Source organism: Gorilla gorilla, chromosome 12 (genome assembly GCF_029281585.2).
Source record: "Gorilla gorilla gorilla isolate KB3781 chromosome 12, NHGRI_mGorGor1-v2.1_pri, whole genome shotgun sequence".
In the NCBI taxonomy this organism is placed as follows: domain Eukaryota; kingdom Metazoa; phylum Chordata; class Mammalia; order Primates; family Hominidae; genus Gorilla; species Gorilla gorilla.
Window position 1 is genome coordinate 101,555,938 of NC_073236.2, and position 552,500 is coordinate 102,108,437.

Here is a 552,500-nt window from a genome sequence, read left to right on the forward strand (position 1 = left end):
TACATGTTGTTTCTGTTCAATCACCTACTTTCATCTCATGATTTATTATTTCTGTGACAGTTCAAATACTGGAAGAGTCTGGCTGGCAGTTTGTCAGCCAATAGATGAACAGATTTGAGTTAGGTGTCAACCTCAAATCCAGTCATTTTTGACTGGAGGGCAGGGGCAGGTAATTGGCATTGGCTGTGAGCCAGGGCAGGTCAGCTACCCAGGAACTAGTTAGGTCTCATCCCTGGTCCTTTACATTTAGATCAAGCCTGATAGTTGAAAAGACACATTCACACACACTATGTTATTTACTTGCTTGCTGAATTCATTTGTTCATTTAACATTTCTTGAGCACGTCCTATATCAAGTCCTGGAATAGGTATCACTGCACTAGGCCCCATGTCTAAATATGTGTATGTTGTCTCCAAGGCAATTTTATTAATGGCAGGGGTGCAGGTTTAACAAGTAAGCGGGGATGTGATGTAAGTGCAGTGAAGGAGAAAGTTGAGCTGCTGTGGACAGATAGAGAGGGATATAACTTGGGCTTGGGAGTAAGGGGAATGAGTCAGGCTTGATCATCTTTACATATCCCAGAAGTCAGGAGGTTGGCAAGGCAGGTGAAAGTGTCACCTGATTTGAGAGATGAGATAACGCAGGCTCAGAGGGGTTAAGTGATTTGCCTAGCACCACACTGCACTGGAACAAGGACTGGGGTCCAGATCCTCAGACTCCTGGTCCAGTGCTCACTCCTTTCACTTGAGGTACTACCCCACCCACTCACCCCCCGTCCTGCCCCAGGTCTGCTTTTGTGGTGTACTGGGTAGGCCTTATCATATGAGTGGGTGCTGGGAGACTTGGCTTGGTCACTGCCTTGGCACCCACTGTGGGCACATTCTAGGCAGATCCTAAAGCTTTCAAGGCTAGGGTCTTGGGGCAGGGTGGGAAAGGGGAGGAGGATGAGAAAGAAGAGAAGTTGGGGATTTTGTCACCATTTTTTCCTGGGAAGGGGTGACTGGGGCTCAGAAGTCTAGCTCCTGTGACAGGGCACATCTCATTCACAGGCACCATGGGCGGGAGAGTAGGGGAGACCTCAGGCAGACCCTCACCATGCCTCTAACAGGCTTCTGAGGTGGAACTGGCAGCACTGGAAATCCCTGCCCAGAGGAGGCCCAGCCATGCAGACCCTGCCAGATGGCTGTGTCCCAGCAGGCCACAGGGCTATCCCTGGGAGGTGATATGGATTTGGCCTAGAGAAAGGTCTTGGGAGGAAGTCAGGGCAGGTGGAAATTTCATCATCCTTTTCCTTCATCCATCCACTTCCTTTACAGTTGGTTTCCCTCCTGACCCACATCTCTCTTTTCTGTTGCCAAATAGGTGAGGACCATGTCACATGGACAGTGGTCACAGGGAGTCACATGGAGGTTTTAGAGAGTTCATCCATACCACTTCCTGTTAAATGCACTTTCCTTAGACTCAGCTCCCCACATTTCTTGCTCTTGCCTTATTCCTCTTGAAGGGTGAGATTATCTGGGTCTGATATGGTTTGGCTGTGTCACCCAAATCTCACCTTGAACTTTAATAATCCCCACATGTCAAGGGCAGGGCCAGGTGGAGATAATTGAATCATGGATGTGGCTTCCCCCATACTGTTCTTGTGGTAGTGAATAAGTCTCATGAGATCTGATAGTTATATAAGTGGGATTTCCCCTGCACAAGCTCTCTTGCCTGCCTCCTTGTAAGATGTGACTTTGCTCCTTCACTGTCTGCCACATTGTGAAGCCTCCCCAGTCATGGGAACTGTGAGTCAATTAAACCTCTTTTCTTTATAAATTACCCAGTCTTGGGTATGTCTTTATTGGCAGCATGAAAACGGACTAATACAGGGTCTGTTTCTGTTATGATAGAAATATAGATAATTCTTTTTTACTGTAAGAAAACCAGCATTATGGACATGATCAATGGTAGCTGATGCTAGACCTCCACGCTGAGTAGGCCACAGGACTGGTGCAACCCAAAGAAGACATAGCCCTGGAGGGGCCAACCATTTCTCAGTGCCCACCTCTGACTACCTCGGAGGCCTGGAGTCACTAGCTCTTTCTATTTTTTAAGAGACACTGGAAATGTGAATTAGAAAAATTCAGTACAAAATTAATACAACATTTCTAAGAAACATAGGATGGAACAAATAAAACAGGATTTGGCTTGAAGATAAGTCAGTTTGTAACTTCTGATCTACCTGTTCTTCTTTTAAAAAATCTCTTCCAGGCACTTCACCTTTGGCTTTTCTTCCTCAAACCCTATAACCCTAGTCTAACCAGGAGACAACATGAGACAAACCCAAATTGAGGGACATTCTACAAAATATCTGACTAGTATCCTTCAACATTGTGAAGGTCATGATAAATGAGGAAAAACTAAAAAACTATCACAGCTCAGAGGAAATGAAAGAGACATGTTGACTAAATTCAATGTGGGATCCTGGATGAGATCCTGGAACATTAGTGGAAAAATTGATGAAATCTGAATCACATCTGCAGTTTAGTTGATGGTACTGTACCAATGTTCATTTCTTAGTTTTGACAAATGTAGCATAGTAATGAAAGATGTTAACACTAGTGGGAACTGGGTCAAAGACATATGGGAACTCTCTGTACTATATTTGCAACTTTTCTGTACTTCTCAAATTATTCCAAAACAGAAAGTTTATTGAGAAGAAAAAGTCCCTTCCTAGCCTGAGATAACCTTTGGTTGTTATGGTTCTGAAAATGAAGCTAGGTTTCCAGCGTCAAAACAAGTGCGATCTCATTGGTATCTTTCCTTCAACCTGTGAATATCCATAGCAGTGATCTACCAACTCTTTTGGTTCAAATGGCACCAAAGACTCTTATAATGGGCCTGTGGGCCCTCAGGTTCAGGCAGCTTTGGTCTCTCCCTTTCTATCAGTAAAGGATGGTCAATTTCTTGGCCTCACACACTACTACCCTCCCACTCTGACTGCCCTACGGGTTGCTGGAGTGAGTTTGAAATTCACAGAGTTTAGGTGATGACATTGTGCCTAAGGATACGGTGGTTTGACCTGTTAGGCTGTGCAGCTGGATCATTTTCTAAGTGGCCTCAGGCTTCGTGTGGCAGGATCTGAGAAGAACCTCCTCTTTTCTAGGAAAACATTCCCAGTGTCAGGAAAATTTATGAGGCAGAAAGGGCTGAAGTGAGCTGTCAGAGGAAAGGAAGGGCCCATATGGTGGAGACGAACCTTCGCATATATTGTCATCTCTCCAGAGGAGTTAAGTTTCTCCAAATTTGTGGTCCCTCTAACTGCACAGGAATTAAATTACTCTGCAGGATTCTCAAGCAATTATCCCTCCTCACAAAGCAGAGCCTCTCCTTTCAGGACCCAATCAAGCGACCACAAATCAAAGATAGCTTGGACTTGTTCCACTAATAGCATGGAAAGCCATTAGCTGAAGTTGCTTGAAAAGAGAAGTGGTTCAGATATCTCTGGTCTCACAAGAAAAGCTTCTGTAATGTCAGATTATGGTTTCCAAATGGCTAAGTGGAGAGGGGCATCGCATTTCTCATAATGAGAAGTTATTTATTGCACCACAGAACCAACTCTCTTCCCCTTGCTCACTTGCACAAGATAAGATGAAGAGTCCTTTCAAGTTGAATCAAGTCTCAAAAGAAAAGCAACACATGCACTCCCAGCTAATGTTTGGTTTTTAATTCTGGTGTGTAGGGAAGGAGTGTGGGGGCTCCCTCTGCGAGTGGCCTGAGGAGCTCTGCAAGGCTCAGTTGCCCCAGCCTCTAATGCTTGGAGTTGGACTCATTGTTCCTGTGTTAGAGTTTAGTGGAGGAGGCAAACATTAATTAGATCAGATACTATGTTAGAATATAGGCGCTGCTCAAATGCTCCAGAACAGGCCTCAGAACAGTGACAAAGGCCTTGAGGGGTTGCATTTGAGCTGGTTCTTGCAAGAGCAATAGAGAGAACTGGACAGGAGGACTAAATTCTTAGTTATGGAGTTCAGTTACAGTTACTTTGATTGTGAAGTCAAAGGTACAATCTTTTTGGTTAAGGCATCTTTTCGGTTATAGGAGTTTCCAAGAGAGTCTCTATCAAAATATTAAGAACCTGTGCTGTTCGCCATCAATCTAACAGAAGCCCTTCTTTCTTCAGGGAACTACTTCCTCCCGGTGTCCTTGCTGATGGCCGGGAAGGAGCTGCCAATCCCAGAACTCTGCATCCTGGCCATGGGGAGAACATGTGTCCATCCCTCTGGCTACAGTGATTGGTTCAGGGATGGGCACATGGCGGAATCTGGACCAGTCAGAGGCTTTCCTAGGATTGTTTTAAAAGAAGTTGGTGGTGAGGGCTTTTTGGCTCAGGGAGTCTGGAGGGATGGGAATCTAGAGCTCCCAGAGGCTATGTTTGTGGTCACACAGAGAAAACTCATCTCTACTGGAGAGAATGAGAGAGGAGAGACAGAGAAAGAAGGATCATCATGGCACTGAGCCTGGATTCTAGTTACTGGGAGCCCAGGTATGTGTGTGGATGTTCCACTATCCTTCCAATAAAGCCCCATTTTAATTAAACTTATTTGTATTGGGCTTTGATATAGTTTGGATCCGTGTCTTCACTACATCTCAAGTTGAGCTGTAATTCCCGTGCTGGAGGTGGGGCCTGGTAGGAGGTAATTGGATCATGGGGGCAGGTGTCTCATGAATGGTTTGTCACCATCCCCTTGGTGCTGTGCTCATGATGGTGAGTGAGTTCTCGTGAGATCTGGCTGTTTAAAAGTAGGTGGCTCCTCCCCCATGTCCTTCTCTTGCTTCTACTCCTGTCATGTGAGATGCCTACTCCCCTTTCACCTTCTGCCATGATTGGAAGCTTCCTGACGCCTCCCTGGAAGCAGATGCTACCATGCTTTCTGTACAGCCTGCAGAACCATAAGCCCATTCAACCTCTTTTCTTTATAAATTGCCCAGTCTCAGGTATTTCTTTATAGCAATGTGAGAACAAACTAATACAGGTTTCAGCCACTCTCAAGAAAGAATATTCTAACTGATGCACTCATCAATGTGCCTGTTTTCTCTGGTTTTCGGTAAACACCATTCCCAGATGGGCAAGAGAAGTTCTGCTGCTGGTCTGGCACTGCTGGCTTTAGAGGCACTGCTGTACCCATGTTTGGGCTCACAGATGTCAGAGGCCTCTGCTTGTCAGGAATGAAAGGGAGCTAAGGCAGAAGAGTAAAATGATGAAAACATCATGGCCAGATAGAAGCAAAACCAGAGAGCAGAAGTGTGGATTGTTCTTTCTGGGTTTTTATGGGTTTTGCCTGTTTCACTTTCCCATAAGGTTCTTTTGAAGAAAGGGTTGGGCGGCTAAAACAGTTTTTTATTCACTGGCTTAGAAGATCATTAGTTGCCTCCCCCAGTCTAAAATCCTTTATTATTCCACTTTCTTGGTCACCTGGCCTTTGCTGTGTTCACGGGAGGGACTGGCTCAGGCCAAGAATGTGGAGGGGGAGGGGGCAGGGAGGTGATCATGTGGATTGGAAATGGGGCTAAGCTTACACCGAAAACTCACAGTGGCCTCAATTCCCTGTCCCCACTTCTGCAGGCCCCTGCTGAGATAAGCCTGGGAATAAGTCAGCCCTGGCGGAGTTTCCGCCTCAGCTGGCCACCCGGTCCTCGCTCTCAGTCTTTGATGCTCCATTGCAGTCAGAAGGGTATGTGTGGGCGTGCAGGTGGTCTGCGGGTCTCAGTCCAGCAGGAAGGCGGCTGTTTGCCAAGCACAGGTGCTCTGAGGCCTGGGGGATCTGAAGAGCCTGCTGTGAGTGTGGTCGGATGTCAGGTCAGAGGGGGAGGTGGGAAAAACAGAGGAGAAGCACGTGGGGAAGGAGAATAATAAGTTCCTTCATGACTCTAAAGGCTCTTGGAGTCTGATTTTCAGTTATAAATAATCCAAGGATCTGTTCAGAGCTCAAAAACAGCCCCTAGTGCCCTGCAGCTGGGCAGAGCAGTCCACGTGGCTTTTTGGATCTTACGTGTGTGACAACCTCCCGGTTCACAGCCTTTTGAAGTTGATGGAGAAGGCGTTCTGGAAACACAACTGAAAGACATTTGTCAAACTGAAATCAAAGTTACAACCACATTTATTTTCTGGGTTTTTGTGCAGGTATGTTAACGAGGAATGTTGTGCTTGCAGTGGGGAACATCTGTTTTAGACAACAGTTATTTACCGAGCATCTAATGTGTGCCGGCATACCAGTCCAGCACCAGGCATTAGGGTGGAAGAGGAGGCCTGGAGAAAGAGTCATTGTTCCTGATTTTCAGTTTAGTGGGGGAGGCAAGCACTATGATACTATGCTAGAATACAGGCCCTGCCCAAGTGCTCCAGAACCAGCCTCAGAGCAAAGAGGAAGGATTTGAGGGCTTGCATGTGAGTTGGCTCTCACAAGAGCAGAACTGGACGGGAGGACTGAATTCTAAGTCCTGGCGACAAAATTCAGGAAGCAAATGAGAATCCAGAAGTCCAGCACATAAGAGCCAGTGGAAGGGAAGAATCCAGCCGAGGCAGAGGTCTGTGGGGAGGGCTGTGCGTGAGCGGGTGGATCCAGCAAGGCGCACAGATCAGCATGGAAGCCAGAGAGTGGGACGTTTTTGGTAAAACCCGCTGCTGGTGATGGCCTGCAAAGATGTTTTCTGAGAAAGCTTGGGCAGCTTGAATGCTGGGAGAGGGTGTGGTGGTCCCTGGGGCAGGATACCCTTCTTTCTGACTCTGTAACCACAGCCCCGGTCTGCTTCATCACTCCGTGGGCAGTGATGGTCTGTGCCCAAAACGCTGTGATTCGAAAAGAGATAATTTGCAGGCAACATGAAGAAGTCCCAAAAAAGATATCATTAGAAGAAAATGTCCTTCAAGAGTTTTAATGTAGGTGGAGAGAAGGCAGGATGGAATTCAAAATCATGTTTTGAAAGGACATGGTGTCCTTTCAAAGCTGCAAGCGTTGCTTTGCTGTGCTCTGGGCATGCCTTGGGCTGGATGGGAAGAAAAGTGAAAATAAAGTGTGTGTGCATACATGCATGTGCACGTGTGTGTGTGTGTGTGTGTGTGTGGTGTTTTCTAAAATATCAGAGGACAGGATGTCTGACAAAAGACTCTTGTTAAATGTGTTATTGAATCAAGTTGCCTTGGAAAGAATTTCTAAAAAAGCTTTCAGAATCAACACTTCTCAGTTTCTCAGCAAGGATTTTGCCAGAGCAATAGAAAAAGACATTACGTTGTTCCCAATTCAGTTCTAGCACTCTCTTTTTTTCCTTGCATACTGTCTTCATAGGAAGGAAAAAGTTGTCTAAGGGAGGAAGACTCAGGGCGTTGCATCGGGACTCCCCGTTCTCCTCTAAATCCTACCTCTTACAATTCTTTTCAACTCTTTTTCCAAACTTTTAAAGGCTTTGTGGACTTCTTAGAAACCAAAAGTTCCCAGTAATAGAACACGTGTCCACTGGAAGTCCCCGTAGGTGCCCAGGGCCGGCGGGACTCTGTTGGTGGTGTAGGATCTTGCTTGGATGTTGAATGTGTGGGAAGGACACTCACAGGGGGAAACCCAGGATGGTGGACATGGGGCCAAAATATGCAGCAGCTGCAAAGGATGCTGGGTACTTGGCTCTACTGCCCTCTAATGTGAGAGAAGCCCAGATCAACATAGGAGGGAGTGGGCGTTAGAGAACCTGGAAAGAGACAGATCTGAGAGGTGGGGCTCCCCGTGGACTTAGTGTCTTTCAGTGAAACCCCAGTTCACTCCTGAAGATCTGAAGATGGAGGAATTTTTTCCCATCCTACTCTCCCCTTTTAATTACCTAAGCAAAATATCATTTCATCTTTCTCAGATGTTCTGAGAACATCTTTCATGTCTGATGAATGGATTGAGCTAGATAATCTCTAAGGTCTTTCCAGCACTAACCTCCTATGCAAGGTTGGCTGCATAATTTTCAGGGCCTGAAAATGCAAGGCCCTCCTTCAAAAATCAAGGAAAAATGATGTGAAAATTACTAAAACATAAAATTCCTTCCTTTCCTCTGTGCTTTCCCTCTCGACTTGTCATGAAGTTTTTAAAATTTATTGTTGTTCTAAGAAAAGAAAAATTAAAATTTAATAATATTAACATAAAATGGCAATTTTAAATGTAAATAGAAGAACATTTAAATTTTATGCAGAATCACTAAAATTATACAATTTATATTTCTTAGTTTGTATATTCATATATATTTTGTGTTTACCAGAACAATGGAAATGCTATACAAAATGAGCTCAGATTGTTTTCATTTCATTTTTTTGTATAAGGACTTTCTACCAACAGTCTGTACCTTTGACTTACTGATGAGTAAAGAAAAACTGAGCTGCGTGCACAGGCTCACACCTGTAATCCCAGTGCTTTGGGAGGCTGAGAGGGGAGGATCACTTGAGGCCAGGAATTTGAGACAACCCTGGGCAACATAGTGAGACCCTATCTCCACAAAAAAATTAAAAATTAGCTTGGCGTGGTGGTGCAGGCCTGTAGTCTTAGCTACCCTGGAGGCTGAGCTGGGAGGGTCGCTTGAGCTCAGGAGTTCAAGACTGTAGAGAGCCATGATTGCAACACTGCACTCCATCCTGGGCAACAGAGCAAGACCCTGTCTCTTTTTTGAAAGAAAAGAAAAGGAAAAAGAACAACTGAAGGGAAAAGGAACTATGAGTTGCCCCATTTCCCCCTGTCCTTCTGTGTCACCATTTTCAGCATAATTGGTTGGCTAATTCAGGAAAATCACATGAGTAAGAAAGCAAAAAGCTGATACAGGAAAAAAAATCACCTGTTTCTATAAAAAGTAATAAAAAAAGGAACCATCACAGGATCTTTAATATACAAAGATGTTACAAGAAGAAAGAAGGAAAGTAGTAGGAAAAACAAATATCAAATGAAGTGCAGACTCTAGAAGAATGTTGCAGCCCATGTCATAAAACTATGACATTAAAAAAGAATGAGGCCGCGCATGGTGGCACATGCCTGTAATCCCAGCACTTCGGGAGGCTGAGGTGGATGGATTGCTTGAGGACAGGAGCTCAAGACCAATCTGACCAACATGGTGAAACTCCATCTCTACTAAAAATACAAAAAATTAGCCAGGCATGGTAGCAGGCACCTATAATCCCAGCTATGTGGGAGACTGAGGCAGGAGAATCGCTTGAACCTGGGAGGTGGAGCTTGCAGTAAACCAAGATTGTGCCACTGCACTCCAGCTTGGGCAACAGAGTGATACTCCATCTCAAAAAGCAAAAAAAAAAAAAAAAAGGCCATACCACTACATACCTGTTAAAATGGCCAGAATCCAAATCCAAAACACTACCAACACCAAATACTGGCAAGGATATGGAGCAATAGGAACTCTCATTCATTGCTGGTGGGAATGCAAAATGGTAGAGCCACTTTGCAAGGCAGTTTGGTAGTTTCCTATAAAACTAAACATACTCTTACCATACGATCCAGCAATCATGCTCCTTGGTATTTAGCCAAATGAACAAAAACTTGCACACAAATGTTTATAGCAGCTTTATTTATAACTGTAAAACATGGAAGCAACCAAGATATGCTTCAGTAGGTGAATGGATAAATAAACTGTGGTACATTTAGAGAATGGAATATCAATCAGCACTAAAAAGAAATGACCGATCAAGTCATGGAAAGACACGGAGGAAGCTTAAATGCGTATTACTAAGTGAAAGAAGCTGATCTGAAAAGCTTCATATGATACCAACTATATGACATTCTAGACAAGACAAAACTATGGAGACAGTAGTAAGATCTGTGGTGGTCAGGGGTTTGGGGGAGGGAGGGCTGAAATGGCGGGGCACAGAGGATTTTTAGGGCAGTGAAACTACTCTCTATGATAGTATAATGGTAGATACATGCCATATATCTGTCCAAATCCATAGAATGTACAACTCCGAAAGTGAAGCCTAATGTAAACTATGGCTTTGGGTGATATTGATTTGTCATTGTAGGCTCATCATTTATAACACGTGTATCCCTCTTGTGGGGGATGTTGATAGTGGGGTGGGGGCTATATGCGCATGCAGTCAGGGAGTATATATGAATACTGTATTTTCTGCTCAATTTTGTTGTGGACCTAAAACTGCTCTAAAAAATAAAGTCTATTTAAAAAAAATTATGACTGGGCACAGTGGCTCATAATCCCAGCACTTTGGGAGGCCGAGGTGGGTGGATCATTTAAGCCCAGGAGTTCAAGAGCTACCTGGGCAACATGGTGAAACTCTGTCTGTATTAAAAGTACAAAAAATTTAGCTGGGCATGGAGGTGCATGCCTGTAGTCCCAGCTACTCCAGAGGCTGTGGTGGGAGGATCTCTCTCTCTCTCTCTTTTTTTTTTTTTTTAAGGCAGAGTCTCACTCTGTGGCCCAGGCTGGAGTGCAGTGGCGCAATCTCAGCTCACCACAACCTCCGCCTCCTGGGTTCAAGTGATTCTCCTGCCTCAGCCTCCCGAGTAGCTGGGGCTACAGGCATGCCACCACGCCCAGCTAATTTTTGTATTTTTAGTAGAGACAGGGTTTTGCCATGTTGGCCAGGCTGGTCTCAAACTCCTGACCTCAGGTGATCTACTGGCCTCAGCCTCCCAAAGTGCTGGGATTACAGGCGTGAGCCACCGCACCTGGCGGATCTCTTGAGCCTGGGAGATGAAGGTTGCAGTCAGCCACGATCATGCTACTGCAATCCAGCCTGGGCCACAGAGTGAGACCTTGTCAAAAAAAAAAAAAAAAAAGACAAATATTTTAGAATTAATTTTAAAAGTAATTAAACCAAGGACCCAAAGCAAAGAGACAAAAAAGATCAGGGAGAGATCTGTTGAATTAAAAGTTGCTAATATATAAATAGGGATAATATAATTTACCAAATAAGTTTCAAGGGATGATAACATATCTATATGGACCAATTACATTAGAAGAAAGCGAGAAAGCTGTCAAACATCTATCATCCCCAACAAGCACAGAGCCTAGAATTTAAAACAAAAACAAAAACAGACCCTATAATTGAAATTAGGGCTCTGTTGGAAGGAACATGAAGGAAAACTGACACTGTTGATTGTAGAGGATATACATGAGAAATCTGAGCAAAACAAAAAAGGATTTCAAAGGCTAGGAGACACTATTAGCCTGTGTACTCTTAGAACAGACTCTTACCTTTTACCTTCCATAAAATGAGTTTTATCCTTCTACAAATTGAGGTATGGATTTTTAAAAATAGTCTCATTTATAGTACTATATTATCTTAAGGATTTGAAGTATAAAAAGTAAAGGCATGCTTATTTGAAAAAGGCAAAACTTCTAAAAAGTAAAAAGCAAATACTTGAAAAACAAAAAATAAAGACAAAAAATTTGAGAGTGAAAAAGAAAAAGGTTGAAAGAAAATGATGGAATGGGAAGACAGGGAAAGGAAATATGAATAAGTGAAGGACCAAGAGAAAAATTAAGAAATTAATGCGACAGAACACAAATTTATTGATATAATTCAACACAACTTCCTGCAATAAGTGACTTGAATGTGCTTAATGGAAAAGTAAACAGGGTCTCAGAGAAAATTGACCAAGAATGATCCACATGAAGACAGATCTTAATAAATATACTGCAATTCAACTGTATTTAAAGACTCCCGGGAGCATTGTCTGAGTTCATAATCGTAACCTCTATGTTCTTTCTGTTTGGCATTTTGCCATTCTTTTATAGCCAACCTTCCTAAAATTTTAAACATTTTAGTTATTTTCTTATAAACAAAATGAACAATAGATGGAATTAGATTTTGTTTTGTGAGATTGTCTAGAAGTATTTTTCTTTAATTTATACAAGAAATAAGTCTGTTATTTTATGTTGTGTTTTTGTTTTGATCACTTCCGTAAATATTTCACTGTATAGACTCTTTGCTATGTTTTATCATCCAGGCAATAAGATCAAGTCATGTATAAAGCATAAGCAGACTGATCTTTGGTTTCTCCACGGCAACATTCAATGCTAGAAAACAGGCTGGGCACAGTGGCTCATGCTTGTAATCCCAGCACTTTGGGAGGCCAAGGTGGGAGGATCACCTGAGGTCAGGAGTTCAAGACCAGCCTGGCCAACATGGCGAAACCCTGTCTCTACTAAAAATATAAAAATTAGCCAGGTGTGGTGGCAGGCATCTGTAATCCCAGCTACTTGGGAGGCTGAGGCAGGAGAATCACTTGAACCCGGGAGACAGAGGTTGCAGTGAGTGGAGATTGTGCCATTGCACTCCAGCCTGGGCTACAGAGTGAACTCTGTCTCAAAAAACAAACAAACAAAGAACAGCAGTGACTCCAAAATCCTCCCAGAAAGAAAGTTTGATTTGCAGATTTTATATCCAGCCAATCTTTTATTCAGTTATAGAGGCAACTTACCATATGAACATCCAAGAACTCAGGGAATATAGTTCCCATGAACTATTCTTAAGTAATTTACTAGATAAAAGAGTATATTCAACTGCAAGAAGCCTGGAAAACTGATAAAAACATTGGTGGTGAACATTGAATGAATCCATCGAACTGTAGTATCTAGACCTAGGTAAATATGGAAATTAGGGTGACATAAGAGAATGTAAATATTATTTTCCTTGATGATATGAACCATATGTAACTAACAAAAGTTGGAAAGTAACAAGAGAAAGAAGGTGAAAAGTTATAAAAGTGCTTACTATAATTGCTACATTAAAGCAGGGATGGGCAAGTTACCGCTCACAGGCTTAATCTAGCCCACCACCTGTTTTTGTATAAATAAAGTTTTATTGAACACAGTCATGTTCATTTGTTACAGATTGTTTATGGCTGCTTTCATGCTATAATGGCAGTTAAGTTGTGGTGATAAAGATTGAATCACAAAGCCTAGAATATTTACTATTTAATCTTTTACAAAATAAATGTGTTGACCCCCTGGGATAAAGGATGCTATTTAAAACTGACAAATTAAGTAGTAAAAGTGTATGTAACAATTCTAAGGTAAACATTAAAAGAGTGTCAGGTGTAGTGGTTCACATGTGTAACCCCAAAACTTTGGGAGGCTGAGGCAGGCAGACTGCTTGAGCCTAGGAGTTCCAGACCAGCCTGGGCAACATGGTGAAACCCTGTCTCTACTGAAAATACTAAAATTAGCCAGGTATGGTGGCAGGCGCCTGTAATCCCAGCTACTCGGGAGGCTGAGGCAGGAGAATCGCTTGAACCCGGGAGGCGGAGGTTGCAGTGGGCCGAGACCACACCACTTCACTCCAGCCTGGGCAACAGAGCAAGACTCTGTCTCAAAAAAAAAAAAAAAAAAACCCCAAAACAAAAAAACCCCCACAAAACCTGCAATAAAGTAATAAAGTAGAGTTGACCCTTGAACAACATGGGTTTGAACTGCAAGAGTCCACTTATACTTGGGTTTTTCTAAACCAAATGTGGATAGAAAATATAGTATTCTTGGGTAGTGAAACCCACCTATCCAGAGGGCCAGTTTTTCTTATATGTGAGTTCTGCTGGACCAGGCTGCAAGACTCAGATTTTGGTATACATGGGGTTCATGGAACCATCCTCTGCAAACCAAGGGATGACTATATTTTTTTTGAAAGTTTACAAATGAGATTTACAAAGAGTTGTGGAAACTAAATAAATTTGAAACTTCACATTCCTCTTGGCAAATCATTGCTTACTTGGATTTTGTTTTTTAAAATCATGTTAAGCTTTTTGGGGGGGTTTATATTTTGTGGCACTAACGGAGGCAATTGTGTCATCTCAGCAAGGCATAATGCCTCATCTTATTTGCAGGGTAAAGTGGGATTGAGGCGAACTGTGAGCACGGGGTAGGAGGACAGATCTTACCCTTGGGATAGCTGGAGTGGGAGCAGAATGCCCAGTTGAATGCTGTGTGGCAGCAGGAGAGTAGAGAAGGTGATGAGGATCAGGTAACGAGGCAAGCAAAAAAGATGCCAAGTGATGGTGATGTAGACGATGATGAAAATGGAATTAGCTATCATTTTGAGAATTTATTACAAGCCAAATATTGGATGAGGCATGTGACCACAGAACTCAATATAATACATACAAATCTGAATAGATTTTCACAAACCCTGTGCATGTGTTTCTTATGTAAATTAAAGAATTCAAGCCTATTTCCCAAAAGTGATATTCCTAGGCACTGTTTTTCAGCCTTTCAGAAACTATGGTGTATTTAACTGTGTACAGACAGATAAGGCTTAAAAAGTGAAATATTTTATTAAGATCATGTGTTTTTTTTTTTTTTTTTTCTGAAAACGTTAGGGTTCCTAGATTGGTTTCCCTAGGAATTGCCCTCTGAGACAGACATTTGCACTCAGATACTTTTTGAGGAGCAACAGCTATGAGCCTTGAGGCACCCAAGGCTGGGCAGGAAGAGGAAGTGAACTGTGATGCAGTAGTAACAGAGGTCTCAGCCAATCTGCAGGGAGCTTTGCAGCTGGGATGACCCTTTAAACATGTCCTGAACTGAGTCAAAGGCACCATGCCTTCATACCTTTGCAGCCAACAATCATTATATGTGAACTCCAGTGGGGGAAGGAACATAACCTTTGGCCTAGCACAAATCCTGGGGAGGGGACCCCCTTGGCCAACACAATTCCTATAAGCCATCAGCAGCTGACATTCCTGGAAGATGATGGAATGAGTGTCTTGGTCCTGACAGGGACATCTGAGTGGTCTACCACATCATCCACTAGAGTCTATCTTTTGGTTTTTTGGATCCGTTTGCTCTGCATAGTAAGTCTGCTCCATCTGGGAAAGTTCGTCCAGGAACCTGTTAAATCTCTTTTTTTGGAGAAAATTATGATAAGAAGGTTAAAAGGACAAACAACATGCCCTGAAGCTGCGGCTGGTCTCACACCTGCAGACGTGCTCATTGTCTCCTTTTTCTACCACCCATTGTAGATGCCCCTCAGCCTTGGTCTGCTCCTTTCCTCATCTAGGTGGCTTATCTGGTGAGGTGACCCAGACTCTCACTCTTGAGAGCTCCAAACTCCAGGTCACCATGCCCTCTTCAGGCTGTGGCTGTTGCACTTGCCCATTTATTATTAAAATTGGAAAAGAAGGTACCGAGAGCCACCCAGTGGATCACTTGAATGTCAAACACATTCTTCTCTGTCCTCACTGTGTGAAAGTAGCCTATCTCTTCATAGTAAGAGTCGATTACCCTTGTGAGAATAACACCTCCTTTCCTTCCTGGTCATCTCTTAACATAAGGAGGCTAGCGTGACAGGCTATTTGTAGTTTAAAGTTTGACTCTTGCTGTCACCTTTGGTGCAGATGTTGCCCTCCTGGGAACTGGGACCTCTAGGTATACAGAGCCTAGAGTTGGAGGATGGAAAACACTAATTCTCTAAGTAGGTCACTGGAGATGATTATAATTGGGGCTCCTTCCTCCCTTTCATTTCCATAACCATGTATTCTATCTTTTGCAAACACAGCACAATATAATGGCTATTGATTTAGGGCACATGCTGAGTCCTGGAGAATGCCACTCCAGTTTCCCAGGGAGCATCTCCAAGCTTGTACATCTTTTGCACTTTAAAAAGGTCATTCCATTGTCATACCAGGCTGGCAGCTTCTGCATGGTTCAGAATGTACCAGTGGATCCCATGGTTATATGCTCATTGTTGCACTTCCTTTAACATAAGCTATAAAATCAGTTCCTAGGTCGCATGCAGTATTACATGGAATTCCAAATTAGTGGATCAAATACTCTGGAATCCCTCAGATAGTGGTGGTGGCTAAGGAAGTCCTGTTGATGGGAAAGACAAACCCTTACCTAGAATATGTGTCAGTTCCAGGTAAGATGAATTGTTGTTCCTTCCTGGGTGGAATGGGCTTGATGTCATCAACTTGCCACCAAATGGTTGGTGGATGTATTTGAGGAATTGTGTCATAGCAGGGATCCAGAGTGATTTCTGTTGCTAGAAGCTTGGATATTTGGCAATGCCAGTGGTTAGATAAGCTTTAATGAGATATAACCCATGAAAATGGGTTCATGCATAGCCTTCATCCGTGTCACCATTGCTACTTCATTTATGAGTCCATTGTGCCAGACTTTGGGTGGTTGGTGATAGAGGCTAGCTAACGTCACCTGGTCAAATGATTCTGTCTACTTGTTTTTTATTATCTCATCTGTGGTAGGTGAGTGTGTGTTAACATGTGATACAAAGATTTTCACACTTTGTTTCCACTACCATAGGTCTTCCACATGTCTTTTTGCCTTGTCCCGTATCTTCTAGTCTTTGTCGTTCCAGAGCCCTTACCAACCAGCCAAGCCATTCTGCACTGCCCATGAGTGTTTATATATTCTTACCTTGAGCCATTTCATTTCTCTTTCCAAACAAAGCGATGACCAGGTGTACTGCCCAAAGCTCTGCCCATTGGCAAGTTCTCTCCTCACCACTGTCTTTCAGGACCACACCTGGTTAGGGCTATTGTGAAGGCCTGAAACATTTTCAGATTACACCCATGTGCCAAGCAGACTCATCTGTGAATCAAGCTTGGCCCTTTCCTTCCTCTGACAGCTGCTCATAAAGAATCCTTTTTTACCCCACTCTGCTCTGCCCCATTTCCTGTGCACATAACTGAGAGCTGAGGAGAGGCACTCATGTAAAAGCAGTGGATGACTGGGGAATTGGGGCCACCTGCACATGCAGCATACTTGTGCCCTCTGTCCTTATGGACCACTTCCGTCTTGAGATGGATGGTTGCTGGGCCTGACCTCATGGCTTATTGGGTCCAATGGTACCAAGCTCCTGATGCATAGCTTTGGTTTCAGTGTCACTTTGGGTTCCATAGGCAGGTGCTTCATCTCCTCCAGGGCCCAGTGGCATGCCAGGAACTGTTATTTTTTATTTTATTTTATTTTTAGAGAAAGGGTTTTACTCTGTCACCAAGCCGAAGTGCAGTGGTGCCATCATAGCTCACTGTGACCTCACACTCTTGGGCTCAAGGGATCCTCCTTCTTCAGCCTCCCAAGAAGCTGGGACTACAGGTATGCACCACCACACCTGGCTAATTTTAATTTTTTGTAGAATGAAGCCTCACTATGTTGCCCAACAGAAACAGTTTTTCAAGTACTGTATAGTTCTTTGCTAAAGATAGTCTGGACATTCTCCAGAACTTTAGAGGTTCTACACTGTGATATTCCCACTGGAGTTTGACATAATTTCCACATGGTGTCTTTTTCCATCAGAGGTATCCCTAGTAGCAGAGGTTCTGCTCGACATGGGCCTGGACCTGCTGTGGAGCTCTTTCCTCTTCTGGGTTCTTAATCGAAGCCTGTAGCCCTTTGTGCCACGCAGTAAATGGGTCAGAACTGTATTTCCATGTGTAGAATATGCTGCCTCCAGAACCTGAAGAGGAGGACCAGGTGTTATGCATCCTTCTTAATAGGAGGTAAAACATGCAGTAATTTGTCCTTAACTTTGGAGGGGAGATTCCAGTATGTTTCAGACTACTAGACCCTGAAAACTTCACTGACATGGCAAGTCTCCAAATCTTTGTAGGTTTTTCTATCTCCCACCCTCTAGAGTGCCTGTTTTACCAAGGCCTGCAATGTACTTCTCCCTTCTTGCTAAGCTGATATGACTGATATGATGTCGTAGATATAGTGAACCAATGTGATACCCTTCAGGCTATATTATGACAAAGGGCAGGAGAATTAACATTGCTGTTGAGCAAATGTATATTGTTGCTCCATAAATATATGGCAAACATATATACTTGTTGATTCCGTATGAATAGGACTGCTTCTGATTATTCTTCCTGATAGGGTAGCAGAATAATTCACCCCCTGCCAAATATGTCCACATGTTAATCCCAGAGATCTGTTAATATGTTACCTTACATGGCAAGAGACTTTGCAGATACGATTAAGGACCTTGAGACAGAGGAATTATCTAGGTGGTCCCTATATATTTACACAGGTCCTTAAAAATTGGAGAACGTTTCCCAGCTGGGGTTAGAGGGAGGTGTGACTATGGAGGAATGATCAGAGAAATGCAATGTTACTGGCTTTCTATGAGCCAAAGAATGCGGGTGGTCTCTAGAAGCTGGAAAAAGAAAGAAAGTAGATTTTCCTCTAGGGCCTCCGGAAAGGAATGCAACCCTGCTGACCCTTTGATTTTCACCCAAGGAGACCCACGTCAGACTTTTAACCCACAGAGCTGTCAGATAGTAAATTTGTGCTATTTCAAGCTACTAAATTTGTGGCAATTTTTTACAGCAGCAGTAGAAAATTAATGCAGATGGAAAAGAACACACCCACCAGTCAGGAGCTGTGCACTAGATACCTGAGGCCGTGTTCATGTGCCCTGGCCACTGTGCCACATAGGCCCAGCAGCTGCAAGTGAGCAACTACCTGGTTGAGTTTTTGGTAGTTCAATGTCATCCTCAGGGTCCATCTGTTTTCTCCAGGAGTCAGACTGGTGAATTCAGTGGGGATGTGAAGAAGACTTACCACCCCTGCATCCTTTAGGTCTTTAAGGGTAGCACTCTGCCATTTCTCTCAGGATACAACATAGTTTTTGATTTACTGTCTGGTCTGAGTAGAAGGAATATTTTCAGAGGCCTCTACTTGCCTTTCTTCATTGTGGTAGCTCTTACCCCATTGATGAAGGAATCAATAAGGGGGTCCTGTCAACTACCAAGTGTGCTCATTTCAATTCTACCTTCAGGGACCAGGGATATAACCAGAGGGTACATAGGCCCAGTGGATGGACTGTGAGACAGACCTGGGCCAGGCCTCTATCAATGACCTGGCACTCAGTCTAACAATGTGTGTGTGGGCAGCTGGGGTGGTGGGTGGTATCCTTGGGTCAATTTGGACCCTGTGTCCAACAGTCCTTGAAGTGATGAGGTATAGTCCTTATTTCTGTGTACGGTTACCCAAGTGAATGGGTGTAAGTGCTTTGTGGGGGAAGAAATGAGGTAATCATTACCATATATACTTGCCAAGGCATTGCAGGGTCTTCATTCTTGGACCTTGGCGTCATCTTTAGTAAATCGGTTCCAGGTCTGAAAACTGGCTCAGCTCCAGAAGAGATCATGGCTTTTTAATTGAGTTGGCCACCCTCAGCCTCCTGATGGTCCATCCTCAATATCTTTTGGTGGTAGAGACTGAGCACTACTTCTTTAGGCTGCCCTCCTATCCTGCCTATGGGGATGCCAGGCACTATTACCCACCTCCACAGCCATCTGTGGGTCAGGCCCTCTCAGATATCATCAGATGAGTTAGGGCTGAGATTTCAACCTTCTCTGGAACTCCTGAACTCCTATCAATGAGTCCCAGGTCTGAGCCTCAGCTCTTTCTGCCTTCCAATGTCAGGTGAGCAGAGTCTTCACAATTTGTCAAGGAGGACTTCTGGCTTTCTTACTTCGCCTTAAATTAGTGATTAACCAATATCTCCCAGAAATGGCCATAATTCTTATAATTCTCAAAATGACTACTTCCCATGAACTTCTCAAATGCCTGAAAGAGTCTACCCACCCATGAGTTCCCTTCTATCTGTATTCCATTCCACCTTATGAACAGCGACATTAAAAAACAGCAACGAGGCTGGGCGTGGTGGCTTATGCCTGTAATCCCAGCATTTTGGGAGGCCAAGCCAGGAGGCTCTCTTGAGCCCAGGAGTTTGAAACCAGCCTCGGCAACATAGCGAGACCCTATCTCTACAAAGAATAAAAAATTAGCTGGGTATGGTGGTGCATACCTGTAGTCCCAGCTACTCGGGAGGGAGGATTGTTTAAGCCTAGGAGGTTGAGGCTACAATGAGCTGTGATCGTACCACTCTACTCTAGCCTGGGTGACAGAGTGACACCCTGTCTCAAAACAAACAAATAAAAAAATCAACGACAATTGCATTGCTACCATATGCCAGGGTCTTTCAGCCCACCCCCCACCATCATCGATGGGCTTCTCATTGCCAGCCAGCCAGAGGGTTATCCAGCTCTAAATCCTATTTTAGAGTCAGTCACCTTGAACCACTCCTGATATCTGCTGTTGTGGTTGGGTTCCCCGGGAAATAGACTCTCAGACGGAGATTTGTGTGCACGCAATTTACTAGGGAATGGTCTCAGGAAAGATATCTGTTAGGGTGTGAGCAAAGCAGGACGGCAGAAAGAGAAGGTGAATAGTGGTGCAATTGAAAGAGGCCTCAGCCTATCACGTGGGGAGCTCTGGAGCTGGAAAAGCCCTTCACAGATGTTCCAAATTAAGGCCCAGGGCTCAGGCCTCTGTCCCTTTGCATCAATCACCCATTGCATACCTGCTGCCTCCCTGGAGGCTCTGTAGCTTTGGGTGAGGCAGTTCCCTTTGACTGAGGGCATCGGCAGATAACACCCCCAGAAGCTGGGGCAATGAGCCTTGTTCCTGAAGTGGGGGTCTAGGCAGAGCCCCACAGCATTCACTACATCACAGGTTGGAATTTAAAGCTATTAATTTGCAGAGTTTCCAATTTGTGCCCAGATCTTTGAAAATAAGGAGAAAAAATAATCCCATAGCAAATAATGCTATTTCTATTCCTCTAGCGTTACCAAAAGCACGATAAACAAATCTTGGCTGACTAGTTTCAATAACTGAAAAAATGCTGAGAGAGAACAAGAGATAGAGCTAGAGATAGATAGAGATAGAGATAGAGATAGAGATGATAGAACTTCAGAAAGCAAAGCAAGGAAAGGCCGAATTTGGCTTGGAGCCTGTATCACTGATGTTCTTCTACTTCTTAGTGGTTAAAGAACCTTGCTAGACTGACTCCAGGAAGGAAAACCTTACATTCAGAGGCATCTCACAGCTAGTCACTCCTCCATGTAAGATTCCCAGCCTATCTCCCTTCCTTCCTGAGGACGTACAGACCTGCACATTTAGCTTAGAATCATTCGAATCTTTGGAATGCTATGGTTTCAGCTAAACTAGGCTATTTTTAGAGTTACTGATGCAGGGCAGGTTCTTGGCTTTGCCCAGGAAGGAATTCAGGAGCGAACAGGTGGAGGAAGAAAACAGCTTTACTGAGGCAGTGGCAGTGTGACAGCTTCCGTGGAGCAGGGCTGCCCCATAAACAGCATGCAGAGAGTAGCAGCCTAGGGGCAGTTTTGCAATCATATTTATACCCACTTTTAATGACATGCTACTTAAGGGGCAAGTTATGCAGAAATAGCTAGAAAATGCGCGGTAACTACTGGATGTTGCTATGGTAATGGTAAGTTGTCATGGCTTTGGTGGGCATGTCTCATGGAGAGGTGCTTTCTGCACCTCTTCCTGGTTTGGCCAGTCTTAAATCTGGTTGGGAGTCAAGCCCAACCTGCCTCCTACCTCATTACCAGTTAGCTGGAGACCTCATTCTTTGGGAGGATTTCAGCTTGCAGGGCTCTCCTGCCTTCCTTTGCCTTCCTGTCCACAATACTCTTTAAACCTGGGCCATCTATAGCTGCCCTAAAACAGGAGGGCAGAGAAAACATCCCCTGCCTTCACCTGAAGATGCCAGCCAAACTTTTTCAGATTTGGCAACTCATGTCCCTGTCTTTCTGCCTTCTGCCCTCTCCTCTCTCAGGAGAATTTAACATTCCACCTTTCCAGCCCCACCTGCCTGTTGCAATTCCCTACCACACTCCTTGCTCTCCCTTAGGCAATGAAAGAAAAGAGCTTTTTGGGGTGATGGCCTGTGTCCCTAATGCTCACTATCACTGTGGCTAAAATTCACTTGGTCGTTACCTCTTCTACCCAGTGCTGTGGGGCCCTGAGCAGGTAAGGCTGACTGAGGAGGCCCAAACCATGAGAATGCTTTCCTCCTCTTTTCACCTCTTTTCTTGCATCAGTTCAGTGATGCAAAAAATGCTTTCCTTGAGAGCGTGAGACACTCAGGCTCAGCGCCTCATCTAATGTGAAGCCAGCAGCAAGTCTGACAATTTGTCTGAACACCTCCCCTTGCCAGTTTTCCAGTGCACATGTCCAAGCCGAGGTGCGGCAGGTGCACTGCCATGTGCCTCAGGAAATGAATCAAGACAGCGCTTTGGACGAGGCACTCTGACAGTGGTACTCACTCAGAGGGAGTGCTACTGCCCCCAGGGAAGCATTTTGAGAGTTTTGGCGAGGGGGTGATTTTACTTTCACAATGATTGGAAGTGTTGCTGGCATTTAATAGGTGGGCCCAGGGATGCTGGTCATCCTGCTATGCAGAGCACCGTCCTGTGCCTTTTTTTTTTTTTTTTTTTGAGGCAGGGTCTCACTCTGTCACCCAGGCTGGAGTGCAGTGGCACAGTCTTAGCTCACTGCAGCCTCCACCGTCTGGGTTCAAGTGATTCTTGTGCCTCACCCTCCCGAATAGCTAGGATTACAGGCATGTATCACCACACCCAACTAATTTTTTAATTTTTAGTAGAGATGGGGTTTCACCATGTTGGCCAGGCTGGTCTTGAACTCCTGATCTTAAGTGAGCCGCCTGCCTCAGCCTCCCAAGGTGCTGGGATTACAGGCGTGAGCCACCAGGCCTGACCCCATCCTGTGCTTTTTAATATTCCACCACAAATTCATGTGGGTACAAAACCATTTGTAAGTGCCTGAACCTAGAGGTGAACTCCATTTTACATATAAACACAAATACTTTTATACATGGTGGTAAAATACACTAGTTTTCTAAGAATGCAAGTACTTTGTAAACCAATGGACTGTTTTATCTTCCAGTGAAAGTATCTCGACTTTTTGCTTATTTGATTTAGGTGCAATTTGAGAACTACAAACTTTTGCTTTTCATTTAAATTTTTCCTCCCTCAGCACAGATCCGTGGGGAATAAGTCTGTGTAGTAGAAATATTTAATACACAACACATGTTGAATAATGTCTTGAATATATTTTATAAAGCGATATTTATGAAAGAGCATTGATTAATTAATAGACCACATTTCTCAAAATGTTTTTTGCTTACAATTGGATTTCTCAAGCACAAAAGCTATAGATTTATCCTGCATTCTCTAGAAAATGCTTAAATGTTGTGTTTCTGTTACAATGGCAATCTAAAAGAAATTGTGCTGGTTCTGATTACCCAGAGGATCATCTTCTGATGATTGCTGGCATGCAGTCTAGTGCCTGTGTTTGCAGTTGTTTACAATCATCTTGAAAACAGTAGCAGTAGTTTAATTGTTGTTGGCCAATGATAAAGTAACAGAAGGGAACTTAACCTTCAGCTATCTGGAAAATTAGCTTATCTGAAATACCCATTTCTTTTAAAAGCACATAGATGAGACAGACTTTACTTTAGTTCTTAGTCTAATTTGTTGTTGTGTTCTGACGTGGAAGAAGAAAAATGGTGGATGTTACTTGGGTACCATTGGTTTAAACTTTGCCCACCTTGGATTAATCCTATTCCAGAATAACTGGGAACAGAACTTTAGTGAAGCTCAAGGGCAAATAATTTCTTGTGGAATTTTGCTCAGACACATATTTCATACACTTTCCTTTCCCTTTTTATGGTTTTGAAAGCAAAGTTCTCTCAATAAAACCAGTACTACCCTGTGCTGTGAGATCCTGGCAAACACATTTTCCTGACCCTCAAGCTCTAGCTCTAACATAATCTAAAACTCAGTTGCTCTAAAGGCATTCCATTAATACATTAGTGCTCTTTAAGAGAACTGTGATGCTACCTCTTTGTGTGAGCACGGATGCTTCAAACCAAGACACCCTTTTGCCTGCCAACTATTTTCCAAATATTGCCGTGGAATTTAAGGCCCTATAAGACTGGGCCCTGTATTATTTGGGGTCAGACAGTAAATATTTGTGATTCTGGAGTTTGTTCCAGAATCCCAATTACCATTACTTAAATAAGATAAAAGCTTCTTCCTTTCCCATGTGTCTACAGGTAAGTGTCCAGGTGTGGGTGGGCAGCTTTGTCACCCTCTGCCTGTGGATGCCATATCTGGGTCCCAGGCAGCTGCGCTAGTTGTCACCATTTCCATCCTGGAGAAAGGGGAAAGAGGGAAGTCCTGGGGCAGTGCTTTCATAGCACATCACTTCAGCTCCAGGACCAGCACTCAGACCTAGTCACGCGGCCACACATTGCTGCAAGACAGGCTGGGAATGGTAGCCTTCTGCTGGGCAGTCGCATGTCAAGATAAAATGTGGGATTTTCTCACTAAGAGGAAGAGGGACAAATGAATATTAGAGAACAATTAGCAGTCTCTGCTTTTAGCCATGTCTCCCTTTACTTTTCCTACATTCCAGCTGCACAAAATATGTTACCCGACATGTGCTTTGTTTCCGAGCCTTCGTGCTCACATGCCTTTGCCTGGGGCATATTTTTTCTCTCCTCCATTTGTTGAAATACTCCTCATCCTTCAAGGCACAGGTAACAGACCATTTTCTCCATGATGTCTTTCCAAATTATCAGTCATCCCTTTCTCTCTCTCTCTGCCCCTCTTCTGGTTCCGTTGACATTGGATAAATCGATGGTATATGCCCACAGTACACCTTATAAAATGTTGTTGACTTGTAAATATGATGAATTTTGTTCTTCTTCTGTGACTATGTCTTATTCATGGTTATGTTTTATTCTTCATGACAGCTTGGACGTTTCTTGGAGCATGACTCAAATTTTTGATATTTTGAGTTTGAATCCCAGCTCTGCCACTTAGAAGCTGAGTGACTTTGGCCAAGTCACTTGGCTTGCTAGAATTTGCTAAACTTAGTTTTTTCTCTTTCCTCTGATTAAAAAATAGGTGAATAAAATTACCTGCCTGAGGATTAAATACAATACTTCATGTGAAGGCCTTAGCATAGTGCCTGGCATGTAGTATGTGCTCAGTAAATAGGAACTGGTATTACTGTTTTTTTCTTGCTGTCACTTTCTAGTGTTAAAAGACTCTCTTATATTCTGTCTGTTGGGAGTCATTAAATAAATCATTGTCCTGAAATGAGATATTTATGGTACATTTGTTATATTATTTGCTATCTTATGTATTATATTAGTCTATAATACATAAGATTTGCACAGCTCTTGGCCAAGTCATTTGGTCTCACCCCACGTTATTACGTAGGTGTTACTGCTCTCGTGAAATCATATGGGACAAAGTGTAAGGGGACCCTGGGTTGCCTGAGATGCTGTAGGTTGTCTCAGGAACATCTGCCTGGAGCACAGCTCTTTGGAACCCATGCCCGGTGCTCTTTCCACATTTTACCCTGATGTCTGGTACTTTACACTGCCAAGGTTATGTTATTTTTGTGAAACATAAGGGAATTTTTCTGCAGGATTAGGAATGAAACATTAAAGCAGTTGAAAAGGAGTAGGCTGTTTTACATTCTTTAAAAGATGGATGCCCGAAGGAGACAAGTGGGGACGGCAGCAGGGCAGGCAGAGCCCTCACAAGCAACTGGATGTCTGCCTCCCCCAGTCACAGAGATCTTGCCCTCCCTCTGCCAGCTACTTAGGCTGCCGGGCCTACCGAAGTGCGACGTCTTCTGGCACATACAGGTGTCCCGTGTGTGGATGACAGTTCCTGTGACAGCAGCTCTTAAAGGTGGACCATCAAGATCAGCAACGTGAAAAACCAGGCACAGAAGTTGAAGCCCACAATTTCTGGGAATTAAAAACTCGGTTTAACAAAACAACACAAACATAAGTAAAGTCTATAAATTGGGCTTTACACGTCCAAGTGAAACTGATTTCAAAGCCAGAGGCCTTCTGTATCCTGAAAGCTCCACAGAGGAGGTGTAAGTTCAGAAGCTGCACTTGTTGGATTGAAGGGAGAGGACATCAGTCAGCTGTGAGCTGCACCTGCCACTGGTGCTCCCAAGAGCAGGTACCCATGAGCCTCAGCTGAGAAGAAAGCATTTTCTCTTATCTGCTCACAGCCCCTTCTGCATGTAGTAGGCAGAGGGCCAAGGTGCAGTGACCAGCTGGGGTGGCCACCCCTGCTCTTGGCAGGACTGTCATGTGGGAAACCATGCTGAGGCTCCCACTGCACAGACCCCTGGGAGTGACCTGCACAAACCAGAATCACAAACAAGCATCTGGTCTTAGTACAACCTGCAGGAAGGTAGAGCTTCATCCCAGGAGAAAAGCCATCCGTGGTCCATAAACAACTGGTGCATCTCGGCCTTAAGTCATCATTAGTGCTCCCAGCCAGCGGGCATCTCAGGACAGAAGCAGCCCATTATTTTGTCTCATTAGACTATTGGCCCAAGTCACCCAAAATGAAACACATCTGGGAATATAGTTATTGAGGAATGTGGAGATTTGATGAAGAATACAAGAAACTTTATTGCGGGATATAAAATAAGATTTGAATAAAGGGAGACATGTCGTGAATGGAAAGACTCAAAATTCAACTCAATGCGCTCAAGAAAGGGTTGAGATAAAATCAGAGAACTTGGCTACTGATCATTGCAGGTGGGAAAATCAGGGCACCTTTGGATGCTTGGGACCCAGCATCCCTCGGGGGAGGCCAGTCCCCCAGCTCTGTTTTGTGACCCTTGGCTGCACATTCTCTCAGATAGGAGCTACCAACCAGGGCCCTGCCTCAGACCCCTGGGGATAGGGGAGGTCTAGAAAAACCCACGGAGGAAGAATAATGATACCAGAGGGAACTTTAACTCCTAGAATCAGGGACCGGGGAAACCTGAAGTTCAGGAAAGCTGCTAATGAAGTGAGATGGAAGCCATGTGCCTTGCCAGGAGCTTACTAATGTAATGTGGCAGCCACCAGCCTATTCTGCAGACATAATGGAAGAGAGTGTTTCCACTGCTCATTCCACAGGCAAACCACAGATCCTGGCCACTCCTTGCCTTGGAGGCAGTACAGACACATTCATAGGGTTTGGCTCCTTTCCCTTGAGTTCTGCACCTTAAACTAAAGAAGTCAGTCACACGAGGCTGGCTTGCTGGAACCGGCTAGAAAATGCAGCCCTGCCTGCCGCAGGGATCTCCTCCCGTATGCCCACACATATGAGTTCTGGCAATGCCCATTAGTGATATGGCCGATAGTTTCTTCTGTCTTGCTTTCAGGAACCTTTTCTTGGTTTGAAGCCACCGAACCAGAAGAGAGAATTTTTACCACTTTGAGGACTTCTTGTGACGAATCCAATGGGAATTCCATAATATTCAGAAACAAAACATTTTGAGGGCCAACAAATTATTAAGCCCTTTGCTAGGTCTTAGAGATACCAAGATAAAGAAGACTGGAGTTTTCTTTTTATTATCTACCAGACTGAAGGGCACTGCCTGGGGACTTGATCTAAGAGAAGAAATATCAGGAGACCTGGGTTTGGCTCCTGACTCTGCCAGGTGATCATGGAGCAGTCACATATTATCCCTGAGCTTCCGTTTCCTCGTCTACTTAATTAGTGATGGGTCTACAGGGCCTTGCTGGGGTCCACTTCTGACATTCTGTGTTGGTGAGTATGGAAAAATTGTGAGTAACTGAAAGACTTTCGTTTCTGTATTCTCAGAAAAGCCTGGACACCTGATTTTTTCCTTTTATTCTTTTCGTTTTTCTTTTTTGAGACTATCATAAAACTGCAGCCATTTATTATTTATTTATTTATTTATTTATTTATTTATTTATTTATTTATTTATTTAATTTTTTGAGATGGAGTCTTGCTCTGTCACCCAGGCTGGAGTGCCACGGTGTGGTCTCAGCTCACTGCAACCTACATCTCCCGGGTTCAAGCGATTCTCCTGCTTCAGCATCCTGAGTAGCTGGGGCTGGAGGCACTCACCACCACACCCCACTAATTTTTGTATTTTTAGTAGAGATGGGGTTTCGCCATGTTGGCCAGGCTGGTCTCGAACTCCTGACTTCAGGTGATCCGCCCACCTGGGCCTCCCAAAGTGCTGGGATTACAGGCGTGAGCCACTGTGCCTTGCCTGTTCTTTTATTTTTATTTGCTATTATTATGTAATAGCTGATATACACAAAATAATGTGAGTATCACACAGTTAAGGGATGAGGCATAGTAATAACAGGAAGAACACCTGTGAGTCGTCCTTAAACTAGAACATGATCAATATCATTGCTGTATCTGGTGGGCTCCTTTCCTATGCCATCCCCTGCAAGTCCCTAGAAGTAACCAGCTTTCCGAATTTTATTTCTATAAAGCCCTGGTTAAAATAATAATTTAGCACATATGTAGACAACCTTAAGAAACGTATTATTTGATTGTGTCCACTTTATCAGAATGGTATTATGCTACATGCAGTCTTCTTTTCATTTGCTTTTTTTCACTCAGTATTTTGTTTCTAAGATTCATCCATATTGCATGTAGTTCATTATTTTCACTACTGTCTATAGCATTTTATTGTGTGAGTAGTTATAAATAATTGTTTATTCTTTCTCTGAACACTTTGGACACTTGGGTTGTTTCTGGTTGTTATTTTGATATTGCTGTGAACATTCCTATACGTAAATCACATGCAAGAATTTCTCTAGGGTTATACTTAGAAGTACAACCACATAAATTTGTGCACATGTGCGAGGGTTTCTCTAGGGTAGAATTGCTAGGCTATAAGGTATATGAATATATTTAACTTATTTTTTCTGAGGGGTTATACCAATTTAGACTCCTGCCAAGAGTGAATAAAGATTCCAGTTGAATCATACTCTTTCCAAGTTCTTTTTCTTTTTTTTTTTTTTTGAGACAGGGTGTGGCTCTATAGCCCAGGCTGGAGCACAGTGGCATGATCTCAGCTCACTGCAACCTCTGTGCGGGCATTTGTTCTGCAGACCCTGACCCAACAATGGATGAATAATGTACACTGACACAGATATTCTGCCTGTCAGTCCAGCTAAGGGTCTGGGCCCCTCACAGACACCAAGGAAGGTTCTGTAAAGAGTAGCAGCCATGGCTCCATTCAGTCAGCGAAGCTCACATTTATTCAGTATAGATTAGATGACAAAGGTCTTGAGTAAATACCACTAGAGGGTAATTGACATTGCCGACCTCCTGAGTAGAGAGCAATCATGCATCTGCGGTTGACCAAATGTTGGTTTTAGGACCACATGAATAAACAAGCTATTTAGATAAACTACTCTATATTCCTATGTATCCATGCCCTAAGCTTTTAAGAGAATTCTGCCTTCAGCCAAACACTTTATGCAGACCTCCAGGCCTTCCAAGAGGGTTTGTGTTTATTTCCCATAATTTTACAATTTCTCCCACCATCCTGACTGAACCCCCACACCTCTGCATCCCAGGTTCAAGCCGTCCTCCCACCTCAGTCTCCCAAGTAGCTGGGACTACAGGTGTGCACCATCACACCCAACTAGTTTTTTGTATTTTTTGTAGAAATGTGGTTTTGTCATATTGCCCAGGCTGGTGTTGAATTCATGAGCTCAAAGCGATCTACCTGCCTTGACCTCACAAAGTGCTGTGAGGCCTAAGCCACTGCACCCAGCCCAAGTTTTTGACAATATCAGCCTTATTAATTTTTGCCAATCCAGTGGGTAAAAAGTAAAGTCTCACTGGTATCTTAGTGTCTCTGCAATTACTAATGAGGTTGTGTATTCTTTTATATATTTATGGGCTATTCATATTTTCTGCTCTGTGAACTGTGTATTTATTAACTTATTTGTTGAACTTTGAAAAGATTTTAAAAAATACATCATCTTTATGTAGATTATATTGGTTATATATATTGCAAATATCTTCTACATTGTTGCTTTTCTGATCACTTTCTTCATGGGGTCTACTGTTAAACAGAAGTTCTTAATTAGAATGTAGCCAAATTTATTATTTTTCTTTCATAGTTTTGTGTTTTCTTTAAGAAACCTTCACCTCTCTGATGTTCTAAAGATATTCTCCCATGTTGCCTTCAAAAGTTTTAGAGTTTTGCCTTTTTATTTAAATCTTAAATCTTCTAGCATTTGATTCTTCTGCATGGTGCAAAGCAGGGATTAGTCACAGTTTTCCTCCCCCATGTAGGTAACCAATGGCCTTGCACTGTTTATTGAAGAGTTCATTGTTTCCTTCTCATCTGCAGTGCCTTCTCTTCCATCCTCAAGTACCCACCCTTCTCTCTTTCTCTCTGTCTCTGTTTCTCTAGTCTGTTCCATTGGGCAATTTGTCTATTTCTGTGCCAGTACAGCACTGTCTTTGTTATTTTAGCTTTGGAATAAGTCTTGATATTCCTTTTCAGGAGTGCTTTATTTACTCTTAGGTCTTTGTTCCTCCATATAATTTGAGAACTAGGCTGGGTGCAGTGGCTCACACCTGTAATCCCAGCACTTTGGGAGGCTCTGGTGGGAGAACTGGTTGAGCCCAGGAGCTCTAGACCAGCCTGGGCAATGTAGCAAGATAGACATAGACACGTCGTTATAAGACCATGTGTAAATATAACAAACATGAAACACTGGGGGAAGTTAGGGAAAGTATTAGATAAGGTAACATGTATGAAGATCCTCAATGAACAAAGATTCTGTATTCTGGCTTCAGATGTAAAAACCCTGTCTGTCCCATTTTGTCAAACCCCTCAGGGCTGAAAGTAACTACCAAGGGTACCCTCATGGAAACCCAAGGGGGGTTCAGTGATTCCACAGTTGGATCAGTTTGCCCTGGACCTAAAAATCTAAACCAGTGTGCCCAACTATTTTTCTTTTGTATTCAAACATGGACATCAGCTCACAGCATCTCTTCTAGTATTCTGTTCACCCACATCCAGAATGTTTTGTAGATCTGTGTTGTCTTTCTCTGATAGACCTAATTAGAATCTCTTCAGTTTTTCATGAAGCCAATTCTACCAATTTTGCAAGCTCAATTTTCAATAGCTTTGCCTTCATGGTTTTATTCAATTCTGTACCAAATTTTTTGGGTCATACTTCAATAATGAATGAGTGCCTTTTGCGGTGCTAGCCACTTCATGGTGTCTGTTTTGGTGCTAGACACTTTTAGAGAATACAGAGTCAAGGCATTTTGAGTTAGGTTGGCCTGGGTTCAAGTCATGACTCTGCCGTATAAGCTGGGTGACTTTGGGTCAACCATTTAGTATTTTTTTAATAATTTTTATTTTTATTTCAGTAGTTGGGGTACAGTTTTTGGTTACATGGATAAGTTCTTTAGTGGTGATTTCTGATATTTTGATGCACCTGTCACCCAAGGAGTGTACACTGTACTCAATATGTAGTCTTTTATCCCTCACGCCCCTACCACCCTTCCCCCAGAATCCCCAAAGTCCATTATATTGTTCTTATGCCTTTGCATCCTCATAGCGTAACTCCCACTTACGAGAATATACTATATTTGGTTTTCCATTCCTGAGTTACTTCACTTAGAATAATGACCTCCAGCTCCTTCCAAGTTGCTGCAAAAGGCATTATTTTGTTCCTTTTTATGGCTGAGTATATTCCATGTTGTATATATACCACATTTTCTTTAACCACTTGTTGGTTGATGGGCACTTAGGTTGGTTCCATATCTTTGCAATTGTGAATTGTGCTGCCATAAACACATATGTGCATGTGTCTTTTTCATATAATGACTTCTTTTCCTTTGGGTAGATACCCAGTAGTGGGATTGCTGGATCGAATGGTACTTCTACTTTTAGTTCTTTAAGGAATCTCCATACTGTTTTCCATAGTGGTTGTGGTAGTTTACATTGCCACTAGCAGTGTAAAAGTGTTCCCTTTACACCACATTCATGCCAACATCTGTTGTTTTTCGACTTCTTAATTATGGACATTCTTGCAGGAGTAAGGTGATGTTGAACATTTTTTTCATATGTTTGTTGGCTGTTCATGTATATTTTTTGAGAATTGCCTATTCATGTTCTTTGCCCACTTTTTGATGGGATTATTTGTTTTTTTCTTGCTGATTTGTTTGAGTTCCTTATAGATTCCGGATATTTGTCCTTCACTGGATGCATAGTTTGCGACTATTTTCTCCCAGTCTATGGGTTGTCTGTTTAGTCTTTTGATTATGTGCTTTTTCATGTGTAACATGGGATGATAATTCTGGGTTGTAGATGACATTACATAAGGGGTCTTGCACACATACTCTTTTAATCAAAGGAAAAACAAAAAATGTTAGTTCCAGAAATTAGAACAGAGGAAGACATCTTGCTTCTGAGATGATTATTTTTTTCTTAGAGGAGCGTATGAAGTAGTGGAAGCTCAGACATTCACAGAGAACATGTGCTGGGAAAAAAACACATGCCAACATAGTCCAAAGACTCGCATGTTCACTCTATTCTTATTCAGAAAGGACTTAAGATATCACTTAAAAATAAATCAAGACAACAAAGCGGATGAAAAAGCAAAGCAAAATCAAGGATGGGACATACGGTGAAGGGGGAAAGGGAAAGTGTGCGAATGCCCCCAGGGAGGCTGCTCTCTACACTTGCTTTTTGGGGCCTCACATTCGATGCTGAGCTTTCCAGTGGCCACCACCAACAGTCATAGAGACAACTATGGATACCTGCAGTGAATGCCAAATACAGGAGAATAATCAGTGGAGGGAGGCTGGGGAGGGAAGCCTCCTTGAAAATGATGAGATTCGAGCCAGGTTTTGAAGGGTGTAAGAGCTACGTATTCCAGACAGAGGGAGCTACCCAGGCAAAATACGCAGGAGGAGAGTCAAGAGGTGGTCCCGGCATACAGGGATCCTTTGGGATAGTCTGGAGGAAGAGCAGATGACTGAGGCCTCTAATGCCAGACTTTAGGCTTTCCTCAAAATGAGCTGGTGAGTCACAGGAGAAAATGACCTGATGGGAGTGGTATTTGGAGGAAATTATCCTGGCATCACATAGCTATAATTTTTCCCTTTGCAAATTAAAATTCATCACGGACATTTAGCAAAACGCTGTCACGCATGTCTCTCCTAATGTGGTCCACATCTGGCTCCGCCACTGGCAAATAGAGTATTTAGAAAATCTGTGCAGCATTAGTACCTAATAACCTTTTTTTAAACATAGTGAGGGAAATCGCAAACTTAGGAATGGCACATATCCCTCCAGATTAATTTAGTCCAGGTTACCTATGTGACTTAAGAAATCCCTAGTTGCAGCTGCATCTAGTAGTCTGGACAACGGCGTGAGTGTTGAAATCCAGGGAGGTTGAGATTAATCTTAGAAATAAGAGTAAACTTAGAGATGCTCACTTTCAGTTTGCTTTCCTTGGATGTGTAAAGTTTTGAGAGTTTAAAATGGCTTTAGACTTAAAAGCATTCTGCCTAAAATACTTACAGCACAACCAGCAGGGGTTTCTTTTCTAAAAGAAAGTTGTATTTGTGTAGGACGTGGACATCATGATCAGTTCAAATATTTGTATTTCAAAATTTAGGCTTGAATTTTGGCTGCACTGAGTCTTCCTTTGCTGTATTTTGAGGGGCTAAAGAGCTCCTTCAGTTCCTAGAAAAATGAGGTTTGATCATTCCTCAGGGTCAGAAGCTGGCAGAAGGTAGGGACACCAAATACTGAAGGCGCTAAGCATTTGGGGGCAGGAAAATATTTGAGGGAACATGCACTTTCTCAGCTCAAGACGCATCTCTCTTTTATAAGACTGTACATAATTTCTTCTTGACTTGAGTTAGTTGTAATCCATGTACGGTCTATTCTCTGGAACAGCTGTTACAAGACTATGCTCCTTTTCTCCCTTGGAAAAACCATGTCCTTGCTAAATTTTGATGGGGACGTGGGGAGGGCAAGGCCTTATTGCATTGACTGTCATGTGTTCACTTAAATAATCCAAGCGACTGTTTTTTTGGGGGGACATTCCCAGTGGACTCTTGTGAAGCAAGTTAGATTCATTGAAAGAGGTGTTGCAAGATGAACAACAAACTCACTCCCTGGTTTGTCCCTGACTGTCCTCTGGGAGGATGATTACATTTGCAAGTAGGAGAGCCACTGGAGAGAGTCCTGGTGAGAAGATCTAGATTTTGAATTCTTCTATGCTTTGGTAAACTGTCCAAGTTGGGCTGCTCATTGTGAACCTGGGTGACTTCTTTTCTCTGTAGGAAAGTGCAAGTCAAATCTAGGTGAGATAAGAAAGTACAGAGTTTTGTAGTAATTCATTTTTTTCTTAATGAAATTTAATCATTCACTTATTTGTTTATTTATTTTTATTTATTTATTTTTTCAGTTTGAGAGCAGGTACTGTTTATTAACCAAACAGCTTAGAAAAATAATCGTGGTAGACACCGTAGTCCATTCTTTTAATAAGCCTGTTGATCTGGTCCTCCCTGTTGCCAGGATCTCCACCTTCTACAAAGTGGGTGGCCTTTTCTTCATTCCACCTCATGCAGAAGATAATTTGAAGGGCCACAGGAAGTTATTTGCTTCTTTGAAGCATTTTCCAACAGTATAGATCTCATGAATCAGATCCTCCATGCAGACGATGCCATATTTACCAAGAGATTGAGCAATCGAAGTGTTATCTGTCAAAGAAAGCAATTCGCTTCTTACTGATTTTGCCATAAGCACGCTTGTAGATTAGTTCATTTACTGACTTCAGATTTGGGTACTCCCACGCAATATATGGCTCTACAATCCTCAGCATGTTAATTGAAACCTTGTTGAGTTTCACAAAGGTTCCATTGAAGATTTGACGAAGGCAAAGAAGCTGCAACACCTTTCGGACCTTTGGGCTCACACCACTGATACCTCTGATCCTGATGACAAATGCCAATTTGGGTTCTTCAGGTACATAGAAGTTGCAAGCTTTTCTTGCCATCCTCGCCATTCATATTTCATTTCTGTATATCTGCCTATATTCCCTGTGATAGTGCTTTGCTTCTTCATAGATAAGCTTCCTCCTTGCCTTTCAAAGCTTCTTTTAGGCAAACTTCTTTCAAAGGCATTTGATCTTCAGCTCTGCGAAATTCCTTCCCTTTTTCTTAAGGGTTTCTGGCATAGCAGGGACCTTCTTCTTCTTCTCTTCTACATCCTCCATGGTTCCAGCTGGAAAAAGAGTTCATTCACTTATTTAACAAGTATTTATTGAGAGCCTTCTATGTGCTAGCTGCTGTGCTTGGTGGTAGGAATACTGAGAGCTATATTGACAAACACAATAAATCATAGCCCATAAACCATTGGTGTGACATCTGGCAGAGTAACAGCTCTCCAAGTATGTACCAAATGACACCCATTCCATGAAATTCTCTTGTCCCCACTGGAGAGAGAAAGAGAAAAAGGAAGAAAGAATAAAGGAAGAAGGAAAGAAAGGAAAAGCAGGGAGAATTACTTTTTCTCCAATTAGGGAAACACTGTACTCTCTGTTTTCATTGTATCATAGAATAATAAATGCTTTGGTATGTTCTTCTATAAATAATTGTGCTAGTTTTGTTTAATTTAATAGAATTCTACCTACAAATATTTTGAGAACTAGTTTTCTGTGAAACATTCTTTGAGAAAACTCAGTAGAAATTAGTGTCAAAAACTATCAGGATGGCAAAGCCGCCTTGCCATAGTTGTTGGTGGTCAAATGTTGCTGCCACTGAGTGAAATCCACCATGGAGCCGCTAAGCCTGTCCTCTGTGGCTGCCAAACACACTTCATGCAGTGCATGGGGCTCCCTGCTGTGCACCTTCCCTGTGAGAAATGGCTCGTCCCGGCTACTCACCCACCTGTTCCAATTCATTTACTTTCATAATCCTGACTTCAAATTTACTTCACTGGTAGCATTTTCTGAAGTGCCATCATTAGAATAAAGGAACATTTTATTATTTAATTTTCTTATGACAATAGCAAAGCATGCTTATCATAGAAACACTATAAAATGATAGAAACTAGTAAGAGGAAATAAAAGCCCATCCAGAAATAACTACTGTTCATGTCTTGGTGAGCATCCTCTCAATGTTCTCTCCCTACCTCTATTCTCTCTCTCTTTCTCTTTCTCTCTCTGTCTCACATACACACATCAAAAATGAAATCATTTGAACTTTTTCCCTTAATACTATATTATGACAGGGGCTGTCTTAGTTTTCACTATACTTGCAGTGCCTCGTGCAGACAGTGACACTCTGTAACTGCCCAGTGAAGATTTGGTGAGAGGATGACCAGTTCTGAGGCCTCTGCTAGCTCTGAAACTATTTGATCTTTATCATTCTTTTTGTAAAATCATTCTTTTATTCTGTGAATCTTACATGTGGCAATTTACTGTGTTGATTTTTAAGGGATTATTAGATTTTATTTTTTAGAACAGTTTTAGATTTACCAAAAAATTGAGCTTATAGTACAGAACCTCCTCTCCCCAGATGTTCTACTATTTCCCTGTTATTAACACCATGTATTAGTGTGGAACATTTGCTGCAGTTAATGAAAAAATACTGATACAGTATTAGTAACTAAAGTTCATAGTTTACATTGAAGTTCATCTTTGTGTTGTATAGTTCTATTGGTTTAGACAAATGTATAATGTCATATATCCATCATTACAGTATCATAGAGAAGAGATTTATTGCCCTAAAAATCCCCCGTGCTTCACCGATTCATCTCTCTTCCCCTTCTGTCTCCCAACCTCTGGCAACCACTGACTTTTTTTTTTACTATCTCCATAGTTTTGCCTTTCCAGAATGCCATCTAGATGGAATGATACAGTATGTAACCTTTTAAGACTGGCTTCTTTCACTTAGCAATATGCATTTAAGGTTTCTTCATACATTTTTATAGCTTCATAGCTCATTTCTTTTTATGAAAAGAAAATCATCCCATGTATGGCTATACCACTACTTTTTATTATTACTATTATTATTTTGAGATGGAGTTTCGCTCTTGTTGCCCAGGCTGGGGTGCAATGGCGCCACCTTGGGTCACCGCAACTGCCGCCTCCTGGGTTCAAGCGATTCTCCTGCCTCAGCCTCCTGAGTAGCTGGGATTACAGGTATGCACCACCACACCCGGATTATTTTTGTATTTTTAGTAAAGACGGGGGTTTCTGCATGTTGGCCAGGCTAGTCTTGAACTCCCAACCTCAAGTGATCCTCCTGCCTCGGCCTCCCAAAGTGCTGGGATGCATGAGCCACCACGCCCAACCACTACTACCTTTTAATTCGTTCACCTATTGAAGGCCATCCAGTTTTTGGTGATTGTGATTTTACTTATTGCAAAAACTGCTATAAACATTTGTGTGTAAGTTTTTGTGTGGACATAAATTTTAAAACCAACTGGGCAAAAACCTAGGAGCATGATTGCTGGAACGTATGATAAGGTTGTGTTTAGCTTTGGAAGAAACTGCCAAGTGGTCTTCCAAAGCAGTTGTACAATTTTGCATTCCCACTAGCAAGAAACAAGAATTTCTGTTTTTCTGTGTTTTAACCAGCATTTGGTACTGTCAGTATTTTTTGTATTTTAGCCTTTCTAATAGGTGTGTAGTGTCTCACTGTTGTTTTAATTTGCAACTTCCCTAATGACACATGATACTGAGCATATTTTCATGTGCTTCTGTATGGTTTTTTTTTTTAAGTTGGGTATTGATTCAGGTCTTTGCTCCTTCCTTCCTTCCTTCCTTCCTTCCTTCCTTCCTTCCTTCCTTCCTTCCTTCCTTCCTTCCTTCTCCCTCCCTCCCTCCTCCTTCTCCCTCCTTCTCCTCCCTCCGTCTCCTTCCTTCCTTCCTTCCTTCCTTCTTCCTTCTTTCTTCTTTCTTTTACTTATGGATGTTCAATTTTTCCAACATCATTTGTTGAAAAGACTATTCTTTATTGACTGAATTGTCTTTGTTCCTTTGTCAAGGATTAGTTAACTATATTTGTGTGGGTCTATTTCTGGACTCTATTCTGTTCTGATCTATTTGCCTATACTTTCTGCAATATCAAGACATTTTGATTACTGGAGCTTGAAGTTGGGTAGTGTCAGTCCTCTTACCTTATTCTTCTTCTGTATTCTGTGGCTAATTCATAACATAATAAATGGGTCTTTTGCCTTTCCATATAAACTTCTGCTTTTCCATATGAACTTTAGGAGCAGTTTGTTGATATCAACACAATATGTGGCTGGGATTTTGATTGGGAGTACATTGAAACTATAAATTAAGTTGAAAATAATCAATGTTTTAACAATATTAACTCCTCCTGTTTATGAACATAGAATATCTCTAATATTTAAATACCAAATTTACAGATACATATTTTGTAAATTTGTATATGTGTAAATTTGGATATTTATAGATGATTAAATATCACTTATTTTGATCTTTTAAAATTTATTTCCATCTTTTAAAATTTATTTCATCAGAATATTATAGTTTTCCTCACAGATCCTGTATATATATTGTTAGATTTATACCTAGGTATTTTCTTGTGTGTGTGTGTGCTAATGGAAATGGTATTGTGCTTTTAATTTCTTATTCCAATTGTTCATTGACGGTATATAGGAAAGATTTGTCTTTTATATATTAACCTTGTTTCCTGAAACTTTGTTATAATCACTTATTAGTTCCAGGAGGGTTTGTTGTTGTTGTTGCTCTTGTTGAGTCTTTGGGATTTTCTGTGTAGACAATCATGTCATCTGCAAACAAAAGACAGCTTTATTTCTTCTTTGATAATTTGTATAATGTTTATCTCCTGATTTATTATTTCACAAATTATGACTTCCAGTGTGATTTTGAATATGAGTAGTGAGAGGAGACATCCTTGCTTTATTTATGATCTTAGGGGGAAAGCATCTCGTTTTCCATTATTACATAAAATGTTAGCTGTGGGGTTTTTTTGTAGCTGTTCTTTATCAAGTTGAGAACGTTTCCCTCTATTTCTAGTTTGCTGACAGTTTTATCATGAATGGGTATTGAATTTTTTTCAGATGCTTTTTCTGCATCTGTTGATATGATCATAAGATTTTTCTTCTTTAGATTGTTAATGTTATAATTACATAACTTGGTTTTAAAATGTTAAGCCAAGCTTGCATACTTGGATTAAATTTCATTCAGGCATATTGTATCACTCTTTTTATATATTGTTTCATTTGATTTTCTAGTATTTTGTTGGAAGGTTTGTATCTGTGTTCATGAGAGATATTGATTGGTCTAAGTTTTTCTTTATTACAATGCCTTTATCTGGTTTTGGTGTTAGGGTAATGCTGGCCTCATAGAATAAGTTAGGAAGGTTCCTTCTGCTTTTATTTTTTAAAGAACTTGTAGGGAATTGTTATTTCTTTAAAAATGGTAAAATTTATTGGTGACATTTGGGCATGGTGCATTCTTTTTTTGGAAAGTTATTAATTGTTGATTAAATTTCTTTAATAAATATAGCCTTATTCAGATATTCTATTCTTCATGTGTGAGTTTTGGTATTAATAGTTTGTGTCTTTCAAAGAATTGGTCCATTTCTACCAAGTTATCAAATTTGTGAGCATAGAGTTGTTCATACATATTTAAAAGTATCATTTAAATGTCCATGGGATTAGTAGTATTGATCTCTCTTTCATTTCTGATGTTAGTAATCTGTGCCTTCTCTTTTTTGCTCTTGGTTAGCTAAGCTAGAAGTTTATCAGTTCTACAGACATTTTCAAAGAACCAGATTTTGGTTTTGTTGTTTTCTCTATTAATTTGTTTTCAATTTCATGATTTCTATTCTAATTTTTATTATTTTACTCTTTATGCTTGTTTTAGGTTTATATTGCTCTCCTTTTTTAAGTTTCCTGATGTGGGATCTTAGATGATTGGTTTTAGATCTTTCTTCTTTTCTAATATATGGATATAATGCTATAAATTTGTCTATTTTTTTAGCATATCAATCACACATCTTAAAAACTGTTTTCTAGTAGTTACCCTAGAGTTTGCTATATACATTTACAACTGATCAAGTCTACTTTCCAATAATAGTATACTGCTTCCTAGGTAGTGCAGTTTTGTTATAACAGAGTATTCAAAGTTCTTCCCTTCCTTCCCTTATAACATTGCTGCTGTTTACTTTACTTATCCATACATTATAATCACCCAGTACATTGTTACTATTAGTACTCTGAACAAATTGTCATCTATTAGATCAGTTAAGAAAATTGTCATCTATTAGATCAGTTAAGAATAAGAAAAATGAAGAATGTTACTTTCTTCTTCATTTGTTCCTTCTCTGGTGCTTTTCCTTTTTAAAATGTTGATCTGAGTTTCCGACCTATATAATTTTCCTTCACTTGGAAGGCAAGGCAAGGCAAGTCTTGAACAGGTAAGTCTACTCACAACAAATTCCCTCAGTTGTTTGTTTGTCTGAGAAAGTCTTATTTATCCTTCACTTTTGAAGGATATTTCACTGGATACAGGACTGTGGGTTGGTGGTTTTTTTTTTTTTCAATACTTGAAATATTTCACCCCACTGTCTTCTTTCTTGGATGGTTTCTGAAGATAAGCATGATATGATTTTTATCTTTCTTCTTCTATAGGTAAACTTTTTTTCCTTCAAAATTTTCTCCATATCTTCGGTTTTCTGCAGTGCAATATGCCTAGGTATATATTTTTAGCTATTTAACGTGTTTAGTGTTCTCTGAGCTTCCTGGATCTGTGGTTTGGTGTTTGTCATTAATTTTGGGAATTTCTCAGCTATTACTATGTCAAATATACCTTCTGTTCCCTTTTCTTTTTCTTCTTTCACCAGTTTCATTTCACATATGTTATACCCTTTGTAATTGTCCTATAGTTTTTGGGTATTCTGTTTCATATTTTTTCATCCTTCTTTCTCTTTGTATTTTTGTTTTGGGAAGTTTCTATAGACTTTTCTTCAGTCTCATTGATTTTTTTCCCTAAACTGTGTTCAGTCTAATCATGAGCCCATCAAATGCATTCTGCATTTCTACGACAATATTTTTGATTTCTCAGATTTCCTTTTGATTCTTTTTAGATGTCCCATCCCTTGTTTGCATTATTCATCTGTTCTTGTATATTGGCTAACTTTCCTTTGGATTCTTTAACTTATTAATCATAGCTATTTTAAATTCCCTATCTGATAATCTCAAAATCTATATTATAACCAAGTCTTATTCTTATGCTTGTTTTGTCTCTTTAGCCTGTGTTTTTTTAAAATTTCCTTTTAGTATATCTTTTAGTTCTTTGTTGAAAGCTAGACATGATGTGCTAGGTAAGGAAACTGAGATAATTGACTTTTAGAGTGAAGTTTTCTAGTAACAGGCTAGGAGCTGGGCTGTGTTTAATGCCTTTTGTAGCTGCGGGTGCCAGAGGCTTCACTTTCCTTTATCTTCTTTCCTGTTGTCTTTACATCTCCCCAAGAACTCCTTTTTAAATGGAATCTGAGCTGTGCAGCTCTCTCTGCTGCACTGCACTGCACTGTTGTTATACTAGAGCCCTGCTGACATGAGGAGAGTGGGAATGGGGAAGCATTGTATAATCTTAAGATTAAATCCCCCCTTTTAAGAAAGTGAGGCTGAATCTCCGGACTGTGACCTTCAGAAGCATTCCTAGCCCTTTCCCTTTCCTTATATGAGACAAGAAGCCCAGAGGGGGTTAGAACTGGCTAATTTCTCTTCCCCTGGATTAGACAGGGCTCTGGTAAAGTGCTTTCTCTTAGAGCACAGGCTTTTGTTATGAAGATGCCCTGGGCATGGTTCCCTTCTGTTACTTTTCCCCGGTTGTATTCCCCTATTGTTTACCCTCCACTACTAGAGATTTTTCCTTCATTCTGCACTGTGAGGACCTGCTGGAGATCCTTGAGGTAAAAACCAGGAAAGCCTGCATACCCCTACTGCCACCCCAAGGCTGGGCCCCCAGGGTTTTTAAACCTTAATTAGTCCACACTCTGCCTCCATCAGTTCTTCAAAATTACCATCGAAATGTTCCCAGTTACTGGCTCTAGTGGCTTCTGCTTCAGGTAAGCTGATCTTGGCTGTGATTTTCCGTATTCACCAGTCTCTCCAGATTTTGGGATGGGCGATTTGCCCTGCAATTTCACTTCTCTGATGGTTCCAAAAAAAGTTGTTGATTTTTCATTTGTTCAGCTTTTTTCTCATTGTGAAGACAGGAGTGATGACTTCCAAGCTCTTTACATGTAAGAGCTTAAACTGGAAGTCCTCTGTTGATTTTTACTTGATCCATTTGACCGTCATTTATTGAGCACCCTCTGTTGCTAAGACATTGCCCTAGACACAACGGGGACCACAGGCATAGCAAATTCAAACCTTTATCCTCAGGGGCCATCTGAGGTCATTTTCACAGTATGTACTTTGCCTCACAAACTGTGTCAAAGTTCTCCTCTCCTGGTGTGTATCCATATTCTGGCTTCCTCAGGCAAGCACTTCTCGAACAAGTCCCTAGATCCACCTTCTCAAAAGTTCAAGAGTTCTGTAAGATAATTTTACAATTTTATGTTTGTATTTTAATTATAATACAGTAGTCCCCCATTAACTGTGCTTTTTCTTTTTGTGGCTTTAGTTACCCATGGTCTGAAAATATTAAATGGAAAATGCCAGAAATAATAAGTTTGAAATTGCATGCAGTTCTGAGTAGTGTGATGAAATCTTGAGCCATCCTGCTCTGTCCTGCCCAGGATGTGAACTGTCCCTTTGTCCAGAATATTCAGAATATTCACAATGTATTCACCACTTAACCAGTAGCCACATCTTGACTGTCACGGTATCACAATGCTTGAGTCCAAGTAACCCTTATTTCACTTAATAATGGCCCCAAAGTACAAGAGTACTGACACTGGCAATTCAGACATGCCAAAGAGATGTTGTAAAGTGGTAGAGTGTTTCCTTTAAGTGAAAAGGTAAACGTTCTTGAGTTAATAAGGAAAGAAAAACAATTATATGCTGAGGTTGCTAGGATCTGTAGTGAGAACCAACCTTCTATCTGTGAAATTGTGGAGAGGGAAGAAGAAATCTGTGCTGGTTTTGTTGTCATACCTCAAACTTTAACATAGGTATGTACATACAGAAAAAACAGTATGGATAGTTTATATAGGACTCCGTACTATCCAAGGTTTCAGGCATCCACTGGGGGTCTTGGAACATACTCCTTGTGGATAAGGGTAGACTACTGTATAAAATTTAAGGCAATTTAAGGGTGTTCTAGACAGAGCTCAGCCAGCTATGGCCCTTGGACTAACTTTGGCTCACCACCTGTTTATTTGTAAAACAAGTTTTACTGGAACACAACCATGCCTACGTGTTTACATAATGTCTTATGGTGCAGAGTTGAGTAGTTGTGACAGAAAATGTATAGCCTATGAAGCCTAAAATAATTACCATCTGGCACTTTACAGGAAAATTTCCTACCTTTGCTGTAGAAGATCCTTAGATATGATCTCATGATTTCAGTGTTAGTGCTTGTGTTTACGATCGTGAGGTCAAATAACAATTTCAAATTTAGGTTTCTTGGGTGTTTGAAAATGGAAAAGTGGAGATTAATTGAGTTATCATATGGGCAGTTTGAGAACAAGCTATGGAACATGCAAAAGGATCTTCCCTGAAGCAGGCAGAACCATGTTTATGTTGGGAGCTGACAGGGTTTGGATCTGTGTCCCCACCCAAATCTCATGTTGAATTTTAATCCCCAGTGTTGGAGGTGGGGCCTGGTGGGAGGTGATTGGACCATGGGGGTGCATCCTTTGGGAATGGTTTAGCACCATCTCCTTGGTGCTGTTCTCAGGATAGTGAGTGCGTGTGTTATCAGCAGATCTGGTTGTTTAAAATTGTGTAGCACCTCCCTCCCACTTTCCTGCTCCTTATGCTGCTCCTCCTTTGTATTCCGCCATGATTGTAAGTTGCCTGAGGCCTTCCCAGAAGCAGAAGCCACTATGCTTCCTGTATAGCCTGCAGAACCTCCAGCCCATTAAACCTTACTTTTCTATGAATTATTCAAACTTAGGTTTTTTTTTTTTTTTTTTTTTTTTTTGAGACAGAGTTTCGCTCTTGTTGCCCAGGCTGGAGTGCAATGGCGCAATCTCGTTTCACCACAACCTCTGCCTCCCAGGTTCAAGCATTTCTCCTGCCTCAGCCTCCTGAGTAGCTGGGATTGCAGATATATGCCACCAGGCCCAGCTAATTTTGTATTTTTAGTAGAGACAGGGTTTCTCCATGTTGGTCAGGCTGGTCGCAAACTCCCAACCTCAGGTGATCCACCCACCTCGGCCTCCCAAAGTTCTGGGATTACAGGCGTGAGCCACAGCGCCCGGCCAATCTTAGATATTTTTTTTAAAGCAATGTGAGAATGGACTAATCCAGGGGTCCATACAATGTGGATAGCCTGCCTGTGTAAGTACTGACTTGCTGTCATTCAATAAACAACTGCAGTGATTACGGCAATAAAAAGTTTTTTCTATCTGCAATTTCTCTTCCAGAAATAATGAAGGTAGATATACATTTCATGCTGCTTCCAGTAATATCACAATGCTAATCTTAAATTCAACTGAAGATAATTATCTTTACAGAATTAACAGGTGATATCTCATTAAAACCGGCATTGGAGAATTGCTTGCTGGCACGGTTTTAGTTAAGCATGAGGTCTAAATATCCTGAACCAGCAAACAAAGCTGTGCCTCAGTCATACCATTTTATACAGTATCTTTATTGTGTGCTCTGGGCAGGAATTCTAGGTTGTCCTTCTTAGGAGGCTTTCCACCGTATAGACACCTAAGTCCGTGAGTGTTCTTTACCATCCGGCTTGCTCCTGTCTTGGGACCATGAGGGACACCTGGATGGTCTCTACTATTCCCTCTACCACAGCCAAGGGCCTGCCCCTGAGCCAGTCTTTGTTCTAGACTCCTTTCACACCTGTTGAGATTCTAATTGGTGTCCTTTCTTGACTGAGAACATCTGTTAAAGCTGAGTATATTACGAAGAATCGAATAACATTGGTTTCCTTAAGGGAAAAGCTGCAGGTCATGGTCCATTTCCTCCTTAGAAGCATCTTGAGCCCCATTAACATTTCCCATCTCTTTCCTCCAGAGTTCTGTACCAAGCAGTGGGTGTTGGGAATAGCAGCTTTTGATAAGCCACCAAAAATGCCCTGTTACGTTCTTCATCCAGGACAACAGACATCCTTAGGAGTCCAATGAGTATAATGGGTGGACCCTCAGTAAGACCCTGGGTATTGGCTGAAGTCAGAGGTAGTGCAAACATTTTTCTTACTCTTCTTATGTGTACGGAAACCAGGAAAGGCCAGGCATGCACTTCTGGTCTTTCTGTGGGATATAAGGATGCCTAATGTACAATTCAGCTAGATGAAATTGGAAGCCATTTTTTTTTTTTAGGAACATTAAGTGCTCTAAGGCAATGTTCACTTCCATTTTTTGTAATAGCTTTATTAAGATATAATTCACATGCCATACCATTCACCCACTTAAAGAGTACAATTCAATGGCTTTAATATATCCATGAAGTGGTGCAACCATCACCACAATGAACTTCAGAGTAGTTCATCAACTCAAAAAGAAGCTCTGTACACATTAGCTGTCTCCCTCCAATCTCCCCATCCCCCTCAGCCCTAAGCTAATCTACTTTCATCTGTATGTATTTGTTTATTCTGGACATTTTATATAAATGGAATCACATAATATGCGCTTTTTTGTGACTGGCTTCTTTCACTTGTTTTCAAGGTTCATCTATGTTGTAGTATGTATCAGTATTTCATTCTTTTTTATGACCAAATAAAATACCATTGTGCATATATACCACATTTTGTTTATTCATCAGCTGTTGGACATTTGGGTTGTTTTTAGTTATTATGAATAATGCCATTGTGAACATTCACATACAAGTTTTTGTGTAGACCTGTTTTTATTCCTTTTTTTTTTTTTTTTGAGACGGAGTCTCACTCTGTTGCTCAAGCTGGAGTGCAGTGGTGCAATCTTGGCTCACCACAACCTCCGCCTCCCGGGTTCAAGCAATTCTCTTGCCTTAGTCTCCTGAGTAGCTGAGACTATAGGCACACACCACCATGCCTGGTTAATTTTTGTATTGTAGTAGAGATGGGGTTTTGCCATGTTGGCTAGGCTGGTCTCAAACTCCTGACCTCAAGTGATCTGCCTGCCTTGGCCTCCTGAAATGCTTGGGTTACATGCACGAGCCACCATGCCTTGTCCTGTTTTCATTTCTCTCGGGTATATAACTAGCAGTGGATTTGCTAGACCAAATGGAAAGTCTATGATTAAATTTTTGATGAGCTGTTAGACTGTTTTCCAAAGTGATGGTGCCATTTTATATTTCCACCAGCAGTGTATGAAGGTTTCAATACTTTCACATCCTCACCAACACTCGTTATTATTTGACGTTTTTAAACTACAGCCCTGTTACTGGGTGTGAAGTGGCTATATCATTATGGTTTTGGCATGTGTTTACCTAACGACTAATGATGTTGGACATCTTTTCATGTGCTTATTGGCCATTTGTGTATCTTCTATGGATAAATATTTGCTCATTTTTTTGTCTATTTTCAAATTGGGTTATTTGGCTTTTTATTATTGACTTGTAAGAGTTCTTTATATATTCTAGGTACAAGTCCTTTATCAGATATGATTTGTCAATATTTTCTCCTATTCCTTGGGTTGTCTATTCACTTTCTTGATGGTGTTCTTTGAAGCACAAAAGTGTTCAATTTTGTTGAGGTCTAACATTTATTTATTTTTTCTTTGATTGCTTGTACTATTGATGTCATGTCTAAAAATCCATTGCTAAATCCAAGGTCATGAAGATTTACCCCTGTGTTTTCTTCTAGTAGTTTTATAATTTAGGCTCTTAAATTTAGATCTTTGATCCATTTTGAGTTCATTTTTGTATACAGTATGAGGTAACTTCCCTTCTGTCAAAGCATCTGGCAGTATTTGCGATCCTAGCTTCTTTGATACTTTGGATTTGGGAGAGAGGGTATGAGGAGCAGAGCCTCTAGCCAACTCACAAGTGACATATAGCGTGAGCAAGAAATAAACCCTTATTGTTTCAGCTGCTATGATTTGAGGGTTGTCTGTTACTATAATATAATTAAGTCTAGGCTGATTGATGCAAGCGTCTTATCAGATTCTGTTATATTTGGTTTTATTCTCTCCCACCTTGACCATTGTCCATCTTGTATGCTGTTTGCAAATTTATCTTTCTGAAATATAGTCCCAGTCAGGACACTCTATCATTTACTTAAGGTATTTGGTGGCTTGCAAACTTCTTAGTGTGACATTCAAGGCCCTTAGGATCCTGCTCCAATTGCATTGCCAGAATTATTTCCTTCCTTCATATAATTTTGTTTCAGTCAAAAAGAAATCACTTGCAATTCTCTCATATGTTCTGCTTTCCCTTCTCCACGTTTGTTAATGCTTTTCCCTCCACCTGGAGTACTTTTTGTTGCTTGCTGGCCTGCGGAGATTCTACTCTTCACCTCCTTAATGCAGACTGATTTGCTGTAGCTGGGTCCCTTCCTTTGTTGAGTGCTCAATGTGCATGAGATGCACAGATACAACAGTTACTCACAAATACAGCCTTTCCCCCAACACTTGTCTAGAGGACCCAGACCATAACCTCATCTCATTTTTTTCTCTTCTTTACTTTGCAAAGAGGAGGTGCTCAGTACAGATTTGTTGAACGAACTAAGGAACAAATGAATTCCTGATTTTGCTTCCTGTGTCCTCAAAATAACAGCAGCAGCAGCAGGATCCTTTTCAGTTCATTAACTATCATGTTGCACAAAACAGATGCTGGCGAATAGCAGATGCGCTGCCAAATACATGTGCGCTTCTGGAGTTCTTCATTTTGACAGAAAAATGAGTCCTCGTGTACAGCCACAGCCTTTCCCTGGAAGCAGCCACCTTTATGACAGTCTCCCCATGAGGAGGAGAGGTGCCTCCAAGCCCCAGGGGTTTACAATCCCATGTGATTCCTCGTGAATAGTCCTGCCTGCTGGCAGGGCTGGGGCAGCACAGAGAAGGTCTGGGGACACTGACCCAGAGCAGATGTGTAACAGCTCAAACTGCAAAGCCTCTCAGGAAACTGTCAGCCAGAGGCACAACCACAGACATTGTCTGCTGTCCCCTGCCAAACCTCCACCTTTCCTCTGTCATCTTCATCTTTGATTCCCCAGAGGACCCGTCTCTGACTACCAGACCTCAGCACTCCCTGGGAAAGGCCCCCAGGGAGGATTTGTCCCTGACTCCTCCTAAACATCCCAAACCAGCTAGACAGACGGAGCACATTTTAGTAAAGTATTGGGTGTTTTTATAATAAAGCATACGGGGGAAAAATGTGTTCTTTCAGGCAGCCGATAACAGTAAACAAGAAGTAGCTGAGGTGCCTTCACCCTATGAGGTCACAGGGAGAAGGTAGCAGTCTGCGACCTGGAGGAGCACCCTCAGCAGGACAAGACTTTGCTGGCACCCTGATCTCAGACGTCCAGCTTCCAGACTATGAGAAATAAATTTTTGTAGCTTACAAGTCAAATAAAAAAGAAAGAGACAGAAAGAAAGAAAAGAGAAAGCAAGAGAGCAAGAAAGGAAGAAGGAAAGAAAGAAAAATGAAGGAAGGAAAGAAAGAAAGAGAGAAAGTAGTTGAGTGAGCCTGTGGATCCCTGTAGCTTGACTGGGACTGAATCGTAAGGAAGACAGGGCAAAACTCTGTGGATGTGGTGCAAAAACATGGACTCTGGGTGCCAGCCTCAGCCCTGTGCCTGTGAGACCTTAGGCAAACTGTGGTTAGTTAATTCAGTTAATTAACCCCCTGAGCCACTGATTCCTTATCCTAAAAACAGGGAAATGCCTACCTCACCCAATCTTCTATTAGGCAAATTAATGAACTAACATAGGGAAATTACTGGCACACGGTGAACACTCAGAAAATATTAGATTCTTTTCTTTTGAAGGAGGCATTGAGAATGGCAAAGAGGCTGCTACTCAGATTCAGGGACAGGCAAAACGAGGACAAATATTGATGGAGTTCCCACCAACTGCGGGAGCCCAGTGTCTGCTGGCTGGTGCAGACAAGCACACAGGCAATTGGAGACAGGGTGATATAGACCATCTGGAGCTTGTGAGCTCATATGTGGGGCACCTACTCTTGGGGGTAGAGGGAAGGGAGGGTTCCGGGGGGGGGGTCCCTATAAGCCGGGTTAGAGGATTAGTAGGAATTACCTGGGAAAAGTGTATGAAACAGCATTCTGGACAAAGGTAACAGTTAATATGAAGACTTGGAAGCCAGAAATCCTTGTGAATAGTGGACTGCTGGTAATAAAAATAATAAAAACACCAGCTGTGGACCTACTATGTACTAAGCACTCTGCTAAATGTTTTATATACATTGTTGCCTTAATTTTCACAACAACTCTTTGAGCAATGTATTATTAATCACACTGTTTCACAGACGAGGAAACTAAGATCCAGAAGCATAAAGGAATCTTTGTAAGATCATGGAGCTTGCAGAAGATGGGGAAGGGCTTTGATCAAGACTCCTTGATCAAAGAGTCAGTGCCAGCTCTTGCTCCTAACCACTGTACAGAGCTGTCATTAGTAACTGGTTGTGACTGAGGAAGTACTTTCTGTAGATGTTGGGGTGGCCACTCCTCTAGGCAAGCCTGTTAAATCAATGGTTAGGTAAACAGAACAGATCCATGAAGCCAATCTAACTCTGCCCTTACACCCTACCTGGCCACCATGTAGATGCCCATTGGGCCAGTGCAAAACCACTCCCATGATTGACCAAAGAACTACTCACAGGGATGCAGTCCAATAAAGGTGTGTTGTGGGGGGCCTGCCTCCCATGGATGCTAGGCACACAGACTGCCAGGTGAATCCTGCCCTCCAGGGTTGTGTGGAGTGGCAGTCTTGTGCCATTTGGATGATCTGGTATGTTGGCATTTGTTGAGAAAGTGAGTTACTGGCTAGGTCTTGGAGCTCATTTGTTTTTCAGAATAATGAAGAAAACATCTTTCTTGCATTAGAGTTTGGCCCAATTTGAAACATAGTAATGGCGTTAGGTGATTTGGGAAGGAGGGGTGGATACTGGAGGAGACAGACAGTTGTCATAATTTAAGCAAAAATATTTTCCAGTCTTCAAGTGAGAAGTACATTTGACACATAGAAAATGATTGGTGCTTGTGGAGTTCTATCTATGTTGATACTTTTCTCTGTTAAATTTCCTGCCATTATCTTAAAAAGTAAAGACCCATTATGAACACATGAAAAGATGCTGAACATCACTAGCCATCAGGAAAATGCAAATCAAAATCACAAGGAGATAGTACTTTGCACTCAGTAGGATGGTGAGTACAAAAAGGCAGGTCAAAACGATGGGTAATAGCAAATATTGATCAAGATGTGGATAAATTAGGACCCTCATACATTGCCGGTGGGAATGTGAAATGGTGCAACTGTTTTGGAAAACAGCCTAGTAAATCCTCAAAAGGTTAAACCCAGAGCTACTGTATGACTCAGCAGTTCTACTCCCAGGTATGTACCCAAGATAAATAAGAACACATGTCCACAAAAACAAAAATAAACACAAACAAAAAAACACCCTTCTACATGAAGATTCATAGCAGCATTATTCATCATAGCTAAAATATGGAAACAACCCAAATGTTCATGACTGGTAGATGGATAAACAAAGTGGGGTGTATCCCTGCAATGGAATATTATTTTGCAATAAAAAGAAATAAAATAGTGATAAATCTTGAAAATATTATGCTAAATTTAAAAAATTTATTACAAAGAATTATGTATTACACGATTCCATTTATACAAAATATCTAGAATAAGCAAATCTATGCAGATAAAGGGTAGATTGGTGGTTGCCTGGGGCTGTGTGTGGGCTGGGGAGAAATGGGAAGTGACTGCCAATGAGTATGGGGTTTCTTTCTGGCTTGATGAAAGCATTTTAATATTGAATGCGATGTTCGTACAACTCTGTTAATATACTAAAACCATTGAATTGTACACTTTCAATGAGTGAATTGTATGGTATGTGAATTACATCAATGAAGTTGTTTAAAATAACAGCTATTATGAGCTATAACCCCCACACATGGGCTTATCAACACACTTTCCTCTCTATTCCTCTCTATTCTCCTGGTAAACTCTATTTACCAGGAGAGTTGTGTTTACTAGATAAGGAAACCAGGCACAGTGAGACTGTGGCGCTTCCCCAAGCTCCATCGTTTTGCAGAAGGTTCATCTGGCACCCTCATCTTCTGGCAACTAGTTCCAGCCATATTTGACAGACCTGATTTTCAAGCTATGCTCTATAGAACCTCTTCAAGGAAGGCTCTTGGGTGGGGGCTGTGGGATGGGGTGGGCATGGACAGGTACAGTTGCTGATCAGGCCAAGCTCTGGCCTCCTACTTAACTTGAATCAAAGCACTTCTGGTTTTAAATCAACGCAATGAGCTCGTGCATATGCTTTCTTTGGAAAAAGGGTTACCCAGCCAAAATTCACTGCCCTTAGATCTATGATTCTTAGATTGAAAAGGTAATGAAATAACACTTCCCTCAGCCTCAGCATCCAAAGTGCTGATGTGTCTTCAGAAACAGTGTCCACATTTCAAACAAAAAGATGATAACTTGGGCTGCCAAGGTCTTACTGCTTTCATGTTGATTCTTTGCTGAGGAATGCATTCACAAGGTGTCTATTTACAGCACTAATTGACAATAAATAAGTGAGAAATATTGTTCTTGGCCAAAATATATTCTGTTGCTAGAAAACAACACAGTGTGTTTATGAAATTATCAGAAAACACTGTCACCAAACACTAATACTGTATAAGAAGTCCTTGTCCCCAGAAATGTTCCTTTTCTCACCCGATTGTTTTTAGAAGCAGAAGTTGTTTCTCAACAAAATCTAGTTCTGTTCTCAATTTGTCTTAATAAGGAATGACATAAGTTTACCAGACTAAGGAGTCCATTTTTCATTCCCTGGGTTTAATCTGTGCAGACAGAAAGCTGTAAATATCATAAGTAGTTGTAGCTGGCTGGCTGGCCTTGAAGGGGCCCATTTGTTAAGGACCATGGTTCGTTGATTTCATGTGTGTCTTCCAAGGGCCAAGAGGCTGTTTGCCCATCATCACTATGCGGTCTGGGGAACAAAAGCCGGGGGCCCAGAGGCCTGTGTTGAAGGATGATGTGACCTTTGACCACCACTAGAAAGGCCTGGAGGGAAAGAGGCAAAGTCAGGCTCCAGTAAGGTTTAATGACAGATCTTGTTAGGGTTAAAAAAACAGCTCAGGCATCCAGCTGGGGCTTCATCTGGGGAGGTACTCAAAGGGCCTTCGGTGACAGCCACCCAGGCACCATGCGCAACTGCACCAGGTCTGCTAAGCTGTCATTCTGAGCCTAGTCTGCTGAGGCCTGCCACTCCGCATCAGTCTGAGTCAATAGGAAGATTCATTCATTTTTTTTTTTTTAATTTCCTGTTGCCACCGGCATATGTCATTTGTCCTGATGCTATGGTGAGGTTTGGATTGTGGAAAGGCACTAATGTTGGTTTTTGTTTTATGAGAAATAGTCATCAAGAGGGTGATACAGCATGCCTTTGGCATCTCTAGATTTAGCACTGTGGTTCTCACTGATCAGGAGCCTCGCTGGAAGCTCATGCTTGGTGGTAATTTGGCATTTTACTGAGGCATGGATTGTAGCAGCCCAGGACCTGGCACCTGCTCCCTGCAGCAGCACCAGGCTCTTGATTTTCTCTGTGTCTAGTAGCTTTGGAGGAATGAGGATGGAGTTGTGAAAAATGAACATAAAGGGAGGAGGAAGCACCAGTAAAAGCTGAAATGTGATGAGGCGGTATGAGGATGTGTACAGGGAATGCGTGATGCTACAGGAAGTGTGATGTGAGAGAAAGCCTATGCAAACATGCCCTCTTACCAGTATTTGAGGATTCTTGAAGGTTTGGACATATTATTCTCAAATGTCAAGGGTCTGCTATAAAAAGGAATGTGATACATAAAAAACTTCTTATTTGGAAACTATTATAGATTCATAAACACTTGTAAGAAATAATACAGAGAAATCTTGTGTGTCCTGTACCCAGTTTCTCCCAATGGTAACATTTTAAAAATGATAATATAATCCTACATCCAGAATATTGACATTGATAGAGTTAAGATATGTAACATTTTCATCACCAGAAGGATTCCTCCTTTTTTTTGTTTGTTAGTTTGTTTGTTTGTTTGAGACAGAGTCTTGCTCTGTCACCCAGGCGGAGTGCAATGGTGTGATCTTGGCTCATTGCAACCTCTGCCTCCCAGGTTCAAGCAATTCTCCTGCCTTAGCCTTCTGAGTAGCTGGGATTACTATGCCTGGCTAATTTTTGTATTTTTAGTTGAGACGGGGTTTCACCATGTTAGGCTAGTCTCAAACTCCTGACCTCAGGTGATCCACCTGCCTCAGCCTCCCAAAGTGCTGGGATTACAGGTGTGAGCCACCACGCCCAGCCAGGTTCCTCCTTTTATAGCCATACATACTTTCCTCCCATCTTTACCCCCTCCATAATCACTGACCAACATTAATTTTTTCTCCATTTCAATAATTTTGTCATTTCAAAAACGTTATATAAATGGACTCATACTGCATACAACCTTTTTGACTTCCCTTTTTTCATTCAGCATAATTTTCTGGAGATTCATCTAGGTTGTTTTATGTATCAGAAGATTATTCTCTTTTTCATTTCTCAATAGTATTCCATCATATGGATGTACTACAATTTATTTAACCATTTTTCCATTGATGGACATCTGGGCTGTTTCCAGTTTTTAGCTATTATGAGAGAAACTGCTATAAACATTTGTGTACAAGTTTTTGTGTGAATAAGAGCCTTCATTTCTCTGGGATAAATGATATGCCCCGGAGTACAGAAGAGTAATTGCTGGGTTGTATGATAGTGGCATATTTAGTTATTTAGAAACCATTAAACTGTTTCCAGAATAGCTGTACCATTTTCTATTTCCATCAACAGTGTATGAATGATCCAGTTTCTACACATGTGGCCAGTATTTGGCAGCATTGCTATTTTTTATTTTAATCATGCTGATAGGTGTGTGCGTGACATCTCATATGTGATTTACTTTCAACTTGGCTATATATTATTTTGAGTGAGTTTCTTGTAGACAGAATATAGTTGGGTCATGCTTTTTAATCTACTTTACCAATCTCTGCCTTTTAATTGGTATATACAGACCATTGACAGTTCATGTAATTATCGATAGACTCAGAGTTAAGTCTGCTTGTTCTGTTTTTCATTTCTCTGCTTTCATTTTCCTGCCTTCCTATGAATTAAACATTTAAAAGAATTTTATATTGATTTATCTACAATTTTTAAAGTGTATTTCTTTGTTTAACCTTTCAAATGGCTGCCATAAATGTTACATTAGATATACAACTCATCACAGTTTACTGTTACTGTCATTTTACCAGTTTGAGTGAAATATAGAAACCTTACCTCCATTTATACCTCTTTCCCTTTATCTGTTTATAATTGTCTTAAATATGTTCTCTACACACATTTAGAACATTGTCAGGCAGTGTTATAAATATCAAATATCAAACATAATTTAGAACATTCATAAGGAGAAGGAAAGCCTATTTTATTTACCCACATTACTGTTTATTGAATTCTTTCTTCCTTCCTGATGTTCCAAGTTCCTTATTTTTTATTTTTCTTTTGTTCAGAAAACTTCATTTAGCCCTTCATTTTAGAATGCCTTAGTTTCACCTCCATTCCTGAAATATATTTTCACTAGGTATAGGATTCTTAGTTGACAGTTCTTTTCTTTCAGCCCCTGGAAAATATTATGCCTCTTCCTTCTGGCCTCTATGTTTTCTGATGAGAAATCTGCTGGCATTCTAATTGTTTTCCCCCAGGTAAGGTGTCATTTTTCTCTAATTGCTTTCAAACTTTTTTTTTAATTTTTAGCTTTCAGAAGTAGGTTTATATCTTTTTGCCAAATCTAGGAAATTTGCAGCCCTGTTTTCTTCAAGTGGTCTCTTTCAACCCTCTTGTCTCCTTCTGGAACTCTGATGACATACATGCTAAATCTTTTGTTATTGTCCCCCTAGTCTTTGAGGCCTTATGCATATTTTCTCCCACTCTATTTGCTAAGTAATTTCTATTGTTCTATGTTCCAATTCACTGATTTTTTTCTTTGTCTTCTCCATTCTGCTGTTGAGCCCATCCCCTGAGCTTTTTGTTTCAGTTATTTTATTTCTTAGTTCTAAAATTTTCATTTGCTTCTTCTCTATTTCTTTTACTTCTTTCCTGACTTTTTTTTTTTGCTGGGAATTTATATTTTTGTATTCATTTCAAGTATGTTTATAATGCTTGTCAAAGCATTTTTAATGTGACTACTTTGAAATCTTTGGTGAAAACATTTTAACAGCTTTCTCATCTTGGTGTTGGCATTTATTGTTTATCTTTAAAAATTCAATTAGAGATATTTCCAGTTCTTGGTAGGATGAGTAAATGTTAAAGTTAAAATCTGGACATTTTATATTATCAGACTCTGGATTTTATTCCAATATTTTGGTTTAGCTGGCAAAATATTGGCTGGCTTTCCCTGATGTCAATGTGTCAGGGAAAGGTTGCAGAGTGCTCTTTTGTTAATTTCAAGTAGAGATAGAAGTCTAGGTTCCCCACTCAGTCTTTATGAATTCTTGGTAGGGTGGCTTCTCATTACTGCTGGGCAGAGGGAGTTCCAGCTCTCCATGTTGTCTCCACTGACACTGTGGTAAGGGTAGCCTCATTACTGCTGGGTGATGATTAAAGTCCCAACTCTCTACCTGACTGATACCACCTTATGGGGAGAAATGCCATGTTACTGCCAGGTGGGACTGGAAGAAGTTCATGTTCTCTACAAGCTGTCCACTGGTACCATGAGGGAGGAAGGTGGGTTGTTATTGGCCAGCTGGGATGAAAGTCCTAGTTCCCTTCTTGGCCTTCTCTAAAACCACCCTGGCAGAGGTTTGGAGTGCCTCGATACAGCCTCGCAAGGGTGGAAATCTAGGCTCTCACTTGCCCTTGCCTGTGTGGGTGAGGATGGGCTCACAGGTTTTTGTTGTTGTTGTTGTTTGTTTATTTTTGTGAGGTTTAGCTAGGGTAGAGTGGTTATTGTCTAAATTATCTAAAAGTTTTTTTGTCTTTCTATGCGGCTCTTTTCTTAGTCCTTTGGCTTGAGGAGAGTAAGATTTTGTTGGGGGTGTTTTTTGGTCTGTGTTTGTTGGCATTTCTAGGTTACCTACTTCTTTAGTTCCAAGTCTGGAGTATATGAGGCAAAAAGAAAACCCATGGAACTCACCATATTTTTCTATGGGTATCACTGTCTCTAGCTGTTCTACTGTCTTCTCTTCGCCTTTCAAAGTGTTCTTACGTTTGCTTTATATATACTATCCAGCATTTTCACTTGTACTTAGAGGAATGAGAAAAGCATATCTGTTTCATCTTCCTGGAAACAGGAGTCTTCTTTTTTTCTTCAACTGTTCATTTAAAAAAAAAAACTATTTATTATGTTTTAAGTTCTGGGATACAAATGCAGAACGTGCAGGTTTGTTACATAGGTATACGTTTGCCACGGTGGTTTGCTGCACCCATCAACCCATCATCTACATTAGATATTTCTCCTATTGCTATCCCTCCCCAGCCCCCCACCCCATGACAGGCCCCAGTGTGTGATGTTTCCCTCCCTGTGTCCATGTGTTCTCATCGTTCAACTCCCGCTTATGAGTGAGAACATGTGGTGTTTGGTTTTCTGTTCCTGTGTTAGTTTGGAAGAAGGAGTCTTGACACATTTTTGAGAAAAGAAAAAACTATCCACTCGTTATCTATTCCTGACTTTTTTTTTGTTTTTATATATTCCTTTTGATTTCTTGTCAACATGTATACCATATTGTACAAAATAGTAATCAGTCTATGTACCTTTTTATTTCCTGTTTTTTCATTTATTATATTTTAAGATATAATAAACATTTCCCTATGTGTTTATATAGACTTCATAATTACTATTTTAATAGCCACTAATACTTATGCTGTTTTCAGGCCTATTTTTAAAAACTTTTTTGCTATTGGTTATTACTGCTACTTCTTTTTTCTATTAGAATCAACACTGCAAAATTACATATAGCTTTTTATTTGGCCTCTTTTGAACTTCTTCCTTAGGATAAATTTCTAGGATAAATGTATCCTTTTTTCGGATAAATGTGTCCTTTTTTAGGATACATTATTTTTAAGTCAAAGAATATTTTTAAATGAATTTTGTGGTATATTGTTTGGCACTCTCTACAAGGAACATAGAAATTTATGCTCAGTGTTCAGTGTAGTAATTTCTTCACAATGTCATCTCTTTTGGATTTTACATTAGTTCTCTGTGGTTGTGGTCCAGTCTCATCCTTACTTGAAACCCTGAAGGACTCAACTTGCAATACTGAGTTACATCACGTGCATTTCAGCCAGTGGCCTTCCAATCAGTAGCACCACTGGAAAATAAACTTTAGATGGAGCTGTTAGTTGGCCTTCTATGGATAATTACTTAGGACTCCTCCTCCTCTCTCTTTTCTGAGATGAATTTTATTGGAGAAACTTCTTAACCTGAGAAACAGAAACTCACCCCAGGCATTACTTCTATAAGGTGAGTATATCTGCATTCAAACTTCCCAGAAAACTGAAAAAAACCAATGTTTCTTTCTGGATCAGATAACTTGAGGTCCCTTCCTAATGGGGACCTGAGCCAATCTGTAGCCTCCACAAGTGAGTACTTTGGAACTAGAAAGGTTGGACGTACTCTAGTATCATATTAGAAAGCTGGAGAATCAATTTGTGGCCTTTTGGACGGACACTGGCTGCTCATTAAAATCCTCTTTTTGCATCTACTTTCTCACCATACTTTGTAGCCTGATTCTAACTACTAAATCCAGCAACCTTTTCTTATACTTCTCATGTTTTTGAGCATTCTAGCCACTGTTCAAATGAATTAACTTTATGAAGTAGTATCAACTAATAGCCCCATTTTATAGATGAAAATTGGAAGATTTGAATCCAGAAACTCTGGCTCCAAAGCCCACACTCTTAACCACTGTGCTGCTTTTGTGTTGATGGTTAGCTGCCCCTGTCTCTTCTTTGAAGCATTCTTTAGCCTGGCTTCTATGTGCATGCATTTCTTGGTCCTTTTCCGTCTCTTTGTTTTCTTCTTCCAACACCTACAGGTAAACATTCACCAAGATTCCTTCTTTAGCTTTCTCTTCCCTTTGCCTTTATCATTATCTATGACTGTTGTAAGGAATGACATACTTATCTCCAGTAATATCCTGTCAACTGCAAGTATACGTCACTTTTCTTCCTGTTGGCTGAACATCTGTATTTCCACAAAACCCATCATTTTCAAATTCAACTGCATCATCTAACCACAAAACATGATTTTACAGGGTACATTTTTTATTGACATATAACATAAATGCAGACAAATGTACCAAATAATAAGTGTACATTTGAGGAATTTTCATAAAGCAAACACACTCTTGTAGCCAGCACCAAGATAAAAAAAAACAGAACATCACCAGCACTTCAGACACACCTCTTGTGCTTTTTCCAGTCACTATCCGCTTCACCCCAATAGTAAGCACTATCATAATTTTTAACATTATGAATTAGTTTTTCCTGTATTTGAACTTTATATAAATGTAGTTGAACTTTTGTGCTCTTTGGTGACTATCTTTTTTCATTGAACATTATGTTTGTAATGTTCCATGTTTTTGCATGTAGAGGTAGTTTGTTTACTGTATAACAGCAGTCCCCAACCTTTTTGACACCAGGGGCCACTTTCGTGGAAGACAATTTTTCCATGGACAGTGGGTTGGGGGAGGTGATGGTTTAGGAATGAAATTATTCCACCTCAGATCATCAGGCATTAGATTCTCATAAGGAGCATGCAACCTAGATCCATTGCATGTGCAGTTCACAATAGGGTTTGTGCTCCTACGAGAATCTAAGGCCATTACTGATCTGACAGGAGGCGAAGTTCAGGTGGTAATGTTTGCTCACCCACTGCTCACCTCCTGCTGTGCAGCCTGGTTCCTAATAGGCTACAAATTGGTACTGGTCTGTGGCCTGGGGTTTGGGGACCCCTGCTGTGTAATATTCCATTATGGGAACATACCACTATGTATAAAGTCCATTTTATTGTTGATGGATATTTTGGTTGGTTTGCCATGTTGGGATGATATGAATAATGCTGCTTTGAACATTCCTGTGTAAATGTTTTTAGTGGTTATATGCATTCTCTGGGTTCTTTTCCAGGAATGAATTGTTAACTCTGTGTTGTCTGTTTTTGTCTGTTTTCTTTCATTACTCATAATGATTTTGTGATTTGGCCATTTTGCTTATGTCAATAGTTCATCACTATAATTAATGAATAGTATTCCATTGTATGATATGATACCATTATTTATCTATTCACCCGTTGGTAAATAGTTTCCAGTTTGGGCTATCATAAATAAGGCTGCTAAGAACACTCATGTGCAATCTTTGTGTGCACGTACATTTTAGTTTCTTTTGGTTAAATACTTAGAAGTGAAATGACTGAGTTGCAAGGTAGGTGTATAATTAACATTTTAAGAAGCTGCCAAATTGTTTTGATGGTGGTTGGATGTGTTGGTCTATTCTCATGCTGCTATGAAGAAATACCTGAGACTGGGTAATTTATAAAGGAAAGAGGCTTAATTGACTCATAGTTTCTCATGGCTGGGGAGGTCTCAGGAAACTTACAGTCATGGCAGAAGGAGTCTCTTCACAGGGCAGCAGGAGAGAGAATGAGTACCAGCAGGGGAAATGCCAGGTGCTTATAAAACCATCAGATCTTGTGAGAACTCACTCACTATCATGAGAACAGCATGGGGAAAATCGCCCCATGATTCAATTACCTCCCACACTCCCTCCCAGGACATGTAGGAATTACGGGAACTACAATTCAAGATGAGATTTGGGTGGGGACACAGTCAAACCACATTATTGTACTATTTTATATTCCCCTCATTAGTATATGAGTTCCACTTCCCCATACTCACAAACACTTGGTAAAAAGATTAGTATGTTCAATCTTTTTAATCTTAGGCAATCTAATGGGCGTGTAGTGGTATCTCATTAAGGTTTTAATCTGCAATGTATACATATGTCATAACAAATGATGTTGAACATCTTTTCATGTGTTGATTGGCCATTCATATCTTGACTTTGGTCAAAAGTCTGTTTACATTTTGTCGAGTTTTAAGCATTCTTTATGTATTTTGAATGTGAGTTCTTTACCAGATAAATATGTTGTAAATATTTTTATGAGTCTTTTGTTTTCTTATTGGTGCATTCCAAAGAGTTAAAGTTTTAAATTTTGATAAAGTTCAATTACCAACATTTTTTCTCTTATGGATAGTGATTTCGGTGTCATATCTAAGAAATCTTTGCTTGCCCTAAGATCTCAAATATTTTTCCTGTGTTCTCTTCTAGAAGTTTCATAGTTTCACATTTCACATTAAGATGTGGAATATATTTTTAGTTGATTTTTGTGTATGGTGGGGAGTAGGATTGATTTTTTAAAAAAAATATGGATACTTAGTTTATTGAATGACATTTATTAAAAAGACTTTATTTTCCCCCATTGAGTTGCCTTGGCTTATTTGTCAAAAATCAACTGGTCTATTTCTGGACTGTATTCTGTTCCATTGATCTATATGCCTACCTTTACCACAATATTAAACAGAACGAATTACTATAGCTTTATAGTAAGTACTGAAGTCAAATAGAGTAAGTCCTTCAACTATGTTCTTTGTTCGAATTACTTTGGCTATTCTAGGTTCCTTGAATTTTCATACAAATATTAGAATCAGCTTGTCAATTTTTATAAGAATGCTTATAGAAATTTTGATTGGAATTGAGTTGAATCTTGGGAGGAATTTGGGCAGCATTGCCATTTTAACAATATAGAGTTTTGTAATCCATAAATATGCTATCTCTCTGCATTTATTTAGGTCATAGAAGTTGGGATGGGAGAGAAGATGTTTTGACTTTAGTGCTAAACCACCATAAGTCTCAATTGTTCAACTGTTGGTTTCAAAAGTTGGAAATAATTCTCCTCAGCTACGTCCACTGCTACTTCTTTCTCCTTTCGTCTCTTCCTTATTTATTTTTTTCCTCTTCTACGTCTTTTTCACTGAAAGCAAATTTACCACAGGCTTGATGTTTAATTCATATCCTATTTCTGTCCTTCTATTGTTGAAAATTTTTATATTGTTTTAGTTTCTAAATATCAAGTCCATTTCCCCAAAGAGGTGGATCTTTCCATAAAATGGATTCTCAATCAGCTGATTAAGATTTTCTTCACCTTGTTGCTCTTGAATTCCCTATGCCTGGCACATTGGTGAATGGTTGTAGACTACTCCATGGATATGCACTGAAAAAGAAGACTGCAGTTTTCTAGATGCTTTAGGCCAAAAATCCTGCTCTTGAGATCAAAAGGGAGCAAATTGTTTCAAAAAACCTTGTTTATCTACTAAAATCAATTTCTCTTGAGTAATCTCTTAATTCATGTCTTCACTTTGGTCTTACAGGTGCCACATGTAAACACGTATCAGTTAGTACAAGGAAATATTTTCAGTCAAATGGAATATACGTTCTTTACAAAGTGTACCATAGAGTTCCTTGATTTTGTCTCACTTGCAGACTTTTTGCCGACCACATCGATGATCATAGTTTTTATATTTTTTGGTCAGGTGAAGATACTTTAAGAAATACTTTTAATAAATGTGATAGCCAGCCTGCAAGATGGCTCCCAGAGATTCTTGCCTCCTGGTATTCGTGCCTGTGTGTATTCCCCTCCCACACTGAATAGAGCTGACCTGTGTGACCACTAGGATATTGTGGAGATGGTGGGGCATGACCTTGGACACTAGGTTAAAAAAGAATTTGTGGCTTTTTTTTTCTCTTGGATTATTGCTGTAGGGGAAGCTAGCTCCCATGTCGTGAGGACGTGCAGGCAGCTCTATAGAGAAGCTGATGTGGCAACAGAGGCCTCCTGAATAAAACTAACAGTAATTTGCCAGACATGTGAGCAAACCAAATTGAGAGGAATCATCCAGCTCCAGACAAACCTTCACATGACATCACAGCTTTGGTCAACATCTGCACTGCAACTTTATGAGGCTGCCTACAGAAACTATATGAGATAATAAATGTTTATTGTCATTGATGCCACCATATTTTGTGGCAATTTGTTATAAAGCAATTAATTAACTAGTACAGCTAGTTAGAAAACCTTGAAAAATCTTTCTTAAATCTCATTATAAAAATCTTTATGTAATTTTATTTTCTGTGTTGTCACTAATTTTTGAGTTAATTTGTTATTCAGCAATCAATAACTAAAACAGCTAGTTAGAAAGACTTGAAAGAAATGTTCCTAAATCTCATGACAAAACTCCAGTATAACCTTGTTTAATATAGTGATAAGCTCTTTAAATAGAAAGATCTGAACTGTTTTTGCAAGACATGAGTGATTTTTGTTTTAGCGACATGGCAATCGGATAGGTGTTCCTTCCAGTTTTCCTGGGAGAGGAATTAAGATACGCAGTATGAGGTGCGCTCTCATCCTCACCTCTAGTATGAGGTAGAGGAGAGCATAATGGTGATCTCTTTTCAGAGTCCCAGGCACTAAATGAAGTCAAGAGAACTCCAGGGTTTCTTCTGTGAGTATCTCTGACTCTGAAAACTTGGGACATTTCTCCATTGTTTCATGGATGTATTTTGATGTGGCAAAAATCCTTCCTTTGTGCTACATATCGGCATTAAATGATTGAGGTGTAGACTCTTGTGAAACTTTCATTTAATTACACATGAAGCTCTATAGAATTTCACCCACAGAACAGGGGTTGTTTTGTCAAGTGTTCAAGACCTCAATTTGCCGTTGGCTCACCCCCAGCGCAGTCATGCGATTAGTCACGCAAGTAGTCACGAACACCCTTTACCATAAAGGAATCATCGCTGACGGCCCCACCAGTGCTCCTTCCCCCAAATATGGCTCTGAAAACTAAATTCAAACATGTGTGTCAGTTCAGACTTATTTTTCATGTTTGTTTTGCCCAAAGCATGGACCATGTCAGAGAAGATGGAGACACCTTCACGGCCTGTTAGTCACATCTCACCAAAGCTTCTCAATGGGCTGTCAGACAAGAAAGGAGCCTCCTGTAGCCATCTTAATCAGCATCCCCCATCTGTGAGGTCATCGGGATATTTCAAACAATCTTCAGCTCTCATTAGTTGAGTGCGTTTCACAAGCAAGTCCTTATCTTTTGTAACTTTTGCTGCCACATCCTGAGAAAGCCTCTCTGCAGAATGACACTTTCCCTGTGGGTCAACCCGCCATAATGAGCCACCAACTGAGGTGCCCTTTGCACTCACTAGCCGTATATGTTGATATTAACCTTTCGTGTTGCGAGATGTCGCTTTTACCCTTGGCTTCTGCCATGTAAGTCTCATTATTTCTAATAGGCTGTGGCAATTAGGGTCTTGGGGCTGCTGATCGCAGCCATGTGGAGCGGGGAAGGGGCACTGGGGAGAACAGTTGCTTTTTCTTTCATGAACAATGTGATGCATAGCTCAGCCCAGATCTGCAAACAGCGAGCTGTAGTAGACCTCCGGCCGAGGATGGGAAATTCCACACCCAGCGCTTTCACATGTCCTTTCTTCACGCCAACTACTGGCTATTTGCAAATCCCTTTTGTGTAGAATGACATGCTTGGCAGATATTTCAGCACACTGGATCTGGCCTAATAAGGAATTTATTAAACAAGATTATTTGGGGAAAAAAATGGATACATTCAAAGACACTCTTTTTTTTTCTTTTAAAGATAGTTGTCTGGAAAAGGAAGAGGATGACACTGATGACCAGCCATCTTGGATGGTTCACAGGCTCACTAGGGAGGCAGTGTTCAGCCTGATGGATCCGTGAAGGCCCCTCCAACTTGTAAGTGTAAAATCATGACTCTTGATGGAACTCTAGAGTTGTTGACACCTGGTGGGCCACCTACAGCTGAAGGTAAATAAAAAGCTATTTCTTCAAGGTTAGAACAATAAATTGGTAGAATCCTAATAGGGATAAGGGAATGAAGAGGAAAATTCCACAGTAGGGCAAGTGCATAAGGAAAATCTACAAAAAACTAAAAACATAACATAGGGTCAAGCTCTCACATTCCCTTCAGTTCTTTGACCTGAAGCTCTTACTGTATTAGAAAGATAGCAAAACAAAATTAAGCATGATTTTTGCTTCAGACTAGAAGAGGTTGAAGGCTAAGGGACAACAGCCCAGAGGAAAGACATTAGCTTATTTATAGGTAGCAGAGCTTGAATGTTCTACATGAGGGCAAGATTTTTCCAAAGAAATGCAAGAAAAAGCCCCTATATTAATCTGCTGTTTATGAAAATAACACTTGGGAAAGCCCCTGCAATGAATGTCTCATAAATTAAGGGCATAAATTCAGAAATCGTAGTGTGATACTGCTAAAATAATCCCTCCTGGCAATGGAGCAGTATGGCCTGCTGAGAGCTCCTTACTCCTGAGAGCTGATTTATTACTTGCTCTGCAAAATGACTCATTTAAAATATAAGTTCATTTCAGCTAGGTTGGTCACAGTATAAATATGTGGTAGTGGCAAGGTGGAGAGTTCAAAATATATAGCCAGTAAACATCAAAAATTAATTCTTCCTTGAATAGCTAAAAAGTCTCCAGTAGAAAGCATAAGAACCAATTTTGCTTCCTTCCTTCTCTCCTTCTTTTTTTCCTTCCTTCCCTCCCTTCCTCCACAACCATTTAATCAACTTGTGCTATGAGTAAGCATTGGACCGGGAGCTGATGATACTACGCACCTGGTAATGAAATCTATGGCCTCTTTGCATTCATAAGTGTCTTTTCCAGGCTACTCCCCCAACACCCAGCTCCAATTTTATTCTTCTCCCTTACTCCATGCCTGGGAAAATAGAATATAACCCACATGGAGGGGAGGAAACTATTGGGGCACAGAGGAATTCTCAGTAGAGTTCAAGGGCATTTACATATTTATGGCATTGGCTCTTTGGTTTTTCTTTTTTGGTTGCTTTTCTTCCCATTCGAACACTGCTCCCCAGACCTCTGGAGCAGTACAAAGGGCCTTGGGCTGCCTCACACATAGCAGGGAGGATTCTGTCCTGGGAAGTCCAAGCAGGAGCAGGATAGGACTCAGGGAAGGATGGCTTGGGTCAGCTTCTCTCAGACCCAGGGAGAAGAGCTCTGGTTCCTCTTATTTCTTGGGATCATCCTTCCTTACTTTTTTGAGTTTTTAAGGCTTTCCCACCTATCTATCATCTATCTATCTATCTATCTATCTATCTATCTATCTATCTATCTATCTATCTGTCTATCTATCATCTTTCTGTCTGTCTACCTCTCCATCACAGTACCTAAAGGGGGCTTTAGAAGGTAATAAAAATGATTGCAAATGACTAAACCCATTGAACAACTGCCACATGAGAAAACTGAAGCTCAAAGAAGGCAGGTGACTTTACCAGGGTAATGCAGTGTCTGGTAGAAGCTGCTCACAATCTTAAATCTATAGTCTTTAAATGCAGCATTTATTGCCTACGATGTTATGACTCTTGGAATAGTTACTAAACTTTTTTGTTCTTCTATTCCCAACTGGGATCCCCTTAGTGACCCTTATTGAGAAAAGTCTTCTAAGTTCAAGAATAGAGGACATGTGGGAGAGGGTGAATTATGGAGCTGGAGCTGGAAAGAATTCAGTGGCGTGACTGTGCTGTGTGTACTGCTGTCAGCTATAATTCAACAAGAGCTCTTACAGAGAACTTTCTTAATTTATGTTTAAAGTTTTTTTTCCCTCTGGTGCTGTGTCCATAAATGGCCAGATTATAGGGGACCGTTTTCTTTGGTATTGTTTATAGTTATCTTGTGCCAATACACAAAGTTGAAGCACTTCTTTCAGAAAATAAAATTATATTCTGATAAACTACAGTTTGGAAGTAAATTTGGTGGTGAGTGAGAATTTCCTGGTGCTGAGGGGACTATGTAGGGCAGCAGTGAGGTGATCAGCCCTCTGACCTTAGAACGAAGAACTTGGAGGAAGAATGCACACACCTCACAAGAGGTTATCACTTTCTCCGTAACTATTTCCACATTGGGTTACAAACCACAATTCATGTCTGTTTCTAAGAGACCGTGAAATATTTTTCAGTTCAATTTCAAATTGCTTCTGACAATTGAGAGGGCTTCACAGCTTTACTAACTGATCAGTGGTTTGGGCTTTCAATTATTTGATGCATAGAGAGTTTCATGAAGGAGTGTTTTAAATGAAACTTTCACATTCATTCCTTTTCCAATTGGACAGATGCACAGCAAAATTCAGTGGTGTAGCATCTCACAATGGACAGATTCAGTTTGACAGTGGGTAAAATTTTGTTCCCTGTGTTTTAAGGTTCAAAGTGATAAACCTTGTACGGAAATAACTGATTGTGGAATGCGAAGGACCTGTGATCATGCAAAGGTGACAGAGCAGGTAAAATGTTTTGGACAAGAGGGAGAGAGTTTGCAGGTAAAGAACCTATAAGGGGCAGGAAGAGGAATGTAGGACACTTTGGGATGTGGGTCACATTTTGTCCTGGAATCAGTACTTACCAGCTTAGTCTGAGGCCTTGGGACGGAAGTGCTGCTCATAAAAGTAAATTGTGTTTCTGCAATGAAATCTCTGAAACTTCAGGAGAACAGCACTTGGTCAGCTTGCTTGGGGTTACTAGTTCAGTGGTGACATACAGGTGTGTGTGTGTGTGTGTGTGCACGCGTGCATGCGCATATTTGTGTGTTTAGAAGGTGGGTGCTCGCTGCTTCAGAGAGCAGTTTCAGGGCCATCTGTTTTGAGCTCAGTGTGACTCCAGATAACCAAGAGTAGGAAACAACTCTGGGGTGATGATGGCAGCAACAGTGACCTCAAAGTAAAGTGGTGAGTTTTTTTTGACTATCTTCCCTGATTGTGTGGGACCCTCAAATATTTCCCCAATTATTTCTGGGAATCCTAAAGAGCTACCTCTTAAGTCCTCTAAGCAAATTATCTCAGCAGCCTGAGAAAAGGGACTTGCCATTTTCCCTCTTCTCTGCCTCTGAATCCATTTGGTAATTATGGCCAAGAAGTCACATGTAGACTGCATTGCAGTGGGGTGTGGCTGAGAGGACTTGCTTTAGGGTGGAGCAAAGTAACATGCTATTAATCTGTTCATGTAACCAAGCAATCTGTCTTTTATTCTACATATTGTCACATAGTCCATAGAGCATTCAAGGCCCGGAAAGAAAAGAACACTAACAACAAAACCAAAACAAGCAGACAAACAAAACAACTTCAAAATACAGCTCCTGTTCTGTAGAAGCACGTAGTCCATTGGAGGTCCACTTACACACACACACACACAAGGGTGGTGTAAACAGTGGTGCTGGAGTCTCCTGACATTGTGCCCGGCAGCACTGCATCAGGAAAGACCCCATGGGAGCAGAAATTTTGAGATTGGAGCCCTATTTTGAAGGAAGAGTAATATTTGGACAGGTTCAGGTGAAAGGAGGGAGAACTTCCTAGGTAGAGAAATGGCATGTGGCAGGAACTTGCATGGCGAGAAGCTGAAGCCAGCTGTTTGGTTAGTAGGAAGATCAGTTTCCCAGGAGCAGGCAGTCAGTGTAGACAATCCACACTGGTGAGGTAGCCTGGAGTTAGGCTATGGAGGACTTTAAGGACACTCTCATTGGATCTGGGGCCCACCCTAATGCAGGATTATCTTATTCCAATCCTTACCTTAATCATGTCTGGAAAGATGGCATTTCCAAATCAGGTCACATTCTGAGGCTTTGGTGGAGGTGAATTTTTGGGAGATGTTATTTAATTCACTACAGATGAGTTAAGATTGGGGCTGATTATAAACTGCTATAATTGGGGTAACAAGGAAAGGCTTTTTGGAGGGAATCGTATTTGAGTTGAGACTTGACCAAGGACAAAGAAGAAGCCATGTGAATGTAAATAAGCAGAAGGAACACCAACAGTCAAGACCTTAAGATGACAATAAGTTTGGTGTTTAGAAAGAATGACAGCTTTTTTTGTCCTCTGTGATGTGAATTTTCTCCCTTGAAATGGTGCTAAAGCATTTAAGCCTAAAGAGACAAAATAGGAGACAATCTTGGAATTGAATCCACTCAATCTGCCTGCTGCTCTTGCTAAGGTCAAGGCTGTGCTGTGGATGAACATGACCTTGACTGAAAGTATTTGAATGCTATTGGTGCCCCATGAAATGAACTAAATTATTTCACAATTCTCTTCCTCTGCTAAACTTTGTTCTCAGAAATTAGAAGCCCAGAAAAGTAGCTCACACTCAATATTCAAACTCTCATTGCAATGGAAGCAGCATTGCAGAATTTATTTAGTGCAAAGAGGTGGGAAATTTGGGTTTTAAATCCCAACTTCAACAGTGGCCAACCATGCCTTTTAGGTAAGTCTCTTTACCTCTCTAGGCCTCAGTTTTCCTCATCTGTAAGGCAATGTTGGACCAGGTCATGTGAGGGCTGAGGCAGAGTGGGACCCTTCCAACTCTGGCTTCCTAGCTTCACACAATGCCCCATGAATTGTCTGGCCTTCGCAGGATCTTCCCAGAGTTCATGGACACATTTGGCTCTTGGGTAGCCAAGGCTCTGAGTGTAGAATAGTTGTAAAACCAATATGCATGAGGGTACTTGTGAATACACTCCCACCTAAACTTGACCTCTAATGTGAGGCCCAGTTTCTGAGTGTGGATTTACAAAGGTTTTCCTCTATACACTTCTCCTTGCACCTGGAGAATCTGCTTGTGGACTTTCAGATCTACCAACTACCTTCCACAGAGCTCTCTGAGATAGGGAAGGAAAACCAGGCTTTACAGCTAGACCAGGACTTTGTTAATAAGACGATTGTTCACAGCTATATGTTTACCACAACCTCTTTTAGCTTTGCCTGTAATTACCTTGGCCCTATGCACTGAAGAATCTGTCTGCACTGCAGCGGGACTCTTAAGTTCCCATTGATTCTGAGTAAGTCCCAAATATATTTTTATTCTGTCCTCTGGTATTCTGCTGAGCAGAGAGCAGAGTGTCTCTTTCCTGCTCTGTGCAGGAGGTGATGAGCTCCTTGAGTGGTTCTGCTATTAGCTCACTGGTGACCTGGTGACCATCTCATTCTAGTCGGCCCAGGACAAACAATCCCAGCTTGAAAATGGAAAATTCTGGATCCTGGAAAACCCCTCAGTCTTGAGCAAACTGGGAGATTGGCACTCTACAGCAGTGCATCAGGGCTGCTCGGAGTCCAGTAACAAATTTGGAGACTAAGAAATAAACTGGAGATAGGCCGGGCGCGGTGGCTCACGCCTGTACTCCCAGCACTTTGGGAGGCCAAGGTGGGCAGATCACCTAAGGTCGGGAGTTCAAGACCAGCCTGTCCAACATGGAGAAACCCCATCTCTACTAAAAACACAAAATTAGCTGGGTGTGGTGGCACATGCCTGTAATCCCAGCTACTCGGGAGGTTGCGGTGAGTGGAGATTGCGCCATTGCACTCTAGCCTGGGCAACAAGAGCGAAACTCTGTCTCAAAAAAAAAGAAAAGAAATAAACTGGAGACAAAGCATGAATCCTAACAGAAGGAAATGCAGATCCACAGGCAGTGCCATGGAGCCAGCTGTGAGCCCTGCTACTGCTCCCTTCTCCCAAGGCATCCCCCTGCAAGGCTGCACAACGCTATGCTGAGCACAGGGAGTCTCTGGACGCCTCTGCCTAGCTGCTTGACTGGAAATCTACCCACATTTAGATTTTCTAGTAATACTCACTCTATTTTTCTTAAGAGACCCTGGCTGACTAAAACAATATATAGCAACATAATACATTCTGTAAGGAAAATCAGTAGGAATTCCTCACTCTGAAAAACATCTTTACTGGCTCTGTCACAAAATAGGCCCTAAGTGGCGGTAGTGAAAGGACCAGCATTTCTCTTCACTGCTGATGCACAGGTGAGAAGCTTGGATTGTGATTTCTGATGCTATTCTTTTCTCAAAGCAATCAAATTTTCTTGGAAGTTAGTTAATTGCAGTCTTAGGTAAAAAAAAAGCGAGGATGGCTTGGAACATCTTTTTGTTGTGGACTGAAAAAAAGGAGTTTTCGAGAATATCAGAGGCAGTACTTAAAGGAGTTTTTGCTAGCCCCACTGTGAAAATGTGAACATCAAATAAAAGGCAATCACGGCTTCATTGATGCAAGTTGTTTTCGTGAAAGGCTATGAGTTTGGTATAATACTCTAATGAGATAAGTGTATAAAAACATAGCTATCATACAAAAAGAGGTGAATATAACAGACAAGCAAATTAGTATACATAGATATTCTGGCTTTTAAAAAATATTAAGTACAAATACAAAATATTGATTTGTATTTGTTTCTTTCTGCACAAGCAGGAGAGAATAAACTGAGGGACCTAAGAGTCAGCCATGACGCCCCTGGAGAAGTCTGTTTCAGGAGCAGGAGGGATTCCTCGGCATTGTGCCATTTAATAATTAGGAAGGAATGGGGCTCAAGAGATCAGGAGTAGCAGGAGAGCTCCACAGTGTACCCGCCCTGATGAATTATTCAGTATTCTAAGGAGGGAGGTCATCTTTCATTTCTTAAGAGATGAAATCTCAGCATGGCTCCACTAATGAGAAGCAACTACTACTAAAGAAAGTGTTTTTTTTTTTTTTTTTTTTTTTTTTTTTTTTTGAGACAGAGTCTTACTCTGTCACCCAGGCTGGAGTGCAGTGGTGCCATCTTGACTCATGAAACCTCCACCTCCCGGGTTCAAGTGATACTCCTGCCTCAGCCTCCCGAGTAGCTGGGATTACAGGCGCCTGCCATCATGCCCAGTTAATTTTTGTATTTTTGGTAGAGATGGGGTTTCACCACGTTGGTCAGGCTGGTCTCAATCTCCTGACCTCAGGCAATCTGCCCGCCTTGGCCTCCCAAAGTGTAGGGATTATAGGCGTGAGCCACCATGCCTGGCCACATTCATTTTTAAGAAGGCTAACAGATCAGGCCAATATATCAAAATTAAAGAATAATGCATGAATGCATCAGGACATGCAAATTTAATGAACACTTTATTTCTGGGAAAGAAAAGTCATGCAAAAATGAAATATCTATGAAAGTCAGGGACATCAGAGTGCCACGTGGTGAAAACAGGACTATATTAGGTATCTATTGCAGTGCAACAGATTATCCCCAAAACTTAGTGGAAAAGGGAGAAAGAGAAGGACAAGAAAAAGAAAATCAAATAGCTGCTCTGGTGGCCTAGGAATGTTGCCTAATATGAAAACAAGGAACAAGGGAGGCCAAACCCTCAGGATATTTCAGGGCAAGAGATGATTGTGGCGGCCAGGCATGGTGCTTTTTAAAGCTCCCAGGTGATTGTGTCAGGCATCAGGGTTGAGAAGCTTTATTCCAGAGTGTGAGTTGCCAATCTACATTTACTTTAGTCACATTCAACGTGGTTAGTAGAGGTGTTGGGGGGGTATAATGAACACTCACTGAGCATCAGTGATGAATCAGGTTCTGTGCTAGGGCTCTGTCTATTTCCTCATTGATTCCTCACAGTAGCCCCGGGCGAGCACACAGCACAACTGTATTATCACCATTTTATAGAGGCAGGAACAGAGGCTAGAAAAGTTTAGTAAACTGAGACTTTCTCCTCCTCTTGAAGGAAAATGGCGAGCAGTGGGCTGCAGAAACCAGTGTTTGGACTTAGAAAGCGATGCCCCAAATGAAGCAAAAGTTTTGCCCTGACCTTATCCTGCCCTCCTGTCTCAGTCCCAGTCTCCACCTAGGCTAGCCATAGAAACTAGAATCTTCGAGGTGAGTCATAGAAACCAGGACCCCCTTTCTCCAAAGCCAGCCATAAAACCTAAAAATATTACTCTGACATTCCCCTGCCTTTCTGTGTAAAAACTGGCCACAAAGAAATTATCTGGCCTACTTTGTTTGACTGTAGGTCATAAGACCCCCATTCCAGTGAGGGTCCTGCCCATAACCAGAAGGAAGGAATGCTGAACAGAGGCCAAGAGGAACCTAGGCAGACAGGCCTTGCTGGATCCCCACTCAGTCTATTAGCGTTAGATTATAGCCTTTTTGTCAAATCATATTTCTACATGGCTGTCCATACTTTATTGAACCTAAGCTATCATACTTTGTTGAACATGGACAATTTCTTTGCATCTTTGGGTCTTCATTCTGAAGGCTCTCGTGTACACGTTAACAATAAATTGTATGCCTTTTCTCCTATTAATCTACCTCTTGTCTGTGATTTTCAGTAAACCTTCAGAGGGCAAAGGGGAAATTTTCACTTGGCCCTCACAAGGACGAGGTTCAACCAGGGGGAGCAATGATGGGTGCTGGAAGGGGAAGTGATGGGGGTGGGAGGGTAGAGGAGGGAAGATGTCTAGGATTAAATCCAAGGCTGGGATGTAAATGTGGAGCTCTTTCTCCTTCTTTGCCCTTGGAACATGGTGCTGTGGCTCTGATAAGCTCCTACTGGGTGTTGAGTAACTTTGTGTGACAAGAGTAGAGAAACTGAGAAGAAAAGACCCAGGAGGAAGGGTCAGGAAATGCAGATTTCAGGTCACTGAAGAGGCCTGGCCAGTGAGGACAGGGATGATCCTATGGAACACGTCAATGCTGCTCCAGGAGCAAAAAGATCATCTCAGGATGGGGAGAAACTGGGTGTCTGGAGGCTTCAGGTTGCTGTTGTCAGCAGTTATTGGAAAATGTTTTAAAGCAAATATGCACGTGCCCACTCACCCATGCACACACATCTGCTTCTAGAAACAAACTGAATTTCTTTGCTACAACAAAGTGGTCTCATTACTTTATTTACGTGGAAAATGACATAGAGAATTCCCTTCCCATAAGAGCTGCAAGTTCACCTTGAAATGCAAAGTAATTGATTGTGCTACACCCACTTAGTTTCTCCTTTTCTGAACATTTGACATCATTCAGTCTTTGCTGATAGGGAATCCTGCAGCTGTGTATCTCCTCATGTGGCCTCAAAAGCATACCTGTTGGGGCCATTACTTTACTCTGGTAATTTATAAGGCATCTTTTGCTACCCTGGTAAATGACTTGGGAAAGCCATTGGTGCCCAAAGAATGATTGAAATCAGGAGCCAAGACAAACTTGGAAATATGGGCATGGTGCTGGGTAACAAATGAAAATAAAGGAAACAAACCGACCACAAAATCAACCTCAAATGCCCTGCATTGTGCCTTAGAGGCAATGAAATAGTAGTGCTGGCTTCCTAAAACAGGAACCCTTCACCAAGCAAGAACCGCGCATTTCAGAGGCTGCAAGGTGCTCTTCTAAATCACAAAAGAAGCAAGTGGAAGTGAGGTCATTGTTAGAGGTCTGAGTTTGGGGTTAGAACAAGCCCGTGTCTATGATACTAGGCTTGGGCCTTAAGGATGTTTCAAGACCTGGAGAGCTGTGCTTGGCTAGACCTTGTTGCCGCTCATCACCGAAGCTATTCCCAAGCACCACAGGCCGCTCTGGGAAATTAATGATGGTTGGAGAGGAAGCCAGCTCCACAGTCAAGCTGGGGGCATTTGAAGAGCCCAAGGTGAGGAAATAAGGGAGGGTATGAATTAAAGAGGCAGAGTATTTGCTTGGGTTCTGATGTCTGAGGCAGTATGTGGCTCAGATCAAAACTCTGTGGAGCTATTTCCTATGCTGGATGGAGTTCTCTCTCACAATATGAAAGCTTTAAGTACTGAATGTAAAGTTGTCTATCAGCTATCTGGTGAATCTCTCCTATGCACAGTGTTGTAATATATCCAGGTGAGAGGCGGAGCCCAAGGAGTGTCATACAGGCTGGTTATTCCTTTCCAGAAAAAAAAGGTAAGAATATTTTTGTTTAAGATGAAAATCAATGAAAGGCCTTTCTTAAGGGTTATGGACTGAATATTTGTATCTCCCCCTCCCCAAGCTTATATGTTGAAGCCCTAACCCCCAGTGTGAGGGTATTTGGAGATGAAATTTATTGGGAGGTAATTAGGGTTAGATTAGGGCATGAAAGTAGGGTCCTCATGATGGGATGAATGGCTTTATAAGAAGAGGAAGAGAGAGAGGAAAAGGCCATATGGGACTTAATGAGAAGGCAGCTGTCTGAAGCCAGGAGGAGAGACTTCACCAGAACCTGACCATGCTGGCACCCTCATCTTGTGTCCAGCCTCCAGAACTATGAAAAAATCAGCTTCTGTTGTTTAAGTCCCCAGTCTGTGGTATTTTGTCATGGCAGCGCAAGCTGACTAGACATTAAGTATCCACCTTTGCCCATGCTGGCCTGGGCTGTACTGAGAACATCTATCTTTTCATTGACTTTATCTGTCCCCAAATGGAATATTCCTTCCCTATGATTGTGGCTTCTCCAGGGGGGATCAGATGGCCAGTCTAGTAGCAGGTAGGTGGCATCACAGGAAACTGACATTTTGTAGGTCAAAAGTTATTTAAAAAAGCCATTGAAAATTGCTGCCATTTGGCCTATAAAGTGGCTTTTCCATGCAGTTGTAACATACCTGGTATTGTGTACCTAGGTGTTGTGGGTGCCGAAAATGTAAGAAGCACTTTTGTCTGCAGAAAATTTATATTATACCAGGATTCAGCAAACTATAACCCATGGGCCAAGTCTGACCCATCACTGGTATTCGTAGTCTTCCTGGAACACAGCCACACTCACTTGTTTACTTATTGTCTATGGCTGTCTTCATGCTACACCACCAGAGCTGAGTAGCTGAGCAAAGACTGCACCACCCATAAAACTTAAACTATTTACCATGTGACTGGTTAGAGAAAAAGTTTTCTGAGCCCTGCATTACACAGTGTAAGTGTAATGCAAGTGTAATGCAAGTAAGATTCAATGATCACGCATAAACACTGCCATTTTTCTTATTGCAATTTCACACATCTCCTACCTTACCTTTCTTACCTTTCATCACTATTTTTTTCACTCCTCTACTTGTTTGAATTTCCAGAGTCTCTCCTTTCCCCACTCTTCATGATTCCTGCTTGTTTCTGGCCCCCATTCCTTTCTACTCTCTTCTGTTTGCTTTTCCTTCTTCTCTTGATTGGCTTCTGCTCTCTCATCCTTGCCCATCTCTTCCCACCTCTTCATTCTCTTCTTCTTCCACTTTGTTCCTTCCTCTTTTCCTCTGTGCCTCCTCCACGGAACTGGTTGGATTCTTTGACTTAGGATGGATGGATTGACTCACCTTCTCACCATTCACGGCGGCCTTTCTGGCCCACACACAATCTTGTGTAGATTTTCCTCTTTAGATCTTCTCTTTCTCTGAGGCAGGACTGATATTTAACTGGTAAGGAAGGTAGCCTTGTAAGAATCGGTGTTTATTTAGACTGTCTGCTCTGATTGGTCAGTGTTGAATTTTTTGCAAATCATTCTAGCCATCAGATCGTCTGTCTCAACCAGCCAGACAGCTCAAAATGTAGAAATGTTGCCCAGATATCTTTCTCTTAGAGACTCTATGAATTCCTGTTTGTGGGCTCAGCCTCTGGGGTTTTAATGAGGCTCTTGTTGTTTTTATATCATTGTGAGGCAGTGTCTAGAATTCAGAAATTAAGTCCATTCAAAATTAGGATGGGTGTGTGTGCTGGGTGGTGCCTTTCTTCCCACAAAGCAATGTGTTTTGAATCTAAGATATTCTGTGGTCAAATGCTTCTCAGAAGCATGTACCAGTGGTTGCTAAAGACTTTTTTATGCAATACTGTTGAAAAATACACCAAAAAACTGGGTAGTGTGGAGTCATTTCTAAGCAATTATCAGTGATACACCAAGCCTTGTCACACCACTCATCATTGATGCCAGACTGACAAAAGACCTTATATTTCAGGGTTATTAACCATCAACCCAACCCATGATTGAATTGAGAAGAAATAGCCCCAGCACACAGCAGCCACAGACTTTGCTTGGCTTTGAAGAATGTTGCCTAGAATATATTTTAGTGACAAAGACTTGGCTGCATTTACTAATTTTTTTTTTTTTTTTTTTTTTTTAAGAGACAAGGTCTTCCCATGTTGCCCAGGCTGGACTCAAACTCTTAGGCTCCAGGGATCGTCCCACCTTGGCCTCCCAAGTAGCTGGCTGGGACTACAGGCACATGTCACCATGCCTGACTTTGTCTAAAATTTGAATTTATTCACCCTAATTACTTTTCTTTCTCTTTAAAATGTTCTTGTTAAAGCTGTGCTCCCTTTTTTCCATGGTGAGTATGGCAATTCTGATTTCTGTATATTTTTAAAACTTGTGGACAAACCACTTCATCATTGTATCTAACAATAAAAGTCATAGGCCGGGTGCGGTGTCTCATGCCTGTAATCCCAGCACTTTGGGAGGCCGAGGCGGGCGGATCACGAGGTCAGGAGATCGAGACCATCCTGGCTAACATGGTGAAACCCCATCTCTACTAAAAATACAAAAAATTGGCCAGGTGTGGTGGCGGGCACCAGTAGTCCCAGCTACTCAGGAGGCTGAGGCAGGAGAATGGCGCGAACCCAGGAGGCGGAGCTTGCAGTGAGCCAAGATCGTGCCACTACACTCCAGCCTGGGCGACAGAGCGAGACTCCATCTCAAAAAAAAAAATAATAAAATAAAAATAAAAGTCATAAACTTGCTATAGAAAAAATAGAAGGAGATTTAGCCAAACAATGTGTAATAGACACTTGTTGGTTGATGCTGTAGCTTCTGTTATTTTCTTCCTAGCAGCCCTCATTGGAGTTTGGGAATCCATTTGGCTCTATGGAATCTGATTCCACCTGGGGCTCCAGGGGTGGAACATGTGACCCAGACCAGCACATTTGGCTCCCCAGTCATGTGGTTGGCCCTGGGTGGACATATGACCAAGCAAATCCAATTAGAGTGAATCCCAGGACTTTTGCTTGGAATTCTAGAACAAAAACCTTCTTTCTTTCCTGCTGGATGTAAATGAGAAAGCACACAGCTCAGGGACCTCTTGGTGAACATCTTGGAACCATGAACAATATTGGGCAGAGATTAGACAAAAGGAAACTAGGTGCTCAGTGAAACTGTTGAGCTGTTGGACCATGCCTCAACTGAAACCTCTGGACTTTACAGTTGTAAAAGCCAATAAATTCCTTTACTTATTCAAGTCAAATTGGGTTGGGTTCTCCATCACTTGCAATCAAAAGATTACTAGCTTATGCACAGGACAATTGAATAATGATCATAGGCATAGAAACAAGAGACCAAAGACTGGGTACTAGTGTCTGCTCCATGCCAACTAACTAAGACCTTCAACGGGTCCTTATCCTCTCCTCTGTGGGCCTCAGTCTCTAATATACAGAAAGGAAGTATAAAATTGGGCTTGGTGCCTTCTAAGATGTTTTAGATTTAAGAATCTCTGAGTTCAACCCTCATCTTGATCCATTGCAAACCAGCTCTCGGTTTGCCGTTTCTGTCAATGGCCCATCACACTCCCAGCCTCTGGATAGAAACTTTGAAGTTGTCACTGTATCCAACTCCAACTCCAACTCCTCTCTCCTCATTATCTCCTATATCTGCTCCATTACCAAGGCTTGTCAGTTCTTCTTTCTAAACATCCCTTTTAATCTTTCCCTCCTTCCCATTCTTGTGAACATTATTCACGTCCAGGCCTTCATCCCCTTGCTACATCTCCCTACAGTTCTAATCCCTTGAATCCATCTTCCTTATTCCTGCCAAATTAATATCTTCAAACAGACTTTTAAAAATTACAGGAGCTCCACAATGGAAAAAAAAAGTCTATACTGCTCAGGAGGCCTTCTGTGTGCTCCATTCATTGCAGCCATCCTGGCTTTTTAACATGGGTTACTTATAGCCTTGATTGAAACACAGAAAGAGGACTGTTTTTGTTTGTTTGTTTGTTTTTGAGGGTATTTGGAAAGGACTTTTTCAGGAAGTATTGGAGGCTTATATAGTAAATCTGTTGTTGCTGGGCCCAAGTTGTAGGGGAATACATGTTGGTGACTGAAGCATGGCAGCCTCAGAGCTAACAACCTAGGGCCCCATGAGCACTGCATCTTCTACAAACTCCCTCAGATGAGTGTGCCCTGGAAAGTGTGTGGCACTTTTAGGTGTTAAATACACTTATTAAAGCAAGATATATCTTATATGTGGTTGACTGTGAAACGATGGGCATTTTAAACATTTGTGACTTTAACATAACCAAAACAGATATTGGTTAATGTCTAACTGCTCTTCTTTTTAAAGCGTATATTAATGTATCAAGTATATATTTTACTAGGACACTCTGTAGTAGGTAGCCATGAAAAAAGTGACTGTTGACTTATTATCTTCTTGGAGTTATTGCTGGATTAAGAGGAGACATTCTCTGTTTTTTTTTCTTTTCTTATTTTTAATAACAGAAACTCTGGCCCATGAAGGCCTGTGCGCTCTGAGAGAATGTGCTGAGCCGGCCTTGTTTTTCTCCTGTTTCCCGTGACAGGGCGCTCCTCCCCACAGGACTTGCCAAGTCCTCATGCATGTTGAGTCAACATTTTGGATATGAGCTCATTACATGGGAAAAAGAGTTTAAACACCAGCTCAACGTGCAAGTGTACTATGGGCTCTTTCCTGTCAATGTTTCAGTTCAAATTTCCTGAAGCTTGGAAAATTGCATGTATTCGTACAATATCTCAGCATTCTCCCTCTGGCCTGAAGTGAGGCAGTTGGCTTCCTGCTGTAGACTAAACAAATGAATAAAAGATTCATGCCATGTATATAGTGTATCTACAGCTTTAGGCATTGTCTATTTTACTGACTGCCTTGTGGGTGTACTTATGTGTACAATGGCCCATTGTGCTAATCCAGTGGTCAGAATAAGAATTAACATTCTTGAAAACCACTTCAGCTGGTCAATTTTGATTTCAGCTAGCAATCAAGTCAATTTGAACATCTAAAAGAACTAGATATAGTTATTTTCTTTATATTCATGGGGGAAGGAGGGGATCTAGAAGTGAATTAAGCTTCTTTGAGGAATTAGGGTCAGGAAAAAACAGGTAAGAGATGAGAAGAAGATAAGAATGACCCTAAAACTTAAAGTATAATTAAAAAAAAAAAAGAATGACTTGGGAAGAGAGATTGGGAGATAAATGGTGAATGGGTAAAGATGGAACTTAATCTTCACTGCATTGTCATGTCACAGACCAGACATTAGTACCCACTGAGTACTCCCTTATTCTTCTCTCTGGGGGAATATTTAGCCCAGAATGTCGTGAGTACCCCAGGCAGATGTTCATTATCTAATTGGTGCTTGAATAACTGAATTTGACTTTTTGTGTGTGTTGCCCTAACCTGAATCCCTTAGACACTGATAGTAGAACTGTGGAGAAGTATCCCTGGAGATGACCCACAATCTCAAGAAGGCTGAAGAGGAGAGGAAGAGAATGGATAAATCGAAACAAGTGTTTAGATGATCAAGGCCTTGTAAGCCATAGTAAATTTAATAGTAAATAATACATAGAGGGAAATTTCTTCCTCTGAGTCATATGTGTTTATCAGTTTTCTATAGATGTTGATTGCCTTTGCCATATATAAAATTTTATGCTTTCATGAGACTTTTCTTAAAAATATCTCTTGGTCGGCTGGGCACGGTGGCTCATGCCTGTAATCCCAGCACTTTGGGAGGCCAAAGCAGGCGGATCATGAAGTCAGGAGATCGAGACCATCCTGCCTAACACGGTGAAACCCCATCTCTACTAAAAATAAGAAAAAATTAGCCAGGCGTGGTGGTGGGCGCCTGTAGTCCCAGCTACTCAGGAGACTGAGGCAGGAGAATGGCGTGAACCCAGGAGGTGGAGCTTATAGTGAGCTGAGATCGCGCCACTGCACTCCAGCCTGGCGACAGAGCGAGACTGTCTCAAAAAAACAAAAAACAAACAAAAAAAAACAACAAAACACCTCTTGGTCAAAGTTGAACAAGTAATGAGTTGAATTTGGGGGGTAAAGAGTGGTTACCCTTCAGAAGGCAGATGTGAACTCAGTAAAATGTAGATTCACAGGTGAAGAGTTTCTGAAAATGTGGGACTCCTGGAATATAGTATATGTCTTTCTTTTTCTCTTTACTTCCTCTTTCAACTTTCCAGTTTTCAATTGAGAAAAAAGCTTATCTTTTTGTGTGTGTGTGACTCTGAAGCAATGTTTACCACCAAGGGTAGAGGCAAGAGGTACACTGTCTTCTAAATAACTTGGGATTTCCCCAAATAACCCAAGGTGTGGGGCTCTTTGGGACCCTACCTAGCTGACGCCTTTTTGGATGCCTGCTGATGGGTTGAGTTTCTTCCTAGGTGATGGGGCATGCCTGGCATGGAAGGGACTTTAAATTCCCTGATGGTTATGCCCAGTGTGGTAGGAGAGAATTAGAATCCATGTCCTGATAGAAGAGACTTTCTACACTGAACTTCCCACCCCCTCAGATCTTGTCTTTCTTCCAAATCACATTTGTAATATCCCTACACACCTCAGAGGCATTGATCTTTTTATCCAGCCCTACGTCATCTTGCTTGATAGACATTTGCTCTTTTTTTCCCTCCTCTCCAAAAAGGAAAGGAGAAACAAACAGCCACTATTAGATGAACAGACCTCTTTCTGCCTTGTTTTATGGTTTTGTAAATCATAGAAAAACCTCACTTATTCAGATTTAAAGGTTGAAGGGCAGTTCAGGTTCATGAATAATCTCAAACATTGAAAATTATAAAAATAATGTATTGTTAAAACTGGTATGTATATATAATGGCATGAACTAGTGGCTAAGAAAGTGGCCTCACTACTCCCAGGTCAAGGTTCTTGCAGGCTTGCTCTAATGAATTGAGAAACGCCATTTGTATTTAGTGTCTTTCTTGTTGGTTTGCAAAGATTTACTGCTAAGATGTTTGAAAACAGCTTATCCTCTTGAGTAGTATCCAATTCATGATTTGTATCCAATTCATGATTAACACATTATTCAGGACTGGATGAATCAGACCTTAGCCTGGATTTCCTATGGGAAGTTGCTAAAACTCCACGGAGGAATACTCAGGAGAAGGAGCAAAGCTGAGTCAAGCCACTCAACAAATGTTTGTTGAGTCTTTCCCTTTGTGCCCAAAGAGGACTGGATGTGGTAAACTGGGGTAACATAAGTATAGCAGCTAAAAGCAAAACCAACCAAACAAAAAATACCCACACATTTTACAAATCACACTTTGGCCACAAGCACCTCTTCACCCCACACATCTCTTAGCCAAAAGGCCAAGAAAAAGTAAAGTAAAATGATTTGAGTTTTACTTCCTCTCTCTTATTCTGTCCAAATGCTGGGGATCAGAGGATAGACAAGAGGAGGGAGTGAGAAGAGAAACAAAATTTGAATAACCACAGAAACAATTGGCTTTTGGGTGAATTCTAAAGCAGACCACAGGAAAAGGAAACCATTAAAATATTTTTGTTTTATCCCTCTTTCTCTCTCTCTGTGTGTGAACCTTAATTTGAATCTCACTTTTTTCAAATACCATCTAGTTTCTCTTGGCATGCATCTCCCTGCTCATAATTCCCTCCACATCTTGAATGAACTTCATGTTCACCTCTTTGAACATTATTTTCTTTTTTTTTTTTTTTTTTTTTTTTTTTTTTTTTTTTAATTTTTTTTTTTTATTATACTTTAAGTTTTAGGGTACATGTGCACATTGTGCAGGTTAGTTACATATGTATACATGTGCCATTCTGGTGTGCTGCACCCACTAACTCGTCATCTAGCATTAGGTATATCTCCCAATGCTATCCCTCCCCCCTCCCCCCACCCCACAACAGTCCCCAGAGTGTGATATTCCCCTTCCTGTGTCCATGTGATCTCATTGTTTGAACATTATTTTCATTTGAAGTTCAATGCTTTTCTCTCGACTTAGCTAAAATTGCTACTGCTCATGAATTTATGTCCTATACTCCAGCTTCCAATTTTTTGCCAGGCTGTGAGAAGTCAGTTATAACTTACAGATTCTGAACTACAGTCTTCCCTACCGTCTTACTTCTCTTTCTCATAGTTCAAGTTTTGGTCTATTCCTCTTACCCACTCTCTCTCTGGGCACACTGATACGGTTTGGCTGTGTCCCCACCCAAATCTCATCTTGAATTGTAGCTCCCATAATTTCCACGTGTTGTGGGAGGGACCCGGTGGGAGATAGGTGAATCATGGGGACAGTTTTCCCATACTGTTCTCATGGTAGTGAATAAGTCTCATGAGATCTGATGGTTTTATAAGGCAAAACCCCTTTCACTTGGCTCTTACTCTGTCTTCTCAGCCGCCATGTAAGACGTGCCATTCACCTTCCGCCATGATTGTGAGGCCTCCCCTGCCATGTGGAACTGTGAGTCCATTAAACCTCTTTTTCTTTATAAATTACCCAGTTTCAGGTATGTCTTTATCGGCAGCATGAAAATGGACTAGTTATACACGAAGGCTTTTTGTTGACTGTCCCTCTCTGAAAAGTACTCTGACCCAAAGGTGCCCCTATGCTCATCCAAAACCAGTGAAGTGAGAGAAATGAAGGTAAAGCGTCATTCAATATGGTACCATTTTTAGATGAGGACATGAGATCCTGACTTATCCATAGAAAGTCAGTGTCATGCCAAACCAAACAGAGACTGTGGCTGCTGTAAATAGCTTTCCACGTAAAGGAATTGTGGGTAGAGAAAAATAAAGAAGGTAAACGCTTTATACCACCCCTCTCTCCTATCTCCTTGCTACTGCTCTTCCCTGCTGGTCAGGGTCTCTGGGGGTTTTGATGGGCACAACTGTCATTTCTGCTGTTGAGAATACAACACAAGAAGCAGCCCCCTTTGTTAATTTTGGTATCAGGATCAAGAATATTTTCACGATGAATTCCTGTTTTCCTAGGAATTGCTTGAGAGCTGGGAGGCTGTGGTGGTGTCAACCAGTGATTTAATGAGATGCTAGGGCCCCAATCTCTAACGGCTTCTCTTAAAATCACTCACAGCAGGCTGTGTGTGGTTCTCGGGCCTGTAATCCCAGTGCTTTGGGAGGTCAAGTTGGGAGGACCGTTTGAGGCCAGGAGTTCAAGACCAACCTGGGGAACACAGTGAGACCCCCATCCCTACAAAAAATTTAAAAATCAGCAACATGTGGTTGTGCACACCTGGAGCCCCAGCTACTGGGGAGGCTGAGGTGGGAGGGTCACTTGAGCCCAGGAATTCAAGGCTGCAGTGAGCTATGATCACCACTGGACTCCAGCCTGGGTGACAGATTGAGACCCTGTCTCTAAAAATAAAATAAAACATCACTCACAGCAAGCATGTAGCAAAGCATGTGGTTAACATTACCATATAAACATACACATGTAATAATTGGGAAAGCATGTGATTAAAATTATCATATAAGCCTACATTTTAAAAAGAATTGGCAAAGTATGTGTTTAAACTGCATCGCACCATTTGTAGAAGGAAGATGCTAAGAAAGTGCTGTACTTTGGCACTGGGAAAACGCATTGTTTGAAAGGGGGAGATATTCTAGATTTGATTTTACTGAGTTTGTTTAAGAAACTGTCTACATGGATTTGTATTGGTGGTTTTGGCTGAGGGGCCGCTGGCAAATCATATCCACCACCTAAACACAGCTTCAGTGGAGTGGCTGGTTACCTCCTCATGCTCCTCTCTCATTGCCTTCTCAAGCCCCTCTTAGTTAACAATTCCCAGGCTCCCACTGATTGCCGGTGAGGTGCACAGGTGGATGCATCAGAACTGTGGGACTCAGAACTCAGAGCAGAGAAGGATTCTGGGATCTGTGGAGTCTGAAAACTCAGGAGTCGGCCTTCATCTTTGCTCCTGCTGCTGCTACTAGCTGACATTTGATATTTTCCATCTGCTGGGAACTTTATATACTTTTCATCTGTGGTCCTTCCAACAGCCTTGAAAGGGAGATTTTCTTCTATTTTGTTGAGCTAAACTGGAGGGTCAGACAAGTTAAAACATATTTAATGTGGCATAAGCACAGATCCCACAGAGATGTCTGACCACATACCTGACCCCTTTCTCCGCACCCACGTCTCCTCAATGATGGTGGACTGACCTGGAGAACATAGAAACCACTGCAATCATGAGATGACTATGACCAATTTTAGCCTTATTTGATGTACAATTCCATCTGATTATTCAGAGATAAACTCTCATTTCCCTTTGCAGGCACACAGGGCCATCCCTGCAGCCCAAAACAACACTGCAAACTCCTATCCAATTTCCTGTCTCTATATCTTTTAGAGTAATTATGGCTAGGTTTTCCCATTGATATTTATGCTTTGTTGATTTTTCTACAGATGCGTTGGGGGCACATGTCCAAATTAAATATCATTTTATTATTTCCTGCCTCTTACTTTAATTTCTCTTTGTCCTTTACTCTCCATGGGGTTTGTATTATATTCCAATTAGTATCTTACACGGTTAGGCTGTAGGCTATTAGCTACACTTCCGTATCACTAGACAAGCTCAAGGCATTCAATTCTACCTGTTATTTAATTTTGGACTCTTAGAAATTAGACCTTGATCATAAGTAATGCTTGGAGTCAACCACTGAAGACCACCTCTTACTTTCAACTTGAACACTCAATTCACCACTCTCACCAGCCCTCCAGGCAGACAGGCTGGGTGTAATTGTCTATAGCTCATAAATAAGAAAGTCAAGGCCAGCAAGGTTGTGAGGCTTGCCCAGGCTCATGCAGTGATTATAACCATGAGCAGCACTAAAAGCTTTTGACTTCATAAAAGAAGATCAAAACCATTCATGCCCCAAATACATTTTATATAAAAATGATTGACAATTTTGTTATTAAACTGCACTTTATTAGTTGGCATAAAACAGCTTTCAGGCTTTTAAGTGAGTTATGGTCACCTTGGAATGGCTCTGGGTAAAATGCTGACATCAGTGAAGTATGTTTTCAGCTTCTGGGGCTCCTACTTTCATTACTTACCCTGGGATTGGTCCCCACCTCTGTATTCCCCTGGTAGAGCAGAGTCTCCAGCTGCTCCTACCCTCCCCCTGCCAACCCCACCTTCTGGGTCCCAACTTGGAAACTCTGGCCTCTTGATGCTCCTCAAATCACAGCCTGACTATGGGGGTCCTTTGCCCCTCAAGTCAAAGGTCCAGCTTTTGGTGGATTTCTCAGTCTGGGGCATCTAAGCTCCAAGTTCTTTTAACAGAGAACAAAGCTTTTCATTCCTCAATCAGAGCTAAGATGCAAGCATGTGCTTGGGAGAGGTGACACTTTGATTTAGAGCCACATGAAAAGGTAAGTGACTGATGTCATATCTGCTCTTAAGCTGGTTTTAATGAGCATGGAGAAGGGAGGGCAACGGCATGAGTATCTGAGGGGGGTGGTACAGAATGGATGTCCCTGAGAGAGTGGAGGGAGGGACCTGGGAAGCAGCTTGGGAATGCTCATCTCAGGGCTACTGGCAATGAATGGGCTTAAAAATGCTGCTGACTTCACAACTGCACTGAGTGTGGCCTCCCCACCATGGGCTACCACTTTTCGCTTTGATCCTTCTTCCCAAGAATTCTTGGCATCAGTGTAAACAAATCAAGTCAATTATTTATCACCTGAAAGGGTGTGGGGAAATAGTGAAAATTAGTGCATCCCTTTGAAAAAACCTTGGCCTAGTAATTTAGGCCAAGAGTCATAAAAATGTTCATGCCCTTCGAATCAGTAATCTTTCTTCTGGGAATCTAGCCTAAGGAAAGGATGCCAAATAGAGCAAATGGTATGTAATCTGTTCCACAGTGTAGGGGTACAAATACTAACCTGTTTCCTAGTTAGTCACTTGAACTTCCAATGCCCTATTAGTAGGAAGTCTAATGATGACTTTTGAGGCTCTGTTCCAACCCTACCTCTGTTGGTCAAGAATACTGGGAGTTTATTTAGTCCAAAGAGGGTCAGAGAAAGAAGATAATGAGATTCATCCACAGCAGATCTCCCAGTTTCCATTTCTGTTGCTTCTGCTGCTAGCACCTGCTTCACTATTGAACATGGGCCTGGGCATCCATGGCCACTGGCATACTGGTCACTGCTAGATCCAGCACAGGCTACAAGAGTCCTTTGAAGCCTCAAGCTCAGCTTATTAACAGCCTCCATATGCCAGCTGTGAGGCCTGTGTGGTCATGTTCAGTTGCCTTTCCTAGAGCAAGAAGGCTGTGCCAGAGTGGCTGGATCCAGAGTGGCTTCCAGCCTTGGCTGCATAGTGAGTGCAACCATGCCGCATGTTTCATCTGCATCACAGCTGGATACTCTCTTTCTTCATCAGTCTTTGTCTCCAGGGCCATTATCTTTCTCAGCGATGGGATCTCAGGTGGTCATACCAGTACACCCCTCTCAGGTTTCTCTAACTTCGAACTGTGGGAGGAAGCTTTGAATATTAGTTTCTTCTCTCCTACGGCCTTGCTCCTTAGACAACTTAACCATCTCCTTTTAGTCATCAACTTTGCACTATGATGGCTCTCATCAAAGACAGTTTTGTGACAATTTTGATAGAATTCTACTTTACCTGAACACCAGAATAATAGACACTTATTTCTCTATTGTTGCATAACTAAGGCAATCACTCAGTGATCTTTTATACAGCAACAATAACAGCAGCAAAAATCAGCTTCTCTACTTTAAAAACAAAAATAAAACATCTATATAGGCATGCAGACATTCATTGAAAATTGTTTATAGAAATAAAATGTGAGAAGACTCCAAAGATACAACATTAGGGGGACTGTAAAGTAAATTAGGATATGTCTACTCAATGAGACAGCATGTGCTTCATGATAATTATGAAGATTATGAGAAAACATGGGTGTTTTCTCTCCCACTTTCTAAACTTTTAAAAATTGTCAGTTTAAATTGAATAAAAGATTCTTAAAATTAACTCTTGACATGAAACTGTTGCCAACGGGACTTGCCGATGATTCGTTTGGGAAAGTGAGGGAGAGAGAACTTAAGGATGACTCCTAAATGTTTGCCTTCACCAATGGGTGAAAATTGCTGCTGTTTACTAAGATGAGGGAGAACAGAGAGAGGCAAAGATGGACATTGGGAAACCAAGACCTTTGTCCATACTACATTTGAGAAACTTCTTAGACACCCATGTAGTGATATAGAGAAGTCAGTAGGATATAAGAACTTGACCTTAGGGGATAGGTCAGATAAATCAAGATCAGAAATTTTAATTTTGAGAGCCATCAGTATGTAGATGGTATTTAGAGACATGAGACTGAATGAGCTCACTTACAAAGAGCTTATAGATGGACAGTACAAGAAGATCTGGGACAGAGCCTGGAGTCATTCCAGGAGAGATCAGAGAAAGAGAAACGAGCAAAAAGGCCTGAGACAATGCAGCCAGTGAGGTCAGAGGAAAAGGGGAGAAAGTGGTGTCATGGAAACTGGGAGAGGAGACAGCTTTAAGAATGAGGAAGTGATCAACTATGTCAAATATTTTCGAAAGTTGAATAAGATGAAGACACAGTGGTGGCCACTGCATTTGGCAAAAGAGGTTATTCATGACCTTGAAATGAACAGATTCAGGGGCATGGAGAGAAGGAAGTTAACCAGAGTTGGCTGAGCTAAGAAAAGGAGGTGAGGAAGTGGAGCAGTGACTACAGACAATTCTTTGCAGGAAGGCGTGCTGTGAAAGAGTTGAGAAATAGGATTGTGTCTGGAGGGAGCAATGATGTGAGAGAATGGTTTTTTTTGGAAAGTAGGCACCAGAACACATCTGACTTCTCATGGAAATGATCCAGGAGGGAGAGAGAAATTGATCATGTTGGGGAGAGAGGGGTTTATTGCAGGAGGAAAGTCTTTGGGAAGGACAAGGGGATGGTATCCAGAGCACGAGTGGAGAGATTGGTTTTAATGAAATGGACATGCTTGCTCTGCAGATCCCTGGTGTCCATACTAAGAATCTTGGCATACATACTAAGTGCTCAGTAACTCCTTGTTATTACAAATGTCAGTCTCCTTGAATCACTGAGAGGAATGACTGCTGGCTGGTCCATCTCATTGCTCAAAAGTCAGGCCTTGAATGAGGCATTGGCAATTGATATGGCCCGGACAAAGAAGAAAATGATGAAATGACAGAGAGGTATACCTTTCTCTCCTACAGCCCCGCTCAGACAGGCTATACTCCTACAAAAGGGGTGTTGATATGATATGCTTAAAAAATGAAAAGATCCCAGTAATTGATGAATAACTGATATGACTGTCTTTAAATTGAGCTCTTCACAGCTCCTGAGAGTGGCCGCCAGGGAAATGGGCAATGTGGAGAAAACCACAACCTCAAAACCTCTGCTATTGTGCAATCAGGATGAAAAACCACTCGAACTGCCCAGAAGCAGTCATGTGGTTGAACCCTGAGGAGAAAAGCTCCTAACCAACTTGTTTAGCAACCTAAGAGAACATAAGTTATAGCTGTAGTTCCAGAAAGTGCTGTATTTAAGCTGGGAAGTCACAGTTTTTATCTACATGGAATGTTATTTTTTATCATTAGACTTCACTGTTGAAACAGAGTAAGTAGATCTTCATTGCCAAATAGCTCATGAAAAAAATGTCTACGTCTTCAAAAGCGTAGTTTAAAAAGAAGAATTTCTACAAAAACCCCGAAATTTTCACTTGATTTCTTAATCAATAAAAAACCTAGGTAACCCAATACAAATTTAGAATTAAAACAAATGTGGATCAGGCAGGATTCTTAGTTGCAAACATCGGAAGCCACTTCTAACAGATTCCTGCAGAAAAATAGTTTGTTAAAAGAATAGTGGAATAGTGGAAATAACCCTGATGTCCATTTAAATAAAATACACTGTGATGTAGTGATACCATGAAATATGACAATGAAAAAAGAACAAAACACCAATACAAACAACAACATGAATATATCCCACAGATGTAATATTGAATCAAAGAATCTATGCAGCATGTATTGAGTATGAACTGTATATTTCCATCTGTATAAAGTTCAGAAAAAGGCAAAACAAACCTATGGTGCTGGTCTCAGGATAGTGGTTACATTTCGGTGGTAGGGGTGGTAAAAGGGGATATAAGGAGGGATTTGGGGTGCTGGCTACATAGGTGTGCTCACTCTGGAAAATTCATTGACCTGAGTACTTTTGATATGTGCTTTTTTTCCTCTATGTATGTCTTCATGAAAGTCACACAGGAGAAGTCAACCCGAGAGCTATTAGGTAGGTCAAAATGTCACCCAAGTGCTGGAAATGCAGATTTGGGATGTTAGATTCAAGCAGGCTTCTCAAATCTGGCATAGAACTTGAATGAGCACATCTCTGAGCCGCACTAGATGCTGCTGTTTGTTCTGTGGACCCTCTGCCTGGGATACACATATATCACAACCAGACATCCAATTATAAATGCATTTATTTGTTTTCTGTCTCCCCAGCTAGAATGTGAGCTCACTGCTGGAACACAGTAGGTACTCAACAAATATTTATTGAATGCAGTTGCTTTGTTCATAACTGAGCAGAACTCTCCTTCTCACGAATGTGTTCTTTCTTTAGGTATAGTAATCTCATCAGTCAGGGTCCAGTCAAATCTTGCTATCCTAGGAACACATTTGTTATTTAAAGTGGTTTCCCGTATTTCTTCTCTGATTCATTCTTAAAAGGCAATCTAATTTCTTGAGGTTCCAAGTTCATAGCACAGGGGTCATCCCATGGTAACCCCTGCATACTCACAACAGGAACATGTAATATACTCATGAACATGCAATTTGACACAAGAATGCACATTGGATGGAGCTGAGGGAAGTAGTAAGGAAAATGGTAAACTAAGAGATAGGAATCTGCCCATCAAAGAAGAGTGATGAGGTGATTTCCTTGACCCAGATGAGATTGCACAAACACCATCTGTGTTTATTGCTTCACTTTCCCTCCCATTGACACCATGTCATTCATTTGCAGGGCCTGCTGAAGAATTCAGCAGTGGAATCTTGCCCTCCCACTGCACTTTCTGTTGTTTAGAATGGTTTAATAAAGAACTGACTGACTTCTCAGATGGAGAATCTCAGAGGGCGCCTTTTAAGCCTCACCTCACCCTCCAAAACAAGGCCCTAGGCTCTGTGGCCTGTGTTAGCCTCTCAGAGCCTGCTCTGGCCAGCACTGGCGGTGGTACCCTGGGATACTGACCAGGCCTTGGCATTCTTGTCTTATTCTGGGGCAAGAGAAAGTAAAGAGAGAATGCGTTGCCCTTCATAATTTTAGTTAGACAGCCAGGAGTGGTGAGGCACACCTGCAGTTCCAGATACTTGGCTGAGGTGAGAGGATCTCATGAGCCCAGAGTTTGAATTCAGCCCGGGGAACATAGCAAGACTCCATCTCTAAAAAAATTAATAATTTTACTTAAATTTTGCTTAGAATCTTCACACTTCTACTAAAGCTGCCTCTCTTCCTCCCAGAGATGGGAAGTCAAAGAATTATTCTACATGACCATTTTGTAAAATTTTGACCTACATTTCTCCATTTCATTCCTGAATGGGAGTAGATAAAAACTCAGAAGTCATCTCTATTCCGAGCTGAGTAAGAAGAAAAGAAACACCTGGGATGATTTTCTTCTGCCACCCTCCCTTGCGTATTTGCCCCTCTATTGCTTGCACATGATGCCTCAGTTTCTCTTTCTAGCTCCATCTCCCCTCTTTAGCAACCAAACTACATTTCCAATGGCTGGATAGACATTTTCACTGGATCTACTAATGGCATTTCAAACTCAATATAACTAAAACCATATTAATAATCTTTTAATCGATGCCAAGTCTTTCTTCTGGTTTCTTTATTTAGGTTAGTAACAGTATCATTCTTCTTTTCATGCAGCCACCAAATCACAGACCTCCACAGGCTCTTGTTGGTGAAGTCTTGCCAATCCTACCTCTAAGAATTTGATCCCTCTTTTCCATTACTGTCTCCAACTTCCTAATTCAGACCCTAGTCACCTACCACCCATTCTAGCTTAAGAAACTGTCAAGCATAGTGATTAAGGGCAGGTACCTGTGTCTAGATTAAAACACTGCCTCTTCTGCTTTAGCTGTGTGAATTTGAGCAAGTTGTTTAATCACCCTAAGCCTCAATTTTATCATCTGTAAAGTGGGCTAATAATGTTTCTTGCTATGAGAATTAAATCAGATTATGTATATGAAGTAGCATCTGCAAAGCACTCAGTACTGGTAGTGATTAGTACCACCTGTTCTCTCATTACTCCATTTCATTTGGCTTACCACTGCTAGGTTTACCTTCAACAAGGCAGCTCTGATCACGTTTTAAAAATCCTCAGTGCCCCCACCCAGTATCAACCTAACACATAACAGTCCCATTTTGGCATTCCAAATTTTCCATAAGTCTTATGACCTCCTACTGCCTTAAATTTACCCTCTGTTCCAGTCAAATGGACCTCTTCCCTCTTCCCCACATCCTCTCCACAGTATAGCCTCTGTGCATTTGCTTACATTATATCTTCTGTTTGATTCACCCTCCCTTTCCTTCAAGGTCTTACTTGAACGGCTGCTCTCTGATGACTAAATGTCTTTTTCTCTTCTTTTAAAGTCTCTGCACATAATTGCACCTGTCTAACATGATGACCTGCTTTCTTCCTGGTCCTGCATGTTCATCTTACCTCTCTAGCTGGAGGAACCTTCATTCACCGGGCTTCAAGTCACCACATGTCAGCATTAAGGCTGAAACATTCAAGCAGTCATTTCCCCTTCTGCCAACAAGATACTAAAAAACCAATTTGAGCAAATTCTCCACTAAGCCACTTGGCTAGATCAATGTTTGATACACAAGGTCTTGCTCAAACAACAGCCAAAGCTGGAAAAAAATTGTGGCTATGAGACACGGAAAGGATCTAATTATTCTTCCTTAAGCAATGTTCTCAACCCCAGCCTGTTTCCCAGCTTCTGAGCACTCTGCTTGAGTGATTAGCAATGCAAGATTGCACATTGGCCTTACCTCATACAGGATGAGGTAGTTCAATCCAAATTTCTCAAATAGTTTTTATTTTAACTTTTTTCTTCCCAGTATGTTTGTAAGAGCTGGAAAATCATTGAATAGTTTTTAAAGAAAATTTGTGCCTTTAGCAGCAACTGGATGCAAACATCAGTTCTCATTTTTTTAAAAAAAATTTCAGCTTTATTGGGGCATAACTGACAAATAGAAATTGCATGTATTTAAGGTATATGACTTGATGTTTTGATATATGTATACATTGGAAAATGATCACCACAATCAAACCAGTTGACTTATCCGTCACCTCACATAGCTGCCTCTTTTCTTTTGTGGTGAGAACACTTAAGATCTACCCTTGTAGCAAATTTCAAGTCTACAGTACGGTATTGTTAACTGTCGTTACTATGCTGTATATTAGGTCTCCAGAACTAACTCCTCTTGCATGGCTGAAGCTTTGTACCCTTTGACCAACATCTCCTCATTTCCTGTATACCCCAGCCCTGACAACCACCATTCTACTCTCTGCTTCTAGGAGATTAACTATTTTAGATTCCACATATACACAAGATCAGGCAGTATTTGTCTTGCTGTGACTGGTTTATCTCACTTAGCATAATGTTCTCCAGGTTTGTCCATGTTGTCACAAATGGAAGGATTTCCGTTTTCACATATCAGTTCTCTTCAAACCGTTTGAGTACCCTGAGAAAGTTTTTGGTTTCCAGTGGCGGCTCCTTTCAGAAACTATGCTACTTTCTAAAATCTCATTTAGGAGTAGCAATACTGTACTCCAGACACTGGCCCCAGACCAGACAGTGTGGGAGGAAAGCCGTGAATCCTTACAGAAAGTGATGCTTTAAAAGTCTGAGGTTAAATTCCATTTTGAAAAGTTTTAGCACAACTTCCCTTCTCCCCAGAGCTGAACCTAGTTTGTGCTATTTTTTACTCAGTTCAAGAGTGTTTTTTTTTAAATAACTTGTCTCCTTATGAATTTTAAATAAGTTAATTAATAGGATATTGCTAGTTTAAATCATAATATAAATTCAGAAAATATTTTATAAATGGACCTATGCCATTCGGACTTAAAAAAATTATAAAGGCTTGAAACATTTGTGTGCATAATCCTGTTTTTATAATTTCAATATTTTGCATTGAAATATACCTCACACTACACAGCTGACCTGGCAGTTCTATGAATGGCATTCAAAAAAGTCAGTCTTGTTTCATGAATTTATCTGTCAACAAAATGCCTCTTTTATTACTGTTTTAAAATATATTTATCGGATTTACTTTTGCCTTTTCTTATGACGTTCGAAGATATTTGCATTTGCTTTTCTCCTTCCTCTCTTTTTTTTTTTTTTTTTGAGACAAATTCTCACTCTGTCACCCAGGCTGGAGTGCAGTGGCGCCATCTCAGCTCACTGCAACCTCCGGCTCCTGGGTTCAAGAGATTCTCTGGGACTTCAGGTGTGTGGAAACTTGCCTGGATAATTTTTGCATTTTTAATAGAGATGGGGTTTCACCATGTTGGCCAGGCTGGTCTCGAACTCCTGGCCTCAAGTGATCTGCCTGCCTTGGCCTCCCAAAGTGTTGGGATTACAGGCATGATCCACCACCCCAGTCCTTCTTTTTCTCTTTTGAAAAGAATTTTTAAAATTCTTTAAAAAATTTTTCAAGGAAAATTTTCCCAGGAAATAGGAAAAATTTCAACCATACACAAAAATAGAGAATATAGTGTTGGACTTCAAACATCAATGACTTAAATTCCAGAATTATCAGTATTTTCCTACTTCTGTACATTTTTCCTTCCTTCCTCCTTTATTTTGGCTGATGTATGATAAGCGAATCCCAGAACTGTGTCATTTTACCTTTCTGTATCTAAGTGTTGATTGCTAAAAATAGTGGTGTTTTCTTACATAAACACAATACCATTAAACACACCTATCAAAACTAATAATATGTTATTGGTATCATCTAATACACTATCCAAATTCGGATTTCCCTCATTGTCTTCAAAGTGTTGCATTGACGATGGTTTGAGGCCAGGTGTGGTGGCTCATGCCTGTAATCCCAGCACTTTGGGAGGCTGAGGCAGGCAGATCACTTTTGAACTCAGAAGTTTGAGACCAGCCCAGGCAACATGGTGAAACTCCGTCTCTACAAAAAATACAAAAATTAGCCAGGCACGGTGTTGAGTGCCTGTAGTACAAGCTACTGGGGGAGGTTGAGGTGGGAGAATCACTTGAGCCCAGGAGGTTGAGGCTGCAGTGAGCTGTGATTGCACCACTCCATTCAGCCTGGGCAACAGAGAGAGATGCTATCTGAAAGAAGAAGGAAGGAAGAAGGAGGAAGGAGAAGGAGAAGGAGAAGAAGAAAAGTTGGTTTGCTCAAATCAGAATCTAAGCAAGGTCCATGCAGTGCATTGAATTGTCCAGGGATGGAGAAGAGGCTGAAGAAGAGGCTTAGGTAAGCAAGAGCATCAGTGCAGGGGAAGTTCAGGAAACACTGAGCTGGAGGAAAGGATAGAAGCATTACTTGAATAATGATCTTTGAGAGGTGCAAGTCATGATTGGAACAATTTTAGCTATTATTTAGCCACTAGATATTGCCTCTTTAAACATAATTCCATGCATAGACTGAAACTTGGAGGATCCCAAGATTTGTTCTATTTAGAGACCTGACTTCCAGAACTATTCTACCTCCTCCATCACTTCCAACTCCAGCAAATATCATGGAACACCCTTCTCAGGTTGAAAAGAAATTTAGAGACTTCCAGAGTAGGCATTGTCACAGCTTTTGCTGGCAATCCATTACAAAATTAGCTGTCCCTATTTTCAGAGGAGTGTTATGTGAGATCTCAATTCCTTTACCTAGTATTCTATTCCCAGCAAAGTAGATGTTGTGTTTGATGGTTCTGAATGTATTCTGTGTTGGTATTAAGGCTTCTGGGTTTGCTAATCATATGAGAATATATGTCAGCAACTCTGGTGTTAATAATTTAGCCTATAAAAATCGATTCTAACGCAATCTTGGAATATTGTGCAACCCACCTGTTCATTAATATTTCACCATCTGTAGATCCTAGTGAAAGATGGGTCAAATTCAAATATATTTTCTTTGGCTCTGGAGACAAAAATAATTGGCAATCAACAGTGGTAGGGACAGCTTCTGTCAGTGCACAGTAGGAGTCATGGAAGAACCCTCAGCTCCCTCCTACAGCTCTTCCCAGCAGACTTCAAACACATTTTTTCATCCAACAGGGAGCCCTTTAGGCTTCTATTCACCAACCCAGTGGGATCTCCAATTGCTGGAAATTTCATAAAGCAAAATTCCCCAGGGAGTTTCAACAGAGGTACTTGGGAAGCCAAAACCCCACTAGCTCTTTGGCCCAACTCAAAAACACAGCTGCAGAATAGCTTCCCACACTCTGTGCTCCTAGCCACTTGAGATTTAGCAGCTGTATTGTTCTCCTTGGTGTCAACTCCTGTCCATTGCAGGGGACTCTTGAAAGGAAGGGCGGTCTAAATGGAGGTAGGGCTAGGGAGAAAAATGTCATACTCATTATCATCATCAGGCCACACATTTCTATAGGACTCTATGGTTGTACATGATGTTTATGAACATGGTATTCTTGATCCTCATGTTGACCTTCTAAAGTAGGAAATGCAAGAAATCTTTTACTCTGTTTTGTACACAAGCAGACTGAGGCTTACTGAAGTTAAGTGCCTAGTCCAATGTCCTACACTTGGCAGAGCTAGAACCAAAATGTTGGTCTTTGCCCTCTAGTTCAGTGCTTTGTTCTTTCCCCCAAATGGCTGCAGTATATGTTTTGCCTCATAGACAGTCTTTGATTTGGCTTCTTAACTAGTGGATGCGGCTCACTTGTATACAAAATAGGTATTCCTCAGTCTTTGGGGAGCCTAGGTGGACCTGGGGTGGCCCAGGCCAGCAATCTCTGCCTCAAATGACCTAGTCTATTTACCGTAGTGCCATAAAATTGTCACTTTCTTTGTGTATAATAACATGAAAAATGATGGAAACCACTATTTTAAAGGAAAGTTTAAAAATGTCCCCTCTTTCTACAGTGCTTAATATCTGAAAGCCAATTAATATGCCTGACCTTGAAAAGTCATGTCTATCAACCGTAAGTAGAAAATGAAATTTAATTTGCCATTTTTTAGTGAGCTTTTAAATTGTACATCTCCCCATAGCCTCTCATAACATGCATTGTGGATTAAAGTGCTATTTGAATACCTCTTTTTTCAAAACTTTATGGTCAGTCACTATGAAAGAACTTCTTGTTCCTTTTTCTTCTGTCCTCCAATGGAATGACTAACCTCCATCTCCCTGACCCCCCCATATATTTAGGCCAGATTCCCTGACCTAACCTCTACTTCGTGGTATTTAGTTCTGAAACAAAATAAGTCAGTCTCATTGCGTGAAGCAATTTCTTTGTTTATACTTCAAATTGGATTAGCTCACGTCATTACTCTCACTTGGGCTATTATGAAAATTTTTCTTCTCTTCATGGGTTTTGTTTTTATTAGGTTTTCAATTCTGCTATTCTTGGTTCAGATCCAAAAGCCAATTAATGGAAACATGCCCACAGGCAAAATTAATATGTTCATTTTAACATCCATCAATTCCTTCTCTCTTTCCCTATTCCAGTCTTTTCTCTTAACACACATTTGAGCACGCCTCAGGAACCTGTACCCAAAGCCTCATACATTCTCTGTCTTCACTCAGCTCTCATATCAAGAATAACTCAGTCAATTCACACTGAGTTATAGGAATGTGACTTTATGTTGACACCTAGTTTACTATTTACAAAGCTGTTTCTCATGCGTAGACAAGATTCTGGGTGTTGGGGTGCATATTAGGGAAGAAATGCTTTTGGGTTCATCTGTCCCACACAGTGTCCGGGCAACCTACTTTTGCATGAGGCCATCCAATGATCCATGGGAAGAATGCTGTAGTCTTTAGGAACCTTCACCTCCAAGTGACAGAAAATGAACCCAACTGCTTAAAAAGGAAGACAGTGCATTTTCTCATGTAACTGAAAAGTCCACTGGTACACTTGAGTCACGGCTGAATCCAAAGTCTTCCCATGACAGTTCTCAGGCCTTAGGACTCTAACTGAATGACACCTATCCTGGGTCTCCAGCTTGCAGTGGCATATTGTGGGACTTCTTGGCTTCTGTAATTGCATGAGTTAATTCACATAACAATCTCCACATATATATATACACACACACATATAAAAAATATATATACACATATATATATATAGAAATATATATATATTTCTCTGTTTCTCTGGAGAACCCTAACACAAGACATTTAGTAGACCTATCCCCTTTCAATGTCCTCTTTACCACAAAAATTCTTCTGACTCAACCTCTACAGAACTTGTTCTGTTTGTGGTTAGGGAAACCAGTTCAGAGAAGCACAGAGAGGAGAAAATGGGGTACCTGTGAGAGATCTGGAAGCTTAACTTTTACGTTCATAATACAAGGGCACCATAGAAAGACTAGAACACAAAGACACCATGTTTGAGACCTAATTAATGAGCAGAGAGGCTGGTTGGCAAAGGTCTCTCCCATCTCAGACAGAATAGGACCAGGACTGTAAGAGCGATAAGGTCAAGAAAGTAGTGACAGAAACTATGATGAAAACACAGAAACATGGCAAGGGGTTTCTCCAGACTCACTGCAACGTCAGCCCAGGTCAGAGCAGCAGCAGCAGCTAATGCAATAAAGCACAGCAGGTGCAGTGTGCAGTTCTGAATCCAGACACACCCTGAATCATATCCTCACACGTCCTAATTGTGTAAACTTCAGCGCATTTCTTCCTCTGTTAAGTAGGGATGTTGATATCTTGTCCCCCTCTGTGGGTTGTGTGAAGACTGAGTAAGATTTCATATGTAAGGGGCTTAGCAACACACTGATTAAGCGGTAGGTGGTAGGAATGAGATATTAATGTCTTTGACGTTCCCATTTTAAGTTCTAAGAGGCTGTTTCAGGTGGGAAATGTCTGGAAATCTGGGTAGAACTACTTGAGTGGTTCTTCTGGGGCTTGCAGTTTTCAGGCAAGTATCCACCCACTGGAGGGCATTTTTGATTTGAGGCATGGATGCTATTGTTGTATGTTGTCAGGCTGTGTTCTTCCCCCCACCCTCACCACATATCTATTTGCAGACATAAGCTCGCATAAGGAGAAAGGATCTTGATGGATTTGCAGTTCTGATTTATTTAACTATCTGATGGTCAAATCTGGCCCTAACTAAGGCCATGTGGTAGTGCAGGACTACTGACCATTAGGGAAGGGGAACATGTACTGGTGACCCCCAACTCGATACCAGGGTCCACCAGCCCATTGCAAATGATGTGCCTTACAGAAAACGTGTGTGTGGTGTGTGTTGAAAGAACCTAACACTAGGAGCCATAACACTCCAGACTTAGACAGTTTTATTGTCAGCATCTGGGACCTGGCCTAGAACAGAAGAAAGAACGATCGTTCCTCACATCTCAAGGAAGCAGCAACAAGATGGGGCTGTAGCCAGCAGAAATGGGGGACATTTGACATGACTATAAATGGGGTCAAAATAGTCAAACAGGAACTGGCTTGGTCTCAAATCTAGTGTTATTCTTCTGCCTTTAGCAACTGGGGTCAGATTTAACATTTCTTTTAAAAAGGTCACATTGAGCTTTTTTGTTGTTGTTTTTGAGTTGGAGTCTTGTTCCGTTGCCCAGGCTGGAGTGCAATGGCATGATCTTGGCTCACTGCAACCTCTGCCTCCTGGGTTCAAGCGATTCTCCTGCCTCAGCCTCCCAAGTAGGTGGGATTACAGACATGTGCCCCCGTGCCCAGCTAATTTTTTTGTATTTTTAGTAGAGATGGGGTTTCACCATGTTGGTCAGGCTGGTCTTGAACTCCTGACCTCGTGACCCACCCACCTTGGCCTCCCAAAGTGCTGAGATTACAGGCGTGAGCCCACTGCGCCCAGCCAGTCACATTGAACTTTATCTACCCAAAGGCAAATTTGGGGGTCATTCTTCCATGACATTTAATAGTCCTAGGACAAAAGACTTTTCTGAGTCTCTGACTTCAGTGGTGACATATTAACAGTCATTATCAGTTATGAAAACAGGCTTGAGGACTGTTGACAGTAATTAACTTTCCCAGTGCTGGGCTGGCACTGCTACTGGCAAATAATGTTAGCCACTGAGACATCTGCTAATTAGAAGGCAATGGTTTCCAACTTTCCATTGCTTCTGTGACCCATGCATGCCATATAAATGAAAAGTTGGAAAAGAATAAAAGCTGAAATTCCTATGCTGGAACAATATTTAGAAACCTCAGGGAAGAATCAAGATAAAAAGCAAACTTGATGCTGGTCCAAGGATCTTCCTCTTGGAAATATACAACAATAGGTCTAGAGCTTTCTCCACTGCTCTTTACTCCCAGAGTGCCGAGTCAGTGGTAGCCAGGGATTAAGTGGAGAAAAGAACTGAATTGGATTGAATCTTGTCCTTTCTCCCTTTATTATTCTTGCCCTGACCCCCACAACCTCAAACTTTTGAACTAGGGGATAGGAGGAAAGATAAAAGCCAAGAGCAGAGGTTTATGGGAGAATTCAGGAAAATATTCTGAATCCATGGTTCTCAAACTTGGCTGCACATTAGAGTCAACTGGGAGCTTTAAAAAACACTGAAGCCTGGGTCCTAGTTCAGAAGATTCTGATATCAATGGCATGGGGTGTGGCACTACGATTTTAGAAATCTCACTAAGGGTGCAGCCAAGGTTGAAAACATGAAGTTTCTTGCATTTAACCCGAAAGTGAGGGGATTAATTTGTGGTTTCCTCTTAACTAGCAAGATTTCATAATGGTAGTGTTTCTTAGCTTTAGATGAATATTAGAATTACCTAGGCAGGTTATAAAACATGCAATGCTAGGGCTTCACTGTGGTTGAAACTGAGGATCTCTGACAGTAGGGCTTGAACAATGGCACTTTTAAACATTAATTCTCATATGAGCCAGGGTTGAGTGCTACCGCTAAGGCAGAGGTTCTAAACTTTCAGTGTGCATGAGAATCACCTGGCGAGACTATTAAAAATGTATATTCTTGCATCCTACTCCCTGAGAGTGGGGCCTGAGAATTTTATTTTTTTACAGACAACACAGGTCATTTTGGTGAAGGTGGTCATTAAGACCATTCTCTTCCATCATTCTGATTGCTTTCTTGTGCTGACCAAGATGCAGTTTGCTCAGCACAAATGCAACCCTGCCAACTGGTCTTTGGTGATCCTCAACTGAAGGGACAGGAAAATGAGGCAGTACCACCATCCTAGGTGGCATCTGAAAATATCCTTGCTTGTTTTCTAATAATCGTGCCTGGAGATGCAACAGATATTTAGTCAGCAAAGGCCAGGTATTGCAAACAGTCAGTCCTGCAAACAAGAATTGTCTTGCCCAAAATTTTAATAGTGTTTCCAGTGAGAGACCCCAGAAGGTGGAAAAGTTTGAATTGTGTGTGATCTAAAGTATCAAGGTACAGACTTTGGCACTAGGCAGTCCTCAAATTCAGTAGCCATGAGATGTGAGGAAAGGTCCGACTGTTCAGGAAAGAAACCAACACATGTAACAAAGCCTACCTCCCAGCTATCTCTGTTTCTCTCTTCTCCTCTCCCAAACCCCCAGCCCTGACCTAATCTCTGTTAGGATCCCAGAGATGGACCCAGTAGTCTCATATTCATTTCTGGTGAAGTCATAACACAAGCTCTCTTTTCACTGGCCCCAGGCCCTGTCATTCCTAGCTAGGTGACCTTGGGGAGTCACTTTATCATGCAGGACCTGGAGTGTTCATTTATAAAATCAGTAGCTCGAGTTGGATGATTTTTAACACCTGTTTTATTTCTGACATTCTGATTTTATTTCAGTCTAGAGTAGAGAATAGCCTTCGGTATATTATTCCTAGTTGCTCAGTTGATAACGTGAAATACCTTGTTAACTGGAGCCAAACTTAAATCCACAATAAAAGACTAGGCTTACGCCATTACTTGTTCTAAAGAAGGAGTACATTTACTTGAATTCTTTCTCATGATCCAACACTTGTCACGTGGACCTTACTTAAGGGCAGAGTTTCGTTCAGTAAAATATATTCACTTTATCATTCATTAAGCAGCGTTAAGTTTGTAGTCTTTGTCCTAGATTAAGATTTCTATTGACAGTTTGGGGCCAGATGACTTTTGGTTACGAAGGCTGTTCTGTGCATTGGAGGCTGTTTAACAGCATCCCTGGCCTCTACTTACTTGGTATTAGTAGTACCCCCATCTAGTTATGACAACCAAAAAGTCTCCAGACATGGCCAGATATCCCCTGGGGGGCAAAATCACTGTCCTTAATGTTGGGGATGTGATGACTAATACCCATTCCCTGTTCTCTAGGATCTCACAGACCTTGGCGAGGAGAGAGCCATTGCACAGTTAGTTACAATACCTCATGGAAGCGCACTGATGGTGCTATCCATCACAGCATATTTTGGGAGCAATCAGCCAGGGAAGTCCCCTGGCCAAGCCTTCATGGATGAGTAGGGTTAACCAAATGAAGCGTAGGCAGAGGGCAAAAGGTGACAGCAGTTGCAAAGCCACAAAGGTGAGCAACAGCTTGGGGTGTGTGAGGGACTTCTTGCCCATCTGCAAGGCAGCAGGTTGGCAGAAGTGATATTGAAGAGGCAGACAGCACTTTGTAAGGCTTCTCAGATGTTCTCTTCTGGGGAATGGGGAGTCTCAGGGAGGTCTGAGGCAGGGGAGAAACATGGTCAGATGTAAGTTGTAAACAGACTGGATTTGCAGCAGACAGGCTTGGAGGCTGTTGGAATAGGTAATCCAAGAAAAAGAAGATGAGGGTCTGAGCCCAGGCAGAGGGTGAGGGGCTGGAGAGGAGAGATGAAGAGGGGCCTGAGGGAGCACCATCATGGAACAGCAAGGGAGGCCCTTTTGCACCCATGGCCAGAGTTCTCCAGTTGCCCACATTCTCAGGGAAGGTACACAAACCATTTTATATATATATATATATAATTGTATATATATATATATGTATATATATATTATATAATATATATTATGTATATATATGTATGTGTATATATAACAAATCATTTTTATATGAAGTACACTATATATCATTTATATATATGTGATGAAGGTACATTCAATGAGAAGGTGATTAACCTAATTTTGCAACTAATTGTATTAGTCCATTTTCATATGGCTGTGAAGAAATACCCGAGACTGGGTGATTTATAAAGAAAAAGAAGTTTAATAGATTCACAGTTCGACATGGCTGGGGAGGCCTCATAATCACGGCAGAAGGCAAAGGAGGAGCAAAGCCATGTCTTGCATGGCGATAGGCAAGAGGGCATATGCAGAGGAACTGCCCTTTATAAAACCATCAGATCTGGTGAGACTTATTCACTGTCATGGCAACAGCACAGGAAAAACCTGCCACTATGATTCAGTTACCTCCCACTGGGTCCCTCCCATGACATGTGGGGATTATGGGGGCTACAATTCAAGATGAAATTTGGGTGGGGACACAGCTAAACCATATCACTAACCTAATTAGCCAGTGAAGCTTTTGACCAGTTTTTAATGTGTCGAGAAAGACAGGTCTACTTCAGTTTACAGATCTGCAGCAAATGGGTAATGTTTTGCCAACAAACTGTTCTCCATAAGAGAGCATGCCTTTGAATTTCCACCTGCTCCTCAGCAGATCCAAACTGTAGGGGGCCACCCTGGGAAATTTCTGGAATCAGGAGGTCTTCCACCACCACCAGCTGCTAATGCTGCTGCCACAGTTTCAGTTAGATGGAAATTGAGAGATAGATGAATGCTTAAAGAAGATTGCAGCGAGAAAGCAAAGTGCACACAGTGTATCCTGGAATGATTGGCAACTGGCTCTCAGGTGTCAGGAGTGTCAGGTTTGTGCAAATGTAATTGCAGTTTTTGCCATTACTTTTAATGACAAAAACAGCAATTACATTTGCACCAGCCTAACAGATTGCTTCTCCCAGAACCTCCAAAATCATTCCCTGTCGGTAACAAAGTTAGGGCACAGGTTACTTTCAAGTTCCTGTAAGTCAGAGGTCATGCATTATATACCACTCTGGCCCTTCCACAGAGCTGTGCGAAAGCAGACATTTAATAAGTATTTGTGAAAATGAATCAACATGATGATTGCATTAAGTTCTCCCCAGCCTAAATAACACTCCCAAGAGGAAAAAAAAACTCCCAAGAGGGAAGCAGGGATGATAGCTGAAATCTACAGGAGTGTAAGTGGAGTCAAGCCAAGCCTAGAAAATTGGTGGAAGGGGGTATTTCGACATGCAGAGCTGACCCCAAGCAAACCCAAGAATTAGACAAACTGTCTCTCTTTACCTTTATTCTCATGGCAACCCCTGGCTTCCCATGCTTCTCACCTAGGTTCTTAGGTTGGACCATGCCAGGTGGCACTCTGGGTCCCTCTGCTGCATGCAAACAGCTCCTCTATGATTTATTCTGACAAGCTCTATGATCTTGGAGGGAGTAGCCCCAAAGCTATTATGAGGTGATAGCAGAGACCTTCTTTCTTCTAGGACTGAAAACGTTTCTCTTCTTGGCTAACCCATATTATCTCTGTCCTGCTGTGAAGTTTGATTATATAAAGAGAGGATGGATGGGATTTGAATTAATTATACTGATTTCATCTGAAGGAAGTCTCTTATTCAAAATATCTTCCTTTTTGGTAGATCACTGAAGATTGTTTTGAGTTGAGCTCTGTGTTTAAAAAGAGTTGCTTTACATTAGAACATAATATTCTTAGCAGATTGAGATCAACATCCTAGGAATAGAAATTTTGCCTGGGACAGAGAGGAGAAAGGAGAAATGTTGCATTTTTACAGTAGACTTAGATGGCAAGGCAGTAAAAGGTTGGGGAGAGGTTCAAAAATGGAGATAGGAGAACAACAAGAGAAAGTGTGGCTTATATTGGGATTGTTCTCTAGGGTCCTGGTGGTAACCAGTTCTTCCAGGGCTTTGTGGTTGAGTTCCAAAGGTCACACAAACCCCTTGGCTCAGAATCTCTGATTGAGGAGAGGCTCTCTCTGCAGATCAGCACCAAGTTTCTTTGCTATTCTTTGCTATTCCCTGCTTTAGGGAAAGTTGGAGAAAGTAAAAAGAGACTAACAACAAGCCAGGGAGATATATCCTGAAATTCCTTAATGCTGTATGTAGAATTGAAGAGAGCTAGAGCTGGAAGGGCCCTTGGTGAGCCCCTAGTTTAGTGCTTTTTTTTTTTTTTTTTTTCCATAGCTGAGGCCCATAGAGGGTAACAGCCCACTCCAGGCATGCTGGTTCTAAGACTAAGGTCTGTCCAGTACCTGAATGACTGGTGCTGAGAATGGGGTATAGGATGGTCCTTTTTTTTTTTTTAATGCTCTGTCATCCAGGCTGGTGTATAGTGGCGCGATCTCGGCTAACTGCAACCTCCGCCTCCTGGGTTCAAGCAATTCCCTGCCTCAGCCTCCCGAGTAGCTGAGATTACGGGTGACTGCCACCATACCTGGCTAATTTTTGTAGTTTTAGTAGAGACGGGGTTTCACCATCTTGACCAGGCTGGTCTTGAACTCCTGACCTCGTGATTCACGCACCTCAGGCTCCCAAAGTGCTGGGATTACAGGCGTGAGCCAGCATTCCCGGCCAGGTTGGTCCTTTTTTAGGAAGCAAGAATACTTGTGCAGAAAGGAAGCCACACTGTTGCTGGGTGGCTTTAGTTAGATCTTTAGCAACTATTCATGCCATAGTTGAGATCTGGATTTTTTGCTTCCCGTTGATGTTTGCCATTAGGTTTATTAAAGCATCTTATGCCAAGCTGACAAAGGCATCCGAGTTGAGAGAGGGGGGCTTGAGGGAATGAGAAGAGGAGCCCAAGCCCATGCCTGAAGGAAACAGCCTCAGAACAAGGCAGCTTGGCTCAACACTCATGAGGCCATTGTCAGATGAAGCTCTATTTCATATCTGTATTTAGTTTCAATATAAAAAGATGTACTAGATTTATCCTGCAGCTAGAAAAATCCCAATGTAGGCCACCCTTTCTCTTGTTGGTCCCCTAGCTCCATTTCCGAACCCCTCCCCAACTGTTCACTGCTTTCCTTTCAGAAGACTTCCCCCATCCCTGCCTAGCCCATCTGCCTCTACTGCAAAATGCAACATTCCTCCTTTCTCTTCTCCAGACACAATTTCAGTTCCCAGAATGTCGATCTCAATCCACTGAGGATATTAAGTTCCAATGTAAAGCAACTCATTTTAAACAAAGTTTTTAAAAGTTCAGCTGAAAACTCCAGCTGCAAACCTCCCAGAGTAGATGTATCTCGGTTTAAGATGTGTGGCCTTAGAGCAAGTAAGTGTAATCCTCTCTCCTGAAAATACCCTAAACACAGATTCTCATAGAAACAAATCAGACAGAATTATTTTATGAACTATCCCAGCTTTCCTCCAGAACTGAAGATGGGCTGTAACATTCCTGCCTAGAAGTTTTTTGTTGTTAAATTCTGGTCATTTGTAATTGACATTTACTCCATGCCTAGAAGTTTTTAGGGAATAGACTTCAATGGACTGAGAGATGTAACAGTAAACCATATAGATTGTAACAAAATACCATAGGCATGAAAGACTTGTGACCTACAGGTGTAAGACAGAATGTCTGAAAAGTACACTCTTGCTTTCAGTATCCTAAATGGCATGAGTGAAAACCCTAATGACTTAAATCCTGATTCATAGCAAAAGATTTATGAAGATAGCCCAAAGGTATGTCTCCTAAAGTCACTGAGAAGAGACAACTCAGGCAAGGCAGAGAGAGCAAGAGAAAAATGCTCAGAAAAGAGCATCACACCAGGCTGTTTTACAAACAAGTCTTCTGCCCCTCCTCCCAAATGCAAAAGGTCTTTCTCTACAGCAGGTGCCTAACATGAGCAGCCTCATGGTGTTTTCAGTTTCCACAGCTGGATATATAATTCACTGGCTCCTGGGGAAAGCTGGATATTAGATCATTCACATGAAATCGTGACGTGAAATTTTCGGTGGAAATCCATCCGATTTTCATTTCTCTCATTAAGCACAGATGAAAAGTTGCCCCAGAACGTAAAAGGTCACTTCTATACCTTGGTTTTTCAATTTATCAGCCTTATTAGGAGTGGGAAAATTCAACCCACATGTCTCACTTCCCATATCCTTCCTCTAAGCATCCCTGGAGACCACCTCAGCAGTCCCATGACAAGCCCCCAGAAACACTTTAGATCATCTCATTAAATGTGTATCACAGTAGTTTCTCAATAGTTTGTTTGTTTGGCACATGAGTCTGTGCTAAAATCGGTGCTTTGATTAAAACAATAGGGGAGGAATTCACTGAATGCATTTGACTCCACCATACCCATTTGTGTCCACAAGGGAATAGTCTGGGTTCAAAATCATCAGGTAATAGGGAATCCTAATCACTTTCCATCCCATTCCTAAGGCCAATTCAGTTTTAGTATAAATAGCACAGAGGTGAAAGCCCATTCCAGGCTAGGTTTCCAGAGTAGGGAACTGCCCAGAGATTATCCTCCCTCCAAAAAAACCCTAGTGCATTACATTCTATACCTTCTCCCCTAGTCCATTTTATTTTCTGTATCAAAGAGAATGCTCAGGATTCAGCCCCCTCATCAGTAGCAAGACCACCTGACTTGGCCAAAGTCACAGCTAGAGTCTCTTTTACTCATGGAGTTCTTCAGGGACAAATCACTTCGCAAAGCACAGGATGTTTTTTTCAACAAGAGTCACTTCTAAGAAAGGGCTAGTGTTCCTAGTAAGTATTTGACTTGCTTCACTGCCAATAAAAGGGGTTGGACTGAGCAGCATTTGGCAGCCTCTTGATCCTGTTCACTTTATTAGAAAAGGCCGCCTTCATTTTCAGCCTTCCTGGAACCTTAATTTTTTTTGGCTTTCCCTCCAGAATGGTTTTGCTGGTCTGCCCACTGTCCTCTGAGAAGGGTGGCTGAAAGCAAAGTTGGAGTCACTCCCTACCCCAGTACCCTTTCCCAGCCTCTGATCCTCATATCTAGACCCCTCCAGGTTTTGGTCTGCCCTCCAAACAGCGAACCTCCAATATCATGACAGGCATGATTGTCTTGAGGCCTTCTAACTCCTCTCTGGAGTTAATACAACATAAAGTGCCACCGGATTTATTGCTTGCATTTGGCTTGGTCAGTGCACTCATTTTCTGCCAAGGGAAATATCAGCAGGGAGTAGAGACGAGTATGAGAACCAAACAAACATAGGTTTACTCCTTACTGAACTCCTTACTAAACAGAAAGAAAACCCATCATCTGTGTCCACATAACCATCTCCAGGAGGCTCACAAGTAAGTTCTCCTGACTTGAAGTTGGCAATTCCATATGCTTGGCAGAGGTTCTCGTACCTTCTGTTGTGTGTAAGAAGCGCTCTAAGACCTTGCAGAATTAGGAGAAATCGCCCTCTGAATAGCCTATGTGTTGTCTCCAATTCTCAGGGTTTTAGGAGGAATTTATTATAATTAATTTCCCATTCTCTTTTTTCCTCCTGCAAAACTTGGCTATGTGACCAGCTCAGCTCCTCTCACTAATATCCCATTCATCTCAGGCTCTTCTGCCCAGAGTTTCCTTTATCAGCCGCTAGTGCCTGGGGCCAGCTGCTGTTGCTGAAGCTCTTATATCAACTTTTCTTTCACTCCTGACCTCTGCTTCAGTTGGCTTCATTTTCTTAATATATTTGTATCTGAGATGGAATGAGAGTGCGGAGAGGGTAAAAAATGTTCTCCCAAGGCCGTGCCTACTTCTCAAAAATGAACTGAAAAATTGTCCAGTTAGCTGAGTGTCCAGTTAGCTGAGTCTCTTAGGCCTAAAAGCAATTTTTATCCTCAAATAATGAAAACTGAGCAAAAAGTATGAGTCTACGGAGACCAAATTCAGCAAATAATTGTCTTCATTTGCCATTTTCTTCCTGCCTGTAGTGACAAAGAAAAACTCCTCCAATGTTTTTCCATCTGGGCTCATTCACATGGAACCTTTGCTCAGGATGTGGAGAGGTGGGGAGGTTAGGCTGAGAGGAGGCCAGAAGCACTCCCGTGGAAAAATTCAGTTGGGATAAATGGGCAGATACAGGGAAACTCAGACCTCAGAAGAGCCCTTCCCCTGAATTCCCCAGCATCCTGTCCTCTGCCCCCACTCTGGGTTTTATGGTGGCCTCACTGCCTTTGGTGTATTTTTTTGTTTCCCAAACCCAAAGGAGTGAAGAAAGACACTGTGCTTTTCTTCCTGATAAGAACCTTGTACTATCTGGCCACATAAACCAAAAGACTTCACCAATCCTCTGTTCAAGTTTCTGCCATTTCTCCAGGAGCCGGAAGCTTCCTTTCCCAGGAAATGGCAAAGTATATGCCGGTGAGCCCTGGTCTATATAAAGATGCCACACTTTTCCTCCTCTGACAAATACCCGACCTTTGTGTGGAGCTCTGAGCAGCCAGACAACTCTCAGCCTGTTATTGGTGTCCCTGGATTCCTCTCAGTAGAAATGTAACCAAAATACAGGTTTAGTCACTTGCCACCTGCTTAGTCCAATGAACAAGAGCGGAGTCTGGTATAAGGAATGTGATTTTGTATTCCAAAGCTAGCTTAGGGAAGTACAGGCTGCCTGCCTTACGGGTACCACTTTGCTTTTGGAGCAGAAAGCAGAAACTTTTAAAAGGGGATTTGGCATGAATGGCATGCAAGGTAGGGCATGAGCAGGTGGGGGTCTGCGTGACTCGATTTGTGCCTTATCTACCAGGTGGTCGAGCTGGCACCATCCCGGGCAGAACTAGGTTGTAAAGTGGCCTTGTCTCGAGATACTCTCCAGGTGGGAGAGGGTTTCATAGTGGGCGTACTTTAGGTTGCGTATTGACTGTTGTCTTTTGAGGAAATCTCCTGGTAGGACAGAGTTCTGTCCTGGAACTTTTAAGTAAGCACATAGTCAGATAAGCTTGCCCTGTAGGGATGTCTGGTGGAGGGAAGGTAAAATATTATCATGGCATTTCTAAAGAGCTAAATAGGAAGTGGGGAACAGGGGAATAGGGGGAAAGAGAAAAGAGAAAATAAAAAATAATTCATTCTCTATCTCTTAGAAAAAATGGGGGGTACCTGGTTACAGAACTTCATGGAGTTCTCAACATTAAAAATTCCACTGCACTCTTGATGGGATCACCTCCCAGAAGCTGAGCGATATGGCATCATTTTTCTTTCCTCTACTCTGACTCCCAACATATACGTCCCCCAACCCCCAAAGTTTGCCTCCTTATGTTATGAGCAGATGAACTCATTCATCCTTATAGCTCTAGTACACCCACCTAATGGGGTACATTGTCCTTAGTAGGTCCTTAGTAAGCTCTAATCAGAATTCAGTAAGTGGCTACTTTTGGTTCTTGAACACCAACACACACAAAAATTGGACATAACCATGATTTATTCTCATTCCTTGTCATCTTCATTTCAGTCTGTTCCTCAATTCCTTGCTAACAGTCCTGAATGCCCAGGATTCTCAAATAGATCTATCTCTTTGCATTTTGCTTTGGCTATAAAGTTTTCTCTCCTCTCTCATTCCACAATAAATCCCCAGAGAGCTGCTTCCCTCAGAACTGACCTGTTAATGGGTGATGATAGCTGAATTCTATTGGAATCATTGCATTTTATCTGATGCCTCCATGTAAAAACAGAACTAGGCACCACCAAGAGCTATTGAGGAAGTTACTTTTGACCAATGGTAGGCATTGCCAGTGATATCAGTTTTATTTCTTAGAAGCTTATCTCTTCAGTGTGCTCACAAAGATGCACCTGAATGATTCGATGTTCTCTGATATTTGAGGACAAGTATACCAGGAGCTGTGTCTGTGTAGCTCAAACTTGCCCAAACAATAGAAACCAGCAAAACCAGCAAGCTGAGGAAACTGATTAGATGTTAGCATTCAGAGTCAAACTGAATAGTTTATGACACGCTAGTTGGAATCAAACCAAGACATGGGAGTTCAGGACTTGCCACTGGCAGCAAAAAGAGCATAGCTCCCTCTTCCCAGGAACCCTATTTTGGCTCAGCTTTAGAAGTCACATTTCGTGATCTTTTCTTCTCTTTCTTCCCCCATGTCTCTGTGCAGACTGACCTCACCCTGACTGTCTGTATTAGTTTCCTAGGGCAGCCATAATAAATCACAACAACTTGGTGGCTTAAAGCAACAGAAATTTATTCTCTCACAGTTGAGAAGGTCAAAAGTCTAAAAATCAAGGTGTTGGCAGGTTTGGTTCATTCTGAAGGCTTGAAGGAGAATTCATTCCATGCCCTTCTCCAGACTTCTGGGGGTGCTGGCAGTCTTTGGTGTTTTTGGCTTGGGGGTGCAGAACTCCAACGTCTGCCTTCATCTTCACATGGCCCTCCCTCTGGGTCTCTGGGTCTGTTTTCCCTTCTCTTCTAAAGATGCCAGTCATTGGATTTGGCTCCTCAGTCCAGCCCCTACCTCCAGGATAAAGTCATCTCAAGACACTTAATTACATCTGTAAATACTATTTCCAGATAAGATCCCATTACAGATACAGGGATTTAGGACTTGGACGTACCTTTGGGAAGAGGGGCGGCACAATTCGACTGACTCCTCAGTCTAAGGGAAGCAATGTGAAGTGGTAGTAAGAGTTAAACATAGGACTTTGGAGATCTTTTCCTCGGTTGGGGTCCCACTTCTGCCACTGACTGGCTCTGTGGATTTTGGTTAAGTGCTTTACCACTCTGTGATTCATTTGTAAAAAGGAATGACACTCTGTTTTCATAGAAGTATGACAATCCTTTTTTATAGCAATAGGAAGTATTGCGATGTAATTAAACAGATGTAGTGTCTAAAACAGTTCTAGCACAAAGAAGTGGCAAGCAAATAGGAGATTCGTTTTCCTTTCCTTTGATCTTATCCATCCTGTAGACTGCAGCTTTGTGGGCTTCTTGTGTCTCACTGTCCTCCAGTACCTGGTTTCTGAGACATTCACTGGGCACTCACATTGGTCAGAATTTTATCTAAGAAAATGACAAATTTCCCAACTACATTATAAGTAGACATCTAATTATTCTTTGTATGTTTTATAGAATCCTGTATGGTGTGCTGCATTCAGTAGGTAATCGATGTACGTTTGTTAATTATTATTTTATGAAAAATGAAAATCTCACATTTAAAGACTTCCAGAGAGGGAAGGGAAAAAAAACCTCCTTGGAAAATTCTTCCTGTGTGTAAATGAAAGGCAGAGCCCACAATTTAAGCAGGTTGATGTTCCTCCTAGTCCGATGGTATTTTGCTTTAGGGATGTGGCCATTTCAGGCTGCTGAGAATTAAGTGGCTGGAACCAAATGGTATCAGTAATCAGGCCAGTCAAGATAAAGTCTAGGCAGCAGGAAATGTATGAAGTAGGGTCTGGAGTCTGAGAGAACATAAGAGAATTCTCAGGATGTGGGCGGGAATACTAACAGATTTGGAAACAAGGTTCCCATAAGCCTGGAGACTTATTTCCAAGAAGGTTTCTCATCAGATTTTGTTTTAACAACTCTTTGAGAGAGAGTATTATGCTTTTATTTGTTAAAGTGTCCAGATTACTTTAGTGTACTTGCTCGGTAAGTCCATCTGAGACTTAAATCTGTCTAGTCAGACCCTCTCATTGTTGAATCAGACACCAAAGATGTGCTCAGGAAGATCTGGGAAGCCTGCAGAGAGGTCTGCATTCTGTGTTGGCTGAGGGACCATCCCTCAGGCTGTTCATTACTGAAATGCACTCTGCTAAAAGTTAGCATGAGTCTGGCTGCAAGGACCATGACATCCTTCTCTGAGCCCCTCTTGCCCAGCCCAGCTTGGGCTGCCCTCTGAGAAAGTTGCCAGCCTACCATATTGAAGATAAATGTTGCTTGGCCCTGTCCAGATGACAGGGATTCAGCCATGCCAGGTTCAGACTTGCTTGGGCAGTTAGTTCCCTCTTGGATGCCAAAGTCTGCTGAGGCAATGGATATCATTAGCTGTCAGCGGTGTGCTGAGATCAGCTTGCAATGTCTGCTGAGATCAGTTTGCAATATCTCCTGAGAGCCAATTGTGTGCATCTCTTCTAAACTCTGCATTCAATGACATCACATTAACAGCTTGAAATTAACTCTGGTGGGAGTATTTTCGTCATGGAAATTGGCAAACTCTACAAATCAGGACTTTCTCTCTTCCCAGTCCTCATCCTACCCCACTTCTGGGCATGCTGACATAGCAATCATTCACTCTTTCTAGGAAGACTCTCTTCATCCAGTTTCCAGGAGGCCACATTTCTCAATCTGCTTTTCTCAATTTCTTCTTTTGACACTGGAATGCCTCAGGATTCCATTCTTCAACCTCTTCTCTTCCTACACCGATTCGTTGGTGGTCTCATTCAGTTACATGTCTCTAAATTCCATCTTTATGCTGAGGACTCAAAATGTATATTACCAGTTTGGACTTCTTTGAATTCCAGCCCTGTATATCCAGTTGCCTACCTTATTTTTCTCTTGGATATTAAGTAGACATCTCACCTTAAAATGAGTAGAATTGAAATTCCCTCCAGAACCTGCTTGATCTACAGTCTTTTCCGTCTTAGAATGGCAACTTCCAGCTTCTCAGGTCAAAAACTTTGGAGTCATGTTTGACATCATCATTTCTTTCACAACTACACGTGCAATCCACCGGCAAATCCTGTTGGCTCTGCCTTTGAAGACATCTGGAACCTGACCACTTCTTATAATTGGTGGTAATTACTCTCAAGTCTAGATTTTTGCAACTCTTTTGCTCTCCTGTTTCTCCCTTGGATGCTTACCATCTTTCACTCAGTGTGAAAGCCCCAGTCATTACAATGGGCTGCCAGGCCCTATTGAGTTGACACCTTCTTACTTCTCTGACCTTATCTCCTACTGACTCCATTTTGGGCACATGAGCCTCCTCCTGGTTTCCACAACATGGTGGGTTTCTTTACATCCTCAGCCTGTGTACTGGTTGTTCTTTCTGCTCTCTTCCAGGAAATTGCTTAGTGTTCTTCCTCATCTCTTTCACCAACTGTCTCAACTGTTATCTGATTCTTACTGAGGTCCACCCTGACCATTTTTTTTGGTAAAGAAACAGAAAACAATAGTAACAACAACAAAAAGGGCCACCTTGAATACCCACTCCCACCTCCCATCGCTTGCTTTATTTTTTCCCATAGCATTTATCACCTTCTAACATACATATCTTTTATTTATTTATTTCATTTATGTTTTCCCCTCTCCTCTAGAATATAAACTCTATGACAGCAGGGATTTTGGTCTGCTTGGTCACTGTTGTATCTCCAGGGCTTATAAAAGTCCTGATCTACAGTACAGTTGATTCTCATTATTTGTAATATAAGTTATGCTCTATAAAGTCACTGCAAACAATGAATTAGCAAATATTGAACCACTGCTCCTAAGGGAAATGCAGGTTTAGGTTCCAGTGAGCCTCTAGTTACATTTTTGCCAACTGATCAATAGATAACCTTACTTTATGTGTGTTTCTGATTAAAGATGCCTTACTTAATATATATTGTTGATTCATCAGCATTGAGCTCACAGCCAAGAGCACTTTAAGTCATGCCTGAGCAAGGTGTAGCTAACACATGTATTTTCTCTGTAAGGCACATCACAGCCTTATTGTTTTTAGGAATACTAGACTTGAGGGTCATTTTTAGAGAGTGAAATTGCTAACAAAACCACAAAAGTTTGAAAAATAAGGCACTTGGTTGACCATAGAAGGTCACTTGTTTACAGTATGAGAATGGAAACACGAGGGCAGAGTATTGCCTTGTTCACCTTCGTCTGTTGACGTGCACATAAGGTAACTCAATATTTTGCCACTTGGTGCATGCCTACAAATGCCTGCAAAAACTCTGTGAATACTGATTTGGGGGTTACAAATAAATTTTAGTTAGTAGGCAAATTTACAAATGCAAAAATCTTCTAATAGTGGGGATCAGCTGTATATTCTCAACATCTACTTATTGAGAATATAAACTTGATTCTCTAACACACACGTGGCCTCTGGAAATCTTGAAGTTAAACATCTGTAGGGCCTCTACCTAGTGTAATTTGGATAGTTCCTTAGAGCTGCATGTCTTAATGTCTTCTTCCACTTTTTCCTTATCTTGGTTTGAAAGGCTAGGAAAGGATTCACTCCTTTGGGCTTCAAAACATCCTTGTTATATTGAACATGTGTTATAAATAATCAGGACTGGAAACACAGAAGTCAGGGTGAGCTGAGGAGGGGAGAAGAGCAGATAGCACTTCCTCATTTGTGCATTAACACATGATGAGTGGCAAATTGTATTTTCCAAAGATGGCCAGTGTCTCCTATTGTCTGTACTCTTCTACGGTGTGACCTTAGTTCCCCCTCATCAAGACGTGGAGTCCACTTGAATCTGAGTGGGCTTGTAATTGTTCAAACAGTAGAGTAGGGAAAGTGATACTGCTTGACTTCTGAGGCTAAATCATAAAAAGTGACGCAGCTTCCTCTTAGTTTTCTAGAACACTAGTTCTTGGAGCCTTGAGTCTGAATACCTAGGCCACCATGTTGTGAACACACCAACCCATGTATAGAGGCCATGGGTAGGTAATGAGTCACCTATCCTAGTCTTTGAGTCCTATTAGCATAGGAACCAGACCTGTGAGGAAGGGAGCCTTGAGATGATATTTGCTCCCAGCCATCAAGTAACCGTTGGCCTTTGCTTCTTTCCAGCTAAGGTCCAAGACATTGTGGAACAGAGACAAGCCATTTCTACTGTGTCCTTATTGAATACCACCTGGCCCACAGTATCCCTGACCATAACAAAATGGTAAGGGATTAAGTGGTAAAGTCATTACATGTTTTGAAGGTGGTTAATTCTATGGTAAGTGACCAGACAAATGGTTCTAAATTCACTTGTGTTGCTAGTGTCATAAGACAAAATTACAACAAATTTGGTTTAAAGATCTTAATTGTTGCCTGTGCTTTTGAGGTCTTAGCCATAAAATCTTTGCCTAGATCAATGTCCTGAAGCATTTCTCCTGTGTTTTCCTCTAGTAGTGTTACAGTTTCAGATCTTACATTTATGTCTTTAATCCATGTTGTGTTGATTTTTGTATATGGTGAGAGGGATCCAATTTCATTCTTCCGGATATGGATATCCAGTTTTTCCAACACCATATATTGAAGAGAGTATTTTTTCCCCAGTGTATGTTCTTGGCACCTTTGTTGAAAATAGTTTGCTTTAAATACGTGGATTTATTTCTGGGTTCTCTATTCTGTTTCACTGGTCTATATGTCTTTTTATACTAAATATCATGCCATTTTGGTTACTATACGTAACCAAATGTAGTATATTTTGAAGTCAGATTGTGTAATGCCTACCACTTTGTTCTTTCTACTCAGTATTGCTTAGCTATTTGGGGTGTTTTGTAGTTCCGTATAAACTTTAGGATTATTTTTCTATTTCTGTGAAGAATGTTATTGGTATTTTGATAAGAGATTGAATCTGTAGATTACTTTGGGTAGTATGGTCATTTTAACAGTATTAATTCTTCCAATTCATGGGCATGGAATGTCTATTTGTTTGTGTCTTCTTCAATTTCTTTCATCGGAAAGAATTTATTAAATTTGATTAAATTTATTCCTAGACAGTTAATTTTTTATAGCTATTTTAAATGGGATTACTTTCTTGATTTCTTCTTCAGCAAGTTAATTATTGGTATATAGAAATGCTATTGATTTATGTATGTTGATTTTGTATTCTGCAACCTTGTTAAATTCATTTATCAGTATAGCCATTATAGAAAACACTATGGAAGTTTCTCAAAAAATTAAAAATAGAACTACCATATGATCCAGAAATCCCACTGCTGGGTATTTATCCAAAGGAAAAAAAAAATCAATATATCAAAGGGAGACCTGCACTGCCATGTTTATTGCAGCACTATTCACAATAGCCAAGATACGGTATCAATCTAAGTGTCCATCAACAGATGAATGGATAAAGCAAATGTGATACACACACACACACACACACACAATGGAATACTATTAAGCCATAAAAAAGAATGAAATTCTATCATTTGCAGGAACATGTATGGAATTGAAGGGCATTTTGTTAAGTAAAATCAGCCAGGCACCGAAAGACAAATATTGCATATATTCTTACTCATATGTGGGAGCTAAAAAGATGGATCTCATGGAGGTAGAGAAAAGAATGGTAGCTACTAGAGGCTATGAAGGGTGTGTGGGATGAAGAGAGGTTGGTTAATAGGTACAGACATATAGTTAGACGGAATAAGTGCTAGTATTCAGCCTCAAAGTAGGGTGACTATAGTTAACAAAAACATATTGTGTATCTCAAAATAGCCAGAAGAGAAAATTTGAAATGTTCCTAGCTCAAAGAAATGATACATGTTCAAGGCGATGGATATCCTAAATACCCTGATTTGATCATTACACATTCTATGGCTGTGTCAACATATCACACACACCCCATAAATATGTATAATTATTATGTATCAAAAACTTTACATAAAAAACATTAATTTGCTGTATTTTTGATTCTATAATTGGGCAGCACTTTATTCCATAAAATAGAATGAGTGTTCTGATGAGCCAAGAAGAGGAGGTTGGTTTTACAGACAGGAAAGGGCTGTGGAAAGCAGAAAAAAAAAACAAACAAAAAAATGTGGATTGGTCATTTCAAAGTTTCTTTTCATGTAAAGGTTAAAGCAGAGGGGACTTTCTTGTCATGCTGGCACTGGATCTAGGTCAGTGTTGGAGACGATGTCTGGGACTCAGGGCCTTCGCAGATCACAGAGGCTGGTCTTGCACAACCTCTAAAAGGCCAGGCCAGGCCATGGCTTACCTAAGAGCTGAGCCCAGGGAAGCCCTAGGTCCTTTCCTGGCATCTTAGAGGGAACCATGTCTTACTGGCTCAGGCTAGACTTGCACATTAATCCATGAGTTGACTTTGGATCTTACAGGCTCAAAGGGTGGTCTTTGGGAGCAGGAAGTGATCAGGACCCTGGTCAGATTCATATATCTGCAACTGAGCCCACTCAAAGAAATAAATAGAAAAATTATATATTTTTGGTTATTTGCCTTAATGTCACACATTATCATTAGGCCAAAGGCCTTCTGAGGTATATGCGTGCAAGGTGATTTTTTAGTGTTTTTTTTTTAATTCTCTCTTTTTCTATAAATTTTAATGATGACTTGAGTATAAGACAAGATGATCCACTCTGCAGCACCAAAGGTGGGCAAGAGAAGAGATCAGAATCTGGTATGAGACTGAAAATCACTGTGGCAACCAGCTTCAGTGGGTCAGCTGGGGTTGGCTCTGAAGAAACTGTGTTCCATTTGTATAGCAGACAGGAGCCCATGGGGTTCCCATCAGCTAGCACTGGGAGTGGACTTCAGAGACTGCACGGGCTGCTGTTGGACTGGTCTAGGGGATGGGGGAGGAGGGAAGATGCCTGTGAGGCAAGGCAGAAGGGCCTCTAGACCTCAGACTGAGGGTCAGGGAAGACCTATCTTCCTAAAGGTGCTGGGGAATAGTTAGGCTAGCAGATCAGAACAGGTCAAAAGAATAAGCACTATGGCAGAGGCTATTGTGGGTTTGGGGAAGGGGAGAGAGAATAAAGGGAGGAGAGATCTGCAGCTTGTGTGCCTACACTGTTTCTCAGAAGCCTAGGCCTGGGAGCTGGTTAGCAGCAAGAACACACAATAGAGAAAGCCCCATAATTGTCCTGGCTCCTGGCACTGGGAGAGTGACTTAGTTCTCATGGCGAGGAGCTCTCTGAGAGTATCACCCGGGCAGAAATGTAAGGAGCATGCCTGGTTTTGGCCAGTCATTGCCATGTTTGCAATAACATGGCTGTGGGCCAATATCATTAGGCAACTTTGTGACTTGGTCATTGAGCAATGATCAAGGTCCTATTTGAAAGCTAAGGTCAAGCTTATGAAGCAATGCCAGCTTGTAACATCGTGCAGGTTTATTTAACACAGATGAAACCAAGACATATCTTTACCATCCAGGAGTAAATTATCCCAGGCACAGGGAAAGATGAAGTAGGAATGTTTCTTTTGGTGTCTTCCATGTCTAGTTTCAGAGACCCCATTCAGCTCCCATCTCACTCTGTATCTCACCCCTGGCCTGTGCTCTATTCTCTCAGGGCCATGATCCTTCCTTTAGTCTTCCTCCATCTCTCCATCCCTCTCTCCTTCCTTCTTTCCTCAAATATATTTTTTGAAACAGTACTCATGATTTTATGTTTTAATTTCAACTTTTATCATAGATTAAAAGGTACACATGCAGGTTTATTACATGGGTAAACTGCATCACCCTGAGGCTTGGGATCCCAGTGATCCCATCACCCAGGGAATAAGTATAGGACGCAACAGGTGGCACTTCAGCCCATGCCCCCTGCTCCCTTCCCTCCCCATCTAGTGATCCCCAGTGCCTATTGTTCCCATCTTCGTGATCATGTGTCTTCAACGTTTAGACCCCACTTACAAGTGATAACATGCAATATTTTGTTTTAGGTTCTTACATTAGGTCATTTATGGAGGTCATAATGCCTTCCAGCTCCATCCATGTTGTGAAAGGACATGATTTCATTCTTTTTTATGGCTGCATAGTATTCCATGGTGTATTTGTACCTCATTTTCTCTCTCCAATCCACTGTTGATGGGCTCTTAGGTTGATTCCATGTCCTTGCTATTGTGAATGGTGCTGCAATGAACATATGAGCATATGTGTCTTTAAGATAGGATGAATTACTTTCCTTTGGGTATATACTCAGTAGTGGGATTGCTGGGTCTAATGGTTGTTCTATTTTGAGTTCCTTGAGAAATCTCCAAACTGTCTTCCACAGTGGCTCAACTAGTTTGTGTTTCCATTAAGAGCATATAAGCTTTCCCTTTTCTCTGCAGCCTCACCAGCAACTATTATTTTCTGTCTTTTTATAATAGCCATTCTGACTGGTGTGAGATGTTATCTCATTGTGGTTTTGATTTGTGTTTCTCGAAATTATGGAATGCTGCATAAATTTGTGTGTCATCCTTGTGAAGGTGTCATCCTTGTGAAGGGGCCGTGCTAATGTTCTCTGTATTGTTCCAATTTTAGTACATGTACTGCCGAAGCAAGCACTTGAATATTTTTTGAGCACCCACTATGTGCCAAGGGTAGAGCACAAAGTCTCTTCTCGCATGGATCTTATATTCTAGTCAGGCGAGACTTACTACAAACAAACATAGACCCATTGAACATATCAGGTGGTAAAAGGTGCCACGAAGGAAAATGAAATAGGGGAAGGGTACACTCAGCATGTCCAGGAAAGACTGGTCTGACAGGATGCTCTCTGAGCAGAGCCTTGGAAGCAGTGAAGGGGAAGCCAGATGGGTATGTGGGGGCGAAAACAACGGGGGCCCAAGGCCTCAGGTGGGAGCCATTCCCGAATCAGCAGGGAGGCCTGTGTGGCCACTGATGAGTCAGACAGAGAGGAGGTGGGAAGAGATGAGGTCAGAGGGAACTGAGGGTCAGATGGTATGGTAAGAGCTGGCTGTATCTGAGTCAGCTTCAGGAATTTGTCTTCCCAGGGTCAGTTTTCTTAGTGGCTTCTTAATTACTGAAGATACATCAAAACTAAAATGAATGAATCTGAAGTGTCCTTTCAATTTTGGGGGAGAAATACTTGAACAAGGGGCACCTCCCTTCAAACCCCACAGTTATCTGCTTTTGAAAGCTTTGCTTCCCTTCTCCTCTCTAAAAGTTGTTTCCAGGCTGAGGAGCTGCGGGGGTGGCAGGAGAAGGGGGACTTCCTGAAGCAGGAACAGAAAACACCAGACTGTTCCCTGGCAATAAGCCTCCTCCCACCCAGCAGACATCTCAGTGGGGGAGGTGAGGCAGGAGTTGGGTGACGCGTCGCATGTGGCCTGGCCCCACTGTCCCTGCCCTCCTCACAACGGGCCTCAGCTTCTTGTGGCTTAAAACCTCTCAGGTGTCAACCAGTTCTTTTTCCTGAAGCAAGGGCAAGCTTTGGGATTCTGTAAGCCTTGAAAAAAATGTGCTCACAGACTTGTGGTAATCTCATGGCTCTCACTTGCTTTTCTGGAACTCTTTCACTTTACATCTGTGGGGTTGAATCACCAAAAAATGTTCAGCTAAGTTTGCATGTCAAAATAAATTAATGACCGTTTTGTTTTTCTACTGAGAATGGGGGACCCAAGGGGTCAAGTGGCATTTTAAAAAGTATGCATTTGACCTGTGGAACAAGAGACAGCCTTTAGTTCTAAACAGGAAAGTCAGTGGTAGTATTTAGTCAAAAGAGGGATAGAGCTCATGCTTTCTTTTCTTCCTCTTTCTTTTTTAAAGGACCAAATTCTTGACTGAAAGTTCTATTTTTGTGAGGAATGAAGGCCTTTGTATAAGGAACGCTCAATCTCTCCCAGCACTTTTCTTTCTTACTAAAAAAAAAAAAAAAAAAAAAAAAAAAATCTAAGAACTTCTATTACTAAAAAACTACCTAAGAACTTCTGTTCTTTCTCCTTCCGTGTGTCTGTCTGAGATACCGAAATTCACCCAAGAAACAAAGTATCACATGAGCATCAGCAATAGATAAAAATGACTAAAACCAATAAAGCCAACTTACTGAAGAGATTCTGCCTTGTGTTCCAGATGGGCACGTACTTGGCCTTACTTGCCCGGTGATGTATTTCTACCCCTGACATCTGCCTTTTCTACTACACATAATTTCTGCATCATCCCTTGTTTCTTCCCTTACTTGAGTTTTTAAACCCCAGACTATTTACTGGATTTTCACCTTTATAAGCTATCACCATCTCTGTAGAAATTTCTGACATCAACTCATTTCTGGTCACCAGTCATTGCTTCAGAGTTGGTCTTAATAATCACCCTCACCTTCCCAGGGTTACTCTTTTTGATACAGTGCCCAACAATATCCCGCTCTTACACATGCTGATCCTGTGCCACCAAGATAACTACATCCCAACCTAGCCAGGGGCTAGACAATATAGTATGGAATCCCTTGAAAATGAAAGTGCTTGTGCTAGACGTGAAGCATTAAAAATCAGGCGAAGATCCAGGATTTGTGATGCTCTTGATGACAGAATCATTTTGATTCCTTCTCATGGCTTACAGGAGGGAAGGACAAAGTGAGTCACCAGTCCCAACAGTAGATACTTTTTGATGATGGTTTGTACTTCATCTTCCAGGGCCCAAAAGATCAGTTTTAATATTCCAGTTTAATTTTGAAGGCAGAAGCAAAAAATTCTTCGAGAATCCTAAGTGCAAAGAACCAACTGACTCTGTTTCTGTGTTACTTGATTTTCTTGCTGCCTTAGCAGCCCCTTTAGCATCTTCCTCTGCTTAGGCCATTTGTTAGAAAGGTAGAGTGAGAGCTAAGCATGAGTATAAGAAAGATTCATGGAAGAGTACTTTTTATTCATTATTCACTGATTCAGTAAATATTTATTAAACATCTACACTATGATTGATACTGGAAATATGAGTGTGCCAAAACAGACACAATTCTTGATTTCATGACAGTTATAATTCAGTAGGGGTGTCATACCTGAATGAAAGAATCATGGAAATAGATGTGAAATTACAAATGTTATAGGGACTACAAATGAGAGGTACCTTGTGCCACTGTGAGCATAAGTGTAAGATTGACTGGCCAAGGAATTCAGGAAAGGCTTCCCCCGGCCTGAAAAGGACAATTGATTTCAGGTTTGGAGGAGGTGATGAGGAGAGAAAAGAACATTTAATACAGATGGAATAGCACAGGCAAAGACCAGAGGCAGATACACTCCAGGAAATCCAGAACAGATAGGACCAAGACAACAGAGAGGGACAGGAGAGAGCAAGGAAAGCATGGTAACATGAGTCAGGTAGGGACCAGCCCATGTTAATGATTTTTGTTTTCATCCAAAAAGCAATGGACAACAATTTAGCCTTCTTTAAAACTGTGTGTGTGTGTGTGTGCATGTAGAGAGAGACAGACAAACACAGAGAGAGAATGAATTAGATTTGCATTATTAGATTTGCATTTCTAAAATGTAATGCTGGCAATGATTTGGAGAATGGATTATGGCAGGGAAAGATTAGATGTGCACAATAAATTTGGAGCTATTTCATAATGCAAGTGAGAGGTGGTGGGAGCTAAAAACTGGATAGTGGCAGAGAGAGATGGCAATGGAGAGAAGTGGAAGTATAAAATCAATAAAATTGCAAGATGGAATGTATATGGGGAATGAGGAAGGAAGAGGTATCAAAGTGTCTGTATTTCAAACATGCATAATTGAAGTGATGGTGGTGTAATTCACTGAAATTTATATCACTAGAAGAAGTTTCCTATTTCATATTGTGGGGGTGTGTGTGTGTGTTTGCACATGCAGGCAGGCCAGATAAATCACAATATTGGTTCTGGACATAGTGAGATAGATGTGTTATTGAAACAAGTAGCAATTAGTCTGAAGTTAGTCAAAGAAGAGGTCTCAACTGAATTTATATGGTTTTGAATCATCAGTGTGTAGGTGGTGATTGAAGCATAGGGTGTAGATGAGACTGCCTAAAGAGAAAATATAGTGTGAGAAAAGATCAAATATAAGATTGAGCCATGAGGATCTATGACATTTAAAAATCAAGTAGAAGATAATGAGTGTTAAAGAAGGTGGACAGAATCCCAAAGAAGTAGTAGGAAAACCCAGAGATCATTGTGTCACAGGAGGCAAGAGAAGGGAGTTTCAAGAATTTACAATAACCAGCACACAATGAGAAATTACTAGATATGTGAAGTAGTAGCAAAATGTTACCTATGTCCAGGAAAAAAATTAACAAACAATAGACCCAGAGATGTTGGAATTAATAGACGAAGACTTTACAACAGCCATTATGCATATGTTTACAGGTTTAAATAAAAAGATAAACCTAATGAGTAAACAAATGGATACTCTCAGTAGAGAAATGAAAATGATAAATATCTCAAATAAAAAGTTCACTGGATGGGCTTAGCACCACAGTGGACACTGAAAAAGAAAGGATCAGTGAACTTGAAGACAGAATAGTAGAAACTATCCAAACTGAAGCTAAGAGAAGAAAGGCTAGAGAGGTAGTCTCTGTTATCTGTGAAATGGTATTAAGGGTTCAAATATTAATGTAATTAAAGCCCCAGAAAAAGAGGAGAGAGAGATTTGAGATTAAAAAAAAAGAATAGAGATTGGAGATAAAAAAGTTTTGAAAAAATATGCAGTCAAAATTTTTTCCAAATTTGATGAAAAATATCAACATGAAAATCCAAGAAGTTCAATGAACACCAAACAGGAATGGAAAATGATGGCAGCTGCTTGACTTCAAATCTCCCCATACAACTTAAAAAACCCTTAAAATAAATAGAGTGAAAATAGAAAATAACATTATGGCTTCAGCATTACTAAGAATTGGAGAATACTACAAGCTGTAAATGATCAGCAAGTAGAAAAATGCATCATATTCTAACAGTTACCTTTTGCCTACTGCTTCAAGCCTATGGATATGGAAAGTGAAGTAGGGAAGTATTAAAGAATGGTATCAAAAATAGTAGAGGGCATTAAGGACTTACATAAGGTATGCACACTCTCAAAAGAAAGCCCAACTAAGTTAAGAAATGCTCTACGCAATTTGGAACTTGGCAGTTCACACCACCAGCTGCAGGGAACAGATTTGAAATGAGTGAGGCCCAGAAGTGGCAGCCCTGGAGAAGCACCGCTTCTTAGGGAGAATGAGATACAGAGAAGTGGTGGTATTCCTCGGTGAAATAGCAATGAAAGGAAAGAAAAAAGATAAAATTAATGTTTCCAGGAAAAAAGACACAGTAGTCCCTTTCTTTTTCTTCCTAACTTCACCATCAACATCTTCCATAAAAGAAACTTCACAGAAAAGGGCAAAACTGAAAGGAAATGCTGATGTCACATGATGAACTCTCTCCACAGAATGAAGAGGTACAGAAAAACAGCAGTCATATCCAAATAAAACTGTTGTAAAAAGTGAACCAAGGTAATTCAGCTGAAGAAAATACTCCCTCACCTCAGGGGCAGGGTGTGGTGGGGGGAATGATGAGCTGAGGAAAACTGTAACATAATACTCCCACAAAAATTAATTTTCCTCAAAATAGAATTTAGAGATATGTAAAAAGCATCAGAAATATAAAACTGAATCAGAAATATAAAACTCAGCAACACAAATATATCAAGAAAGAAGAAAAGGAAGAAATGAAATGATAGTCATTGAACATAGGAAGAATATCAAAGAAAATGGCAAAATCATACCAGAAATGTAGACAAAATTATGAGGCCCAAGGGAGAATAAATTTAAATGGAAATTTAACAAAAGGCATTGAAGGAAAGCAGGAAAAAACAAGAGAGCAAAAGGGAGGTAAAGAAAGAAAGAAAAAAGGTCAGAGGAAAGTGATCGAAGTGGAAGACCAGCCAAGGATGTCCAACTGGAGTTCTTGAACGAGGAGAGCAAAACAATGGAATATAACTATTATTTAAAATTATAATCCAAGAAAACTTTCTGGAAATAAATCAGGAATTGAATCTACAAGTGAAAGGGTTCACTTGAAAAAGTTGACCTGGCATTATTATATCAGAGCCATATCCTAGTAGAACGGCTAAGCTTTAAAGAGAAAGAAAAGAATCCATATGGCCTTTTGGAGGAAACATAAAATAGCTTGAAAGGAGAAGAGGATGAGGATTTGGCTGACATTGGATTTCTCAACAACAACATATAAAGCAAGACGTGAGTGACGCAGCACTTTGAGAAGCTTGAGAAAATGCAAGTCAAGAACTTTATATCTAGCCAAGCTGTTCTTCAAATGTTAACAATATAGAAAAGCAGTTTCGAAGACGAAAGAACACAATACTGTGCCCACGTGTCCTTCCTGACGAATCCACTGCAGAATTAAGTGTACTTTATTCAACTAAGAGCTGACTGCAGACACTTCAGCAGGAGGATTGAAGGTGGGCATTTCATATATAGATCTAGGACTAACACAAGGTTGGAGATACGGGTATAAGAATGGTAGTTAAACATTGCGTTTTCTAACAGAATAGAAACAGTACAATTTTTAAAATGGGAGAAGTGGGTAAGAAAGTAGAATAAGATCATTGAATTTACACTATAAGTAATAGCCAAAAGATATGGTAAAAGATTAAAAAATTCTTAAAAAGGTAATAAAGAGTACTACAAAGGTAACCATTAGAACAAAATTAAACATTTTCCTAAATACCAAAAGGAATTTTCTAAAAAGGAAAGAAAGTACACAAAGAGCATTTTAAAAATAGGTTTGATGATTAAATTCAGCCAAAAAAAGAACCGGTTTTTCAGTTTATTTTATACAAAACAAGAAAATTACATGCAAGTGGTAAGCTCCTATGCACCAAGTGTTTAGCTTAGAAAAATAAAATACTCCTAGGAAACAATTTATCTTTTGTTCACAGGACAGTCAAATAGATCTAATAGCGCATCAGTTCTAGATGAGTACTTACTTAAACCGAATGAAAAGCAGCCCAACAGCAGCTACTTTGCACCAACCACTTAACTATGTCTAGCTGCCTGCTGGTCGCTTTATAGTAAGCCTTCACTGCAACACTGAGGCATTATTTTTATGGATGAGCAAACTGAGACTCAGAGAAGTTAACAATTAGCAGTAGGTCACTTCATTATAAATGGCAGAACCAAGCTTTAAGTATAAGTGTGTTGACACCAAGGCAATGTGTCTTTGCTACTTTGTGGTAGGACACTGTTTTCCTTCCGTATCTCTTTCTGTCATCAGGTTCTAGCCCAGAATACTGGCCATTTTTTAGCTATTCAGTGAAAGCATTGAGTGAAATTGTGAATTTGCCTGTCGCTGACTCCAGGAAAGAGATGAGTCAATCAACTCTGAAGAATCAAGATTTCGAGAAGATCTAAAGCCCCCTTGCCTCCCTTTTTCTCAGCTACCCATCAAATAAGAGAACCCATTGCAGAACCAGAAGGGACATTATCCAAGCTGTCTGAAATCCTGGTTGGTACTCCAGGCTTCAACAACTGCAGCACAATGAGAGACAGCAAAGAACATCCTGGCCTTTGACAACCCCCTGTCTTCTAACATACTGAGGTTAATCAGACCCAGGACAATTTGGAAGGGGCTGTCTGCCACAACTTGGGGAGCGGAGGTAGGGAAGGCCATAGGAGCCCCAGCAGGTAGGCCACATAGCCTGAGTTATGGAATCTAACTCCAGTCTGTCTTCCAAATATTTCTGGGGTGTCTGTCAGATCTATGGTAGCCTGAGAGGCATATTCTGAAGCCATTTCCCTCCTAGAGATCTCGGACTTCTTTCAGCTTCTTGATGTTATTACACTAAGAGAATATGAACACCTCCTTACAGCAAATGCTGTAGTTATAAAACAGTTCACCAAAGAACCTATGTTTCCTTGAAAACCAAAAGACAATGCAAAAAGAAAAATCATTTTAAAAAGATCTTCAAAAGAGGCTTGAAAATTGCATAATTTAAAGGACCTCACGGAACTCTCAATGCTACATAGGTCCTGGGAGAAGGCACCTGAACTACGCCTTGGTGAACTGCATTTCTTTTAGCTTCTCTGCTTGGAATCATGAGATCCCTAGTGTATGCTGAATTTTGAAGGCTGATTAGCGTTTCTGGCTCTTCCCTGCTGACATCACCCTATTTCCTTGGGGACCCCAGGCTCTCAGCTGTAGAAGACTCTCAGACAGACACACATTGCCCAAACATGCTACCCTGCACACGTGCTAAACTCTGAGGCTCCTGTGGAGTTGTGCATCGTATTCCTCAGCTCCAGACCACTGTGTCCTGCCCTGGCCTCCACCCAGCCCTGATGGAGGCCCCAACATATGTGCCTCAACCCACACAGGCCCCAGAGTTTGGCAAAGTGTCCCACACACAATAACTTTTGAGTCAGTGGTGCCTGCCCACCCAACTACCCCCACCCCCACCTTCCCCATGATCTGCAATGTCTGTCTTGGAGCGTACTAATGAACTAATTAATGCATCTTACATATTCCTGATATGGTAAATTCATGGGCTCAGGGAAGCCTATTTTGTATTTTTTCTGATTTGTGCTTCCCCTGGACAGTTTGCCAATACCCTGCTGCAGGTGTTTACATTTAATGTCATCAGGAAGCAGTGAATATAAATGTGCAATAAATGCACAGCTGTCCTTGGGTTCTGCACAAGCAGTACTTTAAAAGTAAATAATGAGCTAAAAGAACAAACTTAGAGGGTAATTTCCAACCTCCTTCATGTCTCTAACACCATGAAGTTTCGCTGTATTGGTTGCATCTTTTGGCATTGTTCATATACTACGTGCCTGGATTCTGTTTCTTGAACTTGTTGGGAAATGGAATCATATTGGGGATGGCTCCAAGTTCCTTATAACCATAGCATTAGTTTCCGAGTGTTCCCTATAGTAATAATAAAAAGCTTCAAAACATGCTGAAAATGTTTTAGAACATGGTAGCTTCAAAGACATTTGTTAAAAGGATAGGCTGGTCTGCATGGTGGCTATTTTATTGCTTTTCTAAACTTGGGTGAACCCCTGGAGGAGAAGCCCCAAACAGGGTAGTCCCACCAGCCCAGGATGCAGCAAGGTGGACAAATCACAGGTCTGCTGGAGACAAGTGGTCAAGAGAGCATGGGTCACTGCTGAGCAGAGCCGGGGTCAGGCAGGTTGAAGGAAAGGCACAAGAAAAGGGCACCTCTCTGTCTGCCATAATGCCAAGGTCATGCTTCTGCTGCCTGGAACTTTCTGTCAGGCAGGAGAGACTCATATTTCTTTTCTTTAAGACAGGACAGGGGAGGAGCCAAGATGACTGAATAGGAACAGCTTCGGTCCACAGCTCCCAGCGTGAGCGATGCAGAAGACGGGTGATTTCTGCATTTCCAACTGACGTACTGGGTTCATCTCACTGGGGAGTGCCAGACAGTAAGTGCAGGACAGTGGATGCAGCGCACCGTGCACAAGCCAAAGCAGGGCAAGGCATCGCCTCACCCGGGAGGCTCAAGGGGTCAGGGAATTCCCTTTCCTAGTCAAAGAAAGCAGTGACAGACAGCACCTGGAAAATCGGGTCACTCCCACCCTAATACTGCACTTTTCCAATGGGCTTAACAAACGGCACACCAGGAGATTATATCCCGTGCCTGGCTCAGAGGGTCCTATGCCCACAGAGTCTCGCTCATTGCTAGCACAGCAGTCCAAGATCAAACTGCAAGGTGGCAGCGAGGCTGGGGGAGGGGTGCCCACCGTGGCCGAGTTAGGTGGTTGATTAGGCAAACAAAGCGTCCGGGAAGCTCGATCTGGGTGGAGCCCAACACAGCTCAAGGAGGCCTACCTGCCTCTGTAGGCTCCACCTCTGGGGGCAGGGCACAGACAAATGAAAAGATAGCACTAACCTCCGCAGACTTAAATGTTCCTCTCCGACAGCTTTGAAGAGAGTAGTGGTTCTCCCAGCACACAGCTTGAGATCTGAGAATGTGCAGACTGCCTCCTCAAGTGGGTCCCTGACCCCTGAGTAGCCTAACTGGGAGGCACCCCCCAGTAGGGACGGACTGACACCTCACATGGCTTGGTACTCCTCTAAGACAAAACTTCCAGAGGAAGGATCAGGCAGCAGCATCTGCAGTTCACCAATATCCACTGTTCTGCAGCCACCACTGCTGACACCCAGGCAAACAGGGTCTGGAATGGACCTCTAGCAAACTCCAACAGACCTGAAGCTGAGGGTCCTGCCTGTTAGAAGGAAAACTAACAAACAGAAAGGACATCCACACCAAAAACCCATCTGTACGTCACCATCATCAAAGACCAAAGGTAGATAAAACCACAAAGATGGGAAAAAAACAGAGCAGAAAAACTGGAAACTCTAAAAATCAGAGCGCCTCTCCTCCTCCAAAGGAACGCAGCTCCTCACCAGCAATGGAACAAAGCTGGATGGAGAATGACTTTGATGAGGAATGACTTTGATGAGTTGAGAGAAGAAGGCTTCAGATGATCAAACTACTCCGAGCTACAGGAGGAAATTCGAACCAATGGCAAAGAAGTTAAAAGCTTTGAAAAAAAATTAGACGAAAGGATAACTAGAATAACCAATGCAGAGAAGTCCTTAAAGGACCTGATGGAGCTGAAAACCAAGGCACAAGAACTATGTGATGAATGCACAAGCCTCAGTAGCTGATGTGATCAACTGGAAGAAAGGGTATCAGTGATGGAAGACAAAATGAATGAAATGAAGTGAAAAGAGAAGTTTAGAGAAAAAAAATAAAAAGAAATGGACAAAGCCTCCAAGAAATATGGGACTATGTGAAAAGACCAAATCTGCGTCTGATTGGTGTACCTGAAAGTGACGTGACGGGGAGAATGGAACCAAGTTGGAAAACACTCTGCAGGATATTATCCAGAACTTCCCCAATCTAGCAAGGCAGGCCAACATACAAATTCAGGAAATACAGAGAAGGCCAAAAAGATAATCCTCAAGAAGAGCAACTCCAAGACACATAATTGTCAGATTCACCAAAGTTGAAAGGAAGGAAAAAATGTTAAGGGCAGCCAGAGAGAAAGGACGGGTTACCCACAAGGGAAGCCCATCAGACTAACAGCTGATCTCTCCACAGAAACTCTACAGGCCAGAAGAGAGTGGGGACCAATATTCAACATTGTTAAAGAAAAGAATGTTCAACCCAGAATCTCATATCCAGCCAAACTAAGCTTCATAAGTGAAGGAGAAATAAAATACTTTACAGACAAGCAAATGCTGAGAGATTTTGTCACCACCAGGCCTGCCCTAAAAGAGCTCCTGAAGGAAGCACTAAACATGGAAAGGAACAACCGGTACCAGCCACTGCAAAAACATGGCAAATTGTAAAGACCATCAAGGCTAGGAAGAAACTGTACGAGCAAAATAACCAGCTAACATCATAATGACAGGATCAAATTCACACATAACAATATTAACTTTAAATGTAAATGGGCTAAATGCTCCAATTAAAAGACACAGACTGGCAAATTGGATAAACAGTCAAGACCCATCAGTCTGCTGTATTCAGGAAATCCATCTCATGTGCAGAGACACACATAGACTCAAAATAAAGGGATGGAGGAAGATCTACCAAGCAAATGGAAAACAAAAAAAGGCAGGGGTTGCAATCCTAGTCTCTGATAAAACAGACTTTAAACCAACAAAGATCAAAAGAGACAAAGAAGGCCATTACATAATGGTAAAGGGATCAATTCAACAAGAAGAGCTAACTATCCTAAATATATATGCACCCAATACAGGAGCACCCAGATTCATAAAGCAAGTCCTTAGTGACTTACAAAAAGACTTAGAATCCCAAACAATAATAGTGGGAGACTTTAACACCCCCCTGTCAACATTAGACAGATCAACGAGACAGAAAGTTAACAAGGATACTCAGGAATTGAACTCAGCTCTGCACCAAACAGACCTAATAGACATCTACAGAACTCTCCACCCCAAATCAACAGAATATACATTCTTTTCAGCACCACACCACACCTACTCCAAAATTGACCACATAGTTGGAAGTAAAGCACTCCTCAGCAAATGTAAAAGAACAGAAATTATAACTAACTGTCTCTCAGACCACAGTGCAATCAAACTAGAACTCAGGATTAAGAAACTCACTCAAAACCCCTCAAATACATGGAAACTGAACAACCTGCTCCTGAATGACTACTGGGCAAATAATGAAGTGAAGGCAGAAATAAAGATGTTCTTTGAAACCAACGAGAACAAAGACACAACATACCAGAGTCTCTGGGACACATTCAAAGCAGTGTGTAGAGGGAAATTTATAGCACTAAATGTCCACAAGAGAAAGCAGGAAAGATCTAAAATTGACACCCTAACATCACAATTAAAAGAACTAGACAAGCAAGAGCAAACACATTCAAAAGCTAGCAGAAGGCAAGAAATAACTAAGATCAGAGCAGAACTGAAGGAAATAGAGACACAAAAAAATCCTTCAAAAAATTAATGAATCCAGGAGCTGGTTTTTTGAAAAGATCAACAAAATTGATAGACTGCTAGCAAGACTAATAAAAGAGAGAAGAATCAAATAGATGCAATAAAAAATGATAAAGGAGATATCACCACCGATCCCACAGAAATACAAACTACCATCAGAGAATACTATAAAGACCTCTATGCAAATAAACTAGAAAATCTAGAAGAAATGGATAAATTCCTCAAACACATCCATCCTCCCAAGACTAAACCAGGAAGAAGTTGAATCTCTGAATAGACCAATAACAGGCTCTGAAATTCAGGCAATAATCAATAGCTTACCAACCAAAAAAAGTCCAGGACCAGATGGATTCACAGTCGAATTCTACCAGAGTTACAAAGAGGAGCTGGTACCATTCCTTCTGAAACTATTCCAATCAATAGAAAAAGAAGTAATCCTCCCTAACTCATTTTATGAGGCCAGCATCATCCTCATACCAAAGCCTGGCAGAGGTACAACAAAAAAAGAGAATTTTAGACCAATATCCTTGATGAACATTGAAGCAAAAATCCTCAATAAAATACTGGCAAACCGAATCCAGCAGCACATCAAAAAGCTTATCTACCATGATCAAGTGGGCTTCATCCCTGGGATGCAAGGCTGGTTCAACATATGCAAATCAATAAATGTAATCCAGCATATAAACAGAACCAAAGACAAAAACCACATGATTATCTCAATAGATGCAGAAAAGGCCTTTGACAAAATTCAACAACCCTTCATGCTAAAAACTCTCAATAAATTAGGTATTGATGGGATGTATCTTAAAATAATAAGAGCTATCTATGACAAACCCACAGCCAATATCATACTGAATGGGCAAAAACTGGAAGCATTGCCTTTGAAAACTGGCACAAGACAGGGATGCCCTCTCTCACCACTCCTATTCAACATAGTGTTGGAAGTTCTGGCCAAGGCAATTAGGCAGAAGGAAATAAAGGCTATTCAATTAAGAAAAGAGGAAGTCAAATTGTCCCTGTTTGCAGACGACATGATTGTATATCTAGAAAACCCCATTGTCTCCGCCCAAAATCTCCTCAAGCTGATAAGCAACTTCAGCAAAGTCTCAGGATACAAAATCAATGTGCAAAAATCACAAGCATTCTTATACACCAATAACAGACAAACAGAGAGCCAAATCATGAGTGAACTCCCATTCACAATTGCTTCAAAGAGAATAAAATACCTAGGAATCCAACTTATAAGGGATGTGAAGGATCTCTTCAAGGAGAACTACAAACCACTGCTCAATGAAATAAAAGAGGATACAAACAAATGGAAGAACATTCCATGCTCATGGGTAGGAAGAATCAATATCGTGAAAATGGCCATACTGCCCAAGGTAATTTATAGATTCAATGCCATCCCCATCAAGCTACCAATGACTTTCTTCACAGAACTGGAAAAAACTACTTTAAAGTTCATATGGAACCAAAAAAGAGCCCGCATCGCCAAGTCAATCCTAAGCCAAAAGAACAAAGCTGGAGGCATCACGCTACCTGACTTCAAACTATACTACAAGGCTACAGTCACCAAAACAGCATGGTACTGGCACCAAAACAGATATAGACCAATGGAACAGAACAGAGCCCTCAGAAATAATGCTGCATATCTACAACCATCTGATCTTTGACAAACCTGACAAAAACAAGAAATGGGGAAACGATCCCCTACTTAATAAATGGTGCTGGGAAAACTGGCTAGCCATATGTAGAAAGCTGAAACTGGATCCCTTCCTTACACCTTATACAAAAATTAATCGATCTTGAATTAAAGACTTAAATGTTAGACCTAAAATCATAAAAACCCTAGAAGAAAACCTAGGCAATACCATTCAGGACATAGGCATGGGCAAGGACTTCATGTCTAAAACACCAAAAGCAATGGCAACAAAAGCCAAAATTGACAAATGGGATCTAATGAAACTAAAGAGCTTCTGCACAGCAAAAGAAACTACCATCAGAGTGAACAGGCAACCTACAAAATGGGAGAAAATTTTCACAACCTACTCATCTGACAAAGGGCTAATATCCAGAATCTACAATGAACTCAAACAAATTTACAAGAAAAAACAAACAACCCCATCAAAAAGTGGGCACAGGATATGAACAGACACTTCTCAAAAGACATTTATGCAGCCAAAAAACACATAAAAAAATGCTCATCATCACTGGCCATCAGAGAAATGCAAATCAAAACCACAATGAGATACCATCTCACACCAGTTAGAATGGCGATCATTAAAAAGTCAGGCAACAACAGGTGCTGGAGAGGATGTGGAGAAATAGGAACACTTTTACACTGTTGGTGGGACTGTAAACTAGTTCAACCGTTGGGGAAATCAGTGTGGTGATTCCTCAGGGATCTAGAACTAGAAATACCATTTGACCCAGCCATTTGACCCATTACTGGGTATATACTCAAAGGATTATAAATCATGCTGCTTTAAAGACTCATGCACACGTATGTTTATAGCGGCACTATTCACAATAGCAAAGACTTGGAACTAACCTAAATGTCCAACAATGATAGACTGGATTAAGAAAATGTGGCACATATACACCATGGAATACTATGCAGCCCTAAAAAATAATGAGTTCATGTCCTTTGTAGGGACATGGATGAAACTGGAAACCATCATTCTCAGCAAACTATCACAAGGACAGAAAACCAAACACCCCATGTTCTCACTTATAGGTGGGAATTGAACAATGAGAACACATGGACACAGGAAGGGGAACATCACACACCGGGGACTGTTGTGGGGTGTGGGGAGTGGGGAGGGATAGCATTAGGATATATACCTAATGCTAAGTGACGAGTTAATGGGTACAGCACACCAACATGGCACATGTATATATATGTAACAAACCTGCACGTTGTGCACATGTACCCTAAAACTTAAAGTATAATAATTAAAAAAAAAAAAAGACAGGACGATAATACACATTTGGTGATACAATTAAGAAACATGATATTGGAAAGTTGCTGACCAAGTGCCACCTAGCATTCCTTCTCTTGTACTAGCCACATGCCCACTCCTCATGGCTACTGCTAGCCTCATCTAAGAACTGGGGCCCCAGCCTGGCAGGATAAGCGTGGCTCCATGCTTTAAGCCAGAGAATTTAGGAGACTATGATCTGTTGCTGTGTCAATCTGAAAGCTGAGGGATCTGAAGGGTACGTGGTACCCATTCTCTGACTCTCACTCCCAAAAGTCCTTTTCTCCCTGGGTCAACATACTGTTGGTGCCCAAGGCCCTTCCTAGGAATTGGAAGCCAACAGTGACACAAAGCACTTAGGAGGCACACAACCACAGATGTGTGAGGTTTGCCTTCCCATATTTTCTGGACCCATGTTCAAGCCTGGAACTCTCTAGTTCATAAAGGGTTTTACTCTTTTAGGAGTCAGCAAACTATGGCCTGTGGATGGAGGGCCAGATGGGGCCATGCTCATTCATTTACATACTGCCTAATGGTTGCTCAAAAATCACAGAGTTGAGTAACTAAGACAGACTGGAAGGCCCACACAGGCAAAAAATGTACTATCCAGACATCCACATAAACAGTTTGCAGGCCACTGATTTAGAGTAAGACCAGTTCTCCTGGGGGCAATAGATTGTCTTTGCTTTCAGCTTGACCAATGCCCCTGGGTAGGGATGGAGAGGGAGCCCATCTCTCTAGTTGATTCTGATGAGAAGAACCAGGGTGACCCACCTGGAATGTAAGCCTCTGATCTTCCAGGCATCTGGCATGCCCATTTCTTCCACAGAGCAGGATAGAAGCTCCTCCCAGCAGGGGGTCTTGACTATTTGAGACCACTGTAAAAGAAAAGTAAGAACAAGTGATTCATGTTTGTGTTTCCTGTAAAATGAACATGGTTATCGGTGCTATTAACCTGGTTACCACTGACTTTGACGCAGATACAGCCGGTTCATGTTTCAGAACTTCATGAAACAGCCCTGTGCCTTCAATCAGAGGCAGCCCAAAAGACAAAATTGCCAACACTTTCTATTTGCAGTGGCCCAGGAATTATCAAATAACCTTAATTCCTATTAAACTCCTGCCTATTTGCCATTGCCTAAACCTTGAGGCAAAATCTAAATCCAAACCATCACAGGTAATCTCCAATCTCACATACTTTTCCAAAAGAATCATGTGTTAGGAAAGGATGATTGATGGCTCAAAAGTCACCAGTGCCGATTCTTGTGTTAGCAACCATAGTTGAGGTCAATGCTTAGAACTGGCGTGGGAAGATGATGTTCTCAAAACTGCAGCTTTGTGCCTTTGTGGTTATGTAACAGCCTCCTCCATACAGATGATTACTACAAATGGGTGCTTCCTGCTGTTGTCTCATGTTGATGATGCATTTTATATTCTGGAGGAATATTCTGGAGGGAGGAGGTTGGTGAAGACTGGTAAAGTAGAGAAGAGAGACATTTTAATAAAATATTCATATTTATCTGGTCTCTAACATGAAAGCTGCATATTTTGTGGTATTTAAGTCATTTTTATAAGTTATAAATGATACTAGTACAGTAAGTCCTCACTTAATGTCATCGATAGGTTCTTGGAATCTGTAACTTTAAGCAAAACAACATACAGCAGGTTCATAAATAATGTCACTTCCTTTAACGTTTTGTTATAATATTGATGAGAAAAAAATGCTTTTGTTATATGTCATTTTGCTTAAAGCTATAGTTTCCAAGAAACTGTCAATGACATTAAGTGAGAACTTACTGTAAAATAACATTATGTTAGAGTTTAGTGGGCTCCCAAAAGATCTTCTCTCACCAAGTAGACAGTTCTCTCTTTTAGAGATAAAAGAATTGAGCCTCACAGAGGCCGTATGACCAGTCAGAGTCCCACTATGTTCCCACCTACCATTCACCACTAAATCCTTAGTCTGGCTGCAGAAAACAGAAAAGATTTATTTTCTCAAAAGTCAACTTCTTTAGACTACATTGACCCTAATAAGAGAATTCAGAAAGCAACTCTTAGACTCAAAGTTTTCTGCTTATTGCCACCACCACACTCTCCCAGTCATATGACAAGAGTCGTTTGCAGTAGGAAGCAAAACGAGAAATGCACTTGAGCAGTCTTTCTATGTCCTTCCTTGCCTCACCCCCATTGGGGGCCTGCATGATGGTGAGTGGCCACATAAACAGTCCCTACCTCTCCAGGAGTTCCCTTGGCCATGGCTGCTGGAATGACTCATCCTTCTCCATCTGTAGCCTAGGCTTTCCCCTTCTCCTTAATTTCCATGAGGGAGCAGTCTTAGATCAGAGCTTCCCCCAGGGGACAGGACCACAGCCCTCCCTAAAAGGTCCTGGAGCTGGTATAAATCTAACCATGGGAGAAAACAGAATTCAGTTAGAGACAACATCAAGGGCAGACTTGAAGGGGAGCAAAAATCACAATATGGGTGTGGGAACTGGACCACAGAGTTACAGTGGTCATTTCCTCCCCACCACATCTTGTGAACTTTACCTTGCCCACTGCCCCAAGGGGCAACCATGAGGCTCATGGCCCTGGCCACCAATAACTGAATTGGGAGTAGACACACTTTAAACATGACCCACTTTAACCAATCAGACATCTTTATCTAGAACTTGGAGTTGGGACACAGAAAGCCTGAGGGTGTTTTTCATCTGTGAATGCTAGACTCACAAGATTCTGTGGGCTCAAGGACTGAATTAGACAGTCATTTAAGGTCATGTGGTAACAGAGTATGCTTGACGAAGGGGGAGGATGGAGCAGAGACAAAGATAACTGAGAGAAAGGGAGGAGGAAGAGCAGCTCCAGACTCTAGCCCTTCAGTGATCCAGGTGCAGTTCTTCAAACTGGGTTTCATAGTATTCCGTTATCACTGTGCAAGTAATCCCCATTTACTTAAGTTATTCTGAGTGGGTTTCTGGCCCTAGCAACTGAATGCTCCCCCACCATAAGATGAAATGGCTAGGCTGGAGCTGGGAGGCAGAGGCAGCGAGTGAGGAAGCTAGACGGATTTTTCCAGAGAAAGTAAATCCTAGAGTCCAAGCATATGCACGCTATCCACACGTTCCAAATTTTAGGAGACAGCCCTGTTCCAAATGTGCCAGCTTGCCCAAATTTCTGTTTAGGCAATTGTGGTATATCTGTTTATATATATAATTTTAGCATTGGGAAGGCCCTCCTAAGTAAGACACAAACCTGGAAACCATAAAGAAAAGAAAAGATTGACAGATTAGACTACCTAGCCCTAAATTTTAAATTGCCTTTGACAAAAGCCACCATCAGCAAAATTAAAAGTGAAGGGGCAGCTTGGGATCTAAGTGACAGCTGGAGACCCCCTGCACACTACAGACTCCCTCCTGCTGCAGATCAGACTTCCGGACAAGTCCAGCCCTGGCTTTGTGGCTGTCATGACTACTGAAAATGTTGTAACTGTTGGCAGCAAGAACATGACCTCTTGCTGTCCCAAAATGAGGAAATGAGGAAATGAAAGGGAAGAAAGAGGAAATGGGATGAAATGAAAAATGGATGCAAACAACAGAGAGTGAGCAAGAAACATTGAGAAAGATGAAAAAAATGAGCTGTTTATCTCTCCTCTGCTCTGGGCCCTCTCCTTTGTGCTACCCTAGTGATGTGCTCTATTGGTCCATTCTTACGTTGCCATAAAGAACTGGGTAATTTATAAAGAAAAGATGGTTAGTCGGCTCATGGTTCCTGTGGGCTGTACAGGCTTCTGCTTCTGGGGGAGGCCTCAGGAAACTTACAATCATGGCAGAAGGTGAAGGGGAAACAGGCCATGAGCAGCAGGAGAGGGGCAAAGGAGATGCTACACACTTTCAAACAAGCAGATTTCCTAAGAAATTGGGGGAATGGCGCTGAACCATTAGAAACCACCCCTGTGATCCAATCACCTCCCACCAAACCCTCCCTCCAGCACTCGGGATCACAGTTCAACATGAGATTTGGGTAGGGACACAAAGCCCCACCATACCATTCCACCCTTGGCCCCTCCCAAATCTCATATCCTCTCACATTGTAAAATATAACCATCCCTTCTCAACAATCCCCCAAAGTCTTAACTCATTCCAGAATTAACTCAAAAGTCCAAGTCCAAAGTCTAATCGGAGACAAGGCAAGTCCCTTCCACCTATGAGCCTGTAAAATCAAAAACAAGTTAGCTACTTCCAAGATACAATGGGAGTACAGGCATTGGGTAAATACTCCCTTTCCACAAAGGAGAACTCAGCCACAACAAAGGGGCTACAGGCCCCATATGAGTCCGAAACCCAGCAGGACAGTCATTAAATCTTAAAGCTCCAAAATAATCTTGACTCTGTGTCTCACATCCAGGCCATGCTGATGGAGGGGGTGGGCTTCCAAGGCCTTGGGCAGCTCTGCAGGGTACATCCCCTGTGGCTGCTTTCATGGACTGATGTGAGTGCCTGTGGATTTTCCAGGTACACAGTGCAAGCTGGGGTCTGGAGGGTGATGACCTTCTTTTCACAGCTCCACTAGGCAGTGCCCCAGTGGGGACTCTGTGTGGGGGCTCCAACCCCACATTTCCCCTTTGCACTGCCCTACTAGATATTCTCCATGAAGGCTCTGCCCCTGCAGGAGACTCCTGCCTGGACATCCAGGCCTTTCCATACATCCTCTGAAATCTAGGTGGAGGTTCCCAAGCCTCAACTCTTATCCTTTTTGTACTTGCAGGCTTAACACCACATGGAAGCCACCAAGGCTTGTGGCTTGCACCCTCTGGAGCAGCAGTCTGAGAAGTATCTGGGGCCCTTTTAGCCACAGCTGCAGCTGGAACAAGTGGGATGCAGGGTGCCATGTCCCAAGGCTGCACAAAGCAGCAGGGCCCTGGGCCTGGCCCCATGAAACCATTTTTCCCTCCTAGGCCTCCAGGCCTGTGATGGGAGGGGCTGCCCCAAAGGTCTCTGGAATGCCTCATAGGCATTTTCCCCATTGTCTTGACTGCTAATATTTGGCTCCTCTTTACTTATGCAAATTTCTGTATTGGGCTTGAATTTCTCCCCAGAAAATGGGTTTTTCTTTTCTACCACATGGCTAGGCTGCAAATTTTCCTATCTTTTATGCTTTGCCTCCCTTTTCAGGTCATTTCTTTGTTTATGCAGATGAGTTAGGCTTTTGGAAGCAGCCAGGCCACATCTTGAACACTTTGATGCTTAGAAATTTCTTCTGCCAGATACCCTAAATCATCTCTCAAGGTCAAAGTTCAACAGATCCCTAGAGCAGGAGCACAATGCCACCAGTCTCTTTGCTAAAGCATAGCAAGAGTGACCTTTACTCCAGTTCCCAATAAGTTCCTCATCTCCATCTGAGACCTCATCAGCCTGGCCATCTCTGCCCATATCACTATGAGCATTTTGGTCAAAACCATTAAACAAGTCTCTAGGAAATTTCAAACATTTCCTCATCTTCCTGTCTTCTTCTGAGCTTTCCAAACTGTTCCACCCTCTGCCCATTATCCAGTTCCAAAGCTGCTTCCACATTTTCAGGTATCTTTGTAGTAATGCCTCACTTCTCTGGTACCAATTTTCTTCATTAGTCTGTTCTTGCATTGCTATAAAAACTACCTGAGACTGGGTAATTTTTAAAGAAAGATGTTTAATCAGCTCACAGTTCTGTGGGCTGTAAAGGCTTCTGCTTTTGGGGAGGCCTCAGGAAACTTACAATCATGGCAGAAGGTAAAGGAGAAACAGGCACACCTTCACATGGCCAAAAGGAGAAGGGCAGCGGAAGTGCTACATGCTTTCAAACAACCAGATCGCCTGAGAAATCTATCATAAGGCAGCACTGTGGGGATGGTGCTAAACCATTAGAAATCACCCTCATGATCAAATCACCTCTCACCAAGCCCCACGTCCAACACTCAAGATTACAATTTAACACGGGATTTGGGTGGGGACACAGAGCCAAACCATACTATGCACTAACTCATTTAACCTGTTGTTATCTTAGTCATGGGCTCACTGCAGAATGGGAGTGGTAGGAAGAAACATTAAGTGAGTGGTCATAATGGTGGCTTAGAATTCAAACCCATTCCATGTGACCCCACACCCATGCTTGGCAAATTAAATCCATGATAATCCAAAGGGTTTCAAAATCGATTTTTTTAGGTCTAACCGTTTCCTTCCCATTCTTATCATTTCCTCTTCCCTTAAAGAAAATTCCCTATATTCTTACCACCCACTAGAATGGAGACTTAAAATTAGGTTCTTTCAGCTTGCCAAATGATAAACAGCTCTCTCAAATTAAGCCACATCTCATCCAGAGAGAAGGCAATAAAAATAGTGATTTATGTGGTCCAGAGTACAGTGAGACGTTTTTATAGCATCACAGATGGTTTTCCAAATTGCAGAGCAGCTTTATTTCTTTCTGCATATCTCAGTTTCTCAGTCCACAATTTGAAAATAATAAAGCTGCCCTCTTCCTACTTCTTGGGTGAATTGGTTAAATCATGAAAATCTATAAATAAAAGCACTTTGAATCCTAGAGAGAAGAGTCAAATAATAAAATAATCCCATTTTTCATCCATATGATGAAATTATATAAGGTCCCCCATATAATGGGGACCTTATATAATGAGAAGGCTAGGCATATTGCTATGTTTGTGGGCAAATGATCTGGCCCAGAGAACACCTGACTCCTAGGAGTGTCAAGCTGGGGAAGAGGACTCAAGTATATACACAGTACCGTTATTTCAGATATATCTTTGATAGCTCTAAAGTAACTACTGGAAACACCTATAGGGTGGCATGATAAGATAACTGAGATTTACATTTATACTTTACTGCTCCCATTGGTTTTAAAAAACAAGACTGTTTGAGTTTGGTTTTCATCATGGCGGCTTCAGTCTTAGCCCAGGCTCTCCACATACTCTCTGTTCCAACTTCGACCCTAGGTGTACATGAGATCCATTCTCAGCACCTCTGGGCCCATTCCCTTCTACCCAAGCCAGGAGTGCTGGGTGCTGAGATTTAACAATCCAGATCAGAAGCGGCACCATGCAGTGTTGAGAACACAGGCCCTGGAGCAAGTCTGCTGTGTGTGAATCCCAACTCACCTCTCTGACCTGGCGTATCTCCTTATCTGTGATATGGGCATGGCACTAACATACCTACTCATAGGACTCTGGGGACAGTTAAACGAGACAGGGTCCATAAAGCACTTAGCTCACTGCCTGGTACAATAAATGGTGACTACTTTTTATAGGCAATTGTGAGAAACATGGTGAATGTGGGCAGGGTAAAATAGTTGGATTGGTGCTTCTTCTGCACGTGGCATTCCACTCTTTTTGTGTTTGTTTGTATTTATTTTTCTTATAGCAAATTTCCTTCTTTAAACTGTGACCAAACAAATAGAATGATTGCTATGGTTTTACAATTTGCATGGCTGAATGAATATACCTTTGATAGTTTTTTTATCATGTTTCTAATTGTTAGAAAAAAATTCTTTTTTTCTCTTCTGGGATTTCAAGGCATTGCATTGGAAAATAGGTATTAAATTGATATGGGACAGAGGCCATGGCATATATCCTACAAAATCTGTATCTACACTCTTATATTATACTTACTTGCCCATATCTTTGAACTTGGGGCCAATCATAAGATCCTACATTCTAGTTACCAGAAAAAGAACATAGTAATTGAGTATGTAATTGAATATTGTTGGCTGGGCGTGGTGGCTCACGCCTGTAATCGCAGCCCTTTGGGAGGCCAAGGTGGGTGGATTACTTGAGGCCAGGAGTTTGAGACCAGCCTGACTAACATGGTAAAATCCTGTCTCTACTAAAAATTCAAAAAAATTAGTCGGGGGTGTTGGTGTGTGCCTGAAATCCCAGCTACATGGGAGGCCGAGGCAGGAGAATTGCTTGAACCTGGGAGGTGGAGATTTCAGTGAGCCAAGATCGCACGACTGCACTCCAGCCTGGGCAACAGAGCAAGACTCTGTCTCAAAAAAAAAAAAAAAAAAAAAAAGTTTATGGGTGAGTATTGAGCTAAGTGCATTATCCCATTCAATCCTCAATCTTATGAAGCAAATACTATCATTAGCCCTATTTTACAGATGTGGAAACTGAGCCTTAGAGAAGTAAGTAATTGCCGTAAGTCACACATCTGAGAAATAATGAAGTGAAAATTTGAACCAAAAGCATCTGGATCCAGAGCCCATGTTTTAGGAACTTGCTGTGGCTTTGATGCATCAGAATGTGGGAGCTGCAGGCCTGCGTGGACTAGTCTTGGACTCTTAACTGCTCTGCCATCCCACAGCAGCTGATAGGTTCATATGAAGCCACTGGCAACTGGTGCCAAGTTACCAGTAAGAAAATCAGACATTTTGATCTATCTATCAATTGGAATGTGCACGCCCAGTATAGATCTAGATATTTTTTAAAAAGCATTCAATGCCTAATTTTTAAACAAACTCCACATGCAAAGAAAATGCCCATGCATTTCTTTAAGCAGAAATATAAGTTAGTGAATTTGTTTCTTCTTGATAAAATGGTTAGAATTTGCTTAGAAATTCCTTTTGTCATAAAGTAAAAATTATCAGCTTTAACCTTCTCATTTGTCTCCTACTGCTTCTTTTCTTGTTCTTTATTCTCATCCATCCCCGTCTCTGTCTTTGCCTCTACTCTTCCTCTATTCCTTCATAAGAATCTAAACAACTCCTTTAAACATCAATTCAAATGTTCTTCCCTTGGATAGAGATCACTTCCATCCCCTTCATAACTAGCTGGGCCTAGTACCTTTGGGTTAGCAATTTTGCCAGAGACGTTGGAGAAAAAGGGGGTAGCATTTCCTCTTCAAAATCCAGCCTGCAAGGCATTTACGATCTCATGCTGGTTTCGTAAGGCCCTGCTGTCCCTCCAGAACAGAGGCCCACAGCACTCACTAGGTACCAGGCATGGTGAACTTGCTTGCCCAAGCTCTCTAGTAGGTGGCAGATTTACCCAAGTCTGCCTGACTTTAGAGCCTATTCTTTTAATCATTATACCTTACTGTCTTTATAGACAAAGTCAGGCTCTCTATGCTTCTGTGAGGTAATTTTCCCTAGGAGTGTAGATAGTTACTATAGAGACACTAGATGCCACCTGCTATAGCCCTCAGAAGTGGCATCAGACTATGCCTGGGCTTTCTGTTTTAAGGACAAGGAAGAATGAGTGTGACAGTGAAAGGCTGTATTTGTAAAGGCTGGAAGAGCAGAAATCCCTAAGTGCTAGAGAAAAGAATGTGAACAAGTGTATGGTATCCAATCATAGTATGTTAGAGCTGAGTTGGGCTTTAAAGATGATCTCCTCTAACCCCTTTATTTGCAGTTGAAGACGTTGAGGATCTGCGACATTAAGTGAATTGTCTGAGGACACACAGCCAGTTTCTTAGCTGCAGAGCCAAGAATGAATTTTTTTCATTCAGACTAAGCTGTTTTTTGCAGTCCACTTTCACTCTACTTGGGGTTCATTTCTTTTTAAGAAGTCTCAAAGATTAGAAAGTTGAGTCATTTTTAGCAATATAATGTCATAGTGTACAATTCTGCTGAAAATAATTTTAATAGCAATGCCAGCAGATCTCCCAAATCCATGCGTTTCAAAATATTTCCGCCTTTTGCTAAGCTAATATATAGAATTTCAAAACCATATTTATACCACATAAAATTTCCAAAGAGCTGGGCAATTTCCTATAAAAACTCAGCTGTGCACTGATTGCCAAGTTGGAAAACTCAGGGTTTCCTGGCAACACCCACTTGGGCTCTAGGGAATGCAAGCTTCTCAGCAAACAACCTCTCCTGACTTACGAGCTCCATCAGCAGCCATGACCCGAGTCACAGCGGCCCTTTCTGATGTTCTTGTCTCTGTTGCTTATGTTTCTCAAGAACCTGTAATCTTGCCTTAATCCCTCACCAGCTGAATACCTCCTACATGCTAAACTCCTGGAATGAAAGGTCCACATTTCTCTCATGCTAGGAGTTTGGGACCAGAATTCAGATGAACTCATTTCTAGTACTGATTCAAAAGCTAATGAGCCCTCTAGATTCCCAGGTCCTTAGTTTCCTCATGGGTAAAATATAGACAATAACTCCTACCTGTTCATCTTTCAGGGCTTTTCCGAAGATTTTCAACATCTGAAATTCACAGGATCATGGAGACGAACTAAACCATCATGGAGACTAACTAAACCAGATGCATCTGGCCCCTCATGTTAGAGTTGAGAAAACAGAAACCCAGGGTTTGGGGACTCCCTTGAAGTCATCAAGTTCCTGGCTGATGGCAAAATCAGGACCAAGCTTCTGATCCTCCCAAATATTCCTTCACTTCTCAGTGCTGCCTGTGATGAGAAAGATCAAAGCATGCATACAATTATAAATCATGACACAGAGGCAACATGCAATTATTTAGGTACTAATTAATAGACTGTGTACCAAGTCAGCACTAATCAAATTTTTCATGCCTTGACAGGGTAGTAGCTTGTCAGGAATTTCTGAAGATGAAAAAACTATTCATCTTAGGACAAATCCTTCTCCTTCCAGTAAATACAAGGAAAGGACGAAGTGTAACCAGGGGTATTTAAGCTCAGCCTCCTCCAGCAGCCATCTGCTGCTGCTTTTTTTTTTTTAAATGTTATTGAGATGTAATTTACGTACCATAAAATTCACCATGTTAAGGTGTGCAGTAGTATATTCACAAGGTTGTGTAACTATCACTACCCTCTAATTCCAGAACATTCTCATCATCCTGTTGCTTTTTGAATGTCAGTATTGTCAGCTCGAGTACAGCTTCACTCACATGTGGCTCTCAGTTGTGTTCTGTGCTATTGCTCGTGTAGTGTTCATCTTGACCCACATGATCAGATGCCCCAAGTTCACTCTGTATTTGAAGAGCTCCGTGTCTACTAAAGGTCTGATTCCCTACTGCGGGCCAGTAGTAGGAATGAGATGGTCATTAAGCCTCAAAATAAGCACTAGCAATGAGAACCTGAAAAGCAAAACTCAGCCACCAAGGCTAATTTTCAGGGCAAAAAGAGGAGAAAATTTCCTAAGCCAAGAGTGGGTAGAACTGGAAGTGGGGAAGTGGGGCTGGTTTCAGGACTGTGGAGGGTTCTCCAAAGTGCCACTCTGTCCTGCCTTAGAGCTCATATGCATGCTGGATCATCCTCCACCCCTATCACATCCCCCATTTTCGCTTCATCTAAGCCCCCTGGGATGCTGGAGCACCCACTGCAGGAGGCGCCTGAACTTCCCTTAACACAGTCCATCTCACCTGTGCACACCGTGATTACCTGCTGACTTGTCTGCATTCCTGAATAGACCGGAAGCTTCAAAAAGGAAGAAACCCTGCCTTTTTGGTTACTTATTCACCCTGCTTCTCAGCATCCTCTGGCACTATCTCAGTAAAGATTTCTTGAACAAGTTATTAATCTGGCCACAAGCCCAAATTTCTTTCTATATCCCTCTAATGCTCAAATTAAAGTTTGAGTGTGAGAATGTACCCGAGCCTCACACAGTTATTTATGGTGGATACACAAAATAATAATAATCCTGGGTCAAAGCTGCTTTCCTGTAGCTTTCACTAAATAGTCTTCATTCTGATCCAAAGACCAAGAGAGAATACATCTTTTCCCTATTCTCTGTGGTACCCCTTTAGGTATGTGACATGAGCTGTCATGTCCTCTGTACCTTTTATTCTCTGAGTTAACCAACTGTACTTCCTTCAACAATTATGCATGACATATGAATTATTTACTCATTTATTCAACAAATATCTTATGGCATGGTCTATGTATAAAGCACTGTGCCAGGGCAGTGGGGGTGAGCAAAGGCATGGCACAGACGCTGCCCTAAAGAAGTCTATGGTCCACCATGGTTGTGCTCTTCCCACTCTCTGGGGTTTCTTGAATTGGTCAATGTCCCTTTCCAGATGTGGTTTCCTGAAGTGGACAATGTATTTCGAAGTAGTCTGACCAACACAGAGTTCAGAACTATAACTCATGATCTAGATCCTCTGCTTCCAAAAACTTTTGATTTTTCATGTTATCCTTAGATAAATGCTCAGGGTGTACTAATCGTGTGTGTGTGTGTGTGTGTGTGTGTGTGTGTGTGTGTGTGTGTGTGTGTGTGTGTGTGTGATGTAAAGAGACATTTGGCTAACATTTTTGTAAGATGCTTGTTCTTTATGCTTAAACCAAATATGTGGTAGAATTTCTGGTGATCAAATCCTTACACATCCTTATCTTGAGTCCCTCTCCTGCTCCAAAAACCTCTTAGGAATAAGTGGATTGCAATCTTCTTCATATCAAACTGAACTCATAAGAATGGACAAATTCTTTTAAAAAACAACCCAGGATATTTTGCACTGCTGCTAATGGTTCTTTATGATGTTTCTGAAAATAATTGGAAGGGAAGCATGGACATCTGGCATGTGAATGAAGCTGTTTCTAATTAGGAGGGCTGTTTGTCTTCAAAGCAGAGTGAGCACTGGGGTACTCTTGGATGTGCTCTTCTTTGATGATGCTTGCTCAGGGCCTGGCAGCCTCCAACCTTCACCTATTTGAAGCCTGGGGTCCGTGGGTAGGGGGTAGGCCACCTCCTTTTAGCTTCTGCCCTAAATAACTTTGGTCCCTAAATTCCTTCAGGCGTTGGGCTTTTAACTTTGGTGTTTGCTTTGAAGCTGAAAAATGTGATTTTTTGTTGTTGTTGTCATGCTGTTTCCTGGGTACTTTCCATCTGTGCAGGAGACAGTATCACCAGGAGCCAGAAGGTCAGCAGAAGAGAAAGTGCCTCTCATCTGTGACAGCTGGGATAAATGTGGGAGAACTCAATCAGACTTGGGTGGTCAGGAGACCCAGGAACAACTCCAGAAAAAGCGGAGTGCCTGAGAGTAATTCTGTTTTCTACTACTTTTTTTTTTTTTTTTTTTTTTGAGACAGAGTTTTGCTCTTGTCGCCCAGGCTGGAGTGCAGTGGCGTGATCTCGTCTCACTGCAACCTCCGCCTCCTGGGTTCAAGCGATTCTGCTGCCTCACCTCCTGAGTAGCTGGAATTACAGTTGCCCACCACCATGTCCAGCTAATTTTTGTAGTTTCAGTAGAGATGGGGTTTCACCATGTTGTCCAGGCTGGTCTTGAACTCCTGACTTCAGGTGATCCACCCACCTCGGCCTCCCAGACAGAGTGTTGGGATTTCAGGTGTGAGCCACTGCCTTGTTTTCTACTCCTAATATAATTTGTAGAAGGCGTTGTGCTGAGGGCACACTGGTCATTTCACTGTTTAATATTTTCTAGTAACTTTTCTTTTAAACAGGTAAATACCTGTTTAATATTTTCTGGTAATTTTATCTTTTTCTTTTTTTTTCTTTTTTGAGACAGAGTCTCACTCTGTCGCCCAGGCTGCAGTGCAGTGGCGCGATCTCGGCTCACTGCAAGCTCCACCTCCTGGGTTCACGCCATTCTCCTGCCTCAGCCTTCCGAGTAGCTGGGACTACAAGCGCCCGCCACCACACCTGGCTAATTTTTTTGTGTGTTTTTAGTAGAGACGGGGTTTCACCGTGTTAGCCAGGATGGTCTCAATCTCCTGACCTCGTGATCCACCCGCCTTGGCCTCCCAAAGTCCTGGAATTACAGGCGTGAGCCACTGCGCACAGCCAACATCTCCTTATTTAGCCAATATTAGGCACCAAATATGTGCCAGGGACTTTAAACTTTAGAAAGAACTATTCTCATAAGTGTCTTAAAAAGCATCTGTAGTTTCCTGTTCTCTACATGGTTCCCAACGCACACACTGTGGCTCACTAACATTGCCCTGGATTTAATGACCCCTCTCTGAGGGCAGTTGAGGTCAGGAACTTTAGAAACCTCCTGAGTGTTGTTTCTTATCCTAGGAATTCGTGGGCAAGGAAGACAGGCCTTGAGAAGGCTGTTGCCATGAACTCCCCACTGTATTTCTAGAAATTCCATACAGAACCCCGTGATACCTATAGCTATGTCTGAAAATCAGTGTTCTTAGTGAAAATAGAATTAATTTTAAAAAATGGTTACACGGACATTTTTTCTGATTGCAATGTTCTCACCAAAGATATTCTTTGTTATATATCCTCAACCAAAGAAATCTGGAAAAAAGAAGCACAAACTAAGAGATTAAAATCATCTACAATTCCATCATGCAGAGGAAACTACAGGTAAAATGTTGCTGTATACATCTCTTAATCTTTCTAGATCTGTTTTTGTTTAACAACAGTTTTATAGCCTACTTTTTATGTAACAATATATTATGAACATTTTTCCAGGCCATTGCCTTTTCTTCTGTGGTATAATTGTAATGGCTGCATAGTATTCCATTGTATGTATGTACCATTATTGATTTCACTAATTGCATACTATTAGACTTTCACATTATTCCCTTTTTTTTTTTCACAAAAATATACTGGGGTAAAAATTATTGTTTCTAACTCTTTATTCCCATTCATTATTTCCTTATAATAATTCCCAGAAGTAGACTTTCTGGGTAAAAAGATAAGCCAAAATTTAAGCCTTTTGAAATGTACATAGAGAAGCCTCGGGTTTTGAGTAGAAAGGCCTTTGTCCCTAGCTCTAACCCAACTGTGTGACCTTGGGCCTAACTACTCCATCTGTTAAATGGGGAGCATGGTCATACGCCCCATTGCATTTCAACAGCTGATTCTGACAAGATACTGCTGACTGTCTGCCCAGCAGCCATTCTTCACTTCATTCCAACAAACCCTGATTTTTTTCAAATATTCACCCCTTCCCCATTGCAGTCTTTGTACTTCCAGGTTAGGCCTAAATTGTCTAAGTATAATCTCATCCCCCTGCCAGTGAGAGGTTCAGGAATAGGCATATGGACCAATTAGGTTTAATAAGATTTATGGGGAAGTTTGCTGGGGTTTCTGGAAAATTCTCCGCCTTTAAGAGAGAGCCATAGGAAAAGAGAGTCTCTCCCTCTGGATGTTGTCAAGCTTGGCCCTATTATTGCAACAGCCATGTTATCCCCAGCCTGAGAATTAAACTGAATGAGGCAGAGCTGAGAATCCCGAGGAAATGGGATTGGAACTGCTGAATTAGGCAAACTTGAAGCTTGCCCTGCCTCTAAATTTCCAGTTATGAGACCGAATTCTGATGGCGTACACTCTTGGAATCAGTTAACTTTAATTTATAACCCCAGTTCTGATCATCATCTGTTTAATTTTCTTTCTTAATTATAGCAAATTTTTTTTCTTTCATGGGCTTTCCTTCCAACTTCTTGTATCCTTTGCTTTCCCAATTTGAAAAAAAAAAAAAAAAATGATGCCTCAAGGGAGTATTTGAGTGAAAACGGTAGGCCTTATGCCAACAGTTCAGAAACGACTCATTTAAATCTGCAGAACTAAGAGAGCCCAACACAGGCCTTCCAATTTGGTCATAGAATCAGAAGATTTTTCAAGTCGGAAGGAACCTTGATGCTCAACAAGTCCTAATCCCATTTTGTAGATGAGGAAACTGAGGTTCAGAAAGATATTATGAAAGTGCCAGACAGCTGGGGACTCCCCAGGCAGCACCTTCACAAGACTTACCTGGTACCCCAGTTTGACTCCTGTCATATTTCAGTGGGGGGGATTTAAGCCAAAATATATCACAATTGGTTCTTTGAACCCTTTGTTTCCTGGCAAATCAAAGTTCCCCATTTGTAGCAAGAACTCAAAGAGCAATGTTCCTATCACCACACTGGAAGTCCAGTCTTCTTTTAGACCTCACTAGTGATTTCTTTCTAGAAGTCCCTAGGGAAAGTCCTCACAAATAATCCAGACTTCTCTCTGCAGTGCCTGTGCTCTTGGTCTGCACCCCTTGCTACCTTCTGCTACTTCAATTATTATTTCTTCGTACTCCTTGCTCACAATCCAGGCTGCTGTCAACCGCCCCCGCCCCCCCCCCCCACCCACTGCAACTCTATCTCTGCTCAGCCGGTGAGCCATTGTCCAGGTTCCTTCTGGCTGTCCCTGGATTGCCACCTATTCATGTTCTTTTCCCTTTCTAGCATGAAGAAAAACTCCTGTTCCATGGCAGCTGATTCTCCCAGGAGATCTGGGCCTCTGGTGGGCAAATTGCTGCTCTCTTCCCCAGCAAGCTTCTCCCTGGAACACACGTGCACTCGGGGGAATGGGTTTGACCAGGGCTGGTTCCAACCCAGCATTACACTGTCTGTGGGATCACATCTCTTTCCAACATCCAGTTCTGACTCCCAGTCCCCTGTGTTTAGCTGCTTCTTCACATAGGATGCTTCTCAGAAACTTCACTTCCAAATTATGGGGTGGGATTCAAGCTGGAATTCTTCATCTATGATGAAATTTTAAAATGGTATTCAAAGCAGCATTTTATGGTATGTAAACCTCTGATTTTTATCAGACTCTCAAAGGGGTCTGCTAGAGACCACGGGCCTCTAAAGCTCTTTAAGTTCTAATGTTCTGTGACCCTGTGATTGCATAATATGATTTTGTGGCAAATTTGCCAAAAGCAGAAGCATTCAGTCACTCTCCCAAACTGCTCTATTACATTCCTAAGTGAGTACAAGAGTGTATGCAAGAATTTTAGCCTTATTCGCACAGAAGATATTATATTAAGAGAATAACCAAGGATTCAGCATCAAAAGCTTTATCAGCAAGATATTAGTACTCTACCTAGAAGACTATTCTAACCTCAAGTACTATAAATATTAGGAGATCTTTATTTCCATAGCAGCAAGATCTTGGAAACTGTACTGGTGAAAAAAAGATGGTGCTTAGAACTCCTGCCTCCCTTTTTAGTTGCTCTTTCTGTTCAAGGAGTGGGATGCATGGGAAAGGTGGCCTGGCTCCCTTCTCCTCTGTGTAGCCTGTAGTTCTACGATTGGCCCCTAGACGGCGATCTTGTGTTAGTGAGGGGCATGGTAGCTAAATGAAGTGGGAGCCAGCAGTGACTGATGGCTGAAACTGTCAACAGATCAAATGGTAAGAAGTGAATAGTAGTGATTTTTAACCATGGTTGCAAGATGAAATTGGAAAAGTAACACAAAATCTTCCTATATTACTTAGAAGGAAATTTGGAAACAGAATTAGTCTGTGTATTGAAAACATGATCTAAGTGTGATATTTAGAGGAAACTGTCAATTAAAAATTTTTTTTAATTATGGTAAAATACATATAACATAAAGTTTGCCACGTTAACCATTTTACAAATGTGCAGTTTTTAAACCAAGTGCACAATCGGTAGTGTTAAGTGCATTCATGTTGTTGTCCAACCAATCTCCAGAACTCTTTCCATCTTGCAAAGGTGGAACTCTGCGTCCATTAAACAGCAATTTTCCATTACCTCCTCTCCCAGCCCCTGGCAAACAGTATTCTACTTTCCATCTCTATGAATTTGAGTGCCTCAGAGAACTGGAAAAAAGTATTTGTCTTTTTGTCACTGGCTTATTTCACTTAGCATAATATTCTCAAGTGGGACCTGCCAATTTTCATTACAAAATTATTTTTTAATTTGTAAAGAAAAACTGGCAATTAGTAAAAACCATAAGACTGGACACTGTCTTATGCTCACAGCTTCACAGGCAAATGCACTCATTCAAACCAGTAAAAGTGAAAACCTCCATCCACAAGACCCACCAGGAGGTCTCATAAGGCTCTATTAAACATGCAAACTCACAAGACTGCCAAGGCCCACTCTAGACAGCAGTTGACCCAGAAGATTCATAGGCCAGGAGGCAGAGCATGTCAGTAGGGCACATCCAGACTTCCTCTTCTGCGGGACCTCGCAGCAGACCACAAAGCCATCCACACAGTGGGCAGAAGCTATTCTCTTTGGCCCCCATGTGGACTGAGTTGTGAAGAAATGAGACTCACATCAGTGGGGTGTGGAGGCCACACTATATGAGAGGCCCTGTATTTCACAGCAGCTAATATCTCTTGGAGGAACTCCATGGCCATAACTTTCATGGTCTTCTCAAGGTCATGCCAGTTACAAGGGTCGCTGCACTTAGGGAAACTCGAAAATATGGCTTCTTCTCTGGTATTTATAGTTGTCCCAATCCAGATAGGATTTACCAATCAGGGCCCACTTGTACTTTCCTTTATCAGGTTTCCATGGGAACAGAGCTAGGAAGTTAGCCAAAAATCAAATGCTCATGCAAAACTGGAAAGGGTTTTGTTAATCCTTTATTCACTGCCCTTCACATGGTTAGATTACAAAGTCTGACAAAGCATCTAGTTAAATAGAAAGGAGTCAGAATGACAAACTGATATGAAGAACTAAATTACACAATGGCATTTGTCATCTCTTATTTGTTACAGCTGCTTTGGTATTCACAATGGATGCAACTTTGCACAATGCCTGGTTACTTCTGGGGAAAAGTTTCCATTTCAAAGCTTCATAAGAGAATAAATTATATTTGGGGGGTGGATTTAAATACAATTGGAAGAGGGTTTCTCTCTAAAGTAATTTCTATAGAAAATAGTAAACACAGATTAAGAGAGCAAGGAAAAAACAAATCTGGGCTCCAGAAAGAAGCCAGTTAAGAAAGTTGACTGCCAGAGGGCTGGTAATTCAAGAACAAGATGAGAGATATGGTTTGGGGGAGCCCCTTTCTTTATCCCTCACCTCTTTGGTTCTCCCTACACCTTCTGCTGAAGTTTGGGATTCTGTAACTAGAGATAAATCTGTTCATTCCACAATGACATGTAAAACTTAATGTACAAATACCTTAAGAGAGAATTATTACAAAGTCTAAGAACGCAGAATCACAAAATGTTTAAGTAGAAAGAAGTCACAGAGCTCACCTAGCAAGCTCTTTATCTTATAATGAAGAAACTGGGTCTCAAAGAAGGTAAGCAGCATTCCCCAAGTCACACGGACTGGTAGTAATGGAGCTATGGTTAGAACCTCAGATGCTTGACACACAGCCGATCCAATATTATATTTTTTTCCTAAGAGGGGAAAGAGGAAGCATGTGGAAAGGGAAGAGAGGAGTGCTGACTTGGGAAGAAGGCAGCAGGGCAAGAAGAGGCAAGGCACAAAGGCATTTCTTCCTGGCAGTGGCTGTTCCCTTGTTGCAGGTTAGCTGCCCTTTTTGATGCAAGGCGAGGACTCCACATGGGTAGAAAAGGGCATGGGGCCAGTAATTTGTTAACTCTGATCTTGCTAAAAAGGAGTCTCTTTTTAATCTTCAAAAGAGAAAGTAATTTGCTCTTTAATCATTCTTCAGGGGCTTTGGAACTGCACATAGAAAAACTATGACTTCCTCAGGATACAAAATCAATGTGCAAAAATCCCAAGCATTCCTATACACCAACAATAGACAAGCAGAGAGCCAAATCATGAGTGAATCTCATTCACAATTGCTACAAAGATAATAAAATACCTAGGAATACAACTTCCAAGGGATGTGAAGGACCTCTTCAAGGAGAACTACAAACCACTGTTCAAGGGAATAAGAGAGGACATAAACAAATGGAAAAACATTCCATGCTCATGGATAGGAAGAATCAATATCATGAAAATGGCCAAAGTAATTTATAGATTCAATGCTATTCTCATCAAGCTACCAGTGACTTTCTTCACAGAATTAGAAAAAACTACTTTAAATTTCATATGGAACCAAAAAGGAGCCTGTATAGCCAAGACAATTCTAAGCAAAAAGATTAAAGACGGAGGCATCTTGCTACCTGACTTCAAACTATACTACAAGGCTACAGTAATCAAAACAGCATGGTACTGATACCAAAACAGATATATAGACCAATAGAACAGAACAGAGACCTCAGAAATAACACCACACATCTACAACCATCTGCTATTCAACAAACTTGACAAAAACAAGCAATGGGGAAAGGACTCCCTATTTAATAAACGGTGCTGGGAAAACTGGCTAGCCATATGCAGAAAACAGAAACTGGACCCCCTCCTTATACAAAAATTAACTCAAGATGGATTAAAGTCTTAAATGTAAAACCCAACACCATAAAAGCCCTAGAGGAAAACCAAGGCAATACCACTTAGGACATAGGCATGGGCAAAGACTTCATGACTAAAACACCAAAAGCAATTGCAACAAAAGCCAAAATTGACAAATAGGATCTAATCAAACTAAAGAGCTTCTGCACAGCAAAAGAAACTATCATCAGAACGAACAGGCAACCTACAGAATGGGGGAAATTTTTTGCAATCTATCCATCTGACAAAGAGCTAATATCCAGAATCTACAAGGAACTTAAACAAATTTACAAGAAAAAAACAACCCCATCAAAAAGTGGGCAAAGGATATGAACAGACACTTCTCAAAAGAAGACATTTATGCAGCCAACAAACTTATGAAAAAAAGCTCATCATCACTGGTCATTAGAGAAATGCAAATCAAAACCACAATGAGATACCATCTCACGTCAGTTAGAATGGCGATTATTAAAAAGTCAGGAAACAACAGATGCTGGCGAGGCTGTGGAGAAATAGGAACGCTTTTACACTGTTGGTGGGAGTGTAAATTAGCTCTATTGTGGAAGACAGTGTGGCAATTCCTCAAGGATCTAAAACCAGAAATACCATTTGACCCAGCAATCCCATTAATGGGTATATACCCAAAGGATTATAAATCATTCTACTATAATGACACATGGACATGTATGTTTGTTGCAGCACTATTTACAATAGCAAAGACTTGGAACTGACCCAAATGCCCATCAATGATAGACTGCATAAAGAAAATGTGCCATATATACATCATGGAATACTATGCAGCCATAAAAAAGAATTCATGTTCTTTGCAGGGACATGGATGAAACTGGAAGCCATCATTCTCAGCAAACTAACACAGGAACAGAAAACCAAACACTTCATGTTCTCACTCATAAGTTGGAGTTGAACAATGAGAACACATGGACACAGGGAGGGGAACATCACACACTGGGGCCAGTCGGGAAGTGGGGGCCAAGGGAAGGGAGAGCATTAGAAAAAATACCTAATGCAAGTGGGGCTTAAAACCTAGATGACGGGTACATAGGTGCAGCAAACCACCATGGCACATGTTTACCTATGTAACAAACCTGCACTTTCTGCACATGTATCCCAGAACTTAAAGTAAAAGACAGAAAAGAAAAGAAAAACTGTGACTTCCCAGCACAGAGAAGCCCTGGGTTAGGACCTTCACTCACCTGTCCCTACCCACTGGTCTTTTGTAAGGTCAGCATTTGTAGGTGAAATGGCCTGGGTGTATTGTCCTTATACCTCTTTCTCTTTGATTGAAGACAGGAATCACCCTCTATATTATCCATAAAAGAGAAATTAAGACGTTTCTGGATCTTCATTTACGATAGAGAGACCATGGTGAGGAGAAATGTGAAAGATTTTTGCAAAGCCACTGTCAGACTGGGAGTAATGAAGAGATGAAGAAGAGGGCCGTGAGAAGTAGCCAGTCCTTGAGAGAGGGAAGGGCCAATTTGAGAGATGGAAGAGGAAAGTTTGGCCTGGCCCAAAGAAGATCCTACGTGAACAGAGAGGCCAGGTGTCCTGTTGGACTGAGCTCAAGAACAGGATCTGAAGAGGGCCAGTGAAAGGACCTCGCTTCTCTAGCTGAAGGAACTGAGAGCAAGAACTGCAATCCCTACTTGAGGAAAGGCTCTGGGAACAAGAAATCAGAGGAGACACACTGTGCCAGGAAGGGCTCTAATAGGGGAAACCATCAGCCCAGCTGAGCACGGCCGACCCTCCAATTGCAACCTGCACAAGTCAGAATTGAGTTCCTGCCCAGAGGAGCCTCACACACCAGTGAAGGCCCACTAGACAGGGGGTATTCTTTGTAACCCCACTCTCTGGAGGTACTAAGCATAGAGTAAGTTATTCAACGTGGCTGAACAAATATAGCCTATGCAGAATGCCGCTAATGCCTCAATATTTTCTCCAATTTTTCCAGGGCATTTTTAATTTGGGACTCATGGCTAATCAATAAACCCTGATTTTTGGTTCAGAAAATGTGCTTTCTCTAGACACTTGAAGAGTTGGGGAAAGTTATAACCATGAGGAGGAAGCATGGGGTCTCTGGAGGTGACAGTCCTCCAGAAAAGGAGTCCTTGAAAAGAACAGGGATCTCTTGCTCTTGTGTGTGTGTGCACTTGCATCCCCCAGGTCCTCTCTGAGGACCCAGTTAGGTTTTTTTTTTTTTTTTGGTTGGTGAAATCTGGCAGCATTCAGCCTCTCCTCCGAGCTAATGCTCAAGAAAAGCTAAGCTGACCCTGTGTCACTAAATTGTCACCAGCTGTGTCTAACTTTAAAAATCTGTGATTAATATGAGAGCTGAATGTTGCTTATTAACCAAACACAGCATATTAATCATTGACAGGTATGTGGTAATGCTTCCAAAGACATGCCCTGGCAGCTAAGAATGTACGGGCTTTTACAAAGAGATCAACAATAGAACAGGAGAAATTCTACCGGACGCAAAAAGAAAAGGGCAAGGGAGAATATAAACGTTTGCCTAACTCACTGATCTGTTTAAACTGCCTTTTAATGCTTAGAAAATAGAAAGGATGGCAAGATCCTTTGATGAAAGGAGGCTGTTTATGTCAGAAGAAGTCCAGACCTCTCACAGTGATGAGGGGAGAATAAAAAAGCTGCAACATCAGGCGGGTAGTCCCAGTTTCCTCCCTCAGTTCCGTGCCAACAGCCTAAGGGTGCTCGTCTGGCAGGGTCTGTCCTTTTTCACGTCTTTGGAGCTCATCAGTTTTTGGGTACAGCTCTCTGGAGGTGGTGTCCTCTCTAAAATCTAGAATGTAGGCACCACCTGGGACCCCTTGTGCCAAAGGAGATACAAGCAGAGCTGGAGGTCAACAAACCGTGGTGCTCCCACCCTCTTCAATCTTACCTCAGGAAGTAACTGTGGAGACCAAAGGCAGGCTCCTTGGTGGCCCTATCCAAGCTGAGCTGGGAGTGAACATCTGCTGGAATCCCTTGGTAGAAGGCTGGGGGTGCTGTACCAAGAGATTGTCTTTTCAGAAATGTGGTGTGCAATTATGCAAGATTCGAGAGCTCAGCAGAGGAAAAGGGGCTCCTAGCTGGGAAGGAAGAAGTACCCCAGAGCTTTGAAACACACATTTACATGCATAGACACATGCACACATACACACCCCCATGTATTCATACCGTGTGTGTATGAATGTACAGATGATCCCTCACTCATGATTTGACTTAACAATTTCTTGACTTTATGATGGCACAAAGGCAATATGTATTTGTAGAAACCATACTTCAAGGAACAACACAACCATTCGATTTTCACTTTCGGTATGGTAGTCAATAAATTACATAAGATGATTTTGCTCAACTGTAGGCTAATCTAAGTGTTCTGAGCATGTTTAAGGTAGGCGAGGCTAAGCTACGATGTTCAGTAGGTCAGGTGTATGAAGTGCATTTTTGACATATGATATTTTCAACTTATGATGGGCTTATAGGAACAAAATCCCATTATCAGTTGAGGAGCATCTGTTTGTGGAGAAATAATCACAATCCTGGAACAACTCATCTGACCAAATTTTCTCATGTTTTATTTCTCAGATTACAGTAGAAACATGATTATTGTAGAAAAAAAATCAGGAAATACAGAAAAATATAAAGAAAAAAATAATCCCATCACAGAAAGAAACATTTAACATTTTGCATCTGGCACTCTGGTCTTTGAACTTGGCAGATTTAGTGCTCTTTTGTTTTTCAATATTGGAATCACACTCAATATACTGTTTTATTTACGTTGACAATGCACTGCTAACCTATTTTAAGTTATGAAGATATCGTGGACATTTCCCCACGTTTCCACGATTTTTATTGTTGGTATAATATTCATGTTAGGATGTGCCCAACCAGACACTTTAACTACAATCAAGATAAACCCATTTACTCAGAATCTTGGCTCACAGCGTAAGTAAAAATGACTGGATCTCTAGTTGGGCCCTATAATGCGAAAAGTCTCACTACACCAGGACGGTATGTTACTGGAGAATGGAGCAGGCGCAGAACAGGGCAGCCTGCGTTCTGTCTCTCCTGTGTTTCTGGGAAGAGAAGCCATTTTCTCCCCTCCTCCTCTGCTGTGGTTAGATTTGTTTTCTAATCTCTCTCTGTTCATTTGTGGTTTATTGTTTGCCAGAAGTCCCCATGTCTGTTGTTTTGTCATTCTGAAGCGGCTTCGTTGTCTGGGGTAAATACCCAGGGTTCGTTACCTGGCGCCAAGAAAATTTAGGACAGGGACACAAAGGAGGCGTTTAGGAGCGCAGGTTTAACAGGCAGAAGAAAGAGAAAGGAGAACAGCTTTCTCTCTAGCGAGAGAGCGGGGCTTCTGAAAGGGAAAGACTTGCTGGGGCGGAGTTCTCCAAATTTTTAGGCAGGTTTGAAGAGGCGGTGTCTGATTTACATAGGGCCCACAGATGGGTTCGATTAGGTGTGATGTTTACATAGCAGGAGGAAGGCTGGCTACCTCACCCTCCTCTTACTATGCAAAAGAGCTTTCCACTTGACCGGCGCCACGTTGTCTGTTCCTTAATGTACACGTGGCTGGCACAGAGAAAAGGAAGATGGGCAGGGCGCGGTGGCTCACACCTGTAATCTCAGCACTTTGGGAGGCCGAGGCAGGCGGATCACGAGGTCAGGAGTTCAAGACCAGCCTGACCAACATTGTGAAGCCCCGTCTCTACTAAAAATACAAAATTAACTGGGCATGGTGGTACATTCCTGTAATTCCAGCTACTTGGGAGGCTGAGGCAGGAGAATCACTTGAACCTGGGAGGGGGAGGTTGCAATGAGCCTCCACCATGCCATTGCACTCCAGCCTGGGCGACAGAGCGAGACTCCGTCTCAAACAACAGCAACAACAACAAAAACAAACTAACTAACAAAAAAAAAAAAAAAAAAGAAGAAGAGAAGATGGAACTGCCATTTTGAACATGCCTAGTCGCAGGTAGTATTCCTCTGCTGGCATCTATGTCTGTAGCTTGATTTCACAGGCTGCTCTTTGTTAGAAAGGAAAAGTATTTGGGGCTGCTTTTCATTAAAAGGAAAACTTTACCGAGGACTTCTGTACCCTCACTATCTGCCTAAGTAATTTATTTTTAACTTGTGTATCAATTCCTGAGTGGTTCAGAGAATCTTAATAAAGAGGAGGAGGTAGGGTGACTCTCAGCACTTAGGAAAATACGGACACCTCATTCTGGAGTGCCTGAAGTCAGCCTGCAGGAACTCCCTGTGTCTGAGAGGCAGCCCTCGCTCTTCCTGAGCTAGTGGCAGAGGAAAGCGGCTGGAACAGCAGGGTCCTGTAGTGTGGGTGGGAGCTTTAACTTAGGCTCCTTCCTATCTGTTCCCACTTAAAACCATCTGGGCTGTGAGGAGGTAATTTTCTAGCCCTTCAACTTGTGTGACCACACACATTCTTTAAAGAGATGTTTACTAGCTTCACAGGATTAAAAACAAATTCTCCTTTTAAAAGTTCAAAAAAAAAAAAAAACCTCTCAGTTGTCTCTGTGTTCTCTCTTCTGACTCTCCATAAGAAAGGTATTTGCGGCCTCTCTGAACCATGACTCAGATTTTCACTTGAGTTTTGACTTTTCTCTTTTCCCTGCAACTTCCTGTTGCTGCTGTGAAATGCTGTTGCCTGAGAGGGCTTTTCTTTTTTCCCCTGATTTAACTCCAAGGTGATTTATGGGTCCCTGTCTCGATCTGTGTCTCAGTAGAGATGAGGGGAAAAAGAGACGGCCAAGACCTTCACGGCCTCCTCATTCTCCTGACCTTAGAGTCCGGCTCACACAGAGGCTGGCTAGGATTGGAAGTGCCACTTCTCCATGAGGGCGGTCCCCATTCCTGACAGTACCAACTGAGGATTGTACATATTTTAGGCAGAAAAGCACAGGACCTTTGTTTTTTAGAATTCCACTCTGATTTTTCTTCTTATTTTTTCCCTGTGCTAGTGACCCAGGAATAAAGCTAGGAAAAGAGAAAATGGGATAATTCCGGCCTGGGGAAGGTGAAAGGACAGGATAGCAACAAATAACAGATAATGATGCATAACAGCATATTGATAGTCTTTACAGTTTGCAGAGCATTTTCATATCCATTATCTCATTAGCTCCTCACAGCCGCCTGCGGGGAAATGCACCACAGGGATTATGCTTATCCTGGTCTGCAGACTAGGAGCTGCAGATCTGCGATGGATGCTGTGAGATGTCACCCAGACCCCTCGTCGGGGCAGAGAAACTCACTCCCCAGCTGTCCAGTGCCCACTGCAAACAGCCACAATTGAGTCCCTCACTGGGAATTCCCCCGCTGAAGGAAGCTGCCTTTGCCAAGGTTATCTCCCTCCCTGGGCCCTGCCTTGATTCCAGGCAACTCTACGGGGCCATCCCAGCTCCAGAACACCCTGTAGGATCAGCTGAGAACCCTAGGATCAGCTGAGAACCTTGTAGCAGCTGCATCAGAGGTCAGCTTCTCTCTCTGCCCAATTCTCCTTTCCTCCCTCGCTCCCTCTGGGGATTTCTCTTGAGAGCTCTCCCTGTTAAACTTCTTGCATGCAAGTCCCCATCTGAAAGTCTTCCAGGGAACCTCACTGTATTGGCCCATTCAGGCTGCCATAACAAAGTACAACAGACTGGTGGCTTAAACGATATAAATTCATTGTCTCACAATTCTGGAGGCCAGAAGTCAGAGATCACAATGTGCTCTGGGACTCTCTTCTTGAGTTGCAGATGGCTGTTTTCTTTGTGTCTTCACGTGGTCTTTGCTCTGTGCACATCTGTGTTTTCAATCTTCTTATAAGGAAACCAGTCATATTAGATTACAGCCCTCTCTAACAACCTCATTTTAACTTAATTACCTCTTTAAAGACTCCATATCCACATACAATTATGTTCTGAGGTACCCGGGGTTCGAGTTATGAGTTTTGGGTGGCCACAATTTAGTTCATGATACCTACCTAACAAAATGTTGAAGAGATTGAGTGACATGCCCCAAACAAAGCAGTGTCCCCTTATTTAAAAACTTATAAAATATCTTACAGCCCTATGGTTCTCCCTGATCTTCTGCCACTTATACCTTATGTAATGGAATGGGAAGGTATCACTGCCAGGAAATCAAGAATTAGGATCCGGAGTTTCTGTGCTCTGTTCGCTACTCCAGGTGATCTACCACAGTTGGGAATCTAACTCATTCTGTTCTGCTAAATTGTTGCCAGTGCTCACAAATGCACATTGTAGTGGACAGTTTAATAATATTATTGTTAACTGATGTTATTAATGACCACAAAATGACAAAATTAAAGACACACAAAAAAATCACCTGGAGTATACTCTTGGTGAAGCAATAACACAGTGTACAAAAGAATACAGAATACACAGATCTGGGTCTCTGGGATAAAGACTAGATCCTAAAAATTGTAACTGATCAGAAAAATACAGAGCTGTATGGTCCCAAGTGGGAAATATTTCATACAATGGTGATCTGACAAGCTTGAAAATGTTTTCATGTGTAATGATGTGATTGTTAAACACTAGATACGCATTGCTGGAAATCTGATTTTCCTTGTCTCCTGACAAATCCACACGGATGAAACGCTAGCTGGAGGAGATTGGGGAGAGAAAAGAATATGATTTTAAATCAAAAGTAGTTTTGCCTTGAAAACAGCATGCTGTAAACTTGACTTTAGATTCTCACTCCACTCCTTCCTATATTGTGTGCTATGCAAGTGCTTTTGTTTCATTGTGCCTCATTTTTTTCTCAGCTATAAAATGGAGATAACAATTTTTTCATTGTAGAATTATTGTGAAGATTAAACAGATTTATTTTTTATTTTTATTTTATTTATTTTTTATTTTTTTGAGATGGAGTCTCGCTCTGTCGCCCAGGCCAGAGTGCAGTGGCGCAATCTCGGCTCACTGCAAGCTCTGCCTCCTGGGTTCACGCCATTCTCCTGCCTCAGCCTCCCGAGTAGCTGGGACTACAGGCGCCTGCCACTATGCCCGGCTAATTTTTGTATTTTTAGTAGAGATGGGGTTTCACCGTGTTAAACAGGATGGTCTCGATCTCCTGACCTTGTGATCCTCCCGCCTCGGCCTCCCAAAGTGCTGGGATTACAGGCTTGAGCCACTGCGCCCGGCCCAGATTTATTTTTTAAATGTAAAGCACCCTGCACAGTGCTGGTGTATAGCAGGAACTCCACAAGTGTTAGTTTCTGGCTCATTAGAGAGAAAACCTCTCCTGCTAATCAATGCATTGCTATGGCTGCCAGCAAAATGAGAGAAAGACCTTCAATGCCACCCCCAAATCTATCCCTTATGCATAAGGGAGGTGGATATTCTCTTTCAACTTCACGATTGCTGGTGGAGGCCTCTGCATCACTGCACTGAGCCCTGCAATAATCCTGCTAGCTGATCTTTCAGGGTCCCCAGAACACCGGAAGTTCTAAAGGGTTAATGCATGCAATGGATAAGGAAGAGAATAAACCAAATAAGAGAAAGAGAGAGAGAGCACTATACAGATGGGTCTTTCTTTTTTCTTTTTTTTAACTTTTATTTTCGGTTCAGGAGTATATGTATAAGTTTGTTACCTAGGTAAACTTGTGTCATGGGGGTTTGCTGTACAGATTATTTCATCACCCAAGTACTAAGCCTAGTACCTAAAAGTTATTTCTTCTGATCCTCACCTTCCTGCCACACTCCACCCTCAAATAGGCCCCAATGTCTGTTGCTCCCCTCTTTGTGTCCGTGTGTTCTCATCATTTAGCTCCCACTTATAAGTGAGAACATGAGGTATTTGGTTTTCTGTTTCTGCGTGAATTTACTAAGGATAGTGGCCCCCAGCTCCATTCATATTTCTGCAAAGCACATGATCTGGTTTTTTTTAAGGCAGCATAGTATTCCATGGTATATATGTATCACATTTTCTTTATCTGATCTGCCACTGATGGGCATTTAGGTTGATTCCATGTCTTTGCTATTATGAATAGTGCTGCAATAAACATATGTGTGCATGTGTCTTTATAGTAGAGGAATTTATATTCCTTTGGGTATATACCCAGTAATGAGATTGCTGGGTCGAATGGTAGTTTTGTTTTTAGCTCTTTAAGGAATTGCCATACTGCTTTCCACAATGGTTGAACTAATTTACACTCCCACTAACCATGTATAAGAATTCCCTTTTCTCCACAACCACACCAGCATCTGTTATTTTTTGACTTTTTAATAGTAGCTATTTTGACTGGTGTGAGATAGTATCTCGTTGTGGTTTTGATTTTCATTTCTCTAATGATCAGTGATATTGAGCTTTTTTTATACACTTGTTGGCCACATGTATATCTTCTTTTGAAAAGTGGCTGTTCATGTCCTTTGCCCACTTTTTAATGGGGTTGCTTTTTTCTTCTAAATTTAAATTCCTTATAGATGCTGAATATTAGATCTTTGTCAGATGTATAGTTTGCAAATATTTTCTCCCATTCTGTAGATCATTGTTGTTTACTCTGTTGGTAGTTTCTTTTGCTGTGCAGAAGCTCTTAAGTTTCATTAGATCCCAGCTGATAAACAACTTCAGCAAAGTTTCATGATATAAAATCAAAGTACAAAAATCACTGGCATTTCTATACATCAGCAACAGCCAAGCTCAGAGCCAAATCAGGAATGCAATTTCATTCACAATTGCCACAAAAGAATAAAACACCTAGGAATACAGCTAACCAGGGAGGTGAAAGATCTCTACAATGAGAATTATAAAACACTGCTCAAAGGAATCAGAGATGACACCAACAAATGGAAAAACATTCCATGCTCATGGATAGGAAGAATCAATATCATTAAAATGGCCATACTGTCCAAAGCAATTTACAGAGTCAGTGCTATTCCTATCAAACTATCAATGATATTCTTCACAGAACTAGAAAGAAAAACTATTTTAAAATTTATATGGAATCAAAAAAGAGCCTACATAGCCAAGGCAATTGTATGCAAAAAGAACAAAGCTGGAAGCATCACGTCAAACTATACTACAGGGCTACAGTAACCACAACCGCCTGGTACTGGTACAAAAAGAGACACATAGACCAATGAAACAGGATAAAGAGCCCAGAAATAAGCCTGCACACCTATAACCATCTGATCTTCGACAAAACTGACAAAAACAAGCAATGGGGAAAGGACTCCTTATTCAATAAATGGTGCTGGGATAACTCGCTAGCCATATGTAGAAGACTGTATATACACCATATACAAAAATCAACTCAAGATGAATTAAAAACTTAAATGTAAAACCCAAAATTATAAAAACCCTGGAAGACAACCTAGGCAATACCATTCTGTACATAGGAACTAGCAAAGATTTCATGACAAAGACACCAAAAACAACAATAACAAAAGCAAAAACTGACAAATGGGATCTAATTAAATCTTTTTTTTTCGGTTTATTCTGTTTTCAAATACTCATTATAGAACATTTCACCCAATTCAAAAAGATACATAGAAGAGGGTGAGAAGATTTAACATTTTGGTGAACATCCTTCCATGTCTTTCTTTATGCTAAAATACATGAGTGTAAATGACTTTTAAAAAAGGGTTTTACACTATGTGCTAGTTTGAAAACTGCATTTTTTTCACTCAATAACTCATCATACCTATTCATCATATCAATGAATATAGACAGACAGTCTTTAATAGCTGCAAAATATCCCATTGTATGTTTCAGAATTTATCCAATCCCGTATTGCTGAATATTTAGGTACTTTCCATTTATTTGTTGTCAATTATAATAAAATATTTTGTTAAACGACTTTGTATATGCATTTTCTCAAACTTGTCCAGTTGTCTTTAGGATAAATTCCTAGACTAGGATTGCTTGGTCAAAGGACACTGGCTCCATAAAAGTGATTAACAATTTACCTTCCCACCTCAAGTGTTAGGGAAATCCCAAATTCCAGCTGTCTCACTTCAAATTCATGATGATAAAATGGAAACTCAACACTGGAATTCTATTATACATCTCTACATGGTTTGCTTTCCTACTCTTTTAGGATAATTCTAAATCTTTTCATTATGCCTTAACCCTACTGCACCACTTTCCACTTTCCCCTCTTATATGCTCAGTTGATGTCCTGGTTTCATTCTTAAAAAAAAAAAAAGGCATGAAGCACACCACCATTTTCTGTACACCCCTAAATCAACACCCCCCTCCCACCCCCACATACACACACACTGGAACCCATTTTCTCTACCTTCCTCTTTCACTGTGGCAGAGTCCACATGGCTGGCACTGTTCAGCATCTCACTTGAGCCACATTTACTAAACAACTCAAGGACTTCTCTCCTTCTCAGGTACTGACACATAAAATCAATACCAAAACTCAACAAAGATAGACTAAAAAGAAAAAATAGGTACAGATCAATATCATATCACTCATCCATTCTTTCAGTACACATTTATTGAACACCTACTACATACCAGGCACTAAGGGAAGAGAATGGTGAGTGATATAAACTAGATCTCTATCCTGGAAGTATTTATAATCCAGTGGTAGAAACAGATATAAACTCACCAAAAACAAGATAAGCAGATTGCTTGTGATGGATGCCAGCTAGAAAAGAGAGACTGACTGGATAGACAGCAATGGGGTGGATTCAGAGCCCTAGAAAGGACGGTCAGGGAATGATGCTCCGAGAGGAGATACATGAAGAAGGCAGCCATTTGAAAGTTCTTCAGAGAAGAACTTTCCAGGCAAAAAAAAAAAAAAAAAAAGCAAGCCCAGAAATCACTCTGACATTGGAGGCAAAGCCGGGAAGCCAGGGTGGGTGGAGAGCAGTGCATGAAAAAGGCAGGAAGGGTACAATAGTGTGCAATAGGAAGGGGGCTGGACTTTATTGCAAATTAATTGAGAACATGTTAAAGAATATCAAGCAACATGCTTGAAATTTCATTTTTAAAAGACCTCTTGAGGTAACCTGTGGAAATTGAACTTTACAGAAACCCAAACAACTAGTTGGAGAATAGCCTCACTTTTTATACATTAAATCACATAAAACTCCAATAATGCAATGATGGATAAAAAAAATCCACTGTCTCACAAAAAAAAAAAAAAACACACACACACACACAAAGAAAACAAAACCACTCCAAAGGTATATATCATAGAGTGCAAAAATCCCACATTCAAAGCAGAGGTGAATTACTTGTCAGGATCCCTTAGTGCTGAAACTGCATGTGGAGCCCTCTTTCTTTCTTTCCTGTCTTTCTTTCTTTGGCTTTATTAAAGTCTTTTTTAAGGAAAAGAAAAAAAACAGATTTATGCTTCTGAAAAAAATTTTGGCATAGATTCTAAACAAACACACTAAAGCCATATTCTTTAATCTTCTTAGATTCATAAATGAGCTATTTCCTTACTTAAGTACAATTAGGAATGGCTTATTTTCTCAATTTTAAGTGAGTTTCTGAAACATATCACATGACACAGAGGATGGGTGGAAATTAGAAACTGTTGCTGCTGTGATAGTTCATGAATCATACGATCTTCCTTTTCCTCCATAATTTGCTAATAGTGTCTGAAATCTAAGACCACCACAAGGAATTAACATATAATTCAATCAGAGTTAAAAGGATATTACCCAAGTTAGCGCTCTCGGTTTCCAGCATGCAAATGGTGATAAATTAGGAAATCTTTTATTTATTTTTTATTTATTTATTTATTTTTATTCTTTTGTATATTTAAGATTGTCCTCTCAGAACATTTGGATATCCATGTAGCACTGCCTTTAGGATAAAAATAAGATGGGGAGGGGTCTGGAGTTGTTTGCAGATACTTTAACACAAGCTTGAAGTAAATATGTAGAAAAATAAATGTTTTTACACATGTATAAATTATTCCACCCCCAGAGAGTCATTGCTCTTAGGTAGCCACAGGAGATGGATCTTTTGCATGTAAACGCAGTTGGTTCCCTTCTATGAAAGGCTCTCTGGCTTTCTCTTTGTTTCCCCTTCAGACTTTGTGGGGGCCACTGTGTGGACATCTTAAGTCATGCATTTCCTAGGCTAATTATTCCAACGAACTAAGCCTGCTGGGCATTAAGGCTGTGGTCTGTGCTATTACTACTCTGAGATCAACGTTCTCTCCTATTTCATTATGTTCAAGGTCACTAAGGAAAGATTTTAAACCCAAAGCGGTGCCTCCAGAGCCCTGGGAATTCAGACAAGGCATTGCTTCTCCTAGTATCACCTACATTCTAGCAGCCTCTCATTACTGCAAGTTGTTTTGTGGAATTCTGTAAACGAGGCTAATTTCTCACAATGTTAATAAAACAGATATTTACCTAACAACATTTTTAGAGCAGAGGTGAAGGGACACAATCGGTGTAGAAATTGTTGCAGGAGATCACAAGGTCAGACATCATATACCTTCCAGGCATTCCTGGTGCCTTTCCTTCCTCCTCCCGCATAACTCTTCCCAGCACAAAATTTCCCTTTCTCAGATCAGAAAGGAAAAGTACACACCCTCTTCACTTCCTACCCCCCTTCTGCCTTTTCCCCACAGCTGTTCTTGTTGCATTTTCATTTCTCTGTTCTGGTCCATCGATCCTAAAGGCTTTGGAGTCCTACCCACCCAAACCGGGTATACTCTCTTCATGGGTTCAGAAGTTCTCCTTCTTCCTCAACTACCAGCTTCAAGTTGTCACTACTTTTCTCACTTTCCTTTTTTGAAAACCAGCTTTACTGTGTTCATGATCATTTCTGAGATGTCTTATTAAAAAAAATAGCCCTCCCCACACTTCCTTTTTTTTTAAAGCTTGCATTCCAGCTGGCTAGGAGAAGAAAGGTCCCTGTCGAGCTGGGAGTCGAGGTTTTATTCATTTCCCCTCCATTACAGGAACGCTTCTCCCTCAGTCCTCACTGTTAGTAGAAATTCTGCTTAGTTTCTCAATCAAGCCTGCATTTCACTCATCTCAGTCTTCTCTAGCTTCTCTCCTCACTCCCCGAGCATGCTATGTAAAGTTGTATGTGTCATACTTATCCCAATTATTAAAGAAAAAGGACGCTTAACTACCATCGATTGAATTCCCAGTGTAAATGTCCTTTCCTCCCTAAAAGTAACCTTGAATTCTTCTCTTAGGCTGAGTGATCCTGGGAGAAATGAAATATGTAACATTCTTAACTATAGGCAGCGACATGCAAACAACCACACACATTCTTCTTCAAATACTTTGGTGAGATGATTCCTATTCTTTAAAAAAAGGCACTTCCAAGGATACAGTTATGAACATTTTGTCTTTTATGTCTTTCCATAGTTACAACATTTTCACTAAGATAAGCAGCTTTTCAATGAATTTGATCCTTTCCTGAAGTAATTGTTCAAAATGTCTCTAATCACCACCCTAACTAGGTTTCCTTTGGGGACTGGGGCTAGCGCTGCTCATCTCAGATTGTGAACGTCTATCCTAAACCCATGCAGCATTCTTATCCTATTGTGACGAAATCCACAGGGTTCAAAAGTTAATTCTTCCATGAATGTGTACCAGGTGCTGGGGAAGGCTGGGAAGGAGAGGCTGCATGGTACAGATGACAGAGTTCCTGAGGGTCTAGTTGAGCAAAGATATATTGAATACAGAACCAAAAATAACAGCATGAAGTCAATGGAATAATAGTGTGAAGTGCTCAAGGGAGCCCAGAAGAGAAAACAGTCCCATAATGGAAAGAGGAGGGTAAAAGGAAGGGAGTTTCACAGCAGACAAGGAGAAGGGGCATTTTTGGCTGAGGAAACAGCCTTGAAATGTAGGCTATACTTAGAGACCATTTAGCAGTCTGGCGTGGCTAGGGGGGGAAATTTGATAATTCCATGGGGAATGAGACAGACACAGAATCTCTACCCCACATCCTACCATCTGGGGGCCTAGAATCCTTCTTTGTTTCATGTCAGTAAGTACAAGAAAAGTACTTTTAAAGAAGAATTTTAAAAGATTTGCATGGCTAGTGAAATCTTTGGGATTGTAGGAAGAAATCACAATAATAATTAAAATTATTATAACTATTATTTTGTCAAACTCCAAGTGATTTAAGACATACATAGTATTTTATAGCTGAAGGAACTTTAAAGACCATTTCATCCAGCCTACTTATTTTACAGATGAGGAAATTGAGGCCCAGAGAAAAGTTCCTTGCTGCAAATCCACTGCTAGTTAGGAACAAAGCTAGGCTGGAGCACAGATCTCTCGCTTCCTAAGCCAGATCTCTTGCCACGAAAATGTGCCAATCTGTGCACCCCCACTACCGACTTGTCCTGTTTCTCAGAGAAGAAAAAACAATGGTTAGAGTTTAAGAGGTTTCCCTGAAGTCACCCAACTCCTGGTGGCTCAGATGGGACTCAAACCCGGGATGTTGGGGACATGTAGCCAACACTCTCCTGTAAACACTCTTACTAAAACTAAACCCATTCACGAGGGATGAAGTGTGAGACAGAAGAGTGAGTGTGGTGATTAGAGCCCCCCAACCCACGTATCTCCAGTCACGACATGAGTAAGAAATACAGGGGCTGAAAGGGGTCTGCTTTGCCTCAGCTGCCACCAGCCTAACCACGCACGGCTAAGCCTCAGGGAGTTCTCCTTCTTCACTAAGGGCTTAGCTGCAATGTGGTTTAAATTAGACATTTCTTGCCTGAGTAGAACAAATCACTTAGGTTATACGCTGACAAAAAAGGAACAGTCTGCATGCTTGGAAAGCTTAGGGGGAATTAAATTATGTGCTGTCACTTCAGAGTTGTTCCTCTGTCCTGTACACCACCACCTCTCAATTGCCTGCAGGAGCTGCAGAGCCTTGCGTGCAAGCTGTGCCATAACCCAGGGCTTAACATAAACTTCGGGCTCTCAGGTCATTGGGAAATAACAGGTATATCCGGTTGTGCCTTTTGTGCTTGTCTGCACGCAAATTAAAAGCTCGTGCTATGCTGAACTCCTTGGAGCCTCTGGTTACAGAGAAGGGAGGATGCCTTAGAATGGAATTTTCACACAATTGTCCTGTTTGTTTTTCCAGGGAATTGGGTGATAGTGTGTGTTTGTAAGAAGCTCACACCTCTGGGAGGCTGAGCTCAGAAGGGGGGGGATGTGGAGGTGGCCATGTGCCAGGCGACCCTCTAGGGAGCAGGGCTCCAAAGGACCCCATGTCTGAACTTTGAAGGGACGGTAGTGCTTACGGGGGCGGCGGGGAAGGGCGGGGTTTGCACAGATCTCAAACTTCCTGGCTAGTAGCAACAATGCCAAGTGCAGAGCTAGGTGGGGAGGGGTGCAGGAAGGGATCTGAAAGCTTGGGGGCCATGTACTGAGGCTGTCACCTCCCTAAGGGAGGCTCCTCACCTCCCTAAGTTTTGTGATGCCCCCACTACAATTCAGCCCTGAACCCTCCAGATGGCTGATTGGAGTAGGAATGAAGCGTCCACTCCATCTTCATGTTTCTTCCCATGGGACACAATAGTATTCCCTTCGCTGTGACTACAGCCTCCCCCCATTTAAGTAGGAGAAATCTATGCCTACTGCACTCCAACTGTGAGATTTCCTCTGGCAGGAGTTTGCCTAGCTGGTGCAGCTGGGAAGCAGCAGAGAGTTTTTGCAGCCCGGCGGAACTGAATTCAAATTTCAGCTCAACCAACATAGTGTGTGTGACCTTGATTGATAACTCCAACTCTTCCTGCCTTGCTTTATTTGTCTGTAAAAAAGGGATGAGGGCAATGGTTATCTCAAAGGGTTGGCTGTGTGGGATTAATGAAATGATTTCTGTCAAGTGCTTGGCACATTGCCTGGCTCAAAACGCTCCATATGTGGCAGTTCTTACATATATGACAGTACATTATTATTGTTACCATTGGTTTAATTGGCAGAGCTGCCATCCAAAAATTTCAGACTGTGGCTCGATCCTGGGCTTCGATTTCAGGCTGTGGCTAAGAAGCCCTCCTGGCTTCACACCTAACCAGGATCCACATGCCTCTTCCACTGAGCTGGGCTCTCCCAGCTTCCTGACTCAGGCACCACCTCGTCTCCGGGCCGCAGGGGTTTGGGCATCATTCTGTCTGCCTCTTCTTCCTCCTCCTTCCTGGGCTAAGGTACATCATCTGGGCAGGTAGCTGTCTTGGGAAGATGACATCTTTCTAGCCAGACACCTGGTGGTGGCAACTCTGCAATAGTTTAGAGGGTTGCAGTGGTGTTTCAATGCGCCCACACTTGTCTCAGGGCTATTCTCTTAAAATCGGTAAATGGGACATTATTTTTTCTGAAATCCACCGCACCCTCACCTACTCCCTACGCCAAGACAATAGCCCATTTAGATTTTTCTTGGATGAAGAGACATTCACACACACACACACACACACACACACACACACACACACAAAACACACTCTTTTTTTTTTTTTTTTTGAGACGGAGTCTCGCTCTTTCGCCCAGGCCGGACTGCAGTGGCGCTCTCTCGGCTCACTGCAAGCTCCGCCTCCGGGGTTCACGCCATTCTCCTGCCTCAGCCTCCTGAGTAGCTGGGATTACAGGCGCCCGCCACAACGCCAGGCTAATTTTTTGTATTTTTTAGTTGAGACGGGGTTTCACCGTGTTAGCCAAGATGGTCTCGATCTCCTGACCTCGTGATCCACCCGCCTCGGCCTTCCAAAGTGCTGGGATTACAGGCGTGAGCCACCGCGCCCGGCCCAAAAAACACACTCTTAAGTTTAGACAATGGTTCTCAAAGTGTGGTCCAGGCACCCTGTCGGGATGGCCCCTGAGACCCTTTCCAGGAAACCCACAAGGTTACAGCTGTGGGAATAAAACATTATTTGCATTTCTAACTCTCATTCTCTTACAAATTTACTGGGGAGTCTTTCTGCAGAAACAGATGTGAGTCACCTGCTATCTTCTGTTAAGTCATAAATTAAAGAGATTTGTAACACTATTTTTTAAAACTGCCCACTCTGACTAAATATTTGTGATTTTGGAAACTAGTTATTTTCCATAAAATGTTATTTATGTTAACATGTATTAGGTTTATTATTTTTAATGAACTAACAAATATTTTATAAGTTTTTCAGCTTTAATTTCTAGAATTATAAATATTGATAGATACTTAGCTAAACAATAGTTCTTTGGACTCTACAATCTTTTTTAAGAGTTTAAAGAGGTTCTGAAAACAAAACATTTGAGAAACATTGAGCTAAGACTTTGGCACTGGGGCCTATGAAATCATTGCTTTTGCTCACTTACTTCTAAATAAAACCATCATTTCTGAGGATTGGAATAGTGTGAATTTTATGGTAATTTCAATATAATGGGTTTGAGTGTAGCAGATCTAGTCATGAAGCCCATGTGGAGGCTGCATGCCAACTCTCTGCATGTTCCAGCCACTGTGTTAAAGGAAGATTTTCTAAGCTATCCCAAGATTTGATTGTAAATTGTGGAGATTAAATTGCTGGGCAGATACCAAGGATATTCTGCACGGGGAGGGGAGGAAGAGGGTGTGAGTTGCATCAGGCTTTGGCAACAAGATGGCTTTGCTTGTTGTGGTCTTGGGCTCCTGGAGGGAGTCAGCTCACAGGGCAGGAGAAGGCACTGGGGTGGCCCAGGTCCCTAATAGGCATAACAGTACTAGAGACCTCTACAGTTACTGTAGTTAGAGGGGTGGGGCTTCTGTAAGACTTAGGATGATACGTAGTGAGTCAACAAATGTGTACTGGTGTGGTATAGATGGGCTTTGGTGCCTGCAGACCTGAATTCAAATCCTGACCCCTCTCACTTGCAACCTCTGTGACATTTGGCAAATAGTTTACTGTCTCTGAGCCTTAATCCCTTTGTATATAAAGCAGGCTAAATATACCAATATTTTTAGGATGATTGGAAGAAATAAATGAAACTGTCAATGTAAAGAATAGAAAACAGTGCCTGGCACTTAGGGGGAAATATTAGCTACTTTCTCTGTCTCCAAACTTGTTGTGTGGTGTGGGAGACTCTAAGGGAATGGAGGAGCTTAAGCCACAGGCCCTGGCCTTATGATGATAACATGAGAGAGGAGAATGCTCCTCACATTTAGCAGGACACAGTGCTCCGACTGTGGTACTCAAAATTGTTGTGGTGTTTATTCCTTGTTGAGTGATATGTGTTACTCAGGAGGCTGAGGCAGGAGGATCCCTTGAACCCAGGAGTTCAAGACCAGCCTGGGCAACATAGAGAGACCCTGTCTCAAAAAAAAAAAAAAAAAAAAAGATACGTATAAGTTGCTCTTCACCTCTCTGATTTGCTGCAGGAAGCCTCAGGTATTAGGTTCAGAGTCCAGAGTAAATGAGGGCAGAAATGGAGGTTCCCATCAGCCCTGAGCCCCTTCTGTGCACTTGCTGTGGAAGAGGATTCCATTTTACCCCATAGCTCCTGGGATTCCACTGGGGTGTGGCTGGTAACCTGGGGGCTCAGGGCTCAGTCACATCCTTATTGCACCAGAAAGTCCCTGAAATAGTGTAGGAGAATGAGGTGCCTGGGGGCATGGCTGCTGGTTGGAGGCCACAGTACCACCTTCTCAAGGCTCAGAAACTGGGAAGCCTTCCTTCCTTCTGCATTCAAACCCTTAAAATGCACAACCCACCCGTGGCTGACTCAGCACAATGGGAAAATGAAAAACAGAGGTTAGTCAGCCTAAGAGTACAGACCATTGAATCTAACTTTCCATTTTGGACTGGAGAGCATTTGAGACAATTTCCTCCCTGGCCTTTAGTAAGGGAGAGCTGGGAGTCTCCCGTTCTGCCTTCTGGTACAGGCTCCAGAAGTAGGCTATTTCCCTCATTGTGGCTGTCAAATGGGCTGTATGCCCCAGGTCTGAGGCCACAGTACACTTTGACTCAGAGCTGTAATGTAAGAAAAAAAGGCGGTGTTTTCTGGGAAGCTGGATAGCGTTGCTTCATTTGTACAAATCACCACCGGGAGGTCCCACGACAGCACTGCCTTGAGTTTCCTCCCAATTGCACTGCACAGCATGGAGTTTTCTGAACTCTCCTCGGCAGGGAATTGCATGAGTGTTGTCCTGGAGCCTCATTGCCACAGGGCTACAAAGCATCCATAAAAGTCACAGAGGGACTGACCGAAAGCATAGCTTGGTGGAAGAGGACTAGTATGGCCTCATCAGGCTCTTTTGGGAACATGGCATCCCCCTGCCTAAAGAACTGTCTCTGTACTACCTAAGGGTCCTGATGTGGAGTGCGTCTGGGTGAGGAGAAATTAGATGAGGAGAAAGTGCTGCAGAGCTGCCATCTGGGAGTTGGAGGGAAACACAAATTGGCTATTGGTGCTGAGATCTTCTGCCAACAGCAGATGTTTCTGTGAGATCAGCCTTGTTAAGGCAGTGGCAAATGGCCTCCCACAGAATAATGATAACAGCTAATGATGCCTGAGCACCCACCACATGCCAGGCACCCTTCTAAAAGCTTTACATGTATTAGTTCATTCGGTCCTCACCACAACTCTGCATAATCGGTACTGGTATCATCTCCATTTTACATCTCCATTCACTTAAGTGTAAGCTGGACCCAGAGAAGCGATTTCTAGCATGGAAGTCACTCCGGAGTAAGTAGGAGAGCCAGATTCAGATTCAGTCTGGCTCTGGAGTGATGCTAGCAGCCACTCAATGTGCTGCCTGAGAAACGCAACGAGGAAGTGACTGGTGCCACTTTGGGCTGTTAGGAATTTGCAGGTGGGTAATGGCACGCCACCCTGAGAGCTGTCACGCTGAACCAAGTGGGCCATGTTTTTATTCCTGCGAGGTTCAAGTCCTTGCCATGTCTTGGATTTTACTGGACAGAAGTAAGGACTTAGTAAGTAGTAGTAATAATGATAATGGCTGTTATTGGGTGCTCACTCTGCCATCAACTATGCTATTTGTTTTCTTACAATCAATATCTCATTTAATCCTCAAAACCACCCTCTGTGGTTGGTATATTACCTGTCTTGTACAAGTGAGGAAAGTCAGGCTCATAAGGGTTAAATAACATGGCCAAGGTTACAGCTTATAAATAAGAGAGCTGGTGCTCACACCCAAGAGTGCCTGGTCCCAGAAGCCAAACTCCTAATGATTGGGTATGCTGGCTGTATTGCCTTTGATCTCCTCTGGAGGATTAGACAAGCCCAGAAGGCATTTGGGCCTGTGCCCAGGGCCTGTAAAGAATTGCCATTCATCTAAGAGGGGATATGGAGGTGTGTGAAGTTGGCTCTCCAATCCTGGCTTCTGTGATGTGTTCCACAGGGATGTGGAGATCCGGAATTACCCCCATCTAATGTTTTATCAGCTTTCATCTGGGGATTTCCCTCATTTGTCAGGAAGAGGAGATAATCTGAACACAGGCATATGTATTCTTTAAGAGAAGAAATAGGTCTGAAAGACAAGTAAAATTTTTGTTTTGTTTGTTTTGTTCCATGTTGGCAAACCTAAGTCAAAGTAACCATCCTTTATAGAAGGAAAAGTATTTAGGTACATTCTACTTGGTACAAAGCCAAGGTTCACAGAGATGGGAATTGGCAAACCTTTTTAGAAGACAGTGAGGATACAGCATATATGCATATATCCCTATGGCTCAAGCATTTCTATTGAGAATCAATACTGGGGGAACATTTGCAAATGGATTCAGAATTGCACAGAAAAGTGAAATCACTGCAGTGGAGTCTCTAATAATAGAGTTAAGAACAACACAAATGACCATCTAAGTCGCCGTTGATGGTTGAAAAAATAATGTTGGCCAGGCGCAGTGGCTCATGCCTATAATCCCAGCACTTTGGAGGCTGAGGTGGGAAGACGGCTTGAGTTCAGGAGTTCGAGACAAGCCTGGACAACATAGCAAAACCCCATCTCTAAAAAATACTCAAAAATTAGCCAGGCATGCTGCCATGAGCCTGTGGTCCCAGCTACTTGGAAGCCTGAGGCAGGAGGATTGCTTGAGCCTGGGAGGTGGAGGTTGCAGTGAGCCAAGATTACACCATTGCATTCCAGCCTGGGCGACAGAGCAAGACCCTGTCTCAATAATAATAGTAATGATAATAATAATGTCATGGTCATACCATGCAGTAGTTTAAAATCATGAAGTGGATCTATCTATCTATATGTACAACCGTATGCATGTACATAAATAGAAGGCACATGGTACCCATGGTTACTCTGGGAAGGGGTGGGAGTGTAAGTTTTCTCATTTTATTCTCATTTTTCTGCGTATTTTTATATACTGATTGACTCTCTTGCAACAAGAATCTATGTTACTACGTGTGTGTGTTTTAAGAATAAATATCTGGCCAAAATAGAAAAATAATTTAATATGCATAATATTCTGGATGTATAATGATGCAACTATATAACATAAACCGCAGTCCAGAGATTTTTGCCTAGAAGTAGTCCAGACTGGGCCATGCTTTCCCTGGATAGTCTTCCTGTCCTGTCCTAGTCTGTGCTCCTGGGAGTATCAACATGGCCTCTGTAGGCCAGAACACCATCCTAAAGCCACAAGATGCATTTAATAGAAATAAATGTAAAATCTCACATGTAGTATTTTTTTTGAAAAATCAATAATACAAGTACAACTGAAGACTAAGCCAGCTACCAAGTCCTATATTAAAGGATGAAGATTTTTGTTTATCACAATCTTAGTAGAATATAGATGTTTTAATAGTGGGATGCAGATATATTAAAACAGGGCAAAAACTTTGTTTGCATTGAAAGTAACACTATGTCTAATGGGAAGTAACCACACCCCCTTGGGCTAGACAGAATGTCATACTTGGGATACTATGTTCAGTTTCAGGCCCATACTCAGATGGACATACTGAAAAAGTACACTGTCCAGAAGGCAGACATAAGGAACTGGGGCATTTTTAATTGGTGGAAGGATGGCTCAGAAGCAGCACAATTCCATCTTCAAACATGTGACAGGAAAGGAGAATGAGTCTTGCTTTATGTCACTCCAAATAGCTCTAGATTTACCAGAAGGCAAGAAAGTTCACTCCAGAATTTTTCTTAATATTGGGAAGAACCTTCTAGCATCTAGAGCTTTCTAACCAAAGCAGTCCAACAATAGAACAGACAACAGTTGAGAAATGATCACTTCAATAGTAGAAGGGAAAAATCCTGTTGGGAGTCAATGGTCAAAAAAGCTGACGTATAATTATCCAGCCTTTGTGTTCTCCGTTGGGATCATGCAGGGGAGGACTAACCACTTAAGTTATTTAACTATCAATTATTTTCTCAAACCCTGGATATACCCAGTTTTCAACCGGAATTTTGGTCCATTTGTGGAAAGAGAAAAAAACCTCTGAGGGAACGCAGATCTAATGCTAAAAACTAAGAGGTGAATGGAGAGACAGAGAGACACAGACAGACAGACAGACAGAGAGACAGAGAGAGAGAGAGAGAGAGAGAGAGAGAGAGAAAGACTAGAATCTGGGTGCTAACCAACCAAAAACCTGGAGGCTGTACCAGTCAACATGTCCATGGCTAGATGTTGTGATCTTAGCTGAGCCCAAATGTACATTCTTTTGGTGGTGGGGTGTTTTACTTGTTGCTTTATGTATTTTCTTGGTAACCTGGTAAATATTTATTTTTAGAAAATGAAAATAACAAGGAAAACTAGTATCCTTCATCTGCCTAAAGGTTTTCTATGGTTGGTCAAAGAATTAGGGAAGTAAAGTGTTTCCCTATTGACCAAAGTTGTGGACAGTAGGCTCCCTGTTTCACTGTTAGAAAAGTTGATTTCAGGCTGGGCGCAGTGGCTCATGGCTGTGATCCCAGCACTTTGGGAGGCCGAGGCAGGTGGATCACCTGATGTCAGGAGTTTGAGACCAGCCTGGCCAACATTGTGAAACCGCGTCTTTACTAAAAATACAAAAATTAGCCAGGCATGGTGGTGCACCCCCATAGTCCCAGCTACTCGGGAGGCTGAGGCAGGAGCATCGCTTGAACATGGGAGATGGAGGCTACAGTGAGTTGAGATGGTGCCACTGCACTCCAGCCTGGGCAACAGAGCAAGACTCTGAAAATAAAAGAAAGAAGGAGAAGGAGAAGGAAATGGAGGAGAGAAAAGTCTATTTCAGGAAGTAGAGTAGGTGGTAGTAGAAGCTCAGAGAACAAACGTACAAAAACCACCACAGACCCTGGCATCCCTTCCCTTCATATGGAATCATCCCTGTGCCAAGTCGGTGGGAGCTTCACCCCACAAATATTAAGCAGCAGAGGCACATGCTCAAACATTGAGCAGGAGAGGTAAGTACACCAGTTGAGAGCCCAGACAAAGTGACTGACCACCATGACTATCTTTTAGCCCCAGGGCTGGGTATTTTTTTCTTTTTCTTAGTTGCTGTATCTCTCTGCTCCCTCTTCTTATTTCCCTCACTCTTTTCCCCTCTGCCCTGACTCTTTACTCTTCTGTGTGAGAGAGAATGAAGAGAGGAAGGGAGACAGCAGAACAGAAAAGGGGGCACCCGAGATGAGAGTGGAGGTCTTGAGGGAATGAGGGTGAGGAAGATAGGAGTGGACCCAGAGAAAGGGAAAATGAGAGACAGAATGAGAGAGAAGAAAGAAGGATGAAGCAAGGGGAAGGAAAAGGGCAGAAGGAAGCAAACCAAAGGAAAGAAAGAACTGGGAATGATGCTGGGAAAAACCATTAAAGCACAGCACCATTTGCTGCATTTATGAAGCACATAGAACCCTGAGTAGATTATGCCCCTTAACACAGGGGCACAGTAGAACTAAGGGCATGACACTGCCTTATATCATATTTCTTCTGCTTTCAAAAGGAATTGAAGAAAGCCTAAGATAAAAGAGACAAGATACACTCAATCCATTCAAAGAACAAGGACGGCACAGAAAGTACAGGTTATAATCCATAGTGCTGAGGAGAAAGACTGCAATTGAGCACAAACTTTTTATTAGTCCTGAACTCCAGGAGTGACATATCAGATGCAGGACCCTGAACAGCAGACTAATCCCACTTTCTTTCCACTGTCCTTGCTTACAAGAAACCCTCAAGAGACGCTAAGAAGGCAATGTAAGATCAAAATGTTGGGAAGATCTTTTTTTATGTTCTTATATTTAACTTTTAATTTTGATATAATTACAGAAGAGTTTCAAGGAATCACAAAGAACTCCCGTTTACCCAGATTCTCCAATTAACATTGACCACATTTACTTTCTCATTCTCCTCCCTCTCCTTCTCCCCCAACCCCTCTATTTTTTCCTTGAGCCATTTGAGGGTAAGTGGCAGACATTACACCCCTTTACCTCTAAATATGCATTTTGGTGAGGAACTAGAATACATGTGGCTTTCACTAATACCAGACAGAGCTCATGGGCAACGAGATTGGAAGGGGAGCAGGAGTAGGAAACTTGTTTTAAGCTGCATCTACTTAGCAAGTGACTATCTTTTCTTAGATTAATTTAGGTCAATAAAAATAGCAGAATCTTCTAAATCACCTTCTCACCAACTTTACATAGGATTGAGAAAACATCAATTGTCTACATTTGTCTACATGAAATAATATTATTAGAAATGAGGATTGGTAGCCAGTACCCTTAGTGCTAACCACTCCATCCAAGAAACCTAGAAAGTGCTTAATACAAAGAAAGAATCCTTGTCAGCCTGTATTGTTAGGCCCCTGAGCCCAAGCTAAGCCATCATATCCCCTGTGACCTGCACCTACACATCCAGATCGCCGGTTCCTGCCTTAACTGATGACATTCCACCACAAAAGAAGTGAAAATGGCCTGTTCCTTAACTGATGACATTGTCTTGTGAAATTCCTTCTCCTGGCTCATCCTGGCTCAAAAGCTCCCCCACTGAGTACCTTGTGACTCCCACTCCTGCCCGCCAGAGAACAACCCCCCTTTTTCCTTTACCTACCCAAATCATATAAAACGGCCCCACCTGTCTCCCTTGGCTGACTCTCTTTTTGGACTCAGCCCGCCTGCACCCAGGTGATTAAAAGCTTTATTGCTCACACAAAGCCTGTTTGATGGTCTCTTCACACGGACATGCATGAAATTTGGTGCCATGAGTCGGATTGGGGGACCTCCCTTGGGAGAGCAATCCCCTGTCCTCCTGTTCTTTGCTCCGTGAGAAAGATCCACCTATGACCTCAGGTCCTCAGACCAACCAGCCTAAGGAACATCTCACCAATTTTAAATCGGGTAAGCGGCCTCTTCTTACTCTCTTCTCCAACCTCTCTCACTGTCCCTCAACCACTTTCTCCTTTCCACTCTTCAATCTCTCCCTTCTCTTAATTTCAATTCCTTTCATTTTCTGGTAGAGACAAAGGAGACACGTTTTATCCGTGGACCCAAAACTCCGGCGCCGGTCAGGGACTGGGAAGGCAGCCTTCCCTTGGTGTTTAATCATTGCAGTCCCTGCAATGATTATTCACCCAGGTTTCAGAGGTGTCAGACCATGTAGGGACGCCTGCCTTGGTCCTTCACCCTTAGTGGCAAGTCCCGCTTTTCTGGGGAAGGGGCAAATACCCCAACCCCTTCTCTCCATGTCTCTACCCCTTCTCCTCCTTTCTGGGGGGCAAGAAATCCCCAACGCCTTCTCCTTCACCCTGAGCAGCAAGTCCTGCTTTTCTAGAGGAGGGGCAAGTACCCCAACCTCTTATCTCTGCACCCAATCCCTTATTTCCGCGCCCCAACCTTATATCTCTGTGCCCCAATCCCTTATTTCCACACCCCAACCTCTTATTTCTGCGCCCCCATCCCTTATTTCCGTGCCCCAACCTCTTCTCTGTGCCCCAACCCCTTTCCCGCTTTTCTGAAAGGTAAGAACCCCCAAACCCCTTCCCTCCATGTCTCTACTCTCTCTTTTCTCTAGGCTTGCTTCCTTCACTATGGGCAACCTTCCACCCCCCATTCCTCCTTCTTCTCCCTTAGCCTGTGTCCTCAAAAACTTAAAACCTCTTCACCTCTCACCTGAATTAAAATCTACGCATCTTATTTTCTTCTGCAATGCCGCTTGACCCCAATACAAACTCAACAGTAGTTCCAAATAGCCGGAAAACAGCACTTTCAATTTTTCCATCCTACAAGATCTAAATAATTCTTGTTGTAAAATGGGCAAATGGTCTGAGGTGCCTGACGTCCAGGCATTCTTTTACACGTCGGTCCCTCTCTAGTCTCTGTTCCCAATGCAACTCATCCCAAATCTTCCTTCTTTCCCTCCCACCTGTCCCCTCAGTCCCAACCCCAAGCGTCGCTGAGTCTTTCTAATCTTCCTTTTCTACAGACCCATCTGACCTCTCCCCTCCTCCCCAGGCTGCTCCTCGCCAGGCCCAGCTAGGTCCCAATTCTTCCTCGCCTCCGCTCCTCCACCCTATAATCCTTTTATCACCTCCCCTCCTCACACCTGGTCCGGCTTACAGTTTCATTCCGTGACTAGCCCTCCCCCACCTGCCCAGCAATTTCCTCTTAAAAAGGTGGCTAGAGCTAAAGGCATAAGTCAAGGTTAATGCTCCTTTTTCTTTATCCCAAATTAGATAGCGTTTAGGCTCTTTTTCATCAAATATAAAAATCCAGTCCAGTTCGTAACTCCTTTGGCAGCAGCCCTGAGACACTTTACAGCTCTAGATCCTAAAAGGTCAAAAGGCCGTCTTATTCTCAAAATACATTTTATTACCCAATCTGCTCCCGACATTAAATAAAACTCCAAAAATTAAATTCCAGCCCTCAAACCCCACAACAGGATTTAATTAACCTCACCTTCAAGGTGTACAATAATAGAAAAAAGTTGCAATTCCTTGCCTCCACTGTGAGACAAACCCCAGCCACATCTCCAGCACACAAGAACTTCCAAACGCCTGAACCGCAGCGGCCAGGCGTTCCTCCAGAAACTCCTCCCCTAGGAGCTTGCTACAAGTGCTAGAAATCTGGCCACCAGGCCAAGGAATGCCTGCAGCCCAGGATTCCTCCTAAGCCGTGTCCCATCTGTGCGGGACCCCACTGAAAAATCGGACTGTCCAACTCACCTGGCAGCCACTCCCAGAGCCCCTGGAACTCTGGCCCAAGGGTCTCTGACTGCTTCCCAGATCTTCTTGGCTTAGTGCCTGAAGACTGATGCTGCCCGACTGCCTCGGAAGCCCCCTAGACCATCACGGACGCCGAGCTTCGCGTAACTCTCACAGTGGAAAGTAAGTCCGTCCCCTTCTTAATCAATACAGAGGCTACCCACTCCACATTACCTTCTTTTCAAGGGCCTGTTTCCCTTGCCTCCATAACTGTTGTGGGTATTGACAGCCAGGCTTCTAAACCTCTTAAAACTCCCCAACTCTGGTGGCAACTTAGACAATACTCTTTTAAGCACTCCTTTTAGTTATCCCCACCTGCCCAGTTCCCTTATTAGGGCGAGCCACTTTAACTAAATTATCTGCTTCCCTGACTATTCCTGGATTACAGCTACATCTCATTGCTGCCCTTCTTCCCAATCCAAAGCCTCCTTTGCGTCCTCCTCTTGTATTCCCCCACCTTAACCCACAAGTATAAGATACCTCTACTCCCTCCTTGGCGACCGATCATGCATCCCTTACCATCTCATTAAAACCTAATCACCCTTACCCCGATTAATGCCAATATCCCATCCCACACCTTTGAAAGGGTTAAAGCCTGTTATCACTTGCCTGCTATAGCATGGCCTTTTAAAGCCTATAAACTCTTCTTACCATTCCCCCATTTTACCTGTCCTAAAACCAGGCAAGCCTTACAAGTTAGTTCAGGATCTGCGCCTTATCAACCAAATTGTTTTGCCTATCCACCCCATGGTGCCAAACCCATATACTCTCCTATCCTCAATACCTCCCTCCACAATCCATTATTCTGTTCTGGATCTCAAACATGCTTTCTTTACTATTCCTTTGCACCCGTCATCCCAGCCTCTCTTCGCTTTCACTTGGACTGACCCTGACACCCATTAGGCTCAGCAAATTACCTGGGCTGTACTGCCGCAAGGCTTCACAGACAGCCCCCATTACTTCAGTCAAGCCCAAATTTCATCCTCATCTGTTACCTATCTCAGCATAATTCTCATAAAAACACCCGTGCTTTCCCTGCTGATCGTGTCCGATTAATCTCCCAAACCTCAATCCCTTACAAAACAACAACGCCTTTCCTTCCTAGGCATGGTTAGTGCGGTCAGAATTCTTAAACAAGAGCCAGGACTGCACCCTATAGCCTTTCTATGCAAACAGCTTGACCTTATTGTTTTAGCCTAGCCATCATGTCTGCATGCAGCGGCTGCTGCCGCCCTAATACTTTTAGAGGCCCTAAAAATCACAAACTATGCTCAACTCACTCTCTACATTTCTCATAACTTCCAAAATCTATTTTCTTCCTCACACCTGATGCATATACTGTCTGCTCCCCGGCTCCTTCAGCTGTACTCACTCTTTGTTAAGTCCCACAATTACTATTGTTCCTGGCCCGGACTTCAATCCGGCCTCCCACATTATTCCTGATACCACACCTGACCCCCATGACTGTATCTCTCTGATCCACCTGACATTCACCCCATTTCCCCATATTTCCTTCTTTCCTGTTCCTCTGATCACGCTTGATTTATTGATGGCAGTTCCACCAGGCCTAATCGCCACACACCAGCAAAGGCAGGCTATGCTCTAGTACAAGCCACTAGCCCGCCTCTTAAAACCTCTCATTTCCTTTCCATCGTGGAAATCTATCCTCAAGGAAATAACTTCTCAGTGTTCCATCTGCTATTCTACTACTCCTCAGGGATTATTCAGGCCCCCTTCCTTCCCTACACATCAAGCTTGAGGATTTGCCCCCACCCAGGACTGGCAAATTAGCTTTACTCAACATGCCCTGAGTCAGATAACTAAAATACCTCTTAGTCTAAATAGACACTTTCACTGAATAAGCAAAGGGCTTTCCTACAGGGTCTGAGAAGGCCACCGCAGTCATTTCTTCCCTTCTGTCAGACATAATTCCTCAGTTTAGCCTTCCCACCTCTATACAGTCTGATAACAGACCAGCCTTTCTTTATTAGTCAAATCAGCCAAGCAGTTTTTCAGGCTCTTAGTATTCAGTGAACTCTTTATATCCCTTACGGTCCTCCGTCTTCAGGAAAAGTAGAACGGACTAAAGGTCTTTTAAAAACACACCTCACCAAGCTCAGCCACCAACTTAAAAAGGACTGGACAATACTTTTACCACTTTCCTTTCTCAGAAGTCAGACCTGTCCTCAGAATGCTACAAGGTACAGCCCATTTGAGCTCCTGTATAGATGCTCCTTTTTATTAGGCCCCAGTCTCATTCCAGACACCAGACCAACTTAGACTGTGCCCCAAAAAAACTTATCATCCCTATTATCTTCTGTCTAGTCTTACTCCTATTCACCATTCTCAACTACTCATACATGCCCTGCTCTTGTTTACACTGCCGGTTTACGCTGTTTCTCCAAGCCATCACAGCTGATATCTCCTGGTGCTATCCCCAAACTGCCACTCTAAACCCTTGAAGTAAATAAATAATCTTTGCTGGCAGGACTATGCTGAATCTCCTTAGGCACTCTCTAATCAGATGTCCTGAGTTGTCCCAATTCTTAGACCTTTTATACCTGTTTTTCTCCTTCTCTTATTCCATTTAGTTTTTCAATTCATACAAAACTGTATCCAGGCCATCACCAATAATTCTAAATGACAAATATTCCTTCTAACAACCCCACAATATCACCCCTTACCACAAAATCTTCCTTCAGCTTAATCTCTCCCACTCTAGGTTCCCACGCCGCCCCTAATCCTGCTCGAAGCAGCCCTGAGAAACATCGCCCATTATCTCTCCATACCACCCCCAAAAATTTTTGCTGTCCCAACACTTTACCACTATTTAGTTTTATTTTTCTTATTAATATAAGAAGACAGGAATGTTAGGCCTCTGAGCACAAGCAAAGCCATCATATCCCCTGTGACCTGCACGTACACATCCAGATCGCCGGTTCCTGCCTTAACTGATGACATTCCACCACAAAAGAAGTGAAAATGGTCTGTTCCTGCCTTAACTGATGACATTGTCTTGTGAAATTCCTTCTCCTGGCTCATCCTGGCTCAGAAGCTCCCCCATTGAGTACCTTGTGACCCCCACTCCTGCCCACCAGAGAACAACCCCCCTTTTTCCTTTACCTACCCAAATCCTATAAAACCGCCCCACCCCTGTCTCCCTTGGCTGACTTTCCTTTCGGACTCAGCCCGCCTGCACCCAGGTGATTAAAAGCTTTATTGCTCACACAAAGCCTGTTTGGTGGTCTCTTCACACGGACGCGCATGAAATGTATAATGCTTTGTCAGCTCCAAATCATACCTTCAACTTTCCATTTTACATCTCCGAAATCTGGATGTATCTTAGAGTCGATGATGCAATTATAATTGGTAGCTTCCTTTCTTTATGTTAGTACATAAAAATAAGGGTGCATCCTACAAATGATGGCTTCTGAGATTAGATAAAATACCTTTCTATTAGCTCTGTGGTTCTCTGCCTGTGTATTGCCAGGAGGAAGGAAGTGGAGCGCTTCAGGTGAGGCACAGGGTTTTGGTATCAATTCCTAAGATTCCTTTCATGGTCCAGCACATGGTGTGCATTATCCTACAGTTCCTCCCTCTATCGCACCCTCAGCCACTTGGTGTGTCTCCCTATTTCTGCTCCTCTTGCCTACCAGCATGTGCCTGATGACTGAATCCTGCCCACCCAAATGTCAAGAGCCTACCAGAGATGGCTTATTCTCCTCCACTCTCCTCAGTGCATGTGGGTATGTGTGTTTGGAGATGACTGGAAAAGCACAGTGGCTACCCATTAAACTGACTTAGGGGTCACACTAGAGAGGAAGACCATGAAGAAAAGTGAGTTCCAGCCTGACAGCAGAAGGGCAGAGCTTTCTGGGCTACTGGCTCTAAGGGCAATGCATGTATCTGCTGATTTAAAATAATAATAACAATAATGGCTTTGGGTTTCCTTAGGTTATCCTCCAACCCAAAGAAACCAGTGGGCAGACATGTATACATGGAGTGGACTGGGTCAGCTTTTTGGCTTCCTAGCATGTTCTGCCATCTCTTTTTTTCTGATGAAAGAACAAGCCCTTGCCCACAGGGTAAAAACCTGATGCCAGCCTGGCCCCCTGGAGTCCTTCTAGGATCCTGGAAGAGAGCTGTTCTCTTTCTCTTTGTTTTGTTAATTTTAAGCTGCTTCCTTGCCATGCAAAGAGAGAAAGCCCAAGCGAAGACCAGCATAGGCAGAGAGCCGGTAGAGCGGCCCGGGTCCTTGTATCCTGTGAAGCATCACAGTTATCCTTCTCTGCACATGGGCCAGTGCATTCCTGTTCTGCTTAAACAAGCTTAAGTTGTTCCTTCGAATCAATACAATATAAGATATTTTAAACCTCTCTCTACTTTAAACTATCCCTCTAGCTTAGCTGTTCTTTTTGAAAGTTATTTGCAACAAACAATTCAAGTCTGAGATTTGGGAGGGCAGAATGCCCATATTCTGTGTTGATTGAAAGGAGATTCCTGGGCCTTAGGTCCCTGCTTTGGTTGAGAAGTTGTGATGATAATTAAAGAGCCTGCGTAGATTCTCACTAGAGGCAGGGCTCTGCCTTGAGTTGGGTCGGGGTGCCAACAGGCTGCTCTGGATTTATCCAAAGTCCTTATCAGGGTACCGGATGGGGCATTCAATGAAGTTTGCACCATAAAGCCCTAAGAACTCCAGGCTTGAAGATTCTCTGCAAAAAGTGTTACCATAGCCAGTCATTTTGGTTTGCCATAACTGATAAGGGCTTATCTTTCTGACAGCTCTTACCAACCTGGTTCCTCTGATTTTTGAGTCATGTCCTAGAAAAAGAGCTGAGCCCAAGGAACTACAGCTTGGAGGATATATCTGATCTATCTGCGATGGCAGGAAAGCATGCATCTAGTTGATCTAAAAACTAGATGGCATTACTGAGGAGTTGGACAGGAGGTCTTAGGAACAACCTCGTTTTATACTTTTTAAAAATAGGAATTTACTTAAAGGCAACTTCCATCTGCTCTCATTCTGGCAGAGGTATTGTGATAAAGGCTTTCCGGAATGTCAACAGCTCAGGATTGGCATTAGCTCATAGATAATTCCCGTCTACTAAATTAAAGTCTATGAGAGATTGATGCATGCAGCAGAGTCTTGAATTATTAGGCAAGGATCTTGCTAAAGCTGGACATGGGAAGGTTGCTATGAAACTCATTTCAAAGGCTATGTAGGCCGACTCACCTCTGGGAAACCAATGCTTATTATTAAACCAATGCAACTGCTCAAAAACTAAAACTCCATCACTATCTAAGTTCCCCATCATGGTGTGTGAAATCATTTCCAGAAAACTTTTCAAAAGATAACGAATAAAAGGCATCACAGGCCGGGCACGGTGGCTCATGCCAGTAATCCCAGCACTTTGGGAGGCCCAGGCTGGTGGATCAACTGAGGTCAGGAGTTTGAGACCAGCCTGGCCAGCATGGTGAAACCCCATCTCTACTAGAAAAACACAAAAATTAGCCGGGTGTGGTGGTGCGCGCCTGTAACCCCAGCTACTTGGAAGGCTGAGGCAGGAGAACCTGGCAGGCGGAAGTTGCAGTGAGCCGAGATCACGCCATTGCACTGCAGCCCAGGTGACAGAGTGAGACTCCATCTCAAAAAAAAAAAAAAAAAAATTGATAAATAGAAATAAAAAAAGCCAACACGAAAAGACATTTCTTTATCAGGTCAGCAAATTGATTGCTGGTTTCAATCTCTCAAGAAGTCAGATTCTCTTCAGACACTCCTTTGTGTTTCTTTACAATGTAATCAGTCATTCCAGGATCAGCTATGAGGCACACTCCCCTGGCCTCCCTCATAAGCAATTTAATTGCAAAGGGTTAGCATACTATTTCTTCTCTGCTATTCTCAGAATTCTCAATTATGAAAACAAAAACAATAATTAAAAAGTTCTTCCAGCTGATTTTTTTTTTTTTTTTTTTTTTGAGACAGAATCTCACTTAAACTCTGCTGCCCAGGCTGTAGTGCGGTGGTGCAATCTCTGCTCACTGCAACCTCTGCCTCCCACGTTCAACCAATTCTGCTGCCTTGCCCCCCGATCCCCGAGCAGCTGGGATTACAGGTGTGCACCACCACGTCCGGCTAACTTTTGTATTTTTAGTAGACGGGGTTTCGCCATGTTGGCCAGGCTGGTCTCGAACTCCTGACCTCAAGTGATCCGCCCGCTTGGGCCTCCCAAAGTGCTGGGATTACGGGCGTGAGCCACTGCGCCTAGCACCACGTGCATTTTTTTTTTTTTTTAAGAGAGGCAAGAAAGAAGGCATTTGGGCCTCTTATCTGCAATTTTCTTCCGTGTAAACTTATGTGAAGGATCTGGAGTGGGACTTGGTGGCTTCACGCCCTGGCTCCACTTCTTGATGGCTGCGCGACCTGGGTTAAGTCACGCAACCTCTCTGAACCCCAGTTTATTCATCTGTAAACAGGTCAATAATAGCACGAGATTCGCAGCGCGAGTGGAGCTCAAAGTGCAGCGTTGTCCCTGGTGAACATATCACTTTTATATTTATCCTTTGATGAAGCCAGTACAATTCCTACCTGGTTAACTAGATACATCCCACCTCTTCCCTCGAGTTCGCCCTTCCCCCCGCCTCGTGAGGTCCTTGTTCTCTTAGCTGTCTTGAAAATCCTATGCATCAGCATGTAGGAAAGGGCGCGCCAGGCGGGGGAAGCCACCCCCGCCCGAGCGCCTCCGGCTTCCCTTATAAAGGGAGCGCCCCCTTCGCGACCGCAAGCGCGCCCAGGAAGACCACACAGCCGCCGGTGCGCGGCGAGGTGGCGATACGCGCCCGGGCTCGGCCTGCGGGTGGTGGCCCAAGCGTGCGCCTCGCTGGCCTGGCAGGCGCGACTGTGCGTGCGCAGCCGAGGGTGGTGGCGGCCGGCACCCCACGCCAAGGGTGGTGGTGGCCGGCACCCCACCCTCGGCCGCCGCCTCCGCGTGTCAGGTGCCGTGAGAAGCGCGGGAGGGGCGGCCGCAGGCAGCGCCCAGGGATATGACTGGAGCCGACTTTCCAGAAGCGGCGCACGCAAAGCCCAGCTCCGCACGCAAAGGGGAGGCGACAGCAGAAACTTTTCAACCCGATAAAGTTCGCCGGAGCGCGGAGATTCGCCTCCTCCCGCCACTCTCCGCCCCGCTCGGGTCCCGCCCCGCTAACTCCCCCAGGCCCCCCCAGTCGCCCCAGCTTGGCTCCCCGCCCTGCGCCAACGGCTTCCATCGCAGCCTGGGCGGCCTCGCGCCCACCAGCGGGCAGCGCCACCTGGAGTGGCCTCTACGCGGGAAATCTCAGGGCCAGCTGCGCCCCAGGAGCCTTTGTGTGCCCAAGCACTGTCGGGGCCCCGGGGCGGGGGAGCGGCTACTTTTAGGGATTCTTGATCTCGCCGCAAGAACTGGAAAAAATTTAGCACGCCAAAGAGCCTCCACTGAGGTGGCAATTTGTTTGCGAGAACCTAAGATAAAATTTAAACAACCAACGAGGGGCGCTGTGAGGCAAACCGCTGCCACGACACTGGCTTTCCGGGAAGCAAGCTCAAGTCGCGGAGAGGGAAGGGAGGTCGTGCGCTCGGGGCGGGGCGCGCTCCCAAGTCGAGCGCAGCGGCCGGGGCAGGTTGTACCGAGCGTGGTTCTGGGGACACCGTGCGGCCTCGATTGGAGGTGGCTGTGATGAAGAGCGGTTACCGCACAATGGAAACGTGGGCACCTCCGCTCCCATGAAAGCCTGCTGGTAGAGCTCGGAGGCCAGCCGGTGCGCCTGGACGGGAGTCCGGGTCAAAGCGGCCTGGTGTGCGGCGCGCCCCGCCCCCCGCAGGCCCCGCCCTGCCAGGTCGCGCTGCCCTCCTTCTACCCAGTCCTTAAAACCCGGAGGAGCGGGATGGCGCGCTTTGGCTCTGGAGTGGGAGTGGGAGTGGGAGCGAGCGCTTCTGCGACGCCAGTTGTGAGAGCCGCAAGGGCATGGGAATTGACGCCACTCACCGACCCCCAGTCTCAATCTCAACGCAGTGAGGAAACCTCGACTTTGCCAGGTCCCCAAGTGCAGCGGGGCTCGGCGAGCGAGGCACATTTCTCCGTCCCCATCCCAATCCAAGCGCTCCTGGCACTGACGACGCCAAGAGACTCGAGTGGGAGTTAAAGCTTCCAGTGAGGGCAGCAGGTGTCCAGGGCGGGCCTGCGGGTTCCTGTTGACGTCTTGCCCTAGGCAAAGGTCCCAGTTCCTTCTCGGAGGCGGCTGTCCCGCGCCACTGGAAACCGCACCTCCCCGCAGGTCAGTCTGTCTGCCGAGCCGCTGCCCGGCGACCTCTTCAGATGGATTATTGCAGGTAGCGGGTGGCGTGGTAGGTACTTTAAAGGAAATCAAGCGCCACCGCCTCGATGCCCGCAGCGTTGTCCCCAAATTGCAGGAACCGTTACGCGCCTTGCGGGGAGGGGAAGGGTTTGGCGCTGGGTTACAGCGAGGTGGAAACACGCCCCTTCTCTTCTCCAAGGGAGAGTGGGTTGGGGATGGGAAGGGGCGTCTTCGGCCATTTCTCCAGAGAGTCAGCTCCGACCTCTCCACCCTACGGCACTCAGTCCCCCGAGGCTGGGGTAGGGGCGTGGGGAGCCCGCTCCTGTCTCTGCACCCCTGAGTGTCACGCCTTCTCCTTTCTGTCCCCAGCATGGGCACCAGCCTCAGCCCGAACGACCCTTGGCCGCTAAACCCGCTGTCCATCCAGCAGACCACGCTCCTGCTACTCCTGTCGGTGCTGGCCACTGTGCATGTGGGCCAGCGGCTGCTGAGGCAACGGAGGCGGCAGCTCGGGTCCGCGCCCCCGGGCCCGTTTGCGTGGCCACTGATCGGAAACGCGGCGGCGGTGGGCCAGGCGGCTCACCTCTCGTTCGCTCGCCTGGCGCGGCGCTACGGCGACGTTTTCCAGATCCGCCTGGGCAGCTGCCCCATAGTGGTGCTGAATGGCGAGCGCGCCATCCACCAGGCCCTGGTGCAGCAGGGCTCGGCCTTCGCCGACCGGCCGTCCTTCGCCTCCTTCCGTGTGGTGTCCGGCGGCCGCAGCATGGCTTTCGGCCACTACTCGGAGCACTGGAAGGTGCAGCGGCGCGCAGCCCACAGCATGATGCGCAACTTCTTCACGCGCCAGCCGCGCAGCCGCCAAGTCCTCGAGGGCCACATGCTGAGCGAGGCGCGCGAGCTGGTGGCGCTGCTGGTGCGCGGCAGCGCGGACGGCGCCTTCCTCGACCCGAGGCCGCTGACCGTCGTGGCCGTGGCCAACGTCATGAGTGCCGTGTGTTTCGGCTGCCGCTACAGCCACGACGACCCCGAGTTCCGTGAGTTGCTCAGCCACAACGAGGAGTTCGGGCGCACGGTGGGCGCGGGCAGCCTGGTGGACGTGATGCCCTGGCTGCAGTACTTCCCCAACCCGGTGCGCACCATTTTCCGCGAATTCGAGCAGCTCAACCGCAACTTCAGCAACTTCATCCTGGACAAGTTCTTGAGGCACTGCGAAAGCCTTCGGCCCGGGGCCGCCCCCCGCGACATGATGGACGCCTTTATCCTCTCTGCGGAAAAGAAGGCGGCCGGGGACTCGGACGATGGTGGCGCGCGGCTGGATTTGGAGAACGTACCGGCCACTATCACTGACATCTTCGGCGCCAGCCAGGACACCCTCTCCACCGCGCTGCAGTGGCTGCTCCTCCTCTTCACCAGGTAAAGCCTCTGGGAGGCGTGGGCCAGGTCTTTTCTCCTCTGAAAAAGGCGGAGTAGAGACAGAATATGCTGAGTTTGCAAGCAGCGCCCCGGGTTTGGGGTTTCGCTCCAGGTCCCCACCCCTCAAAACCAAGATCGCGTCGGTAAAGGGACTCACAGTGAGGGCTGAGACACGCGCACGCGCCCCACCCAGCGGTGCCCCGACCCCTCCGGTCTCCTATCTTGTCTCTATCCTCCCCTCCCCTGCTTGCGAGTGAGAACACATTTGCAAAGACCCCTCCACCCCCCGGAAAAACAAAGAGTTTTTAAGTGCTTGGAGATGAGCCCTGATATCTCTCTCCCTGGCGCAGTACAAGCAGAACTGGAATAGTTCCGAAAGAAAAGGTAATGTCATAAATATGTTAAACACAGCAGCCTCTCCTAGGCTAGTCCTCGGCGTGCATCCGAGGCCGCCCAGCCCTGGCGCTAAAAGCGGGCCGCCCGTCAGGGCTTTGTTCCAGGCCAAGGAAGCCCATGGAGGCCGGGCCAGCCGACAGGTAACCCGCACAGAAACTTTCAGAAGGCGGCCACAACTAGCGGGCAGTGCTAGGTTTATAAAACCTCCGCGCTAGGAGTTTGAGAAATGCCGGGGTAGAAGACAAGAAGCAGTCACTTTTACGAGTGCAGAGTAGCATTCAGAAAGGCAGATGGGATATCCAGGAGGCGTCGCGCTTGGCTCAGTTAGCGGACCCCCTGATGCCCACGTTGGTCTCTACTAAGCACGGATTCAACAGGTCCCTGGTGTCGGGTTGCCAGATTTGGCAAAAGAAAAGTAAGTTTTACACGGGAATACTTACACTAAAAGATTAGCCCTTGTTGATCTGAAATCCATATTTAACTGGGCGGCCTGTAGTATTTACTGTGGAAACACTATCCCTAGGGGCAAATGTTTCGCAAGGCAAATCTTGATTGCCGAAGAGACCAGAAATCCTGGTTTTGTGTCATTTCTTGGAGCACAAGTGAGCAGTTGGAGATGCTGAATCTGCAGGCGCCACAGAAAGGTGTTTGGAAGGCAGAGAATGACTCTTTTCTTATTAAAATCCACTGCAATCTATATTTCCTTAGATACTGTACAGCTACCTTCACAAATTAAAAGTTTCTGTATACTTAAAATGGCTTTTTAGTGTTAAAATCATAGAAACACCCATGGTGGGTGAGGGAGAGGCAGAAATCGAATAAAGAAAAGTCAACCAGAGATCAGGGAAAAGGAAATCCCGGAATAGGTTCCATAGGTTTTTGTGCATCCCCAGATAGGCATTTTAACTTTTGAAACGGCCTTTGTTTTTCATTAGAACCACAACAGTTCTCCGAGTACTCCAATTAGGCGGCAAAAAGAAATAAAACAATTTGGAGGTCACTTTCAATTCAATATGCTGATACTTTTTTTTCCTTTTTAGTGAAAAGACAGTATGACAGGGCTTGGCAAATTACACGATCTGTTTTTGTATATACGTTTTATTGACGCAGTCATGCCCATTCATTTATACATTGTCTATGGCTGCGTTCACTCTACAACACAAGGCAGAGCGGAGTAGTGCAACAAAGAGGGTTTGGTCCACAAAGTCTAAAATAGATACTCTCTGGCTCTCCCCACCATACATGTTTCTATGAAAAAAGTTGGCAGACTCCTGCAATATAATGTTGAAGAAGCGATTCTAAAAATACCTCCATTTCATCACATACGTGTATACATTTTTTTTCGGAGTTGCAAACAATCAGTTACATGTTTTTTGACTTCTAACACTTTGACTCAAGGTAGTGGACATTTCTAATCTTTTAATATTTATTTTGGTAATTTTTGATGGCTACATAGTATTTTGCCATGATAATGTATAGTTATATATAATCATTTATTGAACTTTAATGTTGGTCATTGGCCTTGATTGCATTTTTAAAATTTTTATTTTAATTTTATGTATTTACTTACCTTAGAGACAGGGTCTCACTACCTTGCCCAGGCTGGTCCCAAACTCCTGGGCTCAAGCCGTTCTCCCGCCGCTGTCTGGCAGGTAGCTGGGGCTACAGGCGTGTACCACCATGCCTGGCTAATTTTTAGAATTTTAGGTCCTGTTGTGGTTACATATTTTTGTATCTCTTAAATTATTTTCTGAAAATACATTTCTGGGCATGGATTACTGAGTTTAAAATGAGGCGGGAAGAGGTTACCTTCATGTCTCTTGCCTTGTACTAAGATTTTGTTTTTTAAAAAGATTGTATCAGTTTGTATAATCAACAGTGAATAAGTACTACAGTTTGTACCATAATTTTATGAACATTGGGTATTTGCTTTTAAATTTAAAAAATACAGTATGTAGCTTTATCCATCAGGACACCAATTATCTTTGTATAAAATGAGAACGGCATGTCTGTTGGAATTGTCCAGGGAAATGAGGGAGAAAAAAAATTTACTTTCACATTGTAACTTTCGTGGGCCCTGGGTGCTTTTGCCTTTGTAGATTCCTTATACTATAAAAAAATTAAAAATTAAATTTCATGACTACACTGATATAAAGATGAATGCATTAAAATGATGTATGAAAATATTTTCTTCTACCTAAAAGTGAGTTTTTTTAGGTCTGAAGATTGTAAAAGATGTAAAAATATTTTCATGGGCCCCTAAAAAGTGTTGTGATACCCAGACACTGTCCCTGCAGTACCCAATGGAAAAGTCGGCCTTATCTACTATTGTGCTTTTTGAGGCTGGGAAAACTTAAGAGTTTTTTGACTTATAATGGGAAAGACAGCATTAGTCATGCAAGGCCTATTACAGGAAATATAATTCTTAAAGTCCATCTTGTAATTTAGTGAGAAATTAGGAAGCTGTTTTAGATTTTTTTCCCAGAAATATTAATTTAGTCACTGAGCTAGATAGCCTATTTAAGGAAAAGTGGAATTAAAATAAATTATAATGTACTTTCTAGATGAAATAAGAATTTTGCTCACTTGCTTTTCTCTCTCCACATTAAACACCAAACAGGTATCCTGATGTGCAGACTCGAGTGCAGGCAGAATTGGATCAGGTCGTGGGGAGGGACCGTCTGCCTTGTATGGCTGACCAGCCCAACCTGCCCTATGTCCTGGCCTTCCTTTATGAAGCCATGCGCTTCTCCAGCTTTGTGCCTGTCACTATTCCTCATGCCACCACTGCCAACACCTCTGTCTTGGGCTACCACATTCCCAAGGACACTGTGGTTTTTGTCAACCAGTGGTCTGTGAATCATGACCCAGTGAAGTGGCCTAACCCGGAGAACTTTGATCCAGCTCGATTCTTGGACAAGGACGGCCTCATCAACAAGGACCTGACCAGCAGAGTGATGATTTTTTCAGTGGGCAAAAGGCGGTGCATTGGCGAAGAACTTTCTAAGATGCAGCTTTTTCTCTTCATCTCCATCCTGGCTCACCAGTGCAATTTCAGGGCCAACCCAAATGAGCCTGCGAAAATGAATTTCAGTTATGGTCTAACCATTAAACCCAAGTCATTTAAAGTCAATGTCACTCTCAGAGAGTCCATGGAGCTCCTTGATAGTGCTGTCCAAAAGTTACAAGCCAAGGAAACTTGCCAATAAGAAGCAAGAGGCAAGCTGAAATTTTAGAAATATTCACATCTTCGGAGATGAGGAGTAAAATTCAGTTTTTTTCCAGTTCCTCTTTTGTGCTGCTTCTCAATTAGCGTTTAAGGTGAGCATAAATCAACTGTCCATCAGGTGAGGTGTGCTCCATACCCAGCGGTTCTTCATGAGTAGTGGGCTATGCAGGAGCTTCGGGGAGATTTTTTTTAGTCAAAGACTTAAAGGGCCCAATGAATTATTATATACATACTGCATCTTGGTTATTTCTGAAGGTAGCATTCTTTGGAGTTAAAATGCACATACAGACACATACACCCAAACACTTACACCAAACTATTGAATGAAGAAGTATTTTGGTAACCAGGCCATTTTTGGTGGGAATCCAAGATTGGTCTCCCATATGCAGAAATAGACAAAAAGTATATTAAACAAAGTTTCAGAGTATATTGTTGAAGAGACAGAGACAAGTAATTTCAGTGTAAAGTGTGTGATTGAAGGTGATAAGGGAAACGATAAAGACCAGAAATTCCCTTTTCACCTTTTCAGGAAAATAACTTAGACTCTAGTATTTATGGGTGGATTTATCCTTTTGCCTTCTGGTATACTTCCTTACTTTTAAGGGTAAATCATTAAGTCAGTTGCTCAAAAAGAAATCAATAGTTGAATTAGTGAGTATAGTGGGGTTCCATGATTTATCATGAATTTTAAAGTATGCATTATTAAATTGTAAAACTCCAAGGTGATGTTGTACCTCTTTTGCTTGCCAAAGTACAGAATTTGAATTATCAGCAAAGAAAAAAAAAAAAGCCAGCCAAGCTTTAAATTATGTGACCGTAATGTACTGATTTCAGTAAGTCTCATAGGTTAAAAAAAAAAGTCACCAAATAGTGTGAAATATATTACTTAACTGTCCGTAAGTGGTATATTAGTATTATCTTGTTCAGGAAAAGGTTGAATAATATATGCCTTGTATAATATTGAAAATTGAAAAGTACAACCAACGCAACCAAGTGTGCTAAAAATGAGCTTGATTAAATCAACCACCTATTTTTGACATGGAAATGAAGCAGGGTTTCTTTTCTTCACTCAAATTTTGGTGAATCTCAAAATTAGATCCTAAGATGTGTTCTTATTTTTATAACACCTTTATTGAAATTCTATTCACAATACAGAATCTTGTTTTGAAAATAACCTAATTAATATATTAAAATTCCAAATTCATGGCATGCTTAAATTTTAACTAAATTTTAAAGCCATTCTGATTATTGAGTTCCAGTTGAAGTTAGTGGAAATCTGAACATTCTCCTGTGGAAGGCAGAGAAATCTAAGCTGTGTCTGCCCAATGAATAATGGAAAATGCCATGAATTACCTGGATGTTCTTTTTACGAGGTGACAAGAGTTGGGGACAGAACTCCCATTACAACTGACCAAATTTCTCTTCTAGATGCTTTTTTGAAAGTTAACATTAATGTCTGCTTTTTGGAAAGTCAGAATCAGAAGATAGTCTTGGAAGCTGTTTGGAAAAGACAGTGGAGATGAGGTCAGTTGTGTTCTTTAAGATGGCAATTACTTTGGTAGCTGGGAAAGCATAAAGCTCAAATGAAATGTATGCATTCACATTTAGAAAAGTGAATTGAAGTTTCAAGTTTTAAAGTTCATTGCAATTAAACTTCCAAAGAAAGTTCTACAGTGTCCTAAGTGCTAAGTGCTTATTACATTTTATTAAGCTTTTTGGAATCTTTGTACCAAAATTTTAAAAAAGGAAGTTTATGATAGTTGTGTGTATGTGTGTGTGGGGTGGGGGGATGGTAAGAGAAAAGAGAGAAACACTGAAAAGAAGGAAAGATGGTTAAACATTTTCCCACTCATTCTGAATTAATTAATTTGGAGCACAAAATTCAAAGCATGGACATTTAGAAGAAAGATGTTTGGCGTAGCAGAGTTAAATCTCAAATAGGCTATTAAAAGTCTACAACATAGCAGATCTGTTTTGTGGTTTGGAATATTAAAAAACTTCATGTAATTTTATTTTAAAATTTCATAGCTGTACTTCTTGAATATAAAAAATCATGCCAGTATTTTTAAAGGCATTAGAGTCAACTACACAAAGCAGGCTTGCCCAGTACATTAAAATTTTTTGGCACTTGCCATTCCAAAATATTATGCCCCACCAAGGCTGAGACAGTGAATTTGGGCTGCTGTAGCCTATTTTTTTAGATTGAGAAATGTGTAGCAGCAAAAATAATCATGAACCAATCTGGATGCCTCATTATGTCAACCAGGTCCAGATGTGCTATAATCTGTTTTTATGTATGTAGGCCCAGTTGTCATCAGATGCTTGCGGCAAAAGGAAAGCTGTGTTTATATAGAAGAAAGTAAGGTGCTTGGAGTTTACCTGGCTTATTTAATATGCTTATAACCTAGTTAAAGAAAGGAAAAGAAAACAAACAACGAATAAAAATAACTGAATTTGGAGGCTGGAGTAATCAGATTACTGCTTTAATCAGAAAGCCTCATTGTGTTTCTACCGGAGAGAGAATGTATTTGCTGACAACCATTAAAGTCAGAAGTTTTACTCCAGGTTATTGCAATAAAGTATAATGTTTATTAAATGCTTCATTTGTATGTCAAAGCTTTGACTCTGTAAGCAAATTGCTTTTTTCCAAAACAAAAAGATGTCTCAGGTTTGTTTTGTGAATTTTCTAAAAGCTTTCATGTCCCAGAACTTAGCCTTTACCTGTGAAGTGTTACTACAGCCTTAATATTTTCCTAGTAGATCTATATTAGATCAAATAGTTGCATAGCAGTATATGTTAATTTGTGTGTTTTTAGCTGTGACACAACTGTGTGATTAAAAAGTATACTTTAGTAGACATTTATAACTCAAGGATACCTTCTTATTTAATCTTTTCTTATTTTTGTACTTTATCATGAATGCTTTTAGTGTGTGCATAATAGCTACAGTTCATAGTTGTAGCCAAAGTACATTCTGGGGAAACAACATTTATATGTAGCCTTTACTGTTTGATATACCAAATTAATAAAAAATTGTATCTCATTACTTATACTGGGACACCATTACCAAAATAATAAAAATCACTTTCATAATCTTGTTATGAAGTTTTATGTTGTAGCAAATATAGTCTAATGTATCACTTTATTTCAACTATTACTATGGATTATTCAATTAAAATATTGCACTGTAAACATTTTATTTGTCCATTCTACATTTCAGGCTGAGGCCTCATGCTTTTTTTTCCTGTAGGTTTTCATCAACCAAATTTCTAATCTCTACATTTTTGAATTTCTAAGAACCAACACGGAGGTTACATTTCAATCAAACAATCAAGCCAAATGAGAATTAATTTGCAATGTTGAAAGATTGAATAGATTGTGACTTTAAGTTGCTGATCGATTTCTGCTTCATCTAAAGAATGCAGTACACATTTTTCTTCCTCAGCTGCATACCAGTCGTTTCTCTGAGTATTTTCTTCTTTCATTTTTTTAAAAGTACATGTGCCTTAATAAGTGCAATTAATGTCCAATAAAATAAAATGGGTACAAGTATTCTGTCATGTACTATGTGGAAATATTTTATTGCCAATCTTTTTACTTGGTAAAAAGACTTCACAGGGCCTAGGTCATGACTCTCCAGGCCTTCACTGTGCCACACTCACAGATGACAGGGCTTGCGGTACCAAAGGCTCTTTATTTTCCAGACTACAGCTCCTATTACTGTGAAAACAGGAAAATAAGTAAAAATTGCACAAAATGGCATTGCAACTTTGGCGTGGGAACCTCACTTTAGCAGCCAGAAGGTATGGCTATGGAGTGGTTTAAGAGAATACTCACTAGTTTTCCAGATGTATGACAGTAGGATCTTGGAAATGTCAGGACAGTTAAGAATAAGTGAAGGAAATATTTTCATGGGAAAAATATTCCTTTAAATAATTATAATTGGGGCCAGTTTTTGCACAACTGTCTAGCAGAGTTGGATTCTACCCAGTCAATCCAACAGAGTATAAGACCGGAGTACAGGGTGGGAAATGAATGCAGCTTTGGACATAAGTAAGACAGGCGTGGTTGTTAGAAACTCACAGAGGTTGTTTCTTCAACCTCAACGCCAGTCTATTTTTCTGCACCAGTGCAACAGAAGTTCACTGGCTGTTAACTCTCCGTTTTTTGGCTCAGTGACTCTCACATGCTCTCTGCTCTCCAGTTTCAGTCTATTAGTTATAAATCTCAGAAAGGGAAAAGGAAAGAAGAAAAAAATTAAATATATTCAAATACATTTAAAAGCAATTTTTTAAACTTGGAATTATGGAGGAAAATAATCTAGTTTACTTAGGTATGGACACGCTATGGGTAACAGCTCATGCTTGTAGCACCTCTGCTAAGCCACATATAGGCTTTGAGGACAAATGCTGTGCTCTTCATGCACACTTTTCAACACGTGTCAGATATGGAGGGAAGACATGGAACTAAAATATGTTGAGCACTCACAATTTTTGCACCACTGTGCTAAACTCTAATGCATTATTGCCCAACAGTCTTCAGAGGGATGCGATAAAGTAATGGGCCAAAATTATATATTTAGAAGTATTCTCATCCAGATTTTCCCTGGAGATGAACTAATTCAAAGCCCATTATCTTTGTACCCTAGTTTGTCCCTTCCCAGTGTGCCTGTGTTGGGATTTATAGGGTAGTCCGTCTATTTTTTTAGGCCATAAGATCCTGGGAGTTTCGCAAGCAATTTACTTCCTTTGTCTAAGGCACGTTCCACACTACAGTCAGGGAGTAACTGACATTGTGCGGGAATCCTCACCACACTGCTCTCTTCTGAGAAAAGCCCCTTTAAACTGTTCTTTAGGCAAAACCAAAAGCCAAACAAACAAGCAGTCATGCTTTGTCTTATAATCCTAAAACTTCTGTCCTAGAACCTGTCTGGACCAGGGATCCTTGTTGGAGCCAGGGCCATCCTTAGGCTGGTCCAGTTTCCTGGGACGTGGCCTGTCCATCTGATAGCCATGCATCACCTAGGTGTTGGTGTATGTGGCTCATCAGAACCCTTCCGTCTCTCAGAGCCCGTGAGCACTGGCCAGAGGGAGAGAGAAGAACCAAGGCACGAAACAAGCTTTTTGATGGGAAGCTTGCCTTTGCAAACAGAATGACTGGACCTACCAGAACTAGTTTTGAATCATTTGAGGCCCCTTTAGGAGAGACAATGTTATACAGCAGAAGCCTAACAGCACTGAGATCCCTTTGGGTCAGAGCTAAGAGTCATTGAGCAAGCCCGAAAAATCAGCCAGCCTCTTTCTTTTTCTTTTTTAATTTATTCCTATTTCCTTACATTTGTTTCTCTCTCTCTCAATGGATAAGTATTACAATATGCTTAATATGCACTTTTTGTTTGCGTGTTCCAGCAAAATTTGTATTATTGTTTTGAATATATATGTTTTACTTTATGTAAGTGCTGTACATATCTCATCCTGTTGCTTAATCTTTTCTCAGCTCCATCCCTGTGTAATTCCATAGCTTATAGCTGCTGCCTAGTATTCCATGGTACTTATCCACCACATTTTTTCTATCCACTCTCTTGGGAATAGATACCTGGATAACTTCCAACTTTATGAGCCCCTAAATGATGCAGCAAGGAACAGCTTGGTATGTGTTTACTTGCCCTCCTATGTAAACTTTGTAATGCATGCCATACGCATGATTAGAAGTGTTGGGTCAGCAAGTGAGTGCGTTATGTAATTTAAATATTGCATGTTCTCCAGAATGCCAAATCTGTCCACACTCCCATCAGCTGTGCATGAGGGGAAGCTGTACCCACTTCCCCATCAACACATGGCATGACCTCTTTATTTTTAAATGAAATATATCCTCTTGGGAGAGAGATGCATTACATAGTTTTTTTTTTAACGAGGAAAAAGACATCTACCCTCATTTTTCAATACTTCCCATAGTCATATTTGTGTTTACATCATATCTCCACTATTCGATGGTATATTCATTGAAAAGCAGGGACTAAGTCCCAACAATTTTGTTATGAAATCATATTGTATATACAGAAGCACGGGTGAAAAAAGGGGAGTGAGTTTTGTTGCGCCTGCTTCTCAGCACTGATGATCTCTTCACCTTCTCCATGACTCAGTTTTCAATTGGTACTCTTGAAGTCTAACCTGTTTCTTTCTTTCTTTTTTTTTCTTTTTTGAGATGGAGTCTCGCTCTGTCACCCAGGCTGGAGTGCCATGGTGCGATCTCAGCTCACTGCAACCTCCGCCTCCCAGGTTCAAGTGATTCTCCTGTCTCAGTCCCCCGAGTAGCTGGGACTACAGGCATACGCCACCATGTCCGGCTAATTTTTGTATTTTTAGTAGAGACGAGGTTTCACCATGTTGGTTAGGCTAGTCTCGAACTCCTGATCTACCCGCCTCGGCCTCCCAAAGTACTGGGATTACAGGTGTGAACCACTGCACCCGGCCCCTAATCTCAGTTTCTTCTCTTTGCTTACAAATTGAGCTTATTCAAAGTTTTTAGGTTTCTGCTTAGTCACTATGAAGAAAGCAGAAATGCCAACTCAATGGCTTCCAATTTTTTAAACCATAGCCTCACAGTATGCAATATATTTTACATGATTTAGTACATATCTCTGCATGTGATTGTGTGTACTTCATAGATATATATTTATGTATGTATATATACACACACACATACACACACACAGGATTCACTATTGTTTTCTATGATGGAATATATTTTTAAATTTTTTTCATAAGAAATGCAGCACAGTGAAATACTACTACAAACCTATCATAGTGGCTAAATTTTTTAAAAAATGACAAAACTGATAATATATACCAAGTACTGGGGAGGATGTGAAACTACTGGAACTTTCATACATTGCTTGGGAGAGTGCAAAATGCTACAGTATGAGAAGTGTCTGTTCATATCCTTCGCCCACTTTTTGATGGGGTTGTTTGTTTTTTTCTTGTAAATTTGTTTGAGTTCATTGTAGATTCTGGATATTAGCCCTTTGTCAGATGAGTAGGTTGCAAAATTTTTCTCCCATTCTGTAGGTTGCCTGTTCACTCTGATGGTAGTTTCTTTTGCTGTGCAGAAGCTCTTTAGTTTAATTAGATCCCATTTGTCAATTTTGGCTTTTGTTGCTATTGCTTTTGGTGTTTTAGACATGAAGTCCTTGCCCATGCCTATGTCCTGGATGGTATTGCCTAGGTTTTCTTCTAGGGTTTTTATGGTTTTAGGTCTAACATTTAAGTCTTTAATCCATCTTGAATTAAAAACACATGAAAAAATGCTCATCCTCACTGGCCATCAGAGAAATGCAAATCAAAACCACAATGAGATACCATCTCATACCAGTTAGAATGGCAATCATTAAAAAGTCAGGAAACAACAGGTGCTGGAGAAGATGTGGAGAAATAGGAACACTTTTACACTGTTGGTGGGACTGTAAACTAGTTCAACCATTGTGGAAGTCAGTGTGGCGATTCCTCAGGGATCTAGAACTAGAAATACCATTTGACCCAGCCATCTCATTACTGGGTATATACCCAAAGGATTATAAATCGTGCTGCTTTAAAGACACATGCACACGTATGTTTATAGTGGCACTATTCACAATAGCAAAGACTTGGAACCAACCTAAATGTCCAACAACGATAGACTGGATTAAGAAAATGTGGCACATACACACTATGGAATACTATGCAGCCATAAAAAATGATGAGTTCATGTCCTTTGTAGGGACATGGATGAAACTGGAAACCATCATTCTCAGCAAACTATGGCAGGGACAAAAAACCAAACATCACATGTTCTGACTCATAGGTGGGAATGAACAATGAGAACACATGGACACAGGAAGGGGAACATCACACACTGGGGACTGTTGTGGGGTGGGGGAAGGGGGGAGGGATAGCATTAGGAGATATACCTAATGCTAAATGACTAGTTAATGGGTGCAGCACACCAACATGGTACATGTATACATATGTAACAAACCTGCACATTGTGCACATGTACCCTAAAACTTAAAGTATAATAATAATAAAATTAAAAAAAATGCTACAGTATGACCCCACTCCTGGGTATTTATCCTAGAGAAATGAAAACAGATTCACACAAAAGCTATACATGAATGTTTACAGCAGCTGCATTCATCATGACCTCAAACTGAAAACAACCTAAATTTCCTTCAAAGGGCAATTAGTTATACAAAATCTGCTACATCCACCCAATAGAATACTACTCGATAATAAAAAAGAATGAACCAATGATACACACAACAACTTGAATGAATCTCAAGGGAATTATGTTGAGTAAAATAAGTCAGCTTCAAAAGGTTACACACTGCACAATTCCATTGCTACGACAGCCTCTGAGAGACAAAAGTGTCATGATGAAGAGTAGATCAGTGGTTGTCGAGGGTTAAAGGGGAGGAAGGGTACTACAAAAGGATAGCCTGGTGGAGTTTTGGAAGGTTTTCTGATTGTGACAGTGGTTACATGGATGTATACATGTGTTAAAATTCACACAACTACACCAAAAAGTGATGAAAAGTGATTGGAAAAAATGTTAAAGGGGAATTGGTGCAAATGAATTTAAGTGAAGCTGAACTGAAGTTGGCAGGTAGCATGGCAGCTGCTGGCAGACAAGGAAACGAGATGGTAACACTGAACAAAGAAGGTCAGGCCTAGAGATGTGAACAAGGATCATGGCCTGTGCTGAAGTCCTTGCAGGAGAGGTAAAGTGGTGCCAGATTCTCAGAGCAGAACAGGAGGCAGAACACCAGCCTTTGGGATGAGCAACAGCTGGAACCTCCCAGCCGAGGCAATTTTAACTCAACGTCATAAGTGTTAATTGAGCACCTATTAGTAGGCAGACACTGTTTGGGGCACTGATGATATAATAATGAACAAGGCACCCAGGCCCTGACCTCATGGAGCTGATATTCTAGTGGGATGGGTGGCAGGAGAGAAAATAAGATTTCAGTTAATTATAAGTGGTGTGTGTGTGTATGTGTGTATGTGTGTATGTGTGTACGTGTGTGTGTGTGTGTGTGTGTACTGTGTGTGAGGGGGCACTGTTTAGAATGAGTAGTCAGGGAAGCCTTCCTGAAGGAGGCAACACCAAGGGGTGGGCATTAAGGACAAGCTTCCTCTTACATCCTCTCCATGTGAAGGAAATACAGGCACTGAGTTACCAGATAATATAATTACCTTAAAAAAAAAAAAGAGGGTTGCAATTCATTAAATTGATTTTTATGGTCACAAAATCAGGGCAGTCTGAAGTAAAATAATCTCAGCGCACTCCACAGCAGATGACATTGGCCCATAATCAGCACTGGCTTCTGGCTTGGCCGATGGCATTGGTGGGTCCAGACCGTTCCCTGCCATTGACTCTTGAGCTCATTCCAATCATCTTCCCCTTGGAGCACTGAAGCAAATCTGATAACTCAGTGCCTGCATTTCCTTCACATGGGGAGGATGTAAGAGGACACTTGTCCTTAATGCCCACTCCTTGGTGTTGCCTCCTTCAGGAAGGCTTCCCTGACTACTCACTTGCTCCTAAAGAATAACCAAAGAACAGGCTCTTGGAACTAACATACTTTTCAACAATGCCTTTAAATATAATTTAAAATGGCCTGATGATTCTTTAATTTTATGTGCACCAAAGGACTCCACATTGATTCTTTTAAGCACTTAATGGAACTTCTCCTGGAACATTTTCTACACTATGTCTAGCCTTTGAGTCAAAGTTTTATTATATCTGATTGAAAAAGATTTCCACCCTCATCCCAGTGGGGTTGCTGAGAAAAGCAGGCAGCCTCGTGTTCTGTTTGGGGGGATCTCCCATCCCCTGGTGTTGTACTGTGTACCCAGCATGCTTTCCTGGCTGTCTCTAACTTTATTGTTTAACCCCACAGCCCTTGGCCATTATCTAGGCCATTGGACCCCACAAGTCAGGTCACATCAGCTTTGAGAGCACCACTCAGCTCCCAGACCCACAATACTGAAAGCTGCTGGTGTCCACTGGATCTGGTGGATGTTTGTGAATCCTAGGATGCTCTGAGCTTGTCTTTCCTGCACCTCCCCTGTCACTCTCCCTGCTCACATTCAGAAGGCCAAAGGGCCACCTCTGTTCTCTTACTGCACATCCCAGCAATCAGTATTTAAATTTGAGGCTCTTCTTCTGCAATTCCCACAGCCTGCAAGCAAATCCAGTTGGCATTCTAGAGCTTGGCACTGATATTGAGGAAAAAAGTGGGGAAACAGGCTGGACAAAGCGGTGGAAGAATAAGGTTAACTTTTCACTGTGTGTTTTCCAATGTGGTTTCCAGGAATGATTGCTGTAAAAACGGGCAAGCCTGCCTGCTCTCTTGTTTTGATTCCTAACTTCAAGAGATAGCTCTGGAAACATCTATCAAGGCCTTGTTAACAAAAAACAAAATGGTCGGGCGTGGTGGCTCATGCCTGTAATCCCAGCACTTTGGGAGGCCAAGGCTGGCGGATCATGAGGTCAGGAGATCGAGACCATCCTGCGTAACACAGTGAAATCCTGTCTCTACTAAAATAAAATAAAATAAAATAAAATAAAATAAAATAGCCGGGCGTCGTGGCACATGCCTGTAGTCCCAGCTACTCGGGAGGCTGAGGCAGGAAAATCGTTTGAACCTGAGAGGCGGAGGTTGCAGGGAGCCGAGATCGAGTCACTGCACTCCAGCGTGGGTGACAGAGCGAGACTCCGTCTCAAAAACAAAAAAACAAAAACAAAAACAAAAAAAACCAACGACAACAAAAAACCACACACACACAAAACCCTGTCCTTCTTCTTCAGTGCCCCGCCAGGGCTTATTTTCTTTGCGACAGGGTGTAGGGGAGTTTAGGTCATCATATAGATCTGCCCTTGGCTCTGCAGAGGTCGGCACCTTTCTCATTTTCTTTGCCCACGTCCCTACATCAGTCTAGCTTGAGTTCATCTCTCATCTCTCTAATGAAGCCTCCTCTGACCACATTGTTTAATACTTAGCCTGCCCCCACAAGCTCCCTCGACATGCCTACCTTGCTCTACTTTTTCTGTTCCCTACGCTCCCAACACATAAAACATTTATTTCCTGTTAATATAACATAAAATAACCTTTACATTTTGATGATGATTTACTGTCTGTCTCCGTCCCCACTCCAGTTCCTAGGATATAAACTCTACAGGGGTGGACATTTTTATGTTCCTTGGAAAGTGGAATATCCAATCATCTTGCTGGATTTTCTACACAATATCCAACCACTGGTTTGCATTATATTTTAAATTCTGATGGTATGATCACTGCCCAAATAATCTACTCACAAAAAGAAATTAGTTAAGCCAGCTGTTTATTGTCCTACTGACCTGTGCTGTACAATGTAGTAGCCACTAGTCACATGTGGCTATTTAAATTTAATTAAAATTTAAAAAATTAAAAAATCAATTCCTTATTCACATCAGCCTTATTTCAGGTGCTTGGAAGCCACGTGGGGATAGTGGCTACTGTTGTGAGAGGCACAGATATAAAACGCTTCCATCATAGTGGAAAGTTCTATTGGACAGTGCTGCTATAATTGAATCCATTTCAATTTATTGGACGTTTCACTTTTATTCAATTGGTAACTATTTATTACTACTTTGGGTAAAACACTATGATAAGAATCATGAGAAATAGGGAGGATTCAGGGGCCCCTCCTCTGAGTATGTGAGTGTGAAGATAAATATAATATAAAGATACATACACAAGAGTTTTCAGGTAGTTTCAGATAATGTGCTTCAAGGAAAGGAGAGATTTGCATTTTCCGATGACCTGGCTTTTTCCCATAGGCAGAGGAGCCAACATCTCCAGTGGAAAATAAACTCAGGTCGCAATAGGAAATAAAAGAAAGCTTCTTAGAGTAGGTAGGTCTGAAACAGAAAACTGCCCATAACCTTAGTTCTGAAGCACAGAAAATGAACACCTTGATAAAAGTAAGGAAGACGATCCACATAAGGTTATATTTTGGTGGAAAAGTTAACTCCAAACAAGGAAATTCAAAGCTATGGTTCCTTATGTTCTATGGGTTCTGCTCTTGCTTCTCCTTCACCTTTGCCTTGGGACAAGCAGCCCCCACACCTGCAGACGCACACATTTCTGGTCCTGAAGTCCCCTGCCTGAGCAGAGCTGAGAAAAGCTGGTGAGGGCTAACAGAATCTGGAGGGTTGCTTCTCCAAGCCTTCCCTTCCAAGGCTGGGAATTAAAGTTCAAAGAGGGTCTTCCCCTCATGCTGCTTCTTCCTGCAGGGCAAAGCTTGAAGGCTTGACCTAAAGAGCTATGTCAGTGGATGATGAGTGATTGAATGTGATTTTTCAGATACCTGAGATTTTTCCACCCTGGGCTCCTTCACCCCTTTCCCTAGTCCACAGGGCTGACTCACACTGACCTGGGTTTTTCCCATAGGCAGAGAAGTCAACATCTCCAGTAGAAAATAAACTCAGGTCAAAAGAACAAAGCATGTGAGGAGCACAATTATTTCCAAAGAAAAAAGGTTAAATTTCCAAGAGTTAAGGTAGCTTTCTAATGCTGCTATTATGAGTCGGACATTTTCCTGGGTAGTTACTCTGCTACTGTTCAGATAGCCTCAATGGGCTCTGTATTAGTCCGTTCTCACAGTCCTATGAAGAAATACCTGAGACTGGATAATTTATAAAGCAAAGAGGTTTAATTGGTTCACGGTTCTGCAGGCTGTACAGAAAGTATAGCAGCAGCTTCTGCTTCTGGGGAGGCCTCAGGAAACTGACAATCGTGGCAGAAGGCAAAGGGGAAACAGGCACTTCTTACATGGCTGGAGCAGAAGGGAGGGGGAAGGTGCTACATACTTTTAAACAACCAGATCTCATGAGAATCCACTCACTATACAGTACCAAGGGGGATGGTACTGAACCATTCATGAGAACTCTGCCCATTGATCCAATCACCTCCTACCATGCCCCACCACCAACACTGGGGATTACTATTGAACATGAGATTTGAGTGGGGACATAGATCTAAACCATATCAGATAAAGTGGTTTCTATATCAGGCTCCATTGGCTACCAGCATCTTGGTAAGATGAATCTCCTGTGGTTTACAGCAGAGGTCAGCAAACTATGGCCCATGGTCCAAATCTGGTCCACCACCCATTTTCCATAGTTTGTGAGCTATGCATTATTTTTACACTTTTAAATAGTAGAAAGAAATTGAAAGAGGAAAAGTATTTTATGACACATGAACATTTTATGAAATTCAAATTTCAGTATCCATAAATAAAGTTATGTTGGAGCACAGCCATACTCATTTGACTGTAATGCCTATGGCAGCTTTTGTACTACAGCAGCAGAGTTGGGTAGTTGTAACAAAGACCACATGGCACCTGCAAAGCCTGAAATATTTACTACCTGGCTCTTACAGGAAAAGTTTGCCAATCCTGGTCTGCACCATCTATTTCTCACAGCACCAACTAGTAATAGTAACAACCTCTTTATGTTTCTAAAGCACTTTATGGTTGACAAATCACTTCTATGTGCATCATTTCCACCTCTGTTTTGAATGGCCCTGGACTGTGCTAGAGCCCTGGACAGTTGATGCTGCTTCACAGAGAGTCATGAACCCACAAAGCTAAGACCCCAAATAAGGCACTAGGAAGCAGAAACAGGTCAAAGGCATTTTTCACAAAGGCAATATTCCATATTGCAAGTGGAGGCATTTTAGCATAGACTAGAGAATGCAGCAGTTAAATGGAAGGAAAAAATCAGACCCACGCAGTGTAATAACATAACTAAAACAAAATTGAAAAAAGCTTGTAATTTCAGGACTTAAAACCCTTGCTTAATTAAGTTCTTCTTCCTAATTGGGTCTCCATCATTTTATATCATTTAGGGGTATGTCATAATTTCACAATTCTTACACATAGCCTAAGAATGCACCTAATCAAACAAAATTCATTCTCTTATCTAGTCACATGGGACACCCTGAAATAAGTTTGGGAGAATTATTATATGTTCTTACATGCCGAGCACAGTAAATCAAGTATAATATAGTTTTAGATACATTCAGATCATCCAGGCCATCATTTATTCAGCATCTATTATGTCTCTAAGAATTGTTAAGCACTACTAGATACTATTCTAAGATAAAACTGTTATAAAAATAAACACATGCCCTGATGCAGAGGTGTTCATTTCCTGTTTGAGGAGACACACCGGCATGCCCCAACACAGTGTGATTGATGTTGTAGTAAGCGGTGTATGAAGTGCTTTGGGAACAACGATTAAGAACTACGTAATTCTCCTAGAGACTGTGTGGACATGAGGGTTAGGAAAGGCTCCATAGAGGAGATGCCCTATGAGCTGGGCCTAGATGCTTAGGGGTTGACTAGAGAGACACAATATCAGGGAGGGAGGATGAGAGAATCCTGGACAAGGCCCTCCGTGATGAAAGGACCTGCTCCCCACTGGATCCCGGGTGCCTGGCACAGTGCTGCCCCGTCCTATGTGCTCAGTAATATCTGTTTGAATGAATGTGATGTGCTTGGAGGTGGCAATGATCCAGGTGAGGTGGAGAGCACACGTATGTGTTTGCATGTAGTGTGTGTGTGTATTTGTGTGTGTGTCAGGGTGAGGGAGTGTGGCAGGTACTGTTAATGTCTACCCAATATCCATCACCCTACTTGTTAACAGAAACTTGATTTTTTTCCAGTTATCCAGTCTTCAGGGAAGATGACTCTGTCTCAACTCAGAGTAAATCCTGACTAGCCTAAATCAATCATAAAATTCCTATTCCCCTTGCAGTAATTGGCGTAGACAGGGGCATGCAATCTATTCCAGCTGATGAGTTGCAAGGGGAAGGTCTATTGAAGGGTTGCTTGAAGGGTTTCTTTGTTCTTTAAAAGACACACACACAAGTAAGAGACAGTGCATCCTCCTCTGTCGAATGCTATTGTGTCTGGATGTGACTCCTGCAGTGATCTTGTAGTCATGAAGGGAGCTAACCTGAGAACCAAGCTGATACTTCAAAAATGACTGTATGAAAAGATGCAAAGATCTTGTCCTTGATGGGGTCATCAAGCCATTAAGTAAACCAACTTAGAGCTTCCTACGCTTCTGATTTTCCTCCAAAGTGAGACAACTAATTTCCTCCTTTATAGGACACAGTTGAGTAAGGATTTTCTATTTCTGGTTCTAAGAGCCAAAGACATTTTAACAGATGGGTCAGCTATGTATATAGGGTGAGGGTGAGGTTGGGGAGGTAGGTTGAGGCAGGCTGCAAAGGCTACATGCTGGGTTGAGGAGTCTCAACCTGGGGTGGGTTGCACAGGAGGAATTAAAACAGGCAAGTGCTTTAGAACGGCAACTTTGACTGCAAGATGTGACAATGGCTTAGAGGGAAGGAGTGAAACTAGGCGGATCATCAAGGGGGGATGGCTATGAAATCATCTAGGCAAGAGGGAAAGTAGACCTGGTCCTGGCCTCACTGAGGAAATAGAGAAGGAGTGGGATTTGAAAGACATCTCAGAGATATAATAAGCAATGCTTGCAATACAAAACTGATAATATACTGTTCTAAAAATATGGTTTATGGTACATAAGACATGTCTGGTAACTTTCTGAATGTGTTTTATTAGTTTTACAAATATAACATGATATCCAAATAATTTCCTGGTGGGACACTTGGAGCCCTTTGTCCCCCCGTCCTTTTGAGAGAGCAGAGCCCTTACTATGGAGCATGTCCTGTGCTGTATTCTATATTAAGTGTGGGCTTGAAGAGGGATGGTCCAGTAGTGAGGTGTCCAGAGTCGTGCACTGGGTAGTTTGACTGCATGGAGCTCGCTGGCAAGTCATGGCAGAAATGTTCCTTAAGAAAGATGGTAGAGAAGAGAGAAGAGAATTCATAAATGGGTAGGTGGTCATGCTGCAAGCCACAGAGTGACCCAAAAGAAACAGAGACTTGAACCCTGGAGCAACAAAGCACATGGGAGGGGACAATAAACATGGAGGAAAATGCATTCATTTATTAATCTTGTGATGTAAGACTCTAGTGTTTTCTTTAACCATGCATCTCCATTTTGGAATTTGGGGTATATTTTTTTAAGTGAAGTATATCCATAATGCATCACCTATGATGTGTAGTTTCTGTGTATTTAAAGTGGAGCAAAAATTTAAAAAATACTTGCAGATCAGTTTGAATGTAGAATTTTTCAGATTGTTCTAATATTTTCTCCAATGTTTTATAGTTGCCTAATCTAACAGTAAAATACTTTTAGCATGTCAACTTTACTGAGTCTTTCCAAAGCATTCATCTTTTTTGTGTTCATCAGTACAGCAGCTCTTTATTTTCACAGTATTATTTGATGAGTTTAATAATATTTAATAAATTAAATTATGTAATTTTGGGAATAATACGCATAAAACAAACCCAGATGATTCCAGATAAACAGAATTCGACTTGAGGAAGCAGAAGTGCACAGGCAAAGTCAAGATTAGCCCACTGGCCATTAGTGTTCAGAGTGTGGGGGCATCTACTAGCATAGTTCATAGGAATGAGGTCAGTACAGTAATCTGATAAGTGGTCAACTGGAAATTAATCAGTAAAACTCCTGGAATATCTGAATAATAAATTCAACCAATGAGTCGTTCTTGGTAGGTTTACTGCCTCTAACTCTCTGTCTATCAAAATAACTATTTAAAATGAGAGGTTTTCAGTGCTGGCTGCACATTAGAGTCACCTGGAACTTTGAAAAAAATAATGCTTGTGAGTTTTTTCCCCAGGCAAATTAAATCAGAATCTCTAGGGTAGGATCCTGGCATTGGTATTTTTTTTCAGAGTGCCCCAGTAAATGCTAATATGCAGCCAGATTTGAGAACCACTGAATAAGATCAAACAGCTCACATAGTGAAAATTAATTCAACTTAGCATAGAAATGTTTATATGAACCATTTGGGATCTAAATTTTAAAGTGCATTTTATTACAGTTAAATTGAGTTACTACTGGAATTAATAAAATTCATTCAGGTAAATTTTTCCTTAGTAACATGCTCTTCGCAAACCATTTTGTGGACTAGATGAGACTTTTAATTTAATATTTTAAGTGTCTGTGGATAAATAACTGGAACTTCTTGGAGCCCTTGAAAATAGCTTGCCGGGCGCGGTGGCTCACGCCTGTAATCCCAGCACTTTGGGAGGCCGAGGCGGGTGGATCATGAGGTCAGGAGATCGAGACCATCCTGGCTAACACGGTGAAACCCCGTCTCTACTAAAAATACTAAAAATTAGCCGGGCGTGGTGGCGGGCGCCTGTAGTCCCAGCTACTCGGGAGGCTGAGGCAGGAGAATGGCGTGAACCCAGGAGGCGGAGCTTGCAGTGAGCCGAGATCGCGCCACTGCACTCCAGCCTGGGCGACAGAGCGAGACTCCGTCTCAAAAAAAAAAAAAAAAAAAGAAAATAGCTTATACACTTTCTTCAGCAGCATTTCTAAAGCTCTCTCCTGCTGTGGCACATATGGTAGGTAATGTGTGCGTGTTTGACATTCCCACGAAACCTCAAAAGCTTCTCAGGAAGTTTTAACCAATAATACTGAAAATACCCAACTGCTAATGATAACGTCATAATGATCACTTGTTGAATATTTGGTCTTAGGTAAGTGAGGCTGTGGGTCTTTGGCAATTATATTTAGACAGCACTATTTTTTCCTTCCAAAAAAAAATCATAATTTGAGTAAGAAAATCATGTTATTGTAGGGATAATCTTTAGTCAACCACCCTCACTCTTACTTATTTTTAATGGGAATTATTTGCACTTGTGGGTACATTTTAAAAAAATTACTTTTAATCTCACAATGAATTAAGATGCAACTGAGATTAAAACCTGCTACCTTGAACTATAACAGAGCCTTGACATTTGGCAACCTTGACATCTGTAAACTTGGCAGTCATGGAATTAGTGACAGAGGATCCATTCCACACAGTGATTTTTGCTGAGGCATAAATTTGAATCCTGTGGACAGCAAGGTTAGTGTATGGGAGTGAATCCATTAGCTAGTGAGTACAGCATTGCCTACCCCCTCATGTCAAAGTAGCATTAACATTTTCTACTTGACTTCAGAGTTCCTGTAATCCTTCGGAACAGAGAAAATTAAGTTTGAGGATAATGGCCCCAGAAAAAAACACCAATTGCTGGTGATGGCAGTAAAAAGACAAGTTGTCTGAGGATAAGCATCCTTAGCCAAGTTCATACATGACTATAGAGAATCATTAAGAATATGAAGGTCCTGGGACTATAAAACTACTTGCTCCAGGACATTGGTGTGGGCAAAGATTTTATGGCTAAGACTCCAAAAGCACCAGCAACACAGCAAAAATGGACAAATGGGACTATATTAAACCAAAAAAGCTTCTGTACAGCAAAGGAAACAATCAACAGAATGAAGAGACAACCTGTGGAATGAGGGAAAATATATGCAAACTATTCATTCAACAAGGGACTAATTTCTAGAATATACAAGGAACTCAACAAAACAGAAAGAAAACCACCAAATAATCCCACTAAAAAGTGGGCAAAGGATCTGAATAGACACTTCTCAAAAGAAGACACACAAACGGCCAACAGGTATATGAAAACATTCTCAACATCACTAATCATCAGAGAAATGCAAATTATTATAAGACCACCATGAGATATCATCTTACCACAGTTACAATGTCTATTATCAAAAAGACCAAAAGTAACAGATGCTGGTGAGGATGTAGAGAGAAAGGAATTCTTATACACTGTTGGTGGGAATGTAAATTTGTACAGCCATTATGGAAAACAGTGTAGAGATTTCTCAAAAAACTAAAAATGGAACTAGCATACAATCCAGCAATCCCACCACTGGGTATTTATCCAAATGATAGGAACTCAGCATATCAAAGGGATACCTGCACCATGTTTATTGCAGCACTATTCACAATAGCCAAGACATGAAATCAACCTGCATGTCCATCAACAGATGAATGGATTTAAAAAGTGTGGTATATACCCAATGGAATACTGTTCAACCATAAAAAAAAAATCATGTCATCTGCAGTAACATGGATGGAACTGGAGGTCATTATGTTGAGTGAAATCAGTCAGGCACAGAAAGACAAATATCTCATGTCTTCATTCATATGTGGGAACTAAAAACTTTAATCTCACAGAGGTAGAGAGAGAGAGTAGAATGAAATTGGGAAAGGTATGTGTAGGGGGAGAGGATGAAGAGAGGTTGGTTAATGGGTACAAACATACAGCTAGACAGAAGAAATAAGTTCTAGTATTTGAAAACAGAAGGGTGAGTATAGTTAATAACATATTGTATATTTCAAAATAGCTAGAAGATTTGAAATGTTCCCAACACAAATAAATGACAAATGTTAAAGGTGATTGGACATCATAAATACCCCAATTTGATCATTACATATTTTATATGTGTCAGAATATCACATGTACCCCATAAATATGTACAAATACTACGAATAGATAAAAAACTAAAAAAAGAACAGTCACTCAAAATTTTTCCTTCCACCTGATTGCATTGTACAGAGGGAATTTAAAGTTCTATCACCATTCACCAGTGCCTCCAGACACATTCTAGTTGAATATGAGGGATGTACTACCTCTTAAACACTCCTTTTACAATTTTGTTTTTACGGTGAATTTGCATGACTCCGAAGAAAGGGTTGGCAGACTCAGTCTAATTGCATGAATTCCAGATTAATGAAGCCTGATTTATTGAGGTTTCATGCCCTCAAGTCTAGCTTAATCCTTGTCACTGGTGTTGGTGATGCCTTTCCTAAAGAGGCTCATTCCTCGGGGCACAGCCAGCCCCACTAGGCCATGTTACAGCTTGCTCTTCCTTCTTCACAACTCTGAGATGGGCAGATCACCTGGGGTTGGGAGTTTGAGACCAGCCTGGCTAATATGGTGAAACCTGGTCTCTACCAAAAACACAAAAAATTAGCCGGGCGTAGTAATGCACAGCTGTAATCCCAGCTACCACGTGGGATGCTGAGGTGGGAGAATTGCTTGAACTCTGGATGCGGAGGCTGCAGTGAGCTGAGATCGTGCCACCGCACTCCAGCCTGTGCGACTGAGCGAGCCTCTGTCTCAGAAAAAACAACAACAACAACAACAAACTAAAACAAACAAAAAACAACAACCATGTAATGAGATTGTTCTTTGTTCTTACATTAATATATGTGGAAGTTCATGCAGAATTGTGTTTTCTCTCAACCAACTTTTATTTGCCCTGCCTCATCCTTTTCTGTCTTAGGAGCTCTATTGGAAACTGAACCATGGTAGGATATCTAGGTCAGCTTTTCTGCCCAACTAAAACCATATTACATCCCAGTCTGGCAGCAAGCACATAGTCCCTATGGGCTTTTTAAGGCTCTGCAAAAATGTCTGGGACCTGAAAAAATATGATGGGCTAGTGACATTGTTTGCTTTTTCAGGAACACAAAAGGAGAATCAGAGAAATTGGGGCTGTATGTGGGGATATATGGTCAGGGAAGGTTTTTTTTTAAATTTTTTTTTTTAATAGGGGATACTTAGGCATGTGTGTACACTGGTGAGATTGGTGCAGCAGGGAGACAGAAAAGGATGAGGCAGGGTAAATAAAAGTTGGTTGTAGGAGTGAAGTCCCTGAGGAGGCATGAGAGGAGGGGAGGCACATCATGTGGGGCCATGGTGCGAGGTCTCACAGAGTTCATTTTATGTAGGCTTAAAACTTTTCTTTAAATCTTGGGTTCAAATCCTCTCTGCCAGTTTGTAGAAATGTGGGAGTTTGTGCAAGTGAACCTCTTCAAGTGGCTGTTTCCTCATGTGTAAAATGGAGATAAATAAGGTCCCAAATTCATTGATTGTTGCAAATATTCAAGTTAATAACACATGCTATTAGCTTAAGCACAGTACTTACAATAAAGTAAGCATGCAGCAATAATTAGCTGTAACAATAATAATTATTGACAGTATTAGGCACAGGGCTGGGGAAGCAAGATGATAAAAAATGTATAAACCATCAATAATCTTGTAATCACCTGTAATCCTAGCATTTTGGGAGGCTGATGTGGGAGGATCACTTGAGACCAGGAATTCGAGACCAGTCTGGCAACATAGCAAGACCCCATCTCTACAAAATAAAAAATTAGCTGGGCATGGTGGCATGTGCCTATAGTCCCAGCTACTCGAGAAGCTGCAACAGGAGGATTGCTTGAGCCCATGAGTTTGAGGCTGCAGTAAGCTATGATTATACCACTGCACTCCAGGCTGGATGACAGAGTGAGACCTTGGCTCTAAAATGAAATAAAAAATTTCAAAATGATGTATAAACCATGGAACCATGGTCTGTGACTGAGGATATGAAAATCTAGTGTTTGAGAGAAATGTGTAAAAAATGGTAATAAAACACAGAATTAAATCATCACTTCCACAGCCTTCACATTCCACTCTTAGCAGGGATTTGAAGGTCTGGGAGAAGCCTGGGGTGCTATCTCCGAGGACACAGGACAGGGCCTCTAGATGTCCATTTGACCTGGGATGGTCCAGTCCACTGCGAGAGCTTTGCTGATCATGCTGCTTCTCTGATTGATGGTCCTAACTTTCCCTCCCAACTTCCCTTCCTTCCTTCTACTCCCTTTTCTTACTCCCCCATGGAGGAGGAAGGCTCCTAATGAGGTAGACTTTCCAGGTCTGACTTGCTCTATCCTAGGTGACCGTGTAATAAGAAACAATCCCTCAAACTATGAGGGAACTAGACTCATTTGATAACCAGCTTCCTGGGAAACAAATGGGATTATATTTTCCATATTCTACAGACTAGAAAATAAACAGAATGATTTAAAATGTCAACAAGCAGGCTCCTAAACAGCATCAGCTAAGTTTAATTTATCTTATAGCCCTATCACCAAATACCATGTCTAACAGTAAGCAGGTACTCAATACCTGTTTGTGGAATGATCATAATGAGTTAGTCAATCAATTAAAGCCATATTTAAAATCTTTTGTGCAACTGCACATGGAACTCAGGTTTGCCAACTCATAGATTTGTACTTCTCCCCGCCTCTAAGTTGCAACAGTGCTAATAATCTCCACCCCTTCTCTATCGTCCATGTGGGATGGTGCAGTTCAGATGTTTCCATGACTTGCTTCTTCTGCAGATCAGTCCCAAAGGTAGCAGATTTCACTGGGAAGGATCCCTGACTACCTGGTGGTTCTGTCGTTTGTTGGAGGTCATTTTCCAGATGTGTTGACTCCAACTCTGAGTCTTCAGGTTTCTGTTTACAGAGGTAGTCTAGATCCACACTTTCACAGATCAGCTCTGGGCCTGCTGTACAGGAGAAGGGCCGGGCCAGCTCACATGCCAGGTAATTTCTAGGACACAATAGCTCCCCTGTGCCCCTCTCTGGAGCATGAAGCCACAGGTAATCCTGAAAGCTTCCTGAAGTCCCTGGAGGCTGTTTTCCTTTCTCCAGAGGAGTCAGGGAATGGGGACAAGGATACATTTGTAAAGTCCTGCCCAAGAAATAGCCACTTCAGTAAAGGCCGGTGTTCTTCTGGGGCCCATATCCCAGGCCTGTTATTGATTTATGTTTTAGCACATGCTGCATACACTCAAATGGAAATGGACCCAATCATTTCACTCTACCTTTAGGAAGAAGGAGTGTAAGAAAATGTAGCACATACAGAAGTCCCAGACAGGGAGGACTGCAGCAAAGCCAATTTTGCTGCCTCCTATATATCTCAGCAACTGATTTCACACAAACATACTTGCCAAAGAAGGAGAAATGAAGTTTAGAATGATAGATCTGAAACTTTGATTTCAATGAAAGGAAGTTGTGTTACATCTCAGGTAATCAGCACATCTGCCTAACCTCAATCCTTCATTTCAGTGAGTTTTCTGATTAAAGTGAGAGTGATCAGAGTATTTTAGGTAAGAAATAGCAGACAAAATTTTTGTCTCCCACAAGTGCAGTGAACAATATAAGGAAGGAGTGGAATGAAGACATAGAAGGAAATAGAAGAAATGAATGAGATTGGGATGATGAAAGAGAAAGAAGAGCCACACATATCTGCTATAAAGACTTCACTTCAGGAACTCAAGGATTTGCCATGAGATGCAAACAGTTAACTGTCATGGGAGAGGTTTTTTTTATTTTAAAGTTTAAAATACAGAAAGTCAAACTTTTTTTCCATTTACATAGAAAAGAATGCAATATTTAGGAATACATTTAACAAAATAAGTGCAAACTTATATTCTGGAAACCACAACAAAAAATTGTTTAAAGAAATCACAGAAGGCCTAAGTGGTAAGAAAGACATCTCATGTTCATAAATCAAAAAACTCATATAATATGTGTTCTTTTTTTGTTGTTTTGCATCCAGCTTCTTTCACTTAGCATAATTTTAGGAAGAGTCATCTACTTTGTAGCACGTATCAGTAGTACATTTTTTTTGTTGTTGAATGATATTCCATTATATGGATATACTACTTTTTTAATGTCACTAATTGATAGACATTTGTATTATTTCTACTGTTTGGTCATTATAGATATTGCTGCTTTGAATATTCACATACAAATCTTTATGAGAACATATTTATAGAGAATTATTTTTACTTACGTATTTACCTTTTCAAGTATTATTTATTTCTTCATGTGTATTTAAGTTACCATATGATGTCATTTCCTTTTAGTCTAAAAACATAGTATTTCTTCTGAGGAAACTCAGCTAGCAATTAATTCTCTCTGTCTTTGTTTATCTGAAAATGTCTTTTATTTTGTCTTCATTTTTGAAGGACAGCTTTGTTGGATATAGAATTCTCAAATGACAGTTGTTTCCTTTCATAATATTGAGTATTTCTTCCCATTTTCTTCTGATCTTCTGGGCTCTTTTTTGTTTTTTTTCAAGACAGAATCTCACTCTGTCGCCCAGGCTGGAGTGCAGTGGCGCAATCTCGGCTCACTGCAACCTCCGCCTCCTGGGTTCAAGCGATTCTTCTGCCTCTGCCTCCCGAGTAGCTGAGACTACAGGCACCTGCCACTAGGCCTGGCTAATTTTTGTATTTTTAGTAGAGACGGGGTTTCACCATATTGGCCAGGCTGGTCTCTATCTCCTGACCTTGTGATCCACCCAGCTCGGCCTCCCAAAGTGCTGGGATTATAGGCGTGAGCCACTGCACTGGGCCTGGACTCTTATTTTTTTAATGAGAAGTTAGCTATTAATTATTTTTTCTTCTGAATATAAGAAGTCTTTTTTTCTCTTGTTGCTTTTAAGATTTTTTCCTTTGTTGTCAGTTTTTAAGAATTTGACTATGATGTGCTTAGCATGTGGGTCTCTTAGATGTGGATTTCTTTGTTTATCTTTTTTTAAATTCTTTGGGCCTCATAGATATCTAATGTTTTTCATCAAATTTTGGACATTTCTGGTCATTATTTCATCAGATATTTTTCTGCTTTTTTTTCTCTGCTGCTGCTATCTCCACTCAGTTTTTAAAAATATTATTATTATTGTTCTTATTTTAAAGCATGGTTTCTTTGGGGTTTCCCTGGAACAGCATAGTTTAGCAGTCAGCTGATGATGGGTTAGAGATTGTGCTCAAATACTTGCAGGCAGTAAGGCTTATATCCTTTGGTAATGAATCTTTGAGTGGGTTGGGATATGTACTCAAAGGTTAGACAGTTTACAAGTCTGCCCCAGACTTCTACTGTCTTGAAAGTTCTTACGTGTCTTCTCTGTGCATGTGGACAACTTGATATTCAGTCAGGGATATGTGAATAGCTAGGGCCATCTCTGGTCTGAGTGGATGCATAGCCTTGGGTATGTGTGCAGTTTTCCAGACTACCAGGAATATATGAGAACCTACAATGGCGACCTCATTCCCTGAGTCATCCTGATAAATTTCTGGGTAGTCTGTCTTTCTGTTGCTTGCCTGAACCAGGATCACAACCTCGGGCTAGCTGCAATGTTGGCCTTCATGTTTGTTTTCCACCAAGGTCACAGTTTACAGCAACACTTGTTGGCCATAAACATGCTTTGCCATGCTTTGTTCCAAATCAAGTCTGCAGCATCAATTGTGAAGCTACTAGCTTTTATTGCTTGCCCCACCCTGGTAGAACTCTCATACCAACTAAGCTGGGGGAGAAGGGCAGGGAGAGCTGGGAGCAGCTCCAGGCAAAAATGCTTCAGATGCTCATTGTTCTTAGCTAAGCTTTAGTGATTTTACTCTAACTAATGCTTCTTAATTTTTTTATGTATTTGATCAATTTCCTTGATCATTTTATTCTGAAATGGTTTTTTTACAATTTTATCTAGCTTTATCATTATTTTGGTGGAGGGTGGTTGGGAAGAGGATTTCTAAAGCTCCTTGTTCCACCATTCTAAAAGGGGAGGAAGAAGTTGCCTGCTCCTTTTTAAAGATTAGGTGAGATGAGATGCAAACATCAAGATTAAAAACATATGCATAGAATTTATAAATCTAATATGTGTAACAGGAGCCTACATTTATGCAGCAGTTTCTTCTGTTAAGCCTGTGCTAAGAGTGTAAGAGTGTTACAGGCATTGTCTCCTCTAATAGTCATAGAAATGCAAAACTGGCTCGACTGTTGAAAAGCCCTTACTAATTTTCTTCTATAGGGAAATAAATAAAAAGAAAAGCATATACAGAGAAGAAAATCAGAACTTTTCATCAGGAGCCTGCATTCTAAAGACAAAATACTATTTAAATTATGTATTTTTTATTGCACTTTCAAATGAAATTTAGATATACATTGGGATCTTTCTCTTTTAATAAATTAACATACAGAGTTATATAAACCTACCCGACAAAAAGGACAAAAATAATCATGTTATTACTATTTGATACCATAAAACAGAAAAAAAAATCTAGAATAAGAGCTTGAATGCGTGGGGCTATATTACACCACAGCTCTTACTACACAAATTTGGATGTGTCACTTGCCAAATCAAGTAATCAAACCTATTATACTAGGACTACGGTTTTACTTGGGCATTACTCCTACATTATACTAGCATTACCAAGGAATTTCATAATATTTATATAAAGCACTTTATATGGAAAAAGTAGACAACATGCAAGAATAGGTGGGTAATCTAATCAGAGAGCTGGAAACCCTAAAAAGAATCAAAAGGAAGTGCCAGAAATCAAAAACGCTGTAACAAAAATATAGAATTCTTTGATAGTTCATCAGCAGAGTGAACACAACCAAGTAAAGAATCACTGACCTTGAAGACATGTCAACAGAAACTTCACCAAATTGAAATGCAAACAGAAAAAAGAATGGAAAAAAAAAGAAAACCCAAACAGAACATATAACAACTGTGAGGCAATTATAGAAGGTGTAACATATGCATAATGGGAAATGGGAAAAACAAAAGGAAAAGAAACAAAAGGGCAGAAGATATATTTGAAGTACTAATGACTGAACTGTTTTCAAAATAATGACAGATACTGAATCACAGATCTAGGAAGCCCAGAGAAAACCAGGAGGGATAAATACCGAAAACAAAATCTGCATATCATATTCGAACTGCAGAAAACCAAAGACAAACAGAAAACTTTGAAAGAAGTCAGAGGAACTAAATACTTTACCTGTAGAGAGACAACAATAAGAATTACATCAGATTTCTTATCAAGGAAGAAGAGTGTAGAGTAAAATATTTAAAGTGTTGAAAGAAAAAAAGAAAAACTACCAATTTAGAATTCTGTATCCAGTGAAATCATCCCTCAAAAGGAAGGAAAAAATAAGACTTTGTCAGACAAACAAAAACTGGGATAATTTTCTTGCAAGGCAGGTCAGTAAAATATTTTAACATCTATTGCAAGGTCAGTAGACCTCCTTTGTAAGAAATATTAAAAGAAATTTCTAAAAGAGAAGGAAAATCATATAGATCAGACACTTGGATAAAGAAAGGAGAACATCAGATAAGGAATAAGTGAAGGTAAAATAATTCTTATTCTTAATTATCTAATAGATAACTATTCAAAGTAATAATAGCATCAATGTATTGGGTGATTATGGCATATGGATAAGGAAAATGAATGACAGCAATGTTATAAAGGATAAGAAGGAGGAATCCGGAATATATTACTAAAAGATGTCTGTGCTACCCATGAAATGATACAGTGTTACTTGAAAGTTAACTTAGACTACTTGCAAATGTATTTTGCAAACCATAGGACAACCACAAAAATGTTTCTTGAAAGAATTGTAATATAGTAAAGGATGAGAGAAAATGGAATCATATAAAATACTCAAAGCCAGAGAAGGCAGAAGAAGAGGGGAAGATGAAAAAAGGAAACAAAGAACAAGTGCAATGAATATATAAGTTACAAACAAGGTGGATATTTATCCAACAATATCAACAATCACTTTAAATGTGAATGACGTAGTAGACACACCAATTAAAAAACAGAGACTGTCAGAGTGGATTGGATCTGACTATATGTGGCCTATAAGAAACCTACACTAAATATAAAGACACAGATTGAAAGTAAAGAGATGGAGAAAGATGTATCATGCTAACACTAATTTTAAAAAGCTGGAGTAGCTATATTAATTTCAGACAAAGCAGATTTGAGACTAAGAAAAATTGTCAGAGATACAGAGATGGTCACTACATAATTTTAAAGGGGACAATTCTCCAAGAAGACATAACAATCCTTAATGTGTACACACATAACAACAGACTGTCAAAATATGTAAGGCAAAAACAGTTAAGATTGCAGGGAGAAATAGACAAATCCACTCTTATAGCTGGATAGTTCAACATCTTTTCAACAACAGACAGATAAAACAATCAGAAAATCAGTGAGGGTATAGCTAACTTTAAACAGCACTGGCAATCATCTTGATATAAATGATATAGAATTCTCCATCCAATAGAGCAGAATATACATTATTCTCTAGGTCACATGGAACATTCGCTGAGAGAGACCACACTCTAGGCCATAAAATATACCTTGACAAATTAAGAAATTATAAATCATACAAACATATTCACAGACCATAATGGAATAAAGCTAAAAATGAATAACAGAAAGATAATTGGAAAATCCCAAATATTTAGGAATAAATTAAAAACGTATAAATAACAAAGTAATTGAAGAAGACATCTCAAGAGAAATTTTAAAATATTTTGGATTAAATGAAAATGAAAAGAAAACTAATCAAAACTTGTGGGATGCAGTGAAAGCTGTGCTTAGAGGGAAATTTATAGCACTGAATGCATATATTGCAAAAGAATAAAGATCTAAAATCAGCAATCTAAGCTTCCACCTTATGACACTAGAGAAAGAAAAGCAATATAAGCTGGAAGAAAGCAGAAAAAAAAAATTAGAGTAGAAACCAAAACTGCTGTTATAAAAATAGAGAAAATGAATTAAACCAAAACCTGGTGTGTGTGGGTGTGGGGGTGTGTGTGTGTGTGTGTGTGTGTGTGTGTGTGTGTGTGTGTGGTGTGTGTGTGTGTGTGTCGGGGGAGGTTTTGGAAAAGATCAATAAGATTGATAAATCTCTGGCCAGGTTCACCAAGAGAAAAAACAGGGAAGATACAAATGACTAATATCAGAGATTGGGGACGGTTTATCAGTACTGATCGCAAGGCATTTAAAGGACAATAAAGAAAGAGTATAAATAGCTTTCTGCCTACACATTTGATAACTTAGATGAACTGGACTAATTCTTTGAAAAACACAAACTGTCAAAACACACACAAAGAGAAATAAATAATTTAAGTAGGCCTATATTTACTAGAGAAATGCAATAAATAATAAATAACCTTCCAAAGCAGATAGCAGCAGACTCAGATGGTTTCTCTGGTTATTGTACCAGACAGTCAAAGAAAAAATTATACCAATTTTCTGCAATCTCTTGTAGAATACAGAAGGAACACTTCCTAACTCATTCTGTGAGGCCAGCATTTTCAAGTACCAAAATCAGACAAAGAGAGCACAAGAAAGAAAAACAACAAACCAATATCTTTTATGAAAATGATAAGATAATCCTTAAGAAGATATAAGCAAACTGAATCTAACACTGTATAAAAAAAACTACAACCATACTCTGTGCCCAAGTGGGGTTTATTCAAGGTTTGCAAGGCTTAATCTACATTTGAAAAGTAATTAATATGATCTATCACATTAATACACTAAAAAGGAAAATTCATATAATCATATCAATCAATGCAGAAAAACCATCTGACAAAATCCAACACCCATTCATGATAAAAACTCTCAGCAAAAACTCTCAGTAAAAAGGAGGAATTTTCTTATCTTCATAAAGAAGATCTACAAAAGGCCTACAGTTAACATTATAGTTAATGGTAAGAAACTGGGTACTTTCTCCTCAAGATTGGGAACAAAGTATATATGTCTCCTCTCACCAGTCTTATTCAACATCATATTGGAAGTCCTACTTAGTACAAAACGTCCAAAAAAAAAAAAACCAATAAAAAAAAATGAGGAAAGAAGAAATAAAACTGTCTTTGTAGATGACATGTCTGACTCAAATGCATCATGGATATAAATATAAAATTTGAAACTATCAAACTTCTAAAAGAAAACAGGAAAAAATCAAGGAGGAACAGATGCTAAGAAGTAGTAGGAGAGGAGGGCAGGTAGTAGATACAGTGTGCATTTGTCAGACACTGTGCTGGGTGCCTTAGAGTTTATTGTCTCATTTAATTCTTATAGCAAGGCCTGATCCTTGACATCCTGGGTCAGATGGTGAAACTAGAGAAGTTAGTCTATGTAGAAAACCCCCCAAAATGAACCCAAATCTCCTTCAACTAATAAACAATTATAGCAGGATACAAGGTTAATATACAAAAGTCAATTGCTTTCCTATATACTTGTAATAAACAATTGGAATTTGAAATTAAAAAGACAATAGCATTTCCAATAGCACAAAAATGAAATACCTAGGTAAAAATCTAACAAAATATGTACACAATCTATATGTGCAAAAGTACAAAACTCTGATGAAAGAAATAAAAAATCTAAATAAATGAAAAGATATCCCATGTTCATGGATTAAAAGACTCAGTAGTGTTTAAGATGTTAATTTTTCCTAACCTGATCTGTAGATTTAATAAAATTCCACTCCAAATCTAGGTAAACTATTTTTAGATAATGCCCCTCTGATTCTAAAGTTTATATGGAAAGGCAAAATACCCAGAATAGCCAATACAATACTGAAGAATGATGTTAAGAACTAAAATTACCTGACTTCAGGACTGTCTTAGTGTGTTTGGCTATTACAACAAAATACCTTAGAGTAGTAATTTATAAACAACATAAATTTATGTTTACAGTTCTGGAGGCTGGGAAGTCCAAGATCAATGTACCAGCAGATTTGGTGTCTGGTGAGGACTTGCTCTGCTTCATAGATGGCACCTTCTTGCTGTGTCCTTACATGATGGAAGGGACAAGGGAGCTTGCTTTTATAAGGGCACTAATCCTATTCATGACAGTAGAACCCTCATGACTTAATCACTCTTCAAAGGCCCCACTTCTTAATACCATCATATCAGGCATTAAGTTCCAGCATGTGAATTTTAGGGGGATGCCAACATGCAGACCATAGCAAAAACTAACTATATAGCTATAAAGTTATAAAGACAGCATGGTATTGATAAAAGAATAGACACAGAATCAATGGAAGAGGTAAGAAAGTTTAGAAATAGACACACAAATATAGTCAACTGATCTTTGACAAATAGTAAAAGGCAATTCAATAAAGACTGGTCTTTTAACAAGTAGTACTGGAAAAATTGGATGTCCATATGCAAAATAATAATAATAATAATAATGAATCTAGACACAGGCCTTATACTGTTCAAAAACATTGACTCAAAATGCATCATGGACCTAAATGTAAAGTTCAAAACTATACAACTTCTAGAAGAAAATAGGAGAAAACCAAAGAGGAGGAGATGCTAAAAAGTAGTAGGAAGGGGCAGGTAGGGAACACAGTGTGCATTTGTCAGACACTGTCCTGGGTAACTTTGTGCTTATTGTTTCATTTAATCCTTATGGCACGGTCCGATTCTTGACATCCTGGGTCAGATGGCGACACTGGAAAAGTTAGGTTCATGGGAGGGCAGGGCCAGCCTGGCACCCTTCCCAGCTGTCCCTTCTGACCCCATGTGCACCTTCAGGGAACCCATTCTGCAGCCTCAGACACTGGGTGATTTTCTGGCAAGGGAGTGAGAGACAACTTCCTTCTTCTGTTCTCAAACCTAATTTATCTCCAGGTGGAGTCAGGGCTTTCTACTTAATGACAGGAGTGAAAAGGCAGAAAAATGACAAAATCAGGGCGAGGGTGAATGTTCCCATCAAAGCAGAAATGATATATCAGAACCTTTGTATTTTCCCAGAGAAGCGGGGGCTGTAGATAGCAGCGACTGTGCTCCTTAAATAAAAGAAGGGTCAGCGACTTCTGAGAAATGGGAAAATGGAGTGCCTGGGGGTGCCCAGGAAAAACTGAAAAGACTATATGTTGGCTTCCATCCGAGGCTGATCTAGGGGCTTCGGGACCAGCCAAGTGTGAGTTAGAATCCCATTTCTGTGACTCACCGGTTGAGTGAAATTAGGCAAGTTCCTTATCCTCTCTGAGCCATAGTTTTCTCATTTGTAAAATAAGGACAATCCCAAGTGACTAAATTATTTTACCATAATCATATGGATTAGTTTTAATCCATATGAATATAGTTAAAATTATATGAATGTATAATCTTAATCCATGAACATTTTATCTCTCTCTCTCTCTCTCTCTCTCTGTGTGTGTGTGTGTGTGTGTGTGTGTGTATGTGTGTGTGTGTATATAGCATCTGGCTTTTAAACTGTTGCTCAAAAATATTATTTTCATTGTCACTTGCAAAGCTCAAATCAAAACTGAGCAGAAGGGAACACCCTTCCCTGTTTGGCTGCCAGGCGGTACACCTCTATGGGAACCACCAGTCTGGCCCTCCGAGTGCTGAAAGGGGCGAAACCTATCAGGGCAGGGATGGGACGGGAGATGCCAAGAAATGACCCGGTGATCCTCCCCAGGATCAGGTCTGGCCAGCCCAAAGTGTCTCTGCCCTTACTAATGCCGGAATACTTGTCAGTCCCAACCCTGTGGGCTGTGAGAAGCACCCAGTGTAATCAACCCACCTTCTATTCCGATTCCAAAAGTCTTTTACTGGGTGCCTGCCATGTGGCAGGTTTTATTCTAGATGCTGTGAATAGAGGTTGATGATGAGTGGTTGGTTTGGCGCTAGCGTAGCTCAGCAACTATAAAAGAGTGCAAACCATGCCTTAAAAAGCTGAGGCTTTAGCTCCAGGCGCAGCTGGCTCCGCGGCGGGGGTTGCAGGCAGCGGTAACCGGGCCTGAACCGTGCAGGAGACAGTTCAGAGTTTCCCAGAAAACAGCTTGCTCAATACGGGGTATCAGTTTTCCTCCTGGCACTTTCCGCCTTGTACCGAGATAACTGAATCAGTAACGCAGAACTCAGCTCATTCTATTGTTGGGGAATCCCAAAAACACCCCAAGGGAGAGAAAGACAAAGTGCTGCACAAAGAGACTCGAAGTCGGCGTCCGCCCTCGCTTGACCGCGTCCCCCTTGCGCCCGGGGGACGCTGCGCTCCCTCCAGGAGAGGACGCTGCGTCTAAGTCTAAGAGCCTCCAGTGGAAAGTCCCGGAAGCCCTCCCCTGGGCTTGAGATTTTTGCTGGCTGAAATGGAGCCTGGAAGTGCTTTTCTGTGGTTTAGATGGGGAAGGAATGGGGGAAAGAAACGGTTCGGGAAAGGGGAGAATGGAGGTGAGAAGAGGGAAGGAAGATGGCAGGAGCCCCGGAGGTCAGGCTTGCAAGCAAAGTAAGCAAACATCAGGCTCCAGAGGGGTTTGCAGGCTACAGAACACCGAGTTTCGAGAGAATCACATGTTTGTCTTCTCTTAAAATTCTCATACTGAACGATCTGGATGTGACTCAGCTCACGCAGTCGCTAGCTGTGGCACCGTGTGAGCTACTTAACCTCAGAAAGAGTTTCATCATCTGTAAAATGGGCATCATGGCCTTGTGGAATGGATTAAAAGAGCCAAAGTGCATAAAGCTCACGCAGTATCTTTTATAAGCAGTTTGTGGGTCTCCTTCCTTGAATTTCTTTCAAGCTCCCAATAGCCAACGGGAAGCTGAACACACTTTCACACTAAAAATGGGAATTCAGGGAAGTATCATCAGGTTCTGAACTATGTTTTAAGACTCAAGTCAAACACCAAAACTGAGTCACCACCTAATGTGTGTGCAGCACGTGTTAGGGGCAGTTTGCTATGTGATGACTTGAACGACAGTTTCTCTCTCCTGGGACTTTCATAAAATTCCTTTGGTGTTGCCACACAGTTCTGGGATTCTCCACAATGAGCCCATTGCTGAGCCTGTCTCTGCAGATGTTTATTAAACAAGCAGAATTTAGGGGAACAGTCAGCAAGTCTTCACTAAGTTCTTTTATGTGGGCAGCTTTTGTGGTGTGGCCAGGGTATGAGGATAAAGAGCAACTTGGAAAAGTCTGGGGAGAATTTAAGTAGCCTGAAGAGTCTCTGTCCCTCAGGGAGGAAAGCTGAGAAATCGTTTCCATATTTATGTGTCAATTGCTTTATGTCCATTTATTTGATCTTCCTTACAAAATCTTGCATAGAAAATTTCATCCTCATTTTACAGATGAGGAAACTGAAGCTTAGAGAGCTTAGGTCACTTACCCAAGTTCATCCAGGTAGCAAAGTGTCAGGTCTGGATTTAAATCAGGTTGAGCCCAGTACCTTTTTCTTTTTTATATCATGCTGCCTTTCCCTAGAAGCCAAAATTTCTAGGAAATAAATGAACTGCAATGACAAAGCAGCACATTTTCCCATGTTCTTTGCTCTTGATCCCTACCTACTCTTTTCCCGGAAATAGACAATAAAGCCACCAGGATACCTGAGACAGCCTTGGTCATCTTTGTACCGTAGCCAGCACAGTGGATTTTTGCCTAGTTACTTTCCCATGAGATTTTAACAGAAAGAACACTGTATTTGCCAGCTCAGTACAGCATATCTCTGGCTCTGTTTTCTCCCCAGCAGGAACCCGAGGGTCTGTCTCTGTATGTGTTATCATCAGACTGGTAAAGAGTTACATGTGTCAGCACAGAAGAAAAGAGCTTTGATGTGAGTTCAGCATGTAAGAAAGCCTTCACTGCTGTCATGCTCTGGCTTGAGCTCTGTCTTTCATCAGGTTCCCCACGACCCACCACTGCCTGCCAAGATGAATGTAAATGAAGCAGAAGTCTCACAGGGTAAATTCAGCTTCCCACGACCTGCAGTTGGACAGGGTGGTAAGGAGATGATGATAATTCCATGGCTCCCAGCTTAATTTCTCTTGGGGAGGGGTATGTGGACTCTTGCTATCCTGCAGTCCATATCACGCAGGACTCCTGAACATAAAAGGCAACAACAGTGAAGTGAGTGCCTTTTACAAACAAGGCTCAACTCAAAGCTAACAATTCTTCTTTATTAGGATACCACTGATCAGAGCTGCAAAGTGTACTCACATCTGTCATTTCGTGTCATTCTTACATAAATCCTGTAGCTGGGCACAGCAGGAAGAAGCATTCTCATCATGGCCACTTAGCTTGCTCGAGATTACACAGAACCATGCCTCTGGTTTCCTGGTACAGTGCTCCTGCAGGTGACGGATGCTCCTGGGTGACATATCATGGATCTCTCTGAGAGGAGATCTTCATGATTCTATATCATAGGCATCTCTTTATCTTCAAGTTGGGCAACATCAGCAGGGTTCCCATGAGTATGTGCCCAGCGAGGCTGTTTAGTTCCTCTCATCTTTTTTTTTTTCTACTTGCCCTCGTTTTTCCTGAGATTCTATTTCCTTCCTAGCTGGCATAACTTTCCCTGCTGTGGTATTCAGACCTAAATAGTGTGTGCACCTATTACCTCTGCAGAGTAATTAGCGTTTGGTACCATGGTAGAGTTTCTGTGTCCAGATACGGTTGTGAATGCTTGGAATGTAACATTGGGAAAGACAGAACTATTGCTTGTAAGTGGATTTGTGGACATCATGGTGCTATGAGAAAACTGAGTTGAAGATGCTCCTGCATCTTGCTGGTGAAACTAGATATAAACCAGTTGCTTAATAATTCATAGCCTATCCTGTTTCCCACCCTCTTTATCTTCCAGGGACTTATTTATTGAATAACTCATTTTACATGCCTCTTTTATCGTATACATTTTTATGTGTATTAGGATGTATTTATGGACTTTATATTCTATTTCACTGATTTGTCTATTCATTCATATTTCTTTGAGTATGATAGCTTTATGTATTTTTTCTTATCTGGTAGGTATTGTTGCCCCTCATTGCTTGACTTCTTCAGTATTTTCACAACTACTCTTACTTGTTTGATTTTCCATTTGAACCTTAGAACATAAAAAGAATCTTGTTGGTATTTGTATTGGAATTTTATCAAATTTGTAGATTAATTGAAGGATATTGGATAATTTTACGATGCTGTCTTCCTAATCAAAATATAGTGTGTCTTTTTATTTGTTCAAACTTTTGGGGTTCCTTCAATTTCTGCTTGCCTATCAGACATGATTCTTATATTTATTCCTAGATATTTGATCTTGTTTTACTCAGGGTAAATGAGGCATTACCTTCCAGTACACCTTCTAACTGGCTGTCATCTGTATTTGTCATGGCTATTGATTTCTATATATTTATTCTTTTATTGTTGAAGAATGTTTTGTAGTTCGTTCTTTCAGGTTTTTCACACATGTGAGTTTATTTGCCAACATAAATGATACTTACCATACTCTGTTAATGTATTACTTTCAAATATTCTAATTTGTTTGTCTTTTCTAATTAGAGCTAGTATCTCTAGAACAATATTCAATAATAGTAGTGACAGTGTCTACTTCAGCTGTCCTGAAGTTTTCATTTTTCCTGTCCTTACTTCAGCATAAATGCTTCTAAATACTTTGTTAGTAGGCATGATGAGCTCAGATAAAAAGCCTTTTTTTAAATAATAAAACAGTATTCCTTTATTTCTACTTTAGGAAATTTTAAAATCAAGAAAACATTCTTGCCCTTTAAAATATTTTATATTTGTATATGTTTTATCATGAAAATCTTAGTAGGGTATTAATACATATAATTTATAAATAAATAAATAAATATATTAGGGGATGCCAATTTTTAAAACTGATTCAAGCATAAAATAAGAAAGTTTGGAGAGCGTGGGTTTAGAGGATTATAATAAATTTTTAAAATTAAAATATCATTGTTTACCACATACAATTTAATCCTTTTTGATAATGCTGAAGATACTTCAGGATCTCGAATGCTTTAGGATCAGCATTAGGGATACTGTTTATCTTATCAGTTGGTTGAAGGTTGGTTAACTAAGAATAAATCACTGGAAGTTCACCTGTTTGCCTCTGAAAAAGTCTGATCTTTATAGCCCTCTGAATGTCTTCTTCTATGCCAGACAGTTCCAATAAAGCAACTATAACTAGGCTCCCCTAGCCCTCCTGATCTCCCCATCATGCAGGAACCTAATATGTCCAAGATAGTGGTAGAGGGTGAGCCTATGTGGCCTGGGCCCAGCCTCTCTGGATCATCCTCACACAAGTTTAGTGTCACGGCTGAAGGATGCTCTTCTCAGCAGAAGTGGGATAAGAGCTGACACATCTACAGTCAGAGCAGTCAAAGGGTGGGAAGAAACCTGACCTCCTAAAGACCCACTGCCTTGCCTCAGCACAGTGGTGACTTCCTGTCAAGGACACTGCTAGAAGTCTTTCTGAGTAGATGATTCTGAAAAGTAAAGAAACACTAATATTCTTTGTAGTTACAAAATAGGAAAAGCTAGCTGGGGGGATAAACATCAACAGATTCTTTTAATGGGATGCCTGGCTTTCTGCAAATTTTTACTGAACCAAGACATGTGTTCTTGGTTGATTAATACATGCAGTGCAAAAACTCAAAACAATATGCTGATATATTCTGTAAAGATAATTCCCAGGCTAACTGTGGTTTGTTTTACATCGTCAGCAAGAGCAGGAGGTTGGGGGAGGAATCTCATGAATTCCTGGACATGGAAAGTTTGGATTCCCATGAAATGACTGATCTGAAATCTAGAGTAAATTTGATCTCAAATTTTCTCTCTTAATTATATAGTGAATATTGCAAATTCAATTCAACTTTAAAAGTATTTATTGAGCCCTATGAAAACACAGAAGCAAGATCAGATGTAGTCTTTAAATCTATGCGGAGAATGAATGTGTGTCCATATGGAGTAGATAACAATTCAAAAAATATAGAATCGGATAACAATGTAAGAAACATAGATGGTGTTGTGAAAGGTCAGAGAACTCATGACTGATTGTTGGGATTGTATCACTAGGAGTTTCTTTAAGTATAGCAGAGCAAGAGAGGTAGAAGGACACATGACTTTCATCCCCCTTCCACCAACAATGTTCTGAGACCACAGGTTTAATCTAGTCAAGTCTGCTTGACTTTCTATAGAGGGGGTTTCTGAAGGTTTTGATGATCTCACCACGGGATGGGAAGGAAAGGAGAGCTACTTTTAGATAGTTTATGTACTGCCAGTGTTAAGGCAAGAAAGAGAAAGTAAAAATCTACTAGTAACTAACAAAGGTGCTTTTGGCTGTAGAATTTTGAAATTTGGTGTCACTGAAGCCAAATGAGCACATGAAAGGATGCTTGATGTCACTGGTCAGGGAAGTGTGAATAAACCACAGTGAGATACTACTACATGTCTGTTAGAATGGCTACAATTAAAGACTAAGACTGGCCATAGCAAGTGTTAACGAGAACATGGAGCAACTGAAACTCTCATATATTTTCAATGGGAATGTAAAACGGTACAGCAGTTTGGCAGTTTATTATAAAGCTAATGTATACTTACTGTGTGACACAACGATGCCACTTTGGGGTTTTTATGTCTCCCCTCCCTTGCCCCCGACCCAAAATAAAAACATGTCTGCTGAAATAATTATATGTGATTTTTTTAAAAAATTTTTTGAGACGGACTCTCGCTCTGTTGCCCAAGCTGGAATGCAGTGGTGCGATCTTGGCTCACTGCAACCTCCACCTCCCAGGTTCAAGCGATTCTCCTGCCTCAGCCTCCTGAGTAGCTGGGATTACAGGAACCCGCCATCATGCCTGGCTAATTTTTGTATTTTTGTAGAAATGGGGTTTCACCATGTTGGCCAGGCTGGTCTTGAACTCCTGATGTCAGGTGATCCGCCTGCCTCGGCCTCCCAAACTGCTGGGATTACAGGCATGAGCCACTGTGCCCAGCCTGTATGTGAATGTTTATTTCAGCTTTATTCATAATAATGTCAAACTGTAAACAACCCCAAACAGGTGAATTTATAATTACATTATGGCATATTCAAGCCATGCAATACTACTGAGCAACAAAATGGAATGAACTATTGATATATACAATATCATAGATGAATCTCAAAAATGTTCAGCAAATGGAGACAGACTTAAAACAGTTAACATTCTATGATTCCATTAATATGGTATTGTAAAAAAATTAATCTATAGTGACAGAAAGCAGATGTGTGGTTGCCTGAGGCTGTGGTGCAGGTAGGTGGGAGAGTGAGGGGAAGGAAGCCAAGGGAAGTTTTTGGAGTGATGGTCGTGCTCTATATGTTGGTTGTGGTAGGGGTTACACTGGTGTTAAAATTTGTCAAAACCCATCAAACTGTACAATTAAAATTTGTGCATTTTACTGTATGTAATTTATACCTCAATAAAGTTAATGTAAAAAGAAAATGAGGCACTCTTTCTATGAATGGGTTTTAGGGACAGGTAAACCAGTGAGAGAGAGAGAGCACTCACTTTTTTTCTTTTTTAGAAGACTGAGGCTGAGTGATAGGCAGGGGCATTGTTGTGCACAATCTGCTTTGTTGTATGATTCTCTTGAGACCTGACTCAATTTATGGGCTCCTTCTCTGGGCAAGAAACTTAAGTTGGGGTCTCATTATTGTGTTCTGGGAGCGTTAGGTCACTGCATTCCTCATGGGCTCCGGGCATCCCGAGGAAGGCGTCTGCTCAGGAAGCATGCTCAGCCTTGAAACTGAGAAGGGAGGTCAAATGAGGATGTGCATCTTTTGCTTCTGCACCTCCAGTAATTTCTTCTCTTTGTAAAGAAGCCAGGTGTTAATAATAGTCACTAATACTTAGTTGAGTGAATGTAGGAAAACCCAGATAAACTTTCCTCTCACCCACAGATTTCTCTGGCCAGTTCAGGGAGACAAATGGAAGAGTTCATTTGCAGGAGGGGATTTGTGACAGTTAGGTAGATCATAATCTCAACTACTTTATGAAATGTAAATTACAGTTCTGTAGAAGTGAAAATTCACAGCATTACATCAAAATAAAAAAGGAAACAAAGCACTGGTGGGGGAGGCTGGGAGGTGGGAAAGGGACCTGTAGTTTCAGCTACTGGGGAGGCTGAGGTGGGAGGATCACCTGAGCCCAGGAGTTCAAGGCTGCAGTGAGCTATGATTGCATCTGTGAATGGCAACTGCACTCCAGCCTGGGCAACATGGCAAGAGCCCATCTCAAAAAAAAAAAAAAAAAAAAAAAAGGGAAACAAAGTATGACTATGAGCAACTCTCTTGTGGAGAAATGGCCAGCATCATTTGCAAATAAGGGTTCCTTAAGTAGTACAGGGCACCTTACTAGGCCATTCCCATGAATTATCTCATTTAGAAACCAAACTTCCTATCCAAGGCCCATCTTAAATTACTGTTTTCCTTTCCAATGAATCATTTTCCCTCCCTATGGGAGACACTTAAATGTTCTTGGCCAATTAAACAAATGTTCTTGGCCAATTAAGCAAATTTCAAGGAGTCTTTTTTTTTTTAGAAGTCTATCTTTTTTAGCTGCCTTAAGCACTTTTTAGAAAAATGAAAACAAAGGAAAAGGAAACAATCAAGAATTCCCTAAGGACATTACATTTTAAATAATTTAAGACATTGTATGGCTCTGAATGTGGTTATTTCCTTGCTGTGCAGGCCAGAGCTGGAAGTCAGCCACCTGAGCTTAGTCTTCACTGTCTTTGGAACAAAGTGTGTGACCTTCAGCAAATCTAACCTTTGTACCACTTTTCTCCATGGTCAAATGATGGTGATATCATTTTCTTAAACTATCTTAGTGAGTAAAAAGGTTTCACTGAAATACTGGATGTGGTAACAGTTTGAAAAATTAAATGTTTAATAAAAATCCATGTAAAGCCAGTTTTTTACAATTAAAAGAAAACTTTTAACATGTAAACATAATATATGTGCTTTCACTATATGGACTGGATCTCTAAAGCAATAAACATCATCAGTCATCTTTTACTTTTCCAATACTCTTAACAGGTTGTTAAGAATGATCCTCTGTGACTGCACTAAATATTTTTTAAGTTTCATACTGAGGTGTTGCAGAAGTTACTTTATTATTAAAACAACAGCCTGGGAACTGAAGCCTAGAAATGGGATAAGAATTATAATTTCAAGACAAAAGCAAGCAACTGGGTCAGAGAAATGACACAATGATTAACCTTCATATGTGGTCTGTACTTCATCCAATGAAGGGTGTAACAGTAAAAAATAAAGTAGAATGCACACAGATCTGTAATGTTTTTGTGGGGAGTAAAAGAGTGTCATGAATTTGGTCTAAGACTGGTGCTGGCATTGTCACAGACTCATTGTCTGATACGGCTTGGCTGTGTCCCCACCCAAATCTCATCTGGAATTATAGCTCCCATAATTCCCACGTGTTGTAGGAGGGACCTGGTGGGAGGTAATTGAATCTCGGGGGAGGTTTCCCCCATACTGTTCTCGTGGTAGTGAGTAAGCCTCATGAGATCTCATGGTTTTATAAGGCAAAACCCCTTTCGCTTGGCTCTTATTCTCTCTTGGCTGCCACCAGGTAAGACGTGCCTTTTGCCTTCCACCTTCTGCCATGATTGTGAGGCCTCACCAGCCACGTGGAACTGTGAGTCCATTAAACTTCTTTTTCTTTATAAATTATCTAGTGTCGGGTATGTCTTTATCAGCAGCATGAAAACGGACTAATACACTGTCTCTTGTGCCTGATCTGCTAGGCTTCCCCACTTCCTGCCCCACCCTCCCCTCCACTCTCCCTGCTCCCTAGTCCTCCTCTCCCTCTTTCTCGACTCTCTCCTTGTCACATCATATCTGAGGGTAGAAATTACTTTTAGTTTTTTTTTTTTTTAAAGGAAACTTAGGAACACGTGAAATGTTTTTCTTCTTCCTGAGTTGTTTAATTTGGTTTAACAAATGTTAACTGAGCACAGGCTGCCAGGCAGGAGATACAAAGGTAAATAATACGAGGTCCTTGTCCTCACCTTATTGAAGATCTTAGGGTAGGTCAAACTAAACGAAGACGCAAAAAAATGCTCCAGGGCTTTGAGATGGGTGAGAGCACAACTGGCTATGTGGATCAGAAGGTTTTGTGGCAAAACTTCCATCCCTTGGCCCAGGCCTTGAGTGGGAAGGGAGATTTCCATGAGTGGGCATGGGGGAAGGTGGCCCCAAAGGCAGAATAAAAACCAAGCAAAAGGCAGAAGAGTGCCAGGTGGGTTTCAAGCAGCACTCAATCCCGTGTGCCTGGAATGTAGACAGTGTGTGTGTGCAGTTGGGGATGCTGGAGATCTGCTGCAAAGGCTGACTGGGTGGGAGCGTGGGGTACACAAAAGGCCTGCTGAGAACTTCAGCCTTTATACTGTAGGCATTGTGGAAGAAGATGGGAAAATATTGCTGTTAGTCTGCTTTTACTCACAGGACTTTATTTGCATGGGTATGTGCCCGCCCAGTCTCCTGTTCTTTGCCTCCCTGCCCCACATAAAAACAGCTGCAGCCTCAGGAAAGTGGTTTGAGAGAGCCATGGCAGATTTGGCTCTGGGGATGGTCAGGAGGCAATTTGCAACCTCCACATCAGCTGGCTCCAGTTACAGCTTCTTTCTGGGGGCCTGCATTGAGCTTCAGACCCTGACTTTGACCCCCAAGGAGAAGGATATAAAAAGGGGCTTGCTTGGTTCCCTGCTCAGAGCCCACAATGACTAAGGCTGTTACTGGGACCCGCCCACAATTGGAGGTGAGATGGGGGTAGGAATGGGAGGTGCAGAGGCTGGGCAAAGCTGGCCCAGGGGCTGCGGCGGGCAGAGCTGGACCAGAGGCTGCAGCACAGCCATTTGCACCCAGCTTAATGGGCTCGAAGGGTTGGAGTTCTTGGAGGGCTCACCCTGGGAAGAAGGGCTGCTGAGGAAGTTGCTACATGCCATTACTAGCAAGAAGTGAAGCTGAGAGGAGCTTTTCTAAATGATCCATAATAAGAAAGAAAAATGTCAATTAATTGTGTTAGTGGAAAAAACAATATTTCATCCTCTATCCTTTCAATAGAAAATGACATTAAAATTAATGCCATATGATGAAGCAAACAAAGAGTATGTAAAAGAAAGTATTCTAGATGTACTATGCAGTTAATAAATAATAACAAAATGTTATTTTTCTGGATGTGATAATTGTAGTATTTGTCAGCTTTGAAAATTTTATAATTTGTCATGCTGTCTTTTGCATTCTAAATAAAGTCACTTTCATACTTAATTTTGTGTTTGTAATTTTGTATTCTTTTTCTTAAAGATTCTCCAAATTGTGTAAGCTTCAGGGCCCCTGAAATTTGGATCAGCCTCTGGATAGTCCCCATAATTTTAGCTCAGTAAAAGTTTGATTAATTACAATTGCAAAGTACATTGAGCTCTGAGGACTGAAGAACACAAGGGAAATAAAATGCATTTCAAACAGAGACAAAATAAATAAATGAATTAGTGGCTTGGCTGGGAAGTCACTATCGTTATATCTGGGATGTTTTAAAGATCAGGACAGTCAATGTTGGGCTCCAGATGAATTCACACTCTACATGGTGGGCCCAGTCTCTCTGAGAGTGGCAGTCCAATTAGGGCTTAGCTATTAATGCCACAGTTATGTGGCATTAATAATTTCCAATGGCATTTCCACATGCGATTTTCAGCAGGTTATTTTCCCAATTAGGTTTCCCAATTTTAAATTAGGTGGGTTGTATAAATATAAAGTATTCAAGAAGGAGGAAAATATAATTTAACTCTCCACATGCAATTTTATTTGTCAAAGCACAAGGTTGCTATTGAAAAATGGACAAATAAAAAATGGTCTCAGAGCTCTAACCAAAGTCTAATTTAATAAGTAATTCCATAGTACAAGTATGTCAATTTGCTTTATTTTATCGAGTGGAAGCATTTGAAACATTATAAAAACTTGTTTTAAAAAGAAATGTAATACTTTCGAGGTTTTTTTAATCTATGAAATAGTGGTTTATAGGACTGGAAAGTGTGGTGAGGAGCAGATTTTTAAAATATTACAATGCTACAAAGTTACAGCTTTCAAAAGTTACAACTTCTGGCTTTCAAAATCTAAAACAGGGACACAATATAAAAAGAATGGTTTTCAAGACATTGGACAGCAAGAAAGAAAGTACAGCGACCCCTGAGAGATGGGTAACAAACAAGATGAACCTTCTTATTGTCCCAGCTTACTGCTTTGAGAGAGCATCCAGGTCTGTGTATGGAGCAGAAACACAAAAGGAGTCCAGAAATCTCCTCGTGCTGAGGACAGACAGAGCTGAGGCTATGGGGAGACCAAAGCAGGTAGAGGGCTTGAAAGACACTTGATGTAATTCACCTTTAAAGAATATGCACGCTGTTTCAGTGTACATGGAATGTTTACCAAAATAGAACATATTCTGGGACACAGAACAAGTCTCAACAAGTTTGAACAGATTCAAGTCATACCAACTGCTGACCATGATGGCATTAAATTAGAAATCAGTTACAGAAAGATACCTGAAAAAAAGATACCTGAAAAAAAAAAAAACCTGAAATGAAACAGACTATTAAATAACCCATGAATGAAAGAAAAAAGCAAAATGGAAATTAGAAATTATTTTTCATTGAATGAACATCAAAATATAACATATTAAAATTTGTAGGATACTGCTAAACTGGTACTTAGAAATTTATAGCACTAAATGCTTATAGTAGAAAGGAAGTGGACTAGGGGAGGGATAGCATTAGGAGAAATACCTAATGTAGATGATGGGTTGATGGGTGTGGCAAACAATCATGGCACGCGTATACCTATGTAACAAACCTGCATGTTCTGCACAGGTATCCCAGAACTTAAAGTATAATTAAAAAAAGAGAGAGAAAAGAAGTAAAGTCTTATATCAATGACTTCAGCTCCCACCTTAAGAAATTAGAAGCGTAAATAAAACCCAAAGTAAAGAGAAGGAAGAAAATGATGAAGTTGAGAGTGGAAATCAATGAAATAGAAAATAGAAAAAGAGAAAAATCAATGAACCCAAAAGCTGTTAATTTGAGAAGCTCAACAACATTGATAAACTTCCAGCCATTGGTTATAATGTTACCTGTAGGGTAACAGGAAATATACAAAACAGGAACTAGGGAAAACACAAATTACGAATATCAAGAATGAGAGAGGTGGCATCACTACAGATTTTATAGATAATAAAAGAATAAGGGAATATTATTAAATTTGTGCCAATAAATTTGACAACTTATATGAAATAGAAAAATAGATAAATTCTTTGAAAGATACAAACTACCAAAGATCACTCCAGAAGAAAGATAATCTAAATAGCCCTGTATCTCTTAAAAGAACTGAAGTTGAAATTGTACTTGAAAACTTCCCCCAACAAAGAAAACTCCAGGTTCAGATGGGTTCACGAGTGAATTCCACTAAACATTTAAGGGAGAAACGATATCAATTCTACATAAAGTTTTTAAGGAAAATGAAGAGGGGAGGGTACTTTTCAACTCATTCTCTGAAGCCAGGATTACTCTGATACCAAAACCAGAAAAATACTTTACAAGAAAACTACAAATCAATATCTGTTGTAAATATTTATGCAAAAATTTAAAATAAAATTTTAGTAAATCCACTGATACAATAAAAAGAATAACACATTAGGACTAAGTTAATTTTATCCCAGGAATGCAAGGCTGTCTTAGTATTTTAAAATTCAAATATAATTCATCATATAAACTAAAACAGTAAAACCATATGATCATCTAAATGAACACAAGTTTGATAAAATTCAGTATTAATTCCATAAAAAAAACTCAGCAAAATAAGAACAAAAGAGAGCTTCTCAACCAGAAAAAGGGTATCTCCAAAAAAACCCTACAGGTAACATTGTGATCAATGGCAAAAAATGGCATGCTTTCCCCTCAGATCAGAAATTAAAATAAGAACGCTTGCCCTCTTCTATTCCATGGTGTATTGAAAGTTCTAGCCTGTACAATAAGGCAAAAACAAAACAAAACCTTCAGATTAGAACGAAAGAAGTAAAACTGTCTTTATTCACAACTGATATAATCACAGTAGTAGAAAATCTAATGGAGTCTACAAAAACGCTACCAGAAATAATAAGTGAGTTTAAAGAGGCCACAGGATGCAAGATCAGTGTACACAATTGCATTTCTATACACAATAAAAAATCAGAAATTGAAAACATAATATATAAGAGCATCAAAATATGAAATACTTAGGAATAAGTTTGACAAAAATGTGAAAGACCTGTACATTGAAAACTGCAAAATATTGCTGAAAGGAACTAAAGACCTAAATAAATTAAGAGGTATACTATATTCATGGGTTGAAAGACTTAAAACTGATGTCAAATGAAATTGATCAATGTAATCGCAATCAAAAATCACAGCCACTTTTTCCTTGATGGAAATTTAAAAAACTAATTCTAAAATTCACATGGAAATGCAAATAACCTAGAGCAGTCAAAACAAAACAAAAACAAAGTTGGAGGAGTAACACTACCTGGTTTCAAATCTAGAAAACTACATTAATCAACATGATGTGGTACTGGTGTTGAGATCAATAAATAGATCAATGGAACAAAATAGAAAGTCCAGAAACAAACCCATGCATATATGGAAAGCTGATTTTGAGAAAGGTACAAAGGCAAGTCTATGGAAAAACAACAGTCTTTTCAACAGATTTGGAGGCAAAACTTCATTAGATATGTTATAGAGTATTAGATAGATTGCAAGTTTGTAAATGTAAATGCTGAAATAATTGGATATCCAAATAACATAACAAATAAAGTTCAAGCCATACTCCAAACTATATACAAAAACCAAAACATCTCAATTTAAATAGTGGGCAAAATATTTGAATAGATACTTCACCAAAAAAGATATACAGATGACAAATAAATGCACCAAAAAATGCTCAACATCATTTGTCATTAGAAAAATACAAATTAAACCCCCTATCAGATATACTACATGCCTAGTGCAGTAGCTAAAATGAAAAAGGCTGACCCTAACAAGTGTTGTCAAGAAAGTCAAGCAAGCGGAACTCTCAGACGCTGTTGGTGAGAATGTGAAATGGTAAAACCACTTTGGAAAACAGTTTGACCATTTTTTATAATGGTAGATATACATCTACCATACTTCCTACTCCTGGGTATTTATCCAAGAGAAATGAAAGTATATGTACATTCGAAGACATTTATATGAATTTTCATAGATGATTTGCTTGTTATAATCAAATACTGGAAACAGGCCAAATGTCTATCAATAGATGAGTGGAGAAGCAAACTATGGTATATTTCTGTTATAAAATACTACTCAGAAATGAAAAGAAATGAACTATTAGTACATGTTACCACATGGATGAATACCAAAATAATTATGCTGAGGGAAAGAAGTCAGACAAAGGGGTATATAACACATAATTCTACTTATATAAAATACTAGAAAATGTAATCTATAATGACAGAAAGCAGATCAGTTGTTATTTGGAATGGGGTTGCAGAGAGAGATGCAAGAGGGAGAGATTACCAAGGGGCATGAAGAAACATTTGAAGTGATGAAAATGTTTGTTACCTTAACTGTGGTGATGGTTTCGTGGGTGTACACGTCAAAATTTATTAAATTATACACTTTAAATACATGCAGTTTTTTTGTATGTCAGTTGTATCTCAGTATTTTTTAAAACCCAACCTTATGATTTGGCTTCAAGTATCTAAAGCAAAACATAGGTTGAGGGGCTTCAAAATCACAGTACTTCAAGTATGAACTTTACTTGGTTCTAAAATGTATCTTGTCTTTGTGAAATCAACTATTCTTGTTAATTTCCCAATCAACAGGCCACAAAGTCCATAACCAAACCTTTCTCAACACACTCAGTTCAAGTAGATCAAGTCATTAAAAACAGGCTTCACTATCTTATCTTGTGGAGGAGGGGAAGGAAAAGGCGGGTATATGAAAAAAATAAAAGATACAAAATATGTTGTTGGGAATTTATGATGCAAAACTAGAAAATGTCTATCAACATTCAAAATACAAATATAAGATTTTTCTTTACATTTTCTAGCTTTGTTTTCCTTCTTTCTTTACTGCCCTCTACCTTTTAAAATTCTTTTTTCCTTTCCCTTGTTTCCTTTTTTACCTTCTGTCTTTCCACTTTCTTTCACTTCCCACATCTCAATTCTCCCATTTGCTGGCAGGATTGTACAGTGGCTGACCACAGCATGGACTCTGGAGCAGTCTGCCCAACTCCAAATCTTTTGCTCATGGTGTTAGGTATGGTAATATCCTGTGCTTTAGCTCCCCTATCTTAAATGGGGTAATATCAAATGTTTCTTCCTCATAGGTTGCTGTGAGGTTTACAATTGTTAATATAAGAAAAAGACTTGGAATAGGTAATTACCAGGTAAGTGTTACCATTCTTAGAGCCCCCATTCTACATCAGACACACTGGACTCCAATCAATTAAACATAAACAGCCCCGGGCTCAAAGAAAGCAGAAGTGAGATTCCAAGGGCTGGAACCCAATCCTGGCTTGGTCACTACAGTTGTCTGACCCCGACCCTGTTACTTACACATCAACGCTTAAACTGTTTATTGGTAAAATGAGAAGTTTAGTGTAAAAGCTAACCCCATTCAGCTGGTACCACTGCTTTTTGAAATCCAAAAGTATAAAAATATTATCAAATGAAAAGCCTTTTGATAACTTTTAGGCACAAATGAGAAGTGGCATGGATTTTCATGTTACAATGAAGGCCATTTGTTATTTAGTAAGAAACATAACATCGCAATTACATGGACATCACTAAAATTTTCGTGGACCACTAAGTTACCTCTTTAATGTTTTATGAGAAATTGCAACATACAGTTTGATTCTTATCTTCTGAAATCAAGCATATTCAAAGTTTGGGTCAGAACTCCCGCTTTCCAAAGTTGTACACGAAGTCTCTTGAGAAGTTAGCAGTTTGGGTACTTTGTCTGTGAGTGGCAGGTGTACCATCAGCTTGGACTTCGTGATCCAGCAGGAACAATCCTCATTTCAGGAACGCTCTGCAGCTATTCTGTCTTCTCTGAGGTCAAGCAGCATGAGTAGTGAGTAAAGTAACCATAGAAAACCAGAGTCCCCATGGCTCACTTTGCGTGAAATTCCCTGGAGTAAGCATAATGTTCTACATATAATCCTGTCATTCAAGAAAATCACTCAGTTTTTAGAAAATAGGGGTATTTAATATAGAAACCATTTTTACTTGGCCTCATTACAGATAACTTCTTTATTTGGGTTTGTTTCCTCATCTTTATCTACACAGTACCTTTTATATATCTGTTGTGAGTAACTAAGACTAGATTAAGGAGTCGAAATAAGCCGTGTTTAAGTACCAACTCTTTCCACTTGTTAAGAAAGGTCTGTGATGAGTTATTTATTCCAAGCCTCAGTTATGTCATTACCTGTATGGAAAGAAGAACACCTCCCTCACTGGATTGGACTGAGGATTAAATTGACAAAATATCCTATGTATCCTCTATAGCAGGGGTCCCTAAACCCCGGACCACAGGCTGGTACTAGTACTGGTAACTGGCTTGTGGCCTGTTAAGAACTGGGCCTCACAGCAGGAGATGAGCTGTGGGCAAGTGAGCAAAGCTTCATCTGTATTTACAGCTGCTCCCCACTGCTCATATTACCACCTGAGCGCCTCCTCCTGTCGGATCAGTGGTGGCATTGGTAGGGCAAACCCTACTGTGAACTGTGCATGTGTGGGATGTACGTTGCACACTCCTTATGTGTCCGGAATTGGTGGGTTCTTGGTCTCACTGACTTCAAGAATGAAGCAGTGGACCCTCGCCGTGAGTGTTACAGTTCTCAAAGGCGGCGTGTCTGGAGTTTGTTTCTTCTGATGTTCTGATGTGTTCGGAGTTTCTTCTTTCTGATGGGTTTGTGGTCTCGCTGGCTCAGGAGTGAAGCTGCAGACCTTCGCGGTGAGTGTTACAGCTCATAAAGGCAGTGTGGACCCAAAGAGTGAGCAGCAGCAAGATTTATTGCAAAGAGCAAAAAAACAAAGCTTCCACAGTGGAGAGGGGCACCCCAGCGGGTTACCACTGCTGGCTCGCCCAGCCTTTTATTCTCTTCTCTGGCCCCACCCACATCCTGCTGATTGGCCCATTTTACAGAGAGCCGATTGGTCTGTTTTACAGAGAGCTGATTGGTCCGTTTTGACAGGGTGCTGATTGGTGTGTTTACAATCCCTGAGCTAGACACAAAAGTTCTCCACTTCCCCACTAGATTAGCTAGATACAGAGTGTGGACACGAAGGTTCTCCAAGTCCCCACCAGAGTAGCTACAGAGTGTCGATTGGTGCATTCACAAACCCTGAGCTAGACACAGGGTGCTGATTGGTGTGTTTACAAACCTTGAGCTAGATACAGAGTGCTGATTGGTGTATTTACAATCCCTTAGCTAGGCATAAAGGTTCTCCAAGTCCCCACCAGACTCAGGAGCCCAGATGGCTTCACCCAGTGGATCCCAGACCCGGCCACAGGTGGAGCTGCCTGCCAGTCCCCTACCGTGCGCCACACTTCTCAGCCTTTGGGTGGTCGATGGAATTGGGCACCGTGGAGCAGAGGGTGGCGCTCGTGGGGGAGGCTCCGTTTGCACAGGAGCCCAAGGAGGCGGGGGAGGCTCAGGCATCGGGGGCTGCAGGTCCTGAGCCCTGCCCTGCCGGGAGGCAGCTAAGGCCCGGTGAGAAATCCAGTGCAGCGCCAGTGGGCCAGCACTGCTGGGGGACCCAGCACACCCTCTGCAGCTGCTGGCCTGGGTGCTAAGCCTCTCATAGCCTGGGCCGGCAGGGCCGGCTGGCTGCTCTGAGTGTGGGGCCCGCCAAGCCCACGCCCACCCAGAACTCCAGCTGGCCCGCAAGCGCCGGGCGCAGCCCCAGTTCCCTCTCACCCTCTCCCTCCACACCTCCCCACACGCTGAGGGAGCTGGCTCCGGCCTTGGCCAGCCCAGGAAGGGGCTCCCACAGTGCAGCGGTGGGCTGAAGGGCTCCTCAAGTGCCACCAAAGTGGGAGCCCAGGCAGAGGAGGCGCAGAGAGCGAGCGAGGGCTGCCAGCATGCTGTCTCCTCTCATGAGAATCAATGCCTGATAGGTCCGTCACTGTCTCCCATCACCCCTAGATGGGACCATCTAGTTGCAGGAAAACAAGTTCAGGGCTCCCACTGGTTCTACATTAAGGTGGGTTGTATAATTATTTCATTATATATTACACTGTAATAATAATAGAAATAAAGTGCACACTAAATGTAATGCACTTGAATCATCCTGAAACCATCCCCTCACCCCCGGATCCAGGGAAAAATTGTCTTCCATGAAACTGGCCCCTGGTGCCAAAAAAGGTTGGGGACCACTGCTGTATAGCACACCCTTCTAGGTTATCAGATTCTAGTCCTGTTCACGGTTTTGGAGCTATTTAGCAATTATTTGCAATGGTTTTAGTTTTAAAAAATTATTTCTAAATTAAAAAAAAAATTTTTTTGAAACAGTTTCACTCTGTCACCCAGAGTGCAGTGGAGAGTGGAGTGTAGTGGCGCAATTACAGCTTATCACAGCCTTGACCTCCTGGGTTGAAGTAATCCTCTCACCTCAGCCTCCCAAGTAGCTGTAACTACAGGCATGCACCACCACACTCAGCTAATTTTTGTAGAGATGGGATTTCACCATGTTGCCCAGGCTTGTCTTGAACTCCTGAGCTCGATCAATCCTCCCGCCTGAGCCTCCCGAGCATAATTTCTCTGATTATATGGCTTTATGAGGAATACAGATATGACAGTATGACTCTGGAAGGGGGCATACAGCAGGGAGTTAATGCTTCTTTGAAGGGTTATTACCATGATGAGGAGGGGAATTCCCTTTGTTAATACCCGTTTGGAGAAATGGCCAAATGTGTCAGAAACTCTTAATTCTCTAAAGATTGAATTAAGAGTACTACATTTCTATTGGGTCAAGCCCATATCCAGAAACAACTACACTGATTACCCAGTCAACGGATATCAACTTGTCCATTGAAGACATATTATGAGAAACAAGAATTTTGTTAAAATATAATACATGAACACTGATTAGATCTTATGTCAGGTTCCAATTATGAGTCCCAAATCCCACTGTCACCCACCAGGAGTGTTTCTCGGTAGTCCTCATAATTCGTAAAGGAAGTGTTTGTAGCACTCTGCTGGAATGAGTTGCTCCCACAAAACCTACAACATAGTTGATTCTATGTCATTTGCTGCTAGCTGGGTTCACCTTTCTATACTTTCATATTCCTTTAGCTGTTTAGAGATAGCCAGAGGTATCCATAGCCTCTCAGCATATCCACGAGACAACCTGCAAGACTCTTGCCCCATCTAGCCAAGAGTTTCAACATTAGACCAGTTATCAGAGGAAAGTGAGAACCAGCTGGACTGATTCAGTATCTTGATTGACCATTATAGAAGATGGGGCTGGGGGTTGCTTAATTTACCTAACCAGAATGTCTATCACGGCTTGAAATTTTAAGTGTATAAATGTGTGTGTGCGTGTATGCACGTGCGTGCATGCGCACCCATGTATTTGGGACGGTAAACAGAAAATCCAAATTTTTACTCTGACTTCCAAGATGAGGCTGATTAAGAGGTAGCAGGGAATCTTTATAGCTCACTGCTAAGTTCAACCTAAAAAATCATTTTATTTATTATTAAAAACTGGGAAATATAGGAAAAATACAGCTCCACAGAAATATAAACTACTACTATTTTAGTGTATTCCCTACCAGATGCTCTTCTGTGCTTATTTTTATACTGTTGAGATCCTATGTATGTACTATTTTTGACTTGTACTTGCACTTAAGATGTTCTGTGCCATTGCCTATAACATTTTTGTAATTATTTTTAATGTCAAAATGTTATTCGATTGTAGTTATATTTCAATGTGGCTAGCTGCTTTCTTACTGTTGGACATAGTGCTATGCTGTTATGAACATCTGTGAATCAGTCACTGCACTTTACTCTTTATGATTATTTCCATGACTAAAGATTTAATACTTTTCAAAGGCTCTCGATAAATTTTACCAAAGGTTTGTGCCAAAATACTTTTTAAATTTTTTCTTTTATATTTTCATATTTAATGTACCCAAGTGACAAAATATTCTCTCACTAACCGTGTATGAGAATGCTCCATCTCATGACAATATTGCTAGCATTGAATGCTTTCCGAATGAAGAAAAAATATCCTTGCTAGTGTCAGGCCTCTCAGCCCAAGCTAAGCCATCGTATCCCCTGTGACCTGCATTATACGTCCAGATGGCCCCAAGCAAGTGAAGAATCACAAAAGAAGTGAAAATGGCTGGTCCCTGCCTTAACTGATGACATTCCACCACAAAAGAAGTGAAAATGGCCGGTCCCTGCCTTAACTGATGACATTATCTTGTGAAATTCCTTCTCCTGGCTCATCCTGGCTCAAAAGCTCCTGCAATGAGCACCTTGTGACCCCCACCTTTGCCAGGCAGAGAACAACCCCCTTTGACTGTAATCTTCCACTACCTACCCAAATTTTATAAAATGGCCCCACCCTTACCTTCCTTTGCTGACTCTCTTTTTGGACTCAGTCCACCTGCACCCAGGTGAAATAGCCTTGTTGCTCACACAAAGCCTGTTTGGTGGTCTCTTCACATGGACACGAGTGAAAGCTAGTTTGATGGTAAAACAGTATTTTATTGTAATTTTATTCACATCTTTTGATTACCAGTTACAATACTACATTTGTTTGTTTTTTCTCTTCTGCCAACAACTTGTTCATTTCCTTTGCTGAGTTTTCCATTTTTCATCCACATTAATGAAATTATTTTGTCTTATGAAGTCTCCATTGAAACAATAAAATATTCATGAGAATTCATTTTATTGGATTTAAATATTTTATTTAAAGAAATATTCTTAAGGCTGCAGTTTATTGATAAGAAAAATATAAAGCATACATGTTTATAGATTATGTATTGACATTATAGTATATAGATTCTCCAAATAACATAATTAATTTTGTAGTGCTACTAGTGGAATGCATTCTGCAGAAACATGGCTTTACCTTCAAATCTGAGCACAATACCCTTACATCAAAAATGAAGAAAAGGATAATAAAAGCACAACTTTGATTCATTTAAATTTTGGTAGACCACATCTGATTTGTTGAAGAGTAAATTCGTTTATTTACCTCTTCAAGGAAGTCATTATTTTTTGCATCTCTTTCTGTGCCTCTTTATCCTATAAAGAAAATACAAATACATAATGAAACTTCATGCATTCATCTTGATACTCTAGTATGCTGAAACAGACTTACATTGACTTGAGGAGATTCCCCAACATGAGAACTTTAAGGTTCATGAAGGTACGTGCAATCACCAAATACTTTCCCTAATTCAGGACATTGACAGTGTTTTATTATTTTTTTTAATAATTTTCTTTTTTTTTCATTGTAACAAGTTGCTTTTCTCTTATTGAGTGTTTTATACAGCATTAATCCTCACATGTCCTGGAGTGTCGCTCTATGAGTAGAGGGTTTATCATGTTTATTTCATTGAATTCCTTCTCCAGCATGAAGTATCTAGTATTTTCCCAACAGGTTTCTTCCTCCTGGAAAAAACTCGCCACTTTCTTTCCTGTTTTACTCTAAGTTTTTTCTGCATATCAACGCTTGAGCTTTGCCTGAAGGGTGTAGGGTTTAGCCCTGTGGGAGCTCTCTGGTATCTAAAAGATGGCATCTTTCAGATAGACGGAAACTTGAGTGAGACCACCTATAAAGGTTAGGGCTGAGGTTGAAGGCTGTTCCAAATGCTGTACATTTATAGGGTTTCTCTCCATGTGCATTGTCTCATTATGACTAAGGTGAGATCATTAAATGAAGGCTTTCCCACATAGATCATATTCATATGGCTTCTCTCCAGTGTTAATTCACGGTGTTGTTTAAAGGATAAATGGTCACTGAAGGCATTTCCACACTGACTACAGACAAAGAGTTCTTTGGTATGAATAAAAGTTAACTCTCTGGATGAGTTGTTTCCTACATTCATTACATTTATGGAGTTTCCCTCCAGTGTGAGCTAACACAGGCTGAGTCAATGTTGAGCTGTGACAACTTCCTCATACTCATTATATTCCAAGGGCTCCTCTCCACTGTGACATCTCTGCTACTGAGGACAAAACAGGCTGTTAGAGCCTTGCTCAAATACCTTCATTTATTCATTTATTTTCCCACATATGAATCTGATGCCGAGCATTCAGTATAGCCTCTAGTTAACGTCTTCCACGTTGGTTACACTCATATGGTGTGTTACTCTCCTTTGCGTACAGAAGTTTTCTCCTTTGTAGCAGGTCAGCTGCATAGCTATACGATTAATTTTAAGGTTTTCATTATGTTTCAAGCACTTAATATATTGGCTATATTTATGCAATTGCCCTCTTATAAGAACTCAGGTTATGGTTTGGAGCTCAGGTTATTCCTTTTCTCCCAAATTTGAACTATCCACACCTTTGAGCTGAGATAGCACACTTTCTCTAGCCTCAAACTAAAGTCATGTGATTGTGCTGCATTCCTAATTTGGCCCTCCCCAGTCCAATTCTGCTGTGGAGGAACAGAGTTCACCCTTACGAATCTCAGTATTGACATGTTGTTACATCGCTCCTTCCTGCAGATATTCTACATGGAAGTTCTGTCTTTGTTTTTAAGACTTTCTTGCCTGGATGCTGGTTTTGAGGATTTTCTCCAGAATCACATCTCTGTGCAGCTTCCTCTGAGATGGGTCTAGCAGAGTCTACTCTTTCTGAGTAAAATCCAAAGCCATATCCTTAAAGGTCAACATTTCCTTTTTTTTCTTTTTTTTTTTTTTTGAGACAGAGTCTCGCTCTGTTGCCAGGCTGGAGTGCAGTGGCGCAATCTCCGCCTACTGCAACCTCCGCCTTCCGGGTTCAAGTGATTCCCCTGCCTCAGCCTCCCGAGTAGCTGGGGCTACAGGCACGTGCCACCATGCCCAGCTAATTTTTGTATTTTTAGTAGAGACAGGGTGTCACCATGTTGGCCAGGATGGTCTCGATCTCTTGACCTAATGATCTGCACGCCTCGGCCTCCCAAAGTGCTGGGATTACAGCTGTGAGCCACCACGCCCAGCCGAGGGTCAACAATTCCTATCGTTGTACTGTCAAGAACTCAGTCACCACCTGTCTTTCTCTGTAATCTCATTCAGGGGCCATCTGAGCACTAAGCCAGAAAGGCAGAACCCAGACAGAAACTTGAGTGAGACCACAAAGATACTGGGGTTGGGGTCACCACATTTGGGAGCTCAGAGCTTCTTTCTAACTTTCTAGAAAAAGCCAGGAACTTGTATTTTTAATGAGCCCTCTACTGTCCAAGCAAGTCTTAAATATTTAAACAACTGGGTTTAAATTCTAATTTCCTTAGATTTTATAGCAAAACTTCAGGATGACCTTTCCTGGCCCATGGCCCAAGTTGCAGTACCAGTTTTATTTTCTCATAAATCTCTGTGCTTTTATTTCCAAAACACTCATCAAATTTTATTGCTATGACTTTTTCAGTGCCTGCCTTTCCCACTAGACCACAGAATTCATGATGGCAGAGGTATCTGTTTTTTCTCTTTGTATCCCAAGCCTCTAGCAGAGTACACCTCTATAATTGTAAAATAACTGAATAAAGATAATCTCTCTCTTTCACCCAAACACACATATTCAAAAATATAGATTTATTTCATCTGATAGTGTTAGAAAAATATGGTTTAGAAAACTACATCAATGCTCTCTGCTAAAGACTGGATAAATAAGAGAGAAACTTATTTACATTAAATTGTCATTATTCTCCTAGCATTTGGGTAATGATTATCACACACCAACTTCATGAGACTGGGTAATGGTTAAGAACAGCTAGTCCCAAACTGATGCTGTATCATCAATTATTTTAAGAAAATAAATAAATAAAAGGGTTCTAAGAAACTTCTTTAGAGTGTTTTTAAGATCAATTTAAATAATACGACCAAGACCATTACATATATTGCAAAATCTTAAGAAATAATACATTTTAAATGCAAATGACAAGAAGGTAAGAGTCAAAAGAGGAGAAATAGCGGGTTGTAAACAGACTTTCTACAAATCATGAAAATGTCTGTTTAGACAGTGGGAAAAGTCTGTCTATACTATCATACTGTAATAGCCTTATTAATTTTTTTTTTGAGACGGAGTTTCACTCTTGTTGCCCTGGCTGGAGTGCAATGGCACGATCTCAGCTCACCACAACCTCTGCCTCCCAGGGTCAAGAGATTCTCCTGCCTCAGCCTCCCTAGTAGCTGGGATTATAGGCATGTGCCACCACGCCCGGCTAATTTTGTGTTTTTTTTTTTAGTAAAGATGGGGTTTCTCCATGTTGGTCAGGCTGGTCTCAAATTCCCGACCTCAGGTGATCCGCCCGCCTCGGCCGCCCAAAGTGCTGGGATTACAGGCGTGAGCCATGACGCCCGGCTGCTTTATTAATTTTTTAAAAAGCACTAGGAATAATTCTCCAGGTACGGATAGCACAGATGAGTTAATTTACAAGAAATAAGTTTCAACCAGAAAGAAATAGGCAAACAAGAATTTCTAGCAAATGAGACAACACTGCAGGATTTTGACAAGAGACCCATTTATTACCCTGAGCTGTAGCATTTCTATAACAGGAAGGCAGAGTGAATGGATACAAATTCTGTTTTATAACTTATCCAGAAAACCAATGTTTTCAAGATATCATAATCAAATATGATATCTTAATTAAGAAAGAGCATTTAAAGCAGAATTAGGATTTTGTTACTAAGAGCAGTTACCAATGAGAGTTATGCTTCTCAACTCATAAAACAGGTTGGAAATACAGCTCAGAACTTTAATCAACAGGCCATTTCAAAGACAACTATACCACTTGCTAAATATAACGTGCTCTTAACTTTTAGCACTCCCAGAGTACACTTCTTTTTGTGGTTTGTTTCTGGTAACATTGGATTTACTAGTCTATGAGTCTGTTTGTCTTAGAAAGGTGATTAATGCCATTTCAAAATGTTTCAGCAATTTTAAAATATGGGTTTTTCTTTACCAGTTTAGCACCTCTTATCATAAAACATTACATAATGCTTTTTATATTTGAGCTTTCTCAGTAGGCTCCACGTTGATGAACTTTAATACTGCCTCCAGGCAAACAACTTTCAGGTTGCCAGTGAAGTCATTATTTCATTCAGCAATCATTCTCACACTGTCTTAGACACAGAAATCCCTTTTTAAAAAAAGAAATGTTTCTCAGGATCTGAGATTACTGTCTTAGGGTCAAGAAAAGTCCACATGAATAATAAAAATACTGTAGTTTCAAATTCTGGGAAGGTAAAGCTGCTTACACCTTTGAATCTGGGCTCTAGAGACCAAACGACTGACATTCCCAATATCAAGTAGCAGTGTGATGAGCTGAGAGTTCCCTAATAGGGGACAGAAGACATGTCCACAAATGACTATAATGCAAGGAAGAAGCTATAAATGCCACAAGAAAGAAACAAACATCTTATGAAATTTCACACAAGAGAGTAAACTGATGGCTAGGTTGTCCTCTTGTAACTAGTAGCATTGCTAGACATTTTGGAAATGAATAAACTTGGTTAGCAAAATCACTAATGCGGTATATTTCAATCTGAAAAAACTTTATAGAGATGGAGGGGTATTACATATAACTCACTTCATCCTATTTTCTCATGGAAAAAGAAATGGAAATATACCTTACATACCTTTACTACTTGGAAAAAAATTGCTAAGAATACAAATGGAGACATCACTGAGGAAAAAAATGCAATGTGAGAAATATTTGCTCATACTATTTTGCTTATTACAGAAATACTTCCAATGTCTAGCCTTCTTACATTCATTACGAGTCCTCTTTATTATTACTATTGACACTATTATTTTTATTTGTACGATATTAATGCCTTGGTTCTTTCTATCAACACTTACTGAGTGCTTATTATATGCTAGGCAGTTACACAGGATTAGGGGTACAGTGATGAATGAGACAAACCTGGTTGTTACTTTCATGGAACAATCACATTAATAATGACATAATAACTGTGTGAAATGATAGCAAGGAAAAGTATAGGGGCTTTCTTGCCAGCAGGTGTCAAGGAAGTCTTTCCTGAAGAAACAGCATCCATGGTGAGGCCTGGAGGATAGGAAGGAATAAAGCTAGTGGAAGGAGCGGAGGGTGGGTAGGACTGTTTCAGGAAGTGGGAACAGTATGTTCTAAGGGTGAAGGGCAGGCTGGGTGGTGCAGAGGAGAGGGGAGCCGGGAACATATGAAGCTTGAGAGATTGGTAGGAGCTGGGTCAGAGCCTTGAAAGACATGCTAAAAATTCTGACCCTCATCCTAGCAGCAAAGGGTTTTGAGCAGGGAAGTGACATGTTGACGTTTACATTTAATCTGTTGCTTGGGCTGCTGCTGGGAGTCAAGAGCGGCCTGGCGGGAGGCAAGGAAGCTGTGAGGAGAATGACTGGGAGGCTGGTACAATCTGTGGTCCGGGGGAAAGTGGGCACATTCCTTTCGCTCCAGGCAAACTGAGCTTTGCTTTCTCACTTTTGTGCCTCTGTTCATGACCTGCAATATACTTGCCCACAACTCCATATTATACAGATCTTTCAAAGTCTACCTCTGATGCCACCTGGCCTCTTCTAGGTAAAAATAATTTCTCCCTTTTGAAAATTTCCATAACTGATGATATGTACTTCTCTTAGTACCTTATGCTTTCTGCTTCGAGCTATAGTTTTTGGACACACATCATATATTCCCTTCTAGGCTATAGCCTCCTAGAAGGCAACAGGTGTGTCTTATTTGTTTATAGTTCAGATCACAATAAATATTGGAACTTGTATTGCTCCAACACAGAAAAAGAGGAGGGTTTTTTTTACTGAGGCATTTATTTTCTGTTAATGATTTAGAGGATGATAATATTTGGTGGTATGAGAAAAGGAGGAAAATATGTACCTATTTTTTTGTTGTTGTTCCCACAACACCAGTCAACAGCTCACAGGAGCAGACTGAGTTGTTAACCCTGTGGAATGCTTGAAACTTAAAGCATACCCAGAATCCTGACTTACTGAATAAAAGGGCAAGAGACAGGGCAATAGTTTCTTTTTCATTAATGGCCAGTGTCCAAAAACCAAGAACATGTTATTACATATTTTTCATCTTTGTCATGGCCTTGGATAGCCACACCTGCTGTGAATTGAGGACTGAGGATGGCAACCCATGGTCACTCCCCTTACTCTAGGCTGGGCCACCTGTCTAGCTTGTTTGCTGCCTACATAGTTAATCCCCAGCTCCCTGGAATTATGCTGCGCCCCCTCCTTCCCAGTGAAGGAATTATGCTTGCTTCACTCCCTGCTGTCTTACATCTAACAAGCATCAGGATGTTTTAACTGGTAGGGGCCTCCTGGTGACAGGTTATCTTACAGAGATACAGCAAATTTTAAAACTTCATAGTACATGTAAAATCCAAGTCAAAGGTTTTAGTATGAAAGAAAACTCTGGGGTGGAGCCAAGATGGCTGAATAGCAACAGCTCCAGTCTACAGCTCCCAGCGTGAGCGATGCAGAAGATGGGTGATTTCTGCATTTCCAACTGAGGTACCGGGTGCATCTCACTGGGGAGTGCCAGAAAGCGGGTGCAGGACAGTGGCTGCAGTGCACCGAGCGTGAGCCAAAGCTGGGCGAGACATCGCCTCACCTGGGAAGTGCAAAGGGTAGGGGAATTCCCTTTCCTAGTCAAAGAAAGGGGTGACAAATGGCACCTGGAAGATTGGGTCACTCCCACCCTAATACTGCGCTTTTCCAATGGTCTTAGCAAGTGGCACACCAGGAGATTATATCCCGCGCATGGCTCGGAGGGTCCTACGCCCATGGAGCCTCGCTCATTGCTAGCACAGCAGTCTGAGATCAAACTGCAAGGCAGCAGCAAGGCTGGGGGAGGGGAGCGAGCCATTGCCGAGGCTTGAGTAGGTAAACAAAGCAGCCAGGAAGCTCGAATTAGGTGGAGCCCACCACAGCTCAAGGAGGCCTGCCTGCCTCTGTAGACTCCACCTCTGGGGGCAGGGCTTAGCCAAACAAAAGGCAGCAGAATCCTCTGCAGACTTAAATGTCCCTGTCTGACAGCACTGAAGAGAGTAGTGGTTCTCCCAGCATGCAGCTGGAGATCTGAGAATGGACAGACTGCCTCCTCAAGTGGGTCCCTGACCCCTGAGTAGCCTAACTGGGAGGCACCCCTCAGCAGGGGCAGACTGACACCTCAGACGCCCGGGTACTCCTCTGAGACAAAACTTCCAGAGGAACGATCAGGCAGCAACATTTGCTGCTCACGAATATCCACTGTTCTGCAGCCTCTGCTGCTGATACCCAGGCAAACAGGGTCTGGAGTGGACCTCCAGCAAACTCCAACAGACCTGCAGCTGAGGGTCCTGACTGTTAGAAGGAAAACTAACAAACAGAAAGGACATCCACACCAAAACCCCATCTGTACGTCACCATCATCAAAGACAAAAGGTAGAAAAAACCACAAAGATGGGGAAGAAACAGAGCAGAAAAACTGGAAACTCTAAAAATCAGAGCGCCTCTCCTCCTCCAAAGGAACGCAGCTCCTCACCAGCAACGGAACAAAGCTGAACGGAGAATGACTCTGACAAGCTGAGAGAAGAAGGCTTCAGACGATCAAACTACTCCAAGCTAAAGGAGGAAGTTCGAACCCATGGCAAAGAAGTTAAAAACCTTGAAAAAAAATTAGATGAATGGCTAACTAGAATAATCAACGCAGAGAAGTCCTTAAAGGACCTGATGGAGCTGAAAACCAAGGCACGAGAACTACGTGACAAATGCACAAGCCTCAGTAGCCGATTTGATCAACTGGAAGAAAGGGTATCAGTGATGGAAAATCTAATGAATGAAATGAAGCGAGAGGAGAAGTTTAGAGAAAAAAGAATAAAAAGAAATGAACAAAGCCTCCAAGAAATGTGGGACTATGTGAAAAGACCAAATCTACGTCTGATTGGTGTACCTGAAAGTGACGTGACGGGGAGAATGGAACCAAGTTGGAAAACACTCTGCAGGATATCATCCAGGAGAACTTCCCCAATCTAGCAAGGCAGGCCAACGTTCAAATTCAGGAAATACAGAGAATGCCAAAAAGATACTCCTCGAGAAGACCAACTCCAAGACACGTAATTGTCAGATTCACCAAAGTTGAAATGAAGGAAAAAATGTTAAGGGCAGCCAGAGAGAAAGGATGGGTTACCCATAAAGGGAAGCCCATCAGACTAACAGCTGATCTCTCAGCAGAAACTCTACAAGCCAGAAGAGAGTGGGGGCCAATATTCAACATTCTTAAAGAAAAGAATTTTCAACCCAGAATTTCACATCCAGCCAAATTAAGTTTCATAAGTGAAGGAGAAATAAAATCCCTTACAGACAAGCAAATGCTGAGAGATTTTGTCACCACCAGGCCTGCCCTAAAAGAGCTCCTGAAGGAAGCACTAAACATGGAAAGGAACAACCGGTACCAGCCACTGCAAAAACATGCCAAATCGTAAAGACCATCGAGGCTAGGAAGAAACTGCATCAGCTAATGAGCAAAATAACCAGCTAACATCATAATGACAGGATCAAATTCACATATAACAATATTAACTTTAAATGTAAATGGGCTAAGTGCTCCAAGTAAAAGACACAGACTGGCCAATTGGATAAAGAGTCAAGACCCAACAGTGTGCTGTATTCAGGAAACCCATCTCATGTGCAGAGACACACATAGGCTCAAAATAAAGGGATGGAGGAAGATATACCAAGCAAATGGAAAACAAAAAAAGGCAGGGGTTGCAATCCCAGTCTCTGAGAAAACAGACTTTAAACCAACAAAGATCAAAAGAGACAAAGAAGGCCACTACATAATGGTAAAAGGATCAACTCAACAAGAAGAACTAACTATCCTAAATAAATATATACCCAATACAGGAGCACCCAGATTCATAAAGCAAATCTTTAGTGACCTACAAAGAGACTTAGACTCCCACGCAGTAATAATGGGAGACTTTAACACCCCACTGTCAACATTAGACAGATCAACGAGACAGAAAGTTAACAAGGATATCCAGCAATTGAACTCAGCTCTGCACCAAGCAGACCTAATAGACATCTACAGAACTCCCCACCCCATATCAACAGAATATACATTCTTCTCAGCACCACACCACACTTATTCCAAAATTGACCACACAGTTGGAAGTAAAGCACTCCTCGGCGAATGTAAAGGAACAGAAATTATAACAAACTGTCTCTCAGACTACAGTGCAATCAAACTAGAACTCAGGATTAAGAAACTCACTCAAAACCCCTCAAATACATGGAAACTGAACAACCTGCTCCTGAGTGACTACTGGGTACATAATGAAATGAAGGCAGAAATAAAGATGTTCTTTGAAACCAACGAGAACAAAGATACAACATATCAGAATCTCTGGGACACATTCGAAGCAGTGTGTAGAGGGAAATTTATAGCACTAAATGCCCACCAGAGAAAGCAGGAAAGATCTAAAATTGACACCCTAACATCACAATTAAAAGAACTAGAGAAGCAAGAGCAAACACATTCAAAAGCTAGCAGAAGGCAAGAAATAACTAAGATCAGAGCAGAACTGAAGGAAATAGAGACATAAAAAACCCTTCAAAAAATCAATGAATCCAGGAGCTGGTTTTTTGAAAAGATCAACAAAATTGATAGACCGCTAGGAAGACTAATAAAGAAGAAAAGAGAGAAGAATCAAATAGATGCAATAAAAAATGATAAAGGGGATATCACCACCGATCCCACAGAAATACAAACTAACATCAGAGAATACTATAAACACCTCTACGCAAATAAACTAGAAAATCTGGAAGACATGGATAAATTCTACGACACTTACACCCTCCCAAGACTAAACCAGGAAGAAGTTGAATCTCTGAATAGACCAATAACAGGGTCTGAAATCGAGGCAATAATTAATAGCTTACCAACCAAAAAAAGTCCAGGACCAGATGGATTCACAGCCAAATTCTACCAGAGGTACAAGGAGGAGCTGGTACCATTACTTCTGAAACTATTCCAATCAACAGAAAAAGAGGGAATCCTCCCTAACTCATTTTATGAGGCCAGCATCATCCTCATACCAAAGCCTGGCAGAGACACAACAAAAAAAGAGAATTTTAGACCAATATCCCTCATGAACATCGATGCAAAAATCCTCAATAAAATACCGGCAAACCGAATCCAGCAGCACATCAAAAAGCTTATCCACCATCATCAAGTGGGCTTCATCCCTGGGATGCAAGGCTGGTTCAACATACGCAGATCAATAAATGTAATCCAGCATATAAACAGAACCAAGGACAAAAAACATACGATTATCTCAATAGATGCAGAAAAGGCCTTTGACAAAATTCAACAACACTTCATGCTAAAAACTCTTAATAAATTAAGTATTGATGGGACGTATCTCAAAATAATAAGAGCTATCTATGACAAACCCACAGCCAGTATCGTACTGAATGGGCAAAAACTGGAAGCATTCCCTTTGAAAACTGGCACAAGACAGGGATGCCCTCTCTCACCACTCCTATTCAACATAGTATTGGAAGTTCTGGCCAGGGCAATCAGGCAGGAGAAGGAAATAAAGAGTATTCAATTAGGAAAAGAGGAAGTCAAATTGTCCCTGTTTGCAGATGACACGATTGTATATCTAGAAAATCCCATCATCTCAGCCCAAAATCTCCTTAAGCTGATAGGCAACTTCAGCAAAGTCTCAGGATACAAAATCAATGTGCAAAAATCACAAGCATTCTTATACACCAATAACAGACAAACAGAGAGCCAAATCATGAGTGAACTCCCATTCACAATTGCTTCAAAGAGAATAAAATACCTAGGAATCCAACTTACAAGGGATGTGAAGGACCTCTTCGAGGAGAACTACAAACCACTGCTCAATGAAATAAAAGAGGATACAAACAAATGGAAGAACATTCCATGCTCATGGGTAGGAAGAATCAATATCGTGAAAATGGCCATACTGCCCAAGGTGATTTATAGATTCAATGCCATCCCCATCAAGCTACCAATGACTTTCTTCACAGAACTGGAAAAAACTACCTTAAAGTTCATATGGAACCAAAAAAGAGCCCGCATTGCCAAATCAATCCTAAGCCAAAAGAACAAAGCTGGAGGCATCATGCTACCAGACGTCAAGCTATACTACAAGGCTACAGTCACCAAAACAGCATGGTACTGGTACCAAAACAGAGATATAGACCAATGGAACAGAATAGAGCCCTCAGAAATAATGCTGCATATCTACAACCATCTGATCTTTGACAAACCTGACAAAAACAAGAAATGGGGAAACGATCCCCTACTTAATAAATGGTGCTGGGAAAACTGGCTAACCATATGTAGAAAGCTGAAACTGGATCCCTTCCTTACACCTTATATAAAAATTAATTCAAGATGGATTAAAGACTTACATGTTAGACCCAAAACCATAAAAACCCTAGGAGAAAACTTAGGCACTACCATTCAGGACATAGGCATGGGCAAGGACTTCATGTCTAAAACACCAAAAGCAATGGCAACAAAAGCCGAAATTGACAAATGGGATCTAATTAAACTCAAGAGCTTCTGCACAGCAAAAGAAACTACCAACAGAGTGAACCGGCAACCTACAGAATGGGAGAAAATTTTTGCAATCTACTCATCTGACAAAGGGCTAATATCCAGAATCTACAATGAACTCAAACAAATTTACAAGAAAAAAACAACCCCATCAAAAAGTGGGCAAAGGATATGAACAGATACTTCTCAAAAGAAGACATTTATGCAGCCAAAAGACACATGAAAAAATGCTCATCGTCACTGGCCATCAGAGAAATGCAAATCAAAACCACAATGAGACACCATCTCACACCAGTTAGAATGACGATCATTAAAAAGTCAGGAAACAACAGGTGCTGGAGAGGATGTGGAGAAATAGGAACACTTTTACACTGTTGGTGGGACTGTAAACTAGTTCAACCATTGTGGAAGTCAGTGTGGCGATTCCTCAGGGATCTAGAACTAGAAATACCATTTGACCCAGCCATCCCATTACTGGGTATATACCCAAAGGATTATAAATCATTCTGCTATAAAGACACATGCACACGGATGTTTATTGTGGCACTATTCACAATAGCAAAGACTTGGAACCAAGCCAAATGTCCAAAAATGATAGACTGGATTAAGAAAATGTGGCACATATACACCATGGAATACTACGCAGCCATAAAAAATGATGAGTTCATGTCCTTTGTAGGGACATGGATGAAGCTGGATACCATCATTCTCAGCAAACTATCGCAAGGACAAAAAACCAAACACCACATGTTGTCACTCATAGGTGGGAATTGAACAATCAGAACACATGGACGCAGGAACGGGAACATCATACACTGGGGCCTGTTGTGGGGTGGGGGGAGTGGGGAGGGATAGCATTAGGAGATATACCTAATGTTAAATGACTAGTTAATGGGTGCAGCACACCAACATGGCACATATATACATATGTAACAAACCTGCATGTTGTGCACATGTACCCCAAAACTTAAAGTATAATAAAAAAAAAAAAAGAAAGAAAACTCCATCACAGGAGAGAGTAGAAGGGTGGTTGTCAGGGGCTGGGAGGGTGGGAGAAATGGGGAGATATTGGTCTAGGGTACACAGTTTCAGTTACGCAGGATGAATAGGTTCTGGAGATTTAAAGGACAGCAATGTGACTGTAGTTAATAATACTGTATTGTATATTTGAAATTTGCTAAGAGAGTGGATCTCAAATGTTCTCAACAATAAAAAAAAGTAACTATGTGAGGTGATGAATGTGTTAATTAGCTTGATTGTGGTAGTCATTTCATAATGTATATGTCTATCAAAACATCATGCTGTATACATATAGTTTTTGTCAATTATACTTCAATAAAGGTAGAATAAAAATAAATACATAAAATTGAATAGAGAAAACTACAAATGTATCTAAGCGAGTTATTCCTATTTTGAGCTTGAATAGTACTAACAAGACAACAGCACTCACTGTCACTTTCTGGACTTACCTCTTTGGTAACAGTAGGAAGCAATAATGCCAAATTACAGAACTTCAAAGCATTCTGGTTTTCCTCAAGATCAGTATAACACTGGAAATGAGAAATAACCAATATTAAACATAATCCGTTTTTATGTGATAGGTTCAAAGTGATCTTAAAGCAGAACAGTGGTCTTCATTACCTTTGCTAAGTACATGTAATTGGGATTAGAATAACCAGGGCATAGTTCTTCAGCCTGATTTGAGAGAAAAACATGAGAGAATAACAGGGCAATATTAAAATAACAGTAACCACAAGTGAAGAGAATATATTTAAATAAATCAAATAGTATGAACCAAACTGCCCTAAGAATTTAGGGTGGTTGTTTCACATTTGAATCACTTGATCAGTTTAAGTATCTTCTGGGTGGAAACATAGCCTTTGCATTTAGTCATTAAAATAAAATTGATTACCATGGTCATAAAGCTTACAAAGCAATGAGATACTTTATGGTTTCCAGATTTCTTTACATAATCATTTTCCTCAGTCTTCTTTCTCTATCCTTTTCTTTTCAAGAACAAAAACAACTGGTGATATTCCTAGGACAAGTCCTATACATTTGTCTGTCTGTCTGCCTATCTATCTATCTATCTATCTATCTATCTATCTATCTATCTATCATCTATCTATCTATCTATCTATCTATCTATCTATCTATCTATCTATCTATCAGGTCTTGCTCTGTTGCCCAGGCTGGAGTGCAGTGGCGCGATCTCGGCTCACTGCAACCTCCGCCTCCCAGGTTCAGGCGATTCTCCTGCCTCGGCCTCCAGAGTAGCTGGGATTACAGGTACCTGCCACCATGCCTGGCTAATTTTTGTATTTTTAATAGAGATGGGATTTCACCATATTGTCCAGGCTTGTCTCAAACTCCTGACCTCAGGCGATCCACCCTCCTTGACCTCCCAAAGTGCTGGGATTACAGGCGTGAGCCACCACTCCCAGCCTCACTATCTATTTAGAAAATGAGAGTAGAGCATGACTGGTACCCCATGGCAAGCATCTTCCACTAGATTAATATTTGATTTCTTGTGATTTCAACATATTCCACAGGAGTTAAATAATATCTGAAGTCCATCAAATCATGGACTTTTAAAGTAAAGACAGATCCTTGAAACATCCAGTCCAGGCAGTAGACATGAGTAGGTATTATAAAGGTACTTCTCTCCTATCTACTGATCTTTTATGTACCAGTTCCTTTATCTCTGGGAAATAAGAATTCTTTCAGATATGGTATTGTTACTAGACAGCTCTTCTTAGAACCTAAGTCAGTCTTGCTTCAGAGTCAGCTTTCACTGTTTTGAAGGCCCAGGCAAGCAAGCTTACAACCTGGAGTCTCCACCCTAGACGGGGGTAGAACACAAGAGAAGAGGATGCTTTTAAAAATTTACAAAAATATCCTTGTTTCACAAGATATGAACAATCCAGACATTTCCAAAATTAAAAAGTGAAAGTTTCTCCTTCCCAGTTTTATTCTCAACTTCAGGCTCATGCCCCAGAGGTAACCACTATCAGCCGTTTGACATGTATCCTACCAGACTCTTTGCCAAGTACAGGCAAATAAAAAAACAGATATTTGGCTTCTGAAAACAAAACAAAATGGAACCATTTTACATATATATATAATTTACAGATATATAATTCTTGTCAATTATACCTCAGTAAAGCTAGAAAAATACAAATACATAAAACTGAAGAAATGTGCACATTGATAGAAAATCTACATATTGGCCCCAGACTTTTTTTCCCATATTACAAACACATTTTCATGTTAGCATAGATATACTTCATCATTTTTAATAGCTGTATTTCATATTCTGCATGAATCACAATGAAAGGAAGCATTCTCCATTGGACATCTTGATTTATTCTCCGTTTTCATTATTACTACTAATAACCAATTAACATACTTTTTCCCATACGCTTGTGTACATGTGTGTTTATGCCTATAAGGGAGATTCCCAGAAGTTGAATTGCTGAGTCAAAATAATATACATATTTTTAAAGATAGATACTAATGAAGATAAATCCAAATCAGGGTGCTAAGAAGTGGTCCAACACCTTATAAGGGCACATCCCTTGTAAAAGACATTTTATTCTGTACAGAATCCAAATGAGAAGGGTTCTAGAAGAAGGAGGACAAAAATCTCCTACTAGGGTAGGGAGCCAGACTCGGTACAAATCTTTAAGACCAGGTAGGTTAACAGTGTCTGGGCGTGGAATGAAACCTGCTGGAGAGACAGCAAAGCTACCAACAGATTAAAGGAAGTTGTCAATTTCAATCAAGCCAGAGCCTTGACCATCCTACAGTGGCATCCATGGATTCTGGTTCTTCTGCTTCTTCTCTCTTAATCAATGGATTCTGGTTTTCCTGCTTCTTCTCTCTTATCCATGTATTCTGGTTCTCCTGTTTCTCTCTTGTCTAATCATTTCCATTTCAAGTCTTCTAGTTTGGTAAGCGCATTTCTTGAGCCATTCTAATAGGAGGGACTTAAGACTGAACTTTATTCAATTATACCTTCTTCTATGCCTGGTAGTTGCCTCAGCTCTGTCCGAATCCCATAATGGGGATAACTTGCCCCAATGTATGCATGTAAACAGCTTATTTCTTTAATGCTGGCATTCTAATTCTGCATATATAGCTTAACACCTATGTTTAGTTAACTAAAGTGATTATAAATCAGAACATCTCTTTTTGTTCTCATGGTTTAAAAATCTGAAGCCCAACAGAACACAGACAGGCAACTAACAACACTGAATTCCTAAGGTAAAACAGATTCTGACCTTTCATAAAAGGCCTTGGATGAATTACAAGGAGGGTAGCATTATTCAAATGCTAATGTTTCAATGCAATGTTCCAATGATGAGGCAGTTTCTAGAAAGGCCCTTAGAACACTCTTTATCATAACACCTGGCAAAGAATATTATACATATTTAATTTGTCTTGGCTATCCAAGTTCCCTGAAGGTAGGAACTTTGTTGGTCATTTCTGTGTTCCCAGTATTTGATGCCATGTTTGGCACTAGTTATGTGCTTAATAAACAATGTTGAATAAATTAGCTCTTCTTTAAAACATCTTATAAGCTCAAGCAGCAGCCTTATACCATATCAGGACACAGCCAAGAGTTCTGCAGGTGGGGAAGTCACTAGTACAGACTCAGGGATCATATGACTGCAAACAATAAGTGCAATCAGGGTAGCCTGTCTCCCAACATTGCCACACCTGTCATTTACTACACACACCCATCCTCTGATCCAGTGGTTTCCAGCCATGCCAGCAGCTGCCACTGGAATCAACAGTTTCATGATCTTTAAAAACACTGATCAATGTTTAAAAGCACATACCATATGACGCAACAATTCCACCCCTAGGTGCTTATCCAAGAGAAATAAAATATGTCAACACCAAACTTGCATTTGAATGTTCACAGAAGCTTTATTCAAAATAGCATCAAACCAGAAACAACTCAAATGTCTATCAGTAAGTTAACACATAAACAAATTATGGTATATCCATATAATGGAATATTACTTAGCAATGAAATACTCATTACTTAGCTGATACACTCAATAAAATGAATGAATCTCAAAACAGTATGCTGAGTAAAAGCCAGATATACACAAAAGTACATGTTGTATGATTCCATTTATATTAAATTTTAGAATAGGCAAAACTAATTTATAATGATAGAAAGCAGATCAGTGGTTACTCGGGGCAGGAGATGGGGGAAATTGACAGCAAAGAGGCAAAGATAACTCTCTAGGATGATGAAAATGCTATCTTGAAATGGTGGTGGTTACAGTGGTGGTTACATAGGTATATAAGTTTGTCAAACTTCACTGAACTGTACACTTAAAATGGGTACAATTTATTGCTTATAAACTATACTTCAAGATACCCAGAGGTTCTGAAACAATGAGTCTGGGTCATGGCCTGGGCTCCATTTTGTAAGGTGCCTCAGATGACTGCAATGCACAGCCAAGGTTGAGAACCACTGCCCTAGGGAATCATGCCAGAATTTTGGATGAGGTGGGAAGCATGCTATAGTATGAAAGAATTTCCCCAGGGGATTCACAGATGACTCCTACAGGTGTCTAAACCACCTCCCTAGATGCTTTGAGGCTGTGGAGGACCAATTTTCCCCTGCTATAATAGCAAAACAATAGTAGCTAACATTGATTTTTAGTTAGAACATTTAACATGTTAGACCCTGGGCTAAGAATATAAAATATATTATTTTATGTAACCTTCACAAAAACTGTACAAAGTAGGTATTATTATGGCCATTTCACGGATGAAGAATTTGAGAGTGGGAGAACTAAGGAAATGTGTGTCCAGGTCATTCAGACAGGAAAGGCTCAGGACTCAACTTCACTTGTCAACTCTAAACTCAGTGTTCTCAACCTCTACGGGATCCAGCTGGATGGCTCTAGAGACACATTCCTGGCCTCTGTGAACGCTCTTTGGAGGGGTGGATTCGGGGCAGTCTGGGTACCAACAACACGGCCTCCTGTGTTGTAGGACCCGGGGGTTGCAGACTCTCCTGGGTGTGGGAGCCAGGGTCTGTGCTGTTCCCTTTCATCTCCTCCACTTCTCAGATTTCTTAGTTCCACCACAGCCTTAGCCTCAGCACTCCAGACCCCTCAGTCCTCTCAGCTGTTTTAGTAAATATGGCAAGAAGCATTCCTGATGCCTCCTCTCTTTTCTTTGACAAACAACATGGAAGGCATTTTGAGACTAAAGTCTAAGTAATGACCTAATGCGGGGCTCCCCAAGATGGTTTGCTGAGGTGTTTAAATTTTAATGAAATTAAAATTCTGTGAGTTTTTTGCTGAGGACTTACTGGGTGCTAGGCACACTCTAAGCAATTTACTTGTAGGAATGTAGATAATCCTTACAACATCACTATGAGGTAAGTACTATTATCTCCATGTTATGGATTAAATTGAGAGAGAGGTTAAGCAATTTGCCCAATGTTAATCAGCTGGTAAGTGGTAGAGCTGAGATTTAACTAGGTAGTCTGGTTCCGAAATTTGCATTCTTTACCTCAGCATTATTGTGCTACTTACCACTTTTGATTTCATATGTGTATTATTTCAGGCACATTAGCATCTCAATAACTTTTCTACAGTGTTCTGAAAACCTGCTGCTCAATTATAACTTTGATATTATGAGGAAATGAGTTTTGAGTACAGATAACATTTTTGCTAGTTAATGTGGCATCTTTTATATAAGTATTTTATCTTAAATAGATCATAATCTACATTCTTATACAATTTAAAATGAGGGAACTAATTTTCAGTGGTAGGAAAAGGGTGAAGAAATGGGAGTGATACAGTCTTAGCCTTCACTTATATTTAAATCAAATCTTTGATCGTCATTGTGTGAAATGCAACAAATTAAGTTCCTGAGGTATTGACTCCCTTTTTATAAAACAAAAAAAGGGATCACATTACATAAAAAATAAGAAATGTACAGCCCGTTTCTTTTTTATTTTTTGAACTCTTTTCTGCTGGGCTTGTGCTTGATTTCAGGACACTTATTTTTTCACTTGAGGCAGCCACTAGCCATTGGGGGTGAGAGACAGAAAGTGAGAAGAAACCTAGACTACATGATCTACAAATTCCCTCTCAGTTCTACAAAATTGCTCCCTGAAATACAGCACAAATATTAGCATGTACAAGACATTTATTATTATTATTTTTGAGATAAGGTCATGCTCTTTTGGTCAGGCTGGAGTGCAGTGGTGTGATCATGGCTCACTGCAGCCTTGAACTACTGGGCTCAAGTGATTCTCCTGCCTCAGTCTCCTGAGTAGCTGGGACTGTTGTTATGCCACCATGCCCAGCAAATTTTTTTATTTTTTTGTAGAGATGGCATGTTGCTATGTTGCCCAGGCTGGTCTCAAACTCCTGGCCTCAAGCAATCCTCCTACCTCGGCCTTCCAAAGCGTTGGGATTACAGAGGTGAGCCACTGCATGCAGCCTTGTCTGTATTTTTGTAAACTTGAAGTAGGTAGGTTGGGAAGGAAAACACATTTAGTAACTATAAAATTTTGAAACTGGTTCCAGAGAAAGGTAAAGGGATTATTACCCCCACAGGAAGTTGATTATATGGGTGGCTATATTATACATTTACATGTGAGCTCACACACACATATATTACTGCTTAGAGTCGTATAGTACAGCGATTATACATTTTAAGACAGGATTGAGAATACTGATTTGGTCTGATACCCCAAGAATCTTCCAGAGAAATGTCTGCAACTTTAGGAGTTAGCTTTTAAAATAACTCTCCCTTTAGCACTTTTATTTCCTTAAGATTAAACTGGTTCTATGTTAGGCTAATCAGAAGTACTGGGACTAAGTTTAACCATCAGGGCGTGACTGTTTCTGCACATGCTCAAGTGACTCAGAGAGCTGTTCTTGGACTTAGCAGTAAGAGCTGTCAAACCTAAACCTTCATTTAGGCTGCTGGGTTATTTTTAAAAAGTAGTTTGTAATTCCTAGAACCTAGGGCATAACTAGCTGTTCTAAGGAGTTTAGACTTAAAACATATTAATAACTTGCATTATGAGGGGCTTAAAACAGAACATGCCAAAACTGGGATTCACACTGAGGCTCCACATGGAGAAAAGATTTCCTTGACAACGGCAGCAGGGATTGGTGCAGATGGTAATCAGTCTGACACTAAAATAATGGATACACAAAATGTACCTTAAGGAAATTGTGTAAAGCTTCTTGTACAGTTGAAGATGGTATTTTTCCAAACAGAGTAGCAGCCATTTTTTTCTCAATCCAGCTCAGTTTTGAGACCTGCAAATACACAACAACATCACTCTTAGAAAGTTGTTCACCTTTTGAACGGATTCTCTCTCCCCAGTTAGATGTGTGTGTGTTATGTGTATATACGTGTGTGTATGTATAGATATAACATATACAAATGAAAATATATATCCATAAATAATATATATTAGAGATACCACCCTCATGGTATTCATGTTAATATTTTACCTTCCTTTTTCACAATTCTAAGGAATCATGGGGTCCAGAAGCACTGGTTTCAAAACCAACTTGAAATACTCTGGATAAGAAGATTTGTGTCAAATCAGAGGAAAAAGGGGTGGGGTGGGAAATAATGCTGATCCCGTTTGTTCATCTGATTCTGGATTCTGAGGTGACTACAGTGTATCTCTTCGTACAGCACACAGGGGCGACAAGACTCCGCCTTTGCTCTCCTCCTGCCTATTCCATGCTGCCAACTGGCCTCCTGACCCAGAGGTAGCATCTCAGATATGTAAATAGAATAGGGATCCTCAAGCCAGAAGGAGCAGGGAATGGGGACCCACTGTACATATTTACAATCCCGAAGATTTTTTAAAAAATCAATAACCACCAAAACTAAATTTCATATTACCACTGATTCTTTTGCTTTCTTCTAAAAAGTTTTCCTTTTTCCCCAAATATAAATATTAGACGTTCATTCTAAAAGATTAAACTGGCTCAAAAATGAACACTTAAAAGGGTACTGACCCAGTTGATGCTTGTCCAACCCCATAAATTATCTTCCTTCTCAGTCCCATCACCTAGATTCCTTGGTAGCCGATATCCTCTTTTTTTTTGGCAATGTCTCACCTTGTTGCTCAGGCTGGATCATACCGTACAGCGGCACGATCATGGCTCACTGCAGCCTCGACCTCCTGGGCTCAACAATCCTCCCACTTCAGCCTCCTGAATAGTTGGAACTACAGGTGTGCATCACATGCTCAATTAATTTTTTAAATTTTTTGTAGAGACAGGGTCTTCCTATATTGTCCAGGCTGGTCCTGAACTCCTGGGCTCAAGAGATCCTCCCGCCTCAGACTCTCAAAGTGCTAGGATTACAGGCATAAGCCACCTTGCCCAGGCCATTATCCTCTAATTAAAAAATTATTTCCTTATTTTTTGACATAATTTTTCTTATTGGTATGCTTATTTTTGCTTCGCTTTGAACTTTGTAAAAAATAATATATTGCTTATTTCCTTATATGACTTGCTTTTTCACTTAATGGTATGATTCTAAGATTTCATCCAGGATAATGAGTATGACTGAAGTTCAGTCATTTAAATAACTGAAATATTTCATCATTTCAACAGTGGAGCACATTTGTGAGTCTCTGTAGGGTAGGCATGATCGCATGGCAGGCAAACAGTCAAATTTAAAAGATACTACTCAATGGTTCCCAAGGTAGTCATGCTGATTTATGTTTCCACAGCAATGTAATAATTCCCGCTGCTCCATACATATCCTTGAAACACCTCATACTGAGATTTTACAATTTTTATAAAAAGAGTAGGAATAAAATGGCATCTACTTGGGGTTTTCATTATCATTTCTATAATTTTGTTTTTTAAATTTTTAGTTTAATTGCATTATGATCAGAAAAACTGCATGACATCAGTTCTTTGAAATGTATTAAGACTTGTTTCACAGCCTCATATATGGTCCATTTTAGCACACATTCTGCATATGCTTGAAAAGATGTCTATTCTCCAATGGTTAGCCACATGGCTTCATATTTATTAGATCAAGCTTATTAAATGTGAGGCTCCAATGTTTTACAAACTAATACTTTTTTGTTTTCTTGTTCCATTAATTACTAAAAGGGGTGGGTGAAAATACCAGTATATGGTTGATCTGTACATTTATCCTTATAATTTGGTCAATTTTTATTTTATAGTTCTGAGGCTGTTATTAGAAGCACACTAGTTTATAAACACTTTCCTTGTGAATTAAACTTACTATATAGTTACCCTCTTTATCTCTAGATATACTTTTGCCTTAAAATTTATGAGTGTGTGTGCGTGTAGTAGTAGTAGTAGTAGTAGTCATCCCCTCTTCTTCATGGGGTATATTCCAGGACCCCCAACAGATGCCTGAAACCATATATATGTTTTAGTTTGATTATTATTTATTTGGTTACTATTTGATATAACTTTTCTACATGTTTACTTTCTATGTTTCTCGGTCACTAGGTATTTTTTAAATTGGCTTTACTGAGGTATAATCTATATAAAATAAAATGTCCTCCATTAGAAGTGTACAGTTCAGCGAGTTTTGACACATGCATACAATCCTGTAACTGCCACAACAACCAATATATAGTACATTTTCATCATCCTAAAAAGTTCTCTCATACCCCTTTGCTGTCAATCTCCTTAACCTGCTCCTACCCCTACACAAATACTGATCTGACTATAATTTGCCTTTTCTAGAGTTTCATATCAATGCAATTAGGTAGTTTCTGTGAGCTTTCTCGGCATAATGCTTTGAAGAGTCATGCATGTTGTTATGCTGCTAAGGCTGCTATGAAAATTCATACGCTAGTCTTTGTGTGAGCATATATTTTTATTTCTCTTGGTGAATACTTAGGAATTGATAATATATTTATTATTCACATATTCCCATTGAAACATATGAGTTTCAATTGCTCTGTATCCTCGCTGGTACTTGGTATTGTCATCTTTTAAATTTTAGCCCTTTTAAAAAGCGAATATATAGCGGTCTTCCTCTGTGGTTTTAATTTGCATTTTTCTAATGACTACTGATGATCAGTATCTTTTCATATGCTTGCTTACCACTCACAGACTTTCTTTTGTTAAGTAACTGAAATGTGATCTGGAAAACAGTCAAACATATGTGGAAACACTTCTAGTTTTCACCTTTTCAATTTAATTTTATGGCTATAATTGGTGTTGGACAACATGCTGTAATTAGCATAGGTAATGTTATAAAGACTGCCTGACATCATGGAGGAAGAGAAAAGCTCTGTTAAGTCCTTCTGAAATTTCTAGCTTGTCCTGTTACATGGCCATAACAGTTTATTTTCAGAAAGCAGCACTGAATTTTGCTTACGCTGCTCATCTATCCGATGCCAATTCCTCTTATTTTAAAAAACACATTATAGCTACATATTTAATATTCTGTATCCCACATTTCCAAAATCTGAAGTCTTTTTAGGTCCACTGCTGGATTTTGTTTTCTTTTCTGCTGACTGTCATTACTGTTGGCTTGTTTCCTTGTATAGTCTATAATTTTTGACTGTGAACTCATCATTGTTGGGACACTTTCTGTGAAAGTTTGACAAAGCCTATCTAAAGGTACCTTCCTCTACAGAAGATTAGCATGTGCTTTTGCCATTTCTCTATGGCGTGAAGATCAGAGTCCATTTTGAATTAAAATTTCTTTCTTGAGCTTTTAAGTCTAGACAGGTAATGTACATTGAAGCTCCAGACACTTGTGAGGTTGGGTAAATGGCTTTTAAATCTTAGGAGTGTTTCCTCCTTTCAACTCTATCTTCCCAATTGTTAAAGCTGAAAATGAATTTTCACTGCTATAAACTTGTGCCGAATAAATTTTATTTAAGTTCATCTCCCCCCCACCCCCCACCAGGCATTGTACTTTTTGAGTCCTAGATATATTGTGGCAGTCTTCAAGCTGCTCTCTGCTCTGCTCAGGTCTGTAGTCCCCCAATCCCAACAAAGGTCTACAGACTAAGCTTTAGGTTACCAGCCTTGGTAAATGCCTCCGACTATCAGGTGGTTTCAAGGCTGGCTTACCAGTACTTGGAACTGGTATTCTTGCTTTGTTTCTGGCCTTTGGCTGTTCCCCTTATTATTATTATTTTTTTTTCTGTAGGTTCTTCCACTGACCTGATTAGAAACAGACATACACACTTCAAACTAACACACACTTTAAGATATTGTGTGGCCAGAAAATTTTGAGTTCTCTAGTCTGCATATGCTGGAAACATTCTTTACACATTTGCTCATACTTGCTTTATTACCTTGGCGGAAGCTGATTCCCCCTGGTGAAAAGAGTTCCAACTTCCTCTTCCACAATTCATATTCATTATCTATACTTATAATTTATAGGCAGTAGAGCTTACTAATTAAGAGCAAAGATTTTTGAAGTAAACTGCCTGGGCCAGGTGCGGTGGTTCATGCCTGTAATCCCAGCATTTTGGGAGGCTGAGGCAGACGGATCATTTGAGGCCAGGAGTGTGAGACCAGCCTGGCCAACATGGCGAAACTCCGTCTCTACTAAAAATAAAAATAAAAAAATAGCCGAGCGTGGTGGCACACGCGTGTAATCCCAGCTACTTGGGAGGCTGAGTCAAGAGAATCACTTGAACCCAGAAGGTGGAGGCTGCAGTGAGCCGAGATCATGCCACTGCACTCCAGCCTGGGTGACAGAGCGAGACTTGGTCAAAGAAAAGAAAAGAAAAAAAAAAGAAACAAACTGCTTGTGTTTGAATCCTGTTCTCCTGCTTATTAGCTGAGTGACCCTGGGCAAATTATTAACCTTATTAACCTTATAGGGTTTTTGAAAAAGTGAGTGAGCTACAATATATGTTTACAGTCACATAAAATGCTTACAAGAGCCACGTACACATTAGCCATTATTACTACTGCTTTTTATTCTTTGTTTTTTTTGGTACTTTTTCTCTAGTTTTAGTGAATCAATCATTTAAGAAACAAATACTTGTAGAAGCAGCTCATTTTAAGTGCAAAAAACTGAGCTAGACGCTGAAAAAAAATTACCAAGAAGTGTAAAATGTGCACTCTTTCCTCGAAGAGATTTCAGATAACTTGGGATCAACAGAAAATAAACAGTAAGTAAAACATGTGAGTTGTTGGAAGGTAATACAAACTTAGCAAATTAACAGTGTACTCAACAGTGCAATATTTCAGAGAATGAAGGCATCATTGTGTATTTTACAACATTAAGTAGGTTATAAAAATTTGAGTGTTGTAATCATTCTATTATTTGACTTTGCCATCTTACAACCAGGAAAAAAAGAGAAAAACAGATGATATACCTTTACTCCTTTTTCCTTAACAAAATGTAAGTTTTCTTCGTACGTAACACAATATAAAGAGCATAAATTTTGGAATTAAATTTGAATTTCAATGCTGCCTCTTTCATTGACTAGTTAAATGGGACTTTGGGAAGGTTCTTAACATCATGAAGACTCAGATTTTTAATCTTTAAAACTGGTATAATAAAAACTGCTTCACAGCACTGTTTTAAGGATGAAATGCAGCAAGAAATACAAAGGACAGAATGCATATTTGGCATACAGCAGGTGTTCAATAAAAGCAAACTTCCTTCTTCACCTCTAATTCTCTTTCAGCTACAATGAAGAAGTTATCTCTTTGCCTACCCCAATTTTATCATTCAAAAATGGCATTGTCCTTTCACGATAATTTTTTTCACATATTCTTAACATACATTTTCACATTCTGTAATTTTCTATAAACTAATAGTGTCATTTAAGACTTGGACCAGCTGCTTTTATTTGAGCTATATATGTTGCGTATCCCTTCCAAATTAAGTTCTTTAAAAGCAAGGAGTGTTTTATTCATCCCTGGCCAGTTAGTTAGCACATAATTTGTGCTCAGTATACACTACTGGATGAAAAAAAGCCCTCTCACAGAACCGTGAATAGTGTACCTAGACACAGGGTGTGTGTGTGTGGATGGTTCATCCCAAACTGAGACAGCCACAAAGGGAGGGAATGTGACTACTGCAAAAAGAAATGAAAAAGCAGGAAAGAAAAAGATCACATATATATAAAATGTGGCATATAACATACAAATATGTATAAATTACAAGTTTATAAATTATAAAATACATAGATTATAGCTTTTAAAATTATAATGTATAAATTATAAATTCAGATACAATTTTAACATATATATTATACATTAAAATAAAATTTTATTGCTATTATAATTCTCCCTAAAGTAGGCACTGGGTAAAAATAAAACAATAAATCATTGAAAATTTATCCTATAATCATAGTATATTCAAATAAAGTTTATAAATAAAGGCATTCAACTTACAGTATAGCAGTATCTCCCTTTGAGGTAATATAGAAAGGGTTCCTCTGGTAAAAGTTTGATTGCTATATCTAGATGTTCCTGAAAGAAGCATCCAAACGAAAATCATCTCCCAAGTTTCAGATATTGTTGACTGGAACTACACCAAAGCCTAGTAACTCAAAAGTGGTTTTAAAATATTGTCTCAGTCCTCCCCATCCCTATCACTAATACAATGAAATCTTATCAATAATTATATTACCAAAAATGATTGCTTACAACCAGAACCAGAACTGTGACTAGGATTTAATAAAGCTATGTGTAATTTAAAGCCAAAATACTGTTATAAAAATTGAAAACACCAAAGTCATTTGTTTGCCTACCCATGACTTGACTAGTGAATAGTTACTGATTCTGAGGTGAGCTTACAAATATCAAATGACATGGAATAGGGGATAATGGCAGAAAAAATAGCAGAGTTAGATGGGGGGAGAAACCTATTCCTTTGGCATTATCAAATGGTTATAGGGAGCTGGAAAATAGGGAAGAACTGTTAATTCATCTCTGTAATTATTGACGTTGAGGGGTTATGTATTGAGCTATGGAGGCAAATAATACATTTTGTGTGTGTGTGTATTACTTACTTTATTTGTCTATCATGGCAAACTTAAATCCTACATTGGATCCTACTTTTCCTCCACCAAATCAATATGCAGAGATTGTTAACTACTTAGTGCTGGTCACACTTAAGATGTTATTGAGCTTATGACCAAAAGGCCTTTTTTTTTTTTTTTTTTTTTTTTTGAGATGGAGTCTCATTCTATTGTCCAGGCTGGAGTGCAGTGGCATGATCATGGCTCACTGCAACCTCTGCCTCCCTGGTTCAAGCGATTCTCCTGCTTCAGCCTCCCAAGTAGCTGGGATTACAGGCGCCCGCCACCATGCCTGGCTAATTTTTGTATTTTTAGTAGAGATGCGGTTTCACCATGTTGGCCAGGCTGGTCTCGAACTCCTGGCCTCAAGCAATCTGCCCGCCTCAGCCTCCCAAAGTGCTGTGATTACAGGTGTGAGCCACCACACCCGGCCGGCTAATTCTTAATCTTTGAAAAAGTGATACTCATCTACTCCGTGACTTCTTTCAGAATCTGGACTAATAATAATCTTTTTTTTTTTTTTTTTTGAGACGGAGTCTCACTCTGTCACCCAGGCTGGAGTGCAGTGGCATGACCGTGGCTCACTGCAAGCTCCGCCCCCCAGGTTCATGCCATTCTCCTGCCTCAGCCTCCTGAGTAGCTGGGACTATAGGCACCCGCCACCACTAATTTTTTTGTGTGTGTATTTTTAGTAGAGATGGGGCTTCACAGTGTTCACCAGGATGGTCTCAATCTCCTGACCTCGTGATCCACCCACCTTGGCCTCCCAAAGTGCTGGGATTACAGGCGTGAGCCACTGTGCCGGCCAACTAATAATAATCTTTAATCACCCAAATAATTTAATTCTTTTTGTCACAGTACTATTTAAAGAGTATAATTTCATTTTCTAACGTTTAAACAAAAAAGCAAATTCCCAGAGCTTAATCTGTTGAATAATCTGGTTTATACCTGTTGATGGAACATATGGCTACATTAAAACATTTTTATTATTAATAAATACCCTTCCATAAGTCTGGATCTGAAAAGAAATAAGAAAAAAAAAAGAAATACCTTGAAGAGGTGCCCATAGTTGATTTTGTTTTGTAAACCCTCAAACTCAGATACATAGCCACACAAAACTGCATACCTGAAAAGGACAAAAACAGACAAAAACAGTGGCCATTGTGTAAATTTTTAACAAAATGCCACCAAAACATAACATTAAAAGAAACTCTAAAGCATTCATTCATATTTAACAAGAGTATTCATATAAATCTAAGGGCCCTAACAATAATAAATACTTGACATTAACATGAGACCAGTTTTCTCATCTATAACTGGGGATACTAACAATATTTACATGTATATTGTGAGGGTAAAATAAGCCAAAACAGGTAGTGCGATTAGAACAGTGCCCAGGACATAAGGACTTTCAATAAATGTTACCTGCCACTATCATCATCATCAATATTAAAGTCATGAAGAAACTCTCAGAAAAAGTCTAATCACATTAAGCATTAAATTAGAAAAAATATTGTCAACAGATTTATAACATTAAAAATACTGTTACAGTCAACTTAAAAAATTCATTCCCTCCTTTAAAAAGCTTACAATTTCATGAGCTCCTTTAATATCAATAAATATGCAAATAAATACCACGATTAAAACAAACTCAAAGGTAATTTTAGAGTATGCTTTTTCAAAAAATTTCCCCTTCTCCTTCAACCCTTCCTGGAAACACTTCATTGCTAGAATAGTGCATCCCATGGGTCATTTATTTGTTTCCACTGGGAATACAAAAATTTACACAAATAGTTATTTGACTTTAAGTTGCATGCAATATTTGTTCAGCAATTTGCTTATTTACTGGAAAAATTGAAGATATGTTGCTTTTCACATTCAGAGTGTTTCTATCTGTACAAAAATCTTTGAAGTATTTCAGAGTGTTTTTGTCTAAGGTAAAATATCCATTTACTTAAATATTTCAAGTAGGTGTTAATTTTTACTTGCATTGTCATAGTAACTAAGATGAAAAATGTAACTTTGGATGTTATTTATCTCAGCCATTTCTGTGAATACCCATAACTTCCAAGTACAAAAAAACAGTGAACAATTTTAATTTGGAACAGTAAGACCATTCCTAGACACAAACGATAACTTAATTCATACCACATATGGACAACCAATAAAATGGCCACTTTTCAGTTATGACCGTTTTGATCTCTGTTTTCAGTTTCTGTATAATCAACAGAATCTGCTATAGTAAAAGCAAGGAGGAGGACCATATCAACCTACTAAAAACAACCTCAGAACTTAACTAGATTAGGATACACTACTACTCACGAGTTCTAAAATCAGACTGAATTTCATGTACCTCTCTAGATCCACAATAAATCTTTCCAGAGATTTCAAATTCAAGAAAAGCAGATTAACAGAAAATGACTCTCAAACTGCTTTATAAAAACTGTTATTGTTGCCTCAGGCCTATGTTCTTTTATTTAAAAAATTAATAAACTATGTTTTGGAGCACTTTTAGGTTCACAGCAAAACTGAGCAGAAAGTATGGAGGATTCCCATATATCTCCTATCCTAGCCCCCACAACTTCCCCCACTATTATTTATTTATTTATTTATTTATTTATTTATTTATTTAGAGATGAAGACATGCTCTATTGCCCAGTCTGGAGTGCAGTGGTGCAATCTTGGCTCACTGCAACCTCTGCCTCCCAGGTTCAAGCAATTCTCATGCTTCAGCTTCCTGAGTAGCTGGGACTACAGGCATGTGCCACCATGCCTGGCTAATTTTTGCATTTTTAGTAGAGATGGGATTTCACCATGTTGGCCAGGCTGGTCTCGAACTCCTGACCTCAGGTGATCTGCCCACCTCGATCTCTCAAAGCGCTGGGATTACAGGCATGAGCCACTGTGCCTGGCCAACTTCCCCCACTATTAACATCCAACTTCACAGTGGTACATTTGTTAAAACTGATGAAACTACATTGACACATCAGTATCATCCAAAGTCCGTAGTTTACAATATGGTTTGTACTTGGTGTTTAATATTCTATGGGTTTTGACAAATGTATAATGACATGTGTATACTGTTGTAATGTGTTACATAAAAGTTTTACTTCCTATAAAAATCCTCTGTGTTCTGCTTATTCGTCCCTCCCTCCCCGCAACCCCTGGCAACCACTGATCCTTTTACTGTCTCCATAGTTTGGTCTTTCCCAGAATGTCATATAGTTGGAACCATATAGTATATTGCCTTTTCAGATTGCCTTCTTTTACTTAGTAATATGTATTTAAGGTTCCTCCACGTCTTTTCATGGCCTTGATAGCTCATTTCTGTTTAGCCCTGAGTAATATTTCATTGAATGGATATACCATAGTTTTATTCATTCGCCTGTTGAATATTTGTTAAGCGTTTCTCATAGAGATCTTGTACATACTTTGTTCATTTTCATCTATGTATTTCAATATTTTTGGTGCTAATGTAAATAGTATTATGTTTTTAATTTCAAACTCCACTTCTTCATTGCTGGTATAGAGGAAACTGATTGACTTTTGTACCTTACCCTTGTATCTAGCAACCTTGCTATAACTGCTTAATCCCAAGAGATTTTTTTTTAGATTTTTTTACAAAGACAATCATATCATTGTCTTTGCAAACAATTTTATTTCTTCCCTCCCAATCTGCATACCTTTTATTTTCTTTTCTTGTTATATGGCATTAGCTAGAACTTTCAGTATAATGTTGAAAAGCAGTGGTAAGAGGGAACATCCTTACCTTCCTCCTGATCTTAGTTTCTCAATGGTGGGAAAGCAAGTTTCTCACCATTAAGTATAATGTTAGCTGTATGTTTCCTATAAATGTTTTTTATCAAGTTGAGGAAAATTGATAAAATTTTCCTCAACTTGATAAAGTTTGCTGAGAGTTTGCTAGTTTGCTGAGAGTTTCTTTCTTTGCATTATCAATGAGTGTTAGATTTTGTCAAATGCTTTTTCTGCGTCTGTTAAAATAATCATGTAATTTTTTTCTGCTTTGGTGTGTTAATGTGATGGATTATAGTAATTGATTTTCAAATGTTGAACTGGCCTTGCATACCAGGAATAAATCTCACTTGGTTATATAATTCTTTTTACACATTGTCAGATTCAATCTGCTAATATTTTATTGAAGATTTTTGCTTCTATGTTCATGAGAGATAGTGGTCTACTACAGTTTCCTTCCATTGTCTGATGTTGGTATTAGGGTAATGCTACACTCAAACAATTAGTTAGGAAGTGTACCCTCTACTTCTATCTTATGTAATTGGTATAATTTTCTCCTTAAATATTTGGTAGAATTTACCAATGACCCCGTCTGGTCCTGATGCTTTCTGTTTTGGAAAGTTATTAATTATTTATTCCATTTCTTCAGTAGAAGTAGGCCTATTCAAATTATCTACTCACCATGTTATTTTGAAATGGCCTCTGCCATTCTGTTCAATGATTCCTCTCAACGAGTTCCAGTTTGGGGAACAATTCTAATCCTTCCAAATTCAATACGACTACCTCCCCAAACTCTCTATTTTTGTCATGGGCATTATCACTTTCCAAATTATTTGGACTTAAAACTTTAGGCCACTTTCTATTTAAATATACTTTTAGAACAGCTTTGAATTTACAAAAAAATTCTCATAGTACAGACAATTCCCTTATATGCCACACCTAGTTTTCCCTGTTGTTAATATCTTACATTACTACAGTACATTTGTCAAAACTGTACCAATATTGATATACAATATTGATACAAAATTGTCACAATGAACCAATATTAATACACTATTAACTAAAATCTATATTTTATTCAAATTTCTATCATATTTCCCTATTATCCTTAGTCATTTTTGACATCTTTCTCTCCATCCTTCCTTTCATACTTATTTCTATTAATTCATAACTTGTTAGGTATCTTTTTCGACATGTTAAAATCTTTTGAGTTACTGTTGTCATTCATCATCTACCCTGTTACTTCTAATTTTGTGTTCTCTGTAACTTTTACAAGCATACTTTCTATATCTTCACCCATCAACAAAATGACTGAACACACTAGGGACCAAGATACAGACCTGGCCCTAGAATCACCCCCAGATTGACAGTGATCTGTTGCATAACTGAGCCCCAAACCGTTGAGTCAGCATGGGTTAGCTGACTCAAAGCTTGACCACATTTCTACATCTTGTCCAAAAAATGTTATCAGTGAACTTGCCTCAGTGCTTTACTTCAATCCAGGTATATTGGATTGATTTCCCTACTCTACTAGCAAAATAAATAAATAAATAAATAAATAAATAAATAAAAAACAGATCATTTCACCTTTTTAGAAAAATCTGTCTTGGTTCTCTTTCAACGTACACACTTATCTAGAGATGCACAAAACAACCCATCTAACTCTTTGTGCTGGAATGAAAGGCATAGATGCTATGTTCACTGGTCTATAGTGGTACAATCTATCTTCTGCTATTTTCTGCAAATCAGAACTACTTATGGATATCTCTAGGCTTTTATTTTGCTCTCTCAACATATTCTCTCCAAGTTACTCTGAGTCAAGGGAAAAAAACCCCATGATTTATAAATACCATTATATGAAATATGTACATTTTCCCTTTTAAATAATCTGCCCTTAGAGTTACATTTTTCATATTTTTTTGGAATCTGCTTCTTTAAAGTTTAAAATATTATCTATCATTTTATGTATCATAAATTCAAAGGTACCTGGTCACTTTCTCCCAAAGGGTCATTAGTTCTTTTCTTTCAATCAATTCTACCTATGTTTGTGTGTGTATCTGATTTTTTAATACTGTTCATTTAAAACATATAATTTTATTTTTTTTTCTCAAATACTCAGGCTGATGGAAATTCTGAAAAAAGTTAATTCACAACATGGTATATTACCTCCATCTAGAGGTCATTCTAACTACATACATTTTGACAAGAACACTGTATTTTTCTTTGCATTGATAGTGAATATATCCTTAATCACTGACTATCATACTGTTTCAACAACTACTAAAACAACTCCATTAATTTCCCTGCAGTATTTCTCATTCAGCACCAATGCTGTTTATACTATGAAAAAGCAGAGGCAGCATGCTGTTAACAGAAAAATGACTAGGCATATAAGAATACAAAACTGGGTTCTAGTTTCTGTTTTTCCACTTGTTGTATTGCTCTGATTACTAATCAACACACACATTCATGTGTGCATGCACACATACACACAGTACCTTGCTTACCCCATCTATAAAGTGAAAACAAGCTGCTCTGTGAATCACATGTTCTAAGACATGTGGGTATAATTTGCAAACAGTAGAGCACAACCAATATGTAAGACATTACTTATAATTAAGGTCTGGCTTATTTGGCCAACAAACTGCAAATCCATTGGTCACTTTATTCTCATTCTCTTGATTCCAGGAGTACTAATATTTTTTGTCAGTAGAACAAAAACAACTGAATCTTACAGAAAGCATATACAGCCTTAAAGTTACAAAGTCATTTCATTTTAGAAAAGATAGAGATAAAACTAAGTCATTAGAATGATCTGTATTTTTCAATCATTCCCAAATAATATTAACCCTTTTTGAAATTTATTCTTAAAGATTACATCTTTTGTTTCAAACTGAAGGTTTGTAAACCATCATATAATACTGTAAACGATGGGTCTGCAAACTCTTGCAGTAGGACCAGATAGTAAACATTTTAGACTTTGGGGCCAGTCTTTTGCAACTACTCTGCTGCTGTGCAAAAATGCCTGTGTGTGGCTGTGATCCAATAAAACTTTATTTACAAAAACAGGCAGTCAAATTCATCTGGACGCTATAGTTTGTCATTCATGCTGAATGAATGAGAAAATGTCTTATTATCATACTAATAAATTCAGTCTTAATTCAGTTTTAACATAATTAAAGAGAGTCCAGAAGAATAAGATTTCAACATTTTATTATAATTAATTATAAAATCAGGCCACCTAAATTTCACCCATTGCTTCTCAAGTCAAAGTTTAAATTTCTTTTTTCATCCCTTCAAACATCTACTATTTAATTTAAGGAGGACTTTTGCATTCAGTGGTATATAGTATAAGAATTAAGATTAAATTGACATTTAAATTTCTCAAATCTTAATCAACTGATTAATTTTATTTTTTTAATTCAAAACTGATACTGAATAAGAAATTAGGTGAAACACAATTGGATCACTACTCTGTGTTTTGATAAGATTTAATACTGGCATTAAATGCTATGGTTATAAACAAGACAAGGCATTTAGTTCTCAACAAAAAGTAAAAGAAGATGAACAAAGGAGATGTAACCAGATTAGTGGAAGACAGACTGGGAAACCCAGAGTTCAGCATCATCTATGCTCACAAGATACATTTCAAGGTACTTAATGAAGCCCTCAGAGAAAATTCAAATTCAACATTGTTCCTCTATGAAAAATTGGAAACCCACACTGATAAATAACCTCAAATTGACGATTTACACCAAATGCACATTTTTAATGTGATTCTTCGTGGGTACAGATGCATGTGGGAGAGAAGGAAGAGGACAGAGGATGGGAAAGGAAGAGCAATAGAAATAGGGAGAGAAAAGAGAAGGAAGAGGAGGGGAGGGAACAGAGGAGTGAGAGGTAAGAGACAGGAAGAATAGGGGAGGAGGAGGAGGAGTTGAGAGTTAAAAGTAGGACTTCGGTGTTCTTTCTGCATCCTAATTAGGCTAACCAGTTCCCAAATACCTCCATTATCAAAGGCGATGAAGAGAGAGAGTAGGGCTTGATCACCACAAATTCATTACAGTTACTACTAAACGTAGAAGAACAGAAGTACTTTAACGTATATGTTAATTTACTAGTGTTATTATGTAAGTTAGATTATCTAGGTAAACCTGGCTAATATAAATAATAGCCAAGACTCTCTGTTCTAGGGAAATGATCTTAAAAGTCTGTACCAAATTGTCACCTGAAAAATTACCTTTTTCCCTAGAATTTTGGCAGAGGCACCAAGAGTACAAAACAATACTTTATCTATTAGGTACTCCAATCCCTAAAGCAAGATTCTCTACTATCCATCCGCGACACATTAAGAAATTATTCACAGGTTCTGCCAGATTTAGCCCTTCACTCTTCCCCAGGCTACGTAAGAGAAGGCAAATAATTCACCAGAGGGAGGAAGAGACTGGGAGTGAGGATTTCTACAGGGTTAGGGTGCTGTGGGTTCTGCCTTCCACCCTCTCATGACAGAGGGCAGGGGCTAGGCTTGCATCTCATCTAAAGCTATGTGAGGGCAGCATCAAAAAGTCTATTCATATTTTGGCATGTGTCTCTTTGAGTTCGGACAAATAAAATGTTACCGGATTCCTCCCCAGGGAATTTTAAGTGAGAGTTTGTGAGTGGAGCTCCCCCTGCTGGTGGCAGAGTGAAAAAAGAGGTCTACTTTGAGGAAATGGTTTGTACTTCAGATTTTGGTGGGGCAAAAATGAGTCTTCTGTGGGACAAATGTGGACCTGTGGAAAGGGAGTCATTTTAAGAGAGATTTTGCCTAAGAATGCCCCTACATCATAGGGATGGGAAATAAAGAAACCGCAAAGAAGGGTGGATTTCTGGAAACTTAGGGCTGAAGAAAGGGTCATACATTTATTATTGTTATCTTCCCACTATCTGTGGCACCTGTATTGCTGGAGAGAAAAAGAAACCAAGAGAAAAAGAAAACAAATGTAAAAATGCAACTACAAGAAAAAGGAAGAATAATAATTAAAAACAATATATTCCTTATTGTGTTTTATAATTTATAATTTATATTTATAAAATAATGTTTACATAAACATACAAAGGGTCCAAACACAACACAATTAAGAATGATTTTTTTTTGCTCTAAGGATATTTACCTATACCAGTCTAACTAATTAAATTCTCTTTGTTTGAACTTTTAATATCATAAATGGCTTTTCCTTGATCTGTGGAATTTGTATATTACGATGCATCAATGCATAAGAAATGGTTGATGTGCTTTTCTACATTTCATTTAGAAACATGCTATCATTTTAGTATTTGTGTTCAAGCAAAATGTTATACTGAACTAGATTTAATTATAACGTATCATCTTCAAAGCCAGTAGACTTGGTAGATTCATTCAATAATTTTTCAATAAAAGTTTCCCTTAAATATATTTCAAAGATGCATAATAAAAATATGTGAATAAACAGAATAAGAACAGTTACTGTGCTATTATATATATTTTTCAGTGAATGTGACTGACAGATTAAATGTATGGGTCAATAGTATTTTGAAAAATCCATTTAATTTATAAAGAGGCAGGTTAGAATTTCAAAGACTGAATAAATCCTATATACTTACCACAGATGACAATGTCCATTCATGGGTGCTCTATTAATAGCTCTTTCACTTAAAGTTTTTCCTGAAAGATAAAAGTACTTACACTTAGTACCTTCATGTGAGTTGGTAGGAGGTGGATTATTGAATTAACTCATGGTTCACAAAGTATGGTCCCAAGACCAGAAGCATCAGCATCACATGGCAACTTTGCTTAAGAACTTTTCAGCCACATTGGAGATCTACTCCATCACACACTGTGGGATTGGGGCCCAATAATCTGTGGTTTAATGAGCCTCCAATGATCCTGATGTATGCTAAGGTTTGACACCCACTAGACTAAGCAACTTAACCAAGTGCAACAAACGCCATTTAATTACTGCTTACAAAGCGTAATAGAAATTTTTTGTATTCCATTCAAACAACATTTACTGAGTACCTACTATGTGCCATACTGTGTGAGTGTCTGGGAATAAAATGTAAAATAAGACAGAGTCCTTGACCTCCAAGAGCTCACCGTTCAGTATGCTGCAGGCATATAAACAAGTAAGTTACATGCAAGAAAAAAAAAAGACCAAGGTGAAAAAGAGGCCACAGCAGAGTGGGTAACTCTAACTCTGCCTGAAGGAGTAAGGGAAGGCTTCCCTGAGAAGTTCTTGCCTAATCATTCACAATAATGAACAGGTTCAGTGACATAAATAATTCCCCCAAATTATTTTACTCAGTTTTAGAGGAATTTTTAACCATGTAATAATTAATTTGGGGCTGGACCTGGTGGCTCACACCTGTAATCCTAGCACTTTGGGAGGCCGAGGCAGGTGGATCACCTGAGGTCAGGAATTCGAGACCAATCTGGCCAACATGGTGAAACCCTGTCTCTACTAAAAACACAAAAATTAGCTGGGCGTGGTGGTGCATGCCTGTAATCCCAGCTACTCAGGAGGCTGAGGCAGGAGAATCACTTGATCCCAGGAGGCGGAGGTTGCAGCTTGCTGAGATTGCGCCAATGTACTCCAGCCTGGGGGACAGAGCGAGACTCTGTCTCAAATAAAAAAAAACCAAAAATAATAATAATTTGGATAGAGGTTTGTTTATGGCTTGGAAAATCTAAATACCTGCAAATAAAACAGAACTGTGTTCTGAGAATCTTTCTCAAAAGGGGCCCTTTTGTTTTATAACTTCTTTTCTCCCTGATCCATTATTATTATCTTGAAGAGACTATCCAAGGATATGCAAAATGCCTTTCTAAATAAGTGGTTGAGATAATCTTTATAAATAAAAATATTTTATTCTAAAACCACGGTTCTATTTATTAATTTGTTAAGGTGGCATTCTACAGTTCTATCCATTAAGATAAATATTCTGTGTAGAAATCGACATAAATTGGAAACAATTAAAAAGTGAAGCATTTTAATAATAATTAACTGCAGTGTGAACAAATATTAAAGAAATAAGCAATTTTAAATGAATGATTAAAAACATGCTTTTTAATGTAAAAACATTAAAAACTAAATCAATTTTTTAGCTACATTACCAAATGAATAAAACTTTCAGTGTACTACCAGAAGCCTGAAATAGAGGTGATTCCATCACTCCGAGAATATAAAAAGACGCCGGGTAGTATACAAACTAGATTCATAGCCTCACTTATGCAGTCAGAATAAAAGTAAAGCTGCATAAGCCTCACTTATGCAGTCAGAATAAAAGTAAAGAACTGTATTTTGTGATCTTTATGATGCATTCATATCGATTACTTAATTAGGAAAGTTAGAAAAATGTTTCTTTAAATAAAGATTCATATCATAATACTTCAGAAACATACTGCATAATGATATACTCACTTTGAGTTTTATCAAAGAATTTTGTACTCTCCAGTGATCAAATCTGTACTAAGCATAACAACCTTAAACATGCTATTATGAGAATAAAACTTCTGCACTTCCTCCCTCATGCTGAATCCCAACGTTCTTCCACGGCTGGTCTGAGCCCCTGCCTTGCTCTCAGTTCCAGTATACTTGGTCATTACCATTACTAAGCACTTACTCCTTATACACTGAATATAATTGGCTGTCCCTTTATTATCTTTTCCATAGAGTAGGTTCCTTAGTGTTGTGCAGCCTTCATCTTATTTATGCCTCTCCTTCTCTCCCTCCTCCCCTTCCCTCCACCATTCATTTTCACACTGTTCCTTGACAAAATAATTTTGAATAAATATTTCTTAAATGGATAAATTAAAGGAATTCTTTTACTTTTATTTCAATATCTGAATGAACACATCTGAGGCTTTTTCTACTCCTTTTTCTTTGGCACTATAAACTCTTCTCTTTTGGATATATCCTATTTCAATCCTATGCTTCATTTTAGCCCCTGAATTCCCTTCAACCTATTTCTTTACGAATTTCACCATCTAAGACATTAACTCAGTTAAACTCCCATTCCATTTAAGAATAGAGATCCAGAGCGATTTTACCTATGGCAAAATGTAACTTCCATAAGAAAGACTTCCCTGCATCAACCTCCATCCTCTGCCATCATATTCTCCTTTCTGCTACATGTGCTCGCAAACAGCCTGTTCTCTATCTATCTATCTATCTATCTATCTATCTATCTATCTATCTATCTATCTGAGACAGGGTCTTGCTCTGTTACCCGCTCTGCAGTGCAGTGGTGAGATCATGGCTCACTGTAGCCTTGATCTCTTGGACTCAAACGATCCTCCCACCTCAGTCATGTGTTATTTTTAGTAGAGACAAGGTCTCCCTATGTTGCCCAGGCTGGTCTCGGACTCCTGAGCTCAAGCTATCTGCCCGCCTTGGCCTCCCAAAGTGCTGGGATTACAGGCATGAGCCACTGCATCCAGCCTCTGTACTCTTCTTTAATAAGAGCTTATTTCCATTCGTTTTGTATATGTATGATTATTTGACTAGTGCTGCCTCCCCTACAAAGCCATAAGCTCCCCTGTAGTCTGAAAACATGTCTATTTTGCTATCCTATTCCTACCTTAGTACATAATACCCAGGGTAGGGCAGGTACTTATGAAAAAAATGTATTTACCTTTCCCTCTCCCTCCCCCTCCCCCTCTCCCTCTCCTCGGTCTCCCTCTGATGCCAAGCCCAGGCTGGACTGTACTGCCGCCATCTCGACTCACTGCAACCTCCCTGCCTCATTCTCCTGCCTCAGCCTGCCAAGTGCCTGGGATTGCAGGCACGTGCCGCCACGCCTGACGTGTTTTCATATTTTTTGGTGGAGAAGGGATTTCGCCGTGTTGGCCGGGCTGGTCTCCAGCTCCTGATCGCGAGTGATCTGCCAGCCTCGGCCTCCCGAGGTGCCGGGATTGCAGACGGAGTCTCACTCACTCAGGGCTCAATGTTGCCCAGGCTGGAGTGCAGTGGTGTGATCTCGGCTGGCTACAACCTCCACCTCCCAGCCGCCTGCCTTGGCCTCCCAAAATGCCCGAGATTGCAGCCTCTGCCGGCCGCCACCCCGTCTAGGAAGTGAGGAGCCCCTCTGCCCAGCCGCCCAGTCTGGGAAGTGAGGAGCGCCTCTTCCCGGCTGTCATCCCGTCTAGGAAGTGAGGAGCGTCTCTGCCCGGCCGCCCATCGTCTGGGATGTGGGGAGCGCCTCTGCCCCCCCGCCCCGTCTGAGATGTGAAGAGCGCCTCTGCTCGGCCGCGACCCCGTCTGGGAACTGAGGAGTGTCTCTGCCCCGCCGCCCATCGTCTGGGATGTGGGGAGCGCCTCTGCCCCGCCGCCCCGTCTGAGATGTGAAGAGCACCTCTGCTCGGCCGCGACCCCGTCTGGGAACTGAGGAGTGTCTCTGCCCCGCCGCCACCCTGTCTGGGAGGTGAGGAGGTCTCTGAGCGGCCGCCCCGTCTGAGAAGTGAGGAGCCCCTCCGCCTGGCAGCCGCCCCGTCTGGGAAGTGAGGAGCATCTCCGCCCGGCAGCCGCCCCGTCCGGGAGGTGGGGGGCAGCCCCCGCCCGGCCAGCCGCCCCATCCGGGAGGTGGGGGGCAGCCCCTGCCCTGCCAGCCACCCCGTCTGGGAGGTGGGGGGCGCCTCTGCCCGGCCACCCCGTCTGGGAAGTGAGGAGCCCCTCTGCCTGGCCGCCACCCCGTCTGGGAGGTATACCCAACAGCTCATTGAGAACGCGCCATGATGACAATGACGGTTTTGTCAAATAGAAAAGGGGGAAATGTGGGGAAAAGAAAGATCAGATTGTTACTGTGTTTGTGTAGAAAGAAATAGACATAGGAGACTCCATTTTGTTCTGTACTAAAAAATTCTTCTGCCTTGGCATGCTGTTCTATAACCTTACCCCCAACCCTGTGCTCTCTGAAACATATGCTGTGTCCACTAAGGGTTAAATGGATTAAGGGCGGTGCAAGATGTGCTTTGTTAAACAGATGCTTGAAGGCAGCATGCTCATTGAGAGTCATCACCACTCCCTAATCTCAAGTACCCAGGGACACAAACACTGCAGAAGGCAGCAGGGCCCTCTGCCTAGGAAAACCAGAGACCTTTGTTCACATGTTTATCTGCTGACCTTCCCTCCACTATTGTCCTATGACCCTGCCAAATCCCCCTCTCCGAGAAACACCCAAGAATAATCAATAAATACTAAAAAAAGAAAAAAAAAGGAAAAAATGTATTTAATATTGATGAATGTTGGAACAGTTTACATAGATATACTTGGATTTTCTCAGTAGATATGAAAATAAATCCCCTTGTTCTCCTTGGTTAAGTTTTTATTTATGTTGAAATTAATACATCTCTTCTCTAGAATTCTGTTTTGTATATGGTCTGCAAACTGGAATGCTACAGAAAAACTCCACAAAGCTGATGATGAATATGCAAACAAGAGGGGGAAGCCGTCTCATCCTCCTCCCACTGGGGGAAACTAAAGCACAGAGGTCATTCAGCAAATGAATCTCCAAGTGGAAAAATATAATTACAAGGAGTTTGGTAAAACTTTCTACTTGGAAATAAAAATTACAGAGAACTAGACTGGGAAGAAATCTTTCTTGCTGTGTCTTCCTCTTGCTATCTTTTCTAGAAGAAAAGCCTGGAAAAGAGAAGCCTTCGGAATAAATGAAGAATTCAAAAGATTTTGATGTCAAAGTACTATACTGACATTCAGAGAGATGGCAGGTAGGGGCTTTTGCAAGGACACATTTTGACATCCAGTAAGAGTCAAGGTGAGGTATAAAAATAACAGTCTGATATTCTATCTATTTAGTTGTTGTTGTGATGAAAAATTTCAAAAACTTATAAAAAAGTATAGATGTCAGAATAATGAACCACCATGTAATCATCATTCAGCTTAGACAATTATCAAACAGAGTTTTTAACAAGGTTAATCTTGTTTCATCAAGATACATTTGGAAAAAACATTAAAGTCTGCGAGTTTATTCTTTGTAGTCCCTGGAGTTCTACATTACAGGAAGTAAGATGTCTTACTTTAACTGTGGTTGACAACTGCTGAAGACACTTGTCCTCCGCCTGTTATTGTTTCTCAAACACTGCCACTACATTTCTTGTCTAAGTTTTATAAAGTTAAAAGATGAAATTTAAGTTTTTTTCAGTTACCTATTCTAATATATTCAAATATTTCTGAAGAACATATACTTTAGCCCTAAAATGCCTTTCTGTTCTGAGACTGTACATTTTTTTGTACCATAATATATTAAAATAGATTAAACATACTGGTTTTAGCTAAGATAATTTAGCTTTAGTTAACATTCACTAGTGATTTACTATAGATCTTTTTTTATTACACTTTAAGTTCTGGCATACATGTGCAGAACATGCAGGTCATAGGTATACACGTGCCACGGTGGTTTTCTGCACCCATCAACCCGACATCTACATTAAGTATTTCTCCTAATGCTATCCCTCCCCTAGCCTCCCACCCCCAGACAGGCCCTGGTGTGTGATGTTCCCCTCCCTGTGTCCATGTATTCTCATTGTTCAACTCCCACTTATGAGTGAGAACATGCAGTGTTTGGTTTTCTGTTCTTGTGTTAGTTTGCTGAGAATGATGGTTTCCAGCTTCATTCATGTCCCTGCAAAGGACATGAACTCATCCTTTTTTATGGCTGCATGATTTACTATAGATCTTAATTGCTACTTGAGAATAATCTTTACAAAATGCTTACCAATATTAGCATAATGTTTCTTTTCTTGTGTGTTTGTAGATAGTTCATACATGTCTCCATAAGCACGAGCAAATCGCCACATAAACTCTATTTCATCTCTAAACTGAAAAGAAAAGATGGAGTTGCCTGTTAAATTAACTTGGTAACTTGTCTATTCTATTCTTGTTTTCTACTGCAACTTTTTAAAAACTTAGGCAGGTAAACTGGTATTTATAGATTATTGAATCTATGTATATGCATATCTCGTGTGAAACATTTTTAATCCAAATACTCATGGCTAAGAAATATGACCTAATGTAGTGTTACATTTGGATCTTAAAACCAATTAATATTATCCAGACACTAGCTACATCTATGCAGAGAAGAGATTTGATAGGCACCAAAATCTAGAAATTCTTCCTGAGCTGTGGCATCCTTTTCTTCTATTCCTTTCCAAGTTATCTATTATCAATATAATGAGCATCTCAGTTAATATCTGTAAATTGAAAATGCATATACTCAAAAGAGCAGTCACTTTTTTTACTCAAATTACCTAAATATAATCCTGGAGAGCTATCAAGTTTTAGACAATGTGTTTAGAGTTGCTAAATCCTCAGACAAATAGAGATTTATTTCTCCATGGGACACTGCAAACTCTTTTAATTTTTAATTTAATTTAATTTAATTTAATTTTTAGTGGTGGTGGTAAGAGCTCTGGACAGGTTTTTCTTATTCAGACCCAACACTAAACATTGCAAAATTAACAAATGACCATTGGTAGAAATAGCTTTAAATGCCCATATCTGTCTCAAAATATTTGTTAAATATATAAATTAGTAAAAAAAAAAAAATCAAATCAAAGTAAATCTGCATAATTATAGCTCTGGTTCTCATTTTTATGACAGAGTCTAATAAACTTTTACATTTACTTTTTTAAAATTTTATGCATCTTAAATAAAAAATAAAATAAATTTTAAAAAATTTTAGTCATTTTATAGAGAAATTTTACATCAATCATCAAAATGTGGGAACCATGACACAATTATTATAGTTATAACTGAATGAGATGGCAGATTAAATTAAAAAATGAAACTATATGAAGTGCTATTGTTATGTCTCTTACCTTTTCTTTGTGGTCACGAAGTAGTTCAAAACTCTCCGACTTGCCAGACTCACTCATACGTAAATGATCTACCTTCTGAAGAAGGACATCTAAATTTAATTCCTCTACATGTGTGTTAAATGCCTTAGGGACTGGAACACTCTGTTCTTCTGTGTCAGTATTAGCTGTAATATACCTAAAATCGCAGAAATAATCATCAACTCCTTTGAAAGTTAAGTATAATAGCCAGAGCATTCCTTTTAAAATGCAAGTCAAATCATGCCCCTCTTATGCTTGAAACTCTGCAGTGGCACCTGCTTTCACTCAGAAAAAGCTCCAGTCCTAATAGAAGTCTACAAGTCCCTGCGCAATTTGCCCCCGATCTCATTACCTCTTTGATCTCATTTCCTACTACTCTTCTTATTCAAATACACGTCACCTAGCTGCTCCTTCAATATTCTAATCACGTGCCTACCTCGGAACCTCCACTTGCTGTTCCCTTTAATGAAATGCCATTTCCTTAGACAGCCACATAACTCACGCCCTCACCTCCTTCAAGTCTCTGCTCCAATTTCATTTTCTCAATGTGGCCCATCCAGACCACTCTAATACCTCAATCCCCACATTCCCTTCATCTCTAACCTCCCTCATAATGCTTTTTTCTTTTCCCATAGCATGTATTACCTTCTAACATACTGTATAATTTACTAATCTACTACATGTGCTGTTTGTCAGTATCCCCCCCCAGTAGAATGCAAGCTCCCTGATGGTAGGTTCATTAACTGATGTATCAAGTGCCTAGAACAGCACTATTCACTGAATTTGCTGAATGGATGATACAGTTGTAGGAACTCAACAGGCACTCAAAATTGTGTGTGTAAACTCACACAAACACATATTTATAGTTCAAGATGATCTAAGTTTAAACTTTAACTTGATTTTTAAAAATTAATACTATTGCCTACATTTCATTTTTGCCAGCAAACAATACAAACAACTTATTTTTATTAATTCAGACTCTGCCTGTTCTAAAAAGGTTTTAAGGAGGTATACAAGGATATATAACATATAAGAGAATAAATTAGAAATAGTGAAAAAAGACAAAGGCCAAATGTGAATGAAGTCAATATAAAAAACACACAAATTTTAGATAGCTATACCTTTGCTACAAAGGACACAAATGTTCTTCATTTTCTAGCAGCCAATGCAACCAGCTTCACAACTTGCAGCTCCCATTAGATAGAAACAAACAAAAATACTAACAAAGCAAGTTCTTAAATTTCTTTCATATGCCTTATAAAGAAGACACCGTATGAACTGATCTTCCACTTCTTCAATAACATTCTTTACTAACGGAAACTCTACTCTTCCAATTGCTCAAACCAAAAAACTTGGAATCATCCTTGATGCTTTTTTCTTTCTCTTAAGCAATACCCAGTCTGTTAGCAAATCCTGTTGGTTCTATCTTCAAAATACATCCAGAATCTAGCCACTTCTCCCCACCTCTCCCCACTACCACCTTGGTCTAAGCCGCCATCATCTCATCTGGATTACTGCAATGACCCCTTATCACACCTCTTTGCTTTAGTCCTTGACCCTTATATTCTATTCTCAACAGAGTAGCAAAAATAACTCAGATCACGTCACTCCTTTGCTCAAAACCCTCCAACAGATGTCCAAGTCAGAGTGAAAACCTAAGCCCTTTCAGGGGTCTGCAAGGCCTAACATAATCTGGCCAATACCTCTGGTCTTATCTTCTATCACTTTCCTGCTTGCTCACAGCATTCCAGAAACTCTAACTTCCTTGATATTCCTTGAACATACCAGTCATGTTCCTGCTTTAAAACCTTTGTATTTTTTCTTTCTTCTGCCTGGTATGTTCTTTTCCAGATATTCATATAGTTTACTTCTTTGCATATTTCATATCTTTGTTGAAATGTAATCTTCTTATTATTGCAGATGTTATGATTATTTACATAAAAACAAAAATTCTACAAATTAGGATTAATAGAGTTTAGCAAATTGGCTGAATATAATATTAACATATGAAAGTCAGTTTAATTTCTACATATCAGCAAAAAACTACAAACATAATTAAATAAAATATTCAATTTGCAGTGACCTCAGAGAATATAAAATGGCTAGGAATAAATCTAACAAAAGATATGTGAAAATTCAATGGAGAAAATTATAAAAGCATATTAAAAGATGTTTATAAAATGACCTAAATTCATGGAGAAATATATCACGTTCGTGGTTTAAAAGACCCAATATCATAAAGATGTGAATTCTTTCCAGGTTAATCTATAGATTCAATGCAATTCAAACTTTATAAGCCTAATAGGAATTTTCATAGAATTAAATAAGATGATTCTAAAAGTTATATGAAAAAGCAAAGAGCCCAGGATAGCCAAAGCACTCTTAAAGGGAGCAAGGAGAGAAGACTTACCCCACCAGATATTAGGACCTACTATGAAGCTATAATAATTAAAGACAGTGTGGTATTGGTACAGCAATAGATGAGTGAATGATGAAACAGAACAGAGCCTAGAAACAGACCCACATGCATATGAAAATGTGGTACATGGGAGAGTTGGCATGTAAGATCAGTAGGAAATTCAGGCATTCAGGTGGGAAAAATTGTTATCTCTAAGGAAAAAGATGAAATTGAAACTCTACCTTATATTTTTAAAAAACATAACTGGATAGTTTAAGAAAATGTTATATATTTTAAAAATCTAGTACAAAATACAGACGAATATATTTTAGTCTTTGGGGTAAGACATATGAAATAGACATTATGGATCATCTATTCAGAATTAAGGGTCCAGAAATAATTTCTTAAAATTATGATCAGTTTATTTTGATAAGAGTACCAAGACAGTTTAGCAGAGGAAACAATACTCTTCAACAAATAGTGCTAGAACAAATGGATAAGCAAATGCAAAAAATGAACTCTCACTTCCTATCATATATAAAAATTAACTCAAAATGTATCAAACCTAAGTGTAAGAGCTAGAACTATAAAATGTTTGACAACATTTTATATGTATATGTTTTCTTTCTCATAAGAAAACATAGGAGCAAATATTTGTTATCTTGGATTAAGCAATGGTTTCTTAGACATGACATCACAAGCACAAGTGACAAAAGAAAAAAATGAATAAATTAGACTTCATCAAAATGAAAAACTTAGGTGCTTCAAAAGATACCATTAAAAAAGTGAAAAGATAACCCACAGAATAGAAGAAAATACGTTATGAATCATATATCTGATAAGAGACTTGTATACAAAATATATATAAAACTCTAACAATTCGACAATAAAAAGACAAATAATTCAATTTAAAAATGGGCAACTCTGCAAATAAAAACCACCAAATTATGTAATTTAAAAGATGGAGCTTTATGGTAATAAATAATATATAGCTTTTATAAAGGTATAAAGCTATTATCTATGTTATTCTTTATAAGAACAAAAACTCAAATGTTGCTATAGCCATTAAATGAATTACATCAGAATTATGTATCTACTGCAACTTGCTCTCTATCTCTTGCTCTCATTCTGTCTCTCCCATGCACACATAGAATAGTTGTATTGTGAAATCTGCCATATATCCAAATAATTAGGCTTATTCAAAATCTTCTAAAGAATTACTAAAGATGGAATGCCCCTCAGGTTTATTTTATAAAACTAATATAACTGACACAAAAACCAAACATGAATATTACAAAAAATAAAAATTACAGGCCAATCTTACACATAAACATAAATGCAAAAATCCTCAATAAAATATCAATCAAGCTATTGCAACAAATATAAAATTATGTATTACAACCAAATTGAGATTATACTAGAAATTACAAGCACAGTTTGACATTAGACAATTTCTCTGGCGCAACAGATGAGACCTATCTGATCATTTCAGTCATTACCAAAAAAAATTTTTTTTTCCAATAAATTCCAACACCACTTCAGGACAAAAGAAATACCAAAGCCTTAAACAAGAAATAGAAGGAAGCCAGGTGCAGTATATTCCCAGCACTTCAGGAGGCAGGAAGATCACTTGAGCCCAGGAGTCCAAAACTAGCCTGCGCAACATGGCAAAACACTGTCTCTACAAAAAGTTAAAAAATTAGCTGGGTTTAGTGGCCCACACCTGTAGTCCCAACTACTCAGGAGGGTGAGGTGAGAGGATAGCTTGAGTCTAGAAAGTTGAGGCTGCAGTAAGCTATGATTGTGCCACTGCACTCCAGCCTGGGAGACAGAGTAAGAAACTGTTGAAAAGGGAAAGGGAAAGGAAACAGGAAAGGGAAAGGAAGGAAAGAAAGAGAAAGCAAGGAAGCAAGCAGGAGAGAAAAAAAAAGAAAGAAAAAATAGGAAGGAAGGAAGGGAGGGAGGGAGGAGCCTTTCAAACCTGAAAAAGGCTATATGCTAAATACAATAGTACATTTCACACTTAATTATGAAACATTAGAAGCAGTCTCTTCAAAACCAAGAATAGAAAAATATGTCCAATATTGCTCTTCTATTCAACATTGTACCGGAGGTCTTTTTGGCACAATATTAAAAGAAAAACAAAAATTATAATAATTGGAAAAAAGAAACAATCTTATTTTTTGAAGATTATTCAATAGAGGACCTAACAAAATTTACATATAAGTAATTAGAACTAATTAGGATTTATAATCAATCTTCCAAAATCAATTTTGTTCTTATACTCTATAAAACAAGAAAATATAATTTTATAAAAATATAACATTTCTAATAGTCGGAAAAATATAAGATACCTATGAAAAAATTTCCCAAAAGTTTTAAAATGAGTTTTCTGGAGAAAATCACAAAATAATATCTGAAAACATTAAAGAATACCTAAGTAAATGGAAAACAATATATTCATGGATAGGAAAATTTAATTAAAACAATTTCATAAGGCTCCACATTAATTTATACTTTTAATGCAATTCTAAGAAAAATTCCAATGGAATTTTCTATGGAACAGACCTGACCCTAAAATTAATATGGAAAGGCAAGTGCAAGAAGAGCCAAGACAATTTTGAAGAACCAATATCAGAACTGCAGTATAAAGGATAAAGCTAAAGAATCTGGGTCAATGTGGTATTGGTATAGCAACAGGTAAACTGGGCAACAAAAGAGAACATGTACGCTAGTCTATTTCCCACATCGAAAAAAAAAAAACCCAGCTGTGGGAAAATTGGTTTCCTACTTTGAACAGGGATCTTCTATTTAAAACTGGATACTTCTCAGAAACTTATGAGACAGTTCTGAAAGAGAATTTTAAAAATAGGGCATATCCATGCATTATTGAGAAAATTTAACTGTATTTATTAACTTCGGGTTAGAAATTAGATTTGTACTACCCAGCCCTCCTCCCAAAGGCATTTCATAGATTATCTGATGTCAAACCTAGAATTTTCTAATAGACTTTCAGCAGGTCTAGAGAAGTTCATCTTAAGATGTCAAATTTGCTTACAAACATTTGTTCCACATGTACTTTTCTGGTCCTTTCTTCTGCTCTAAATTTTCACAAAAACTATGCCATTGTTCCTATCCCTTCAACTCTGCATGATCAACTGTTTATTTCAATAGCAACAACAGCATCTCTGAAAGCATAGTTGCATTATTTAGGGAGAAAAAGACATTATTTACTGTGAAAATAAAAGAGTGTATTTACATAAGTACATCAGGAGTGAGTTACATTGAAATAGGTCCTCATTTCCCATGAAAACACCAAGTAAACAACAACATTCTTTTTTTTTTTTTTTTTTTGAGACAGAGTCTCGCTCTGTCACCCAGGCTGGAGGGCAGTGGTGTGATCATGGCTCACTGCTGCCTACGCCTCCGGGTTCAAGCGATTCTCCTGCCTCAGCCCCCCGAGCTGGGATTACAGGTGCCGCCATGGTGCCCAGCTAATTTTTTTGTATTTTTAGTAGAGACCAGGTTTCACCATGTTGGCCAGGCTGGTCTCGAACTCCTGACCTCAAGTGATCTGCCCACCTCGTCCTCCCGAAGTGCTGGGATTACAGGCATGAGCCACCATGCTTGGCCTTGACCCACTGCACCTAGCCTAACAACAGACTTTCTGAAATATCTTTGTGGGAGACCTAGAAACTACCACATACAACATGTCCTGAAATTTTATGTCATCTACAGCTTTGGTAAGTATGAGGGGACTTCAAAAAGTTCACGGAAAAAAGGAATTAAAAGATAAAAATACAAAACATAAACTTTATTTCTCAGCACATAATTCATCAAGGTCAAGACAATTTTGTAAGTGAAGATACCAGCCATTTAGTCCATCTCTAAAGAACTGAGGGTCCTGGGAATTGAACCATATCAATGTTGTCTTTTGTACATTATTAACTGAAGAAAAATTGGTGCTTTAAAAAAATTTTTTTAAGATTAGGAAACAAAAGTTGAAAAGAGCCAAATCAAATGAGGACTCTAAGGTGGAAGCCTAATGATTTCCCACTGAAAGAAACTCTTGCAAAATTGCCCTTGTTCGATGAGAGGAATGAGCAGGAGTATCGTCATGGTGGAGAAGAATACTCTGATGATGCTTTCCCCAGAATTTTCCTACTAAAGCTTTGACTAACTTTCTCAAAACACTTTTTTTTTTTTGAAGGTTTCAAATGTACTTTATTTCTTCAATAATGCCATATCTTAATGGGTACACAGTGCTTTAATTTGGCATCAATTATGAGCTGTTTTTTAAACAATTCATTATTACTGCAGCTGGGATGATTACTGATTCCTCCATTCCTTTGGGGTAACTCTGCCAACAGGGGACAGGTTCCATTCTATTCCGACTTGTGTTGCTACGTATGTCCATGTAACAATACAGAAAATGGCTCCACTAGCTAATACAGCATTACCGTATTTGTCATGAAAATCAGGTGTACGTTTCTGCTGGCTCTGCCTTGCCATTGTTTGCTGAATGCTTCGAACTTGGAGACGATTTAGTGCGTTTTTGACCAAGGGAAACATCGTGAAGGTGAAGCTAGAACTGCGTCAATACAGCTGCTGCTTTGGTGCCAATTCGCTTCCAACACTTTCATAATAAGTAGATGTCATCATTCTTTGGTCTTCTAGAAAGTCAACAAGCAAAATACCTTGAGCATCCAAAAGTCTGTTGCCATGACATTTCTCTTGACCAGTCTGCTTTTGCTTTGATTGGACCACTTTCACCTCTTGGGCGCCATTGCTTTGATTGTACTTTGTCTTCAGGATTGGACTGGTAAGGCCATATTTCATCTCCTGTTATGATTCCTTAAAGAAATGCTTCAAGATCTTCATCCCACTTGTTAAAAATTTCTCTTGAAAGCTCTGTTCTTCTCTGCAGCTGATCTTGATGCAACAGTTTCAGCACCCATTCAATGGAAAGTTTGTTTAACTTTAATTTTTTAGTCAGAATAGTATAAACAGAACCAACAGAGATGTCTATGGTACTAGCTATTATTTCTGCTATTAATCATTGGTTTTCTTCAATTAGAGGACACAAACAAAACTCATTTTTTTCTTGCAAATTGATGTGGAAGTGTCTCTGTGGGCTTCAGTTTAACATCATCTCATCCCTTCTTAAAATGAGTTCTCCATTTGGCTTATTTCTTTCAGGCACCGTCCCCATAAACTTTTTGTAAAGCATCAATGATTTCACCATTCTTCCACCCAAGCTTCACCATAAATTTGATGTTTGTTCTTGCTTCAATTTTAGTAAAATGCATGTTGCTCTGATAGGGGCTCTTATCAAACTAATGTCTTATCCTTCTTAGTGTCTCAAACTAGATCTTTTTCAGATATATTATGGTGAGTTAGCATAAGCTTATTTTGGTGCAAAAAACTGTGAAACCAGTGCATAGTTTTTTCATAATATTCATTTTCCATGAACTTTTTGAAGACCCTCTCATATGGTAACTGAACTAAAAATTTACTGGAAGGGACCAACAGAAGACTCAAACAGGTAAAAAAAACAAACAAACAACCAGGCAAACTTTAAGACAGGTCATTTGAAAATATTGGTTCTGAGGAACAAAAAGAATAAAAAATGAAAAAAAAGTAAATAGAGCCTAAAGGACCTACGGGGCCTCATGAAGCAGACATATACACATATTGTAGGGGTTCCAGAAGGAGAAGAGAGAGAAAGTGGCAGTAAGCTAATTCGAAGAAACAATGGCCAAAGCCCAAATCTAGGAAACACAATGAAATACAAATGTAAGAACTTTTTTTTTTTTTTTTTGAGACAGAGTCTCACTCTGTTGCCCAGGCTGGAGTGCAGTGGCATGATCTCGGCTCACTGTAAGCTCTGCCTCCTGGGTTCATGCCATTCTCCTGCCTCAGCCTCCCAAGTAGCTGGGACTACAGGTGCCCGCCACCACACCCGGCTAATTTTTGTATTTTTAGTAAAGACAGGGTTTCACCATGTTAGCCAGGATGGTCTCAATTTGACCTCGTGATCCACCTGCCTCGGCCTCCCAAAGTGCTGGGATTACAGGCGTAAGCCACCATGCCCGGCCACAAATGCAAGAACTTAACAAACTCCAAGTGGGATAAACCCAAAAAGACCCACACCAAGAATATCATACTTAAAGTACTGAATGCTAAAGACAAAAAGAATCTCAAAAGCAGCAAAAGAAAAGCAACTCATTACATTTAAGGATTCCTCAATAAAATCATCAGCACATTTCTCAGCAGAAACCTTGCAAACCAGAAGGCAGTGGGATGATATATTTAAAGTGCTGAAAGAAAAGGGAAACCTGTTACCTGAGATTTCTATAAACAGCAAAACTGTCCTTCAAAAATGAGGGAGAAATTAAAATATTTCTAAATAAAAGCTGAGGAAGTTCATTATCACTAGAATTTCCCTACAATAAATGCTAAAAGGAGTCCCTCAAGTTGAAACAAAAAGGACCTTAGACAGTCACTTGAACCATACAAAAATATAATATTCTCTAGTAAAGGTAAAGACATGGGCAAATATAACAGAATTATTCTAAGTTTGGTTCATAACTCCACCTTTTATTCTTTTACATCATCTAAAGAGAAAAGTAAAAAGTAATTATGAATCTATATTAATGATTCTAGATTAATGATAATACAACATAAAGATGTAATTTGTAATATCAACAAAATACATGGGTGGTGGAGCTGGAAAGGAGTAGAATTTTTGTATGCAATTAAAATTAAGTTGGTATGAATTTAAAATATGTTGTTATAACTTTAGGATGCTATGAATAATCCCCATGGCAACCACAAAACAAATTTATAGAATATATGTAAAAGGAAATCAAAACATATCACTAAAAAAAAACTAAACACAAAGAGAGGTAGCGATGGAGAAAATGAGGGACAAAAAAATCTATGGCATATACAAAACCAATAACAAAATGAAATAATAAGTCCTTTCCTATCTATAATGACTTCAAATATATATGGGATTAAATTCCTCAATCAAAAGGTATATTGGCAGAATGGATTTTAAAAATTGGGATTTAACTATATGCTGTCCAAAAGAGACTAATTTTTGATCTAAAAACACACATATGTTGAATGTGGAAGGACAGAAAAACATATTTCATGAAAACAGTAAACAAAAGAGAGTGGGAGTGGCTATACTATTAGACAAAATAGACTTTAAGTAAAAAATTGTACAAGAGACAAAGGCAGGACATAATAAAAGAGCCAATTACCAAGAAGATATAACAATAACACTAAATGCACTCAACATCATCCTTCCTAAATATATGAAGCAAACACTGACAGAATTGAAAAAAGAAATAGCAACACAATAATAGTAAAAGTAAAATAATAATACCATTACCTTAATAATAAAGTAATAGTAAACGAATTCAATGACCCAATTTTAATAATGGATAAAACAACCAGGCGGATGATTAGTAAGGAAATAGAGGACTTAAACATCACTATAGACCTATAAACCTGTAGGACCTAACAACACATATAGACCATGCCACCCAATAATAACAGAATACACATTCGTCTCAAATGCATGTGGAATATTCTCCTAGTAGATAATATATTAGGCCACGAAATAAGTCTTAATTTACAAACATAGAAATTATATGAAGCATATTTTCTGGATCACAATAAAAATGAAACTAGAAATCAGCAGAAGAAAAACTGGAAAATCCATAAATATGTGAGAATTAAAAAACATACTTTTAAACAACCAATGGGCCAAAGATGCAATCACAAGGCAAATAAGAAAACATCTTGAGTCAAATGAAAATGAAAACATAACATACCAAAAACTTATGGGATGTAGCAAAAGAGGTGATAGGAGGAAAATTTATAACTGGAAATGCTTACATTAAAAGAAGGAAGATTTTTGTACGATGGACTCAACCAAAGAAACTCACGTGTATGAAGCCAAATTAATAAATTCAACGGTATAGTAACAGAAGCACCTGGAGAAGCTCAGGCTTAACTGCCAACTATTAACCACAGATCGACTGTTTTCAAAATGTTTCACAGAGCCCTAGATTTGAAAAAAGATGCTTCTGTGGTTCCAGGCAAGATGGCTGACTAGGAACAGCTCCAGTCTGCAGCTCCCAGCGAGACCAACACAGAAGGCAGGTAATTTCTGCATTTCCATTTGAGGTACCCAGTTCATCTCATTGGGACTGGTTAGACAGTGGGTGCAGCCCACAGAGGGCGAGCCAAAGAGGGTGGGGTGTTGCCTCACCCAGGAAGTGCAAGGGGTTGGGGAACTCCCTCCCCTAGCCAAGGGAAGCCATGAGGGACCATGCTATCTAGCCCAGATGCTACGCTTTTCCTATGTTTTTTGTAACCCGCAGACCAGGAGATTCCCGCGGGTGCCTACACCAAAAGGGCCCTGGGTTTCAAGCACAAAACTGGGCAGCCGTTTGAGCAGACACTGAGGTAGCTGCAGAAGTTTTTTTTTTCTTTGTACCCCAGTCACACCTGGGGTGTGAACCCCAGAAAGACAGAACTGTTCACTCCCTGGGAAAGGAGGCAAAAGCCAGGGAGTCAGGTGTTGTTGCTCAGGGGATCCCACCCCCATGGAGCCCAGCAAGCTAAGATCCACTGGCTGGAAATTCTCGCTGCCAGTACAGCAGTCTGAAGTCTACCTGGGACATTTGAGCTTGGTGGGGGAGGGGCGTCCACCATTACTGAGGGTTGAGCAGGCGGTTTTCCCCACACAGTGTAAGCAAAGCCACCAGAAGTTCGGACTGGGTGGAGCCCACTGCAGTGCAGCAAAGCCAATGTAGCCAGACTGCCTCTCTAGATTCCTCCTCTCTGGGCAGGAAATCTCTGAAAGAAAGGCAGCAGCCCCAGTCAGGGGCTTATAGATAAAACTCCCATCACCCCGGGACAGAACACCTGGGGGAAGGGGTGGCTGTGGGCACAGCTTCAGCAGACTTAAACGTTCCTGCCTGCTGGCTCTGAAGAGAGCAGCAAATCTCCCACCACAGCACTTGAGCTCTGATAAGGGACAGATTGCCTCCTCAAGTGAGTCCCTGACCCTTGTGCCTCGTGACGAGGAGACATCTCCCAGCAGAGGTTGACAGACACCTCATACAGGAGAGCTCCAGTCAGCATCTGGTGAGTGGCCCTCTGGTACAAAGCTTCCAGAGGAAGGAGGAGGCAGCAATCTTTGCTGTTCTGCAGCCTCTGCTGGTGATACCCAGGCAAACAGTGCTTGGATTGGACTCCCAGCAAACTCCAGCAGACTTGCAGAAGAGGGAGCTGACTGTTAGAAGGAAAACTAACAAACAGAAAGCAAAAACATCAAAATCAACAAAAAGGACGCCCACGCAAAACCCATCCTAAGGTCCTCACCATCAAAGATCAAAGGTAGATAAATCTACGAAGATGAGGAAAAACCAGTGCAAAACTGCTGAAAATTCCAAAATCCAGAATGCCTCTTCTCCTCCAAAGGATCACAACTCCTTGCCAGCAAGGGAACAAAGCTGGATGGAGAATGACTTTGACAAACTGACAGAAGTAGGCTTCAGAAGGTGGATAATAACAAACTTCTCCGAGCTAAAGGAGCATGTCCTAACCCAATGCAAGGAAGCTGAGAACCTTGATAAAAGATTAGAGGAATTGCTAACTAGAATAACCAGTTTAGGGAAGAACATAAATGACCTGATGGAGTTGAAAAACACAGCACAAGAACCTCATGAAGCATACACAAGTATCAATAACCATATCAATCAAGCAGAAGAAAGGATATCAGAGATTGCAGATTAACTTAATGAAATAAATTGTAAAGACAAGATTAGAGAAAAAAGAATGCAAAGGAACAAACAAAGCTTCCAAGAAATATGGGACTATGTGAAAAGACCAAACCTACATTTGATTGGTGTACCTGAAAGTGATGGGGAGAATGGAACCAAGTTGGAAAACACTCTTCAGGATATTATCCAGGAGAACTTCCCCAACATAGCAAGACAGGCCAACACTCAAATTTGGAAAATACAGAGAATACCACAAAGATACTCCTCGAGAAGAGCAACCCCAAGACACATACTCATCAGATTCACCGAGCTTGAAACAAACAAAAAATGTTAAGGGCAGCCAGAGAGAAAGGTCAGGTTACCAACAAAGGGAAGCCCATCAGACTAACAGGAGATCTCTCTGCAGAAACCCTACAAGCCAGAAAAGAGTGGGGGCCAATATTCAAAATTCATAAAAAAAGAATTTTCAACCCTGAATTTCATAGTGAACCAAACTAAGCTTCATAAGCGAAGGAGAAATAAAATCCTTTACAGACAAGCAACTGCTGAGGGATTTGGTAACCACCAGGCCTGCCTTACAAGAGTTCCTGAAGGAAGCATTAAATATGGAAAGGAAAAACCAGTACCAGCCACTGCAAAAACATACCAAAATACACAGACCAATGTCACTATGAAAAAACTGCATCAACTAATGTGCAAAATAGCCAGCTGGAATCATGATGACAGGATCAAATTCACATATAACAATATTAACCTTAAATGTAAGTGGGCTAAGTGCCTCAATTAAAAGACACACATTAACCTTAAATGTAAATCGACTAAATTCCCCAATTAAAAGACACAGACTGGCAAATTGGATAAAGAGTCAAGACCCATTGGTGTGCTGTATTCAGGAGACCCATATCATGTGCAAAGACACACATAGGCTCAAAATAATGGGATGGAGGAATATTTATCAAGCAAATGGAAAGCAAAAAAAAGCAGAGGTTGCAATCCTAATCTCTGATAAAACAGACTTTAAACCAACAAAATAAAAAAATCAAGGTCATTACATAATGGTAAGGGGATTAGTGCAACAAGAAGAGCTAACTACTCTAAATATATATGCACCCAATACAGGAGCACCCAGATTCATAAAGCAAGGTCTTAGAGACCTACAAAGAGACTTACACTCCCACACATTAATAGTGGTAGACTTTAAAACCCCATTGTCAATGTTAGACAGATCAACGAGACAGAAAATTAACAAGGATATTCAGGACTTGAATTCAGCTCTGGATCAAGAGGACCTAATAGATATCTACAGAACTCTCCACCCCAAATCAACAGAATATACATTCTTCTCAGCACCACATAGCACGTATTCAAAAACTGACCACATAATTGGAAGTAAAACACTCCTTAGCAAATGTAAAAGAACAGAAATCATAACAGTCTCTCAGACCACAGTGCAATCAAATTAGAACTCAAGATTAAGAAACTCACTCAAAACTGCACAACTACATGCAAACGGAAAAACATGGTCCTGAATCACTACTGGGTGAATAACAAAATTAAGGCAGAAATAAGTTCCTTGAAACCAATGAGAACAAAGATACAACATACCAGAATCTCTGGGACACAGCTAACGCAGTGATTAGAGGGAAATTTATAGCACTAAATGCCTACAGGAGAAAGCAGAAAAGATCTAAAATTGACACCCTAACATCACAATTAAAAAAACTAGAGCAGCAAGAGCAAACAAATTCACAACCTAGCAGAAGATGAGAAATAACTAAGATCTGAGCAGAACTGAAGGGGATAGAGACACGAAAAACCCTTCAAAAAAATCAATGAATCCAGGAGCTGGTTTTTTGAAAAGATCAACAAAATTGATCGCTAGCCAGATTAATAAAGAAGAAAAGAGAGAAGAATCAAATAGACACAATAAAAAATGATAAAAGGGATATTACCACTGATCCCAGAGAAATACAAACTACCATCAGAGAGTACTATAAACACTTCTATGCAAATAAACTAGAAAATCTACAAGAAATGGATAAATTCCTGGACACACACACCCTCCCAAGACTAAACCAGGAAGAAGTCAAATCCCTGAATAGACCAATAACAAGTTCTGAAATTGAGGCAGTAATTAATAGCCTACCAACCATAAAAAGCCCAGGTCCAGATGGATTCACAGCTGAATTCTACCAGAGGTACAAAGAGGAGCTGGTACCATTCCTTCTGAAACTATTCCAAACAACAGAAAAACAGGGACTTCTCCCTAACTCATTTTATGAGGCCAGCATCATCCTGATACCAAAACCTGGCAGAGAAACAACAAAAAAAGAAAATTTCAGGCCAATATCCCTGATGAAGATCGACGCAAAAATCCTCAATAAAATACTGGCAAACCAAATCCAGCAGCACATCAAATAGCTATCCACCACAATCAAGTCAGCTTCATCCCAAGGATGAGAGGCTAGTTCAACACATGCAAATCAATAAACGTAATCCATCACATAAACAGAATCAATGACAAATGAGACCAATGAGATGATCTATTGATTATCTCAATAGATGCAGAAAAGGCCTTCAATAAAATTCAACATGGCTTCATGCTAAAAACACTCAATAAACTAGGTATTGAGGGAACATATCTGAAAATAATAAGAGCTATTTGTGACAAACCCACAGCCAATATCATACTGAATGGGCAAAAGCTGGAAGCATTCCCTTTGAAACCCAGCACAAGACAAGGATGCCCTCTCTCACCACTCCCATTCAACACAGTATTGGAAGTTCTGGCCAGGGCAACCAGGCAAGATAAATAAATAAAGCATACTCAAATACAAAGAGAGGAAGTCAAATTGTCTCTGTTTGCAGATATCATAATTGTATATTTAGAAAACCCTATCATCTCAGCCCCAAAACTCCTTAAGCTGATAAGCAACTTCAGCAAAATCTCAGGATAAAAAATAAATGTGCAAAAATCACAAGCATTACTATAAACCAATAATAGAGAGCTAAATCATGAGTGAACTCCCATTCACAATTGCTACAAATAGAATAAAATACCTAGGAATACAACTTAAAGGGGATGTGAAGGACTTCTTCAAGAAGAACTACAAACCACTTCTCAAGGAAATAAGAGAGTATACAAACAAATGGAAAAGCATTCCACACTCATGGATACAAAGAATCAGTAATGTGAAAATGGCCATACTGCCCCAAATAATTTATAGATTCAATGCTATTCCCATCAAGCTACCACTGACTTTCTTCACAGAATTAGAAAAAACTACTTTAAATTTCATATGAAACCAAAAAAGAGCCCATATAGTCAAGACAATCCTTAAACAAAAAGAACAAAGCTGGAGGCATCACACTACCTGACTTCAAACTACACTACAAGGCTACAGTAACCAAAACAGCATGGTACTGATACCAAAACAAATATATAGACCAATGGAATAGAACAGAGGCCTCAAAAATAACACCACACATCAACAACCACCTGATCTTTGACAAACCTGACAAAAACAAGCAAGGGGAAAGGATTCCCTATTTAATAAATGGTATTGGGAAAACTGGCTAGCCATATGCAGAAAACTGAAACTGGACCCCTTCCTTATACCTTATACAAAAATCAACTCAAGAAGGATCAAAGACTTAAATGTTTAAACCTAAAGCCATAAAAACCCTAGAAGAAAACCTAGGCAATACCATTCAGGACATAGGCATGGGCAAAAACTTCATGACTAAAACACCAAAAGCAATTGCAACAAAAGTAAAAACAGACAAATTGGATCTAATTAAACTACAGAGCTTCTGCACAGTAAAAGAAACTATCATCAGAGTGAACAGGCACCCTACAGAATGGCAGAAAATTTCTGCAATCTATCCATCTGACAAAGGGCTAATATCAAGAATCTACAAGGAACTTAAATAAATTTACAAGAAAAAACCAAACAACCCTATCAAAAAGTGGGTGAAGGATATGAACAGACACTTCTTAAAAGCAGCCAACAAACATATGAAAAAAAGCTCATCGTCACTGGTCATTAGAGAAATGCAAATCAAAACCACAACGAGATACCATCTCACACCAGTTAGAATGGCGATAATTAAAAAGTCAGAAACAACAGATGCTGGAGAGGATGTGGAGAAATAGGAAAGCTTTCACACTGTTGATGGGAGTGTAAATTAGTTCAACCATTGTGGAAGACAGTGTGGCAATTCCTCAAGGATCTAGAACTAGAAATACATTTGACCCAGCAATCCCATTAACGGGATATATACCCAAAGGATTATAAATCATTCTACTATAAAAATAACATGCACCTGTATGTTTATTACAGCACTATTCACAACAGCAAAGACTTGAAACCAACTCAAATGCCCATGAGTGATAGACTGGATAAAGAAAATGTGGCACATAGACACCATGGAATACTATGCAACCATAAAAAAGAATGAGTTCATGTCCTTTGCAGGGACATGGATGAAGCTGGAAACCACCATTCTCAGCAAACTAGCACAGGAACAGAAAACCAAACACTGCATGTTCTCACTCATAAGTGGGAGTTGAACAATGAGAACACATGGACGTAGGGAGGGGAACATCACACACTGGGGGCTGTTGGGGGTGGGGAGCAAGGGGAGGGGTAGCGTTAGGACAAATACCTAACATAGATGACGGGTTGATGGGTGCAGCAAACCACCATGGCACAAGTCTACCTATGTAACAAACCTGCACTTCTGCACATGTATCCCAGAACTTAAAAGTATAATAAAAAATAAAAAAGAAAAAAAAGAAGGTAGTGTCCCGAATCAACAACCTAAATCGAAATATTAAGAAACTAGACAAAGAACTAACCCCAAAGCTAGCAGAAGAGAGGAATAAGAGAGATTAAATCAGAAATAAACATATTAGAGAACAGAAAAACAATAGAGGAAATCAATGAAACCAAGTTTGTCCTTCAGAATGATCAACAAAACTGATAAACCTTTAGCTGGACTACAAAAAAAGGAGACTAAATAAATACAATTAGAAATGAGAGGGGACATTACTGATTTTATAGAAATAAAAAGGATTATAAGAGTAATATGAAGAATTGTATGCCAGCGAATTGATTAATCTAGATGAAATGAAAAAATTCCTGGAAACACACAAACTACTAAATCTGAATCAGGAATAAATAGAAAATCTGAATAGATCTATAACTAGTAAAAAGTAATTAAAAACCTCCCAAAAAGTGAAAGCCCAAATATTTGGTGGCGTTTGACAGTGATGTCATACAACTTGAAGAACATCTGAAGAACAATTAACAGCAGTCTTCCTCAAACTCTTTCAAAACACTGAAGAGGAAGAAACACTCCCAAGCTCATTCTGTGAGGTCAGCATTACCCTGATATCAAAGCTAGACAAAGACACTACCAGTAAAGAAAACTAAAGACCTGATCCCTGATGAATACTGACAAAAAAATTCTCAATGAAATACCAGCAAACAGAATTCAACAACCCATTAGAAGGATTATACATCACAACCAGATGGAATTTATTCCAGGAATGCAAGGAAGTTCAATGTAAAAATCAGCCAATGTAATATACCTGTATTAGTCTGTTTTTACACTGCTGACAAAGACATACCCGAGACTGGGAAGAAAAAAGAGGTTTAATTGGACTTACAGTTCCACATAGCTGGGGAGGCCTCAGAATCATGGCAGGAAGTGAAAGACACTTCTTATATGGTGGCATCAAGAGAAAATGAGGAAGAAGCAAAAGTGGAAACTCCTGATAACTCCATCAGATCTCTTGAGACTTACTCATTATCACAAGAATTGCACAGGAAAGATCGGCCCCCATGATTCAATTACCTCCCCCTGGGTCCCTCCCACAACATGTGGGAATTCTGGGAGATACAATTCAAGTTGAGATTTGGGTGGGGACACAGCCAAACCATATCAATACCACATAAACAAAATGAAGGGAAAAACAACCCATGATCATCTCCATTGATGCAGAAAAAGCATTTGACAAAATTTATCACCTTTTTATGATAAAAACACTCAACAAACTAGGAATAAAAATTAACCGCTTCGACATATTAAAGACCATATATGAAAAGTCCACAGCTAACATCATATTCAATGGTGAAAGGCTGAAAGCTCTCTTATTAAGATTAGGAACAAGACAAGGGTGCTCTTTATCACTTCTATTCGACATAGTACTAAAAGTCCTAGCCAGCGCAACAAGGCAAGATGACGAAATAAAGGCATCCAAATTAGAAAGGAAGAAGCAAAAGTATCCTCTGATCACAGACAACACAATCTTTAGTTAAGAAAAAAACCCTAAATATTTCACACACATACACAAAATAAGAATTAATAAAATTCAGCAAAGTTGCAGGATAGAAAATCAACATACAAAAATCAGGTGTATTTCTATGCATTAACAATGAGCTATCTGGAAAGAATTATAAAAAAATAATTTCACTTATAATTGCATCAGAAGTGTAAAATACTTAGAAATAAACTTAACTAAGGAGATGAAAAACCTACACTGAAAACTACAAAACACTGTTGAAAGATTTTAAATAAGATACAAATAGAAAGACATCCCATGTTTGTGGATTTGAAAGTTTATAATGTTAAGATGTCAATCCTACCCAAAATAATCTACAGATGCAATGCAATCCCTCTGAAAATCCCAATGATATTTTTTGTAGAAACAGAAAAATCTATCCTGAAATTCATTTGGAATTCCAAGACACCCCAAAGGGCCAAAATAATCTTGAAAAATAAAAACAAAGTTGGAGGTCTCACACCTCCTGATTTTCAAACCTACTACAAAGCTACAGTAACCACAACAGTATGGTACAGTGTGGTGTAAAGACAGATGTATAGGCTGGTGAAAGAAAATGGAAAGCCCAGAAGTCAACCACACATATATGATCACATGACTTTTGACAAAGGTTCCAAGACCATTCAATGGAGAAAGGGTAATCTCTTCAACAAATGGTGTTAAGAAAACTGGATATCCACATATAAAAGAATGAAGTAAGACCATTACTTAACATCACACACAAAAATTAACTCAAAATGCATCAAAGACCTAAATATAAAACCTAAAGCTACAAAACTCTTAAAAGAAAACATAATGCAAAAGCTTCACAACAGTGGATTTGGCAATGATTTATTGGATATGGCACTAAAAGCATAGGCAATAAAAGAAAAAATTGATAAACTAGACTACCTCAAAACCTAAAACTTCTATGGATCAAAGGACATAATCAACAGAGTAAAAAGGCAACCCACACATTGGGAGAAAATATTTGCAAATTATATCTTTTTTAAAGGGTTAATATCCAAAATATATAAAGAACTCCTACAAATCAACAAAAAAACAAACAACCTGATTCAAAAAAAAGGATCAAGGGACTTGAATTGGCATTTCTCCAAAGAACATATACAAATGGGCAGCAGTCACACGAAAAGATGTTCAATGTCACTAATCATTAGGGATATTCAAATAAAAACCACAATGAGATACCACCTCATACCCATTAGGATGGCTACTATAACAAAAAACAAAACAAAATAATAAGTGTTGGCAAGGTAGTGGAGAAACTGGAATCCTTCTACACTCCTGGTGCAAATGTAAAATGGTGCAGCCACTATGGAAAACAATATGGTAGTTCCTCAAAAAATTAAAATATAATTACCATATGATCCAATAATTCCACTTCTGGATATATACTCAAAAGAACTGAAGGGAAGGTTTCGAACAGACAGTTGCACGCACGTGTTCATAGATAGTGCATTATTCACAATAGTTAAACATGGAAGTGACCCAAATTGTCCACTGGTGGATAAAGGATATGCAAAATGTGATATATACATACAGTGGAATATTATTCAGCCTTAAAAAGGAAGGACATTCTGACATATGCTGTAACACAGATGAAGCTTGAGGACATTATACACTATGCTAAGTTAAATAAGCTGGTCACAAAATACCATACGATTCCACTTATATGAGGTACTTGGAGTAGCCAAAATCATAGACATAAAGTAGAGTGATGGTTGACAAGGGCTAGGGAGAGAGAGCAGAGAGTTCTTATTTAATGGGTGGAGAGTTTCAGTTTTGCAAGATGAAAAGAGTTGTGGAAACGGATGGTGGTGATGGCTGCACAACAATGTGAATGTACTTAATGTCACTGAAACACACATTTTAAAATGGTTAAGATAGTAAATTTTATGTTATATTTATCACAATTTTTAAAAATTAAAATCAAAAGGCCATTTTTTTAAGACACATGCTAAGAAGAAGAGAAAACCACAAAAGTAAAAATAACATCTTAGCCCCATGAAATAAATTTGGGGGACATTTTATTAGGATAATTAGAAACAATGCAAATTCCTTTCCTCTACAAAATCTAATTGTATTCTAACTTAAATGTTTTCAATTGCTTACATGCATTTTTATTCATTAGCTACTTTGATAAATACTTTATAATAGTCTTTGTTAATACAATGGGAAAAAAATGAAAAATATTCATTTTTAAAAATAAAATTTTGGGAGACTAATATACATACTTTTTCCTGATTTCACAATTCCTTGAATGCCCAGATTTGCACATACATGAATGTGTATTAAAATTACTTAGTTAAAATATCTGGTTTCTAAATATTCTACATATTCCGCTATAATATTTTTAACTTCTAATTTGATTCTTAATAAAAACATTATCTGTCAGTGGAACATCAGGCATGAGAAATATAGCTAGCAAGGCTGATATATATGAAAATGTGTGAATTGATGAATATAGCTCTAGAGATTATGTAAGAATACTATTTCTAATGATTAGAGTATGATAAAAGGGGATACTAAACTCTCAAAGAATGTATTACTTTTAGAAAGTCCATACAGCAAGGCTTGATGTTATTTTCAGACCACAAAAGTATTATAATAGTCACCCAGAAATCTGAGATTAGCCCATCTTTAAGCAGTACATCTGAAAAAAGCTTGAAACAAAATCATCTTTGACTTCCATACTCCAATAACATCAGTAAACTAACTTTCAAAACTACAGCAATTAAATTTACACTGCAACGTAGGAATCTTTTTCAGAAAATGCAGTGAAGCTTGGTGAGGAAAGGGGAGTTATGAGAAATGAATTCTACAGACTGTGAAAGTGACTGGTGGGAAAACTATTTGAGGTGCCCTTCTAAGAGAGGGTAAAGTCTGAGGTGACCTTATTTTAGGAATTTCAATAGGTGAAGATCTGTCTTCATCTTGAAACAAGACAGCAAAGTCTTCATCTTCAAACAGGCCTGAAGTTAATTCGCTTTGAGGTGGGATAAAGCAACCAGAATTTTTATAAGATGAAGAAAATCCAGCTTTATGGAGGAATGGGAAAGTTCCACTTTGAGAGGGATGCTGTGGAATCATGATTGGAGAATGATCTGTGCTGTAACTTTCAGGACCAGGATGAAGGAAATCCTTTAAATCTTTACAATTTAATTGGCCCCTTTGTTGAATATCAGTGGCAATTCCATTTTGTTGATCGGGAGATGAAATATCACTTGCAAGAGAAAAGAAGGATGATGTGCTTTGTTGATAGGAGGCTGTATCAATAGTGTTCCCAAAGGCTGGAGAAGTAGTGTTTGTTTCAAAATTCTTAAAAGTTTTAGTGTTATATTCAGGAGCAGAGATGGTTATATGTTTTTTAGCATCAGTATTACTTGAAGTTTTAGAAAAGATTTCGATTTCATTTAGATTAAACACATTCTGGCCACTTGCTTGAGGATCAAAAAAAATGGCACTCTTGTAATAGGAAACTATACTTAGTTTACGGGATGAGAAACGTCTTCTGTGGGACATAAAGCTACCACAATGGCCTGAGGAAGATTTTAAATCAGTGAAGCTTGTGTCTTCTTCAGAATCAAAGTTAGCTCTACTTTGTTGCCAGTAAGGGGAAGCATTTCTTTTTTGAAATCCAACAAATAAAGAACATCTTCTTTCAGAGAAAGATGGACTTGATACAGATAATAACCTTCTACTTGCTTTGGCTGAATTGACTTTATGTGTTACAGGGGAATAAGATGTTTTATGACCAAGAGATATACTTGGTTGTGAAACAGAAGAGGCTCCATGATGCTGGGCGTCTGTACTAACTTGATCTTCTGGAGAACATCGTTGGAAGCTCTGGTCCTCTTTGCAGCAGCTAAGGGTGAGAAAAGGGTCAAATGAGGAAAAAAAATAGGGAGCAGAGTGGAGACCTGCCAAGCCTCCTGAAGAATAATATCCACCTTTTGGTGTCCACCAATTGGTATTGTTTCCATACTAATATGAAAACAGCAGGGAATAAGAATAATAGGGGAGCTTAAGTTAATGGTCACATAGATGTACCCAAAAGAATGCGGGAGTCTAAGAGGTTATCTCTACCTACACAGTACCTACCCACTCTATTAAACCTTGGGAAGAGAAGTTGAAAAAATCAGGGAAGCAGGTAGAAAGAAAGATCAGGGGAAACATATGCAAGGATACCAGAACAAAAAGATTCCCAAAGGAAAAGATAGAACTGGTTTTAAAGGTAATAAACCACAATATCTGTTGGAGGTTACTAACTACTGTATTTAAAGGAGTTAAGGAGAATAAACTTATATTCTGTTGACTAATTGTATTTTAAAATATTAACCATGGATGAAGCACAATCTCTCTGGGGAGAATGTTTCAAGTGAATATCTGGACAGTCCAGAATATCCAGTTATTATGGGAAACAAAGGACAGCACTAAAGCTTGGTTTATGAATATTTTCAATGTTCTTTTAGCACATGTTGAAATTTTTTTCTAAGGCTTACCTTAAGCACTTTCCCATTGTAAATTTAATCCAAAGTAAATCTCTCCCTTCCCTTCTAGGCCGTCATCCTTAAGCCATAAAATGCCCTGTATAGGTGGAACAGGTCAGAAGACTGAATGCTCAAGCTGCATGTGGAGTTAACACGGCAATAACACAGAATGTGATGACAGCAGACTCTAGAATCTCATGACATCAGTTTATGTTAGAACTGTTCTGTAGCTCACCTTTCTCCGAAGTTGGAATTCACATGGCTGTGGAATGTGTTTCTACCTTCACTGTTGGAGGAGTCATCCAACAAATCCAGGGGTGGGAAAACAGCTGGATAAGGACAATAACATATATGACAGCTGTACAATCCTTTACCTTGGACCATCTCTCTCACCTTGGACCATCTCTCTCACCAGCTGCCTTCCACACCCCTGTCCTACTAACTCCTTCTTCTTTCACTTGAACATTCTTTACCCCAGATTTTTGCATCCTTCAGTGATACGGAAAAGCAAATGTTAGAGTCTTTGGCCTAAAGATACATTGAGAAGGGAAAAAAAGTTTAATAAGTAGCAAATGTCATTGCCACCACAAAGGAAACAAGCATCGTCCACCTTGGCAGTAAAGTATGCCATCTGACTGCTTGGGCCATTTGCACAGATTACGGGGATATGCTGTGGCACTATTTATCACTCCTCAGAACAACTGATACTCACCTAAATGCAAGGTTAATAGAGTTATCAGAAAGGAAACACTGTCCTTTCTTATCTAAACCAATTTGGGCTACTGTCCCCATAACAGGTATACGTGTATGTGTATACTTACCTATGACATGAAACACCCCCTCAAATACTTCTATTTACTGCGCAATTTCCTGATCCTAAATACTACTACTGCCTCTAGCCTTTGCTCCCTTCCTAACACCCTACTGCAGGAAACCCTTGAACAAATTCCTTCTAAGAGACCCAAAGCTCTCTAACGTTCACCATACAATGGTCAGATTTGTAATTTGATTTTAGTTTACATACAAACTAATAAAGTAATCTCTTACTGTATCATGGATGCTGGCAGAAGACATGAGATTCCTGGGTTAGAGACAGAAGACTTATGTCACTTACAGCATAGCAAAGCAGCATAATCACCAGGACATTTACATCAGTTCTCCTTTGTCCCACATTGCCACAGGGGCAATGCAGAGGGCCCAAGGACACTTGCATTCACAGTGGATTGTGTTACAGGAAAGAACGCTGAGCTTAGATGATCTACCACTTCTATAGCAAGTAGTAAGCAAATCTGCTAAACCTGCTCTTGGTCCTGAAGGGAAACAGTAACTCATTCTTCAAGGTTGCTCACCAGAACCCTGAAAAATGGCCCACATAAAGAATGATCAGGGCCTTACATGTGTGGCTCATGTAGCAAGATGTCTGGGAGCACAAGAAGCCCAAGGAGGACTGTCTGTCTCTGTAGCAATCTATTACATTTTCCCTCTCTTGTGAGACTACTGTCTTTTGTTCCTAAGCCACACTAAGGTCTGATTGTCATTTTCCAAAAGGATCTCTTTTGCACATTGCAAGAACATAATACGTAATGCTTATAAAGTTTCTATAAAAAATTTTTCTTTGAAAAATTGGGCCAGCTTGTTGTTTAACACTCCCACCAATGGCCTCTAAAAGAAGCATCTGCTCACTGAGCTACCCCAAAGGAAATAATTATTTGTAACTAAATCTCAACACTGTCAATCATTGCTGCTCAGTCAAGGTAATAAAGAGGTCAGATCACTCCCCTGACCCTATTCAAGCAAATCTATGATTATGCAGACACAAAAAACGGTGTTTAGGTGTGTGTGCATTTGGGGGATGAGGAAGAAGATCCAGATCTGCTCAGACATCAGCAAAGAAATCTCATACCAGTACAGGAAATATCTAGAAGCTGTTTAATATTGTTCTAGGTGAAGAACTTACCTAACCCTCGAAATGTCTGCAAATTGCCTCCTTTTGGCTTTTTAAGAGAACCAAAATTAGACTTAGCCCAAAAGCAAATAGTAACCCCTTATCTAAGCATCTAAAACAACAAGCATCTAAAACATGTTCGTCCTTCAATTCATTCCCAATTCTCTTTATTATCAATTCCATGACCCCAGGTACCTTCTGCTTTTATCATGCCCTATGGCCACCCAACCCTCCTCCTTTTCTACAACAGCCACTCTATTCTCACCTAGGTCAATATTCCATCATTATACTCACTGTGCCCAATGAACCTTTTGTTTATCTGTAACCATAATTACCACTCATTCAAACAAAAATTTCATCATGATTGCTCATGTGGATGTTAGAAAATCTTCTAGAACAAAGCTTCTCAAATGTTAGGGTGTATAAGAGTCACCCACAGAGCTTCTTAAAATGCAGATTCCTGAGCACTGCTCCCAGACATTCTGATTCGCTAGGTCCAGGGTATGTTCTAAGAACATGCATTTCCCACACTCTCACAGGCAAGACTGGATGCTGATGTTGCTGGTCCACAGACCACAGTTTGAGTAGCTCCGTTCCAGAACATACGGGTCATGACGACCCCCAGAGTCAAGGCAGAAGCGTCTTCTGAGATACCTCACAGCAGCTGCCTATCTAAGCTGGAGTCTAGAAAAGACAGTGAACAATACTAGGACTGAATGTCCCCCTCCTGGTACCTAGATGACAAGTCTCTTCAGAGAATCTATATTACACACGGGGAGAAGTAGGAGGCACAAGGGGAGAACCCTGACTAGGACTGAATCCTTAACACAAAGAACATGCCCCAAACTAAAAATTGACTGAGTTAACTTGAATTGACAAATTTAAGTTTTTCCACATTATTCAAAACAAATATCGTGAAGTACTCTGAATTCAGCTACTGAAAAATGCACATCTTTAGCTGATCTGAGTGTAGTATTATTCTTCAATAATAATACAAACTATTCAATTCATTACATTAATTTAGTTGTTTTTATAGTTTATCAAATGTGCCTGATTGTGGACAGTAACAGCAATATTCATTTTTAAATTAGCACCAGGTTAACTGTTGTATTTCCTTTCATTACAACATTAAACTCTCCACATAAGTTCCCTGTTTGTAGTTTGTTACTCAGATGACACGGCTGTCTGCATGTGACTTGCGAGGCAGAAAAAGTATGGCTTTTTTAATGAATTTAGCACAAATGTTGGTTATTTTATACATATTAAATTTCTATTTTATAGAAATTCTACTTTCAGAATTTTCTCATCCATGTATTATGAGAGAAAGAAGTTTATTAAAATTAATTCACTGAATAACTCAGAAACAGAAAGTCAAATACTACATATTCTCAATCATAAGTGGGAACTAAATAATGTGTACACATGGACATTGAGCATGCAATAACAGACAGTGGAGACTTCTCAGGAGGGTGGGAGGAGGTGAGGGATGAGAAACTACCTAACAGGTACAACGTACACTATTTGGGTGATAGTTACACTAAAAGCTCATACTTCGCAAAATAACCATGTAACAGAACTGCATTTTTACCCTCTAAATCTACAAAAATCAAAATTAAAAAAATAATTTCAAAAAATAAAATAAATTCACTAGACAGCAGTTACTAAAGGCATTCTAGTCAAGAATATAGAACAGGACACAGTCAAGGGTTTGAAATGATGCAAAAACAAGTTTTGAAACAATGAAAACTATAAGTATATATTCTAGGTCAACAAGTACATATGCATTCTAGCAACACTAGATAATTTGTTTTCTTCTCTATACTCTCTACATCCTCAGCCTTTTGCCTCTCTATGAAGCTCACCCTAAAAATCCCCAAATCTGGATCAATTCAATCACCAGGGTTCTTACTCTCATATATGAAATGGCAATAACTATTGAAAAAAAGAATCATCCAACAGTGAAGACTGGTATATAGTCTTGAATCTCAAATGGGGCAACCACCTCCTGGGTAATCCTTATTAATGTTTCTAGTTAATTCCCTCTTCTACTCTCCACACCTGCTCTTCCAGACTTTCTTCCTTCACATGTTCATTCATCATTAATGCAAATACTTCATGATAATGTATCATGTGCTAAACGATAAAGTGTGCAAAGCACTGGGAACACCACAGTAAACATATTAGTGCAGATTCTTAAGGAGGTCAAAGTCCTAAGACACATAAATTGATAGAGGACAGGAGAGGGGTAGTATAGGGAAGAGAAAAATAAAGCATCTTACCCTTCTTCCTCAAATGTGTCAGTGTCCATTCACCTCCACCCTAAAAGATGGCCTACAGTCCACCCTCCCTGAAAAAAACTAAAGTTATAAGGCAGGAACTCTTTCAACTTCCAACCCCCTACACCCCCAACCCCTACACCCACCAAGGTATCTACTTTCTATTTCATAGAGTCAGAAACACCATCAAGTGTAAGAAAGAAAAAATTGTTGCCAATAAAATTATGATTCAGTTCTATAACACTGTTAATTGATGGTAAGATATGTCTTGATTTTTGAGTCTTAAAATGTTAAAAATGTTCATCTTAGAATTAACCAAATACAGTATGTTGAACCCACCTGTGCCTTCTTAGTTAGGTTAGGCTTAAAAAGGTATTCAAATGGAATTGAGGTGAGTTTTATACATGAGTATTCACCTTGAGAGGTCAAGTCTGAATTCAGCAGGTATTTCATATACACCTTCATCTTATTCCCCCTAGGATACTGTTTTAGAGCATTCTGACACCGTGTACTTTCTTAAGTGGGGATGAGTAAGGCGAGAGGCAGTGCAGCAGAGTGGTAAAGTGTACAGACTCTATCCCGTACCAGTAAGTTGACTAATCTTTCCCAGACTCCACTGCCTTGTGTCTAAAACCTCAGAGTTAATGTGTATATTAAATGAGATAATAAATATAAAACATTTAGGACAGGATCTGGAAAAAAGTATTGATGGAGATGACTTCCATTTTCTTCTGTAATACCTGTGTAGTCACAGAACTGGGGTCTTTTTCTTTCCTTTATCTGTAATTTTGATTTTGTATATATTGTATCTATTTGTACTAGGCATTAGAGACTTGTAGAAATCTAAATATTACTCTTGGTGCCAAGGTATCGGGGTACCCAGATTCATTTGTAGATGTGCTGGTAGAGTGAATGGATGTTGGACACTTCAAGTTTTGAAGAAGGCACAGGAAGATCACTAGATGAGACTTCCGAAGACAAATGTGTCCAAATTGGAATCCATGACCAATAGCAGTAAGCTCTAAGAGTGCAAGGGCTTTGTTAGCACTGTACTCATTTACAAGAGTATAGTTCATAGTGGCTGCTCAGAAAACATTTGTTTTAGAAATGAATGAATCTGCAAATGTGCTCTTTCTGTCTTTCTTAAGAATCTATAGGTTATTATATTTACAGATTTAATGGTAACAGGGACACTGATTAGGAAAATAACAAAATGTAGAGAAGAGCTTAACCTTTTCAAGCTAGTACTTACTCCTTTATTAGGGGCAGCAATGCTACTTTATATTGTCAGTTTCCATGTTACCAGATACTATCTTGAGCTTAATAAAGTTTCCCAAGAGTCTGCAAGTGATACTATTCTTTCTTCGACGTTATCCTAATACCTAAGGTGTACTGCTGCTAAAAAGGTCAGGTGACACCTTGTTTCATAGGTTATTTCGTTTGTTTTGTTTTTGATATTTTTTAAAAAGGCTCTTTTCCTGCATCTTTACTCTTGCCCTCTGTATTGGCTTCTTCCTTGTGGCCCATAAATACGCTCAAGTATCTCTCAGGTGAAAACAAAAACAAAAAGTGAAACATAAAATATATGTTCTCTGAACCTGATACCCCTTCTTAATTACACATCCTCCTTCCATCTAAAGTCAAGTTCCTTGAAATAAGTGTCTACTCTTCTGGTGTCCAAATCTTTACCTCTCTTTCATTTGTCCAGGCCTAGATCAGGTTTCTGTACTTATCACTACCCAGCAACTTCTCCTGCAAAGCTTCTCAATAAGTGACCTCCTAAGTCTCAAATCCGGTAAACACAGTTCAGTCCCTATTTTACTTGACCAAACACATTAGAAGTGAAAGGCTACTGTTAAATGTATTTTTCTAGTTCAGAGGCTGGCAAACTACACCCTGTGGGCCTATCTACCAACCACCTGTTTTTGTAAATAAAGTTTTATTGGAATGAAGCCATACTCATACTGCCCATGGCTGCTTTCACACTACAATGGCAGAGTTTTGAGACGGAGACTGTATGGTCCTCAGAGCCTAAAATTCTTTTTTTTTTTTTTTTTTTGAGATTGGCTGTTTTTTAAAATTGTGTTTTCAATGAGAAATACATCACCTGTTTATAAAATAACTCTTGAAAAATCCAAGGAGTACAGATACTATAAAACTAAAGCAAACTCCAGTTATGAGACACTACATACATCATGCAAAAACAACGGCCTCATCTCCAGGTTATGAAAACTAAAACTAAAAAGTTACTACATAGGAGAGGTCCAAGTTTTCAGCTTGGCAAAACTTGGGTGGTACAGTTACACAAAACGTTTAATAAATGGAATTGTTTTCCCCTATGTGTAAACAAAATGACAAGCCTAAATCTGTGCCTGGTAATTTCAATCTAACTCTGAAGTTACACAAAATATGCAGACACCTTATACACTTCACCTGTTGGCATGACCATATGACCATCTTTTTTTCTTAGGTGTGGGGGAGGGGCAAGGTGACTGTGCAGAGCAAAGATATGGGGAGTAGCAATATTGTGTACTAAAAATTATAAAGTCAGGGTGAAAAAAAAGCCTCAATTAACACATAGCCTAAGGGGGAAAAGACTACACTCCAACTTCGCAAAGTTAATTTAGAAGGATAGGGGAAAAGTTTAACTGCAGTTTAACATGAAAAATGCACATATAATAGAATGGAGTGCAATGAAGGATTCATGAAATATACAACCTAAAATTCTTACAGAAAAAGTTTGCCAATTCCTGTTCTAGTACATTTAATACATCTGATCATTTCCTTCTAATTTATAAAACAATTCATTTTTTAAAAGAATTTATTTTAGACATAACGCAAAGCAACTTTATTATCTCAACTTTCATTAGCATCTAAAACAACATGAGACATGCATTATTAACCACACTTTAAGATAAATAAATTGAGGTTTGGAGAAGTGAAGTTACATGGTTAGTTAAAGGCTGAACCGGGATTCCTGCTTGGGTCAGAATGATTCTAAAACCTGTGGCTTTTTACCACTATTCTGGAAATCTTGTCCTCTCTTGGTTTCTGTGACACCTTTGTCCTCTGGTTCCCTGCTCATTGCTTTGACCAGTCATCTATCTTCTTTTTCAGGCTTACCCACCTTTGTCCACTCCTTCAGTACTGGTTCCAGAAAGCTCTGTACTCCACTCTCTTCTCTCTTCCCATGCTACACATTCTGCTTGAGCAATGGCATCTGTTCCCACAGCATCCAGCTTCATAAACATACTAGTGGGATGCCCAGAACGCAAACAACTTTCCAGGGAGAAATGCTTCTCTCAGCCTTTAGCAGTTCCTTTCATGGGTGGCATGTGGATGGCTGCTCATGCTGGCAGTGGCTTCAATCTCTTAGCAAGTCCTGCCCAGGAAGGTCTAGCATCTGGCTGCAGGATGGAAAGGTGCTTGGCACTTATTGCTTTTTTCTTGGCTGTTAGGGTTCTAGTTAATAGAACCCTAAAAGGCCAAAAGCATCACTCTTTACCATCTTGCTAGATTTTCTTTTAAAAAATCTGTTTTACTTGTGAGACTTTGCTTTGTTCCCTGCTAGATCTCCAGAGTTCAGACAGTGCCTGCCACAGAGTAGACACTCACACTGAATGAATAAGGGGACTTCAAATGTTAATGTCACTTTTCTTTTTTTAAAGGAAATTCATAGGAGAGGACTAAATGGCAAATGAATGATGAAAAGCTCGATCTTATTGGTTTTCAGGGAAATACAAATTGAAAAATAATTAGTTACGATTTCATCTTCATCAGGTTGGCTAAAATTAAAAAGTCTGACAATATAAAAATTTGTATGGGAAGATAAGAATTCTCATATACTGCTCATAGGATGGTAACTTGGTACACTTTCAGGAATAATTTAGTAATATATAATAATAATATAGTTAGTCTATAACTCAGGACTTCAAATGTATACTTTCAAGAAATTCTTCCACATATGCCTAAGGAATTATGAAGGAAAGTGTTCAATAAAGCATAGTTTATAAGAGCAAAACATGAGGATTCCCAGGCAAGATGGTCGAATAGAAACAGCTCCAGTCTGCAGCATCCAGCAAGACCAACGCAGAAGGGTGATTTCTGCATTTCCAACTGAGGTACCTGGTGCATCTCATTGGGACAGGTTAGACAGTGGGTGCAGCCTATGGAGGGTGAGGTGAAGCCGGGTGGGATTTTGACTCACCCAGGAAGTGCAAGGGGTCGGAGAACTCCCTCCCCTAGCCAAGAGGAGCTGTGAGGGACTTGCCATGAGAGACAGAGATATCTGGCCCAGATACTACACTTTTCCCACAGTCTTCACAACCCACAGACCAGGAGATTTCCTCGGGTGCCTACACCACAAGGGCCCAGGATTTCAAGCACAAAACTGGGTGGCTGTTTGGGCAGTTACCGAGCTAGCTGCAGGAATTTTTTTTTTTTTGGTACCCCAGTGGCACCTGGAACACCAGCGAGACAGAACCATTCACTCCTCTGGAAAGGGGGCTGAAGCCAGGGAACCAAGTGGCCTAGCTCAGTGGATCCCACCCTTACAGAGCCCAGCAAACTAAGATCCACTGGCTGGAAATTCTCACTGACAGCACAGCAGTCTGAAGTCAACCTGGGATGCTCCAGCATGGTGGGGAAGGGGCGTCCACCATTACTGAGGCATGAGTAGGCAGTTTTCCCCACATGGTGTAAACAAAGCCACCAGGAAGTTCAGACTGAGTGGAGCCCACCGCAGCACTGCAAAGCAGCTATAGCCAGACTGCCTCTCTAGATTCCTCCTCTCTGGGCAGGGCATCTCTGAAAGACAGGCGGTAGTCTCAGTCTGGTGCTTACACATAAAACTCCAATTTCCCTGGGACAGAGCACCTGGGGGAAGGGGCGGCTGTGGGCGCAGCTTCAGCAGATTTAAGTATTCCTGCCTGCCAGCTCCGAAGAGAGCAGCGGATCTCCCAGCACAGTTCTCAAACTCTGCTAAGGGCCAGACTGCCTCCTCAAGTGGGTCCCTGACCCCTGTGCCTCCTGACAGGGAGACACCTCCCAGCAGGGGTCAACAGACATCTCGCACAGGAGAGCTCCAGTCGACATCTGGCGGATGCCCCTCTGGGATGAATCTTCCAGAGGAAGGAGCAGGCAGCAATCTTGGCTGTTCTGCAGCCTTCACTGGTGATACCCAGGCAAACAGGGTCTAGAGTGGACTCCCAGCAAACTCCAGCAGACCTGCAGAAGAGGGGCCTGACTGTTAGAAGGAAAACTAACAAACAGAAAGCAACAGCATCAACATCAACAAAAAGGAAGACCACGCAAAAACTCCATCAGAAGGTCACCAACAACAAAGACCAAAGGTAAATAAATACACGAAGATGAGGAAAAACCAGTGCCAATAGGCTGAAAATTCCAAAAACCAGAACGACTCTTCTCCTCCAAAGGATGGCAACTCCTCGCCAGCAAAGGAACAAAACTGGACAGAGAATGAATTTGATGAATTGACAGAAGTAGGCTTCAGAAGGTGTGTAATAACAAACTCCTTCGAGCTAAAGGAGCAAGCTTTAACCCAATGCAAGGAAACTAAGAACCTTGATAAAAGGTTAGAGAAATTGCTAATGAGAATAACAAGTTTAGAGAAGAACATAAATGACCATGACCTGATGGAGGTGAAAAACACAGCACAAGAACTTCGTGAAGCATACACAAGTATCGATAGCCAAATTGATCAAGTGGAAGAAAGGATATGAGAGATTGAAGATCAACTTAATGAAATAAAGCGTGAAGACAAGATTAGAGAAAAAAAGAATGAAAAGGAATGAACAAAGCCTCCAAGAAACATGGGACTATCTGAAAAGACCAAACCTGCGTTTGTTTGGTGTACCTGAAAGTGACAGCGAGAATGGAACCAAGTTGGAAAACACACTTCAGGACACTATCCAGGAGAACTTCCCCAACATAGCAAGACAGGCCAACATTTAAATTCGGGAAATACGGAGAACACCACAAAGCTACTCCTCAAGAAGAGAAACCCCAAAACACATAATTGACAGATTCACCATGGTGGAAGTGAAGGAAAAAATATTAAGGACAGCCAGAAAGAAAGGTCGAGTTACCCACAAAGGGAAGCCCAGCAGACTAACAGGAAATCTCTCTGCACAAACTCTACAAGCCAGAAGAGAGTGGGGGTAAATATTTAACATTCGTAAAGAAAAGAATTTTCAACCCAGAACTTCATATAGAGCCAAACTAAGCTTCATAAGTGAAGGAGAAATAAAATCCTTTACAGACAAGCAAATGCTGAGGGATTTTGTCACCACCAGGCCTGCCTTACAAGAGCTCCTGAAGGAAGCACTAAATATGGAAAGGAAAAACCAGTACCAGACACGGCAAAAACACACTAAAATGTAAAGACCATCCACACTATGAAGAAACTGCATCAACTAATGGGCAAAATAACCAGCTAGCATCATAAGGACAGGATCAAATTCACACATAACAATATTAACCTTAAATGTAAATGGGCTAAATGCCCCAATCAAAAGACTGGAAATTGGATAAAGAGTCAAGACCCATTGGTGTGCTGTATTTAGGGGACCCATCTCACATGCAAAGACACCCATATGCACAAAATAAAGGGATGGAAGAAGATTTACAAAGCAAATGGAAAGCTAAAAAAAAGCAGGGTTTGCAATACTAGTCTCTGATAAAACAGACTTTAAACCAACATACATCAAAAAAGACAAAGGGCATTACATAATGGTAAAGGGATCAATGCAACAAGAAGAGCTCACTATCCTAAATATATATGCACCCAATACAAGAGCACCCAGATTCATAAAGCAATTTCTTAGAGACATACAAAGAGACTTAGACTCCCACACAATAAGAGTGGGAGAATTTAACACCCCACTGTCAATATTAGACAAATCAACGAGACAGAAAATTAACAAGGATATTCAGGACTTGAACTCAGCTCTGAACCAAGCGGACCCAATAGACATCTATAGAACTCTCCACCCCAAATCAACAGAATATACATTTTTCTCAGCACCACACCACACTTATTCCAAAGTCAACCACATAATTGGAAGTAAAAGACTCCTCAGCAAATGTAAAAGAATGGAAATCATAACAAACACTCTCTCAGACCACAGTGGAATCAAACTAAAACTCAGGATTAAGAAACTCACTCAAAACTGCACAATTACATGGAAACTGAACAAGCTGCTCCTGAATGACTACTGGGTAAATAACAAAATTAAGGCAGAATAAATAAGTTATTTGAAACCGATGAGAACAAAAATGCAACGTACTAGAATCTCTGGGACACAGCTAAAGCAGTGACTAGAGGGAAATTTATAGCACTAAATGCTCACAGGAGAAAGCAGGAAAGATCTAAAATTGACATCCTAACATCACAATTAAAAGAACTAGTGCAGCAAGAGCAAACAAATTCACAACCTAGCAGAAGATGAGAAATAACTAAGATCAGAGCAGAACTGAAGGAGATAGAGATCAAAAAACTCTTCAAAAAATCAGTGAATCCAGGAGCTGGTGTTTTGAAAAGATTACAAAATAGATAGACCGCTAGCCAGATTAATAAAGAAGAAAGGAGAGAAGACTCAAATAGACACTAAATAAAAAAATGATAAAGGGGAGATCACCACTGATTCCACAAAAATACAAACTACCATCAGGGAATACTATAAACACCTCTACACAAATAAACTAGAAAATCTACAAGAAATGGATAAATTCCTGGACACACACACCCTCCCAAGACTAAACCAGGAAGAAGTCAAATCCCTGAATAGACCAATAACAAGTTCTGAAATTGAGGCAGTACTTAATAGCCTACCAACCATAAAAAGCTCAGGTCCAGACAGATTCACAGCCGAATTCTACCAGAGGTACAAAGTGAAGCAGTACCATTCCTTCTGAAACGATTCCAAACAACAGAAAAAGAGGGACTCCTCCCTAACTCATTTTATGAGGCCAGCATCATCCTGATACCAAAACCTGGCAGAGACACAACAAAAAAAGAAAATTTCAGGCCAATATCCCTGATGAAGATTGAGGCAAAAATCCTCAATAAAATACTGGCAAACCAAATCCAGCAGCACATCAAAAAGCTTATCCACCATGATCAAGTTGCCTTCATCCCTGGGATGCAAGGCTGGTTCAACATACACAAATCAGTAAACATAATCCATCACATAAAAAGAACCAACAACAAAAAACACACGATTATCTCAATAGATGCAGAAAAGGCCTTCAATAAAGGCCTTCAAAACACCCCTTCATGCTAAAAACACTCAATAAACTAGGTATTGATGGAACATATCTGAAAATAATAAAAGCTATTTATGACAAAACCACAGCCAATATCATATTGAATGGGCAAAAGCTGTAAGCATTTCCTTTAAAAACCGGCACAAGACAAGGATGCCCTCTCTCACCACTCCTATTCAACATAGCACTGGAAGTTCTGGCCAGAGCAATCAGGAAAGAGAAAGAAATAAAGGGTATTCAAATACGAAGAGAGGAAGTCAAATTATCTCTGTTTGCAGATGACATGACTGTATATTTAGAAAACCTCATTGTCTCAGCCCCAAATCTCCTTAAGCTGATAAGCAACTTCAGCAAAGTCTCAGGATACAAAATCATTGTGCAAAAATTCCAAGCATTCCTACAAACCAATAATAGAGAGTCAAATCATGAGCAAACTCCCATTCATAATTGCTACAGATAGAATAAAATACCTAGGAATACAACTTAGAAGGGATGTGAAGGACCTCTTCAAGGAGAATTACAAACCACTGCTCAAAGAAACAAGAGAGGACACAAACAAATGGAAAAACATTCCATGCTCATGGATAGGAAGAATCAATATTGTGAAAATGGCCATAGTCCTCAAAGTAATTTACAGATTCAATGCTATTCCCATGAAGCTACCATTGACTTTCTTCACAGAATTAGAAAAAAGCTACTTTAAATTTCATATGGAACCAAAAAGAAACCTGTATAGCCAAGACAATCCTAAGCAAAAAGAACCAAGCTGAAGGCATCATGCTACCTGACTTCAAACTATACTACAGTAACCAAAACAGCATGGTACTGGTACCAAAATAGATATATAGACCAATGGAACAGAACAGAGGCTTCAGAAATAACACCACACATCTACAACCATCTGATCTTTGACAAACCTGACAAAAACAGCAAAGGGAAAAGATTCCCTGTTTAATAAATGGTGTTGGGAAAACTGGCTAGCCATATGCAAAAAAAAAACTGAAACTGGACCCCTTCCTTACACCTGATACAAAAAATTAACTCAAGACGGATTGGATTAAAGACTTAAGTGTAAGACCTAAAAACCATAAAAACCCTAGAAGAAACCCTAGGCAATATCATTCAGGACATAGGCATGGGCAAAGACTTCATGACTAAAACACCAAAAGCAATTGCAACAAAAGCCAAAATTGACAAATGGGATCTAATTAAACTAGAGAGCTCTTGCACAGCAAAAGAAAGTATCATCAGAGTGAACAGGCACCCTACAGAATGGGAGAAAATTTTTGCAATCTATTCGTCTGACAAAGGGCTAATATTAAGTATCTACAAGGAACTTAAACAAATTTACAAGAAAAAAGCAAACAACCCCATCAAAAAGTGGGCAAAGGATATAAACAGACACTTTTCAAAAGAAGACATTTATGTGGCCAACAAATATATGAAAAAAAGCTCATCATCACTGTTCATTGGAGAAGTGCAAATCAAAACCACAATGAGATATCATCTTACACCAGTTAGAATGGTGATCATTAAAATGTCAGGAAACAACAGATGTTGGGGGGGATGTGGAGAAACAGGAACGCTTTTACACTGTTGGTGGGAGTGTAAATTAGTTTAACCATTTTGGAAGACAGTGTGGTAAGTCCTCAAGGATCTAGAACTAGAAATACCATTTGACCCAGCAATCCCATTACTGGGTATATACCCAAAGGATCATAAAGCATTCTACTGTAAAGACACATGCACACGTATGTTTATTGCAGCACTATTCACAATAGCAAAGACTTGGAACCAACCAAAATGTCCATCAATTATAGACTGGATAAAGAAAATGTGTCACATACACACTATGGAATACTATGCAGCCATAAAAAAGAATGAGTTCATGTCCTTTGCAGGGACATGGATGAAGCTGGAAACCATCATTCTCAGCAAACTAACACAGGAACAGAAAACCAAACACTGCATGTTCTCACTATAAGTGGGAGTTGAACAATGAGAACACATGGACACAGGGAGGGGAACATCACACACCGGGGACTGTCAGCAGGTGGGGAGTATGGGGAGGGGTAGCATTAGGACAATTACCTAACATAGATGACGGGTTGATAGGTGCAGCAAACCACCATGGCACATGTCTACCTATGTTAACAAACCTGCACGTTCTGCACATGTATCCCAGAACTTAAAGTTAATAAAAGAAAAAAGGAGCAAAAACATGATAACCTAAACATCCATCAATAGGGAAATAAATTAAGGTATATTCATTCAAAGGAATGCGGCATAGCACTTAAAAAGAATGAAATAATTTTATATATATACATATCAATATGGAAAAAAACTCAAAAAAATTTATTGCAAAGCATGTTACAAAATGTGTGTGCTATATAATGATATGTATGTAAATTTTAAGAACAAAAGACCATTTATGTCTTGTTTATATAAAAGTGCACATGTAGGAGAAACATTAACACTTTCAAAGGAAGAATGCACACCAACTTCAAGATAATAGTTTCCCTGACAGAAAGGAGTAGGGAGGGTACTTCAATTATATACGTGATGTTTCATTTTTTAAAAGATCAGAAGTAGAAAACAACTTTGTTTTGCAAATTTAGACAACTATAACAGCAAGGCATATAAATCACCACACAATGAGCTTCTGAATCTCTGTTTATCTCCACGCTTTGAACAACTGAAGTTCCACATTAAAACGGACCTGACAGGAGCAAGTAATGGTAAGAGTAAAAACACAAATGAACAAAAAGCACTGTCTATATTTTTGGCTCATGAAAGTGAAAGTTAAGAGTTTCAAATAAAACCTCAAAAATCTGTATCTGTCTGTGGTCTTACTTTCATCATCATTCTCTATTATCTACGAAGTAATATTATCTAAGGCAATATATACTATGCCTGACATTATGCTGGTATTCTGGGAGTGGATTCGTGGGGTTTTGTGTTATTTTCGAATAATCAGTACTGGTTTTGTTGATACTATATGAGAGTATCATATGAACCTAACAGTAAATGAAAATATCTAGGGCAAGAAGAAAAGAAAATAGACCCATATGGTCACTATACAACCCTGAGTCTAATTTTGAAACTCATCTATTCTTCCTAAAGCCCACAGTGAACTGAAAGAATAATGAATTTGTTACTTTCAACTGGAATCAAAGTTAACTTTTTAAAAAGATGTTTCTAAAGCTTCATAGAATATTGTAATTCAAATAATAGTTTTAGACCCATAGAGTGATAGAGCAACATAAGTCAAATATGACAAAGAGAGGTAGGAAGCTTAAAAAAATAAAAGGAACTGAAAAGTTTTCAGAAATAACTTAAAATTGAAACTGAAAACATCAATGTGAACTAGTGACCTTAAGAGTATATTTTTTTACCGTGTCCGCAAAGGGACCCAACCAGCCTCTGATATCATCCTCCCTAAAAATAGTACTCCCCCATATACCCAGCTTTTGGGGTTGAATACTATTCTTACTGAAAGAAACTGATGCTGCCACAGCATAGCTGATTCTGCCTTGGAGTGACAAAAAAATAAATAAATAAATAAATAAATCAGTAAAAACATGTGATTACCAAGAAGCAAAGATGCTTTCCAAAATGTTAACACTAGTGCTAAAAAGGACACAGACACAAACTTAACAGACCCCTCTGAGAGCCACCTTATGAGAATTTGAGCATTGTTCATCACCACCATACCCAGCAGAAAATCAGCTGAGCCCCAGAAAAGGCATAAGTGCATAGGTCCATAATACTTGTGTACTAAGAGACAGAATACAAGAGATTCTAATAATGGTTACAGAAAATAAGTTCCACTGATCTACCCAAATTCCATGAGTCCTCCACTCAAGTTTTTGTCAACAACTAAGGATATAATTAGATATTTTTCCTTTCCTGTGTGAAACAAGTAGTATTAGAAAACTGTGGCTGATATCCATTTTTTGAAAAGAAGTAAAAATCTTCAGGTACCTATTGCAAAAGAGAAATGTTACATATGGAACATGTAACTGTCACTTAATATTTTAATTTTTTCTATCAAGGACACTTGCGTATGAAGAGCACATCCCACCTTAAAAATGGGAAAGAGGGGATGACTCTTCCTCCCCACGGCCAGTCTTCAGTCCCACAGGAGATTATAAAAGGACAGGCAGTCTAAAATTTACACAAATGTACTTTACAAAAACCTTGTTTTTGAAAAATATTTTATTTATTTAAAAAGTTAGTTTCTACATACTTATTTAGAAAGATTTCACATCTAAATTTTTTTGTATCTTATTCCTTTCTCAAAAAAATCCAAAGTGTTTGTCTGCTTTTGTTTATTTTTCTAAAGGAGAGCTAAACAGGAAAAAGCTTCTCCCCTTCTTTACTGAGTGCCATTTGCTGTAGTCCAAGGCACTGGGGATGTACTGCATCTACTCTAGTATTTTATTGCTAACAAAGGCACCCAGGATCAAGCAAGAGGAGGGAATGTCTCTCCTGACATCAATCTTGAAGTTTGGAAGTGTCTAGTTTTTCCAACTAGCTGTACGTTACTGTCATTCATAAATTTCACAAATCCTTCTTGAACCCACATAAAAAATCTGTGCCTACACCATTACTTGAAATTCATTAAGTCCCATAATTATCTTCTTCTTACTTGTCCTAAATGAATCCTAAACTTATCAAAGTTTGCCTCTTTTTCTAGAATTTTAGAACTTCTTGAATAAGCCTATGCTCAACTTAACCAGTGTCCTTTTAGATTGAAGGCCATTCACCCTTTTGGTCTATACTCCTTTAGCAGAACTGCCATTTTTCCTCTCAGTCTAGCAGTCCTTCTCTGGTTAGTCCCTAGTTCCATTACGTCTTTTCTAAGATGCAACTGCCAAAACTGCACACAGGACACACGATGAGGAAATACCACAGATTTACATACAGGTAGGATAACCACCTGGTTTGTCTTCGATAACTCTCAATGATGCTCAATGCTATGTTGGGATTTTTGTCATTATTAGAGTACTAAGCTGCTGTTTTCTACATCCATAATAAATAACTACTAGGTCTCTTTTCTGAGTCACAGAAATTTTTTAGATCTTCCTACATTTGTAAATGAACTAGAACAATGACTCTCAATAATTTTCAAATAGGGCAGAGCCACAAATGATAGCTCTAGGAAGATCTAAAAAATTTGTGTTCTTGAACAACAACAAAAAGTTGTTGACTGGTTTTAAAATAGGGAAGGAAAATATTCAGAAGGAATCTAAAATAATCTTAAATCATTTGAAACTGTGACTCAGAAAAGAGACCTAGTCGGCAGGTGGGTGGGTAGCAGCGCTGGGCCTGTGTCTTGAGCCTGGAGGGAGTCTGTTCCTGCCGCCCTCTGCCCTGCCAGAGACAGACCCAGGCGCTGCCTGCCCACTGTGCCCCTTTGTCCTCATGTCAGGCGGAGGCGGAAGGCCCACCATGCCAGAGGCTGGGCACCAGCCTTAACCCTCACCCTGCTAGCACCTCCTCCCTTTCCCTGAGGCAGCACATCTGGCTCACTCTCCCCTCCGTCTCTGGAGTCCACCAGGGAAGGCCCTCATCCCCTGCCGCTACTTCTCTGGGGAATGTGGGTTCCATCCAGGGTTGGGGGCCTCTTTGCTCATCCACTCTGCACCCAGGATCCTAGTCCCCTGCCCTCTGGCACAGCTGCTTCCTGCAAGAAAGTAAGTCTTTGGTCTCCCTGAGAAGCCATGTCCCTCGTGCTGTCTCTTGCCTGTCCCACCTGTGCCCTGCCCTCCAGCTTGTATTTAAGTCCCTGGGCTGCCCCTTGGGGTGCCCTTCGCTCCCAGGTTCCCCTCTGGTGTCATGTCAGGCATTTTGCAAGGAAAAGCCACTTGGGGAAGGATGGAAAAGGACCAAAAAAATTAATAAATTTCCATTGGCCCTCGGGTGAGCTGAGGGTTTCTGCAAGGAAAAAAAAAAAAAGAAAAGAAAAGAGACCTAGTCACTGGATTAACCCATGAAACGATGAGACAGAGTCACCTATATACTCTCAAGTCTTTTTTGACCTGCACGAAAATTCAGTAGCCAGTAGCCCAAGTGGCTATTTAAATTTAATTACAATTAAATAAAATTACAACTTCAATGACATAAAAGGAAAATTCAGTTCCTCAGTTGCATTAGCCACATTTCATGTGCTTTGTGGCCAGAGGGGGCTAGTGGCTACCACATTGGGCAGCACAGACTTGGACCATTTCCATCACTGCGGAAAGTTCTTTTGAACAGGAGTGGTCTAGAGAATTCTCATAGAAGGAGTCACAGAGTGGCTACATTAAAACAGTAGGTTATACATTTTGGCAAGTAATTACTGCCTTCCTCAATATTCACATAATACCACCTGCTACTAGTAAGTTTTTTATATTCCTTTTGTCAGTATGGTCTAAACTAGCTTAAATACTGACTACTGAATATGACTTTAATTATAATCTAAGTCAAAATATCACTCCTTTTCATTTTATGTGAGCAGCAGAATATATGACTGGAACCCATAATGAAAATACCTAAATAATAGTAATAATGATAATCATCAATTCAACATAGGAAATATCTTAAAGAAACTTACCCTCCTTCACTTTCTGCTTCCTCTGAACTATTACTTGTTGCTGAACTTTGAATTGTGGGGAGTCTTCTTTTTCTCGCTCTGTGCTGAGGGCTTATCTTATGAACAGTTATTTTCCCTCCAAGTTCATCTTGTATATATTCCTCCAGCTTTGGAATAGCTTCTTTAAGAAATCTGATTTCCTCTTTGAGTTCTTCCATATTTGTCAGTAATTCGTTTAACTTCTCCAGTACCTGAAGTTGCCTTTCTTGAAAGATTACTGTTGTTCCTTGGTCATCATGTATTTCATCTTGCAAAGTTATTGAATTAAATGTATTACCCAGAGAAAGAAATTCAGGTAACTTCATTGCTATCCCTGGTTTACGGACCTTGTGGTACCACAAGAGCAGCAAGCTGATTCCAGCAGTGCCCACCATGATGCCAAGTATCAGCTCTTTGTTTGTGGAATAAGGCATTTCTTGGTTTTCGTTTCTAAAATTAAAAACATAAATGTAAATGAATGTTGTTCATGTCTTTGTCCAAGACAAAAATATAGGTGCTTTTTCAATCAACGAAAGCCAAGTTTACATCACAGGATTTATAAAAAGTAGGACAATAGCCCAAAGGGTGGGAAAGGACAAATGGAAGTATACTGTTGTAAAAGTCTTAGATTACAATGAAGAATTCTCATATTAAGTTAAAGATGCATAGCTGTAAACCCTAGAATAACCACTAAAAAACAAACAAACAAAAAAACCCCAGGTAATACATATCAAGACAATAATAGAGATAAAAATGGAACACTAAAGATACTCACTTGGTCCAAAAGAAGGCAGGAAAAGGAGAAAAAAGAACAGATGGGCAAATAGAAAACAAATAGAAGAGAAACTACGCCATTATTAAGTGCGAAAATGGTGCCAAAAGATCAAGAAATAACAGTTTTTGTTTGCCAACAGAAAAGAGTCCATAAAAAGAAAAGAAAAATTGATGAAGTAGACATATAGAAAACCGCACAGCAATAAACTTGAGAAGGCAAAGGAGGTGGGCTCTATCGCACAAGTACAGGAGTTGACCTTTGATGGGAACATAAACCATTCATTCATAGTCATAAAAGGCAGATCATGTGAGCAGAGATTTAGATAGGTGGGTAGATGCAGTGGTGGGAGGTTATGCAAGCTCTCTTTGATTGCTTCACTGTTCTAAGATAGGAAGTGAAGATAGGAAGCAAAGTAAATAGCTGGGAGTGTGAATTGGGGAAAAAATATCAGTAAGATGAAAATTCTGAATTAGGCTGTATACCCGAAATTCACCATCCTCTGCTTTATATCCTGTGATTCCACATATTCTACCAAGCGTTGTTTCTTACACTTCAAATGGCCAACTAAATGTAATGTTTCAAATGCTTCCTTGGTGGTCTACTGGTTAGGATTTCTGGGCTCGCAAATGCCCTATGGAAGAGAGTCTGAGAGAACAAGCAGCCATAATCTATTTCTGAAAAGCCTGCTTAAAATAAGAACGTCTTTCGATTCCTATTTCACTTGAGTATATGCCTGGAACACAGAAAGTATCCTTTTTGGATGTTCTACACTTCATTACAGGCCTAAGTGTCAATGAGAAGGACTGACTTTAAAATAATCTTCCAGAAATTACCTCAGGTGTTAGTGAATATTATATCCAAGAGATTTAAGAATCCCTTCTTTTAAACCAAAGATTCCAGAGAAAGCCTTGGTACTTAATCTGGCCTGCTTTACCTCACAGAAATTTGCCTGGAATTAACTTAAAAAAAATTTTTGTTTCACCTAATTGGTATAACTGGGAACTATAAGTCTAACCATCTGCCCACTCCCAGCTCATCCAGGAGACATGCCAGCAACAGATTCCAATCAATTTGTAACTTCAGCTGAAATTGTAGCTAATTATTGCTAGATGTGTAAATGTATTCTACAAAAAAATTGTATCACGAAACTAAATTATCTTGAAAGCTTATTGCAAAAAAATAAGTCACTCTATGCCCATTAATTACAACTGCATTCCAGCTAATATTCACACATCAAGTTTAATCATCTTTATTTTTGTCAATAAAATTATTCAGGCAGGATGTCCATTCGCTGACATGGAGGTCTATTAAAGGAAATCTTCCTATTCTGATTGCTTTCTTTTGCCCATACCTTGGACTTTTACATTAAGAAATATAGCCTAGTTTGAAAATATTTTCATTTAATAAGCAAATAAGTAGAAGTAAAAATCTACCTAGGAAGGAGAACTTATTCTTGAGACAGGACCAGGTTTCAGCAGGTGGGAAAGTCTTATTTTGCTTGGCCCTTTCTTTAGGAACTGCACCAATTCCAAATCATCTCTTCCATGCAAGTCCTATTATTATTTTGCAGATAAGTGAACTGAGGCACACAGGTGTCAAGTCACTTACCCAGTGATCACCCAACTGGGAAGTGAAAACTGTCACCTTTGACAACCTGTTCCTAACTCTTGGATGCACCCACAACATGTTGGAGATTTGGAAAGCATCAACAAGGAGGTGAAGGAGAGTACTGACTGAACAGAGATGCTCAGAGCTGAAATATTATTTCAGAACCACAAAAATTAACCAGAAAAAAATAGAATCAACGGAGCTGATGTTTTAAACGAATTAAAGACTAATAGTTCAAGCTATGTTTGAGTTTTATAACAGCATAAAACAAATGTGCTTCAACACTGATAATTTGAAAAATGACACATTAAAAATAATGTACAAAATACATCAGAATACTTGCTTGCCTTCAGAATAATTTCAAAGGTTGTATGAAGTCATTTACATAGCTTTTTTTTTTTTAGAGTCTCGCTCTGTCACCTAGGCTGGAGTGGAGTGGTACAATCACTGCTCGCTGTAGCCTCGACCACTTGGGCTCAAGCCATCCTCCTGCCTCAGCCTCCCTAGTAGCTAGGACCACAAGCATGGGAAACCACGCCCGGCTAATTTTTACATTACTTGTAGAGAGTGAGTCTCCCTCTGTTGCTAGGCTGGTCCCGAACTCCTGGGCCCAAGCAATCCTGCCTCCACCTCTCAAAGTGCTGGGATAAGCAGCATGGGCCACTGCCTCCAGCCTTGTTATCTTTCATACTTCTAATTATGTTAATAGTATACACTTGTAGTATAAAAATATAGTAATTAAAAACTTTACCAAACAGATTTTAAAACTCTAATATTTTAATAATCAGATACAAAGTATTATGTTACGTTTCAATTTGTAAGGTGCTAGTAAATAACAATGGAAAATGACATTTTAATATAGATCATGGCACTTAATGTGTATTATTGTGTAATATTAAAGGTTGAGATGAGAATCAAGTATTCTAAAATGACATCAAAATGTTGACTCTAAAGAAAATAGAATATGAAATGTTTTCTGAAGAAATGTCTGAAGAAACATTTCATTTCCGTGTTCTAGTTTTATTTAAAATTAATGTTTTGATGTAGAAATTATGCTTTACTAAATTAATTATAATCCTTTCACCATAAATCTAGCACATATATTCATTTACTTCATCAGCAGACCCTTAGAGGAGAAAAATATAAAATGCATAACTCTAATAAACTCGGGGAAGGTATGACAAATTTTGCAAGGATAAAGAGACATTACAAAAAAGCCCGAGGTTTAAGTTTCCTAAGAGAATTGCACTGAGACCTTGAACTAGTGATCAGATTTCCTACAGCGTCCTGGAAAACCTGGTACTTTCGAAGTGAATTCTATTGTTCATTTCATCAGGTTTTCATGGTTTTTTTGTATTTTATAATTTATTTTAAATTTAGGGCTCCCAAGTGTTTGCCTCATTCCCCTATGTTGGCAGCACTGATAATCCGGCCTTCGTTTGTGTGTGAAATAGGCACAGACGGAGTCTGAGAGCAAAAAAACCCCCACACAAACAAAAACAAAATGTTTGCACAAGGCTGAAAGCCGAGGCGAGAGCCCAGCAAGTGTCTCTGTTGAAATTCTTTGGGGTTTGCAGGGACCAGCCGGGCCGAGGCAGCAAACTGCCTGTTCCCCACGCACCCCAGAAGGGTCCGCGTGCGAGGAAACACCGGCGACCTCCGGGGCTAGGGCTTCCGTGGCGCAGGGTCAGCGAGGGATGAACCCGGGAAGCCACTATGGGCCGCTGCTCCAGCCCCGAGAACGCACAGCACCGCTGACTGGCAGGCTCAAGCTTCGGCAGGGACACACCGACCGGAAGTGCAGTCGCCCCCACCGCAAGTATTTCCGCTTCCTTCCGCAAGTCCCCGGCCCGGTCCGGCCCCCAGCGGCTGAGCCGCCCCCTCCCAGACTGCGCACGCACCTGTGTTCACTGCGCAGGCCTTTCAGCTGTTGGGGAGCGGAGACCAGGACCTGCTGGCGGGCAGTGGCGGACGGACAGTAGCCCCGGAGCCCGCGGGTCCTAAGGTCCCGCGCCGCGGCCGTCGCGTCCTGACCCAGATAGCGGAGGCGCCGGGGGAGGAGCCCGCGGCCGCTCGGCCCCCCGCTCCCGCCCCCTCTCCCTCTCGTGGTGGGTTCAACTCTACCGGGACTGGCGTTGGGTGCACCTTTTGCAAAATAAAATTGCACGTCGCGGGGCGCCTGGCTCGCGCCGGACCGTGTATCTCGGCCGTCGCCTCCCTTCGAAGCCGGTCGGCACCTTTTCCCCCGCCTGGGCTCTGGGCCTCCGCGCTAGCCCCAGCGCGTTCCCTCTCGCGTTGCTGCCACTCCGCACGCCCACCCCCAGCTCGCTTCGTTCCGGCTCTCAAACCCACTCCCTCTCCCCTAGTTAAACCTTTTTCTGTGCCCTTTCTAGGCACAACCTTGCACTTTACTCCTCACGACTGAGTTAAAGGCAGACGCCTTGCACTAATTACTGATATCTGCAGCCCCGTGTTCATAGCTTTATCTCACGTTTTCTTTTAATGAGCAATTTTGACAGCCTCTTCCTTCTCCCCGCCATTCCGAGTTGCCTTTAGATGAAAGCCGCTGTTTTTTCAGATGCCTGACATTTAAGGTTTTACCCAGCTTTCTGTGGTTTGTATAATGAAACTAATTCTGCTAAATACGCTCTTAAAAACTGGGCCGGGCTCGGTGGGTCACGCCTGTAACCCCAGCACTTTGGGAGGCTGAGGCAGGCGGATCACCTGAGGTCAGGAATTCGAGACCAGCATGGCCAACGTGGCGAAACCCCTGTCTCTACTAAAAATACAAAAAATTAGCCGGGCGTGGTGGTGGACGCCTGTAATCCCAGCTACTTGGGAGGATGAGGCAGGAGAATAGTTTGAACCCGGAGGCAGAGGTTGCAGTGAGGCGAGATCGCGCCACCGCACTCCAGCCTGGGTGATAGAGCGTCTCAAAAACAAAAACAAAACAGTACATACACCGCTTCTGTACTGTCCTCACCTTGAGTATTACTGCCTTAAGCTTAGGTTTGCATAACATTAATCTCTAAACTTCCCACCAATATATTGAGCAGAATTAAAAATGGGTACACTCTTTCTTAAAACAGCAACAGCAGACTACACCCATAAAACCATGAAGAATCCAGAAGGCTTGTTTTGCAATCCAAATACTACTGTTTACGGATAGGGATTCACGGATTCTATAGGCTCTTTAAGATGATTTTTTGAGCTTCAGGCAAGCCGCATTGAAGAATAAGTAAGCCTGGCCATGGTCATTTTATTAAAAGTAATTTGTAGCAGGGCGCAGTAGCTCACGACTGTAAGCCCAGCACTTTGAGAGGCTGAGGCGGACGGATCACTTGAGGCCAGGAGTTCGTGACCAGTCTGGCCAATATGATGAAACACCATCTCTACTAAAAATACAAAAATTAGCCGAGTGTGGTGGCGCACTTCTGTAGTCCCAGCTGCTCGGGAGGTTAAGGCATGAGAATTGCTTAAACCTCAGAGGCAGAAGTTGCAGTGAGCCGAGATCGGGCCACTGCTCACCAGTCTGGGACAGAATGAGACTCTGTCTCAAAAAACAAGAGCAAAAACCTAAGTTGTATTTGGAAAAAGAGCAGATTAATTTTTAACCTCTCAGATTTGGAACTAGTAAAATATTACCTTCTACAAACCCACTTCACTCCTATTTATTATGGTTTGCAGCAATCTTGCAATATAATACTAGCTTTATTTAACTAGAATACAATATGATATAAACCGGTCATGCAAAATAATTTTCTCTTTTAACAAGATTTAGATACCAAAGAAACATGACTGTCTCTTCGCTAATACTTAAAAGGAGCTTTTCAGTATTTAAAACAGAATTTAAGCTTTTCCAGGAGCCCACTGAGTTGTTCACTGCTGCATCCCCAGCACATAGCACAGAAGAGGCTTTCAATAAAAATATGACGTATGGGCTGTGAACAAGGCCTTACCAGTCTATTCCAAGAGGAAGATGGCAGCTGATACTGACTTGATCTTCAGGTTCAGGACATAGACTATGTCACACTTGCTCCTTTCCAATACCTTTGTTTCTATTCCTTGATGAGTAAAAATTATCTGAAAGGTAGAAACTCAGGGACAGTGACAACCATTGACCTTGGCAAAGCTGTAACTAAATAGCAAAGACAGGCGCTATCTTTGCCAGGTACTGTTGCAGGGGTGACATAAAAAAGAAGAAATGATTCCCCTCACCACTACTAGGAATGTCAGTCTAAAAGGAATATCTGAAGGAAAAACCAGAACATACTAAGAATCTCAGAGTTGCTGTTATTCATCAAACCAGTACCTCATGACAATCATTTGGGAGGAGTGGGTACAGACCCTTCACGATTTGCCCCAACCTACTTTTCCAGCTTTTCTCCACTACTTCCACCAGACATCATTCTACACTTCAGCACTAGCCAAGCTACTGATCGTCTCTCCACAAGCTGTATCCTTTTTATCCTGTTCCTTGTGCCTGGAATATCCTGTTGCTTGCCACCCGTCCAAAACCAATTCAACCACTTCAACCTCTTTCCCTTGAGAAGCTACACACTCTCTCCTTCCCCATGAGAAGTATTCATCCATGCCCCATCAAAACTTATGGAAGGACCAGGAGTTTCAATGAATACAAAATGCCTCCCTGCTAGCTTACAGCAAACCTCTCTGATGTACACTATATAATTACTGCTTGCCAGTGACTGTGTGTTTGTGAGGCTGTGAACATCTTCAAGGATGGTAGCATTTATCTTTGTATCTTGGGAACCTGGCATGGTGCACGCCCTCTATATTAGATAACTATTTCAAAGTAGTATGTACATTTGAGGGAAAAGCATGAGGAAATGTATAGTCCTTCAGTATAGTAATGTGAGATGGGAGTGTCAATTTTTTTTTTTTTAGGTTTTATTTGAGTGGTTTTATTTCCAGGAAGTAATTGAATGACAAAGTTAGTTTTAACCCTGTAACAGTTACCAATATGCTATAGTTAACTATTCAGTTTTCTAGTTCCTTGTTGTTAAGTATTTCCAAATCTTATCAAACTTACAAGCTGAATTTCTTAATTTGTAAACTGAAGGCTGAGCTGCAGATATAATTAGTACCACTATGCAATCCCCAACCCCCGCTTCAAAGAGCAGAATCAACCTTCATTTCCAGGCTGGTTTTAAGGAAGTATTTTAAGGAAGGGGTTAAGGAAATATTTTGCTGCAAATAGCTGGGAAAAAACTTTTAAATTAAGAACACCCTAACCATTGAGAGAGAGGGATTTAGAGAGGGAGAAGTGCACAGGCAAAGAGCAGGGGCAGAGGAAGAAGTCCACCAGGTGTAACTGAAGCTCTAAGTTCCCCGAATCATTTGTTAAACGAGGAGGAGCAAAGGGCAGCAGCAACGGCTACAGCAAGAACATTTATTGAGTCTTCTACACAGTTTTCAAGCTTCGTTCTTTATATGAATTATCTTATTCCATTTTCCCAATAATCTAATGAAGTAAATAACATACAGGTGAGGAAACCAAGGCTTCAAGAGGTGAAGAAACTTGTCCCAGGCCACATAGTCAGTTTTAGAGACAAAAATCAAACTTAGCTTTGTCTGAGAGCCTTTTCTCTTAACCCAGCCCAGCTTGGACCCCCAGACCCTGCCTTTGATAGAACACTTGAAGGGACTCTTCATGGCACCATTTACAAGAACATCATAGCCCTTCTAATGTGATATTACATCATTTGTATCCCCCACTTCAGTTATTTAGGGTTCAGCTTTCACTGCTTCTGTTAGAGGAGAAACTGAATTCTCAGATCTGATCATTTGCCCCATGGGGGGTTTTCTGCAGTTTACCACAACCTCTAATCCACAGAGTATAAAATTACTTTGTGTTTATGATATTCAGGTTAGGCTAGGAATAGAATTTGGGGAAAAGAGGAATATAATACTATGTCTGATGTAGTTTTAAAAAAATTAGGCAGTCTCTAGAACACAGGAAAATTACCAAAAAAATTTCTGAAAAGAAACTAACTTGGACTTTCTAAGGGAAAAATGTTTTATCTGAAAAAAGCATTAGGATAAGCTTATTAAATATTTCCATAGACTAAGTGATTAGTGCAATAAATTATTAATCACTTAAATCCAATAAAATGGTTGGCCTAATACTCCTATACTGAACAAATTAAAAATGATATTTTAGGAAGATATGTATGAAAGAAAAATTAACAACGATATTTATGTTATACTACTTAGCAGTTCAATGTTGAATCAATTTATTAAAAGTATACATACCTAATTAAGATATAGAATTGTTATTAGAAAGTTTCTATTTCATTAGAAACATTAAGTTTTTGTTCCATGAAAAAAGTCATTTTCAAAAAGGCATGTACTAACCTTGCTCAGTGGTTTTCCACAGTATTTCGGTGATAATTCAAGAAAAGAATGACGTTTCTTTAAAAATTGTGGAAGATTTTTTAAGTCACATTCCTCCACTGATTTTCCATGGCCTTTGTAAATAAAGCACAGCCTTGGTTACAATCTAAAGTGGAACTTGACAGATTCAGAGGAAAGAGTGGTTTTGCCCCTCCCTCTGCATTCTTTCTTCATCCTGGGAGATGATGTTCAGGGACACTGTTGACAGTATATACATCAACTTCACAAGCTAAGGTCAGTTTCATTGGCGCTAATTAAAAATAAAGGTGAATATTCGTCATCATCAGACAAAATGTTGTTAACAAGTGTACAAAAAGTTAAAATAACTGGATATGCTTAATTACATATAATAATTGGAAAAAAATTTCATTTTGGACTTGGGTGGTAAGTCGATTTTATACAATATTCTGCTGGGAAAAATTGGGGTTAGCAGTTTTCCAGACTTACTGTCTTCAGACTATACAAAGAAAAGTGATTTTCCCTTTAGGAGCAGACCCTTTTCAAGAAATTGTTCAGTAGACAGAGCCCCTGGGCATACCAATAAATAAATAGAGAGAATCTACTCTCATATATTGTAATAGAGACACATTAATTAACCAACCATTGTTAGAACTTTTTGCATTTTATAAAAATTATACTCCTATCATTATTAAGACACATATTTGGACTCTCAGAGAAGACAGTCTAGAAAAAGATGAAAACTGAAACAGTACTGTAATGATTTTAGAAGAAATCCAGACTAAAGAGAGTAACAAACCCATATGGATTGTGATCCAAAATAATTTTAATTTGATTGTTTGGGACATGGGACATATCATGAAAATTATGCTATAAATGGTGGTTAATTTCTGTGAGAAACCCATAAAACCCTTTATACCCTATGTGATAACATACAGTATGGTTTGGCACTGACTTCTAACTTAGACCTGCTGATGTCAGGAAATCAGTTATCTGTTGCTATGGCCTTGGCTGCTTCCACTTACAAAACAAAAAACTGAACTTGTCCCTGCCAACTGCTGCAGCTGATAACTGTCCAATGTCAAATGATCAGAAAATCCCCACCCTCCAGCTATGACATCCACTTACCAGCTAGAGCAAAAAGAATCCTTCCTACCACCAGCCACAGGCTCTGCCAGGCTTCCAACAAGAAGAGAATGACCCATTCTGCCACAGCACTCTTTGACTTTCTCACATGAGGCAAAGCAAACCTTAAGAAACAACTTATGTAAGGAAACAACAACAAAAAAGACAATTCTGACAGTAATGACTTCACATTTACTTCTCCTAGTATCATAACCCCCCCCTTTCTCAAACAAAAGGGTGCTGAGAGGAACCTTTCTTTGAGACATAATGAGCAGCCAGTCACTCATTGTACGAGAAGCATAACTCAAGGAGTATCTGTTAATAAACTAATTTGAATAATTCAGATATTTACCTACAGAAATGCAGTAAGATTACAGAGTGACATTACAAAAGCTCAAAAGATTTTCATAAAATATTTAACGGTGAGAATCCAACATTAGACATCAAGGCGCTTTGGGTATTTTCCTTTGCTAAATCTGTGCGATCATGAGATGTGGCCATAAATAGGCAGCATTATTTTCTCCCCTTTTAAAGAAGTAGAAACTGTAAAGATCTTTCATCAAGATAACACATTGTTAACATGGCTTAGATGAAAGTTACGAAGGCATCTAACATCCAAATGAAAAATAAAAACTTCAGTTGATTCAAACATTTTAAAATACTTTGGTACCACCAATTATCATTCCTAAAAGAAACTTCCACTAACCCTGGCTCCCCTCTCATGTTAGGGCTTCCTTATTTAACAACCTCCACTGGGAGAAACCTGCAGTGTCCTCTCACAGGCTTCACTTCCTGACTTCTATCCCATGTACCAACCTACTGCAGAAACCACTAAAACTTCTCTTTCCAAGGAGGGCAAAGGCTTCCTGGTTTCCCTTTTGATCTCTTTGGAACAGGGTTTCTCAACTTCAGTACTATTGATTTTTTGGACAGAGAATTATTTGTTGTAGGGAGAATTCTACATTGTAGGATGTTTAGCAACATCTCTGGCCTCTGCCAACTAACATATGTTAACATGTAATTTCACAGCATCTAAGCCCTTAATTAACACTAAACAGCACAAACACAGGTACATTCTTCTAGAGATTTAAAAAATGCTTCTATAGGCTTGTTAGGCAATGCCCCAGCATTGAAAGAATATCCTATGAGATCTTAATTTCTAAAATTTGAATAATTTTTCTTAAAAGCACGGGCCATGTCTTACTCATTTTTCTACCCTCAGTACATATTATTCAGTAATGCATATCTTGAATGAATGGATTTACGGATAAATAAAAATATCTAGATATCTGAATTCTTCACTTTCAACCAGAGTTTTGGCAGGTTTTCTGTATGTGATCAGCCTATGTGATTGCTAGTTCTTTTTTTTAAATTGGCTAATGCCAAGTAAGATAGCTTACAGAGGAGAAAGACCTCTGTGAAGTTTGGTTGGGAGCATGGAATCGTAGAGAAACTGAGAAAGGAGAAATGAAGTTTCCAAAAATACTTGGAAAGTTTTTACCTTACCTTGGAGACCTAAATTTTGTCTAAAGCTATTTCTGTTTTTCAAATTAGCTTTTCTTGTCAGAATTTACTATCTAATGTTTTGCATTATTTGTAAGTATACGTATGCTTTAAAATGTTTGTATCACTGGTTTTGCTTTGCAAGGCCTATTAAATCTCTTATGCGGTATTTGTAATTAAGATTTTAGAATGAAAGATGGAGGGGTTATGTGCATATAAACTGACTGAATTATTGTCCATCAGTCTGTCAGAGATGTTTGAACCGGAGAGACTCCATCTTGAATAGGGGCTGGGTAAAATAAGGCTGAGACCTGCTTGGCTGGATTCCCAGGAGTTTAGGCATTCTTACTCACAGGATGAGATAGGAGGTCGCCACAAGATACAGGTCACAAAGACCTTGCTGATAAAACAAGTTGTGGTAAAGAAGCCAACTAAAACCCACCAAAACCAAGATGGTGACAAGAGTGACCTCTGGTATTCCTCCCTGCTCATCATATGCTAATTATAAAGCAATAGCATGTTAAAAGACACACCCACCAGTGCCATGACAGTTTACAAATGCCATGGTAATGTCAGGAAGTTACCCTATATGGTCTAAAAAGGGGAGGAACCCTCAGTTCTGAGAATTGCTCACCTCTTTCCCAGAAAACTCATGAATAATCCACCTGTTGTTTAGCATATCATCAAGAAGTAACTATAAGTATCTTTGGTGGAGCAACCCCATTGCTCTGCCTATGGAGTAGCCATTCTTTATTCCTTTACTTTCCTAATAAACTTGCTTTCACTTTATGGAGTCATCTGGAATTCTTTCTTGTGCAAGATCCAAGAAACTCTCTTGTCTGGATCCAGACCCCTTTCTAGTAACAAATCCATTCATTCAAGATACATAGATTCTCTGCCCACCAAACCTTTGGATTCTTAGTTCTGAGATGGGGCCCAGTAAATTGCAGTTTAAAAGAGTATTCTGAGTTGATGTTGCAAGGACCATCCTTTGGAAAGCGTTGCATGTAGCGGTATAGGTGATCTTCTGATGAATTTCTAAAGAGCAAATGAGATGAGGCAGCATCATTCTTGAGGAACCACTGTTGAAATCTGTTCTTCATTTATTCATTCATTCATTTTCGGAGTTTTATGCAAAACAAACTTCAAAGACCATGTTAAAAGGAACCAAATGAAATTGTAGTTTTGGAACCTTACTAGCCATTCTTGCAACTTTTCCTGCCAAAGAGAGGGAGAGCAGTGAGAAAAGAGATTCATTTTAGCATGATAGGAAACTCTCCCTGTTTTTCTCAAACCTCTTTGAGTAAGAGCATTCTTGGCTCTGGGTCCTGTTTGGCGTCTCTAAGAGCCCACATGTTCTAGCAAGACTTGGCAGCCTGCATCAGGCCATCATTATGAGCAACTCATACTCTTAAGAACTTGGCCAACAGGTTTATTGTTATAATCCAGATTAATCATTTGTGTCACAATTGTTCTGTGCTTGCCAAATTCCTTTTCCCCCAGGAGTTAATTCTCAGGATGTGTATGTCCACTGGACATAATCTAAGGTTTGATACATGAGGTATGAGAATGCTTTCTGTCTCCTCTATCAGACATAACAATTGCATTCATGGGCACTTGGAGTTCTCACAGTGCTTTCATGTGCTTGTGCTTGTCACCTCAACCTCTGAGGTAGGCAGAGGATATATTTTCATTCCCATTTTGCAGAGGAGGAAAGAGAATCTCAGTGGTTATGTAATGAGTGACTTGTCCAGGTCACACACTGCATAGAAGCTCAGAGCTCTTCGTTTACGATTTGCTCATCTCCCCGGCTCAAGCCTAGTTGCTAGTGTGCATTTCTGGTGCTCAAGATGGCAAGATTAGGCTTACACCGTGAGTGCACAGAAAGGTAAGAAAGTGTTAGTGCTAATTAATTTTTGATGTGCAAAAAAAGAGAAGTTTTAAGTTTCTCCATGTGCATTATTTACTTTATTTAGTAGGAGAAGAAAATAAAAATATTAATGAATAAAAATGCTACCCTTTATTAATAAATGACTAACAAAACACTAATTGCTTGGAGATGCTGAGTTCTTTATGAAATATATTCCAAGTTTTGACCTTAAACAAATACTGATAAAGCACTTTCATTATCTTCATTTGGCATTGATTTCAAGTTTCAGATTATTTCCAGTGGTTTTCTGGAAAACGCAGCGTGTTCACCTCTTTGCTGTCGTGTTCTGTAGTGTGTTTGCAAATTCACAGACTTGGAATTAGAACCTACGGAGGTCACTTAGATTTTCAAAGACCTTCTTATGACATTTGAAGTATTCCTAGTGTTCTGCAAATAAAGTGAGAGGCCTTGTAGGGTGTGGCTATGCTTGTGACCTTTGTTAGTACAACTTGGAAGAAAACCCACCACACTTGTACCCAGGTAGAATAAGCATTTACACTGTCAAATGACAGCTTAAAATAACTGACAAGGAAAATTTAAGTTTGCAAGTTCAAAGCCCTTGAGCAACTGGAAATTTACTTTTCAAAATATAGTGTCGATTTCAAATAATTATTGTCACAAAAAGTCAGAGCCTCTTGAAGCATATCTCAGACATAAAAGAATAATAAAATTTGGCAGCTTTTGAACTTACACCATAACCAGTTAAGATAGGTCCACATTAGTTCTAGGAATCACTGAGAAACCATACTTAAGATTTCAACTCAAAGAGAACAGGCTCTTTGTACTTGCTATTTATCCAGAACACTAGGACATGGTTGTAGGCACTTATTAGACTGACTTTCTGAGATCATCTAGTAGTAGATCATTGAAGTAAATCACATGGGGAATAATTATTAAGAACTGTGGTAGAAAAAAAGAAAAGCATGGAGATTGAAAATCTAGTTGGAGATGGGAGTCGCAAAAAATAATGCAGAGGCTGCCCATCCTTGTTTATATGTATGTTTACAGTATCTAAATAACTGTGATAAGTGAGTCGTTTATTTGATCTGCCATCATACTATGCAGAAGCCATCTAAGCTGGGCGCGGTGGCTCAAGCCTGTAATCCCAGCACTTTGGGAGGACAAGGCAGGTGGATCACGAGGTCAGGAGTTCAAGACCAGCCTGGCCAAGATGGTGAAACCCCCTCTCTAGTAAAAATACAAAAATTAGCTGGGTATGGTGGCGGGCCCCTGTAATCCTAGCTACTCGGGGGGCTGAGGCAGAGAATTGCTTGAACCTAGGAGGCAGAGGTTGCAGTGAGCCAAGATCACGCCACTGCACTCCAGCCTGGGCCACAGGCAGAGACTCCAACTCAAAAAAAAAAAAAAGCCATCTAAAAACACTGCAAACAGGGTGTCATCAGAAGCAGAACTAGAATTGGAGACAAGTCACTGAGGGGATCTTACCAAAAGGATGGTACTGAGCAGATAGAGAAAAAGAGTGTAGGGATCCTGAACCCCCAGAAAGAACAAAGATGCTAAAGGAGTCCATTCTTGTTTTTCCTGGGATTGATTATGCGACCCTTAGCTGAAAACAAGAACTGCTAAATAACCAGCCCGTAAGTTGAAAGAACAACACCTACTTCCCTATGGGCTTGTGGAGACGGGTCATCTCAGCAACTGCCAGCAGACCGCTTCCCCAATAACACATACTCCAACTTGGTTCTCAGGTCTGTGCAGGAAGAAATAGTAGAGGGAAGTGCTTATAAAAGAGAAGCTAGGTGCCCCCTTCTACCTGTGGGGCTTGTGAAGAGTTGGGTGTTTGCCCAGAGAATTGCTGATAATGCAAGAAAGAAGGGGATCTGTCCTCTACATCTCCTGTCGGAGGCCTGCAGAGTCAGGGCTCGCTCTCCTGCACCTAGGCCTTGTAGTCTAGGAAGCGCCCTGGGGAGAATGGCAAGTAGTGTGACCAAGTGGAGAGAGTAATGTTCCCAAGAAATACTGAAGATAGATCTTATCAGTACCCACACTCACAAGGGTGGTAGATGTGACTGAGGGCTGCAGAAATGCTGGGGGGCCATTATAGGGAGGGGGGGAAGGGCATGTGCAGTCACAAAAGTGTGGCTTTTTGCCTTCCCCTGGGTGGTGATTGAAAAGGTTTGAAAGAGATTGCCATTGCTTAGGAGTGCTATTTTGGATGTGTCCACACTGTCAGGGCCACTTGTACCCTCCACCTGTCCACACCCAGGGTACAAGGATTCCATGAATTAGATCAGCTGTGCTGACTAAGAGAAAGGATACAGGACCTGAATGCCCCCACTGACCACCTCCATCCCCAACTCTTCAGGTTGAGGGGAGCATCGCAACCAACCAGAAACAGGGCACCCAGCATGCCCTGGGCAGCCACCTGAGGAACCGTCTTTTCTCCTTCTCCTCCTACCTGCACTGATAGCAGAGGAGCAGGAAAGGGAGAAGGTGAAGACAGTGAAGATGGAGAGGAGTGATGGAGAATATGGCTAACCTGATCTAGAGTGAGGGGAGAGAGCTGCTGAACTGGAGATTGAGATGATTGAGATGCTGACTGGGCTACATTTCCATACATTTCCTGACTGGAGTCAGGCTGACACATGGTCAATGAAACCCACCATGCAGTAGGAAAAGAGAATTTGATAGAGCATAATTGACAGCAGTTTGGAGAAATAAATTCATTCCATGTGTTTATTAGGGTTCTGTAAAGGGACAGAATGAGTAGGATATATGTATACACGAAGGGGAGTTTATTAGGAGAATTGACTCACATGATCACAAGGTGAAGTCCCACGATAGGCCATTTGCAAGCTGAAGAGCAAAGAAGCCAGCCCAAGTCCCAAAACCTAAAAAACAGGGAGGGCGACAGTGCAGCCTTCAGTCTGTGGCCAAAGGCCTGAGAGCCCCTGGCAAATCACTGGTGTTAAGTCCAAGAGTCCAAAAGCTGAAGAACTTGGAGTCTGATATTCGAGGGCAGGAAGCATCCAGCATGGGAGAAAGATGAAGGCCAGAAGACTCAGCAAGTCAAGTCTTTCCACCTTCTTCTGCCTGCTTTATTCTAGCCGTGCTGGTAGCTGATTAGTTGGTGCCCACCCAGATTGAGGGTGGGTCTGCCTTTCCCAGTCCACTGACTCAAATGTTAAGTTCCTTTGGCAACACCCTTAGAGACACACCCCTGAACAATACTTTGCATCCTTCAATCCAATCAAGTTGATACTCAATATTAACCATCACAGTGTTACACATGTACAAATGAACTGACATTAGAGGACTCTATTTCTGAAATATTTGGAGTTCATCATAAGAACGTGACTCACCTCCCTGTTAAAATCCAGTTGTCTTGGTTTTCATTCCTTAGGACTATTGATATTCTTCTGTATAGGAAGAAGGAATGGATTCACTCTCTTCCAAGCTTAATATATAATTCAGTAGCAATTAGTTACCTTAATGACTTTCAGAAACCCCAATGCTAATATTACACCCAAAGGAAAGATGGAAAAATTATGTCCTTGTCAGCATTCTCTGGGAACTGTTACCTGAATCAAATAGGTGCCCGGAGGAATGGCCAAATTAAATTAATTTATTTTTACAACATAATAGCATTCATGAGCAAGCTTTGGGATTGCTTGCACTTCTAATCAAGAAGAATTCCGTTACTGAAAATTTAAAACCAGCCATATTTGCTTATCGTAATTTAAAGACATTTTTATCAATAAAAGAATTCAGCATTTAGATTTTAAAACAAATAGAAGTACATTAATTAAAGAGATAAAGCACCCTGTCCTTTTCACTGGATCCTGCTTTCCAGAGGTAAACATTGTTAAGATTTTGAGTGTACAATATTTTTGCATATGAATGCAAATTTCTATGATGTATAAACACATGTGTATGTTATATATACTGTTTAAACCATATAATGTTCTGCAATTTTTTTCACTTAATGACTAGTTCATTTTGATAACTATTTCATTGTGAGAATATACCATAATTTTTAACTAGCCTCTGAATTAATAGACCTCTAAGTTATTTCCATCACTGGCTATGAAAAACAATGACTCATTGCAAGTACATTATAAGAAAGAAAAAATAAAATCAGTCCCTGTCATCCAGGAACAGATCTGACGTAGTAGGCCTTAATGTTATTATAAACTAATGTGATGCTCATAGCTAACCCATACTGTTTTCATAGAACATCCAGTTCTGACAAAGATGCTGTGCAATACAAAATGCCAAACACCTGCCTCTCTTAATAAATGAGTGACTGCTAATTCTTTACTAGTTACAGCTTTATCCTAGCTCTTGCCTGCCTTCCCTATAGATAAGATTTACTGAGATACCCAATGACTGAATTGCTTCCTTTCTGACAGTATCAAGAGTGTTCTGTGGAACCTCTCTAAAACTATCCAACTAAAACCCAAATTCTATAATCTGTTCATTCTAATATCATCTTACTGAGACAACCCACAATCAGCTACAGGTGTGTCCCTAGTGGTCTTTATTGGAGGGTATTAACAATTTAGCTCTTTAAATATGTAGGTAACATTTTTAGAACTGGAATTCCTGAGTCAAAGAGATCAGTGTTTAAAATTGTGGTAGATATTGCCTAATTACCCTCCACATATTGCACAATTTTTAAATGCTCACCAACAATTTTTCTATTGGTTGCTAGCCTTTTCGTACAGTTATGTAAAGTTTTCTTTATGATGATGATAACTATTGCAATGAACTAGACACTTTGCTAAGTGATTTCCATGTAACAGACAACCTATTATTAATGCTCATAACAAACCTATGATATAAGTACTATTGTTCCTGTTTTAGAGATGAGAAAACTGAGGTGGTTAGAGGCTATGCAGTTGCCCAAGGTCACTTGGCCAGGAAGTGCTAGAGCTGGAATTTGCCCTGTCTAGCCCCAGAGTCCCTGCTTGTATCCACTGTACCATGGAGCCTCATTACAGTAATAGAAAATGTGCTGGGTCTACATGAAAAAGTTAAAGCCGTATTGAGAAACATAAAGGAAGGCTGAAATGAATGAAAAGCCATACTATATTCTTGGACACAAAGATTCACTGTTTTAAAGATGCTATGTTTCCTTATATAAATCCACACATTTTCAACCAAAAACGTTTCATTTTGGTGCACTTGACAAAATAATTTTAATGTTTAACTGGAAGAAGAAAATGTAACAGTAACCAGGAAAAGTCTGAAAATTAATAATGAAATTGGACTAGCTCTCCCAAGTACTAAAATTTACTGGAACCAGTGCAAGTATTAAAATTTACTAGAACCAGTGCAAGGATAGTGTAATTAATGGAAAAGACTAGAGCCCAATAATAGACCCAGATGTAGACGTAGACATTAGAAACCGATGGAAAATGAGGAACTACTTAGGAAATAGCAAAATTATAACTGACTAGCCTCATACAAAAAATTTTAGATGGATGCCTACTCTGCTACACCAAAAGATTTAGCCATAAAATATTAAGCCATACAATTAGACAAAAAGTTTTTAAAGCTTTAATCAAAAGCAGGAAGATTTTTCTAATAATGGCATGAAACACATTAGCTATAAAGAAAAATGTGACGGGTGGGTGTGGTGGCTCACACCTGTAATCCCAACACCTTGGGAGGCCCAGGCGGGTGGATCACCTGAGATCGGGAGTTCAAGACCAGCCTGACCAACATGGAGAAACCCTGTCTCCACTAAAAATACAAAATTAGCCAGGCATGATGGTGCATGCCTGTAATCCCAGCTACTCAGGAGGCTAAGGCAGGAGAATCGCTCGAACCCAGGAGGCAGAGGTTGCAGTGAGCCAAGACTGCACCATTACACTCCAGCCTGGGCGACAGAGCAAGACTCCGTCTCAAAAAAAAAGAAAAATGTGACACATTTGACTAAAAAAATATAAAAGCAGAAAATAACAGGAACAAAGTGAAAAATGTTTCTAAAACATACTAGAGGAAGTATTTCTCACATTTTCACACTTTGCGATATTTATTATAATTTGTGTGATTGATAAAGGACATGTGGCTCATTGTAAAAATAAACACAATTATTAAGAAGATAAAAATTGCTACCAAAAAGTAAAAATAATTAATATTTGGGTACCCAGCCTTCCAGACATTTCTTTCTGTGCTCACATATGTCATATGAATAAAATGTATAATGTCTATGGGGATAATATTTATAATGTAAATGTCTATATTTTTAATAGCCTCATACAATGTAATCAACCACTTTTTGATTCTTCAACAATATATTGTGACCATTTGTTCTTTTCTTACATATACAAAGATATGGTTCTCAGAGAGCAGTCCCAAGGCCAGCAGCATGAGAAAGTGTGGGTAGCCTGGGCAACATGACAAAACCCCATCTCTACAAAAAGTACAAAAATCAGCCAACTGTAATGGCAAGTCCTTGTGGTCTCAGCTACTGAGGAGGCTGAGGTGGGCAGATGGATTAAGCCCTGGAGGTTGAGGCTGCAGTGAACTAGGACCACACCACTGCACTTGTGCCACTGCACTCCAGCCTGAGTGACAGAATATGAGTCTAAAAAAAAAAAAAAAAGAATAAAAGAAGTTGTGAGAAATGCACCTCCTTAAGGCCCATGGCAGATCTATTGAGTCAAAAATTTCTGAGTTTTCACAAGCACTCCCTGTGATTTTGGTGATGCTCACTTATGGCATCTCTTTTCACCATGTAGTATTTATTTGGTTGTATCGCTTTACTGTAATTTATGTAACCAACTCCCATTGTTGATTTTTTTTGCTGTTATAAACAATGCTGCAACAAACATTGTTTTTTTGTAAAGGCTTTCTTCAGATGTAACTTATATGCCATATAATTCACCCATTTAAAGTATACAATCCAATGGTTTTTAGTATATTCAAAGAATTAGGCAGCTATCACCACAATCTAATTTTACAGCATTTTTTAATCACCCCATAAAGAAACCCTATACTCATTAGCAGTCCCTCCCCATTCCTCTCATTCCCAGCACCTAGTAACCACTAAACTATTTTCTGACTCTCATGGATTTGCCTATTCTGGACATAACATATAAATGGAATCATACAATACATGGTCTTTTGTGCCTGGCTTCTTTCGCTTAGTGTAGTATTTCAAGATTCACCCATGTTGTGGTATGTATCAGTACTTTAATTTTAAAAATCATTTTTAGGCTGGGCATGGTGGCTCACACCAGTAATGCCAGCACTTTGGGAGGCAGGCGGATCACTTGAGATTGGGAATTCAAGACCAGCCTGGCCAACATGGTGAAACCCACCCTGTCTCTACTCAAAATACAAAAATTAACTGGTCCTGGTGGCTCATGCCTGTAGTCCCAGCTACTTGGGAGGATGACAGCCCAGGAGGTGGAGGTTGCAGTGAGCTGAGATTGAGCCACTGCACTCCAGCCTGGGGGATGGGGCGAGACTCAGTCTGAAAATAATAATAATAATAATAATAATAATAATAATTTTTTATTTTGTGAGTACATAGTAGGTGTATGTATTTATGGGGAACATGAGAGCTTTTGATCCAGGCATGCAATGCATAATAATCACATCATGGAAAATGGGCTATCCATCCCCTCAAGCATTTATCTTTTATGTTACAATAATCCAATTATATTCTTTTAGTTATTTTAAAATGTACAATTAAATTATTATTGACTATAGACACCCTGTTTTGCTATCAAATAATAGGCTTTATTCATTCATTGTAACTAGTTTTTGGACCCATTAACCATCTCCACCTCCTCTCCACCCCCAACAACCCTTCCCAGCCTTTGGTTATGACCCTTCTGTTCTTGATCTCCATTAGATCAATTTAAAAATTTTTAGATCCCACAAATAAGCGAGAATATGCGATGTTTGTCTTTCTGTGCCTGCCTGGATTATTTCACTTAACATAATGTTGGTATTTCATTTTTTAAATTACCAAATAATATTCCATTGTATGAATATACTACATTTTATTTAGCCATTCAGCAGTTCATGAATATTTGGATTGTTTCCACTTTTTGGTTCTCATGAATAATGTCTCTATGAATATTTATTTTTGTCTTGATGAACAAGTTTTTCCGTGCATCTATGTTTTCCTTTCCAAGCACTTTTTTTAAATTATACTTTAAGTTCTAGGGTACATGTGCACAACGTGCAGGTTTGTTACATATGTATACATGTGCCATGTTGGTGTGCTGCACCCATTAACTCATCACCAAGCACTCTTTAAAAAAAAACAGAAATGAGCTATAAATGACATGCCATAAAATTCAGTCACTTTAAGTGTGTGTACTCAATAATTTTTGCTAAATTTACTGAGTTGTGTAACCATCAAGACAATTCTCAGCAAGCATTCTTGTCCATGCATTTTTCCATTCTTGAGAAGATATTTTAAATTAAGTTCCACATTATCACTTTCCCCATCAGAACAATCTAAGCCTCAATATTTGCCCTCCTTGAGACTGGAAGTGGTTGAGACCAGAAAACAGAGATTTTGGAAAGGCCATAAAGTAAAGCAAGGATCTAGCTAATTAATTGGGTAATTTTCTGGATTCCAAAACGTAAAACACATCACTCCTGTCTTCTGGGACATTCTCCTTTAATTACTTAACACATTGTCATTTGAAATTCAGCTTTGCTTGTCTGGTCTCAGCTGCTCAGCTGTCAGAGGATTAATTATGCTTTTTTGTTGTTGTTCATTGAACTGTAGAGGGAAAAAGAAAGTATGGCAACTTTAGTGAGAAAAAAACCTAACATGGAGCTGAAATTAGTCATTATCAATGTATTATAGCCCAAACCGTTTTTTTTTTTTTTTTTGAGACTGTCGCCCAAGCTGGGGTGCAGTGGAGTGATCTCGGCTCACTGCAACTTCCACCTCCCGAGTTCAAGTGATTCTCCTGCCTCAGCCTCCCCAGTAGCTGGGACTACAGGCGTGTGCCACCATGCCTGGCTAATTTTTTGTATTTCTAGTAGAGATGGGGTTTCACTGTATTGGCCAGGATGGTCTTGATCTCCTGACTTTGTGATCCACCCGCCTTGGTCTCCCAAAGTGCTCAGATTACAGGCATGAGCCAACGTGCCCAGCCATCCAAACCTTTTTTAACTGTTAGTGTCACAATGTAGTCAGTGTTGCCATCTCGAAATTGTCAACCCCGCTTCCTGCTACCTCCAGAGATGACCAAGGAAATCTTGCCTCCAGGACATTCCAAGCAAATCACACCTGGAATGCTATGAACCCTGGCCCCCAATATCTGTGTGTTCCTGTTTGAGGGCTGGAACAGACTACATGTAAGCTGCATGGACTCCTTTTGCCCTGAGAAGTACACTGAAAAACTCTCTGACTTTGGTTTCCTCCTGGTCTTCTAAGGATGGTTGCATTTATTTATTTATTTATTGAGACAGAGTTTTGCTCTTCTTGCTCAGGCTGGAGTGCAATGGCGCGATCTCAGCTCACTGCAACTTCCGCCTCCTGGGTACCAGCGATTCTCCTGCCTCAGCTTCCTGAGTGTCTAGGATTACAGGCGTGTGCCACCAATGCCCGGCTATTTTTTTTTGGATTTTTAGTGGAGATGGGGTTTCACCATGTTGACCAGGCTGGTCTTGAACTCCTGACCTCAGGTGATCTGCCCATCTCAGCCTCCCAAAGTGCTGGGATTACAGGCGTGATGAGCCACCATGCCTGGCTGGTTGCTTTTATTTATTATCGTATTTTACAACATTTAATTTTGAATTGTTAAATAAATACAAAGATTGTATACCAAAGAAAGACATCACACATTTGATATTTTGGGACTATTAAAGATCCACCTTATAAAAACACCACAAATTGTTCCCAGCTTGCCAAGTAAGCTAGATTTGTTTTTAGTTTACTAGTCTCCGTTTCCGCATCCTCCTCCCTACTCCAGTACTCCCAACCCATTGAAAGCCCTCCAGAAAAGATATGACAGATCCTCTCTAGCCATCCTCTCTGGCCGTCCTTTTGCCTTAATCTGCCCCTTGCACTTCCTCCATCACTGCCCTGGCCTTCCATTTGGCACTTGTCTACTTCTCCATTTGCCTCCCCACAATGAGAGAGGCTCTCAAGAATATTCACTATGTCTGTTGTATTCTTAGCTCTTATTTCTGAGTCTGGTGCATGGTATCTACTGAATAATTCACTGTTAAAAAATGAATGAATGATGAAGTAAGAGTAAAATTAGACCATTCCTAGAGGAATTTGCATTTTAATATCTCTGACTGTGGGTTTTTAACTTCAATAAGCCCTAAGCTGTGGTTCTTAACCCAGTGACTATTTTTCCCTCCATGGGACATTGGCAATTTCTGGAGACATTTTTGGTTGTCATGACAGGAGAGGAGCTACTAACACCTAGTAGGTAGAGGTCAGGGATGCTGCTAAATATCTTTAAATGCCCAGGACAGCTCCCCACAGCAAAGAATTATCCAGCCCAAAATGTATATATTGCCAAGTCTGAGAAACTATGTCCTAGAAAAATTTTATGGGCAGGAGGGATATCATAACCCCTGAAATCATATCATTAAGGGATTTACTTTTCAGTAGTCCTTATGTCTGCAGACAGATATTACTGAACACTGTTCATGGAAATTCCTCCCTGATTTCTTTGTGAAGATTTTATATAAATGTATTCCATAGGTGTGTCTTTTTGGATCTTGGATGAGTAAAAGAAGAAAGTGTATGGCTGTGTCCCTTAAAAGATTTTGTGGCAAGTCTGAACTAGGACTATTTTTAACCTAGGCTGTGTCCAAGTATCCATTGAGCACCTACTATGTGCCTGGCATTATTCTGGGGTCTGGAATTACAGCACTGAACAAGACACATGAGGTCTCTGCTTTCAGGGCAATGACACTCTCATGGGGGCAGATGCAATAAACAAACCGGTGACTCTAAAACAAGTTGGCAAAGCTAAGGGCTATGGTAATATAAAATGGGAGAATATGGTAAAGGGGCAAGTTTAGATTGGATGATCAGAGAAAACCTCATGCAAAGGAGATCTCTAAGCTGAGATCTGCATGCCTTGGGAAGACCTAAGTGAAGAACAATAGCAAAGGCAACAACCAGGGCAAAGGTGCTGTGGTGGGAGGAGCTTGATGTGCTAGAAGAACGAGAAGGCCTGTCCGTGTAGCTTCACTATTATGGTGAAGGGCCAGTGGTGAAGGATGGGGCTGGAGGTGTAGTCAGGGCCACATGACAGAGACCAGATAAGCGGTATGGATCTCATTCCAAGTACAATAGGGATCTGGGGAATGCAAGGACCTGATTTTCATTTGTAAAGGATCATCCGGGATGTTCTGTGAGAATGGAGTAGAAGAAAAAAGTAGGGCAGAGTCCTGGCGGAGCCCATGGTATCCACTGGGAGATGTTGTTCGTTGGATATGGTCATATTCCATGCTGATGAGGCCCAGCAGGAGAGGGTTTTCTAACAGCAGAAGTGGTCTGTTTGTAAAATCACATAAGACACTTTCCGGTGTTGGGGCACAGAAAATGATACCCCCAAACATGGCACTTTGGCACATTGAGTACTTTGAATTATACAAGAAAATAAAATTTCTGGACCCTCTAAATGTATTATGCCAAGGGAGAAGTTTAGCCCTGGAAACTCATTCACCATAGCATGTTTGTTTCTTTCGCTTCTTGAGTGTAGATTAACTCTCTTCCTCATTGCTCTTGTTCTGTAATTGACTAGGAGAGACCAGAGATCAGACCTCCTCTTCCAGTCACTGGTCTTTGTTACAGATTAATTGCCTCCTTTACTGTCCTGTATCTAACTCAGACAAGATGGCACAAAAGACCCTATGACTGTTATATCTTCAGTGTGGAATGTTAAATATACCTTTTTCAAAAGGAAAAGACCACCTCAACTAATCGAATCATTGTAACTAACTATTAACCCTTATATAGAAAGATGGTGAAATTCTGTTATGCTCCTCTAGACTTTGTCTGTATAAATGATCCTAAACTTCTTCACTTCTGAACACTGACTTCCATTGGTGGCCATTTTCAAACTTTTACACTTGAGTAAACTCTGTTTAAACTAGATTCTGAACTTTATGATTACTTTAGATTGACAGAATTAAAGAAAATTGTAAGGCCTCAGAACCATAGTCTCTCTCTGACCTTTCCCTACCACCCTTTCTCTCTGATCCTTCTTTTTTTTTGAGACAGAGTCTCATTCTGTAGCCCAGGCTGGAGTGCAGTGGCACACTCTCAGCTCACTGCAACCTCTGCCTCCAGGGTTCAAACAATTCTGCTGCCTCAGCCTCCCGAATAGCTGAAACTGCAGGTGCCCACCATCATGGCCAGCTAATTTTTGTGTTTTTAGTAGAGACGGGGTTTCACCATGTTGGCGAGGCTGGTCTTGAACTCCTGACCTCAGGTGATCTGCCCACCTCAGCCTCCCAAAGTGCTCAGATTATAGGCATGGGCCACCGCCTCTCTGATCCTCTTTCTTTCCTAAAACACTAGGAGGGACTGTCTCTGGAATTTCCTTATCTGAATATGAAAGCTTCTTTCCAAAAGAAATGCAGTTGTCTTAAGACCTCCTCCCTAGGGATCTCATCAAATAACCAGGAAAGATCAATCACTGGAGGCCCAGCACAGTGGCTCACACCTGTAATCCCAGCACTTTGGGAGGCCAAGGCAGGCAGATCACTTGAAGTTAGGAGTTCGAGACCAGCCTGGCCAACATGACAAAACCCTGTCTCTACTAAAAATACAAAAATTAGCTTGGTGTGGTGGCGGGCACCTGTAGTCCCAGCTACTTGGGAGGCTGAGGCGTGAGGATCACTTGAACCTGGAAGGCAGAGGTTGCAGTGAACTGAGATCACACCAATGCACTCCAGCCTGGGTGACAGAGTGAGACTCTCTATCAGGAAAAAACAAAACAAAACAAACAAAACCCATATATATATATGGGTTTTTTAAAATATATATATGGTTTTATGTATATATATATACAACTGGAGAAGTGAAGAGACTGGGGGTCTTCACCACACCCAGACTTCTCATCTGTTCTTCTGAGGACAATTCTGAGAGATTACCTGGAGGACTTTATCTGCATAATAAGACAACCTTTGTTCACCATAAAGTTCTACCCCTCACCTGCCTGTCTCCTCCCCCAGAGCTCAGGGGAACTTTGTCCCAGGCCATTGTTCTTTGGGATCATTTATTTTCCCTGAAAATAATTTACTCCTGCAACCCCTATCTCCCCATCTCCTATGAAGAAGGGTATATAAGTATCTGGACCTCACTGGGTTATTGGGTAATCACACTCCTGTGATTTTCCCTCATGCACATTAAATATATTTGTATCCCTTTTTATCTTGTTAATCTGCCTTTTGTCAGTTCATTTTCAGCAAAACTGCAGTGAGCAGACGGGAAGCTTTCCTTCTGCTCCTACACTGGGGACTTACAGAAATGCTTGGGGTATCCTAATTTTGGGGGCATTGAGATCCTGTATTAGCAACTGAAGATAAGAAACCATCAAATGAGTATATTAATGCAATGTTATTGCTACCCACAATTTAGGGAGTCTTGGTAAAATGTGGGTTATATATAAGCTAATATTTTGAGGCAACAGACTTTCTCCATTGCCCATATGGACTTTCTAGTTCTGCCAGAGTCTTAAAATTCAGATAGTAATGTGATGTGTTTTCCCTAGCCTATGGAACTTGCTGCTTTCTAAGTTCAATAGTTAGAATACTTCTTATTCCACCTCTGAATTCTATACATGCAGAACATTTCATTGGTAAAAGTTACATGCTCACCATTAGCAGTTGTAAATCTCTAGGAAAAGGATGATGATATTAGGATGAAGCATTTATCTAACAGGAATTATATATCTAATGTTGATGGTAGAGAATGTATTTGATAATTTTGAGGGTCTGTCTGGCCATGTGCTCTAAATGTAATGAGCCTGACAATTTTTGCCTGAAGGAGAAGGTACAAAAATATTGATGGATCAGTTAAGAACTCTTCCAACTACAAGTAACAACAGCAAGATAGTCTAACAGTCGTTTTTAAAAAGAGGCAAGTGGTTGCTGGCATTGATTCATCGATCAATGATGCCATCAAAAGCCAGACTCTGTCTTTCAGTTGTATTAGTCTCAGCTTTGGCTTTTTGTCCTAGTGCTTTTCTTGCTTAAGGCAGAAAGAAGGGAGAGAAAGACATGGTGCCAATTGTCAGGAAAGAAAAGCTATCTCAGAAACCCCCCATGAAACTTATCCTTTCAACTCATTTGCCAGAAATAGAACACATGGCCTTTCCCAGCTGCAAGAGAAGCTGGAAACCAGGTACCTGGCTTTCTGACCTCAAGAGTAGGAGAATGAAAGAGAGAAGGAGGTTTGGAATGGTTTTGGGTTAATTTGCTAACAGAGTCTGCCACACCAACCAAGGGAGAGTTGGAGGGAATGTGTAGCCAAGACAAGATGTAGAACTCTGAAATACACAACAGTGGATGTAAAGCACATGGGAGATATATATATGGGACAATGTCTTCTTCAATCTCTCTGTAATCTTTCTACATACTGTCTTTAGTGCTTCATGCTATATATACTATAACACATTAACATAATTATATTAAGAGATACCTTGCACTGAAGAATTTTAAAGCAATATTATTGTCTATTCAATCACAGTATCCTAATTTTTAGGTTCAAGTTAATACTCAATGTTCATATATTATGGAGTCTAAGAATATCTTAACAGTAACTGCCAATTGCTGGCATATTCAGGCAAGATTTTTTAAAAATATAAATTCTCATGTATTCTGTGGTTTGTATAAAAGCCTGTGGTTTGAGATGCCTTCAGCAGGGTTGGAGGAGTGGAAAGAGAAAGAGAACAGGAGAAAATAGCAACCAGGTGGGGAAGCTCTTTTGAAAGAAGAGAGCTCTCTGGAATATTGTCTTGAGGGTGTTACAGAAGGTAGACACAATAAAACTGTAAGGAAAGAAAGTGGGCCTGGGAGAGTAGGATTTAAAAAAAAAGAAGAGAGGAAAAATTTTTAAATCTAGAGAGTCAAAGCATTGAGAGTGTAGTGCTTGTATGTCCCCTACCTAACTTCATTTGTTGAAATTCTAACTCCCAATGTGATGGGGTTAGGAGGTGAGGCCTTTGGTAATTGATTAGACCGTGAGGGTGGAGCCCTCATGAATGGTATTAGTGCCCTTATAAAAGAGACCTGGAGAGCTCACCTCCCCTTCTGCCATATAAGGTTACAGTAAAAAGACAGCAGTCTGTGAACCAGGAAGTGGGCCCTTGCCAGACATCAAATCTGCTGGTGATACAGAATGGCTGGGCTCCCAGCTAAACCCCACCCTCAAGTCTGGAACCTCAGCCCTAACTGAAAACAGCTGACCCCATTTTTCTGCCCAAATGCTGTTGTTTTGGCCTGCCATAACCCTATCCTCTGCCCATAAAAAGACTTCAGCTGGCAGAGCAACACAAGGCGGCTGATGCAAATGGCTGGGGATGCAAGCAGCTGAGCGCTGGGGATACCAGCTGCTGAATGTCAGGGAAACAAGTGGCTGGGTGTTGGAGACTATCTATAGATGGCTAATTTCAGACGGTGTGGATTCAGGGAAAGATCACCTTCTTCCCCCACCATCCCCTTTCTAACTCCCATCCCACTGAGAGCCATCACCCAATAAAATCCTCCGCATACGCTACCCTTCAATCTGTTCATGTGACCTGATATGTCCTGGATGCCGAACAAGAACCCAGGTGCCCAGAGGGCAGGGGCTTGGATGCTGTTACGGGGCCCACACGGAGCCTGCTCCCGCCAGAGGACTGACCGGCCTGTTCTAGCGTTCGTTCCCTCCTGATCCTGCACTCGCTTGCTCGCACGCTCCCACGCTCCCTCTCGCGTGAGGAGCGGCCAGTGATGGGCTGAGTGAAACAAGCCACTCCAGTTCCCGCCCACAAAGGGGGTCAAGGAAACTATCCCATCTCACCGGCACCTTGATTTTGGACTTCCCAGCCTTCAGAACTGTGAGAGATAACTGTTTGTTGTTTAAGGCATCCAGCTATGACATTTTTGTTATGGCAGCCTGTATTAGTCTATTTTTCACACGGCCAGTAAAGACATACCCAAGACTGAGCAATTTACAAAAGAAAGAAGTTTAATGGACTTACAGTTTCACATGGCTGGGGAGGCCTCACAATCATGGCAGAAGGCAGGGAGGAACAAGTCACATCTTACTTGGATGGCAGCAGGCAAAGAGAGAGCTTGTGCACGGACACTCTGCCTTGTAAAGCCATCAGATCTCATGAGACATATTCACTATCACGAGAACTGCACAGGAAAGACCTGACCCCATGATTCAATTACCTCCCACCAGGCCCGTCTCACAACATGTGGGAATTCAAGATGAGATTTGGGTGAGGACACAGCCAAACCATATCACAGCCTCAACAGACTAAGGCAGAGATTATTACAAGTAAACTAAAATTTGCTGAATAATTGTGATGTCTAATCATACTATCTGAATTCTCATTTGCCAGATTCTTCCTGTCCAATATTTCTAAATCCAGTGGAAACATAGAAGGAAGATAACCCAAATTAAAACTTCTTTCTTCCAGCTGGGTGTAGGAGCTAGCGTCTGTAATCCCAGCACTTTGGGAGGCTGAGGCAGGTGGATCACTTGAGGTCAGGCATTTGAGACCAGTTTAGCCAACATGGTGAAACCCTATCTCTACTAAAAATGCATAAATTATCCAGGCGTAGCTACTTAGGAGGCTGAGGCAGGGGAATTGCTTGAACCCAGGAGGCAGAGGCTGCAGTAAGCCAAGACCATGCCACTGTACCCCAGCCTGGGCGATAGAGCGAGACTCTGTCTCAAAAAAACAAACAACAAAAAAACAGTTTTTTTCCATTCTAACAAGTTTGGGGAATTAGTGATCCTTTACTGTGAGTTGTTAATGTATTGGTTGGATGCTTCTGTCTCCAAGTAACAGAAAATCAATTGGAAGTGGCCTAAACCCTTTATAGTGCTTATTATCTCAAATCACAAAAAGTCTAAAGGCTGGATTGATCCAGCATCACAACATTGTCATTAGGAACTCAGACTCTTTCTATATTCCATGTTCCTACCCACAGCTGGTTGGCTTTCATCCTAGGCCTATATCCTCATGTTTGCAAAGTGACTACCAAAGCTTCAGAAATCATGCCCTCACACTTTCTTCTAAAGGCAGAAGGGAAGAAGGAAACTCTCCTCATACATCTCTTTCTTTTTATTAATGAGGAAAGTTTTCTCCACACTTTCCTTATGTCTTGGTGGCTGTAACTGTTCATACCTGTGCTGTAGCGGAAAGGGAACTGTTTCAGGAAAGAAATAACTGTCATTTCCAATTCTGTTGTGGGACACAACTTTTGTCAAACAGCCATAAAAGGAGAGAAATGACTATTGTGCAGGGAAACTTGTGGGAGAGAAAACAAAATTTCTTCATTAAGATTTGGTAGCTTCCCTTAGATATTTCAATAAAAGTGAGTCAGATTTCTAAACCCAATTTCATATCAGAATGGTTTAGGCCCAGATATTTCCTGTCTATCTCCTGAGAGTAATTCTAGCCTCATAATGGATTCCAGGGCATAGGATACCCATCATGAGCCTGAACTAGCTCTCCTGCTAGCATGCTTTTCCACTTTAAGGAGAAATGTCTGTATTAAAAAGAAGAATGTGTTTCAGTAACATATTATATCACCAGAAACTTCATTAATAGGGGCTTAAGTAATATAGGAGGTTAAGAAAGGCAGTTGATGTATGCTGGCTCCAAGAATTTGTTGAATTAGCCAAAAAACACTCCTGAGATTCTTGTGATAGAGGAGAGGGTTTATGTGGTACATTGAGGAGGTGACTCCATCAGTACTTTGGCAGGAAAGAAATCAGTGGGTAGAAAGTTGGGATGGACAGAACATATAGACTCACTGAATTGCCCTCTGCCTGGAGGACATGGCTGACTCCAGGTGTCAGGTATCATTGATGGGTTCCTCTCAGTTTCTAAATACTTCTGGGAATAAACCTCCAATACCCAACTAGACCAGCTCCATCTCTCATGAGATAGATTTGAAATGAACGCTTCTGGATTTAAACATGCCATAAGGACTATGTCAGATCTACTTTTAGGGCTATTTTGGGTTATAGTTTAAGTTTTCTCCTTTTCAATTCACTCTTTCCCCCCAACCATCAGGAAATATTACTGGTACTTAAAATGTCTTGACATAGGACTTTCCAATCTATACCTATAAATAAATGGGTTAAACTGAATTTCCAAGAGAAATAATAAGTTAACATATTTATTCACGCTAGGTTGCAAACACTCAGGTAATAAGTATACACTAATAGATGAATGCAACAGCTCTTTTCTTTTAATAAATTATATAAACATAGCTCCAAAGCTGAGTTGCACCAAGCATGCATTTTTATTCACTTTCCATTGGAAGGTCTGTGGCTGACCTCAGCAAGGATGGGGTAGGTCTACTAATGGGATGAGACACAGCACAAATTTCCTTATATGGCAAAAGGGTAGAACCTTGAGTGGTGATGGGGCCCTCCTCCAGTTTAATGATAAAAAGCTAGTGACTCTGAACTTCTAACTCCTTGAACCTAGAGGGAAGTGTCCCTTAATTCATGCAGATTAAGCTACAGTGACCCTTGGACTTTGTATTTACTTTTTGTGCCTTAGGAAAATAAAGAAACAGAGCAGAAGCATTGGGTGTTCCCAGGGCATGCAGTAGGATAAACATATTGAACAGACAAGAAACTGCACTGAAGTGTCAGTCATCCTTGGAATTGCAATTTACCTTCAGCAAAACAGCATCAAGTATCATCCAATTAATGCTGTTAACTTGAATTATATTGGCAGTGTTTATATTTAATTTATATTTTTCATGTATAATTATAAAGGGACATTAAACATAAGAATTTTATACAAAGTTTATGTTTAAGAAACATAATAGAAATAAGTCAACATAAGGATTCTGTTTATTTTTCTTTAAAACATGTCCATGTTTGACTTAAATGTGAGAATGTCTGACCTCTGACTAGAGCATTACTTATTAGGAATATTGGTCCATTCTACTATATGCTCTATTGTAGAGCAGGGCTCCCCACCCCTCGGGCCACGGACCCAGTAGTGGTCCATGGACTATTAGGAATGGGGCCACAGCTAGTGATCTATTACCACGTAAGCTCTGCCTCCTTTCAGATCAGCAGTGGCATTCAATTCTCTTAGAAGCACGAACCCTGTGGACTGTGCATTGTGAACTGTGCATTTGAGGGATCTAGGTTGCGTGCTCCTTACCACAATCTAATCCTTGATGATCTGAGGTGGAACAATTTCATCCCGAAACCATTCCCCCATCCCTGGTAGTAGAAAAATTGCCTTCCATGAAACTGATCCCTGGTGCCAAAAAGGTTGGGGACTGCTGCTGTAGAGGAAGAAAAATAATTTTTTCCTCAATTTTTGTAAGTTCTTAATTAGAGCAAACTCCTATGACAAAAGACAGATAAATAAGAGAAAAACAGAAGTATATTAACATGTATGTTTCACCTGTATATGGGAAATGCCTAGGGAATGAGTAATCTCAAAGAGGTGGCTCTGAATTTCAGCTTACATGGCACCTTCCACAAAGAAAAATAAAATTTTAAAGAAGTTTCAAGAAAAAAAAAAAAAAGGACTGTGAGTCTCTAGGGGCAGCAAATTGGGAGAAAGCGAATAAATGGCAGAGAAAGGCAACTTAGTAAGGCTTGTTAATGCACCTTCCTCTGGTGCCATCTCCAGGCCAGTAACGGTTCAAAGTTGTCTTCAGCGGTTAACTCTTGTCCTCCCTGGTAGAGAGGGTGGGGCAGGCTACATCTATCTTTCTAAATCTATGTCCTGCTTTTAGGCAAATAGATGGAGGGCAGAGAGCTTTCTTGCATCTGCTTCTTTGTAATTGCCTTCAGCACAAAACAATCTGGAGGCCAAAGAGGCATGTTTCTGGGTGGCGTAGTCTGTTCTCTCATGATCCTAGGATAGAAAATCCCTCGTTTTGTCAAAGCTGAATTATTCTAGTATGCTTCTGGATTAGATTTGCTGTAAGAGATGCTGACAACTGCCTTAGCTTTGTTGGTGGGGGGCAATAAATATTTTATAGACATTTACTAACATCTTTCAATAAAACAAAACATGGCTAGTATAGCAGGTAAGCCTTTCATAGTCACAAAATTAAAATATGCAGAAATGTCACTTTCTTTATTCGTGCATAACTGTATTTAGTGGTAGAACCCTTAATTCTGGCCAGCAATACAGAGGAGGAAGTTAAAATGGCCAATTCAAAGTAACTCAGTTACTTGCAGTTTTTTTTTTTTTTTTTTTTTTTGAGGCAGAGTCTTGCTCTGTCACCCAGGCTGGAGTGCAGTGGCGCCATTTTGGCTCACTGCAGCCTCCGTCTCGTGGGTTCCAGGGATTCTTGTGCCTTAGCCTCCCCATAGCTGGGACTACAGGCACACACTACCATGCCCAGCTAATTTTTTGTAATTCTAGTAGAGATGGGGTTTCATGATTTTGGCCAGGCTGGTCTTGAACTCTTGGCCTCAAATGATCCACCTGCCTCTGCCTCCCAAAGTGCTGGGATTACAGGCATTAGCCACCACACCCGGCCTACTTGCAGATTTTTAAATCTCTGTTGGGTAAGGGCTCAGTCAAATCTGGGACTCTTCCCCTGCCTGCTCACTTTCTCTGCTGTTCCTGGGAGTGTGCTAAGCTCTTAAGCTCTTGGGGAGGCTCATCCACCATGTGGCCATGCTCTGTTCCCATTTACTTCCCGTGATAGGAGTTTGTTTCTGCTTCCAGCCCTCACCTTCGCCTCTGTCTTTGGGTTCATGCTCTGGCTTTTGCTACAGATGTCTGTGGTTATTTCCATGGCCTTTAGTTTCAAGGTCTAGCATTTTGTTCCTTTTTTGGCCCAACCACAAGCTTTCTCTGGTCTCTGGCCCTGTTAGCACTTCTGCTTCCCTAGCTCCCAACTCCGTCCCGGAGGGTTTCAGGAGCTCTTTCTTGCTTTTCTACCTAGGCAAGTACTGAGAACCATCTGAGATGAACAAGCCTATTTGTAAAAATAATGGTGACACAGTTAGGCATAAATATCTAACAAGAAACTACCTGCCCACTGGCTCTTGCAAAATCCCTAATTTACTTTGACAAAGTTGCGTGAAAGTAATGATCTTGATAGAAGAAAATAAGAAACAAGTATTGCTTCTAACAGTTCAAATACTGCTCTGGGAAAGCAGGAAGAATTGGATTCTCTTTTCTTAGATAAGGGAACAGAATGTCAAAGATAATATAGTGTTGCCTTGGGAAAAAATGTTGGCTTTCAGGGTTTTTCCCTTCTGGGAGTCTGAGTGGCCTTTGAGGATTTGATACTAGGGGCTGAGCCAGTGTTGATTCCTGTACCAGCGAGCTTTGTGTATAACACATGCAGCTTCTAAAATGAAGAGCTGCCAATTACTAACCACCCCACACTGAATCAGTGCCATCAGGGCCTGCTCGGTGTGTGGGCTGTGTATCTAAACTGCAGTTTCTAGTTTTTGTTTTTGTTTTTTGTTTTTTTGTCTTGTTTTTCATTTTTTAAACGGAAATAAAAAGCTGACAGATACAGTTTCATTACAATTTTCAAATGCTCTTTCGTACCAGTTAAAGGAGAGTTTTGAATGGTGATGGGCTACATGTTTACATACACACAATTTTGAACGTTAAAATGTCAGTTAAAAGGAGTTTTGCATGGATACAAACTTATCCAGTATGGGGGTGGCATTGAGGGTTGTTTTCTCCTTGGGCTGTCTTGATGGAAGAAAGCTGGTTGGAAAAGCTGAGATGCTGTTTTGGCCTCTGACAGTGATTTACTTTGTAACCTCAAGTAAGTCATCCTCTGGTATCTGAGTTTTAGATAAGTCAAGAACCTACCCTTGAAGTGGTATTGAGGGATAAATCAGACTGTCTGAATGACTGGACTGGAGCTTCTCAGAAGGGCAGTGCAAATCTGAGTTTCTAGTGTGCGGGCGAACCTGATGTTGAAACATCGGAGCTGGAAGGGGGCTCTTACCCCAACCAGCCCAGCTTTCGCATTTGGCAGATGAGGAACCCAGGGAGGGGAAAAGGACTTACAAAGATCACGTAGCCAATGAGTGTGGAGCTGGGGCCATAATCCAGTCCTTATGTGATTACTGTGAAGTTATCCTTTTCCCCCAACATCTACTTATGAATAAAGAGTTTATTAAGTGGTTAACTGCAAGGCAAGATTGCTCACAGTACTCTCAATGACACTCCAGGCTCAATGGCCTAGAGGACATAGAACAGAAGGAGGATTTAAGGAAACTTCTCCAATAAATCAGGCAAAATTTGCTTTGAGTGTGAATTCTAATCAATGCCGTCATTTGTAGGAATGGGCCATGTCAGCAGCCCAGGGGTTGCTAACTTCAAGTAGGAGGTAGCCTTACACAGATACTTGACTTGGGAGGACAGGAGGAAGAAAGCATTGAATAAACAAAGCAGGACTGAGGGTAGGAGTAGAGGCCTTCTAGGAATGCTGAACTTGTGCATAGAGAACTTCCTAACAGAGCACTATCTGCCTCTTCCTCCTACCCACCCCTGGGTTGCTTTTATAGGGGAGGAAAGCAAATCTTGTCCCTCTAGCCATCTTAGGTTCTCCCACTGAGGCCCTGTATATTAGACTAACAAAAGCACCTTCACCAGAGAAACACAAACAGAAGTTTATTAGCATGTGTCACACATACACATGGAGGTACCTAGAGATGAGTAACTCAAAGGGATGGTTAGAACTTGGGCTTATATAACATCTTAGCAAAAAAACCCAATACTTTTGTAGAGAATTAACAAGAGAAAGGAAAAGCACTCTGGACTTCATGGGGTAGCAAGTTGTGGGAAGATAAACGGGAAACTCGTGGATGGTAAGGGCTGGTTGGTCAAGTTTGTTCCTCTGGTCTAGTGTGTGGGATATAGGATCTACGGTTGTCTCAGGGGACTAAGAACTGTCCTGCCCTTCCTGGAAGAAAAAAGGAGAGCAGAGTTTTTCTTCTGTCCACTTCTTAATTATCATCAGCTCAGAATAATCCTTACGTCTGTTAAAGCAAACTAAATATGGCCTGAGAAGGACTCCGTACTTCTATATTTGAGTCCTTGTGGATGAACTGCAACCTAGCTTAACTGGTAGACGAGACTGAAAACCTAACTAGGAGTATGCACCTGTAACAGTCACTGAGTCTTGGCCAATCCCAGCAGCCATACTTCAACCACTCATACACTGCTGAGTGTTCAAATTGTGTTCAAATAAGGCAAACGCCAAGCTGTAACTAGTCAGGCTGTTTCTCACTTCCTATTTCTATATGTCACTTTACTTTTTTTTTTGTCTATAAATTTGTTCTGACTACAAGGCACTCATGGAGTCTCTCTGAGTTGGCTGCCCAATTTGCGAATTGTTCATTGCTCAGTTAAACTCCCTTAAATTTAATTCTGCTGAAGTGTTTTTTTTTTTTAACACGTCAAAGTGGCATATTTTGGGGTGGCATAATCTGCCACACCCTTCCTTCCTCCTGAAGAGTTTCTTTGAGGAATTCAACCACTACATTTGAAGCACGCAACTATGGCAAACCTAATTAGAAAAAGTTGTGCTGATTCAGGAAGCCCCAGTCCCCGACTGAGTGACAGTAGATAGATGTGGGTAAAACAGTATCTTATTCTTGGCAGCTGAAAGTAAGTGAGAGGAAAGGGGTGGTGGAGGAGAGGAAGCCAGCAGGAGAATAGAAGAGAAAGTGGGGTGCACGCTCCTGACTGAGCAGGTCCTGTAGTCGACTTGATTGACAGGGTGAGACTGAGGAGAGGCAGTGTGATCTCTGGGCGGGAGGTCAGAGCCTCTAGGCCAGAATCATGGTGGAGTTCGAAGAAGAAGAATGAAGTTTGAAAGAAGTCCAACTTCATTCCCTAGAGAATTCCCAGGGACCTGGCTGTTCAAAAAGGAGCCTTGGGCAACCGATGGTGCCAGGGCTCCAGATGATTCCACCCCTGAGATAGAGTCCTTTGAGTCCTACAAAGTCTGGACTTCATAACGAATAATGACAGTGTCTGTTAAGTGCTTCCTAGTTATGAAATGTGACAAGCATTTTAAAAATGCAGTGTCTCATTTGATAATCACAACAATCTGTGAGTTAAATATCATTAGCCCATTTTACAGATGAGAGAGTTGAGGTTTAGAGATGTAAAAATAAGTGGCCCAAGCCCACCCAACATATAAGCAAACAGAGATTCCAATGAAATTATCATTCCAAATTCATATTTTTAATCATTATACTGCACTGCCTTCCCTTGGGTGGGTTATGACTTTCTGGGGAGGAGCCTTTCTGGAGGTCAGTAGCCACATGTTATAGCAGGGTCTAAATTTAGGATTCACACAGCGTCTGAGCTGCGGACAGAGGTAAGGCGAGTGAGTGGGGACTCTACATACTTGGAATCTGCCCCTGAGACCTGGTCTAGGCTCTTCTTTGAGTGATACCAATTGCCTGTTTTGTTTTGTTTTTCTCTGAGTAAACCTGACCATTTCAAGCTCATTGTCAGGATTAGAAACCCTGACAGATCGAGGAAGAGAAAGTGAAATGGAATAGAAAGGAGAATGGGGGTGAGAAAGCAGTAGGTACTGAGTGTGTCCAACTGGGTCCTGGTCTTAAGCGTTCATCTGTCTCACAATAGCCCTGGTGTCGTGGAATCGAAGGACAGAATAAGATCGTCCAGCAGAGACCAGGACCAGAGATCTGGTTAGACCATACATATTTGTTTAGGCAGAAATGAAGACCAGATAATGTAGGGAAGGTGTGTGTGCATGACAGGTGTGGGTGGGAAGGCGAACCCAGAGAAAGGGGATCGCTGTGGGTGGGGGGGACCAAGCACACGAGGGTTTGGAGCAGCCAGGAGGGGTCTATGGATCCATAGGACTTCAACAAAAATAACAGACAAGCTAGTGGGTTCTAGGTGTCATGTTTTGGCATCTAGCTCAACTATGCAAGTCCTCGGAGCCACCACAAAATCCAGACAGACCGCTGATCCCAGAACACATTCTGTCTACTCCCTGGCGCTTGGCTGTCAGACTCTGCCCAGTTTGGGTAGAAAAACCGGCCACAAGAGGGCAGTAGGAAGCCACCGACGCTGGCGGATCTGCAGAGGGCTGGGTGCCCTGGGATGGACCAATAGGTTCAGATAGAAAATGACCTGGGAAAAAATGACCACAGCACCCCTGAGTGCCCCTGGACACTGCTGCCTCAGCCCCACCCTGGACATTCTGATTCTGTAGCCTGGGTAGGGGCTGGCAGTCTGAATTTTTGACACACAGCCCATGTGATATGGGAACTGCTCCCCCAAAGTATGCAGAATCTTCCATTGCACTTCCTTAAACCAAGATGACAAATAGGATTATTAGGAGAATAATATCTGTTAAAATGTTTTATTGGGAACATAGATAATATGACAATGCATGTATAAAATATATGCACATTTCAAAGAAGAATAAACACTGTGAATAGCTGTGCAAACACCTCTTAGGTTAAAAAATAGAATGTCGCCAGCATCCCTGTGCACCCCTCCCATCTCATATCCCTTCCTCTCCCCGTAGGTAACCTTGAGACTCTCCCGTGTGGATTCACGTGTGTGAAGGTAAGTGCCTTGTATGAACAACTTACATACTCTTATCTCTTATATTGATGGACATTTAGGTTTTTCGGTTTTTTGTTTGTTCCTTTTTTCCTGTTAGGGACAATGTTGCTATGGACAGTCTTGCACCTGGAGAATTTTTCAAGAGATTTTCTAGGGTATATACCTAGGAGTAGAATTGCTGGGGTTTTGTGTATGCATGGTAAGCATTTGATCACATCAATATTAGGGAGATTTTGTTTGTTTATTTGTTTGTTTTTGAGACAAGGTCTCACTTTGTTGCCCAGGCTGGAGTGCAGTGGCATGATCATGGCTCACTGCAGCCTCCACCTCCCAGGCTCAATCAATCCTGTCACCTCAGCTTCCCGCATAGCTGGGACTACAGACATGTGCCACCACATCCGGCTAATTTTTGCATTTTTTTTTTTTTTGGTAGAGATGGGGTTTCCCTATGTTGCCTAGGCTGGTCTTGAACTCCTGGACTCAAGTGATCCTCCAGTCTCAGCCTCCCAAAATGCTGGAATTATAGGCATGAGCCACTGCACCTGGCTGGGACTTTTTAAAGAGAGTGAAAAGGCAAGCCACACACTGGGATAAGATCTTTGCAATATGTATAATTGATAAAGGACTAATATCCAGAGTATATAAAGAACTATAAACCAATTTTTTAAAAGACAGATAGCCCAGAAGGAAAATGGGCCAAAGTTGCAAGCACTTCACAAACAAGAAAATCCAGAAGGTCACTAAAAGTATTAAAAGATGCCCAACTTCACTGGTTATCAGGGAAATGCAAATTAAAGCCACAAGGAGATATCAACACATAACTTACAGATTGGTCAAAATTAAGAATTAGTCAATATCAAGTATTGTTGAGGCTATGGAATAATAGAAACTCTCAGTCATTGCAAAATAAATTGATATAATCACTTTGAGAAACACTGATATCATCTAGCTAATCCTCTGTGGGAGCACAGGTTGGAGAATGCAATTGAATCTTGGAAGCCAAATGTTAAGTGCTGATGTGGCTCTGTGAAGGGAGTTTGCCCAGAGGTCTAAGGAAAGCTGTTGCTTTGGTGTGGCCATGGTCTCTGTGGGTTCACAGCCAAGCACCTGCAGGGAGGCCTGGGGTGCTGTGGGTCAGCAGGACCAGCAGTCTGGAAGCAGAGATAGGCACAGAGGCGGACAGTGAAGTCGGCCTGGACCCTGTGGGGCATCTTATCTCATCACAAAGTGCTCCAGAGAGGAATGGCTCCTGCTTCACTCTCACTTCCCCAATCTCATCTAATTCTTCTTCTGGCCAACTCTAACAGAACATACAGGAAAGAGGGTTCTGGGCGATATAGTTTCCGTCTGTATAAGTTTTCTATTATTGCTGTAACAAAACACAGACTTAGTGGCTTAAAAATGCAAATGTATCACTTTGGGAGGCTGAGGCGGGCGGATCACGAGGTCAGAAGTTCGAGACCAGTCTGGCCAACATAGTGAAACCCTGTCTCTACTAAAAATACAAAAATACAAAAAAAAAAAAAAAATTAGCCAGGTGTGGTGGTGTGCGCCTATAATCCCAGCTACTTGGGAGGCTGAGGCAGGAGAATCGTGTGAACCCGGGAGGTGGAGGTTGCAGTGAGCCGAGAACACACCATGGCACTCCAGCCCGGGAGAGGCAGTGTGAGACTCTGTTTCAAAAAAAAAAAAAAAAAAGCAAATGTATTAGCTTTTACAGTTCTGGAAATCAGAAGTCCAAAATGAGCTTCATTGGGCCAAAATCAAGGTATTGGCAGGGTTGGCCTCCATCTGGAGACTCTAGGGGAGAATCTATTTCCTTGCTTTTTCCATCTTCTAGAGACTGACTACATTCTTGGTTCAAGCCCCCTTCCTCCACCTGCAAAGTGCATTGGCTTCTGTTTCTGTGGTCACATCCACTTTCTGATTCTGATCCTCCTGGTTCTCTACCATAAGGACCCTTGTGATGATATCAAGCCCATCTGGATAATCCAGGATATCTCATCATCTCAAAATCCTTAACTTAATCACATCTGCTAAATCCCTGTTGCCGTGGAAGGTAACAGAGTTCCAGGTTCCAGGGATTTGAATGTGGGTGTGTTTGGGGCTGTTTTCCAGCCTAGCACATTGTCAGACCAAGTTGACAACAGCACAGTCCCGCCATCTTCCCCCATCAAATGGGAGCTTTTCTCCCGGAATGTTTTTCAGTTTGCTCACATAGATTCTCACACAATGTATAGTCTCCTCTTTTGAGGGGCAGGTTTTGTTGGCAATTTATAGATGCTGTGGTTCATACAATATTTCTGGACTTTCTTTGCTCTATCAGCTCCTGCTGCTGTCTCATGTTTTGGTTCACCCACCCATATTCTGGAGTTGTGAGAATTCCTTTTCACCCAGTTTTGTTGAAAGTGACCTCAATGTTCTTTCATCATTCTAGTTTCTATGTCTGTTTTATTATGATTTGGGGGGATTACATGCAATTATACCACTTCCAAATTGTTGACATCTGAATGATCTCTATTCTTGCCATAGTTTTGAACCAATGGATGGAGCAGCATTGTTTATATTAAAATTGGAAAACAGGTGCTACAGTAAAGATTAATGAAGGTTTTCAAAAGACCATTTCTGGCTGGGCACAGTGGCTCATACCTGCAATCTCAGCATTTTGGGAGGTCGAGGTGGGTGGTTCGCTTGAGTCCAGGAGTTCAAGATGAGCCTGGCAACATGGCAAAATCCCATCTCTTTAAAAAATACAAAAATTAGCTGGGCATGGTGGTACACATCTGTAGTCCCAGCTACTCAGGAGGCTGAGGTAGGAGGATTGCTTAAGCCTGGGAGGTCGAGGCTGCAATGAACCAATATCATGCCACTTCACTCCAGCTTGGGTGACAGAGCAAGATCCTGTATAAAAAAAGAAAAAAACGCAAAACCAAAACAACAACAACAACAAAACAAACAAACAAACAAAAACCCTTTCTGAAGAAGGATTTCCTAGCCAGTCTCTTTCCAAACCATCCCCTAAAATATGACTCAGCCTTAAACTTCAAAGCTGAGTAGTTGTTTATATTACTAGAAATAAGATTGGATATGAGGGTGATGTGGCCAAGACATCCCTCCACTGTGGTGAGAAACGAAATTGCAAAGGTTTAGGGTCAAGATGTTTTCCCAGTTGAAGCATCAGTTATAAATACCTGTTTTAAAGACTCTCAAACAAAGTAGTTTGATTTCTTTTTGTTGTTGTTGTTGTTGTTTGTTTTTGAGATGCAGAGTCTCGTTCTGTCACCCAGGCTGGTGTGCAGTGGTACAATCTTGGCTCACTGCATCCTCTGCCTCCTGCGTTCCAGCGATTCTCCTGCCTCAGCCTCCCGAGCAGCTGGGATTACAGGCACATGCCACCATACCCTGCTAATTTTTGTATTTTTAGTAGAGATGGGGTTTCACCATGTTGACCAGGCTGATCTTGAACTCCTGACCGCAAGTGATCCACCTGCCTTGGCCTCCCACAGTGCTGGGATTACAGGTGTGAGCCACCGGGCCCGGCCTGCTTTGATTTCTTAATGGCCCTATAAGAGTTTGGCTTAACTTCATCCTAAATGAGACTTCAGACTGTGAACCATGCTGAAGGAATCTCTTGGACCACCTACCTCAAAGCTTCTGCTTGCAACCACAGAACACACACACCCCACACCATTTGAAGTGTTTGCCTAGCATGTGACCATCTTTGTGGTTATAAGTTTCAAATATCTATTTCTGTACCCTTTTATGGAGAATTCAAATCTCTAGTAGAAAATCCTCTTCTAACAAAACCTTCCCATTGCATTTGAGCAACCCACAGACCACTTGGAGAGCTTTCAAAGACCAGACTTTGGGAACCTGTAATTTAGAGCATCAAAGGAATTATGATGTCTTGAGTTGAGGAGGACCAAAAAGGTACTTGGTACAGTCTCCTCCCAAAATTTGAAAATGAGTAAAGCAAGCAAGTTATATTTATTTAGATATGAAAACTGACTTAAAGTGATTAACTGTGGAACCTAGATGCCAGCTGAGACCTCCCCTGCCATTTGGGGATTTGGAAAACTTTCTATTGGGACTCTACTGGACTCCTGCATTCATGAAAATTGTTTCATCTCCCTTCAATCTGGAAACTTGGACTCCTTGGAAATTTCTGTAACTGGTCTTTCTCTTAATCATCTCACAAAGCTAATGATGTCACAGATAAGTCCCAGGGAGTTATATGACATCACATTCCACATTCTGCCACCTCCTGTGCTCTCCTTTCTCCTCTCTTCCCTCCCCCACTTCCTAACCTCATCTCCACTCCTTCACAAGGGAGCAAATGATCCTGTCTCCTTGCACTGTGTGCCCTTTCCAGACGGTCTTAGCACCAGCTAAGATCCACCACCACCCTCCCCACCCCCTCAGAGACTCACCTGTTCTAGTGGCCCTATTGAGAATTTTTCCAACAAGTATGAGACTCCTGTGAAGAGGGTATTATCTGCCAGCCACTGAAATAATAAAAATATCTTCATCTCTTTATGTATATGGGAGACAAAAAGATCATAAAATCATGAAACCACATGAAAAGCTATTTAGTTTCTTCCTCCACAGAGGAAGATCCATGTAGAAAAGCCCAGAGCATGCCTAGGTGATGTCAAAAGCTTCACCTCCGTAATTCCTTCCCTTAGAGGGTTCAGCAAATGTTAATTACCTTAATCTTATGCCTCTCTCAATGCTATTTAAGCAGCGGGAGTGATTTGCAAGGCAGTAGGGCTAGGAAGGGTCTGAAGTCCCCTGCCAGGGCAGGCATTGACCGTTCAGTTGTTGTATCATGGGATGATCCAGGGAGAATTGAGAGGGACAGAAAGAGTCTGAGTAGTGAGGGTAGGGAGGAGGAGGTTGGAGGGAGTCTTTAGGGGAGTTGGAAGCTATTCAGTTGGTGCAAAAGTAATTGTGGTGTTTGCCACTGAAAGTAACTATGTATTTCTATGTAGAAAGAGCTCTGCTGGAGTCTACAGAAGGCACACACAATGGAGAGCTCTGGCTTTAAGGATGCCACAGGCGGAAACTGACAAAGGTGTTGCCAGAGGGATTCCAGGAATTCTGAGATGCTGAGGGGAGGTTGCGGGGCAGGGAGCACCTCAGGTTGATGTGGAGGTAGACAAATAAAGGCTAGTAAAGACACACACCCATCTGAGAAAAGACGTATCTTTGTAGGTTTGCAGGTAATATTAGATGAAACCAGAGAGCTCAGCATTGAGAGCAGATGCAAATGGTGGCAGCAAAGCAAGGCACTAGCTTCCAACTGTTCTTAGAAGGAAATCTTATGCCAAAGCTGAAAATGTAAAATGGACTAAAGCAGAACTATGCAGTGGGGATGGGGTGGGATAAAAATACAGTCTGAGAACTGCTGGTTCAAAAGAAGACCCTCAGTGGCAAGTGCTTTACTGAGGGGTTCCTGCCCAAGATCCCCATAGGTAAGGCTTCAGATTCATCAGAGTCTGAGAGACCAACTCAGGCTAGAGACCAAGTGCAGGAGACGGAGGTCAACACCAAATGTCAACTACTCTTCTTAGTGAGAAAAAATGGACTGGACTGTTTACAATTTTCTGTACTTACTATATGGCAAAGTAAGTCGTAATCAGAAACCTCTTTATTAATTTATCATGAGAAAGCATGATCAGCAGTCTGGAACTGTGATTCAAAGTCTGTATCTTTAACATTCTCTTTTCATATAGACATATGGAAGAACATAATCAGAAGGACTCAACTAAGGGGAAATTAAAGAATGAAATCAAATTTTTAATCACATCAGCTAAAATATTCTGATATGTCTATCTTCTAAATCAACAGACTCCAAATTTTGATGATAGCACACCTCAATCAGCAAAAACTACTGGGGCCCACATTGCCAGTATATGCCTATATATTTATGAATTATGTGTACCTTCTACTGACATTTTGAACATTAAACATCAATCAAAATTAATTTAAAAATGGGCTGGGTGTGGTGGCTCACGCCTGTAATCCCAGCACTTTGGGAGGCCAAGACAGGTGGATCGCCTGAGGTCAGGAGTTTGAGACCAGCCTGACCAACATAGTGAAACCCCGTCTCTACTAAAAAAACAAAAAAATTAGCTGGGTGTGGTGGTGGGTGCCTGTAATCCCAGCTACTCGGGAGCCTGAGGCAGGAGAATCGTTTGACTGGGAGGCAGAGGTTGCAGTGAGCCGAGATCATGCCATTGCACTCCAGCCTGGGTGACAGAGAGACCCCATCTCAAAAAAAAAAAAAAAAAATAGTTCCAATATTTTCTTTACTTGTTACGGTGGAATATTTCAACTATCATTTAATAAAAGAAATAGATTTTACACACATGAATTTCCTGTGTATGACTCTTTTGGATGGATATATTGAAAACATTCTATAAAATGCACAAGATGTGTGACAATTACTTTCCTCAGGTGTGCTATAATGAGATTATTATAGTAACTGTATGGTAACTATTGTCATCCCAATATGTAGAAACTCTGATTCCAAGCTCCTAACTTTTGTGTTTGGCCTTTGTCTACCTTTGAAGAGCGTGCTGCTTCCCTTCCTTGCATGGAAATACCATGATCATTAAAAATATTGAAGACATCAAACAAGTAAGCGAGTCTGACTGTCCGTTTCATATCTGCAAAAGTTAGGACTAAACTGATTTCTTATCTTGCAGAAACATAACTATGACTTCATGTCATAGTTCAAACATCCTTGACTTGATAGAACATTTCCCTTCAATGACCATCCCACCTCATCAAGAAACGATTGTTATTGTTTGGATCAGTATCCATATTAACACATAATAAAGAAAATGATTTGAATTGAACATATTGGCTGTGAGGTCATTCAGTTTTTACTATATCACTAAGCACACTGTGTAGTTCAGCTGACTTGTAAAAAGTTTTTAACAGGATTTTCTCAATGAAGAAAACTAGAAATTAATTAACAGTCACTGGCGCAAGCTCCTTAAGCTGGGTAACCATTCCATAATGTTTTCCTGTCATTGGAATTACACCACCAGACCATATTCATACATGAAATTTAAACTCTTCATCATAGTTATTTATAATATAGTCCTTCCCAGTTGTATATGGTTCAGAGCTAGTTGTGTTTCATAGTGATTAAGTTGCTAAACACAATTTTTCCTTTACACCAAGTCGGCAATATGTGTGTATTCATCAAGTTGAAACAGAAGCACTTTGTTAGCATTATAGACCAGCTAGAAAGGTGGGAGCCTATACCAGAGCAGTTAGAGTAGGATATACAGAAACAAATACATCCAAGAAATATTCATGAGGCCAAGTTGAAGGAGTAGGATGAGGATATGGGGATGAAGGGGTAGAAAGAACATGTCAGAGACTACTTTCAGGTTTCTGGCTTGGATACCTAGATGGATGGTGATATTAGTAAATACTATAGAGAATATAGGAGAAAGATGAGGTTTGAAACGAAGTTGATGAGTTTACTTCTGTGCCACATACTGAGATTGAGGTTCTTGAATAGATTGATCATTCATCATGGTTTGCCTGAACTGTGTGGATTTATGCCTGTTGTCCTAGTTTAATTAGTAATTGCACCCTCTTTCCTCTCAAAAAGAAAACTACTTGACTGCTTCATTTGTTCTTGAGTTGGTCTCCTAGATCATTAGCCATTTCCTGAACATGTCAGGTTATGGAGTCATTAGAAAGTGGTACTAGAGGCTAGGTGCGGTGGCTCACACCTGTAATCCCAGCACTTTAGGAGGCCGAGGCAGGCAGATCACGAGGTCAGGAGTTTGAGACCAGCTTGACCCAAATGGTGAAACCCCGTCTCTACTAAAAATACAAAAATTAGCTGGGCATGGTGGCGTGCACTTGTAATCCCAGCCACTCAGGAGGCTGAAACAGGAGAATCGCTTGAACCCAGGAGACAGAGGTTGTGGTGAGCTGAGATCACGCCACTGCACTCCAGCCTGGGTGACAGAGCAAGACTCTGTCTTAAAAAAAAAGAAACGAAAAGTAAAGAAAAGAAAGTGGTACTAGAGTTACCTTCTTGGCTACAGATTCATCTGAAATTTCCAAGCAAACATTTCTGATGCAAGTTTTCACTGCCTTCTTAGCAATTACATATAGAGTTGCAGTGTGACTGACCTGATGTATTCATTTATATGTAGCAGCAAAGCACTGATGTTTAAATGAGAAATTCTGAGCATTTGCTTCTGTTAGCTCGCTGACTCAATATTCTTTTTTCAAGTAATTTCTTGGACTTTAAACTTCTAAAAAATTTCTCACCTGTAAATGCCACTTAAGTTCAGATGGTTTTATTGCATCATCAGCCCGTACTTCTCTGCAACTAACACTATAGTGTTAGCACTTCATCTTCAATATGGTACAAAATCTATAGAGATTATACTTCAGACTAAACTACATGAGGACCTTTGATTTTTGTTTCTTTGGAATCACTTCCATTGTCATCATCTGGTTTATCACTACTGCCACATTCAGTAAAGTGTGCCTTTACAGGACATATATATCTATGTATAGAAAATAGCATTTGGCAAGTATATTGTTAGATTCTAGGAAATTGGCATTTTTTATATTTTCCAAATTTTCTACAATAATCATGTATTTCTTGAATCAGAAATTATGATTGATTTCTTAAAAAAATAAAGCCCAGAAAAGCTTATTTTACTGCTTATTAATAAGGGTCAAAAATAGTACAAATTTAACTTCTTTAATTTAGTTAACAACATTAGCTATAAATTAAATAATAGGCTTGATTAAAAAGTAAAACAATCATGAAAGTAGCAAGTTAAAATACCCAAATGCTGATTTTCTGAAAACTTTATGCATTGTTGGCTTCTTGTCGGCCGCTCATTCTCCCTCCCACATGTAGCACACAGCTTGCACCTGCTGTGACTCAGCGTGCGAGTGTGACAGCGGGTGAACAGGCCTCCTCCCTGTTTCACGGGATGGCTCCATAGACCACACACTTGGATGTTGCAACAACGTCAGATTGCCATAAAAGTGTCTGAACAGTTACTGTCAATTTCCAACTTATCAGACAGTGCAGGGGAAAAGGGTTCTGCAGGACATCCGTTGACAGCGCTGACCTGTATGGATTTACACTCCCTCATCCTGGGACAAGCACACCATTACTAAATGTTCTTTTACCTGGCTGAATGTTTCTGAAACACCCAACCTCCTCCTGCTCCCATGATGCCCCAAGGTTGCAGGAGTTGGGGGTATGAAGGAGAAGCTTGTGGTCTTACCTGCTCCATTGGCTTCTTTCTCTTTCCTACACCTTCCTGGGACTAAATAGACTTTCCTCTCACCTCTTTTTATTTCCTATATAGACTTTTATGGTCCTGTCTGGATTTTCATATGTTAAAGCAGGAGATCAAAGCATTTGGAAGAACTTTTTCTCTCTGAATAATGCCTAGTTTTCAAGTTTAGTGTTTTGCGACAACATCCTATCCTGAATAACTAAAGCTGTTATCCAAAATACAATTTTTTTCCACTTTGCATTTCTACTGTAACAATACAAGAGACAGATGATGAGGGGGAAGGACATGTACCCCCAAGAAAGTAAAAAGAAAAGTACATTGACATTTCTTCGGGTCCATTCTTTAGAGGGTTCTATCAGTTGACTTCTACAGAAGGCTGTGCAGGGCACTCCATGACTCGCAGTGTGCCTGCATGCTGTACCGGCACTAGCCGTGCAATGTGGTGGCTGGCGGCTCTCCGAGGACTCTGTCTGGGTTGTCCGTCATGATCAGGGTTTCCCTCATTAAGGCTCCAGCTACAGCAGTTCTGGGCTTTGCTCTTTAATCTCTTCCTGCCCGTTGCCACCAGGGACACTCTCACCTACCACAGGAAGTCTCCAATTCATAAATGGTCTATGTTGTGAACGTCTGTAAGTGTAGCACTTGAAACCCAGAACTCATTTTTCTGCAAAGAGAATGTTAGAAGTGTGTGTTGGGTCTCCAGGTCAACCCACAAAGGCCCATTCAACTTCTACTGCAGGTAATGAATTTTCCCTTTGCTCCTTTTATATACATAGAATTATGGAATGTCAGAGCCGGAATAGAATTTAGAACATCATGCTACACAGTGGTAACAGGGTTGTCTTCCACTGTATTCTATTACGAGTGCTCCATGTTCCTTCTATGTGAGACAATAGGTAGGGTCCTGTGGTCTAGCCTGGAAACCCAGTCACCCTTTACAACATCGTAAATCAAATAGTCATGAACAGAAGTAGTCTTCCACAGATAACTTCATCTTAGCTACTTTTCTTTATGCCTTTGAGGCACATTGCAAGGAGCAGGTTTTTGTCAATGAGGTCTCTCCATCTATGTGCAGGCATGGCCAATACTTACGCACCTAAAATCAATATCATCACGGGAGCCACCATTAAGAAAACCAAAGGGCTCAGGTGTGGGAGTAGAGGTGAGAAGGGACCCCTCTTGGCTTATATTGAGTCAAGCATACTTCCATCCCAGGGGATCTGTTTCCTGTCCTTTCTGTCTGAGATGCTTTTGTCCGGGCATCCCCATAGTACACTCTCAGTTCATCTGCTCTGTGCTCAAGAACCACTGCTCAGTGAGGCCCTTAATGGCTGCTCTATCTAAACCAGTACCTCCTGGCACTCCTGCTCTCCTGCCCTTCCTTAACTTTTCCCTGTAGCACTGTTCATTTGCTTATTTGTTGGATTTCCTGCCTGCCATTTGGTGCCTCCTGCAACCCCCATGTAAGTTTCATGAGGGTAGGATTTTGTCTCATTTGCTGTCACACCATTAGTGCCTAGAACATTGTCTATGTGGCACGTGGCAGGAGCTCTGGAAATATATTTTTGAGTGAAAGAATGAGGTGAGTCAGCACTATGCTAGGTGTTCTATATATGTTATTTTATTTAATACTCAAACACTTCTGTGAGGTTGCCTTTTTTTTTTTTAATAGATGAGTGACAGAGCACTCTTAGGTTTTTTTTTCTGTTTTGTTGTGTTTTTAGAGATGGGGGGGTCTCACTCTGTCAACCAGGCTGGAGTGCAGTGGCTTGATCATAACTCAAGGTCATAGCTCATCACTGCAGCCTCAGACTCTTGAGCTCAAGTGGTCCTCCTGCTCAACCTCTGGCCTCCCAAAGAGGTGGGATTACATGTGTGAGCCACCATACACAGCCAGCACCCTTGATTTAAAAAGCGACTTTAGGCCAGGCAAAGTGGCTTACACTTGTAATCCAGCACTTTGGGAAACTGAGGTGGGTGGATCCCTTGAAGTTCGAGACCAGCCTGGCCTACGTGGCAAAACCCCGTCTCTACTAAAAATAACAAAAATTAGCTGGGTGTGGTCATGCAAGCCTGTAATCTCAGCTACTCAGGAGGCTGAGGCAGGAGAATTGCTTGAACCCAGGAGATGGAAGTTGCAGTGAGCTGAGATCGTGCCACTGCACACCAGCCTTGGAGAAAGAGCGAGGCTCCATCTCAAACAAAAATAAAAGCCTCTTTAGCAATACAATTTTGTGACTTATATATGCATTTTATCTGTTTATAATTGTTACTATTGTTGAATCTCAAGAAAATCTTAAATTCTCTAGAGAATAAATTTGAATTTTAAAAATTCTCTTTGGATTTAGTTTAGGAGGAAAGACTGGCACTATAAAGTGGGTTGTCTTTAAAGAAGTATCTTGAGGGTAACTTTTAGCCAACTTGATTCAACTGAAGTCAGTAAATCTCAGATGGATAATCACCACGTGCTGGTGTAGGGAGAATTTACGGTCCTTATCTTCAAAGCCTTGTGAAGGCCTCATCAACTTCACACTGGGAAAATAATACGTAATCACTTTTCATTCATCCATTCATTGATTTATCAAGCATGACCTGTGCCCTTGAGGAATTCTATTCCAGAAAGAGAGACAGCTTTGTTAAAAAAAAAAAAAAAAAGAAAAAAGAAAGAAAGAAAAGAAAAGAAAAAACAAAACTACCGATCACATGGTAGGTAACAGTAACAGAGAATTCTGTATAAAATGCTGTGAGGGTGGTAGATCATAACCCAAGATGAAAAGGTTTATCATCCTTTCCATCTTGGGTTATGATCAGGGTTGCATATAAAATCCTTTGAGTCTTCCTGAAGTTACTTTCTTAACTATAGCGTGGTTAGGCAAACTTGGCACATCCCTACAATGAGCTACACACATCAGACCACAAAGGATGGAGCCCATATAAATATATGAAAAGCAGATCTTCCCTAGTGGGCCTAAAATGAACCTTCACAGATATGTATCAGAAGGGGATTCATAGCCATGCTCTGTGAGATAGCAGAAACGATAACAACTTTGAAATCAGATGGAAAATTGGACTTAAAAATGCTTCTCATTTAGTTGCGTAATCTTGGACACAGTACTTGCTAGCTCAGAGCCTCTCCAGCTCACAGGATTGCTGTGAAGCAAGCCCCCAGCAGAGGCTGATATCCAGCGTGTGCTCCATAAATGTCATATAACAATAGCTGCCTTGGTCTGCTAGCTTTGGGGTAAATTTTACATATGTCATTTAATCAAGAAAACAACCTTCTAAGTATTATTGTTCATATTTTGCAGATGAAAAGACTGAGGGTAAGAGAAATCACGTAGCTATTAAGTGGTTTAGCTGAAATTCACCCCATTTTTATCCTCTTCCAAAGTTAGTGCTCTTAAGAATTACATAAATGATTATATATTAAGTTCATTGTATTCTCCCTATAGGCTGCTTAAGAATACAATAATATAAGATAAAAATATGTGGACATGAACTTATATTTATCAGTAAGTACTGGGGTATAAAATTGTCTTTCCCTCTTTAAGCCCTAATGTTCATTGACGTGTTAACAATGAGTTACGATTTTATTTCTTGACAGTAGATGGCACTGGTGATTGTCAAAAGAGACAGAGTCTCCCACACCCCTCTCCCTTCCTTAGCCATTGAAAAACAAAACAAAGAGCTGGTGGGAAAAAAACGCAAAAATTTTCATCGTAATGAAGGATTGAAATTAAAAATTTGGAACTGTCATGTGATTAAGCAGAACGTGTATATGATCCACACACATTTTATTTGGAATTCTAGGGAAAATCTCCTGAGCTATTTGTAAAATTTCATTCTCAGGATTAAAACAAAATACAGTAAAATTTGATTATCCAGACAAAAGATGGATTTATATTTCTCTATTAGACAGATTTTATTTCTGCACCTTAATTTTAGCAAGAGATGAATATTAAGACAACTATGAATTTAGTTGACAAAAACTCACATATATCTGACTTCCAGAGTCCTGAAGGTGGTATAGAGGAGTATGGTAGTCAAGATAAAAACAAAACCAAGTATTATATGACCTTTGAGTACATCACTTAATGTCTCAGGACAGAAGTTTTCTCATTTGTAAAACTGAAATATTTCTTGCCTAATTCACATGACAGTTGCAAGGATCAAATACAGTCAAGTAGTATAAACACCTTGAGAATTGTCATATTCTTTCCAAATATGCTTTTTTTCATCTTTACCATACAATCAACCCAACCACCTATAGGTAAAATCATAACACAAGGAAAATTGGAATTCAGAATAAAATACTGGAGCATTAAATTTCCTCATTGGTCCAAAAGCACTTTAATAGGCTTTGGTGAATTAGATTCGTGCAAGAAAAGGGACTAATGTATTTTCAACCGTCAAAGGAGTGTTTAGCTTAATAATCAGCTACCCAGAAAATGAAGCAGAAAAACACTTGAATCCAAAGCACCGAAGTGAACTGAAGCGGCCTCCACTGTCCTCCCCTAACTGTCCGCACGGCCTGTCCTCTGTAGGAGTGTCCTTGTGTACGTGTGGAGGTTGTGGACACACATGCCTAGGGTTACAGATGCTCTACAGACTTAACTCAGTATAGTGAAGCTGCAGAGATGGTCATAGCCCTAAAGAAGCCTATCTGAGAGCTTTCCTTTGGGTTTTACAAGAGGCATAGATATTTATGCTGCTCTTCTTTTAACAAAAGACTCCCAAATATTTGCTGAAGATGTAGAGTATTGCCATTTCTGCTTCAAAAGCTCTGAGCCTCTCACGGCACCTGTTGCTGCTGCCCCAAGAGCGGAACACACCCTCCACACCAGCAGCCCCAGGACTAGATTCAGCTTCTCAGTGACCCACTTCCATGCTCCACGATGTGCTCTGGGCTTTGGGGACCTAAAACATCGCAGCCACGGCATAACAGAGATGGGGCAGCTTCTAAAGTCATAGTGGGCAGTTCTAGAACCCTGACCCTTTCTCCTGCTGTTACAGATTCTATTGGCCTCTGGAGATTCAGAGAAGTCCTTCCTCAAGAAGGAACCTCTGCCTGGCCTTCAGCAGGGCCACTGTCATGTGCAATATTCACTTAGAGCCTTATCACGTTTGTGGCTGTAGAGGTGTTTGCGTGACTTGTTTAATTTATCCCACTAGACTGTAAGTTCAGGGCAGATGGGGGATAAGTCTGGTTTTTTTTTTTTTTCCTAATACTGTGTCCCCATGCTGGGCACAGACCTAGCACAGAGTAGGTGCTCGGCAAAGAGCTTTTGAATGAATGAATGGTTGGCTGTAGTCTTCCTGGGAAAGGGCTGGCAGGCATGGAAGTGTTAAACCAGCCACTAACCGTCCAGGCTGACCAGCCTTCTCCCTACCTCCTAGGCCTTTTGAACGGAGCCCGGGGAGGACAGGCTGGCAGAAGAGGGAGGAGGGTTTCTAGCTGAGACAGACTGCGGCTGTGGGCCTGCAGCCTACCCCTCTTCAAGATCTCCGGAGCCGTTCCTGCGAAACCAGCCCCCACAAGTGAGTGTCTGCGGCCCCCTCCCTCCTCTTTCCCTTATTGCTCCCTGTGGGGATGGGGCTGGCACGGAGCTTGATCCTAAGTAAAAGTCTGTTCTAACAGGAAGCAAATAATGTTCCTCCCCTGACGGAGGTGTTTCCTTCTCAAAGACGTTACAAAGGGCTCTTTTCAGAGAGATAGGGGCTGGGAATAGTGTGTGGCCTCACTGCTGTCTGCCTTGGGTGGACCCAGCACGTTCTGGAATCCAGGGGCTTCCTCTTCTAAAGAGGCGCCGGGCCATGCACTGAAACGGTGTGGCCCATCCTCTGGGAGCCCCAGTCCCCTCACCTGCTTGATACAAGCATCCTCTGGAAGTGCCTAGGGTCATTGCCAAGGCCCCTGTTTTCTTTTCTTGGCTTCCAGGACGCCGTAGTCTGTGTTCTTCCTCCCGCCCTGCAGTTCCCTAGCTGGATTCTCTTCCTCGCTGTGATGTCTTCATCCCTGGTTCCCCAGCGCTCTGTCCTGAGCCCCCTTCTCGAACCACACTCTCGTCTGAGTGAGCATATTGAGTTTCATGGCTGTACATTTCCTCCCCGTGCCGAGGAATCCCACACACTTAGTTCCAGCTCCCAGCTCGCCCCCACCTCATCCAGGTCCTTACATCCCCCTGCAGACTCTGTCTCTACTCCACCTCATTGGTGTTTCCCACTCACTAGATCTAAAGCCAAACTCTTGATCCTGACTTCTCCACCCGCCAGCTTGCCTTTCTCTTCATCTTCCCCATCTCAGAGAGCGGCTCAGTCCCAAACTATCTCTTTCCTTCACACCCCACATCTAACACACAGCAAGGCTTCTCAGCTCTACCTTCAAAATCTACTCCTCAGCTTTCTTCTTCCCACCACCGCCACTCAAACGCCCTCGGCCTAGAGGGATCAGACCCATACTACCTGGCTCCTGAACCTCTGCAAGAGTCTCTGATCTTTCTGCTTCCACTCCTGTCTTGCTACAGACTATTCTTCTGACAGCAGCCGGGGTGATCTTTTCAACTACCAGACCGTGTCACCTTGCTTAAAACCATCTGGGGCTTCCCTCACACGCAGCATGACACTCAAACTCCACATGACGATCTAACCAGCCTCACCAGCTGTGGCCCCGGCTTGTCCTTCTGACTTAGCTTCTGTCTCAGCTCAGGCCACACTGGCCTTCTTGGTATTCCTCAGCCCCCCAGCTTGTCACTGCCCAGCCTTTGCACTGTGTCCTCTCTCTGGAGTTCTTTCCCTCGGGTCTTCAGGTGGCCTTGCTCTTGGGCTTTCTGGAGAGACTTAAAACCCATATCCACGGAGAGGCTGAGTTTGGCCACCTACCTAAGGTAGCCTCTCATCACTCTCCATGCCTTCGTCTGGCTTTGCTTTTGATTGAGCACTTGTTACTACTTGTGTTCAGCTCTTAGATGAGAGCACAAGGAACTCTGGTGGGTTTAAGTAGAAGAAGGATTTATTTGTAGACTTTGACAGCTCCAGGAATGTTTGGGAAGGCTTAGTAGTTTACAGCCAAGAAGAGTGCACGTATTGCACGAATTGGTGGGATCTCTGCTGCCCCAGCTGCCACTGGTTATGTCACCAATGCTACTGTCCCAGATACTAACACTGCTGGAACCCGCTGTCACCAGCACCCTTGGAATCCCCATCTTTCTGCAGCTGCTGCCATCACCTATGAGGGCTTTCTCAGTCTCTTTGTCCTTGAGTCATTGGTTCCTAACTCAAATTGTGGGCCAGTGTGTCTGGCTGGTGGAGCCTTGGCCACAGGCCTTGGCTCTTTCTACAAGGGAGGCTGATAAAACCACTATCAGACATTTTCAAATTCTATGTAATGGACCATGGGCTCTGCTTATCTACCAGATTCCATGAGGTAGGGAATCTCAAACATAGGATGGAGGTTCAGATTCTGGGTAACTAAAAAACAACGATAAGCATGCCCTTGACTAGCTGGCTTTCTAGTATATATTTACGTGTTTATGTGTCTATTGCCTAGCTACTCCATTAGAATGAAAGCTAGATGAGGTCAGGCACTTTGTCTTTTTCCCTCTGTATTCCCAGAGTTCAGAACAGTGGCTGCACAGAAGTGACCCTTGATAACTACTGAATGAATATCAGATACTGTATTGAAGGTGTCAGCAATTAGAAAGATTAAACAGTCTCATTGTTGCTACCATTCCTTGTTTAGGTGGCTGATGCTCCTGTCCCTCTTCTGGCCTGATTGATCCCTCTCCTGACCCCTAAGGTAAAAGCCAGCCAACTTGGGAGATATAGTTTGCCAGTGAAAGAGACAAGTAGACAGGGTCAGGTGCTCCATGCCAGGAAATGAAGCCAGTTAGTGACAAAGGAGAATCCCAGGGGACTTCAGGGAGGGAAGACATGGCTACCGAAGGGCACAGGGCCAGGGCATGTGCAAATTATACTGTTGAGACAGTGAGAATCCCCTACCTTGCCTGCCACTTCTTTGAGGAGAAGAGAGTAGAGTCGCAGGAATGAAGGCTCCTTTTTACCATCCTGTGCCTTCAGACTCAGGGAGTCTGATGGAGGTGGTGGGGTTGGGGAAGGGAAATGGGGGAGGGAGTATAGTGGCTGGAGAGCTGGGGTCAGTAAACAGAGGGTATGGTGGGAAAAGTTCCCATTCTACCTCCTCAAGATTCAGAAACCTGTTGTTTTCCAAGCCCAGTGACTCCCTCTGATATGTAGCCTGCAGGGGTGGAAGGTGTCTGAAGTGTCTGAATGTGTGTGTGTGTGTGTGTGTGTGTGTGTGTGTGTGTGTGTGTGTAGGGTTGGGAGGAGAGCAAGTGAAAAGAATGAAAGCATGCCAGGCTAGGTAGGGAGGAGGAGACAACACTCTTGCACTGCCAGGGGGTCACAGTGCTGTCCTGTTACTGCTCCAGGCTCTACCTCAAATGCTCAGTAGCTTTATCCTCTCTCTTTTAACATTCAGCCTTTAAGTATTTTGAACATGCATGTAATTGGGGATGGGAACGGCTGTCATGACTGTCTTGCTGTAGGTCTGGACGCATTATATGTAGCAGGTGCATATGAGCAAGAGCTCAGGCCACTTGCCCAGCCATCCTTACTGTCCTGGATGAGGGATCAGGGCCATGGGGTTAATGCTCTGATGGGATCTAGGCCTCCTGACCAGCTGGTCCCTCCATCCATTCTCCACCCCTTGCCCAGCCTCACCCTTCCCCCACTAGAGTATAGGAATCATAGGAAAGGAACATCTGGTGTAGTTCCCAGCACCCTTCTCCCACACCAGCTAGCCCTTGGCCACCTGGACTCCTGAGCCCAGTGGATCCCGGCAGGACTGGGGAGCAGGGACAGCTGGGATGTCCTATATGGAGTCTTTAAGAAAAAGGACATGGGCATGTGGAACTCTAGCCATGGTGCTCGGGGAGAATCACATGCAAAATTGTTGTCTTTTAATGGGAAAGAGAGAAAAATTGAGAGTGAAAAGCACTGTCTGGGCAGGATGGTCTGCAGGGGAGGGATGAGTGGAGGAAGGAGAAAAGGAGTGGGGAGTGAGGAAAGAAAAGCAAAGAAGAGGACACATTGAGGGGACACTCAGACTGAACACGATGCTGGGGAAATGCTGAACATTCTATTTATAGATTCTAGAGAACTTCTAAGAAGAGGCACTGTGAATTGGCTTAGCTGTGTTAAAAGATGACTAATTATAGTCATTTATAGAAACTGCTGCTTAGCATTTCTAGCTAATCATCATGCAGGCTGGATTACTCATGTCATGAATATCTGTCAGGGCATTTTTTGTTGAGAATTGTATTTGATTGCAACACCTGCTCATGAAGATCCACTTTATTGTCATGCAGCGTAGTTACCTACTCAGGACTAAAACAAAACAATCCAGAAAGAATGCTTTCTAAGAATAAAGAAAAACAAAACAAACACCTAGAAGTATACCATATGATTTTCAAAAATTTGGTGTGAAGGTTGGTAAAAGAAGGTTAACAAAACACTAAGAATATTTTAAAAATTGTTGAAGCTTCCCATACGCCTACTCCCTATCCTCGCCACCATCCCCCACATGCACACACACACGTGTGCACACACCCACCCACACACTGTCCTTTGAACATGAGATCCATGGCAGTTACAGAAATTGTATCATCTAATCTGCAAATCTATTCATTATGGTGCTTCGCAGATGAACAGAAATTGCTTTTCCCTTTTTACAAAAAAAAAAAAAAAAAGGATAAAAAGGCCAAAGTGTCTGTTACTAATGATGCCCGGGTCACTCAGGAAGTCTGTATCATATCAAGCAACATGGAGCTTGGATTAAAACAAAAGAAGGTTAGGTTAAATCCAAGCAAAAACATCTTGACTTTTAACTTAAAAACGTGTGTCATTCTATGCATTAGATTCACGGTGTTGAAAAGTAACCATCCCAAATGCATTCTGTGGGTACATGTAAATGCATAACCCTTGGAGCAGTTTGGAAAGAAGCAGGTCAACATGGCCCCGATGCGCAGCCCCTACGTCTGCCACCCCCATCTCTGTGTAAAGGTGATAAACCGGGGCAGTGGACCAGGGCTTCTGTGCCAACAGTTGGAATGCAGACAGAGAACTGCATACATAGAAAAGGAAAGCAGATTTGAATCACTCAGTTCCTGTATAAATTCATCCACTTCTCTCCAGTAACATTTGGCGTAATCACTGGGGATCAGTCTTTACAGGCCTGTTGTTCAGATGAAGACATTACAGAACACAAAAGGCATGTCAAGTCCTCCAACACAGCAGCAGGCCCGAGAGAAAAACCAGACTCCGGAGTCAGAGTGGGAACAAACTACACTGTTTAAAAATGTTACTTACTGTTTAAAAAAAGAGGAAAGAATCAGGAATCAGAAAATAAAAGGCAAGACTTAAAAAAATGCATCAAGCATTTTCTCCTTAAAAATGTTACTTTTGGGCCAGGCACGGTGGCTCACGCCTGTAATCCCAGCACTTTGGGAGGCCAAGGTGGGTGCATCACCTGAAGTAAGGAGTTTTGAGACCAGACTGGCCAACATAGTGAAACTCCGTCTCTACTAAAAATACAAAAAATTAGCTGGGTGTGGTGGCAGATACCTGTAATTCCAGCTACTCGGGAGGCTGAGGCAGCAGAATCTCTTGAACCCAGAAGCTGGAGGTGGCAGTGAGCCGAGATTGCGCCACTGCACTCCAGCCTGGGTGACACAGTGAGACTCCATCTCAAAAAAAAAAAAAAGAAAGAAAAAAAGTTACTTTCATGTGAAGTTGTGATTTGGCCCTTAGTACCTTCCTCACCAATAACCTGGTTGCTGGATAAGAACAGAATAATAAACTTAGAAGCCATCTATTGCAATCTCCTCTGCTATTTGCCTCCCCCCTCTTTGTGCTCCAACATGTTGTCATCCTGCTTCTGCCTCAATACTTTAAATGGCAGCGAGCTTCTTGCCTGTTTGGAGCAACCCATTGGTCTTTAGATCATGCAATTGAGAAATGAAACACCCTGTTACCATGTCACCCTCTACAGAGTCCTAGTGTTGAACACCGGAGACACACAAGACAGGTCCAAGTTCTCTTCCATGTGCAAGTTCTTGCTTATTAGGAAACCTCAATCATGTGTCTTTTAAAACTGCCCTTATGTCCTCCAGTCTATGAACACCCTGGACTCACAATGTCAGGCTCCTGCATCATCCCTGCTGCCATCTCTGTGCTGGCTTACATTCGTCTTAAGTGTGGAACTGGCAACAGAACTCATGGTATGACCTGAGGTTTGGCTAGGTTTTGCAGCTATTCGTCATGCTTTTGGCCACCTATTAACTTTTGTTTTTTGTTTGTTCGTTGAGATGGAATCTCACTCTCTCACCCAGGCTGGAGTGCAGTATTGAGATCATAGGGTACTGGAGTCTCAACCTCCCAGGCTCAAGTGATCCTCCTGCCTCAGCCTCAGGAGTAAGCTGGGACTACAGGTGCACCACCATGCTCGGCTAATTTTTTTTCAATTTTTTGTAGAGATGTGGTCTCAATCTGTTGCCCAGGCTAGTCTTGAACTCCTGGGCTCAAGTAACCCTCCTGCTTCAGCCTCCTAAAGTGTTGGGGTTACAGGAATGAGCCACTGTGCCTGGCCCCTATCAACTTATGAACTCCCCCACCCCTCCCCTGGCATCATGAGCCTGCTTGCTCCTAAGGAAGAAGTCAAAACTTGTTCTCTGGGCCATTCTTGCAGCTGAGGTTTGGGCATACGATCCAGACACCCTGATCACATACAACTATGTAAGACTCTGATTTGGAATCTATGGACATGAAGCAGCAGGCCTGGGCTGCAGACATTCTGGTGAGGGTAGGTGCAGCAGTGACAGCCAGCATTTCAGAGACAAAGAGGGGTTATGTCCTTCAAGGAGGTCCCTAAGACCAGAGTTTGAGAGATAAGCTGCAGTACTGTGTGGAAGAATAATGAGCTCCCAAAAATGTCCACGTCCCAATCATTGGAACCTGAATATGAATACATTAACTCACATGGCAGAGGGGATTTTGCAGATGGGATCAAGTTAAGGATCTTGAGATGGAGAGATGGTCTTGGATTATCTGGGTGAGCTCAATGTAATCACAAGGTTCCGTATAAGGGAAAAGGTGGGAGGTTCAGAATTAGAGAAGGTGACGTGATGATGGAAGTGGAGGGAGAGGAAGAGACATGGCAATGAAAGCAGAAGTAAGAGAGAAAGATTTGAAGCCACACTGCTGGCTGTGAAGATGGCGGAGGGGGCCGTGAGCCAAGGATGCATGTGGCCTCTAGAAGCTGGGAAAGGCAAGGAAAATCACACTCCCCTAGAACCTCTAGAAAGGAAAGCAACCCTGCCACACCTTGATTTTAGCCCAGCAAGGACCATTTTGAACTTCTGACCTCCAGAACTGTAAGAGAATATAGGGTATTGTTTTAATCTCCTAAGTGTGTGTTAATTTGTTATAAGTGAAGCAGGAAATGCATACGTGGGCACCAGTTCCAAAGCCTAGTGAAGGGAGCAGCAGGGTCTCCATGTAATTCCGGACCTTCTTTTAACCCTGACACTTCCAAAACTGATTCTCTGGCTCTCCCAAAGACTCTATAAATTCCCTCAGATCACTTAACAAGTTCATTTTCTTCTAAAACTAACTTGAATACACAGGTTCTGTGACTTGTAACAGAGAGCTCGGGTAATTCCTGCCCCAGGGCTCCCCTATCCTTTCCATTTTATTTCTGAATTATCTCTCAAATCCATCTTCGCTGCTCTATCACCCCTTCCTTGTTTCAGGTCCTTGCTATTTCTTGCCTAGACTATTTTCATGCCCTCTTAATTATTTTTCCTGTCTCTTATGTCTTCTTGTTCTAGCCCTTCCTTCACATTCCTGCTATATCATTATATTTCAAAACTTAGCCACAGTGCTTCATTGCCTTATTGGAAACATGTTGATGGTGTCCCATTGCCAACAGGATGAAGATCAAAGTCTCTACATGGCATGGAAGGACCCTAACCACCTTGCATGAACCTGCAAAGGATTTGATGCCAGTGACATCTGATGAGCTCTAGGGCCATGGGTAAATCCCTGAATCACAGGGAGCATCATCTGTAAAGCAGTGATAATGATACATTTTTTCATTTGTAAAGTGATGATTTAAAAAAATATCCTACCTCATGGTATCTTCATGAAAATGAAACAAGATAATGAATGAAAAACACACTTGTCTGTCCAGTGCTTGGTATATAGTAGGCATTTAATTATATGTGCCTGAGTGTGCATGTGTGTGTTTCATGAATTACCACTCCCCATCTTGCGTCACCAAATACATCTCATATCATCCCTGCATTTATTTTTATGCCAATATTTATTTAACCTCAAAGCCCTTTCCTCCTTCTCTTTGGCTTGGCAAACTCTTACAAGTTTGAGCTCAAATACCATCTTTTCATGGAGACTTTTCTGACTCCTTCAATCAAGGGGGTCAGTGCTTCCTCTGGGTGCCTCTCTGGTGGCAATTATCTGACTCTATTGCAATGACTTGCTTACAAAGTCACCCCCTTCATTGAGGTTCTTTTTCATTTTGAAATCTGCAAGGTCTGGCATGGTGTTTACAAGCCAGGAGAACCTAAATAAGTGTCAGACGAACAAATGAATGAAGTAATGGGGAAAAGGGAAGGGTGGAACTTCCACCTACTCCTTCTGGCAAGTGAGGCTTGGTTGAAACTACCAAAGTTCAAACCTGAAGCCTCACATGATTGGAAAGCAAATCTATGTAAGTGTTCTAAGTAGGCTTTAAATAAAATTACTTTAAGAAAGTTGAAGATTACATGGTGGGTGAATAAGAGTAATTGTTTTACAAAGGATTTCTAGACACAAAAAGATCATTGTCCAAGAATATTTTCTTTAAAGAGGAAGTTGACCAGCTGCTATAAGCAATTAGTTATTTAATAAAGAGTTTCAGTTCTATCTAAAATTAAGACAAAGCACCTCATTCAGAATGGGTGTCACCGGGGAAAAATCACTGAAACTGCACGCAGCTGTTTACCTTTTAGTACCTAGTGAAGCACACCTGAGTGATATTTGTTTTTCTTTTCACAAAGGTCAACAAAAAAGTTTCAAATCATCTAATGTATCTACATTTTTAATATCAAATCACAACTTTGTAACTAAGATTTCCAAAAAAGGGTTATTCTATGAGTTACCTTGACTTTCAAAGCAAATACACAAAAGTAAAGAGAGCCTTCCTATTGCTCCTTCAGGATCTTATGAACTTGGCTATACAATTGTCATTCACAATCCATTTGACCTCTCACGTCTACCTCCCTAGAAACATTTTTCATAGTGGAAATTGCAACTAGAGCCAGTGGTCAGCTCTTCCACTCACCCCGCCAGCATTAGCAGCAGAGCCACATCCAGAAGTCCAGAGGCAATGTGAAACTTGGCTGGGGTCACTATGGCCACGGAACCTTGTTAAGAACAAAAAACAAAAGGTTGTGACCTTAGTCGCATCTAAAGTAAAGACATTCCTGCTTTAGATTATAAACTGGTTTGGATGGAAACCAGCTGATGTGTGGACACTCTGATGGTTTCAATAGGCTTTTCAGCTCTTGTAATTATCTCTCTGCTAAAGTAAATGTTAGTGTAACCATTGACATTTGATAAGTCACTCTGTGCTACCCAAGGCAGAAGATAGATAAACTTTAATCATTGTTTGGGTAGTCAATATGCATTTCTTATCATAGAACACTATCCTATTTTTTTTACCTTATGTACAGAATATATTCACATAAATGTGCACTTAAGTTGACATAATTGCACACGTATGCAAGTTTTTCTGCTTTTTAGTATGTGCATAGTTTTAAAACATGACACTCCTAGAGAACAAATGGTGACTTTCCTTTGCAAGTTTGAAGATCAGGCAGTGGTAATGGAGAGGCAGGAATGAGAAAATACAGAGAAAACACAGCAAATTAAAGATGAAGTGGTTCTGCAGGGACCACAGGCCTCTGGGGATGTGTTTTTGCTAAGACTGATTACATGTTGTCCTTTTCCAGAATCATGCATGGCACCCCTTCTCAGATTAGCAAGAATAATCTTTCTCAAAAGATAAGAAACATGCCGTTTCTCAATAAGGAGACAACCTGTCAAAATTATGCATCAATAAAACCATAACTCGAGGGCCTTAGTCATTTATAGCCATTAACTTCTTCCATCTTCTTTGAAATAGCCCCAAGGGAAGAAGCAAGTGACAAACAGTTCACACACGGAGACATGGCATACTAGGGACTCCTGCCAGCTCTACAGGATCCAAAATAGTTTTTTGGCATTTGAGCAAGGAATGGGTTCCAGGCTTGAGACAACTGTGCACATCAGAGGAATGGGTTCCCTCCCTCCAGCTGGGGCCCCAGCGAATCCTGCGGTCCTCCCGAGCAGGCTACTCCACTTTGAGGCAGCCAACGCTTGACAAAAGCCAGCTGGGAGCAGCTCAGACTAAGCGCATACCCACACACTGCTATAAAAATGTTTTAAAGACCCCATTACATCTTATTTACTCTCCTTAGCAAGAGAAAGTATCAATGTCCTCCCCTCTCCTTCCAAAATAGGCAATATTGACCTCCCTCTGGGGGTTCTTCAAAGACCCATTAATAAGAGCTCCTTCTCTGGGCATTACCAACTTGCACGTGAGTTGATGGAGATCAGTTTATTTCACACTCAACAAATGTTTCCTGAACATTCACTGTGTTCAGGGCACTGTGCTATGTCTAAAGGAAAAGTTCATGGAGGAGTAATAATCATCATGAAAAAAATAACGGCTCAGGGAGGAGTAATAAAAATAATAATAAGAATAAGAGCTCCAACATACTGTGCTTCCTACTATGTGTCAGGCCCCATTGTAAGCATGTTACAGGATTGTCTCGCTTGATCCTTAAAAACAATACTGTAAGATGGGTATCGTCACTCCTATTTTACAGATAACGAAGCTGGGATTCAGAGAAATTAAGGGACTTGGTGAAGCAGAGAATGCCAAGGGAATTGATTCAGTAGTGGACGGGGAGTCCCTGAAGATTGTTGAGCAGTGAAGAGACCTGATCGCATACTAAAAAAGTACATGCAATGGCAAGAAGATCAACAAAGAGGTAGGAAATTTAGCCAGGAGATAGGTAACATTCAATGAAAAATATGATGAAGGTTGACATGCAAATCTAAACAATATGCATATCTGCCTATATGTTTTAAGAACACAGACAACTGCAATAAAAACTATAAAGAAAAGCAAGGGAATTGTAAATGCAAAAATTCAGACCAATAATCAGTTCTGGAAGGGTGCGCAGGTGCAGATGATGTAATTAGGGATGGAACATCAGAGGGCTTCCACGGTATTTAAGTGCTCTATTCCTGAGCTGCATTGTAGGAACACGGGTGGCCATTGTATTTTTTGAAACCTAGATACCTGAGTTTCACAAACTCTCTCAGATCATAAAGCCCTTAGTGTCTCAACAAATTTTTCAGTGTCCCAAGACAAAACTGAATACCTGTGTAGGTTGTTAGGTCCCCAAATCTTAAAAGTCGTAGATTGTGTATTGTCGTCCCTTGAAAATTAATATACGCTGTGAAGCCTCTGTGATTTCACTGTGGTGTCCTGGGTGCCTCAGCACAGAGACTGGGAACCACGACAGTGTAACATCATTTATGTTCATGTATGAAATGTTTCATGATATATTTATGTGTGTAAATATATAATTTATATATTAAATATATTACATGACACCGTTATACATAAATGTGTAATAAATTAATATTTAAATATAGAAATATGTCATATAATATTTATAAATAAAAGATAGAAAATATATGAATATATAAAATTTAATAAATTATACATCATATAAAATATCTTGTATTTAAATATAATAAATGTATTATACATTATATAGAAAATATATTATATTTGAACATAATAAGGGATTGTTCAATGGTGAGGCCAGTGGAAACAGGAGGGGGTCTGTCTTCTTGGATTTTCTTGGCTCGGTGACTGACTGGAGGTGGGCACGGAAGAGTCAAAGGCCACATAAAATGTTGAGGCAGAACACGAGGAAAAGTGTGAAGTCAGTGGTAGGATCTGGTTGAGGGATTATGGGAAGGAATAAGTGTCATTTGGGGTACAGAGATTTGTGGCAGCAGAAGGCATCGGATTTCCAGCTGGTTGAATATTTGGGACCAGCTTGTTGTCCCCAAGGCTTGGAGCAGGGGACAGATCCAGAGAATGCTACACAGAGATGGGGCAGGAGAGGAGAGATGACAGAAAGGCCAAGTGCAGGGATTACATGGTGAGGGCTGAGGGCAGAGAGTAGGGAGATCCCTATGTGTTTGCACAGGAGGAGAGAGAGGAGCCAGGAAGAAGTCATGGAGGAGCTTTTGGAGAGAATGCGGGGCAGAGAGCAACGCAGCACAACCTCACAGAAATTGAGGGAGACATTTCCAGAAAGAGGGTGGGGTCGGGGAGGTTGTTAATGAAGTCCAATACTGGGACAGTCACAGATAAGAAAGGTGGATCAAAGCCATTGGAATAGACAATCATGAAGCCATGAAAAACAGATGGTGGGTTACTCTTGCTCTTTGAATACATTTGAAGGTAAAGAGAGGGGGTCAAAGAGGTGAAAGGACTTTTTCTTGTTGCCTTGTGAGCAATGGAGCACCTGTGCTCACTTCTAGGTAGAGAGAACAAAGCCAAGGGAGAGGGAAGCTTTAAAACAAAAAAGGAGAAGGGATGATGATTGGAGCAAAGTTACAGAGGGGGCCCAGGACAAGAAAGATGAGGGTGTCGTCCTCAGAGACAGGAGGAAAAAATGAATGACTGAAGCTTCAAAAGGAGAGACATGGAGAAAGGTCATGTCTATGGCTCGGTGTCTCAGGAGAGTGAGAGGACAACCTGAGGGAATGAGGCTTGGGTGGGGACTTGAGGAGAATGGGAAAGACTTGGGGAGCCAATCTGAGACATGCCTGAAAATTCATGAATCTTGTCCAAAGGATTGTCCAGCAGCCGTGAGGGTCATCTGCAGGCTCGATAGCCCGTGTCAGTGGCTTCAGTCAGCACAGCCCTGCGACTGTTCTCCTCAGTGTTTGGCAGCTCAAGAGAGAGGCCAGAGAGGGTTGGGGCAGCAAGGACAGTGCTGATGCAGTGGAGGTCAAGGTCAGGAGGGAATGTTAGAGATGTCTGATGGTCATCTGGGAGGGCCAGGGGCCTGCCAGGATGAGGAGGAGGGAGGTGTGGGCGTGGTGGCAGCTGTGTAGGAGGAGGATGTGCTGCCTGCCTGCCTGCCAGTGCCCCCAGATTCATTCCTGTTCTTTCCAGGGCCCCTCTCCTTCCAGCCTTCAGGCAGTGTACACCAACGGGGGGCCCTGAGGGAGCACTGGGGGTGCAGAGGGGGAGAATCGTGGTCATTTCTTGCCTTCTTCCCCCTTCCTGTGGCATCACTTACAGTGGCTGTGTTTCCTTCTTGGCTGTGGATCCTGCAGGGAAACCCTTTCCTCCATGATCCCAGCTCCCACTAAGTAGCCACTGCCCCATGGCCCTGACAACCAGTCTCTGGTCACACTACTTCCTCCCCATGTTCCTCCAGTCTCAGCAGTGGTCCTGGGTTACTAAAGATGCTAATCTCTCTATAATCTGTGAAGTGATTCCCTGGTTGAAATATCTAGAGTGGTTTCTGTCTTCCTCAGAGGACTTTAACTGATATACCGGAATAGAATTAAAAACAAATATATCTCTCTTGATCTGCTCCCATCTCCTTTTTATACCTTTGCCTCCAAACAAGTGGGGAACAATATATAGTTTAAAAGTTATCCAAAGCAGCAAAATAAAGGAACGTGCACGTGTGGATACAAATGTCTTCTGATTGGAGAAAAGATGGGGCATGATGGCCTTGGGTTAACTGGAAGAGCCAGCACAACTTCTTTGCCACCTTCCAGAGATGAAAGCGGTGTGAACACAGAGCCAGGTTTGAGTATGCCATCATCTATGTGGCCCTCTGGCCTCTAAGCAGCTCCTCTACCATAGGTTTGGTACCTGAAATTCCTCTATTCCTGATATATATATATATATGTATACATATATGTATTTTCTATTTGAGTCCAGTTACTTTTCAGCTCCAGGAAGTTTCTGTTGAAACAGAATAAGCCATATAAGCAGGCCACTCTATTAGACCAGGATGGGTTGGCTCTCCAGTTGGAGACGCATTAGGGGATAGAATCATAATAGAGCTTGGGTTTGAATAGACAGAGAGAAATGGGAAGATTTGTAGGGACAAGCCAGGTGGAGGGTGGCCATGAGGACCAATGGACAGAGAGGGCAGGTTTGCTGGGAATAGACAGTGAGCACCTCTACCTGGCTGGCACTTTAAGCAATGGAGGGAGAGGAGGTTGGGCAGGTGGGCTGGAACCCGAGGACCTAGACTGCTGGACTAAGGATTTGCACTTGTCCCAGAAGGCAGTGGGAAGCAGAGCTCTGCACAGAGCTAGAGCATGTCAGAAGTGGCATGTTAGGACAAAGACAAAGCCCTGAGTCCAGTGGCATCATGGAGAATGGATTGAAGGCAAAGGGAAACTAGAGACAGGAAGACTGACGAGGAGGTCATTGCAATAATCCAGGCACAATGTGATGAGGACCTGGACTAGAATAGTGGCAGGAGACCAGGGAAATAAAGGATGTGAGAGATATTAGGGAGGGACTATTCCACAGGATGAGGCTGGTTGGATAGGAGAGTTCTAGCAGATGGATGAGATTCAAGCAAGGTTGATTTGTTGGAAGTGCTTCCAAAATATGCACTTTATTACTTATTCTCAGATACTTATGACTTCTCCAATGTCATTACCTAACTCACTTACAATCTGGCAACTCATATCCACTTTATTCATCACATGAGAGTCACTCTTATTCTGTGTTTTCACAAATAGATTCGCTTGACCCTTTAAAAAAGTCTTTTATAACATAACATGTAATTAATTTTTTTAAACCAAGGCTTACAGAATCCCAGAACCCCCAAATCCAGGCTTAATCATGAATGATTAGAAAAGCCTGGAAGTGGTAATTAAGCATTAACTTAGTTTGCCCCAGTGGGGAACAGACTGTACCTCTCCTATGGCCAACTCAGGTCATGTGACAGCTCAAAGCCCAACTGCCTTATCCAGGAATCACTCCAGTGCAGTCCAGGTTGCCCCTGTTATGGAGGAGGGTCACGTCCACCAGAAAATAAGACATCCTGTCACTAGAGAAATGGCTTATTTTGAGTTTAATTTGGCAGTAAATAGAGTCCTTTCTAGAATTTTCCTTTGAGGTTCAATAGATCATTCAAGGCATTTAGATTCTAAGTTTGAGTTAAATAGATCATACTGGGTATATAAATATAAGGATATATTGGGAAATATACAATATAAATGATAATAGAAGAGAACCTTAGTTTGATCCAATCCATGCAAGAAATGGAAATTCTATTGCCTTTGATAAAAGGTTTTCTTCTAAGAGTTATATAAGATAAGGATGCTATGGTCACATGGTCACTGCTACTTTTGCCTGGAGAATAATTTCCCCGCTAGTAACTATGACTGTCCTCAAAAGCAAAAAGAAATTTTGCTTTTGAGGAAATGGCAAGTTTCCTTGAAGCCACCACACTTATTCCCCACAGTAGATGCTGGCCCCACTTCTGTGAAACCCCCTGGCAGACCCTCTTAATTCACTGACCTAGTTCTCAACAGGTCAACCCACTATTTTCCCCTATCCCTGTACTGCTTCTGAGTGTTCAGGTCATCAACTTCATTCTCTCATTTCTGTCCTTCCTCCCACAGGACTCAATGTACAATATTCCATTCCAGCTTTGAATTTGGGGTCAATGGATGACATTCAGATGCTCTACTCTTGCCATGCTTTCTACTTTCATGAGAATTTTGATTTATTCTATGTTAAAATTAACTAAGTTAATTTTAATCAATCCCTACCCTTGATGTAAATGTACACTTCCAGCAAGGTCCTGGTTTGGGGAGTTTGTTCATTGAACAAATGTTTAACGAGCACCTGCTAGTTTCAAGCACAGGGCTAAATGCTGAGTTACCAAAGTAAAAATTGTGTTCCCTCCAGGAGCTCCTAGGCTGGAGGGGGCAGAAAATTATTACATGCAAGCACAGATGACTTGTAAGAATCTTTGCTGATTTGGATGGAAATTTTCTGCCCTTGGAATTTGGTATCTAATCCTTAAATAAAACACTTTAAAGAATGCCAATCAGAAGGAATAGGCAAGACTAAAATCAGTTGTTGTGTTTGTGGATTAGGGATGATTTATATTCTAATTTAAAATTTCCTTTAATGATAAAATAATATTTAGGCAGTCAATTCAAATGTAAATTTTGGATAATGTCACTGTGACTCATAAACTCACTATCCACCTGCCACATCTGGTGGAGACATCTGACCAATGAGGTTAGAACAGGTGGCTGCCTCAGAATCCCACACAGGAGCTGTGGACAATGTCTGCTGCCCCTCTGCGGACACCGAACTGCATGGTTTTGGGTGTTTTTGCATCTAAAAGTTGCCTTTTGGCCCACCACACCCCCCTATCCTGTACCCATATAAACCCTAAACCCCTGGCTCCACAAGAGGATGAACAGAAGAACAGAAGAGCAGCAGAATGGCACAGCAGAGAGAAGAGAAGGAGTGTCTAAACACCAAGAGTAGTTCTGCTGGAGGTGGTCAGAGAGGAGATCAGTTGCTGGATGGGCAAACCCCACGGGAAGATCATCTTCCCACTCCATCCCCTTTCTAGCTCCCCATCCATCCTGCTGAGAGCCATCTCCACCACTCAAGTCCCACATTCACCTTCCTCAGGTTCATGTGCAACCTCATTCTTCCTGGATGCTGGACAAGGACCTAGGTATCAAGAGGGCACTGAGCTGTTTAACACTTAAGTCGTCTGTGGACAGCAAGGCTAAAGGAGTGCACTGTAACACATGACCATTTGGGCTTTGGGAGTCGCAAGCTCCCACCCCTGAACACTGCCATGGGGCTGGAGCCCACGGGCACTCACCCTGGCTCCTGCACATGCCTGTCTGCATGCTCCCCCTCCCATAAGAAGTTTGAGCATGGATAGTGGCCAAACATATGAGCCACACCCCTGTCACAGGTCTTTTGGGGTGTGGGAGGGACGGTGGTCAGGGAACTCTCCTGTTTCACTTGTCTACCTTGAGCCCAGCAGTGTATTGGTATCATGACAGTTGCAAAGAAAATGAAGTTCCCACCTTCCTGGACTGCCCCAATGTGAGATTTCAGGCACTGCCACTGCTGTGATAGTGGCAGTGGATAGCACTAATGGAGGATGTCTATGTGGTATAAAGCCTGTCAGTGTCACCGAGAGGCTCAGGAGATAGATGATCAAGAAACTTCATCATTTTCTAGAACAGTGCCAGTCAGAGGAGGAGTCACAATCTGCATGTTTCCCAGACCAGAGCAGTTATCAAATCCCAAGTCTGCTGGTTGCCAGCACCTCCCAGAGGACCCCCTGTCCAGGGAGGCTGCTTGAAAACATTAGCACCAGGCTAGATCCCTGAATAGGCACAGCTTCAGTGAGCAGGGAGTAGGCTAGGCCCAGAGCCTCATTCTTTGCTCGATTCAGGAGCCTTGGGAGGCTGGTGGAGGGGTGAACTGAGGTGCCTGCTGTGTAACCAGGGCTAGGGCTGTCTCTCAGGGAGTTCATAGCAGGACACTCCTTTGCTTACTGTCGAGGTTTGCTCTCTGGTGACTTCCAAATTAGGAATCCAAGCTAGCCTGGAAACCCAGGAATGCAGGAGGAGAAAAAGGCATGTCCCAAAGAGGGGACTGAGCTGATCTTGGCCCACCGCCTGAAAGGAAAGGCCACAAGTTCTCTATCCACCCGGCACTCTGATCACCCCCTCCTCAATGGCACTTTTATTCCATAAAACTCATTTGGTTGAACTTCTGACAATAGGTATATTTATTTTTATTAAAAGCATTAGGAAAGAATATTTGCAGTTTTATGATTTCTACTTCCATCCATAGTCTGTGATAGAAGATGATGCTCTTTGGCTTGTTACCACTGCCAACAAACAAATAATGTGTTTGACTTTCATTTGGTGCTGGGGACCCAGGCTCAGGCAATACTGGCCAATGATGATTATTTACGGTAGAATATAAAACGGAACTTTGATTTATGAATCAATTATTTGCTATGTGGTCTTAAAATGTGCTCCTACGTATTTTTACATGGAGGCTCAAAGACAAACAGGTGCTGGTCTCTTGGTTTACACTTTATGGTGATTAGCAGGCCAGGAGGGGTGAGGAGCAGGCAGGCAGGCCAGCACCCAATGCATCCTGAGGCCAGGTGGGAAAAGAGGCAGCTTTGTGGATCACAGGCCCTTGGGGGAAATATTTCAGCATTCTCAGCTCATCCCTCCCGCCATCCCCCTGTTCCCCTTTGTGTCCTGGGTAAGTGTCTCAGGCCCCAAGCACTGTGGGGGCAGAGTTATTGTTCTCTATACTGGTGGGTCCCTGAGAAATGAATAATTGTGCCCCTGAGGTAAGAAGAAGTACAACACTTCCAGGAAACCTCCTTTGTTCCCTGACCCTACCCCTGGGGGTGACCGGGGCCAGGCTGTTTTCTAGACCATATTTTCTTCCTTGACTGACCTGCTGCACACCCACCAGACTCAGACCTCCACCCCATGTAACAGCTGCTCGGACAAGGATGCAAGACCACAGGCAGAGGCGAGGGGAAGAGCCCCAGAGCATCACCCCCACTACCCACTAATGGTTGGAGGAAACCTTCGAGGTCAGCCTGGGGCAATTGTCCAAATCGCCTTTTGGGGCCTTTTGTTAAGTATTATTATTAGTATTTATTTATTTATTTATTTTTTGAGGCAGAGTCTCACTCTGTTGGCCAGGCTGGAATGCAACCTCCACCTTCCAGGTTCAGGGTTCAAATGATTCTCCTGCCTCAGCCTCCTGAGTAGCTGGGATTACAGGTGTGCCCCACCGCACCCAGCTAATTTTTGTATTTTTAGTAGAGATGGGGTTTCGTCACGTTGGTCAGACTGGTCTCGAACTCCCGACCTCAGGTGATCTGCCCGCTTCCGCCTCCCAAAGTGCTGGGATTACGAGCATGAGCCACCGTGCTCAGCCTGTTAATTAATTTTTGATTTATTTTGTCTAACGTGTATTTGTTGAGCATTTGTTCAGTGCCAGCCCAATGGTGAAATAACTGACATTGTGCCTTGTGGTGCTTACTGTCTAGCTGGGAACAGAGCTGAGCAGCAGGCAGTTGCTCTGCACTGTGGCGAGGGGGCTGATTAGGGGAACTCTGGGCGCTGTCAGAGGGGCGCCTTGCCTTCGCTTGGCTTGGTGGCTGGGGTGGAGGAGGACAGACAGGGAAGAATGAGTGAAAGTCGGGCAGGCAGACTGAGTTTGGGAGTGGGGGTGAGGAAAAGATGCTGGTGAGGGTGCTCCCAGCAGAGGGGACAAACCTCAAAGCAGCTGCATGCAGACAGGAGGAAGCATGGTGGATTCTGAGAGCTGGCAGAGGCTGGATAAGCCTGGAGCCCTGGGCGCCAGGTGACAGGCATGGAGAGGTGCCTGAGAGAGAACCAGGGGACTGATCGTGGGGACTTCAAAGCCATGTTGGAGGTTCAGGCTGAGAGTCTCATCGCCAGGCCATCACTCTCACTGCCAGGATCGTGGTCAAATGTTCTCTGACCCCCTCCAAGCCTGGCCAGTGCTGTGGGCTAGGACCAGAGGAAGGGAAGACAGAGAACAGGACATCGTGATGGAGGGAAGCAGAGCAGCTTCCCCAAGGGCTATGTTCTTGTCCTGCTCCCTTGGGTCACCCAGCTTTGGCAGACAGCCCTGTGGGCCAGGGTGGGGAGGCTCTTGCCACTTATTTTTAATTTCCAGGATGCCTTAATAAATGTCATTCTTATCTCAGGAAATGAGTTTGAAATTTTGCAGACACACCATGCCCAGCATGGCAGAAAAGCTCTCACTGCCTCTGCAAGGGCTGCTGTAAAATCCTGATGACCAAGGTTGCTGTCGGGGTCTCCTGGTAGACTCAGGCTCTCCCTGACCATGGCACCTTAGCCAAGTCATTGAACCTGGACACTTTTTGTCCAACAGATTTGTTTTCCTGTTTCAGACTCTGAAGGAGGAATTGCTTTTGCTCCTCCTGGCTCTGTCATCTGCCCTCCCTGGACCTAAGCCGGCTCTTTTCTCTCCTGTGGCTCCTGGCCTCAGACAGGCTGCCCACCATCCCACCCTGACTTCTGGCTGTGTAGCAGGAATGGTGTGCACTGGACATGGCAGGTCAGAGCGGAAATGCCTTGGCAGAGAGGTGGGAGGCAGCTTTCCTGGCCCTCAGCTCTGCTGCACCGGCTTCGGGCCAACATTTCTTTTCCTTCCTTTTACAAACAGTCTGTTCAACCACAAGACTGGACTAGAAGATAATCCATTTACACAGTGAAGATTCGGGTGACAGAGGTGAGAAGCCAGTCTTGGGAGCTCCTGCTACCGTGTGTGGCTTCTGACATGAACCTTGGGAATGCCTTCACTGGTCCGGCCCATGAGCAGCCAACCTAGCAGCTCCAACAATAGGCTTCACTCCTGCCAAGGGAAGCTGGCTGAGCCCCTGGCGGGCAACACCCAGCTGCTTTCACTTCCCTGGCAGGAGCTACAGGAAAGACGAGAGCCCTGGAACCCACAACAGGCCCACTGAGCATTCACTGACTTCCTAGGGGTTTGCCCTACCCTGGGCTCACATCTCACATGCTGGCTTAAGCAGGATAAGACACTCTGCAATCCAGTTCTGAACTGTGTATACAAGCTGTAGTGCTCAGAAGAACACTGAGAAAGGGAAGGTGACGTGGGCTGGAAGGTGGTGGGTCATGTAGGAGTGCTGAGCCTCTTGGCGACTGTGTGTGGAGAGTTTTAGGTCTGTACCAAAACGCAATTCTTTTGCCTCTTTCGCACCACTAGTTAGCGGGCTCTAAGGCAGGTGGTATTCATGGCATGTTCACTGCCTATCCAACCGGTCACTGAACAGACACTTATAGGACATTAACTTTATTCCCTTCCCTGGTCAGATGGTGAGGAAGTACAAGGGTGATGGGTAGGGTGCTGTCCCCAAGGAGCTCACAGTGGGGCTCAAGGCTTTGAGGCTTAGGGTCATGGGTGCTTGTTGAGCTGTATCCCAATACAAAGCTCACAGGTAACCAATCTGATGACCAAGGTTAAGCCCACTAAAATGTTCTAATGACCCCTTGCATAGAGAATAAGGACTTACAATAGAACAGGATGACACCAGGTGCATTGTTTTTCATAATCTGTTGACAGCAAGCTTTATCTGAAATCTTTTCCATTATGAAAGGCTAAGGAAGCCCCATTCGTCCCAGTTACCACTGCCTAGGAACCATATCATGTGACACAGGCTAATTAGAGGGCCCGGGTTTGAGTTCTGACTCTTACCTCCTCCTATCCTAGGCAGTTCACTACTGCTCTGTGCCTCAGTTTCACCAAGGAGAAATAAAATATAACAGCAAAAAACACCAAACTAGTAAAAACAAAATTATCTACCATAATAGTAAGGTATTAAGTTCTAGTAGTATCATCATATGGGAGAATCTGGTATAAACTTAATAAAGCTACAGGATAATTCAGTTGTAGTATTCAGTTTCCAGCCATATGAGAAATACCTGAAGAATATTCATTTCTAATTTTCCTCAACCCAGAAGCTGCTCAGTAAATTCCCACAAAACAACCTTAGATCTTAGGTGAGGACCAGCTTTCCTTTCACAAGTGCTATGGGCAGTGCTCCCAGTGAAGCAGCCTCTGAGATGAAGTTTAGCATCCAGGATGTTTTGGGGGGAGGTTTTATTTTATTTTATGTTTTGATCAACACCTGTTGAAGGGAGGGAAAGCAAGCGGGAGTGGCCAGAGGAGGAAGTTGAGCTGCATGCAAACCCACGATGGCCTCAACAGACCACCCAGGCTCAGCCCTGGAGCTCTTCACAATTATCCCACTCTGGGCCAGGATGGCTAGCCCATCATAGCCCTGCACCAATCTAGTGTTTGGTTTTGTTTTTATTATATTTTACCTCCAGCTGGGGAAACTGAGGTGTAGAGCAAGGGTGGCCTGCCCAATATTGGAAGAAGTAGAACCAGGACTCAAAACCCAGGCCTTGGATATCCTGTGTCACGGGACATGGGGAGTTGGAGATGGTAGATGAGATGAATGGCTAAAAGGGACTCTGTGTGGCCCAGGACAGTGTCCACACAGTGCAGTAATCCCTCACTTTAGCCACTCATTTGTTCAACTCATATTTCATATGCTTAGTTTTCTACAGGCACTGGTAGTTAAAAAATGAGTAAAGTGGCTGGGCGCGGTGGCTCATGCCTGTACTCCCAGCACTTTGGGAGGCCGAGGCAGGCTGATAACGAGATCAGAAGACCGAGACTATCCTGGTTAACATGGTGAAACCCCATCTCTACTAAAAATAGAAAAAATTAGCCAGGCGTGGTGGCAGGCACCTGTAGTCCCAGCTACTCAGGAGGCTGAGGCAGGAGAATGACATGAACCCAGGAGGCGGAGCTTGCAGTGAGCCAAGATTGCGCCACTGCACTCCAGCCTGGGCAACAGAGGGACACTCCTCTCAAAAAAAAAAAAAGAAAAAAAAATGAGTAAAGCACCATTCCTCTCCTCCATGAGCTCATATTTGCCAGGCCTATTTTTCTACAAAGTTTATTTTGAGCATCTACAAAATCAGCAAGTGTGCCTCATCTTTCACTAGGCTCATGACTCTTGTGGGTTTTTGTGAACATGCAGTTTCGGAGTCGGCAGGTCTGGCGTGGGCCTGCGGCTTTGCATCAGAAATGTAATGCTGTGGGTCCTGGCTCACTTTGAGGAGCAAAGGTCTGCTCTTCAGAGGCAGGTTTGGGTTTTCTGTTTGTCTGTTTGTTTGTGTTTTAAAGATAGAGGTCTCGCTCTGTCACTCAGGCTGAAGGGCAGTGGCATGATCTCAGATCACTGTAGCCTCGACCTCCTGGGCTCAAGCGATCCTCCTGCCTCAGCCTCCTGAGTAGCTGGGGTGACAGACATGTGCCACCACACCTGGCTAACTTTTTAAAAAAATTTTTGTAGAGACAAGTTCTCACTATGTTGGCCAGGCTGGTCTTGAACTCTTGGGCCTAAGTGATCCTCCCACCTTGGCCTCCCAAAGTGTTGGGATTACAGGCTGGAGCCACTGGACCCCGCCCAAAGGCAGTTTCTACTTGGGTCTCTCTAAGTCAGTCCCACCATGTCCTCTCCCATTGGACATACCTGGAGGATGCTTCTAAAGGGACCAATGCCATGAGAAATGACTTTGCTTACTAAATGGCCTTCTGGATTCAGTGCTTCTGAGAAACCATCTTGGACTAGATGGGGCCTCTTGGGAGCCCAGCCATGGGTGCATAGGGGGCTTTCTGAGCCCTTTCTCTAGATTCCACAAGGGTTCCACATGTCACTGCCTTCACTTCACTGTCAGAGAAGTGGCTTTATGGTGATTTGTCTGTGGAAAGTACTTAGCTCTGGAAAACCACACTTGTTCATGTGAAACCTGACTAATGACAGGAACTGGACATGAGCTGGCCATTGAATTTGCTCAGGATGGTAGGATTTTCACCAGGGAGCATCCCAATGGAATCCATTCGTTTTGCTGGGCCAAAGTCAACAGGAAAATGAGAAAATTTTCCCAAATTAGGGCACAGCTCTTTCCCAATGCTGTTGAGGTGACTGCCCACCACTACGTTTAAATGCAACTTCCTTTTTGTTTTTTCAGTTTGCAGTTACTACTGATACTGCTAAATTATAGTTTGTGTACATGCACGTTTTATTCCACATGTGTAGGTGTCAAACATTTCACTAACCCAACATTTGGTGTATCTCCTGGCACACTGAGACTAAGAACTGGGAGGATACACAGTACAGGGGAATGGTTGACGTTAATTTATAGGTTGCTTTGTTTTTGTCTCAGTAAGGAAACAGGCTGCTATAGTAACACATTTCTGGGGTTTTATCTCATGGGGAAAGCAGAAAATTGCCTGTGTGAATAGCTCCACCCAGTAATTATTCACAGAACTTCAGGTATTGAAACTCACCATTTCTGTGGTTTATATTAATGGCTTCCGTAAAGTTAAAAAAAAATTAAAATACATTTCACTTTCACTCTGCCAAAGCAAGCAAACAGCCACAGGAAGGACCAAACTAAGTAGATAATTTATTTCAGATTCTTTAAATAAGGGAAAAGAACATGCAAGTCAAGGCCCTGGAACCTTCAGGAACAAGATTTACCACATTTAAGTGGTACAAATTTAAAGGCACTGGAAATACAAGAGGGAGAAAACAGAGAGGGGCCTGACCTCGGGTAATGTAACAGGGGCAGCATAGAGATAAGAAACAACTTGACAAGTAAATTAATTACTAAGCTCACGTCCTGATTAGGACTGCGGAGGAAATAACAGGAAATGTGCTAAAGAATAAAACAGGACACCACCTTCTTTGGGTAGGGTGGCCAAGACAGACCTCCCTGAGAAAGTGACATTTAAGCTGTGACCGGTAGGAGGAAAAAGAACAAGAGGGCATGTTCTCTTTCTCTAGCAATGTAGTTAATGTCTACAAAAGGGTAGAATAGATAATTTACTACTTCTCTGGCTAAGCCAACTTCCCACCTACTTCTCGGTGCCAGGGAACTAACATTTAAGGATTTTGTGCAGGAGCTTTCTTAACCTGCAGTGCTGTGAGATGGGTTGATCTTCAGAATAGGAAGGCAGTTCAGGAGGTTAAAGAATTTGGCCAGGGTTGTACAGAGAGTATAACAGGCAGGCTTGGTTGAGAAATGCGCCACATCAGGAAAAGACAAGCACCGACTGCTTTTATATTTCCAAATAATGAATATCAACAGTTTTGACCAGTGTCTACCTTAGACACACTAGCTGGAGGGGAAAATGTAAAACTGAGTTTTAACGGTATCTCAGGTGCAGTGGCTCACGCCTGTAATCCCAGCACTTTGGGAGACCGAGGGGGGTGGATCATTTTAGGTCAGGAGTTGAAGACAAGCCTGGCCAACATGGTGGAACCCCATCTCTACTAAAAATACAAAAATTAGCCAGACGTGGTGGCAGTTGCCTGTAACCCAGCTACTTGGAATGCTGAGGCAGGAGAATTGCTTGAACCCAGGAGGCGGCGGTTGCAGTGAGCTAAGATTGCGTCACTGCACTCCAGCCTGGGCAACAGAGCAAGACTCTGTCTCAAAAATTAAATAAATAAATGAAAAATAAAATAAAATAAATAAAAAGGTATCTCAGTGCATCAAATACATTTAGCATGACTCAGCGATTTGTAGTGTTGTCCGATTGTTACAGTTTTGGTCTCATCTCTCTCCATCCTATCTATGTCTTAGGCCTAGCAGCACTGATGTTGGTGCCTGGGGTGGGTGATAGAGGAAGGAGTTACCTGTGTGTTTGCCTGTTTGTCAGTGGTGGGCAGATTGTCTTGGCTCAGTCTCCTCTTCTGTTGTTTGACCCACAGAAAATGTGCTACCTCTTGGTTGCATAGGTGGGCTTTCCTCTGGGTTCGTGGATTGGTTCTTTGGCTGGTAGTGGTGAAGGAGGGAACTCACTGAAGCACCTCTCCACCCTCACTGCACATGTGAAGTCCGCCCCTCAGTCCATTTCACCACCGTCTCTTTTCACCATCCTTGATGGATGGGTTTTGGAGTGACCATATCATGATGGCCTAGGTCTCAGCTACTTTCTACACTATTTTCTTGATTGACCTACATGGAGAAAGTTTCTATCTTTGTTCCTCCATTGAGTGGTAAGAAGCCAAGCTGTCTTCCCTGACCCCTCAACCTCCCATTCACCCTTTCTGCTCCACTTTCTCCCATACCCTTGCATCATCAGGCTATCTGTCAGTTCAGTGGTTTAGTGCTCAGCTGAGCCAGTACCTGACTAAGATGGGAGGGTGAGGAAAGTGGTGGTGGTGGTGGGGTGGGGTGGGGCAAGTCAGGAGTCACTGATTGCACAGAAAGGGAACTTTCTATTCTTTTCTCTCATTTCCTTAATAAAGATGAGAGAGAAGTCATCATAAAGGTGCTGTTGGTTCACTCCCTCTTAGAAACTCTGTGGCAGGGTGTGGCACCTTCTCTTCTTAGCTATGAGCAATCTTTCCAACCTTGCATTGGGTTGGATTGGTGAGGGGAAGGGGGCTCCCCAATCTGTACCTCACATTCTTATGTTCTAGAAAGTAGGTGGCAAAGCCAGGATTTAAATCCAGGCTATGTGGCCCCAAAGCCCATGACCTTTTCTCTACATAGTGCCATCTCCGCTATGTACTATATTTCAGAGTGGAGCATGCTTTGAAAAAAAATTAAATTTCCAAGCCAAGAAAAAGAGTACAAGGGAGTGTGGGGATGGGGTTGAGGTGGGTGGATATTTTTTAAGTCTTTGCACAAAATTTAGGTAGAAGAAACCAAAAGGGGTGGGTATGAAGGATCTGAAGTTAAAATATCTAAATTTCTGAAACAAATACTATGAGTTTTGCCTGGGAAACATGTACTAATCACTTCCTCAAGTGAATGAAAGCTTGGCCACATCCTACTTCTACTCATGGTAGATGGCTCCAGTGGGTATATTATTTTCGTATGCCTATGAAGTGTGGGCTTGCAGTAAGAGCAGAGATCTGTACAAGACTGCAGAAGGAGTGAAGCTGCCAGGACTTGAAGCTATGTTGAACTGACTGTATCCAACACACAGAACTCAAACACCACACTGTTCATAAAGCAGAGCCAAGGATAAGGTTTGGATTCTGAGAGCAGACATGGGGAGGGGCCATGTTAGAAGTGGGGGAAGAAGGAGAAGGGGCTGCCACCAACAAAAGTGAGTGTCCTGTCCTCTTTCCACTCAGAAGATTATCCTTCTCACCCTTGTTATTCAATATCTCCCCATCCAGAACACCCTCTTCCCTATTAACCACATCCAACTGACATACTCAGATTTCCTTACAACTTCTTTTTACAGGCTGTTTAAGCCCTGGGTGACTGTCTCTGACTAAACCAGTCAACTGTTGGGTGTAAATTGTGTTATTGGAGAAAGGGTATCTTGAATCAGCTGTGATTTGAGGTTGGACTCACTCAATCATTTTGTATTTTAAGGCATTCTTTGAGGAAGTTCAGAGGCTCACTCCATCCTATTTGAATTAGATCGGGTCTTCAATTTATGGCTATTTAACTCAACGAGTGAAAAGAGTCATTTCTAAGTATTTCATTTTATAATAAGTGGGAAACGAATTGAAATAAAACAGATAAAACAAATAGCATTTTACACACTATTCACCATTATCTTTCCCTCTGGCAATCAAAAAGTACCTGGCTAATGGTAGTGTGTAGCCAGGTACTTTTCGATTGCCAAAGGGGAAGATAATCTTATGTGACTCACTCCCTGCCCTCAAAGGCAAGGAAATAAGATTGTATGTCTGCAACACAAGCAAGACCATAAGTGACTTTAAAAATTAAGAGATGTGAGAATTGAACTAATCTTTCCAGAATAATGATGATGATAATGATGAAGATGACTGACACTATTTAGTGTTTGTTATGTGCAGGGCACTATGCTGTTTACTGGCATAGTAACAGTTTACTGGTATATTTACAGGGCAAATGCTACATACTGAGTAGCATTTACACACGCAAGGTAGGGCACTTGTGTTGCAAGCAGATGGAGCAGCAAGAGCACAAGCATGGAGAGGGAAGGCTCAGGGCCCATGTGTAAACAGAGCAATTTGGTTAGAAGGTGGGGTACATGAAGGGCACTAGGGGGTAACAAAGCAGAATGGGTAGCTAGGGGCATGTTATGGAAGATCTTAATTCTTTAGATGAGGAGCCACATATAAATTTTGAGTGATTTCTATAATTGCTCCCACCCTCCCTGATAGAATTTATCATTTTTTTCTCCTGTGCCAGTTGTATTCTGTTAAGTTTTATAGAAACATCTGTATCCTGTAGATGTTTCCAAGTTTTTTTTTTTTTTTTTTCTTGATTACAAGCCTCCTTGAGAGCAAGGCGTGGTGCAGAATAGGCTCTTACATGTTGTTCAAAGGAGTCATCATCACTGTTACTGCCAATCTGGCTGCAGTGAACAGAATGGACAGAGGTGGAGGCAGCCCAAAGGCCAAGAGATAGGCAATGAGACACAACATAGGAGAGGAAGTGTGGACTGGGATGGGGGTAACATGAATTGAGAGCGGGAAGCCTGTGAGAGACAATTTGGAAGTTAATGTTGGTGAAACAGAGCAACTGCGATTTGATCTATGTTGGCGGGTAAGATGGGGTGGAATTGGGGTCCAGGCATTATGAAAGGCTCCCAGGAGACATATTGCCAGGGTAGGCAGAAAGAGTCCTACTCCAGGGGAAGGCAGAGCTAACTGTGAAGATGTGGGTCTTGCTCAGTTGCTCCTTCTGCCTGGAATTCCCACTCACCCCCACTGTAAGTAATCCAATCATACACAACCTTCAGGAACATCTCAGAAGCCTGTGCCTTTTAGATTCCCATCAGAATCTCTATTTCTAGGCATTAGCTCTCCCACCTTCCAACCCATACAGCATTTTAAGCTTCCCATGTGGCATGTTCAGTTTCATGTCACACTTATTTGTTCTCTTACCCCTTCCTAACAGAACATAGGCTCCCTTTGTTCTGTGTTCATACCATTTTATTCATTTGAGTGGAACGACTGCCCTGATTCCAGAGCTTTATTTTCAGATCCAAGGGGAGGGGAAGAAGTCAACAGTGACTCCAAGGTTTTCGCCTGAACTATCAGAAGGATGGAGCTGCCATTGACTAAGATGGGGAAGAGCATGATTGATAAGAAATAGCAGGAGGTCATTTTTGGACAAGATATATTTGAAAAGTCTACTACACAGCCCACTGGAGATGTTGAGTGGACAGTTTGATATATAAATTTGAAACTTAGGAGTGAGATACAAGCTACAGGTATACATTTGGGAGTTGTTAACTTACAAAGGGCATTTAAACGCTTCAGACTGGATGGGATCATCAGTAAACTGAATAGGGCTAGAAAAGAGAAGACGTCCAAGGACTGAACTCTGAGGTACTCCAGAGTTTGGGGAGAAAAGGAATAAATAGCAAATGAGACTGAGATGTGACTGATGTGAAAGAAGGAAAACAAACAAAATGCAGAGTCCTAAACATAGAAAGATTAAAGGATTTCCAGGGGAAGGGAATCATCTATTACTTCACATTATGCTACTAGGTCAAGTAAGATAATGACCGAGAATTGAATTAGCAATGTGGAGGTCATTGGTGAACTTGAAAGAGTACTTTTGGTGGAATGGTGAGGACAAAGGTTTGATTGGAATGGGTGTAAAAGGGGAATGAAGGAGAGGAATTAGAGGCAAAAACTTTGAGAAATTTTCTGTAACAAGAGAAGTGGGACACTAGATGGGTGGAAAGATAAACTGAGGTTTCTTTCTTTTCTTTCTTTTTTTTTTTTTTTCAGAAAAAAAAAAAGATAATAGAAATACCAGCATGCTGATAGGAGTAATCCAAGAACAAGAGGAAAATTAGTGCAGGAGAGAGAGAGAGAGAGAGAGAGAGAGAGAGAGGGAGAGGAGAAAGAGAGAGACAGAGAGAAGGACAGAGACAGAGAGAGGGAGAGGAGAAAGAGAGAGACAGAGAGAAGGACAGAGACAGAGAGAGGAGAAAGAGAGAGACAGAGAGAGGGAGAAAATGGAGAATTACAAGAGTGGTGTCCTTGAACAGGTGAGAGGGAATGGGAACTGGTGTACAATATAAGGAATGGCCCTATAGGCACAGATCGTTCATCCATAGTAATGAGAGGAAAGGTAGAGCACAGTTGTGGCAGGTGAGTAGATATGAAATGGAACATTGTGGAAGTTCTTTCATTTCTGCTTCAATTTTCAGGAAAGAATGGGAAATACTTGGGTGCCAAAGGAAAAAAGAAAATTCAAACTAGGAAGGCAAGCTTCTGTGTTGATATTTCAGCCAGTGTGGGGAGGCGTTAGGAGTTGGTCAGATACTTTCCTGGCTTGGATTTTAATGGCTATGGAGGGACAGAGACAAGATTGCGTGTCTACAAAAGGTGCTGAGATGGCTACGTAAAGCCTGGACTCTCAAAGGACACCACTGAAAGGTTAGACTAGAAAACATTGTACCTGCCGGGCGTGGTGGCTCATGCCTATAATCCCAGCACTTTGGGAGGCCGAGGTGGGCGGATTGCCTGAGGTCAGGAGTTCGAGACCAGTCTGGCCAACATGGTGAAGCACCGTCTCTACTAAAAATACAAAAAAATTATCTGGGCATGGTGGCATGTGCCTGTAATCCCAGCTACTTGGGAGGCTGAGGCAGGGGAATTCTTTGAACCAGGGAGGTGGAGGTTGCAGTGAGCCAACATCGCACCACTGCACTCCAGCCTGGGTGACAGAGTGAAACTCCATCTCAAAACAAAAACAAAACAAAACAAAACAAAAAAACAGAAAACATTTTGCCAGTGGCCCAGATGATCACAGGGAAACTCATCTAGCTATGAGTGAATAAAAGCATCCTGCAAAATGCAAATCCCAGGCCTAACCTTCTCTCAAATTAGTGGTTCAAATATATGTTACCCCAGGAACCTCAAAACCAGAGCTAGTGATGCCCATGGGACGCCTGTAAAACACATGAAAAATCCATGGATGGATGCTCCCATAGCTGCAGGGGATTCTTGCATGAAAACAAACCCCACTAAGGATGAACTGATGGTCAAAAATTATAAAACAGAGGAAGTTTACAAAAATCCAACATGAGTGAAAATAAACAGATCCAGCTAATGGGAGGATTGGAGGTGCAAATACTTGAGATAAAAGAACAATTGACTAGAGACTTTAAAATATGTGTATGTAATAATTAAGGGTATAATCAGAAGCGTAAGAAAGTAACAACAAAATGAAAATAGAATTTCTAGAAGTACAATAAAAAATCAATTAGTGTTAAGAACTCAATGACTCAATAAAATGGTAGAGAAGATAAAGATGAAGAATCAGGAAATGAGAAGATCTATCTAAAGAGTTGTCCAGAATTATCATAGAGATAGAGACTAAAACTAATAAATAGACATTAAAAGCATGGCGGAAAAAATAAGATGGCTAACCTATGCCTAATAAGAGTTTCAGAATATGAAAAGGAAAGGGAATAGGGGAAAGTTAAGATTTAAAAGACTAATGAGGCCAGGCATGGTGGGTCATGCCTGTAATCCCAGCACTTTGGGAGACCAAGGCAGAAGGATTCCTTGAGGCCAAGAGTTTGAGACCAGCCTGGGCAACATAGTGAGAGGAGTTGGAGGCTGCAGGAACTATGATGGCACCACTTCACTCCAGCCTGGGCAATAGAGTGAGATCCTGTCTCTAAAAAACAAACAAACCCTAATGACTGGGAATTTCCGTAATTGATGACATAAGCCCTGAGACAAGAAGCACAAGTCCCAAAGAGGAAAAATAAAGTTAAATTCACACCTAGATGCTTTGGAGTGGAAATTCAGACCACTAATAAGAAGAGAATAACTTAAAAGCCATCCAAGATGACAGACAATTTATCTAAAAAAGGAATATTTAGACTTATCATAGACTTCTCAACAGCCACCATACAGACCAGATGACAATGGACTAATACATCAATATGCTGAGCAAAAAATAAAAATCATATTAGAAATACTAGAAAAAATCATACTAGAAATATACAGCCAATTAAATTATTCAGGAGTGAGGGTAAAATATAGACATTTCAGGGAAAAACTGAGAGACATTAAATAGAGTATTGTTGAAAGACCTACTAAAGGATATACTCCAGAAAAAAAGGTGTGGAGTAAAAGAAGCAATGGTGTCTGTTTTATTGTTTTCTGTATATTTCTGTTTTTCTGGTAAGTTTCAAAAGTAAAATAAAAAATTAAAATCCCCTACTTACATATTTCTATCCATCTAAAGAAGCACAGCTTCCAAATGCTGCCTATATCATAGATCTTTTCAAAAAAATTAAGTCGTAGACTTGAGTAAATTCTAAAGATAGTTTTCCTACTTCACAGAAGAATTGGTTTCAATCAAAAGGGCCTGAGATATGTTCTTAAAAAGAAAAAAAAAAATGAAATAAGGAGAAGCAGAACCTGGCATTAGCTCCCTAGAGAATTATTCTCTGGTCAAAGTTTGTGAGTCTCAAAAATTTGAAAGATATCCTTCCATAGGAAGGTTTTCTGGCTGAAAACCAATAACTGTTACCAAAAAATTACTGAAATTCTCCACAAGCAAGTGAATCATCTATTTAAAAGGCAGCTAAAGGCTCAGGAGACCTTGCAAATGTAAATGAATGAGCAGAAAATAATGCTGAGCCTTTAGTTCACATATTTTATTTCCCTGACTAGATACTTCTCTGGGGGTAGAGGGCAGGACCTTTGTAGGATAGTAAAAAGTTTGTAAACCCATGAAATTAATGAGATACTCCTAGGGGACATGTAAGGAAGAATTTTTGTGCAGAAAAAGGGAAGAGGGGCTGTTAAAATGATGGATGCCGGGAAACATGTTTAAAAACCTATAAGGAATAAAAAAGGTACAAATAAAGAGAACAGTACTATACTGGGAGATTAAACACAGCAACAAAAAAACCTCTATTTAGGAAGGGAGCTTTCCAAGGAGAAAGTCTGTAATTCTATCATTTGGCAAAGGTTGGAGCCCCTCTTTGGGGTTGCCAGGAAAGATGCTTAAATTACAATTTTTATAGTTTCCTTCAATGGAACTTCAGGAAATTGGCCAAATATGTATGACTGAATATGGATCCAAATCTGACAGGCTGAGTTGTGCACTATATTAAGATTTGAATCCTCAGTTTGGCTCCTTCCTTAGGCTCTTGGGCCATTGTTCATCCAGGGAAGATTTATTGAGCCTGACTCTGAGCCAGGCAGTGTGCAAGGTGTCCAGAGGTCCTAATTCATTTCTCTAGGCCATCATTCTCCTTGGCAATTAGTTCACAACTCTTCTCTGTCCTCAACCTCCCAATCTTTCATTCATTCACCTCTCTCTCAGCTGATGAGCTTTCTCTTCAATTCACTGAGAAATAGAAGTTAACAGAAGAACACTTTCACAGGTTCTACCAACTATATCTACACTTCCCTAATTGGCCTGCCTCCTAGTTAAAAGGAATTAACTGGGCTTTTGCCTGGTGCCAACCTCTCCACAGGGTCAGTGGATCCCTTCTCTCATCAACTCAGATATGTCTCCAGCCAGTTCTCTCTCTCTCTTTAAACACCATCTCTCCACTAAGAATTTTCCAATTCATGAATCCAAACTGATCTTTCTCTTGAACTCCAGACTTCATTCAGTTGCCCACTTCACTTCTCCACTTGAATGTCTAATATAAATGTCAAACCTTACATTTCCAACCTGGTGTGGTGGCTTACGCCTGTAATCCCAGCACTTTGGGAAGCTGAGGCAGGAGAATTGCTTGAGCCCTGGCATTTGAGACCAGCCTGGGCAACATGGCAAAACCATATCTCTACAAAAAAAAAAAATTATTCAGGTGTGGTGGCGCACACCTGTAGTCCCAGGTATTTGGGAGGCTGAGGTGGAAGGAATTACCTGAGCCTGGGAGGCAGAGGTTGCAGTGAGCAGTGTTCACACCACTACCCTCCAGCCTGGGCAATAGAGTGAAACCCTGTCTCAAGCAAACAAAGAAACAACCCAAAAAAACAAAAACAAAACTTACATTTCCAAATACCAACTCTCGTCTCATTCTTACCCCCACACTCAGTCTGCCTCTCCTTCTGCCCTCCCCACCTCATTTAGCAGAGGCTCCTTTCTATTCATTGCTTAGGTCAAAAATCTTGGAGTCATCCTGGATTTCCTCCCACCTTTCAATCCACTTCCAGTTTGTTGGCAAATTCTATTGGGTTTACCTTCTAAATATATCCTAAATATGATCACTTCTTACCACTTCTGGTATATTCACCCAGTCAAAATTGCCATTATCCTTTGCCTGAATTTCTAACTGGTCCGCCCTGCACACTCACTCCCCTACCACTTATTCTCCATAGAAGCCATCCTTTTAAAAAGTAAATCAGATCACTTGCCTCTTTTGCTCTTACCTGCCATGACTTGCATCTAATTTATGTAAAATATTAAGTCTTTACCAAGGTTCTGCATTTCCTGGCATACAATGGGGATGTTGAGTCTCTGACCTCCTCGCTTCCCACTCTTCCCTCACTCCAGCAGAGCCATGATGGCCTGAGTAAACTGTGCCTTTGCCTTTGCCTACTATGTTCTCACTGCCTGAATGTTCTTTCCAAGATACCTGCATTGCCGACTCTCCTCCTTCTTTAAGTCTTTACTTAAATGTCACTCCCTCCAAGACACCATCACAGACCACCCCGTATAAGATGCACCCACTCCCTGTGACTATCACTCACCTTCCTGTATTCTCATACCCTGAGGACACAAAGGTTTCTATGAATTTCAAGATAGTGTTTATGCTCAATTATTTGAAAATGTAAAAACAATTCAAGAGTCATTGATTTGGGACTCTGATAATTCCAGGTGTGTTTAAAATGATGTACATTTTTCACAACATTTACTTTTCTGCCCCCTAAGTAAGCGCAAACAAGATGCAAGGGGCTATTGTATGTGGTGAAAAAAAAGAAAAACTGGCTGAGATGTAAATGAGCTGGATTCTAGTCTAAGTCCACCACCCAAGACTGTGCCCACGGGCCTGTGGGCTCACCTCCCTGGGGTGAGCTCACCCTCCTTCCCAGTTCCTACCTCGTAAAATGGGAATGTTCAATGGGTCTGCCATTGGGAAATCAACCTAATGAGGAATTGTAAGTGGTTACAATTAACTCTCTTCCATTCCATCCAATAAATATACGTCAAACATTTACCATGTCCAAGGAACTATGTTAATGGTAATATGAAATAAAAGTTACTTCTTGCCCATAGTCCAAAGACAGTAGAGGAGAACAGACCTTACATCATAGAATTAAAATAACTACATTTTAAAAAATGATGTAATATAGTTTTACACCCTACCCTCATCTTTAGATGAAGAAGCTGAGCTGAGGTTCAGAGAAGTGAAGTGACTGATTAAAGAATAAACAATTAATAATAGCAGTGGAGTCAGGGCTCTCCAAAGAGGCTAACGAGTTTGATTACTCTAAAGACAGAATTCAATTCATTCCCTAACATTTGCAACTTTAAAAAAAACAGAGTATAGATTCTAATCAGTATAGAAACTGGATTCTTTTTTATTTTGTTAACCTTTTAGAAGCTGTATGAGAGGGCTCATTGGGAGATGATCCTCGTATTTTTGCAGCTTGATCATCTGTCTATACCAATATGCAAAAGGAGTCAGGATTTAAACACCTAAAGATGAATAGCCTGTTCACCTGTGTACACAATCCAGTCTTTGGACAGGATGATCTGTTATTAATTTAAATCAATAACTGAAAAACAATGCCCATCACCACTCCACCCATCCCATAAGAAAGAAAGAGAGCTGGGATCATAAAACTCACAAAGCATACCTGAAACACTCCATAGAAAACAGTCATAGTTAATGCCTGGGTCAACACAATCCACCTTTGGTTTAATTTACTAAAACACTACGAGAGAGAAGGCCACGGGGGCCTTGACACACCCATCGTAACTATGAACTAATGTCTCCCAGATGATCAGGGAATCCTTTCCTGAGGAATTCAGTTCCCTGAACTTGACCTTGTTCAGTGACTTTAGAGTAAAGAAGAAAATGACTGCCAGATTAAAAGAGAAATATTTTACTCTTTGGCCAGATTCTGATCAGCTGAGAAATAAGATAATGATGCCTGTCAAATGAGCAACCCTCAGCCTTCCCTCCATCTACAGCTACAGGGAATGGGAAGTAGCCATGAGAAGCCCTGGGGCTGCTGGATACTCTGCAAGGCCATCCTCCTGTAACTAAGGTCACTGTATTGCACTGTCAAATCCAAATGTATCTTAGCTGGAAAGACCTGCCCATCACCTATCAACCCCTTCACTTCATAAACGTGTCTTCAAGGTTCACAAAGACTGGCCCCAGCATCATCGCATGGACACTTGTGACGCTCTGGAAGGTAGGGCAGGCGTCAGTATTTCTATTTCAGGTGAGACAGTGAACTCAGACCCTATTCAGTGATTCACCCAAGGTCACAGACAGCTTGTCTGTCAGGGAGAAGGAGCCTGAACCCTGGTTGTATCCTCTGAGTTTGGTAACTGACCATTGCCAATCTTACAAAGCAGGACATGAAACTCATCAAGGCGAGGTAGCTTCTCGTGGTTACCTAGGGGATGAGTACCAGGGTTGAGACTTGAGAGTGCAGAACACTGATTATTTAGCAGTGCCAAGGTGAGCAGCCTTTGCTCAAGGCACGGATGGACAAATGTTGCCGAGGACAGCATCCTGCTTTCTTCCTTCCTGTCCCTGAACGTCCCAGGGATTTAACCATCTCCCTTTTCCCATTGCTCCCACCTATTTTCCAACTGGGATTCCACTGAAGGAGATGCCACAAAACCTTTCTTCTCCTCACTTTCATCCTGGGAATCAGGATCAGCCTTTCAGTTTGTTTCTTTTGTTTGTTTGTTTTTAGTTAGTTAGTTTGTTTGTTTTTGAGGCGGAGTCTCTCTCCTTCCCCCAGGCTGGAGTGCAGTGGCGTGATTTCAGCTCACTGCAAGCTCCGCCTCCCGGGCTCACGCCATTCTCCTGCCTCAGCCTCCCAAGTAGCTGGGACTACAGGCGCCTGCCACCACGCCCGGCTAAATTTTTTTTGTATTTTTAGTAGAGATGGGGTTTCACCATGTTAGCCAGTATGGTCTCGATCTCCTGACCTCGTGATCTGCCCGTCTCGGCCTCCCAAAGTGCTGGGATTACAGGCGTGAGCCACTGCATGCAGCCAGCCTTTCAGTTTTATGGGTTTATTACTGTTGTTTTGTTTTCAAATTTAATAACTGTGGGGGGGGGGGGAAGTTAATGAGGTACCAATGCTTCCAGTTACTAGATAATTTAGAAATTGTGATAATCATTTTCTAATACGGTAACTCTTACTTAATTGCTTAGCAGAGGACCTTATCTACTAATTGCTGATTTGGTGGTAGATATCCTTATCATTATTATAAATACTCTTGGCCACCCAGCTAATTAGAGGCAGAACCAATACTTGAACCTAGGCCTTCAGATTCCTTGCCCAGTGCTGCAGTAGGGCTGCCTCACAGGGTTGGGATGCTTGAATTAAGCAGCATAGATAAGAGAGGCTATGAACTTAGGGAAGGGGGCTGTGGGGCTAACGAAAGTGAGGCCAATTACAGTTTATCAGTTATTCAGGCAGGGTCATCTAGGGCCAGTTCCTGCAAGGGTGCTGGGAAACGCAGGTCTAAGAGTCAATGTATAGATTGCTTGGCTCGTTGACAGGAGTAAGAAAGCTAAAGGATTTACCAACTGGAGAAGAAGATTGATGAGAGATGGGGACAGAAACCAGTTGTGCTGCCTGCTTTTCCAGTAGGGTAAAAACTTTATTCCTTTGGGTGCAAAGGAAAATAAGGAGATGATGAGAGAGGAAGATTTTGGGAACCCAGAAAGAATTGGAGGCCTTAGCTTTGGACTGCTTCTAGACTAACTGTATCCATCTTCTAGACTGGCCAAAAAATCACTTGACTCCCCCTCCTCCCCCAGCTATCCTCTCCTCCCTGGTGCCCAAGCGCTACCTCTCGCCCATGTGTTTATTCCCATCTCTGTCCTAGACCACTGCAAAGCCTAGTGAATCTGTGTCTCCTCAGCTCCTCCCCAACAAGCCTTTTCCAAGACTCTCCTCTCAGGGGAACACCCGCCCTCCCCCAGGCTGGCCATGTGGAGTCTGTCTTGTTCCCCCCATCTCGTTACACTTGTGTATTGGTCGTTGACGCAGGGGCTGACCCCACATGTTACATCACCCTGTGCAGAGCACATTCAGCAGGCGAATGACTTACAGCACATGCTCTGTCTTCTGTTCTTTCTATTAGGGGCGTGATTTAGAAGATGAATGTTTATAACATGACCTAAGGAATTTCATCCTTCTCTGGAAAACTGTGTAGGAGAGAATCCTGATGGACAAAGAATAATGTGTTCTGGGTTTCAGCCAAATATTTGGAGTTGTTTGAAAAAGCCTTGGTGCTCACCTTCTGCTGTTTATTGCAAACTCATCATCTCCTGATAGTCCCTAGCTGGCTCAGAAAGGAGTGGTGACAAATGAGCATCTCCTTTGTTTTCATGCAGAAATCACTTTGCAGTGATGATGTGTTAATTCTTTCTTAAGTGACTTCCTGACCAAACACCTTGAAAGGCCATGTAACTCTCCTCCTCTGCATTGCATTTGTGGGGGAAAGGAGAAGGTATGGAGCATGAAAGGCAAATCAGATCTATGTACTGGGGTTACCCAGGCAGAAAAGCAGTTCCTTGTGAATGGAAAACAGCTCAGCAGTGTCTGTCCCCTGCCAGGTCCTTGGGAGGTGGTTTGCCATAGTGGAACACCAGATTTGCTGTTGATCTTGGTTAAATCACATAGGGAAGTGATATAACCTCTTTGAACCTCAGTGTCTTCTGTGAAAAGAACCCTGCAAAGCTATCACAGAGATTAAATTAGTTAAATTATGTGTAAAAAGGATAATTTTAAAATACTTCCTGCTGTGTTTTTCTTTGATGATTTCTTGCTACCATTACGACCTTAGAGCAGCAAAAAAGTAAATGCTGCCTCAGGAAGGAAAAGGGAGTTATGTAGACAGGAAGAAGAATTGAAACTCCAGAAAGGATTCTAAGAAGTAAAATACCATTAAAGGAATCTAAAGCAGAGAGGTTTCCCTGAGAAGAGACAGTAAAGATGTTAAGTCTCTGAAGAATTCCTGCATTGACATCTCTTAGGTAGTAATTGGCAAAGGCAAGGTAGTAGCATAATGATCTGGGATAGGGCATATATTTTCTTCAAAAATGAGGTTAATGTGGCAATTCCTAGGTTTCCTGGGGCCTAGACAAGATTCTACCAGCCCCAGGGACAGCTGCTCCATGGAGATAAAGAGCCCCCGACAACGGCCATGAAGTAGACCCTATCTAGGTACTGGGGATAGAGAAGGTCATGCTTCTGTAGTACCAGGAAGCTCTGCGGTGGCTGTCTAGCTAGCTGTCCAAAGACCAGTGAACATTCTGCATGATAGAGCCAGCAATTAGATGCCACCAACACCCAGACAGACCATTTGAAGTGACCGGCAGCTGGAGCCAGCAAAGAACAGACCATGAGTTTTACTGGCCATGAACTTTGGCCATGTATTTCAGACAGGTGCCCAGGGTACAGACCTTGCGGACGATATTGGGTCAGAAACCCAGCTGGTAAATTCTGTTCCCTGTCACTGTGAGGATACATGAGTTTCTCTCTTCAGCCAGATGTCATCTTGGTTGGGAGGAGAATCTAAATGATTAAACATTTTCCCAAAGATACTCAGGTTACCCTAAAAAATCATTTTAAACTTCAAGACACTGTTTTGAATCCAAAGACCTTTGCAATGAAAGATTTCCCTTCCCCAGTCCTCGCACAATCCTCTGGCACAGTAGGATGGTTACTCACGAGAATTAGTTGCAGGGATTAGTTGCAGAGAAATAAAAAGGCCCAACTAGCTTGTAGGTCACTGTATTTTAACTCAACTCTGTAACTAATAGCACCACAGGCCAGGCGCAGTGGCTCACGCCTGTACTCCCAGCACTTCGGGAGGCCGAGATGGGCAGATCATGGGGTCAGGAGATGTAGACCATCCTGGCTAACACGGTGAAACCCCGTCTTTACTAAAAATACAAAAAATTAGCTGGGCGTGTGGCGGGTGCCTGTAGTCCCAGCTACTCAGGAGGTTGAGGCAGGAGAATGGCGTGAACCCAGGAGGCGGAGCTTGCAGTGAGCTGAGATAGTGCCACTGCACTCCAGCCTGGGTGACAGAGCGAGACTCCGTCTCAAAAAAAAAAAAAAAAAAAAAAAAAAAATTGCACCATAGATAGGAGACAATGCATGTGAGTACTCTTAAATGTAATTGAAAATATCAAATTGGATAGAATCCTCCAATATGAAAAGCTTCTCACTTTTGGTATACTAAATACTGCTAACACAGAGTAGGAAGAAAGTTTGTACATACTTACTGGTCACAAGTTGATTTTATTTACAGCACTGAAAGTAAAGAAAAATGGAAATAGTCCATTATGTTTTAGTTAATTTCTTATGTTGAACATAGTTAAGATTTTTTTTCTGGGACTTCACAGTGTGAGGGGAGTGATAACATCCTAACAGTATTCCTTTTTCTAGATCAGTGACATTTGCATCACTTGCGGTGGTCTCCATCCTTCTCCTTCCTAGTGCTCTAGGGTTTGGGTCACCATCTTAGCCAACTGCCAATAGATTTTCACTGCTATCTCTTTCCCACTTTATTCCAGGTTTCTCCGAATTATTTTGTCATTCTTCTTCATTTAATTACCACAAGTGCCCACTATGAAAGATATTATTAACTTCATTTTGCAGATAAAGAAACAATGGATCCACAGAGTTAAGAGAAGATATTTCTAAATATTTATTGCACATAAAAATGAAGAGAAGCAGCCGGGCGCAGTGGCTCATACCTGTAATCCTAACACTTTGGGAGGCCGAGGTGGGCAGATTGCCTGAGCTCAGCAGTTCGAGACCAGCCTGGACAACACGGTGAAACCCCATCTCTACTAAAAATACAAAAATTAGCTGGGCGTGGTGGTGCATGCCTATAATCCTAGCTACTCAGGAGGCTGAGGCAGAAGAATCCCTTGAACCTGGGAGGTGGAGGTTGCAGTGAGCCAAAATTGCGCTACTGTACTCCAGTCTGGGTGACAGACCCCATCTCAAAAAAAGGGCATGGCGGTGTGCGCCTGTAGTCCTGGTTACTAGGGAGGCTGAGTCAGGAGAATTGCTTGAACCTGGGAAGCGGAGGTTGCAGTGAGCCGAGATCGTGGTGACAGAGCGAGACTCTGTATCTTGAAAAAAAAAAAAGATGAGAAGTTTGGTTTTAGCAATAATCCTTATGAAAAGTGTTATTCTTAAAGGAGGTCTGTCCAGCACAGCTACAATGTACTGGTCAAGGTGGATGCCAGAGTGCCCCACCCTGGCCTCTCCAATCACATGGAACTCTGAGAATCAGGCTGAGAGGTGGAGAAAGGAAACCGTCAACATAATCTCCAAATTATGTTGCTGGTACTTCGTGGTGGGGCCTTCGGGGGAGGTGATTAGGGTTAGATGAAGTCACGTGAGTGGGGGCCCATGATGGGATTAGTGGCTTTATAAGACGAGGAAGACACTTGGGCTGGCACGCTCCCTCTCTCTCGCCATAAGACGCCTTCTGTCAGATTATGACACCACAAGAAGGCCTTTGCCAGGTGCTGGCACCTTGATATTGGACTTCCCAGCCTCTGAAACTGTGAGAAATAAATTTTCTTTATAAATTACCCAGACTGTGGTATTCTGTTATAGCAACACAAAACAAAGACAGACAGTGCCCTTTTTTCTGCCATCAAAACAGAAGATGAGGGTAGGAGTTATCAAGGGACTCTCTCCAAATCTGAAGGAAATCACAAACCTGCAGTGCTGTTTTGAAAGTGTCCGTCAAGACCCTGGGTTTACTCTAGCTCTGAATTCCATTTCCACTGTGTGTGTTTGGGGCTTGACAGGGATAGAGAGGGTGATGGTGATGATGGTGTGATCGCTTTCTCTTTAATCCACAGCTGTTGAAGTTTTGACCACATTAGGGCCAAATGTGGAAATTAACCTAATTTTTTTTTTTTTTTTTTTTTTGAGACAGAGTCTTGCTTTGTCACCCAGGCTGGAGTGCACTGGCACGATCTTGGCTCACTGCAATCTCCGCCTCCCGGGTTCAAGCAATTCTGGCGCCTCAGCCTCCCGAGTAGCTGGGATTACAGGCACGCGCCACCATGCCCAGCTAATTTTTGTATTTTTAGTAGAGATGGGGTTTCGCCATGTTGACCAGGCTGGTCTCAAACTCCTGACCTCAGATGATCCGCCTGCCTCAGCCTCCCAAAGTGCTGGGGTTACAGGCGTGAGCCACTGTGCCTGGTGACCTTCTTTTTAAATATACTTCATCTAGAAATCCATTTTGTGAGACGAAACATGAAAGTAATCATACTCCCTGCCAGTCTGAGGTGACCAGGGTGTGGCTTAACTTATGGTTTCTAAACTTTTTATTCCCAAAGGAAATATTACGGGGAGGGCCAATACATACAACAGGGAAAGGCTGACAGCTCTAGGGGAAACTGAAGACTGACAGGAGCCCCGCCCTCCACTCTTGCTCTTCCTGCCCCTCCCACACATCCTGGGAGCATCCCTTCAGAACCCCACGGGCTCCACAGAGTGTAGTTGGAAATCACTGCATACATAGAAAATATGAGCAAGAAAACCACACATGAAGAATTATTACTAAGGGCTGCCATAAGCATCATGCTTGTCTTTTGGGGAATTATGATTCATTGACCAAATAAGAACTTACCACCATTTCTTCTAGCGTGCTTTATCCCAGCAACACTGTGTGCACAGAATAGCTTGACTCCATTTCCACAGTGGCCATTTTAAATTTTAATAAATGCTGTCCCTTTGCTTTGGTTCTCCCTAAATATTCGAATTAGATTCATTTTTATGGTCCCAGAAACATGCTAGATTTAACAGGAGTCATTAAAATGTCTAAAAACATATATTTCAGGGAACTCCCAACATAGACAGTATGAAGAAACACACACACACACACACGCACACATATATAGTTCACTTATATAAAGTGAAATGGGTAACAATTCATGACAAGTGAAGTGATATTATAGGACAATGTATGATTAAAAACCAAGCCTGTTGCTCAGAAAATAATTGCTCTAGGAATTCAGTACTAAGATTGCCTTGTATCACAGTGGCATCCTAATTATGGTATACAGAAAAATGAAGGAGGTTGAATTCTGCTCTCCTGGGCCCTGGTCATGTCTCACCTGGAATGTTGACTTAGCTCTGAGCACCTCACTTTAAGAAAACGTGGTCAAAGCACAATGGGCTCTGATGTGAGATCATGTCCTATGAAGAAGTGTTGGTAGAGTTGTAGCTGCTTTGTTTGGGGAAGGTAGTACACTAGTGCGATCCTTACTTCACCAGGGATTTTCATGGAAAAGAGTATGTCCAGCCTCTCTACAACCCTTCCCTTCTTCCCTTCTATCCTCCCTATTTACCTCTCCAGTGGGGTGGACACCAGGGGGTGCCATTGACACAGATTACAGTGTGAACTGTGTCCCTTTGAGCTGTGCAAAACAGTGGCCCAGTCACTGCCTTTACAAAAAGGGATTTGAGTTTTTCCATGCGATTTCAAAAAGTAGGTACAAATTAAAAGGCCAGAAAACAAGGGTAGTGAGATTTTGGCTTAAGATAAGGACATTCTAACAGTGGGAGAAGATAGAATGAAATGGCTCTAGATGTACGTGTTTGGAAAGGAGTCTTATTTAGAAGGAAGTCGGTGCCTCTAAAATTGATAGTAATGATAGTAACCAGTGAATTGCATTTTTGTGACGTGAGTGGCCTTGTAGTATTTTATGTTTTTCACAAGTGGTCTCCTTCTTCAAAACTACACCAATACTTCTAGGTAGGAATTATAATTATCTTTATTTTATAGATGAAGAAACTGAAGTTTGGACAAATTGCATTACTTTCCTAAGGTCACAAAGAGAACAAATTCGTAATTTCAGAATTAGTTTCTCTAATTTCAGAATGCAAACTCTTAACCATTATGCCACATTGCCTTTCAACAATGAGTTAAAAAATCCCATCTTTCTTAGCATGTTCAAATGCTCAATTATTGTGAAACTTGACCTACAAATAAAATTAGATCTTGACCTTGTACCTCAAGGGGTAAAATCATTTCTATGGAACAAGGGTAGGTGAGATGGATTTGTCTTGCTCTCACTACTCACTGATACCGATGTCTGGGACTCAGGGGTGAACCTGCACACCTGGGCTCCAGATGGGGAAAGCTGTTCTACACATAGCATATGCCTCCAGATCCAATTCTATCATCTCATGCACCCAATGCATGAAAGATGTGCAAAGGATCATGCTGGATATTTTGATTTTGTCATTTCCCAAATTCCCTCTCCAAAAATCACCTTAAGGAGGCAACATGTGGTCTTACATGATACTTCAGAGCTGCTGGTGGGAGCAGAAAGGAGCAGAGCCCATTGGAGAACACTCGGTGCTCACTGTCATGTTGGAAACACTGAGATAAAAAGGAGAGGCAAAGCCTTTAACTATGTGTGCATCCGACAGCTGCAGCTTTCTTATTGCTTGTGCTATGTCTGTGAAGTGAAGACCATGGTGAGACCCTCACTGAGGCTCTGTTAGTGTTAAAACAGATGTTCCTTCAACACTCACATCTTAGGTGGCCACTTTCACGGGGTGGAAAAGGATAATCTAAACCTTCCTGTTCTTGCCAAAATAACCATGTGTAGGTCTTTGTTCTGCACGTCTCTGGAACACACAAATAGATTTCCAAGCAGTGGGAACCTCCTGTCCTGTTCAGTTGTTGGACAAACTCTTGTTCTGCCCATTTCACCCCAGTTTCCTGAAATCCTGGCTGCAGGGCTCCCATGACTGGAGCCTGTGAGAGCCTCCTTTGTCAGGAGAGTTTTCACAGCTAAAGCCATCAAGGCTGGCAGTGAAGGACACTGGGCTTCAAGCCCATTACAGCGATGACAGGTATTGCCTTGGCTGCCCAAGCTGAGTGGTCGCCCCTCTGCAGGTCTGTCTGGCTCCATCCCAGGGAAGAAGGCGGTGGAAGGTACCCATGGGCTGCAGTTAGCTCTGCCTGGCCATGGGGGAGGATGGCAGAGGATTGACCTCTTGCTGCTTCAGAAGGGTGGAAGTTGTTTTGCCCTTTAAACTGATAAAGAAACAAGCTGGAAGAGTAAAACTAATCCTCCGAAGCAATTCAAGCATAGAAACCAGAAATGTCTACTCAAATCTTTTCTCCATTTTCTTTCTTCATAAATTTGGAACATTTGTGGCAGAAAGAGAAACCAGAAAAAAAAATGGATTTAGAAAAGAGAGAGAAGTAGTTTAGAGGGTTGTATAGGGAGGCAACATGATAAAGTTGGAAGAAAAATGGACTTGGAGAGAGAACAGTCAAATCTGGGCCTGCCTCTGAGTGCCTGTGTGGCCCTCGGCAAGTTTCCCTTCAACTTGAAGACCTGGGTCTCTATGATCCCTTTCAGTTGCAAGATTAAGACCTAAGAGTTCTTGCTTATATAAACAGAATTCTTCCAAGGCCATAATTATTTCCATAATCAAGAACTATTTATTAACTAAGCACCAGTGTGTGATTTTCTCAAGATAAGAGCAAGAAGAAATGGTCCTTACAGGCTAGATAGCTGTGACATGGACCAACAACTAAGCATATCTAAAAATTCAACTAATTCATAATATGAATTCAAAATATGAATTGAATAAGCAAAAAAAATATATACCATGGGAGTTGAATGTTTTGACGGGGAAAATCCAGCCACTGACTTTAGGATGGTACTTTCTGTTTTGATTGAGCCTGAGCCACACTGGACTCTCTGGCATGGGCATAACCCAAGCATCTGCATGGCAGAGTTCTGGCTCATTGCCATTTGCAACAGACACGAAGGGTGGGATAAAACAAAAGGAAACTTCTCGGTTGACCATCATAAATGCTGAAGACCAAGGCTTCAACTCACTTACTGGAGTGGATTTCCTTTTACGGATGGCCTTGTTCACCCTGGGGAGACTAAGAATGTTTAAGTAACTTAACAAACACTCAGTAAGGAGTGGGATCAGGATTCTTCTCCAGGACTAACAGTTTTAACTGCCATTCTACATTGCCTGCCTGAGACAGCTGCCAACCTGGGCTTCTGTAACTGCCACTCCATGCTTCTCAAGCCAGGGTGCACGTTAGACTCATCTGGAGAGCTTGGTGAAGCCATCCATGTCCAGGCTCACCCACAGAGTCCTCAGTTTTCTCAGTTTGAGGAGGGGCCTGGGTACCAATACTTTTTAAAAGCTCCCTCTGGGTGATTCTAAGTACCGTCAGGGTGTCAATCACTGATGTCCATAATGAAAAGTGTCAGACTCCAAAGCAAACTCAGGAGGACTGCCTTCATGGTATGGATCCCTGGCAGATTTGAACCTTAGAGGATTAGGCTAGCAGCTTGTGGAAGCGGATGCAAATCTTCCAATCCTCTAAGGGCAGATGAGCCTCTGGACTCATGAGAACACTGGTCTTGGTAAAAATCCCCTGCATACCACAGGTCTCCCTTGGAGAAATCACCTAAAGAAACACCAGGAAGAATTCATTCTGGCCTCAAATAGTTACATGGATATTTGTTACAAGAAGACACATTTAACCATTGAAGTTCCTACTCATTGAGTGAACCCTGTCTCCCTCCTCTCTGGTTTCCAGAAACAAGGATTTTTTTTCTAAACTCCTCTTACTTCTTGCCTCATGGCTAATGCCCGCGGAGGTGGGGTGAGTGACCTGCTGGTAACCAAGGGAAATGAATCTGCACAGGAAGCCCAGGCCCTCCCTCCCTCCCTTCTCATTAGAAGCCAGCTTCCCCTGGAAAACAACCACATTCTGCCCTACTTTCTCATGTCTATGTGGCCCTCCCTGAGTGGGAAGCTTAAGTTTTGTAAGATTGACCATAAGTGTGGTGATATTTCCTTATTCCAGGGAATGGAGCTAGTCATGCCACACATCTTTGCTGTTCTCACGAACTGAGGTAATTTTTATTTTTATTTTTGTTTTTTTGAGGAAGGGTCTTACTCTGTCACCCAGGCTGGAGTGTAGTGGTGTGATCACAGCTCACTGCAGCCTTGACCTCCTGGGCTTAGGTGATCCTCCCACCCTAGCCTCCCATGTTGCTGGGACTACAGGTATGTGCCACCTCACCTCCTTTTTTTCTTTTCTTTTTCTTTTTTGGAGAGACAGATTCTTCTTATGTTGCTATTTTGAACTCCTGAACTCAAGTGATCCTCCTGCCTTGGCCTCCCAAAGTGCTGGGATTACAGGCCTGAGCCACTGCACCCTGCCCAAGGTAATATTTTGACCTTCCTTTACCTTATTCTTTGTCCATCTCTTAATCAGTTTATAACTTAGATGGGAAAAAAGAGGTGTGTAAATAAATCAATAAATAAATTTATTTATTTAAATAAATCAATAAATAAATTTATTTATTTAAATAAATCTTAAATAAATCCCATCAGTTCCCCATAGAATGCCATTTTCCCCTAGCTGTCTATTCATGTAACAAAACGAACAAGAAAACACTACAAATTCTCTCCCTATTTATACTATCCCACCATTATGTTATAACTCTCATTATAATGTTTTAGTTTTTCCTTGAAATAATAATCATCAACCCATTTGTAAACCATATGTTTCTACCCACAAGTGACAACCAGAATTTCAGGATTAATTGCAAGAGCCATAAAGAGCTTTTTGGTCATTTCCCTAAGAGCCTCCATGAATAGTAACAAGAGCGAATAGTAACCCCCGGCTCCAGCTGTCCCCACTGCTGTGGCGGGTTATGATACTTTCTTTCCTAAAGTAAAGGCCAAGAGAGATGGCTTTTCAGGACTTCCAGAGTCTGTATGACATAAAAAGCTTATTCCAGTAAAGGGAACAAGACCCTTGTCATCTGACACCAATGAGATGCTCTTCCCTTGGCTGGCAGGGATCTGGAGGAGGAGGAGCAGATAACCTTCAGCCTAAATAAGCAATACCATCATTATTCTGGAATCTCTCTGAAGTATGGTTGGTTACAGTGTGGAATTCCACAGGGCACGTGTCTGTCTTGGACTCTATCCAAGGGAGTAAGTTATCAGAAGGACCTCATTATAACAGGGGCTCCAGGGACAGTGTCAGTCAGCAGGCTTCAAGGTAGCTGCTAAAATTCTGGTGCTGGTCTGTTTAATCACTGCATGCTTGTTAATACAGTCAAGCCTCGGTTACAACAGAATCAACAGCCCAGTTTGTCACTCATCCATTCCTTGTTCCGTCATCGCCTAGTTGAGTTTCTGGCTTGTTTATTGGGCAACTCTGGGTGTCGGGCAAAATGAATGCCTCTTGTTTGAAATGCCTAATCCAGAGGCTTTTCACCTATGTGTTGTTTTCTCTCACCAGCACCTCTGCTCCGTGCCATGCTCTTGGCTAATTGGAGTTGTGAAAGGCATCAGGATTCTGGTCATGGACTCAGCTCTCCCATAGGGTTCTGACACCAAAGCAATGGTCACAACAGTGAAAGGAAGAATCCATCTGGCCAGGCTCAGGTGGTTCAAGGCCTTCAGAATCTGCCTTGAGACTCTCACTGGCTTTAGACTGAAAACCATCTTGGCCCCGTCCATCCGTGTAAGCAATTTAACGACAGCTTGCAAAGCACCGAGCTTTAACAGAAAGAAGAGATGAGCACAGCGCAAGAACTTGGACTCCAGAAGAGCTGCCTAACAGATTATTTTTCTGTGGCATTTCATGAGAACAAACGAAGTAGGAATTTTCCTTTTGTTCGTCTGGCCTTTGGCATCGTTTACTTTCTTTTTATTCTTCTGAAATGTACTTCGAGCCCTGGCAGCATTTCTGTCCTAAAATCTTATTGTCAGAGGTTTATTTTTCAGCTTTTCAAATCATATGTGATAGAGTGAGTGTACTGCCTGGACTCATCACTTTGCTTCAGAAGAAATACAGCTCACCCTTTAAATGACAATGGTGACTGTCCACATCTTTATGTTTTCTACACTGAAGTGGCAGGCTTCATTTAAAAATAATGTTTTCCCTCATCAAAAGAGAGCTAGGGTAGAACCCTCAACTCTGCTGTTGTCTGGGTAGTGACCTAACACCCACGTTTTGGACAATCACTCACTGTCTTATATTGGGTTTTCATTGCATGTAGGATAATTCTTTGTCAATGGTAGTTTTGTCAACCGTGATCTGAGGTAATGAGGTTTTCTACTTTTGCTTGAAATTTTGAAAATATGCAAGCTTTAAACATTTGCAAAGTTGGATTCTGTTTTCTTTAGAAAGCAATCTGATTTGCTGATATTCTCTCCATCTGTCAGGGGATGCGTGATGTGGTGTAGACTTAATGTGCTGCCTTTCTGGAACATGGACAGAGTAGCAGCACAGAAAAATGAGCATTTCAGCTCTGTGATGATTTGTGAAAAAAAATCTCAGATCATTGAGCAGGCATTTTGCTGACACCTGTGAAAAGTAACCACATGAGAGAGCGTGGCGTGATGGTTGGAGGCCACGTGCTGGAGCTGGACTGCTTGAGTCAAATCCCAGCTGCTCAGCTGTAGTGAACTGAATGGTGGTCCCCAAAAGATACATGTATCTCCTAATCCCTGGAACCTGTGAATGTGACCTTATTAGGCAAAAGGGTCTTTGCAGATGTAATTACATTGAGGCTCTCAGAGATGAGAACATCCTGGATTATCAGGGTGGGTCCTATATCCAATGACAAGTATCTGGAGACAGAAGTTGCAGACCCGGAAGAGACTAAGTAAAGATGGAGGCAGAAACTGGAGTGAGGCTGCTGCAGGCCAAAAATGCCTGGTGCCAGCAAAAGCTGGAAGAGGCAAGGAAGGACCCTTCCCTGGGGCTTTTGGAGGGAGTGCAGCTCTGCTGATGCCTTAGTGTTGGATATCTGGGCTATGGAACTATGAGAGAGAAACTTCTGTTGTTTTAAGCCACCTAGTTTGTGGTACTCTGTTATGGCAGCCACAGGAAACTAATACACTCTTTACCACCTGAGTGACCTTGGCCAACTTACTTAACCTCCATGAATCAGTCCCCTCAAAGGACCACCCTCCCCCCAGGGTCACTGTGATGATAAAGTGCTTTAGCATAGGTGACTGGTTTAGACCAGGGCCTGGTACCTAGCACATGCTATGCCAGTGTTTCTATCATGGCAGTAGCAGATACAGCGGAGCTTAGATTTCAACTGTGTCCATGCTGGTTAGAAAAGTCACAGTCTGGGACACAGGACACTTCTGGAAGAATCTCCCTCAGTGGATCCCAGTGTTCCAGCAATGTTTTCCAAGCAGCTGAAGAACAGGAAGCAGGAACAGGGTTCCCTACAACAGCCATTATTCAGATGCCTCTACATCTGACTGGTTTCGGAGAAGTGTGACTTCTGGAGGTTTATGTGCTGGGACTTTAACAGCATACATACTAAAAACCACATTTATATTTCCTCAAATGCTGGGCTGTCTATGAGCCTTGACCTGCCTGAGAAGATTAGAGGCGGCTGCCTAATCTGATCAGTCAACTCAGTGAAACAACTGCATTGATTAAAGCCATAAGATGTTAGGATTCTCTGTTCTTGGTGGCCTAAAAGGTCCCATTCCTTTCCCAAAGTGCTTAGCTTGATCCCATCCCAGGGAACAATTTTGGGTGGAGGAGAACCTGGCCACAGATCATAAGATCATGTACGACTAAGTCTACTTGCCTTCATGGAAACATACATGGAGTTTTGGGCAATTTCTTTGAAGCCCCTCTAGAGGCTTCTAAAGATTGTTTAGTGCCATCTGGTTTTTAATCCTGGATGTCAAACTTGTTGATTTTTGCCCTGGACCATCTGTTTTTCAACTTCCCACGGAACCTTTCCTTTGGGCCAAGTAGGGAAAGAAATACTATACTTTTAATTCTTTTTGTTTTGCCTTCTCATCCCAGTCACAGCATTAGAAAGGGAAAATCGACTGTCTGACAAAGCTCTGAAAGACTGGACATGAAGTGCTGGCCTTGCTATCTGCAGGGCATCTCCCTATAGATTGGATACCTTTTCCTTCACTCTCTGATAAAAAGTGAGACAGACTGAGCATAGTCCTGTGACCATTTAATGCCTGTGCCCAGAACATGGGTCTGTACCACTTGCAGGAGTCACAGCGGGAAGGAGCAGGGACCTTGGGGTCTGCCTGCCTCTGTCTGAATTCCAGCTGAGCCCATTCCTAGGCCAGTGCCTGGGAAAGTTATCTGACCTCTGAGATCCAGTCTACTAGCCTCACAAGTGAGACTGTGACAACACTTACCTCAATGAGGCACTGGACATCATCTCATTTAATCCGCAACATGCCTCAATGTCCAGCATTTAACAAGCTCTCATAAACATTAGTTACTATTATTCCTTAATATGAATAGCATTTAAAATAATAAAGTGGGAGAGAGCAATGCTGCATGCCCTACAACTGGCCAGAGAGCTTGCAGCAAGGAGAATGCTTAGGTGGAACATACAGGCCTTTTCTGTGTTCATCCCATTCCAAAGGATTTGGTGTTGCCATGTATGGAACATGAAGATTAGAAATGGCCATTTCCAAACTGGTGAATCCCTTGGTGCCTTTTTCTCCATTGTGATTCATCTGGGGTACCCTCAGTTTTCAGTGGTCATGGTCATTCCAAACCAGCCATGAGCTGGGGGAAGATTGTACTGCGGTAAACCCAGGGCCACCTGACCAGAGCTTCTCCAATTTTATAAACTCAAGTTGTAGGTGGGATGATGGATGCAGGCTTCCCTGGCAAATGCTTCCTGGGCATTGTAGACACTGTCACTTCTAGGGGGCTGCAGTTGCCTCATTGTATAATTCTGGTCATCAGAAAGGAGGCAGTAATGGATGAGCTGCCCTTCTGGACAAAATGACATCTCTCTTATTGAAAAAGGCTAAGAAGCTATTTTCTTTCCCCCCTCTGCAACCACTATTTATTGCATGAGATTTCAGAATGATGATGATAAAAAAGCAAGTTTATAGAGACATCATGAGGTTGTATAAATAAAATAAAGTAATATCTGGGACAGATATACCAAAGAAAATTGAACCCAAAATGTCTAACTTTGCAGTCCATACTCAGCCAGAACTCCCAATGAATTAAAACACAGACTGCATAATTATGTACACAAAATGTCTTTAAAGTTGCTCCATAAATTTGGAGAAAAAAGGATAGTCTGTGTAAAGCTACTAGGGCAAAATTCCTTACTGTGGGTTTATAGGCACTAGTACAAGTGGTTCCCAAATCCCCGTTTTTATTTTTTAATTATAAATAAGAAAGAACACAGTCTCCCCTTGCAACTTCCACTTCGTCACAGCCTCCAGGCACAGAGGACAGAGTTCCTGGAAAAAAGGAAGGCTTAATTCCAGGTCTGTAATAGCAAAGTTATAGTCAGACTGAACATTGATTATATTTAAATCCACCATATTTTTCCTTTGAAAACCACATATTATTTAACATCTTGAATGCTTTACATTGAATTTGTTGAAAAATTCTCCCTGTGTTTTCAGGCCTTTATCATAATTTTGTTTTTATTTCTTAATTTTTCTTTTCAAATAAGTGAGAGAATCAAGTTAAATGAGCAATGATATGTAAGTCATTCAGTTAATATGGAAATTTTGGGCCAGCCATGGAGGCTTATGGTTGTAATCTCAGCATTTTGGGAGGCCGAGGCAGGCAGATCTCTTGAGCCCAGGAGTTTGAGACCAGCCTGGGTAACATGGAGAAACCCTGTCTTTCCTCAAAAATACAAAAATTAGCCGGGCATGGTGGCATGTGCCTCTAGTTCCAGCTACTCGGGAGGCAGAGGCACAAGAATAGCTTGAGCCTGGGAGGTAGAGGTTGCAGTGAGCCAAGATCATACCACTGCACTCCAGCCTGGGTGACAGAGCAAGACCCTGTCTCAAAAAAATAAAAAAAAAAAGAAAGAAAAGAAAGAAGAAAAAAAAGAAAGAAAGAAAGAAAAGAAAGAAAAGAAAGAAGAAAAGAAAAAAAGAAAGAAGAAAAAAGAAAGAAAGAAAGGAAAGAAAAAAAGAAAGAGAAAGAAGAAAAAGAAAGAAAGAAAGAGAAAGAAAGAAAGAAAAAAGAAAGAAAGAGAAATTCTGGGAATTCTAGCTTTCTCTTGGTGCATGCTCTCATTCCATTGAAATCAAGCAGTTTCTACATGAGGCAGACAGGTTCCTAGGGTATGCAGAAAGGGGCAATATCTTGGTTCTTGCTTCAAGAGAGCTAACTGCTGCTGGGACCTACGGTTGAGCAATGACTCAGGGACCTGGCTGGTAAAGAGGAAGGAAGTGGCTATGGAAAGTTGCTGTTAAGTAACTGGAGCCCCAAAGTAACATAAAATTGACCAAGTCATCCCACCCCCAACACCTACCATTACTGAGAGTAACAATGTGGAGATAGCCATGCAGGCTGCTGGGTCCATTTGTCACTTATTTGAGTTCCCTTCGTTACAACTCTTAACGCTACTGAACTCTAATTACATGACATGGAAAAACATGGGATGAAGGAGCTGGAGGGGATTTGCCCTCAACTCCACAGTCCCATGAGAGAGTGATTTGTCTTTATATAAATAGCTATCAACTAAATTGAGATCATAAGAGTTATATCTCTTTGAATATACCATATAATTGCATTCATAAGAAGTATTCAAAATCACCATTTCATAAATTTTTCCAATATCCCTATGAGTAGGGATTGTTATTCTCATTTTACCAATGAGGAGTCTCTTTACTAAATGTAGGAAAAGTACTTGATCTGAGTAGCATGATAAAAAGTACACATTAAAACAAGAAGACATATTTTGACCATCAAACTAGCAAGGATATATAAACCATAAAACTAACAACGTTTAAAAAATAATGCTTTATGCTGGCAAGGTTATGCTGACATTGAAATAAAATTCTCTTTCTGCTGATAAAAGTACATGTTGGTTAAGCCTCTCTGAAGAGCAATTTGCAATGTGTCGCAGGAAAATTATTCATACATTTAGATGCAGTAATTTTATTTCTGAGATTTCCTTCTAAGGAAGTAATAAGAAATGTAGACAAATTTTGCATGCAAAGATCTTTCTCGCAATGTTTTTTATAATGATAAGAACTTGGATATAACAAATATTTAACCACTTATGATACACCTACATAATGGAATATTATGGAGCCCCTAAAATTATATTTTTGAAAACTTTTAATGACATGAGAAAACATTCAAAATGTACTGTTAAATGAAAAAGGCAGGATTAAAAACTTACATAATAGTATGATCATGGTTATATCAAAACATATGTGCAAATCCATTCAAACTAGACTGGAAGAAGTAGAAGTTAGTTAACTTGTTCAAGGTCAAATATCTGCCAAGCAGAGGAGCCAGCACCTAAACACAGTTCTTCTGACACTAATCCCAATGTCTCCTTCCCCATATCATGATGTCTCAGAAAATACTCAGTTTGAGTAATACATTGTTGTTTTATTAGAAAACAAACCATTCATGGAATTATGCTAAAATCCATTATTACTTTGATTAGATTCAGGAATTCAAGTAAATTTTGGGGTATTGCTCAATTTCCCTAGTTCTGCAAGTTGCTGAAACCACACCCACGTTTACAACACCCAAGTATGCTAAGCCCATGGCTAGGACTCAGTTTCCAAAATGTGTTACCTGCACTATATTTGTAACCCCCTTTAACACAGAAAGAATCATAAAATTCAATATAGAAGATGACTTGGAGAGGTTATATTTTTCTAGTAGTTTCCAAATTGAACTAAACAGCAACACTACTAGGGTGATTTTCTCAAAATACAGATCCAGGTCCTACCCCAAGAGATTCTATTTTAGCAAGTCAGGGTGGAGCCCTGTCCTCTGTATTTTAAATAGTACCCTGGGTAGGACCATCTTTAAACCATTCCAACCAGTGGTAGTGATGCGTCTGATGAGGTCCCCACATGCACGGAGTTACATGTAGTGATTCCACTACTTCAGGTTAGAAAAACACCTCTTCAAAACCTGGATTTATTTATAACATGAGTATACTGGCCACTGAGTCCTGCAACTACTTGACTCATTCTTTCAATGGTTACTGGGGAAATCACTTTATCTTCCACTGATGCCTGCACTAGTTATTTACTGTTGCTTAACAAAGGATTCTCAAACTTGGTGGCATCAGGCAACAAGCATTTATTATCTCATGATTTCTATGGATCAAAATGCTAGGCACAGTTTAATTGGGTGCTCCTGGGTCAAGGTCTCTATTGAGGTTGCAGGCAAACTACTGGCCAGGGCTGTGGTCTCATCTGAAGGCCAGAGAGAGAGAGAAAAAGGGGAGGGAATCTGTTTCCAATTTCACTTACGCAATTATTGGCAGGTCCTTCTACACTGGGCTAAATGACAACATGGTAGCTGACTTCCCACAGAAAGAGAGAACAAAGAAAGCAGGAGCGAGAAAGTGAGAGTAAGAGACAGAACAAGAGAGAGTGAGCAAGAAAATGTGCAACCATGTGCACCCAAATGTGCACTGAAGACAGAAGTCACAATCTTTCTGTGATCTAATCTTGAAGTGACATCTCATCATTTTTTCATATTTGTTAGAAGCAAGTCAACTTCAGCACATAACCAAGGAGAGAAAATTACACAAGGGTGTGAAATACCAGAACCATGGCTCGTTGTGATCCATCCTAGGGAGTATTTGATGCACTGTCCTGGGCAAATGGCAGAAATAAATTCCATATCAAACCACCTTCACCTCTATCCTTCAATTTCTACTTGGTAAGGAAGCAGAGGTGAGGCTGGAGTGAACTCTGCATATTTGTGATAGTTAAACCAAGAGGGCCAAGGCAGAAGGAAAATCTGCAAGTTTAGTGTGGGCCAATGCTGGCATTTTCAAACATACAGCATGAGCTGTGAGTGTCATCTTCAGTATCAATAGCGAGACTTGGTTAACAGTGTCACTCATTCTTTTTGTTCTTTAAACAAGTGCACATTTCAAATAGCCTTGGGGACTATTGTTCTCAACTTCTATTTTTCTGGCTCTAACTTGTGAAGCCATATTCAGTTATTCTAGAAAAGATATTTGAACTTCACGGTCTGACCTCAACTGCAACTTGCTCAGGGGGCTAACATGACTATACCTTTCATTTTCTTTGAGAGGGAGACAACAAATATTGGGCAAAAAGTAAATGCATTTATATATTTTTATATGTATATAACTATACAGTTAAATGTTGAACTACACACACAGGTTTGAGCTGGGCAGGTCCACTTATAGGTGGATTTTTTCAAGCAAATGCAGATTGAGGGATGCAAAACCTGCGTATAGGGAGGGCCGACTTTTCATATACACAGTTCTGTAGGGCCTACTGTGGGACGTGAGCTTGTGGGGATTTTGGTATACACTGGTGTCTGGAACAAATACCCCTCGTATGCCAGGGATGACTGTGCGTGTACATGTATATATGTGTGAGTATATATGTGTGTGTGTATGTGTGTGTATATATTTATATGTGTGTCTATACATGTGCACACACATCACACTTCCTTGGGACCATCTGGAGTGCCTCAGCTTACCCCACATGTCCAGCTTAGCCTTGGTAGCAGAGCCTTCAGGTAATGTGAACAAAGTTAGGTTTCCAGACTCAACTAGTTTATCCACTAGATCTACCATGTAGAGTTAAATCCAACTTGCCATCTGGTTGCCAGATGATGAGTACTACAAGCATTTTCCAGCATCTCAACTTGCTATTGAGTCACAGCCACAAACAAAAGCAGCAGATACAGCTGCCCAATGGCCGCAGCAGATACAGCTGCCTGATGGCTGCTTTTAGGATGCAATATTTTCTGTCTCTCCCCATGAAATCACTGGTGAGGAGGGAGTCCCTTTTGTCATTTCAGCTGCCAAGACATTTCATGCTAATGAGCTGTGAAGGGGAAGTCGCTAATGATATGAAATCCCTCTTTATGGCCAGGGCTGGGCCAAGGCCACCAGAGGGGTGATGGAGAGGTTCTTAACAACAGAGGCTGATTCTTCTGTTGCTGGAAGGTGAGAGGACAGGCCAATCCATAAACAATGCCCAAGGACTCTGGGGGGCATTGGCCTGTTTCCATAAGCCTCCATGCCCTTCCTCTCTGACACCTCAGAATTCTATATGGGAGCTTAAGTTAGCCAGGTTCAGAGGGAAATAGAAGGAGAAATACTTTTGGCAGATCACCTAGGAAAACTAAAAGTAATTCCCAAGGTACCTGTTTGAATTAAGGAAAGTCCCATAAAAAATTGCTATTCCATTGGAGTCCACGTCCACCCTAATTCAAGCCAGCTGATGGCCCAAAGACGTGAACGAAGGGGTGGCCAAAGGAAGCGTGTGTGGTACAGTGGAAAGACCCCTGCTTGGGAGTCAGAGAATCTGGTCCGTGTCTCACTTTGTTATTTTTGGCTGTGTGATATTGTGTAAAACACCAGAATTTTCTGAGTTTTATATCCTTATCTATGTGATATCATTAGCTACTTCAGGTGATTGTTATGAAATTAAGTGAGATTACATCCGTAGAGAGGGATATTAAAATACTGTCACTATTTTTAAAATGTATATATTTTTACCATTTTCTCCCTGTGGCAGAAATTCTGCTGCCAGAGAGGTATGACTCTTTGGGATAAGGTGCTGTTCTCTTGGTGACCTTCTTAAAAAGCAAATGTCTTTGAAAAAAAGTAACATGGGATTTGTGAGTGATCAATCAATAGATTTCTTTTCCCCAGTAAATGGAGATTTTGTTTGTTTGTTTTAGAGGCATTTCATTTAGACAACTAAAAAAAATTAAATGTTCAGAAGCAGTGTACAATGAAAGAGAAATCAAACCAGTTACTTTATCATGTATTCCCTCTTTTTTACAGCTAAAGCAAACAAACAAAGGCATTCTGCTTTAAGGAAAAAGGTCAGAAAAATAAGCCAATATATTTTTCTTCTCCATAATAACATAAACAGCTACAAGAACCCTAATTGTAATAAGAGAAATTGGATGTTGGCTTGTATATATTCATTAAAAAGGTAACAGGCCACTGTACTACAAGAGGATAACTCTACCTCTCTTCATCTGATACTCTTGAGTTTTCACTTACAGGTAACACCAAGTTAGTTGTTCCAGCACTGGAGCTAATTCATTTTCCCCATTATTTACTGCTCTTTCTGCCTTGCTTAGAGAGTAACTCTGGAAGGCTGATGCTTTTCTCTGCTTGCTCGTTTTAGTCCATAAGTTGGATACTAACTGCAGCATATGATTGACCCTCAGGCCTTAACATCAGGAGTTGAAGAATAGATGCAATCTGAATTCTCTGAAACAATTTCTTCTAGCTCCTCTTCTGTTGTCTCTGGAAAGCCAATCTTTGGCTTTGCCAGCTCACCACTCTCTTCTTCAGGAAGCACACATTTCCAAAGGCCGTATGTTTTTCCTACCACAGTTTGTCCTAGTCTCAATGTTCCATCTTCAGAACCACTGGCACAGAGTTCTCCATCACGACTAAATCTCACACAGTGAATAGGACCAAAGTATCCCTTGTAGGATTCGAATTCTTCTCCACGGTTAAAATACTTACAAAGTTTAAAATCTTCACCACCTGCAACAAGAAATTCTTTCTCAGGATGAAGAGATGCAGAATTGATGGTTGCAGGAGCTTCAAAGGATGTAACTGGGTTCAAACTTACTGCACTATGAAAAGCAATAGATCGTCCATAAGTTATAACCAAAATCTCTCCCTCAGGAGTGTATTTTGTACTACTAACAGACATATTAAAATTTAGAGATTTCACTTCTGTCATAGCAGCATGATCCCAAAGTCGAGAAGTTTTGTCATCAGCAGAAAGAATCTGTTTATCCTCACTGCACCATAGGAGCCTTTTTTTATACCAGAAGTGTGACCACTAATTTCCTTAGGTCTTGCTTTGGGTTTGTTCAAGTCATACATGCGTAACAGTTTATCCTGTCCCTTGGTTAACAAATAATTACTATCCTGCATGAAATACACAGTCTTGACAATGTATTTATGAGCCAAGGTCATCAATTCATTTCCTAAGACAGCATCCCACACTTTGGCTGTGAAATCTGCAGCTGCTGTTGCTGCTTTGGTGGCATTCAGTGTTGCACCCCAAACAGCACCTTTATGACCCCAAAATGTTCCAATCCAGTCTCCTGTATCTCCCTGGCGTAGCATAGGTTTACCATCTTTGTAAGCGCTGATTAAGAAATACCCATAAGGCGTGATGCCACTGAAGGCCAAATCAACCATGGGCCACGTGTGGCCAAAGCAGGTGAGCAGCGTCTGTCTCATTGCCATGGTGGCAGTGAACGCAGCGACCAGACTGGCGAGCTGAGTGTTGTCGTTGTCTTTTCTCTCTTCTGCTGCAGCACCTTGGGCTCCTCCAGGCCCCCGCCCTGACACTGGGGCTGGGCTGCAAAACAGGAAAAGGAGGACAATCTGGTGGCACTGAGGTTAGGAAGGGGTGACGGAGGGGTCAGGGAGTCTGAGATGGGCAAGTAACAGTCGACCAGGGAGGGAAAGGGAGAAACTGAATATTTTAAAGTACTGAGGGAACAGGGATGCCAGAGAAAAAAGGATTTGGGAGAAAACAGGACGCTATCCTTAAAGAACAAAAATGCACTCAGAAGTCTGATCACAGGGAGAAGGGGGGCCCTCATGGCAGGGAGACCCATTGCTTAGAGTCTGATATTTGAGTTAAGTCTCTATCTCCCACTGAACAGTAAGTTCTTGTTTCCTGTTTGCCAATACTTTCCCACAGATTATTATAGCGCTTGGTGTACAATAGTTGCTCAATGAATGTTTGTAGAATAAAAGCTGCCTTTTGCCCAGGGTCAGCCATCAATCACCTGACTAACGCAGGCTTCGGGGCCACTTCTCCTGTATACACTCCCTTCCCTGACCTCTGCCTTCCTGAATCACCAGAAGCCGCGAACAGAGGTGTGTGTGGTATAGCCCCTCCTGGAGACAGGTCAATCCCTCCTCCTCATCTAAGACTTCCTGGAGTCTGAATAGGCACTGATTCTAACTGCGACATGCAGTTGTAGGTGAAGTTCCTGAGTCAGGCGCCTGGCCTAGAAGAAAAAGCAACATTGCCATCAGAGGCCGAGAAGCCAGTGGACTCCCATCTCTCTGGCCTGACCCCATGAACCCAGGCACAGGACTCCTCACTGTTTCAGGTTTCAGTTTTTATAACTACACCTTCTCTGATCAGTTTTATGATACTTCTGTATGAAACTACATTAAATACTACAGCTGTTGTGTGATTAGAGGGCAGATAGATAGAGGCTCAGAAAAGTAACAAAACAACAAAAAACCAAACCAACCAACCAACCAAACATATTTTGTCCAGTAACCAAGAGACTGAAGTCAGGGGCCAAGAAAATCAGAAAGTGTCAAATTATTGAAGTCTCAAATTGGCTTTCACCTAATTAAAATAGCAGCTGAAATTTCCTTTTTTATACAGGGCTTTGACAACAGATTTTTCTTGAGAGTGTTGGGCCGGGCGCGGTGGCTCACGCCTGTAATCCCAGCACTTTGGAAGGCCGAGGCGGGCGGATCACGAGGTCAGGAGATTGAGATCATCCATGGCTAACATGGTGAAACCCCGTTTCCACTAAAAATACAAAAAATTAGCCGGGCATAGTGGCGGGCGCCTGTAGTCCTAGCTACTTGGGAGGCTGAGGCAGGAGAATGGCGTGAACCTGGGAGGCGGAGCTTGCAGTGAGCCGAGATTGCGCCACTGCACTCCAGCCTGGGCGACAGAGCCAGACTCCGTCTCAAAAAAAAAAAGAGCGTTGGGTTCCTGATCCTCAGAGCATGCTGAAACACCCTCTCTGGGTTTTGCTGACACAAATGCAAAGACTACCAATGCTAGGCCTTTGAAAGGGAGTGGAAGGCACTGGCCCCCAAATGGTAAAGTTGGTGAGACTTATCTTTCAGAAAAATTCCCCCTTGTTGATGTTTTATCCTGTGATCCAATATTATTATTCTTCCTTTTTTCCTCTCTAGAAATAAACTATTTACTCACTATTTACCTCCTTTACCTAAGGCATGCTTGTGTTTTTTAAAGTTAATATTTAATTAAAAAAGGAATCACTTGGGGTGCAGTGGGAATTTTGTCATATCAAGGTGGTCTTCCTGGACTCTCTCAAACCCTCCAAAGAAGCAATCACCTAATTCACATATGAGCAATGACAGGATGGCCAGGGGAGATTATGAAATTTTCAACATTTAAGAAGGAGAGTGGATATTCCTTGAAATGAATGTTGTTGAACACAGCAGAGATGAACTAAGACTGTGGGGGAAGCTTGATCGCAGTACTCAACCAAACCTAGAGCCCAGGGTTGCAGAAATCCACGAGGAAGAGTCCTCGTGCCATGGGGTGAGCTGTCTATACCTCGGCAATGGCATTTTAGAATCAAGGGGCTGATTGATACTGAACTGAAACAATTCTTCAGTCTAGACAAGGTAAGAAAGCAGGCCAAAATGTGCTTTCAGAATTACAGGCATTATCAGAAATATATTTCAAGAAGGTTTTTCCTCCTATAACACTGATATTATAACATGTTTTTTTGGGAAGTGTCACTTTGGTTGGAAGGTGTTCCTAAACCAATTTCTGAATCTCTTTCCATACTGGCTTTAGTTCTGAGGCACACAGAGCCTCCCTCAGCTTTTGGGCAGAGTCCATTTGAGACACATCATAGGATCGGGGTCTCCATGTCTTTAGCTCCTGTTCTCACTAAAGTAGGTGACAGTGAAGCCAAGTGTGAAAACGGCAACATAATTCCTATTTATCAAGCACAGACTGCATGCCAGGCACACTGCTAAGTATCTTGTATATATTATCTTTTTTGCAGGTTTATTGACATGTTATTGATGTACAATAGATTACATATGTTCAACACATACAATTTGATGATTTTACATATGTATATACCAATGAAACCATCACCACAATCAAAAATGAACATATCAATCACCCCAAAGGTTTTCTGATGACCCTTTTTGATACTTCCCTTTCACCTCTCCCTGACCCATACCCTCAACCTCAGACAACCACTCACATGCTTTCTGTCACTATGGGCTGTATTTTCTAAATTTTTATATGATTGGAATCATGCAGTATGGCCCCTTTTTCATCTGACTTCTTCACTCAGCATTATTTTGAGATTTATTCATGCTATTACATATAATAAAAATAGTTCATTCCTTTATATTGGTAAGGATTTCATTGTATGGTTTTCCCACGGTTTGTTTTTCCAATCACCAACTGACAAACATTTGAATCATTTCCAGATTTAGAGCACATTAATTAAGCAGGTTTTAAAACTGAGGTAATTTGTCTCCTTTAATCCCTAGAATGAAGTTCCAGAAAACACACTTTCTGAAAATAGCCAGGAGTCCAGAAGTCATACTGAACCTTCTTCAAAAGACCAACCTCTTTCTATTAGCAGTCCAGGGATCCAGATGCTTGCAAATGTCCAGTGCAGGCCGATCTCAGACACTCCTCACAACAGAGGGGTACTGATGGCTGAGTAGACGGTGCCTGGGGAAGGCTGAGCCCAAGGCACAGAAGCAGGCAGAGTCCAGTTCCCTGTTTCTCCAGCATCCTTAGGTAGAAGCGCACCATCTTGCCCCAGTGTTGGAATTCTTCAGAACCAGAGTTGCATCCAGGTCTCTTCTCATTAAAGCACTTCTAATTCCCTCACTCAGCCCCAGCACAGGATGTCGGGACTAGAGGAGGTTCTGGAGTAAGTCATCTAGTAGGCATGGGCAATAGAGGGGTGATGCCAATGGGAGGTAGGGGGAATGGGAGGCAAAGCTCTGTACTGGAACTGCTGCCAAAGAGCATGGAGGCAGAGGCCTCTTCTCTGGCAGTGATCCCAGGTGCTGGTGGCGCAGGATGCTTTCACAGCAGTATTCAGGGCACCATGACACTCCATAGGTTCAGCTTAGTGGACATAACACCCTCCATGGCCTGACCTACAATGATTGGCTCATGGCTTTTAGTTTTCACACAGTCACACCTCAGGGTGAGCTGGCTCTGCACTAGGATGCACTGCTTTGTCTGCAGCCTCACAGACCTGAACTGCACTCTCATGTCCTGTGCCTCAGTGCTGGCTGGGCCTTGGTCCTATTACATCTTGAACTCAAGGTAATACATCAGTGGCCAGGATTCACACTCAGAACCACCTTGAAAGTCCGTGCTGTTACCACCATGTCGCAGAGGTAGAGTAGAAGTAGATGTCTGTATAAACAACCTTTGGGTAGCAGGTGGTCAGTTAGGCAGGAAAAATAGTTCTGCTACATTATATGTATCAGGAGTATATTGACAGGAACATGTGTGTTGGGAATATATATGTCAGGAACAGCATGAAGAAAGAAAGTCTTTGACAGTTCTGAGCAAGTTACACCACACATCTTGCTAAAGTTTTTGCTATATGGAATTGGTCATTCTAGAGATGTCAGTTACCTAGCACAAGAATTGCAAAGAACAAGGTTGGCAATGGAAACCCTTCCTAAGGCAGAGAACTATGTGTTTAAGAACAGGGGCTCAGCAGCAAATGCCTAAGCTACACAGGCTAGGGCAAGCCACTGCCCTCTTGCGTCTGTTTTCTCATCTACAAAATATGAAAAATAACTGAATTTTCTTCAACACTTGTGAAGATGCAATGTGATGACAAATGTTGAGAGTTTAACACTGTGCCTATTTTGTGGTAAGAGCTCTGCTCTTACTCTGATAGGGGTATTCTCCTGCCTTCACACTTCAGACAGAAAAGCCACCCTCAGCAGCTTTCCGGGGACTGCAGAGGGTCAAAATGACCCCCTCTGTGGATTCCTAGAGTTTTCCAAAGAGGAGGGCAACCAGAAGTCAGCTCTGCTCAGAACCGCTCCAGTGAGATATTGGCATGTGGATGAAGGCTTATTTGCTAAAATCTACAGGGACAGATATGAAGGATTAATCTGAGCTCCTGGAAATTCTCTTTATAAGAATATTTATACTATACCCAGAACAAGGTTTTCCTTTGCCCATGTGAATAGAGATTGCTCTATTAACATTGAGAAATCCACAAGGCAAATTTAATATAAAGTGAGGATCTCTTTGTGCTTGTTTTCCAAGAGTGAAATATTCCTCAATTGCAGGCTTAACTCCCTGGGATATTCACAGTAAACATCCACACACCCTGCCCCACATGCACTTACACACATACCACCTAGATTACCTAGATTTGCTAGAAGACTTCTGAAATATTCTCCAGAGAAAGAACCCAGATTTGAGTCCTTAGGACAGGGGTTCTCCTTTCACCGATAACAGGTTAAAATTTTAATACTCCTTTCTTACCCTCTCCCTTGTGCTACCCTGTTTGGTAAAAATGTAAATTAGTACAACTTTCATGGAAAACAGTATGGATATTTCTCAAAGAACCATTCAATCTAGCAGTCCCAGTACTGGGTATCTACCCATATGAAAAGAAATCATTATATCCAAAAAATACCTGCCCTTGCATGTTTACCACAGCACTATTCACAATAACAAAGATATGGAATCAACCTAAGTGTCCATCAATGGATGATTGGATGTAGAAAATGTGGGATATATAGATATGTGTGTGTGTGTATATATATAGATATAGATATAGATATGGATATGTGTGTGTATGTGTGTATATATATATATATATATATATATGCACTATGGAATACTACTCAGCCATAAAAAAGAATGAAATCATGTCTTTTGCAGCAACATGGATGGAACTGGAGGCCATTATCCTAAGTGAAACAATTAAGACACAGAAAGACAAATACCACATGTTCTCATTTATAAGTGGGATCCAAATAATGTGTACACATGGACATAGAGAGTAGAAAAACAGATACTGGAGATTTGGAAGGGTGGGAGTGTGAGAGGGAGGTGAAGGATGAAAAATTACTTAATGGATACAATATACACTATTCAGATGTTGGTTACTCCAGAAGTCCAGACTTCACCACCATGCAACATATCCACATAACAAAATGGCACTTGTATCCCCGAAGTCTAATATATACATATACATATACATTTTTTTTTTTTTTTGAGACGAAGTCTCGCTCTGTCGCCCAAGCTGGAGTGCAGTGGCATGATCTCGGCTCACTGCAAGCTCCGGCCTCCCGGGTTCACACCATTCTCCTGCCTCAGCCTCCCACGTAGCTGGGACTACAGGCGCCCGCCACCACGCCCAGATAATTTTTTGTATTTTTTAGTAGAGACGGGGTTTCACTGTGTTAGCCAGGATGGTCTCGATCTTCTGACCTCGTGATCCGCCCGTCTCGGCCTCCCAAGGTGCTGGGATTACAGGCGTGAGCCACTGCGCCCGGCAGATATATATATATATATATATTTTTTTTTTTTTTTTGAATGACCTACCAAGTCACTCAGACCTCAGCAAAAGATAGAAATTGCTGCCCTTAGTGATACAATCAGATCTCATTCACATTAATGTTGCTTGTCTTTCTTCATATTTTTGGGCAAGGGAGAGAGGGCCTCATTGTTATGTTTCTGACAACTAATCACTTTCTGTGCCCTCTGCCAGCTTGGTTACAATCAGCTTCCTCTGGCAGCCCATCTGGAAGTGAGTTCAATCGTCTGTATGTGGGTGAGTGTATGTATATGTACTCTATTTCCTTTTATTAACATAGGGACCATTTCTCACCTTGTTTTCTAGCTTTGCAGCCAAACTGAGTACAGGGCTCTTATTGATTTTTGTGGCCTGGAGTTGGGTTTCTTTCAATGAAAATGAAACTTACTCAGATCAGTCCCATGGAGCATGGAGCAAGCAGAGAAATGAGCCATAAATTCAGGTGTACCCAAGTACGGGCTGCAGTTGGATTTTGTTCTTTCTTTGAGTGCAGGCCAAATGTTGCAGTTGGGCTTACACTGGCTGTACAGGGCAGATTTGTGGAGCTTTTACTATGAAACATACTTTCCATTATTCACCCTACTCACATGAGTTCTGCTAGAAAAAAGAATTCTCACTGTGGATTTGAGTTTACTAGTTCTGAGGCCAGTAAATTTGAAGTGGAGAGGCATGAAAAGGGGGAGGTTTTCTACTCTATCCCCATGTGTTTATCACTGCTGAGCACTTACGTGTTAGGGAAGGAAGAAATGTTCTTATACTGAATTAAACTTTGCAAATAGCATTATTGTTCTGTAGACCAATAGGGTTTTATTTTTTAAAGTCAATGAAATTGACAACTTTTGGAAAGGATTTGAACTGTATTTCTGCTATTTCTGTTAGACAAACACAGCTGAATGACTTCTTAACTCTTTTGTTGGAGTGTTGGACTTGGTACCTTTATTAAAGGCCACTGGATTGAATTGTTATATTCCAGGGATGGGGTTTGACCTAATGGAATATCCATATCTATGCAGGGTGAATGGATTTCTTATCTAGAATGAAACAACCAGCCAGCCAACTCCTGAAGTTGAGAACATGACTTTGGCTCTTCTCTTAACTTCCAAAGGGATTAAATTCCATAAAACCTTTTAACCTCAGAGTTTCACATGTTGAAAAGAGCAGAGCCTGCAGGGGTCGCTCATTCCAAGTATCTTTCTTTTAGTTATTTTTTTGATGATATGAAAAGACTGCTGACTGATTGTTTGCTGTTTTTAAACAAAACTTCTGTGAAGAGAGTCAAGGTAGAATTTCCTCTTTGTATTTTGTTTGCTTCCTTTCTTTCCACTTCTCTTTGCTCATCTTGCCAAAACTAACGTTTCTCTATGGCTTTGGTATGCTTTATCCTGTAGCAGGACTTTTGATCTCTAAAGATTTAAAGTTTGGAATAAGCATTGGTGGCCTTGAGTTTGCAAAAATCTTTCTTAATCTCCTTAATGTCTTGCTTTTTTGAACATGCCATTGCCCAGTAATGTGGCTTCCCTTATGTAAGTCCAATTAATCAGTTCAACACAGTATTGGAAAAATATCCGGTAAATTTGGAACGGTATAGCTAGGCTGAAATAAGCTTTTAAGAAGTCATGAATTCGCTGGAAGTGACTCTCAGAACTTTGCCTATAGAACTGGCTTAGGAATCCAGATGGGGCCCTGAATCAAGGAGAGAGTATCTCTCATTCTTAATTCTAGTTGCTATTGATTTAGCAACTCTTAAGGAAGCATGGTAATCTTTCCTTTTCCCCAATTTGTTGTTCATTCTCCTTCAGAGGAAAGGTCGTTCTCATTTGTTGGTTATTGTGGAGCAACTTAAGCACAAAACCAGTAAGACCAATGCTCATAGCTAATCTCCATGTGGCCAGCACCTGTGTTCTGTTTTGACACCTGGGCTCATCTGTGCAACCACCTGCAAATTCTGACCACTGATCATGAAGTGAGTTAAGTGTGTTGATAAACCAAGCAGATTCACTTCACTCCTGGAAACCTACTGTATTAGTCCGTTTTCATGTTGCTGATAGAGACATATCTGAGATTGGGCAATTTACAAAAGAGGTTTAATTGGACTTACAGTTCCACATGGCTGGGGAGGCCTCACAATCATGGCAGAAGGCAAAGAAGAGCAAGTCACATCTTACATAGATGCCAGCAGGCAAAAAGAAAGAGAGCTTGTGCAGGGAAACTCTCCCTTATATAATCATCAGATCTCGTGAGACTTATTCACTATCAGGAGAATAGCACAGGAAAGACCTGTCCTCTGTGATTCAATTGCCTCCCACCGGGTCCCTCCCACAACACCTGGGAATTCAAGATGAGATTTGGGTGGGGACACAGCCAACCCATATCACCTACCATCAAGGAAAACTACGCTGTTTGAAAGTCTTTGACAGGTTATTTTGAATTTATATTAAGGATTATATTTTTCTTAAGTACCTTGTGAAAAGTTTTTAAAAGTACAGTTGTAGGAAAACAGGGCCTACTTGATAACATATAAGGATTAGGTCACTTTTTAAAAGACATAAAGCAGTTTACTTTTGCTGAAGTAGCAATGTCTATAGTTCCTGAAATCCTAGAATTCCCTTATTCTGATAAGACTGGGTATTTAATGGTCAAGGTTCTGAGTTGCCAACAACAGAATCCATTCTGATTAGTTTAATCAGGAAGGGGGTTTATTCAAGAATATTAGGTAGATCACAGAAAATCAAGGAGGGGCAGACAGTAGGCTCTGAGCCATTCAGGAACAATCGTGGACACACAACAGGAGCTTCTTGAGCAAATTTTCCTTTGCCACTATTGCTTTGTATCAATGAGGAAACCAGGATGGATACCAGCAGCTTCTCCCTATTCTGATCTTGAAGATCTAGAGGCCTCCATCATCATATCAATTTCTCTCCATGCAGCCAATTCCTCGGGTTGCTAATTTCCAAAATCTAAGACTACCATGGGTAGATCTGATTGGTGGAATCTAGGTTACCCTAGCTACAAAAGAGTTTCGGTGTGAAAGATTTCTAGCTTCTACCTTGGGAAGGTGCAACTTATCATATGGGATATTACTAAAAGGTAGAGAAGATATCATTAAAATTAAAACCATTTATGCTTCAAAGAATACCATCAAGAAAATGAAAAGACAACTCACAGAATGGAGAAAAGCTTTGAAAATCATATATATGATAAGAGACTTGCATTTCTTGCCTATAAAGGAATCTTACAACTCAATAACGAAAAGAAAAATAACTGAATTAAAAATAAGCAAAAGATCAGAATATACATTTCTCCAAAAAAGATATACAAATGGTCAATAACACATGAAAGATGCTTAACGTCATTAGCCATTAGGGAAATGCAAATCAAAACTGCATTGAGATACCATTATGAATCCACTAGGATGGCTATAATAAAAAAGACAGATAACAGCAAGTGTTGGTGAAGATGTGGATAAAGTGGAACTCTCATGAATTGCTGGAAATGTAATATGGTGCAGCCACTTTGGACAACAATCTGGCAGTTCTGCAAAAGGTGAAGCATAGAGTTACCCAGCAATTGCACTCCTAGATATATAGTCAAGAGAATTGAAAATGTAAGTCCACACAAAATCTTTTACTTCAATATTCATAGCAACATTCTTCAAAATAGCTAAAAAATGTAAACAATCCAAATGTCCCTGAGCTAACTAATGGATCAACAAAATGTGTATATCTATACAATGGAAGATTATTTGCTCATAAAAGGAATGAAGTACTGATGTATGCTACAATATAGGTGAACCTGGAAAACATTATGGTAGGTAAAAGAAGCCCATCACAATGGATCAGATTTTGTATGATTTCATTTCTATGAAATGTATTCTTTTTCTAGGGCTACCACAACAAAGTACCATAGACTTGATGGCTTAAACAACAGACACGGATTTTCTCACAGTTCTGGAGGCTAGAAATCTGAGATCAAGATACCAGCAGGGTTGGTTTCATTCTGAAGCTGCTCTTCATGGCTTGGGGATCCCATCTTCTCCCTGTGTCTTCACATGGTCTTCTCTCTGTGCCTGTGCCATAATCTCTTCTTTTAAGGAACCAATTGTATTGGATTAGAGCCCACTTTGGTGACCTCATTATTACTTAATTATCTCTTTCAAGACCCTGTCTTCAAATACAAATAGAACCACAACATATGAATATCAGGGGGACACAATTCAGCCTTTAACAGTCTATAATAGGAAAATATATAGAGACAGAAGATTAATTAACAGATGGTTGTCGTATTAGTCCATTTTCACGCTGCTGACAAAGACATACCTGAGACTGCGCCATTCACAAAAGAAAGAGGTTTAATTGGACTCAGTTCCACGTAGCTGGGGAGGCCTCACAATCATGATGGAAGGCAAGGAGGAGCAAGTCACATCTTATGTGGATGACAGCAGGCAAAAAGAGAGAGCATGTGCAGAGAAACTCCCATTTTTAAAACCATCAGTTCTCATGAGACTTATTCACTATCATGAGAACAGCATGGGAAACACCTGCCCCCATGATTCAGTCACCTCCCACCGGGTCCCTCCCACAGCATGTTGGAAGTCAAGATGAGATTTGGGTGGGGACACAGCCAAACCACATCAGTTGCCTAGGGCTGGACAGTGGTGGGAGGTTTGGGAGATGATGGTTAATGGGTCCAAGATTTCCTTCTGGGGGCAAAAACTGGAAGCATTCCCTTTGAAAACTGGCACAAGACAGGGATGCCCTCTCTCACCACTCCTATTCAACATAGTGTTGGAAGTTCTGGCCAGGGAAATTAGGCAGGAGAAGGAAATAAAGGGTATTCAATTAGGAAAAGCGGAAGTCAAATTGTCCCTGTTTGCAGATGACATGATTGTATATTTAGAAAACCCCATCGTCTCAGCCCAAAATCTCCTTAAGCTGATAAGCAACTTCAGCAAAATCTCAGGATAAAAAATCAATGTACAAAAATCACAAGCATTCTTATACACCAGTAACAGACAAACAGAGAGCCAAATCATGAGGGAACTCCCATTCACAATTGCTTCAAAGAGAATAAAATACCTGGGAATCCAACTTACAAGGGATGTGAAGGACCTCTTCAAGGAGAACTACAAACCACTGCTCAATGAAATAAAAGAGGATACAAACAAATGGAAGAACATTCCATGCTCATGGGTAGGAAAAATCAATATCGTGAAAATGGCCATACTGCCCAAGGTAATTTATAGATTCAATGCCATCCCCATCAAGCTACCAATGACTTTCTTCACAGAATTGGAAGAAACTACTTTAAAGTTCATATGGAACCAAAAAAGAGCCTGTGTTGCCAAGTCAATCCTAAGCCAAAAGAACAAAGCTGGAGGCATCATGCTGCCTGACTTCAAATTATACTACAAGGCTACAGTAACCAAAACAGGATGGTACTGGTACCAAACCAGAGATATAGATCAATGGAACAGAACAGAGCCCTCAGAAATAATGCCGCATATCTACAACCATCTGATCTTTGACAAACCTGACAAAAACAAGCAATGGGGAAAATATTCCCTATTTAATAAATGGTGCTGGGAAAACTGGCTAGCCATATGTAGAAAGCTGAAACTGGATCCCTTCCTTACACCTTATACAAAAATTAATTCAAGATAGATTAAAGACTTACATGTTAGACCTAAAACCATAAAAACCCTAGAAGAAAACCTAGGCAATACCATTCAGGACATAGGCATGGACAAGGACTTCATGTCTAAAACACCAAAAGCAATGGCAACAAAAGCAACAATTGACAAATGGGATCTAATTAAACTAAAGAGCTTCTGCACAGCAAAAGAAACCACCATCAGGGTGAACAGGCAACCTACCAAATGGGAGAAAATTTTCGCAACCTACTCATCTGACAAAGGGCTAATACCGACAATCTACAATGAACTCAAACAAATTTACAAGAAAAAAACAAACAACCCCATCAAAAAGTGGGCGAAGGACATGAACAGACACTTCTCAAAAGAAGACATTTATGCAGCCAAAAGACACATGAAAAAATGCTCATCATCACTGGCCATCAGAGAAATGCAAATCAAAACCACAATGAGACACCATCTCACACCAGTTAGAATGGCAATCATTAAAAAGTCAGGAAACAACAGGTGCTGGAGAGGATGTGGAGAAATAAGAACACTTTTACATTGTTGGTGGGACTGTAAACTAGTTCAACCATTGTGGAAGTCAGTGTGGTTGATTTCTCAGGGATCTAGAACTAGAAATCCCATTTCGCCCAGCCATCCCATTACTGGGTATATACCCAAAGGACTATAAATCATGCTGCTATAAAGACACATGCACACGTATGTTTATTGCGGCACTATTCACAATAGCAAAGCCTTGGAACCAACCCAAATGTCCAACAACGATAGACTGGATTAAGAAAATGTGGCACATATACACCATGGAATACTATGCAGCCATAAAAAATGATGAGTTCATGTCCTTTGTAGGGACATGGATGGAACTGGAAACCATCATTCTCAGCAAACTATCGCAAGGACAAAAAACCAAACACCGCATGTTCTCACTCATAGGTGGGAATTGAACAATGAGAACACATGGACACAGGAAGGGGAACATCACAATCCGGGGCCTGTTGTGGGGTCAGGGGAGGGGGGAAGGATAGCATTAGGAGATACACCTAATGTTAAATGACGAGTTAATGGGTGCAGCACACCAACATGGCACATGTATACATATGTAACAAACCTGCACATTGCGCACATGTACCCTAAAACTTAAAGTGTAATTAAAAAAAAAAGATTTCCTTTTGGGATAATGAAAATATTGATTGACGTAATGGTTGCAAAATTTTGTGAATATACTAAAAGCCATTGCATTGTACACTTTATATGGGTGAATTGTGTGGTATGTGAATTTCATCTCAATAAAGCTGTTACACAAAAGAAAAAGATGAGGGAGTTCAGAGATATTAGGTGGCCACAAATAATCAGTGTCTATTACACTACCTTCAGCTGAGAAATTAAGAACAAGCTAGGAAATAACACCCCATGGTCTCCTGGACTAGGCCGAAGTGTCCCCTTTCCTCAGCCTAATTCTAAATCAACTTGACATGCCCAGTGGGAACACTGGCATTGCTGCTCTTTTGCCACAATGCCAATGTCCTTCTGGAATCTTTGGGAACAAGGGAACTGGCTGTGACCAATGTCATCCCTTTGATGTCCAGGATGCATGTGGCCGCCCTGGTAAGCACCCCTTTCCTTAGCCAAAGCTCTGAGTGCATCCCTGAGGACCTATATATGGTAGAGGAGGGAAAGAGGTTCTCAGAGACATAGTTTTTTCAGTCCTGGAATATTTGTATTTTCCAGTTAAGTGGGCATTCATTAGCCACATAACACCATTTTGGTCAACAAAAGACTGCATATTGGAAGGTTGTCCCAGTAAAAAATACTGTATTTTTACTGTACTTTTCCATGTTTAGATATATGAATGCTTATCATTGCATTACAACTGCCTACAGTATTCAGTACATTCAGTACATCCAAGTACCCTCTATGGTGTTTACACAATGATTAAATCATCTAACAATGCATTTCTCAGAACATATCCTCCTTGTTAAGCATTGCATGTCTGTACTTCAAAAAATGTTTAACGTAGAAGGCCATCTCTGTAAGATTCAACAGAGCCTGCCCTGGTTATTTATTTTGCTTTTTTACAGCATTATCCCTTAATCCCTGTTTGGCTCTTCTGCATTACAAGGCCTCTTACTCATCTCCACTGTGGACTTCCCTCAGACTCTAGTCATTTGCTAATTGGCTTGAGATTTTTTTTCCTTCTTGTGAATGTATTTGCAGTATTATCATTGCTGTAATAGAAGTATGTGTAGGAGAAAGTATTTGGTAATGGGTGGAGGTGGAGGAAAACTGTCAATGAAAGCTTTTTTAGAGTAGAATATTTTGGATTTGTGAGTCTTTAAAGATTGATGGGGAAAGAGAAGGGAACATGGGGAGATGTGGAGGAAGAGGAAAGAACCCTCCAGCTACATGAGCAAAGTCAAGGGTACTTGACATAGTCCAGAGCACCAGGGCAGCTGTGAATAATTTGATTTGGCTTCAATGTAGGCTGCAAAGTGGGAATGGGGCAAGAGGTGAACCTGGACAGGTGGGCTGGGCCAGAGGAAAACCCATAGAGCCAGGGGAGCAGGAGAGAGGCTGTCTAGGCCAGCTGTGTTACAACATACCCTTAAGGCGTAAGTGGTGATTAAACTAAAAGGTTGATGGACATTTTTCTGTGACTGGCTTCTTTTGATTCATCCTGAAGTCTGCTAAATTATTCCAGAATATGGAATCCAGGAACTCTTTTGTGGAGCAATGCAGTGAAATTAGCCCTCATGAGTATTCACAATGAGTATCCAGATAAGCTTAAAATCCATGTAGATAGGTAGAGAAGGAAGCAAAGAGGCAGCTTGAGAGCTCCTGGGTGAAAGGGAAGAAAAAGCCACATTCCATTGCCTGGAGCATAAGTCATAGATGGCCCTTCCCCAAAGGGCTTCAGGAAAACTAAATCCAACCCGCAGAGAGAAACCAAAAGTGACTGCAAATGTTTTTTGCAAAAGTTTTAAAGGATACTCTCCTAACCCCAGTGATCCCACTTCTTCCTCTGGATTCAAAGTCAGACATCTTAGAGCTAGAGGCACCAGTCATGACAGATGAACCACACTTCTTCCATCCATCCATCATTAATCTATCCGTGTAACTATCCATTCATAATCAGGCCTTTGAATCTCTGGGTTCTATATAATATAGTCTGCGCTCCTGACTTTTGATTGGAAATACATATGCATGCACACACACATACACACACACTTTTATTTTACAATGAATAAGTGAATGTCTAATAATGAAAATCAGCCTTCTTCGTAAGTACCAAGGGAGTATTTTTATATCAGAAAACATTTAATGACAAGGACAACATCAGCACCTCCTCTGAACATCCTACTTACAAACACTCTTACTTCTTAATTAACCTCCCCATTTTCCAGTCAATGAAGCCTTTTTTTCCTAATAGAACTCCCCCATATCAATTTTTGGGTGTCTGGAATAATTTTTAATGACTATCTAGTTATTGTATTTTAAACTCCTCCCCCAAATCTAAGTGATAAATGCCTCACCATTTTCTTCAGATACACACCCCAGCCGTTATTCAGATCACAGTCCTTCACTCACAGTCAGGAACCCGCACACCTGGGAGTCTGTCGAAGAAACACCACCTTGTGTCTCTGCCCATCTCAACTCCTGTCATCTCTGAGCAAAGCAATCTTACTCCCATCTATGACTCCAATTCTACAACATTGCACTCCCTTGTTTGGGGGAAGTGGACTAGTGGGACAATTTCCCAAGTTCTGTTTTGAGAAAGGGGCAAGTTCATTAACTTTGATCAGGATGGGATGGGGAACACTGAGTGATGTATTTGGCAGATCTTTACACTCATATCTCTCTTGGAATCCTAAGGTGATAGACAGATTAGAGAGTAGGGGGAGAGGAAAACTTTTTTATGATTAAGAGAGGCTTCATTGAGAACCTTTTTATGTGTTTGACCTTCTCTCCCCTGGTCCAGTTGCCCCTCGTGGAGACTCCACAGACCTCTGTTTATATCATTCACAGGATGTGCTCCCTGAAATAAGCTGAATAATATCCACCAAGATGTCCATGTTCTTATCCCCAGAACCTGTCAATGTTACCTGATGTGGCAAAGGGGGCTGTGTAGATGCAACCAAGTTAAGGATATTGATTGACCTGGGAAGATTCTTCCGGATTATCCTAGTGGGCCCAATGTCATCATAGTGGTCCTTATAAGAGGAACACAGGAGAAGCCCATGTCACACAGAAGTAGAAGATGTGATGATGGAAACAGAAGGTTGGAGTGATGAAGGGAAAAGGTCACAGGCCAAGAAAGGCAGGCAAACTTCAGAAGCTAGAAAAGGCAAGGAAATGGATTCTCCTCTAGAACCTCCAGAGTAAATCAGCCCTGCTAACACTTTGACTTTAGCCCAGTGAAACTGCTCTGAGATTTCTGACCTCCAAAACTGTAAGAGAATAAATTTGCACTGGTTTAGTCACCAGGTTTGTGGCAATTTACTACAGCAGCCACAGAAAATTAAAACATTCCACTTAATGACTTTTCCACTCATAAATCCGTCTCTTTGAATAGAGACCACATGCTCTTCTATATCTCCTAGCACTGGGCACTCTGTCAGTTAGTTCCTTCGGAATACAAGAAACAGAAACATTCCAATCAACTCCAATAAAGGATGTTCAATATAATGACACACGAGAAAGACAGGAATTGGCAAAACTGTCCCAGCAGCTGCCCTGCTAAGCCTTGTGGCCACTGGAACATCCTTTAGCAAACAGTGTTAGTTTTGGTCATTGGGCAGAAAGGTCAGTAACTCAGCAACATTAGTGGCTATTCCCTCAGACATGTCTGTTTTTGTGAGTCAATTTCTCTTTCCCCTGCTGCCACCAATTACCCAAGGGAGTATTTTTATATCAGAAAACACTTAATGACAAGATCCTGTATCTATTGTTTAAACTCTCTTTAAGAACCAAGCTGATCTTTTGATCTATCACCACCCAGGTGGGGGCAAAGCTGTCTCATGAAACCAACTTTTCTTTGATGCTGGCCAACCTATAGATGGCTGTTTGGGGGTTGGGTGCTGACCCCTGGTTCAAGCAGCTATGGTCAGGATAACAGAGCCCAGAGAGACTTCTCCAATCCACTGGTGCAGAATCCGCTCTCAAAAAATACTTTTTTGAAGGGAAGTGGCCCATGGAGGTACAAAAGAAATGTAAGATGTGGTCCCTGCCCATAAGAACTTTGTCATCTAGGAGTAGAAGGAAAATACATATAGAACAATTTTATATGGAGATACACACAGACACAGACACACACACACACACACACACACACACACAAATAGATATTTGGGAAATATATATGGAATAGGACAGCATTATATTCGATAGCCAAGTATCCCAATACAGTAAAGTATCCTTTGTTAGATAAATAAAATTAGAGGCCAGGAGCGGTGGCTCACACCTGTAATCCCAGCACTTTGGGAGGCCAAGGTGGGTGGATCACCTGAGATCAGGAGTTTGAGACTAGCCTGGCCAATGTGGCGAAACCCCGTCTCTACTAAAAATACAAAAATTAGCTGGGCATGGTGGCAGTGCTTGTAATCCCAGCTACTCAGGAGGCTGAGGCAGGAGAATCGCTTGAACCCAGGAGGCGGAGGTTGCAGTGAGCCAAGATTGCACCATTGCACTCCAGCCTGGACGACAAGAACACAACTCCATCTCCAAAAAAAAAAATAGAGATTATTACATTATCAATAGCCTTTTTTCTTCCCTAATGAGATATCTTGGCCTATATGAATTCACTTTCATTTCCATGTTTCTTTTGAGCAGTTCCAAGATTTAGCTTGTAATAGGGAATGTAGTAGTTAGGTTTGTTAGGGTTGTAAGCATAGCAGGGTAAACTGAGACTTTTTTCCCCCTTGCCACCTTTCCATACCTCTGTAGTTATAGAAAAAAATAGAGGATATAGAAAAAATATTTGTAAAAACCTACTGTTTAGGGAGAAGCAATCTAAGCATGGCACCTTGTATGTTCACCTTTTAAAAGAAACCTTTGTAATGGCACAATGTCAGGGCCATAGGTTCTCATGAGAAAGAGCTATGTTATGTTACTAGAAGTACAAAAAATTGAACCCAACTGGGAGTCTTTGAAGAGAAACAAATCCCTAAGGTGAGGTGTGTTTAATTTCAGGAATTTGGGAGAAGAAATCTCAGTTAAGAGAAGAAGTTCCCATACCTTTTCCCCATTGAGAAGCCTAGACCCCTCTTCTCCCTCCCCTCCCAGGAGTCTGCAGTCAGTGGGGAGGAAAGCCAGAGGCATCCTGAGAATGCCTGACACAGCCAAAACTGCCCAATCACTAGAAGAATCTTAGGGCCTGGAGTCAAATTATTTTTGTAGGAAGGAAAATGTTCCCTGGAAAAAAATGGGGAAAGTAGAGGCGTTAAAATGGCAAAGGGGGACATGGGGAAAAAGGCAGAGGGTGGAAGGAGGGGAAGAGAAAGAAGGGTGGGTGAAGAAGAAAGGGCATGTCCTCAAGGAACACCCTCAGAAGGCCTGGGCAGTGAGGTCTCACCTTTTGTGCATTGTAAAGGAAAGAGGAGCTAGAGTAGACCCACAATGCTTGATTTCCTCTCCTTGGTTGGGTAAGCTTTGAGAACAAGACAGAAGCCCTTCAGTGAAAACTGGCTTCACTCTTCCTCCAAACACTGGGTGCTCTTTGTTTGAGGAAGCAGGGAAAAGAAAGATGGAAGGGAGGAAGGATAATTCTGGTCCCCCATGGTCAATAGGCAGGCATGGGTCAGTTTCTTCAAGGGTGCTGAGATGGTGTAAAACAGACTGGGGGAAGAATAATTGGAAGGCATACCTTGAATCAATAGCTCCAAATCATCAAGTCAAAAATGCATGAAATGTTTGGGTGGAGAAACAGGCACAGACAGGGTGCCTCTTCAAGTCGGCATCATCTGTTACAGAACAAACTGAATATATAGGCATCATTTTAACACTGCATAGCCAAAGAGTCCCAGAAAAGTTTCTGGTAAGCAGGAAACGGTGAATGGAAATCAATCATCACTAACTCGATATGCATAAAATATTACTATAGTCTCATTGTTTAATATTCTGCCTTTACTGACTTTAATGAATATAAGCTTATTTGCCATGAATTTTATAGATTTATGCATGACCTCAGCTTTCCTAATCCAATTTTTCTCATAAGGTTTACATATTCCTCAATGAGAAATTCTTCCAAGATAAAAGTTTTCAAAAAATCTCCACAGTTGGTCATGAACAAAATATTATTATGGCCAAGTGGTGGAGCACTGCCATTAGCTGACAAATAAGTCAGAGGTGTGGCAGATATTTTGACAGGATAATAATAATGGCCCTTATTTATTGATTACTACTTACAGCCTCTGTGCTCTACAGTCTCTCATTTAATCTTTCCAACAACACGGTGAGGTGTTGTTATCCCCACTTTGCAGATGTGAAATCTGAGACAAGGAAAGTGTGAGTGAGTTGCTCAAAGTTTCATTAACTAATAAGTAGCAGAGAGGGGGTTTGAACCTAAACCCCTCTGAATCTGAAGCGTGTATGTGCCGCCGGAAGGTGGGGCGGTGGAGAGAGCTTGTGATGGGCCTGAAGGGATGGGTGGGAATTTTATGTGGAAAGTCAAAGAGGAGAAATTCAAACTGGGCCTGAGAGGGAGGAGTAAGGGCAAGGAGGGAGAGCTGGGGAGGCCAACCTCCTTGGGATGAGGTTCACTACAGAACCCAGCTAAATCTGAAGATGGAAACTGAGTGAGGGCCAAATGAGGGAGCCCTGGAACCACAGGCTGAGGAGTTTCCACATGATTCATCACCACAAAGGGTGTTCTTGGGATTTCTAGTCTTCGTTTGAATGATGCAAGCAGTTCATCTCATTTAAGAATCCTTTAGGCCATTTTAAACGTGATTGTTTTTAGCAACAATGATTTTGGCAGGAAGTGAAGAGGCTGAAGTGTAGAGGGAGGGAGGATAGGGATAGAGAGAGTATGGTGGTTCAGTAGGCTAAAGGAAAATATTTTGATAAAAGTAATCACTCATGTAAACTGATTTTCCTAATTTAATTTCCCTGGGACAATGTCAGGTCCTGCAAATACAGGAAGAGGAGCAAGGGGAGAACAAATGGATTCTTTCACTTCTGCAGAAGGCTTCAGCTTGGATTCAGTTGAGAGGTACATGGTGGCTGATTTTTGCAATCAAGCTGAGGAGTTTTCATCTTAAGCTTGGACCTTCATAGCTGATCATGGCAGCTGACTTCTGTTTCCAAATCAACTATCCTCGCTCTGGGGAGGTGAGCTCTTGGAGTGGACTGCTGGTTGTGAGTCCTGTTTCAGGAGACCATTTAGTCAGGGCAGCGGAAACTGGTGGATTTTATTCAGGGCCTCTGTGCCAGACACCTATTTATGTTATGTCATTTGGTTCCCCCAATAATCTTGTAAAATTATGATTCCTCTGCAACAGCTGTGGAAACAGGCTCAGCACAAGCACCAAAGAGTACAGAGCTAGAAAGCAGAGGAAAAAGGATTTGAACCTGACTCTTTCTAACTCCAAGGTCAGTGCTCTTTCTTCCCTATCACTGTAGACTGCAGGTTAAAACAAACAACCAAACAAATTAAGCACAGGAGACAGGGAGAGGGAGAAGGAGGAAATACCATGATTAGATTCTAAGGAGAACAAAAGAAAAAGAAAATCGAAGAAGTTTGCCTAGTTTAGATGCAAGGTTAGGTTAAGACCTGTAACTTTTGGCCCCCAGTGCAGTGGTCAACACTGAGCTGGGGGCTGACAAATGTTCTGCTCTCCTCTAGAATTTGACTCTTCTAAAAGAAATCTCTCCACACCCCATCTTTCTCTCTCTCTCTCTCTGTCTCTCCTTCCCAGAAAGAAATGAACCTGAAGCACCCCTCATGATGATGTGAGCATGCTGGATTGCTGCAAGGGCCTTAATCCCTGGGAGATTTATATCTGTGACTTCACTATGAAAACAAAACTATCTTCCCCGCCCTGTCAGGGTGCAACAATTAGAAAAGAATGTGAGGTTTACTTTTGACGAAGCATGTGGTTCATAATAGAGCCTCTTTTACCAATGGGATGATTTGTAGCTAAAATATAAAAACCATGGGCTGAAAAGGAAAAGAATAAAGAAAACATAACAGAATTCCTATTAGCCCTCTTCAGAACAGGGAAACAAAGGGTAAGCTTTGACAATGAACTGTAATACATTTTTGAATATTTTGTTCTGCATTAAGATGCAGTATTTTTTTCTGCATTAAGACTGTAAGTCATTGTGCACTTGGAAGTTGGTTTTGTATTAATTTACATAGGATGGACCTACTTTCCCTGTAATTATAAAAACATCTCAAGACATGCAGGACGGGTGTTCAGAGAATGCCACTGATTTCTGAGCCACTGCAGATAATTACACATTAATATGGGCGGTATGAGGACTTGATCTGATCCCATTCTACACCTGTGAGGATAATGGGACTTCCACCCCTTAGGTCACGTGGGCATAATGACTTCAGGTAGTCTTAAGGCAATACAGTCTTAAGCCAATGAGGGTCATAGCAGTAACAAGCTAGAAACTGAACAGTTAGGTATTCTGGAGGCAGCAGGGCTCAGGGTAATAGTCAAGGCCCAGGCAAGATGCAGACTCAAACAGTCTGAGGTTGTCATGATCAGAGATATCAGAAAAGACTGAAGACAGTCATAGAACCAAGGAGAGCTCCATGGGAGCTAGCAGAATTTTCAAAACCTACTACTATCTGCTCCTTAACATGGTAGGGGCCATGTTTTGCACCCTACTCCATTCCCCAATACCTGCCATAGATCCTTACCCTAGAGCCATGCACATCAGGGGTTGGTTGAACACCTGAAGTCTTTGATCATCATTTACACTCCTGGGCATCAAGTCTATGCTACCAAAAGAAATCCCAATGGGAAAAAGCCATCTCCTAGCTTTTTGAGTAGCAAAATTATCTAGGACCTCATAACCTTTCCATTTCCATAGCTGAAATCTGCCTGACATTCTCCACTTGGAGTTGAAGTCCAGTTTGATTGAGGTGGGGTAGGTGCTTCATTTTCTAAAAATGGACTGGTTTGAATCCCAGTGTGGTCTAAATTTAGAAACTGAGACCTTGACCTCCTTTTCAACTTTCTGCTCCAGAGAAAGTTACTAATAATCAGCTGCCTAACTATACCAAACCACTTTGGAAGCTCAGTTGAGCAACACACATACTAGAGTTGGTGTTACATGAAGTAGATGGACAGGGTCCTTTCTCAAGGGTAAAACAAATGCTTAAATCATTTCATATCTTTTCTCCTTCCTTCCCCTGAGCTTCTGCAATAATTCACATGCATTTCTGTTAGTTCTTATCATGTATTGTTTTAATTACTTGATTTTTAAACTGTGAACTCTTTGTGGATATAGATCAAGCTTAGAGCCTGAGACATAATAGAACATTATATAACAGTTGCTGATGATCGCTTGAGCCCAGGAGTTTGAGACCACCCTGGGCAACATACTGAGACCCTATTTCTATATTAAAAAAAAAAAAAGAATTTGATGCTCAGCTGTACAAAGTGCAGTTAGTAGACAGCCTCCATCGGCAGTGCCTTCAGATTGCATCCTGGGCATTGGAACTGATTCCACGCTCTGCTGCAGCTCCCAGGCAATGACTGAGCTTGGTGGGGGCACTAGGGTGTGTCCATTTCTGCCCAATGTGGAACTCTTCTAGTGACCATCTGTGTTCTAGGGTTTCCATTGGGTTGAGCTGAGGTTTTCCTGGCCCCATTTTGTTTCCTCTTCCCTTGTATTTCAGATATCAGATATTCATCACCGTCTGAAGACTTTCTATGCCCCATGCTACTCTCTCCCCTTTTATCTTTCACAGACTTCACTTCCCAATAAATCTCTTACACTGCTATCTCCACCCCCTGAGTCTGTTTCCCAGAGAATCTGTACTAACACACCTACACAATGCCTCGGGCAGATATATTATCTTCCTTAAGGCATGATGGAGAGATTTCATTAACTTGAATGCACAGTGTCTCCTGCCACAACTGTAGCCTTGTTGAAATGCCCCCCGAAGAAAGCCATTGGATCCTCATGTTGTTCATGCAAAAATGCCATCTCATGGGGGTGGCTAGACCAGAGAATGGGGTATTCTAAGTCAGCATGCCCGACACTGGCTCTTTGCAAGCTTGGATCACAGCCTGAAAGAAACCCGAGCACTCCTCCATGGGTAGGGAGGAACACTGAACACATTTGGAGTTGATAAGGGAAACAACTGCATTTGAATGAGGTTTAAGAGGGTTCTTGGATGAGACCCTTAAGAAGTCTAGTGCTTTTCTTTCACTCTGGCATTTTACATTTTTTGGCACAAGATATGTTAATGCTTGGAATGAAGTTATCACAAGATAACTTGTTTTGCCAAAGAACCAACTACTGCTTCAAGACTTACATCCCCTTCATCTCTTGTTTGCTTCTGCCTTGCCACAGATGTTGCACTCCTGTGATTTCTGGTAGTCCCACTGGTAGCCAACAGTGAGACAGGTGGAAGTCGAATTAAAGATATAGCCAAGGAAATCAAAAAGCCTGAGTCCTATTACTTATCCACTTGCTGCTTGCAATTTGGCATCTTTGATGACTGTTGGAACCCCTCTCCTTATTATGAGGCATTTCAGCCGGACAGCAGACACAGACTTCTTTTATTATATAATGCCTGATATGGTTTGGATGTTTGTCCCCTTCAAATCTCAGGTTGAAATGTGATTTTCAGTGTTGGAGGTGGAGCCTGGTGGGAGGTGTTTGGATCATGGGGGCGGATCTCTCAAGAATGGCTTAGAAGCTCTGCCCTTGGTTATGAGTGAGTTCTCACTCTGGTAGTTCACACAAGATCTGGTGGTTTAAAAGAGTTTGGCACCTCCCCTCTCTTGCTCCCACTCTCACCATGTGACATGCTGGCTTCCCTTCCCTTCCACCATGATTGTAAGCTTCCTGAGGCCATAGATAGAGGAGGATGCTGGAGCTGTGCTTGTACAGCCTGCAGAACTGTGAGCCAATTAAACCTTTTTTCTTTATAAGTTACCCAGCCTCAAATATTTCTTTATAGCAACACAAGAACAGCCTAATACAATGCCTCAATACTGGATGCTGAAAACATAATTTCTTCAGCTGTGACTTTGTGTGCTCAACTACATGGAAAACAAGGAAAATTTTAAAAAGCCTCAATTCAGACATGCTTTAAGTTAATACAACAATAGGATGGCTGGTGCAGTTTTTTTTAATACTAGCTTTTCTTTTTCTTTTTTTAACTTTTAAGTCCAGGGGTACATGTTCAGGTTTGTTACACAGGTAAACTTCTGTCATGGGGGTTTGTTGTACAGATTATTTCATCACTCAGATATTAAGCCTAGTACCTATTAGTTATTTTTCCTGATCCTTTCCCTCCTCCTACTCTGGTGCACAGTTTTAAGAAGCAGAATATGTTGACAGAGCTGACAGCTTCCTCCATAGTGCCTTCCGTGACCTCTCCTTGGCTCCAGCCACACCAGTCATTCATCAACCCCATAGGCCCTTGGGCAGGAGTCTGTATAACTCCAGTTGGTTTTGCATATTTTTATGCCCTGTCTAGGAGTTGGAAGGAACTAGAGACGTTGTTATAGAATAACCTCTCTTTGAAAGCAGGAAGCCCCTCTCATATAGAGTAGGCATCTCTTAATCAGGCATTAGGTTCTAAAGTCAGCATGTAGGGCAAAATCAGGTGTTGTCAACAACACCTTTGACAATCCTGACATGAGAGACTTGCAGGAGCTGAAGCAATGAAGGTGGGGTTTGGGTGGTAAGCAGAGCTGTTTCCGTGGTCTCACTCTTACCCTTGGGCATAAACAGCCTTATAAGTGGAATGGCAGGGAGGATCATCTACACTATTTAAAATTTTTTAAATGTTTATGTCAAAGTTACTCATGTGTATTTTATTAAATTAAACTATTTCACCAGGTTTGTTACAAAAATTATCAGCTTCCCCACCTTCACTTTCCCTTTCCCAGAAGCAATGATTTTCAGCTGAAATGACTGAACGTCCATACATGCTTGTATTGCTACTTTTGGGGTTTTCATTTTTAGGCATTATTTATTGATTTCCTACCATGATGGAAGACAGAGAATTTAGTTCTCTTTCATTCCTCCTCCCCATCAACCACCACACACTTTTTCAGTTTCCCCATCCTTCCATTGCAGTTATATTATAATTTTGGTTGAATCAATATTCAGCGGTTACATTTTTATAACTATGTTAGTGGTTTCCACAGCTGAACCATGTTGTAAACATTTTTCCTTTCCTGAACAACCTTTTATTTTCCCTAGAGTTAATAATTATTTTTGGTCTTTTTGCTTGCTTGGTTTTCTATATACTTACATTAAAGTAACTTCAAACTCTTCACCAGTTGTTCCAATCTCCTGCCCGTATGTTCAAACGTATTGATGGTCAGTCAATTTCATCTCAGAGAATCTCCTGGAGCCTTCTGGCCTGTTCCTATATGGTCTGGTATTATAACTGCTGTCCTGGCTCACCCTTCCATATCATCCTGGGCATATCTTTGGCCTTTATACTGTGTTGGATCTTCTCTTTCCTGTACTCCATGTCCTTTTCTTTTTGGCTTAATCCCCTGTTATGATGGAGCACACCTTACAGAAACTTCTTAAGAAAGGATGGATAGAAAGTACATTTTTTGAAATCATGCATGTCTGAGAATGTTCTTATTCTATCCCATTTTACTGATGGTTTGTCTGAGTATAGAATTTCAGGTTGTAGATTGTTTTTGCTCAGAATTTTGAAGGTATTGCTCCGTAGTTCTAACTTCCAACATTGCAACTGCAAAGTATGATAAAATTCTAACTCCTGTTTCTTTGTAAGTGTATTTTCTCTCTGAAACCCTGTTGTATCTTATCTTTGTCCCCAGCATTCTAAAATTTCATAATAATTTACAGTGATATTGGTATGTTTTTATTCATTGGGTTGGGCACTTTGTGGTTCTTTCAGTGTGGTAACTCATGTCTTTCAATTCTGGAAAGTTTTCTTAAATAATTTATGTGTTGATTTTCTTCCCTGATTTTATCTATTCCCTTTATCTGTGTCACCTATTGTTTGCATATTTGACTTCTTAAACTATTTTTTCTTTTTTTCTTCTATTTTGCATCTCCTTATCTTTTTGCTCTATTTGCTGAAAGATTTCTTCAATTTTATCTTTCAATCCCTCTGTAGAGTTTTTTAGTTCGATTCTCATATTTTTAATTTCTAAGAGCTCTTTTTTCTCTATGACTATTTCTTTTTAATAAAACATCCTGATGTTGTTTCATGATTGCAATATCTTCTCCCTAAAGATATTGACATAGGACTGGAATGTACATATACAGTCATGTGTCACTTAACAGCAGGGATATATCTGAGAAATGGATGGGTAGGTGATTTCATTGTTGTGAAAACATCGTAGAGTGTACTTACACAAACCTAGATAGTGTAGATTACTATACACCTAGGCTATATGGTACAGCCAATTACACCTAGGCTACAAATCTGTACAGCATATTATTGTACTGAGTACTGTAGGCAATTGTAACATAATGGTAACATAATGGTATTTGTGTATTTAAACATATTTATACATAGAAAAGTTACAGTAAAAAAATACACAGGCATTATAATCCTATGGGACCATCATGATATATGCAGCCTGTTACTGACCCAAACGTAGTTATACAGCACATGATTGTACATATGCTCTTTTCTCTTACAAAATCTTCACTTCCTCTAAATTGATTTATTTTTGTGTTTGTTTCCAACCAACAGAAGCAGGATACACATTCTTCTCAAGTGCACGTGAGACATTCTCCAGGATAGATCATATGTTAGGCCACAAAACAAGTCTCAACAAATTTAAGAAGATTGAAATAATATCAAGTATCTTTTCTAACCACAATGGTATGATAGAAATTAATAACAGGAGGAATTCTGGACAATTCACAAATATGTGGAAATTAAATGACATGCTCCTGAACAATCAACCAATGGGTCAAAGAAGAAATGTAAAGGAAAATTTAAAAATATCTTGAGACAAATGAAGATGGAAACACAACATACTGAGACTTATAGGATGCAGCAAAAGCAGTTTCTAAGAGGAAAGTTTACAGCAATACATGCCTACATTAAAAAAGAAGCATCTCAAATAAACAACTTAATGTCATACCTCAGTAAACAAGAAAAAAGTAAAAATTAAACCCAAAATTAGAAGAACAAAGGAAATAACAAAGATCAGAGCAGAAATAAATGAAATAGAGACTAGAAAACAATAGATAAACAAAGTGAATAATTGGTTTTCAAAAACATAAACAAAATTGACAAAACTTTAGCTAGATTAACAAAGAAAAATAAGTAAAATTAGAAGTGAAAGAGGGAACATTACAACTGATACCACAGAAATACACAGAATCATAAGGGACTACTATGAATAATTACACAGCAGCAAATTGGATAACCTAGAAGAAATGGGTAAATTCCTGGAAACATATGACATGCTAAGACTGAATCATGAAGAAATAGAAAATCTGAACAGATCAATAATGAGTAAGGAGATTGAACCAGAAATAAAAATATTCCATCAAAGAAAAACTCAGGGATTGCTTCAAGGCTAAATTCTACCAAACATTTAAAGAAGAATTAATACCAGTTTTCTCAAGCTCTTCCAAAAAAATTGAAGAGGAGGAATTCTTCTAAACTCATTTTACAAGCCAACATTACCCTGACACCAAAGCCAGACAACGACACGGCAAGAAAAGACAATTACAGGCCTATATGCCTAATGAACAAAGATGCAAAAATCTTCCACAAAATATGAGCAAACCAAATTCAATAGCACATTAAAAAGACCATTCACCATAATCAAGTGGGATTTATCTTTGGGATGCAAAGATAGTTTGACATATGCAAATCAAGAATTGTAATATACTGCATTAACAGAATGAAGGAAAAAAACATATGATTATCTCAGTAGATGCACAAAAAGCATTTGACAAAGTTCAACATCTTTTCATGATACAAACTCAACAAACTAGATAATGTACTTCAACACAATAAATGCCATATATAATAAGCCCACAGCTAACATCATACTAGTGCAAAGTTAAAAACTTTTCCTCTAAGATCTGGAACAAGACAAGGATGCCCACTCTCACCATTTCTATTCAACATAATACTGGAAATCCTAGCCAAAGCAATTAGGCAAGAAAAATAAAAGGTATCCAAATTATGAAAAAGTTAAATTGTCTCTGCTCATAGATGACATGATTTTCTTTCTAGGAAACCCTAAAACTGTCACACACAAAAAAAAACTTGTTAGAATAAATGAATGCAGTAAAGTTACAAGAAACAAATCAACATACAAAAATCAGTAGTATTTCTATTGCTCACATTAGAAGCTTTCCTCATATGTCTGATGGTCTTTGGTTATGTTTACATGTTTGAGGCACTAAAAAACTGATTAAAGTCTTCAAAACATGGATGGGTCTTGTTGAATATACTTTCTTTATAGGGTGATCTGGCTGGAACTCCCAATGTCAATATCTTAAGATGTTTCCTCTTGAGCTAGTCAGGTTTCCCAGAGAAGGTATGTCCAATCTTCTGCCTGTAAGGTGAATGCCTGGATTCCAGTGTTCTGGCAGCTGATTGTTTTGGAAATTTTGTAGTATAAATCCAGTTCCCTCTCTGCTTTCCCAAAGCTGCCCAAGGATGTAGTTTTCTCTGTTTTGTTATTATTTACCACATGCTTCCAATACATTGCTATAATTGTCTCTTTTCTCATTCTTCTCACTCTTGATTTAAAATATCCAGGAGTTTGGGATGGAGTGAAAATAGAAGAATGCATTCAATCCATCATCTGAACCAGAATTCACGATTTTTGTTCTCTTTTCATTTTTGGCTTAACACAAAAAAATTGGATTCATATAATTTATACAATCATAAACATTTTCTTTCAAGGGGTTATAGTGATATTTGTTGAGTATCCTACAGTTTATAATTTTTTTCCACTCTAGATCCCATTTGGTTTTTACTATGTCCTAGTGTTATAGAAACTATTATCCCTCATTTTTAAGTATGAGAATACTCAGGTTTAGAGAAGGTGTACCCTATTCAATTTTCAACACTTGGTAAGGAGTTGAGATAAGACTCTAAAACCAGATTTCCTGACTCCACATTTGACTTTTCTTTTGTCACCTGCATTAGGCATTTTTTGTGAACAATTTCTGTGAGTTGAACTAGTCAATCTGCAATGCAGCCTTTTTCACCAGTGGATGGATGGTATTCAGCTGTCTTGGATGAAGCATAATGGGGTTGTAAAAGCTGAGGAATTCTGAGTCCAGGACGTTCGATGAGTGTTGAAGTTGTCCTTGGTGATGGCAGGTAGGCTATGAGTGAGATGCCAGAACTCCCAAAGAAGGATGGTGGTGACTGATGGGAGGTCAACAGATGACAGCAACAAGGCAGGCAAAAAGAACATGGTGTATCTGAGCATCCTAAACCTCAAAGGAGGAAGAGATCTTAGTTTAGGTAGATGGTAGATGTGCAAAGAGAAGACTGGTGAAGGCTGACTTTGCAAAAGGCTGACCCTCCCTCCTGGTCCCTGTAAGAATGAGGTCTATCACAGAATTAGGTCTTACAGAATCCAAATAAGACAATGAAGGGGAGGAAACATTGGGTATATAGATTGAAGATGCAGATGGGATAATGATGAGAGAATGAGGTTTGGAAAGAATTGGGATGAGATTTAGTGAAAAGAAGAGTTGGGAGAAAGTAGGTTCAGAGCAATTCAAGGTTGTGTATGTGACCTTGAGTGAAATAATAAAAATCCTTGCAACCGGAGTAGTTGAGGATAGCAGCAAGGCACTTAGAGCTTTGTTTCAGTTTCTTCCTTTTTCCAATGGAAGCGTGTCTGTCTTCACCTGTAGCATGTCCTGGCTTGCCAGCCTGGCCCACAGGGCTCTTTCTCGTCTGTGACTACCAAAGGCATTGCGTGAAGGATTTGGTCTGGAGCCAAAGTAAATAGCAGCTGAGAGACACACAACAGTTGGTGTCTGGCTCAGATGACTCTGGCGCCTTCCTAGACAACCCTCCTCCCCTCAAAATGTCTGCTTGGCTCAATGAAAATGAAAATTAACATTTGTACAGTGCTTTGGGGTTTACCAGCCACTTCCACACAAAGCACTTAATTTCGTCCTACCAACTATGCTGGTGGTAAGTATTATGATTCCCATTTTACAGGTGAAGAAATCCTCAACTCCCTCCATGACAACTGAGTTACATTCAGTAATTCATTAACTCACCCTGAACATCAGCTTTCTTAGTAATAAAATGGAGGTAAGACCTATCATGAAGTTGTTTTGAGAATTAAATAGGATTATATGTATACAATGCTTACACAGAGTTGACATTCCATAAATGTTCATTCTATAGCCCCACTTAAATGACTCATCCCAATTGGAGTCTCCATCTGCCTTGCCAATAAGGAACAAGCCATTTCTAAAGGGTGAAAGGAATAATTTATAAATATGCAGCTTTAGTGACTGTGATGTATTATGAGGATGGCCCCAGAAATTTCTTCCATTCCTAGATACATGCTTCTTTGCAATGTTAATTTGTCATCCAATAAAAGGCAGAGTCTATTTCCTCTGCCCCTTGAATTTTGGCTGGCACTATGATGTGCTTTGATCAATGGAATGTGGCAGAAGTGATATTGAGCCCTGAGTGTCTGCTTTCACCTTCTTGATGCCCTGTGACTCCCAGGCTTAAGAAAACCCAGACTGGTCTCCTTGAGGATGAGTGATCACATGGGGAGAGTGTCCTACTCATCGCAGTAGTTCCAGTCATCTCCACTGAGGCCCAAGACATGTGATTGAGGCTGGCTGGGACCAGTGAGTCTCCAACTCCCCACACCTTCACCTGCCAACTGACTGCAGTGAACATGACCTCAGGTGAGACTGGCAGAGGAACTGCCCAGCTGAACCTGGTCCAAATTACAGAAGCATAAGCAAATACATGGTTTACATGGTTGTCATTGTAGGCCACAAATTTTGAGGTAGACTGTTGTGAGGAAATAGATAAGCAATACATGATTAAGGTGAGACAGAAGGAATACGTTTAGAGGGTAAGATTGTACAGATACTGAACAGGGGTATAAAGGGAGCTCACAGCATCTTTCTCCTGTAACTATGGTTGATTGTTATAAACCTAATGAATTTGTGAAGACCTACTGCTCTGACATATGTAATTCTTTGATAAACAGATATGCTATAATCTTACATCCAGGGAGTTCCAAGCTGAGAGTCTCATTAACTTCCACTTCATCCTTATGACCAATAAAGGGTCAGACCATCTGTGTCTGATAGAGGGTCTTGGGAATATCCCCGACATCATCCTCAGTCAAGCTTGGGGCCAAACCTCTCAGTCCTTGATCTCTGTCAATCCTTGTGGCCATGTGGTGGGAGCACGCTCACCTCATCATCATCTAATCAGCTCCTCAGAGATCTCTAAATTGTTCTGGAGGAAATAATGCTCAGAAAAGTGGATGTGGAAGCAGGCAGGACGGAAATAAGGTATTTCAGCATAAGCCGAACTGATTATTCCAGACCTGACCCTATCTGGGCCAATTTAAGCATTTCAGAGGAATTTTGGTTTGAAGAGGCTGAGATAATCCCTGAAGTCCTTTACAACCAAAGTGAAACGTCAGAAGCAGATTGTTCTTCTCTGAGCAGGGAAGTCCATGGCGTAGTTCTCAGAGTACCTGGTAGTTTCTACCCTGAACTTGCCCACAGACAGGGAAGAAGGCCGAAGTGACTTCATGCAGTGAAAACAAACCACATTCTCCCTGAAAATCAAAAAAAGAAGCTGGTTTCTGAGAAGTTAGTCCATGGGCCAATGGGAAAACACTAGTAAAATCCACATGCTTTGGGATGCAGGTTACTGTGTGGATTCTAAGAGTCCTCCCTTCCTTCTTAGGTTCAGTCCCAGTGCCACCATCCCTAATGCACTAGGATCCATTTTATTAGGTTGGTGCAAAAGTAATCACGGGTTTTGCCATGACTTTTAATGTAACCCGCGATTACTTCTGCACCAACATCATAGTTAAATCTCTCACTGCCCCTCTTGTTCTCTTTGTCAACAGCAGAGATGAGGTGAAGAAGTCAGGGAGAGCAGAAATGGCCCTGGTTTCTGAGCTTCGCTTTCTCTACACAATTTCAATGTCCATGAGTGTGGGGAGAAGAGAGGGTGAGGCTGCCAGCTGGAGCCACCACTGCTCAATGTTAAGTGCTTGGAGTGTGGTACGCAGCCCACCCATGTGCCCCGTCAGCCAGCCAGCAGCATTTATGGAGGCTCCAAGGGGACTCAGCCTGCTGGAGATGACACCAGGGATAAGGCAATCTGGCTCCAGCATGGACCTGTTGCATGAATTTAAGCAGGTTAATTAAATTAACATTTCTGAGGCATGCCACAGTTTACATTATGCTTTCAAAAGTACTTTTGAATGAATCCTCTCCCCCCGAACACATATGTGACACATGATATATTTTTTTCATATTTAAAAGGTGAAGAAACCGAGGTCCAGAGAGGCAAAGTGGTTTTCCAAAGTCACCACATGTCAGATATCATCAGAGTCTGTTGCCTCCAAGCCCTTTGCTTTTCTTTTCTTTTTTTTTTTTTTTTAAAGCATCCAGTTATTTTATTCAGTCATTTCCTGAGCATGCTGGATGCAAAGCCCAGGTGCTTTTCATACCACACTGAGCCACCTCTTGTATATTTACTTCTCTGAGCCTGAGTTCCATCATCATTAAAACAACAACAATTTTATTGTGTGAGGTAAGCATGTTACCTGTGTTATCTCATTTAATCCTTAAAATAACCTATGGGCAGAAACTATTTTTATCCCTGTTTTACAGATGAGAGAATTGGGGCTTAGAGAGATTAGAAACCTGCCCAAGCCAAAGCCCATACTCCTAGCCATCTTGCTATGTAAGTTCCTAACTGTCATATGGAATCCCTACCCACATCACTAGGTGATACTGAAGATAAAATTAGGTGGTGCATGAGAAAATGTTTTTTGGAAGTTAAACATGTGTAGCATAAATATAAAGAAAAATAAAAATATATACTCCTGAAGATCTTATATGATAACAAAGCTCAAAAGAACTCCCCCCAAAAACTGACACAACCACAAATCTTCACTGACATTAAGTAGCAGAGACAGCTATATATAAACAACCTGCAACAGGAGGGTCCTAGAACCCAGAAGCATTAGTCCTGGAGGACTTCCTGAAAGAGGTGAGTTTTGGCTAAGTTCCTGTCAATGATGCTGGCATAGACTATAAGAGAGGAGACTGGGCACAGTGGCTCATGCCTGTAATCCCAGCACTTTGAGAGGCCAAGGCAGGCGGATCACCTGAGGTCAGGAGTTCGAGACCAGCCTGGCCAACATAAGGAAACGCTATCTCTACTAAAAATAAAAAATTAGCCAGGCGTGGTGGTGGACACTTACAATCCCAGCTACTTGGGAGGCTGAGGTAGGAGAATCACTTGAACCTGGTAGGTGGAGGTTGCAGTGAGTCAAGATCATGCCACTGCACTCCAGCCTGGGCAACAGAGTGGTGAGACTCTGTCTCAAAAAAAAAAAAAAAAAAAAAAAATAAGAGAGGAGAGGCATTCCAAGCAGAAGCTCTGGCCAGCAGGGCCACACTGCTCCATTGAGCAGGTGTCCAGGCAGGAATAGAGATTCTGGTTAGAGTGGGTGGAAGTAGACTGGGCTCTAAGGCCATAGAAATATGTGTGTGTGACAGATAGGGCCACTCGTCCCCCACCCTCTGCAGTGTTGTACACAATAGCTTCCACATTATCCTAAACACAGACCACAACTCATCCACTGAGCAGGTTTTGCTGCTACAATCCTCAATCTCCTGAAAAATCAAAATACACTCTCTGATCTTGGCACGAACGCTTGCTCTCACTTGTGGGCCTTTTCCATGGACTTTTATGTCTCTGTTTATTTTGTGCTTCATGAGTGGCTCATGCCTTTAAAGGAAATGCACTAACCTTGGCCTGTCATTATGGTCCTGTGCTCGCCCCGCTCCTGGGATGGGTGAGCCTGGGCTTTTAATTTGCTGTGATGGGAGATAATTGTTGCTTGAGTTTCCACCTCTGAAAATAAACCAGGGTGGTGCTTCCCGGCTGGAAATCCACAGAAGCAAGCTCACCCCTGGGGCCTGTGCCAGAGGAGGCTTAAGCCGTGGCTGGAGTGACTGATCTTAACATCCCTCACTCCTTTCCTTTTCTGGATTTCAAAACATACAATTAGTGTTTTCTTTAAGAGCCCAAGATGGCAAAGTTACGAAAGTTCGGGAGACTTTTTAATATTGTATGCAAGAATTCTAGAGGTGGGACTCCGGGAGACCGGTAACACATTTGATGGTGGAAGCTCTGTTATTCCAGGTCACTGTGTGAGGCAAGGTGGGGTGGAGCCCCCAGCCAACCGGCACTGAACATTTAATGAGATTGAGAGGTAAGCTCATTGTTAGCTACTAAGATTTGGGAGTTGTTTGTTGCCACAGCATAAACTGGCCTACCCTGACTATAAAAATACATGAAGCACTTAGCATAGTCCCTAGAGCATCACAGCCTCATAATAAGTGATAACTCTTATTTTGATAGAGCTGTCTTGAAGCAATCACACAGAGTCTAGCACAGTTCTGAGCAAATGCTTGTATACTTTTTTACAATGACAGAGGATGAGTTCAAAGTCAGCAGAGGCTATCAGAACCCAGGAAAATACTGGGCCCAAGAGAAATGAAACCCTTTCCAGAAATGGGAGAGAGAGGACTGCTATTTGCCCCACGTGTAGAGTCAAGTAATCATATGCTCCAGTTTTCACTAACTAGAAACTTGTTCCCATTTCTACTCTCAGTGAAGTTATTTCTGAGGCCTGAGTCTGATGTATTCTCAGCTCAGAATATCAGGTAACAGAAGCTAGATACCTGATCCCCAAATTTGTCATTAATTACTTAGTGCAGAAACCAAGGTGTCATAAGGGTATTTTTTTTTTTATTTCGCTCAGTAAGTTATAAAACTCTAAGAACCTCAGTTACATTAGCGTAAAGGCAGCCGCAGTTTAAGAAGCTGACCATTTTTTCCAGGGCAGTATTTAGTGCCAAAAGGAGTTTATTACATTTATTACAAATAAGAAGAGGCAGTGCAGGTAGAAGCTAAGAGTGTGGCCTTGGGTGCTCACCCACAAGATGTAGGCTTACATTCTAATTCCTCAACTACAAGGTGGTATGGGTTTAAGAACTTAGAACTATTCTTTATGCACAGGGATCACTCAGTAAATAATAAGCCTCATTATACACACTAAATTGGTTGATGATTTTTAACATTTATATTATTGTTTTAGTCATTTATTTATTCAAAAAATATTTGCTTCAAACTTTCTCAGTGCCACTACCTCATTTAATCTTCTCAGTGACTCTATAAGATCAGGAAAATTGCTCTCACTTTATAAGTAATTAAATAGAGGCACAGAGACAGTAATCCTAAGCCCACATAGCCAGTTAAATGGAAGAGCTGAGTTTAAACCCAGATCTTAAATAGGAAAATCCTACAAAGTCTTAGTTCATTGGGAAGTGGATCTTGTGAGTAGATTCAAAAATCTTCACAGCTTCTAAAAAGGGGGAAGAGATTGTTCTAATACCACCCAGCCCACTCTGAGGTCCAGTTTGTATGTGATAGGGATATTTAATATAGAAAGGTATGTTGACAAGGGTGTGAGTCATCTCCTGAAGATAAATACCATCTGTGCATGGAACATGTGGTTAAATAAGGGAAATGCATGTCAATAAAGAGTGGCCATCTCCCCTGAAAGCCGTGCAGACCCAACACGGTAGCCAAGGGCCACTATCCATTGCTCTCTCACCCGAGAGGTCTCTTGAAGAAGGATGCAGAGTTGGACCTCGAAATCAGTCATTCAACACACGTCTAAATATTTTCTAGCAAGTTAAACACTCTCTCAGGCATCTTACCTTCATATAGCTTCATTGCATGATAAAGTGATTCTATCTCAGGAAAAAAAAATCATGGATAAAAAGAGAGACTTGCATGTTTAGACTCTTGTCATTAACAATGCACACAAAGAGCTACTGTGATCACCAGTGTTTCCTGGACCAAAAAGGGGTAAAGAGGGCTGAAGTGTTTTATGAGTTAGCCCATTCCTTGATAACTTCAGCTTTCAAGTTTTGCCAGCTGCTGCCAAGCTGGAGAATTAGATGCATTGTATTTCATTATGTTTCATTCATTAATTCAACCAATGTTGCTTGGGCACCCTCTAATGAACTTAATGAGTGTGGCCAGGTTCTGTGAGTAAGGCAAAGATGAATTCCCTGCCCTGGGGGAGCTTGCAGTCTGGTAGGAGACAGAAGTACCCCAAAGGAAGGTTCTAGAAAAGCAGGGCCAAACACAAAGTACTAGCTGCTGTCCAGGAGTGGAGTGGAGTCTGGACTAGAAGATGATGACAGTATTTGAGTCAGGTTTTACCAAAATACTTGTATTACTGGTAAGCTCAGTGTGCATTCTCTGGCTAAGCCCTGAGAGGGAGGGAACTGGAGTCCTGTGAAAGAAACTGCTTCCCTGCCACTGGGGCCCTGCACCTCCCTGGTCTCTAGCAGATGCTGCCTCTCCGTTCAGCACAGAAATGGGAAGCCTACCCCTCTCCACCAGATCTCACAAGACCCCTCATCAGTAGGGCCCCTTCAGCCTCTGACTCACCCATTCCAGGGCTCAGTCTGAGGTGCCTGTGGGAAGAAAAGACCCATGGCTGGGTGGGTGCCTTTCCTCTCTCTCTAGACTCAACACCACCTGCCTAAGCACAGACTCTTCCTTGATCTAAAACAAAAAGCCCCCATGTACATCCATTCTTTGAAACAATGCCTGGGGCTAGGGAAATGATCTCCCCTAGAGTGACTGTAATTCATCATTCCAAACTGAGAAACTGTCGAGAGTGGCAAATGCAAGCCGGAAGGGTCTCTAGAACCATAGTCCTAAGCCAGGACCATCCCAGGAAAACAGATCTGCAACCATTCTTGTTCCCAATTACATCCAGTCTCTGCTGGCCCTGCCACAGGCTCTGGGGACTCAGTGCTTTATGGGTGCTGTATTTACATTTGCTGGCCAAGAGATGCAAAATAAAACCACGGTCAAATTTCAATTGCCTGCCTAGAAATATAAGACCAGTACCCAGGAATTGGAATAAAGAGCTGGTTTAGGGGTTTGAACTTCCACCAAATTGACTCAACCACCATGTAACCGGAGGCCCCAGTTTTTGGGACATAGCTGTCTATAGTCTGATTGGTGGCATTTTTCAGGCAGAATAAGGAAATTATCTCAGTCAAGAATGCATTTGTCCTAATTTGTACTGATTTGCTGCTGCCCGTTCAAAGGATCTTATTTAAGACCAGAGTAATTTGTTTTCTGTGCTGCCTTGAACAAAACTCCTCCCTGCACTTGAGCGTATAATATTTGTAGACATTTGTCTTCAGGCTAGTGCAGTAATCTTCCTTGTATGCAACTGGGTTTTCTCTGAAAAGACAGTTGTTTAAAGTTCAGCCCAACGTTTATTGACTTTTTTTGTGCTTGTATCTACAGAGAAATCATAGTCACTGGTTTGAACGGACTAATCAAGACCTATGAACTGCTGTCTGCACTAATATCCACTTTCCCAGAGATCAAAGCCACGTGGCTGGGGAGACAGACTTTCAGCTGCTTTTCTTGCATCCTTTTCTGATCAGAGTGATTTATCACTTGAATGCCATCATCGGGTCACAGGCTTTTTACTTCAGATATTTGGTATCAGACTGTTGAGTATCAGATGATTTAGCATTTGAGTTTATGCTTAATCTGTCTTATAAACAACCCTGTGATTTAAAAGAAAATGAAAGCCTCTTCTATGAGGAAAGCCTTGTCTATGGGACTCTAAGAAATGGAAGGAGGCAATATTTAGGAAATCCAGTAGGCCTCATTTAATCTCTCCTTCCTTTAACCCAGGGATAGACCAGCATGTTGTGATGAGGACGTTCTATCCCTGAGCCAGGATGAAATGGTGCAGGATGAGGGCATTGTTCCTCACTGTGCAGGAAGGAAGAACAGGGATCATTTGCCTCCATTTTTCAGAGATTCCTGGCTCCTCTTGACCCTGAACTCCCCATTGTATTTTTGGGAAGAATACCCACAGTACTTCCACAGACAGAAAAACCTCGAGGGCAAAGCCCAAATGTTATGGTTGCTATGATCTCTCTACTAACCTCAAAGAATAAACTACAACATTCCAAGCATATGGATCTCTATGTGGCCCCTGCCAGGAAAATTGTCTGTTCTGAATCTGGTACCAGCCCTTCAAATCCAGAAAAGCTAGGTCCTAAGGTGGTGCTGAGCATGTAGAAGAAGGGTTGCAAACCAGCTTTCCTAGTTGCAATGACCACAGATCCTAGGGACCTCTTCAGTGTTAAGTTTCTCCCCAGACCCCACTGCTGCCCTGGGGGTTTGCCGGATATCGCTTCTTGCATCGAGGGCTGCCTTCTCTCACCTTCGCCCTGCCATTTGATGTCCCAAGTCTTGAACAGGCCTGCCTGGCCTCACCTTGATAGCACCTTCACATAGTAAGTATTCAGTATCTGGATTGGCAGACCACCAGGCGGACCCAGTGAGATTGACTGGTACCCAGTAGCAGCTCAATCCATACTCCATGAATGAATGAATGAATGAATGAGGATTGAAGGAAGTATGAAATTCCAGCCATGCTTCCCAGGGGAGGGTCTGCAGCCCTGACTCAGACAGAGACGGTAACAGGAGCAGTTTGAACCACCCATCACCACTGCAGCCTGGAGGCTCTATGGGAAGAGACCAGGAGCAAGGGAGAAAGAGTAGGGCCTTGCTCTGGACAGATCCTCTAGTGCTGCTGCTGTAGGGCCAGAGTAAGGACCCCTTGTGAGGATGAGAAAGGAAGAAGTGTCTCCTCCACAACCCGGGCTAAGTCCAAGCAACCTCAGCATTTCTTCATTCAGAACGTTTGCTCAGCCTAGGATGTGTTGAGGACATAAAGAACGAAGTGATGAGTGGTCCCCTGACTCTCAGGGGTCCCAAAGGGGTCATCTGTGGTCTGATGATCCTCCTGGCTAAATGGTTCCTACAGCTGTTGCTTAGGTTCAGAAGAAAAGCGGCTTCCGCATACCCATACCTCATCTGCTAGAATTAACAACATTAAAAGATAAGGCTAGTGATGTCGCAGCCTCCGGACAGATCATCCTGGTCAGTCTACCTTAAAGATGGAACTTCATGGAAACGAAGGGGTGGAGAGGAGTTGTATGAAACCAGACATCTTCTGAATTCTGCAGAAAATGCTACAGCCAGATTCACTGTACAGAGTCTGATAAATGCCAGAGGTGAGAGGGGGGTTTGGATGTGGTCACAGTCAGTCATAGGGCTGCAATATAGCCCCTATGTCTCTGGCTTTTTTAAAGGTTAATTCACAAAACAAAAAGTCCAGAAGTGTGCCTGGTAATGACAGGAGCTCAGTAAATAGTTGTTGATGGAGTGACCCAGCATGTCTCTAGCTGCCCGTGTACTGGCTGTGTAGAGCCATTTTCCCGGAGGCCGAGGCAGATCTGACCCATGACTTGAATCCACGCAGGTGGTGATGTACACGTGGCAGCCTTTCCATTCCACTCATCCATAGCCTGTGTTGGCCAGAAGAGAAGCTCTGAATAGTAACTTCTCTATATTTTTGCTGTTAAAAATAACAAACTCTGGGCACTAGATCAGGAGCTATTTCTTTCCTTGTAGACAAGTAGGTCCTGCATGGAGAAGCAAGTCTCTTCTGCCCAGAGGATCCATAGTCAAATGCTTGCAGGGAAGATTATATTCTAGAAGCTCTGAAATAGTCAGAAATGCCCCCAGCCTCTCTGAGGGAGGGATTCATTCCAACCCAAAAGGATGTCTCTATACAGGCTCGTGTGAGCACGGGGTAGCTAAAGGAGCCTTGGGCAGCAAGCACCTGCACACCTGGCAAGGGCCATGGTGACAGGTGAGATGGGTCTGAAGTGAGAGCAAAAGGATGTGGCTTTATGGAACCTCAGGCTGACTTCAGAGGCTGACACTCACCTTCTGCCCCTGCCAGCTGCTCAGCCTGGCCCCCAGGGCACCTCCCAAAAAGCTCACCAGTCATTCTCCAGCGATAGTATTTGTCACACATTGGCATTTCCTACACTCCTTCTACTGACCACATCTCCAGGGACTGCTGGGAGCCCACTGACCAAGCTCCCGAGGATGTGAGTCAGCAAGCTGGCATGCTTAAGAAAGGGGTGTTTGGCCCTGGCTTGAGAGCTTCCCAGACCCAGCATTCCTTCTCCCCTGCTGTACCAAAGCCCCCAGATCACCGTTTCTTAGAAAGATAAGAAGGGCATTCCATCCAGTCTTGGGCCTCTTTGATGTTCCTGCCCCATAGGTAGCCCCAGAGGGACAGCATCACCATCATTCCTTTCGAGTGGCACTGGATGAAAACAGAAGAATCACTGAGAAGTTGTCAAACATTTAGATTCCTGGGCCCCACTCAAGACATTCTCTGGGGTGGAGGGTTGGAAGTAGGAAGCAGCAATCTGCATTCAAATACATCCTCCAGGAGCTTTCAAGACCCTGCCAGGACCGGGAATCACTAAACATTAAAGAGTATAACAACTTCAAAAGTGCATTAAAAATTTCCTTCTTTTTGGCTAAGACCTTTGGAAGGGGAATTTGACTCAGAGATAATTTTGCTTCCTGATAACTGCAGAAGTAGCTCTCTCTTTCCTTAAAACAGGGAGACCCTCTGGGATCTCTGTATATCTGAGACCAGCAAGAACCTGAGACTGTTTCCAACTCAGTGTAGGCTGCAACTCGCCCTCCTAGGCATTCCAGACTCCCACAGACGATGCAGCTCCCAGCAAGTTCCTGATTGCCAGAGACAAGTGAGGCTGTGAGTTTCTGCCCAGGGCTTACCAGATCCTGAAAACTTCTAGAAGGGATTTTCCTGGGCTATCAAGCACTGACACCTAGAAAGAGGTAAAACTTGATGTATCTTGCAGGGCCGATCCCGAGAAACCGCTAAACTCCCCATATTACATGAAGGGCAGAGAGGTGTCTTAAAAAAAAAAATCAGAGTGAAGCCAGAACACATGCTGCCAACAAGACTGAATTAGGTAATGAGAAAGACAATGTTTGTTGCCAGGACTGAGGCAGGAAATAAATCATTTTTCTTTAACGAATCTCTCTGTTTACATTGTCCTCTTTCCTCAGGCCTGGCTCAGAAAAGACCTGTTTTTGTTGTTGTTGTTGTTATTTTGTTTTGACTCCTTGGCCAGTAGGATTAGGTCCCATTGAGCCTCAGCCTGGCGGCGGGTGTGGGGGTGGGGGTGCCACAGCTGAAGCCACTGTTGTGACTCACAGGGATGAGGGGTGAAGGCAGCTTCCCCGCTGGGGTGGCAGCTGCCTGCTGCTGGCGGGGCCCAGGTGGGGCTGGCCCAGATGCTTGGGGGTCAGAGGGGGTCACGTCTGACTTTCTCACATTTATATCCTCAGCTTTCAGCACAGTGCTTAACCAACACCCAACACAACAATGACAGAATGAGTAAACAACTGATGGCTTTGAAGGTGGGCAAGACAAATCTCTCTTAATCTCTCCACACACGTATACATATATACACACTAGGGGAGAAGGAAGGAGGTGGAGGAGGATAGGGAGAATGATAGATGCATAAGGTATTTCACAGGTCAGAATCATAGGTGACTGCCTGGGGGCAAGAGGGAGGACCCATCCCTGTCACCATAGCTCAGAGGTTCCAGGTCCATCAACAGCCCATTTCATCTGTTCCTGGAATGCCATATGAAGAGGTAGGAACAGGCCATGATCAGAAGGCTCCAGAGCAGAAAGCCCATCTGTACCCACTTTGCTCCTCACACATGGTCTCTGGCCCACAGAATACCCCCTGCAGAATCATGTGAAGTCCTGCCCTTGTCCTGGTTGTTTCTCTTTCTCTGTATCTAAAGAACCCACTGGTTTCATCTCTGGTTTCACCACATCATGACATTACATGCATGAGGGGGCTCTACCTCTTCACGGCATCATCAGCCAGGGGTGAGGAGAGAAGCCCCAGTGTCCACAAGAAAATGAGGGTGGTGCCACCACGTTTAACTCCTTCCTTGCCCATCTGCTCTTTCCCTGGGAAAGGAGTGTCATGACAATATCAACCCTTATTCTATCTGAATAGTCACGGTTCTGTGGCATCAAGGACAGATGCCCTTGATGACAAAAGTGGCTGGTTGTGTGTGCAATGGAGAGATTGTACTTCACATACATTTTTCTGCCTTAAAATAACCAGAAGAAAATCACTGTTCTTTTGGCTCAAGCAAAAATAAAACTGTTTTTTTGAAAGCCTTATTTAAAGGGTTCATTATCTTGCAGGCTGCTAACTATATACTCTGCGCCACACTCAATAAAAGCTTCATATAACTGTCTTTGAAATTAACAGCCACCTCTTGTGCTTTTCAAGTTATTAAAGACGTTGGCATGGTGGAGAGATTGTAAACTTTCTATACTGGTGATTAGTCAGCGGGACCACATCCCACCAAATCCCCCAGAGCGTTTCTAACAAAAAGTTCCTTGTGACCCAAGCGCCAATTTTTCTTTCTTGTCTGTTCATTCTAATTCCACTCAATTACTCCTGAGCAAGCTGTTTTATTCCTGTCAACTCATGTTATTTACTGGAGCCTGTCAAGAAGACTGAAGTGGAGGCTGATATTATGTAGGATGTTTTGAGACTCATTAAAACACTTTAAAACAATCACCTATTGTGATATTAACAGTCCTATGTGGGGTGGCCTTGCCTGGACCATTTGGAGCCTGGATCACTTTATTTATTTGCTATTAAAAGCTTCAAGTTAGAATGGCTTTTTTTTGCTGCAAAATTTTTGGACTTAGGGATGCAAGGCCTGGTCAGGGTTCCTGGAGATTTCTGGGCAGGGATCTGAAAATAAATGGATTAAGTGCGTGTGTGGTGGGGAGCCCGGGGGAGAACTCCTGGACCAGCTCTGTATCTCTGATGAGCTGATGAGAAATGGGGGTCAGCCCCAACTCGCCAGAGAGCTCTTCCTCCTAGAACAGAGGCAGATTTCCTTAGGAAAGTGGGTAAGAGCAGTTTTCCTCTGAAGATAAAGTTCCCTGCTGTGTCATTTTTAGTCCGTCATTATTCATGCAATAATGAACAATCTGTCTGAACAAGGCACCAGGCTAGATTTCCTGAGAGTGTAAAGCAGATAACTGTATAGTCCTTAGATCGTTAGCTGAAGAGTCCATTTAATTGATGCCATATGGAGTGTTAGGTGCCAGGTGGACCATGTGCAGCCTGAACTCTGGGCAGGGAGGGGCCAAGGCAGTCTCATTCTGTCCACAACCCTCCCAGCCTCCTCTTGCTCCCCACTCTTGTCTCCCACGTGCCGGCTGCCCATCCTCCCTCCTGCTACCAGCATCTACCCCTGGCTAAGCGTTGCTAGGAACTCAGCCTTGACAGCCCCTGGGGTTGGAGGTTGATTCCTATTCTAAGCTCCCTCAGAATGCAACAAAGAACCTGTGTTCAAGCTGGGGTGGAAGTCGAGGATTCTTGATTTCCAAGTCCCAAGATCTAGAATTTCTTATTTCTTAAAAAAATCCTTGAAAAAAAGGCCTCCTTTCTTCAGTGATTCTAAGATACTTTATGATGGCACGGTCTCAAAGCAATACTGAGAAAAAGGCCAAGTCACCTGGGCCACTGCCTGCATCATTTCACACACTTCTAGAACATGGTTTTCCCACTAGTGTCTCATGTGTTTGCAGGTGTCATCTCCACCCCAAGCTGGGGGTGTAGGGTCAGGCAGAAGCAGTACAGGCAGAGGGGAACGAAGCAGAAGGTCCAGAGTCTGTATCATCATACAGGGGTGAGCTAGGCCAGCACTTCCCACCTGTGTCCCTCCAGCAGTGGGATGCTAATCTCTACTCTAAGTGCAGATCGTTCTGAGTCACATAAGCCTGGGAAGGACTGCCCACTATATCCCCAGCTCCTACGCTGGTTCTCACTACCATGAGTTTAGAAAGTGCTAGACTAGTTGATCTCCAAGATCCTTCCTAACGCTTGAAATTGTAGGAGGCAATGAATAGAGAATGTGAATGCAAAAACAAAAATTTATAAGGCATTTGCCTAAGGCAGGGGTTTTCTACCCTGGCTGTGTATAATAATCACCTGGGGAGATATATAAAAAATAAAAGCCCACAGGCCTATGTTCTCAGCCTGAGGATTAGGATTCATTAGGTCTGGGGTGGACCCCAGCCTCTGCATTTCTAGCAACCCTCCAGTCAGTTTTGATGAACAGCAGGCATCAGAGCTGAGAAGTTGGGGCTGGGGTTATAACCAGACACTTTCCCAGGCAGTGAGATGAGGGAAGAGCTGACGCAGGATTCTAATATGCCCACTTCTGTTCATGGAGTTTGGCCCACGGGTGATTGTGCCTAGCACATCTTTAGAAGATACTTCCCCAGAAGTCGACAATTAAAGATGCAGTGAAACAGAATTTGTTTTGTTTTATTTTAAACCTCAGACTGACACTCAAACCACATCCCAAGGGCAAACATCTTACAGCTTAATGGATAGGTAGCCACCAGCCTTAGCCATTGCTTGGAATCAGATGGAAAGCAGTGCTGGCTGCCCACCCTAGGAGCACTGGGGACCTGAGAGGACAAGGGCCCCTGCAAGTGGTGGCCTTCTCAGTGTCCTCTGGCTGCAAGCAGAGCTGACCCAGCCTTCTGTTCAGAAGGTCTCAGCTTCAGGACAGAGAGGCTGGCCTGGGTGGTGGGGTAGGACAGAGAGAGCAGTTCAGGAAGTGGATCAGACCAGCTGCCCAGGCCAACAAGGTTTGTTCTCATAAACCAGGCTGAGTTCCTGGGTGAGGAGGACACTGTGGCCCCTGCTTCATGGGTCCTCACATGCACACACACTGGAGAGCAGTTCAGCAGCCTGACTGCTGGGCAAGCGCTGCCTGTTGCCTGGGGTTGTCTGCTCCTGCTCAGAGGATGAGCCAAAAGAGATGAATCTTACAGATGGCTGGAGTTTAGGGTGAAGTGCAAGCCCAGAAAATAGGTCTCATTCCTGCTACTCCCTCTCATATATTCTACAATTCAGACAAACTGCATGAGTCATTGCTGTTTAGACAAATCCTCTGCTTCTCCTCTTTTGTGCATTTGCTCCTGTTTTTCCCTGCCTACCCCATCTGCTGGACTCCTACACATACTCCCAGGCCTACGTCAAATGTCTCCTCTGCTCAGCTACCCATAGGGTGCAGTGATATCTCTCCCCTTGGGAACTGCCAGAGTATATTGCATGTATCTGTCATCTGGCATCTCTCTTACACAGCTGTGTTTCTTTTCCCCTTCTATTGCAAGCACTCGGAAGGCAGAGACTGGGTCTTTGTCTCCCTTTGGCCCCAGCCTGTTTCCATATTGTGCTTTTTATGTATTATAGCAGGCACCCATGAATGTCTATGGAATGGAAGTTAATTCTGGGCTGGCAGTAATTGTAAAGCATCACAGCCCTTGCTAGCTGTCATGGGGAGGCAATCCTGGGCACTGTCTCCATCACTGCTGTCACCAAGTATGTAGCATGATGTATGAGTCCTTTCTCATGCTGCTAATAAAGACATACCTGAGACTAGGTAATTTATAAAGGAAAGAGGTTTAACAGACTTACAGTTCCACGTGGCTGGGGAGGCCTCACAATCATGGTGGAAGGTGAAGGAGGAGCAAAGGCACATCTTACAAGGCAGCAGGCAACAGAGCGTGTGGAGGGAACTGCCCTTTATAAAACCATCAGATCTCATGAGACTTATTCACTTTCACGAGAATAGCATGGGAAAAGCCTGCCCCCATGATTCAATTACTTGCTACCAGGTCAATTCAAGATGAGATTTGGGTGGGGACACAGCCAAACCATGTCACATGGCATCAGCAGATGGCTAGACTTCCCGAGCAGAGCCAGGGACTTGCCTGGAAGGTCCAGACCCCTCTGAGTTCCAGCTTCCCTGTGGAGTTGAAAGACACTCCAGTGTGTGTTACACTTGGTATCCCACTCAAGAAATAGTGAAAAAAGGACATTTACACCACTGGGAATAAAACTTGGGTGTAAACATGGTTCACACTTTACAGCAGATGGGTCAATTATCTGATTAATATGACTGATCATTTATCATAAAGTAACACATTATGTCACATCCTTTTTTTTTTTTTTTTTTTTTTTTTTGAGATGAAGTCTCGCTCTTGTCACCCAGGCTGGAGTGCAATGGCATGATCTTGGCTCACTGCAACCTCCACCTCCCAGGTTCAAGTGATTCTCCTGCCTTAGCCTCCCGAGTAGCTGGGATCACAGGCCTCTGCCACCACGCCCAGCTTGTTTTTGTATTTTTAGTAGAGATGGGGTTTCTCCATGTTGGCCAGGAGGGTTTCAAACTCCTGACCTCAGGTGATCTGCCCATCTCGGCCTCCCAAAGTGCTGGGATTACAGATGTGAGCCACCACACCTGGCCTCACATACTTTTCTTATGTAGAGTTTTTAATGTTTATAAATCTTACCTCCTTAAGAACAATTAAGTTTCCTGAGAACAAAATCGGTCACTACAGTGGTAGAAAGGATATGGGTTTTGGAGTCAGACAGAGCTAGATTTGAAGCTCGGTTTTACCATTTCATGGCCAGGTGCTGCCATGATTATTTTTTATGTGTCTACTTGCATGGGTCACATGGTGCCCAAATATTTTGTCAAACATTATACTGGATGTTTATGTGAGGATATTTTTGGATGATATTTAACATTTGAATCAGTACACTGAGGAAAGCAGATTGCCCACCATATGTAGGTGGACCCCATCCAATCAGATGAAGGTCCAAATAGAGCAAAAAGGCTGACCCTCCTCTAAACAAGATAGAAACTATTCTGCCTGATGACCTTTGAACTAGAAGGAAAAATTAGTTGTTTGCTGCCTTTGGACTTGAAGTGTACCTGTACCTCAAGCCTGCCCGCCTTCATACTGTAACTACACCATTGGCTCTCCTGGGTCTCCAGCTTGTCAACTCACCCTACAAATCTTGAGCTTTGCCAGCCTCCATAATTGTGTGAGCCAATTCCTTCTAATCTCTCTCTCTCCCAGTAGTTCCTTTTCTCTGGAGAACACCGACTAATATAGGCACTTCTGTATTAAGAGCATTCTGAACAGCATTATGTTGCTAGGGCCCTGCAATGGGAGGCACCTTCTCACTTTCATCACCTGGAACCTGCTCATCCGCATGACACAGAGGAGGTATATGTGACATTTGTTCACCTGCTGACCCGTTTGTCACGTCCCATTTTCCATGGGTACTTCTGTCCACATCCTCTCCTAGAGTGTTTGCCTCAGAAGTGCTTGAGGGGATTAGCATCCAGCAACAAGTAGGCTCTGCAATTAAGGCTCAAATTAAGAAAAACAAATGAGTTTACACTGGCCTTGGGTATTTCCAGTAGCTGGAAAATCCCACTGCTGGAAACCTACTGAAGTCGTCTCAATACAGTATTTTATAGATCCTGCAGCAGCAGGAGATGAATTAACCCGAGAAGACCATAGTGGTGGGGCAGTAAGAAAGCCTGTCAATGACCAGATCTTTTTAAAACAAAATGGCTGTTTCTGTTTTGGTGTATGTGTGGTTGTCTTTATTTTGGATGCTAAGGTGCTTTTCTTTCCCCCCTCACCCCGCCGAGAGTTTCAAGAAAAGAGAGCCCCATCTTCAATTCACTATCCAGGCAAACAACAGTAAGCATGGCTCCTCTTCCAAGATCCCACTCCAAAAAGCTGACACCAGGTTTTTGACACAGACCGCCTGTGGGCACACTGTAAAGAAGTGGACTTTGTTTTGACAGGGGCCTGTGGAAGCGGACTTTTAGTGCTCAATCCCTTAAACACATAGTGTTATGAATATGGCTTTGACGATTGTTAGCAAAAGTGGATTTGTCACACAGCCATGAAACCAGCAGCTGTGTCTTTGCCACAGAGTTTGACCCCATCCTGCATATAGACAGGCATCGTGTGTAATTACTCAGCATTTGCCACACAACACAATAAACTCGGGGTCTGCCCACTGGGGACGTTTATGTGTCACAGTGGACTGGATTAGGCCTGAAAAAGAATAGTTGTGGTGTACGCTCCATCCCAACTGCTCATTCCCTCTCCTTGACCTACCCTTTGTGGGAAGCCAGGAATGCTAAATATTTCTTGTAGCTCTGCCCAGTCCTCTACTTTATTTACACTCCCCCCAACTCCCCAGCCTTAGCCCTGTCTCCTCCTGTGGCAAGCTCAGGCTTTCTTCTCCGAGCTGTTGAACAACTACATTTTTTGTCTGAGATGATACATCAAAGGTATTTCAAATAAAGAAAGACAAAAACATAAAATGATGTCTGCTGGACAGCCAGCCGTGCTCTGGCAAGGATAATATGCAATCTCACTTAATGGACTTCCTGATATTGACAAACTGTACCAAAGTTTCTAGGCCAGAGATAAAACAACTTTTTTCAAAAAGTGAAATAAGATAGAGGCAGTTGAAGGAACAGGAGGTGGAAGATTGATGGGGAACATTTTTAAAGAACCCACGGGCCACTCTGTATGTTTGTTTCCTGAAGGGCAAAATTAAGCCCTTAGAGCAGGTCTTTCATTTTTTGGTTTCTTTTCTAATTCTAGAATCTCCTCTAACCACAATGGGCAAGACAAGTGGGAATGTGACTTCCCCTAGAGTTATTGCTACACATTTGTGAGGACATTTTCTTCAACAAGTTTGTTTTTCCCCAAAATACATTTCCAGGCAGTACAACCCTGGAGGTGGAGCCTCAGGGAAGCTACACATGCTTCAATGCAGTAATTGCAAATTGCTAAACAGAAAAATACAGGTATGGCCATGTGTCCAAGTCTTTGTGGGGCATGCTCCACTCATGCCTGTTGACCTGGCATGATTATTAATAGTGCTGTCTTTCAAAAATGTCCAGTTTGGGTAATAAATTCTATGAACATCCTGACTTTCACCAAATGTACCATTTCTGAGGTCCATTTCAAACATGGTGTACAAATAACTGGTTCTGCAGCTGGTCTGGTGGTCAGCCTGGCCCTGCTGAGGGGAGGGATGACATCTGAAGACACAGCCAGGTGGCACGGTGGTCTCAGAGGCTACAGTGCCGCTAGCCCCTTGGGGTAGGTCCTGAGCTTGGCACCCTGCTGCCGACTGCATGTTGCAAATGAGATTTTTGTTTTAAAGCCCTAGACTTGAAAAATCAGACACTTGGCTTTTGAACAGAAGGCAAAGCAGACATCTGGGTGTCTTCTTCCCCACCTCAAGTCCTCATTGTCATGGAGACTCCTTAACATCTGTGAGTGGATATGACCCCACCAGCTGAGGCAGGCTTCTCTTAGCCCCATTTTCCCTCCATGATGGGTGGAACATCCTTAGGTAGAAAGAAAAACAACACCCAACATACTTTTGTTAGCAAGTGTCAAAAATGTATCAGAGAGTTTTCTCTGATGTCCATGCTTATCCAATCAAGCTATTTGCAATTCCATGTGAGTCTGGGGTTGGAGGTAGGAGGTAGATTTTGGAGACTGGGGAAGAGGAGCAGAGAAGGGGTTGATTTGTGGTGTATCCTCAAGGCATGCACTAAATATTTGACCAATGAGTATGTGAATAATTGCATCTGTGGAGGAGATTTTTGTCCAGTCAATAAATTTTAGCATATTAGAGAGTTTTGCTTATCTTTAACAAAAATTCATAGTAACATATGCACTCATTTCCAGACATTTTTTCCTAAAAATACTACATTTGGGTGTGTTTCATTTTACTTCTTAGGCAAAGCTGATTTATAATTCTGACAGTGCACCTACAAAATGAATATGAAAAATGCCGTTTGATTTGTGTTTTTTATTTTAACTGGGATTAATTTTAAATGAGTTGAGAAGAGACCTGTGATGTTGCAAAATGCCTCTTTAACTTCCAAATTAACCATGATATTGATGGACACAAGATAGATGCAAGGTCTATAATTAAAACTTGTCTGCCAAGTCCCACTCTGTTGAATTTGGGGCGATGTTGCATGGAAGCGATGGTTTTGGTTAAACTCTAGGTCTAAAAGAAAAATAAAATAATAACTTAATTGTCAAACCTATCCACATCTGTTTGCATATACCATATGGTTTCTAAATAGGGTAAGACACAGGGGCATTGAGGAAATAAAAAACCTGTTGGTTTTTAATGCGGGTGTATCTTTCTTCCCTGTTTTATGCCTGGGCTAATGGGCCGATGGTTAAACAGTAGAATATTTAGAATTGGAGAACTTATTAATGGACTTAAAATATATCTCTGAATCTTGTAATCTACTTTGAAGAGATCCTCTGAACAGAGGGCGTGAACTAATTCAAACAAGGAATGACCTCAATGAGAAGAACTGAAATAAAACTCAAATAGTGAATACACACACTCACACGCTGGTGAGCTAAACAAACTGAAATTCAAGTTTTAGGCAGTTTACAATCAGAGTATATTTGTTTGATAAACAGTGTTTGGACAGAAGCTTTTCATATCTTTTTTGCTAGATACTTCATCATCTATTATCTCCTCTTTTCAAAGAATGCCTCCATGCCATTGCTGTGGAATTCAAGACACAGCTCTGTTTACAGAGTGAGCTGGTGCTGACGGCCTGCCTCCCGTCAGCTCCTCCCCTTCCTTTCACTAATTAACATTCTTGACATTTGACTTGACAGTCGTATTTTAGAGGGTTCAGACACAATTCTTGTAAACAAAAATAATATTCTTGCTGTGAATTCTTACTCTTTTAGAAGAAAGAAACTGGTGCTGGTGCTGTTTCCAAACTAAAACAAATGCAGTTGATTTTGTCAGTTACGAGTTTCTAAGATTTTTGTTGTGTTCTTTCTATTTGCTTCAGAATGCACCAGAGAACTTCTCTGCCATGAATCTGGTCTGCTCTTTTAAAAGATGGCTCCTTTATAAAACAATCAGAATGTATTAGAGGTTTTTAAAAATGTATTATAGAGTGTTTTGATACATGGTGTGGCGTGGATGTCATTTAGTCCTGGAACCAAAATGGATGTGAAGAATACTAGAACTGATAAAAAGGAGAATACTCCTCATCTAAGGAAATTATTTCAACCTAGACCAAATGGGCTTTCCCTTGATGAATCACAAATACCAGGCTTAAATCACTTCCAATACAGATTATGTATCTGTCACATTTTGCTAACTTGGAGATGTAAACTACTGTTCTGATTCCTAAATTATTCCTCTGGTCAAAGTAAATAACAATCTTTAAATTAAACTGAAAATATATTAATAATTACTTTAGAAGTGTAAAATGTATACAAACTGCTTGTATAGAATACAGAATTGCTTTGGTCCTTGACAGACCAAACACTATCAAAATATTAATAACAGCAGTGATAGTATATTGCTGACATTATACATTTACATCAGCAAATTTCTTTCCCAGAATATCCTGGAACTCTAAAACTATGAATCAAAGTCAGCTTATACTTAATAGCAATTTTTATTTACTATGTGCATTAGTTACTGGCTATCTTTTAACTGTTCCCCCTTTCTTTAACAAAGAATGATAGGTTTTCCATTTCAAAAGTAAGATAGATCAAAGTGGGACTTTTTATTTATACAACTAAGTACAGTCTTATCCCTTTTCAACTATATTTTGAAATAATTTTAGACTCAGTTGCCAAAATAGTATAGAGAGTTTCCTCTCACCCTTCACTCAACTTCTATTATGAGCATCTTTCATGACCCACCACCGTACAATGATCAAACCTGCTTTAACATTAACCCAATACTAATAATCAAAGATCTTATTCAAATTTTGCAAGTTTTTCCACTAATGTCCATTTTCTGACACAGGAGCCAATCCAGGATCCCATGTTGCTCTTACATCCTTTCAACATGCACCCAGCCTTTTCTGAGCACTTGCTTTCTGTCTGTCGAGCTCTTTTAAAAGAATGACTCAACTGTTTTTACAAAGTTGATACATACCCATTACAATAAATTCAAGCCACACAGAAAACTACAAAGAGCAACAGAAAAATTATACAAACTCTTGCTGCCAGTGAAAGAGCAGCTATTAACATTGGATAAAAATTGTCCTGCACATCTGTTTATACATCCATACAGTTTAAAAAATAAAAAGGTAGAATTTTGATGAAATAGAATCCATTTTTATAATAAAAGCAGCAATTAGACATATGAAATGTGATTTTAAATAACAGGTATTAAATGTAAGTTTCCTTTAACAGAAGAGAAAGAAACTAAAATATAATTGGATACACTGGATTTCAGGTAAATATTTCTTCACAGAAGACATTATTTTCTAACATCTCTCTAAAGCCAAGGAAAAGATTATGAAAAACATTTAGACATTCATCATACTTAGCTTGTGTTGACTTATAAATCACCCCCAAAACACTGTGGCTGAAAACAAACACCATTAATCATTGCTGCAGACCTGCAGGTCTGTAGGGGTGGTCCTGCTGATATGGCTTGGCTGATCTTGGGTGAATGAGTTAGGACATGGGTCAACTGGAGCTTGACTGGCCTAGAATCACCTCACTCATGTGGTAGTTGATTATCTCTTGGCAGGGACAGTGGGGGTGACTTGGCCCTGCGATCTCTCATACTCCAGCAGGATGGCCCAGGCTTGTTCACATAATGGTAGCAGGGCTGTGAGAAAGGGAGTGAAAGTATGCAAGGCCTCTTCGGGCTGTAAGCTCAGGGCTGCCATGAAATAATTTTCACCACATGCTATGGGTCAAAGCAAGCCGTGAGACCAGCCTAGATTCAGGGCTGGTTATCCATATTATTTTTATGTACTGGTATTGATCACTCAAATAAGTTTTCATTAGAGCATTATTCTCTCAATCTGCAGATTTAAGCATTTGTTCTGGGATTGTTTTTCCTATTTCTTGAACATATTTTCTGTTTCTTTTGTTAATTTCTTCTTTGCAAACACCAATTATATATTTGTTGAATATTCCTTACCTATCATTCATGTCTTTTTCCTTATAATCTTTTTTTATGATAATATGTATATAGAATGTCTCTCCAGATATTTGCAGGCCTGAATCTTTCATGATGTTATACAGGTTTCAGATAAAATATCCTGCAGTGAGAGAGACTTTCATGGTCACCCAATACCTTTCATACTCTATTATGTTGTTCTGTTTTACTTTTTTTAATAGCACTATCAAAATTTATTCTTTACTTTTTACTATCCCCCATCCACCCTAGGTTGTAAGCTCCAGGAAGGCAGAGATGTTGTCTTAGACACTGCTAAGTTCCCAGCATCTAGAAGCACTCCAGGCGTGGAGGGGGTATTCACTAATTAGTTAAATGAATGAATGAATGAATGAATGAAGTACTGTCTGTTTTAAGTTAGGTTTATTCTAATTTTGGTTGCTTGTAGTATGGCTTTTTTTGTTGTTGTTTTTTTTTTTTTTTTTTTGACGGAGTCTTGCTCTGTCGCCAGGCTGGAGTGCAGTGGCACCATCTGGGCTCACTGTAACCTCCGCCTCCTGGAGTCAAGCAATTCACCTGCCTCAGCCTCTCGAGTAGCTGGGACTACAGGCACACGCCAACATGCCTGGCTCATTTTTTGTATTTTTAGTAGAGATGGCGTTTCACCATGTTGGTCAGGATGGTCTCGAACTCCAGACCTTGTGATCCACCCGCCTTGGCTTCCCAAAGTGCTGGGATTACAGGCATGAGCCACTGCGCCTGGCTGTAGTATGGCTTTTTTTTTCTGTAATATTTTTTATTTGCACTTATCTCCTATAATTTCTTTGAGATTATAGGGAACTCTACCCAAACTCTTTGTTTTCTTAGATGATTTCTTTTGTAGTTCTTTATCTTTGTCCTACACTCCTTTCTTCTTTATTTCCTCTCTCATTTCAAAGCATGTCTGTGGGATGGTCCTTTCAGATTGTCATTCATCTTGTACACTTGCTGAAAAATCATCCATGGGGGAAGGGGAGTAGTGAGGGATGTTAGTAAACTTGAACACAGTATATTGCCTCCTATAGCCTCTCACCAAATCTATTCTTTCCCTTATTCTGGAACTGTATATCACACCTCAATTTTTGTCATTGGAAAGGTTGGTAATTTGGAAAATGCAATTTTCCTCCACTTTCTCTGCCTTGGTCATTCCCACAGCAAGGAGAATGAATATTGGATAAAAATCGGGTACCACTCTGGTTCCTCTGCTTTTCTGCCTGCCATGTTCTGTGGTATCAAGTTGAGCCTAAAGGAAGAGTCCTCTTCTGCCATGGCCCCAGTACCCTTGGATCTTACCTCCCTTGAAGAATCACTGGATGGCATTTCAGGGTAATCTCACTTTATTTTGGGGAAATGTCCCTCTTGCCCAAGGTCTGAGGATATGTTGTTAGTTTTTAGTGTTCTTCCTCATTTTGGTCCAGATTTCACAGCATTTGGCAGGTTTGCTACATAGTTTGTGGTTTAAGATTGTAGTCATATCCTTATTTCATTGGCAACTAAAATATTTTTCTGTTTTTAGTTCGAGATTTTTGAAGAAGGGGAGGGTAAGAATTAATGCCTATACACCATGATCCTTAACCAGAAGTCATTTTGTGCTCTTTCAACTGCATTCTGCAAATTTGTATTCCACAGTGCAGGAGAGATCGTAAGGGCCATTCACCCACCAGGTTTCAGACTTAGGTCTGAATTCGTATAAAGCTTATTTAAATTTTTGTTTCATAGCTTTGCATCTATCACTTTTCTTCTCCATTCTCTTTGACCTACCTCCAGTCTCTAGAATTTTGTGTTTGTTTTGTTTCATTTTGCCTTTCAGTGTACCTGCAATATTCTGTTTCCCTCTTTGTGGCAAGAACCTTCTTAGTTCTTCGTCTCTTTAGCTCCTCTAAGTTAAGCTGCAAAATTGTCTGGCCTCAAACAAGTAGTGGGTTGATAAGAACCACTACCACCACAGTCACCACACTTATCCTCGCCTCTGTTAATCAAATATTTACTGTATGCCAGTAATGCCACTAAAGCTTGTCCATCTCCTGTCTCTATCTCCTTACCGCATTTTATTTTTCTGGAGAATAGTATTTACTACTACCAAATATAATATTATGCATTTATTTTTAGTCTAGCTCTTCTAGTAGGATGTAGCTTCACAAGGACAGGGATTTTGTCCGTCTTATTCACTACTGTATCCATGGTGGCCAGTACAGAGTTGTGTCATCCTTCCAATAACCCAAAAAAGCCAAAATAATTGCCTGCAATTGAAATGCAAAGATGTGAAAAATACCTTTTACTAAAACTGGCTCCAGAATTATGTTGAGGGCTGCCACTGTATTTGTTCAAGAAAATACTTCGAAAGATATTTTGGGGGTGGTTGAGATTTTGTGATGTCAAAAGAGATGGGGGCAGGAGAAAAGAGAAAAAGTTGTTGTTTTGTTATTGGAAGGAAAAGGTGAGAGAAATAAAAGAAGAGGAGAGGGAGCCAGAAAGTTAGAGGCTAGCCCTGAGAAAGAGCCAAAGAATTCCTAGCACTGCTGTATGGGAGCCGTCAGCCCTGTACCTCCTGTACAGGTTGGCTGTTTTCCCCTCAGGTCTCTCTTCAGCCCCAAATCTTCAGCTCATCTGCTATGCACAAAAGTCCTAGGAGGGGGTTTCTGTGGTTCTTATAAAACGGTCTGGGTTTCCCATTGCAGTCAAAGCCTCAAGAGACAAAACTGTATATATGGGATCGGGAACTGGGAAATCTTTGAGAGGCAGGGGTTTTGGCCTTTTTTTTTTTTTTTTTTTGAGACAGAGTCTCACCCTGTCACCAGGCTAGAGTGCAGTGGTGCGATCTTAGCTCACTGCAACCTTCACCTGCCTCCCGGGTTCAAACAACTGTCCTTCCTCAGCCTCTCGAGCAGCTGGGATTACAGGTGCACACCACCACACCCAGTTAATTTTTGTATTTTTAGTAGAGACAGGGCTTCACCACATTCACCAGGCTGGTCTTGAACCCCTGACCTCAAGTGATCTGCCTGCTTGGGCCTCTCAAAGTGCTAGGATTACAGGCGCTAGTCACCTCGCCCAGCCAGACTTTTATTGGCTACAGGATTGTAGTGAGGGTGATGGTTGGGGAGATGCATTAGTGCAATATTTCCCTAATTTGAGAGCGGAAGAGGCCACAGTTGACATCTGAGTTTTATGTAGGTAAGGAAAATGAGAGTCAGAGAAATTACACTACTTTCTTAAGGGAACTTAACATATAGAATGACTTCTTGCTATTTAATGAACACACCCAGTTCCTTTCCGCTCAGGAGATTTCCTCTTACTACGCCTGCAATCCAGAATGTTTTCCCCCAGATCTCTGCATTGCCAGCTCCTTCTTACCTTTAAAATCATCTCCCCAGAGATACTTCCATTTCCTATAAAAACAGTCACCATGATACCTACCCCTGACACACACTCAATCTCTATCTCCTTACCACATTTTATTTTTCTGGAGAATAGTATTTACTAATATCAAATATAATATTATGCATTTATTTTTAGTCTAGCTTTTCTAGTAGGATGTAGCTTCACAAGGACAGGGATTTTGTCCGTCTTATTCACTACTATATCCATGGTGCCCAGTGCAGAGTTTACAACATTTAGATGGTACTCAATAAAGATTTGATAACTATCCTCAATAAAAATGTATTGCCCTTCTATGATACAGGGTATAGTCTCTTGACTTTGTAATTTCAACATTCAAATACAACCCAGTCCACTCGTTTCTAAGCTAGTCATGTAAACCACCTGTTTTCTTCAGAACTGAGACAATTATGCATTATACCTGTTCTCACCAACAGCTGTGTCTGCTTATTGGCTTACTTTGAAGACAACTTTAAGGAGCTCTTGTTAAGAACCACTGCTACTTCAGTCAAATACTGGTTATCTCAGAAATGGTCTTTTCTCCTGTAGAGAGCTCAGAGCCACTAAGCAGGCCTTCTAAAGGTTCCTTCATCAGGGCTAAGGAAGCAGTGATTCTGAGAACACAGCAGTGTAGGGAAGTGCTTGGAGGGTCTCTGCATCCAGCTGGGTCAAATCTCAGCCCCGTGACCTAGGCAGTCACAGGATCTTCCTTGAAGGTCAGTTATGAAGAAAAACTTGTCAAGACCATGTGCAAACAGCATAGCAAGGGCAGAGGATCCAAGTAGAACACCTGGTGAGCTGACCAGCTGAGAAGGGACTCCTGACAGGAGTTTTAATGAAAAACCAAAGCATGCATTGAGGGAACAGATGGCAGTCTTGATGGACAAGGAAAGGAATTCAGATTGGACACTGAAAGCCATGGTGGACTATAGAAAGCATTCATTCCACAGGCGGAGTAACCTAGGCTGAGCCAGGTCCCTGTCCACACTTGTTAGGTGGGTAAACTCAAGCCAGCTTCATCCTATCTGAACGCATGTTCTCATCTGTTCATTGTGATGCTGGTAATCAAAACCTATAGATTCAAGGAAAGGCTAAACAATGACAAGTAATGTTTGTGAAATGATTCTAAATTATAAAGAACTTTCCTAATGCATATTGCTGATGTCTGGGCCAGTAACCTGGTGGTGCAATAAAGAGCTCCAGGCCGGATTAGAAAGACCAGGGCTTGAATGCCTGCCCTGCCACCTATTAACTTTATGGCCTTGGGCTGATTATTCCCTCTGAGACTTGCTCTTTCATCTGTAAAAGGGAAATGGATACTTGTGAGGATTCGCTTATATCTAAAGAGACTAGTCAAGCACCTAGCACATCATCTCCACCACCACCGCCATTGTCATCATGGCCAAGGTTAGTTTAAGCACTCACTGTCTGCTGCATTGTTCTAAGAGATTCAGGTGCATGTAGGTAGACATTATTATTCTGAGGCCTAGGGAGGTTAAGTAATTTACCCGAAGTCACAAATAGGAGTGGTAGAGCTTGGATTAGGACCCAAACAGTTAAGCACAGCACATGGTGGTAGTTTTTGACAATAGTGCAAATCTGCTACCAACGTAGGCCAATTTTTAGAAAGTCCCTTTGTGAAATAACAGACTGTCAGAAGAATTCATGGTTTCTAAAGAATTTGATCATGGAAAAGAGAAATCCCTTAGAATGGTCCCTAGATCCTTATCACCTGCTATTTAAAAAAAGAGTTGATTCTGCTAGAGAATATGTAATTGATTCCACTTCCAGGAAGAAAGGATGTTGAATTAACAATGGAAACTGAAATCCCTACCTCTGAGCTCTTCTCCCCTATTTGTAAAATCCCTGAAAACAATCCTGGTCAGCTTTGGGGTTGTCTGTATCAGTGAAGGAATTCCTCTAAGCCCACCAAGGAGGCAATGGGATGGAGTGAAAACATAATTACACAAGGGAGTAACCTCGTTTGCATCCTTGAGAGGGTAAGTAGTTGCAGCCCACAGCAGAGGTTGCTGGTTCACCCAGTGGTGATCTGCTGTTGCATTTCTCCCATCCACATGTGAGGCCATAAATCCACAGGGCAGGAAAAAGTTTAGCCCCATGGCTTAAGCTTTAAGCAACTTTCTCTGAGAAATCATATGCCTATTTCTACATTTTTAATCCTTGCTCTCTGGGTCACAGGTCAGTGCCATCAGTGGGTAGAAGCTACCAGTCTGCCCTTACAAAAGACTTCTCCATTCTTTGGCCAAAGTAGAAAGGCATCGAAAGGGAAAGAAGCACTCCGCTTCATGCCAGGATTTTCCCCTTAGATATTTCTCACTTGTGTAAAATACCAGCAGTAATGTTAGATACACAGATCTGGCTACAGACCCTTTATCTATGAGCTCCATCCACATCACTTCTGAGAAGCTGCAATAGCAATGCTTGAGTCTTTGCCAACTTTGAGACCATGAGGTATTCCTTAAACTTTCATTTTATTATCTTATCAAGATCATCTCTCAGTCTGTGAAATGGGTCTTTAAATTAGCAAGATTTTGAAACACCATGTGCCCAGAGAATTCCTAGGAAGAATATGGTCATAAAAATAAAATCACGCTATTTACCAAAAAAAGGCAACAACAACAGAAACAAAATCATAAATTAAGGCAATAAACTACATCTATTGGGAATGACTGGGGCAAGACAGAGGGTCCTTTCTACATGCCTAACTGAAATGTTCTATTAAGTTTTAAGCAATCCTGTTTACAGCAGATATAAATTAAAGTAACAGTGAGGCCATAAAATAGAGCAGCTGTTCTCCATCTCCACTGATGATAGAACAAGAGAGAAAGGCTGGTCAGACGTAAGGAAGACTTCTTGGCAGAGAGACCTATAATGCTAATGGGGACAGTGAGAAAAGATGGAAGTGTTGAGAAGTCATCTCCTTTGAAACACATTTAAAGGGCACAGATTAAGTGAATTTTACATGCACTTTGAAGTCCTTCACACTTGACCAAGGTTCTATAACAGCCCTCCATTTCTCTGTACATTTAGCTATTCTACTCCAAATAAATGGATCTCCTTACCAAAAATGCCACAAGAATACAATTGCACATCTAAGACAATTGTGGAAACTAATTAGCAACTGGTAATCCGAAGTGAAAATGAGCAATGATTTCTGTGCTGAAGTGGCTGGGTTTAAGGCCAAAAATTGAGTGATTTAAGGGATTTCTGACCCCACAGCCTACAAGCCCGCATGATTAACAGCTGAGTTAACCAGACACACATAATGCCTGGCTCGCGCTTGCCTCTACTTGCTGGACTTACCTTCCCTAAAATGCTGCATTTTTAGGGTAATCCAGAGTGTATGCCATGCCCACCAACTCTGCACTATCCCTAATAGCCCCTACCCCACAGGGATTTGGAGGCAGCAAATGGAAGTGCAGGTAATGGGGAAAAGAATGTAATATTTGAAATTATGGCAGAAATTCAAAGATGTTATATAAGCCATATTGAATCCTGCTTGTCTAATAAAGTTTGATTCATCAGAATGACCTAGTCATTTTTGGTCAATTCAGATGTACTGTATCTGACAACATTCCAAACTTAATAATTTCTTAAAATTACAAAAACATCTTCAATTTACAAAGTCATCTGAGGGACTTTATTTTTGTTTCTTTTTTATTTGGTTCGTTTATTGCTAAATGCTTTTAATACAGTGGTTTTTAGGGTATGTGTATGTTTCTAGCAAATATAAAAAGAATTATATACCATGACCAAGTGGAATTTATCCCAGGAACTCAAGAGTGGTTCAACATATAAAAATCAACCTCTCTTATACACTAAGTCAGTAAAATGAGGCAAAAACCATATGACTATTTCAATAGATGTGGAAAGGGCATTTGACAAAATCCAGCACCATTTCATTATAAAAACACTAAAAAAATTAGGAATAGGATGGAAATTCCTCAACCCGATGAAGAGAATTTACAAAAAGAAACACAGCTAAATCATATGTAATGGTGAGAGATTAAAAGCTTTTCCTCTAAGATCAGGAATAAGACAGGCATGTCCACTCTTGCCACTTATATTTGACATTGTATGGGAAGTTCTGCTCAGGGCAATTAGGCAAGAAAAGAAAGGAAAGGCATGCAAAGTAGGCAAAAGTTGATACTGCAGTTTTGAGTGTGAAAATTGTAGGGCAGGCAAGCAGGCAAAATACAGACAGAATTTCTGCATGACTGTCTTGAGGCAAAATTCCTTCTTCTCAGGGAAACCTCCATTTTTGCTCTGAAGGCCTTCACTGATTGGATGAGGATGACTCACATTATGCAGGGTTATCTCTTTTTCTTAAAGTCAATCAAGTGTAGATGTTAACCACATCTACAAAATACCTTCACAAATGACTGGGTTCCATAGCCTAGCCAAGTGACACATAATATTTAACCATCATAACAAGGGTACCAAGACAATTCAACATGGAAAGAATAGTCTTCTCAACAAATGGGCTGGGACAACTGGTAATCCAGCTGCAAAAATGTTAAGTTGGGCACCTATCTCACCGCATATACAAAACTTAACTCAAAGCGAATCATAGACCTAAAAGTGGGAGCTAAAACTATAAAATTCTTAGAAGAAAACATAGGAGTAAGTTGTAACCTTGGATTAGGGAATAGTTGATCAGAAACACTTGTACTTTTTAAAAAATAAAAACAGGCATGAGCCACCATGCCCAGCCTGTTTTATGAGTTTGCCTATTGTTGATATTTCATATAGATGGAATCATACAATATGTGGCCTATTGTATCTGGCTTCTTTCACATGGCATAATGTTTTCAATGTTCATATATGTTGTAGCATGTATCAGTACTTCATTCTCTTATGGCTAATTTTCCATTGTAGGGATATATCACTTCTGTTTATCTATTTATCAATTGATGGATATTTGAGTTGTTTTCATCTTTTGGCAATTGTAATATAGATATTAGGAATATTCATGTATAAGGTTTTGTGTGAACATGTTTTCATTTCTCTTGGGTGGATATCTACAAGTGGAATTGCTGGATCATATGGCAATTCTGTGTTTAACTTACTAAGGAATGTCCAATCTGTTTTCCACAGTAGCTGCACCATTTTATATCTCCCCAGCAATGTATGAGAGTTCCAGTTTCTCCACATCCTCACCAACACTTGTTTTATTTTCTTTTATTATAGCCATCCTAATGGGTGTGAAGTAGTATCTCACTGTGGCTTTGATTTGCATTTCCCTGACGGCTAGTGATATTGAGCATCTTTTCATGTGTTGAAAACACTCAATGTTAGATTGTTTAAACACATACATACAAACACCCCCCGACACACACACATCACTAATGAGCATGTTACTGACAGCCATTTAACACAGAACCAGCAAATTTAGAATATTTGCTTTTTGTGTGTGCAAAAGAAAAATGCATACAACTCATCTTTAAATCTGATAACTTGAGAACATGTTAGAAATGCAAGATCTCTAGCCCCTCCCCAGATCTACTAAGTAAGACTCTGCATTTTTCAACAAGATCCCCAGGGGACTCCTATGTACAATGAAGTTTGAGAAGCCCAAGTCTATAGGAATTTAAAAGCCAACTTAAAATTTGTGTATCTAATTCAACAGCCATATGAGGGCTAATGACAGTACCTACTTCATAGAGTTGTTTTGAGGATCAAATGAACCCGTGCATATGAAATTCTTAGAATGGCACCTAGCAGAGTAAGGACCATATAAGTGTTCACTATCAGCATTGATTTGTATTGACTGTTGTATTGATTTTCATTGATTATAGTTTTCTAAGGGCTTTATTATATCTCTTCCTCCTCATAAGAGTTCAGTGAGATAGAAGAGAAATATACATTATTTTCCCAATTTTATGGTATAGGAAACTGAGACTCAGAGAGGGTAAATGATGTGCTTACCATCAAATATTACTTTTAATTACCTGTTTTTGCCCCAATTTCCATTACTTTTAATGCCAAAAACCACAATTACTTTTGCACCAACCCAATAGCTAATACATGGCAAGATTCAAGCCCAGGAATTTCAATACACCGTCTATGCTTCACTTTCAAGTATATATTACAAACAGTTATTCTGTTGCTGGAGAGAAGTCTTAGCTTAGATTTGCGTCTCTGAAAGGTGGAGAGTAAAACCTCAGAGTTCGGTGTTGGTGTTTCAGTGTGCCTATACCATTAAAGGTGGGTCTGAAGATGTTTCCACTTTCACTTTTTAAAAATTGGCAATATAACTTTTGAAGTACTTTCTCTTTTATTGGAATGGGTTGGAGTGTCTACACAGAGGTTGAGAATCCCTGGAGGGTGCAGGCTGGTGAGCATCGGGGAAGGATGGCTACGGCTTCACCTTCACCCACACTCAGCTCAGCTCACCGTCCACTTCCAGGGTGGTTCTGACCATCATACACAGTTTACAGTTGTGTTTATTCTTAGTCTCACACAATTTAAGTAGACCTTAGTAAATTATTTGCTAAAACCAGGAAGTATAAGGAACACTCACGTTAAAAACAAGCCGATAACGAGCATAAAAAAGACAAGCACCCCGCAAGTTTCCCTCACAATATGCCAGTTACCAGATTTGATGATGTTCATCTCTTCAAATTCTCATTAAAAAGTCTGCAGGATTTCAAAAACCAGTGTTGAAGAAAGAAACTCTACACACGATCTGGGGGAATGATATTAATAGTGTTAAGGCCTGAATTGTGTCCCCTAAAAGTGATATGCTGAAGTCCTAACTCCTAGTACCTCATGATGTGACTGCATTTGAAGATAGGGTTTTTAAAGAGGTAATTAAACTAAAGTGAAGTTATTAGGTGGGTCCTAATCCAATAGGACTGGTGTCCTTATAAGAAGAAATGCAAGCTGGGCACAGTGACTCACACCTATAGTCCCAGCACTTTGGAAGGCCAAGGCAGGAGGATCATTTAAGCCCAGGAGTTCAAGACTAGCCAGGGCAACATGACAAAACTTGTCTCTACCGAAAAAAAAAAAAAAAATTAGCCAGGCATGGTGATGCATGCCTGCAGTCACACCTACTTGAGAGGCTGAGGTGGGAGGATCACTTGAGCCTGGGAAGTAGAGGCTGCAGTGAGCCGTGATTGCGTCACTGCACTCCAGCCTGGGCAACAGAGTGAGACCGTGTCTCAAAAAATAAAAGAGGAAATTTAGGCACAAGTACAGAGGGAAGGAAGGGAGGACCATGTGAGGACACAGGGAGCAGGCAGCTATCTACAAGCCAAGGAGAGAGGCCTCAGGAGAAACCAAGCCTGTCGGCACCTTGATCGAGTCCTTCTGGCCTTCAAACTGTGAGAAAATTAAATTCTGTTGTTCAGGCCTCCAGTCTGTTGTGCTTCATTAAGGCAGCTCTAGGAAACTCATACAATATCTAAAATTAGGTGGTGTTCGCTATATTCCAAGTACTTTGACACATGTTTACAATGCATTTTCTCATTGAAACATTACACAACTCTCCGATGGATGTTACTACTATCCCGATAGTACTGCTGAGAAAGTTAAGGCACAAATAAGGCACAGTTTGCTCTATGTTACACAGATAGTAAATGACTGTCAAAAACTGGATATGAATCCAGGTTTTCTTTTTTTTCTTTATTTTATTTTATTTTATTTTATTGAGATGGAGTCTTGCTCTGTTGCCCAGGCTGGAGTGCAGTGGTGCAATCTCGGTTCACTGCAACCTCCGCCTCCTGGGTTCACACCATTCTCCTACCTCAGCCTCCCAAGTAGCTGGGACTACAGGTGCTCACCACCATGCCTAGCTAATTTTTTGTATTTTTAGTAGAGACGGGGTTTCACCGTGTTAGCCAGGATGGTCTCGATCTCCTGACCTTGTGATCCGCCCGTCTCTGCTTCCCGAAGTGCTGGGATTGCAGGCCTCAGCCACCATGCCCGGCCTGAATCCAGGTTTTCTAATTCCGCAGACCATGCTGTTACCCAGGAATAAGTTTATTTACAACACCCATGTGTGATTTCCAAAGAAGTAGTTTCTTTGGAATTTGTATTCCAATCTGAAAAGGTCTTTCTGATCTTTCCATTTAGAAATAGAAATATTAAGGGAATCTAGTTTTTGTAAGAATTATATGAAAAATAATATTTCATGGTCAGAAAGTATTTTATAAGAATATTATTAAAAAAGGATATTTCAAGGTCAGGAAAGTATTTTGATGCCATAAAGTTAAATTTCAATCTATGTTTTAATATGCATTCATGACTCAAATTATGTTTTCTGACATAAGCATCAATTGAAAAGTGAGAAAGTAAAAATAAATGAGCTTAAAAGTATATGTTATATATGATTTCTAAACAGTAGCTTAAAATAAACATTGTAATAGAAATTTCCATATTACACTTCTATCAAGTGAAAAATTTCATATACTGCATCATATCATATCCAAATAAAATTCATTCGCCATTAATTTCACAAATATTAACTGAGCTCTAACTATGTCCCAGGCAGTAGGCTAGGCACTAGGAATAAAAAACAACAAAAAAAATGCGGATCCTGTCTTAGTGGAGTCTGTTGTCCGAAACCAAATAACTACAGGTAAGCAAGCCAATTCAATCATTGCAAGTTGTAAAAGTGTTAAGAAGGGAGTGGGTCAGGATTGAGAGCAACAGCAGGGTAATTTCCTCTAGACACGGTGGTCAGAAAAATTTTCATGATACTTAAGCTAAGACCTGAAGGATGAAATAGAGCTGAACTGAAGGCAGGAACATTTTGAGTGAGAATGAGTGATTTTGAGCCACTGGAAGAAGAGGGAAGGGTGGTGAGAGAAGTTGGAGAGGTGGCCAGGAGCCAGGTCATGCAGTGAAGGGGTGGCCTGCCCCTCCACACCTGTGGGTATTCTCATCAGGTGGGACGAGAGACTGAGAAAAGAAATAAGACAAAGAGACAAAGTATAGAGAAAGAACAGTGGGCCCAGGAGACTGGCGCTCAGCATACAGAGGACCTGCACTGGCCCCGGTCTCTGAGTTCCCTCAGTTATTATTATTTTCACTATCTCAGCAACGGGAATGCAGCAGGAGAACAGGGTGATAGTTGGGAGAAGGTCAGCAAGAAAACATGTGAGCAAAGGAATCTGTGTCACAAATAAGTTCAAGGGAAGGTACTATGCCTGGATGTGCATGTAGGCCAGATTTATGTTTCTTTCCGCCCAAACATCTCAGTGGAGTAAAGAATAACAAAGCAGCATTGCTGCCAACATGTCTCGCCTCCTGCCATAGTGTGTTTTTTCTCCTATCTCAGAATTGAACAAATGTACAATCGGGTTTTATACCAAGACATTCAGTTCCCAGGGGCAGGCAGGAGACAGTGGCCTTCCTCTATCTCAACTGCAAGAGGCTTTCCTCTTTTACTAATCCACCTCAACACAGACCCTTCACGGCTGTCGGGCTGGGGAACGGTCAGGTCTGTCATCTCATGAGGCCATATTTCAGACCATCACATGGGGAGAAACCATGGACAATACCCGGTTTTCCTGGGCAGAGGTCCCTGCGGCTTTCTGCAGTGCATTGTGCCCCTGGTTAATCGAGAATGGAGAATGGCGATGACTTCTACCAAGCATACTGCCTGCAAACATATTGTTAACAAGGCGCATCCTGCACAGCCCTAGATCCCTTAAAGCTTGATTCCATACAACGCATGTTTCTGTGAGCACAAGGTTGGGGCTTAAGTTACAGATTAACAGCATCTCAAGGCAAAACAATTGTTCAGGGTACAGATCAAAATGGAGTTTCTTATGTCTTCCTTTTCTACATAGACACAGTAACAGTCTGATCTTTCTTTTCCCTACAATGCAGGGCCTCAGGGCTATCATGAGGAACTCAATGCAGTGGAAAGCCAGAAGGTTGTTAAGTGGTGAGTGAGGAGTGATGCCATCAGGCCTGTTTTGGGAAAGCACTTCTGCTGTTGTGTAGAGGTAACTGCAGGAAGCCAAGCCCTTGTGGAGAGACTCAGTAAGAGACTCTTGCAACATTCCAGGTGTCAAAGAGTTCACTGCAGAAGCAGCAGCAGACATGAAAAGGAGATGAATTTTAGATCTATTTTGCTGGTAGAATTGATAGAATTTGGTAATAGATGGAATATACAAGAGTAGAGGGGATGGTAAGAGAAAGGGGAAAATCAAGGATGACTCCTAAAGCTTTGGGGAAGATGATGGTTGCATTTCCTGAGGTGGAGAAGTGTGTGTATATGTGTAGGGTGGGTGGGTGAGGGGACTGGTGGATGTAGAAGGGGTGGGTGGGTGAGGGGACTGGTGGATGTAGAAGGGGTGGGTGGGTGAGGGGACTGGTGGATGCAGAAGGAGGTAGTCTAGGTCTGCTGCTGGAGACCCATCAAGTCTCAGGCTCCTTCCATTTTTCTGCTCCCCCATCTCAGCGCATGGCTGTCATCCTCGTTGTCACAAAATGGCTGCTAAATTCTAGCCTCACAGTCATATTTAAAACAGAAAGATAAAAAAGGGAGCAAGATGGTTTCAACCCTCACCTGAAAAAAGAAAACTTTACTGGAAATCCGCACGGATTTCTGCTTATAGCTCCTTAGCTAAAACTGTACTCCAAAGCTAGTCCTTCTTGCATGGAATGCTGAAAAGTATAGCGTGGAAACTGATACAATTAAGTCAATTACACCCACCCCTAACAAAATCAGCGTTCTCTTATCAAGATGATACAAGAAAGGATATTGGGTAGACAGCCCGCAATGTCTGATAGACCGCCCTGTGATTGAGTTAGCCTGCGAATATCAGTAGGTTGAAGGACAAGATGATTTTAAGTTTACTTGGATCTCAATTCTTCATTAGTGAGCAATATGCATAATGAGCACTGGCAAATTTGGGTCTGTCTTCTTTCTGCTTAAAAACAACCTCCAATTTGTCAAAAGAAAAGACCAGTCTTCCATCATTGACCTCCCCACTATCTCCCAACTGTATCCCCAGAACTTTTCTCGTCTCACAGGGGTTGTGTCATGTGGAAGCATTGCCATTGGGCTTGGTGTTCTGCCACTAGTATGTTCACACCAAATGTCTTGAGAGCATGGCGTGGCCAAACTGAATGTCCGCTCTTTTTTGCTGCATATTACCTTTTGATCCTGGGAAGGTGAGTGCTACCTTAGCTCAGTACAGCCTCCTCACCTTAGTCTCCAGGGCATTATAGATGACTCTGGTGTATCAGCCAGTTCTCAGCACTTCTTTTTGGGTTGCTGCAGCCTTTAGTCTCTGTGCATTATACCTGAACCTTCTCTTCCATGGCAGAAAGCAGGGGTCTGTCTAAACACTGTAGTCCATTATCCCTGTACAAAGATAGACTGTACTCTGCTGGAATTTAATCTGGAAACGTTTAATACATTTGCAGCACAAGTGCCAGCTACTTTAAGAGGAGAGATGATCACTTTTCTTCTCTTAAAGAGAAACTTCTAACTGAATATAAATCAACTTCCTCAATATGCTCATCCTACCTGTTAATGAAAACAGTCCTCATTGAGAGAAATCTGTGGTCTCCTGGGAAGAGCTTTGGCCAACAACAAAGAAAAGGGGAAAGAAAGAAGAGGAAAAAAAAGGGCGGGGGGAGAGGCTCTAACTGTATTGAATAAGAAACCACTCTTTATCTGGAAGAAATTCAGCAAATGAGTGCCTTGTCAAGCTACTCTAGTGGAAACAAGGACAATTAACACAGCGCAAACGATCCCCAAATGCTTGCATTTGGGACTTGCTGAACATCTCAAGCTATTTTCCAAATGCTTAGGGTTTGGCACAGTCCAGATTCATGGTGGGAAACTTTCCTGAAGGTCTGTCTAAATGCTCCTATTTTTATTCCATCTCCTTGCAGTTAATATCCGCTTAATTTGCTCCAAATTCTGCATTTGATATATGTTAGATATCTTCAGACCCTGGCTGTGCCTATTCTCCTTCATGTGGTTGCCAGAAATTTCAGAGTATTATCATTATGCCTGGTTTCCAAAGTAGACAGTCATTCCTTCCTCTTTGTCCACCATTCTTGGGGATTAGAAGGACTGTGATGAGAATGCAGAGGGGACCATGATGTGTGTGGTACTGCAGAAAGATTTGGGAATGCTGGCTTTGAGAAGCAAAGCCTCAGGGAGAAGTGATAACTGTCTTCACAGTTTTGAAAGAATAGCAGATGGAGAGGGATTAAACCTATTCTCTGTGGCTCCAGAGGGGTGGAGCTAGGACCAGAGGCCTACATGGGCTCTATACAAGAAAGACTTTCTCATTTCAGAGCAGCCAGAAAGAGAGACCTGCCTCTTCTTCACCAAAGGGATAGGTCTTTGTTGGAGGTTTTTAATGATGTACCATTAATTTTTGGAGACTGAAAAATGATTTAATAAAGCTATTCAAGTAGAGACTGAATAGTTGAATTCAAAGACCTTGAAGTGCCTTTCTTTAAGTGTCGGGCACTGCACACCAACACTTAGCACAGTGCCTGGCATATAAGAGGTGCTGAATAGTTATTTGTTGAATGTGCAAGTAGTTGATGGGATGAAAAACTCACAGTGTTATTGGGAGTATCAAGCATTGATACACCCTTGAAAAACTGGGTCAATAGGAAGGAAGCCCTGGATGTACTAAATGTAGCCATCTTTTCTCTGAGCAGGGCCATTGTTTCCTGCCTTTTTAAAGTTTAAAGAAGACAACCTTCTTGACTCTACTTCCTTCTTCAGCATTTCACTGAGGCCCAGGTTGAAACTGCTCTTTTGCTGCCACCCAATATGGTCTCTAAACTTGCAGCTGAGGATGTAGGAAATAGTGACCTCTAAGTTGGATTAGGCTTAAATGACACTCATATTCCTTGTTGGCCTTCAATGAAATATAAATAAAATCATCATGTTACAGAGCCCACTTGAGGGGGGTCCTGGGTTATGAATTAACACTCAGGCCATCTCTGTTCTTTTATTCAATAATTATTTTTGAAGGTTGGCTAATCTCCAACTGTGTGCACCCCAGGAAAAGGTGCCCCTGCACTGATAGGCTGGTGAGGCCGCCTATCAGGGGAAGGAAAAACTGCACGTGTCCTCAGGCAAGGTGAGCAGAACATAGGGACCTCATCATTTCAGCAGTGAGCAACTATGTATTTGGCTTTCAGAGGCAATGAGAGATATTCAAGAGCCAAGTCTGTGAAGTACAGGGAGAACCTGCATCAATTAAGCAACTCTGCTTATCAGTATTATTTCCCATGAAATCTCATTTAATAGTCATAAGAATACAATAGAATAGGAAGGTACAGCCCTATTTTACAGGTGAGGAAACAGGATTGGCACAGCAAAGGGAGTTGCCTGAGTTCGTTCTGCAAATACCAGCACAGCCGGGGGCAAGCCAGGGTGTCGGCCCCTAGGTCTTGTGTTCTTGCCCTGACATCATGAACAAGAGATATCAACATACTTTCTTTTCCAAGGTTATTTGTCATTATTGTTTGTCTGGCAAATAACCTAACCCAGCCTTTGACCTGAAGCTTTTTTTTTTTTTTTTTTTTTTTGAGATGGAGTCCCTATCTGTCATCCAGGCTGGAATGCAGTGGTGTGATCTTGGCTCACTGCAACCTCCGCCTCCCAGGTTCAAGTGATTCTCCTGCCTCAACCTCCCAAGTAGCTGGGATTACAGGCATGCGCCACCACACCTGGCTAATTTTTGTATTTTTAGTAGAGACGGGGTTTCACCATGTTGGCCAGGCTGGTCTTGAACTCCTGACCTCAAGTAATCTGCCCACCTGGGCCTCCCAAAGTGCTGAGATTACAGGAATGAACCACCACACCACCTGAAATATATTTTGCTGCCTAAGATTGTCATATACAGATTTTAAAAACTAAAGGAGGGAGACTGAGCCAGTCATGTTCCAGTATATCCCAGTAGGAGCAGGAAAGGAAACCTCTTCAGAGGAGGAAGCATTATGGGTCTGAGTTTGTAAACAGCCACCTATTCGTGGAGGTCTGAGCCCATTTCCACCCCGTTCCAAAGGTGAGTTCCCACTGCATCCTCAAATTTCTGAGACTTTATTAACTTCATATGTCTATAAAGCAAGCACCAAATCACTGCAAATTGTACTCCATTAATTAAGAATAATTATTTTTGGTTGAAAGATGAGCCCTATCCCAGACCCACCACTTAACAGCCACATGATCTTGGGTAGCCTACTTTGCTTTGGATGGTCAGTTTCCTCAGGCGTCAAATAGAAGTGGGAGTCCAGGTCCCAGTGACCTTAAAGAACTGTCATGGGACCAAGTAAAAAAACAAAGCATATGAACACATTTTGCAACCACAAAAGGCTAATTATAAGAATGAAGTTAGTCACCATTGTTTGTTAATACTTTTCTATGGGAATTAAAACACCTTTGGTTTGAAGTTAGAAAAAAAAAGAAAGCCATAAGCTGAATAGATTGACTGTCTTTACATAAGTTCATTTTTAAAAACAGACAATTTTTTATAGTATGCTATGTGAAAATGGAAATTTCATACTAGGTCTCAAGATTTCTACTTGAGCTTGAAGGCAGTTTCCTTAAATAAGAACTGACTCCTTCATCAATTGGCTCCAACTAAATTATGCATCTCAAAAGAATCAGCCCCGAGTTCCAGAAACTAGAAAAAGAAAAAAAGTCTATAGTAGCTTCCAGTTTTTCTTGGGTCATTAGTAGGTATGCTAGAGAATTTCACTATTTTTTTCTATGAGCATAGCTTCGGAATTACACAAAGTTTAACCCAATTACAGCTGCCACAACCCAGAAGGTAGGGAGGAGAGGGAAGAGGAAAATGAAAGCCAATGGTTAGGCCAGTCTCATATTTTCCTTTTTTTCCAATAAATAATAAAGTATTTGAGTGTTTCAATGAGAACCTGCAGAGCTTGGGGGAAATCTTGAAGGCTGGCAAGGTGGGGTATCTGAAAGGTGGGAGAGGTGGCGTGTGAACGTTATGGGGGGGCCTTAGGGGTGCTCCAAATCACTGATGGGAAGATGGTTTTCTATCTCATGATCATGCAACACAGATGTGAGCTGAGAAGTTAATTTCATAGTCTTTTTTCTCTTTTTTTAAATTTAATTGTGTTTTTCTTTCCTCATCCCTGTGATCACTGGGAGATAAGCCTTTTTTTTTCTTTTTCTTTCTTAATTGACACATAATAATTGTACATATTTATAGGGCATATGTAATATTTCAGTACATGCATATAATGTGTAATGATCAAATCAGGGTAATTGTCATATCTATCAGCTCAACCACTTATCATTTCTTTGTATTGGGAACACTCCAAATCCTCTCTTCCAGCTATTTTGAAATACACAATAAATTATTAATTATAGTCACCCTGCTATACTATGGGATACTAGAAGTTATTCCTCCTATCTAACTATATTTTTGTATTTGTTAATCAACCTCTCCCTGTCCCTCTTCCCCACTACCCTTCCCAGCCTCCTGTATTTTACTTTCTACTTCTATGAGATCAACTTCTTTAGCTCCCACATATGAATGAAACATATGATATTTGTCTTTCTGTGCCTGGCTTATTTCACTTAGAAAAAATACTCATCATGGCCAGGCGTGGTGGCTCACACCTGTAATCCCAGGACTTTGGGAGGCCAAGGCGGGTAGATCACGAGGTCAGGAGTTCGAGACCAGCCTGACCAACATGGTGAAACCCCGTTTCTACTAAAAATACAAAAAAATTAGCCAGGCATGGTGGTGTGCACCTGTAATCCCAGCTACTCAGGAGGCTGAGGCAGGAGAATCACCTGAACCCAGGAGACAGAGGTTGCAGTGAGCTGAGATCACGCCACTGCACTCCAGCCTAGGTGACAGAGGGAGACCCCATCTCAAAAAAAATTAAAAATAAAAATAAATAAATAAGTAAAATAAAATAAAATAAAAAGAAAAGAAAAAATACTCACCATTAGTAATCATCAAGAAAATGCAAATTGTCAACTCTCGTTTGACAACAATTACCTGAAAGTATTTTGAGAGTAACGTCAGCGAACTCAAGACCTTCTACCTGTTGATAAAGCAAACAGTAAATACAGTAAATATAAACTGCCTAATGTTTATACTAAATAACTAGTTTTAAAAATATGCAAGCCATCATGCAAACATTAAATTAATAATAATAATAAATGTTGGTCATTCATTCCTTCTTAAAACACATCCATTTGCTCTACTGTCATAAAACTATCATTTATATTTAATTAATATTTCTTTAACATAAAGGATACATTTTGAGCACTCAGAAATGCTTAGACAGCATCTTTTACTTCAAAATCGCTAAGCATTTTTGGCCACAGTATTTTGTTTTCATAATTATAAATGAATATAGTGACATGCTTTAGGATCACTTAAGTTTGCTCTTTTGGGGACTCATGATGTTAACCACTTTAAACTTTCTTAATGAAATATCATTGACTGAATGAGTAACCAGGTTAGTGACCCTGTCATGAATATCTTTTTTGTCCACTGAGCTGTGACATCATGGGGGCCCAAGGAGAAGTTCTGATCTGGGGATTCCTTTCCTGCTTCTGGGAGCTGACAGCAGAAAAGATTCCTAGAGGTAAGGTGGCGAGTGGAAGTAGAAGGGACAGAGATCAAGAAAAGAAATCTCATCTCTACCTCCCACCAGCAGTGTCCAGACAGATGAATAAGAAGATTAACAGCTTCACAGCCCTCTGAAGACGCAGCCAAGGCCAGACTCCCAGAGCCTGGACTTCCACCCTACCCCATACAGCCAGGGAGTTTGGGGGAGCCATAGCAAGAGGATTTATCTTCTGAGAGTTCAGGGGGAAGTTCTTCAGCTGCTCACCTTATGATCTGAAGACCCTCCCCTCTGGCCCCCTCACCTCACAGTCCCTCTAACTTTCTGTCCCCTGGAGTCTCCCAGCCTGATGGTCCTCCTCAGACTTCTCTCGTACCTTGAGCTTGACACTGCTCTGCCCTGCTAAACCTGCATGAAGAACCACAAAGAACTGTGCTCACTAGAGTTCCTGATAAAGTGACTGTCACCACAAAAGGAAGAAGGGTCAGAAAGATTCGATTGGCTCAACCATAGCCTCTTCTGAGTCCCTCATTGTACTTTAAATGGCACAAGCCACATTGGGGATAAAAGGGCACTGAAGAGTAAGCGAATGTCCACTATTCATGTTCATTACCAATGATGATAACGAGAAGCACAAATTGGAACTCTTTCTAGGATTTTTTTTAACTGCCTTCAGATACCCAGCCATCATCACCACCATCACTGCCACTACCATCATCACTGTCTTCATTATCATCATCATTATGATCATCACAGTTCACATGTACTGAGTACTTATTATACAGTGGGCAATATTTTAAGCTGTTATATATTTAAATCTTCATAGTAACCCTGTGAGGGAGGTACTGTCAACCCAATTTTACAGATGAGGATAGGAAAACAGAGTGAGTTCAGGTCATTTGCCCAGCTAGCCAATAGGAGAGCCAGGATCTTAAATCCCAGCTAGTCTGATTCTAGACCTGGAATCAGGGTTCATAGATTCCACTGCTATATTATATTGTCACAAAATACAAATAGATTTTGAACGTTTGATATTATTTTTGCATTTAAAAAAACTTTTCCTTATTCACTATAATATCCAAAAGAGCTGACACTTTGTTTTTCATTATTATTATTGTTGTCATTATTTTAGAAATTTTAGATATAATATAATTCACCTTTGGAGCAGATTTTCTATATTTGGGTGGAAAGGACCAAAAAGGGCACATTAATTTCACAAATATAAAACACGTGCTTTTATTTTTCTTGGAGAAAATTGAAGCTATTATAAACCCGGATGTAGATGCTGCAGACCTTTTATTAAGTTCTGTTTTGTAATATAAATGGAATGTATTTTTAAGATGACTATATCCTTGCAGAATTAGAGCCACTTTTTTTGCCCCTTAATATGTACGGGAGCTGTGTGGTTGGGATAGCATATGAAGTGTGATTTAAGACTGGATAAGTCAGCATTTGGAGGGCAGAGCTCACCATCTGGGTAGTGGCAGGAGTTTCCTGGGAGGAGATGGACGTTTGCACTCTGGGTCATTCTGTGATAGGAAGAAAGCTGGAGACCAGGCCTGTGAGGTGGAGAGAGGCCTGGAGAGGTTCAGTGGGGGCTGGGCAGGGCTTCTAGGGACAAGTCAGAGAGCTGGAGTAGGGGAGTGGGAGCTCAGAGGTCAGGAATTGGTCTGCAAGCCCTAAATGAAACCTCTGGTGGTATTAACTATGTTACTGTATTAGTCCATTCTCACACTGCTGTAAAGACATACCTGAGACTGGGTAATTTAGAAAGAAAAGAGGTTTAATCCACTCCCAGTTCTGCGGGCTATACTAGCTTCTGCTTCTGGGTAGGCTTCAGGAAACTTAGAATCATGGCAGAAGGCGAAAGGGAAGCAGGCACATCTACATGATGGGTGGCGGGGGGAAGGTGCCACATACTTAAACAACCAGATCTCATGAGAACCTATCACGGGACGGCACTAGGGGGATGGTGCCAAACCATTAGAAACCACCCCCATGATCCAATCACCTCCCACCAGGCCCCTCCTCCAATACTGGGAATCACAACATGACATGAGATTTGGGTAGGGACGCAGAGCCAAAACATATCAGTTACTCTCTGTTGTTCTTGGACTATCGTTATTTTTTCAGTTAAACTCCAGGGCCTTGTCTTAACTGCGCTTTGGACACTTGAAAAACAGGCCAGTCCTCATAATGGGATCCACCAGTGCTCTGGGAACACCTGTGGCTGGGGGCAATAACTAACAAGGACATGCCAGCTCCAGGCATCCCAGAACTTACAACAGTCAGGTGCCCAGTAAAAGAAGGCATGCCTCATTCGAGAAAGAGGCTTGGACTTTGGTAGTCTGAATATTAAAGATTTAATTGACCAGCCAGGCCAACATAGCAAAAACCCACCTCTACTAAAAATACAAAAAGCATTGGCCACGCATGGTGGTGCACACCTGTAATCCCAGCTACTCAGGAGGCTGAGGCAGGAGAATCACTTGAACCCAGGAGGCAGAGGTTGCAGTGAGCTGAGATCATGCCGCTGCACTCCAGCCTGGGCGACAGAGCAACTCTCTGTCACAAAAGAAAAAACAAAAGATTTAATTACAGGTTAAAGAAGTCTGGGGATAAATTTCAATTGTGTTGAAGTAATTTATGCTGTTGAACAATAGCAGAAATCTAGGTCAATATGTAGTGGAATATGTGGTGCTTCATTTTGCTAATCAAGGATTTCTCAAAATTAAGAAGCAAATAGACCTTTTATAAAAAGGAAAAATTCTTACAGATTCTCAATGCTATATTTTATTATAATATTACTGAAATGTATACAACTATAAATCTGGGTATAAAGTCCTTTATTTCTTATACAACCATAGAACCAAAACAATTCAAAGTTAATAGAGACTTACAAAAGCACACTATTTAATTAATAATAGCAATTTAATGGGACCGATGATGTTATTTTGATAAGCAAAATGACCAAAATGAGGTTTAGGAGTAGAAGTAGGAGGCTTGGCTCCAGTTCTACATTTAATTCTGTTCCTGAATTTTGACCTCAGAAAGCTACTGTAGTGAATATTTATTAGGACAATTATACTATAAGAAATTGCAAAATACAAAAGTTTTGTTTTTCTAGTTCAGGATAAGCAGACCTCAAATTCAGTTTTAAAAAGTTCTGTCAGTAAACAAGCCTCAAATGCGAATTTTGTTGATTTGCCATTTGTTGACCTTATAAGGCTGCCTTATATATTCAAAGATGAAGCTACATTAGAGGAATTTTTGAAACCTGCACTTTATGGGAATCTAATGCAACTAACTGTGGTGTGAATCAGAAACAGAACATTTTCCATTGTGTATTTCCTCCTCACTGCAAGCTGGTCTGAACAACAAGGCGGTCTGGATAATGTATCTGTTCACCACATACATGAATACACTACTCACAGCTCAGCGCTAGTTCAGCTCAGCATGCCTCTATCATCACCGGCATTGACTAGCTCAATTCTCCCACTCCTTTTTCTACTGCAAAATCTACGTTCAAGCAGTATGCTATGTCTTTATCCTCTATTTGATGCAAGCATAAACAGAAAACAGAATTACAAATGCAAGCACTGAATTATGTAGTGGTATTTCATGATGATGTGGTCATCCAGATGGTGAATAGAGATCTAACTTTTTTAGATTATCATCAAAATGATAACCCCCAAATAAATTCCTGAGTGGAAAACAGCAATCCTCAAGGATATATCCTGGAGCTCTAGGTGGAGAACCAAGGAGGTGCTCAGGCTTCCCAGACGTGGATGTGAGAACAGGGTAATGATACCAGCTGTGGGACAGGCCTGCCCTGGCTTTGCCACCATCTGCTCTGGGTGAAGTCTACCTGCCCTCAGATTCTTTGAAAAGAATTCTGGGTGTCCCTGATGTCTCACCTGAACTCTGAGAACAAGTTCTCACAGTAGTGTCCTTTTTTTCTTTTTTCGTCCTGGCACTTCCCCCTGAATGCTGTCTCTCCTGCCACCATGTAAGACGTGATCTGCTTCCCCTTTGCCTTCTGCCATGATTGTAACTTTCCTGAGGCCTTCCAAGCCATGCAGAACTGAGTCAATTAAACCTCTTTTGATTATAAATTATTCAGTCTCAGGTATTCTTTATAGCAGGGTGAAAATGGACTAATACACCTGGAAACTCTTTCAATGCAATTGCTAGAATAATTGTAAGGCTCACCTTGTTTCTCATTCCTCAGGGATCTCTGTCCTTCATTATCCGATGTTCCCAGTCTTGAAAAATAGTTTCATCTAATTTATCAGATTTTTCTTAGGTTGTTTCAGGCAGGTAATTTCAGTCCCTATTACTCCATCTTGGCCAGAATTGGAAGTGTCACAGCAGTGGCCTTTTTTTCCCTCCTTTTGCTGTGGCAATGCCTCTAGTCATTGCTGAGGAAGAAAAGCGTCAGTTCTGTCCCTTGGTGCCCATTAATGCCATCACCTCAGCTGCTCCTACTTAGCAAGGGCATCATTGATGTTGTCTGCTGTCACTGCAATGTCAGTGCGAAGCCCTGATGACGTGCTGGTGGCTGAGCTGAGGTGGTGGGACTTGCAAGTTCCTCTGAAGTGGCTGCCATCGGTGATGCTGATGCTTCAGCTTCTTTGTATCTTATGGGAGTTCATGGAGAAACATCTTTCCCAGTTGCTGTAGGGCCTAGGCTGGAAACTAGGCCAGATTTAAGCTGTATTTCCAGCTTTCCCAGTGGCTCTAAGGCCCAGGCTGGAGACTAGGCTGGATTCAAGCTTTATTTCAAATTACTGCTCTCTTCTAATAGGCCCATACTCTCCTTAAACAAGGTGGTAGACCACAGCTGTCTTTACTTTTCGACCTTTTTAGTCTCAGGTGGTCCTTTCACTCTTCCATGTAAGCAGAGCTCTGAGACGCTGCCTCTTGCAATCCACCAAATGCACCCAAACAGGCCTGAATCCACAGGTGACCTCACTGAGGCTCGTATTAGTGAAGTAACTATTTTTAACTATATTTTCTTATTTTCTGTATTTCTGATGCTCTGACATTTGGGGTTCAACTGACCACGGAGAGACTGACCTCCCAGGGTTAACTAATTCCTAGAGATGGTAAACATTTGCCTTGGAGCATGTCTTTGATGTGCAAGCCAACCAATCCTGAGTCTATACTCACACCTGCCCCTTTACCTGGGTCTTACATTCCAAGAGGGCAATATTCCTCTGCCTTAAGCATCCCAGGGCCAGGGAAGACACAACAAGGAGCCACTCAGATAGGCCAGAGCTTGCAGAGATTATTCAAATCCCCTAAGCCTGCTCAGCTGCGTACCTTGCTTCATTCATTCTTTCCATTCTTTAAAGTCTTGCTTTAAAGATTTGTTAGGCAGGGCCAGAGAAATGTAGTCTAGAGATAATTATACTCCCCACTGTGCAGGTAAGATTTCTGAATAATCTACCCAGGCCCTGCGAATTGTGAAGATTTCCAGTCTGGCTGGTTTTCTTTCCATGAAAACCACAAGCAAGGCTTTGCCTATGTTTTCTTCTGGCTCCTTCTGCCTCCTGACCAACCCTGGTGCTTCCCCGTGTGGACCCCTGTGACATGGCATGCCCTTCTTGGGAGCTGTAAGTTGCAAACTATCTTTTTAATGGCCATTGTCTGCTGATATTTTGGTCTCACTATACCTGAACAATATCGAAATTCCAGGTACAGTTTAAAACAGCTGGGAACCTGCTATGGTCGCAGAGAAGGATGGTGAGCTCCTAAGAACAGGGGCCTGGTTTCTGTTGTCTTTAAACCCAAAGACCCAAAATAGCATTTGGAGTTGTTGTAAGCCTAAATCGTGCTACCAGGGTCAACAAGATGGGCCCTAACATACTTGTACAATTACAACTGCTGAACAAGACAATCCAAAATAAAAACCATGCTAGGTCCACAAATCTAACATGGAAATGAAGATTCCCCATTATTAGGGTAGAGGCACTGGGCTGCAAGATATGTGGCCATCTCTGCAATCATCCACAAGAACAAAAATCACTTTCCTCCCTGAATGAAAGGAAAAACAAAGTTTAGAATCCATAGGAAAGAAATAATTGGGTTTTGGTATATAATCTGATGAATCATGTATCATATTAAGTTCTACCTTACTAGCAATGTTGTCACTGATGAGTTTCCAGTGGTTTTAAACATGTTCTCAAATTCTTCAACACTCTTCACATCAAGAAGTGGTGTCTGTTTCTCCTCCTCTTGTATTTCCCTGCTTCTTTGCACGACTAGTATACTTTGATTGGATGCCAGACATTGGGAGTTTATCTTGTTTGGTGCTGGATATTTTTGTATTCCCCATAAATATTCTTGGGCTTTGTTCTGGGACACAGTTGAGTTGTTTAAAAACAGTTTGATCCTTTCAAGTCTTGCTTTAAAGATTTGTTAGACAGGGCCAGAAAAATGTAGTCTAGAGATAATTATTTCCCACTGTGAAGGGAAGACCCTTCTGAATAATCTACTCAGTATCCTGTGAATTGTGAAGATTTCCAGTCTGGCTGGTAGAAGCAGGCATTACTATCAGCCTGGTGTGACTGTGAGTACGTTCCTTCTAATCCTTTCAGATATTTTTTTCCCCAGCTGGCTTTGAGTAGTCTCTCCACACACAGGTGCTGGTCAGTACTCTGTTGAGTTGAAAGGGCCCCTCTAGAGATCTCCATGGTTCTCCCCCTGTGCAGCTCCCCTTCAAGACCCTGTCCTATCAGCTCAAGTCTCCTCAGACTACCAACTCTATCTCCTCAATTCAGGTAGTCTGTTGGGCTCTTCCTGGGCTACCCCTCCCTGTGATGTTGCTTGGTGATAGAGTCTGGCTGTGTCCCCAACCCAAATCTCATCTCGAATTGTAATTTGAATTGTAATCCCCGCATTTTGAAGGAGGGACCTGGTGGGAGGTGATTGGATCATGGGGGTGGTTTCCCCCATGCTGTTCTCGTGATAGTGAGTGGGTTCTCAGGAGATCTGGTTGTTTGATAAGTATCTGGCACTTCTCCCTGCATGCTGTCTCTCCTGCCGCCATGTAAGTCATGCCCTGCTTCCCCTTTGCCTTTTGCCATGATTGTAAGTTTCCTGAGGCCTTCCCAACCATGCAGAACTGAGTCAATTAAACCTCTTTGGTTATAAATTATCCAGTCTCAGGTATTCTTTATAGTAGTGTGAAAATTGACTAATACACCTGGAAACTCTTTCAAGGCAATTGCTAGAATAATTGTAAGGCTCACCTTGTTTGTTTCTCAGCCCTCAGGGATCTCTGTCCTTCATTATGTGATGTTCCTTGTCTTAAAAAAATATAATTTCATCTAATTTATCAGATTTTTCTTAGGTTGTTTCAGGCAGGTAATTTCAGTCCCTATTACTCCATCTAGGCCAGAATTGGAATTTCTCAGACTGTTTTTTTGAAACAAGTTCTTACTCTGTCACCTAGGTTGAAGTGCAGTGGCATAGCCAGAGCTCACTGCAACCTTAAACTCCTGGGCTCCAGTGTTCCTGTTACCTCAGCCTCCCGAGTAGCAGGGACTACAGGTGTTCTTCATCACACCTGGCTAATTTTTCTTTTCTTTTCTTTTTGTAGAGGTGGGGTCTCACTATGTTTCCCAGATTGTTCTCAAACTCCTGGGCTCGAGTGATCCTCCCACCTAGGCCTCCCAAAGTACTGGGATTACAAGTGAGAGCCACTGAACCTGGCCCCAAACTGTTTAAAAAAAAGTAGGAGTTGCTGTATAGGAGTGGCTATTCCTCTACATCCTTACCAATTCTTGTTTTTTTTTTCAGACTTTCTAACTTTTTTAAAAGGATTAACTAGTTCACACAAGGGATTTAATGTGCCTTTCCTCCCAGATTCAAATTAAAATTAATCCAGATTTAGATTAAAATTAAAAGAGAGAGGACGATATTTAAGCTAAAGGAATGGATCTTCAATCATGACATTTCAGGCAGGAGGGTACCAGATGGGAGGAATACATCAGGACCAGGGGAATTTAGTCCAATATCCTTTGCCGTTGGAGTATTTCTATTTGTTTACTTTAAGTAAAGCAAAGTCCTTAACTCATTAAAACTAATGGGACTGTGAATGGAAGTAAAGTTTAATGCCTAGTATAAATCATAGAATCCTTCAAGCATTTAATTTCATGAATAGAAAGTACTCTAGAGAGTCTTGACTAAAATTTCCTACTCAAAGTCCAGAGAAAGACACAAAGATTAAGTGTCTGCACACACACAGGATATTCTGAGTCAGAGGAGCAGCATCAGCTGCCACTTGGGTCACGTTATGAAGCCCCCTTCCTCTCCAGGGACTGCGTTGCCACACTTAAAAGCATTTTAATTGTCTCTGAAAGTGGCCATATTCTCCAGAGAAAAGTGAAACCTGCGTTCAGCTCTCTGGAAGGAATCTAATTATCTTGAAATTACTGAATTCTCTAGGTGACTTCTTCCGGATAAACAGGATCCTTGTTTTTACTGTTTTTTTTTTTTAGGAAAGATGGTTTGGTACTACTCGTAATAGACTGTTCTGTGCTCCCCCTCTCACTTTGGTTCAATGAGAGAAGCAGTGGAATTCTTCAATGCCTCCTCTACACCTGGCCTTTATCAAACTGTATAAACACCCAACACTGCGTATAAGTATTTCTTTTTTTTTTTTTTAAAGCAAAGCTTTGGTAGTGGGCATATTCATTAAACTTTAAAAATGTCTCTATAATCTTCTTTTTATTTAGCTCTTAGTATTTCTACATCCATAGTCTTCATTCTGAAATAACGTTTGTTTTGTGGTTGCTGGTAGATGTGATGAAATGATCTAAAATCTGCATTCCACAATGCTTTACAACAGACCAAAATAGCATTCTTGTTCACGCTAGGATACCCCAGTGCTGGCGCTCACTCCAGCTAGCTAGAAAAGAGCTAGCAGTTAGTTCCTGAGTGCGAAAATAGAGTCTTTATGGCTTCAAACTTGCTCCTTCTAAGGAAAAAACAAAGCTGCTTCATGCTCCCCTTTTTCTTGGTCTAACTCAAAGGGTGCACTTCATGAGAAGTGGGAGACAAGAGTAGCCACACCCTTGTTTCTGGAAATCAAATGGTCTTACTCCCTTGTGAATATGAATTCCAGGAGTTCACCGACAAAAATTAAGTAATGTTTTCCATCAGAGGTCTTTATTTTGGAGGCTGTAAGACCCAAACTGCCAACACATCTTCCATGTAATAAGCTGTATTTTGAAGTTTTTCAGATTTTTTTTAAAGGATGGTAATTTACACTTTTTATGTACACCTCAAGAAACATTTGCAGCAAAAGAGGTAGTTCAAATTTGGTTGACAGTATTAGAGTTTTTGTCTCCCGCTAATTACTGATTAAACATCAGGAATGAAAACGAGGGTCCAGGGATATATTTAAAACAACTGTTAGGTCTCATTCAGTATCAAACTTGCCTCTGAGAAAACTTCCCAAATCCCAAAACAGGAAAGATCTTAAAAATGACTTCTCTAATCATGGCATCTCCTTTCCTCATGAGAATTCAGCACATTTCAAACTTGGTTGCAGAGTCTTGTATTAGAATGAAACTACTCAGAATCTAATAGCCACATTCTTGTTGTTAAATGAATTTGGAAGCTACCATATCACTCACTGCCTTCCTCCCAGCATCTGGAAGAAAACTTGGGATCATCTCCAAGGTATGCTTCCCTTCCCCCCAGTCAATTAACCAGCTTTAGAAACACCTCCTGCCGTGCCCATGGTGAGATGCTTTCTTCAGGCCCTAGCATCAGGCCCCAGTGGATCTCCCTGTTTCCTGTCTGTCTTTGTTCCCAACTCCACAGTGCTGACAGGTTGACCCTTCAGAAACAGAAACACACAGCACTGGACCACTTCTATGCTTACAGTGCAGTCCCCATTTCCTTCTAGTTTGGCTTTCAGATGGCCTTCTGTGGGGAGCCTGAGGGGCTGAGAAGATTGAATCCCAAGCTCCCTCTTTCAACTTCTAAGAATCTGCTCTGCATCCAACTCTTTTACACTTGAGGGCTTGAATTTTTCATTGAAAAGGAAGCATGTTGATCAAAACCAAACAATCAAACCTACAAACCATTGGCTTCAAGATAAAACCCTAATTCCTTATAATGGCATAGAAGGCCCTCCTCCATGGAAAGCCACACCTGCCATTTCTCCTGGCAACTTCTGCTCCAAGCTCTGAGTCCCTTGATAAGCCTCTGATACACCAAGATTTTGATACTCCTTAATGAGACTATCTTTCTGATCCTCCCACCCTAAACAACTCCTACTCAATCTTGAGGACACAGCTCAATTGTTACTTCCTCACTGAACCTTCCTCAACTTCCATCTTCATGCTCCCCAGTACTAAAATCTTGCTTTTTTTTTTTTTTTTCATTACAATCTTCTACAATCTTATGTGTCTTTTTTTCTGGGACCATATTCATCTTTGTATCACTGGCAGTGAACACAGCTTTCTTGGCACGTAGCAAGCATTTTCATGCTAATTAACACTCTCAGGTTGCATGCCATTAAATCTGTTCTCCATCACTTTTATTAATGTTTGTGTATGAGACCTTCCAAATGTAACCTTTAAAAACAGAAAATCAAACAAACAGAGAAACCCACTTAAAATACATGTACTAGAAAAATAAAAGAACCTTTGGAAAGCGGGAAGAATGTAGGAATGACTGAAGGAAACTAAGAACCATAGCTGATTCACTGAATCTAAACTAACAGTTTTAAATTTTGCGAAGGTCTGCTACTTGTGCACATGTGGAAACTTTCAGGGGCTTGAAAGCACCAGAGTGAACTGGATTTGGAGGCTGAGACTAAAACTTCTTCCCTTTATTTTATGTACAAGTAAGCCTCACTAATTCAGACTAATGGGTGGGACAACTGTTCAAATTAATGAAATTCTATATTATGGAATGCTCTAAATGTAATTGCTTTTTTGATACTTTAGACTTAGTTTACGTAAACACAGCATCATTCAAGATGTGCACATTCATATGCAAGTTACCTTGTTGATCACTTAAGAGTTCAGTCTCAGGCCATTTGTTTGTATCATTAATTCCACTACAATCATTATTTTTCAAAGTTCAACTTCATGATATTTGTTCAGATGATCACAATTCTGATCTAGGGTCTTATGAATTAATAACATTTAAATTGTCATATTTCAGCAAATATGCATTAATGCATAGTATTCCTGAGACTAGAATGAAAAACTGGGCTAGAAAGAGGCTGCTCTGTACTCTCTTCATGTTTCCAAATTATTTTCATGGTGAATTTAGCCAGTTTTCCATGGCTCATGAAACTCCAAGCTGGCTTGAGTTTCCTGCTTCCTTCTTTGGCAGGACTGTATCAAACCTTTTCAAGAGATGTGTTCTTACTTTAGAGGGAAAGGAAATATCAGATCCAAGCCATTCTACATGCACCAGATGCCAAGCACCAAACAAAAGCAGCTCAGCTTTTCAAAGATTTGCTATCTTAACTGTAGCCACTTGAGTCAAGACTTGGTCCCCAGAATGGCCAAGTAAAATAAGGCAGAATTAGGGCTAAATTGATCTCCACATCTACTGTTCATAAATCTGCATGAAAAAGTTCTGAATCAAAGAAAATAAATTGAAAGTGTGTAATGCTGGTTCACATCCAGCAGAGCTGTGTGTTTTGGAGAGGACACATGTGGCTTATTTTTGCAGTGAAAACTGTCTCTTCTCAGTGGAGGTTGAGTTTGGGGCTGCTTATGGTGATGGAGCCAAGAAAATCCTGAAATTCTAGAAGACAGCCCCTCAGTAGATCACTCACTTGGAATGCTTCTCTCTAAATGAAGAGGAAGAGGGAAGAAGTCTCATATAGATGCCTTTGAAAGCCATCAGAGTGGCTTTCAGGAAGGGAAACATGGAAGATCCACTGCCTCTTCTATCACTAGATGCTCATCTCAGACACAAAGACACAGAACTGTAAAGAAGGAGACAGGTCTTTTAGGTCTCACAGGTTGGCAGAATTTCAGGCCCTATGTAGAGGAAACATGGCTGCTAAGGTCTGTTAAGTGGGAGGGAGTTGTATGGAGGAAAGGGTTGACTTTCTAGCAACTACAATTAGTTAGATACAGTAAACGCCTTTTGGCTATAGCTGACAATAGTCCCCCTTACTTGAGAACTATCTCCAGACAACAGTAGGACCTCCCATTGCACAACTCCACTGGGTATCATGCACACACAACAAAATATGAGTAGTGCCCCTGGAGGTGTGCAATGAAGAATTCTTGCTCAATAGCCTACTCTGGAACAGAGGACCCTACCTACCCCCCTGCAGTTGGTTGAACCAGGGATAAACCCTTGACCATACTGAGCCAATCAGGGCCATCAGATCATCTCTTTTAGGATTTGGAATTTGGATTGAAAACCTTCCAATTAATGCAGGCTGTTTCCTTATATGAAGATAAGGCAAACTTCAGTCACCTGGAGCAGGGTGTGTGTATGTGTTGGGTGGTGGTTGGAAAAGAGGCATCTTCTACCTGCAGTTGCATATTCTGTAGAGGGGAAATAATATAAGCAATAATCAGAGAGAAGTAGCAGTAAGAGATAGAGAGAAGGCCCCACCAAGGCTCCTGACAACTTTTCTCTTCCTAGCTGCAGACCTCTCCTGAGGTCCAGCTGCATTTCTGTTCTTGGGTTTCATAAAATGCTTCTGTCCTTAAAACCACTATTGCTCAAACTCATTTAAGTTGGCTGTGGCTACTAGCAATCTAAGAGTCCTAAAAAGATACTGAACAAAATAGTCACTTATGGTAAAATTGGCCCCTGTTTCTAGGAGAGTCTGTCATTCTTTTTAATTGATGCTAGCCACAGGTAGGTCTATATGCAAAAAATATCTATAAAGGCAGGCCATATATATTATTGATTTATTTTTAAGGACTCCTAAGCGCAGTCAGATTAACAGCATAATCCAGTCCTGCAGTTAATATTTCTCTTTATGGTAAAGTTATTCAAATTCAACCTGTGTACTCCTTGCTGCAATTTCAGCCTCCTTCATAATGGTTCTCATCTAGGTGAATCTGGAGAATAAATGACAACCAGCCACTCTCTGGATAATAACTTTAAGTGCTAGACATAGAAAGAAGCAGAAATTCTTACTTGGTTCAACCTTCTAATTTGATGAATGAGGAGGCTGAAGACCACAGAGACTTATGTGATTTGCCTGAGGTCACATGTCTAACTGTGGCAAAGCAGGGAATAGAACCCAGATTACAAACTGCCTCGAAGCCAACTGTTATCCAAGAGAAATGCCAAAGGCAAAGCCAGTCATTTTTCTGGTCATTAATTTTAATTTCCCAGTTATTTGATCTGGATAGCTTCTAACTCTGAGACACTTTTACAGGTAAAAATCTTGGCAAATAATTAAATGGTTTCTCTGTTTAATTATTGACTCAATGGTATGTAGTAAAATCATTGGGCTTTTAAGGTGATCTTGACAATGTTGTGTATGTCAGAATAAAAGGAACCTTCTGAATTTTGAGTTTATAAATCTCATTAAAGGAGTATGTAGTCAAGGTGTCAGTCAAATTTTAGAAAAGTATATGTCACATGAAGTTAAAATTGTTCCAAACAAAAAAAGAAAAAAAAAGAAGGAAAAAGCATATATACTTAACTATGTGTTAACAGTGTGCTTGTGAGTCATGACCAAGTCAATTTTCAGTATGAGTTATAGGTGGAAATGGTTCTTACTATTACCATTTAATATGATGTAGGCTTCAGGTACAGTACAGAAACACATATGTGAGGTGATTTAATCCTGCTAAGTCTATAATGTTTCTCTAACATTGCATTAGTCAAAGAAAATGACAAATCCTGGGCAGCTAAATGCATTATTCTTCATTTAAATAAATTGGTTGGGTCATTAGAACCCAGTTAAAATCCCCTTCCTTTCAAATCAATAGGGGTTATTATATTTAAGGCCCCTTTTACCAAAAGAAAATAAAAGAAGAGAAAAATATTTAGTAATATTTAGAATACTGGGTTCAGTGGGAAATAGAAGAGAGACAGGGCTGGTGGTGCTGGTGGTGGTGGTGGTGGTGGTGGTGGTGGTGGTGTGTCTGTTAGGCTGGGCCCTCAGTAGATAGTGCCTTTCCATAAGAGCCAGGTGCTTGGCTCAATTATGGCTCTACTCCGGTAGGAAAAATGATATCTTCCAGCATGAAAAAAAACCAAAACCAAAAATATTCCAGGTAACATCCAGCATAGTGGAAAAGGAAGAGAGGGGAAGCGAAGGAGGGAAGGCAACAGACTCAAATGAAAAAACTTGCCATTCCAGCCCTGCCAAGAATTTACTGCATGACCTCTAGCTGCTCACTTCTCCTCTCTGGTGCCATCTGTGAAGGTTGCACTAGAAGACCTAAAGCCCCTATCAATTCTAAAATTCTATGATTCTGGAATATGAATCCTGAAAACAAAAAATATATGGCTTAAGAAAAGCCATAATACGAAGGTGTTACCCCAAAATAGAGTTCGGATACCGTGGACACCATAGTATAGTCTCATGTATACAATGTTTGAGGATTATATGTATTATACACACTGGATTTTAGTCTTTGACCAGATCCTTGTCAACTTGATCCCAACTACCTTTATATATATATATATTTATATATATATTTCTTTATATATATATATATATTTCTTTATATATATATATATATACATGTGCACAACGTGCAGCTTTGTTACATATGTATACATGTGCCATGTTGGTGTGCTGCACCCATTAACTCATCATTTACATTAGGTATATCTCCTAATGCTATCCTTCCCCCCTCCCCTCACCCCACAACAGGCCCCAGTGTGTGATGTTCCCCTTCCTGTGTCCAAGTGTTCTCGTTCAATTCACATCTGCAAGTGAGAACATGTGGTGTTTGGTTTTTTGTCCTTGCGATAGTTTGCTGAGAATGATGGTTTCCAGCTTCATCCATGTCCCTACAAAGGACATGAACTCATCCTTTTTTATGGCGCATAGTATTCCATGGTGTATATGTGCCACATTTTCTTAATCCAGTCTATCATTGTTGGACATTTGGGTTGGTTCCAAGTCTTTGCTATTGTGAGTAGTGCCGCAGTAAACATATGTGTGCATGTGTCTTTATAGCAACATGATTTATATTCTTTTTGGTATATACCCAGTAATGGGATGGCTGGGTCAAATGGTATTTCTAGTTCTAGATCCCTGAGGAATCGCCACACTGTCTTCCACGATGGTTGAACTAGTTTACGGTCCCACCAACAGTGTAAAAGTGTTCCTATTTCTCCACATCCTCTCCAGCACCTGTTGTTTCCTGACTTTTTAATGATTGCCATTCTAACTGGTGTGAGATGACATCTCACTGTGGTTTTGATTTGCATTTCTCTGATTGCCAGTGGTGATGAGCATTTTTTCTTGTGTCTGTTGGCTGCATAAATGGCTTCTTTTGAGAAGTGTCTGTTCATATCCTTTGCCCACTTTTTGATGGGGTTGTTTGTTTTTTTCTTGTAAATTTGCTTGAGTTCTTTGTAGATTCTGGATATTAGCCCTTTGTAAGATGAGTAGGTTGCAAAAATTTTCTCCCATTCTGTAGATTGCCTGTTCACTCTGATGGTAGTTTCTTTTGCTTTGCAGAAGCTCTTTAGTTTCATTAGATCCCATTTGTCAATTTTGACTTTTGTTGCCATTGCCTTTGGTGTTTTAGACATGAAGTCCTTGCCCATGCCTATGTCCTGAATGGTATTGCCTAGGTTTTCTTCTAGTGTTTTTATGGTTTTAGGTCTAACGTTTAAGTCTTTAATCCATCTTGAATTAATTTTTCTATAAGGTGTAAGGAAGGGATCCAATTTCAGCTTTCTACATACGGCTAGCCAGTTTTCCCAGCACCATTTGTTAAATAAGGAATCCTTTCCCCATTTCTTGTTTTTGTCAGGTTTGTCAAAGATCAGCTAGTTGTAGATGTGTGGTATTATTTCTGAGGGCTCTGTTCTGTTCCATTGTCTATAACTCTATTTTGGTACCAGTACCACACTGTTTTGGTTACTGTAGCCTTGTAGTATAGTTTGAAGTCAGGTAGCATGATGCCTCCAGCTTTGTTCTTTCGGCTTAGGATTGACTTGGCAATGTGGGCCCTTTTTTGGTTCCGTATGAACTTTAAAGTAGTTTTTTCCAATTCTGTGAAGAAAGTCATTGGTAGCTTGATGGGGATGGCATTGAATGTATAAATTACCTTGGGCAGCATGGCCATTTTCACGATATTGATTCTTCCTATCCATGAGCATGAAATGTTCTTCCATTTGATTGTGTCCTCTTTTATTTCATTGAGCAGTGGTTTGCAGTTCTTGAAGAGGTCCTTCACATCCCTTGTAAGTTGGATTCCTAGGTATTTTATTCTCTTTGAAGCAATTGTGAATGGGAGTTCACTCATGATTTGGCTCTCTGTTTGTTATTGGTGTATAAGAATGCTTGTGATTTTTGCACGTTGATTTTGTATCCTGAGACTTTGCTGAAGTTGCTTATCAGCTTAAGGAGATTCTGGGCTGAGATGATGGGGTTTTCTAAATATACAATCATGTCATCTGCAAACAGGGACAATTTGACTTCCTCTTTTCCTAATTGAATATCCTTTATTTCTTTCTCTTGCCTGATTGCCCTGGCCAGAACTTCCAACGCTATATTGAATAGGAGTGGTGAGAGAGGGCATCCCTGTCTTGTGCCAGTTTTCAAAGGGAATGCTTCCAGTTTTTGTCCATTCAGTATGATAGTGGCTGTGGGTTTGTCATAAATAGCTCTTATTATTTTGAGATACATCCCATCAATAACTAATTTATTGAGAGTTTTTAGCATGAAGAGCTGCTGAATTTTGTCAGAGGCCTTTTCTGCATCTATTGAGATAATCATGTGGTTTTTACCTTTGGTTCTGTTTATATGCTGGATTACATTTATTGATTTGCATATGTTGAACAAGCCTTGCATCCCAGGGATGAAGCCCACTTGATTGTGGTGGATAAGCTTTTTGATGTGCTGCTGGATTTTGTTTGCCAGTATTTTATTGAGGATTTTTGCATCGATGTTCATCAGGGATATTAGTCTAAAATTCTCTTTTTTTGTTGTATCTCTGCCAGGCTTTGGTATCAGGATGATGCTGGCCTCATAAAATGAGTTAGGGAGGATTCCTTCTTTTCTATCGATTGGAATAGTTTCAGAAGGAATGGTACCAGCTCCTCCTTATACCTCTGGTAGAATTCGGCTGTGAATCCATCTGGTCCTGGACTTTTTTTGGTTGGTAAGCTATTAATTATTGCCTCAATTTCAGAACCTGTTATTGGTCTATTCAGAGATTCAACTTCTTCCTGGTTTAGTCTTGGGAGGGTGTATGTGTTGAGGAATTTATCCATTTCTTCTAGATTTTCTAGTTTATTTGCATAGAGGTGCTTATAGTATTCTCTGATGGTAGTTTGTATTTCTGTGGGATTGGTGGTGATATCCCCTTTGTCATTTTTTATTGCGTCTATTTGATTCTTCTCTCTTTTCTTCTTTATTAGTCTTGCTAGCGGTCTATCAATTTTGTTGATGTTTTCAAAAAACCAGCTCCTGGATTCATTGATTTTTTGAAGGGTTTTTGTGTCGCTATCTCCTTCAGTTCTGCTCTGATCTTATTTATTTCTTGCCTTCTGCTAGCTTTTGAATGTGTTTGCTCTTGCTTCTCTAGTTCTTTTAATTGTGATGTTAGAGTGTCAATTTTGATCTTTCCTGCTTTCTCTTGTGGGCATTTAGTGCTATAAATTTCCCTCTACACACTGCTTTAAATGTGTCCCAGAGATTCTGGTATGTTGTGTCTTTGTTCTTGTTGGTTTCAAAGAACATCTTTATTTCTGCCTTCATTTCGTTATGTACCCAGTAGTCATTCAGGAGCAGGTTGTTCAGTTTCCATGTAGTTGAGCGGTTTTGAGTGAGTTTCTTAATCCTGAGTTCTAGTTTGATTGCACTGTGGTCCGAGAGACAGTTTGTTATAATTTCTGTTCTTTTACATTTGCTGAGGAGTGCTTTACTTCCAACTATGTGGTCAATTTTGGAATAGGTGTGGTGTGGTGCTGAGAAGAATGTATATTCTGTTGATTTGGGGTGGAGAGTTCTGTAGATGTCTATTAGGTCCGCTTGGTGCAGAGCTGAATTCAATTCCTGGATATCCTTGTTAACTTTCTGTCTCGTTGATCTGTCTAATGTTGACAGTAGGGTGTTAAAGTCTCCCATTATTATTGTGTGGGAGTCTAAGTCTCTTTGTAGGTCTCTAAGGACTTGCTTTATGAATCTGAGTGCTCCTGTATTGGGTGCATATATATTTAGGATAGTTAGTTCTTCTTGTTGAATTGATCCCTTTATCATTATGTAATGGCCTTCTTTGTCTCTTTTGATCTTTGTTGGTTTAAAGTCTGTTTTATCAGAGACTAGGATTGCAACCCCTGCCTTTTTTTGTTTTCCATTTGCTTGGTAGATCTTCCTCAATCCCTTTATTTTGAGCCTATGTGTGTCTCTGCACGTGAGATGGGTTTCCTGAATACAGCACATTGATAGGTCTTGACTCTTTATCCAATTGGCCAGTCTGTGTCTTTTAATTGGAGCATTTTTCCCATTTACATTTAAGGTTAATATTGTTATATGTGAATTTGATCCTGTCATTATGATATTAGCTGGTTATTTCGCTCATTAGTTGATGCAGTTTCTTCCTAGCCTCGATGGTCTTTACAATTTGGCATGTTTTTGCAGTGGCTGGTACCGGTTGTTCCTTTCCATATTTAGCGCTTCCTTCAGGAGCTCTTTTAGGGCAGGCCTGGTGGTGACAAAATCTCTCAGCATTTGCTTGTCTGTAAAGGATTTTATTTCTCCTTCACTTATGAAGCTTAATTTGGCTGGATATGAAATTCTGGGTTGAAAATTCTTTTCTTTAAGAATGTTGAATATTGGCCCCCACTCTCTTCTGGCTTGTAGAGTTTCTGCTGAGAGATCAGCTGTTAGTCTGATGGGCTTCCCTTTGTGGGTAACCCGACCTTTCTCTCTGGCTGCCCTTAACATTTTTTCCTTCATTTCAACTTTGGTGAATCTGACAATTATGTGTCTTGGGGTTGCTCTTCTCAAGGAGTATCTTTGTGGTGTTCTCTGTATTTCCTGAATTTGAATGTTGGTCTGCCTTGCTAGGTTGGGGAAGTTCTCCTGGATAATATCCTGAAGAGTGTTTTCCAACTTGGTTCCATTCTCCCCATCACTTTCAGGTACACCAATCAGACGTAGATTTGGTCTTTTCACATAGTCCCATATTTCTTGGAGGCTTGTTCATTTCTTTTTATTCTTTTTCTCTAAACTTCTCTTCTCGCTTCATTTCATTCATTTGATCTTCCATCACTGATACCCTTTCTTCCAGTTGATCGAATAGGCTACTGAAGCTTGTGCATTCGTCACATAGTTCTCGTGCCATGGTTTTCAGCTCTATCAGGTCCTTTAAGGACTTCTCTGCATTGGTTATTCTAGTTAGCCATTCATCTAATCTTTTTTCAAGGTTTTTAACTTCTTTGCCATGGGTTCGAACTTCCTCCTTTAGCTTGGAGTAGTTTGATCGTCTGAAGCCTTCTTGTCTCAACTTGTCAGAGTCATTCTCCGTCCAGCTTTGTTCCGTTGCTGGTGAGGAGCTGCGTTCCTTTGGAGGAGGAGAGGCACTCTGATTTTTAGAGTTTCCAGTTTTTCTGCTCTGTTTTTTCCCCATCTTTGTGGTTTTTTCTACCTTTTGTCTTTGATGATGGTGACGTACAGATGGGGTTTTGGTGTGGATGTCCTTTCTGTTTGTTAATTTTCCTTCTAACAGGCAGGACCCTCAGCTGCAGGTCTGTTGGAGTTTGCTGGAGGTCCACTCCAGACCCTGTTTGCCTGGGTATCAGTAGCAGAGGCTGCAGAACAGCAAATATTGCTGAACAGCAAATGTTGCTCTCTGATTGTTCCTCTGGAGGTTTCATCTCAGAGGGGTACCCAGCTGTGTGAGGTGTCAGTCTGCCCCTACTGGGGGTTGCCTCCCAGAGAGGCTACTCGGGGGTCAGGGACCCACTTGAGGAGTCAGTCTGTCCGTTCTCAGATCTCAAACTCCGTGCTGGGAGAACCACTACTCTCTTCAAAGCTGTCAGACAGGGACATTTAAGTCTGCAGAGGTTTCTGCTGCCTTTTGTTCAGCTATGCCCTGCCCCCAGAGGTGGAGTCTACAGAGGCAGGCAGGCCTCCTTGAGCTGCAGTGGGCTCCACCCAGTTCGAGCTTCCCACTTTGTTTACCTACTCAACCTCAGCAATGGCGGGCGCCCCTCCCCCAGCCTCACTGCCACCTTGCAGTTTGATCTCAGACTGCTGTGCTAGCAAAGAGCGAGGCTCCGTGGGTGTGGGACCCTCCGAGCCATGCGCGGGATATAATCTCCTGGTGTGCTGTTTGCTAAGACCATTGGAAAAGTGCAGTATTAGGGTGGGAGTGACCCAATTTTCCAGGTGCTGTCTGTCACAGCTTTGCTTGGCTAGGAAAGGGAATTCCCTGACCCCTTGTGCTTCCCAGGTGAGGCAATGTCTCACCCTGCTTTGGCTCACACTCGGTGGGCTGCACCCACTCTCCTGCACCCACTGTCCAACAAGCCCCAGTGAGATGAACCTGGTACCTCAGTTGGAAATGCAGAAATCACCTGTCTTCTGCATCAGTCACACTGGGAGCTATAGACTGGAGCTGTTCCTATTTGGCTGTCTTGGAACTGCCCCCACCGATCCTGACTTTCAAAATGGGTAATAGGAAATGAATACAAGTCAAAATGACATGAAGTTTTCTTTTGAATAACTTTTATCTATAAGAAACTCCTGTGAAAGAAATTCTCAGTGATGCTACACCAGACAGGGGCCAGTGTCCAGTGAGAGCAACCTTGAATACGCTGCCGGATTCCAGCCTTCCTCTTTCTTCAGGTTGGTGGCCCTATGTAAGGTTGGCTTTTCTACCTGCTGCAGCCAAGCTGCACTACTTATAGCTCAGAGGACAAGCCAGGCTCTCTCTTACCTCCGTTCCTTCTGTCTGCCCTTCTTTCTACACTCTATAACCAGCCATCCCCAAACCTACACATGCACATATAGACCACTTATCCTTTAGGTCTCAGCTTAGTCATTACCATTTCTCAGGATCCTCCTCAAGACCTTCAAGCCTGAATTTGGAGCCCCTCATAGATTTGCCTGCAGTAGTCTTAGTGTATCAGTCAGCTCTTGCTGTACAAATAAACAATCATGATATCTCAGTGTAATACAACTAGAAGCATTATTTGTCATTCATCCATCTGCAGGTTGGCTGGAATAGCCCTTGCTCCACCGGTAGAGATGCATAAGCTCAAGGACTTGGTGGGCACAGTGGCTCATACCTGTAATCTCAATACTTTGGGGGGCTGAGGAGGGTGGATCACTTGAGGTCAGGAATTCTACACCATCCTAGCCAACATGGTAAAGCCCCATTCCTACTAAAAAAAAAAAAATTAGCTGCTCATGGTGGTGCACATCTGTAATTCCAACTACTCTGGAGGCCGAGGCACAAGAATCGCTTAAACCCTGGGGAGGCGGAGGTTGCAGTAAGCCAAAATCGCACCACTGCACTACAGCCTGGACGACAGAGTGAGACTCTGTCTCAAAAAAAAAAAAAAAAGGACTCAAACCCAACCTAGCAAGCCCATTTCAAGCCTCTGCTTGTATCCCACTGATGAAGGCAAGCCACACGGCCAACTCCAGCACCAAGGGCAGGGAAGTACATTCTACCCACTATGAGGCCATGGAAAGGGCGGATATGTAATAGTACTACTTACTACACAATCATTCAGTCTTTCCCACCTATACTAACAGTGCCTATCACAGTGTATTGTCATCATCTGCATAAAGCCCCCTTTAGGCTATTACCTTCTTAAAAACAGAGGCCATGTTTTTTCATCTTTGTATTTCCAATCTGGTATACAATAGGCACTTGAAGATATTTGAGCGTGTGAGTGAATGAATGAATTGGAAGCAGGTAGTATTCTATCAGGCTCTGTTCCTGATCCTTCATAATACCCCTCCTATGTGCCTATTCAACGTTTTTACTACAGTTACCAAAATGAGAACAAAATTATTATGAATGAGCCTGGTTTATGTAGGGGTAGAGAGTGAGGGAGAAGAGAACCACATCGTAAGTCACTTTACCTACTTAGGCTTTTGTCCTTGATTGCCATTGGTAGCCTCCCCAAAAAGATATCTAACCTAAGTGGATCCCAGGCTACAAGCGGTGGGACTCTAGAACACATTTTAGAAAGATATTTCAGAATCCTATCTGCTGTTCAGTAATTTGATTTTAGAGCAAACACAGGAAATGGAACACATTTCTGAGCAAATACTTCCCTGATTACTTACACATGCAAATTCATGGACTAAGTTTAGATGCATAATTAAACATCTAGTTATTTTCAGGCCCATACTCACAGGCCAAATCAGATTCCCAAAGGAGGCATGTGGTTGGTTTATTTCTGTGTATTTGCTTGCATCCTCAACTACAGGCTTTCGCCTGGGGGGGAAAAAAAAGCATTGGCTCAGAGATCTCAGCGATCTGGTTGTCGTCCCAAAAAACAAGGTGAATCAAGGACATGGCAAGTTTTGTGATTTTAAAGGATACATCTGATCTGAATGCTGCTTTTGTGGGCAGAGAAATGCATGATGATGACCTCCTCTTTGAGAGTGGGAAATAAGGGCAAGGTAGGCGCCATCCTTAGCACAGCTGTCACTCCTGTAATGAATAACAGTCCACTGGCCAAAGCCAACATCAACTTCCCATGTTGCAACTGCTTTTTATATACTTTCATCATCCATATGAAAACGTTAATGCCATGGGATTTTGTGCCAAATGACATGCTCAGATGCCAGTTTTACACATGCAAAACAGATGAGTGGTTTGGAAAGTTTGTATTCATTGTCACTTTACAAGCAAATGGCATCACCCCCTCACCTCCTGGTCACAGTGATCCACTGTTCAACGTGCTTTTCGGTTTTCCTAAAGGCATCATTTGCTTAAGAGTTTCTTCACAAGACATCCACTTAACAACACTTTCACTGCGAGCAGGGATTTGTGACAGAGAGCAGTTGAATATCACGGTGAGACAAGGCCCCTCTGGGGGCACTGGTGGCCTACTTTGCCCCAACTTCCTGCATCATCGTTAAGGAGAAAGACCTCCTCTGGCCAGCTGTGCTGGAGCACTCAGAGAATGCCTTGTGCTGTCTGCTCTTTTTCCTCTCCACCTCACCTCTCCCACACATTTCCCTTCCATAAGCCTCCCATGGAGGATGGCTTCAGAGTCTGTTCTCTGCTAATTGGGGAAAAAAAGGTCCTCTGTTTTTAAGGGATTGCAGAGCCCATGATGTACGTATGAGCCACCTTGTTTTAATACCATTTGGTGAGAATGTACCACATGGCTAGGTACTACATTTAGAAACATTAATATGTTTGTACCTCAAGAACAACTCTAACAGCTCTACAAGCTAGATATTATTATCTCCATTTCACAGATGAACTGAAGAAACTTTTCCAAATCCCAAGTAAATGAAAAAGCTGGGATTTAAACTCAAGCCTATCTGGTCACAAATCCCAGGCTCTCAACCAATTCATACAAGCCTCCTCCACAATCCTTGTGGATACCTACAGAAGACTCACAAGGCCCAAGTCTAGTTTTTAATTAAGATAACACTTGTTAATAATGCCCTGCTTTAAAGACGTTTGAGTTCTTCACTGCGAAATATCACTGCAAAAAGCAATGAACTCAATTTGGCTAAGGTTTTATTTTCTAAATGTATACTTTTCCCTGAATATCCAAAACTAAGATTTCAAATCCCTCCTTGCTTCCACTTCCCTGCTAGGTATAAATAGTATGACCATATTGAAATCTTATGTTCTCTTATCCACTTCATTTTTAACAGGCAGAAATGAGTAATGTGAGAGCCTGCAATTGTAATCTTCATAAAGTATATCACATACCGTTCAAAAACATCAAGTGGCATGTTAAATAAGCTTTTGGAGAATAAATTGAGCATGACACCACAAGAAGAAAAACAGAATCCATGACTTCTCAAAACATGATCTTGCTTCAGATGAGAAAGCTCTGTGCTTAGTTTGCTGTGGGTACTTCTTTGTGTCCATTGTGGCCTCCTATCTAACATAAGGATTCCTTTCCCCAAGTGGTGGAACAGTGGGTAGGAGAGTCTGTCCATATCCCAAAGGTGTGCCAAAAGGATTTATCAAGAAGGGGATGATGGAGGTTGCTCTTCCAAAAGCGTCCAGAGTCACTGAGACCTGACCTGTGTATTTTGTATCCTATCCACGTCAGGTAAGGAATACATTATTTAAGTCCATCTTCTTGGGAGAGGGAGATGAGAGCTGGAGAGTTGGGGGCTAATGTCCAATCAAAATGGAAAAGAAAAAGTGTTTGTGGCTAAAGGAAGCATCCAGAAGACATAGCAAGGATCACTCTGTTCCCTTGTATCAGAGCTTTGCTTTCCGTTTGTCTCCAAAATTCAGGAGTTGGAAACAAGCCTGAGTGTGTGATATTCTTGGAACCTCTAGGAACAGCTTTAGCTCCAGACACCTTTTGCAGTTCCACATTAACAATCCTTCTCTTCTTGCTGATGAGAAGTGGTTGAAACACTTCTTGGACAAGCAGTTGCATGGGGTATATTTACCTTTTCCAACAAACACAAAGGCTGTACCTTTCCTACATAAATGTGTGAGCAGCACAAACATATGACACAGTGCTGTGTGCCGAAATCAGTTTAAAGGATTAGAGAATGGACCATAGTCCAAATTGGCCATTATGCTGCTGCTGGGGTCTTTAAAAAAAACTGCCATTTTCCTTTGCTTTGTTACTTTAAGCTTATCTTTTAAGCACAGATGTTGTGTGCTTCTAAATTTCATGTGTCCAGAAAACTGGCGGATATAATGTAAATGAGATTACCCCAACCCCTCCATGACAGTGAAATTGAACAACGCCTCTGTTGCCATTGCTTAGACCCCAAATGCACAAAACCAGGAATTAGTCTCTTGGTTCTCTCCACTTTCTGTTCCCATAAAAACTGTTTGGTCTAGGACACTGTCCACTTCTTATCAACAGCATTTCCTTCTTAGGTATTACCAGTGATAATAGCTCAGGCTCGCCTTTGTCTCTGGCACTCACAGGAATTTCTGTTGACACCAGGGTGCTGGTGGAGAACATATCTCCAGAGAGCCCAAAGGGAAGGTTTGCAGAACCATTGTCATAGTTATTTCTTGATCATATATCTTTCTAATTAATTTCTAACTTTTTCATGAATACACATGAGAAGAAGGGCAATGGGGAGAAAGAGCCTGCTGTGGAATATTATTTCTCATTTATTTGTATTCCAAAAGATAAGATCCTGAATACCTTTCAAGGCCCAGCTTCAAGGTCACCTCCACCATGAAGTCATCATCCAAATTTAACTCAGCAGTTACCTCTTCTTCCCTTGAGCTTCCTTATCTTTTGGGGGTACTTCAGTCACAGCACTCATCACATCATGTTTGATCATTTAGTTTTTAATTACAAATCTTCTTCTAGACTGTAAACTGCTGGTTGGCAATGGCTAAGTTCTACTCAACTCTGTCTCTGTATTGAGCATCCTGCATGGTGCCTTGTATGTAATATCTTTTCAGTAAATGTTTGCAGAAATGTCTGCATCTATGAAATAGTTTTTTGAAATATCACATTCCAAAGAGGTTAAGATGCACTGTTTCAGTGGTTCTGAAACTTTATCATGCATCGGAATCACTCAGAGGGCTTCTTACACCAGACTGCTGGGTTCTACCTCCAGAACTTCTGATTCAGTAGGTCTGGGGTGAACAGGCTGGATAATTTGCATGGCTAACAAGCTCCCTGGTGATACTAGTGATGCTGGTCCAGAGACCACACTTGGAGGAGTGATAAACTATCTTTTTTTTCCCACATTTTAATATCTCATATCTATCTAAATCTGAAACTTGTTGACATGTCAGTTTAGTTGACAACTTTTTGCTTTCATAGTAGTATATAAAATAATGGCTTTACAATCAACAGCATCTTTGATTAAATGAAATGTGGCAGGCTTCCTGTTACGTATTTGAATCTGTATTATAAAACATCAATTACCTCATAAATGAATTAATGCCCTTATAAAAGGGCTCAAGGGAACTAACTAGCTCCTCTTCGCTCTTCTGCTTTTCCATCATGTGAGGACAGAGACATCTTAGAAGCAGAGACCAGACACTCTTCAGACACTGAACCTTGTGTCTTGCACTTTCCAGAGTGCATAACTATGAGGAATAACTTGATGCTATCTATAAATTACCCAGTCTGAGCTATTTTGTTACGGCAGTAAAAAAGGGACTAAGACACTCACCAACAAATGCCAGCTTTTTACTCCAAAGCTAACAACAACAAAACCAAGCAAGAGCAATAACACCAGGGAGCCCATTCAATTGAAAACATTCCAGCAAGTATCCCAAGGTCGCAGACCCAGATAGGTTTTGCTAGCCACCTTCCTGGAAGGAGTGGGCCATGTTTTCCATCCTCAGAAAATGCTGTTTGCAAGGAAAGCGGTGAGAGCAGAGATAATCAATCTAGGCATATCATAGTCAAGTTGCTGAAGACCAAAGATGAAGACCAAATCTTTAAAGCACCCAGAGGGAAAAGACAGATTACATGTGGGGGGAAACAATACAGATGAAGGCTGACTTAGAGAAAAAATGGAATCCAGAAGAATATGGAATAGCATTTTTTAAAGTATTGAAAGGAGAAAATTGTCAGCCTAGAATTCCATAAAAATATCCTTTAGAAATTCAAGTAAAATAAAAGGTATTTTCAGAAAGACAAAAGTTGAGAGGATTTATCTCTAGAAGACTTATTGTACAAGAAATAATTTTTTAAAAGAATGACGAACAATAGGCAGGGTAAATACCTGGGTAAATGTAAAATAACCTTTTCTTTTTAAGTGATATGTATTTATATCAATAAATATATATAGGTATATATAGACTGTATAGATACATACATATGTAATTCTTTAAAAGATTATTGAATGAAGCAAAAATAATGTATTGTGGAATTTATAGCACATGTAGAAGTAAAATATTTTTAAAAATAGCACAAAGGGTGGAAGGACTCTAAATGAAATTATTCAATTGGAAGTGTCTTCCATTGATTATGAAGTAGTATATTATTGAAAGTAGATTAAGATGATTTAAATATGCATAGCATAATATCTAAAATAACTCCAAAAAGCCTCACAGAGATATTACAAAAAGATAGAGCTTAAAGGTTGATACAGGAGATTAAATGGGATATTGAAATATACATGATTCACCTGAAAGAGAGCAGAAAAAGCAGGATAAATGAATGGAAAAAGATGAGAGAAAAAATAGCTTGAAAATATATGAAGCAAAACCAAGTAGAATTAATATGAGAGAAAGACAAATCTATAGTCATGGTTAAACATATTAACATCACTTTCTGAGTAACTGATTTAAAAAGCAGGGAAAAGAGTATAATTTAAAAATATTTGATCCACACTGTCAACCAATTTGACCTAATCAACATTTACAAAACACCACTCCCAAAACAGCAAAATATACATTCTTTTTAACTTTGCATGAACTATTAACCAAGATAGATCAAAAATGCCGAGCCAGAAAATAAGACTCATTAAAATTAAAAACATTGAAACCATACAGAGTACATTTATGACCATAATGACAATATGGAAATCAATAACCATCAGATATCTGAAAAAACCCAAATATTTGAAAATCAAACATTATATATCTAAATAACATATGGTCAAAGGAGAAATTACAAAAGAAATTTGAAATCATTTGAACTGAATGATAATGAACACACAACTTATCAAGATTTGTGAGATGTAGCTAAAGAAGTACTTAGAGGGAAATGTATAGCATTCAATTTTTTAAAAAAGGGAGGTATAGAATCAATTATCTAAGCCTTCACATGAAGAAGCTAGAAAAATAACAACTAAAACCCGAAGTATAAGAAAGAAAAATGATGGTAAGAATGTCAATTAATAAAACAGAAAATTGACAAAAAGAGAACATCAACAATGTTAAAAGTGTGTTTTAAAAAAAAGATTAATGAAACCCAGGGCAAGACTGATAAGTGAAACAGAAGATCCCATTACCAGTGTTAGAAATGAAAAAAAAGGGCATTTCTACAGACCCTATAGTTATGAAAAAGATAGCAAGGAAATATTATGAACAACTTTAAGTCAATAAATTAAACAATTAAGATGAAATAGAAAAATAATTTTAAAAACACAACTTACTGAAATATATAACAGAAATATAAAAACATAAATAAATATTCTTATGTCAATTCAAGTAATTGAATTTATTATCAAAATTTTTTTATGAAGAAAACTTGAGATCTAGGTGACTTTACCAATGAAATCTATTATCATTTAAGGATGAAATAATACCAACTCAACACAAGTTCTCTCAAAAATAGAGCCAGAGAGAATAATTCCCATGAAGCCAGGATACTGCCAATGCCAAATACTGACAATGACATTATAAGAAAAAATTACAAACCAATATTCCTTATGAGTACAGCTGAAAAATCCTTAACAAAATATTAGCAAAACTAATCCAATAATATATTTCCAAAATACACATCATGACCAAGTGAAGGTTTTTAAAGAAATGTAAGATTGGTTTCACATCTGAAGATTAGTCAATGAAAGAATAGAGGGAAACCATACAATGATCTCAGTAGATGCATAAAAAAGCGTTTGACCAAAGTCAATCTCCATTCATGATAAAAACTCTTGAGCAAATTAGAAATAGACAAGAACTTCTTCAAACTGCTAAAAAGGATCTCTTAAAACCTACAGCTAATATAATACTTACTGATTTTTCCTTTTAACATAAAGAACAAGGCAAGGACTTTCACTTTCATCATTTCTACTTAACATTTAACTGGCAGTTCTAGCCAATGCAATAAGAGGAGAAAAAGAAATAGAAGGCATATAGATAAAGGAAAGAAAGAAGTAAATTCGTATAAAGAGGAAAGTAAAACTGTCATTCTTTGCAGATGACACAGTTGTTTATATAGAAAGCTATGGATACAAAATAACTATAAGAACTAAGTAATGAGTTTACCTAGGTCAATATATAAAAATCAATTCTATTTCTATATACCAGCAGTAAACAATTGGAAAACAACATGTAAAAAATACCATATGCAATAGTATCAAAAAATATCAAATAGGAAAAAGCTAAGAGAGGTGTACAATTTCTCTACGGTAAAAAACTGTAAAACACTGATGTGAGAAATTAAAGAAACCCAGACAAAAGGGAGAGACATTCAATGTTTATGAGGTAGAAGACTCAATGTTGTTAAGATATTTATTTTCCTCAGATTTATTTGTGAATTTAATACAGTCATCAAAATTTCAGTAGGACTTTTTAGAGAAATTTACAAGCTGAATCTAAAACTGATATGAAAATGCCAAAGCAATCTTGAAAAAATTAAAGTTGGAAGATTTATAATACCCAGTTCTAAAACCGAATATGTTAGACTAATCAATGCATTGTAGTATTGACGTGAAGATAGACAAATACATCAAGAGAACAGAATCCAGAAATAGACTCACATGTATAGAGTTAATTAATTTTTTAAAACTCTTTATTAGAGTAGTTTTAGGTTCACATCAAGATTAGAATCAACTGATTTTTAACTGAATGTGACAAGGTGATTTCATGAAGAAAAGAAGACTTGTTAACAAGTGGTGCTGGAACAACTGGATGGCCATGTAAAAAACAAACAAAAAACTTGACTCCTGTCACACTCCATACAATAAAATAGTTTGAGATAAACATAGAACAAAATATAACCTAGAATAATAAAGTTTCTAGTAGAAAGCATAAAAGAGTAACTTTACAACCTTGGAGTAGGCAAATTTTTTTAGACAGAATACAAAAAGCACTAACTATGAAAAATGATAGCTAGTTTTCATTAAAATAAAAATTTCTGCGTACCAAAAGATACCATTAAGAAAATGAATATGCAAATCAGTACATATATCTGACAAAGGGCGTGTATCCATTGTATATAAAGAACTCCTTCAAATCAATAATAAGACAATTTAATTTTTTTAATGGGCAAAAGATTGAAGCTGTCATTTCACAAAAGAAGATACATAGAGTAGTCCCTCCCTTTATCCTTGGTTTCACTTTCCAGTTTCAGTTACCTACAGTAAACCACAGTCAGAAAATACTAAATGGAAAATGTCAGAAATAAACAATTTGTGGTTTAAAATCATCCACTATTCTGAGTAGCGTGATGAAATCTTGAGCCATCCTGCTCTGTTCCACCAGGGACCTGAATCATCCCTTTGTCCAGCATATCCACAGTCTGTGCTACCCACCCCTTAGTCAGTAGCTGCCTTAGTTATCAGATTTTTAAAAAATAGTACATACAGAGTTCAGTAATATACTTGGTTCCAGGCGGCCACTGGGGTTCTTAGAATGAATCCCCCAGGGATAAGTGGGTACTACAGTATAAGAACAAGGAATAAGCACATGAAAGTGTTTTCCACATCATTAATCATCACTGATATGCAAATTAAAACCACCATGAGATGCCATTTTGCACCTATTAAAATGGCTCAGATGTAAAGATAAGACAATACCAAAAGTTGATGTGGATGTGGAGAAATGGAACTCTCAAACACTGTTGGTAGGAATGCAAATGGTACGGCCACTTAGGAAAATAGTTTGTCAGATTTTTATAAAGTTAACTTCTTCATGTATCCTACAACCAGCAATTCCACCCTCAGTATCTCTCAAAATAAATGAAAACATATGTCCACAAGAAGAACTGTACAAGAATACTCAAAGAAGCTTTTCCATAACAGCCCAAACTGGAAACAACCCAAATGTTCATCAATATGAAGGTGGATGAACATACTCTGGCATATTCATAAATTGAATATTAGTCAAAAAGAAATAGATATGTGTTAGTCAATAGATATATATTAGTCAAAAAGAAAAAGAAAAAATTACTGGCCAGGCACAGTGGCTCACGCCTGTAATCCCAGCATTTTGGGAGGCCAAGGCGGGTGGATCACCTGAGGTCGGGAGTTCAAGACCAGCCTGACCAACATGGTGAAACCCCATCTCTACTAAAAATACAAAATTAGCTGGGCGTGGTGGTGCATGCCTGTAATCCCAGCTACTTGGGAGGCTGAGGCAGAAGAATCACTTGAACCCAGGAGGCAGAGGTTGTGGTGAGCCGAGATTGCACCACTGCACTCCAGCCGGGGCAACAAGAGCGAAACTCCATCTCAAAAAAAAAAAAAGGAAAAAGAAAAAAATTACTGATGATGTAACAGTATGAATAAAACTTGAGACTTCCAGTTATGCTAAGTGAAAGAAGCTGCACAAAATGTGTATAATATATAAACCAATTCTATAAAGTCCAAAACTAGGCAAAATTAATCTCTGGTTAAAAAAAAGACATAAACAGTGGTTGCCTCTTGTTTTGGTGTAGTCAATTGTCATGATATATTCAACTGTCAAAATAATTGAACTGAATACTTAACACTTTCTGGTAGATTGTATGTAAATTATACCTCAGTTTTTTGAAAAGCAACTACATCGAATGGATAGCAGCTACACAAATTACCACAGAGGTAAAGTTTGCTCATCTAAGAAACATTTATTAATAACTTACGTGACAAGCACCATACTAATATCTGGGAATACCAAGCTCTATAAGATGTGATCCCAGCACTGAAGAATGCATGGATTCTAAGGGATGGGGAAAGCACAATTTCAAAATGTTGAAACAAGTGCTTTAATGCAGCTATAGACTATGACTGTATATGGGAGCACAGAGGAGTGAGCAAGATGTTACAGACCAGGATGATGACCA

The 552,500-nt window shown here is 41.1% G+C and overlaps 3 protein-coding genes, 4 long non-coding RNA genes, 1 other non-coding gene and 2 pseudogenes across 12 annotated transcripts; 4 read left to right on the forward strand and 6 right to left on the reverse strand.

Moving 5' to 3' along the window:
• Nucleotides 1-31,053: 31,053 nt before the first annotated feature.
• LOC101134634 (large ribosomal subunit protein uL30-like) lies at nucleotides 31,054-182,115 on the reverse strand (annotated as a pseudogene).
• On the reverse strand, nucleotides 60,492-75,939 carry LOC134756803 (uncharacterized). Its single transcript, XR_010130004.1, has 2 exons — nucleotides 74,968-75,939; nucleotides 60,492-63,693 (listed from the first exon to the last, which is right to left on the reverse strand). It is a non-coding gene; the product is annotated as an uncharacterized lncRNA (long non-coding RNA).
• LOC115933705 (U6 spliceosomal RNA) lies at nucleotides 119,196-119,301 on the reverse strand. The gene has a single exon (XR_004069559.3). It is a non-coding gene; the product is annotated as a U6 spliceosomal RNA (small nuclear RNA).
• Nucleotides 171,378-339,470, reverse strand: RMDN2 (regulator of microtubule dynamics 2). 5 transcript variants are annotated; one of them, XM_063695953.1, is made up of 11 exons: nucleotides 315,685-315,837; nucleotides 314,076-315,047; nucleotides 292,612-292,786; nucleotides 291,510-291,612; nucleotides 285,381-285,441; nucleotides 277,056-277,131; nucleotides 275,377-275,454; nucleotides 269,206-269,304; nucleotides 262,631-262,684; nucleotides 262,459-262,539; nucleotides 171,378-171,437 (listed from the first exon to the last, which is right to left on the reverse strand). In XM_063695953.1, exons 1-11 carry the CDS (start codon nucleotides 315,699-315,701, stop codon nucleotides 171,411-171,413), a joined length of 1,743 nt encoding a protein of 580 aa, XP_063552023.1. In that variant the 5' UTR covers nucleotides 315,702-315,837; the 3' UTR covers nucleotides 171,378-171,410. The 5 variants fall into 5 exon arrangements, with proteins under 5 accessions (XP_063552023.1, XP_055233702.1, XP_055233701.1 ...); XM_055377727.2 differs by lacking the exons at nucleotides 171,378-171,437; nucleotides 314,076-315,047; nucleotides 315,685-315,837 and adding exons at nucleotides 211,327-211,579; nucleotides 334,778-335,245; nucleotides 339,080-339,199; XM_055377726.2 differs by lacking the exon at nucleotides 171,378-171,437 and adding an exon at nucleotides 211,420-211,579.
• Nucleotides 189,091-198,768, forward strand: CYP1B1 (cytochrome P450 family 1 subfamily B member 1). The gene is made up of 3 exons (XM_019021194.4): nucleotides 189,091-190,617; nucleotides 191,008-192,051; nucleotides 195,068-198,768. Exons 2-3 carry the CDS (start codon nucleotides 191,009-191,011, stop codon nucleotides 195,654-195,656), a joined length of 1,632 nt encoding a protein of 543 aa, XP_018876739.3. The 5' UTR covers nucleotides 189,091-190,617; nucleotide 191,008; the 3' UTR covers nucleotides 195,657-198,768.
• LOC101127312 (cytochrome c oxidase subunit 7B, mitochondrial-like) lies at nucleotides 299,222-299,676 on the reverse strand. The gene has a single exon (XM_055377732.1). It carries the CDS (start codon nucleotides 299,597-299,599, stop codon nucleotides 299,357-299,359), a length of 243 nt encoding a protein of 80 aa, XP_055233707.1. The 5' UTR covers nucleotides 299,600-299,676; the 3' UTR covers nucleotides 299,222-299,356.
• A 48,694-nt stretch (nucleotides 339,471-388,164) lies between the features above and the next one.
• On the forward strand, nucleotides 388,165-396,287 carry LOC109025664 (uncharacterized). Its single transcript, XR_008676803.2, has 4 exons — nucleotides 388,165-388,309; nucleotides 388,532-388,672; nucleotides 390,873-390,929; nucleotides 396,141-396,287. It is a non-coding gene; the product is annotated as an uncharacterized lncRNA (long non-coding RNA).
• A 38,649-nt stretch (nucleotides 396,288-434,936) lies between these two features.
• On the forward strand, nucleotides 434,937-443,917 carry LOC129531551 (uncharacterized). The gene is made up of 3 exons (XR_008676802.2): nucleotides 434,937-435,113; nucleotides 435,323-435,428; nucleotides 443,511-443,917. It is a non-coding gene; the product is annotated as an uncharacterized lncRNA (long non-coding RNA).
• Nucleotides 443,918-446,391: 2,474 nt separating this feature from the next.
• On the reverse strand, nucleotides 446,392-447,464 carry LOC101126939 (serine-threonine kinase receptor-associated protein-like; annotated as a pseudogene).
• Nucleotides 447,465-463,890: 16,426 nt separating this feature from the next.
• LOC129531550 (uncharacterized) lies at nucleotides 463,891-475,814 on the forward strand. The gene is made up of 4 exons (XR_010130005.1): nucleotides 463,891-464,027; nucleotides 467,346-467,552; nucleotides 467,723-467,813; nucleotides 474,109-475,814. It is a non-coding gene; the product is annotated as an uncharacterized lncRNA (long non-coding RNA).
• Nucleotides 475,815-552,500: the final 76,686 nt, after the last annotated feature.

Coding starts and splice junctions, on each gene's coding strand:
- RMDN2 (XM_055377726.2), bottom strand. Junction 292,787..314,075: donor ATTGAAATTCCTAAAATAAG/GTCACCTCAGAC, acceptor CTGCGATTTTAG/GTATATTACAGCTAATACTG. Junction 275,455..277,055: donor ACTATGGGCACCTCTTCAAG/GTATTTCTTTTT, acceptor TGCTTCTTTCAG/GAACATCTAGATATAGCAAT.
- LOC101127312 (XM_055377732.1), bottom strand. CDS start 299,599: ATGTTTCCCTTGGTCAAAAACGCACTAAATCGTCTCCAAGTTCGAAGC.
- CYP1B1 (XM_019021194.4), top strand. CDS start 191,009: ATGGGCACCAGCCTCAGCCCGAACGACCCTTGGCCGCTAAACCCGCTG. Junction 192,052..195,067: donor CTGCTCCTCCTCTTCACCAG/GTAAAGCCTCTG, acceptor AACACCAAACAG/GTATCCTGATGTGCAGACTC.